At 40.8% G+C, this 576,716-nt stretch overlaps 6 protein-coding genes, 2 long non-coding RNA genes and 1 pseudogene across 29 annotated transcripts in view; 5 read left to right on the top strand and 4 right to left on the bottom strand.

The window, feature by feature from the left end:
* The window catches only part of RIN2 (Ras and Rab interactor 2), a 219,442-nt gene extending 35,876 nt beyond the window's left edge, over window positions 1-183,566 (top strand). For 2 of the 11 annotated variants that reach the window (XM_054696013.1, XM_054696010.1), the window contains exons 2-14: window positions 15,063-15,181; window positions 25,991-26,165; window positions 73,790-73,882; window positions 115,593-115,693; window positions 137,483-137,675; window positions 143,604-143,715; window positions 146,446-146,518; window positions 152,214-152,305; window positions 155,100-156,245; window positions 171,709-172,014; window positions 173,815-173,946; window positions 178,623-178,786; window positions 181,707-183,566. In XM_054696013.1, the coding sequence (XP_054551988.1) occupies window positions 73,826-73,882; window positions 115,593-115,693; window positions 137,483-137,675; window positions 143,604-143,715; window positions 146,446-146,518; window positions 152,214-152,305; window positions 155,100-156,245; window positions 171,709-172,014; window positions 173,815-173,946; window positions 178,623-178,786; window positions 181,707-182,030 (2,700 nt within the window). In that variant the 5' untranslated portion in view covers window positions 15,063-15,181; window positions 25,991-26,165; window positions 73,790-73,825 and the 3' untranslated portion in view covers window positions 182,031-183,566. The other 9 variants (XM_054696016.1, XM_037493976.2, XM_037493986.2 and 6 more) reach the window with 9 other exon arrangements.
* On the bottom strand, window positions 57,134-66,940 carry LOC119232133 (uncharacterized). Its single transcript, XR_005122008.2, has 3 exons — window positions 66,417-66,940; window positions 66,173-66,276; window positions 57,134-57,553 (listed from the first exon to the last, which is right to left on the bottom strand). It is a non-coding gene; the product is annotated as an uncharacterized LOC119232133 (long non-coding RNA).
* LOC119232122 (elongin-C-like) lies at window positions 101,293-102,102 on the top strand (annotated as a pseudogene).
* A 3,789-nt stretch (window positions 183,567-187,355) lies between the features above and the next one.
* Window positions 187,356-206,016, bottom strand: LOC129145926 (uncharacterized). Its single transcript, XR_008552111.1, has 3 exons — window positions 205,956-206,016; window positions 189,809-189,937; window positions 187,356-187,540 (listed from the first exon to the last, which is right to left on the bottom strand). It is a non-coding gene; the product is annotated as an uncharacterized LOC129145926 (long non-coding RNA).
* Window positions 206,017-206,110: 94 nt separating this feature from the next.
* NAA20 (N-alpha-acetyltransferase 20, NatB catalytic subunit) lies at window positions 206,111-222,004 on the top strand. 4 transcript variants are annotated; one of them, XM_054696002.1, is made up of 7 exons: window positions 206,542-206,623; window positions 208,043-208,254; window positions 212,124-212,148; window positions 214,826-214,916; window positions 215,866-216,001; window positions 220,869-221,014; window positions 221,491-222,004. In XM_054696002.1, the coding sequence occupies exons 2-7, from the start codon at window positions 208,049-208,051 to the stop codon at window positions 221,574-221,576; spliced, it is 690 nt and encodes a 229-aa protein (XP_054551977.1). In that variant the 5' UTR covers window positions 206,542-206,623; window positions 208,043-208,048; the 3' UTR covers window positions 221,577-222,004. The 4 variants fall into 4 exon arrangements, with proteins under 4 accessions (XP_037349861.1, XP_054551977.1, XP_037349851.1 ...); XM_037493964.2 differs by lacking the exons at window positions 206,542-206,623; window positions 208,043-208,254 and adding an exon at window positions 206,111-206,235; XM_037493954.2 differs by lacking the exon at window positions 206,542-206,623 and having other exon boundaries at window positions 207,926-208,254.
* Window positions 222,005-222,607: 603 nt separating this feature from the next.
* Window positions 222,608-239,674, bottom strand: CRNKL1 (crooked neck pre-mRNA splicing factor 1). Its single transcript, XM_037493933.2, has 14 exons — window positions 239,458-239,674; window positions 238,066-238,218; window positions 236,866-236,957; window positions 235,592-235,750; window positions 234,988-235,154; window positions 233,259-233,437; window positions 231,956-232,126; window positions 231,086-231,277; window positions 230,250-230,309; window positions 229,525-229,605; window positions 227,920-228,159; window positions 226,497-226,598; window positions 225,813-226,061; window positions 222,608-224,900 (listed from the first exon to the last, which is right to left on the bottom strand). Exons 1-14 carry the CDS (start codon window positions 239,506-239,508, stop codon window positions 224,733-224,735), a joined length of 2,064 nt encoding a protein of 687 aa, XP_037349830.1. The 5' UTR covers window positions 239,509-239,674; the 3' UTR covers window positions 222,608-224,732.
* A 26-nt stretch (window positions 239,675-239,700) lies between these two features.
* CFAP61 (cilia and flagella associated protein 61) lies at window positions 239,701-517,965 on the top strand. Of its 4 annotated transcripts, none has more exons than XM_054695984.1 (27): window positions 239,701-239,766; window positions 245,463-245,613; window positions 254,636-254,786; window positions 261,963-262,039; window positions 262,895-262,962; window positions 263,190-263,316; window positions 271,880-272,012; window positions 283,588-283,747; window positions 299,714-299,796; window positions 307,595-307,669; window positions 313,300-313,475; window positions 322,724-322,763; window positions 325,997-326,136; window positions 344,231-344,357; window positions 351,652-351,729; window positions 356,463-356,669; window positions 359,861-359,995; window positions 389,624-389,751; window positions 412,350-412,448; window positions 417,472-417,640; window positions 425,615-425,789; window positions 445,125-445,417; window positions 452,487-452,814; window positions 454,159-454,250; window positions 462,144-462,349; window positions 506,820-506,910; window positions 517,511-517,965. In XM_054695984.1, the coding sequence occupies exons 2-27, from the start codon at window positions 245,471-245,473 to the stop codon at window positions 517,709-517,711; spliced, it is 3,702 nt and encodes a 1,233-aa protein (XP_054551959.1). In that variant the 5' UTR covers window positions 239,701-239,766; window positions 245,463-245,470; the 3' UTR covers window positions 517,712-517,965. The 4 variants fall into 4 exon arrangements, with proteins under 4 accessions (XP_054551959.1, XP_054551968.1, XP_037349840.1 ...); XM_054695993.1 differs by having other exon boundaries at window positions 239,701-239,771; window positions 445,125-445,216; XM_037493943.2 differs by having other exon boundaries at window positions 239,701-239,771.
* A 7,393-nt stretch (window positions 517,966-525,358) lies between these two features.
* INSM1 (INSM transcriptional repressor 1) lies at window positions 525,359-528,209 on the top strand. Its single transcript, XM_037521022.2, has one exon. The coding sequence runs from the start codon at window positions 525,522-525,524 to the stop codon at window positions 527,079-527,081; it is 1,560 nt and encodes a 519-aa protein (XP_037376919.1). The 5' UTR covers window positions 525,359-525,521; the 3' UTR covers window positions 527,082-528,209.
* Window positions 528,210-543,169: 14,960 nt separating this feature from the next.
* The window catches only part of RALGAPA2 (Ral GTPase activating protein catalytic subunit alpha 2), a 329,205-nt gene continuing 295,658 nt past the window's right edge, over window positions 543,170-576,716 (bottom strand). For 3 of the 6 annotated variants that reach the window (XM_054695962.1, XM_037493924.2, XM_054695968.1), the window contains 3 exons: window positions 567,941-568,062; window positions 551,592-551,627; window positions 543,170-548,533 (listed from right to left, as the gene is read on the bottom strand). In XM_054695962.1, coding sequence (XP_054551937.1) covers window positions 551,623-551,627; window positions 567,941-568,062 — 127 coding nt within the window. In that variant the 3' untranslated portion in view covers window positions 543,170-548,533; window positions 551,592-551,622. Of the gene's footprint in view, window positions 548,534-551,590; window positions 551,628-567,940; window positions 568,063-576,716 lie in introns of those variants that run through there. The other 3 variants (XR_008552100.1, XR_008552101.1, XM_054695973.1) reach the window with 3 other exon arrangements.

The raw sequence follows: 576,716 nt of genomic DNA, 5'->3' as shown, positions 1-576,716 counted from the left end.
GCTCTGTGTATCATATACAAAGGAAATCAAATGGTATTTGTCTTTCTCTGTCTGACTTATCTCACCAAACACAATATGCTCTAGGTTTATCTATGCCATTGCAAATGGCAGGGGTTTGTATTTTTAGTAGCTGAGTAGTATTCCATTCTGTATATGTGCCATATCTTGTTTACCCAATTGCCTGTTGATGAGCACTTAGGTTGTCTCCAATTCTTGGTTATTGCAAATAATGCTGCAATGAACATGAGGTGCATATATCTCTTTGAATTGGTGTTTTTTGTGTTCTTTGGGTAAATACCCAGAAGTAAAATAAATGGGTTTAATGGGATTTCTATTTCTAAATTTTTGAGGAATATACATACTGCTTTTCAAAATACTGCACTAATTTACATTCCCATCAACAGTGCACAATGGTTTTTGTCTCTTCATATGCTCCAACACTTGTTATTTCTTGTCTTTGATAATAGCCATTCTCACAGTTATGAAAATGTTATCTTGTTGTTTGACTTCCATTTTCCTAAAACTTGGAGATGATGAATCTTTTCATGTGCCTGTTGGCCATCTCTATGTCTTCTAGACATACAAAAGTGTCCATTTAAATGCTTGGTTCATTTTTTTTTTTAGGATTTATTTATTTTTATACAAGAGCCAGGGCACAGGTCAGAGGCGCAGGAGGGTGAGAGGATTAAGCAGAGGCAGATCGGGGAGCAGAACAGGCAGACAACAAAAATATACTGCTGAGGGGAGCAGCGGGCAAGACAGGAGAGGTCTGTTTCTCCAAGTAGGATTCTCACTGGCCAGCCGGGATTGAACCTGTGCTGCAGAGGCTGAGGACAGCTCCACAGTGCAGCCCTCAACCGCCTGTGCCACCAGTGAGGCCCTGCTTGGTTCATTTTTAAATTGGATTGTTTGTTTTTTTGTTGTTGATTTTTATGAATTCTTTATATATTTTGGATATTAAACTTTGTCAGATATATGATTTGCAGATATCTTCTCCCACTCAATAAAATGCCTTTGGTTTTAATGATATATTTTTTTGTTTGTTTTTCTTGTAAAGAAACTTTAGTTTAATGTAGTCCCATTTGTTTATTTTTGCTTATGATTTCCTTGCCACTGGAATTGTATCCCTGAAGACATTTCTAAGGCTGATGTTAAAGAACATATTTTCTTCTCTTTATTTTATAGTTTAAGTTCTTAAGTTCAGTTGTTTCTGTGTATGGTGTTAATCGTGGTCTAGTTTCATTCTTTTTTTTTAAGATTTATTTTTATTATTTATTTATACAAGAACAGGGGTACAGGCCAGATGTGCGGGAGGGTGAGAGGATTCACCAGAGACAGAGCAGGGAACAGAATAGGCAGACTGACGAAATGCACTGCTGAGAGGAGCAGCAGGCATGACAGGAGAGGTCTGCTGTGCCAGCTGCAGAGACTGCGGACAGCTTCACAGTGCGCCACTCAACCGCCTGTGCCACCAGGGGAGGCCCTAGTTTCATTCTTTTGCATGTCTTCCCAGAACCATTTGTTGAAGAGAGTCTCCTTGCTCCATTGTATGTTGAGTGATGTTAAATAACAAAGGTTAAACTGTTGATTTAACAGATCTTGCCAAAAAAGAAAAAAGAAAAGCGGTGATTCTGCCTATAAATGTCCATCTTTCTCTCTTGCATTTTATTTTTTTATTTTTTTTTTTTTAAATTTTATTTATTTATTATTCATGCAAGCACTGGGTACAGTCAGAAGCACTGGAAGGTGAACGAATTCACCAGAGCCAGAGCGGGGAGCAGAGCAGACAGAAGGACCGAAGTACACTGCTGAGGGGAGCAGCGGGTGGCAGGAGAGGTCTGCGCACCATGTGGGACCCTCCTCCTGTGGCCGGGGAGCAGCCGGGGATTGAACTGGCGCTGCAGAGACCGCGGGCAGCTTCGCAACCCAGCACTCAACCGCTGCGCCACCGGGGAGGCCCTCTCTCTTGCATTTTAAATGCCTCCCTCTCTTTTAGTAAGTAGGAGCCAGTTTGACCTCTTCTGAAACATGACCCTCCTTGATTCTCTTTTGTATTTATAACTAAGGCAATTCCTCATTGGTGCACAGGTGATTTATTTCACCATCACTCAGGAGGTACAGGTTTCCTCACTATGGGAAAGCAGAGCACCACGGTGAAACATTTCCTAAGCTTGAAATGGTATAAAATGTGGAAACAATGACTATTCATTTATGTGGGAAAAATTTTGAGCATTTCCAGATTCAGAAAATAACTGAGTTACACATACAAATGAGGGAGAAATTCTGAAGAATCCAGCTTCTGCTAATGGTCTTATTTTTCTATCTCATCACATCATAACGATTTCTATTCCAGTAGAGAGGTCACTGGAAAATCCTTCAGTGTTGAACAGGGTTTATATTAAAGTGGTTTTCTCAAACTGAATCCCTCCTCATTCATTTATTTCACTAATATTTACAGAGAAGTTACTGCGTATGCAGGCCTTCGTCTTGGAAAACAGAGGGTCCACCTCACCACAGTCCCTTTAAATACTCAACCAAAGCCACCCCCAGGGAGAAAACCCCAGGCTTTACTTTGCATCCTTCCTTTGGGACCTTCTCCTGAGCTTCCCTGACTTGAGGACCTTCCATCTACCCCTCTCCTTACCCTGTTTGGATGGTGACACAGTTTGCGGCTTCACTCTGATCTGAGAAATTCACTCTGATCTGAGAAATAACTATCTGGGAGGCTGTCGCCATGTGGGTTTCCCCATAAGCAGGCCCTGAGCAAAGATCAGCTTACAAGTAAGTTTATTTGGGGAGTGATCCCCATAAACACTGGGAGGGGAGCAGGAAGGTGCATCAGTGGAGGGAGGCAGCTGGGGCCGGGTGTGTTCAAACTATTTTTGTAGACAAGAGCTTAGCCCCGAGCAGGTAAAGCTGACTCATTCATCCTGAGGGTGTTATATCAGGGCTGCTCTGTAACAAGGGGACACGTATTCCTCTACCAGCTCCTGGATGAGGACTGTTGGGGCCAGTGGAAGGTTGGGATGGATTCATTCCTGGCACTCTGGCCTTCCAGGCTCCTGGGCACAGGCAGTGTCTACCACAGAGGCATGAAGTGAAAGGCCAGGTGGAACTGAGCAGAGGCAGCGCCTGGAGCCAGAACTCTGTTCCAGTCTGTGGAATTGCCAGACACTTGAAAATCTCAGGGCAACTTGAAAATCAGTGATAGCTTTTTGGAGTCACTTCTGAATGGCAGATGCTGTCAAGGGCTCCTCCCTTTGCTGATATAGTTGGGACCTTTTTGGATGTTTTAGTGATTGATGGTGATATTTAAGAATTTCACCTTCCAGTGTGCTTTTGTTGTCAGAAAGTCTTTAAAATAATTGTGTGTGTGTGTGTGTGTGTGTGTGTGTGTGTGTGTGAGAGAGAGAGAGAGAGAGAGAGAGAGAGAGAGAGAGAAATCCTCTTAATTATTTCAAAGAGTTCCTTGTTTTTAGAAGTTAGATATACTGCTGTTCTGAGACATTACTATGTTATGAAGCGTAAATAGATTTAGTTAAAATGGATTTATTAATGCCGTCAATAGCATTATTATTTAAACTTATAAAGCTCTGAGTTGCGGTAATATAGTTACCTAGGCCCAAATCTCATCATGTAACTTCCACAAAAAGAAAAAGACCTAAATCAACAACAACAAAAAAACAAATAAAACTTCATTTACACATGTCTTCAACAGTAGCAGTAGACAGTTCTACAAACTTCAGGCTACTTGTAAGTGATACGGAAATTGTCAGGCCTAGTCTCCCAGCCAGGAACCGATCCCAGGCTGCAGGGGCAGCGCTGAGTCCCAGCCACTAGACCACCACGGGTTGGTGTCTCATGAAGTTGCATCAGCAACTTCACAGATGCTCAGGCAAGCAAGGAGAAGAGGCAGGTTTGTTTAAAGGAAGAAAAAGTTTATTGAGGAAAAAAGGAACAGAAATAAAGTGGGACTCCCAGGCCATGAAACCAGGCCAGGGAGGGGCAAGGAAGCCAAAGTGGAGTCATGTCTTAGGGAATACATACCTTCTTTCCCTAATTATTTTAAAGCTCCCCCAGTCTCTGTGATTGGTTAGTTCTTGGCTGTCTCACTTAATCTGCTACTGAGTGGGGAATCTTTATATTCCTTATCTAACAGGTTTGTCTCTCCCCATTTGTTGCATCTTCTCTCTTGTTTGATAGCTTTATCTTTATGGCCCAGTCTTCCTGACGAGCACCCCTGCATTTCAGAGAAAGTTAAACATCAGCTATTGAAGAAAAACAGGCTGCCGCCCACTGGTCTCAGTGCTGATCCCTTCTCATCTCCTCCTGGCATAAATGAGTCTGCTGCCCTAATTAAATCACTCTCCGGTTCCCAAACTCTACCATCCTTTATCACCTGAAGGAAACCAAGGCCAGCATTAACATATTCCTCTAGTTGTCCTTGTCTCTGAAGCCTTCCTAAATTCATCAGAGGTCCCTTCCTGCACTGTCCCTAAAACTGCCTAATTACCCTAAGTTGCCCTATGTCTCATAAGGATACAGATAAACACCAAGGGTTAGTGGGGCAGGCTCTGGAGCTCATCTCTGACTAGATGGAGATCACAGAACTAGTGGAGAAAAAGACAGAAGTGTGGGGATCCTGAGGTGACAGCCCAGACAACAATGTCCCTAAAAGGAGGAGTCCATGTTGAAAGGGACCCTAGGTGATGGTCTTGGGAAAGGTAAAGCTTGGAGAGAGATGGGGAACCTTGGACAGGACTTAACCCTTAGAAAGAGCAGTGAAAGAGGGGAGAAATCACACAGTCAGAAGCAAGTCCGCCCTGTCCAAGAAGCCGCATGCTAAAGAAACTGCACTCCACAAAATAGACAGTAGAGGGCGAACTTGAACTGAGAACCTGGTTAGCCACCCCAAGTCCTTTGCTTGTCTGCATCATCTCGTTGCTGGTCCAGAGAAGAACATCTGTTACAAAAGGGGGAGAAAGTGGCAGGCAACTTGCAAGCAAACTGTAACCAGAAGAAAACAGAGTTTGAGAATCAATACATTTCAGGGGATGAATGTTGTCAACTTCCCCCCCAACAAACACAAACACACACACACACACACACACACACACTTGTTGAAATGAATAAACAAATAAATGACTTGCCCCTGGGTTTAATTGGCAAAATAGAATTAGAAATGGTTGAAAAATTACCATGGAGATATATATGTATTCCTAGAAATACTGGTTATTTCTGTGGAGAAGAGATTTCCAAAGCAGTGAGGATATTTATTTGAGGACCTGACTCAATCCCTATCTTTTAGATCTTATTCAGTTTAATTTTACATATTTAAGAAAAGGCCAAAGAATCTATCAGTTTGGAGGTACAGTGTTGAGATATATATTGCTTCAGGTCAGAATTCTCAGTTTTTTTCCTTGAAAGAAAACAGAGTAAAAATGATCCACCAGGAGGGGAGTTATGGCCCTCACCTCAGAAATTATCACCTGGAAGTGAGAAAAAACTTCATAAAGTCATGGCAGTGTAGTTTCTGAGGCAAAAATCAAGATCCAGTTGAGGAAAGTAAACAAAAAAGATAATTTTATGATAATCTAAAGTAATCTAAATATTTCCATCTCATAATTTTAAGGTAATCGAATCTAAATTTTTTCATTACATAAACATCTTTAGAAAAGGAATAAAAAACAAAACAAATTTTAATTCTCATGTTCTGGAATTAGCTTTAGGACATCTTTTTCCCCCTAACAGAAGTACTATCGAGACAACTGAGGTAAAAGAAATTATGAACTGGTAGGATGTGTTGCCCTAAGTCCTTGTTGAACAGATGGAGACATGGCTCCACCACGCTAGAGAAAAAGGTTAGATCCCGACTAATGAGTATCTTCCAGCTTCCTGGAGGGAGAAGGCTAGAGCCCACTTGCGCAGTTTGTACATGCCCGGGCATAGCACAACCCAGAACAAGCCAGGCTGCTGGTGTCCTCCCTCCTGCTTCCTGGACCTGTTAGGGGGAAAGGATGTCCTGAGCTAATCCCATACAGGCTTTGTAGACTCCACCCCACTCCAGACCAAAGCCATCAGGACATTGGGAAAGACAAATCCCATCACCACCAAAGGGAAGGTGGCTGGGACCTGAGGGTGGGGTTAAGCAGCCAGGTTTGGTATAAAACCAGACACGTGGGCTTTGGAGGGGGGGGTTCCCTTTTTGCTCTCCGCCAGCTCGCAGCGCTCGGCCAGCTCTCGGAGTGCTTTTTGTGTTTCCAGGTCGGCGGATCGAGTAGGACGCATTAAAGACTTTATTTCCCTGTTTTCTCCCTGAGTTGTACATTTCCTCAATTCCTTTTCCCTTGTAAATAAACCTTTTATTAACCTTTTGTGTGTGCCTGTAGTGGAGTATTAATAAGTCCCTTTTAAGCGCACGGGTGAGGACCCACAGCCAGGCAACCCGTTATGGAGCAGCCTAGATCCGCCGACCTGGTGGTGATGGGATTTGTCTCTCCCAACATCTTTTGGTTTTGGTCTGGAGTGGGGGTGGAGTCCACAAAGCCTGTATGGGATTAGCTTTAGGACATCCTTTCCCCCCTAACAGACCTACTCTTTAAGTACCTCCTAATTCCCGTCAGGGAGCCAGGCTAAATTCTCCTTACTGGCACTGGTTCCCTCATGCACAAGCCTCTAATAAAGACTTGTCTGGTTCAGCTACACCTAGCAGTCTGATAAATTCTTTCCTAGAAGGCAAAGGACCTACTCTCTTGAGTCAGGGCCTGTAATACTGTAATATCTGTTATCAAAAGATGAAATTTCCTCGTGATAAGTTTTCCAAGAACTGTTAAAAGGACATGTTCTATTGGAAAGTTACTATTCTCCTTTAAACCTAAGTGTTTGGAATAATTTGTTATGCCCATTTCAGACAAGGGACAAGTGGATAAGGAGTGAAGGGTCTTGTGAACTTACCAGAAATGTTCATGTTTTGGAATTACCCAAAGTTCCTGTATAATTCCTTTCATATTTCTTTCCTATCCTCTCCATTCAATTTCTTCATGTTTCTATGATTGGGGGTGGGTGGGCAGGTGGCTATGCATAGGATATCTTCTAGGGGTTCATACAAAGCCTGAGCAGCAGACAGGGTCAACTTGACAGTAGAAACTGAAAGAGGAGAGACAGATCTCTATAGATGGGAAAACTACCCTGGGTAGGTTCCCCTGTCAGAGGGGAAATTAAACTTTCAGATTTGCTTTGCTTTTTAGGTTCTACCTACCTGTCATCTGTGGTCTCCAACTCAGTTTACCAATTTCCATTTAAAATTTTTTTTTTTAATTTTTATATTCCCCATGTAATTGCACCCTCCTTATTTTGTCCCTAATCCTTCCTTTCCCCACCCACCCCTCATAGTGTGTCTCTGGTTCATAGTTGTTTGTTGATTTTGATTTTTTCTTTCTTATAGTTATTCTTTTTCTGGTCCCTTATTTAGGTTTTCTAGATTCCTGCTATGAGTGAGACCATCCGGTATTTTTCTTTTTCTTTCTGGCTTGTTTCACTGAGCATGATCCCTTCCAGCTCCATCCATGTTGCTGCGTCTGCATGTGTTTATCTTTTTTTGATTGCTGAGTAATATTCCATTGTGTATATGTACCACATCTTCTTGATCCAGTTATCTATTTTTGGGCATTTGGGTTGTTTCCAAAGCTTAGCTATTGTAAATATTGCTGCTATAAACATAGGGGTGCAGGTGTTCTTTGGAATTAACATTTCTGTGTCCTTTGGGTAAATACCTAGGAGTGGAATTGCTGGATCATATGGAAGCTCTATCTTTAGTAGGTTGAGGAATCTCCACACAGCTTTCCATAGTGGTTGGACCAACAATAACTAAAACAAAGAGAAACCCCACCGACTGGGAGAAAATTTTTGCACACAACACTAATGATAAAGGACTGATCACAAAAATCTACAAATCTTTTGTTGATAAGACTCAACAAAAACAAAGAAAATAATCCAGTCAAAAAATGGGCAGAAGAGCTAAAAAGAAACTTCTCCAAAGAGGAAATGCAAATGGCCAACAGGCATATGAAAAAATGTTCAATATCACTTGTGATCAGGGAAATGCAAATCAAAACTGCAATGAGATACCATCTTACACCAGTGAGAATGGCACATATTAAAAACACTAGCAACAACAGGGCCTCCCTGGTGGCGCAGCGGTTGAGCACCAGGTTGCGAAGCTGCCTGCAGCCTCTGCAGCGCTGGTTCGATCCCCGGCCACTGGGCGACGGTCCCACTTGGCGCGCAGCCCTCTCCTGCTGTCCGCTGCTCCCCTAAGCAGTGTACTTGTCAGTCTACCTCCTCTGCTCTCCCCTATGGCTCTGGTGAATTCTCTCACCCTCTTGCGCTTCTGACTGTACACAGTACTTGTGTAAATAAATAAATAAATCTTTCAAAAAAAAAAAGGTCAAAAGATTAAAAAAAAAAACTAGCAACAACAAATGTTGGGGAGGATGCAGAGAAAACGGAACTCTACCAATTTCCATTTTAAAGGCAAAAATCTGCATTTATAAAAAGTGGTGAGAAGAGAGCATTCAAATACATAACATACTTCATACAAGCCAAATTCTTACTGGATTCTTTTTTTTCAAAAAAGATTTATTTATTTTTGCATACAAGAACTGGAGTACTGGCCAGAGTTATGGGGGGTGAAAGGATTCACCAGAGACAGAGTAGGGAACAGAACAGGCAGGCTGACTGAAATACACTGCTGAGGGGAGCAGTGGGCAAGTCAGGAGAGCTGTGCCATGTGGGCAGCTGCGCCATGTGGGCAGCTCCCTGGCCAGCAATTGAACTCATGCTGCAGTGGCTGTGGCAAGCTTCATAGGTTGCGTCTTAATCCCTTCTGCCACCAGAGAGGGCCCTTACTGGATTCTTGATGTGTCTTTGCCCATGAAGATTTTTTTTTCTTTTAAGGTTTATTTTTATGTATTTATGCATACAAGAACTTGGGTCTAGGCCAGAGGTGCGGCAGGGTGGGGAGGGTGTGTGTGTGAGATGATTCACCAGAGACAGAGTGGGGAGCAGAACAGGCAGATCTACTGAAATACACTGCTGAGGGGAGCAGCAGGCGAGACAGGAGAGGTCTGCTGTGCCATGTGGTTTAGCTCCCAGGCCGAGGATCAAACTCATGCTGCAGTGGCTGGCGATAGCTTGATAGTGCTGATACTTTATTTTTAATTTTTATTTATTGTATTTTGTATATTTTTATATCATTTTTCATTTTTGCACAGTGTATGCATTTTTATCTTGGTTATAGTCCCCATAAAATTCCCACCCCCTTTGTTTTGATCCTACTACCTGCTCCCCCTACCCCCATAGTGTGTCTCTGGTTTATAGTTGCTTGTTACTTGTTGATTTTACTTTATTATAATTAGTCTTTTTCCTGGTCCCTTATTTAGCTTTTCTAAATTCCTGCTATGAGTGAGACCATCCAGTACTTTTCTTTATCTTTTTGGCTTACTTCGCTGAGGATGATCCCTTCCAGTTCCATCCATGTTGCTGCAAACTGCATGAGTTTATCTTTTTTGATTGCTGATTAGTATTCCATTGTATATATATACCATATCTTCTTGATCCAGTCATCTATTTTTGGGCATTTGGGTTGTTTCCAAAGCTTAGCTATTGTAAATATTGCTGTTATAAACATAGGGGTGCAGGTGCCCTTTTGAATTTTTTTTTTATAGAGGCATGTTTTATTTATTTATTTATTTGTTTGTTTGTTTTGTTTATACAAGCACTGGGTACAGTCAGAAGCGCGGGAGGGTGAGAGAATTCACCAGAGCCAGAGCGGGGAGCAGAGCAGGCAGAAGAACCGAAGTACACTGCTGGGGGAGCAGCGGGTGGCAGGAGAGGTCTGCGCGCCATGTGGGACCCTCCTCTGGTGGCCGGGGAGCAGCTGGGGATCGAACTGGCGCCGCAGAGGCCGCGGGCAGCTACGCAAACCAGCACTCAACCACTGCGCCACCGGGGAGGCCCTGCCCTTTTGAATTAATGTTTCTGTGGCATTGAGGTAAAAACCTAGGAGTGGAATTGCTGGATCATATGGAAGCTCTATCTTCAGCAGGTTCAGGAATCTCCACACAGCTCTCCATAGTGGTTGGACCAGTTTGCACTCCCACCAGCAGTGCAGGAGAGTTCCTTTTTCTCCACAACCTCGCCAACATTTGTTGTTGCTAGTTTTTTTAATATGTGCCATTCTCACTGGTGTAAGATGGTATCTCATGGTAGTTTTGATTTGCATTTCCCTGATTACAAAGTGATGTTGAACATTTTTTGATATGCCTGTTGGCCATTTGCATTTCCTCTTGCTCATGAAGATTTAAACAAGAACAAGACCATCCTTGTCCTGGATCCAAATCAGGATAGTGATAATCCAATGCAGTAATATACACTGAAAAAGGTGTGTAAGGTAAGAGGCATTAACCAAGTTCAGTGAGGGTTATAAAGAGCAGGAGATATGAGTGGTTGGGGACTCAGTGTAGATGTGGGGAGTGGTGGCAAGAACTATCTTGGGGGTTAAAGTTAGAAACTGTGGTGATGAGCCAAAGATGAATCTTTTCTTTGCTGCTGCCCAGCTTATGGTGGTGAGCATGAGCACTTAATGCTCCCACTTCATGAGGCTGTTGTGATGGTGGCTTATGGGAGTTGTACTTGGTGGCTGGCATGTAATCAATTCATAATAAATGTCAGCAGTTGCTTATTATATTTTGAGATCGATCTTAAAGAGTGGACAAGATTGTAGCAGGAGGTGGCAGCAGAGGGTAAGGTGTGTTTCAGGTTGAGCTACAGCTATTACTGCTGGAGTGTGTGTGTGTGTGTGTGTGTGTGTGTGTGTGTGTGTGTCTATAGAGTAAAACAAATTTATCAGCCCAGCCAAGGGGCCACCCAGTAGGGGATGTCCTTCTGGTGTTGGTAACCGGGGAGACTTGAAGGATATTCTAGAGAGAGACATGTCCACTAGAAATATAATGTGAGCTACACATATCATTTAAAAATTTCTAGTATTTACATGAGAAGAGTTAAAAGAAATAAATAAAATTAATTTTAATGATGTGTTTTCTTATGTAATAAGAAAATATGAAAATATTTTAGCATGTGATCAATGCAAAAGCATTTTAATGAGATATTTTACATTTTTTATACTAAGTCTTCCAAATTTAGTATTTATTTTTATCTTCACAAAATATTGCCATTCAGACCCCACATTTCAAATAATCAGTAGCCATGAAGGGCTAGTTGCTGCTATACTGGACAGTCCAGCCATTAAGGGTCTTACTCTGACAATAGTAGTGCATTTTTCTTTGTTGTTCTCTCTCTTAGATGGGTAGATAGCAATGCTTTTCTCCAATGCAGTTAATTCAAAGAAAAAGAGGGAAAAAGAAAAAGAAAAAGGGGTGGAAAAAGTACTTGAGATCACCATCTGCCACAGCTGACCTTTGGGCGCCTTCTTTCACCCTTCTAGATCATTGTCACATACAGGATCTAGAAATCTTGCAGCAAAGAAACATGTTTTACTCCTTGTAACTCCACATTTTTTAATTTATTAGGATGATATAACAATGTTTTCTTTTAACACTAACTTTGGCAACATTGTTAGTCTGATCTCTTGGAGAACTTTTACCTTGAGGGGTTTAGTTTTTAACTTTTTTATATGGGCTTTAAGGACTTTCAATCAGAATTTTCCATAGAGTATTGCACCTAATTGTTGTTTAATAAGTATTTTTAAATTAATGAAGAGTTGTAATAAAGACACCACCTCTCTATAAATTTAGCTTGCCTATATAGAGAAAATTAAAACAAGATTAAATTAATTAAATTATTAAATAAATAAATAATAATAAATAAACAAATAATAAATAATTTGATTAAATTATTAAATTAAAACAAGATTATTTTAAGTTGTCAAGGTTTGAAACACTTCAACATCCCCTAATGAAATTTTTGTCTGCTAAGAAACAAATACATGTTTGAAATAAATTTGCATTAGGAACACAACCTTGTCAAATTTTAATAACCAATTGAAAACATATGCCCATTGCAGAGGAAATACTTCTTGTGTCCACACAGTGAGAACAACACAGCAAAGCTGGGATAGCTTCCCAGGCCATTGCAGCTGCTTCACCCCCACTCAAAGGGAAGCCTCCATCCATCTGTTTCTCTGTTTTATATAAAGTTATATTCTTCTATAAAAACAGCCTCTCTATTGCTGGCATGACATTTTGCAATGTATATCACTTACATCCACTGTCAGCCCAATTTAGTATCTTTTCTTTATATTGGTTCAGGTTTGGCTAATTACTGTATTTTTCAAAGTCAAAATTCTTGGTGGGGTTTTTCCCTCTTGTCTCAAAAAACTTAAACACTTAGAGATGCCACAGCAGCGAGTATTGGCAGCAACTTTTAATTTTCTCTATTTTGCCTGTGTGATCAGAGCATCAGGTACCTAAAACTATAGACTGCTAGTTGCATGGTAATTACTGAGATATTGCTGGTAACAGCAAACCTCCTCTGTAAGACCAGATATGGTTTCCATCAGCCTCCCTAATACTGTTTGGCTAAATCCTAATTAGAAATGCATGCCTGAATGCTAAAACCCAGTCCACAAGTATCAGTGAAAACACCTGCTTCATGTTCCAAGTCATGTGAATACACCATGGTGTATGGATGAAGAAAAATGTAAACTAGGACCCCCCCACAACACACATGGAAACAATATAATTAAGAGCTCTAGGTTTGGAAATCCATAATGTAATTCATTCAAGGATCTTTCAAATTGATGAAATGCTGCACAGTAACAGAAGTGAAATAATGATTAGTGAGCAAAGTATAACATCAAAAGCCAATGTGAGGGAGTGTATATATGAGCTTGACCTATTTTAGCAGATGAAAAGTTGGGAGTTTCATCCAATTGTTGCTATAGCAACAATTTTCAAAATAGGTACCGGTAAGTTTTGACTTATTCTCAGGGGTTCACATATCCTCTTAAGGAATTTTTGAAATGTGTTTTTATTTGAAGAGTAATATTTAGTAATTACCTTAACTCTCTGTCTAAGGCAGTGTTGTCTTCAAGTATGGGGCATGACCCATGAGGGAGTTGTGACTCATGAATGGACGAAGTTGGGCGTGTCCAACATTGTTTTAAATCAAGTGAATTAAATACAACAGCAGAATATAAGAGTTAAGTATTGATTCATCAAAATCAACAGGCAACTGTAAACCAGAGACATTCTGCAGGGGTCGGGAGAAGGGAGTAGGATCAAGACAGGGGTGGGAAAAGCACAGGGATATGGTGATAGTTCACTGTGAATGAATGGTGGGAATTTCATGGGGACTATAACTGAGACTAAAATGCATACATTGTACAAAAATGAAAAATGATGTAAAATATATAAAATGAAATAATAAAAAAGTATTGATTCATAAAAGGTTTCAATGTGTATTTACAGGCTCTGGTTATGAGGTGCTTGTATTTATCACTGTGGGCAGAAGTTAGAAGAGTTTAGAAATCATTCATCACTGGTTCTCATACTTTTGTTGCGCATTGAAATCACCAAGTGGGCTTGGAAAATAGAACTGTGTGGCCCCACCCAGCAATTCTGCTGTAACTTATTTGGGGAGCGGGGAGGCGGCCCAGGTTTGGGGCTTGCTTCATCCTTCTCAGTCTTGCAGCCAGAGTGAGAATCCCTGAAGAGCTGAGCATCGTAGTCCAGTTTTGCTAGGCAATTTGGGTTTATTTAATTTGCCTTGAGACCAAGTCATCCCCGAGTGAAGGCCAAGTTCAATCTAATGGGAGCAAAAGAATGATAACTTCAGTGGTTCAGATAGAGAAATGTGGAGGGAGAATCCAGAGAGAGAAAGAGAGATTGGAATAATTTGTAATGTGTGAGCATTTCCATTTGCCCTTCCACTCAGTGAGTGGATACCCAGAGTCACCCGAGTCCCCAGTGGTCTCAGATTATGGGAGCCCCTCACTACTGTGATCCTCTCAATACAGCCAATTGACTTCTAGGGTAATCAGTGGTTTTATTCTCTTAGGATTGCCCTTCCCCTCACAGAACATGCATCTCCACTATATTCACATTACAAGAAGTGACTTCATGTCAATACATATATTACATTAAATTAATATTGCCACTTGTATTATTTGCATTATTATTGTTTTATAATTTTTTTAAAGACTTTTTAAAAGATTTATTTATTTATTTATACAAGCACTGGGTACAGTCAGAAGTGCGGGAGGGTGAGAGAATTCACCAGAGACAGAGTGGGGAACAGAACAGGCAGAAGGACCGAAGTACACTGCTGAGGGGAGCAGCGGGTGGCAGGAGAGGTCTGCACGCCATGTGGGACCCTTGGCTGGATCGAACTGGCGCTGCAGAGGCTGCGGGCAGCTTCGCAACCCAGCACTCAACCGCTGCTCCACCGGGGAGGCCCTGTTTTATAATTTATAATTGTATAAGATCATGATAATAAGGTGTTTATACCTAGCTATTTTATTTATACATGTTTATTTAATATTATAACAAACAATTTAATGAAAGAAACACTCAAATTTTTCCCTGAAAAAGATAACCCAACTTTACTCACTCATTCCCTTTGCTCCTTGCTTCTGTCTGTCTCACCCTGTTGCTGCCGCTATCAGTTACCGTCCCAGAGCAGGGGAGGGGGCACATCAGGTTGTTCATAGTATTTTAAAGATGCATACAAAACCAGACCTCCCTGGTGGCACAAGGGGTTAAAGTTGCAGCACTTTCAAGTTGTTGCCAGCCACTGAAGCACGAGTTCTATCCCTGGCCAGGGAGATAAGGCACATGGCACAGCGACCTCTCCTGTCTCACCGGCTGCTCAGAAATATATTTCAGTCATTCTGTCTGTTCTGATCCCCACTCTGTCTCTGGTGAATCCTCTCACTACCACCGCCCCCACATCTCTGGCTTATACCCTAGTTCTTATATGCATAAATAAAATCTTCTAAAAAAAATGCATGCAAAACCCTAAATGGTCAGTGTTGTGTATTGTAGATGGAGATAAGAGATCTGGACTTCTGAACTTCTACTGGAGAAGATAAAGTGTACAAGCACGGCAGGATGCTGGGGAGGTTGGGGCTGGACTGAAGTGAGAAGAGATGCTGGCATGACAGGTATGTAGCAAAGAGATTATGAATGGCAGCCCCAGATTTTTTTTATTTCCTAGTTCTTTGATGTGATTGGGGATACTGTATACTCTGGCTGGTTGTCTGGTGTGGATATAACTTCTCTCTGAGAGAGGGTCACATGTTTACCTGTTCCCAGGTATCTGAGGAATTCGGTTTATGATATATTGTCTCTAAAGCCAAACCAGGATAGTTCAGGATCCCCAAGAAAATTTGTGGAGCACTGACTATGTGCCAGGCATGGCTTGAAGCACTGTAATGGATTAATTCATGTGTCACACACCAGTTCCTCCGTCTTAGAACTAGGGTCAGCAGGGAGCACAAAGAACCTGGTAGGTTACTGAGAGAGGATAGTCACTGCTGGTGGAGCTTCACCCCAATTTTTTTAAAGATTTATTTATTTATGCATACAAGAGCTGGGGTACAGGCCAGAGGTATGGGAGGGGGGTGAGAGGATTCACCAGAGACAGAGTGGGGAGCAGAACAGGAAGATTGACTGAAATACACTGCTGAGGCGAGCAGCAGGCGAGTCAGGAGAGATCTGCTGTGCCATGTGGGTCAGCTCCCTGGCTGGCTGGGGATCGAACTTGTGCTGCAGAGGCTGTGGATAGCTTCATAGGCTGTGTCTTAACCCCTTGCACCACCAGGGAGGCCTGCTTCACCCCAATTTAAGGCTTACTCTTCTTCTTTTCTCATACATTTCCCATTTGCCTTTCTTCCTGTCCCCACGAGTCTGTTCTTTTTTCCCCCATAGGATCCTAGAGCTCCACATTGAATGGGAATTTACATTATAGCCATGTCAGTATAGGTCACAGTACAGGTTAAAAATGGCTGCAGCAATGTTGCTGCTCTTTAGAAATTTTGCCCTGCCCATCATGCAGGAAGTCTACTCTTCTTTGAATGTGAGGGGAACTCTGACTACCTTGACAGAAAGTATGTAGCAGAAATGGCACTGAGGATTTCAAAGCAGAGATCGGCAAAGGTGACATGGCTTCCATTTGGCATGCTTACCTTTGAGAACAACCAACTTGTAAGGGACCCCAACCCCAAAGAAAGACCACATGCAGGAGTCACAGCTTCAACAAGACCCCAGGGAAAGGTGACCCACAACTGCATGGCTCCAACCCCTAGCCTGTCCACCCCCACTGATGCTGAGTGGAGTGATGGACTTATCTCTAATGAACCATTCCTGCTGAGCCCTCCACCAGAACAGATTCATGAGCAAAATAAGTATTGTCATTGCTTTGAGCTAAACCCACTAAACCCACTGCAAAATCATTTATGGCAGCTGTCATTATATTCATTTACAAAAAAATATAAGATGAAAGTTGACAAACTGAACCACGGTTACACAGGTAGCTGGGATCTGAACCCAAGGCTACCCTTGCCAAGCTTGTGGGATACACGTCTGCCCCATTGCCTGTCCCTTCTGGATGAGGACCTGGGTCGTTTGCCACCCCTCAGATACAAGTGCTGTCAGAGAAAACAAATCCATTTAGAGTAATTGGAAAGAGTAAAACTTTGGAGAACTAGTTTACATAGTATTTATGACTATTTCCTCCCTTTGAAACGTAATCCTACGAGTCCTGACTTAAGCATACTCTCTCGGGAGCTTATCTTCCCTCCTCGAACTTAGAATTCACTGTATCTGCTTGTGTTACATGAAATACTTCTTACATATGTAAAATACATTCATTTATGTGATCAAATGCTTCTGTGTCATCAATGTTTCTAGTTCTTATTTGACTTCAGGTTCTAAGAAGCTAGGGATTGGTCTGTCTCTTACTTTTTTTTCTTATTTCTGCTAGCAGCAAACTCTGATCCCATAGTAGATGATGAATAAATACAGGCAAATAAATACAGAGAACATCAAATGTGAATTTTCTTGAAAATGATGATGATGGGATAAGGAAATGCAAAATTTCAGGCATGGGCCTTCCTGGTGGAGTAAGGGGTTAAGTGTCAGCACTATGAAGCTATCAGCGGCCACTGCAGCACAAGTTCGATCCCCAGGGAGCTACCCACATGGTGTAGCAGACCTCTCCTGTCTCATCTGCTGCTCCCTTCAGCAGTATATTTCAGTCAATCTGCCTGTTCTTCTCTCCACTCTGTCTCTGGTGACTCCTCTCACCCCCACACACCTCTCAGCTACAGTACCCCAGCCTTTGTATGCATAAATAAGTAAAATAAATCTTTAAAAATAATTTCAGGATAAGTACAGAAATCTTATCTTGGTGCTATAAGTTTGTCTTTTGAGATCAGAGGTTTTTTTCCATTTCCTTTCTCCTTCCTGTAGATAAAATGTGTTTGTGTTTGACTTTTATAAATAGTTTCAATAAAATGCAACAATAAATTAAACAATAACAGGAACTGGCAGGGCTGTGAGTTACTGTATTTCGTTAGGTTGTTACCCAAGTGGCAAATATTTTCAGATGTGAAACATTTCAAACAATGTTTGAAGTATGAAAGATGTAACTATGAGTCCATCTGGTCAGCCTATTGGTCAGCCTTTGCTCACAGGATTAGTGACACTTGTGTCTTTCACCTTATATTTCAAGTGTGTGCATATGTGTGAACAGCTCTTTTCATTGTTCAGTATTTGTCCATCTACTTAATAGGTGTAGGGCTTCAATAATAGACATGTTAGCAAAACTGGAATATGAGAAATGAGCATTATTTTCATCAAGAAGAATAGATAGATGCAAGAAAAATGTTAGGCAACTTTAATTCTTTGATTGTATTTTTTATTGTGTAATCTATCTATAGCTTTACAATGAACAAACTATTCCTGAACTTAGTAGCTGAAAATAATGGCCATTTATTTATTATTTATTATTTATTATTCTTTATTTTTTCTTTATTATTTCTTTATTTTTCTTTATTTTATTATTATTCTTTATTTATTCTTTATTTTATTATTATTTATTATTCTTCGAGTTGGCGATTTGGGCTCAAATGACCTACTGTGTTGTTAGCCGTGCGTGCTTTGACTGCGGCAAAGATTAGAGTGAAGAGGAAAGCAGCCACTCCCTTGTCTAAATCAATAGTAAAAAGACCTCCACCGATTTGACAAACCTCAAATAGCTTCCCTTCTACCTACTTCCTGCTGTTGATGTTGCAAGTTCCCTGGGGTTTATCTGATGGATTTTGTTTCCTGGAAAAGTCAGGATTGGGGTGGGAGGGGGCCAGCAAAGAGGGAGGAGAAGGGTCAAATGGTCTGTTTTCTATTTTGTTTTGTTTTTCCCCTGTAAAATTTCAAGAAGGTTTCCAAACTGTCCTGACACTACCACCACCTTCATTGTCACAATAGCGCTGTAAGTGTGGGGTTATTATTATCCTCCTTTTATTTTTTTTTCAGATTTGTTTATGTATGCATACAAGAACTGGGGTACATGCCAGAGGTGTGGGGGGGGTGAGAGGATTCACCAGAGACAGAGTGGGAACAGGCAGACTCACTGAAATACACTGCTGAGGGGAGCAGAGGGTGAGACAGGAGAGGTCTTCTGTGCCATATGGGTCACCTAACCGGCCGGGATCGAACTCATGCTGCAGTGGCTGTGGATAGCTTCATAGTGCTGCGTTTTAATACCTTGGGCAACCAGGGAGGTCCAAGATCATATGCAGGATGGCACCAGATAGCCGGTTATCGCAGTTGGGCAGTGGCCAGTGGGGGACATAGAACATAGAAGTTGTTTTCTGCTCTCTCATCGGCTCCACAGGGCAGTGCTCTGAACACCACTGTGCTAATGTGGCTCATGGTTTCCATAAAAAAGACTGCCCCAATGAGGTGTGAGCTGAACAAACGCGGTTTATTCCTTCCTCCTTCCCCTTGCATTATCTCGATCTGAGGTGTGATCTGAGGTGTGTGGGGTGCGTAACAGGAAAGCCAGGGCTGGTGGGATGACATCAGTGAAAACTGATCCCAAGTTAAGTGAGCAACCTTTGGGAAGTCGCTGCCTTTCCCTGGGTAGGTAGTCAGGGGTGCATCATTTTTAATACCAACCTAGTGAGCTGCCTCCTCCTGCTGACTGAGTTTTGAGGCACCTCAAAACTCTTGAATGCATTAGCCATGCCTACTGGGGAGCACAACCCAACTAGCATCTCCTTCCAGTTGCCCTGTTTTATCCTCATTGGTACTGGCCCTCCCTCCATGCTATAAGTATCAGTGATGGAGAGTGTTTCATTTTTCCTGTTAACTAGTGTTTAGTTAAAAGCTAGCGCTGCCATCAGCTGGTTGAGAATTTTAAAGTGGGCTTGTGAAGATGAACTCTATTCCTTTTCATTCTCTTTTTCTTCTTCTTCTCGTAGTCCTACCCATTCTTTTCAACACTAGCAGGTGAATTTTCCAAGTCTGATGGTAATAAGGATAAGTGATCCTTGTTTGAAAATAAGTAGCATGTATTGAAAGCTTATCATGAGTCAGGTTCTGTTTCAGGAAAGGTAAGTTTTCTGTCCTCATAACAACACTGAGAGGTAGGTAGGTGCTGGTTTTGTCCCCATTTTATAGATGGGAAAACTGAGGCACAGAGAGGTGAAGTCATCTCTATGTCATGGTGTCTGGCACATTCAAGTGTGCAGTGAATACTAGTTGTCCTTTGTGAAAATGAGCTTTGTCTCGGTTGGTCAAGAATTAAGGAGCACCAAATATCCAAAAATAAATGACTGGATCAAGAAGATGTGGTATATACACACAATGGAATATTACTGCAATCAAAAAATAAAGTCATGTCATTCACACCAACATGGATGGAGCTAGAAGGAATTATGCTCAGTGAAATAAGCCAGATGGAAAAAGAAAAATATCAGATGGTTTCACTTATAGCAGGAATATAGGGGAACCAAATAAGACATCAGTGTAAAAACATAATAACAGTACAAAGCACAACAAAACAAAAACAGGCAATTATAAATCAGAGACATCCTGCAGGGGAGGAGGCGGGAGAGGGATCACAGGGAGGGACGGAGGAGCACAGAAGACTGTGGTGATGGTGCACGGTGCATTGGGGAAGGAAACTCTATGGGGACTACACCTGAGGTGGGGAGAAGCAAATATTGTTTAAAAATGAACAAAGATATAAAAAATAAAAAATTTAAAATAAAAAAGAACAATGATGTAAAAAATAAATAATAAAAAAAGAATTAGGGTGCAATTATTTTACATATGCAGTGATGGCCTGAAACTCAGTGAGGGCATGACGATGTGGTAGGAAAGGGGAGAGGTCACACAGAGTATGTACCCCTGCAGTGCCCACGGTGGGTAACTGTGGTTCTATCCTGGGACCTGTGACAGATTGTAGACTACATCTTGGAATTATCTCTCCAGGAGATATGGGAACTGGGGTTTTCTTGGAGGAATTATCAGGATCTTTAAAAAGTAATTTTGAGTTTTATCATTATATCCTGTATGCTACCACCCAACAGTCCTGGGAAAGAAAGTGGGAAAACCTATTGTGCATGATATTCCCCCTTGGTTTCCTATGCTTTTTGTTGTTCTCTGCATTAGCTCTTTTTATTTATATATATAATTTTATAATTATATAATAAATATATATCCATATGTATATATTACATCCTTGTTCATTTTTGTACACTGATTTTTCCTCTTGGGTGTAGTCCCCGTAGAATTCCCACCACAAGTCACCCATGAATCATCATTGTAGTCTCTTGTGCTCTTCCTGCTTGTGTTTTAATTCTTCTCCCTCCCAATCCCCTGCTGAATGTCTCTAATTTATAGTTTCCTGTTAGTTTTGTGTATGTGTGTGTTAATTTTTAAAAAAAAGATTTATTTATTTATGAGTAGGAAAACTGGGGTGTAGGCCAGAGGTGCAGAGGGTGAGAGGATTCACCAGAGACAGAGTGGGGAGCAGAACTGATGGATCCACTGGTATTCACTGCTAAGGGGAGCAATGGGCCAAACAGGGGAGGTTTGCTGCACCATGTGGGTTAGCTCCCTGGCCCGGGATGGAACTCAGGACATAGAGGGGATAGTGCTGCGACTTAATCCCTAGGCCACCAGAGAGGCCCCTGCATTAGTTCTTACTTTGCAACAACCACTTTTAGATTCAGTGGAAAAATTAATAATAAGTATTTATTGAGTACAGGCAACTTAGGGCTGGAGTTTGCTGATCAGGGTTGGGCTCAGCTGGGCACATCTGCTATCTGGAGCTAGATGGCTCACACGTCCAGGGATGGCTTATCCCAACTTGCTCAGCTGGATGGAAACTTCCAGCATCGGTCCTGCTGGGCATAGCTTCTTGAGGGGCCTGGTTTCAGACCTGCTCCACCTGAGTCCATTCTCAGTCCAGGCTGGTGGGCAGTAGCTCCTAGAAGGAAGTCTTCTTCATGACAGAGGCCCAGGAGTACAAATGGAAACCCAAGAAGCTTCTTAAGTGTGATTTCTGTGCTATTGTATTGACTAAAGTAAACGACACCGCCAAACCCAAGTCAAGTGTCAAGCAATTATTTTCTTCCCTTACTGGGGGAATTTCTACAATTGGCCTTGGTTTAGGATCAATGAGGCATTCTACCATATTTCCTCTGTGTCCTGCCAAATTAGGCAAATATAATGGGAAATTTAAAAGCCTTTATCCATGCCAGTTCTAGTTATCACTTTGGACAAAATCCCAAATTTGTAATGATACTCTAATTTGTTACTAGTGGGAGATGACATGGTTATTAAATGCTGCACACCCCCAGGTCCCAGGGACTTTGTTATCTCAGACCTTAGCTGGGGGTGGTTGGTTACTTTATTTTTTCCACGGCTTTGTTCATTGTGGACTCATGAATTGTCTGCAGCCTTTGAGCTTGTTCCTCCCACAACAACTTGTTCCCACCTCAGCAGCTGCCTACAATGGTTAGATTTGGAGTCGGCATAGACCAGTTGTTCAGGCTTATCAGAATGAAGTAAGAGCAGCACGTGGAATGAATAAATTTTCAATTATACTGATGTGTCATTTTCCTGCATTTAGGAGAAGGCTCTGGATTCTGTGAAATGTCATTTCTTTTCTCAGTGCCTTGGCGCTCTCATTTGGCATGAATACAATTTATCTGGAAGGAGAAAAGGCAAAGCTTTCATGTTGGTTGGAATTTGCAGTTGTAAATTTACAGGCCTTTTTCCAAGTTTGCATGGAAAAGCTTTGCCATTTTATGCTTTTTTTGAGTTATAAGTCATAAAGCATATGCTAAGGGTGACTTGACTGCTGTGTTCTTGGCCCCAAAAGAAGGTCTGTGGAAGAAACCCAAGTCTCAAATGATTAAATACCTTTCCAAAGACACTTGTACATTACTTATATTGTGCCCATGCATTGGCCAACCAAGCAAGTAAATCAACATAGAACTCGATTCTTGTGTCTTAACCTTGCCACCTTATTTGGCCCAGTAGAACATTCTAATTAACCCAATTAGTGAAATCATTTGCTTTATTCTTTCAAGATACCTGTAAACATAGTGACTTGTCTCTGTCTTTATAAATGCACAAGGATTGAGCAAAATTACCAGATATATGAGCCAATCATTCAGTATCACCTCTTGGTGGCATCTTAGTTTATGATCCCCCCAAAGTAGACCTGAGACAAGGATTTAGATGCAAGTAACTTACTTGCTAGATGATTTCAGGAAGGAAGCTGAGGAAGTAGGGAGATGAGACAAGGAAGGATTTTGTTAATGAGCAGATTTCCACTTTGGGCAACTGTGGCTCAGTCCTGCTAGGGAGTTCTGGGAGAAGATATTCATCCACCTCAGAGTTACTTCAACCAGGAGTAGGGACAGCCACAAAGTGAGGAAACAGGGGTACTTAGCCACCAACTACTATTTGTCATTGGTGAGGACTGCTCCAAGGGGAATCATTCCCTGGTTAGCTGACCCACTCATGAGTGAGCGAAGTATGTTCCTGCATCAGAGTCATCAGAAAGAGAGACCAAGGTACTTGCAGTAGGAAACCCTTGACATGTGGTGGGAATGATGGGTGCTGAAGATATAAAGGTGGGGCACCACTAGCGTCTGCTCCAGTCTGCTCCAGAGACTGTGATGAATGGAAGGAGGGAAATTGTAGCTTTTAAATCTGAGCAAGCAGAAGCTAAATACCCCCTTTGCACGAAATGGGAAAAAACGTTCTTTCCCATAGTTATTTCATTCATTTGATTTTTGGCACAATCATACAACAAAACACTATACAACCACTGAAAAAAAGAGGAAAAGCTGCTGTGATGATATGAAACTGTCTTCAAATTACAGGAATTATTTTTTTTAAAGATTTATTTATTTAGGGCCTCCCTGGTGGTGCAGTGGTTGAACGCTGGGTTGCGAGGCTGCCCGCGGCCTCTTGTAGCACCGGTTCGATCCCCGGCCGCCTGGCGAGGGTCCCACATGGCGCGCAGACCTCTCCTGCCACCCGCTGCTCCCCTCAGCAGTGTATTTCATCAGTCTGCCTGCTCTGCTCTCCCCTCTGGCTCTGATGAATTCTCTCACCCTCCCACACTTCTGACGGTACCCAGTGCTTGTATCAATAAATAAATAAATTTTAAAAAGTTTTATTTATTTATTTATACAAGAAGCCGGGTACAGGCCAGATGTGCGGGAGGGTGAGAGGATTCACCAGAGACAGAGCGGGGAACAGAACAGGCAGACTGACAAAATACACTGCTGAGGGGAGCACCAGGCACAACAGGGGAGGTCTGCTGCACCATATAGGACCCTCGCCGGCCGGCAGGGATCGAACAGGTGCTGCAGAGGCTGCGGACAGCTTCACAGCATGGTGCTCAACCATCTGCGCCACCAGGGGAGGCCCTACAGGAATTTTCTTTTAATTTGCTTTATTATCCTTGCAAATATCGCAATTTTATTTTATTTTATTTTTTTACAAACTGGAGGCTGTGGCCTGGCATCAAGCAAGCCTACTGGTGCCATTTTATCAACATGCGGCTCATTTTGGTAATTCTTACCAGATTTCAAACTTTTCATTACTATTTTATCAACTATGGTGATCAGCATGCAGTGGTCTTTGTTATTACTATTCAAATTGTCTGGGGACACCATGAACTTCAGCCACATAAGATGGCAAACTTACAGATATGTTCTGACTGCTCCACTAATCGGCTGTTCTCACACTTCCCTTTTCCCTTTCCCTGTTCCCTGAGATGCAATAGTGACTCATTAATTAATAATGTCAGAAGGGCCTCCAACTCTTCAAGTAAAAAGTCACACATTTCTCACTTTAAATAAAAATTAGAAATGATTAGCTTAGTGAGGAAGACTTGGGGGAAGCCAAGATATGCTGAAATCTAAACCTGTCATACCAAAAAGTTTGCCAAACAGTGCATGCACAGAAAAATTTATCTAGGGCGATGCCAAGTGCTACTCTCATGAATACTCGAGTGATAGGAAAGTGAAGCAGCCTTATTGCTGATATGGAGAAAGTTTAGTGGTCTGGATATAAGTTCAAATTGGCCACAACATTCCCTGAAGCCAAAACTCATCCAGAGTAATGCCACAACTCCAGTTCTGTGAAGGCTGAGAGAAATGAGGAAGCTGCAGAAGAAAAGTTTGAAGCCAACTGATTGGTTTATGAAGTTTAAGGAAAGGACCATCTTCATAAGATCAAAAAGCAAGGGGAAGAAGCAAGTGCTGACATAGAAGGTATAGTAAGTGATCCTGGAACTCTAGCTAAGATATTTGATGAAGGTGGCTACCCTACACGACAGATTTTCAGTGTAGACAAACAGCCTCCTATTGAAGAAGATGCCATCTAAGACATCTATAGCTACAGAAGAGAAGCTAACGCCTGGTTTCAGAGCTACAAAGGACAATTGTTTCACTTGTTAGGGGTCTATGCAAGTGGTGACTTTAAGTTTAAACCAGTGCTCATTTGCCATTTTGAAAATCATGGGATCCTTAAGAATTATGCTAAATCTACTCTGTCTATGCTGTATAAATGGAACAATGAAGCCTGGATGAGAGTACATCTGCTGACAACATGGTTTCCAAAATAATTTAAGCCCATTGTTGAGATTCACTACTCAGAAAAAAAGATTCCTTTCAAAATATTACTGCTCATTGATAATGTAACTGGTCAGCCATGAGTTCTAAGGAAGACATACAAGGAGATAAATGTTGTTTTTCTGCCTGCTAACACCTCTATTCTGCAGCCCATGGATCAAGGAGTCATTTTGACTTTCAAGTCTTATTACTTAAGAAATGAATTTCATAAAGCGATAGCTGTCACAAGTAGTGGTTCCTCTGATGGAGCTTGGCTAACTAAATTGAAAACCTGAAACAGATTGACTATTCTTGATGCCATTAAGAACATTCATGATTCATGGGTGGAAGTCAAACTGTTAACATCAATAGGAGTTTTCAAGGAGTAGATTCCAATTCTCATGGATGACTTTGAGTGTGGAGACAATAGTGGCATAAGTAGCTTCAGAGGAAGTGGAAATAGCAAAAGAACTATTGCAGAATTAAAAGCGACACCTGAAGCCACGACTGAGTTGCTGCACTCGTGATAGTACTTGAACATAGGGAATTGCTCCTTACGGATGAGCAAAGAAATTGATTTCCTGAGATGGAAACTACTCATGGTGCAGATGCCATGAACATTGTTGAAATGCTAACAAAGGATTTAGAATATTACAAAACTTAGTTGATAAAGCAGAAACAGAGTTTGGGAGGATTGACTATAATTTTGGAAATTCTAGTGGGTAAAATGCTATCAAATCAAACAGCATTGCATGCTACAGAGAAATATTTTGTAAAAGGAAAAGTTAATCAATGTAGCAATTTTTTTTGTTTTCTTATTTTAAGAAATTTCTATCGCCACCCCAGCCTTCAGCAACCACCATCCTTGGTCAGTCAACATCATCCACATCTAGGCTTGAAGACCAGCCTTGACCGTTTTCACCAGCAAGAGAGATTATGACTCACTGAAGACTCAGCTGATGGCTAACAACTTTTGGCCATAAAGTATTTTTAAACTAAGGTATGTAGATTGTTTTCTTAGACATAATTCTATTTTACACCTAACAGACTATAGTATAGTATAAAAGCTTTCATATGCAATGGGGAACCCCAAATTTTTTTTTTAAATTTTTAAATATTTTTTAAATTTTATTTTTTATATATATTTTACATGATTCCTTGTTTTTGTACAGTGTATGTTTTCTCCTCTCAGGTGTAGTTCCTGTAAAATTCCCACCATCAATTCACCTGTGCACCATCACCATAGTCCGTTGTGCTCTTCCAGCCTCTGTTTTGAACCCTCTCCCTCCCCTGCAGAGTGTCTCTGTTAATTTTATTTTTTAATTTATTATAATAATTTTTTTCCTGATCCCTTAGTTGGCTCCCCTACATTCCTACTATAAGTGAAACTATCCAATATTTTTCTTTTTCTTTCTGGCTTATTTCACTGGGCATAATCCCTTTTAGCTCCATCCATGTTGCTGTGAATGGCATGAGTTTATCTTTTTTGATTGTTGAGTAATATTCCATTGTGTACATGTACCACATCTTCTTGATTGAGTATTTTTGGGCATTTGGGTTGTTTCCATCCCTTACATATGTAAATAGTGCTTCAATAAACATAGGGGTGTGGTTATCCTCTTGAATTAATGTTTTTGTGTCCTTTGGGTAGATCCCTAGGCGTAGAATTGCTGAGTCACATGGTAGCTCCATTTTCAGTAGTTTGAGGAACCTCCAGACAGTTTCCCAGAGTGGTTGGACCAGTTTGCACTCCCACCAGCAGTGTAGGAGAGTTCCTTTTTCACAACATCCTTGCCATTATTTGTTGTTGCTGGGTTTTTTTTTGATATGTGCCATTCTTACTGGTGTAAGGTGGTATGTTAATATGGTTTTGATTTGCATTTCCTTGATTACAAGTGATGGTGAATTTTTTTTTTCATGTACCTCTTGGCCATTTCCTTTTTGGGGAAGTGTCCTTTTAGCTCTTCTGCTCACTTTTTGACTGGATTGCTTACTTTGATTTTGTTGAGTCGAGTCAGATCTTTGTAGATCTTTGTGATCAGTCCCTTATCAGTAATAATGTGTGCAGAAATTTTCTCTCAATCAGTAGGGTGTCTCTTTGTTTTGGGTTCTGTCTCTTTTGCTGTGCAGAAGCTTTTTAGTTTGATGTAGTCCCAGCTGTTCATCCTTTCCTTCACTTTCTTTGCTTTGAGGGATGTGTTTCTAAAGATGTTGCTGAGATGTATGTCATGTAGTTTTTGCCTGTATTTTCTTCTATATATTTTATGGTTTCAGGTCTTATGTCCAATTCTTTTATCCATTTGAGTTGGGACCAAAAAATTTTTGTGGCTCGCTTTATAGAGACACTTGTTTTATTTTGGTGGTCTGAAACTTAACCTGCAATATCTGAAGTGTGCCTGTATAGGATAAATAAATGATAGAAAACCAAGCATGTTTATAAAATTCTTTCCTGATGGGTAATTTGAAATGATGAATAATCTCTTCAAGCCTTGGTAAAGTGCAAATGTTGCTAAGTAGGTCAGAATAGGAAATGGTAGCGCTAAAGGCAGCTGCAGAGACGAAAACATTTGAGTCTGAAATGCTGTTTCTCACATTGTTTTGTTTTTACTGGAAAATGGGAGTATAAATGTGTGCCTGTGAGCTCACACAACAAAATAAAGCGGAAATTTTAGTCATCTGGTTAGGTTGGCCCAAGAAGACTTCAAACTTGGAAAGTTCAAACAAAAACAAATTTAAAGCCTGATTTAGGTGGAACTCCCCCAAATATATGCACACATGTATGGTGTTTGGATAAGTGGTTCCCTGTCCTTTTCCTCCTTCCTTCCCTTATGCTTTCCCCCGCCCCCTCCAGTGCTATCACATGGTTGACTTTAGTTGATATCACGTTCCAAGAAAAGGTGACATTTTTTTTCCTACCGTTACCACTTTATTTCCTAAAAATCACCACTGGTTATAGCAACTGCTCAGAACAATTAGTGTGGCTATTCAATACCACCACCCAAGACATCCATAAAACACCTTCCCTCCCATGCTATGCCATTTAGTTTCTGGTCTATACTGATTTTCAAATTCATTTGGTCATCCCGGATGCTGAAATATACCAAATATTAATTTCATCTGATGTTTTGTAAGCTTAGTAATTTTTTTCATTAAACAATTCAAATTCATATTTATCCATTTAAATAATCACCAACAAAACTCAAAATTTTCCCGCATGAATTATTAATTTGCTCTTACTTGAATTCTAAGCGTTAGGATGCTATTCATTGTTTCTAGTGATTTCCATTGTTTCAAAGTGATTAATCGTGATAGTTTTCAGTTTTATTCTTTGTTGGTTTATGTTGTATTTTTTGTTGGTTTGACTGTAGGCAGCACAACTTTTATCACCTAGCTTTTTGTCCCTCGCTCATTATTGAGAAATTAAATGATGCTACTTGAGAAAAGACTTACAATAGGCAAGAAAGCTACCTACAAAGTTAAAGTGTTCTTTAAGCAAAAGTTAAAATGTATAAGTTTGATACTATTCAACAAAAATGTTAAGAGTTATATGAGGGACTATTTCAGATTTAGCAAAAAATAATATATTGGCTTTTTTTATTACAAATACAATTTCATGACAAATAATTTTTTCTTGCTGTATAACTACATGATGCTGGTTCAATTTTGCCATAGTTCCATTAGTCTATGTTTTGAAAATTTGCCTTTTCCCCCCTTCTTTGAACTTTAAAAAAGCAGAAGTTACACTGACATGTTCAAGGAGGTATTTGCTGATGCGTGAGTGTGTATGTGTGGTTTTAATTTGTAGTTGTTTTTTCTCCCTCAACCTTTTCTTTTTGTTAATGTGAATCACACTGCATTTTCCACTCTTGAGCTCTGTGATTCATTGCTGTCTATTTCCTCTGGAGCTCACACAGCTCAGTATATCTTAGTGTCCTCTGGGGAATTGATTAGTCACAGCGAAGCAAGGTAGCTTGTGTGCCACTGGTCAACATCAACTCCAAGAACTGTGCCTTTTGGAGGAAGATAAAAGTTGCTGTAATATCTTTCTTTTGGGGAATTATTAAGGCCTCAATTTGGGGGTTTGTATGACTTGTCATAGACCATGGATTCATCTTTACAGTATAACTTACAGGCAAGTTGGATATTAAAAATGACAAACATCTCATTTTTGCAGAATGTTGCAGGCACACTTCTGCCCTCAAGAAACAGACATAAGAATTGATTAAAGCCTGTGCCTATGCCACAAGCAAAATGTTTGCGGATGGGTGGAATCTTGATATTTTGATGCAGTTAAGGAAAACTTGGAAAAGATTCCCTTTCTCACACATATTTTTATCCAGACCACTTGGGTCTAATTTCAGAAAGTTTCAAGTCAAGATTTTTTTCTTTATAGACCAGACTTATAAAGACATTCCTGAAGTCATTCTTAGTCATACTTAATTATTGTTGCTAGGTTTCCACTTGCATCTAGCATTGCTTATTGACAGCTTTGACCACCTCAGGGTGTAGACGCGATCTTAATTGCATTCAATGTAACCTGTCCTATGGGTGCTATCTCTGCAATCAGGAGAACTTTTTTATTTTCCTACTCAGAGTAAAGCTTCATTCAATTAACAGAAACAGTTTAAGAGCAGGGACAAATGATTAACCTGTTTCATAGGGTGAGGAAGGTGTCAGAAGATCAAATTCTCATCTGAGCCATGACTAGCATTGGGAAATTGTTTTTACCTTGCTAAGGTTCAGGTTTCCAATGATCTGTTAGCATGCGGAGCTTGAGATGAAATTGCAAACAGAAAGCAGCACACCCAGGATAAGGGTTGGATATGGTTGACCTGCAATCACAACTGGAGCTGGTCACACAAAAAGCATGACAAATATTAGATGAACATAGGAAGTTTAACTCGTAATCCTTTTCAATAGAAAGTATTGCCATTTTTATTTCACTGAGACAAAGCATCTCTTGTCAGGATATATCTGTTTTGCCTATCCTATTGACTATCTGGAAGCTCTGCAAATACATATCACTACCTCCTACTTGGAATTAGAATGTAAGTGCTGGCATGTTGCTGAGGCCATCAAGAAGAGCCATGTTCTAGCCTAGCTGGGATGCTAGCCTGATGCAGGATCTTGGGTAGGAAATTTAGCCTTCAGATCTCATTTTCCTTATTTTTTTTTTTTTTAAAGATTTATTTATTTATACAAGCACTGGGTACAGTCAGAAGCGCGGGAGGGTGAGAAAATTCACCAGAGCCAGAGCGGGGAGCAGAGCAGGCAGAAGGACCAAAGTACACTGCTGAGGGGAGCAATGGGCAGCAAGAGAGGTCTGTGCGCCATGTGGGACCCTCACCAGCGGCCCAGGATGGAACCGGCGCTGCAGAGGGGGCGAGCAGCTTCGCAACCCCTCGCTCAACCGCTGCGCCACCGGGGAGGCCCTCATTTTCCTTATTGATGGAACTGTCTTGAGGCCAGCTTTACCTGATATCTTGGTGTGCCATACTGAAAAGGATTCTAAGGTACTCCTTTGGAAACTGCCACAATTTCTTATCCATGTCTGCTATGTCTGGGAGAGGGAGAGTGCCCCACATCTGCCATGTACTCAGGGATCATTTGGAAAGTTCTGGGAATGCAAAACGTTGTAACTTTTGCTACTTGGAATTAGAATTTAAATGTTGGAAGTGCTTGGAATCTGCTATACATTGAGACATCTGGTGATCTCTCAGCTTCCTTCCAATGCTAACAACACAACTCTGAGATGTTGCAACTAATGACAGGTTTAGAAGGTTGTATTTGCTGCTAATATATATGAGCCAGGCTAACTAGACTGAATATTTGGCCAGAACACTTTATAGGCATAAGAACTTACTTAATCAGCAAGGAGAAGCCCAGCCTTGGCTTGTTTCCCATAACAGAAAAACCGTTTTCTGTGAGGAACCAGGGATCACAGTGGTTTCAGACTTCTCTCCCAAAAGTGGAAGCTATAAGACATTGGCACAATTCTCTTCAAAATTCCAAAAGGAAATAATTTCTAAGCCAGAATTTGATAATTAATAAAAGTATCACATAAAACAAATTAGCTTCCAATGCTTCCTTTCTTAGTTTGGCTCTATCAAAAAGAGTAAACCAAGAAAAACATGCAAGGGGTAATTTAAGATATGAGATACTACACAAAAGAGAGTCCAAAGGAAGCATCAAGTTATTGATAAAAGGATGTCCTAGGATGGCAACTATAGTAAGCATAGAAGGCAAGTAATATCACAGGAAATATGTTTGAGAAATTAAATAAATGGATATTGATATAATTCTGATGCATCTTAATGTAAGAGAAAATTTTAAAAATGGATGAATTTCAGGATGAATAATTGATGAGCATAAAAACTACGACTACTGAAAATAAGGCAATTATTAGGTTATTCAAGAAAATGATATTTCTTTTTTCCTTTTTTTTTAAAGATTTATTTATTTATACAAGAACCAGGGTACAAGTCAGAGGCACGGGAGGGTGAGAGAATTCACCAGAGACAGAGCAGGGAGCAGAGCAGGCAGAAGGGCCGAAGACACTGCTGAGAGGAGCAGCGGGTGAGGCAGAGAGGTCTGCTGCACCATGTGGATTTCTCCCTGGCTGGCCGGGAATCAAACCTGTGCTGCAGAGGCTGCGGACAGCTTCATAGCACGGCACTCAACCTGCTGCACCACCAGGGAGGCCTGATGTTTATTTTTTTTAAGATTTATTTATTTATGCATACAAGAGCTGGAGTCCAGGCCAGAGTTGCGGGGGGTGAGAGGATTCGCCAGACACAGAGTGGGGAAACTGCAGACTGACTGAAATACACTGCTGAGGAGAGCAGCGGGCGAGACAGGAGAGGTCTGCCATGCCATGTGGGTAGCTCACTGACCAGCCGGGGATTGAACTCGTGCTGCAGAGGCTGTGGATTGCTTTATCGTGTAGTGCTTAACCCCTTGCGCCACCAGGGAGGCCCCAAGAAAAGGATATTTATCATAAGGTATGAAATATTATGTAGCTCAATGATGTATGGCATTATTGCTATATAATCATATAGGGAAATTGGGGAACAAAAAGTGCACATGTGTCACAAAGCTGGGATGAGATTGGAGATCATGAAAGAGAGCTCAGATATTTACAGATTAATATCATAATCTGATATTACAGACTGTATGATATTTACAGTCTTGCCTTGCATGGTGGGAAATCACAAGTCTAAAACTGAAAATCTCAGAAGTAGCAATAAAAATTAAAACTGCAACTTTTAAAAAATAAAGTGAATGGGCCATGGTGAAAGAAAGCAATTGGGGCCCACTGAGGTTTTATAATTTGTTTAGTTTCCATCACTAGTTGTGAAACATATCTTTAATGGTTAATGAAATTTATCTGTAGACGGGAAAGGGTCATAGTCTGCTCTGGCTGTCATAACAAAATACTATCAATTTGGTGATTTAAACATCAAGAAACTTATTTTCTCTCAGATCTGAAGGCTTGGAGCCCAAGATCCAGGTGCCAGCACATTTGGGTCCTGGTGAGATCCCACTTCCTGGCTTGCACATCCCCCTCTCAATTGTGTTCTTACATGTTAGAGAAAAAGAGAGGAAAGCAAACTTTCTGATATCTCTTTTTATCAGGACACTAAGCCGATCATGAGGGCCTTCATAGCCTTATCTAAATCTAACTAGTTCAGGGGTCTTCCTGGTGGTGCAGGGGGATGAGAGCAACCTGTGAGACTGTCTGCAGCCACTGCAGCATGAGTTCTATCTCAGCCAGGGGGCTGCACACATGGCACAGCAGACCTCTCCTGACTCACCAGCTGCTCCCCTCAGCAATGCATTTCTGTCAATCTGCCTGTTCTGCTCCCCACTCTGTCTCTGTTGAATCCTCTTACCCCCCAAACCTCTGGCCTGTACTCCAGTTCTTGTATGCATAAATAAATATATCTTTAAAAAAAAAAAACAAATAAATCTAACTACTTCCCAAAGGTGCCTTCTCCAAGTACCATCATAATGAGGGTTAAAACCTCAATATAGGAATTTGGGGGCAACACAAGAATTTAGTTAATAGCAGACTCTATTCTTATAATTTCATGTTGTTTAAATTTTTGCAAAGAATAATTCTTAATAATCAAACATATATTTTCATTTTGAAAACAAAATGTGATCAGAAATGATATCTTGTCTAAACTTTTCATTATTTATACATAATTAAAAAGGTTTAATGCTTTTTTCCAAGATCACATAAATGAAAATAAAAATACCATTGCAAATTCAAGATTTCTAATCTGATGCTCTTTCTACTATAAATTAATCATAAAATATTAAAACAGTGATATAGGATTCTCATTAAATTGAAAAAGTCAAACAGATAATTTAAAATTGTTGTTGCCATTCTCCCATTGTCATTGGTTTTCATTGAAAAATTAATTGGTTTTAACCTCTTGTTGTGCCAAAGTAGAAAGGGCTAATAAGACCAGATGGCCAGTGTGTTATAATTATTTATAAGATATAATCAGAAAACAAAGTCTTTTTCTAAGTACAGTCATTTTAACCATGAGTGGATACATGTCATTTTATTTATGTATTTGTTTGTTTGCTTATTTATTGCATAGAAGAATTGGGGTGCAGGCCAGAGGTGTGGGGGTGAGAGGATTCACAGAGTGAATGGGGAGACAGAATGGGAAGCAGAACAGGCAGATTGACTGAAATACACTACTGAGGGGAGCAGCGGGCGAGACAGGAAAGGTCTGCTGTGCCATATGTGGGCTGGCTCCCTGGCCAGGGATCAAACTCAGATCATAACAGTGATAGGGCTGAAACTTAACCCATAGGCCACCAGGGAGGCCCTATGCCATTTTTTTTAATTAAAGTATAATTAATATACATTATTTTAGTTTCTCCTGTTTAACATAACAATTTGACATTCATATGCACTATGAAATGATCTTCTTAATAGTCTGCTTACCATCTTTTTTTAAACATTTTCAAATTTGCAATCCCAAATTATTGATAATAGTCCCCATGCTGTAGACCACATCTTCTTGACTTATGTATTTTGGAAGCGGATGTTTGTACCACTTGATCCTTTTCACCTGTTTCACCCACCCCCTCGCCCTCCAAGTAACCAGCAATCTGTTTTCTGTCTCTGAGATTTTAGTTTAGTATATATATATATATATATATATATATATATAGTCAAATTTTATTTCTTTATACACACACATATTTAAATTACACATATAAGTGAAACCATGTGACATTTGTTCCTCTCTTTCTGACTTATTTAGCATAATACCCTCAAGATCCATCCATGTTATTAAAAATGGCAAGATTTTTTTTTTCTTTTCTTTTCTTTTTTTTTTTTGGTTGAATAGACCAGGTACACATTTTAACTGACTCATTTATTTCTACTACGTTCATTTTTAGAGCCTATTGACTTAGTCGGTTGCATTGTATTTTGTTCAACTGTGTCATCTGTTTGGGTTCCACCACTGGTTGTGGGACATATCCTAAAACAGTTCCCATTTTCCCAAGGCAGGTTATAAATATCACTGATCTACAAGTTTTGAGGTTTGAGCACTCTTTACATTTTTTATTGCTTTATATTAATTTTTATGATCTTAATTTATATAATTAACAACTCAAGTATATAGCTTTTTTTTTTTTTTTTTTTGGTGGGACCCTCGCTGGTGGCCAGGGATCTAACTGGCGCTGCAGAGGCTGCGGGCAGCCTTGTAACCCAGCGCTCAACTGCTGCGCCACCAGGGGAGGCCCTATATAGCTTCTTTTTTTAAAATTTAAGTTAAAAAATGAATCAGTTTGAAGAAAATCTTTAAGTCCATGTGGTACACATTAGTGAGAATTATGAAGGCAGAGTATGTGAGTGAATGAATGCTGCTTAGGAAATAGTGACTTATACATTCTGCCACTCCCCTCTTCTTTAAGCAATTTGTCAACTTAACCTTTACAAGATCCTTATCCTAGTTTACTTTTTTTAATAAACATCCTGAAACAGGCTGGAAAGAAACTAAGGGCCTACTCCAATTTGATAGCGATCCCTGAATTAGGGCTCTCTTTATATGGGTACTTAGCTATTGTGTTGTCTTCTTATGCATAATTTCCTATCTTTCTAAAATGGTGCCATTATTTATCAGCTCCTTTTTTGAAATTCAAATCCATGGATAATGGGTTTTTCCTAATTTCCTAGTCTAATGGCACGTCAAAACAGAAGTGGCTAAACTGACTTAGCTTCGCCTTAAAAACTGAAGCTGACCCCTGAGGATAAGCACTTTTGGCCTAAAATATACCATCTTGCAAATAATCCCAACCAGTCTTGTGTAAAATGGCCCTCTGGACCACAGTTTCATAGCTGAAAGAGTCCACTGCTTTCTCTGTTTTTGTAACCAGAGGTCAACATTTTCTGTCAGCTTTGTTCCAGTACCTTCCTTCTCAATTCTGTATGAATGCTTGCAGATGACCACAGATAATCTCACTTACATATTTTTTAAACCATAGCCTGGCATCTGGTTCCTCCAGACTGGAAAATGGAAATGACTGTAGTATATCCAGGTTATCTACTAATGAGGTATCTGTAATACATGATACCACAAAATAGCATGGATTTTAGGATTCAGCCCTAATTACCAATGCTGGCCTCCTTTTCCTAGTCCCACAGTCTTACCTTTTTTGTTTATTCATTCCCATTGCCTGTATTAAATATTCCAAATGGAAAAGAGTTTAATGGGATTTATTCTGCTACTAGTCAACTCTATCTTGTTCCAAAAACACCTTTAAAATGTTATTTCATGGTTTTACTTAGCTTTATTTAATTTTCAAGACATCCCTTTCCTGGACTTTAGGCTTATTATTCATATAGATGCACTGCACCATTTGGGATTCATCTGTGCCTCTGGAACTCACACCCATATTTTTTGCCTAACGGTGAGTTCATTGCAAAGTTGTTTGTATAAATACATCAACTTACTGTGATACTTTTCTCCCCACTTATTTGTGTTTGTGGTGTTGATATCCTATTTTCAAGACCCCCCTGATCCTATTCTATGGAAAAGAGAACACTTTTTAAAGTCTCCAACTCACCTTTAAATTTTTGAAACCTCAACTCATGGATTATGAAATTCTCAGTCAGATTAGTTTTCATATTCCTACATTTTGTGAACATAAAGATGATGTGACATTCACTTTTATTTCTTGAATTAGTTCCTCCTTGTTAATTGGAAGTAAGTCAAGATTAGAAACCTCCCACTGTTTCTCAACCTCCTGAAGTTGAATCAGTCAGTGAGATAGGTCAAGGGTGTGTCATACACAGTTTCTATCACAGTGATACTACGAGAATGTGTATGGACTGTTGAATCCACCATTAGTTCTGACTTTGATCTTCCTTCCTGATTTCTATACTAGGAACCAATTACTCACTTCCTGTGTTTGACAGTGGCTGTGGGATCCTGTCACAACAGTAGCACTTTTCTCCATTCATCTCCATTATTTTCCAACATTGAAAATTGAAAATCTATATTTCTTTTGAATAGAATATGATGAAATCTGTTTGCCCTTAGTTTTCCCATTGATCTAAGTGTTCCATGACTTGTAGTCATGGACTCCTATAAGGTTCTATTGAGCATTTTTCAATTTTGTTATTCCTCAAGTTTGTTATGGCAGACAAAACAAATCCATGTAAGAAGTTAAATAATAATAGTTATTATATCAACCTTTAAAATGCATTTTAAAGTATATTTATTAGTTCCACTATACAGATAGCGTTTCTAGCAAATAATAGTAATAATAATAGCAATGCTGATAACAGCCACTTACACAGTGCTTGCTTACCATGTGCCCAGACCATGTTCAAGTGCTTCACTTGTTTTGATACATTTCATCCTTACACTTGTTAACCATGAGAGTGTGCCTCACAAACTTCCAACTAAAGGGGATGTATGTGATTGACCAATTTGTTTTCATCTCAAGCTATTATCTTATTTCCTTTATGATATTTTCTTTGATCTAGTGGTTATTTGAATATTATTTAATTTCCACATGTGGGAATTAATTCTCATGCAATTGACTTCTAATTTCATCTATTGTGATCAGAAAACATACTTTGTATGATTTTAATCATTTTGAATTTGTTGAGACTTGTTTATGGCCTAAGATGTGATAAGGGTCTAGCCGCCCTGCTCTGTAGTTCATCAATGAATTACTTAGTCAGTGACTAAGCCAGGCCCATTCCATAGAGACACAGGACTCCTTTGGCAACCATCAACTGGCTCCATGACTCCAAGGTGGTCGGTCTTCTCCATCGTCCTCCGTCCGTAAGTGTCCTGAACAACTTATCCCATTTAATCCACATGACAGCCTTGTGGGGAGGCATTATTTTCATCCATATCACACACACACTTGCCGAAAGAGCCAGGGGCACCAGCCACCCAGTGGCTCTGCTCCAGGTATTGCTCTTGATCCAAATTGTGTTGCTCACATTTCTGCCGAGAAACATGGCTTTAAAAAATCCTTTCCCTTTAAAAGACAAATGACTCCAAGAAGGACAATGCCAGGTTATATTCAACCAAAGTGCCCTTGGTTTGGAGTGGGACCTGAACTTCATGACAGATACAGGTATAGTGTATCAGTTTGGACAGGGAAGGTGAGGCTTTCATAGGGAATCCTGCTTAAGAGACGTAGAAACCTGACACCTCAGAGGGCCTGGGGAACACTGAGAAAGAGGCTGTGGGCACAGACAGTCAAGACTGATGATCATTGAGAAGCTGCCCTAAAATAAGTTACCTTTGATTAGCTTGGTTGGATAGCAGTTTTTCATCAGGTTTACATGTGTTTTCTGATATTTTGACAGTTGGAACCTTGCTAACCCTAGATATAGTAATATCCTGGAGACACCTCACTTGCCTAGCTGAGCACCTTTCAAATACAAACCAGCCAAGCAGAGCCCACAAGTAGCCACCTCTTTTATCAGACTCTCAGATAGTGACCCAGAGGTCACCATCCCTTTGCTCTAATCACCCCAGGGCCAGGCACTAGACCACTGGGAATAGCCTTTATGCTTCAGAGCCCCTCCTGAAACTGTTCAAGTTGACCAGTCCTTAACCTGCTCACCCAGCCTCCATCTATCCTTCCCTGGGAAAACCATAATAAAGACTGCCTTGGGAATTCCCTGTGTACCCCACTCCCCAGTGGTGATGGAAGCCACACTAGGTCCTTGCCCATCAACTACTCTGTGCATGGCACTGTCCTGAGAACTAGTTAGGCTGTCATTCTTTGGGTGCATGGTCAGACTATTTGACTGTCCAGGGGAGAGGACCTAGAAGGAGACTTAAATTCTGTACCAAGTGTGTTCAGTACCACTTGTTTCCATGACATCATCCCATTACACCATCATTTTGTACAATCCATGCTGAGATCCTCTAGGCAAAGTGCTCCACACTTTATGATGTTGAGCATAATAGATATTCCTCCCATACCCCCCATTTCTTCCAGGTAGATTCCTGTTTCAATTAATTAAATTTAGAGTGACTTTGTAAGTGATTGTTTTCTCATTATAGCATTACATCCAACTCCCAAATCAACAATTTAAAAATTAGAGTATGAAGAGATTTGTAATTCTTATTGCATAATACCAGCTTAGTTTGGAAAAAAACTAATTAGATTTAACTTCATTCCTCACAATTATTTGGATATTTTCATGGGAGTTACATTAAATCTCTATATTTAATTAAGGAGAATTTTTAACTGTAGTATTTCTAGTCTGCCCATGAGAAGACCATGATGTCACCTTCTATTTATTTAAATCTTTCTTCATTTATCCCTTTAGGATTATATAATTTTGAATGGTTCTTATGTTACTGAATTACATTTTTCTTGTGTATTAAATTGTTGTAGCTTATTATGATAGAGAAAGATATTTAGTTTCTGTTCTAAGATTAAATAATGCAGTGAATTTTGTATTTATAGGTCATTCACAGCCTGTACTTTTGCTGAATCTATTCTTCAAAAAATTTTTTTGTTGATTTTTGTGTAACTTTAAAGTATATGTCATTGATTTTGAAGAATAGGTGCCATGGTTAATTAATCATCACACTGCCTCAGCTGCCTTCTATGAGCTTTGATCTATTGTGTTTGTTTTCATCTCAAGCTATTATCTTATTTCCTTTATGATATTTTCTTTGATCTAGTGGTTATTTGAATATTATTTAATTTCCGATTGTGGGAATTAATTCTCATGCAATTGACTTCTAATTTCATCTATTGTGATCAGAAAACATATTTTGTATGATTTTAATCATTTTGAATTTGTTGAGACTTGTTTATGGCCTAAGATGTGATATGATAAGCATTTTGGGGAAGATTTCATGTGCAGTTGAGAAAGCTGTATTCTGCTAATATTGGTGGAGTATTCTATAGATGTCTGCTATGTAGGGTTGTTTTAGTTCCAGGCCTTACTTTTGTTCTACTTTTTGTCTTCTGCCTAGTTCTTCTATCTATTCTTAAAAGTTGGTATTGAAATCTGCAAATATTATTGTTGAGTTTCTTCTTTTCCTTCCCTTAATTCCCTAAGTTTTTGCTATATGTATTTTGATAATGTTGTTAATTGCACATTTCTATTGTATATCTTCTTGATCGGTTAATTCTATCATTATAAAATGTTATTCTTTTTCTCTAGTAGTAATTTTTGTCTTAAAGTTCATTTTTGTCTGCTAATCGGACACTCTCTAGTTCTCTTGGGTACTGATTGCATGACGTAACATTTCCATCCTTTCTTTTAAACTTTTGTGTCTTTGAAAGTAAAAGTTGTCTTTTACAGAAATGTTTTAATCGGGGTTCTGCAGAGAAGCAGAGCCGAGAACATAAACACATTACTATATATATAATAATTGACTCCCAAGATTTTAGAGAGTGAGAAGTCCTACAATCTGCTTTTTGAAAGCAGAAAACCGTTGGTGTAATTAAGTCCAAAGTTCTGTAAACTGGTGGAGTTAGTGACGTAAGTCTAAGTCCAAAGACCCAAAATAATTAAGCATGCAGGGGTGGACAGGGACAATGGTATAAGGCCCAGTCTAAATCTGAAGGCCCAGGAACCAAGAGCAGCAATGTCTAAGGACTGGAGAAGATGCATGTTTCAACTCAAGCAGAGAAACTAAATTTACTCTTCTTCCATTTTTTTCTTTTTGTTCTGTTCAGTGCCTCAGCAGATTGGATAATGCCTGGATAATGGAGTGATAATTAGATTATCTCTCCAAATTAGTGAAGGTGATATTTACTCAATCAATTGATTAAAACACTGATCTCTTCCGGAAGTGTCCTCACAAACACACCCACAAATAGTGTTTGACAGGCACTCTGGACAACACTTAACCCAGTCTAGTTACATGCAAAATTAGCTATCACAGAGAGACCATACGGTTGAATCACTGAAAGATAAATTTTCTACTAATCTTTACTTTATTGGAGTGTTTATCTCTTTTACATTTAATGTAAGTACTGATAAGGTAGGATTTACAACTGCCATTTTGCTATTTGTTCACCCTCTATTCCTTCATTACTACCTTCTTTTGTGTTAACTAGATATCTTCTCTAGTGTACCATTTTAATTCCCTTGTTCCTTCTCTTTTCAGTTACTTTCTTAGCGTTTGCTCTAGAGGCTACAATGAACATATTAACTGCTAACAATCTAGTTTAGATTAATACCAACTTAATTTCACTAATATATAGAAACATTGCTTCTGTATAACTTTGTTTCTACTCTTCTGTGCTACTGTTGTCACACACATTGCATATTTATATACTATAAGCCTGTCAACAGTTTGTAGTTATTATTTTATGCAATGAAATTTTAAGTCAGACAGAAGATAAAAAGTGTTTCAAACAAAAAAATGCACTTCTAATTTCATTTATCTTTTCATATACAGTCACTTTTACTGATTTTCTTTGTCTTGTCATATGGATTGAAGTTACTGGCTAGTGTCCTTTTATTTTAGCCTGAAGGGTTCCTCTTATTATTTCTTGCAGGGAAATTCTGTAGCAATGAATCCTCTAGGTTCTTGTTTATCTGAAAATGTCTTGTTAATTTTTGAAAGATAATTTTGCTAATAATTAAGTTCCTGGTTGGCAGTCTTTTTTTACTTGACACTTTATGTATTCATATTTCTATGTCAGCAGGCACAATAAACTCAGTATCTAGCAAAACTTTCTGTTTGCAAATTCCAGTTTCCATTTCTTCAACTTCTGCGAAAAAGTGGTTACGCTATCTAGTAGGTCCAGAAAACGGAAGCTGCTCTCAAGCTTTAGATGCCTGGAGAATCCCTGAATCTTGAAAGAACCTTCAAGTTTACTGGAAGAAAATATTAAAAGAAAAGAGTGAACAGAGAGTAATTATAATGTTAAAGTTCCTGCAAAGAGGGATGAATTATATAAAGGGTAATGCCTACTTCTTTAGGTACATTTAAGAAAGAAAAACCGGGGGTGAGGGGGATGGGATGGAAAAAAAGAGAAAAAAGTCAGGCACCAAAGAATATTATCAGATGGTTCCTTTTGAATGATGTTGAAAATATGCCGACTAATTTGTAAGGAGAAGTCAGGGTAGTGGTTGTCTTTGGTGAGGATGTCTGAAATAGGGCAAGATAGTGGCTTCTTGGAGGCAGGCCATTTTTTTTGTAACCTTGGTCCTATTGCAGACATGTATAGAAATTCATTTCTATGCACTGAAGTCCTATATTTCTATACACTGAAGTCCTGTGCATATTTTTCACAACCACCCAAAAATAAAGGTAAAAAAATTTTAGCAATGTATATTCCAAAATTTCAATAGTGAGGGAGTCAAAGTAGAATTTTGAAGTGAAACAAGGTAGTTTCCACAGGAGGTACCAAAAAACAACAACAACAACAAAAAAACCAGTGAGAAAAGCTGCCACTGCTGTGCACACGGTCCCTTTGGTTGGTCCATAAACTGCCTAGATACTTAAGAAGGAAGTAAAATAAAGGCAAAGGTAGGGAAGAGCCTTCTTCCTTGTGGCAATGAGAAAAACATGTTTGTATACTTGCTTATGAGTTTGTGTGCAGCTCTCATGAGCTGGTCCATTCTATTGTACTAATTTATTTCACTATGAAGTAGAGCTATTGTCTATGTTTTACAGATGAGGAAGTGAAAACTCGGGGGTTTAGTCAGCCGTGCAATGTCACAGAACCACTTCTGTGATGAAGCTGTACATGGCTCCTGGCCTGAGGCGTTTCCTCTACCAATGGCCACTTGACCTGCTATGAGTCTGCTGTGTCTGCAGAGAATAGTACAACTCGATAAGGCCTTATTTTCTCTCTTTCTATAACCCTCTCAAAAGATGTAGTTCGGCCCTCACCCCAGGGGTCTTTCCTGGGCCTTCTTACACCTCTGCATCACCATCCTTCCCACCCAACACTCCCTCTTCTGCTGTGATGTTAATAGCACAGCCTCTCCTTTCTTCCTCATCTCTGAATGAATTATGTATTATTACAATGAACGTGTATTACTTCTACACTCAATGGAGTAAATGCACTAAAAACTATTATTGCCGTACCAACAATTTTAACCTCAAATTACATAAACAAAGCAAAAAACCTATGCCCTGGTCCAAGGATCACTAATGCGTTTTCAGTGAAGCTGGCAGAGTCCGAATCTCATGACTCCTACCTTCTTGGCTTTTTTCCTGGTTAGAAAGTGGTCAAGCTTATCAGCATTTACTTGGGCAAGAGTTTGGGGTTCACTGTACCTCATAGGTACCTGATTTTCTCCTATTTCCCCAGTGTCTGGGGAAAACACAAATTAAAATGAAGAAACCCTCCTGTTTTGTCTTTTGTCTACAAAATATCATCATTCCCTTTCCTTATATAAAGACCTTTTACCCATATTCACAGGAATGTTTTGTAATTGTGGAAACAGCCCATTCACAGGCTTCTTTTGAGGACAAGTTACCATGCCCCTTAGTCAACGAAACAGAAAACTTCTAATAGTTAAGTATATGTCTTTACATACCAGTCATCCTGAATTGTTGGGAGAGTGTCTTCATCCAGGATGGGTCCTGAGGGACCAAGCCTTGAATCCAAACAATTCCATCCCCCGGGACCTGGCAGAACCACTTCTTTTGAGTCTCACAAAGTCTTCTCACGCTAACCTCAAGTGCTTGGACTTGTCCACAGAAATTTTTTTTTTTCACAGCAATTATTAACGGATGTTTTCCCTTTTTCTGAACTCATAGGTCTAAAATCTTAAATTTTGGTTAGAGTATTATGTTGTTGAGAGCTGAAACATTAGTCAAGTTCTAAAACATTCCTATAATCCTCAAAATGCCACTTGCGCCACTTTTGCTTTCTTCTTCTTCCCTCTCATTCCCTAAAAACTGTCTGTTCTTTAGGAAACATTTGACCATGTGGACCACATTTAATTCTTTGACCCTTTCAAAAAGACTTATGACCTTTTGCCATTGACTCCTCAAATAGGAGTTGGCTTTTATTCTCTCAATTCTATTGAAGTGAATTGAATCTATAACTTCACCTGGAGTTGGGACTAATAAAAGTAGTCTCCTTGACTGTGCCTATGTGAAATAAAGAGGTCATTGTTGATGGGATGATGTGAACCATAAAGGCAGAGACTCTTCATTCTCTACTGTAAGTGGCTAGATTTATTTTAGAAGATGATCTAAGTATCTTCTTTGTGATTGGGGCTTATTGTGATGAAAATGACCTTTTCAAGCATCAAAACCTTTTTTTAAAATTATTTATTTTTTTTTTACATCATTGTTCATTTTTAAACAACATTTGCTTCCCCCACCCCCTCAGGAGTAGTCCCCATGGAATTTCCTTCCCCAAGGCACCCGTGCACCATCACCTCAGTCCCCTGTACTACTCCCTCCCTCCCTCTGATCCCTCTCCCTCCTCCTCCCCTGCAGGATGTCTCTGATCTATAATTGTCCATTTTTGCTTTGTTGTGTTTTGTACTGTTATTATTTTTTTTGCATTGATGTCTTATTTGGTTCTCCTATAAGTGAAGCCATCCAATATTTTTCTTTTTCCTTCTGGCTTATTTCACTGAGCATAATTCCTTCTAGCTCCATCCATGTTACTGCAAATGACATGAGTTTATCTTTTTTGATTGATGAATAATATTCCATGGTGTATATATGCCACATCTTCTTGATCAAGTCATCTATTTTTGGGCATTTGGGTTGTTTCCAGTTTTTACCTATTATCAATAGTGCTGCAGTAAACATAGGGGTACAGGTGTTCTTTTGAATCTATGTTTTTGTGTCCTTTGGGTAGATCCCTAGGAGTAGAATTGCCGGGTCATATGGTAGCTCCATTTTTAGTAGACTGAGGAACCTCCAGACAGCTTTCCATAGTGGTTGGACCAGTTTGCACTCCCACCAGCAATGATGGAGAGTTCTCTTTTTACCACATCCCTGTCATCATTTGTTGTTGCTTGTTTTTTTTTTTTTGTTTTTGTTTTTTTGATATGTGCCATTCTTACTGGAGTAAAGTGGTATCTCAATGTGGTTTGGGTTTGCGAATCCCTGATTATAAGGGATGTTGAACATTTTTTCATATGCCTGTTGACCATTTGCATTTCCTCTTTGGAGAAACATCTTTTAAGTTCTTCTGCCCATTTCTTGACTGGATTGTTTATTTTGTTTTTGTTGAGCCATGTGAGTTCTTTGTATATCTTTATGATCAATCCCTTATCAGTTGACTGGAGTGCAAAGATTTTTTTCCCAATCAGTGGGATGTTTCTCTATTTTGGTTTATGTCTCTTTAGCTGTACAGAAGCTTTTCAGTTTGATATATTCCCAGGTGTTGATCTTTTCCTTGACTGTCTTTGCTTTGGGTAATGAGTCTTTAAAGATGTTATTGTAATGTATGTCTTGTAGTGTTTTATCTATATTTTCTTCTATATATTTTATGGTTTCAGGTCTTATGTCCAGTTCTTTTATCCATTTTGAGTTGATTTTTGTCAAGCATCAAAACCTTTGAGAGCCTCTCACAGTGGAAATTGAGGCAGATGCTTTAGACCCAAGGTAGAAAACAGAGACCAATGATGGAGGTGCTTGGCGCTCAACTTGTTAGTACCTCCTCTGTAGCTCCTCTGTGTGTGGGTCCTGTCAGGGAAGTTTTTTTATTTCCTAATAAGGAAATTACATTTCCCTGTAATGTGAGCATTTCATGGTGGGGAAGGGAAACAGGGAGAAGCAAGATGGAAGTAGCACAAAAATGAGAACATTTTGGGGAGAAATTTCATGACTGGGTGAGGTTCAGAAAAAAAGAAATTGGTGAGGATAGAACAAAGAGTGGCCCTGGACCACTGAGCTAACTGGCAGAAATGTGTGAAGAATCTTTGTGAGGAGAATGAGAACTTTTTGGAAGTTTGGCCATAACTGTCTGGGCAAAGTTGTTGTTTGACTCAGAAACTCTGCAACCTGGAATGAGTGTGTTATTTGGCAGTTGTGTTCAGACCATCGGGGCTGCCTGTAAATACAGTGAGGGTAAAGGCTAACTAAGGACTTCAAACATACCCTTTAGTCAAGGTAACTTGCCCTTCTCTGGGGTACTTCCACCCAGGAATTCACTTTAAGAAATGTATTTTGCTGCAAATGAAATATGTTGGAATTCATCAATCTAGTCTACTTACCCCTTGTTAAGTATAGGCAAACTGAGTCTCAGAGGAGTGAGGCAATTCCTTCTAGATTTTACAGCTAATCAAAGACAGTGTCTAGATTGTACAGGTAGTCAGTCTGGAAGTCTTTATACTATCAAACCCCACCAGCATGTTCAAAAATAAAATGACAACAACATTGAAAAGTAGAATCACCTTTTTTTAGGTTTCTTTTGAAAATCTTATTAAAAGTAGACAATTACACTGACAAAATAACTCTCAGTCCTCAAAATGTTTTCAAAAGAAAGGCATTGATACATATAAAATACATATAAAATATATTTTATAGTTCTATAGAATGTGCAGTGTCATGACTCATGAAGTATTTTATTAAATGAATGGGGGTATAAAAAAATGCTTCCTGCTTGTCAGTCACATTTAAATCCTCAAGTATGTCAAACTCCAATGCCACAATAATTCCAGAATAACTCCAGAAATGGTATTGGTGGAGAATTTTTCCAGTTTGACTTCTAAGATTGGAAACAGTTTGTAATTGCAGTCTTGTTGCTCTGGCAAAATAGGCATTAAATACTTCATCATCTCTGATATTTAAATGGCAAAAAATGCCCATCTTCTGAATTGGGACCCACTATTTACCATGATAATAAGCTAAAGAATCAAAGTCCCTCAAGATTGAGCTGAAACCACTAGAATATAAACCTGATAAATATTAGTTTTACTTTGGCTGAAATTTTCCTGTTGTTAATAGCAATGATTGTATTACTTTCAATGTTAGCCTGTCTCATTTCAAAAAGTTACTTTCATGAGTTAAATGTTATATCGACTGTAGGGTGCACAAATTCAAAGACCTGGTAGTTGTGTAAACAGGTACATGACTATTGTGTGAACTGGGAATGGTGAGCACTGTGACCAACTGGAGAGCATGTTCTCCTTCTGGGGGAAGACCTACTATTCTATCTGACCACTGTGACATAGTAATGTAGGACCTGTGTTCCTAGCTTTGCCATTTTTTGAAGATTCCAGAAATTCAGATTTGTAAGTGGTATGTCTTAATTTTTTAACATTGACAACTATTCTGGTTTTGCTTCTGTATGTTTTGTAACATTGGGCAGGGCAAAATTAGTGTTTTGCTTGAGGTCATTCTTTTATTGCTAAATAGGCTATTCACATGACTGAATTGCCAATCCTTACGGTATACCCATTAATTCCTCTTTTTCTTTGTCCTTCATGTAAAGCACTTTGCATATATTTGCAGTTGGTTTGTTTAATTTTGTTAGCATCATTTCTCCCTAAATGAAAGTCCAAAGAATTCTATTGCTACCCACAGTCATTCCGGGTGTCATGGTAAAGCTGTGAATATAGGCAGTTCTTCCATGCTCTTTGTCCTATGGATATATTACAACTAAGAGTTGTAGGATTTTTGAATGTGATTTTTTCAGTTCACATTTTAAAAAAATCAGGGAAGCTTATGCGAAAATATGCATGCAGTTGAAGGGGAGTAGGCCAGCCTGGCAGTGGGATCAATAAGGAGGTAGAAGTGTGGACTCCCAACTTCAGAGACCCAGAGGATATTCTAGAACCACACTGTCCAACACAGCAACCTCTGACCACATGGGCTGGGTTTGTAGTTGGAGTGTGGCTAGTGTGAACTGAGCTATGCAGTTAGTATAAAATACACACTGGATTTGGAAGCAGTATGGAAAAAAAGAAAATTTCTCACTGATTATATTGATTACATGTTGAAATGATTTTAGATATAGTGGGTAAATAAGATATTGAAATTAATTTTACTTTTGAATCTGTCTACTAGAAAATTTTAAATTATATCTGAGCTTCTCGTATTCAGCTGGACAGTGCATTAGAACAGGGGTCTGCAAAGATTTTCTGTTAAGGGCCAGATAGTAAATATTTTAAGCTCCTCAGGTCATGGTCTTTGTTGCAGCCACTCATTTTGTCACACTAGTGCAGAAGCAGAGACAATATGTAAATGAATGTGATCATGTTCCAATAAAACTTTATTTACAAAAACAGTCTGGAACCAGATTTACTGAGTCCTGTTTGATGAGAAGAGAAAAGCAGTGGGAAAGAGGGGACAGGGTGTTCTGAAGGGCTGATGCATTTCATTTCCTTGGTTTGAGTGCTTGTTAAGTGGGCGTGCTAACTTTTTAAGAATTCATCAAGCTGTTCATGTATATGTATTTTCCTATATGTCCATTATACTTCAAGAAAACACTGACTTGGGTACCCATCTGTTCTTGTCAATTAGTGACAATCCTCTCCCCACTTAAAGAGTGGAGTCATTTTTTTCAGTTCTCCCTAGTAGTCAACCCTTAGTTGTCCTAAATTATTTACTTTCCCCATATAACTCTTGTCTTATTATCCATCTCGCTCTGTACAATGGTTACTTCCTTTGTGAGAATTGTACATGGATAAAAGTCAAGTTCCTGACACTCTGGGGAGTTGTAAGGGGGCGGAATTCACTGGATAGCAAAACTTAAGCTGTAGTCAAGCTGCATATACTTAAATCTTCAGATTTTGTCAATCAAAAAAAATCTGGTTCTCCATTGAGATCATCCTATCTGCAGAGTGAGCAAATGGACTTTAATATTTTGTCAATTAATATTGACAGTTAGCAAAGTTTGACTTTTCCCTCTGGATCTCACTGTTAACCAATTATCAAGGCACTAGTGGTGGAAGAGTGTAGAAAGAGTATAGAAGCCAGGGGCGGATGCCTGAGCCCTAGGACCCAGTTCATAGCAGGAAAGTGTCCTTCTACCCCCAGTCCATGGCTCTTGCTCTGCACAGAAGTTGCAGGGAGAGGGTTTCCAGAAGTGGAAACATTTTTAAATAACTCTTTCACTTCTCGCCTGTGGATACAGCTGCGTTGACACAAAGCCACGTTTGAGACATGATGTCTCAGAAGCCTGGCACCGTGGAGTGTTTTTCTACTGGGACCCATGATGGCTGACTTTTAAGAGTGGTCCTGTGTTCAGTTTTATCAATGTGGTGCTTGAACCGGACTTTCAGCTGACCTCCCAAAGGAAATAGTTTTAAAAGGAAGAATTTTAAGTCTGCCAAGAGTCAGATAATGGCACGGCACAGAAAAAGCAAGGGTTTTGTGGTTTTTATATTAAAATACAAGTCTCTTAATGCCTCAAAACAGCAGCCACCAGAAAATGTGAAGTTTAATGTATGAGTATAGAAAAAACAGTTTGAAAGATCGAACTTTTCCTTCTTTGTTCCTTGTGATTTATCAGAAAGGAACAAGTTCCTTTCTCTTGAACCTCCTCTTACCCCTATTTTTAGTTTTTTACAAGTGACTGTTCTCATTAAAGGAGATTTCAAAGTACTCTGAAAAAGGCCACGTTGTGCTCACGCCTTGTGCCTAAGGAGGTTTTATTTGTGTGCGCTGCAAAAATGCCTGGAGCACAAAGACCGTTAACATTTGGTTAATCCAGTGCCATCTATCAATTTTTCACCTGTACAGCCTTTCTTTCCCCAGCTCATACTTGAGTGAGGACCCTGTAGGACAAGAGGAGAGGTGTGCTCACTATGTCCTCGGTACAGCCAGGCTGTGTTCCATGGAGGCTGTCATTTCTCCTAAAAGCAATTATTTAGAAGGAGAAACACTATGTCTCTCATCATCAGTGTGGACTCTTGCTGCATTCTAGACAGGGGACAGAAGTACACTCACATATCAGCTCATGGGCATGTAATCCACTGTTCTCACAAATCATTTGGCCACCATTGTCATCTTACCTTCTGTTTGTGGCAGTCACATTCATCGGTGGGGCTGGAAGGCAACTGAAGATTTGGGGAACCCTGGATGCAGCAGAAATGCCACTATACATATCACCCAACAAAAGCCCCTGGTGCTAAATATCCAGATAAAATAAAAGGGGGTGCTCATTGGGGTTAGAAAAGGCTGATAGAAGGGACTTGCCTCAACTACAGTGGGACACTGATTTCCAGGTACACTGGAAACCCAGACACTGAGAGAGGACAGTGGAGCAAAAGCAGCAAAGAAAACTGGGAGACAGATGCAGTGAAAGTGGGGGAGTGGTCCAGATGGTGTAGAGGTGATTCTGGTGACTCAGGTAATTCTTAGATTCATTCTAAGGGGGGGGAAAGATTTACAGTTTCAAGAATTTCAGACATGAGAATTTGGCAGAAGATACAGATAAAGGAGGTTGGGAAAAACTTTCTGTCAGTGGGAAGGTCTGCCCAAGTACCAGAGACCCAGAAGTACAAAGAACCCCAGGAACTCCAGGGTGGAGTGACTCTCTGTTGTGCACACTGTGGTGGCTGTGATGAGTCCAGCTAGGAATGTGTATTATTAATTTGCTATAGTCTCAATAATGCTGCTTAACAAAAGACCCCCAAATCCAGAGGCATGCAAACACAAGCATTTCTTTCTTGCTTGCATGTCTTCAGGTGGCTTGGGTTTCAGTGAATCCAGGTTGGCTCTGCTAGCTTGGTTCAGATCTGCTCCATGTGTCTCTGATCTGCCCTGGGTTTTCTGGGATATGTTCTTCTCATGGCGGTGGCAGGATACTAGAACACAAATTAGCCACATAAGCACTTTCAGAACCAGTGCTTACACTATTTATTCTGTTGGCCAGAGCAGGTCACACTATTAAGTCCAACATCAAAGGGGCAGAAAAATATGCTCTTCCTTTCTTGAGGGAAACTGCAAAGGCACATGAGCTAGAGAGGGGTGAAGAATTGAGGTAGGTAATATGATCCACCTGATATTTGCCAGCATGTCCAGTGGTGATGACTCACAATGGACTCCCACTAACTAAACTCACACAGTTGATACATAAGCCAGAGTGTCAATCTGTTGATCTGTAAAGAAACCTAATATGGTGCAAATGGAATAATTTCCATCATCCAGTCAGTGTATTCTTTCCTTTTGGTAAACTACATAGACTATCAAATAATTCAATTTTTGCTTTGCATATGATGACAGAACAAAGGGCTTTGGTTGGATGATCGTACTGGTTTGAATTGTTAAGTCTTGGTTGCTTCCATCTGCACTATAGGAAAATTCCTGCCCAACAAGTGCTGGGCAGGTCGCACCCATTTAGATGGAGACAATGCCAACTTATATTTTTGTACTATTCTTTTCTAACCTGATCACCCTCACTTTTTAAAATGTTATCTTATAGAGGTGTAATTTTCACATGGTGAAAGTAAAATCTGAGATGTGTAACTCAGTGAACTTATGCAATGTACACCATTCTGATTAAAGTATAGACTCCATCATCCCAAATAATTTTTATCAATATCATCCCCAAATGAGGATGACCATTACTTTGATACTTCTCACTATAGATTCACGTTGCTTAATGGATGGTAAAAATATGTACACTTTTGTGACTGTTTTCTTTTGCTTTATATAATGTTTATGAAATCCATCCATGTTATGACATCTATCAATAATTTATTCATTTTATTCCTGGGTACTTACCAATTGTAAAAAATATACTGCAATTCATTTGCCCATTTTCCCAGTGGTGGATATCTGAGTTTTTTTCTAGATTGAGCTATGAATAAAGGAATGATGAATATTCTTGTAGAGATTTTTTTTTTGTAAGTGTAATTTTTTTTTATTATTTAAATTTTATTTTTATATTCCCCTTACAATTACTTGTACAGATTTTTTTGGAGACACATGTATTCATTTATTCTGAAGGTATACCAGAAGGTGGAATTTCTTGTGACAGAATATGAATAGATATAAGTAGATATTCTAGTTCTCCAAAGTGGTTGGACCAAATTTTACCCCCACCAGCATTATATGACCGTTCCATTTGCTTCATAACTTGTCAACACTTTATTTGGTCAATTTTTTAACTTTTGTCTATTCAGCTGGCTACATGGGTATATCTCAATGTGGCCTTAATTTGGATTTCCCTGATGAATAATAATGTGAAACACCTTTTCATATGCTTTACATTTGGATATTTTATTTAGTGAAAGGCCTATTCAAATCTTATGCTCCTTAAAAAGTTTATTTTGTCTTCTTCTTATTGGTTTTCAGGTTTGTTTCTTTTTAATATATATATATATATATTCTGTCCATAAATTTTTTGTTAGATGTATGTATTTGAATATAGTTTCCTGTTCTAGGGCTTGTTTATTTACTTTTCATTGATGTGGGGTTTTTTCGGACAAAGTTTAAATTATAATGAAGTCCCTTATTTATGGTTTGTTCTTTAAAAATTTTTGTTACTTTTTTTTGTCCTATTTAAGAAAACATTGCCTGCACTTAATTCCCCTTGTCTTATACCTGTTTCTCTTACAAGGTCATTGCATGCCAAATCAATGTGTTTTCTTGAATAGGAAGCATCAAGATCAGCTCAGGCTAAATCTAGTTGAGGCAGAGGTTAAGTTAGGAAGATGAGGCCTGCAGATTTGCAGAATATTTTGAAGCAGAAAGAAGCCCAACAATGACAGATTTTTGGTCCAAGGATCTGAAAGAAATGATGTATTCCAGAGGCTTTGGGGTGGGTGACCAGACAATTAACTATTGCTATGCAGCCCACATTGTAACTATTAGAGTATTTTGTGAGTCTTGTCAAACTCCCTCATAAAATTAAACTCTTCCATGTTCAAGGCTCATGATTTATTGCCTAAACACATTAAAAATGTCAAAAATGTTCATGTCTAAGGGATATCATGGTAATGTCTAGTAGCCATCATTTTACTTAATATGCTCAAAGTCCAGCATCTTAATAATGGGTTTCTTCATCTTTCTTGACCATATTCTGGAAATAAAACCTCCACATGGAATAACATTTAGCCATTCCTAACTCTCTGACTTCTCCCCCATTCTCTATAAGTTTTCCTAAAAAAAAGATCAATGTCAATAATTCCATGATCTCATCTGTTTTCCTACAGTCCAGGGTAAATGTTTGGGTCTGTTTTTCATAATGAGACCCTGGCAGAGCCTGGATGCAACTGCCCATGCAGTGGGGACTAGAGCCAAGTGGGAGTTGGCAGGAGGCACAGGACATGCAGGAAGAAGGCGTGACTACAGTAAACTCTGGACAGAAGCTTATGTCCAAAGTGGGATGAGATCAGGCAGCAGCAGCTGAATTGAGACCCAGGACTTGGGAGATGGTGTCTAGCGTCTGGGGGCTGTCAGGTTTTCCTAGCAAGACAGAATAGTTAGACAGTGAGAACATACCTTTATGCCAGGCCATTCCAACTTTATCCTTAAAATATTGGGATGATAGGAAAGGAGCTGAATCTCCTGAGAAAGCAATTGGCAGGAACAAGATGGGGAGTAGCCAGTTAATTTCTAAGAAGGTGGGTTGAATGAGGATGCAGAGATGCCCTTGAGCCTTCAGGAAAGATGAGCATGGTATAGTAGAAAGACAGGACTCTTGGGTGTCAAGCATACCTGGTTCTACCACTTATTTATTGTAAATTAATAGGTAATATGATACCTCTATTGTAAGATTGACAGGAGGATCAAATAAGATAATATGTATAAAATGCCAGTTTTTCCTATTTTCTTCCCATTTCTTTGGCTCTTCTTTCCTGTTGCTACACTCAGCAAATATTGTTCAGTCCTTGTCTCTTCCATTTTGCAGCACTGGCTCCATTAAAGAGTCATAGTATCTTGAAATTAAACCTTCTCTTGGCTTCTATGTAGGTAGCTCTATCCCATGACAATATTGCTATGTTGTTTAAGTCTCCTAGGACTCCATAACAAAATGCCACAGAGAGATTAGTTTAGACACAGGTCTGGAAGATGGAAGTTGAAGATGAAGGCGCTGGCAGAACTGAATCCTGGGCCTCCTCGGTGGCACAGCGGTTGAGCGCTGGGTTGCGAAGCTGCCCGCGGCCTCTGCGGCGCCAGTTCGATCCCCAGCTGCTCCCCAGCCACCGGAGGAGGGTCCCACATGGCGCGCAGACCTCTCCTGCCGCCCGCTGCTCCCCTCAGCAGTGTACTTTGGTCCTTCTGCCTCCTCTGCCTCCCGCTCTGACTGGTGAATTCTCTCACCCTCCTGCGCTTCTGACTGTACCCAGTGCATGTATAAACAAAACAAAAACAAACAAACAAACAAACAAATAAATAAAAACATGCCTCTATTAAAAAAAAAAGATACCATCAAAAAAAAAAAAAAAAAAACCTGAATCCTGAGGTTTCTTGCCTTGGTTTGCAGATGACACTCTTTTGCTGCCTCTTTACATGGTCTCTCCTTTGTGTGGGCACATTCCTGAAGGATCTTCCTGTATGTCCTAATCTCCTCTTATAAGAACACTGGTCAGCTTGAATCAGCTTCAGTTTAACTCAGTTATCTCATTAAAGGTCCTGTCTCCAAAAACAACCACATTCTGAGATATTGGGATTTAGGGCTTTGACATGTGACTTGGACAAAATTCATTCTATAACACAGGTCATGCTGACAGTTCCTACAGTTATATCTAGAGCACTTATTCCACCCTCAAGGATCAGATTCCTTGATGTACCTGCCTCCAGAACCTTCCCATAGATGTCCTACTGGGAACTTAAACTCAAAAATTTGAAAATTCAGCTCATATAATTTTCCCTAGATCCTTCCCTTACTTGCCAACTTTATATAAAAATTTATATAAAGTGGACTTATGTATGATGAACACTATCTCATATGAGTTTTATCAACTTATTGAATCAGTTCAAATAGGAACAATGAAGAAGAGCACCATGTGTGTTGAAAGGAGTGGCAGAATAAATATACAATGTGATACTAGGTATATAACTTATGGAGTCATCTCTTATCTTTACCACTTACTCCCTGTTGACCTTGGGAACATTATTTCACATCTTTTTTTTTAAAGATTTATTTATTTATACAAGAACTGGGGTACAGGCCAGATGCATGGGAGGGTGAGAGGATTCACCAGAGACAGAGCAGGGAACAGAACAGGCAGACTGACAAAATACACTGCTGAGGGGAGCAGTGGGCGCAACAGGAGAGGTCTGCTGCACCATGTGAGGCCCTCGCTGCCTGGCCGGGATGAACTGGTGCTGCAGAGACTGTGGATAGCTTGACAGAGCTGCACTCAACCGCCTGCACCACCGTGGGAGGCCCTATTTCACATCTTTACACCTCATTTCCGCAGCTATAAAATTCAGGTTAATTAAGAGGTCAGCTTTTCAGCATCTTGTGAGAATTATGTGAGACATATAGGTGACCCAGCCTTGTACTGCTGGACTTTATTTCAGTTCAAACCAGCCTGCTTCTAGTATTTGACTCTTTCTCTCAAAAGAGTACTGAAAACTAATGCCTTTTGTATGCAGCCCACAACCAAGAACTGTTGGGAATTGGTGTATATTTTAATACCCCAACTCCTCACTCTTCCAGATGGGATCACTCTGAGGCTGTGTTTGACACTGCCAGAGAGTCCTTGTGAGATCAAACTTAAGTTCACAGTGATAGGTAACTTGAAAACTATCCCCCATTCCCTCCTTCATTCTTCATTCATCTACCAACATTTCTTGGGATTGTGTCCCCTAGAAATTATTGGTCCTGTAATTCTTGTCTTGAGATTTGCTCCTGGGGAAATCCAAACTAGATGGTCTGAGTGTTTGTGCCCTGCCCCCACTACTTGTTGAGATCCTAATACTCAAGGTGAGGGTATTACTAGGAGGTGGGGACTTTGGGAGCCATTTAGGTCATGAAGATGGAACCCTCAGGAATGGGATTAGTGCTTTTGTAAAAGAGAGACAGCAGATCTCCTTTGCCCCTTCCTCCAGGGGGGCTCACAATGCAAAGTCTGCAACTAGTAAGAGAGCCTTCACTTGACCACAGGGCACCTTCATCTCCAACTTTCAGTCTCCAGAACTGTGAAAAATAAATCTCTATAGTTTATAAACCACCAGCCTGTGATATTTTGTTATAGCTGCTCCAAAAGGACTAAGACATGGTTTGCAAAAATGCTTTGCTCAGTACCTCGCATCTGGCAAGAACTTGGGAATTGTTTTTGTTTTTTTTCACATTTATTTTTATTTATTTTTTTACATCATTGTTCATTTTTAAACAATATTTGCTTCTCCCCTCTCCCCCATGTGTAGTCCCCATAGAATTTCCTTCCCCAATGCACCAGTGCACCATCACCACAGACCCCTGTGCTCCTCCCTCCCTCCCTCTGAGCCCTCTCCCTCCCCCTCCCCTGCAGTATGTCTCTGATTTATAACTGTCTGTTTTTGTTTTGTTGTGTTTTGTATTGTTATTATTTTTTTTTACATTGTCTTATTTGGTTCTCCTATATTCCTGCTATAAGTGAAACATCCAATACTTTTCTTTTTTCTCTGACTTATTTCACTGAGCATAATTCCTTCTAGCTCCATCCATGTTGCTGCAAATGGGAGTTTTTTTTTTTTTTTTTTTTTTTTTTTTGCTATTACTGAACATTCTTCATCAGTAGAAAGCAAAGGTGCTCACGTCGTAGGTGGAGGCCTGTCTTCTCTCTACACTCTGGTTGTTTCCAGGCTGCAGAGAGCGGCCCTGTGTGGGCATGAAAGATTGTGAGAGAGGGCCTCCCTGGTGTTGCAGGCAGTTGAGCGCCGCATTGTGAAGCTGTCCGCAGCCTCTGCAGTGCTGGTTCAATTCCTGGCCAGCCAGGGAGAGTCCCACATGGCACAGCAGACCTCTCCTGTTGCGCCCACTGCTCCCCTCAGCAGTGTATTTCGGTTGTCTGCCTTTTCTGTTCCCCACTCTGTTTCTGGTGAATCCTCTCACCCTCCCGCGCCTCTGGCCTATACCCCAGCTCTTGTGTAAAAATAAACAAATCTTTAAAAAAAAAAAAAAAGATTGTGAGAGAGCGCAGTTTAAAATGTTACAATATGTATTCTCAACAGGGACTAGACTGGTTCCAAAGGGGCAGGAAATTGGGAGTTGTGGCAGGGGAGGTTGCAAAAATATTTTGTCTTTTTATATATAAAGCACAATTTCATACCTATGTCTGTATATAAGTAAATAAATATACAGTGTATTTATGCTATAAAAATTTAATTTAGGTCCTCCCCTGGTGGCACAGCGGTTGAGCGCTGGGTTGCGAAGCTGCCCGCGGCCTCTGTCGCACCAGTTCGATCCCTGGCTGCTCCCCGGCCACCGGAGGAGGGTCCCACATGGCACGCAGACCTCTCCTGCCGCCCGCTGCCCCCTCAGCAGTGTATTTTGTCAGTCCGCCTGTTCTTTCCCAACTCTGGTTCTGGTGAATTCTCTCACCCTCCCGTACTTCTGACTGTACCCAGTGCTTGTATAAATAAATAAATAAATCTTTAAAAAAAAATTTAATTTAATGGAGGGGTCAATTAGGGAAAAAAGTGTCTACAAAGCTCCTGGCGGTGGTGGTGGGATGATAACATCAAAACCCCACTGGTTTATAACAAAAGCAGAAAGTTACTGCTGTCACCCTGGCTTTGGGCTGTCCTGAGTGGCATGGTTTAATATGCAGGGTTCATGTCCTTTTTTCTAGAGTAGGGAGTTAACAGCTGAACTTTCATAAAGTTGTTGGTCAAGTTTGCCTAGGGAGGCACCAAATTTTTGGCAAAACATCTATCTGTTTGTGGTTAAGATTCTCCTGCTTCTTATTATGACCAGACTTGGTTAAGTTCAAGGACCATGCAGCTTGGCTTTGGTGAACAGGCAACCAGTTCATCCAATCTGGTGTGCTTTGAATCTTTCCTTCTGACTTTTACAAGCATCTCCTGATCCAGGCTGATGTCCCTAAATTTGACAAGAAGAAAACAGGAATGAATTCTTTAGTTCCACATTGTCTTTGTTAAAGTACAATCATTAAAGAGTTTTAAAAATATAGCTCTCCTACACACAAATGATGAACGTGTCTTCAGGATTTATTTCACCCACTAGGAATACTTCGACAAGAATGGCCAACTTAACTCTCAGTAGGTATAGCGACTGATGCATATATAATAAGTTCAAACCAAGGATGCTGAAATAAACTCTCTCACTTGGATGTGAAACTGGTTTCCACCCTATAGATTAAATATAATCCTTGGAGTTTTTCTCTACTGGTGAAATATAATTTGTAGTTATATTTGGGTGATTATATCTGATATTTTGGACAGTTTTTCTTATATTTTTATCTAGAGTCACCTTAACATGTTACATACCAGCTTAGCTGGGTTATGAAATCTTAGCAAGCTTTAATTCTTCGTCTTCTCACTTGAGAATCTGAAAGACTATCTGGAAAACTTGTCCTTTTCATCAAAGGTACCTGGGAGCTAGGTGCACTCCATGGCTTGCTGTAAATGTTTAAACACCCTCATATTGTAGCATTTGTGTATTTCCATGGTATAAATACTCCAACTATGGTGAATTTCAAATTACCAATGGGATGTCAGAGAAGGCAGAGTTGGGAAGAGATATACAATCACAATTATAAACTAGTTATTTTCTAGTTTCAGCATGTTTGGGTGTATGCTATGACATGTATTTTATGGATTTTAGTCTTGTTATTTAAGTAACTTACCAGGGATGTAGGATCATGCTACTGGATAAATAAATAGCTCTGAAGAGCCTGAAAGATCAGCTTAGCCAGTGGTTCTAAAACTATGGTCCCTGGGACCCTCATATTCTTCAAGGGTCTTCCAGAATTTATATGATTTTTAATACAGTTTTCTTTTTTTAAAAAAAGATTTAGTTATTTATACAAGAACCAGGGTACAGGCCAGATGTGGGGGGTGGTGAGAGGATTCACCAGAGACAGAGTGGGGAACAGAACAGGCAGACTGACAGAAATACACTGCTGAGGGGAGTAGCAGGCGAGACAAGAGAGTATGCCGCACCATGTGGGTAGCTCTGTGGCTGGCGGGGATCGAACCGGCACTGCAGAGGCTACGGGCAGCTTCACAGCGCTGCGCTCAACCTCCTGTGCCACCAGGGATGCCCTACAGTTTTATTTTTTAAAGTTATATTTGAATAAAATACAATGACTCAAAATACACATGTAGCAAACTATAAAGAAATATATGGGATGATGAACACACTTAGAATCCATGTACTTTTGAGAGGGAGAAGAGGAAATGATGGAGAAGTGTGGAATCCACAAAGCTGATGAGTATAGGGGTGTGTAGTACTAGCTAACTTTTTTGCATATCATAAATTTACATAAATAAATTAAAATATACATCCATGAATAAATTCATTTTATATCAAATTCCAAGTCTTAGAAAACTCTAGCACATCAAATTATGCTGCCAGACTCACTTATTTTGGACAATTGATGAACTACATTAGCATTTTCCTGCTCTTTCTGTTTAAACATTTTCCAATGTCGCATGGCAAGCTGTTCAAAAACATTGAATTGTCATTAAGAATCACATTTTATTTAATTTTATATGAGGGAGTGAAATATACTTTGAAAATCTGAAACAACTTTAAACTTACCAGGGTCGCTGATATAGTACAGAGTACTATGTGCTATTTTTCCATTATGATAAAATTTTAACATATTACCACATTTGTACTATCATTGCCCCCCTCTCTTCTCTGTGCGTGTATGTCTCTGCACTACTTAATACGTGAGTGTTGTTAAGAACAAGGACATAATCTGAGTCACCACAATAGAGTTAGCAAAGTCAGGAAATTTAACACTGATATGGTATTTTAATCTACAGTCTACATTCCAGTTTCAACAATTGTTCCACTAATGCCACTTAATGCACTTTTGTTTTTATATTCAGGATCCAATCTAGGACAGATCATGCATTACATTTAGTTGTCATTTCTCTTTAGACATCTTCGATCTGAAATGGGTCTTCAGCCTTTCTTTGCCATTCAAGACCTTGACATTTTTGAAGAACTTATGATCATTTTTGTAGAGTGACCTTCAGTTTAGTTTTTCCGATGCTCCTTACAAGTTGGATTAAGGGCTTGCACCCATTAGGGGAATAGCACAGAAATGACACTGCTTTCTACTCAGTGCTAATAATAGGGGGCATGAGAGATGGGTCACTGGTGGCTAGTTAAGGTGGTGTCCTCCACATTGCTCTGCAGTGGGAGATTTTTTAAGAGTTAACGATTTGACTAAAAATGAGGGGTAAATCAAAAGGGGGTATTTAGACCTTCTTGGTGATGGCTCCCAAATTACTCTGACTAGGTGAGGCGGTCTGCTCTATAAGTTTCAAGGCATTTTTGTGGTCCAAGAAAGGGCAGCATCAGCAGCCTGCTGTATGGCTGGGGCCTGCAAAAGCCATCAGTGTCCACATGTCTGGCACCGGGCGCCCTGGTGCTCAGTCAGTTCTAGGATGAGAACCAACGCTGGGTGGGGCTTCCGGTGGTTTCTGAGTGCGCCTGTCCCGCTGTGTTGGTGATGGGATATTTGTATAGTGTGGCTTTGCTGAGGTTTCCTCACTTTCCCGCATAAAATGACCATAGTCTGTCTTCTGAGCCAAGACTGCTGAGCCACAAATCACACATGCCCTGACCCAGCCTGGGACAGTGGCCTTGCAGAGGAAAACAGGAAATTAGAACATATGCACTTTCCATGTATTGGCTAAATTATGAGTTTCTCAGTAGTTCCATATGGGTTGAATAACAGGGTAATTTTCCTTCATGGAGTGAAATACCCAAACTCAGTAAGATTTATTTTATTGAATATAAGATGAATAACATCTTATTTTAGTGAATTACTTAGGGTCCGGCACTATTTTGTAAGTAGTATCACAGATTCACTCATGAATTCATTCCACAAGCTTTTACTGGGCCAGGAAGCTTGTGGTATCAGCTGGGCTATACCTGCTGATATAGCTATGCAGTCACACACATTTAGTAGGTAAAGCTGTCTACACTAACTTTAGACAACTTGCGGGGTCCTGCTCTGTGGTAGCAATGGGTGATAAATGGAGATGTGGAATTACAATGTCATGGGAGGCCATTAGTTGGGGTGCAAGTGCACCCAGAAGAGGAAGGCTTCATGGTGGGTGGGGGAGACTGCATAGATATGATCCTTGAGCTGAGTATTTACCAAGTGAGTGGGGGGGGCATTTTATGTACGTATGTATGTAGAAGAATTGGGGTGTAGGTCAGAGGTGCGAGGGGTGTGTGTATGTGAGAGAGAGGATTCACCAGAAACAGAGTGGGGAGCAGAACTGGCGGATTTACTAAAATAACACTGCTGAGGGGAGCAGCAGTGAGACAGAAGTCTGCTGTGCCATGTGGGTTAGCTCTCTGGCTAGGGATCAAACTCAGGCCATAGCAGTGAGAGCGCTGAGACTTAACCCCTGGGCCTAGGCATTAAGCGCTGAGACCTGCGGGGGGGGGGGGGGCATTTTAAATAGAGACTTGCAGAGATGCAAAGGTGTGGCAAGTAAGGAAGGGTTCATTGGAGACGTCTGAGTGGAAATAAAAATTTGAGTTAAATTGGGGAAGACCGTGGAGTTAACACTGCATCAGAATTTGGATGTTCTGTCCTAAGTGTTGGGAGCATCTTGATAAGATTTTGTATCTTAGAGCAGCATTTCTCAAACTTGAGGAAAGGGTCTCTAGGAAAGGACTCCCTCACTTTCTGAGGGCGTTAACTTGTATCTAGATTTGTTGGTGTAGGGTTGTGAGGACATCCATTTCACAGGCAGAACCAGGAACTGAAGACAACAGCGGAAGAGCCTCTTTGGAATCGCGGAAACACTGGATTCCTTCATCACTTTTACTGTTTAGTGACTTTTAAACATTTATTCTGAAATAATTTCAAACTCCCAGAGAAGTTGCAAGGTAGTTTAGAGAACTCCTGTTTGTCATGTATGGGGATTCAGGATTTGTACCATGTAGCCCCATTTTGCTGTATCATTCTTGAACCAGTTGAAAGCAAGTTGCAGACATCATGGCCCTTTACCACTTACAACTTCACATGTGGTTCCTTAAAATAGGGGTGCTTCTTACCTTCCCATGGTCCTATCCTCCAAGCCTGGAGCTTAATCATTGATAGGTACTTTTACCTAATCTTTAGATTCCGATTTTTGAATTTTCCCTATGCTGTCCTCTGTATCATGTTTCTCCAGTCCAGGATCATATGTGATTTGGGGGAATTCAGATCTTTTTGATTCTCTTTTAGTTTGGAAAGATTTTTCTGCCTTTCTTTGTGTTTTTATGACATTGATGTTTTTATAGAATCACAGCCAGCCCTGGATTGGGGTGTATTTGATGTTTCCTGGTGATTAGAGTCAGGTCTCACACTCCCTGTTGATAGGGATGATGTTATGTAGCTGATGTTGTGTCCTCTCAGGGCATCACCTCTGGAGGATCACAGCATATGTTTGCCCTCCCTTGGGACATTAATTTTGATTACTTGGTTAAGGTGTTGTATAGTTTCTCCACTATACCCCTCTTGCAATTATTGATCTATAAGGAGAAATAACTGCTTATTACTATTCTACATCCAACCATAAGAGTTGCAAATATCACTTGTGAACAATATGGTAACATTAAGAAATGTCTGTATCATATTTGGACTGTTTGCCATAAATCTGACATTTATTTAAATGTGGTATGCTAACAAGGACTGAATTAATATTATAATTTTTAAAAAAATATTCTATCTCAGTTCAAGATTTAACTGAAAATATAAAACCCAAATGATTTCTTGTATTTAGTAAATTGAATTGTAACGGTAATTGTGCAAAATTCTTAATACTTCCACAGGCTCTATTGTAACACAATTGAAATTTTACGTATCAAAAGAGAGAAATTACCATTTATTTTTAAGCCAATTAGAATTGGGTTTTCTGTTACACCATAAAAGCTCTTTACTGACTCAAGGGCCAGTTTATATTATGGGGTTAGTTGCTAATTACCATGGAGAAACAAGCAAAGGGTTAAAAGGAGGGAAAAAATAGGGGATTTTCATAAAACTTTAATTGTGGTCAGATGGGAATAGAGTTGGACCGGAGTACATGGTATCCTGGGAGGATTAAGTGTTTGGTGATACCTCTTGGTCTTAGAATTTATTTTATAAAGGCTGAACTAAAAAAAGGGGGTGGGGGATTCTCTAAGTTGCAATGAATAATATAATTTAACTTATTTACAAATTTTCAAATAAGTCTTTCAGTTTTTACAAATTTGCAACAATTTGCTAACATCATTTTCAATTTTTTAAATTGCTTTTAGCTGGATGATATTCCTTGAGTTCACAAAAGATATTGATTATCTACAGGAAAATGCAAATTTTCATTAAAATATGTTTATGCATCTTTGCTGGATTTTACATTGCAAAAATATTTACATTAATTGTAAACTCAGTACTAGCTGAGTAGATTTCCTAAGAGAGAGAAGTAGTGAGTCCTAGACAAGGATTGAAGTACAAGTCATTTATTGGGAGGTGATCTCAGGGGAATCAGTAGGAGAGTGGAGCTGGGGAAAGGGAAGGGGAAGCAGGCATTAAAGAGCAGTATCATGTGTGTGCATGCATGTGTGTGTATGTGTGTCTGTCTGTGATTCCCTTGGTTTGGGTGCCCCCAGAAGCAGAGCCTAAGACCACGCACCACATAAAACAAGTACCTGAGAGTTCTCCTACCTGAGATAGGTGAGGCAATACTTCTATTGCTAGAAGTAGTGCATCTTGCTTTGTGAGCTTCCAGAATCTCACTTGCCCAGGGCTGCCAGCATAGGCCATGGGCAACAACTTGGTCTACATTTAACAGTGAGTCCGGGAGTTATGGGATACAAATGTCATGGGAAAAAATGCTCAACAAAAGTAGGTGGGTATTTGTCAGGAAAGTTTTGTTTCTACTGTTGTGGGATCTCTACTGCAGGAGTCAGAACCAGCCTACATGTACATAGCACTTCTGAGATTGGAAAGTTCGGTTAGAACTGATCGAAAGGACCCCTGAATGCCCAACCAGGGAATGTGGCCACTAAAATCTAAAAATGAGCGGGGAAGCAGAAAGCTGGGAAAGGACACTTTGGTATGAGCTTGCAGGGCAGGACTTGGGCACAGACATCAGGGAGCTGCTGAAGCCATTAGGTTGTCGGCGCCCAAGGCCTGAGTGATTGTGGAGCTGGAAGGAAGATGAGAGCCATTTCACCCGGTGGCTTCTCAGAGCTGATTGATGTGCAGAGTCAAGTGAGGGAGGAGCTGAGGCCTTGCCCTCTGAGGTCTTAAGCCTGCTGTTGTCATTAACAGAAGGGGAGCAAGGACTTCAGAGGAACGGAATGTTAAGTGGAAAGTCAGCAATGGAAGCTACGTTTTAGAGAAAGAAACCAAAAATGAGTGCTGCGTTTTGTATTCTTTTGTAGACAGATATCTCTGAGCTCTGAAAAAGAGAAAGAGGGCTCCATCCTTACTTGGTTTTGTTTTGCTTTATTGTTTCTTTTTTTCTAAATTGTAACCAATCAGAATAGTGCAATTGAGAGTTAATGCACAAACCTGCCAGCTGAGTGCTTTGACTTCTATCTACTCTCTCTGTACATCTGATGAAATGATAATGGGACAGAAAACAATCAAAAATAGTGGCAGGAAAAGAATGAAAACACTCTAGACCTGACTGTGAACGGAGCCTGGAGAAAACCTTGGTTAACAAGAAGCTTCCAGCTGCAGGGAGCCACATGTTTGTACATGTGATGCCATTACAGGCAGGCCAAGTGGAGATTGATGGGTGAAAGGTTAAAAGCACTTTGTAAATGAAAATACCATATACGACAATGTCCTAGAGCAATGGGACCTTAGCTTTATTATATGCAGACACCTCCTCCCCCCACTTTCTTTTAGGCAGGTGGGGACTATGAGGAGGCTGGATTGGGTCCAGCATTGAAGCAAATATAATTATCTTTCTTGGTCTCAAGAAAAACACTTTCAGCCTCTGCAGAAGAACAAGAGGATAAGGTCTTTTACACTACAAGCATTCGTATTAACCTCTCATCTTCCCATTTGCTGGGGATTGGATTTCAGCCATCCAAACAGAGGAATTTCTCCCCCAAATAATCAGCATTTGCATGAGTTTCAGGCATATTGTCCAGTTTTCTATTATCTGTAGAACCTTGAAGTCAAGAGAAGCTAATTATTGGGGCTCATAAAATATCCCTATTCCCTAAGGAAGCATGTATGTTGGGGCTTGAACTCAGATATGGGGTAGAAGGATTTTTCAGTGCTTACTAGGTGTGATTTGACCTCCAATTTAAGGTTGTTTAGAAATGAAAGGCAACTGGTTTAGGATTAAGACAACACTGAAGGAGACCAAGATGGTGGAACCACAGTGAAGGGGGTTATAGTGTTTTAGAATAACCAAAGGAAAAAGGAAGAGACACAATTTCAACAACAGTCTAAGGCATTCCTGATTTCTCTCCAGCTCTTAATGTCTTCTGGAATTAAAAGTTAGGGAGAAATTAGGATGCTTTAGGGCTGTTGAATCCAAACCCTTCTGCTTTCTTCAAGTGTCACAAGGATATAACCAGGGCCAGTCAGGATTAAACCTCATACATCTGCAAACCAAGATCAGGTGAGGATGGGAGAGGATCAAAAGCAGTAGTGGAAGCTGTGTCCATCCTCTCGTGGGCCCTGAGATCTCCAACCTTCCCGCCAGTGGTGACCTGAGGCCTGGGCAAGAGACACAGCTGCCTTGGGCAAATGCACTTCATCACACTCTGGCTTCATCCCTCCCCATGGAAGAAGTCTACTGGGCCAAGTGTTGTCCCAACCTGGAGTTCACATTTCCCCACTCCCTCTATTTCCCTCTAGATGCACAACACTCTGGAATCCCTGCTGCATTCTCAAGCTATTTGGACTGCCTGGGAGTGCCTATTCCCTCCGCAACTCCCCACCCAAAGGCTGGATCTGCCCTGGTATAGCTCTGCCTCTTCCAGAGTCTGGGCGACTAGGATGGAATGCCAGATGGACCGTGCTTGGACAGGAATCTGGGGTGGTCACAGAGTTTTTAGAAGGAATGGAGGGACACAAGTCATGGGGCAAGTTTGGGATTCCCCCCATCTTCCCATGCTTAGCACAGAACACAGAAGAGTCTGAAAAACATAAATTGAAACAGACATTTCAAGCCCTTATGAAGACCCATTTGTCATAGTAGGAGAATAGAAAATATTTTAGTTTATAGTTTATACTCTTGATTTATTACTTTAAAAAATATAGACATAAGGTACATGAACTTACATTTGTTCTCTTCCCCTGACCCTGAAAGTATTAGTATCTGCCTGTGTATCCCCTCAGAAGGCAGGATACCCCAGACAAGGTCAGTGGCACACTGTCTCTGCTACTGCTCACACCATCTGTCCATGGGGTGACACTATGGCTTTTGCTCTTCTTTTTCCAAGAAGTCTGACCCCCAGTGATTATGACTGCATTCCTGAAGCAGTCTCCATCCTATATGAGTTTGTACTCACCCTTAAACACTCTCGTTGGCAATGGGGTGATCCTACTGCCAACCCTCTCCCTTGGGCTTCGTGTTAATGTCTCTGTCCTCCTTCCCATAAAGTGGGTCAAATACCTGCACGAGAGAACAGGAGGGAGGTAGAACATTGAGAAGAAACCCTGCATTTCAAAGAGAACCTGCAGGTTCTCTGCATTTTGGTAGTTGTAGCCTATGCAAAACTGGATTTGTGAAATAGCCCCATCATATGTACTTACTTGTCTTTCCCAAGAAAAAAGCAGGATTCCATTGGTCAGCCAAGAATAAAACTTTTAAATGATAGAAGTGCCTGAACTACTAAGGCACAATTTCAGACACAAAATACACCATTTTCATGATAGTAACAGATATCTCTGAGATCCTTACTGAACTAGTGAGTTTCTAGGAGTCTCTTGTACATACACACAATATTATTTTGGATAACAACCCTTTCTTTATGGATTCTGGCTATGAGATGGTATCACTAATTATTAATAGGGCAATTATTACATATGGTGGTATTTTGTTATTTTAATGATGAGGCTTCTGCTGAAAGTTCCACGTGGAATCCATGGACTGAGAAGGGAAGCATTCTTCAGAGAAGGTCCAGCTGTTCCCCAACCCATTTCTTGAAAGTAAGGTTGGAAATTTTAAGATTCTATTCCTCACAACACAGAGATTCAAGAACATTCACAAATGCGCGGAGAAATCAACTTGGTTGGCCAGTTGTATTTCATTGTGACTTTCACATGTTCTGGTAGAATGTTTTGTTTGTTTCTGATGATGATGTGATGACTTGGACACAAACCTGGAGACCTCTCTAGAATTCTGGTTCTAAACTGAAAATGAAAGAACTGAGGAAGAGGATTGGCTAGGTAATTCTTTGGGTCTGTATGGAAGGGGAACTTCGTGATACATACTAAAAGAAGAAATTTCACAATAGAGAGAAATGTAGCCTCCCTGAAAACCAACTTCCTTGTTTTTTTTCTAGCATGTTATGTGGTCATTAGCATGGTGTATTTGCTTTTGGCATGTGCTTTTACCTCATCATTCTTTTTTTTTTTTTTTTTTTTTTTAATACAAGCACTGGGTACAGTCAGAAGCGTGGGAAGGTAAGAGAATTCACCAGAGTCAGAGGGGAGAGCAGAGCAGGCAGACTGACGAAATACACTGCTGAGGGGAGCAATGGGTGGCAGAAGAGGTCTGCGCGCCATGTGGGACCCTCGCTCGGGGATCGAACCGGCGCTGCAGAGGCTGCGGGCAGCTCGCAACCCAGCGCTCAACCACTGTGCCATTGGGGAGGCCCTACCTCGTCATTCTTGAAGATTTGTTCCTTACCATCATGTTATACTTTTGAGGGAGGCAGTCTTTAGAAACCCTTTCTTTCAGTTTCTATGACATCCTTATAAAATCTCATGTACTTAATTCTTCAACAAGCATTTATTGAGCATATACACACCAGGCACTGTGTAAGGCATTGGAGATTATGCCATGAATAATTATCTAAATACCTAACCTAAATAATTGTCTAAAAAACTATCTAGAATTATCTAATATCCCCAATGTCTGATTGACTAAAGAAAAATCTTTTCTTCTTGTCTTTAACCCCTTAAGAAATGGAACTAAGTCTAAAATAACAGGTGGTACATATGGCCTCCTTCACATTTCCCTGATGGCACTCTTTGACTTGGTTAAGATGACAGGCAGACATTTTCATGTCTATCTTAGGACAAATAATGTGGTTTCATGGATAAAGCTCTAGTTTCAGTCTAAAGATCTAATTTCTTGCTTTTCTATCTTTCATAACTTTAATGCATGAAGACTCCAATAAAAGCAACCTCAGAGACCTTGTGGTTTAGGATTGGTGAATTAAATGCAATTGTAAGTTGCAGTCAGTTCTTCTTACCCACTAACACTGATAGTTAAATTTTCATGAACTTTACAAGCATGTTGTGATGTTAGCAGCTTGGAAACAGCCTTGTATCTAGGTTAGTAAATATTTATGTATTAACATCAGTAGGCAAATGCTGAAATGTGGGGCTTCTATTCCCCAGAAAGCCAGTTGCTAAGCATTTTCCAGTAAATTCCTAATTAAAAGGGAGTGTAAATAACCTAATGGTGAAGTAGAAAGTTTGGAAAGGTATACACAAGTTTAAAATAAAGGGGAAAGAAACAAATTATTACATGAAATTCCAGGCAACATGCCCTAGGAGCTAATTTTTAATGTAGGGATGATTGCCCTCTTTTTCTCCTTTCTAGAGCTGGTTGTCACGACATTTTAACCTTGGGTATTTTCATTTCGTTTCATTGTGGTAAGAACACTGAGTAGGAGACCTACCCTGCTAAATAGGATATTTTAATGTAGGCATTTGGATTTTGTGTGTGTCTTTTACACTTTCTTCACTAATGGTATATAGGCTGTTAGTAAACAAAACAAAACAAAAAAACTATTAGGAAAATAAAGAGTATTGAGTTCAGGATTATAATAGTTAGTTGCTGGGCAGTAGAAGAATCTATTCCTAGATTCCCTTTTATCTCCAATTATCTAAAAAATGTGAAATATCCCATTGTGAAACCTTTTCATAATGAGGCTGCCTGTGCAGGGCGTTACTTTGGGATGAGAGCCGACGTGCGATGTAAGATTTCCTCCTTGTATGAGTGAAGTCACTGCATACGTGGACAGGGAGTGTCCCTTACCCACGTGGAACTTTCCAAGTGAGAAGGTTTGAATAGACTTTCCTTTGAAATGCTGGAAGATTCTCGGTCCTGTTCTAGATAGGCACAGTGCACAGCCCAGCGCTAAGCTCAGGAGAAACTTTTGCTCAGAGGAATAAGGATGTCTGCAGGGATAAAGAGGGAGTAGCAGGAGGCTCATGATTGAATGGCCAAGGGGAAAATGAAAGCATTAAAGGAGGAATTTGGCAGCAGCGCTGCTCACCTGCGGTCCAGACAGTAGGTATTATCTTTGGTGGACGTGTTCACACCTAGGCTGGGCTCCAGGGCTCCAGCAGAGCTTCTGCAGGATGGAGGGGAGTCTCTGTGAGGAACCAGTTTTCCTAGGACTGAAGGGAAGCCCTCCTCTGGAGAATGAGCCCCATGTATGGGCCAACCCTGGGAGTGGCAGAAATGTAGAGTTTCATATCACTTAGGAAAAAAATTATTGTTTTGTCCTTGAGAAAGCCAAGGCAGTGAACGTTGTTTTTAATTTGAATTTTAAAAAGTGTAATTGAGTAAGGAGGCTGAGAATACAATTCTTTGCTTCTGATTTTTATATATCCCACAAATTAGTCTTTTTTCTTTTTTTTTTTTTAAAGCTCTATCCATTTATTTATAAAAGAACCAGGGTACAGGCCAGATGTGCAGGAGGATGAGAGGATTCACCAGAGACAGAGCAGGGAGCAGAACAGGCAGACTGACGAAATACACTGCTGAGGGGAGCAGCAGGCGAGACAGGAGAGGTCTGCTGTGCCCTGCGGGACCCTCACCGGCCGGCCAGGATCGAACCAGCGCTTTAGAAGCTGTGGACAGCTTCACAGCGCGGCGTTCAACTGCCTGCGCCACCAGGGGAGACCCACAAATTAGTCTTTTTCAATGAAAAGTTTTAATGGTCTTAAACCTTTTTATTTATTTTTATTTTTAAAAAACTATTTTTTTAGATTCATTTATTTTTGCATACAAGAGCTGGGGTACAGGCCAGAGGTGTGGGGGGTGAGAGGATTCACCAGAGACAGAGTGGGGAACAGAACTGGCGGATCTACTGAAATACACTGGTGAGGGGCGCAGCGGGCGAGACGGGAGAGGTCTGAGGTGCCTTGTGTGTCACTTCCCTGGCCAGGGGTCAAACTCATCCTGCAGTGTCTGGCAGTAGCTTGATAATGCTGAGACTTTACCCCTTGCACCACCAGGGAGGCCCAAACCTTTTTATTTTTAAGTTTGACAATTGATGGAGGGAAAATCAGAGCTGTACAGTGATATAAGATGCTTTTTAAAAAATCCACAAAACTTGACATTTTAAGTCAGAGCCTGGAATAGAGTTGTGTTTTTTTCCCAACTTGTAAAATCTGTGGTAATAGAAAGATAATTATGGAAATATTTAAAGAATTTCCCTGGATTCAGAAAAAGGGCCAGGAGAAAAGGTGAGTTGCATTTCTTGGAATTTGCCGTGACTTGATGGATCCTCAGGGATGAATCACTTTCTCCTACTTCAGTCACTCTGGCTGTAAAATAATTATTATAATGCAATAAATAACGAATCTTATTTACTAAGAACTAAAGTTCATTTTACCTGCCTCAGTCAACTGCTGGAAAGCAGAAAACTTTGTGGCCAACACTCACAGCTGCTTGAAGATGGAAAACCCATGGAATGAATTAGTTGTTTCTTAGGAGTAGGGGATGCTGCCAGTATGCTTATGGGTTTGCACTTGTGACCCCAGGCCAATAAAATAGTAAGGGAATCATTGGATTAAGTGAATTGATGGTCGAGTGGAGGGGAGGGGCATCAGAAAGGCCAGCTCATTAACACATCTCAGATGATCTGTCTTGCCAAGATCTGGCTGGGGACTAGGTAGACCAGAACCTGGAAGAGTGCCAGTGCCTCAACTCAGCTTGGTTGATCAGTGAACTGGAAATCGGGCACTCCGAGTTCCAATCCAGGTGGCAGCAGAGCCACGGGCCCTCAGTGCCTGTGGTCGGTGACTCTCAGGGCATCATGCTGAACAGCCCACCTTGCACCCTCTTGCATAACCTCTTGCTCAGCGGCAGTTCAGGCAGCCTGGAGCTTTATCCTTCTCAAGACAGACCTTCACCTCAGCGGGCACTTGTGGAGCCATGCGGAAAGACACAGCTAGGTTTACTCTGAAGAGGCAGCGCCTGGCATTTCTGGGAGAGTGAGGAATAGTCATTCCCTGCCTTTGTCCTTTAGCCTGACTAGAACAATCAGCTTCGTTTACATTCCTTCAGTGGTGTTACTGAAAGGGCTTGGCAGCTTCAAAACGTTTGCAGTGTCCTTCAGTCCCATTAGAGGTTTTTTTCCCCTTTTCTTTTTTTGGTTAACGTTCAGCTAGCATCTGGAAAGATCCACTGGACATGCTGGGTGTGTTTTTTTTTTTTTTTTTTTTTCAAGAATCTCCTTTACCCTTCTGGGAAACCAGGAAAAGAGCACACTTCCACCGTGTAAGTCTGGAGGAATTTCACAGCCTTTCAAACTACGTACGGTACCTTTTTTGTTTCTTGGTCCAGCCTGTTACTGGGGTGGTTTTAGGATGAAACTGCTGGTGTACTCCCTGGGGTAAGTGGTAGGGGATCACAGATGAAAGAAGTTATTGTCTTAAATGATATATTAAATTTCTACTCATATTGAGTTAAGGTGTTATGGTTTGGGAAGGAAACTATTGCTATGACAGGCAGGACCTTAAACCAAAATGTCTGTTTGGTTCTTAAGAACTTCATTTAAAAAAAAAATAGAATCTATGCCATACTTGGATTTTGTTCTGTGGGAAGAATGTACGGCGACACTTGGCCACCTGTTCTTATCACCAGCCCTCATCCATCCTGGAGCACCTTTATGACGAAGTAAGGGGACCTGCATCTGTATTTCTGGAGAAATGTGATAGATCTGCCTGCCCTTCATGGAATCCAAACAGAATGTTTCATCAGCACCTCTTGGGTTTAAAGTGTATGCACGCATTTTTCAGGCAGCTAATTAAACTAAAAAAGTTCTGGATTCCAGACCACACTATTGCTATAGGCAAAATTCCCTGCCTGTCGTGGCTCATCAGAAAGGGTTTGTATACAGAAAACTTCTGAACAGAACAAAGAGACTTAGGTCTGGATGAGGAATGAAGTCTTGGCTCTCACTTAGCAGTTCCCTAACTGCTGTGCCATGTCAAATTCCCTGCCGAGAAAACGTCTGAAAGAAAAAGAATTACAGACATCAGGCTTGTTTTTAAGAAGTGTACTTTTTAATTTGTGTGCCTCTGGGCTTAAAGAGTTAATCATTTGCTCCCCAAGGTTACCATGTGGCTCCCTTCCATTCTAAGTTCTGTATACCGCACTGTCTTCTGGAGTCACTTCAATCTCTGGACTTTGCTTGTAAATGATGAACTTCAACAGCTTTGGATCTGGGTGCCCGTCAGTTGCTGAGAGCAAGGACCTGAATCTCTGGAGTCAGCAGGATTGCAGTAGAAAGTTTACCAGCCTCCTCAGAAGGTTTTTGGATGTTGGTCTTCATCTAGGTGGGATTGGAAATGGAAAGAAACATGAGGAGTCTATTTCTCACGGAAAAATGATTAAAATAGGCAAAGACTCCAGAAGAAGGGGTGTGTGCGCATTGCATTAATAGTATTTTTTCCTAGATTGGAATCTCTGGGTGGCTGCAGTCCACTATGAATGTGAGCAGATCATGGGGCTGGAATGAACTTGCTTCCAAAGAGTTTGCTTGCCCTGGGTGTGCAATTTTCTGCAATGTATTTATTCTTCTCCACTTGTTATGTTCTTTTGTTGCTGCCGTTGCCCAGCTAATAATGAGGAAACAGCGGCTGCTGTGGTCCAGTGCCTCTTCACCCCTCCAATTCCACTTCCATGGCTGACCCTCTTTTAATATTTCTTAATGTAACCTGCAGGATGTTTTCACTAAATATTTCCATACTTGTCCTTTTACTGTGGGGGTCGTGGTTAGAACCAGCTACGTCTTACGCATGTCATGGTGAACAGAAAGCTATTAGGAGTGGGAGGACTGTTTTATAATAACTTCTGCTTCAGCCTCCCTGACAAAGAAAAATTTGGGGATCAACCTCAGGTCTCCTTTCCTGACTTGGCCAAGGCCGACTGTCCAGGTGTTGTATGTCTTTTACTAAGAAGTAGAACTGAGGTGTTTGTGATTAGAGGGAAGTGCATTGGGTTTTGATGTTCGAATGAGGGAAATTCCAAGCTCCAATAGCCACAGTTATGATTCAGAATCATATCATGCCTTTAAGTTTCCTTCTGCATTCCAGAGTTCAGTCCCCTCTCCCAATCATGGAGTTGTTTATGTGCTGTTTCTTACCCAACCCAATCTCTGTAAACAGGGACACCACATTTCATCCCATTCTTTATTTCTAAAGAGAAAATAGAGGAATTTATTCCCAGTGCCCTTGTGTTGACCTTGCCTGGGGGAGAGGGCTAGCAGAACTAAAGATGACCTCATCCATTCCAGCAGGATTTCCTGGGACATTCAGGGCTACATTCTTCTGCTGTCCCTCTGTGATCAACCACATTAAGTCCATAAGCTTCAGAGTAGATTACGGTGACATGGAATATTGATTCCTTTAGGACTTGAGTGTGAGGTCAGGCAAAGACACAAAGCAATCATTATGCGTTCGGCAGTTGCAAAGACCTTCTGCGTCAGCTGGAGAAGCGGGAGGTGGGGCCTTGAGGTGGGGCACAGTCTAGGAACTGTGCCGTCTGAGGCAGGAAATCAGCCTGAAAGGAGATGGAAGGGCTTTGGTGGGAAATAAATGGCACTGTGTTGTTGACGGAAAAAGATCTTGGCAGGACTGTTGTTGTGAGTGTTCTGTGGCTTAGAAAGGAATTTCCTACAGGCTGGACTAACCATTAAAAATGTCTCTACCTTCAGGAGTCCCAGGCGTGCAGTAGAACCTCACTGGGGGAAATGTCAGCTTGGACCATGGGCGCCCGCAGTCTGGACAAACGAGGAAGTTTCTTTAAGGTAAAAAGCAAGCCTTGATTGGGGTCGCTAATCTGTAGCTCGCTCACTTTGCTTGGCTGCCTGGCAGCTGCAGGCGTTGCTGCGAGCTGCAGGGGGAAGCCTCCTCTCTGAGCCAGCTCTGGCCAACGGAGCTTAGAGCTCGCCTGAGCCCAGCTGAGAGCTGTGAGTGGGTTTTGCAGTAGGTTGGGGCTTTGCGAGTTAGTGCTTCCAGGCCCAGGACTCAAGCACGGAGCACGGAGGATGCCACCTTTTGTAAAAAGCAATTGAGGCTATCTTTATTTGTAAATTGTGTGGCTATTCCTGTTTCTGTTGGACGGTTTCCTGATGGAAGCTGGACTCTGATTCCAGTGAGTCAGTGCTGTAGGCCCGTCACTTCTACTCTTTGCTTGATAGCATGAATCACGTAAGAGCTCGTTAAAAAAGAAGAAAGAACAACAGATTCCTGGGTCTCACCCTAGACTGATTAAATGTTATTGGCTGGTGTATTTTATCAAACACCCCAGTGGCCTCTTAAGATCAGGCAAGTTAGGACCAAGCCAGCGGGATTAATAATGTATAAGTTTTTTTAAAATAATATTCATATTGAAGTTAATGGGGTAAAATTACCCTGCTTGCTTAATGTGATAAGGTTCTGAATGGTTTTCTTATACACTCAATCCCTCTGTGTGTATGTGTGTTAAATTAAGACTTGGTGCTCATTTCTAATTTACGCTTGAGAATTAATTTCATAGGGTTCTTGCTTTGTAAAAAACTTGGAAAATATATACTTATGTTAAAAAGCAGTAAAATAGAGGTAAAGTGTGCACCTGACATCTGCCCTAAGCAGGTGTCACAACACCAGATCTTTTCCCCAAAGGAGGGACCTAACTTTATTACCTAGGAAAATTGACGATGCTATCAATAATTATCCCACCCTGCTGGGTTGTAAGTATGTATTAAGTCTCATTTATATGATTCATTTTTCCAGGAGACCAGAACTGATTTATTGTGTCAGTTATGGGCTACATCAGCAGAGACTGTTGACAAAGCAATGCTAAGTTCATTGAACTCAGAGAACTAATCACCAGGACATAACCTTATTGGTATTTAAGCAAGGAGAGGTCAGAAAGCAAATTTTAGTTTACAGGGATCTAGACCCAAGTCCTTTAAGCTGTATTTTTAAAGGCAGAGAACTGAGTTTCAGCAAGATTTGTTATACTAGTTCAGGATTGGAGACTTTCAACAAGGAGAGAGTCTTAAAGAAAGTCTTGGCAAGAAAATCATAGTTTGATAAGCAAACTGTTGTCCCAGGTGAGCAAACTTTGCCAAAACAAACTGTTTTATAAGAATTTCCTGCAGCAAACAGTGAAGTTATTTATTGATTTACAGCCTTAACTTCCTGGGCAAGAATATCCTGGAAGAAATAGTTATGTTGACACAGATGGTCTCTGTCTCAATAGTTTTTCTCACTCTTACTAGTTAAGCTGTGTGGATGTAGCAGTTTCAGTTCTCAATAGGTTTACTCATTTTGAATCAAACCTGTATGAGGTCCCCCCATATAAAGCCAAAATGGAGAGGGGGTTTTCAGGTCTCCTATAGACCAGGGGCTAACCCCACCAGTCTCCTGACTCCTTTCCAGTTTCTGGATTTTATCCTATGTTGAGATATTTATTTCATGCAGGCAGAAGGAATGAACCCAAACCCCTCCTTAACCCAAGGCACTGCTACATCAGCCTAAATACTGACTAGTCTGTAATTACCACCTTATGCTCAGGAAGCGCAGTGGGATTGAATCTTACATAGAGTTAGATGTTAAAGTCAAGGCAAAAGAAGGAAATAGAGTTTACTCAACATTATCTTTCACATTCCTTGGGTAAGTGCCATGTCAAAGCCAATACCACCTAGTGTTAAGTCCCTTGTAGCCAGTTTTTCCTGCAGTCCTGGGGATTATGATTATTTTTTTATTTTCAGCTGAACATCAGGTAAAGTAGTTGACATGTATCTGGGCTATGTCCCGTGAAAGCATCAATCAGGCAAGAAGCCTGTGACCTGCCTGAGCCTGCTGAGGGCAAGTCCTCCTTCTCATCACCCCTGAGTCAAATGCCCTTGAGGAAAATGTTGGCAAAGTGCCCTGCACTATTTAACTTGGTGTGTGGAGAAGCAGGCACTGAGTTATTGAATTAAGAGTATGCAGATCATGATCTGCTGAATGAGGAGGTACAAACTACCCACAGGGAGTCAGCAGGGAGCTCCCTCCACATCAGAGCTCCCAATTTGGGAAGGAAACTCACGAAGTTGTTTTGATTGAAAGTATATTTCAATGCATGCACACAAAAGGGGTAGAGTCATAAGATATATTATTTGAATCTTTTTTTAAAAAGATTTATTTATACATACAAGAACTGGGGTACAGGCCAGAGGTGTGGGGGCCGGTGAGAGGATTCACCAGAGACAGAGTGAGGAACAGAACAGGCAGATCAACTGAAATACACTGCTGAGGGGAGCAGCAGGCGAGCCAGGAGAGGTCTGCTATGCCATGTGGGTACCTCCCTGGCTGGGGGATCGAACTCGTGCTGCAGTGGCTGCAGACAGCTTCATAGGTTGCATCTTAACCCCTTGCACCAGTAGGGAGGCCCAAGATATATTATTTAAAGATTCAAGATAGAGGGCAGGTTACTTAGAAGGTGATAAATGCAGAGATCACTAGTATTTCTGCAAAGTTCACTCTAAGAAGTTATTGACAAAGGTGCCCTGGGGAAGAACAAAACAGACACTTGTGGCAAGAGTCCTTTGCTTGGGTCCTCATGTAAATGCCCAGACCCTGATTATGAGCAGAGCTGTCATACTGTAAAATGCCTAGCACAACTCAGAAAAACAGAAGTCTTGCTATTGTCTGTTTTCCTATGGACATGCCAAAGTTTAAATTGTATCATTTATTTAAGTCTGTTGCTCATGTAGCTCTATGATATAGTTACATTATACTTCTTTTCTTTCTTTATTCTTCTTTATGGACATTGTTATTCTCTACTATGAGGTCTCCATAATTAGTTACTATGGACTGATATTAGAACAACATGAAATAGATAACATATTAGTTATTATTAATTATTCCATAGTGTGTGGGCATGTAATTATCTACAAGGGTGAAGTCAACAGCCCTTTGGACATTTAATACTGACCTTTTGGAGGCTCATTTAAAAAATAATAGGGTGGAATTCAGCCCATTCTAGGACTGGCTGGCTCTTCTTTTTCTCCACATGCCTTACTTCCATCCACACGTATCCAGCACCAAGGGTCAGCCAGGTACCCGGGAGGGAAAAATCAGAGCTACCCCTAGCCTTATGTCAAAGAAAGATATTAATCAAGTAATCAAAAAACACTAAATACAAATTATAAGTCATAAGAGAAAAAAATGCTTCATGGTATATCACCTAATGTGAGGGTCCAGCAAACTCTTTATGAGAAAATAGCCTTGATCTGGAAGTTGAGGTTCACCCTGTATTACTGGGATGCACTGTAGAGCAATGCTCAAATGATGGTGTCTGACACACACACCAGCGAAATCCTCTAACCTGATAGGGCTTCATAAAGTGGAGAACTATTGACTATATTCTGGGCTCACAATTGAATTCCACATCCTTATTACCTCTTTTTTAGTTATCTGGATGCACATGATTTTATGCAAAGCCTAGATAATTGAAAGGCAATCACTGGACAGCTGTGTCATCAGTATCTCCTCCAATCCAATTTTTGTTTTTAAACCCAAGTTGCTTACTATCATAGCAGGCCTCGATTGCAGTTTCCCATCTGTCTTGGCTCTTGGAAGTGACTCAGATAAGTTGCAGGACATGAAGGTCCTTGATGATACACAGTGTCTGAGCATTCTGGAATAATTGAGAATACTCCATGCTCATTGTTCATGTGGAAGCACATCTTGGAAGCTCTGGACACAGAAATTTGGTACTGGATAAAACAGTTTCCACAACCCTTCCCAGCACTAGTTTTCTTTAACCACCTGTGAAAAATAGAAGCTTTCTCCTCCACAAGTGCTCTGTGAAAAATCATGGGGCAGGTGGGAGATGCCCCTGGAAAGTTAGCCACAATTATCTGCACCTCTATAGTAAAAGTAAACACCATTGTTATCACATTTGGAGGGGTTGTTGTATGAAAGAGATTGTAAGAAAGAGATTGTAAGAAAGAGCAATCAAGCCTGGAAAGTTCTAGGTGGTCTGCACTTGGGCAGAGAATTCCTTTCCTTTCCTGAATTTCACAGCTACCCTCAAACCCCCAACCCATCTGGGCAGCCTGTGCTGACAAATCCTCCTCAAGTCTCCAACATCTGCACCCTTTTTTCCTTTCCTACATCTGTCTCCCTATTAGGGTTCTCACTCTGTCCTTTCTGGGCATCATGGGTGATGCTTATAATCCATTTGCAGCACCACCACTGGAATGTGTGTGTGTTCTCTTCAAACCATTCCCTCCATCCATGTCACCTCCTGCTGACTCTGATCAACACTCTTCACCTTAACATTTGAGGGTGTTCAGGCTTCTCCCCAACTCTTCCTGCACTGGCCCTGCATCACCGTGGGGCTGCTCCTCTGGCCCAAATCTACCAATGCCAGACTCCTCCCTCAGCCTCCACCTCTCCCCATCAAGCTGGCATAGACCCACTTTATCCACTGACCATGGGGCTCCTATGGACTGAACTATCTTTACTTTTGTCTGAACATAAATTATGGTAGATATGTTACCTGTGAAGGCCTAGCTGTGGCCCCAATATAGTGCAGAAACTTCAATTCATAATTCATAACTGTCCTGAGGGACTTATTCTGTTTTTTTGTTGGATGGTGCCAGAAGATGACCCCTGTGAATTACCCACTTAGCAATTCCAATTTCTTCCAGGAATGCCTGTGCTAGTCTGTTCTCACCAACCTACAAAGTAGGTTGAGCTCCCTCCTCCTGAGTAGTTTCTTCCTACCCCCCCTTTGCCTCAGAACTGTTTGACAAGGAACAGTTTGTCTTCACTGACCAGGAAGAAATTGTCTTTGACTACAGGGATCCTGCTTTCTTGTGCCTCCAAACTGATTTTTCTGTGGGGAGGTGCCCCTAGCTGGGGCTCACGAACCAAGTGGGGTCATTGAAGGACCCAGCACAGCAGTGGAGATTCCGTACGAGAAACCCTCATTTGGCCATTTTGTGCAGTTTGGATAACAGGTGCATCATGTTTGTCTTTCAGAAAAGAAAGGTTGTGATTATGATTCAGAGAAGCCTAGAGGGGCTCTTTGGCACCCTGAAGACTACAGGTACAACTAGCTTTGAAGAAATGAAATTTCTAAAAAATCAGACTCTTCAAAGTAGGTAAACCAGGGTTGATACCTCACTTTAACCCTACTGAGTGCCTTAACTATCAGTTTCTTCTCAGTGTTTGAAAACTTATTTTCAGAAAATCCTGTCTGGAGATAATTTTTTTTAAAGATTTATTTATTTATGCATACAAGAGCTAGGGTACAGGCCAGAGTTGCCGGTGGGGGTGGGGGGTGGGGCGGTGAGAGGATTCACCAGAGACAGAATGGGGAACAGAACAGGGAGATATGTTGAAGTACACTGCTGAGGGGAGCAGCGGGCGAGACAGAAGAGGTCTGCTGCGCCATGTGGGTAGCTCCTTGGCTGGCCAGGGATTGAACTCGTGCTGCAGAGGCTGTGGATTGCTTCTTAGTGTGGTGCTTAACTAACCCCTTGTGCCACCAGGGAGGCCCTGGAGATAAATTTTTTTTTTTTTTAAATTTTTATTTTTTATAGAGGCATGTTTTTATTTATTTATTTGTTTGTTTGTTTTGTTTATACATGCACTGGGTATAGTCAGAAGCGCAGGAGGGTGAGAGAATTCACCAGAGCCAGAGCGGGGAGCAGAGCAGGCAGAAGGACCGAAGTACACTGCTGAGGGGAGCAGCGGGCGGCAGGAGAGGCCTGCGCGCCATGTGGGACCCTCCTCTGGTGGCTGGGGAGCAGCCGGGGATCGAACCGGCGCCGCCGAGGCCGCGGGCAGCTTCGCAACCCAGCGCTCAACCGCTGTGCCACCGGGGAGGCCCTGGAGATAAATTTTTAATCAACTAGAATTGACACAGCTGCACATCTTGGCCTGGGTGATTCTTGGCTCTTGAGTTTTCAAACCATTCTTTGTGCGGAGATTCATGTCTCCACATGCACAGCCCGGCACAACGACTCACTGTTGTGTAACAGGGGACGAGATGGCAGGGGACTGAAAAATAATGGGTGGAACCAAAATCCCATCTTAGTCAATAATTTCATTGAACAAATCCTTCTATGGATCTTTGGATACTTAAAAGCCAGAGAAACGAGTGTTGCTGTCCTTGATCTCCCAGAAGGCCTCCTGGATCTTGAATAGATGTTAAGCCGCATGCCAAGCATCCAGAGAGGCACCATGCTCTGGTCTGTGATCAGGAAAGGAATAAGCATCCTCAGGGGAAACAAAAGAGCAACTAGAGATTTGGTCAGAGCAATTGACATCTTGATAATTATTAATGATAATATTGCAGAGCATACCTGAACGTCAGTATTTGGTTGTATCCTTTGTCTCCCAGAAGTAAATTCTTCATAAACACCTGTACCTAGAGAGGCCTTAGAGTGGTGCTTTCCCGTAGAAATACATAATAAGCCACAGATAGCATTTTAAATATACTAGTAGTCACATTTAAAAAAAGTAAAACTGGGGGCCTCCCTGGTGCTGCAAGGGGTTAAGATGCAGCACTATGAAGCTATCTGCAGCCACTACAGCACAGCAGACCTCTCCTGACTCACCCACTGCTTCCCTCAGCAGTGTATTTCAGTGGATCTGCCTGCTCTGCTCCCCACTCTGTCTCTGGTGAATCCTCTCACCCCCATATCTCTGGCCTGCACCCGGCTCATGTAAGCATAAATAAATAAATCTTTAAAAAAATTAAAAAGTAAAACTGATCTTAATAACACATTTAATTTACCCTAGTATATATAAAATACTATTGTGCCAACATAAAATCAATGTAAGAGTAATCAGATATTTTACCTTTTGGCAGGGGATACTGGTCTTTGAAATTCAGTGTGTTTTACACCAAGCATGTCTTAATTCAGATTAATTACATTTCATGTGCTCAGTAGCCACAGGTAGCTGGTGGCTGCTATATTGTTGTATTTTATCTAATGTAAACACAGTCCTTTTACAGATGGGGAAACTGAGGCCCAAGGAGATTGGAGTGCCAGAGCTGGTTAGTCTAGCCTAGGGATGGAACTTGGACCTAACCTGACTTTGTCCTTTGGCACCCCACTCTGTGTGGCCTTCCCGAGGGTTCTGTTCAGATCACTTTCTATCTTTCCAGTGAGTTCTCCCAGGAAACTCCATCTGGAGAGGTCATGAGGATAGTCATTCTCTGGAGGGGCTGTTGGCTTTATTTGGACATACACGCATGTCTCATCTCTCACCATCTACTTCTTAGGCCTGCAAGATAGAACCCCTCAGGATGTGACTTTCTAGGAATGCCATGAACTTCAACTTTGGATAATAGTTTTTGTTTGTGTTCCCAAAAAGTAATGAATTGCATGGTTTCTAAGGTAGTTTTCCCAGCACATTTTGACCAACCATTTCTAACACTAGATGTTGTTTATTGGGCCTTAGCACATTCTTATTTGCTTCAAGGAACTTTGTCTTTTTTAAAATTGGGGTAAAATAAACTCCCCTGGCTCCCTTCAACCACATATTAGCTCGGCTTAATTGAATCTCTAACTTTTTATAATTAGGAGGATGCCCAGGAAGAAGATGTAGGTTTGAAGAACAGTTGTGTCAATGTATAATTTTCAAAAAGTTAAAACATGACTCTCATATAATATCAGTGAACATCTGTCAAAGCTTTATTCCAAACATAGAAAACCAGTGCAATACTGACTTAAAGGATACTTTACCAAATAAGGCATTTGTAGTTGATTTAGAAAGGCATTCCATAAAAAGTATGCTGAGCTAAAATCAAAACTGGGGCCTCCCTGGTGGTGCAAGGGGTTAAGCACAGAACTATGAAGCTATCTGCAGCCTCTGCAGCATGTGTTCAATCCCTGGCCAGCCAAGGAGCTACCCACATGGCGCAGCAGACCTCTCCTGCCTCACCTGCTGCTCCCTTCAGCAGTGTATTTCAGTCAGTCTGCCTGTTCTGCTCCCCGCTCTGTCTCTGGTGAATCCTCTCACCCCCCATACCTCTGGCCTGTACCCCAGTTCTTGTGTGCATAAAGAAAGAAATCTTTTTTAAAAAAACTGTTAACATCTTATAAGGCAATAAATCTGTAACTTTTGCAGTAATTTTTTTCTCTGGAAATCTTCAAGCTGCAATGGGAATTCACAGTGAGCCCTTTATTAATACCAAATAGCAGTGTCCAACATAGATACATTCTCCTTGATAATTAAATAATCTTTAGGTGACCTTATTAAACAATCCTCCAATGTAGTAATGAAAGGACACACTTAAAAACAAAAAGGCTCTTCCACCTGGAAATTTTTTAACTTTCTAGTAAACAACTCTGGGGTGAAAGAGAAAATATATAGTGGAATTGCAGAATTTCTAAAAAATAATGGTAAGCATGGTAATCAAAACACTATCTTGTCAGTATCAATGGCATACATTTAAAGCAGCAATCAGAGGAAAACTTATAGAGCTAAATACTTGATGAGAAAGATATGCACTAGGGCCTCCCTGATGGTGCAGGGGTTAAAGACAGCTCTATCAAGCTGTCACCAGCCACTGCAGCACTAGTTTGATCTCCAGTAGGCCAGGGAGCTGACCCACATGGCACAGCAGACCCCTCCTGTCTAGCTCATTATTTCCCCCAACAGTGTATTTCAGCAATCTTCATGTTCTGCTCCCCGCTCTGTCTCTAGTAAATCCTCTCACCCCTGTACCTCTGGCTTACACCCCAGTTCTTGTATACATAAATAAATAAATCTTTACAAAAAAGAAAAGATGGGCCTTCCTGGTGGTGCAGGCGGTTGAGCGCTGCACGGTGAAGCTGTCCGCAGCCTCTGCAGCGCGGGTTCAATCCCGGCTAGCCGGCCAGAATCCCACATGGCAGAGCAGACCTCTCCTGTCTCGCCCACTGCTCCCCTCAGCAGTGTGTTTCATCAGTCTGCCTGTTCCACTCCCCGCTCTTTCTCTGGTGAATCCTCTCACCCTCCTGCGCATCTGGACTGTACCCCTGTTCTTGTATAAATAAATCAATCTTTTTTTTTTTTTTTAAAAAAAGAAAAGATATGCACTAATATCTGGGCTCTTTTCCACAATATAAAATCCTTATGATGATGTTTTGGATATTGCTCTGATACCTAAACTCAGATGTCAAAGGCTGACAAAGTCTCTGTATGTGTGGATGTTACCACCAGTTCTGTAGGACTGAGGTGAAATGGATGGAAGTTATTTCCCAGGATAATATTCTTTCAAATACTTTTATGTGTTAAGCAGAAAATCCCTTTCAGTAAAAATTTAAGACTGTATTATCTATTGCTGTGTCACTAATTGCCTCAGACCTTACTGATTTGAAACAACTAACATTATACCTCACAGTTTCTATAGATCAGAAATCTGAGGCAGTTCAACTCAGTGCCTCCAGCGGAAAGTTCCTATGAGATTTCAGGCAAGTTGTTGGCCGGGCTATATTCTGATCAAAAGCTTAATTCAGGGCCTCCCTGGTGGTGCAGGTGGTTGAGCGCAGTGCTGTAGAGCTGTCTGCAGCCTCTGCAGTGCCGGTTCGATCCCCGCCAGCCTTGGAGCAACCCGTGTGGCGAGCAGACCTCTCCTGTCTCTCCTGCTGCTCCCCTCAGCAGTGTATTTCATCAGTCTGCCTGTTCTGTTCCCCACTCTGTCTCTGGTGAATCCTCTCACCCTCCTGCACATCTGGCCTGTACCCTGGTTCTTATATAAATAAAATAAATCCTTAAAAAAAAAAAAAAAAGCTTGATTCAAAACTCATTTGGGCCTTACCTTTTTGGGGCTGGTTTCAGGAAACGGCAGCTGACTTCCCCAAGTCTATACAGTGGAGAAGAGAGAAGAAAAGTCAATTTGTTAATAACCTAATCTTGAAGTGAATCTCCATCACTTCTACCATATTCTGATTATTAGAAGCCAGTCAAGAAGTCCAACCCTCACTTAAGGAGATAGTGCTCAAAGGTATAAATACCAAGACTTTGCATTCTCCAGGCAGAAGGGGCAGGGAAGCATTTTGGAGACCAAAACATAGAAAAACTGTTTAGTCACAAACTGAAATAGCCACAGAACCAAACTGACTGATATGAGTGAAATGAATAAATGGGCATTGTGTCAGACAGGAAGTTTTGGTGGGAACTGTAAACAAATGAAGGGTCCAAACCTCTTCTCAAGCTGCTAACTCAGTTCAATCCCGCTGTTGTCACCCAGGAATAAATGTGGGTATTCTGATGTATTTTAGAAGAGGCCAGAAATTTGGATTTTTATGTAAGCTAATTACAAAGCCCCATGAGAATAAAAGAAAATGCTTGTGAGGCTGCCTCTTGCCTGTTTGCTATCAGTTTGAACTTCTACTTCATTGATTTGGGAGAGGGAACCAGCTGTGTGGAAAGTCCAGTGTTCTAATTCTGCCACCCTCTTCTGAGGTTCTGGGATATCAGTTGGGGATACCCAAGCTCCTGTTTCACTGAGAGGCCTCATTTTCAGTAGTGACAGAGTCTGTGAGTTTCACCCAAGCCCTTGAAGACAAAGGCTCAACCGTGATGGACTGAGGGAAAGGTAGGGCAACAGGCAGCAAGTTTCCATAGGTCCTAAGAAAGGTGCCTGGGACAGTCCAAGCTCACCAGAGTACATAGGGACTTAAATTTGCAGCAACTTCTCCCTTTTTAGGAATAGCTGCTCACGTTTAGCTAACAGAGTAACTAGAGCCCACTGTCCCAGATGGAAAGATGTCGAGAGAGAAACTAGTGTGGGATTCAGTGCCTTCTCACTGCTTTGTCTTGCCTTCAAAAATGGAGGCTGGCCTTCCCAAAAATATCTCCTCCACTTTCCTGTAATTCCAACTAAGATTCATTTTGAATAGTAAAGTAGCACTTACCAGGAGAATGTCCAAAGTTACAATAAGTCATTCATAACTTAGTATAATCTATGGCTTTCTGACTGATTAGCTGAGATCAAGCCTAGGTAAAAATTTTGAGTTCATGTGTGTTGAGGAGGAAGGAATGAAGAAAGGTAAATTGTGTCTCTTAAGGGGAAGGACAAGATTCAGGGACCCATTGTTGATGGGTACCAGCCATACTAAGTAAAGAGGGTGTCAAGAAGTAACAGGTGAATGGGCCTCCCTGGTGGCACAAGGGGTTAAGCACCGCACTAAGAAGCAGTCCGCAGCCTCTGCAGCACGAGTTCCATCCCCGGCTGGCCAGGGAGAAACCCACATGGCAAGGCAGACCTCTCCTGTCTCGCCTGCTGCTCCCTTCAGCAGTGTATTTCAGTCGGTCTGCCTGTTCTGTTCCCCACTCTGTCTCTGGTGGATCCTCTCTCCCCCCACATCTCTGGCCTGTACCCCAGCTCTTAGATAAATAAATAAATAAATAAATAAATAAATAAATAAATAAATAAATCTTTTAAAAAAGAAGTAACAGGTGCGACTGTCCCTTTTCTGGATAGCCTCAAGACACCAGGGCCCTTAACCTTCAGGTCATGTGGGATGGGCCTTCCATTTGGGATGCATCTTCTTTCACCAGAGAGAAAACTGTTTGTATCCTCACAATACTCTGACAGCAAATATGTGGGCTTTTCTTCCACCAACCAATTCTCTGTGGACAGCTGCTCGGTGTATCCTACAATTTAATTCAATTTTTACACTACCAAAGTCAACACAGATCCCACAGGCTAAGGGCTAAGTCCCATAAGATACCCTCCTACTCCAGGTGCCAATCACAGTAGTAGATCCTCAGGTTATCCAAACTTCTTTGAACTTGGCTTAAATCAGAGGTTCCCCCAGACCTTCCTCAGGGCTATCACACCTCATAGAATACTTCATGTTACCAATATATTATAAAAGATATTATACAGGATACAGATGAAGAGGATGAAATCTGGAAGAATCTCGAGCACAGGAATTTCTATTCCCATGGAATTTAGTGTGCACTCTCTTGGCTCTACCAACCTGAAACTCTCCAAACTTTTTATGGAGGATCCATTCTGAAGGCATGATTAATTATATTGCGGGCCTTTGGTCATTAAGTCAATCCCCAGTGCCTGGTTTCTCCCCTGTGGTGGGGTGGGAATGAGGCTGAGATATCCAACCCTCCAATCACCTTTGGCAACCTGATCTCCATCTCGAAGCTTTCTAGGGGCTTCCAACCACCAGCCACCCCTTAACATAATCTTTGAAAGAGGTGTGCAGTAAATAACAAAAGACATTCCTATCTCCTCTCTCACTCAGCAAATTCCAAGGGCTTTAGGAGCTGTGTCAGGAACCTGTGACACTACCATTTGTGTCATGCATGACCACAGTCTCTGCATTTCTGTGCTTATTAGAAAGTAATTGATACTTGAAATATAGTCTCAGCATTGGCACTGCCAGAGCTTGTTAGCAAAGCAATCTCCATCAGTGGTTCTAAATTGTGGTGCCATCTATGAGCATCAACATCACCTTGGAATTTGTAAGAAATGCAGATACTTGGATTGCACCCCAGACCTAGCAAGTCAGACACTCTGGGAGGGGGGTGGTTAGTGTTCTGTCTCAACAAACCCAATCAGTTCAAGTTTGAGAACTGCTGCTCTCTATTCTATAAAGATCTTCCTTGACTTTTGATAGGGTTATGCTCCATGTATCTATTGTAACTTGAAAATATCCTAAGTCAAAAATGCATTTAATATTTTTGGGCATTTGGGTTGTTTCCATAGCTTACCTATTGTAAATAGTGCTGCAATAAACATAGGGGTGCAGGTGTCCTGTTGAGTTAATGTTTTTGTGTCCTTTGGGTAAATACCTAGGAGTGGGCTTGCTGGACTGGATCAAGAAGATGTGGTATAGATACACAATGGAATATTACTCAGCAATCAAAAAAGATAAACTTATGCCATTTGCAGCAACAGGGATGAAGCTGGAAAGGATCATATTCAGTGAAATAAGCCAGAAAGAAAAAGAAAAATACTGGATTGTCTTACTGATAGCATGAATTTAGAAAACTTAAATAAGGGTTCAGGAAAAAGACTAATTATAATAAAGTGAGAATCAAAATCAACAGGCAACTACAAATCAGAGACAGGGAGGGGGAGAAGGGAATAGGATCAAAACAAGGGGGGTGGGAATTGTATGGGGACTATAACCAAGATGAAAATGCATACATTGTGTAAAAATGAAAAATTATGTAAAAATATATATTTAATATGAATATAAATTAAATATAAATATTTAATATTCAATATAAAAATTTAAAAACAAAAGTAAAAATAAATAAAATTAAGTTTTGCCTCATTAAAAAAATGCATTTAATATACCTAACCAAGGAACATCATAACTGAACCTAGCCTAGTTTAAATGTGTTCAGAACACTTACTTTAGCCTACAGTAGGGCAACATTTTTTTTTAGCACAAAGCCTATTTGATTTGTGTAGAATATCTTATGTAATTTATGACTACTGTACCGAAAGTGAAAAACAGAATGGTAATTTACGCTCATGAACACAGGACAGACTAGAAGCTGTGGCAATCACAAAGAGTATCACACAGAAGCATATCACTTGCCTGAGAAAGGTCGACATTTTTAATCCAAAGGTCAGTTTCTACTGAATGCATATTGTTTTTTTGCATCATTGTAAAGTCAAAGTAACTGTCGGTCAAGGCAGCGTAAGTTTTGCATGGTATGTATTTGAATGTCTCAACAGAATGATGCAAAGCATGAATATGCATGTTGTAGACCTCATTTTATGCCCCTGTCTGGAAAATGGAGTAAGATCACACTCTCACTTCAGTTAGTGCCAACTGAGTACATAGATAATTTCAGTCTCTCTCTCTTTCTTTATAACTCTTTATAAAAGAGTTATACTTCCTGCTGATAAGGTGGTTTTCTGATTTCTTTCTCTTTTTTTAAAGATTTATTTTATTTATGCAAGAGCTAGGGTGTAGGCCAGAGGTGCAGGGAGTGAGAGGATTCACCAGAGACAGAGAGGGGAGCAGAACAGGTGAATTGACTGAAATACACTGCTGAAGGGAGCAGTAGGTGAGTCAGGAGAGGTCTGCTACACCATGTGGGTAGCTCCCTGGCTGGGAATTGAACACCTGCCACAGTGGCTGGTGATAGCTTGATAGTGCTGAGACTTTAACACCTGTGCTACCAGGGAGGCCTGGTCTTCTGATTTCTGTCTGCTTTTCCTCTGCATCCCCACATTTTATTTGCCCTGTCAAAAGCGGTTGCACACAGACACACCCTGAGAGACAGGGTGACTCAGCTGCCCCAAGCTCTGTAAAAGACAGAGGGCAAGAGCACCTGGAATGCCCCATAGAATCACTAGAAGTTTCACTGTGCTGAGATTCAGGGAGGAAGATTCCTCCCCAATCCAGTGACTGCTTGGAGGAAATGAACTCTTAAACTCTGCCACTGGACTACCTGCTATTAGACAAAGGCCCTGAGAACAAATGGAACATCATGTCCTTTGCTAAGTGCCTGGCATTTAGTCAAACACTAGGATTTTGCTGCCACTCCACATGTGCACCCCAGCCTTCCTCTTTATTTGGTTACTTTTTAAATTTATGTTTAATTTCACCAACACTCTTTCCAGGCACTGTTCTAAGCACTTTAAATACATTATATAATTCTTACACTATCATTTATTTTTTATTTATTTTCTTACATCATTGTTCTCTCTTCAGATGTAGTTCCCATAGTTCTCCAACCACCATAGCACCTTTGAACCTGCCCCTTGTACCCTTCCTTCCCCTCTTTTGACCGCTTCCTTACTTCTCCCCTCCCTTGCTCTTTGCCTTAAGTTTGCAGTCAGCTTGCGAGTTTTGACTTTTTTTCCGACCCTTTGTTCAACTTTCCTATGCTCCACCTAGAAGTGAAACCACTCGCTATTTTTGTTTTTCCTTCTGACTTGTTTCATTTAGCATAATCCCTTCCAGCTCTGTCCATGTTGCCAAGAATGGTGTGAGTTTATCCTTTTTGATTGCTGAGTAATATTCCATCGTGTATATGTACCACATCTTCTTGATCCAGTCATCTGTCTTGTGGCATTTAGATTGTTTCCATATCTTGGCTACTGTAAATAGTACTACAATAAACATAGGAGTGCTGGTTTCCTTTTGAATTAGTGTTTTCATATCCTTTGGGTAGATTCCTAGTAATGGAATTGCTGGATCATAAGGTAGATCCATTGTTAGTATTTTGAGAATCCTCCACACAGCTTTTCCAAACCAGCTTGACCAGTTTGCTTTCCCACCAGCAGAGTTCCCTTTTCTCCACATTCTCCCCAGCATTTGTTGTTTCCAGTTTGGTTTTTTTTTTTTTTTTTTTTTTTTTTTGTAATATGGGCCATTTTCACTGGTCTCACACTATCATTGTGGTCATTTTGAGATGAGGAAACTAAGACAGGGAGCAGTTACGAAACCTGCCCCAGGTCACACAATTTGTGGATTTGGTGGTGGCTCCATGGTGACTGTGCTGCATCTTAGAAGGGGTCTCATAGAGAAGAGACCTAGTACCCTCAGAGGCTTAGAATTCCTACTTTATGCCAGACCTCCTCCCACCACCACTGTCTGCATCATGGGACCGTGTCAGGTGCTTATCCATTGAGATGAAGCCTCTCTGCTCTCCCACTCCTAACACCACCTTCCTCTACTTGCCTCCATGGCTGTATGTTTCAGAAGTCAGCTTGTTCTTCTCACAGGCCCGTAGAAACACACCCTTCATCTGCAGCTTCCTTTATGAGGTACTGTGGAGCTGTCAATAAGAAAGACGCTAAAGGACCATAGATTAGGATTTGGGCTTGTGCTGGCTAATTCTAAGGAAAGAGGGTTGAAGATTTAGTAAATAAAAATACAGGCCTCTGCTGAATTTGAGTTTCAAATGTAAGTATATCCTGTGCAATATTTGGAGTATCCTTGAACTCAAAATGTATCCATGGTTTACCTAAAATTCAAATTTAACTGGGCATCTTGTATTTTGTCTGGGAACCCTAAAGAGTATGTGGGCATTATCAGGAAGTGCAGACAAGTCAATGATTGGGTAAGTAAATATTTTTTTTATCTAGAAGGTAGGAAGGGAAAAGGAGCCAGAGACACATCGGTGGAGAAGCAGCTGACATCCTCGTGTGTCGGAAGAGGGGCCTGTTTAGTCATTAGTCACTAGGTGTCCTGTGTCCTTTCTCATTTCAAATCTGGTCCCTGTGGTCTCTGGTGTGCCTTCTGTGAGCAGTCCTTCCGACCAGAAGGAGCATATCAGCTGTGTTTCTCACTCTGATTCTATGTCCAGATTCTGGCTTATTTCAGAGTCTTTTGAAATGATGATGTCTTGAAGATGCAGGTTACTCAGGCTTCTCTTTCAAGACAGCCAGTTCAGTCTAGGCCACTGGCTCTTTGGAAATACCAATATTTCTGGTTGTTACATCTTGGGTCGGGGTGGGGCTGGCTGGCTTCCTACAGTGCACAAACACCGTAGTTATTTGGCCCAAATTTCCATAGTGCTGAGGTTGACGAATCCTAGTCTGCAATGTAAATTGGAAATAACCCTTTTGAGTGTTTTCTTTCCTTTGTTTTTTTTAAAGATTTATTTATTTATTTATACAAGCACTGGGTACAGTCAGAAGCACGGGAGGGTGAGAGAATTCACCAGAGCCAGAGCAGGGAACAGAACAGGCAGATAGATGAAATACACTGTTGAGGGGAGCAGCGGGCAAGACAGGCGAGGTCTGCCGCACCATGTGGGATTCTCCCTGGCTGGCCGGGATCGAACCAGCACTGCAGATGCTGTGGGCAGCTTCGCAGCCCAGCGCTCAACCACTGCGCCACCAGGGGAGGCCCCATTTTGAGTGTTTTCTATCTCTGAGGCAGGCCTTCCAGAAGTAAGGGAAGTGAAAGCAAGAAAAGTAAATTTATGTATTTGCTCACATTTACTCAGTTTGTCTCACCTGGGACCTGCTTGGTACCTGGTCTTCAACAGGTACCTGGTGTCCAATAACGATGCTGAATGAATGAAAAATAAAATACGTTATCCATTTACTTATTCAGCCGGTATTGACTCAGCACCTACAGTGGCAGGGCCAGTTCGGGCACTGAGTGCAGTGATGGGAACAGCAATAGAGAAAACTGAATTTGAGGATGGAAGGAGGGGCAGGGTTGACTAGGAGGCCTGTTGGGGGAGGTGGTGTTTACGCTGAACTCTGCAGGAGAGAGAGAGAGACAAGGAGAAAAGCATTTCCAGGCACGAGGGAGCCACATGCAAACACCAGGAAGCAGCTCCCCAGTTGCTAAAAGAACAGGGTGACAAGTGTTATGGAGGTTGGGGGTGTAGACTTCCATAAAAGGAGCAGAAGAGGGTAGCAAAGGCTAGTCATGTGGCTACAGGAGGAGTTAGAACAGTTGGAAGCCATGAAGGGTTTTGAGGAGGGGCATGACGTGAGCCAACACATGTGCAAACCTCATAAAACTCACTTGGCATTAGCACTGTGTCTCTCATCCATCAACCAAGAAAACCAAAATTCAGTTCACCTCTTCACTGGATGCCCTCCGAGGACCAGAACCAGCCTCCACTAGGACAGCTTGCAGTTGGCTTGTATTCCTTCCAGTGGCTCCCTGCCAGTGTCCCCTTTCCGCTCTCTCTAAACCCCTTCCTGACTCGGGTCATCTCTGGTTCGTTCTTCTTGCCACCCCATCTTCCCGTCTTGTGTGTGTGTGTGTGTCCTCTTGACCTGTCTGGTGTCTTGAACTTTGTTTTCCTTCTCTGTGCCTTAGTCAGAATCTGCCTGTGCTTGGAAGGCAAGAGAAGGCAGAAGATTGCAAACTCTGATCATTTACTTGTTAATTTAAGTCTGTCCCATACTTTCTGAAATAACTGCTCTACCTGAAATACGTGGAGTGGCCTGGAGGAGAGCAAAGGAGACAATAACTTAGGACAAAGCAAATTGCCAGCCACCCAAATCCAGCCCTGGGGGGTCCTGTATTTGAAATTGGGACACAGCCACACCTGTTCATTTCTGTATTGCTTTCTGCTTTTTGACCCACAACTGCAGGACTAAGTTGCTATAAAAACTGTATTGCCCATAAGGCCAAAATATTTACTATCTGGTTCCCTATAGAAAAAGTTTTCTAACCTCTGATTTGGGAAATAATTGCATTTTGTTTTGAGTGTACATAGCAGTACTTCCAGTTTGCAAATGAACAAACATATGCCAGGCCTAGTAGTAAAAGTATGGTCTCTAAGGCTAAGGTCTGTTTTCTTTCCCAAACCACATGGTTTGTTAAAAACAACTAGAAGGAATATGCTAGAGGTCTTAACTTCAGATGCCGCCAGAGGCCAGATGAATATGTAAACCAGTGAAGACAATACACAGGAAAAAGTTGGTAAATGGAGCTGACATGTGAGCTCAGTATTGGGGGTAATAGGGAGTGGTGGAGACTGTAGCAAAATGAAGAGATTTTATCCCTTCTAATGATGGCAACACAACAACCTGGTGTTTCTAATTTTCAAAAAGCTGGAAACCTAGAAAGAAGAAGCCCAAGACAAGTTGGGCAAAACATAGTTGAGTGTATCCAGAGACCACTGGGGACCTCATATATATGACACACCTATTGGAATGGCAGTCAACACGTTGCTTGGGAAGGGCAAGGTCAATAACAAGGTGAGAGGGGACTCAAGACAATGCAGTAGGGAGCTGCCCTGGGTTCTTACCAGGAAAACTTTCATCCCAGTCATTAGCCGTGGCTTCTGTCAAACTTTCATCTGAATAGTGAGAACATTCTCACACTTCACTTATCTGCAAAGGGAAGGAAACGCCCAGGAAACAAAGAGGATACAAGATACAGGAAAAAAGAGGATAGGTTTTGGGAGAGCCTCAGGGTCTTAGATAAAATTGTATGTCTAGGGAACAGCCAGGGGGGTTTTCAGGGGTGCAAATATTTACCTTTTCAAATTCAATAAAGCCCAGTATAACTTTCAGTGCATCAAAGATATGTGCACCTTGCCTGGGGAAATACTGGTGGAAGGTCATGTATGTGAATCTGAGAACCCTGGCAGCTTCTGACCCCTGTTGCACCATTACTAACTACATGAGACAAACTCAGTCTTAGTTTCCTCATCTGTAAAATGGCATTAATAAAAGTCCTGTCCTATTGCACCAGGACCATGTGAAAATTCAGTAAGGCGATGGATGGTGCTTGTTGCAGAGGAGACCGCTGGTCAAGAGCTGGCTAATAAAATGTTCCCTTACCTTTCCTGTGACATGTGACTTGGGCTTCCTGAGATTTTCCCAAGATTAGGACAGCTTCAGTCTGTCCTCCACTATCAAGTCCACAGCACGATTGCTTCAAGGCTCGACAAAGCTGTTCCAGGAAGCATTCTGTTATGTTATTTACAAAGGAATTTTACAGTGATTTTGGACATCAAAGGGAGGACGGTAAAAAACCCTCTGGTAACTAGAACAATGTTGTGGAATGAATCTTTCCCTCTGAGCATGCAAGTAAGAGCTGAGCGCAATTCGAGTAACCCAAAGACATTATCATGTCTTACTAAGGTTTCAAGTTTAAAAGTTCAGAGCTGTTCAGAATCAAATCAGAGAGGCAGAAATTACTCCCAAGCAGAAGTTAGCACTCCCTCTTCCTATCATTTTGAGATATTTGTGGTCATTTGTTGAATATGGTAGTTGAAGGGGCTAGATGTAGGCGTCATGGGAGAAAATATACAGGGGTGCACCATGCCTGCCCCCCACAGGCCCCATAGGTAGTAGGAGCTGGCCTTGCAATCTACACTGTGTGACACCAGAGCTCAGCGGTAAGCTCTCTGGGTCACTCAGCAGGAGCCCTGGTGAAGGGGTGAAGCTGGGTGTGGTTGGCCAGGCCCGAGCCCTGTACAGGAAGAGGTGTATGTCTCTTGGCCAGGCTTCATATTTCCCAACAATAAGCATGTGAAGAGTGAGCTGGGAAGATGTGCTGGGAATCAGGGAAGTGGGCCCTGGCAGCCTGGGTTTTATTCTTGTGCATCGTTTTAATTTTTTTTCTTTTTGGAGGTAGAAGGAGCGGTTTCTATTAGAATTAATTTCAAATTTATAGAAGAGTTACAAGTATAGCACAAGGGATACTTTGCATTAAATGCTTTCGTGTATATATTTTTATAAAAGCTGCAAGAATACAGGGACCCCTATATTACTGAGTCCATATACACCACTTGTTTGCATTTTGCTTGACCATTCTCTCTCTCTCCATACACACAATTAATTACATAAATAGGTAAATATTTCTTAAATATGTAAATTTTGTCTCTATTTGTAAATAAATATGTAATATATTTTCTGAGTCATATGAAAATAGAGTGCTGACAGCATGTCCATTTAAATCCTGCAGTGTGTATTTCCTTGGAACAAGGACATTCTCTTACATAATGATAGTAAATGGTTGATATCAAAAAAGTACACATTGATACAACACTATGCTACAGCTTACAGTTCCTCTTTAAAGTCTGGCAATTGTACCCAGTATGTCCCTGTGCTATTTCTTTGGCCTTCACACTGGACCCAACCAGGCTTTCTGATGCATTAGGTATCATGATAATTTAGTCTCCAAAAGACACTGTTTTATTTGCTTTATTTTATTACATATTTAACTTTTGTATAGTATATTATACATATAAAAAGTGCCTATATCAGTATCCAGCTTGATAAATTTTCACCACATCAGCATTGTTGGCACTTGTCCTAAATGGCAGTTCTACATGATGTCAAAAAAATCAATTCCTTGGTTATCAGAATAAATGATTCCCATGACATGAGTCTAGTACATGTATGTACAGTCGGTCATGGCCTTGGGACTAGGTGATGTGGGATTATGGTAGCTTTGATGGAAAGACATGCAGGATTCCTTTTAATTCAGCTTCTCCTTCCTTGTCCTGCACTTTCCCATGGCCCTTTGCCCCTATTTCAGAATATCCACTCTGTGTCTTGAGATTGAATTAGGATGAACATTAAAACAGATGCCAAAACTCCATGTTTAACTCCAGGAATCTTCTCCAATCACTTAACAACTGGACCAGACCAAAGTCATCTGGCTTTTGTTTATGCCTTTCATCTGTTAATGACATTTGGGTTGCTTGTGTCTTTTAGCTGTTATAATGCTGCTATAAACACAGGTTGGCTTCTGTTTTTTGTTTTTTTGTTTTTTTTTAAAGATTTATTTTATTTATTTATACAAGCACTGGGCACAGTCAGAAGCGTGGGAGGGTGAGAGAATTCACCAGAGCAAGAGTGGGGAGCAGAGCAGGCAGAAGGACCGAAGTACACTGCTGAGGGGAGCAGCGGGTGGCAGGAGAGGTCTGCGGCCATGTGAGACCCTCCTCCAGTGGCCGGGGAGCAGCTGAGGAGCAGAGGCTGCAGCTTTGCAACCCAGCGCTCAACCGTTGCACCACCGGGGAGGCCCATTGGCTTCTGTTTTTAAAGAACATGTTCTAAGTTCTCTTTCCCTAAACCAGAATATTAAAACTTCTCTGATCAGAGGCACATCACCCGCAGGGCATGTTGTACGTGTGTGTTGTGGTAGTGCCTTCTTGGACTGAGGCTAAACATGAATCTCTTATGCAAAATGCCCTTCCCATGTTTCTGGCTGGGAAAGAGGAGTAGCTTTAGCAACAGTACAATCTTTTCAGCCATCAGAAGGACTTTACTGAGATGCCAAGGGGTTTAAGATGAGTAAATTATAGTTGTCTGTTACTGCCTTTACAACCTGTCAGCAGACATGTGTTTCCCAGTCACGCTGTAAGCCTTTTTCAGGACAAAGGACAATATCTTAGACCTCTTTTGTTGTCCATTTAGCCCAGTAACCTAAAGGTAGCAGGTCTCCAATAAATGCATTACAACTCATATTCCAGATTTACTTTTTTATCCATGCTATGCACTGATATCCTTGGTGTAGGTATTTTCCCAGCATCAGAAAGACTCTGCATCTACAGTAAGCAATTGTGCCTTTCTTATTTGCAAGAGGGAAGCTGAATTAACTTAGTGAATTTTAGCTTTAGAAACACAACTACAAGAGTTGACTTAATACATATTAGGCACCCACCCCCACCCAGGTGGATATACCTACATGCAGAGAATTGGTCTGATCCTCAGAGCTTTCCAGGCCACTAGATCTCTGTCCACATGTAAATGTCTATCAGTATAGGGCTCTCTTAGAAATGCAGATGCTCAGGCTCTATCTCAGACGTGGAAATCAGGACCTGCATTTGAACAAGACTCGTGTGAGACACAAATGGACATTCCAGTTTCAGAGACATTAGTCTGGTGGACATTATGTGTTATTCTTAATGATAAAAAGAAGGTTGCTATCAACGCTATTTTGTTTGTTATGAGAATAGTCCAAGGTACCCCTGTAAACCTATTACTTAGGAACACTAGCGAGGGATAAAGGCCCCAAAAGCTGGTAAAGGCACTTGGCTGCCTCAGTTGGAAGAGATAGTCTGAGAGCTCTTGCACTGAATTTATATGGAAAAGAAAAACATTGGCTGGGTTCTGCAGTAGCAGATTCAGAGAAGGATGTGAGTGCCAGTTGTGTGTTTGGCTGGTGATCCTAAGAAGTTCCCAGAGGTAAGTGAGACAGTCAAGGGACCAGTCCTGCAGGGACCGTGAGAGACTGTGAAGCAGTAAGAGTATTCCCTCCATAGGTGGGGAAGCTGGGTGTGGATGCACCAAGTCCCTTCCTGACTGGCTCATTCAGTCAGAGTATAAACAGGCCTTGGACAGAGACTTTCAGGTCCTTGCAGCCTAAGGAAGCAGTGACCTCTGGGGTTATGGGAATGGCACTCAGAGTACCTGCTCTGTGTATCCCATCTGAAATTCTGAGGCTGGGTACCTCAGTAGACTTCTGCATTAAAGCTCTAGTTCCTGATGAGGAACAAACCCTTACATGTTAGTAAATTTTGAAGCCTCAATGATTCATCCTGAATCTTCACAAGACCAAAAATGACCCAATCTCACATTTTTCTTAAAATCTAAATTCCTTTCTCATAATCTCCCTTTTTCCTCCCTAAATTAAATTTATGGTCTCAGAGGACATTGTCAACTTACAGAAAAATGTTTCCTGTCATATTGTGAAATAATTAATTTAAATCACTATATAAATTTAAGGCATACTATAAGCTGGTTTGATTTACATATGTTATGAAATGATTACACAATAGGTTCAACTAACTCTCATCTGTGTAGATAAGATTAAAAAAGAGAAAGAAAAAATTTTCCTTGTGTGAGAACTCGGGAGTTACTTTCTTAACAGCTTTCCTATATAGCGAAAAACAAAAACAAAACTTAACAGTCTATATCAAATTTTTCATTTTAATGTTGCAAACAGTAGTCATGCCTCCTTTCTAACCCCTTACTTCATTTCTACAGTAACTGTCTCTGGGGCCATCAGCATAGATTTGGGCCAGCATTTCTTTAGTAGTTTCTGCAAAACACTACTTCCCTGAAATGTTCCTCAACAAGGCGTACAAAGGGCAGATGGCTGTGGAATCCTGCACACTCCCCTGCCTTCCAGGAGACCCATACTGCACCCCAGTACCAAGGGTTTTGAGGGACTCCAGTGACCTTGTTTAATCAAATGTTTCACCCAGTCTCATCAGGTGTTTCCAGTATTATTGGAGCAATAAGTCTGTTTTTTAAATTCTTACTTGTTCACATCCTACACTGTCAGTATTGGGTGAAAACATTTGAGGAAGTGCTATTTTAAATACATACTGAACTCAGGGCCTCCCTGGTGGCGCAAGGGATTAAGCACAGCACTATGAAGTTATCGGCAGTCTCAACAGCACAAGTCGATCTCCGTGTTCAATCCCCAGTCAGGGAGCTATCCACATGGCACAGCAGACCTCTCCTGTCTTGCCTGCTGCTACCCTCAGCAGTGTATTTCAGTCAGTCTGCCTGTTCAGCTCCCCACTCTGTCTCTAGTGAATCCTCTTACCCTCCCGGCACTTCTGGCCTGTACCCCAGTTCTTGTGTGCATAAATAAATAAATCTTTTTAAAAAAATACATACTGAACTCAGTGCATTTGAGATCAGTAGGCTTTTGGAGGCAGTTTTGTAGAAGCGTTGGCACTCGAGAAAATAACAATGTGACATTTGCTTTTTTTAATTACAAATATAGCAAAAACTTCCTTATATATAACTGAAGATTTAGAATGAGAAATGACTTGGATTCCATATTGAAGTCAGCCCTTGACATGTAACTGAGTAGATTTGTCAAAAAAGTTAGACTGGGTGGATGATGTGCAACTCTGAATGGTAAGGCCTGGCCATCAGAGAGTGAGGGGGCCAGGGAATGGAAACACTGTTCAAAAAGTCAGCCATGTTATATGCAGAATCTTTTATTTCCGTTGTTTTATCAAAACCTGCACCAAAGACGTGACACATTGCTGACCCTTCTGTTTGGCCATTTAAGCACGGGTCTGCAGAGTATTACATTGCTGAACCCAGTAGCTCTGAAGAAAACCTGTCTAATTGCTATGCTGTTAACTCCAGACTCTATATGGATTCCACCTGTTGAATTATTCTTTCATTTTTGTTTTTCCAAAATGAAAATAGCCTTTTTTCTATGAAAAAAATTTACTGTAGAAAAATAAAGTGTAAAAAGGGAGAATTACCTATATGGCACCACCTCTAATTGCTCCACCAGGAATGAGCCCTGTGAGTATCTTAATGCTGATGCTTCCAGAATTTTGCTCTGTCTCTGAATTATATTACATAGTGGTCTTAAAGAATACCTACTGTTTCTGCAACTTTTTTTCCACTTAATATCACTATGCTGATATATTGACATATACTGAACATATCAATAAATTTGTAACAGAATCACTATATTAATAGCTATATAGTATCCCAATATGTTATTGTACAATACTTTATTAAACCAATCCATGCTGTGAGACATTTAGTCCTTTTTCCATAAATCACCATTATAAATAATGCTGCCAAGAACATTCTTTTATATATAAATTATTATTTCTTTGAATTAATCAATTACTGAATTCAGTAGTATTCACACTTAAACTCTGTGTATGTGTGTGGGGGGAGTGGGGGTTCAGATTGACTTTCAGAAATGACTCGCCAGTCATTTTGTCTTCCCAATGATTGTAGAAAGTCCAGCAAGGACAGCTGTTGAGTAGAAAGCTGGAGGTGGTAAAAGGGAAGTGAATGTGACTACAACATTCATGCCACTGCATTCCGGAAAAGCAAAGAAGGACAGCTGGGGATCACTTAAGAGTTTGAGTCAGAAGAGGCATTAGAAATTCATTGCTCTGTTTAACTCTTGAGGAAACTGAAGTCCAGAAGTTAAGCTACTGCAACACACACACACACACACACACACACACACCCCAATGGATAGCTATAAACCTCAGAGATCAATTTTTTTTAATTTATTTTATTTATATAAGAGCTGGGGTATAAGCCAGATGCATGGGAGGGTGAGAGGATTCACCAGAGACAGAGCAGGGAACAGAACAGGCAGACGACCGAAATATACTGCTGAGGGGAGCAGCAGGTGAGACAGAAGAGGTCTGCTCACCATGTGGGTTGCTCCGAGGCCAGTGGGGATCGAACTGGCACTGCAGAGGCTGTGGACAGCTTCATAGGGCTGCGTTCAACCGCCTGCGCCACCAGGGAGGCCCCCTCAGAGATCATTTTAATTGTAAAACATTCCCATACAAATTCATGTGTGCATCAAAGAGGGATTTAACTCTTAAGGAGAAAATCAGTAGGGTATGACAGCCAACTCCAAACAGCAAGAACTTGGAAAATAGTGGACAATGGAATCCCCTCTCAAACCATCTTTGACCTCTACTGTCAACCTTCCATTCTCTAACCTTGCAAGTTAAATATAAGTTTGATATTGACAATATTCAACAATATTTTGACTATTAAACACTGCAATTTTATACAGTTCAGCTTAAAACATGGCTAAACATGTACAGGATAATGAAACCAAAACCTTGGGGATTGTCTTTTTCTATTAAACTGTTATTGGCAATTTATCAATTTCCCACAAGTTAGCCTCTGACTTTACAGAGTCTGGGGATTAATCAAAAGACAAGTATAAGCAAAAGGACATCTCAGTGGCCCTTAGGTAGATCTGTTGGGCAGTGCCTAACTATAACTTTGAAAGGGAATTTTTGTTTTTGTTTCAAGTTCTGCATATTTGTCTTAGTTGTAGAAATAACTTTTTGTTGTGGGTGGACAAGGTTAAATTTAGTGGTGAACCTACTCAGTTTCTCTTGGCCTCGGTGTTCCTCTGAATGCTTAAAGACTGCAATGGCACCACACTAAAGATTCAGCTTTCCCTTTGAAATGGACCTCTGGGGTCAAGCTTCGCAGGGACTGGGGCAGAGGTGCCTGTTCACTGTGTGGGATTCTGTGCTTGCCAGGTTTCCAGCCCTGGTGATGGCAGACTGCCTCTGCAAGCCCTGTCCCACATGGAGAGGGCACCAAGTAGAGTCCAGGAGGCTGAAAAGTAAAACAAGCCACTAAAATTTGACCAGCTTAGATCATGTCTGTTCAACCTGAACTCCATGAAGACATAGATCAGTGCACTTCAGTTCTAAGATGCAAGGATTTTCAATCGTTATCACTCTGAAATCATTTCTAGCCTGTTGTCTATTGTGTGTTAGAACTATAACTGGTGACTTTTTCCCTGGGTGGTAAATACGAGTGTTTCTTACATTCAATAGTATCTTAAATTTGACAGAGCACATTGTGTTTTTTGTTTGTCCTATTGTAGACCTACAGCCTGATGCTTAATAAGTACTCTATAAATATTTCTTTAAAATATAAAGAAAAAAAATGTAAAATCAAGCAACACAAATGCTCAAACTAATGAGGATGGTAAAAATCATCAGTGCTGACACTTAGAAAGAACTTTGTTCTTCATGGTGCTTTTATCTTTTAGCTTGTTACTTAACCTTAAAGCCCAAAGCTATGAGCAGTTATATGGTGACATCCATGATTTCTGAGGTCGTTGAAGAATCTAAAACAATAATTGACCTCAGCTCACTGACAAAATAAATCAGGATCTCAATAGAATGACTGTTTTAAAACATAGCCACACAAGTTCTTCCATATTTTATATATTTCATATATGTATCCTTTAAAAATTATTTTAATTTTTTCCAAGGATACACTAAATTGAAAATTATAACTGTTTGTTGTGCAGGATCATTTGAATATAGTTAAAAGTAGAAAAAAAACAACTTCGTGAAGTTTCTAGAAGTTACACTGAACCAATGGACTGCATGGTCCTACCAGCTCATCAAAGCTGCTGGTATTTGGTGTTGAAGGTCTGGCAAGGTAGACCAGCTTAGGTCTCTTATATGTCAGTGGAAGCAGTTTACAATTTAGTCCTTAGGAGGACTCTGTTAGAAAACCAATGGCTTCTGTTCAATGAGAACCTAACCATGGATCAAAAGAGAGTTGCTATAATCTGTCACCATGTCACCAGGAAATCACTAAAGTTCTATGAAAGCGAAGTAGAATTTCCTAAGAACATAATGGATGGAGAGGAGAAAAATCTATGGTGACTGTGAAGTCTCTGATGCTATTCAATATGTCAAGTTGTTATCAACTAATGACTATTAACTTATTCTAAAAAAAAGAGAACATGCCCTAACATGAGGAACAATAAAAGCCACGTTGAGTGGCCCAGGTCAGTTTGCTGAGAAGGAAACCAATGAAGTCCATTTTATAGCGATAGCTTCACTTGTGCTAGCCAAAGTGTACATGTATTTTACCTATGAGTTCACTACATTGACAGCTCCCGTGAGATTCCTAAATCCCCATTTCTTCCTAAAACTGTGCTAGAACTGCTGATGACTGTGAACTTCCTAGATTGTTAAATAAAATAAGTTACAATAAACTTGATTTTTTTTCAGTATTTAATACCTGTAGTTTGGTTAGTAATTTTTTCATATATAGCATGCTGTCTTGCAAAGCAGATTGTCCTCTCTTCTTCGGTGTAGCAATAAGTGTTGAAAATTGTTTTCTACATCAAGAAATTAAGGACATTTTTATAACTGGTATTTTTTGTGTGTTTTTGAAAGTTTTATTTATTTATGCATACAAGAACTGGGGTACAGGCCAGTGAAGCGGGGGACGAGAGGATTCACTAGAGACGGAGTGGGGACCAGAACAGGCAGACTGACTGAAATACACTGCTGAGGGGAGCAGCGGGTGAGACAGGAGAGGTCTGCTGCACCACATGGGTAGCTTCATGACCGGGGATCGAACTCATGCTGCAGAGGCTGCGAATAGCTTTAGAGTGCTGTGCTTAACCCCCATGAGAGGCCCCCATAACTGGTATTTTTGAATGGTGAATAATTGAAAAGTCTTTTTAGTGGTGGCCGTGTTGACAGGCTACTTCCTTGTCACGTGCAGCCAAGGCTGTGATGGACTAGTTGGAGTCCCTTCATGTCCTGATTTACCCCCAGAGTAGAGGGAAAATGAAAAGGGAAGTTACCAAGAGGAAGGCAGGAGGGGAGAATATTCATTCATTCAACAAATATGTGTGTCAGGAACTGTCCTGAGCCCAGAGGATGCAATAGCAACCAAAGAAGACACACTATCTTTGTTTTGTGGAATTTACATCCAGGTGGGGGGCTTTTGGGAGAGCTTCTAGCCCCACGAATAGACCCCGAAGTAGGATTTTAACTTCAGATGGTGAAAGAGAGGGGTCAAGCAGGAAGATTGCAGGGCATCCTAGATCAGGTTCCTCAGACACAGACCCAGAGCTCAAGATTTTCATGAAAGTGACTGTAGGGGCAGTAAGGACACTGAGCAGGTTTTTTGTGATGCAGTAGACCCGGTAAAGGAGGAGTCAGAGTCCTCAGTGTCTTTTTTTTTTTTTTTTTTGTGGGACCCTCGCCGGAGGCTGGGGAATGAACCAGCACTTCAGAGGCTGCGGGTAGCCTCGCAGCCCAGCGCTCAACCACGGCGCCATCAGGGGAGGCCCGTCCTCAGTGGCTTTTGCAGGTTTTTTATTTAGATTTACCAGGCACATGGCAGGCAGGGGTGCTGGGGGGCCAGGAGGCTGGCAGTCCTCCCAGCCCCCAGTAAATCCTCACTCCATCTGGGCCCTCTGGCGTTCTCTCTGCTTCTCTCGGCTTCCATTAGTTTTTGGCTTCTGCTGGCGTCCCCGTGACACCGCCCTTATAAACTCAGTCTCTCAGCCCAGGTGAATCCCATCTACATATGCCCACACCCTACTCCAGGTGCCCGCCATCAGGCATGCATTCAGGACCACAGAGTTCTGTCATCCATCCTAATGGCGGGAGGGCAGAAAAGCCTGATACTTTTTACCTGACCCTACAGTGGCTTATCAGGAAGTATTCCAAGAAAACCCATAGTTGGGTGGGGCAGAGAAGGAAGTCAGCCAAGGTTCTGGTTTTGAGCAAAGTGTCTGTAAGATAACTTGGGCTCCACCTTAAAGGAAGCTTGGGGGCAGCGTGGAGCTCACTTCACTGAGGTCTCAACTAGCAGTGAAGGAGCTGGTATTTTTATACCCCAGCACATTGTCCTTGTTTGAGGACTCTGGGGGTCCTTCTGAGTCTCTGTGTGACAGGAAAAAGTAGGTTCTGGCTACTAGAATGCCATCCTCTTAAAAGGACCCTGGGGTTAGCACCAGGTTCCCTTCACCTGACCACTATCAGGAGGCCCCCTTTGGAGGAAGCATTGGTTTCAGAGGAGATCACTGCACAGCCTGACGTCTGCAGGTGTTTCAGATCTGAGGAAGGCCCAAGAGGCTAAAAACTACCAAAACCTGGTCTATCAGTACAAGGAGTTACCTGGTCCTGAATCTTCTGTGACTCCCCTAATTGCGAACAATTCTATCCACTGTAACTGCAGAAAGTCCTCACTTAATGTTGTGGATGGACTTCTTGGAAGCTGAGACTTTAAATGAAACAAGTTTACTGAAATCAATTTTACCATAGGCTAATTGATATAGAAAGGAGTAAAGTTCTCATGGCATATTTGTGGTCATATAAGCATCAGCAAACCTCTAAATAAAGTCCCAAAACACTTCTAATATTAAACTATCATTTGCATTCATTCATTCATTTTCCAACCCACTTAATTCTGGTGCAGGGCAGCTCAGGATGCAAGCCTGGAACCCACCCTGGACAAGATGCCCTCCATCAAAGAACACACGGGGACACACACACCCACACTCACTCAGACTGGAACCATTGACACAAACCAGTGAATGTAACTGAGCTGTGGAAGGAAACTGGAGTACCCAGAGGAAACCCATGAAGACAAGGGGGAATTGTGCAAACGCACATAGTGGCCCTGATGGGAATCTAATTTTTTTTTTTTCATTTTCACCCACGTTAAAGAAACAGCGTTATTTGAAGTTCTGCTGTACATCCATGCTTGTTGGTCCCCTAATACCTGGTAGATTAAAGTGCCCATGGGACATAGCTTGTGAGGTCTCTTCACAGTCATTGCACAAGGACCTATGTCCCCTAATAGATAACAATGAGCCAACACACCCTGCTACCTTCACCCTACCCTCTACTTCAGCACCCTTTGAACCAGATTTCCATTTTCTATAATTCCCGGGAGGTGTAAGTGGCTAAGCTCTCTTCCCAACAAATACTGAGGTTAACATCTGCTGTGGACATGGCCTGCAATACCTTATAAGTGTCTGAAGAGCCTTCAGAAGCTGGCCTTATGCGTCTGCAGCTCACAGGTGAGGACATTTAAGGGACCAAAATTGTTTACTCAAGCATGTACTGCTGAGAGTGGCAAAACCAAAGGAATTCCAAGCCAAGCATTTAGCCAAAGGTCTGCTTTGAAATATTATTTACTGTGTTTGTTTCCTCTAACTACTACTAGTTACTACTTTGAGCTAAAAACAGAAAGCTATGCTTGTCAAACCATTCATTTCACTTAGCTGAGAGGATGCTATGGCAGTGGGTTGCTTATTACCTTTTTTTCTGCATAAATATGTTGAGGTATGTTATATATATATATTTAAGATTTATTTATTTATACAAGCACTGGGTGCAGTCAGAAGCACGGGAGGGTGAGAGAATTCACCAGAGCCAGAGCGGAGAGTAGAACAGGCAGAGTGACGAAGTACACTGCTGAGGGCAGGAGCGGGGGCGGCAGGAGAGGTCTGCGCGCCATGTGGGACCCTCACCAGGGGCCGGGGATTGAACCAGCGTTGCAGAGGCTGCAGGCAGCTTCGCAGCCCAGCGCTCAACCGCTGCGCCACCGGGGAGGCCCCTATATACATATTTTTTTTTTAACTACAAAGTTGAAAGTGGAATAAAAAGATAATGATTTTGGGGGGGGGTAAGCAGGAAGGTTCAAATTATGATCAAGGAGGCATTTTTTAATTAGTAGGGCTAAAATAGACTTGCATAAATGGCGTTGACATTATTTGTTCTCCATTTGGAATGAAAAATCAGCCTCATTCCTCAAGAGCAACCCCCAACCCTTGGGTAGATTTGTAAAACAGCCCTTTGGCACATTCCTTAGCCTGCACAAGGCTCCTAGGTAAGAACTTGGTGAACCCACTTCTGCTATATTCTACTCATCCCTCCTCTCCTTATCCTGACTTCATACCACACAAAACATTAAGTTCTAGATGAATGAAAGACTTACAAATAAGTAAGTACATTATTTGTAAAAAGGCAAAACTTCATATAGATGTTAACAGAAAATAGAGGAGACTGTTTATTACCTCGAGATAAAATACTTCTAGACAAGAGGCAATAAGCAAGAGCCATAATGAAAACTGTGGGCTTTATCGACATTAAATATATACTTAAGGAAAGTTAAGACAGAGAAAATCATTTAAATATTTGAGACAATGGATTCATAACTGAAGCTTATACAACTTATTTTTAAAGATATATTTTTGTTTATTTATGCATAGAAGAACTGGGGTGTAGGCCAGAGGGGTGAGAATGGGAGAAGGGGGCATGAGAGGATTTTCCAGAAACAGAGTGGGGAGCAGAGCAGATCTACTGAAAACACGGCTGAAGGAAGCAGCAGATGAGACAGGAGAGGTTTCCTGCTCCATGTGGGTTAGCTCCTTGGCTGGGTATTGAACTCATGTTGCAGCAGCTGGCGATAGCTTGATAGTGCTGAGACTTAACCTCTTGCGCCATCAGGAAGGCCCCAAAGCTTATACAACTTAATAAAAAAAACAAGAAACCCCAAAGGTGATAAATGAATAGGCAGTTCCACAGAAGAAGAACTATACGCAGACAACAAAAAATGTAATCCAGACCAAATAAAAACAATATGAAGTCACTGGTACCCATCAGATTGGCCACAATTTAAAAGTTTGATAATAGCAGGCACTGACAGTGAGATGGGCACTTTCAGATATGGCAGAGGCAGTACAAATGGGGATAGCCATCTGGAGAACAACGTGGCATCCCCTCCCAACATTTTACCTGCATGGAAGCCAGTGTTTTCTCTCAATTTCACACAATACACAGGAATGTTCATTACAGTGCTGCTTGTGAAGCAAAACATTGGAAATCAGTGAAGCATTATGCTATGTCCATGTACCACATGGAAAACCATTCCCTTTTCATTTATTTATTTTAAAGATTTTATTCATTTTTTTATACAAGAGCTGGGGTACAGGCCAGATGTGTGGGAGGGTGAGAGGATTCACCAGAGACAGAGCGGGGAACAGAAAAGGCAGACTGACGAAATACACTGCTGAGGGGAGCAACAGGTGAGACAGGAGAGGTCTGCTGCGCCATGTGGGACCCTCGCTGGCCAGCTGGGATGGAACTGGCACTGCAGAGGCTGCGGACAGCTTCAGAGTGCAGCGCTCAACCGCTTTTGCCACCAGACGAGGCCTTCACTCCCATTTTAAATGAATGAAAGAGGGCTTCATGTATGTATCTATGTGGATGAATGCCACATCATTTCCTTGAGTGATATAGGCTAGAGGACAGTATGATTCCATTGAGTAGAAACAGCACAGTGATACCACTACACAAAACTGGTAATAGTGTTATCTCTGAGTAGGTGAAAGGACTTTGGTGATGGTCAAAGGAGATTAGCATTAACTACAAAAAATTTGTGCTTTCCGATGGGAATGTATCTATGTATTATATTTGCAATTATAATGAAATTTCAGAAATATAAATGCAAATACCCTTGAGAGATATCACACAAAAACTTTAGAAAATAAAACTAAATCAATGGCAAGATTCTGAGGTGCTTCAGTACTCTTCTCCAAACATTCCTCAAAAAGGGAAGGAAAGAAGCCTCCCTTGACTTTTTATTTCCATGGTGACGGCTCCTAGGGAATAAAGATCATTTGAAAGTTTGTTAAGAAGCCCACTATTTTTCAAGCTACTGATATGCTAGAAAACCCCCACAAGGGATGTGCCCAGGAAACCATGAGGCTCTGCCAGGTCAGCAGAAGCAGACACAGCTGACAGCATTGCAAAGCCCATCCTATCCCAAGGCCAAGTTGATGCACTTGGGGAATAGAAATTCTATAGCTGAGAGCCAAGCTCTTGACTTTTCCCACACCCTAGGTTTCAAGTCTTCATCATATCAGCAACACATCCCTTTTTCACAACACTGATAACATTCCTGGCTTAGTCTTGGAATTTGAAGAGCGCTGTATCAGAACTTGCTCTATAAGCACTTTCTCATTTTATTTTTTACTTGACCTTCAAGCAAAATTTTCTCCTTTTATCTAACCCTAAAAGAAAGAAAACAAGATTTATAGTGCCTCCCTTTTCCCTCCCTCCAGCTTGCCGTGCAAGCGGGCGTGACACATAAGACTTCTGTCCCCACTCAGGGAAATAGGCCACCTATGGGCTGAGTGGAGACTTTTGGGCAGAGAGGCAGAAGGAAGATTGGACTCTATAAACCATGGCCTTTTGTAAGTTCAAGGCTTCTTCAGGTGATGAAATGGACTCTGCAGGCTGGTTGGTAAATGAGTCCCTTTTAAGTATTATTTAACTTCTACTCTACTCCCAATTAAAACTGGCCGTTAATATAAAGAGAGGATTTAAATAGAGAATTAAGAGTACTTAGGTGTTTGTTGCATCATCCTTTTTAATCCTCCAGCACCCCTATCCCCAAAGCTTTAGCTTTAGCTTTGGGGTTCTTGGGGGAAAGCCAAGGACTCAGCCAACAAAAGGCCAAGATGGGATTTGAAGGCAGGTTTTTGAGTCTAAAGCTGGTGCATTCTTACAATTCCATGCTGCCAAACCACTAGGGAGCTGCAAGCTAGCCTTCCCTGGAACTATACAGGCCTGCTGCCTGAAGTGTGGCCCTTCTGATGCCTCCTGGGAATTACCCAGAATGATTACAAAATGGTACAAATTAGTATGGACGCCTGCACCAGACTGGAGGGAGGCAGGCCTGGCCTTGTCCAGGCCAACTCCTGGGTGTGATTGCAAATAACCAGGAAAGAACCTGGGCAATCCTGAATTCTTCTCCTGCCATTGGCCCCATGCCAGTTAGCATGCAGTCACCTAGGTGAACACTTCAGGCTTCCCTTGTGTGGTTAAGTACAAACATTCACAACTTAGGGAGCTCTCGGGCACTGGGTTTCTGAGAGAGAGGAGACCCAGAAACGCACTCCCTGGCTTGCCTTCCTCTCTTGGGCGGCAGTCACCAGCCCTCCTGCCTCTGGTTACTTCCCCCCAGTGGCTTCAGGGGTCCCCATCCTGCCAGCATCTTGTCTGCTTGGGAAGGTGGACAGACCACCCTCCCACCCCCGTTTTCCTGCAGAGGTAAGAACACAGGCCATGCCTGAGGGGGCGGCCTCTACTGTGTCCTGAGCCTATAGGTGGCTGTGTCTGCAGCTGGGGCCTTAGTGAGTGTGGACTTGTCTGGAGATGACATAGATGTTGTGTTTTTGGTATAAGAACCACTGTCTCACCCACTTAGTGCCTGGGACCTGGTGTCCCGTCTCACTCTCTGAAGTAAATAACAGCCACCCCGCCTCCCTGCCACCCTCCCAGGTGACCACTCACATCCCAGGCTGCCCAACAGGACTGTGAAAAGCTACACTGTCTGACCAGTTTGGAGTATGCCTAGGCCCCCTCTTCTCCTTCCCGTAGGAATTCTAGACTGGTTCAGGGACGTGTTGGGTTTTGGGTTGTATGATTGAATGTGGAGAAACTTTTGTTAGGATCACCAACTTCAATAAAGCTCCTACATGGAAACTGCTATTGGCTTTAATGTATGAAAGATTAGGTTAAAGTAGGTTAAAACTGGTCCCATTGGTGGGTGACCTGTTTGCCCTCAAAGAATGAAATTTGGAAGACACAAGAGCATAAGGAATGAAAGCAAGCACCTCCAGCAATTTAAACAAATACGCAATTCAAATGCACTTGAGAATGCTATGGGGAACACTTCAAATCCAATCAGTGATACCTGGGCAGACCTCAGGGAGGAGCAGAGTTTGGGGATGATTCGCTGGTAGAGGACCCTGGTTTGCATATAGTGAGATCATTTGGTGGGGAGGGTCTGACTCTGGAATATTCCACTGGCCCATTTGTCATATAAGTCCTGCTCTGTGTCAGGTGGGTGAGTGGGACAGAATTTGGGAGGACAAGATGGAGGGAGCTGAAATCACTCCTCAACCAGCAGGGAAAGGTCCCATGATCATCCACCCTCGTGCAACCCCTCCACCTTTGTGTCTTGAGGTGATTGCACCTCCTTTGTGGATTACAGCTGAGGAGTGTTACCAGTGACCTACCATCCAAGTGTTACTCAGTGAGAGCTGCAATGCATAGCACTGTGTTGTGCTGGGGTTAGAGGAGTGGTCTATTGTGGCACTCAGACAACCTGGGATGCAGACCAAGGTGTCAGCATGAGCAGTGAGCAGTCTGGTCAGAGAGGATCAGCTGTTTCTTCTGGGGAAGGTCATTTGGGAATTTTACATTCAGATCAGCGTGAAAGTGACTGATGGGGAGAAAATAAATGTGTCCCCAATGCATGCTCCTGCCTGAGGACGGGACTCCTCTGCTGACTTTGCGTGAGATTGCAGCTGAGCCTCCAATGGGCAGGGCTTTCTGCTCCCTAGGGGGTCTTGTGTGACTTTCTGTTTGGGACCATGACCATGGCCCAGAGGGGGGCCAGACTAGTGTGGTGGGACCCCCAGAGATCCTCAGACTCCCTTGGCTCACCTTATTTGTTCTCACCTTACTGGTCCTGTCATCTTCCAACTTCATACACATCGATCTTTTCCTTTTATTTTCGCAAGAATTTTGACTATAAATTATTTTAAATAGGGGCCTCCCTGGTGGCACAAGGGGTTAAACATCAGCACTATGAATCAATCCACAGCCACTGCAGCATGAGTTCGATCCCTGGCCAGGGAGCTACCTACATGGTGCAGCAGTGCCTCTCTTGTCTCGCCTGCTGCCCCCTTTAGCAGTGTATGTCAGTCAATCTGCCTATTCTGCTTCCTGCACTGTCTCTGGTGAATCTTCTCACCCCCCTGCACCTCTGGCCTATACCCCAGCTCTTGTGTACATAAATAAATCTTTAAAATAAATAAATAAACAAATAAATTATTTTAAACATAGAAAATCACACCTATGTACTGAATTAACCATCTCTTAACTCTGTCAAATCCCCATAACTTTACCATTTCATTTAAAAAAAATTCTAATTGAGGCCTCCCTGGTGGCGCAGCGGGTTGAGTGCCACGCTGTGAAGCTATCCACAGCCTCTGCAGTGCGGGTTCGATCCCCGCCAGCGAGAATCCCACATGGCACAGCAGACCTCTCCTATCTCGCCCGCTGCTCCCCTCAGCAGTGTATTTCGTCAGCCTGCCTGTTCTGCTCCCTGCTCTGTCTCTGGTGAATCCTCTCACCCTCCGTGCCTCTGGCCTATATCCCAGCTCTTGTATAAAAATAAATAAATCTTTAAAAATAAAAATAAAAAAATTCTAATTGAAGTAACATTGTTTCCTAATATTACATAAGTTTTAATTGCATATAGCATTACAAATCCACATTTGTATGTAGTACAGTATGTCTACCACTAAAAACCTGAGTCCGGCCTTCACCATACAGTTGGCCCCTTTTACTTGATTTCCCCCCTCCCCTGCTGGCAACTACTAATTTGATATTACAGTCTAAAAGTTTATCTGTTCTTTCATTTTTGTTTCTTTATTTGCTACATATGAGTGAAGTCATACTGTATTTGTTTTTCTCCATCTGACTCATTTCACTAAACATAATACCTTCTAAATTCATGTATCTTGTTGTCAATGGAAAGATTTCATATTTTTTCATTTTAGGAAGTAAAATCTCAGGCAATTGAGCCCCTTGATCTGTGAACACTTCCATCCATTTCTCCACTCAAGAGTCAGCCATGTTCTGGATCAGGGTATAATCTCCATAGTGTAGCTGGGATAGCCTTTATCTTTGTGCATTTATTATGTGTGTATGAATGCATAGTATAGTTTTTGCATGCTTTTAAACTTCATATACTAAACATAACCCTTTTCAACTTTTTTTCTTGCTGTTATGAAATCTTTTTGAGCTTTTAATGTTTACATATATAGCTCTGATTCATCAATTTTAACTGCTATGTAATATATTCTTCTTCAATATATCCATTCTCCTACTGATGGACAGTTAGGTGATAAAAATTTGGTTTTGTTACAAATAATGGTGCAGCAAATATTCTCATAAATGTCTCCTTGCACCCATGTCAACCTAAATATAAACTGAAGCAAGCTCAAAATTCTTCAAAAAAAATGAATCTATTCTGAAATAGTAGAGGAGTTGTAATCTGGGACCATGAAACTAGCAAGCTAAATGCAAATTCCTTTAGTGGTGTTTATGGGCAGGGACTGTAAAGAGGGCAGAATTCAGTGAGAGTCTATTAAAATAAAAAATAAATGAAGACCAGCCCTGAAAATTCCCTAAACAGACAAAAACAGTTCAGTCACACAAATAAAGCCTAATCTAGGTGTTTTTCAAGACCATCCTGACTGGGTTATCTTATCCATGCCTCTGGAAATTGTTAGCAAAACTTCCCAAGGTTATTATGAGACCGCCTCTAACCAACTCACTATCACTTAAGAAAATAAGTTTTATCATTCAAAAAGGATAAGTTTTAGTTTTCTGTAAACCAGGCATTTATGGGAACTCCGTCTCTCAGTCTTTAAGTTTGCTGAGGACGTGAGAGTTTCCATTTTATAGTCTCTAGTTATACTTTAGACTGAAATTGTTACATACCCATCATGTGCAGGTGTTTTTGGCCTGTGTGTCTTCAGTCCTCCAGACAGTGCCAAATTGCTGTCCAAAGTGGCTCTATGATTACTATACCACCAGCATGATATCGGGGTTCCTATTTTCCACACCCTCCAATATTTGGCATTTTCAGTCTGTTTACTTTTCCCCACTAAAGTGTATGAAAGGGGAGAGGCAAGGGAGTGCTCAGAGCTATTTGCTGTGATCCTTTCTCCATCTACACTCTCCTGAGATCATTTCTCCCTGTCCCAAATTTTTGAAATATCAATACACATGCCAATTACTTCCACATATATAAATATCATCCTCTTGATCATCAAAGGCCACTTAACATATTTATCTGATGTCCAATAAACAACTCAATTAAAATTTTTATTTATTTATTTATTTATTTTATTTTTTTTTTTTTTTTGTTTATACAAGCACTGGGTACAGTCAGAAGCGCGGGAGGGTGAGAGAATTCACCAGAGCCAGAGCGGGGAGCAGAGCAGGCAGAAGGACCGAAGTACACTGCTGAGGGGAGCAGCGGGCGGCAGGAGAGGTCTGCGCGCCATGTGGGATCCTCCTCCGGTGGCCGGGGAGCAGCCGGGGATCGAACCGGCGCCGCAGAGGCTGCGTGCAGCTTCGCAACCCAGCACTCAACCGTTGCGCCACCGGGGAGGCCCAACTCAATTAAAATTTAAACTGGTCAACGGTCAGCTCAATTTTTTTCACCAAGCCTAATTCTTTCCCATGTTTTCTCATCTTAGTCAAGGGCACTGCCATCTATCTAATTGCCCAAACTGAAAACTTAGGAATTCTTGATTCTTCTCTTCCCACCACTCTCACTTTCAATCCATCAACTTCATCAATTCCTATGTCAAATTCTTTCTGGATTTTCTTCTTTCTGATTTCACAGCTACCACCTTAGTCCAGGCAGCCTTCATCTCTTGCCTGGAACACTACCGTCGCCTCCTAACTGGTCTTACTGCTTCTCCTCTTTTCCTTTATAAACCACATCTAGCCAGCAGCCAAGGCAAACTTCTTAAAGCATAAAACAAATCAAAAGTCATTCCACTACTAAAGACTTTCAATGGTTCTCAGTGCAGAAAACTCAAATTCATGGATATGGTGATTTAAAAGGTCGACAAGGCTTGGGCCCTGTCTACCACTCCTAAATACCTCCCCAGCCTCTGGGACATCCTTTGTATAGGGGACTCATTCCTTGATCTTTTCATGACTCCCTATAATTTAGGACTCCATCACTTCCTCAGAGACCCATCCTGACCATTACTATTAGCAAGAATGGCCCTTTAGCCACTACCCACTATATCACCTTATTCTATTTTTATTCTAGAATTTCTCAGAGCTGAGTGCTGTTGTTATGTGCTGCAGTAAAATGTCATCTTCATAAGAATTGTGCTCTGGTCAGTTTTACTCTATAGTTGTTGTGCCTGACACTGTAGTAGGTGTCCATCAAGATCTGTTGAATTTAGGCCTCCCTCGTGGCACAAAGGGTTAAGTCTCAGCACTATGAAGCTATTGGCAGCCACTGCAGCCTGAGTTCAATCCCCGGCCGGGGAGCTCACCTACATGGTATATCAGACCTCTCCTGTCTCACCCGCAGCTACTCTCAGCAGTGTGTTTCAGTCAATCCACCTGTTCTGCTCCCTACTCTCTCTGGTGAATCCTCTCACCCCCCACATCTCTGACCTACACCCCAGCTCTTGTATGCATAAATAAATAAAATAAATCTTAAAAAAAAAACTGTTGAATTAATGAATGAATTGATGGGGTAAAAATTTAGAAAAAATTATAAATCCAAATGAAATTTTCTCTTCAGTCTGGGTGGGTGGGATAAAAGCTGCTTAAGGTGAGACAACACTTGTTTTTAGCTCCAACAGCAATTCTCAAATTTTTAGTCCCAAGACCCCTTCACAGTCTTAAAAATTATCGAGGACCCCAAAGGGCTTATGTTCAAGTGGATTTTGTCTACAGATACTGGTGGTATTAGAAAGAAAGAGGAAGATTTTTTAAAATATTTATTTTAAAACAATCATAAACCTATTATATAGTGACATAAATCATATATGAAAAATTACTAAGTGAAAAAAATTAGTGAGCAGTGGCACACTTTGAGAAAACTACACTCCAGTGTCGCGTTAACACTAGTAAAGATTCTGTTGAATGAGTGGATTGGCGGGATCAAAAATTTAGACCAACTTTTGAAGTCAGATGTAAGCTCTTCCTAGGCGTGTAGGTGGGTATACAAAATATCAGAGGTATGGATACAGAATCTGAAGAAGTGTGGACCTATAGCCTTAACTCATATTTAGTATTGTAAACCAGCATTTCCTCAATCAAAAAAACAATTTACCAAAAAAGGAAATCACAAAAGGAAAAAGACTGTAGGAGCCTTATACAGAAGAGGTCATGTTTGCCCCTCAATTCCTCTTATGGCTCATCAGCTTACCTGCTCACCTGCTGCCAGCCCCACATTGCCCGCTTCCCTTTCTCCTAAGTCTCCCCTAAAAAAAAAAAAAAAAGCACATTGGGGCCTCCCCGGTGGCACAGCGGTTGAGCACCGGGTTGCAAAGCTGCCCGCAGCCTCTGCAGCACCGGTTCGATCCCCGGCTGCTCCCTGGCCACCGGAGGGTCCCACATGGTGTGCAGACCTCTCCTGCCGCCCGCTGCTTCCCTCAGCAGTGTACTTAGGTCCTTCTGCCTGCTCTGCTCCCCGCTCTGGTGAGCGCTTCTGACTGTACTCAGGGCTTGTATAAATAAATAAACAAACAAATAAATAAATAAATCTTAAAAAAAAGCACATAAATTAAAAGTTAAAGAAATGAAAATTAATTTTAATGTCTTTGGAAATTAAAAGGCAAGCCATATGTCTTTTAAATATGCTCATTTCTATAATCAGAATGATTGCTTACATTCAAATGCAGAGAATTCCTTTTGAATTTTTACTTTGCACTGCAAATGTTGAGGCCTGGTTTTATCAGGATTTGTTTATTCCTCTTTGTATTCATGTTGAGAAAGCAAACTGTCATACTCTTTTTCCTAGGGTCATACCGAAACCTAAGTTCTTCCCCTTTTCTAAGAAAGCTGCTCACTCCCTTTTTTCTCCCTCCTCTCTGGGGAGAAGAAATCCACAGAGCCAAGATTAAAAATAATAGGTGGTCATCTCTGTGCTCCTATTAAAGTGGCTGAAGCTCCCCAGGCTTTGGGCACGCCTCTTCCACGTCCTGACGTCACCCTATTTTTGTCTTTGAATAGCTCATTGACACAATCGCCTCGGAGATCGGAGAACTGAAACAGGAGATGGTGCAGACAGATGTCACCCTGGAAAATGGCCTGGAACCCACTGCAAGCCACAGGTGACAGAGGCGATTAGGTGCCGGGTTTGAGATGGGAGCAAAGTGAACCCTATTGCTCTGAGGACTGCCATTTCAGGTTGCTCCTCAAGTTTGGGAACTGGGAGGGAGTGTGGCGGTTGATCCAGAAGAAGCTTTCTGTAGGAGGTGGGAGTGGCCTAGGAACCAGTTGTCTGCTTTTTTATTTTAATCACTTTGAAGGCACTTGAACTTTATACCCTCTCGATTCCTCCTGGCACCAGAACCCGGAAACCTAAAGTTCTATCTGCCATATCCACCTACTCAGTGATGGAAACAGTAACACAGCGGGATCCTCCGTGTGCAAAATAGAATTCAGTGTAGCCCGTGTCAATCTCCAGGAGGTTTAAAGGGGAACACTAACGAGGATGGACTCATTTTGCGTTCTCAGGTCAGAAAAAAACCAGCGCTTCCCATAGCCTGCTTTGTGATCCGGTGTGTTAGACATTGAAGTGGTTGTTGTGACTAAGACAGGGAGGGCTGTCTGCCGTGCCAGTTAAACATGGTTCGTTTTGCATTTATTGTACATGCTCTAGGTAGGGAGTATGGGACTGATCTTCATCTGGAGAATGTGGGAGAAGAGGCAGGTGGCGTGGCAGGTTGGAGGAGACTGCCAAAATCCCTTCCAACTCTTGGATCTGTCATTCCTTGCCAGCAAAGACCGCAAGATAGAATCACTACAAAACCCCAACATGGTCACTGGTTGCCTTGGTGGCCAGATTCATTACCAGCTTCCCCCTTTCTCAGGAAATGGGGTTAAGTTGCATGGTACAGTGTGCGGGTAAGATTCTTTGAGTGTTTTTGCTTGCAAGTCATGAGATAGGCAGAAGTCCTGTGAAGGCTGGGGAACCAGGTGGTGCTGGCTGTGGAGGTGTGTTTCAAACCAGCCCAACTAGTTCCCCCATCAGACTGAAGGGGGAGTGTGCAATGCCAGGGAAGCTCTTTGCACTAGAAGGTAGTGCTTTAACTCCTATGTCTCTGGAGGAGTTGTCTTCCCTGGAAGCTGTTGAAATTCGACATGCCTTCCATTTCTTTTCTTCTCTACAAAGCGATAGAGGTAGACCAGATGATCCCCAAGGTACTTGTCGCAGCACCTGATGTAAATAATTTCAGTTAGTTAATTTTTTCCCCCAATAAACTAGACACAATTCACAATGATCACTGATTATAGACTTTCTGTCTCATATTCAGGATAGTTCCAAATTCTATGGAACAGTAGTCAGGGGATTTCTCTTTACTCTTTTTCTTTAGCAAGCAAAAATTCAATTGGGAGTCCAAGCTGATGACCAAAGAGTGAAGAGAGCTTTAGTTCCACTGATTTCTGCTACACCCAGGAACTGCATTCTGTAAGAAGTTCCTAAAGTTCCACACATTACCGCAGATGGGGGTAGTAATTATCCCTCCCTACATATAAGCCCCAAGGAGTCAATGATAACCTATTGGGGCCCTCAAGATCTGGGTTTATCTGCAATCAGTATTGGGGTGGGAGAGCTAGCAGCCATTTAATCTATAACATCTCTTTTCAGCTTTTTAAATTTAAAAACAACTATAAGCATTCCATAATGTTTTTCCTTATTAATGTCATTTCTATTTTCATTGAAGTAACTTTGGTTTATTGCATTAGATGGGTTTTGGGTATATAGTATTATATATCAATATCTGTATATACTACATAATGCTCATCACCAAAAGTCTGGTTTGCATCAATCTTATCTATTATGATTTCCATCTATCCCCATGCCACTCCCTGTTCCCTTCTGGTAACCACTGTTTTGTACTTGTAGTTTAAAAGTTTGTTTTGTTCATTCATTTGTTTTGTTTCTTTGATCTACCACATGAGTAAAATCATATGGTGTTTGTCTTTCTCTGTCTGAAGGTTTCACTTAGCATAATACCTTCTAGTTCTACCCATTTTGTTGAAAATGGCAAGATTTCTTATATATATATCACTTTTTAAAATAGATACAGCAGAGTAGTATGCCATTGTGTTTATATGCCACTTCTCCCTTATCCACCACTCATTAATGGGCATGAAGGTTCTTACTCTTGCTGCTGTGAATAATGCTTCAGTGAGTGTGGGGATGTGTCGGATGTTATGTTGGATAACAATGAAATTATGGAATTTCGGAGGCATTTTGCTTAGTTCATTTTTTAGCAGGAAAGGAAAAGGCAAATTGTCTTTATTTAACAGTGTGTATGTTGTTTAACACATGCCAACCATTGTTCTAAAAGCATTAGCGTTACAACTCATTGAATCTAAATATTCTATGGAATAAAGCTTCCATTATGATTCTTGTTCTGCTTATGTGAGACCTGCATGGTATGGAAAAAAGCCAGATCAATGAGGCAGTGACTTCTGTGCTGGGATCCTTGCTGATTATTTTAGATCTGTGATGGTTCTTAATTCCTCTTTGTGTCCGATGGAGAAGTCAGGAAGCCAAAGAACAGAGAGGTAAGGGAAAGGGGACTTTGCGATGTTTCCAAAATGAAGGCAGAGTAGAGCGGAGCCAGAGCGAGAGGGAAACAGCAGGTCAGCCAAGCACACAGTGAACAGCCCAATAGGAAGAAGAGAGGGAAGAGGAGCATGCTGTGCAGGGAGCACTGGCTCCTTCATAGTTAGTATTGAGATGAGCTTGGCATCTTTAAGCTTTTTTTTTTGTATCATGGGCCAATCTCATAAAAGTCTTTTAAATGCATAAAATAGAATGCATAGGATGACATAGAGAAAACAGTTACTGAAATACAGTGATCAGAATTGTAAAATTTGTGTATCAGTCTGTATTAGCACATCAAATGATGAGGTCTGGTAATGGTCTAGGAACTACTGTCATCTGGAAGCAGAGATGAGCACAAACAGACTTCTGTGCCAATAATGAGAACCACTGGGGTTTCTGCTGGTGACAGGATCTCAGCTACAGAGAACTACTGGGATTTGTGGCCTGCATTTGAAATGGAAGTTAATTTCAAAACCAACTTACTGACAGCAAAGATGTCATTCTTTTTTTTTCACTTTGTCCCTCCGCCTCCTAGCCACTGACCTATCAGCATGATCTATACCATCCATCCACATCCCCTTTTTTTGCAACATTGTGTATAACACTGTGATGAAAATGGGGTAGCTTCAGGAACCCCTGCTCCTGGTTTCCTCTCACTTTGCCTGCCGCTGCTTCCACCCTTCTGGCTGGTTCCTCTCCTCTTCTTGACCTCCTCACTCTGCAGTGCCTGATCTCAGGTTTTGAGCCTCTTCTTTCCACACCTCCCTGACTCCCTCCCCCAATCTGGAGCAAAATATTTAAAAATATCTGTCTCAATGTCCACATCAGCAAAATAGGAATCATAACAGAATTTTATTTTAGAGTTGTTGGAAAGATTAAATGAGTTAATTTCCATAAAGATTTTATAATGCTGTCATATGGTACACCTGCTATATTGTTTAAAAGAGATTTCCAGAGTAATTTCCTAGACTATCCAGTCTCGTGGTTTAGATAAGATAGCATCGGTTTATTGGTGATTTCCAACTTATATTAATAGGCCAGTCTTATCTTTGTCTCCAGCTACTCACTCAGTTTGACCTTTGGTTTCAAACTTAAAAAGATAACCGTTGATGGGCCTCCCTGGTGGCCCAGCGGTTGAGCGCTGGGTTGCAAAGCTTCCCACAGCCTCTGCAGCGCCGGTTCGATCCCCGGCTGCTCCCCGGCCACCGAGGAGGGTCCCACATGGCGCGCAGACCTCTCCTGCCGCCCACTGCTCCCCTCAGCAGTGTACTTCAGTCCTTCTGCCTGCTCTGCTCCCCGCTCTGGCTCTGGTGAATCCTCTCACCCTCCCGCACTTCTGACTGTACCCAGTGCTTGTATAAATAAATAAATAAATAAATAAATAAATAAATAAATAAATAAATAAATAAATAAATAAATCTTTGGAAAAAAAAAAAAAAAACAACTGTTGAAATCTTGGCTTCATTTCACAAACCTGAGTCTTCCCCGTCCATAACCATGCTCCAGGTGCGCTTGGCTCTTACAGTCAATCCTGGTACCTACTTTCTTTCAAAGCCACCATCCCAACCATCACCAAATCCTGGCTACTCTTCCTTTAAGATAAATCCAGAATGAGACCACTTCTCACCAGTACTACGGCAGTAGCCCCCACTGGCTCTAACTTCTCTGGGCTGTTACCTAAGCAGCACTGAGTGAGCCTCTTAGTTAATAGAAATCCAAGAAAGGACTCTCCTCTATTTAAAGTCCTCCAGTCATTTTCCATTTAAAACCCAAATCATCACATAGCCTTTGAGATCCCACAGGGTCTGTGCCCTCCCCTTTCTTGCCAGCTCTTCTCATGCAGTCTCTCCCGCTCCTTGCCAAGTGGGCTGCTGCCTTCCAGCCTTTGTACTTTTGTGCCCTCCTCCTGGAATGCCCTTCCTGTAGATCCCATACCCTCATGACCTCCCCTTCCTTCTGTCATCTGCACATGATAAATACTGACTGAGGACAAATGAAAGATACCAGCCTTTTGGAGATAATTTTGAGCATGAGAAGCCTCTTGCAGGTTAAGAAGTCACCTTATAGGGCCTCCCTGGTGGTTCAAGGGGTTAAGCACAGCACTGTGAAGCTGTCGGTAATATCTGCAGCAAGAGTTCTATCCCCAGTCGGCCAGGGAGCTACCCATATGGCACAGCAGACCTCTCCTGTCTTGCCCGCTGCTCCCCTCAGCAGTGTATTTCAGTGTATTTCAAATGCCCAAAAATAGATGACTGGATCAAGAAGATGTGGTACATATACACCATGGAATATTACTCAGCATTCAAAAAAGATAAACTCATGCAATTTGCAGCAACATGGATGGCGCTGGAAGGGATCATGCTTAGCGAAATAAGCCAGAAAGAAAAAGAAAAATACCGTATGGTCTCACTCATAGCAGCAATCTAGAAAACTTAAATAAGGGACCAGGAAAAAGAATAAGTATAAGAAAGAAAATATCAAAATCAACAAAAAACTATGAACAAGAGACACTCTATGGGGGGTGTGGGGTGGGGAAAGGAGGGATTGGGGTAAAAATAAGGGGGTTGTAATTGTATGGGGAATATAAAAATAAAATTTAAATTAAAAAAAAAAAGAGGCAACGGGTCCAGGTGGTGAGGATTTACAGAGACAGCCACAGGTAGCCTTCTCCCAACTGACAATGTTGTGAAATCATAAAGGGGGGAAGAGGAAATTAAGTAAAAAAAAAACCTTTATTTGCTCATACTCTAATCTTTGAGGGGGATGAAGGGATAAGGAAGAGGAAAGAAGAAGCATATATCAGGATCAAAAACTGCTTCATCTTCCTCTTGGCTTCCTAACTTCTTTTTGGTAAGACACTAGCAGAGGGTTTGGTGGTGGTGGTGATGGTAGTGGAGTTACTGAGCAAATACACTATTGTGTTTGCAAAAGTTTAATACAATCCATACCTCAGAATTGATGGAAGAGGCATGGCTGGATCAGAGGGTAAGTAATTCTAATTCTAGTCTCTTTGCTAGGGAGGAAGTGGGGACCTATCACACATTTTCAACTTTTCATTTTTTTATGCACCAGCTGGCATTCCCTAATTGCTTTACAAGGTGATTTTTTAAAAAAGGATTTATTTATGTATACAAGAACTGGGGTACAAGCCAGAGGTGTGGGGGAGAGGGGTGAGAGGATTCACCAGAGACAGAGTAGGGAACAGAATAGGCAGAAAGAGCTTCTGCACAGCAAAAGAGACAATAACAAAAACAAGGAGAAACCCCACCAACTGGGAGAACATTTTGCACACAACACTAATGATAAAGGACTGATCACAAAAATCTACAAAGAACTGATGAGACTCAACAAAAACAAAGAAAATACTCCAGTCAAAAAATGGTCAATGCTGCTTTTAAAGAAACCTTTACACTTATGAATTTTCACCAAGTAATCACACCACACAACAGCATCCAGTTCAAGAAATAGCATTTTCAACACCCTCTCACCTAAGTGCTTCATTATAATCAGTCTACCCCAAGAGTAACCACTTTCCCCTCTTATTACCATAAATTAATTTTGCCTATTTGGAACTTTATATAATTAGAATCCTATAACATGTTCTTTTAACTCTGGCTGCTGCTGCTGCTTTTTATTGTCTTACATTGTTGTTCGTTTTTTTACAGTAATTGATTTCTTAACTCTGGCTTCTTTCATTTAACATTTGGTGTCATATTCCATTATTCGAATACAAGACAATATTTTTTTCCATCTTACTTTGATGGGTAATTGAGTAGTTTCCAGTTTGGTGCTATTTTGAATTTAGTTGCTCTAACATTCTTGTTCTTGTCTAACATTCTTGTTCTTTTGGTGACACATTTTGGTTAGAAATAGAGGTGTGGAATTTGGGGTGGTAGTATGGTCATATAGTCAATGTTAGTAAATAGTACCCAACAGTTTTTCAAAGTTAGTGCATCAGTTTTGCACTGAGAGTTCTAAGCGATCCTTCTCATCTATAATTCCTATTGGCTAGGTTTTCATTTTATCCATATGGATCGATGTATTGATATAGTGCTTCTGAAACCATGATGGGTAGAGGCTTATAAGAAACCTGCATGTTGTGACTTGAGTGTTTATCTCAATGCTGTGGGACTCAGGAATGAAGACTAGTTTTGATAGAGCATCATATTTTTCACATATGCTTATAATATATTTGTATCAAATACAGTTTCCTGTATTAAAAAAATTATGTACTCAACTTCAATGACTTCTAGCATCAATTTTGCACTGAGAGTTCTGAGCACTCCATCCTCATCTGTACTTCCTATTTGGCTAGGTTTTCATATTATCCATATGGATCAGTTGATTCAGAGCTTCAGAAGCTACAGAATTTAATGTCACTTTATTTTATTCCTTTCCAAGTTTTCCTCTTGAAATGTCAACTATAAAGTAACTGTTCATTTTTTTATACCCACTTCTGCTCTTCTGGAGATTTTGGACCATATCCATGAGGCCATTTGGAAGCCAGTTCAAGTCACTGGAAGCAAAATTTATTTTGCATCTTATGCTGTATCCTTTTCATGTGCAGTGTTAGCGAACAAAACAAATATTTTCCTCTTTTTCCCTATCTGAAAATTCTTACACATTGGCCATTTATACAGGGCTGAGACCATTGCTAAGTTCCCACAGCATCAGAGAGGAGGCTGCTCTGTAAGAACCAGTCCTACCTGTCAAAAAAGGTTGGTTTTCCTCGTTTACTGCAAGCTCCAATTTGGTTGAGCAGAATATATTAGGTGCACCTTGCCGTGTCCAGTACTGTATGCCCCTTTATAAAGCATGTGGTGTTTGGTGTTATCAAAGTTTATGACTCCTTTCTATAGATTATCTATTTTTCTAAGCATTGTAAATGAACATATTCACTAAATCTTGGATATTTGTTTTGCCTGCCTATTCACATTCTTTCTCAAAAGATTCACGTTCTTTTTCTCAAAAGATGGGAAAATAGGGTAGAGAAGTGCTTTGATTTGAGTTGAGATTGTGTTCTGAAAGACCGTTGAAAATCCGTTTGTCTGAAATGCCTAAGTGATACCATAAACACAGCTATCTCCTTCAGCAGAGGCATGCTGGGTAGGATGCATTGGGTGTTACACTTTGTTAATAATTAGAGGAAGTCACATAGTAGCTTTATTTTTGTAGTAAGACCTTTTCCTCTAATTCCCATTGAGGATATCCTGCAATGACCAGTGTGATCAATTTTCCCCCAAACACTTAAAGTGTCTCGGATTTCAAGCCATCAGGAGTGAAATATGGTTTCAAGGAATAAAATTCTAAGATTAACCAACTCTTCACTCAGAATAGTACCAATGTAGCCATATTAACTTTTACATTAAGGAAATATTTATTTTCTTTGGGTGCTGTTTGTTAAAATACCTAGACAATGGAGCCTGAAGTTTTCTCACCACCTAAGGGAGAAAGAATTGTAAGCAAGTGAGTATCATATGCTGGAATGAGGACATAATAGAGGACTATACCAGAGGTATAAAGGAGTGTACCAGATGTCCTATAGACCGCAGTGATGAAGCAGGATGAATTTAGAAAAGATGAGACTCCAGAATCATCAGCCTTAAAGAATGCATTAAGCAGGACTAAGTAAAGCCTCCAGATCAAAATGTCCACTCATAATGGCTATTTATTCTATCTTGATTGATGATATCTGTCATAATGGGGAAGATTTTTTTAAAAAGAATATTTAAGATTTCTTTTTTGATACCGAAAGTAAAACATGGATATTGTGGGAAAAATCACAACTGCAAAACAGACAAACATTACCATAACCCAATCCTTGAGATAGAACTACTTTTGATTATTTGTTGGCTACTCTTCTTTGCTTTGGTGTGCATCCTTTCACTGTTTTTCTGTGCATTTAAACAACAGATGATGCATAATTTCTCACTAACTTACAAGGGTATCTTTGGTCAGCTTGTAAATATACAATCTGTCTTAGAAGTTGAGTCCAATTTTCTTGAGGGGTAGTACCTTCCACTTTAATGGCTGGCTTTCCTGTTAACTAGAAACTTGGGCACACACAATTTTAGTGGCATACTCTAGAGTTAGATATATTTTACAGCTCCAACTGATATATTGGTAGTTGATTCTGCCACAAAATATCTGCTTAGAATGCAGTTGTGATTTAGCCCAGCTATGAGATAACACCCATGTAGCCAAAATCACTTTTTTTTTTAAAGATTTTTATTTATGTATTTATAGAGAACTGGGATATAGGCCAGATGCATGGGAGGGTGAGAGGATTCACCAGAGACAGAGTGGGGAACAGAACAGGCAGACTGACAAAATACATTCCTGAGGGGAGCAGCGGGCGAGACAGGAGAGGTTTGCCGAGCCATGTGCACCCTCGCTGGCTGGCCGCGATTGAACTGGCACTGCAGAGGCTGCGGACAGCTTCATAGCGCTGCGCTCAACCACCTACGCCACCAGCAGAGGCCCCCAAAATCACTGAGAACTGAGGACCCCAACTGAGAACTGCCTTTCCTTGAAATCACGCGCATGTCCCTGTTCAGGCTCAAAGGTCCGCAGATGGGCCCCAACTCCAGCTGCTCTGCTCCTTGTGTTTTCAGATCCAAGGGTAACCAGGACAACAGGTTCTTTGTTCCAATGTTCTTAGTTTTACAGGAACAAATGAATGCCCCTGCCAGCTTTGACTCATATCGGCCCTTTCATCTCTAGCTGGAGTCAGCGAGAGGAAGTTTGTAAGCAAAAAAGCCACCAAATCCTCCTGTCCAGAAAGTGGCAATGCTTCCTCCCCAGTAGAAGACTTGTGTTTTTGTTCCATTCCTATGTAGTTCTCTCCTCCTAGTCTTCAGTAGATAGAGCTTAAAAGTCACTGATGTCTCTGAAATTTTTTCACAAAAACCTTCCTGCAACATGCTTAGCCATGCAGGAATTAAATCCATAACCCAAAGTATGTTAGAGAGTCTTTTTCCTTTAAAAGCGACAAAAAAAAAAAAAAAAAAAAGACTTCAGGGAATTCAATTATCAGGGAATTCAATTATCGACTTGTGTGTTGTGGGGAAACTGCAGAAATCTGAACTGGGCCTAGTACTATCGCGGTCTAACATTTTGACCTCAAATAAGAAAATAAACTGATTTACCTTCTAATAACCTTCGCTAACTCAGGTAAATGCACAGTGATCTTTATAAGAATATCCCTTCCTCTCGGCCTTGAGACTCCACAAAAGTTTCCTCCTCTTCCTGGCAATTTCTCTGCTATAAACTGAGAAATTACCCAGGATGAGTCTGGATCTTCCTTCTCCAGGCATAGATGTTACAAAGTAAGGGTTTAATCCAGCTTCACAGATTCTAAATTGCCAGGAAATGATTAGATATCGACTAGGTATTTTGTGAAATTGAAACATTTTGGCCCTTGTGCCAAAAAGTTTTATCAGATGGATCTCTTTGGTCTGAGCTGTTGTTTTCTCTGTCTCCTTATATAGGAGGCCTCTCTAATAACATTTTTTCAGAAACTACTAGTGTTAAACCCATTACTTTCTTCCCCCAGCTCAAGTAAGTCCCACTAAGCCAGTCATTGTGGCCACTACTTGGCATTAGGGGTGTGTTTGCTTTCCTTTTGATACAAAGACAAGGATCTACTGGTCCCAAGGAAAAACCATGATGGACACAACTCTGGCTTCTGTCTGGTCTTGCATTGGCCTCCCACAGCTGGAAGCCTGAGCCATCGGCCAGTGCCACGTCCCAGGCTGCGCCATTCTTGCCATTGCAGCTGGTTGTGGCAACATCATGTAAAAAGGCTTTGTTAGGCTGGGGCAGCTGAACAAAGCTGCATGGGCAGAATGAGGAAGGGAGGCTCCCAGAGAGGGAGGACGCACAAGAATTTCAACACAAAAATATAAGGAGAAGTGCTTTTAATCCTTTTTCCCATGTGCAACTTGAGTATTACAAGACCCAGAATCCAAGCTGAGATGAGACTGTGATGATAGATGGGGAATGCGCCAGCTACAGGGACCTGCCAGGAGACATCCCAAGAAAGTCCACACTAATTGCTGACAAACAAGCCCCCGAATTTTGTTAATAGAGCAATCTTTGTGGATCCTAAAATGGAAACATCTTGCCTTTCTTTCTTTTTGTGAATATCTAAAAGCTAGGAGACAATGCAACGTACATCCTAGAAGCTCCTAAGCAGAATCTTCACTTAGTTCCCAAGTTGTCCCAGGCTCTTATCAGTTCTTTTCAGGTTTTGTTTCAGTAACACATTCTTTTATCAATAAGGATGCATCTGTAGATACAGGGAAACTAAGACTGAAGGACATGTAGTAGAGGGCCAAGACTTCACAGTGCTGAAGAGTCAACTGAGGCTTTGATTTTAAGTCTGACTGCAAATGTTCTTTCCATCAAACCACTGAAGATGATGAGGCTGAGCAGAGGCTAAATTGTGGATTGACCAACTGAAACTATGACCACCCCCCCACCCCCCCACTTTTGGCCTACACCCAAGTTCCTTTTTTTTAATAAAGATTTGTTTATTTATACAAGAACTGGGGTACAGGCCAGATGCGTGGGAGGGTGAGAGGATTCACCAGAGACAGAGCAGGAAACAGAATAGGCAGACTGACGAAATACACTGCTGAGGGGAGGAGCCGGTGAGACAGGAGAGGTCTGCTGCGGACAGCTTCACAGTGCGGCTCTCAACCGCCTGAGCCACCAGGGAGGCCCTTGTATGCATAAATAAATTTTAAAAATAAATCTTAGGGCCTCCCCGGTGGCGGAGCGGTTGGGTACTGGGTTGCAAGGCTGCCCGCAGCCTCTGCAGCGCCAGTTCGATCCCCGGCCGCTGGCGAGGGTCCCACATGGTGTGCAGACCTCTCCTGCCGCCCGCTGCTCCCCTCAGCAGTGTAACATCAGTCTGCCTGTTCTGTTCCCTGCTCTGGCTCTGGTGAATTCTCTCACCCTCCCCTGCTTCTGACTGTGTACAGTGCTTGTATAAATAAACAAATCTTTAAAAATAAATAAATAAATAAATCTTTAAAAATATAGCATCTTGATATTGATGCATCCATATGTATAAGAAATGGTGGTTTAAATTCTAGCTAAATAAGATTTTATGTTATTTTATTAATGCCTGTACCCCTATAAGTGTGTGTTTGGAGGTTCCTGCTTTGAGTTTTTCCAGTCCTTACTTGTGTGCCTGCCTTAACCAAAGGCAACTTTCCTACTAATTCCATCTACCTTCTGTCTCCTGTGCTCAACCAGTGGGTGCACATAAGCTGCTTTTGCTGAAATCCTAAATCTCATTTCTAGCATTGGAATAAGACATTCTATGTTTAGGACATTAAATGAAGCACCTATCACCAGTAACCTGTGTTGGGCATAGAATTACAATTCTAGACTAAAACTCAGCATTGACTTTTATACCCAAACCCCACTCCTTGCCAGCCAATGAGAAGCTGGACTGGGTATCCATTCCAGCAGTGAGGAGAGACCTACTAAAAGTTTAGATTTGTTATTCTGGAAGGACTGGGGCAGCTCAGGCCCTTTTCTCTCCCTACCCCCTATTATGGCCCCAAGACCAGGGAACTCCCGGTAGCTGTCGTAATTTTCGCCACTCATTTCCTGTTAAGCGCAGAGACAAGAACCCTTTGTCGCCTGAGACTGGAACTGAGCAACTGGCTTCTGTTGTTGAGGCCTGGCTGAGGAAAGGCTTGAATCAGAGGTTACGGCTAGGGACCCCAGAAAGAAGCTAATAGACAAATGCAGTTATTCTTCTTCCTCAATCACAAGGAATAAACCTATTGCCTGCAGACCCCCACATACCCCTATCAAGCCTGAAGCAGACATTATTATAGCAAAGCCTCCCCTGGGTTAGGCTAATCAGAGACACTATAGTGCAGAGTAAAATGGGGTAAATACTCCAGAGGTGAATAAAAAATGAGGAAAGGAAGCCAGTAGACCAGAAGTTGAATTGCAGCTGAAGAAGACGGGAGAAGACAGGATTTGAGCTTGGTTTTAACAGATGGGTAGAAACCAGTTATGGTAGTGGCCATCAAGAATAGTTTGAAAGGGCCTCTCTGGTGGCGCAAGGGGTTAAGCACCCCACTATGTAGCAATCCACAGCCTCTGCAACATGAGTTTAATCCCTGGCTGGCCAGGCAGCAACCCACATGGCGCAGCAGACCTCTCCTGTCTCACCCGCTGCTCCCCTCAGCAGTGTATTTCAGTCAGTCTGCCTGTTCTGCTCCCCACTCTGTCTTTGGTGAGTCCTCTCACCCCCTGCATCTCTGGCCTGTACCCCAGCTCTTGTATGCATAAATACATAATCTTTAAAAAAAAAAAGAATAGTTTGAACACAGTCCAGGGGAGACTGAACAATGACAACCAGGTACTTTTTTCAGGATCCTTTTACCCCTTCAGTCCCCAGGGAAAGGTTTGTAAATAATATGAAAGAAAAAATTCTTCTTTCAAATTCAAATCATCTCAGCCCAAATTTCATCTGTTGTTTTACAGTTTTTCTCTTTCTCATCACAGACCATGTTTACTGTTAATGTACCTGCTGTTTTTCTTTAAATTGCCTGATCTTTTACATTTATTTTAAAAAGTAAAAAGTCGATCTTAAAAGATAGAAGCTATATAATGCTACCTATAAGGGGTACTTAGAATCATCAGAATTATAGACAGAATGTGGAATGGAGGTTCACAGGAATGGAGGAGGAGAGAATGGGAAATTATTATTTAATTGGTATATAGTTACAGTTTTATGAAAGGAGAAGTTTTAGAGATGAATGGTTGTGCTTGAATGTGAAAGAATGTAATACTACTGAACCATACACATAAAAAATGGTTAAGATGGTAAAATTTATGAGATATGTATTTGCCATTATAAAAAAATGGGGAAAGAGTTAAATTGAATGTCTTCACTGTAATTTGGAAGTACATTAAATACATGGAGGTATTAAAATGAGTACTGGCCATTAAAATAAAACTCATGCCTCCATGTGTCACCTTGTCATAGCCACCTCTTTGGGAAATATTGTCCATCTTTGATATGAAACATTGAGAAGCTGTAAAATATCAGAGTCTCCATTATCTCCCAAATAGAATTTTGTTTTGTGTCTGACTTCTTTGCTCTGTATAAGAACTGCAGCTCTTTGTTAGGCAGAATAGCCATGTAATGAATCTTAAACCATAATTAAGTTCTAGACAAAGAAACTCAAATCCTGGGCTCAGCTTTTGTTGTTTACTTTGCTTCGTTTCGTTGTATTGAAGAGGTTGGCATCCTGTTAACAATAACCAGCCTGATCAGCTCATCTTGATTCGTACTTTATAAAATTAAGTATTTACCGTGTAAAAAAGGGAAAACAGTTTTCTTGAAAGTCTGGGAGGTCTGCCTAGAACCTTCAGAGAGTATTTAGGTAAAGCACTGGTTTGAGTTATCAGGGAGCAGTTTGCGGGAAATCCACGTAGGCCACCCGCCCAAATCTAACACAGGACTGGTCTAGAAGGAGCAGGCAAATCAAGAGTTCCCTTCCACACCTTTGTAGAGCCTGATATAGGATATTAAGGGTGCTCCTTGGGGCCAGGAGTTAGTGAGTTGGGCAGATGATAAAGACCAAAGACAAACTATATTTTAGTAGGTTGTGATAATCCTTCCTCCTGCTGACTAATCCTGCTGACTCAGTCATCCAAATGTCTCCAGGTGACTTAATTTACAAAGCCCATCAATTCTACAAAGTAGAAACAAAACACAATACATAGATAAAATAGGAGGGTGTCTTCTTTATGATGTAAAATTGCAGCTGTCCCTGATTCCAGGGCAGATGGGATGTGTTTGTGCTAAGGCACATGTACTCATACATGAGACACATATAAGGGAGCCAAAGAACCATGGAACCATTAGGAAAGCATTGCTTGGCTAGAATCATGCCCAGCTCATTTAATTCCACAGAGGACTTGGTATTCATTCTATGAGCAGTTTAACTAAATTAATCATTTTAAAGGTGAACTATGATTTAACAGTCTGCTATAGAGAGGAGAATTCTTAGTACATTTAAAATACTTAGAGGAAACAGATTTTGTCTTTAAAAATATCAAGCACATCTTACCATAGAGGTTGATGTCCATTTAAAAAATATAATTGTTCAGCCCAATAATGGTGTGTTTTTAGCACACACAGAGAAGATTTGGGGGCATGTTTTTATTTTTGTATATACTGTTTCATCTCCATGTCCTAACTCTGAGAATAGTACCTTCTGGAACACTGTACGTATGCTAAGACCCATTAGCTAAATGGACAAGTACCACCCTGTTGACAGTAATAATTTGACATTTGGCCTTGTATGTAGGCCCCTTGAACTTTATTTTTGTTATTCAACACCAGACTCTCATTTTAATATCTGGATGGTTGTTGACTGCATTTACAGCAGCAGTATCTTTTTTCCTGCACTAACAACTCACACCAATTTTTTTTTTTTATGTTTTAATCATGCCTTTTTAATTGTATATTTCATTTGTTTGGAAAGAGACTGGTCTATAAAGTCAAACTATATACCTCCCATGTGATATATTGGGAAATGCAAGGAGCTTTTATGAACATATTTTTGTCTGAACCCTTGTCATTAGAAGCTGCATCCAATGACTGTGCTGTCCCCTGGAGTTCTGAATTAAGACAAGAGTGAGCATCATTTGGAAGCTCTGCTGCAAATTATTTCTTTCTCTAAGATGGATCTGAGTCATTGGATTTTTATATAACTAGGCCCAGGTCTGCCTGGCTGCCCTACATTAACATACATTTCATGCAGTCACTTGTTCTTGCACTCTTTAGGCTACTAATGCCTGGTCCTAGGAATGAAGAGAATACAGCCAAGTGGAAAGGCCACTCGCATCCTATACTCTGAAGAGCCTTAACTCAGGGTTGAACAGAGGATAACTGGTGGTGCATGGGCTGTCCCCCATGCAGCCTTCACCAGAGTGGGGAGAAATAGCCACTGGTCTTCTTCAAAGCCATGAGGGGCAGAGATGGTATTTGAGTTTTCCATTTGGGGGATATTCTATGATTTGCTCAGTGTCTTCACTTGGGTCTCACTGAATCCACATCTGATCTACATTTCTTTATGAAAACAAGCTTAGATGCTTGGAAATAGTAATAACTTTTTTTAAAAAAATGAGTTTATCTACTTAAAACTCAGTAAGATAGTATTTTCATATTCCATTTTCTACAAACTATTTTGAGTAATTTCAAACAATCCAGAAAAGTTGTGAAAATAATACTATTCACCTAAATTTACCAATTGTTGAAATTTTGCCATCCTTGCTTTTCCTCTCTCTATTTTTTTCCTTTCTTTTCTTTCTTCTCTTTTTGGACAGGAATAGGGCATCGACCATTTGATGCTTTCAAGCATTCTCATATGTTACCCCTAAATTCTTCAGTATGCATCTCCTAACAACATGAGCATTTTTCATAATCATACTAACCATAACCATAATAAATAACCATAGTAAAATAATCATATTCAGGACATATATATGTCAATAAAATATTACTTAATAAATGTCCATATTTAAATATGCCTAATTGTCTTTTATTTGCTTTATTAAATTCTGATGCCATTCTGTGATCAATTCTATGCACTCTGTATACTTACCACATCCCCTTATTTTCTCTTTACCTACAATAATTCCACAGCCTTAAAAATAAAAACTTTGTTGACTTTGGCATTTTTAAAGCGTTCAGTCAGACGTTTTGCAGAAAGTCACTGAATTTGAATTTGTCTTATTGCTTCCCTCCGTGTACATTTAGGTTAAACACATTATGGGGCAGGAAGACTTATAAGGGATTATCATCTACTCAGAACATCACATCTGAAGTCAGTTGTCTCATTTTTGGAGGTCTTAACATGAATCACTCGATTAAGATGGTATCTGCTAGCTTTCTCCATTGTCAGGGTACTGTTCTTATTGATAAGTAATCTGAGGGGCATCTTTTATGACTGAAAGTTCTGTTTCCTAAGTCTTTCACCTGAATATGTTAGCCTCCATTCATGATTCTTGCTTGTCTCAATTCTAAAGGTGTGTGGAGGTGATATTATTTAACTTTTTCACATTAGAAAGATAAAACTCAGGGCTTCCCTGGTGGCACAAGGTGTTACATCTCAGCACTGTCTACTGTCATCAGCCACTGCAGCGTGAGTTCGCTCCTCAGCCAGGGAGGTAACCCACATGGCGCAGCAGACCTCTCCTGGCTCACACGCTGCTCCCCTTAGCAGTGTATTTCAATCGATTTTCCTGTTCTACTCTCCACTCTGTCTCTGGTGAATCCTCTCACCCCCCACACCTCTGGCCTACACCCCACTTCTTGTTTGCATAAATAAATAAAAAATAAATCTTAAAAAAAAAAAAGAAGATAAAACTCAAAAAGAGACCTGACCATGTCTCACATACTGGCCATCCCATGGTGGCCATGTCAGCCTGAGAATTTCCTGAATTATATCACAGTGGTTTATACTTTAAAAGCCACTCATTCTTTACCGCCCACCTCCATCCCCCGATATTTGCATGCAGACATTTGTTTCAGGAATCACCAATTTCTGTTGGCCTTATCCAGATCTTGGGTGGACTTCTCTAGAAACAGAGCCTGAAACAGAGCCTGTGGTTGTTTATTTAATTTATTTTTGATTAATAAATACCATTGTTTTACATCCTTCCTAAATATTTTGATAATTTAGATTTCTCGCTTCTGGTGTGGTCACCATAGCTCTCCTACTACCAAAGCACCCATAGTCCTCCAATATAGTCTATTATGCTGGCCAATCTCCTCACCCCCTCCCTATTGTCACTCCTGTCCCTTCCTTCCCATCCCCTCTTGGATATATCAGATATATGGTCAGTCTGCATTCCCACGAGCAGTGTAAGAGGGTTCCTTTTTCTCCATCCTCTTACCAGCACTTGTTTCTGCTTTTTTTAAATAGAGGCCATTCTCACTAGTGTGAGGTGGTATCTCATTGTAGTTTTGATTTCTATTTCCCTGATGAGTGATAATGAACATTATTTCATGCGCCTGTTGGTCATCTGTATGTCTTATTTGAAGAAGTGCCTATTTAGCTTTTCTGTCCATTCATTGATTGGGTTGTTTTCTTTTTGTTGAATTTTATGAACTCTTTGTAGATCTTTGATACCAATCCCTTGTCAGATGTATGATGTGCAAATATTTTCTCCCTATCAGGGAGTGTCTTTCTGTTTTGGTTACTGTCTCTTTCACTGAACAGAAGTTTCTCAGTTTGATGTAGTCCCAGTTGTTTATATTCTCCTTTCTTTTCCTTGCTACTGGGGACAAATCTGTAAAGATAGTTCTGAAGTTTATGTCATGGAGTGTTTTGCCTATTTTTTCCTATGCATTTTATGGTTTTAGGCCTTACATCCATGTCTTTTATCCATTTTGAGGTGATTTTTATGTATGGTGTGAGATGTCAGTCTAGTTTCATTATTTTGGAAGTTGCAGTCCTGTTTTCCTGGCATCATTTATTGAAGAGGCTTTCCTTGTTGCATTGTATATGTTCATTCCTTTGTCATGGATTATTTGTCCATATGCATGTAGGGATTTTTTCTGGGCTCTCAATTCTATTCCTTTGGACTTTGTGTTTGTTTTTGTTCCAGTATCAGTCTGTTGTAATTATTATAGCTTTATAGTGTAGTTTAAAGTCTGAAAATGTAATGCCACCATTCCCCCCCTTTTTAGTCAGGAGAGCTTTGGCTGTTTGGGGGCTTCTGTGTTTCCATATGAATTTCAGTAATATTTCTTCCATTTTTTGGAAGCATGTCATTGAGATTTTTATTGGGATTTCAATGAATCTGTAAATTGTTTTGGGCAAGATGGCCATTTTGACAATGTTGACTCTTCCAACCCTTGAGCAGGGAATGTCTTTCCACTTCCTTGCATCTTCTATTTCTTTTACAATACTTACAGTTTTCCTTGTATAGGTATTTCACCTGCTTTCTTAGCTTTATTCCCAGGTATTTACTCTTTTTTAGGTGAGAATGTAAATGGGAATACTTTCTTAATTTCTCCTTCTACCTCATTGTTTGTGTATAGGAAAGCAACTGATTTTTATGTGTTGACTCTCTAACCTGCCATTTTGTTGGTTTATTACTTTAATTAGTTTTCTGTGGAGTCTTTAGAGTTCTCTATGTATATTATCACATCACCTGCAATTATGATAGTTTTACTTTTTTCCCAATTTGGTTTCCTTTCATATCTTTCTCTAGCCTAATTGCTTTATCTTGGATTTCTAATACTATGTTGAACAGTAGTGGTGATTGTGGACATCCTGAGACAGGGATTCTTTCACAGTGATTGAGAGAGGATTTCGGGAGCAGCCTGTAAAGAAGAGAAGAATACATGATGGGGTGGGGGAAGAAACCCAGGAAAAGATATGGGGCCAGCTGAAGTCTAGATCCAGCTTGATTCTATAGGGAGCTCTGAAGTCTGAACAGCACCCTAGGGTAACCCTATCTTGAGGTAGAGAAGTATATCATTAGCAGTGGGTCTGCTCCCAGGGAAGGGTATAACTTCCTGGGCATGTACAAGAGACGGGGGTTATCAGTGAGCCTTTGGCAGCAAATAATCACAGGCAGGGGCATAAGCGCCCCTTCTCACAAAGGGGATCTGGAATTTAGTTTTCTCTCATTAGTTCTTTCCTGAGGGTTGTCCCTGGTCAAAGCCAATTTATCTTATAATGTGCTATAAACCTCAAATGACTGACTAAATAAAGGTGTTAGCATAGTCATTTTAAAAAACAAGGTCTAATTTATGGTTGCTCCTTTATGAGGACCCATGAATCCTATTCACTGTCTTCCTGTCGAGGCACTGGTTTTTAAAGCTGAGGTCAGTTGTCAGAACAAAGACTTTTCAGCTTCTTAAAAAAACAATGGTGTCACAGGATGTGCCCCTCTAAGAAAGGAAGAGGTGTTAACATATTTATTTTCAAATGCACTTGAGTGTTAGGATTGCCATGTTGGAAACTGTACAATTTGGTCTTGGTAAAATATCACAAACTGGGATGACAGGGATGAGTGTTTATTTCAGTTCCAAGAATTCTTTCAGTGGCATGTAACCCACCCCACCCCTCAAGTACCAAACCACTAATTGAATCTGAGTCCAAGTGCACGTTTTGCACTTAGATATCATGCAAATGCTCCTTAGACTGGCAGCTTCAAAGACTGCTAGGAATACACAGTCTTGGACCCATCTCAGAACTGTAGAATCAGCCTCTGGGCCTGAAACCTGGCTCTGAGGTTTAACAACCCACAGGTGATTTCTCACACAGACTTCATGCTGATCCAAAACAATGGTTGTAAATTTGCACACTGGGATAGCCTGGGGAACTTAAAAAAATTCTAATGATGCTCTGTCCAACCTAAAATTGATTTACTTTATCTGAGGTGATGTCAGACCATCAAAACACTTTTAAATTCTTTAGAAAATTTTGATGGACAGCCAAGGTTGAGAATCACTGGTCTAAAATTTCCTTTTCTACTCTATGTGAAAGTAATGTTAACCCCCAACTTCATTTTGAGATACCTGGAGGCTGTGGAAAGACATTTGCAGAATGAGAAATTGGCCCTTTTTGGCACAGACTCTCTCATCCGGAAATCTGTAGCAATGTGAAAGGAATACTTTGACATATTAGAGAGGAAATGAAAGGTAAATGTTCAGTGGAAGCATGAGGTCCTTTGGATCTGTAGAAAGTCAAGAAGGTATGGGGAGAAGTTAAAATGGGGTTCTCTGACCAGTCCACATGTTATCATTGTGGGTGCTGTTACTGAGTCTTCATACCCAAAAAAGGACCTTGCTATTGATGTAGATACACTATCCCATATTCATGGCTTTATGTGTTACCTACAAAGTTGGATGAACACAGACCTCTTGAATTTTTAGTTCCACCATTTCATAGCTATTTGTAATTCTGGACAATAACAAGAAGTTATTTTCTTGTGCCTTAGTCTCCTCATTTGTTAAATGGGAATTACTCAAAAATTATGTTAGAATTGGTTACAGAAGCAACCAGTTGTTTTACTGAGTCATCATTCATATATCATACAATTGAAACTTTTAAAGTGTATGATTCAGTGATTTTGTTTCCAGTCACTTTGGGATTTTCACAGTGTTGTACAGCCATGCCCACATCTCATTCCAGAACATTTTCATGACCTCATAAAGAAACTGCATACTCATTAGCAATCACTACTCATCCTGAGCCCCTCCCCATTCCAGCCAACCACTAATCTTTCCATCTCTATGTTTTTGTCTATTATAGATGTTTCATATAAGTGGAGCTATACAATATGTGTCCTCTTGTATCTCTTCTTTCTCTGGGCTTGATGTTGTCAAAGTTCAATCTATAGAACAGATTAGTACTTCATTCATAAAAAGGATGAGTGAATGTTATGACTGAATAAAACTTCAGTGGATGGTTGTACCATGTTTTATTTCTCCATTCATTTGTTGTTGGATACTTAAGCTCTTTCTACTTTATGGTGATAAGGAATAATACCAAAATGATTTCATGAACAGCATATCACCATTCTACTATGAAGTATGTTTATAATATATTTATAATATAATTAATATTATATTTATAATATATTTATAATATTAGTAATAAAAATGCTTTGATATGTTAGAAAAAATGAAAACCAATTTATATGGGTACAAAATGAGTGTGCATGTGTGTGAGAGTGAATTAAAAACTGAGTTAGAAATAGAAGGTTGAGGGCCTCCCCGGTGGCGCAGCGGTTGAGCGCTGGGTTGCAAAGCTGCCTGCGGCCTCTGCGGCACCGGTTCGATCCCCGGCTGCTCCCCGGCTACTGGAGGAGGGTCCCACATGGCGCGCAGACCTCTCCTGCCGCCCACTGCTCCCCTCAGCAGTGTACTTCGGTCCTTCTGCCTGCTCTGTTCTCCGCTCTGGCTCTGGTGAATTCTCTCACCCTCCCGTGCTTCTGACTGTACCCAGTGCATGTATAAACCAAAAAAAAAAAAAAAAGAAATAGAAGGTTGAGTCTGTTGAATACTATTATACTCTGCTTAAAATTAGGGATTGGGAATGAACATGATGTCTGCCCTCAAAAAGCTTTCAGTCAATAGGTGAAAACAAATGTGTTTATGATCTCAAAATGGAGTATGTGCTTTAATAGACCTATGCTATGAGATGGTTGGGGGATCTCCCTTATAGGGAAATTGTGCCACAGCCATATGATTTGTGCCAATTCTCTCTCTTAGCATGATGAGACACAAGGATGATGGATATTCTGAGGAAAAGGATGTGAAGACCTGCCCCCGGGACTCTGGCTATGACAGCCTATCCAACAGGCTCAGCATTTTGGACCGACTTCTTCACACCTATCCCATATGGCTGCAACTGAGTCTGAGTGAGGAAGAGGCTGCAGAAGTCCTACAGTCCCAGCCTCCAGGGGTAAGACTCAGAATCACAAAGAAATAGGTTGAGGCAGGCAGGACTGCTACTTCCTTAAAGAGAAAGGTTGGAGTTCCAAAAGATTCTTCCCAGCTTATAGGGAGTGTAGTTCTCGGTGTATACCCGGGCTGCAATTTAGTGATTCTGGAAACTATGGTGGCCCAGAATAGGAGTGCTTTGCAATTTGTCTGTCTTCATCTGCTTGGTTACCATGCAAAGTCCAGAACTCAGCAAGATTACGATCTTTAGGTAATGAGAAGACACCACTGACCAGAGGTCCTGGCATGACTTCTTAATATTCAACATTGAGGATGAACTTGGTTGTAGAGTCCTTGGTTGCCCCTGTTGTTTGCCTTTCAACCTGATCCTGGGCACTCCCTCTGGTACAGCCATGCAACATGGAACCCAACCTTCAAAAGTTCTATCTCCATAGAACTGTCTACTCTGACTCTCAGTGGAATCCACTTTTACTTGTGCTTTCTCAATGGCTTTTCACACAGGTCAAATTCAGTTTCTTTAATCACTGCCTACTCAAGACCAGCCTCATCTTAATCAAGACCACACCACAAGTCTGTAGAAGTTCCTCAAAAAAATGTTATTCAATGATTAGTATACCTTGTACTAGTCAATGTGGTAGTTATTTGCCCTATGTAACTATCAAGTTTATATTAAGAAAATAAAATTTGAAATTTAGTTCTTCAGTTGCATAAGCTAAAAGTGGCTGGTGGCTACCATATTGGATATCATAGAATATTTCCATCATCATAGAAAGTTCTGTTGTACAATGCTTATGAACAATGTGTATTTCAAAAAATAGGATAAATGGCAATAAATCACAAATGAAGTGAGACTTGAAATAACACTCAACAAGAGAGAAAAACCAAGAAATATATGGAGAGGCAAGGAGAAAATTCCATCAGTAGCTGACTGATTAATTTTGTAACAAATGGGCACAAAAATAAACTTTGAGTTTCCTATCAGCCAGAACATGTCTGTTATCACTTGTTGACTTATAAGTGAGTCTTTGTTTCTCCCATGACAGAAACAGAGGACTAGAACCTCTGTTGGAACTTGCTTGGGGTGACTGGGCACAGTATTTGATCATTTGTGATGAATTCCTTGGCCAGAACACTGGGATGTTGCCTGTGTTTTGGGTTCTGTATGACCAGGATCCTCTTCTATGAGGCCCCCACTTTTTACAGGTTGATTGTCTACTCCTGCATTTCTGCAAATAATTCTAAATAGAGAGATTGTTATGTGGCTAGACAACAGTTCCCCTCCCTGCCTGGCTTCCCTTCTGGCACTGGGCACATTCATTCCTGGGGAGAACCGATGGGAAACAAGTCAGGAGGGATATTGTCTCCACCTACCTGATTCCTGGACCGGACTTGCCTGACGAGATGGGGCACGTTGAGGGTGGGGTGAGGACAGGAATACCGTGGGTCAGGAGAGGCCAAGGTAGACCAGGAGAAGTGACAGTGCTGCAGAGAGGGAAAAGGAGGTGGCTGAAAGTGTGTGAAGAAGGGAAATCTGAGGCCATTCCTGGTGGCATGGATCTTTGGGTGCCACCATCTTAATTAATCTACACCTAAGACAAGGGTCAGCAACCTTTCTCTCAAGGGCCAGGATATAAATATTTTTGGCTTTGGGAGCCTTTCAGTTTCTGTTACAACTGCTCAACTCTGCCATTGTAGTACAGACACATCTGAATAGGCACATTGTCATGCAGTGCAGCTCATTCATTTCAAAAGAACCCTTTATTTACATAAAAGTGGCAAGATGGATTTGGTCTGCAGGCCATACTTTGCCAACCTGTGATCTGAGTAGCAGACATTTAGGAAATAAAGCCTAGAGGTTGTACTCCCCTTTTAAACCAACCAACAGTTGCTTCCCAGCAGAGCTTTGAGTATTTACCTATTAGGATAGTATTTTGGAAGCATCTGCTTCAGTTTTAGGGTATACCACCAACACTGACCCCAAAACTGGCCACTATATGAATTCCATGGCTGCCTCCCACAGGTGCTGGGAAAAAAGGGGAAAAATAAAGAGGAAACCCAAAGGTCTTACTGTTTCACTCCTAATAAGATACCCAGTTCTCATTACCCTTAGCCCCTACCCCAAAAAAGTTTCTAGGAGACAGCAGAGAGAAGTGCAGATTAAGTGGAAAATCTAAAGATAGGTAGGGGAATGGAGGGCAAAGTGTCTCATTGCAGATGACAGAAAACTAGTTCAAGAGGGCCTCCCTGGTGGTGCAAGGGGTTAAGTCTCAGCACTACGAAGCTATCAGCAGTTTGATCCCTGGCCAAGAAGCCAACCCACATGGCGCAGCAGACCTCTCCTGTCTCACCCGTTGCTCCCTTCAGCAGTGTATGTCAGTCAATCCACCCGTTCTGCTCCCCACTCTCTCTCTGGTGAGTCATCTCACCCTCCTGCACCTCTGGCCTACACCCCAGCTCTTGTATGCCTAAACAAATAAAAATAAATATTTAAAAAAAAAAAGACAGTTCAAGAAACCGAACAAGGGGCCTCCCCGGTGACGCAACAGTTGAGTGCTGGGTTGTGAAGCTGCCCGCAGCCTCTGTAGTGCTGGTTCGATCCCCGGCTGCTCCCCGGCCACCGGAGGAGGGTCCCACATGGCGCGCAGACCTCTCCTGCCGCCCCTGCTCCCCTCAGCAGTGTACTTCGGTCCTTCTGCCTGCTCTGCTCCCTGCTCTGGCTCTGGTGAATTCTCTCACCCTCCCGCGCTTCTGACTGTACCCAGTGATTGTATAAATAAATTAAATAAATAAATAAATCTTAAAAAAAAAAAAGAAACAGAACAGGGGACTGTTGGTTGCTGTACCACACACTGCTGGGAGCACTGTTGAGCCTGCTGTCTAGGCAGTGGCCGGCCCTCCACGGAGTGAACTGTGAGAGAGTCCAGAATGGTGTACTGAGGTCAGCCATGGAAAGTTAGCTGGTTTAAAACACATCCCAAGATAATCTTAGGACCTGAAGCGATTTGTCAGAAAGTAAGGTGTGTCAGGAGTAAACAGACCTCCAGCCTTGGTGTTGACTTGGTGAACCTCAGAGCACTTGGGTCCACCTCCCAAACGCAGCAGCCACTTGTCAGCTCCAGCAAATTGTTGCCAGGCCTGGTTGGCAATATCACCTTGTTTTCCAAGAAAGAGAAGCTAAAAACTCAGATTTTAATGTAAAAAAAAACCAAAAAACCCAAAAACTTATTTTTTTTCACTGTCAGCAATAAATGCAATTTCTATGTTAAATATACCCAAGTCAAATTAGCCAGTGGATCCCCTATTCCCTACCTATGGTTTAGTCATGTTACCTGTGTTTTCAATATAAGTTTCATCAGCCAAGATGCCCATGGAACATAGTGGTTAGAGGGCATGTAACAGGAGCTTTGAAACAAATCACCAAATTCCACACAGCTTTCCATGGTGGTTGGACCAGTTTGCACTCCCACCAGCAGTGCAGGAGAGTTCCTTTTTCTCCACATCCTCGCCAACATTTGTTGTTGCTAGTTTTTTTAATATGTGCCATTCTCACTGGTATAAGATGGTATCTCATTGTGGTTTTGATTTGCATTCCCCTTATTATAAGTGCTGTTGAACATTTTTTTTGTTTGTTTGTTTTTTTTTTTTTGTTTTTATACATGCACTGGGTACAGTCAGAAGCGCGGGAGGGTGAGAGAATTCACCAGAGCCAGAGCGGGGAGCAGAGCAGGCAGAAGGACCGAAGTACACTGCTGAGGGGAGCAGCGGGTGGCAGGAGAGGTCTGCGCGCCAGGTGGGACCCTCCTCCAGTGGCCGGGGAGCAGCCGGGGATCGAACCGGCGTGCGGGCAGCTTCGCAACCCAGCGCTCAACCGCTGCGCCACCGGGGAGGCCCGCTGTTGAACATTTTTTCATATGCCTGTTGGCCATTTGCATTTCCTCTTTGGAAAGAAGTTTCTTTTTAGCTCTTCTGCCCATTTTTTGACTGGATTATTTTCTTCTTTTTTTTTTTTTTTTTTTGAGTCTTATCAGCTCTTTGTAGAATTTTGTGATTGGTCCTTTATCATTAGTGTTGTTGTGCAAAAATTTTCTCCCATTCAATGGGTATCTCTTTGTTGTGGTTACTGTCTCTTTTGCTGTGCAGAAGCTCTTTAATTTGATGTAGTCCCAGCTGTTTATCTTTGCCTTCACTATCACTGCTTTGGGTGATGTGTCTTTAAAGATGTTACTGAGGTGTATGTCATGTAGTGTTTTGCTTATATTTCCTTCTATATATTTTATGATTTCATGTCTTATGTCTAGTTCTTTTTTTTTTTTAAGAATTTTTTTTCCTAGTTAGAGGTTTTTTTTTTTTTTAAAGATTTATTTATTCATTTATACAAGCACTGGGCACAGTCAGAAGCACGGGAGCGTGAGAGAATTCACCAGAGCCAGAGTGGGGAGCAGAGCAGGCAGAAGGACCGAAGTACACTTCTGAGGGGAACAGCAGGCAGCAGGAGAGGTCTGCGCGCCATGCGGGACCCTCGTTGGTGGCCGGGAATCAAACCCGGGCTGCAGAGGCTGCGGACAGCCTCACAGCCCAGCGCTCAACCGCTGAGCCACCAAGGAGGCCCCTTATGTCTAGTTCTTTAATCCATTTTGAGTTGGTTTTTGTGCATCGTGTGAGATAGCAGTCAAGATTCATTCTTTTGAATGTAGCGACCCAGTTTTCCCAGCACCATTCATTGAACAAACTTTCTTTGCTTCATTGCATATTCTTTGCTCTTTTGTCAAAGACTAGTTGACTGCAAATCTGTGGGTTAAAGATGGAGCTTCCATATAATCCAGCAATTCCACTCCTACATATTTACCCAAAGGACACAGAAACATTAATTCCAAAGGGCACCTGCACCCTTACGTTTATAGCAGCACTATTTACAATAGCTAAGCTATGGAAACAACCCAAATGCCCAAAAATAGATGACTGGATCAAGAAGATGTGGTACATATACACCATGGAATATTACTCAGCAATCAAAAAAGATAAACTCATGCAATTTGCAGCAACATGGATGGAGCTAGAAGGGATCATGCTCAGTGAAATAAGCCAGAAAGAAAAAGAAAAATACCAGATGGTCTCACTCATAGCAGGAATTTAGAAAACCTAAATAAAGAACCACGAAAAAGACTAATTATAATAAAGTGAAAATCAAAATCAACAAGCAACTATAAACCAGAGACACACTACAGAGGAAGGAGGAGGGAGTAAGATTAAAATGGGGTGGGGGGGTCTCCCTGGTGGCATAGGCGGTTGAGCGCCACGTTGTGAAGCTGTTCACAGCCTCTGCAGTGCAGGTTCAATCCCGGCCAGCCGGCAAGAATCCCACATGGCGTGGCAGACCTCTCCTGTCTTGCCCACTGCTCCCCTCAGCAGTGTATTTTAGTCAGTCTGCCTGTTCTGCTCCCCACTCTGTCTCTGGTGAATCCTCTCACCCTCTTGCGCCTCTGGCCTGTACCCTGCCTCTTGTATGAATAAAATAAATCTTTAAAAAAAGGGGGGGGGTTGGGAATTGTATGGGGACTATAACCAAGATGAAAATGCATACATTGTGCAAAAATGAAAAATTATGTAAAAAATATATAAAATTTAAAAAATAATAATAAATTATTAAAATTTTTTTTTTTTAAATCACCAAACTGAAAATGCTTATGCAGATTGGGGGAGCTCTTAGCCTCATGGAGAAAGTTTGTCAAAGGGAAAGTAGAATTCTTTTTGGAGCCAGTTATCGAAGGAGGCTCTCTGGCTGCACGCAGCTCACCTTCTCTGGCATGTGAGTGTCCTACGCTGAGCCTTGCTGTTCATTTATGAAGGTGTCTCTGTTCCTGAATACTGTGGGGTGTTTGGAAATTGTATATCCGGGTTTCTAAACTTGAATATCTTTTCCCTCTACTAGATCTTCCTGGTTCGTAAATCTACCAAAATGCAGAAGAAAGTCCTCTCCCTTCGCCTGCCATGTGAATTTGGAACCCCACTTAAGGAATTTGCCATAAAGGAAAGCACATACAGTAAGTGGTGGTTGGCTTGTTAGACCCTGGTTATGTGAGGACCTCGGTTTCCCACACAAGTGGAAATGGAAAAAACCTATCCTTTGAGACAGACAGATATGGGCCTGAGTCTAGGCATGTTACTTATTCACTGAATGGCTGGGCAGGTTACCTACTTTAGGAACCTCAGTTTTCCTTGTATAATGGGGTAGTAGTGACCTCGGTGAGTTGTTAACAGTTTAATTAAACAACATATGTTCAATGTTGGCAGCCCACTGCTTGGCATATTGTAGGAACCTAATAGAGGCTGGCTTCTTCACCCCTTCTTGGTTAAGTAGAGTGTGGCTTCCAGATTTGCTGATGAGGTAGCTGTAGGGCAGACTGCTGCAATCCAGACTCTCCATGGGACCTGGCGTTAAAGCCTGTGTCTGCACATCTTTGTGGATGTGTTCCCTCCAGGCAATCACTGTTTAGTCTTCTATGAAATGCAGCTAATCAGAGGCTGAAGTTTTAAAGGGAGAGTGGTCCCTGTTCAATAGTGTTGGCTTTCTTTCCACTATTCTGGTCACTGAAAATGTGAAGTGTCAGGGGGGCAAGTTTTAAATTAAAAACAAGAAACACACAGTTCGTATAGACTGCTAGATTTCCAGAAAGGATGGGAAGATGGCTCTGCACCGCAAGAAGAAGACTTTTTTGAAATTGTCGCTTAGCAAGCCGTGGTATGAAGGCCATGAGAAATGAGTTTGGAAGCTTGTCGACTGCCTCAGCAACAAGGCTGAGACCAGTCTCAAGGATTCTCACTTGCTCTCTGATTTCAATCTAAACAAGCCTTCCTGCATTTGAAGAAACTGAAGGTATTGAGAATAATTTAGGAGCAGATAGACATGTGATTATACTCGGACTGGAGTACAAAGTTTTGCTGAACCAAATGGCCTTTAATTAAATCTGGAGAAGACACTTCTCGGAGAGGTAAAATCAGCCAGTCCCTCAAGTTGGGTTATAAACACAGGTTCTGATATGTTCCTCTTCTGGGTCTCCTAAGGTCTTAGACGCCAGGAAAAAAATCCCACTTTCTAAGCCACAGGAACAGTTGTTGAATCTGACCAGTGATTTGCCTCAGTTTTTTATATTTGGAGGAACCAGAAAATAGATTTGAAACCTGCCATTTAAAGATAATGAATTAAACATTAAGTCAAAAAAAAGACAATTTTGAGTTGGCTTTTAAAAGCCCACTAGCCAAGAAGTGACAGATCTAACTGGTTTTTAAATGTCTTCTAATAGCCTAAGTTAAACACGTTAGTCTCTTCCTCCCCTTCCCACTGTTAAGTGGGATAAGTACAGTTAGTGTTTGTGAGCGCCTTCTTGGTATTGGTTGGAGGTCCTTCCCATCTGAGGGTTTTCCCTTCCTATTTTGTCACAACCTCTCTCAATTCCCAAATCCTCTTCAGTTAAGTAAAGGTGGTTGAAAGCCCTAGCCTGAGCAAAGCATTAAGCCTGGCTCTAAGTAGTTACCACGAACCTCCATGGTGGCCCCTTCTGGGCCAGAGGCTGTCTTCTCTATGAATTGAGGTGGATTGGAAGAGAAAGGAACTGGCATAAAAACATAAATATTTAGTTATAACACCTGGACAATCATATACTACTTTCACACAAATTATTCCATATTTTAAAACTTCAGATTCCACTACTGCCCTTCTAGGAGACAAGGAAAGTACTATTGTTGTCCATTTTACAGATGAAAAAATCAAGGTTCAGAGAAGTTAGCCTAACCAAACTCAGCTCCCTCCTACTTAAATGAATAATTTGTGGTACATGTGTGTGCTTCTGTTTGTGTGTGTCTGTCTGTCCCTCATAATATACGTGTAGAGGCATAGGTATGTTCCAGGGTGCTATAGAGATACTAAATAAGCAAGCTAATACAAAATATGTAAAGCAAAACAGAAGATGTATGGAGTTTACAAAAGGAGGAAATATCTGCTTGAGGAAATGAAGAAATCTTCACAAAACTGAGGATACTGGAATGTTTTGGAAAGAATGACAGCATAGTAGCATCTTGGCAAAGATGTTGTAAGTAGTGGTTAGCAAATACATCATTATTTCAGGTCATACCGCTCATAGCTCCCCTCTCAGGAAGAGGCACAAAATGGTACCCCTTCTTGCCAGAACACTTGTTCTCATTAGGAGACTTGTACAAGTGTACAAGTGATTGTCATGGTGGGGGCATTTTAGCTACTGGTTCTTGATACTGAATTGAACCAAAAGCTGATTCATGGGAACCTTGTGTTATTCTCCTAGTTTTTCATTTCTTCTGCCTGGTGTCCTTGCCGGAAGTTTAGGCAAAGAAGAATGTGGCCCAGGAGGGCTATGCTAGAAGGGTCAGGAGCAGTGCGGCCTCCTATTCCCCTAGACCTGCTGATGGTCTCTCACTGCAGCCAGACTGGTTTCTGATCTCAGCCCAACTTTGTGTTCTGAATTTAAAAAAAAAAAAAAAAAAAGATGGTTGTGCAATTCCAGTCTATGCTGGTCTGTTTACCAAACACTGGAGCATGTGCTCTGAATGAGTCAGGGGTTGAACTCCTAGGCCATTAACTATTTACTGGGCTGTTTCTGACTGACATATGTTCTTCTGTCAGCTGGCTCTAATAATTGGCATAGTTTGTTTGAGACGGCCCTACACACAGGAGAAGCCCCTTCCTTTCTCAGAATGTGCTCAGAGACATTCAGCTGGTCTCCAAAATCTCTTTTTTCCAGCCTTTTCCCTGGAAGGCTCAGGAATCAGTTTTGCGGATTTATTCCGACTCATTGCTTTCTACTGCATCAGCAGGTAAGGCCTCTTCATCTCTTATGATTTTCAAGTGTGTGTATGGGCAATATAAACCATTTCAAGGCTTCCTGATTAAAAAAAGACAATGGGATTGGGAGGTTCGCTGCCTGTAGTAGTCCTGAAAGGTACATAAGTAAAATAATTTTTTATCTATCAATAAAATGACCATCAAGTTTCATGTGCCATGTTTAAGATCAAAACAACTGTCATGGCCTCGAAAATGTAAATTCACATGAACATGATTGTGTCTTCACGTTTCCCCATTCACCTAGGCCCGTCAAGCAAGGACATTCACATGCATACACACATTCACATATGTGCACACACATATCCATGTATATGCACACATGCACATACAGAAAAAGACCCATAATATGAACCTGTAACACTTAGAAATCCTTGATATTTTTGAAGATTCACCAAAGGATGCGATTCATTTTAGAAATAAGAGTTCCTTCAATCTGTTCATGAAGGCTGCATCGCTGTCCGCAGGCCCACTGGGCACTGATGCCCTTTTCATAACTGAAGAGATCTTTTTAGTCTCTGTGATATTAAGCTCAAAATCATGATCTTAACAAGTGTCAGGAAGGTGTGAGTTGTAGAAGGCTTTCTTTTTTTATTTTTGTCTGTGCTTTCTAGACATAACAGGCTTTCAAATCAAGAGTTCTTTTGTGATCAAGAATTGCAAGTCTTTATCTGCAGAATTCGTCATTGCCTTCTCTCAGGCTGCAGGGCCCTGGTGGCTGCCTTTGCTTTTCTGTCTGTTACAGCTGACAGAGCAGAGACACAGACATGATAAACCAGGGCTGTTTTCAAAGATCACGTCTCATGGTGTCACACTTAGGGTGAGGAGATTATTTGGGCTTGCGTTACATTGTTTTAATTAAAGAATCAAGTTATTTCTCAAAAAACGAGTAAGACATTCATAGCTCCTACTGGACTAGACCCTTCTGGGGTCAGGCACCAAGTTATTCATTCTTGGAGGTCACCTGATCAGCCGAAACCATACGATCGATGACCTGAGGGAGGAGAGCACTTCCAGGGGAAACCCAGCACTATTTACCAACAGGAAGAAACTGAGGGCTTCACCTGAAACTGGACCAGCACCCTGTGAGCTCACCCCAGGGGATGCCACCTGCCTGGAACTGGCAGTTCCCTTGGCCTGTGTGAAGAAATCCACTACCCAGGGAGAGGAGGCAGGTGCAGAAATCCCCAACTGTTCCCAGCAGCTACACCTGGTCTGATTTGCAGCCAGCCAGTCCCTAGGAGTGAATTGCAACGCTAACATGTTGGTCAGGGTGAAGTTGACCCCTGTTGACTCTATTGTGCTATTATTGTGAAAGATTTCTACATTCATAAACAGCATTTGGCAAAGCTCACAAAAGATATCGTCTCTCCTCTCAGTCTTCATAATAGACTGGAACCTGCTGTCCAGAGCTATTTGATGATTGAAGAAGATAAAGTACATAAAACTCTTTAGTAAACTATAGAGCATGATACCGATTGAGGATGCTTATAGGAAAATCCCAACGTTAACTTTTATGATTTGGGAGACCTGAGATTCATTTCCCTATTTTTTTTTCCAAAATGCAAAGTTTCTTGATGTTTTTGTTTCTTCTTTTACATCATATGTCATAGTTTACTGAAAGTTTTATTGTTAATTATCAGTCATGATTTGACCGAGCCTTACCAAAATATTTTTGGAATATTTTGGTTGATTCTTAGTACATATCAATACATATAGTCAGATAGAGAAAGTGATTGGATTGTCAGCTCTGATGTACACATAGAATGCACGTGCACAAATACATTGGACTAGTGAATCTGGCTCAATTAACATATCATTTTCCATATCAGAAAAGCACACTGAAAAGTATAGTTGAGAATACAAATAGTGATAAGAACATTGGCCACCCACGCCGTCGGGCCTAATCAATGAGCCCCGCCTTTCAAACTTTAATGTGTATGAGAGTCACCTATCTTCTTGCTAGAATGCAGATTCCAATTCAGTGGGTCTGGGCTGGTGCCTAACAGCCTGCATTTCTGTAAACAGTACAGGACACAGTGCAGGTTTTCTGATCCCATGCAGACCGGGTAAAGGAGGAGTCAGAGTCCTTAGTGGGTTTTTGCAGGTCTTTTATTGGGGTTCACCAGGCATATGGCAGGCAGGGGTGCTGGCTGGGAGGCTTGTAGGCCTGCCAGCCTCCAGCAAGTCTTCACTCTATCTGCGCTCTCTGGAGTTCGTTCTGCTGCTTCTTGGCTTCTCTTTCGGCTTCTGCTTCGGCTTCTACTGCTGCTGCTGGCGTCCCCGTGAAGCCGCCCTTAAAAGCAGTCTTAGCTCAGCTGAATCCCATCTACCTATGCCCACACCCTATTCCAGGTGCCCGCCATCAGGCATGCATTCAGGACAAGGATCCATCATCTATCCTGATGGCGGAAGGGCAGAAAAGCCTGACATTTTCTTTACCCTACAGGGAGTTTTTATATCTGTGCTAGACAGTATACAGCCAGTATTTCTAATTTTCGTAGCAATCCTAAAATGAGAATTCACTGGCTGAAGAGACTATGAGGCTTGTCCATAATCATATAAGAAGCATATATGGGATTTGAACCTAGGTCTTTCTTGATGCCAAATCCTATACTGTCCGACTATACTAGACAATTCCACAGACTTTGGTGTCCAATATGCCTGGTTCTTGTTATCCCTTTGTAGAGGCAGGAGAACACAGTAAGTTCTCTATGATCCGAGCAGATGGGGCAAAGGAGGCGTCCTGGAGCCCTCAGTTGCTTTTTCAGCCTTTTATTGGGATTTACCAGGTACACGGCAGGCAGGGGTACCACAAGGCCAGGAGGCTGGCAGGCCTCCCAGTCCCCAGCGAATCTTTATCTGGGCTCTCCAGAGTTCTCTCGTGGCCTCGCTCTCTTGTTCGAGGCTCTTTTGCTGTTTCGTTCCGCTGTTCCGTTGGCGTCCCCGTGACGCCACCCTTATAAGCCCAGTCTCAGCCCAGGTGAATCCCATCTATCTATGCCTACATCCTATTCCAGGTGCCAGCCATCAGGCATGCATTCAGGACCGCAGGGATCAATCATCAGTCCTAATGGCGGGAGGGCAGAAAAGCCTGATACTTTACTTTACCCTACACCTTTCCTCCCACATTAGCTCTGTAAGTGGGTACGGGTGACCTCCCCATCTGTGTTGTCTTATGCTTCTGATCTGTGAAATGAGGAACCTATGTAGGCCCTACTTAAGTTCTTGGTGCAGTGCTATAGCAGATCTCAGTATTAGTTGCCTTCCTTTTAAAAACATAACAGCACAAGTTTGAAAAATAAATCTAGACTGTGAATGTACTGAAACTCTTGGGTGAACATTGATTCCTAAGATGACGGCTTAATTTTGCGTTACACAGGGTTTAGAATCAGAGCCCCTTTCTTTAACAGAATGTAGGTGAGAAGGAAGTGTGTGTGTTTGTGTGAGGAGATGCTGCATTGAATCCTTGGCTGACACAACAAGAGAGGACTCGTGCACAACTTCTAATTTTCTAGTAGATCAAAGTCTAAAACTAGCCATTAAGGCAAGACAGGTGTGGTTTCCTGTCGTATGTGTCATTAAGAAAAACTCAAACCAGCTGTGTGATGTTTAGGCTCCAGGTACAGCTTCGGGCACAGTAAAGCTTAAAATAAACACAGTTGGTTTGGTGGTGGGGTTGGTGTGTGTGTGTGTCTTTCCCCCCAACTTGTGTAAAAATGTAGATTTTAATTAAGTTGGTATGATCATACAAATATATTTGCATAATGCCTTGACTTTATAAAGTTCTGATTCCCATCCATTAATCTTCATGTAAGATTATAATTGGGGTCACTGCCTCTCTGGGGTCAGGCGGTGGCAATTACCAACACTGCCCTTCCCTACAGGTGGTGGCTCCACTTGTTTCATCTAGAATAGAGCCAAGTCAGCAAACAGAGGAGCTTTTTGTGACTATTGGAGGGTAGGTGAAAGGTTATGGAAGCAGGAGGTGACTCAGACTCCTAGCAGGGAGGAGCCTCCTGCCCACCAACTCCTAATATTTATATGGGCAGCCATGTCATAGATTGTGACATCATCACATTTTATTCATGTTGTTTTCTTTTTATTGAACTTGCTAATTTGTTATTCATAATCAACAGTTTCAAAGGTTCCAAAATTCTCTAGTCATCCAGATTTAATCTGAGTCAATCTAGAATGTTACCTAATTTTACTATAAGCTACTACTCAGGGAATCTTGCGTTGACAAAATACAAGTTGAATGAATGAATAATTCTGTTTTTGAAAGATCAGTCCCATCACTGAGAAAATAACTCCCTTTCCTTTAAGTCACCACTATTATTGATAATTCTTTCACTTATTCCAAGCACACATTCTCCCTGTCTGTCTTAGGCAAGTTCTAAGCCCTGTGGGGAATTCACTAGTACTTAGAGCATGGTATTAACCCTTCTATATGAAACTAGCCAAGTGTTTAAGTCTGCCTTATCCCTTTCTGAGAAAGCAGTAAGTCGTGGTCCTTGCACTTTATAGTGATTTCTATGCCTTGGTACCAGCTCATCTCCTATTGAGTCTGTTGCTCTGTGCTGCTTTGGTGTGTGTGTGTGTTCCTACAAATGACACCCTCCTGCTTCCTACAAATGACACCATGCTGCTTGGGGGCCAGGTCATTGCTCGAGGTCCTTTACACTTGCCATCCTACTCAAAGCATACTCCAGGAGTGGCGGCGGCATTGCCTGGAAGCTTAGTATCCAGCCCCATCCAGAATTCCTGAATCAGAGAGTAAGCAGCATGGGGCTGGAGGAGGATGGTAATTCATATGCACATTAAGAGACACACCATCTTAACACAGGAAGAAGTTTTGTCTCCAACACACAAATGATAATTCTTGGACTCTAGCTGGAAGATGTTACAAGAAAACCAATAGATATTCATTGAGAAACTGCCATAAGACAATGGACTAATAAATCATGGTGTAGGATTACACATTCCCAGCCAGAGAGTTGGAGTCCAACATTCAGATCACTTAGCAAATCAGTACATAAAATTTTATATGTGTGGTAAACCTACCAAAATAGGTCTACCAGCAGTGACTCCAGTATTGACTTTAGATATGTTTTTAGCTACCCAGTAGGGAAATTTGGTCCCCACTGCAGATGCTTAAACTATGTGGGCTTATCTTTCAGTCTGTCCCAAGTATGATAAAAGCAGTCAGAAATAGTAATCCTGGAGGGGACTCCCTGGTGGCCCAAGGGGTTAAAACACACTATGAAGCTTTCCACAGCCACTGAAGCAAGAGTTCAATCCCCAGACAGGGAGGTAACCCACATGCCACAGCAGACCTCTCTTGTCTCACCTGCTGCTCCCCTCAGCAGTCAGCCTGCCCATTCTGTTCCCCACTCTGTCTCTGGTGAATCCTCTCACCACTGCCTCACCCACACACACAAACCTCTGGCCTATACCCCAGTTCTTGTATGCATAAATAAATAAATCTTTTTAAAAAATAGTAATCCTGGAGTCCTATCACCAGTAAAGATTAATTTCCTGTTGGATATGATGTGGTATCTACTTAGGATATTTTAAATACTTTAAGTTAAAACATCTCTAGGATGAAAATTAAAGCAAAGGATGGAAACAAGACCTATAATTACAAATATTCTCTTTTCTCAAAATCAGGGATGTTCTGCCATTTACCTTGAAGTTACCTTATGCCATCTTAACAGCCAAGTCTGAGGCTCAACTTGAAGAACTTGCTCAGCTGGGACTAAGTAAGTGGGCGCCCCTTCCTGGGGTCTTTCTTGAAATGAATCCATGAGCATAATTGATGTTAGGCTGGCTAATAATACTTTAAAAAATGATCCGATCTCCTTGGCAAAACTCAACCTTCAGGTCCATGAGCTCCCTGAAGTACCCCTCCTAAGAATCTTTTTCCAAGTCTAACATTGAGCTATCTCTTAAAGAAAGGGGGCTGAGTTTGCCTGGGAACCCACACGTCTCCCCGGCTTCTCCCATCAATGACTGCCCAAAACATCCAAGTCCTAATTTAATCTAAACGTCTGTAATGTTTCAAGTCATTCCTTTCTGAGGCATCTTTCTGGGGAAAGACACTGCTTGACTGATAGAGAAGTCCAGCATAATGCATCTCATGTATGTGGGTTTTATTTTAGAGGAACACACTAGCATTGATGGCATGTCTGTACTTTGAGGAATTTGACAGCACAGGCATCTAGAGGAACGTCTGCCTCACTTCCCCTCTAGTTCCTTGATTCCGGTCCTTGAGTTCTGGGCCACATCCCTTACCCTATCCTGTATCCATGCTCTGCCTAGCTGGGCGTTGCTCCCCCTTCTGTCTCTGCCAGTGTCCCTAAACTCACCACCATTTTAGTGGACATAGTTGACAATGGATCAGGGCACACAGCTCAGCCAGTATCACTTTGTCTCATTGCCCTGAGGAATCTATGTGGATTTAACTTTGGCACAAAGAATTTTCCTAGCTTGGAAGGGGGAACTCTCAAGATCTTAGGACTTCAGACTTTAGATAGATTAATAACCAGGCTATACTATGTGAATGGAAGTTTGGGATTCTTTAAGTACAAGTACCAGGACTCCTGAAGCCTAAGAAACTATGATACCTGACCCACCAAATAAAAGTTGCTTGTGTTTCTCTTTTGGCATAATTTTCTCTTATTCTAAAGAATTTGTTTTGAATTGGTGCCATTTCCAGATGGCACCAATTCAAATCCCCTTCTAAAACTTAGATTACTTAAAAAGAACTGCTAGATGTGTCTGAGACCTGCTGCATGGGCAGTGGGGGTATAAAATTGGGGAAAAGAACCCTGCTAAAAATATCAGGGCCATTTAAATGTCCCTGCTGAAAAGTTGTACTGTATCTCGCATCTGAGTTTTATACACCGATGGGGAGAGTTTAAAATACTTCCTGAATTTAAGTATTAATTAAATAGTTTACATTCTTTTCTTATGCTAAGAGATGTTTGAAATCATGTATTTCATCCTTGTACTACATCTCTGTTTAGGTACTAAACTCTCATCAGAAATAAATGATCTGGGGCCTCCCCTGGTGGCGCAGGCAGTTGAGCACCGCACTGTGAAGCTGTCCTCAGCCTCTGCAGCTCCGGTTAGATCCCAGCCAGCCGGCGGGGGGTCCCACCTAGCACAGCAGACCTCTCCTGTCACGCCCACTGCTCCCCTCAGCAGTGTATTTCATCAGTCTGCCTGTTCTGTTCCCCACTCTGTCTCTGGTGAATCCTCTCACGAAAAAAAAAAAGAAATTATCTGCATTCAGATTTCATTAAATTATCTGTTGAAAAAGTAGAGGCACCAGGTTTCAAATCTGCTTAAAACTTTTCCAGGAACCAAATTAAGAGTCATTTTTTAAATTTAAACTGATCATCTTAAAATGAAATCTAAAATTGAGTTTCTCCAATGCGCTAATTGGATTTTCAGTACTCAATAGCAACTGGTTGTCCTGTTGGACAGCACAGACTAGAGCAAAGGGAAGAAAAGCAGCAGGTAATGGGAACACCAATAGCAACCATACCTGCTAAGTAGAGATTCGTACAAAACATACAAGGCAAGGCGAGGACTCACAGAGTAAGCCTCTCCCCAAACCCCCATGACCTGCCATTCTTTGTCCCTGGGAAGAAACACATTTTAAGCAAATACAGAAGGCAGAGCTGGAGAGAAAATAGCCTGTTCCAAATTGAAATGACAACAGACATCTATCACCCCTACTGCCTCCCTTGATTTGCGTGGAAAACTGAGACCCTTCTGTAAAAGGACATACAGGAAGTACAGATGAAATAAGCAATGTGCACTGATCCAAAAAGTGTCAAATATGTGTGGTCATGGTAAGGAGATTATAGGATGGGAAAGATGGACAACAAACCACCAAGATAAATGGTTGAACTTGCACTTAACGTTTGCCTAAGTTTGCTGTCTTTTTTTTTTTTTTTTTTGCTTTGCTGATGGGACCCATGAGTGTATTTTTCCTCCATTTGGAGTTTTAATGCTGAGTGTGTAAAACCCCAAGTAAATTATGCAACATCCCTTAAGCCCAGCTGCCAGTTTTGCCCATTAAAGGGAAACTTAGGAGCTCTCTTGTGGCGGGCACCCATGCAGAAGTTGATTAAAAAGCGTCCTGTTGCTTTGAGGATGGACTGCGTTTTTGAGAAGCAAGCTGGGGAGCCCCCATGGCCTCCCTAACTTGCACTATAGTGATTTGTTCTTTTTTTCTCTCACCTGTGAAAAGACTGAGCTGATATTATATGTTGGCCAAACCATTTCTCAAGGGCTTTAAAGGTGAAAATCCCTGGAGCCTTTCTGTGAACCCACAGCTGGGTCTGGCAGCATTTCTACCCTTTCCAGTAAGGGAATGCAGTTAAAGCAAAAAAAAAAAGGAGGAAAGAAAGAAAAACATCACCCAAGTGTAGCACCTCCCCCTCCAAAGACATGTGTTGTCATGCAGTGTACTTTTTAATTTGTGCAGGAATGGCCTGAGAGTACTGTATTTACATTCTTGTGTTCACTGATAATGACTTTCAGATTTTTGGAGCTCTCCAGCTGACAACAAACCCCCAAACCCTCCACCTCCCCATAGGCCTCTCTCCTCAGACGGTGTTTGTCCTGCCTCGCGTCAGCTCTGCCTTATAAATGGAGTGCATTCTATAAAAACCAGGACGCCTTCGGAGCTGGAGTGCAGCCAGACCAACGGAGCCCTGTGTTTTATTAATCCTCTTTTCTTGAAAGTGCACAGCCAAGACCTCAGTGGAGGCCTGAAACGGCCCGGCACAAGGACTCCCAACGCGAATGGCACCGAGCGGCCTCGGTCTCCCCCACCCAGGCCCCCGCCACCCGCTATTAATAGTCTGCACACAAGCCCTCAGCTGTCCAGGACTGCAACCCGGGCGAGCATGCCAGAAACAGTCAACCATAACAAACATGGGAACGTAGCTCCGCTTGGAACTAAACCAACCCCCATCCCTCCACCCCGGCTGAAGAAGCAGGCTTCTTTTCTTGAAGCGGAAGGCAGCGCGAAGACCTTGACCAGCAGGCGGCCTCTCCCCAGCCCCGGGCAGGAGACAGAAGCCCAGCCAGGCGCTGCTGGCAGCCCAGGTGGAGCCCCGCCGCAGGAAGCCCCAGGGGATTGCACAAGGGCCCAGCCTGCCGGCTCTGAATCACGGCCTCTTCCGTGGCATGGAGGCAGACAGAGGCTGAGCGACATGAGCCTTTCCACTTCCTCCTCCGACTCGCTGGAGTTCGACCGCAGCATGCCCCTGTTTGGCTACGAGGCGGACACCAACAGCAGCCTGGAGGATTACGAAGGCGAGAGTGACCAGGAGACCATGCCCCCCCCCATCAAGTCCAAGAAGAAGAGGAACAGCTCCTTCGTACTGCCCAAGCTGGTCAAGTCCCAGCTCCGCAAGATGAGCGGGGTGTTCAGCTCCTTCATGACCCCGGAGAAGCGCATGGTCAGGAGGATCGCCGAGCTGTCCCGGGACAAGTGCACCTACTTCGGCTGCCTGGTGCAGGACTATGTGAGCTTCCTGCAGGAGAACAAGGAGTGCCACGTATCCAGCACCGATATGCTGCAGACCATCCGGCAGTTCATGACCCAGGTGAAGAACTATCTGTCTCAGAGTTCAGAGCTGGACCCTCCCATCGAGTCACTGATCCCCGAGGATCAAATAGGTAAGTGTCCCTTTTGCCTTTTTACATATAGATATATGAATATGGTAACCTCATCAGACAATGCACCCTGTGTTGGTTATTTTTGGATGTTTTCCCCAGAGTTCAAAGCAGCAATGCATCCCACTATTCTGCTTGATTTGAGTGGAAACAGCTTCTTAAAGCAGACTATACCTTACACCTGGCTCAGCTGCCACAGCTTCCAAGCTTAGAAGTTTTGGAAACTGGATCAAGTTTGCCTTTTGAGAGTCTGTTTGTCTGCCTGATTTTGCACTCTGTGTGTGTGTGCATGTGTGTGTGTGCATGTGTGTGTGTGTGTGCCCTGTCTGTTGGGTGTCTTCTGAAAGCATCTCTGCAGGGTGTGCTTACATAGAAAGGTGGCTGTCTTGACAGGCAGTGAGGGTTTTGTTTCACTTTGGGATGTCAGCCTTTGTTGAGGTACAGTGCACAGATGTGTGAAGAAGTCACTGGTGTGCCCCTGGATGCATTTCCTCAGTGAATACACCAGGGCAACTAGTGACTACTCAGTAAGTAAAATTGAAACAGCATCCAGAAGTCCTGGGGTCCCCTGGCTTGTCACCCTTCTCCTATAAGAGAAACTGCCCTGCAGCCTGCTAATCCCACATCATTTGGGAAGATGCTGAATGTTTGAAGAGGAAGAAGAAAAAAAAAAGGAGGCGGGTGGTGGGGGGGAGAGAGAGAAGAAAGAAAAAAAACAAAAGAAAAAAAACAAGTTTATTTTGTGGCCCTTTAAAATAAATACTATAGCTTGGAGGTCACATGAAAGGTGTTTTCTCCAAAGTGAAGGGTAAATACTTTCTCTATAACCTCACTAAAGGCTGAATTGTTGTGAATAGTTACTGTGGCCAAAGAAAATGTGAATTTGGCACGCAGTCTTTTTTTTTCCAGGGCGAGAGTGTTCAAGGGATTTTTTTTTTTTTTTTAAATTTCAGAAGGTTGACTCTAAAAGACTAATTTCAGAGACCTCACTCACTGGCCAGCAGGAGCCAAAGGAGTTACCAAACATTTCAGGCAGTTCTTAAAGCTCAGCCCAAATTTCTTCTTTCTGATTGGGTCTGTTTGGCAAAAGTAGTAAACAGTGTGTGGTAGAGGGTAGTCTCTCTCTCTCTCTCTCTCTCTCTCTCTCTCTCTCTCTCTCTCTCCTTTAAATGAGTTTCAGCAGCTCTTTGATTTTCTCACAAAAGAATCAAAGCCTTGTTTGTTTTCTTGTGGTTTGAGCCTGGTTTTATGGGGCGTGGTTAGAGAGGGGTGTTGCTGGAGAGAAGGTTTGGAAGGAATGTGCCCTTGGGATGTGCATTAGAATTTTAAAATGTTTCTAAATGCCGAATGGTAGCACTGGCCACCTCTTTCCCCATCCCACCAGAGTCCCCCTCTCAGCTGAGACCAGCTCGGACTTGATATAAACAAGAACCCCAAATCTACAAGAGAAACTTGCTCTCCCCGCCAGGGTGGGGAGAATGAGGCAGGCGCTGATGTCAAGCCTGAGCTATGTGGTGGGCAGCACTAGGCGGCCCGCAGAGACAGGACGAGGACCGGCACTTTTCCTGCCCGTGTTGTGATGTTGTGGCACCAAAGTGCAGGACCCCAGGGGCCATTCTGCCAAATTTTTTGGAAGTGAAATTCAGATATGATAATTGCTTTCATTTTTTCCAAAAACATACTCTTTGCTACACAGGAAGACTGTAGCTTTTTAATTTAAAATCTAAGGTCCTAACAAGAAGGGAGGCTGACATCTATGAAGCCGCTCATTTGAGCCAGGCAGCCTGCCCAGGTGATCTCCATGGGTCCTGGCCTCACCCCATGAAGCAGACATCCCATGAGGAGTAGAGAAAGGCAGGGTTTTGCCAAGTGGGACCGCTGGTCCCCAAGGTCGTACCAATTAGTAACTAGCAAATGCAGCAGTTGAACTTTTTTCTGTAGGAATCTAAGTCTCTGTTTTTCTAATATTTCTCTGAGCTGTTTGTGTTCATATTTTCTCATCAGAAACGTGGGAAATTGGGATAGTGGGCTAATGGTTGGACAGCTCACACTAAAGCTCTCTGTAGAGGTGTGGGAGTGGCCTTCGTAAGCATTGCCACACTTTTAGTTGTTTTTTGTTTTTTAACTTTTGCATTAAAGCAGGCACTTCATCATATCTGCTGCTTCCCTGGTAAAACCATCATCCAGTTTTAAAAGTATAGTGAGGGCCTCCCCAGTGGCGCAGCAGGCTGAGTGCAGCGCTGTGAAACTGTCCACAGCCTCTGCAGTGCCAGTTTGATTCCTGGCCGGCCAGGGAGATTCCCACATGGCACAGCAGACCTCTCCTGTCTTGCCCGCTGCTCTCCTCAGCAGTGTATTTCAGTCCTTCTGCCTGTTCTGCTCCCTGTTCTGTCTCTGGTGAATTCTCTTACCCTCCTGTGCCTCTGGCCTGTAACCTAGTGCTTGTATAAATAAATAAATCTTTAAAAAAAAAAAAAAAATATATATATATATATAGTGAAGTGCTGGACTTTTGTAGTTAAGAGGAAGGTAAACCAGAGAAAAGGTTAACCTGAGAAATTCATCACAAACCTAACAGGTGGGAGAGAGGTGGCCCTAAATAAATAAATAAATAAATCTTTTTAAAAAATTATATATATATAGAGAGAGAGAGTGAAGTGCTGGGCTTTTGTAACTAAGAGGAAGGTGAACCAGAGAAAAGGTTAACCTGAGAAATTCATCACAAACCTAATAGGAGGGAGAGAGGTGGCCCTAAAAATTAGACAATAATCTCCTTAAGTGTGCAAATTATTAGATGAAGACTCTGACAAGAAAATTAATTTAGTCTAGTTATCTATGTTTTGCATATTCCAAATGAAAGACTCACTAGTTTACTAAGGACTTATTAATGCTGTAATTTTTTTAGGCCTTGTAACCAACTCTAGGTCAGTACCTTTGTGTAAGCATTGCTCATGTTTTGCCAATTCAAAAATGGAGGCTAAGGTGCATAGAGTAACTTGCAGTGGGTTATGTGGCTGCAAGTACAGGAGCTTGGATCAACCTCCTGTGTGCAGGCTGAGGGGCATCCTGGGATCCCAGACATGCATACTCTAAAGGGGTCCTGCTAACTGTGCATACAAAGACAAAGCATTAGTGTGAGAGAGGTTTAATAGGATTAGTATGCTTAGGGAAGAGGAAATAGGATAGGGGCCTCTCTGGTGGCGCAAGGGGTTAAGACACAACCTATGAAGCTATCCGCAGTCACTGCAGCAAGAGTTCAATCCTGGCCAGGTAGCTACCCACATGGTGCAGCAGACCCCTCCTAACTCTCCCGCTGTTCCCCTCAGCAGTATATTTCAGTCAGTCTGCCTGTTCTGCTCTCCACTCTGTCTCTGGTGAATCCTCTCACCCCCCACACCTCTGTGCTGTACCCCAGTTCTATTCATAAATAAATAAATCTTTAAAAAAAGAAGAGGATAAAGGATAATCATTTCCAAAAAAAATACCCAAAGGTACCCATCTCTTGTTGGTAAATGTCCCAATAAACAGGGTTAGCCCAAAGTGGGGCCACTGAGATCTGTTGCCACAACTTTCTGGTGTGGAACCATTGGAAAGGAGTGAGAGGGGCCAGGCAATTCTGGAATGAAAGGAGCAAAATCAAAGTACAAATCAATAAAATGGCTGCTATTAGCCTCCTCATATGTCTCTTATCTATATGTCTCTTTCAAGTGTCTCTACGTGTCTCTCCTCCATGTGTCTCCTCCATGTCCCCCCAAGTCCCTGGTGCATGTCCAAAGAGTGTAAGCAAACACCTTTCTTCTCCACATGTTTCTCCTTACCCCATCTGCCTTCTGTGTTATATCATCCCACAACTCAGTTCAGCCCCTTAGCTCCCAGTCCAAACCCAGATCTCTGTCTCTCTCTCCCTCTCTCCCTCTCCCCCCACCTCATATATTCCCACCACATCTCACTTCCTGGGAGGATTCATTTTGAATAATGTCCTCAGAATCCCAACCCTCAAATTTGTTCCAAACAAATTGGGTGTATGTATGCTTGTAAGGCTTTTTTAATAATGCCACTTGGGGTTCTCTGCTTCAGAATAATCTAGTCCTGCCTTCCTTTCTCACAACTTCTGAGGGAGATTGCTCTGAATCAGGAGAAAAATATTGAAATCTAAAGCCTAGATTTGCAGAACATCTATTATGAAATCAAGAAAGTTGGGGGATGCATTTCATTGGTTTTAACTGATGTAGAGTTAGAGTCAACATTCACATGTGAGGGGCCTCCCCGCTGGTGCAGTGGTTGAGTGCTGGGCTGCAAAGCTGCCCACAGCCTCTGCAGTACTGGTTCGATCCCGGTTGCCAGCGAGAGTCCCACATGGCACACAGACCTCTCCTGCCGCGCCCGCTGCTCCCCTCAGTAGTGTACTTTTTCATCAGTATGCCTGTTCTGCTCCCTGCTCTGGCTCAGGTGAATTCTCTGACCCTCCTGCACTTCTGACTGTACCCAGTGCTTTTATAAATAAAATAAATTTTTTTAAAGATTTATTTATATAAGCACTGGGTACAGTCAGAAGCACGGGAGGGTGAGAGAATTCACCAGAGACAGAGCAGGAAGCAGAACAGGCAGACTGACAAAGTACACTGCTGAGGGGAGCAGTGGGCGGCAGGAGAGGTCTGCACACCATGTGGGACCCTTACCTGGTGGCCGGGGATCGAAGCGGCGCTACAGAAGCTGCAGGCAGCTTCGCAACCCAGCGCTCAACCGCTGTGCCACTGGGGAGGCCCAATAAAATAAATTTTTAAAAAAGCATTCACATGTGAAAAGTAACCATTGAATGCATGTATATTCCCTTGCATACAGAAATAGTGCTAATCTGTCTTCTTCAGAGAGTGGTTCTTCAGTTGCATAGAGAAAAGCCAATGAAAGAAAAACAAATAGTTCTCACCCATTGACCCCTTGATCCATTGCTGTTGTCACAACCCTTTAGGTCAATATGTTTTAGGCAAGTATAGAATGATGCCAAGTCATCTCAAAAATGATAAATTGTCCTTCTATATAGTTGTATCTTGTTATGGAGAATTTACATTCTATTTAAACTACTCTTTAAAGCACATTTATCCAAAAGCCCTGCCATTTAGAGGTTCTTCAATAAGTATTGGTAGACCTACTACAGTTTGACTCTCCTATTGAATAATGAAACCAGTGAGGGTAAGACACCATGATTTCCCATGTGAGCCAGCTCTATTTGTCCCACGGCCACATATTGTGTAGCATTTCTGGATAGCTATCCATCCACTCTCTCTCCCCATCCTCCATGCCAAAGTGGCACATGGAGGACAAAAAAAGTGCTTTATTAGACAGGGTGTGTCATTACTCATTATTCCAACATATGTTCCTCATTAGTAGGTTTGCAGATCTTACTACTCTTGCTTCAGTCTTTTTTAATCAATAGGAAAAATTAGTCCAAGAATTCTGGTAATGAAATTTCAAATTTGCAGAATTTATTGCGCTTTTGTGGCTAGTGCTTTGAATTTATTCAAGGAAAAGAATTTTTTATTTCTAATTTGCTATTAGTCTTGGGAAATCCCTCTATTTTCAAGAGAAACAAAGTTTCTCCAACTCCAAAAATGCTAGTAACTCCAAATTTTCTGCTTCATTCAAGCTATTCACCACAGACTATCAACAATACAAAAAAAGCCAACTTTTTAAAAGCTGCTTTAAAAAGTCAATAGTAAAAAAACAAGACCACATTGTTTTGTTTTCTTTAATTTATCTATACTAAAGTATGTATTTTCTCTGAAAAGTATCTTAAAAAGGCATTCCTAAACTTGGTTCCCACATATTTCAGAGAGAATGTCAATTTGCATATGTATGTTTTTTTTTAAATAGACAAATGATACTGAAATGTAGTTAGATACCAGAGACCATAGCATGAATAAGAATGAGGGTTTTCAGTGATTTCCTAAGACCTAAGCAATTATAACTACTTTGTTTCAGATTTTTTTTTAAGTGAGTACTTAAATCTAACTTAACTTTCAATATCTAGTGTGACTTGTTTTTTATTTTTAATTCAGAGTTAGGTTTAGGGCTTAGAGTTATTATCTGTGGCTTTTTATTTAGATATGGAACCATTCTGAGAGATGTGGCTAGAAACATGAGTTTGTGCCCAGTTGGGATTAAAACCTTCTAATCTAGCCTAGTGATAGGTGGCTATAACACTGGGAAGGAGTGAAATTCCTTGTGCAATTGACAATGGTAAGGAAGAAGGAGAAAGATCAATACCTGTACCATATAAAATGAGTGACTATATTATTTTTGAAAATTTGCTTAAATAGAAGATTCAACAGGAAGCATTTTTCCCCCCATGGGGCATCCTTTGTATAATTTTTACTCTGGGCCTCAATGTTAAGTTAGCTCACCTGGAGCTAAGGCTTTGCCCAGAGCTCCATGCCTCCACTATACTCTCCACAAGGGGACTGTTAGCTCAATAATTCTGAGCACCCTTAACACATGAACACTGGGGAAAGCATCACAAAGTAAGTCCCGTGAAGATATATGGACTAGGGTGTTTCCTGACTGTATCTCTGAGATCCCTCCTCTCATGAGAGCAATAAGCACCTCCCAGGAAGGAAACTCCACCAGGTAATAAAAGAGGCATTCATGTAGAAATCCAAAGCATGACCCAAGAGACCCTTGAACTGCTCTGTTGATTGAAATGGAAGTATCAGAATCTCTAGTCTGATTTCCACTACTCTGCTCTCTCCCAAAGGACACTTCTGGTGGGCTGTCTCAGTGAGGGGGACCCTGCATAGGCCAGCCCTCATCATTCATATTATACCCACAGTCTTGCCTCTCTCCCCATTTCTCAGCAGGGACCCCAACTTCCTCACTTCAGACACATTGTCCACTGTGGAGATCTTGATTACTGTCCAGGCCCATGTGCTTCTTTTAGAACCAGAAGTCTTCACCCACATCCTCTATCAAGTCAAGGAATGTGTATTAAAACATACTATGTTTTTTTTTTTCATTTTGGTGTTTTTATTTTTTTTTAAATAAATTTTATTTTTATATTTCCCATATAATTGCAACCCCCTTATTTTGACCCCAATCCCTCCCCCCCCCACCCCCCCACCCCCCATAGAGTGTCTCTGGTTCATAGTTTTTTGTTGATTTTGATTTTCACTTTCTTATATTCATTTTCCTGGTCTCTTATTTAAGTTTTCTAGATTCCTGCTATGAGTGAGACCATCTGGTATTTTCCTTTTTCTTTCTGGCTTATTTCGCTGAGCATGATCCCTTCCAGGGCCATCCATGTTGCTGCAAATTACATGTGTTTATCTTTTTTGAATGCTGAGTAATATTCCATGGTGTATATGTACCACATACTATGTTTTTAATGGAACAGAGTGGAGGTGCCCATAATCCTCCCTGCCCCTGTGTGGGGCTCTTATGGTTTCTGGAACGCTTTTATGTGTCAGTCCCCTTTAATTTACTTAATGCCTTGGGAGGGCCCATTTTCATAGATGAGGAAACAAAAGCTTAACAAGGTCTAGCCAGGATGCAAGTAAGTGAAACCTATTGTCTGGTGGCCTTTTCCTGCTTCCCATGGCAGCTACCTTTTGGATTCCCCCTTTTAAATATTTATTGCCTTACGTCATTGTTGACCTTTGGACAGTATTTGATTTCTCCCCTCAGGTGTAATCCCCATAGTTTTCCCACCCCCACAGCACCCGTGAACCATCACCACAGTCCCTTGTGCTCTTCCCTCCCCTGTTTTGATCCTTCTCCTTCCCTCTTCCCTGCTGGATGCCTCAGCTCAATGGTCAGCTTGTGAGTTTTGTCTTTCACCTGACCCTTTGTTTGGTTTCTCTATAGTCTACATACAAATTAAACCATCTGATATTTATCTTTTTCCTTTTGATTTATTTCACTTAGCATAATCCCTTCTAGTTCCATCTATGTTGCCAAAAATGGCTCAGGTATGCTTTTATAAGGTGGGAGAGGGACTGCAGGGGTGAAGTCACACTACTGGAGATCTGAGGCACCTGCTGTCCTCATGACTTATCATGCCCGGGATCACCTGAGCAAGGTCATGTCTGCGAGGCTTCTGCTCTATAAAATTAAATGCCCCCTCCCCACTCTCAATACACAACTGCCCAAGAGGTTTGCTCATCTGTGGTTCTGAGGGTATCAGATGGAGACACAATGAGGCTATGAGAAAACACTAGGTCTTTTGAGATGGAAAAGCCAGAAGACCAGACTTCAGATCATCTGTCTTTGTCCCCATGAATAACAAAGACATGAGAGAAAGAAAGATGTACAGGAAACCAGATGACTTTTCAATTAATTTATCAAAGCTCTTTCAGTTCCCATTTCAAACCTAGTAAACCACAATTAACTCTGAAAAGACAGCGCTGGCCTGAATCATTAAACCTGGTGTCCCTTTTCAAGGGCTTCCATTCCACGTTCAAAAGGAACACGGGTGCCTAGTGGTCTTCCTGCTTTCTAGGTGTTAGATGTGTATAAGGTGCTCATTGTATGAGATCTCATCCACAATCCCATAGGAAAGCTATGAAAGGAACCATTTTATAGGCCAGGAAGTTGAGGCTTGGAAAGGACATCTTCCCACAAGGCCATAAACTGAAAATACTGACCTCTGGACCACTGGGACACCAGGTGGCCTGCTTTTTATGAATAGTTTGTACAGAGGATTATTAGCAAAGTGCTGTAGTGCTGGATGTAGCAGGCTTTACAGGATGTTGCCTTCCACTTTTGTCAGCTACCAGCTCTGCTGAGGTGACTTGAATAAATTTCTCCACCAAAAGGCAGGAAAACATGGTTCACAGCTCAGGCTGAATCACTGAGTTTGAAGCTCCCACTCTGTTGATGAGCTTTGTGTGCTTGTTTCTTCAATGGTATCTAGTGGGCTCCTTTGTGCCCCATCCACTGACACTTATTTGCAATTTGATGTCCAGCTGCTAGCACCTGTAACATTTTGCCCTATACTCTCTCAAGCTACCAGTGCCCTTCCTTAGAGTGGGTGGGAAAGGCTGGGAAACCAATGCCCTCCCAGCTTCTAGAAGCAACCTTCCAGTAGGGACTGAAGGGCGCAGTTATATAAATACCCCAGCTGCCTCCCGTCTGGTGGGACAACCCTGAGGCATTTTCTGCACTGCGTCTTATACTTCCCAGTAGGGTTACACTCCAAATGGGCGGTTGTAACTGGGTTAATAAAACACGTGATATTGGCTGCCTTCTTCCTGTCTCACTTACCCCATCTGCTGCCATTGCTTCCTGGGCTCACCTCCCAAATGAAACACACACACTCAAATCCTTGTCTCAGGGTTAGCCTCTGGGAAAACCCAAACTAAGACAAATAAGGATTATGTACCCATCTGAGTCAAAAGGTTGTTTAAATACATGTAAAGTGCACAATAGTGCTTGGAACACAGAGCAGCCACTCAGTATTAGTTCTAAACCTTAATCCAGTTATACAGCCAAAGGAAATACTTGCAGAAAGAAATATCAACTCATTTTTCTCTTCATGTACAAAGGGAGATGCATCATGCCATCCCTGACTTGTTTGGTGTAGGAGCAATGACATTAGCCTCACAGCTCCACCAGCGTGGGAAAGTCATTTGACCTCTAAGCTTCATGACCTCTGTTTAATGCGGATGGGACTAGTCCCTACCTTGCAGGAGGGATTAATATACATGAGACAATACATATTGTCCTCTTCAAGTGGGAGCTGCACAGAGTGATACTCAGTAAATACTAGTTATTTTAGACATTTAAATTAAACCTAAATTTAACAATTTGGGTTCACTATAAAAAAGCCCACCTCTGGTCATCAAATACTAGCTTATATTTCTACTATTTTATTTATTTTATAATCAGAATGCTAAAAAAGAACTTGAGAACTAACCTGATCTTTTTTCTTTGTTAAGTAACTTTAAGTTGCAACTTGTACATTTTGAATAGTATGTTATTTAGACTCTGGGTACCACTAGAATCCCTTAGAGAATATTGATCATTATTTTTGTTTGTTTTAGTATTCAACTAGTTAGGTTCAGAGGGCTAGTTATGTTTTTGCTTTAGGTAGATAAAGCTTCCAATGGCAGTTCAGAAGTTCAAGGCAATGACAATGAGAGAAATGAAGTAACTTGGCCAGAGTGACTTATCGAGATAGAGCCTGGCTGGCTGCCAGGTGCTCCTGTTCTTTCAAAGACTTGCCCCTTCTCTGGGTATCACCTGCCCCTTGGGTTCTCACTTCCCCTAGGCAGCCAAAAGGTAAGCAGAAGGAGCTCAAACAAACTCGATACCAGATTCAGGCTTGTGATGGTTCCCCCTCTAATCTCTGACCTTCCTGGAATATAGGGCTCTAGGTCAGAGTGCAGTAATAGGGATGTTTCTGTCATCATTCCTAAAGAGAAGCCATCACTTCACAGCACTCTTGGCCAACCATGTCATACTTCTTATGAATGATTACATTATGTCTCATTAGGTCAAGGGGAATCAAAGCGGACATCATGCTCTTTACTAGCTCACTCTGAAATTGGGGGGCCAATAGATAGGAACTGTATAAATATTTCCAGAAAATGTGTTTCCAATTTGGGTCATTCAACTAGGACAGCCAGTTTTTAGTTTCTAAAATCAGAATGTTGTAGCTCAAATAATTATATAATATTATCTTGTCATTTGGAAAAAGACAGTCATAGAGTAATAGAAAAGACAGTAATGAATTTTAAGAAAAACATAAAATCACCACCTTATTCCTTTTCCTTTAACTCTTTTCCAGTAAGATGTTGCTATTGTTTCCAGGTGTCCATTTGGTTTGTTTAATTATTTGTGGGTAAATGCAAAAGACATACCCAAGAATTCAGGAACCGGTTGCTGGGACTCAGATCCCAGCCCTCTCACTTGCTAGCTGTGTGGTTTCTCTCTGGGTTTTGATTTTCTCCTTTGAAAATGAAGAAATAAGAGTACTCCAACTGTGGGGTTTCTTTGAGGTTTGGAACAGTCAGTACATGTAAAGCATCTACAATAGCATCTTTGTTCTTTACAATTTAACAGATTTTATTTTCTTGAATTTAAAGCAACCAGAGATGATAAAAAACAAAAGCTGATAGTAAATACGAAACGTGTGTTCTTCCTTTTTTCTCTATTAGTTCATATTCTGAAAGCTTTTCTCATCCTTCTGCTTCTTCAAATTATTATTCCCCCGTCTTGCTTCATGAGCAGAACCTGGTTTTTCCTATTGGCAAGAACCATGCAGGTACCAGGTGCCTACTGCCATTTGGACTTATTTCCTATTTCTTATGTTTGTTAAATATTTATTAAGAGTAAAGCCAATCTGGGCCTCCCCGGTGGCACAGCAGTCGAGCGCTGAGTTGTAAAGCTGCCCGCAGCCTCTGCAGCGCCGGTTTGATCCCTGGCCGCCTGGCTAGGGTCCCACATGGCGTGCAGACCTCTCCTGACATGCCCACTGCTCCCCTCAGAAGTGTACTTCATCAGTCTGCCTGCTCTGCTCCCCGCTCTGGCTCTGGTGAATTCTTTCACCCTCTCGCGCTTCTGACTGTACCCAGTGCATGTATAAATAAATAAATAAATAAATCTTTTAAAAAAAAAAAAAAAGAGTAAAGCCAATCAAAGCAAACCAGTCTTTAATTTATAGCCTGGGCCTCCCTGGTGGCTCAGTGGGTTGAACGCAGTGCTGTGAAGCTGTCAGCAGCCTCTGCAGTGCAGTTGTGATTCCTGGCCGGCCAGGGAGATTCCTACCTGGTGTGGCAGACCTCTCCTGTCTCGTCTGCTGCTCCTCTCAGCGGTTTATTTCGGTCCTTCTGCCTGTTCTGCTCCCTGCTGTGTCTCTGGTGACTTCTCTCACCCCCCGCACCTCTGGCCTGTAGCCCAGTGCTTGTATAAATAAATAAATCTTTAAAAAAATAATTTATGGCCTTTAAAATGTGTACTAAGAGGGCCTCCCCTGATGGCGCAGGTGGTTGAGCGCCGCGCTGTGAAGCTGTCTGCAGCCTCTACAGCATTGGTTCGATCCCTGGGCTGGCGAGGGTCCCACATGGCGCAGCAGATCTCTCCTGTCGTGCCCACTTCTTCCCTCAGCAGTGTATTTCGTCAGTCTCTGGTGAATCCTCTCACCTTCCTGCGCATCTGGCCTGTACCCTGGTTCTTGTATAAATAAATAAATAAATCTTTGAAGAATAAAATAAAATAAAATAAAATGTGTACTAAGAAATCTAACTCTTTTTTTTTCATTTGGGGTTCAAAGGCAATGGTAATTGGTCCAACTCGCCTAACAAATTTCACAGCCCCATTTATTACTAAGGGCATCCTTTTTCTGGAGGCAAGGATGAGTTGCATGAGGGAACTACTCAGCTTGCAGGTCATGAGCTTTCTGCTTTGTCCCCAGGAGTAGCACAGAACCCACTGTTAACCTGACTTATTCTGAAGTTAGAAGTTTTGTTTTTTTTTTTTTTTTACTATATAGAGGCATGTTTTATTTGTTTATTTTTGTTTATACATGCACTGGGTACAGTCGGAAGCAGAGCAGGCAGAAGGACCGAAGTACACTGCTGAGGGGAGCAGCAGGCAGCAGGAGAGGTCTGCGCGCCATGAAGTTAGAAGTTGCCTTGGGGTTCAAGGTCAAAATCCCAGGCTGGTCTTTGTTGTTCTTTGTTTGATTTACATGTATATATTGGGGCTTAACTTAAATGCATTAACTACAGAAACCTTCAGTGCTCAGCTTGTTGAATGCACATTTTCACAGATGTGCACACACATGTAGCCACCTCCCACCTATATTTAGAACATGTTCCCACCACCACCACCATCCCCGCCCCCCAGGAAGTGGCCTATTCACTGTCTTCCATCCTGATTTCTGTCATTACAGATTCATTTTGCCTGCTTTTGATTTTTTAAAAAAGATTTATTTATGCATACAAGAACTGGGGTACAGGCCAGAGGTGTGGGGCATGAGAGGATTTACCAGAGACAGAGTGGAGACCAGAACAGGCAGACTGACCAAAACATACTGCTGAGGTAGGCAGCGGGCAAGTCAGGAGAGGTCTGCTGCGCCATGTGGATTGCTCCCTGGCCAGAGATCAAACTCATGCTGCAGAGGCTGCAGACAGCTCCATAGGTTGCGTCTTAACCCCTTGAGCCACCAGGGAGGCCCTGCCTGCTTTTGATTTTTGTATAATGAAATGTTAAAGAAAATACTCTTTAAAAGTCTTTCTTTCATGCAGCATGAGATTCATCCACATTGCCTTCAGAGCAACAGTGTGTGCTTTTTCATTGAATGAATCTTTCACTGTCTGAATTTCATTGTAGTGTTCCTTTGTACAAATGTATCCATTCTACCCGTTCCATTGGGGTATGCTTTTGGGTTGTTTCCAGTTTTGGAGGTATTAAGAAGAATGGTGATGTAAACACTCATGTACATTTCTAATTAATCATTGTCATGACTTTTATTCCCTCATGGTAACCTCATTATAACAGTAGTTATCACTCATAATCATGAATGTAACTTTAAAAACCTTTGAAAAGAAGAATAAGCCAGTGGATATTTATAAAGTGCTTTAGAATAGAGTGATTATTGGGGCCTCCCTGGTGGTACAAGGCATTAAGATGCAGCACTGTGAAGCTATCCTCAGTCACTGAAACACGAGTTCCATCCCCAGCCAGGGAGCTACCCACATGGCGCAGCAGACCTCTCCTGTCTTGCCCACTGCTCCCCTCAGCAGTGTATTTCAGTCAGTCTGCCTGTTCTGCTCCCCACTCTGGCTCTGGTGAATCCTCTAACCCCCCACACCTCTGGCCTGTACCCCAGTTCTCGTATGCATAAATAAATTTAAAAAAAAGAATAGAGAGATTATTTACTTTGATAAGCAGTATGAATATTTACTTAAAATAATTGTGCAGCCATTCCAAGAAAGGAGGTAACTAATGTCACCCACATTTAAAGATGTTTCCTAACTCTGTACAGAAACACATTTCAAAAAAAATTTAGTATTTTATTTTGAAATCTTTTCAGACATGCAAAAAAGTTGCAGAAATGCTAGAAAGAAATCTTGTGTACCCTTCACCCATATTATTTGAATGCTAGAACTTTACCATGTTTGCTTCGTTATCTTTTTTGTTTACACACACACACACACACACACACACACACACACTCCTCTTTTCTGAGCCACTTTAGAATTACTTGCACACTTTGTGTCCTGTTACTTACTACTCAGTGTGTATTTCCTAAAAAGCAGGATTTCTATTAGGAAACTATAGTAAAATTAACACGGATTCAGTGTTAACACAATTACCTAATTTGTATGCTTTATTCAAATCTTATCTAATGTCACATTTCCTTTATAGAAAAGTCCTTTATAGTAAGAGACATAAAAATACTTTAGGTCCAGAATCCAGTCCAAGAAATATGTGTCTTTAGTTGAATTTATTTGTTTAGAAGATATTTTAAGGATCTTGAACCTTCATTCTATGAAAATTCTTTCTTCAAAAAAGCATGTTTGGGGCCTCCCCAGTGGCTCAGTGGGCTGAGCGCCACGCTGTGAAGCTGTCTGCAGCTTCTGCACGTGGGTTCTATTCCCAGCTGGCCGGGGAGAAACCCACATGGCACGGCAGACCCCTCCTGCCTCTCCCACTGCTCCCCTCAGCAATGTCTTCGGTCTGTCTGCCTGTTCTGCTCCCCGCTCTGTCTCTGCTGAATTCTCTCACCCTCCCATGCCTCTGACTGTACCCCAGTTCTTCTATAAATAAATAAATCTTATAAAAAAATTTACAATATACTTTAAAAAAATAAAAATAAAAAAGCACGTTTGCTTAGGTGTCAACTGGGTGGCCAGTTGAAGGATCAAGAAGATTTGGGGCCTCCCTGGTGGCGCAGCGGTTGAGCACTGGGTTGCGAAGCTGCCTGCAGCCTCTGCAGCGCGAGTTCAATCCCCGGCCACCAGAGGAGAGTCCCACATGGTGTGCAGACCTCTCCTGCCGCCCGCTGCTCCCCTCAGCAGTGTACTTCGTTCCTTCTGCCTGCTCTGGCTCTGGTGAATTCTCTCACCCTCCCGCGCTTCTGACTGTACCCAGTGCTTGTATAAATAAATATATAAATCTTAAAAAAAATAAAAAAAAGAAGAAGAAGAAGATTTGCCTATGCTTTTAGTGGAGTAGGCATAATCGTTTTTAAAATAAACATATGCAATTGTATTGATTGTATATGAGAAAAACTGTAAGATTTTTATTAAGGAAGATTCACTCTTCCTGGTTTTACCCCCTGTGCGCCCCCCCACACACAAAAAAGTTGGCATGTAAGCAATAGTGCTGCTAAATTTTGATAGTGGATTGAATATGAAGTTACAACTCATTTGCCCTGTGACCAATGCAGAGAGCTGCAGATCCATCATGGGAAAGTGTTTCTTCATTCACCAGGCAGTGGTCACAGTAGCTGCTCTTTCTTTGACAGATGTGGTGTTGGAAAAGGCCATGCACAAGTGCATCTTGAAGCCCCTGAAGGGGCATGTGGAGGCCATGCTGAAGGATTTCCACGTGGCTGATGGCTCCTGGAAACAACTCAAGGAGAACCTGCAGCTTGTACGGCAGAGAAACCCACAAGAGCTGGGGGTCTTTGCCCCAACCCCTGATTTTGTGGATGTGGAGAAAATCAAAGTCAAGTTCATGACCATGCAGAAGATGTATTCTCCTGAAAAGAAAGTCATGCTGCTGTTGAGGGTTTGCAAGCTTATTTACACTGTCATGGAAAACAACTCAGGTGGGTTCTCTGAAATATCAGCTCTTCCCCTCTTCCTTTCAGGCACAGTGAGGTGTCCAGCGACCTAGCCAGTGACATTGGGCATTCTGATTCCCAATTTCTCTTCCATTTCAAGCTCTTAATTTCACCCAGCAGCTCACAAAAATACAAGTGTTACTCTGATGTGTGGCAATTTTGTTGCATGCAACAGGTTGATAATACCAAAAGAAGTAAACAGACAGGGCAACCAGATTTTTGTGCTATACCAATTTATTAGATTTAGTTCAGAGTAGTGGATACATATTCTGTCTCTGGAGTCTGAATTCAAATCCTAGCTCTGTAAATGAGAGTTAATTAACTGGGACTTTGGCCACCTTGATCAACCTTGTAGTGTGTTTATTCAGTATCTGTCGTTGGATATGACCTTATCACTCATATAGTAGGGATTAAATGAGACAATGCATGCACAGCCCCTAGTGTTATGGAAATAATGGAAATTGTCATTACCACATTTGGGCCAATAAGGGTTTGTATCAATGATCTACAGCATGTGTTAGAAACTCATATCTAATGCAATTCCATTATAATCGTTTCATTGGCTCCGTCTCCAACTACAAACTGAAGTAGTGTAAAAGGAATTCATAAGAGTTACAGAACTGGAAAGTTAGCCCTCAGATTTTCCCTATGCTGCTTCCTGTAGATGTAGGAGTAACCATGATTCATGGATAGTAATAGAGCCCTGCATAATCCCAGGTCTTCAGTGAGCCTGTTATAATTCATGGATGATGACCAACTTTTCATCCAAGTGAAATTGCTTCATGGAGAAGCAACAGAAGGAAAACACAGACTCTATTAACCACTGCTTGAGTTGATTGGAGTGTGTGCACTTTGCAAATTGTCAAGTGAAGACATTGAAATGTGAGCTCTTGGGCTGGTAATGATGGCAAGTGATCATCACCTATGAAATTGGCTAGCATATTTCAAAAACAAGAAACATTTTCTATAGTTCATGAAGTCACTTATTAAAGTTCCCCAAGATTATGTTCTCCTGTAGCACAGTTTTACAACATCAGCACTAATGGCACTTAAACCGGTAATTCTTTGTCGTGGGGGCTGTTTGGCTTCCTGTAGGAAGTTTATCAGCATCCTGGATGCCATTTGCACCCCCACCCCACAGTTGTGACAATGAGGAATGTCTCTAAACAATGCCAAATGTTTCCTGGGAGGCAGAGGGAGGCATTGTCATGCCCAGTTGAAAACCACGGATTATAATGAAAACTAGAAATAAAGGTCAAATTTTTTTTTGCCATATATTAGTCATATGTAATATATGCAACCTATACTGAATTAACACATTTATATAAATTGTGTGGTCAGATTGAATCCAGAGCCATTTATTCCTGATTTAAGTCTTGTCATTGTAGCAATGATTAATCTGTACAGAAAACAATCAGAAACAAAACCCAAGAGGATTAACATAATAAAGTAGGTACTTTGTAAACACTTTATATCACTTGCTGAAAGTTAAAGTATTTGAGAGTATTCTATCGAATAACTTGAAGCAAATTATGAAAGCAAGGGGAAAATCTTTCATGTGTGACTAATAGACATTCATTCTGAAATTGTGAGTCCCGGCTGATCTCTGACATGAGCGCTAGGAAGTCACAGGCTACACAGGATTCCAGAAACACCCACCTCTGTTTATGAATAGTACATTTCCCTAGGGTGACCCCACGCTCTCTAATAAAAGCAGCAGTAAGATATGAAAGACAGAAATGCTGGTCAAGCTATTTCCATCCTCTACTCTCTTCCTCCCCGCAGGGAGGATGTATGGAGCCGATGATTTCTTGCCAGTCCTGACCTACGTCATAGCTCAATGTGACATGCTTGAACTGGACACTGAAATTGAGTACATGATGGAGCTTCTAGACCCATCACTGTTACACGGAGAAGGTAACGTGCTTTAAAAAAAAACAGGAGGAACTGGGTGATTTATTTTGGTTTGATTTCGTTTTGAGGTGAAATTCACACAACATAAAAGTGACCATTTGAAAGTGAATAATCCAGTTTCACTTTGCACTTAGTTTATTTATAATAGTGTATGATCCACCACCTCTATTTAGCTCCAAAACATTTTCATCCTCCCCAAAATAGAATCCCATATCTACTAAGCAGTTTATACAGGTGCTTTTGACATCTTACTGGTTCACTGCAATTTTAATTTTTTTTTTTTCGATTTAAAAGATTGTACTGTCTTTTTTCTAATTACAGAAGTAATACATGTGCATCATAATTTGGAAAAGTCAGAAAAACACACAAAAAAGTAACATTGTAATGACTCATACTACTTCACCAAGATTAGTTTAGTGGCAATCAAAATTTAGTTCAATAGAATAAATGCCGTTTTTTTTAAAGAAATGGTTTCTTTGATTCCAAGAGGAAATTATCAGCTTTTGTTAGAGAATATTCCCACTGCCAGAAGAATATTCTGCTGTTAGATCATGAAATGGATGAAGTCCTTGCTTTTGGTTTCACATTTTTTTAAGTTTTGTTTTAAGATGAAAATAGCATTCATTTTCTTTTCTATTTTAAAAATCGTAACAACTACTTATTCTTATATAGATATAATATAGATATAGACTGGGGTAAAATCTGTTCTGCTTCCTTTCAGTTTACCCTGGCAATTCAGCTTCCTTCCTGTGTCTGTATAATCCCAACATGTGTTGGCAGAAATTTCTTCTTACACATCCATTAGGTATTTTATCATGGAAATAATTTGAATGTTTGTCTTGGGAGAGAGAAGCCTCATATAAGCTGAGACTTCTATGAGTTTGTCTTCTTAAAGGAAAGCCAACCAGAGTCTGTGCCCTGTTACTCCATTTTCATGTACCCCTAGAAGAGCCCGCACAACTCCAAGCAGTGATTTGTTGAATAGAATTTTTTTTCTTTTCTGCAGTGAGTTTTGATCTGGGTGGGCTAATAGGGTCCATGTGCTAATAGAATCCTTCAGGGAATTCATTACTCCAGAACTTTCCCTGGAGAGAACTTACATGCACTGTTCACCCTTGAAGTTTCCTTAGTATCTTCAGTCCTCAGGGCTTGGTTTTCTTTCCAGAGAAACTTTCCAGAGGAGGTGCGCCCTTGCTACGGACAGTCCTCTGAGTCAATGATGACTAGCTTTTCATTCCTGGCACCCACTGCAGCCAGATATGAGAGCTTCTTTCATTCTTCTACCTTCTCACCCCTTTACCACACCTCATTAATATTCACAAGACTGAACACTCCAAGACAAAACACCAAGACCCTACCTGGAACTTTCCGTGCCTGTTCTGACCCGGGGTTTGGCAGGAGTGGAAAAAGCTTGAGGTTTTGTCCAGAGACTAAGGGACCCTATTCTCCACGCCTGATGTCCTTTTTCCTTCTGCATTATTATGACAATTTTATATGCCTTCAGAATGTTTTTTTTTGGGGGGGGGCAGAGAGAAGGGGCGCGTGGTGGTGAGAAGGGCTTCAATCATTTTTAACTCTAGTAAAAATGTGTCAAACTGTTGGAGCTTTAGGAAAAGTCCACTCCCTGGTGCAGGAGTTAGTTAGCAGGAGTTAGCCTCAGCAACTATCAAGCTATCACCAGCCACTACAGACTGAGATACATTCCTAGCCAGGTTGCTGATCCACATGGCGCCGCAGATCTCTCCTGTCTCACTTGCTGCTCCCCTCAGCAGTGTATTTCAGTAAATCTGCCTGTTTTGCTCCCCACTCTGTCTCTGGTGAATCCAGTCCTTGCACCTCTGGCCTGCACTCCAGTTCTTCTACGCAAAAAATAAATAAATCTTAAAAAAAAAAAAAAAGTGACCATCCCATTGCTGACAATATGTGCTGAAAACAAATATGTTTATATCTTGTGACCCAAGGATCAAGACAGCCATTTCCTGCCACCTTATCCCAGAGCATTTCCCCAGAGCAAGGCACTTCCCTGGGCACTGTGGTGGTGACAGATGGGCAGGTAGCTGTCCTCCTCTCCAGGAATCATGAAGGGAGAGCCCAGGACCAGTTGACAAACATATGGGCAATTGGCGAGCTGGGACTAGTGTCTGTCTCCCCTTCAGTACATCTCATCCTCCTTGGCCGCCTTCCCAGGGAGAGCAGCAGGGCAGCCCTGTCCAGTGGGCTGTGGTTACAGCCCAGGCCTGCACATCAGCAAACCAAAGCTATGCAGACTGGAAGGAAGAGGTTGCAGAGCACAAAGATATATTTCAGATCCGGCCTTGCTCAGCCTCCCCAAAGCCCTTTCTGGCTTGGGGGACAACAGCCCTTGTCTCCTTTCTGCTGTTTAAGCAGGTATTTTCATTTACCGAAAAGGAGTCATGGAATTCCTTTTAAGTGCACAGCTCTTGTGGTATGGCTGTATTTTTCTGGAATTTAAAACCTTTCTCTAATTGCATCCACATGCTTCAAAGTATGGTCAATTTTGTGTTTCTAGCATTTTGACTTCTCCTTAGTTGCCTAAAAAGCTCAGAACCCTGGAGTCTAAAATTTGACGTCCAGAGGAAATACCCTCCCTTCCAAACTTGAATGTAACAGTCCCACTCGGTCCCAGTTCCAAAACTGACAGCTCTGTGCAGCCTTTCTTGAATACTTACATCCAAATCTTTATCTCCTAAAATCCACTGCATGGAATTTAAATTCTGCACTCCTCAGTTTCACACTCAAATTATGTCCTGATTTTCTCATGGGGCAAATATTTAGTGAAAATAGGCATCTCAAAACTGTACTGGCATTTTGGAGGCTGCAGGTGAACTTACACCTAGGTGGTAGGGTCAGTGCACTATTCAAAGAACCAAAAGCCTGACATCTTATAGGAGCAAGCAAAGAGGGAGCAAGATGCTGCTGTATCCTCATCAGTGACCCAAAACAACAAAGGTGTGTTTCTTTCTTGTTGCATGTCCAGTGTGATTCTCAGCAAATGCTGCTCGTGACCCAGGTTATGGTCCACTTGACATCTTGAACGTTGTCACTGGTGGAGCAGAAAGAGAGTTTTTCAGGGTTTTGCATTAGCTGCTGAACACTATGGTCATGAAAGTGATACTTTTATACAAAACTTGTTCACCAACAACTATAACTAATGTTCCCTGCAGGAATAAATTACTAGTGTCTTTTAATAAATTGATAAACTTCTGGACAGTAGGCATTTAGGTTCTTTCTTACAGACTCACCCCCTGCTCTGCACCTGGCTTGAGCTCATGATAGGAGTCAACAGGTTTTTTGACAAAGAAAGTCTGTCAATTTAGAGTATGTTGGACCCAATTAGGGAATTCAAAATTCCCTAATTTAAAATTAGGGGCGCCCCCTAGTGGTGCTCAGTCTTGCAGTTTACAAGATCCTCCTAGAGCACCTAGAATTTAAGACAAAAAATTATGAAAACATTTATGTATAGGAATCTCACTGTGTGGTAAGCCCTCTACCACTCAAGAGATGCAAGAAATCATTCCTAAATGCATGATCAAAGGAACATACTTCCTTTTCCTTGTAAATTATTTTTTCTTCTTTGTCATATTGCTTTAGTTCCAGAATAAGAAAGGGAATCAAGAGGGAGAGGTAATTTTCAAGTACCCAGATTTTCCTGAACATACTTGCATATGCTGCAATTCTTTCAATATGTGTAGTTTACTTAAAATTTACAAAGTCTTAATTCCTGAAAGAAAAGCCCCAGTGCAGGTATTGCCAGGAGGTAAGTGGATGCCTATCCCTAAGGCAAATGTTTCTGGCCTTGGGGCAGCTGACCTTGCCTCTTTTACAGGCCTCCCCACCTCCATCAGGCATCCAGGCCCTGACTTTTTCTGGCAAAGCACTGCACTGTCACAATTGCACTTAAATAACTGAGAGTTTTTAAAGGGCCGGGAGAAAGACAAGACTTGCCAGCTGAGACATCCAGCATGGGAAGTGGGAGGAGAGAAGTCAAAACAGGGGAGGGAAGAGCACAGGGGATTGCCATGATGGATTTCATGTGCTTTAGTGATGGGAGAACTCCAGGGACTACACCCAAGGGAAAAAAACCAAATACTGTCCAAAAATAAACAATGATGTAGGAAAATAAATAAATAAATCTAATAAAATAATAATTTTAAAAAGGGCCTCTCTGGTGGCACAAGGGGTTAAGCACAGCACTGTGAAGCTATCCATCCCTGGCCAGCCAGGGAGCTACCCACATGGTGCAGCAGACCTCTCCTGTCTTGCCCGCTGCTCCCCTCAGCAGTGTACTTCAGTCATTCTACCTGTTCTGCTCCACACTCTGTCTCTGGTGAATCCTCTCCCCCACCCCCCCTTACACACACCTCTGGCCTGTACCCCAGCTCTTGTATGCATAAATAAATAAATCTTTAAAAAAAATAAATACAATAATTAAAAAAGATAATTTAGAGGTTTTGTGTCTCACACACTGGAATGGAAATTCTCTCAGTGGAAACAAGGTGTTGTCATCCTGCCCCCATGTGGGCCTGGGCCACCAGTACATCCATGGGGATGTGCCTCTGTGGTCCCACAGGAAAGGCGTGTGAGAAAAAATGTCAAGAATGAAATGGCCTTACTTCTCTTGGCCCCCGACTGAAACTCACCCCTTCTGCCCTTTCCAGGAGGCTATTACTTGACAAGCGCCTACGGAGCACTCTCTCTGATAAAGAACTTTCAAGAAGAACAAGCAGCAAGACTGCTCAGCTCAGAGGCCAGAGACACCCTGAGGCAGTGGCACAAGCGGAGAACCACCAACCGGACCATCCCATCTGTGGACGACTTTCAGGTACGCAGCGGGACATGATGGCTGTGGGGCCTGCTATTCCTTTGTCCTCCAGGAAGGCAGAGCTGCTCACAGGGGCACCTGCAGCTCAGGGCGCCCAAGGTGACGCCTTTGCCAGTCATTGAACGGTAAAGGGATATTTTAAACCACTGTGCCTGGTTGTTTCACTTCTCTCTTTCCTTAAGTTAAAAATAGATACGGGATGGCACAAGTTTTGCTGCCTTTAAGGAAACAATTAAGGTGGGACTCCCCCCTCAGGGTATTCAGAAGGGTGTTGGACTCCTGAGCAGATGGAACGTGAAAAAGCAGGAAACTCTTGGCCCTGGCAGGAGGTGTTTATTTCGTCAGGACACTGGCTCCGTGGATACAGCAGTTTAGCACCGGGTTCGCCTGGTCTTGCTTGAAAGAGGGAGAGGCACAGGGGTGGCTTCCTTCCTCTCCTTCCCTTTCCTGTGTCCAACCCCAAGACCGGAGGATCCCAGAATTGCAGTGGCAGCATCAGCTCTGACAGCTGGTCAGGCAAGAGTTTAGTATGAACATCTGAACCAAGTCCTGCTGGTTTGCCATCCAGAATTTTCCATGACCATGTGCTGATGGCCAGGAATATGGGAGTCTCAGAGAGCTTTTTTCTTAGGGAGGAGAAGCAGATTAGGGCTCTAGAGATCTTTACCCAACGCAAACACCCTCATTGTGCTAATAGTCTGTGAAATGATGAGGAGCCTGCTAATCACTTAAAAAGCCCAATCGTGTTTTGTTTCTATGTACCACATGGTGAATTTCCAAGCAGGACAGATTTGTCCCTATGTCCAGACTTAAGGGGATTGCCTTTATTTGCCTTCTTAATACTCTGAAAATACTCAAAAGTATACATTTGTGGGTCTCCCTGGTGGTGCGAGGGGTTAAGATGCAGCACTATGAAGCTCTCCTCAGCCTTTGCAGCACGAGTTCGATCCCCCGCCAGGGAGGTGACCCACACGCTGCAGCAGACCTCTCCTGTCTTGCCCGCTGCTCCCCTCAGCAGTGTATCTCAGCCAATCTGCCTGTTCTGTTTCCCACTGTCTCTGGTAAATCCTCTCACACCCCCACACCTCTGGCCTGTACCCCAGTTCTCGTATGCATAATAAATAAAGCTTTTTTTTTTTTTAAAGTATACATTGGGTCAAAGTCAGCCCACTGGGGAGAGGCAAGATTAGTGGCTTCTCCAAGAAGGCGCTATTCTCAGAAAGGGCTTCCCAAGCACTTAAATTTAGAAAGCAGAAAGGCATACTTTGTGCTACCCCACCCCTTTAGTTTTTGAAGAATAGTCTCTGTGCTAAGTGACTTAGCACATGCACACCCTTGGGACACTGGCTTATTGGCAGTCCTAGGAGGGGACTCCTGAGGAAATGAAAGCCTCATTCTTCTATCTCCCCATCAGCCACCAGCGACTTCCTCTGTCTCCACTTCTCTGTCTGGAGCTTCTAACCTAGAGACCTCTAGTCACCAGGGGGCTCCTCCTTCTGTACTCTCCTCTCCCCTTGGCCCCCAGCCTTGCTCACCTTCGAGATACTGACCTTCTCAGAATATAACCCAAGAGAAGTGTCAGCACCCAACTTGGTATAAAAACAAGCACTCACAAACAAAACTCTACTCGGAACTCCTCATTAGAGTGATAGACACATACACAAGCCTCATCACAGTGCAGAAGCAGCACCCCACAGGGCCAAGGGCCCCGGAGTGCTGGCTCCACCACCACTAGCCGTGTGAACAGTTCTTCCACTGATCTCATGGAGTAGACATCCTTCATGAAGTTCTCAGGAGCCAATGAGTAAGTGCATACCAAGTGTGCAAGCCAAGCGTTGGGGGCCAGACTGGTAAAATGAAGTGTGCATGCACGCTAAGGTTTTTGAATTCCAGATGGTCAGAGTGCACTGTCCTTCCCAAGAACTTTTCCTTCATGATCCCAGTAAACCTCATGGTAGCCATGTGGGACCACTTCTCTCCTTTCCTGACTAGAATTGCCAGGTTTAGAGAAGGAAGATGTATTTGTTTGCTGTCTGAAAATCTAACTCAACTGGATGTGGTAACTTCTAAAGAAGTGGAAACTGGAGTTCTCCAGGGGCAGAAAATCTCAGTGAGCCTGATTTGGGTGTAGGATTCTTTGCACCTCATCTGGGCTTTGTGTGTGAGATCACAGGTTTACTGTATTTCACAATGGTGTATTACTGGCTCTACTCACTGTGCCAGCCCTGCAGACTTCTCCTTTTACACTCCTGCAAGGCCACTTTGCATGTAGTCAGCTCCATCTCCAAAGGCTTTTGGCAGAATCAACATTCTCCTCCCACTGACTTGTTCCACGTGGCACTCAGAACCTGGTATTAGGTTGAACCACATAAAATTTCCATTTGGAAAGATGAAAAGTAGTCAAATATCAGTGTTTTATGGCTTAACCTAACATACATCATTGCCTTTGCTTAGCTGTCAGAAAAAGTTAGTTAAAAGTGAGTCTAGTCTGTACTGTTGTGTCTACATTTTTCAAATGTCTCTTCCTACTGACTCCTGGTTCTGACTCTTCTGCTGTTTGGTTTCTTTTTCAAGATGGGAATAAACCTGACTTTGGATCTGGTTCACACTATTAGCCAGGGACTTCTAATCAGGCCCTTTTAGGGATGCTGAAAGGTCAAAACAGGGCTAAATGGACTCCCTGCATCTTATATTTGTAGTGAATTTAAGTACAACTCAGTCCATATAATTATTCTTTCCACTGTCCAAATTCAGATTAGCCTCTTTCCTTGCATTTCAAAAGCTTGTGTCCTGACATCAGGTATTCTCAAGAGCCAGAGCCTGAAAATGGCTCACGAGTTAGACCTTTCCTCCCACCCCTTCATACTCCAGCTCATTTCCCCTTCTCACTTTGTCCCCTGCATCTCTCTTCCACCTGCAGAATTACCTTCGCGTTGCATTCCAGGAGGTTAACAGTGGCTGCACGGGAAAGACCCTCCTTGTGAGGCCTTACGTCACCACCGAGGACGTGTGTCAGCTATGTGCTGAAAAGTTTAAGGTGGGGGACCCTGAGGAGTACAGCCTCTTCCTCTTTGTTGATGAAACGTGGCAGCAGCTGGCAGAGGACACTTACCCCCAAAAAATCAAGGCTGAGCTGCACAGCCGACCACAACCACACATCTTCCATTTTGTCTACAAGCGCATCAAGAATGATCCTTATGGTGTCATCTTCCAGAACGGGGAAGAAGACCTCACCACCTCATAGAAGACGCGTGGGACTTCCCAGTGGTGCATCCAAAGGGGGGTTAGGAACTTTGCCTTCCAGCTTCCACATAGTTGTGCTTGAAATGAAGTCACCTCCTTGGGGACGCCTCAGTTCAGCAACTAAGCCATCCTCAGGCCCACTTGGTCAAGGGCATCTTAGTCATATCGTCTAAGCAAGGTGGCTGAAGTTTAGGAAATAGTAGGCTTCTCCTTCAGAGATGGAGAATTACATTTGATGATTCAAATGTCTGGAGGTTTTGCTACTCACCCCCCTCCCAGCCAGGTTCCAGGATGGCTCACGTGTTTGACTAAGTGCTGAATAAACATTTAAGGTACAAGGTGTCCTCTTGAATTCAACAGCAGGTGTTGTTCGACAAGACTGTCCGATGCAGTGCGTCAGGTCCTTCTCTCCTCCATCTTACCCCGCCTCCCTTCTCCCTTTTTTCTTTTCTTTCTTTCTTTTTTTTTTTTTTTTTTTTACAAAGAGCCTTTGTGTTTTTATATATTTCATAGAAATGTTTATAGCAGTTGCAGGTAAACTGTCAGAATTGGTTTTTAAAATATTTTTGTAACTTTAAAATATTCTATAATTATGCATGTGATTTTAACATTTAATATTCAAAAAGAAATCTCTTGCTGGATTTGAGAGTATTGCATTTTAAAAGTCTCTCTTCTGTAACTGGATTTTTGGCAACTTTGTGGGGAGAGACTGCTGGATTTCTTAAAGCAATGTATTACTGACACTGGCCACAGAATGCCTTTGGAACTCTGATATGCCGTTACCTTGTTCACATGCGGTGATATTGTACTTTTTCACGGTTTAATCAAGCGATGTTGAGAATCGAGAGAGAAATGAATGTAGAGAAAGGTCGAGAGAGAAATACAAATTCTAACAAAGGACTAAGGAGTATAGTCTGCTGGTTCAGGCTCCTGGAAGGACTTTGGAAAAGGAGATGAAAGGAAGCACCTATTCTGAAAATACTGTAAATAATGCAGTGAGATTTGGCAAAATCTATCCACTTGTTATTTGCTTTTGGAAACAGTTTTGAAACCCCACAAGAAAAAATAAAGACTGTTTTTTCCCCTTTTCCACCTACATCAAAACTAAAGGCATCAACTTATTGGAGGTAAAAATCAATTAATAGATAATGTAACTTTCATTGATTTAAATCAGATGCTGTTTGGAATCGAGTTTGCAAATACACCAAAAAGCGCATCTGTATTATAAGAATGTATGGTGAAGTTAAATATATGTTTCATAAGATCTGTCTGGGTGTGTACCAAGTGTGAGGGTCTTGTATCAATGTAACACAGGTTGTGTCAAAAGCCACCTGTTATTGTACTGTGTGAAGAAACGTAGTCATCTGATTTGGTTGGCTTTGTACTTTGTATCTTCTCTAGCTTTTGCTGTCCATCTAGAACCCTCAGCACAAGCTGTGTTGTACTTCCTTTTGTAAATGATTTTTTAAATGGAATTTTGCACATAATACCTTGTAATACTGTACGATAATCATGTGTGAAAATAATTTTTGAAATATTCTGGTTGTCTTTTTTTCTTTCAGAAGCAAAATACAATTATGCACCACACTATGTCATGTATACATAAAATCCATGGGTTAGAAAATCCCTAGAGAGTCAACAGGAAAATGTACATTTTTAGCAACATATGTGCTGATAAGGAAAAGATAGTGTTCCAACCTGCAGGGATTTCCATTGTTATGTAAGATACTACTTGGTTTAGGATTAGTTGGACTTAAGAAAAATCACAGTTAATCAGAAAGGGAGTTAGCTGGGCCCTGGAAACTACTAGGCTTGTTATTGTACAACCTCTGCAGTCTCTTGCTGAGAGTTTGGTGATGCTTCAAAATTGACAGGGCAGAAATTCTTGCTACCATATTCCCTGTGTCTGGAACTGTACCTTGCAGATAGTAGGTGCTTCATAAAATCCTGTCGACCTCATAAGTTCTTCTGCTCTTTAAGTATCCATCAGGAGCATAGATACTTAAAGAGCAGAATGGTGCTGAATGCACTACCTATTTCTTATAATGAGTTAAAAGTGATAGTTAATCCATGTAGCTATCCTCTCACCTTCCAAATTAAGATCATCATGTCCTTCCAAATCAGTATGCTGCTGACTTTAGGCAGGTCACAATATCTGGAGGGGAAGCTGCCTTTAGCAAGATGAGAGAAAGGTCAAATTAGGAAAAATTAGTGTGAGCAGCAGAAAACATCACGAGACAGCTCCTGGTTTGGTCATTGGGCAATATTTCCCTGCTGAAATGACAACACAACATGTGTCTTCACTTTTTTCCTCCACACAGACATTTCTCACTTCTCAAATTGTCAGGAAACAGATTTTGGTGAAATTTGGAAGGCTTAAGTTGAGAGTGAAAATATACATAGTCTAAAATATATTTAGACTATATTTTAAAGTCTAAAAATATGTTATAAAAGTTGAAAACCTGCCAGAGGAAAGGATTCTTTTTTCCCATTTTGTATGCATGGCCAAATATTCCCCCCTTGGGGACACAGAATAGAAATAGAAACTGTTAAAATGACTTAGTGTCATGTGGAAGTTATAACTTTACATGCATAAGTAAACACAAAAGACAGGAAACCCAGGCATGAATGCTTTCATTCAGAAATGTGGCTCTACGTCCCTTGAGCTGCTCTTACCTGCATCATCTTTCATTTTTGGAGAGTTTATTTTATTTATTTATTTATTTTTATTTATTTATACAAGCATTGGTTACATTCAGAAGCACGGGAGGGTGAGAGAATTCACCAGAGCCAGAGCGGGGAGCAGAGCAGGCAGAAGGACCGAAGTACACTGCTGAGGGGATCAGCAGGCGGCAGGAGAGGTCTGCGTGCCATGTGGGACCCTCGACAGCGGCCGGGGATAGAACTGGTGCTGCAGAGGCTGCAGGCAGCTTCGCAGCCCAGCGCTCAACCGCTGCACCACCGGGGAGGCCCCATTTTTGGAGAGTTTAAATGAGCAAGCTCCTTGGTTATTAACAGCATTGCTGGATTGCTCCCCAAATGTCTGAGAAGAATGGGACTGCTCATGGAATGCAGGTATTTTAACAACATGGCAGTAACTGATAGTAAAATGCTAAAGCCCATCATTTTCCAGACCATTTTCTTTAAAAAAAAAAAAAAAAAAAAAAAAAAAAAGACCTTGTGTTGAGGACTGGCTTGCAACAGATGAAAGCAATGGAGCTGCTCTGCTGTGTATGAAACCCTTACCCAGAGCTGCTCTGCTGTGTATGAAACCCTTGCCTTAGAGCATTTTCTTGATGAATTTTAGGCCAAAGTTGTTTGTCATTTAGTTAACCAAAATCAGGTTGGAAATAAGGAAATATTCATATAGCATTGCAGAATTGTGAACAGGATTGTGAAAGAAGGAAGAGATGGAAATAGGGGGGAAGGGAGAGAGGGATAGTGGAAGAGGTGGGGGGAAATATCTAGTGTTTGTTGCAGAGAACAGGCTATTATTTGAAGATCTGTTTTTCTCCAACATGGGTGGGAGCGGGCATTAAATTTTCCAACATGAACTCTCACTTTGCCAGGAAAAGTAGGCACGGGAAGTTTCCAAAAAAATTATTCAGAAAGATCTGGAATACACAGAAGTTCTGCCTGGTGCAGCAGGAAAATCTCCCCAGGGACGCCTGGATTGAAGTGAGGCAGTTGGGGACACAGTAGGCAGCTTCACTCAATTCTAATTTACCCTTACATTCCCAAGTGGAACTTTCCAGAATTCTGAGGTCCTCTAATTCAGTCTGTCCCTATAGTAATGAACCAGAGTATTTATTTCTTTTGACTAAATACAGTGGGACCACTGCATCCAGCCCACCTTGTGCAGCCAACTTGGAGGGGGAGGAGCTCAGAACCCCAGGACCAAGGGTGACCAAGGTTGGACTCAGCTCCACGTTGAGACTGCCCTCCCTGACCCATCTGCATGAATCTCTCAGCCCCTATAGTGGTGGAGGTTATGAGGGGGGCCCTGCACCTCTGAAACCCTTGGTCACCTGGGGGAATTATCACCTCACACAACTAAAGACGTTTTCGCTTTTATTTAGCTCCATTTATTCCTTTCCTCTGATTTTTTCCCCCATGACTCTGGAGGGTGGGTTTGCTTTCATACAGTAGATTTCATAAGAGCAGACAAGACTCCTTGCCAATAAGCAGGCTGTGACTTGTCTCATCTCTTTCACAATGTCTTCTCCAATTCCAACCAGAGATAATCAAAGCATGAGCCGGGCCCCGCAGCAAACAGTGCCATCTGTCTGTCTGAGGCCAGAACTCAATGCTGCTGCCACTGTTTGAACTAGGTTCTCAGCTTCTTCAAATCATCTGCAGGCTTTCTTTCTTTCTTTTTTTTTTTTTTTTTTTTTTTTGCGTATAAGAACTGGAGTGTAGGACAGAGGTGTGGGGGTAGAGACAGAGTGGGGAGCAACTGCAGGCTTTTAAAACTCCTGATGCCCAGGCTACACAATCAGAACCTCAGCAGATGGGCCCAGGCAGCCAGGCTACATAAACTTCCAAGATAATTCTACTGTGACATCAGAGCTGAGAATCATTGGTTTAAATCAAGAAGCAGGTCATGCGATAGAAATATACCTGGGGGAGGTAGGACCTTGTCTATGGCCACCAACACCTATCCAACCATAGGTTCTCGAACAGATTCGGACTATGTACTCCTGGTGTTGTGCTGTTTCAAAGAAATGTGAAATCAGGCAGAGGTAATTTAACAATTTTTCTAGTTAACCGCAATGAAAAAGGAAGGAAAAAAGTTGATGAGATCAGTAAAAATGTATTACTAAATTACTAGTAATTTATTTTATTAGTAATATGTTATACTTAACCCTTGATATATCAAATACTGTATTTCAACCATTAATCAATCTCAAGTATTAAAAAGGGGGTTTGCATTCTTTTTTTTAAATTGTTTTCAAAATCTTGTGTGTATTCTGCACGTATAGCATGCCTCATTTTATATTAGCCAATTTCAAATGCTCGAGAACCATATATGGCTAGTGGTTACCATATTGAATAATACCATATTAACTAGGAGTGATTTTAAAAACCAAAAATTGTAATATATGTATATATAATATAATCATATCCAGAGAAACGCATACTGTCAACTAATTTCTTTTTTTAATTTAAATAAATAAAAATTTATTTATTTGTGCATACAATAACTGAAGTACAGGCCAGAGGGACGAGGGGTGGGGGGAAGTGAGAGGATTCACCAGAGACAGAGTGGGGAGCAGAACAGGCAGATTGACTAAAATACACTGTTGAGGGGAGTAGCGGGTGAGACAGGAGAGGTCTGCGCCATGTGGGCTAGCTCCCTGGCCAGGGATCAAGCTCATGCTGCAGTAGTTATGGATAGCTTCATAGTGCTGATGCTTAAGCCCGTGCGCCACCAGAGAGGGCCCCAAAACAAGTACTTCTTACTGACTGAAGACGTCAATAGCACGTTGGCTCATCAGAAGACCACAGGGCCTGCAGGAATTAATCGGTGCAAAATGCTGAGAACAGCACACCATGAGCACCTTCAGTATTGGCTATTATTATCACTAGATATCTTCAAAATTTTCCCACTACTGTTTACTTCCATTTACCCATTCATAATCTGTTGACAAGATTTTTGTAGTAAATATATATGGTTTATATAGTTACATATATATGCATATTATATATATATATACACACACACACACACACACACATAGTTATTACCTGTTGGCAAGTTTCTTGTAAAATAGAAGAAAGATAGTGACAGGTTTTATTTTTGTTAGATTAGAGAGAGAGAGAGAGAATGTTCAGTGTGGGAGGATCAAAATTTAAGTGAAAGTCTTCAATGAATTTTGCTGTTGGTGGTAGTGTTGGTTGTGGAGGTGATATTGAGGTGCATGTTGAATTGGGGATATTTTTCCAGAATAGCCTACTGGCCAAGAGCCTGATCAGGGCCCATAACTAGTGGCAATGATTGCCAAAAAGGGGGAAAGGCATGAAGGGAGGTTGCAAAGTCAAGCTTTGCCCTCCTCCCAGTCAAGGCCAGAGTGAAATCCTGAGAGGAACACTCCGCCCCCGCAGGAGTCTGAAGTAGTACTTCCAAGAAAGGAGATATTACTTAAGTAAAAGTGTAACAATAGTCAGTGATTGTCTTGACAACCTTTATGTAACAACTGTTACTGACTTAACTTTATCATATTCACTTATTTAAGTATATTTTTATATCCACATATGTATTACTTAATAGGAATACGCTTAAAGCATCGTGCTTCATCAAAAAGAATAAGGCATTTGATGCTTTTTGCTTTAACTGTGATGTACATGCTTCTTATTTTTTTTAAAGATTTCTTTTAAGATTTATTTATTTATGCATACAAGAACCGGGGTACAGGCCAGAGGTTGTGGGGGCTGGGCGTGTGTATGAGAGGATTCACCAGAGACAGAGCAGGGGACAGAACAGGCAGACTGACTGAAATACACCACTGAGGGGAGCAGTGGGCGAGACAGGAGAGGTCTGCTGCGCCATGTGGATAGCTCCCTGGCCAGCTGGGGATCAAACTTGTGCTGCAGTGGCTGCGGACAGCTTCATAGCACTATGCTTAACTCCTTGCGCCACCAGAGAGGCCCTGCTTCTTATTTCTTGTTTATCCTATAAATTATGAGAGAATGAACTCATTTATTGGATTATAGCTTTGGTCAATTTTATCTTTTTCTCACTCCTTTAGCTTTGTCATGAACACAAAAGAAAGAAAATCTGCACAGAGCAATTAACTTCCAAAGATTCTTTGACCATTTAAAGCAAATATATACTTGAACAAGCTTGGACATTGGAAAGCTTCTGTCTTTTACATGTATAAGGAAATAGTACTTGGCAAATTGCAAAATTTCATTGCACAGCTTATGTAAGATTTTGCAGCTGAAAATATCATCCATGGATCAAGTGTTGCATCTCCTGGGAGCTTGTTAGTATCTCAGGTCCCTCCCAGACCTGTTGAATCAGAATCTACATTTTAATAAAATGCTTAGATGATCCATGCTCACACTATAGTTTGATTGAGAAGTTTTAGTCTAAGGTATATTTGGATCAAAAGCATTTGTGCAACATAGACAGTTAAGCAAATGTAGGTGCATTGCTATTACAACTCTGAAGGAAAGGACAAAAAATATCTTGTGTTGCTTACTTTAAAAAAGGCATAACTGCATTTGAAATCACCTACAATACTTACAAAGGGTTTATAATGCAGATGTCTGGAAACAAGTATTTAGCTGATGACTCTTGATTATATTCTCTTTGCTTTTGTTAGGAAAGAGGCCTGAAGTATATGGAGAAAAGACTGAAAATTAAGTGAAAAATGGTGAAGATAAACTTTAATGACTGCCATTTTCACCTGGAGTTGTTTTCCTTCACTTCTGCTCAGGTGAGGGCAAACAGAAGCCGAGTCAGAAGGTTCTGTCTGGTTAGCTGTTTGAGCATGTGTACGCATGTGCACGCAGGCGCGAGTGCAGGAACACGATCTTGTCATCAGACAAATAATTAGTCATACTGTCTCTACACCATATAGGAACTTTATGAGATTTTTTTTTATTTTTTGAACAGACAGCCTATTTTCTATTAAAGGCACTTCATTCCCAGAGGATAGATTAATAGGGCCATGTTACGCATAGATTTGGAAAATATGAAACATTTAATAAAATGTATTTGGTGGCCAGGGGTGACTTATTTAAAGCATCTTTGGTGCATTCCTTGGGACTTACCAGCGAGCTATTGCAAAGGGAACGAGTGGTGGGTCTTGTAGCAAATTTCCATTTCTCCAGGCAATGACTACGGACAGTCCTGAGACTTCCTCAGCTTTTCTCCATGACATTGGTTCATTCTCTCTTTTTCTGTGGGGAAAGGTAGGATTTGTTTTTCTTTAAAAATAAACACAGTACATATAACTTCCAAAGTCAAATATTTGCAAGTGTATAAAGAAGCAGTTCCTGCCCCCTGCCCCCACCACCCCATTCCTAATTCATTCCCACCTAAACAACCTATCCAACCGTGTTTTCCAGTATTTATCTCCATATTTCTTAAAACATTTGTATACTGTACTGATTTCTTTTCCAATATTGGACACTATTGCTGATTCCATATTATGAAAGATGAGCATTTAACCTTTTCATAGAATCTCCTCCCTTCACCACATATACATACACATGAACTTTTTTCTTTCCCTCCTCACCAAATAATTATCATTAGATACATTAATTTTTATTACTATGACAATATAACTATTGTTCAGAACTAAATATGTCCTTTTTGTTCAGCTTTTTGTTTTTCTTAAAGTTAATAATTGCTTCCTTTTTTCTGGTTTATCTTCTTTTAATGTACATATCACTAATGTATCCTCAGTCTCTATTCAACAGCTGAGAAACTCTTTTTAATATAACTTAATAATTAAGAATAATATATCATTCCTTATTTTTTTTCATCAGGATATCCTTCCTTGAGCTCTTTTCCTGTTTCAAATGGTCCACTTGGTCTCTCAGGATACAGGTGTCATCCTGAGAATTCTCCTTACTCTTCTCCAGAGTCACAGATTCTACCTCCTAGTTCCTGTCTCCTTTTCTTTCTTTTTTTCCTCCTTAGTTTTACTGGAGCCCTTAGGAAAAGAGACAGGCTGCCTCAGGATGTGCTTAAATGGCATGCCAATAATTTTATTGTTTTTAAAGATTTATTTATTTATGCATACAAGAACTGGGATATAGGCCAGAGGTGTGGGGGGTGAGAGGATTCACCAGAGACAAAGTGGGGAACAGAACAGGTGGACTGACTGAAATACACTGCTGAGGGGAGCAGCAGGCAAGTCAGGACAGGTCTGCTGCACTATGTGGGTATCTCCCTGTCCAGGGATCGAACTCATGCTGCAGTGGCTGTGGATAACTTCATAGATTGCGTCTTAACCCCTTTGGCCACCAAGGAGGCCCCAATAATTTTAAATTTAAAGAAACTGAGATCTAAGATCTAAAAATGATGTTTTGCTTAATTACCTTCTTCCTTAAAAAATGGAAAATAAGGGCCTCCCTAGTGATGCAAGGGATTAAGACATAACCCATGAAGCAATCCGCAGCCACTGCAGCATGAGTTCAATCCCCAGTCAGGGAGATACCCACATGGTGCAGCAGACCTCTCCTGTCTTGCCCACTGCTCCCCTCAGCAGTGTATTTCAGTCAATCTGCCTATTCTGTTCCCCACTCTGTCTCTGGTGGATCCTACCACCCCCATGCCTCTGGCCTGTACCCCAGTTCTTGTATACATAAATAAATAAATCTAAAAAAAAAAGGAAAATAAACCTTCTCTGACCAAGGCTTGTAAGGTCTGTTACCTGATGCATATGTAGATGAACCCCACAAAATTCCTTTATCTTTCTATTGTAAAGTTCTTTGTTTGGTTCTTCCCTTCTAAGTTTTATTTCCTCTTTCCAAACACAAAACAAAACTATATAACCTCACTGGAGTGACCAAAGGTGGGTTCAGATCTTTTGGGTTGCTATGCACACCTAATTGAAGTTTACTTTTTCTCTTGCTAACCTCTTTGAGTTAGTTCATCCAACCAAAATGAATCAGAGAGCAAATGTCCCCTGGGAGCATATCATCTAGAAGAATTAGAAGTGCATTACTGTGGCACTGCATATTCCAATTTTTCTGTTTTCAGCTTAGTTTGGCTAGGCAGGGAATTCTGTGTTAGAAATTTTCTTTTAGAATTTTTTTAAAGATTTATTTATACAAGAACTGGGGTACAGTCAACGGCGTAGGAGGGTGAGAGGATTCACCAGAGACAGAGCAGGGAGCAGAACAGCCAGACGGACCGAAGACTCTGCTGAGGGGAGCACCAGGCAAGGCAGGAGAGGTCTGCTGCACCATGTGGGTTGCTCCCTGGCCAACTGGGGATGGAATCCGTACTGCAGAGGCTGCGGACAGCTTCACAGGGCGGCGTTCAACCCACTGTGCCACCAGGGAGGCCCCTCCTTTAGAATTTTGAAAGTTAGAAACCATCTCCCTCTCTCTCTTCTCTTTTGAGATTCAGAGATGCTGTTGCAAAGTTTGATACCATTTGATTCTTATCCTCAATTTGTATCTCAATTTATAACTTGAATGTAACTTGCAGCATTGTAATGGCCACCAAGGAATCATATCTCACTTCTCACCTTGTCTTTACCATTGGGTAATCTATTTCCACCTAGAGTATGGACCCAGTCAGATGACTTAATTTGGTCAAAAGAACAACAGCAAACATGATGCAAATGGAGGTTTGAAAAGTGCTTATGCAGTGGGTTGATCCTCTCTTGCTGTTGGAAACCTACCAATGAATAAACTGTTGTTTCTTAGAAGATAAGAGATGTCCCAGCCATCCCAAGAAGTCCCAGACATGGAATTGAGGCTGTTTTAAACCATCCAATCAACTTGCATCCAGTTTAGACCAGAACTACCCAAACAATCTACAATTTTTTCTATGTTGTTATTCATCTCCGTTCCACTTTTCTATTTGATTTTTTTGAACTCTGTCTTCTGGGTTGGAGCTTCTACTAAATGTTCCATGATGTTTAACTATTTATAAGTAAATGGCAATCACCACAAAGTTTATTGGAAGCTGTGTAGATTGGGCAAAGTTTGTGAACTGTTAGCTTTGCTAAACTTAGGGTGGCCATATGGTAATATGGTCATTTTATAGAAGGACCACAAAATGTAACTATCTATAGGGCTTTTCTCTTACATTAGGTCATTTCCCAACAAAAATTTTCTTCATTATCCTACTGGAGGTTGTAGGATGGGGCTTATTTAGCTGCCAGCATTCTGTGAGTTAACAGGCGAGGAGTCTGCAAGGAGTCTTTTAATATGTCACCTTTTGCTTCATTCCCATTTTCAATATTGTCTCAGCCTCACCCTTGGATGCCTCTGTTCTGAGAACTGAGGGACACAGATACTTTCACCTTCTCACCTTCTCCTTTCAGTTAAATGTGTTTTGTTTAATCCCTGAGTCACAGCAGAATCTGCACCAGGAATCAATTGCCCTGCTTCCTGACTTTCCTCAAAGTTGCTAAAATCTCAGCTTACTTCTGTCTGATAAGTGAGCTTCCTAGCAGCCATAATTTTGTTGCCAGTCCTCATTGGGTATAGTCTCCTCCTTCATTATCATTGATCTCGGGAATTGAGGCCTTAAATTTTTTTTTCCATTTATTCTTGTTTTAGTGTGATATTGGTAATAAGCAGATATATGCAGTTGCCCTTGTTTCATTGAAACCTGTAGTCAGCTCTTAATAAGAATGGTGAGTGCATTTGTACAATCCAGCTAGCAAAACTGAAAACAGATGATGGTCAGAGTCAATGAATGCTTCTGTCCTGTCCTGTTATTATTTTATATAAAATAATTTTTTTATTCAATGACAATCACCCATCCAAGCCGTTGAGCACATTGCCTAGAATTTGTCAAAATATCTATTTAATTGCTCTTTGTCCTTTCCACATGCTCTGAAGGAGCAGAAGTGGAGCAACAACACATGAAACACCAAGCTGTTTGCTTGCTTAAATGTGGAATTTTGCCATGGTGGATGTGAACCTAGGTCAGCACTATTTATGGAGAGCACATGGTGTTTTGTCTCAATGAGCAGGAAAATGTTTTGTGATAAAATGTGGTAAAAGCTTGTAGTTTTTTCCAACTAAGCTGTAAAAGGAATTACACAATGTAAAATAATAAATACAAAGTTCTATGAGTCATCTCTGATGCAGGGAAAATTTGCAGCCTGGACAGAAATAGTGTTTTGCTGGAGGTTAAAAATAAAATCAAATGCACTGAAACAGTAATCAATAAGAGCAAGTTCTGGAAGCCCAAATAATTCTGGTATTCTGGGGGTTTTAACATAGTTTGTGCTTTTAAAGCAAAGTAATTAAAATGGTGGGGACAATGATGTAAAAACTGTGATGATTCTATTTTTTAAGTCAGGTTTAGTGGGATATACATACAGTCAAATTCATTCTTTTTGTTATAAGGTGGTGTTCCGGGAAAGGGGAGGTTCCAGGTTCCCTGCCCCACCCAAGAAAGGTGGCCAGATACTTTGCTTATAGAGTTCTAGAGACTTCCAAAGAAGGTGGGAAAGCTTGGCTCTGTTTGGCAGGACTGGACAATCCCAGAGAAACTCCTGGAAATCTCAAGAAGAGGAAACCCTAGGTGGAGTCTGGTAAGACTGTGGCTTTCTTACTGAAGCCTGCATGGACCCGTTGCTGAGAGCTCACTCTAGTCCCATATGGAGTATTGCAACAAAGCCAATTAAATTGATGTTTGGTTATTCTCCCCTGTGACTTTCCGCAACAATATGTAAAATGGATTGGAAGTAGATCCAGTTTGCAAAAGTATTTTGCTACTATTGGATAGCATTGGGATCAAGGTGGAGAGAAATTGAAACTGAAACAAGTTCAACCAGTTTTAAGGGTTTTTTTTTTAAGATTTATTTTATTTATTTATGCATACAAGAACTGGGGTACAGGCCAGAGGTGTGTGTGGGGGGAGGTGTGTGTGAGAGGATTCACCAGAGATAGGGTGGGGAGCAGAACAGGCAGATTGACTGAAATACACTGCTGAGGGAGCGTTGGGCAGGTCAGGAGAGATCTGCTGTGCCATGTGGGTCAGCTCCCTGGCCAGGGATTGAAGTGGTGCTGTAGTGGCTGTAGACAGTTTCATAGTACTGAGACTTAACCCCTTGCACCACCAGGGAGGCCCCCAGTTTTAAGGTTTTTCTTGCTGGTATTTTCTGGTATAATGTTTGCTATTTTGTTTTGACTAAAGTCTCCAGATTATTTTTCATGTCAGCTTGTAGTGATCTATTTTCCAGATATAAAGGATTTTGCCATACTGGACATTCATGGACAATGTCTGGTAACTGTTGTTTCTCTTGCATATACTGGAACCCTGGAAAACACTGTCTCCTAAGGCTGCACCCTGAGATCTTTGCCACAACAGATATGGTGGAAAAAAATAAAAAAGGGGGGGGTTATAACGGGATGGTCCCCAGGGAAAAGGGAGGTTCCAGTTTCTCTGCCCCACCCAAGGAAGGAGGGAGCTGAGCAGGTAGGAGGAGATTGAGAGACTGAAGAAGATCAAGAAGATGACCTGGAGGAGGCGTATGAAGCAGAGAGACATGTGAAGAAGTTGCACTTGCTTCTCAGCCTTGGACTTGTACCAGGGACTTGGGGGACATGGAGAGAGACACTTGAACAGATGTAGGTGAGGGTCCCATGGGGAGGTTGACAATGGCCCCTTTATCTTGATTTTGATATTGCTCTTTTCCCTTCAGATTTACCTGGCCCCTTCTGCCCCTTTCCTATGGGTCCTCACCCAAAAGTGCTTTAGACTGGTGGCAAGATTTTGGGCCTCAGCTGTCCTGCTTCGGGCCGAGCTTGTTTGGCTGGGCATTTTCCCACAGGGAATGGGTAATTTTAGGTCTTTCATGTGGAAACTATTTTGAACTATAATCTTTCTCTTCTCTCTGTCACAGACTCATTTTATCAAAGTTCCTATATGTTGAAGGTTTCATGTTTTGTCTTGATGTGGCAGATGGCAGAATCTATATAAAGAAGGCAGATTGGGGGGTCCCAGTATGCCCTTCCGCCTGCCCTGTAACATTTTTAGTGTACATTCTATGAATTTTGACAGATTAATTCAATCATGGAGCTACCATTATCAAACCCTCCCCTAAATGCCTTCTATTTTCCCCCACCCCAACTCCTGACAACCATTCATCTGTTTTCTATTCCTATAATTCTTTTTGCAGAAACTCATATAAATGGAATGATAGAGAATACAGACTTTTAACTCTGGCTTAAATATTTATGTACAAGTTTTGCATGAACATAAGATTTCATTTCTCTGGATACAAGCCTAGGAGTGCAATTGGTGGGTTAAATGGTAGTGGCATATTTAGTTTTTAAAGAAACCACCAAAATGTTTTCCAGGGAGGCTATACCTTCTTATATTCCCACAGACTAAGTGGGAGTGATCCAAGTTTGATTTTTTAAAATAAATTTCAGTGTTAAACTGCTGAAATTGTCAGAGATCCACTAGGCTTGAAATGTATGTAATGTTAAGAATGTTGTATCACAGGGTACTGAGGTGATGGTGCACGGGTGCATTGGAGAAGGAAATTCTCTGGGGACTACATCTGAGGGGTGGGGGGAAGCAAATATTGTTTAAAAATGAAAACGATATAAAAAATTAAAAAAATTCAAAATTCAAAAAATAAAATAATAAAAAGAATGTTTTATCTAGACGTGTTGTGACTAATGTCACTCCAGTATAAACTAAATCGCCTACAAAAGAGGAAATGAAAATCATGCTGGCCTTACTGTTTTCCCCCAGGAAATTTTAAACATAAGAAAGCAATGGAGAGGGCCTCCCTGGTGGCACAAGGGATTAGGAACAGCACTGTGAAGCTATCCGCAGCCTCTGCAGCATGAGTTCTATCCCCAGCCAGCCAAGGAGGTACCCACATGGTGCAGCAGACCTCTCCTGTCTCACCCTCTGTTCCCCTCAGCTGTGTGTTTCACCTCTTCTGTTCCCTGCTCTGTCTCTGGTGAATCCTCTCACCTCCCACACCTCTGATCTGTACCCCAGTTCTTGTATGCATAAATAAATCTTTTTTAAAAAGGAAAGCAATGGAGAAATGATGTTTATGAAGTCTGGGGGTGCGAGTTCGAGGACATCATGAGCCCCGTGAATATCTGCCCAATATTTGAATGAGGCATCATGCAGAGGAGCTTGGGAAGAGAGCACAGGCACCATGGGGCTCCTGGAAACACCAACAAAGAGTAAATACTGTAATGAAATCCAGCCAAACATAAATGAATCCAAATGAAGAATGGAGTGGGAAAATTGTAATAACAAATGAAAGTGTGTGTTACAGCCATTCAACTATAGACTTAAATCCATACAATTGGGGTGAAGTGTTAACACAGATGTATATGTAAGTTCTGTATAACACAAGCAATACACTAATCTGAATCATTCTTTCATTACAAATAGATAATAGGGCCTCCCTGGTGGCTTAGGGTTAAGTCTTAGTGCTATCACTGCTAAGGCCTGAGTTCAATTCTCGGCCAGGGAACTAACCCACATTTGGCACAGCAGACCTCTCTTGTCTTGCCTGCTGCTCCCCTTAGCAGTATATTTCACTCTGTCTCTGGTGAATCTTCTCACCCCCTCCCCCATATTCTGTCCTACACCCCAGTTCTTCTATGCAAGAAAAAAAAATAGAAAACAAATCTTAAAAAAAAACCCAAAGCAAATAGACAACAACGTCCTAAATGGAAATTTGTAATTAAAAATATCTTTTCTATTTCAATGATTTTCATTAATATTTAATATATATGGTATGATACATATGTTAAACTTTAAAACAAACCTTTAAATACCATATTTTTATGGTGCCCAGCAATTTCTTCAGTTTTATTTTATTTATATAAAGTATTTTTACTTTTTTTTTTAATAGAGGCATGTTTTATTTATTTGTTTGTTTGTTTGTTTGTTTTGTTTATACATGCACTGGGTACAGTCAGAAGCGCGGGAGGGCGAGAGAATTCACCAGAGCCAGAGCGGGGAGCAGAGCAGGCAGAAGGACCGAAGTACACTGCTGAGGGGAGCAGCGGGCAGCAGGAGAGGTCTGCGCGCCATGTGGGACCCTCCTCCGGTGGCCGGGGAGCAGCCGGGGATCAAACCGGCGCTGCAGAGGCCGCTGGCAGCTTCGCAACCCAGCGCTCAAGCGCTGCGCCACCGGGGAGGCCCAATTTCTTCAGTTTTAATTCAGCTTTTTTTTCCTTCTGTAGAAAGTTCTTTTTACTTTGTCATTTAATATTGACATGTGAGCCGAACTTTTTTAAAGCAAAACTCTCTTTCTCTCACTCTCTTTAAACTGCATAGAAACATATCTGAAGTTCTTCGAGGGTTAACCTGGTTTATCCCTGAAGTGGTAGAATTTTGCGTGATTTGTTGCCTTCTTTGAACATTCCTACAAGTCTTTAATTTTCTAAATAGCCTGCATATCTTTTATTAAAACAAAACAGACTTTTAAAAAAGGACAAAGCTCAAAGAAGTATTATTAAAAACTCCATAAAACAAGTTGTGTTTAAAGTTTCTGGGGCGAAAGGCAGCATGATTGTTGTTCTCTCTTTTGTGGGTGACATGTAGGTTTTTCTGGGTGGAGCAGGACAATAAAAGAAAAGGGAGGTGGCTTCCAAGGACCTTTTCATCTCAAACTATTACTGGGGCCCTGTAGTATTAAGTACAGAGCAAGAATGGTGCTTCACTGCCAGCTGCCTGGGAGGGTGTGTGTGGTGAGGGGAGGAAGGGAGGTGCTTGGAAAAATGTGGTGTTTTGTGGCTCATGTTAAAGGCTGCTGCTTGGGGGGGGGGAAGAATGGAGTAGGATCAAAATGGGTGGGAAGAATACAAGAGACTATGGTGATGGTGCATAGTGAATTGGTGGTGGGAATTGCACAGGGACTATAACTGAGATGAGAAAGCATGCATTGTGAAAAAAAAAAATGAAGAACGATGTAAAAAAATATATAAAAAATAAAATTATTAAAATTAAAAAAAAAATAAAGGTTGCTTCTTGTAGGTGTTTCTGCCCTGGGGGCTCCAGGAGGATTGAATGGGCCAGATTGAATTGTCTGGTCAGGGTATCAAGGAGGATTAGAGGGGGACTCTGAAAAAGTAATGTAAGGAAGCATAGGAGGGATCCCGGGATTCCCTTCGACTCTGATCCACAGCCTAGAATCATAGTACTTGGTATCTGGCTTTGCGAAGAAAGAAGCAGCCTCGATGGCTGACCTCTGAAGAGAGAAGCTGGACTTTTGCAGGAACTGGGAGGCTGGTCCTGCCTCCTGTCTTGTCACAGCAGTCAGCTGGGAGTGTTATAGGGCAGCCCCAATACAAAACGGGGTGCCCAACCTGGCTGCTTAACTGCACCCTCAGGTCCCAGCCACCTTCCCTTTGGTGGTGATGGGATTTGTCTTTCCCAACGTCCTGATGGCTTTGGTCTGGAGTGGGGGTGGAGTTCACAAAGCCTGTATGGGATTAGCGCAGGACATCCTTTCCCCCTAACAGGAGGAGTACCTGAGGGCCCTGGACTAGGTATCTCAGAGAGCTGTTTGTCAGGTTGTGGGGTGTCTCATTATGACATGTGGCGACGGCATGAAAATGGATTACTCAGAGTCCATGTCCAGAACAATGAGAATCCTAGAGGGACTACACCAAGAAAGTGCAGCCCAGCTCCAAGGACAGTCTCATTTTTATTTAAAATCAGACAGAAGTAAAGAGATCAAAGAAGCAAACAGGCAAACGGGGAATGCACAAGTGTGTAGAGCATGCGCAATCAGCTTGCCCCAGCCAAGGTTGAGAAATAAGGAGAAAGTCAAGGAAAGTCTCAGAGTTTATGCTACTCTAGCCATAATACCTATTGCTGTATCTGGAAATGATGTTTTCAGCATGCATAGATACTCATACCAGGACTTTTGCCCTTAGAGGTTCCTTATCAAATTTCCCTGTTTCTGTACACTGAGAGGCACAGAATAGTCAAAGCAAAGAACAATCAAAGCAAAGACACAGACTAGTTGGGACACAAAATAATACAAGCTCCCACAATGGGGCACCTTTTCTTGGCGCTACTGCCTATGATCTTGTCTGCTCCAGCATCTGGTGCTGTTCATCCAGACCATCAGACTGTTGCTGTGGGTGATGCAGCATCATCTTAGCAGCCCTGCCTGTTGGCGCCTCTGGCTGCCATGCACTCGAGGCCCTCATTGGTGGGACAGCGCCATCTTGGAGGAGTGGCCTTTTGCTTGGGACTTTGGAACACTGTGGACTCCAGGGCAAGATAGCTGACCGCTTGTGGCCTTCCTTAGTAACTCTTGTTTGCCCTGTTTGTTAAATAAACCTCCTTATTGTTGTTCCCTGAACCTGAGTGGTCTTGCAATTGTGTGCATGGGTGAAGAGCCCCCAGACAGTGACCTGTCCTAATTGGGCACTGTTCTTGCAGGCCACTACGGTATAGCCCTGCTTCAAAACGAGCTGTTTATTGGGAACATGAACCATGTGCCACTACTCCTGCTCAGACTGTGCAAAGGGGCAAGGGTTTTGCTTCGCCTTCTCTCCTTCAAAATTGAAATTCTTTTGCCAAAGCTCTCCTGAAAAAGAAAGAAGGGAATGGAGGCATCACACTCCCAGACTTCAAACTATACTACAAAGCCATAATCATCAAAACTGCATGGTATTGGAACAAGAACAGACATACAGACCAATGGAATCGAATAGAAAATCCAGAAATAAACCCACAGACTTATGGTCAACTAATCTTTGACAAAGGAGCAAAGACTATGCATTGGAGCAAAGAAAGTTTGTTCAATAAATGGTGCTGGGAAAACTGGGTCGCTACATGCAAAAGAATGAAGCTTGACCACTACCTCACACCATACACAAAAATCAACTCAAAATGGATTAAAGAACTAGACATAAGACCTGAAACCATAAAATATATAGAAGGAAATATAGGCGAAACACTACGTGATTTGCACATCGAAGACATCTTTACAGATACATCACCCAAAGCAGTGATAGTGAAGGCAAAGATAAACAGCTGGGACTACATCAAATTAAAGAGCTTCTGCACAGCAAAAGAGACAATAACAAAAACAAAGAGAAACCCCACCAACTGGGAGAACATTTTTGCACCCAACACTAATGATAAAGGACTGATCACAAAAATCTGCAAAGAGCTGATGAGACTCAACAACAACAAAGAAAATAATCCAGTCAAAAAATGGGCAGAAGAGCTAAAAAGAAACTTCTCTGAAGAGGAAATGCAAATGGCCAACAGGCATATGAAAAAATGTTCAACATCACTTGTAATCAGGGAAATGCAAATCAAAACTACCATGAGATACCATCTTACACCAGTGAGAATGGCACATATTAAAAAAGCTAGCAACAACAAATGTTGGCGAGGGTGTGGAGAAAAAGGAACTCTCCTGCACTGTTGGTGGGAGTGCAAACTGGTCCAACCACTATGGAGAGCTGTATGGAGATTTCTTGACCTACTAAACATAGAGCTTCCATATGATCCAGCAATTCCACTCCTAGCTATTTACCCAAAGGACACAGAAACATCAATTCCAAAGAGCACCTGCACACCTATGTTTATAGCAGCACTGTTTACAATAGCTAAGCTTTGGAAACAACCCAAATGCCCCAAAATAGATGACTGGATCAAGAAGATGTGGTACATATATACCATGGAATATTACTCAGCATTCAAAAAAGATAAACACATGCAATTTGCAGCAACATGGATGGCACTGGAAGGGATCATGCTCAGTGAAATAAGCCAAAAAGAAAAAGAAAAATACCAGATGGTCTCACTCATAGCAGGAATCTAGAAAACTTAAATAAGGGACCAGGAAAATGAATAACTATAAGAAAGTGAAAATCAAAATCAACAAAAAACTATGAACCAGAGACACTTTTTGGGGGGTGGGGGGCGGGAGGGGAGGGATTGGGGTCAGAATGGGGGGTTTGCAATTGTATGGGGAATATAAAAATAAAATTTATTATAAAAAAAATAAAAATAAAAAATAAAAAATAAATAAAATTGAAATTCTTCAAGATGCAAAATATTGAATTTATTTTCATTACCAAACACTTCCATGGCAAGCACTGTTACAAACGCTTTGCAAATATTAGCTTATTTTGTTACCATAATTTAAGGTTTTTGGGTCTAGTTTCCCAGCCAGGAATGGATCCCAGGCTGCAGTGGTCGTGCTAGGTTCTAATCACTAGACCACCATGGGTTGGTGTCTGATGAAACCGCAGCAGGAACTTTGCTGACTCTCAGGCAAGCAAACAAAAAAAGGCAAATTTGTTTAGAAAAATAGATATAAGGAAGTTTATTAAGGAGAAAAAGAACAGAAACAAAGTAGGACTCACAGGCTCATAGAACCAGGCAAGGGGAAGGAAGTCGAAATGGAGTCATGCTTCGGGAATATATACTTTCTTTCTTAATTTTTCTAGAGCCCCATCAGTCTCTGTAATTGGTCAGTTATTGGAGGACTCACTCAATCTGCTACTGTGGCCCAAATCTCATTGCTATACAGCCCTTATTTGAGAATACTTTTTTATTGCCTTGTCTGGGAATGTCTTGCTGCCCCTAGTCATGGGTCATTTGATTAATCCCCTTTGGAATTTGTTGCCCTCTTCTCTGGAGTCTTTCTTATTCCTCCAAGGCTTTTTCCTACTCTATTTTGACCCTACAAGCTATTTGCTTGCCATATGGTTCAATTTCTTCCTTATGACAACCCAATGAAGTAGCTATGATTTTGCACCTCTTATGGAAACTGAGGCATAGTGCTAATATCATGATTACCTTATTTGTAAACTACTGAGATGACATGATTTTCCATATAAGTCATTCAACAGACATTTGCTGGACAACTGCCAGGCTGCCAGGTAGCCTTTTAAAAGATAATTCACCTGAGCAATGGAAACTGGTAAGTTTTAAAATAAGTAGATAAACAGGGTGAGAAAGGACACCCAGCTTGTGTTTCTAAAATGCTTTCTGCAATTTTCCTCATGTTCCGCATGGCCTTGCATGCACTGCCTTTGTTCACCTAGCTCCTGTGACTTGAATGATTCCAAATCATCATTTCTTTTTATTTATTTATTTTTTCATAGAAGAACTGAGGTGTAGGCCAGAGGTGTAAGGGGTAAGAGGATTCACCAGAGACAGAGTGGGGAGCAGAAAAGGCAGATTGCTAATATCATGAGTTCCTGAAATATATTGAAATATACTGCTAAGGGGACCAGCGGGAGAGACAGGAGAGGTCTGCTGCACCATATATGGGTTAGCTCCCTGGCTGGGGATTGAACTTAGGCCATAGTGGTGATAGCCCTCTGCTACCAGGGAGGCCCCCTAAAATCACCATTTTTAACAGAAGTTGCAAATTGGTGACCCATGGCATCCAGTCCCTGCAGGTGTAAAGTGTGGTCTGTGTGTTAAAACCACAGTGGTTTTGAAAAATCAAAATTGCTTTTATAATACCACTAATTAAATAAGTACTAACACAAAGTAGTCACAAATTTCCAGTTTATAGTGCAAATGAATCCTAGGGCAAGTTAGGGATAATTAGGCAGACTCAAGGACAGTGCAGGGGTTTCAGAAGAGTTAAGGAGGGCTCCAGAGATAAGGACAACAAATTCCAAAGGGGACTAATCAAACACCCCAGGACTTATGACATTAGGGACTTATTTTATGACCTTAGGGTCAGCAAGACATTCCAAATAGAGGGCAATGAAGAAAAGATAAGACCTGGGGCACAGAGACTTAGTTCCGGGCACAGAGACATTTAGGCAGTGAGTGAGCCCACCAAGAACTAACCAATCACAAAGTGACTGGTGGAGCTTTAGAATAATCAGAGAAAGAAGGTCTATATTCCCTGAGACACGACTCCACTTTGGCTTCCTTGCCTCTCCCTGGCCTGGTTCCATGGCCAGGGAGTCCCACTTTATTTCTGTTCCTTTTCTCCTCAATAATCTTTTTCTTTCTCTAAACAAACCTGCCTCTTCTCGCTTGCTTGCCTGAGCATCTGCGAAGTTCCTGCTGCAGCTTCATGAGACACCAACCCGTGGTAGTCTAGTGGCTGGGACTCAGCGCTGCCACTGCAGCCTGGGATCATTCCTGGCTGGGAGACTAGGCCTGAAAACCTACAATTCTGGTATCACTAATAAAAGTTAACCCATCAAAGTTAAGTTGTTTTTATTGTCTTTGACCTATTTTACAAATCTATAAGCCACAGAAAATTGATAGTAATGAAGCTGATTCTTGAATATGTATACATAAATAAATACAAATAACATATATAATTTATACACACACCCTCATACACACACACACAGACATACACAAACAGAAACATCTTGTGTGGCTAGGAGATGCAATAGATTATTGCTCTGTGGATACTGATCAACTTTAAACCTATTTGTAAATACATTTTAGCATTCTGATAGCCTGTGCTTTTTAAATTTTTTGTGAGCCAGCTGTAGTGTAACAGGATGGTCCCCACGAAAGGGGGAGGTTCCAGGTTCCCTGCCCCACCCAAAAAAGAGGGTGGTGCTGAGCAGAGAGAGAAGAAGCTGCAGAGGAGACTGAGGAAGAAAGGAAGCAGGATGGAGAGTCAGAAGGAGACCTGGAGGAGGCACATGGAGCTGAGAGACACGTAAATTAAGTACATTTGCCTTTTGGTTGTGGACTGAATGAAACAGATGTGGGTGAGAGACCCATGGGGAGGTGACAATAGTGGTTTTTGTCTTAATGTTGATTTTACTCTTTTCCTTCCAGACTTGTCTGGTTGTTTCTGATCCTTTTCTATGGTTCCCCACGGAAAGATGCTTTAGACTGTGACAGGCTTTGGGGCCTTGTTCTGGGCCATCCTGCTTGGGTAGATTTTACCCACGACGGGGACGGGTAACTTTGGGTGCTTGATTTAGAAACTATATTCTTTGTCTTTACTGTATTGTTTCCTAATTGTATTAAAGTTCTTTCCCATTAAAGTCTCATTTGCTTTGTGTTAATGCGGCAAATGGCAGAGCCTGTTTAGAGCAGGCAGGTTTGCCGGGTCTGGGCTGCCTCCCTCTCTGCCCTGTAACAGTAGTAGTTACTAAATCTTTAATTTGTTTAAAAACTCTTTAATAAATGTTCATATTATGTTTGTATAAGAATCATTACTGTATTTTCTAAAAATTATCCCTTAACATTAATTTAATGTGGCACATTAAGTTTTGCTGATATGAAAGAGACTCACAAATTTCTCTGTTTAAACACCTGGCAGCAGCTGAGCTAATATGTCACATTCTGCCCTCCTGGTGATTTGTTGTCCCCATGGACATGGGTTTGTAAGCCCCAGGTTCTGCTGCAATGAATGCACACTTACATGCCTATATCGTTGGTTTTTAGGAACAATGCCTGGAGCTCAGCTTGAACTCATGAGAGATCCTTCTTATGGGTCTGCCTACTTCCTAGCCTAAGCCATCTTTTTTCTATCCTCCTTCCATGCCTGAGCCATTTATGTAGGCAGGGATTGCTGAGGAGATCCCTCTAGAGCAACCTGGACCCTAGGACACTTAGAGATGTGAGGGCCTTGGAATTTTGACATTATTTGTCTTGTTTCTCTCAAGTTCTCCTTAGTAAATGCTTAGCAAGGGGGTGAGGGAAAAGAGTCCCCCAAAGCAGGTAGGACCTATTTGTAATACCTTTTAGGTAGGACATGTTGGTTTCTTAGTCTTTGGACCTGCACTGTACAATATAGCAGCAACCACTACCCATGGTGCTGTTGAGTACTGCACTGAGCTAGTTAGTCTTCTTCTGTTTGGGAGGGGCTCACTCCTTGTGAGCCTTTGGGTTAGTTGCTAATTTTGGATAACTATGTGAATTTGAAAGGGACCCGGAGATTCTATTTGGGCTTAATCTCCATATCTTTACCTTTGGATTCACCCTCAGCCCTCGGATACCTGCTTGCATGTTATGCTTTGTAATGTAGGCATCTGTGCTTAAGGATACTAGTCTGCACCTAAGGATCTTGGTTTCCATAGCTGTGTCAATGGCTACGTTAATCTCTTCTACCCCCACCTCCTTGTGAGCCAGGTTTTTGGTCTTGTGGTGCACCTCCTCTTTTTTTTCTATTCTTGTCCTCCATCATTGGGGCAGTGGGCTCTTGCTTCACTTCCTCATTTAGCACCTGGCATCCAAGTACTGAACACCATTTTTCTGCTTCTGTGTATTAATCCCTGGCATATGTATGTCTCTTTCCTATGCGATCACACTTCTTACCTGCTCCTTTCCTTCCTAGCTTCTGACCTAGGACCCTGACCGTGAGGGTGTGATCTGGCAATTCCTGATGCAGGCCGCCAGAGGGCGCTATGTCACTGCTGTGGTTGCCGAGCAACTTGTGACCCGGAAGCACTTCTCGGCCCTGCCTCGCGGCGTCTGTGCGTAAGACAACTTCCGGCAGGACGGGCTCGGGGTCCGAGCGAGCCGGCTTGCTAGGCCGCGGCGCGATGACCACGCTCCGGGCCTTCACGTGCGACGACCTGTTCCGCTTCAACAACATGTGAGTGACGCGCGCCCTGGGCTGGCGCCCGCGGCCTTCACGTCACCTGCGCGGGGCCCGCGGGAGTCACCACCGCCGGCCGCCCCTGGCGCCTCCCGGGGCGGGACCGCGGGGTCCGAGGCCGGGGTCCGGGGCACCCGAGCGATCGGCCCAGCAGCCCGTGGTCGGGGCGCCCAGGCGTCGTTCCTCAGCCCCGCGCGCGCGGGGTGCAGGGGCAGAGCGCGGGCGCTCTCGGGGTGATGGGAGGCGGGGGAGCCGGCCCCGAGCGCACCTCTGGGCGGATCCAGGTAAGTGATTTGACTTCCTCGTTTCCGTGCAGTGGACACCCCAAAAGTGGCAGCCGCGCAGGTCGTTACGCGGTCAGCAGTTAAGTGTTTGCTGGGAAGCTGTAAGTTGTGCAGCCCAGCTGGTGGTAGTGGGTAATTTGTGTTTGCTGGGAGTAACTGCGATCTTGGCATCACACCGCGGTGCCTCCTTGCTCGGTGGGGCTTGTGTCTGTGGGTTTCGTTACAGGACCCGCTTCCTAGTCTAGACAACTTTTTTTTTTTCTGTTGTAAGGAGTCAGGGTACAGGGCAGATGATGGTGAAGGCCCATTGTGGACAGTTTGTTTGAATCCGAGTTAAGTCAGGACCTGTGACTTGTAAGGCTCTTTTTCTTTTTCCTTTCCTTTTCCTTTTCCTTTCCTTTCTCTTTTTCTAAGAAAACATGGGAATTTCTGAACATTTAGAACAGTTGACAGTCTTTTACCGTGAGCATCCATACCTGCAGCACCTGGACTGTCCAGTTAACATTTCTCCTAATTGATTTCACCACATTATCTGCCGGTCTGTCTGCCCACCTATATTGACTTCACCTTACCATCATCCATCGCCCAGTACCGTGGATCACATTCAGGTGGTAAGAGGGTGGAAAGAACTTGACATGAGGTGGTTAAACACTTTTCAAAAAGGGGGTGAGCTTTGAAGAAGGCTAAAGAGGAAGTACATTTGGAGGAAAGAAGTAGGAGTGAAAGTGACAAGGTTTGAGGTGCGGCTATATAACCAGGACATAATTGTGACCATTGGTTATCACTCAATGGTCAGAGAAACTGGCCACATTGTATTGTTGTGGGGTTGTCTTGATCGTTTGGGAGGAATTTTTTCTTTGTCCTCTCCCAGTCTGTGTAGTATAACTAAGGTAATTCGAGTTGAGCTCGCGCTGTGCCCAGCACTGGCACTGTAATAACCTGGCTAACCCTCACAGTTATGTGAGATAGGAGCTCACATGATCCTCATTTCGTGTCTGAGTAAACTAAGGACTGAGAGCGCTAATGAATTATCCCAGGTGAGAGACACCTGTGGTAGGAGTGGGTGAGGGGAGGAATCTCTTCCAAGGAGATTGGTTGTAGAGCTGTGGAACTTAAAGAGTGGTCCCTGACCACCAGGGAGCATTTGAAAATGCAATAATCTCTGCTGTTAAGAGAATTGCTGTTCTAGAGCCTGAGCTCTTCATGTTGGAATTCTGTGCAATGGGACAATTAGAAAAGGTAAATAAGTCACTCAGGAGGTCTTGGCAGTCACTTGGACATTAGGACTTGACAAAGGCTTGGGTTTGAGAGGTGCAGACCTGGGATTTGAGAACATGCCTTGAAATGCCAAAAGTTTCAAGGCAAAGCTTCATGGAGGAGAGGAGCGGGGTGACCCCAAACCCGCAGCGACAGCTGCCATGGGGGCGGGGGCGCACCTGGGCAGGCGTTATCTGAGCGATGGGTCGGGGACCCCGATCCCCTGCGGATGCCTACCTTCCCACCCCACTACGGTTACACAGCAGGAGATGAACGACGCACAGCTGGTGCTCCAGCAACGGGATTACTGTGCCCACTATCTCATCCTGCTGCTCAAATGCAAGCGTGACAGCTTCCCCAACTTCCTGGCCTGCAAGCATGAGCAGCATGACTGGGATTACTGCGAGCACCTTGACTATGTGAAGCGCATGAAGGAGTTTGAGCAGGAGCGGCGACTACTCCAGCGTAAGCAGCGGTGAGAGCAGAGGGAAGCGAACCTGGCCAGGGGCCAGGGCACTGGCGAGGTGGCCCCGGAGGTAGCCTTGTAGTGGACCCACCACTACCCTGTGTCAGAAATAAACGCTTCCAGTTCCTCAAAAAAAAAAAAAAAAAAAAAAACACGCTTCATGGAGAATCAGAACAAGGCAAAGCTTCATGGAGAATCAGTTTTAATTGAAGTTCTGGGAAGGGACAACTTTTTAATGAAATTGAATGAATCAAGTAGAAGGAAAATTTATGATAAAATGTTAGATTTCAGAAGAATCATTTAACTTGTTGAGGCCTCATCAGAATGAATATGCCAGTAAAGGGACTGCTTGTCCCATTTTCTTCCTTTTCTGTGTTTGATGAGGGCATGTCAGTAGAGAACTCGAGCATCACTGGATTAGCGTGATACATGGATGCGGGAACATTGCAATTAAACAATTATTTATTGGAAAAATACTGTGTTCCTACTGTATACCAGTGCTGGAGACACAGCAGTGAACAAAAAAGAAAAGTTGATAACTTTATAAAATACATCTTTTAGAGGGGAAAACAAGGTAAGAAAATCATCTCAAACTCAGTGTTCTGTACAAAGCCGAAAATGAAAGCAGGCCAGGGAAATATGAAGTGACTGGCGATTCAGCTTTCAGTAGGGTGTCCAGGGAAGGTATTCCTTAAGAAAGACTAGGGAGGTTGAGAGGGTAACTCATATGGGTATTGGGGGCAGAGGGAATAAAAGGTGCACAGATATCTGTTGCAGGTAGGAGAGGACCAGTGTGCCGGGACAGAGTGCGGGAGTGTGAGGAGAGCCAGAAGCCAGGGCTTGGACGGCCTGTCATGGCTTGGGTTTCTCTGCCAAGTGCACCGAGATACTCAGTTGGAGAAGTCCATCTGGGAATGGAAATCTCAAATTTAGATATGGGCTAACGATAGAAATTTGGGGTCAGTACTATTAGATGGTATTAAAATCCAGAGAGTAGGTGACATTAGCGAGTGCAGACAGAAAAAAAAAAAAGCCTCCCACATGACACCCTAGGGAATCAAGCATTAGAGTAAAGGAGAACTGGGGACCAGGGAGGTGGGAGGAAAACCGCATGGTGGGGCCTCAGAAGCCAGGCAAGGAACACATTTTAGGTGGAGAAAGTGGAAACTACCTCAGGGAGTGCCAGTGGCTAAGTGTATAGCATCTTCACTTCCAGGAGAGAGGGTGTTACAGGGCAGGGAGAGGGGCACCCCAGGCCCCACAAACCTGCCTGCTCTAAATAGGTTCTGCCATCCGCCGCATCAACACAAAACATGAGACTTTAATGGGAAGGAACTTTAATACAACTAGGAAACAATACAGGAAAGGCAAAGAATCTAGTTTCCAAATCAAGCACCCAAAGTTACCCGTCCCCTTGTGGGTAAAAGTCCACCCAAGCAGGATTGGCCCAGAGCAAGGCCCCAAAGCCTGTCACAGGTCTAAAGCATCTTCCAGTGGGGACCCACAGAAAAGGGTCAGAAACCATCAGACAAGTCTGGAGGGAAAAGAGCAAAATCAAAATCAAGACAAAAGCCACCGGGCCTCCCCGGTGGCGCAGCGGTTGAGCGCTGGGTTGCGAAGCTGCCCGAGCTGCGGCGCCGGTTCGATCCCCGGCTGCTCCCCGGCCACCGGAGGAGGGTCCCACAGGGCGCGCAGACCTCTTCTGCCGCCCGCTGCTTCCCTCAGCAGTGTACTTCGGTCCTTCTGCCTGCTCTGCTCCCCGCTCTGGCTCTGGTGAATTCTCTCACCCTTCTGCGCTTCTGACTGTACCCAGTGCATGTATAAACAAAACAAACAAACCAGCAAACAAATAAATAAAGCATGCCTCTATAAAAAAAAAAAAAAAGACAAAAGCCGCCTTTGTCACCTCCCCACGGTCTCTCACCCACATCTGTGTCACCCAGTCCACGACCAAAAGGCAAGCGCAGTTTCTTCACGTGTCTCTCGGCCCCATGTGCCTCCTCCAGGTCTCCTTCTGGCTCTGCATCCTGCTTCCTTTCTTCCTCAGTCTCCTCTGCAGCTTCTTCTCTCTCTGCTCCACCCTCCTTTTGGGTGGGGCAGGAAACCTGGAACCTCCCTCTTTCCTGGGGACCACCCTATTACAAGGGGAGAATTGGAGCAGGTTCATGGGTAATGAGACAGGGTGGAATCTGCTTAGCAGAAATCCATGCATGGTTACAGGGGAGAAAGTAGAGTGTGGGAGCAGACCCTTGTAGGTGAGTGGGGTCAGTCATTGGACTGCAGTGAAGTGTTCTTCTGTTAGGTTTTCTTTGTAAAATTTTGGGAAGTGACTGAAATTGAGAAAGGGGTGGCCCTGTTGGAGAGTTGAGGTGAGAGGAGAAGCTATAAACTAGTTGTTGAAAGTGTAAGAGGGAATCCCCAAACTGTAGTAAGGTAGTAATTCTCCAGATGTGGACTGGGGCTCCTCAGGTTTGTTTTGTGGTTTCTGCGAGGTCAAAACTATTTCCTCATATGATGTTACTAAGATGGTCTTCTGCCTTTTCTACTCTCATTCTCTCACAAGTACCCAGTGGAATTTTCCACATGTGTGCACTTGTAATAGTAAGTATAGCAGACACAGAAGAATCCAGCTTACTTTTAAGAAGTCAGACATTAAAAAGATCTTTATTAGTAAGAATTGTTAAAACAATGTTATCCTTGTTACAAAATTTTTGTTTTCGAAAAGTTTTGAGGCTTAAAAAGTTAATTATACAAAATGAAAGAGTGAGGATAGTCAAAAGGTACACAAGTCAGTCACGGGGATGTAATAAGCACAGCATGGTGACTGCAGTTAGTAATATGGTGCTGCATAAGTTCTTAAGAGTCCTCATCACATGAAAAAATTTGCACTTATGTGTGGTGATGCTGTTAACTAGACTGATTGTAGTGATCACCTTGTAGTATATACCAACATGAAATGGCTATGTTGTATACCTGAAACAGTAATGTGCTATGTCCATTATAACTCAATTGAAAAGATTCCCATTAACATGTAATTGATCTATTTAAACAAATAGGAATTTTAAATATCAATAGCTATAACCCACATAAACAGAATTTTATGGGGTCCTCAGGAAATTTTGATTGTCAGCAGTTTGAAACCAAAGATGAGAGAACTGCTAGACTAGAGAGATACAGTATGACTGTCAGCGTTGTTAATGATCCCAAAGAAGAATTTGACTGGGTGTGCAAAAAGTGTAGACAGTAAGGGGGAAGGCTCCTTGCGGATGGAAGCAGAGATATATAGATTAAGAATCATTGACTCTGGGGCCCTGTGTTGGGCTGCATGCTGGCTTGGCAGGCACTTAGCAGCACCTGAGCCAGGAGACCTTGTCCAGGTTGAAAGTATATAAATGGAGGAGGTTGGAAAGGGGAGCAGAAATCAAGTAGCAGTGATGAGGGAGCCCACATTCAGCGGATAGAATAAAGGAAGAAGAAACAATTGTCAGTGCAGACCCAGAGAAAGACAGGAGGGGCCTTAAGGATGCGGTAACAAGCTAGTTTTCTTCTGTGTGTGTTGAATTAATTACGTGTCACTTTAGTCCCCAGTTCTATGTACAATTTATTGCCATTTAGAATAATGGAAGATTTTGATGTAGATTATTAACTATAAAGTAATTTGTGAAGAAGTGGTTAAATGAAAGGGTATGCATATCTTTATAATCAATATCGTAGCTCATTATTCTTTAGTTTAAACCATGTTCCTTAGCCCCAAAGTTGGATTTAAAGTTGTACGTGTAGCATGTTTCGTTTGTTTTGTGCACTTCCAATTTTAGTGGGTTTATTATTAAATTGGTTTTGTAACACTGCTTACTATTACCATTTCTCATTTCTTTCAGTAATTTGGATCCACTTACAGAAACTGTATCCTTTTCAAAAAAAGTTAAATGAATGCTTACTGAGAGTAAGGAAGATGGAAAAGTGAAAAGAAAAAAATAGATGAGTACTAAAAAACTTTAAAATGTGTAGGTTAGGAAACATTTTAAACAATGTTGACAGCAATCAACGAAAAACAACTGGGAACAAGAGTTCTATTAAATCCGCCTTATGAGCTAATATAATGACTGTATATAAATCTGTAACAGTTGAGCCCAGTGCCCACCTTGCCCCTCAGTAGTAAGGATGACCATGTACAGCAGAGCAGTGACTTCATCAAGATGGGTTCTTTCTGTCCGATGTGAATGAAGTCTGGGGATGATGAGCAGTCCGGAGCAGGTAGTGGTTCTAAGAAGTCACCAGCGACCAGGCTCTGCACTTGAACCATGCTACCATTCCCAGTGTGGCCTTGCTCTGTCTTGGATGGCAAACAGCATCACATCCATGTTTTGGGGAAGAGGATCAACATAGGGGAAGGGACAGTGTCCTTCCCTTTCAACATTATCTTTGGTAAATACCATGTAGCTCTTCTATAGCTCATTGAGCAACACTTGCCTCTTAATACAGTTACCTAGCACGTGCTGGGAATATGCTTCAACCTAAATTGTTAACTAAATGGAAGAAAAGATTTTGGGTAACAACAACTGTCATGCTCCCAAATAGAAAAGTGGGCAAAGATGTGTCAAGTTAGGGTACTCTGGGTTATATTGCAATTTGCAATGGCTAAAAACATAAAATTAGATTTTTTGGTTTTGTTCCATGTCCACTACAGTAGGTAGGAGGACAGTCTTTAACTGTTAATATAACAAAAGAGGCATAGAGGAGGTTAATGAATTCAATCTCAAGAATCAAAGACATGTAAGTTCAAAATGAGGTGTGCCATGTTTTACCTATCACATGATCAAGGATTAAGAATTATGATAAAACTCAGTACTGATGAGAGTGAGGTGAATGGAGCATTTTTATAAACTGCGAGTGACACTTGCAGGTTTTTTGGAAGGCACTTTGACAATGTAATACTTAGTAATTCTGTTTTTTGGAAGCTGAAAGTAACACAAAATAGAGGCAGTTACATCAGTGGTTGGTGAAACTAAGGTGTGTGGACTAGATTTATCTCACTGCTGGTTTTTGTTATTAAAGTTTTATCGCAACAGAGACATGCTAAATAATTTACATATTGTCTGTAACTTACATTTGTCTCTTTCACAGTAGCAACAGAGACCATTGTCCGTAAAACCTAGAATATTTACTATCTGGCTTTACAGAAAATGTATAATTACAGAATTATAATATTAAAAATTTGGAATAACACACACAACAATGTAGAGATGGTTCAATTTAGTGCTGTATCCATGAAGGATTTAAAAATGTTTTTGAGAAACTCGAAAGAATTCATATGCCTGTTGTCAGGAGACAGAGGGTATTTAAAATGTTTATTCTTACAATGGAGTAATACATAACAGTCTAGTTAGTACAGTTGACAATAGCGCCACATCATAGCAGAAATGGAGTTGAGTGGGAAAAGGAACAAAAAATCTCCAGTGTACATTTGTCTTTTTAAAATTATGGCTGATTAAACAGTTCGCCATGTTAAAAAAAAGTGAGAATTTTGAAGAATTTCAAGTGACAGGAAACTTTTACTGTTGGTAAGAAGAAAATATTAAGATGTAAATCAGCTTATATAGTGTGCTCGCAATTATAATTAAATTTACAGCAAAAGTTCCTTATTGGGGGTAAGACCATATCTGAAAGTAACCTGCCAGGTTTTTAGTAGTTAGTGAGCATTTAGGGGCTCCTCTGTTGGCTGGGGGAGAGGTGGTTTTGTGTGTTTCGGTAACTGGAAAGTAGGAAGACGCTGGCTCACCATGTGAAGCTTGTATTTGAAGTACTAAAAGTAATGGCTATCCTTCAGAGGACAGTTTGAAGAATTTACTAATGTATAGGTTTTCCAGGTTTTTTTCTTTTTTCTGTTCTTAAATACATGGTTTATGATGTCTTCTCTTAGAATTACGTCAGGAAGTTTACACTAAGAAGGAATATAGGAAATGCACATGTCAGTAAGGACACTGAGGATAGAGTTAGTCATGAGCAAATTAATGTACTGTTAAGTCATCTTTTATTTGCACTGCTAGAAATAAGAGAATATGAATCAGTGGAGGAGAAAAACTGGGTAATGGTTATGTTGCCTCTGGAAGTACTTAAGTGTTAAAGTTATTTTCCAAGTCTCAGAGCTCAAACTAATGTAGAAACTAGTGACTGATTTTCCAGTGCAGTTATGGAAAAATAAAGGCATTGAACATCTACTATGTGCCTGGGAATGTGAACATGTCATTATAAGGGGAGGCAGAATAGCAGATGATAGATACTATCGATAGATATAGTGAGACCACTTGGAATAGTTTATAGGACTTTGGAGTGCTGATTCTCTGCTTTCTATTACATGATGCTGTCTCCATTCACACTTGAAGACATATGTTGAGGCAATTTTGTCAAAAATTAGTGCCGTCCTAAATATTTCATGGCATAATATGATTATAGAAGTCATACATTTAGAACTGGGGATAAAATACTACTATATTTTTTAAAGGAATTTTTCTTCAAAATATCCCTTTTATGAAGAATTTATTGGTGTCCATTACTTTTCATACTCCTTAACAAGTTCTAGTATGGGATTCCCTTTTATTTACAGTACCTTGCCCACTGGCCAGAGTATTTCATTGTTGCAGAGGCACCTGGCGGAGAGTTAATGGGTTATAGTAAGTATAATACTACTAGTACTAGATTTTACAGTAAGTATAATACCACCAGTACTAAGTTTTACAGTAAATATAATATCACTAGTACTAGATTTTAAGGTAGGTCTCAACTGATTGATTTAGATTCATTGCAGAATTGAAGCATACTCACGATGACTGTAATTTATTTCCTTTTCAACCATTTGTTAACTCACTGATCTGTGCTTTAGGGACTGTGCTAGGCCTATGCCTGTGAATCAGATAGGCATGGTCTCAGTCTTCTTGGGTCTTTCTATATTTTTGTTAAATTTTTATTTGGTATACAATGTGGGGATTGTAGCATCTTCACTGAATCAGTAGCATTACTAACAAAAATTTGAGCTGTAGGGCCTCCCCGGTGGCACAGTGGTTGAGCGCTGGGCTGCAAAGCTGCCCGCAGCCTCTGCAGTGCCGGTTTCGATCCCCTGCAGTCAGCAAGGGTCCCACATGGCGCGCAGACCTCTCCTGCCGTGCCTGCTGCTCCCCTCAGCAGTGTATTTCGTCAGTCTGCCTGTTCTGTTCCCCGCTCTGGCTCTGGTGAATTCTCTCACCCTCCCATGCTTCTGACTACCCAGTGCTTGTATAAATTAAAAAAAATAAAATTGAGCTGTAGATTGTCTCAGTTATATATGTATACATACATACATAGCTACACACACACACATCCACTTGATATTTTAAAAACACATTTTAAATCTGTTCAAAATAAGTTGTGTTTTTACTATGACATTCCTTTTTAAATTTTTTTATTCTGATTTCACAATTAGATTTAGCAGTATAAGTGACAAGTTATAAACGCACTAAGAGCCATTAGCTAGATGGCTTTAATTTTGTAAATTTTATTAGTTTATAATAAAAAATATACCAGACTCTACTTCTGTATTTGTATAAATCCATGTGTCTAATTACTAAATGCAATCTATTTTGGCAGTTATGGGTAAAGCAGAAGGTTCAGTAGCAAGGGAAGAATGGCACGGGCATGTCACAGCTCTGTCTGTTGCCCCAGAATTTCGACGCCTTGGTTTGGCTGCTAAACTTATGGAGTTACTAGAGGAGATTTCAGAAAGGTAAGATCCTGCTTTTCAAGTCATTTATGCACTTGAACCGTTTTTCTTCTGGGTGAACATTTATAAGATGTTTTTCCTTCAGGCTGTGAAACATCTGTGATACTTCACGGTTTACATGAATTTCATTGTGAGCTTCTAACAGTCTTTACAACAATTTTGTCACATATGGAGACTGGTATGATTGTCCCTAGTTTGCCACTGATGTAAATGAAGGCAAAGTGAGTGACCTGCCACAGGTTATAAGCTGGGTTATTGGTGCAATCAGCGATTAGCCTTCAGGGTTACTGTAGTGCTCTTGCCAATATGGCAGATGTCCCCACTTTCTGTTAGTATTATCTCACCTTAGAAAAGTTTTCACAATGCTCTTAGGCCAAAAGAAAAGTTTAGTCTTGGGCAGTTATGTCCTAACTGCTTTAATAAGTGTTCCTGACATAACTTATTAAGTCTTTGTCTAACTAGTAGCTAATTGGGGAAAAAATTGAAAGAAAAAACATTATTTCATTGTTAAATAAAAGGTTACCTACTAATGAGATGTGTACTCCTGATGGGAGCACTGCATTTGCATGACTGATCAAACCTTGGAAACAAATTTGACACAACTACCTCCATTCCTGTTTCACACTGATTTTCATGTTCACACTGATTTTTTTCCCCCCCGTACGTCACAGGAACTGTCAAAAAACAGCTGCATAAAAGACCTGTTGTGTATATCAACCACCCCTTTCTCTGGGATCAAAGTAATATAATAATTAAGACTCCTCCCAGTTCCTGGCTTAACCATTTGTCAGGCTGCTATTTTTTTTTTCTAAATCCCAGAAGAATACAGGGAAGAGTATAGCTGCTAGGAAGAGCTCTCAAGGCTCTCCATTTAACTGATGGATTTAATAAAGGTAAATTTTTAAGAAGTAATGGCTTATAAAAGGCCTGAGTAAAGTTGAGGGCAAGAGAAACTTGAGCTCATTCAGAGAAGAGAGGGTAGTGTTAGTTGGAAAAGAAGTCAACTGTAGCCCTTAAAATTTTAAAAAATGCCCCCTAGACTGGCAAAGAAGAATATTATATTTGTTAATGGCATATCATATTGAAAAATATCTGACATTATTATATAGTGGGCAGGGGTTCAAATTAGCGATGCTGTGCATATATGATTTAGTGTATTTACAGAATTGACTGTTGCTTAAGCATTTTTTAGCGTCAAAAACCACTAAGCTCTTTTTCCTTCCAGTTTCTGTTCTTTCATTTCCTTGGAATAGTTGCTAAAATTTAAGTGTTCTTCATTTGTATGAGTGTGTAAGTGTATACATACATACACATACAAGCACTCATATATATTGCATATTTATGTATTTTTAAATGTACACATTAAAGAGAAACTATATAATTTCCAGTTAACTAGAGGATAAAAATATGGAATGATAAAAGTCAAGTCAAAAGAAGAAAAAGGAAATTTAACTGGCAAAGCAGTGAAAAGCTGAAATGAGAGCCATGACTCCAAATATTACAAGAAACATAAACAGTAAATGTTAGTGAGCTAAGGACTCCAGTTAGACAAAGATTTAAGGACGTTATGCTAAGTGAGTAAGCCAGTCACAGAAAGAAAAATACTGAATGATTCCACTTACATATTAAAAAATAATAAATAAAATAGTTAAATTCATAGGATCTGAGTGGAATGGTGGTTGGCCAGGGAGGGGGGTGAAAAGAACATTTACTAATCAAAGCACATAAAGTTTTAGCTAGGCTACATGAATAAGCTATAGTCTGCTGTTCTACATTGTACCTATAGTCAGCAATAATATGTTACATGCTTAAAATTTATTAAAAGGGATAGAACTCACGTTAAATGTTTTTGGAAATTGAAAAAACTGCCAGAACTATTTTATTTACAAAAAACGTGTGAATATTTAAAATTATGTAAATTCTAACCTAAAGACAATTGGTATACTTAAATAAGCAAGCCTTCCACAGTGTAAAAGCTTGAGAGCAGTGCAAAATCTTCCCACAAAGAAAACTATGACTTTTCAAAATAGCAAATTTTATCAAATATTTAAGAAATAATGACTATGAAGTCATCTTTACACAAACAAAAAGAGGGAGCTATTTTTCAGCTTTTTAAGGTTGGGATAATCTTGATAACAAAACATGACAAGAAATGTAAGAAAGGAAAATTTGAGGAAAATTTGACTCACTATGGATATAAAAATCCCAGAAAGAACTTAGCAAAGTGGATTCAGCAATTCATAAAAAGGATAGACCATTAGGGCAAGGTTGTTTTAATGCAGGCAAATATGCTAGTATTCCACTATGTTACTGTATTTACAGAATGACTTTTATATTAGTAAATGCAAAAAACACTTTGATAAAACCATTTATTTTGATAAAGATTAGCAAATTAGGAATAGAACCTCCTTAAAGTGAAAAAAGTATATCTACAAAAAATGTAAGTACCACTTGTGAATTGAAATCTGGGAAAAGATAAAAGATGTCTACAGTCAGCCCCTCTTTTGATAATTTAGTGGAAACCCTGGGCAATACAGTAAATCAAGAAAAATAAGACATGAAAATTGAGAAGACATCCTATCAGTAAAAAATAACAAAACCATTGTTTTGTACTGATATGATTACACAAATACAAAACCCACAAGAATGTAAACATAAATGTTTTACTCTCAAAAGTAAGCAGAATTGTTCTATGTGCAGCATAAAATTAGCTGATTTCTATACATACAGTAAAAGTTAGAAAAAGATGCTATTTGCAATGACATTAAGATACATTAAGGACTTAGGAATAATAACAGCTGTGTAAGCTTTCTCTGCAAGTTATAAAACTTTGAGACATTAAAGATGACTTAGAGAAATAAGCTATAGTAAACTAGTGATTGATCCAAGAAGCTAGAGAAACTGCAGTCAAAATCCCAGGTGGGGAATTTGTGGGATTTGCTAAATTGATTATGAAACTTAAGAAAGGAATGAAAAGAGTTAAAATTCTTGAATGACATTGAAATAGGCAGATTTGCCCCACCAGAAATCAAGCTGTAATGAGTAATGCTTTTGTGTTAGTGCTGGACTAGCTGCCTAGAGCTGCGCAACAGAATCGGAGAAAGCAATTCTGTTTTTGACATGTATGAGAAATGGCAATTGCAGATCAGTAGCGCAAGTATACACTGCTATAACGTTGGTGTCTTTGCCATATGGTACCATACCAGATGTAAATCAATTTGATTCATTAAATCTTTTAACTTTTTATTAAAATTCTAGATATAGGGGCTTCCCCGGTGGACTATAATCTCCACTCTATCACCTCTATGACCTGAGTTCAGTCCACCTGAGTTTAATCCCCAGCCAGGAAGCTCACCCACATAAGGCGCAGCAGACCTCTCCTGTCTCACCTGCTACTCCCCTCAGTAGGGTATTTCAGTAAATCCATCTGTTCTGCTCCCCACTTTGTCTCTGGTGAATCTTCTCAACCCCTGCACATCTGGCCTACACCCCAGTTCTTACACAAACACACACACACACAAATCTAGATGTGAAAAGCAAAACTGAAACATCCTTTGAAGACAATATACGAGATTTTTTGTCCTGAGGACAGAAAAGAACTTAAACCATAAAAACTGCTAGTTCTAAAGGAAAGATTCATATACCAACTTCATTGAGGTGACAACTTGGTGCATTAAAAGATACATCAGTATTATGACAAGTCAGAAATTAGAAAAAAGTTTGCAAAAACATTACATAATTTTAAATATCCAGAATACATAGAGAACTGCAGCTGGGGGGCAAAAAAAGATATATGGAAGTCCAGTAATACTATATGCATTAAGAAATCTAAATGGTAAAAATATATTCAGCTTCATTAGTTATCCAAAATGCCAATTAAAATTACCCTTAGCTACAGCTGCACCATAAGATTTTCAAAAATCAAAATGATTGAGCGGTGCTGTGGGAATGGAGTTTTATCCACTTCTGTTAGAGTGCAAGGTGGCACAGCCAGGCTGGGAAACACTTGGAGATGTGCATACCCCTGTATAAGCTAACGATGACTTTCCTGAGTATTGACCTTTGATATGTACCTTAAGACCCAACAGAAATATTCATAAGCAGCATAGTGTAACAGTAAAAACTGGGCATGTTTATAGGACCACAGACAACAGGGTATGTAACATAGTCACACAGTGGAGCACTAAGAGTGAAGATGCACAGGTTCTCATGAAAGAGAGGCTGATGCGTAATGCTGACAGGGAAATCACTAAAGATATAAAATGTGATTCCATTTTTGTTGAGCTCACAAATAGGAGAAACTAAATTCTAAGTGGTAAATCTGCAATAGAAAGCAAGGAGCTAATGATGACAGGAGTCAGGGTGTGGTGACCCCTGGGAAAGAGAGGGGCTGTCACTGACCAGAGGATACAGGACTGAGAAGGGTGTCCTGTGGCTGCATTTGGGCCATGGCCACATTGGTGCTTGCTTCATAGTCTCTGTACAAATGGGTGAACGTATTGTATGAATAGTTGGTAAAATGAGCATACCAATTATATGACATAAAATACACGGTAATTTCTTTAAACCAGCTAACAGAACTGTGGTACAAAGAACAAATGCTTTTTTTTTTTTTTAAGTTTCTCTTTTAAGAAAACATGTCCTATAGGTTGTGAAATACTAACATGCAAACAGAATCTTTTGTACTATAAAATTACTGTCATAAATCTTCAGTAATAAAAATTGATATAGTTAATATAATCAGTTGCATAGTCCTGTTACTACCATTCTGAGAGGTAGTCAAAGCAGAGTAAAAACAATTGTTTTAAAGATATATCTCTTATTTTCTAGGGTTTTTCACATTCTAACATTTTTTTTTTTTTTTTTAAAGAAAGGGCGGATTTTTTGTTGATCTTTTTGTGAGGGTATCCAACCAAGTCGCAGTGAACATGTATAAGCAGCTGGGCTACAGTGTGTACAGGACCGTCATAGAGTACTATTCAGCCAGTAATGGGGAGCCCGATGAGGACGCCTATGGTAAGTAAGCTGCTACTGTGGTAGTAACCCTAGGAGGAAACCAAAACATTTGCATACATTCTATAGACTGCAGTGTTCAGTTATTTCAATAAATTTAAGAGTCATATTTGCTGGACTTAGTATTTTAGAAATTGAGCCATAATATTTAAATCTTTAACCTACTTTATGAACCTACCACTAGTTATATTAATTGTAACTGGGTAATTGCTGCCAATTACTACATTGCTACATTATAGGCAAGTTATTTTTTAACAAGATTCTTTCAAAAGAACATTAATATAAAAAGCCGAACCCGTTTTTGGTTGGCATCTGAGGTACTGGAGACTTGAGTTTCACTTATGAATATATTTCTCTTACAATCTGGTGAAAGTTAGGGCAGGGAACAAAAATCTATGGGAAATTTACCTATTGAGTTTAAATTTGATATAAAATGGTTCGATATTTGGGTACTTACATTACACTTTGCTTCCAAACAGATATGAGGAAAGCCCTTTCCAGAGATACTGAGAAGAAATCCATCATACCATTACCCCATCCTGTGAGGCCTGAAGACATCGAATAACCATGGGCAGTGGTTCTTAGGCTGAGGCTCCAGATTTTTTATGGACAATATTTTTTTCATTAAATGATCTTGGAGCTCTATTAGGAGAAAAGTAACCCTGTAGGTCTTAAAGACTTCAAGAAAACAGGTTCTAAACTTACTTTAAATCTTGTTTCCAGTTAGCAAACCTACTAAAGCTGTTAAGTGTAATAAAACTCAGTCAAAAAGGCAGATAGGTCGGAAGGAATCCTTCCACTCTTCATAGTTCATAACATTCACTATACACTAGGGAATAAACTTGCTCCAGTCTCCTCCTAAATTCTGTGCCTGAGAACCACTGCTGCATATATATGTTTTTTATTTTGTATTGAATTTAATTAATTGAAGCTTTAAAAACATGAAATGTATAAATCTAAGATGTATAATAAAATGCATTGTAACCCTCTGAATGTCTTCTGGAAGTTTGTTGGTTATTTATAAAACTAAATCAGGACTGAGGAGGGTTATTTAGGATATATAGTTTGTCTTAAAATTTTCATTTTTATATAAAGCATTTGTAAACGGATATTTGAAACACTCCCTGCCCAGCATACTTAAGCTTCCTTCCTAGTGCATAGTAAACTCTTCCCAATTATTTTTCACTATTAGTCCTGTCTGTCTCATCTCATAGTACTTTGTGTAAATACTGCCTTTCAAAAGAGAAAAATACTAGAGTTGTTTTATTCTTTAAAGGAGAAAACCTGGGCCTCCCTGGTGGCGCAGTGGTTGAGCGCTGGGTTGCAAAGCTGCCCGCGGCCTCTGCGGCGCCAGTTCAATCCCCGGCTGCTCCCCGGCCACCGGAGGAGGGTCCCACATGGCGCGCAGACCTCTCCTGCCGCCCGCTGCTCCCCTCAGCAGTGTACTTCGGTCCTTCTGCCTGCTCTGCTCCCTGCTCTGGCTCTGGTGAATTCTCTCACCCTCCCGTGCTTCTGACTGTACCCAGTGCATGTATAAACAAAACAAACAAACCAACAAATAACATGCCTCTATTAAAAAAAAAAAAAAAAAAGAGAAACCTAATTTCCAAATAAAGGCCTTATAACTGGATCATAGCCCAACCACATATTTTCACATGCAGTTTCATCACCTGTAGTATCTGAAAAATCAGTACGTAAACATAGTATATGAAAAAAAAATGCACAGAAATGATTATTAAAAGTTTTACTTTTAAAAGTACTTATTTTGGTGGAATTGACGGTAAGAAATGAATCCTTATGTTCTGCCAAGAGAGAATAACCTTCCTTCATGCATTTCATACTGGCATTTGCCAGAAAGTTTGTTTTTTTCCCCCAGAAAGTGTTATTAAGTTTTACATTGCGATCATGATCACTGATTTCTTTTTTCTTATGCATTTATGCAACATAGACAAGTAATTCTAAAGACCTGTAAGAGTAGTAACGTAATAGCATTTTGACCCATTTTCATCATATCCTTTACTGTGCATACTAAGACAAAGGACTTAAAATCACAAGTGCTCCTTTTGCTGACTAGATATACCTAGAACTAAACAAACCTATTTGTCACTCCACTAGCTAACATTGTTCCGGTGACTAAAGCAGTGAGGCTGAAAACAGGTTTACCGTTGATCCTAATAATTCTTTTTTTTCCTGCTCTTTGATGCTATAATTTTTAAGATAAAATTTAGTAACACTGACTAGCTTTTAATTCCTTTGGGTGAATAACTCTTGCAAACTTAGTATGTTTGCCCAATTAAACCTGCAAATAATGAATTCTCCAGTTGTCATAAGTGAAAAAAATCTTGAAGATTCCATTTTAGTCAGATAGCTTAGGCTCTGAACAAAAGAAAAAGCAGGCTTGAAAAATATAGGCCAGGTTAAATGACACGATCAGATCAGTTAAGACTTTTTTTGCTTGAGAATGTGAGCAATGTATCACCAAAGACATCATCCTTGTGCTACTTTTAAGTTTGATTATTTAGCATGAACATCTTAGGTGTTTTCCACATGTTCTAAACCAAGTTTTTTTTTTTTTGTTTCTCAGGCTTTTATTGAGCTTTTACATGCAGTGCGGCAACCAGGTACAAGGGTTAAGTTGTTTTTAATAAGGGTAAGTTTTATGTGTCAGTTGTTAGGGGTAGGTACTTTCTACTGCAGTGTACTGGGAGATGTTTATTGGTATTGAGACAAAGGATTCCTTACCCATTATGTTTGGGAAACATACCAGTATTGTTTCTGGTCATTTGTAATGTAGAGTAACACATCATACCCTCGGAGAAACCTAACTATAAAGATTTATGACTAAGAATGCCTAACTAATCTAGGTTTCCCAAATTTATTTGAGCATGGATATCATTTTTCACAACGTGTATTAACGATTCTCTAAACAAGACATACAGAACTCAACCAGTTTGAGAAACTAATGATTATAGCATAAATGAAATTGAACTGAAATGTCTTTGGTAAAAAATACTTTGTTCAGTAATATAGTAACTCAATTATTTTCCAATTAATGTCTTCAAAAATAATAATAAATGACAACTATTAAGGAGGTAAGGATATGTAGAAATTAATCCAAGCACATTTAATTCTATAATGAATAAGAAAGTTGCTGGGAAAATTTTACTGAGCAATTACTATGTGCCAGGTATATTCCTTTTATCATTTAATCTTCAAAATGAGTTGGCAATATGTGATTCAATACAGGAATGAATAAACTGAAAATAAAGGTTACATTATATCGCTAAGTGGCTGAGAAGGGAATGGAACTCAAGTCAGTGTGACTGAAGACATGAAAAAGTTACAGGTCTCAAATACATAAAATACAAAGACAAGCATGAGAAAGTATACTTAAAAGTTACTACAGACTGTAACTTCAAAACTTTTAGAAAAGGTTCTTCAAAAGTCAGCAGTTCCATCTAAAATAGACAAAATTAATTCATTTCCTAGTGCATGTTATGGACAAAAAATTGTTTGGACTCATAAAAAAGTCCAGCAGTTTAGAAAATTCCCTTACTTGCAATTCCCATCCCAAACTCACCCAAGAGCATGTAAAAGTAATTTGAAAAGTAGTTTCCAAAAGTCCAATCAATTCATTAGTGGTGAAATATACAAAAACTTAAGAGTCACAGGAATTCCAAACTATTTATAAAAATAAAAACATTTATCAATATGAACAAGATCAAGATTCACTCTCATCAATGTCCTTATCTGCATCTTGCTCAGCAGCCTCCTTTTCCTGTTGCTGTTTCTTCCAAAGTTTGGCCATGGCCAGGAGTTTGAGGTTGGGTTGGTTGGCAGCATCTTCTGGAAAGATGTAATCATAGTATTCTTCCCAGCCTGCATCAGACTGCAGAAAAAGAATAAATAATTAAAAGATAAGTTAACAAGTGGCTGAATAAACACTGCAGTGTTTATTATTATTTAAAGTAGGGAATTGTTCACTGGGAAAGCCAGAGTTCCAATTCAACTTATCTTCATTTTACAAAACAACATCAAGGTCTACTACAGAAAGAACAAGAGCTAGACATTGAAGACTGGAGTAAATAAGCTACTGGATTGGTGTTGCTGCAATTATTCAGTGAGAGCTAAAACCCTGATGGAAAAAAAATTCTAACAGTCACATAATAAGCACAGCTCCTTTAGAGTCAACCAAGATAATATCTGGTATCTTCCACTCCATCATGCAATCTTATATTTTAAGACTGTAAATTTTTAAAGATTCACTTAATATTACCCAGTAGTGAAAGCCACAAATTTGTGTATTATTCTGACTGACTTCCTGTACATCCCTACCTTCAATTAGTCATTAATATCACTTACTAAATATACTCTAATTCCAACTTCCATCACCACTTGCTTTGCTTACAAAAGGCCCCCCAACAGGTCCTCCTCTAATCTGTGCTCCTCTTTTCCCTCTGCAGGAGAAGCTAGGCAACTGGTCATTTAATGCATTAGAGCCTTAAAGCCTAAGAACCCTTCTCTGAACTGGCTCCTACCTAAAAGCTGTCATATTTTCCCCCATGCTGACCTTCCTGCTTAAAGCTCCCGGAGGTCCTGGACTCAACCCCCTCCCATTCTCCACCTCTGAGTGATCATACACCTGTTCTGTGTTGCCATTGTAGCCAGAATGTCTCCCACTTGAGGCTGCTCACTCCCATTCTCAGATTGCACAGATGCCAATTACAAATGCAAATTTCAAAGTTGGACATATTTCTGCTTATTTGACATGCAATGCCCAGTTCCAGGTCTCAGTTCTTACCCCATCATCAGCCTGAACCTTTCTCCTCTTTTTGACTTTCTCTGGCATGAGTTTGTCGACTCTCTCCTTATCTGATACTGTTCCAAATTCATCTTCAAAACTTCGCCAAGATTCTAGCAGCATAAGTCTCTCTTCCTTTTCTTCACAGTTTCTCATAGTTTTGTTAGCCTCTTCGTAAATTTGTCTACATTTAGTCAAACTTCCTTCTTTCCCGGAAGACAACTCGAACTGAGCAAAACTGATCCATACCTTTAAGTGAAATTATAGAATCAAATTAATCCTGTCACCCAGAGACAATAATAATAAAGCTAGTTTCTTGTTAATGACATCTGAACATACAGATTTGTTCTTCACTAGCATTCCAAAGAATATACCATACTGACTATATATATAATTTAATAGCAATTTTGAAGCAGTCTGCTTCTATATTCAACTAGGTGTTGGAAATATTAAAATTTTTAAAAGAGCAACATTTATTCAAGCCTGTGACATCCAAGTCAACCACTCACAGTATAAACACTGACTTGGCATAAATGTAACATTCCTAAGTCCTCTGAGACAGGGTCTCTTTAAAAGCAAGGAAGTCATTTAAAATACAAATTTAAAAATCACTTATAGAAATAGTTTCTTCCTCAAGACTGCTGATTCAAGCAAAATTAAAGAAAGTATCAAAGCACAGGATACCTTGACATGTTGCGTCCGCTGAAGCAATCGTCGATAAAGATTTCGTGTTCTTTCAGTTTCTTCCTGTTCAATTTCAAAATCAATATATGATTTCCAAAGAACCTAAGAAAGATAATGTAATAGGTCAGTCTTGACATTAATAAAGTATCATATCCCTATTCCAACCTAAGACATTCAGGAACCTAGGACTTTTATTAACAGTTGTAAGGACAGATGCATGTGGATAACATATAATATGGGCATTTACAAGCTAGGCAAAACTTGGTTAAAATTCTAGGTTGTGAGATAAAGGGCCCTAAATTCAATTTTTAGCATTTTTTAAATGTTGAACTTATCAAGAACTGAGGAACTTGCCAACTCTCCATGGCACTGTCATGATCCTGCTACATGCAACTAAACTTGCAGGTAGAAAATAGCCTAGATTAGCCAGAATATGTAAATTTCTTTATATTTGAATTCAAATAAAGCATTCAGTGAACAGCTGCCTTCCTGCTAGGTATAGCTTGTGAGGGCACAAGATTGAGAAAGACGTGGCTGGATGACTGGGAGCTGGCTGGCAGACTATGAAGGGGCTGAGGCTGACTCATGAAACCAGCAATACATAAACCCCTGTCTTAATGCACTGGGTGGGGTTCACGCCCTTACACACAGAGTCATATTACTTTAAGATTAGCCAAGTGGCCGGGAGAATCCATAGGCTCCCAAGATTCAAATTGGTGCCTGAGCTGTGGTTTGGTGCCACCTTGTGGCTCAGGTTTAATCCTACCGAAGGATGAATGTGGGTCCTGTGGCAGGTTGGAATTTGCAGGGCAGTGGCAGCTTCCATCTCCCTTATTCTCCAGATGGGGTTGCCTGCTGTCTGTTTCCTTACCTGGCCTCTGCTGTCCAGTCCCTCCTCACCGCTTTAGTCTTCTAATTGAGAAAGGGTGGGGAATGAGCCTCTCTGGTGGCTTAGGGGTTAAGTCTTAGTGCTGTCACCCCATGGCTTGAGTTCGATCCTCAGTCAAAGAGCTAACCCACATGGCGCCGTAGACTCTCCTGTCTCGTCCACTTCTCCCCTTAGCAGATTTCAGTAAAAATCCGCCTGTTCTGCTCCCCACACTCTCAGGTGAATCCTCTCACCCCACTGCACCTCTGGCCTACGTCCCAGTGCTTCTGCACAAAAAGAAAAAAAATGAAAAAAACAGAAAGGGAGGGGAGCCAGTCACCTAACCCATTATATCCCAGTTCATCCTGGGTATCATAAGGAGGTTTTGCTGTGCTCTGACTAGAGGGTACTTCCCCTTACCTTCCTATCCCCCAAACAGAATCTAAGTCCTAATCTGAGTGGATAAAACTGTAATTTAGTTAGATACTTCAATACTCTAAAAGATGGTCACCTAAAGGAATATTAGGTAAGTGTCTGAACAAATTACACTCTCACCTCTGGCATGTCTAAGCGTGGCTGACTGATGGCTAACTCGTAAATTGCCCGGGCTCTTTCAATATCGCCAAGTATAGTCTCTAGTTCTGCAAATTTAATCCAAGAAGTACAATTTTCAGGTCCAAATTCCAGGAACTTCTCATAAAGCTTCCGGCATCTGTCAAATTCTCGAAGCTGTAGTTCCAATTCTATGTAACCTTTAAATAACTTGTTCTTCGGACATTTGCCTATCGAAGTTCCCTGAAAAATAAAATGACCAAACCATTGACATATCAGTGGTTTCCACTTGTGCAGACTTCATCGACCTGTCCTAAAAGCTGTTCTCTGAGCAAGAACCATGTAGAGTTAACACGGCAATCTATTCTTGCCCTCTGGTATTACATGTTGAAGCTGATTCCTTACAGAAAGTGAAAGGAACCTCAAAGCCACCAGCTGTTGAGAGGGCCTGTACCCACTGGCGTCTATTCAGGAAGAGACAGTGTTCCAAAATGTTTGGATTTTACTCAGTTTCCCAGGATATCCTTGGAGATATAAATGTCAGATATTTAAACCTTCCAGTAAGTAAAAACATAATCAAAGAATGGAAGTTGCCCACAGCCTGGCTGAGACTAGCTTATCAGAAAGCTAACTACTCAAATATAATACAGACATACCATGCTTTATTGAGCTTTGCAGATAACTGCAGTTTTTACAATTGGAAGATTTGTGGCAACCCTGTATTGCCATTTTCCCAGTACCATACATTCACTTTGTTTCTCTGCTCTATTTTATATACATTGTTTTTTTAAATATAATGCTACTACACACTCTAAACAAACTACAGAATCTAGTGTAAACATAACTTTTCTATGCACTGGGAAACCAAAATAACCTTACAACTCACTTTATTGTGGTGGTCTGGACTAGAATCTGCATTACTCTGAGGTATGCCTGTATTTGATCCTATTAAATTTTAGAACAATTAGTAAGAGGGAAGTGCATTCAATACACCAAAAATTTACAAAGGATCAGATTACTAAACTAAAGAACTGATCTAAGATGGAATTCTATCTAAAACCAGATCTTTTTAGTCTGACCGAAGAGCTGGTAACTACGGGTAAATTTTGAATGTTAAAACAGAATGTTAGTTTGTCCTAGCTGATAAAAATAATTTAAGTGTTATTACCCAATTTTTCCCCAAAGATCATGTGTTTCATAATGTGTTTCATGTGTTTATAATGTGTTATGAAAGCATGATATTTCTGTTTCTTTCTTAGGAGGAATTATTTAGAAGGAAAAAAAAAACCCTTAAAACTGGGGGCCTCCCTGGTGGCTCAAGGGGTTAAGTCTCACACTATGAAGCTATCCACAGCCACTGCAGCACAAGTTCAATCCCCGGCCAGACAGCTGACCCACATGGTTGCAGCAGACCTCTCCTATCTCCCCCGCTGCTCCCCTCAGCAGTGTATTTCAGTCAATCTGCCTGTTCTGCTCTCCACTCTGTCTCTGGTAAATCCTCACACCCTCTGCACCTCTGGCCTGTACCCCAGTTCTTGTATGCATAAATAAATCAATCTTAAAAAAAAAAAAAGCTTAATCACACATCTTGACTCTTTCTTTACTTACCAAAGCTCTTCTGGCAAATGGTAAATTTTTCTGTCTTATTTCAAATTGTGCATACAGTAACCACATTTTGGCAAATGTGAACTAGAAAACAAAAGCACAAAATATCTAGCTTAAGGAACTCATTTCCATGAAACTGAATTGTTAAATTTCAGTGAACAAAAGACCACTGGCAATAAGATGTCCCTAAATTTTCAGAGCTAGGATGGATAAAAGCAACTATGATATAGAATATTTACTGTAATGCACAGGCCTACAACCCCTGCTACACCTTTATTCTAGAAGGTAACACGGTCAGCATTTCTATTAGTTTCTGATGTTAGGAAATGTGGCAAAGATAATGTCTCAATTACTTTCAGAAAATGCGTATTTGGCATGCATGGGTACATCCACTCAAATACTGTAGTCAACAAATACTATTTGTTGTTGCCAGCACATGCTGTGTCTTCTCTAGATGTGGGTCTTCCTCATTCCAATGATCCACCCTCCTCTGAAATTCTACATGTAGTATTCTACCTGTATTATTCATTTGGCACTAAATACAGGCTAACCTTTCAACTAGACTGAAGCTGCTTTCAGAGGCAAAGAGTGTATCTTGTTTTTATTCATTTTTTCCATGGTGCTTAGCACAGAGAAATAGTCAATCAATTATTATTTCACTGAATTTCACAAGTAACAGAAGCAGAATTTTGATATGTTTAGAACAGAACACTTAAGATTAAATGTACCTTTTTGTGAGGGATTAGTTCCAAAGATGCTTGATATACCTGTCTTGTTCTTTCGGGATCCTGTAACAGAATAAGTTTTCACAAAATATTGGAGTTTGTTTCTAGTAATGATATTTTTCTAGCAACAGTAACTATATTTTTACTAATACTAGTAGAAATATACATCCCAACAATGAATGTATTTTCCCAGTATTTCTACCAGTAACTATATTTTTATTAATACTAGTAGAAATAGACATCCCAACAATGAAAATATTTTCCCAAGTTGCTATTTTCAAACCCTGATTCCATTTATGATCAAAAGTGAACTACCTTTTTTGGCCATCGAACTTTGTTTTAAGAATCATTAACAATATAGCCATCAAACTGAGAGCTTCTCTGTAGGAAAGCTTTTTGCCTGACAGCAGAAGGAAAGAAAGATGTTTTATAATTCCAGACGAACAGCAGAAAGTTAATTCCTTCCTGTTAACTTATATATGACCAATTTCTGAAAGTTTCACTTCATCTTTACAAAAAGCAAAAATACACAATTTAGCTATGATCCCTGTTCATGAGAACACCCAGGGAACTCTGTATTTAAAGGACGGGATAGTTCATTTTCAAGTACCAAGTGATACCTTGTGTTTCAAAGTTTACAAAATAAAACATTTCACCTGTGCCCACAAAAGGTCTCTAGAGTTTAAAATGTTGTAGACATCAACTATAACTATGGCTGAAGAGAGGTCTCTAAGAATTTAAAACTAAATTTCTTTGTTTTAAGAACTGTATATATTCGTTAATCCTCCCAATAGGGTGAGAAACCCATAACAGCTAACAGGTAATTCCATTTTTTTTACCTTTGCCTCCAATTCTTCATAGAGTGCATAGTTGACCCACAGGTAGATGTAGCGCTTCCAGTGTCTCTTCTCTGGGATGGGCGGAACATTGGCAATGGCTCTTTCATAGACTTCTCTCACAGTTTCTGCTTCTGCGTCACTTTCCACCAAGCGCAAGTAATCAAACCATGCATCATAATTGTGTGGGTTAGCCTAGAAAACAACTGGTTTTATAAATAAAATCAAAATCTCTTAAAAGCTACACTTGTTAGGCTATGTGAGCTGAAAGAAGGCAGCAGAGTGTCTTTCCATATTTTGGCAACTTTTTCTAGATTTTACGCTTAGAGATACCATTTCTGAGATTTCACAAAAAGAATGCTGAGCACAGACTGTGAGGCCGGTGTCCCATAGCAAAGCCCCTTTCACCTACGACCACCACTCCCAAGATAATTACTCAACAGACGCCTATTTTATAGACATACTTGCTTAGAATTAACTACAAATCATTAATATCTTTCCTTTAAGTAGTTATGCTAAAAGGTGATTGGTATTTGGATCAATCTCTGACTCTTCCCTCTTCATTCAAATATGAGCTCAAGTGGATCTCAGATTTCTTTTGCTGAAGTTTTATCTATAGTACATGATCAGTAATCTACAAATTGGCTTTTAACATGTTGAGTAGCAGTGCAAATTCAGGTGTGTGTTTGCCTTTTCTATCAGCCTGGCTTATTCCTACCTATCTGGAATAACTACCAATTTATTGCAGACACACCATCAACAGTATAATTGCTACTAACCCTAAGCTGCTGCTATTTATTCATTTTACTGTAGCCAGGATTGGCTGGCACATCTCAACTAGCTGTAGGCTTAAGGCTCTACACCAGCACTTGCCTTTACTTCTTCTTCATACTGGAATCTCCTTTTGCTCACGATGATGTCTTCAATACCCCGTCTATCACCAAATTTCTTCTCAAAGATGGTATAATTTTTAAAGAGTTCTTGGGCTTCTTGTTTTGAAATTTTATCCAAGGCATATTTGTAGATTACTCGTACCCTTTCAAACTAAAAGCAGACAGAATGATTATCTTCTAAAACATGATATTCTCATTCTAGTTCTGGGATTATGCTATAAAACATTCCTTGTAAGCTAGATTTTAAGGACTCAAAATGTACAAAATAACATTTTTCTTCTCCCCTTTGTAAAGAGTATTTTAGTCAAGATGGACTAACACCCTCCTTGGAGCTCCACACATATTATTATTACCTAATTTTGCTAATTGAGGGCATCTGCGCATCTCAAACTGAACAGGTCTAAAACTGGGCCCCTGATTCTCCCCACAGATCCTGGGTCTTTCCCACTCTTAATAAGCAACACCTCCCTCTCCTTGCTCAAGCCCAAATTCCCAGCAGTCCTCCTTGAGTCCTCTCTTTTCCTCATTCCTCACATTCACTGCTTCAAGTTCTGCTATTTCTACCTCTTCAACACAGCCCTTCACTTTCCCTATCCCCGCTGCCAATCCATTTTCATTTTTTTTCCTGGACCATTCCAAAGTCTGCTTTCTACTTTTGCCAGCACACATCTCCCCCTGTAATCTCCATGAATTAGCTGGAGGAACTATAAATTATAAATTATATCTATATCACTCTGCTTCTTCAAACACTTGAATACTTCCCATTAGCCTTGGAAGAGAATTTGAAGTCCCTATTAAGATAGGTGCAGACCCTGCATTTGGATTCTAGTTTATCTCAAGTCTGTATTATTTAAGCTACTTTAAGGAATTAATTTCCAAATATAATATGGAAGAAAAGAACTGATGAATTTGTGAGAACTCCTTATTTCAAATTCTGTTCTCTATTCTGAAAGCTCTGCACTTGTTTCCTAGGCTTATTATTTGTAAAGCCTTTTGATCAGGATACCAAATGACTCTCAGCTTAGAGACAATAGTCTCATTCTAGATATGAGGACTTAATTTTCAAGAAAAGCACAACAAAATCAAGAGAGTTAGAACACAACCTATAATCACTCAGTTCCCAATCTGCAGCATAGCCACAAATGTATACCTTGAGAAGAATGCTTTTATAATTTGTAAATATTTTCTACAAGGACAAGACAATGGAAATGAACTCAATGTGCACAAGAAGTAATCTTCTCTAAGCTGTTTTGCAGATAACTAAGTTCTTTAAGCTTTCTTACCTCTTTCTGATTTTCTTCAAATTTGGCAAAGGCAACATAGAGGTGTTCATCCATATGTTCCTCTCCAAAGAATTCGACAGCTCTCTCATAAACTTTCCGTGCATGAGCAAAATAACCATGTTTTTCTTCAAAGCGGGCATACTTGATCCAGTTCTTAACATCAGGGTGCACGAGAACAAGTGCAGAGGGAATTAAGGAAACGCCAGGCAAGACAATACTGGTTTCTTAAAATAAAACAAACCAAAACCCAAACCTCCAACAATGTAAACTACTACTTTAGTTGTGATTAAAAATGCATAAACCATGAGCTCTGTGGAGGAGGCCGTGTCTTGTTCATCTCTTATTCCAGTGCTGGAACTAGAATTTAGTACTATAGTAGTAGATACAAAGAAGAGTTTGGGGTCATAAAAATGCTAAAACTGGGACTCCCCACTGGCACAGTGGGTTGAGCACAGCACTGTGAAGCTGTCTGCAGCTTTTGTAGTGCCAGTTCGATTCCTGATTCCCACATGGCATGGCAGACCTCGCCTGTCTCGCCCACTGCTCCCCTCAGCAGTATACTTCGGTCCTTCTGCCTGTTCCTCTCCCTGCTCTGTCTCTGGTGAATTCTCTTACTCTCCTGCGCCTGTGGCTTGTACCCCAGTGCTTGTATAAATAAATAAATCTTTTTTAAAAAATGCTAAAACTCTATTTATTAGCCATGTGTTCCTAGAAAAGTCATTTAATCTTCCTAAATCTCAGTTTTACTATATTTAAATGAAGAAAAATAAACCATGCACTAGGCTTAATGGATAACTTAAGCATATATAGCTCACACAGGTTATAATCATAAATCCAAAAAAACAACTAATCCTGGTAGGTTCTATTTTCTGTATGTTATAAAACAGAAAACAAGGTTCAAAAGTGTGAAATGACTTGGCTGAGGCAGCCCCATAGAAAGGTGATAGAGAAGGGATTCAAAACCCATCCCACTGGCCCCAGAGTTGGAGCTTCTTGAACTACATTGCACTATTCCCACAAGTCTCCACCCCGTATGCAAGCAGAGGCAAGGCAGACTGTTCCTTGTTTGTCCTCAGCTGGGACCATATACTGGGGACTCCAATTTTTTATCATTCTGCTCGCTTGTCTGTGAATAACCACAAACATGGCACAAATACTGATTTGGGGGTTATAAGTACATTTTAGCAAGTAGGATTCAAATATGGACATAGTGAATAATAAGACTAGACTACTTCAGTTGCTAAAGTTCCATGTTATCATCTAATTTTCACAATCAGCTCACAGTAGTAATTTTTAATCTCAAAAACTGAGTATGCCAAGGCCCAAGGTTCACAGGAGTGAAATGACTCAGGGTTACATGGCTATGGCTAGTAAACAGTAAACCTTTGGATGGATCCAGAAACAGTGTGAATCACCAACACAAACCCGAGAAGAGCAGAAATGGCTACAACAGTCAGAGCTTTAGTATATTATTTCCACATGGCACCAGAGCATTAGGGCCAAACATAAAGAAGTTCAGTCTCACTAAGAGAGACTCAAACAATTACCCAAACTATAAACTTTTATTCTAACTGAATTCCCCAGAAAATGCGTAGCTTGTGGAGCAGATGAAACATGTATCCTTGACTTCTCGGGAAACATTAATGTGTCCTGACCATGACTACACTGCCTTAGAAGGCGCAGCACCTGGAACCACAATGGAACCATGCAGACTTTGTCCAAAGGATATATCGTTCATAAATGGTGCGGGCCCGATCCACCTCCTTGTATCTCAGCTCGAAGTTGATGTAGGAATGCCAGGCTTGCTCCTCAGGCTGCCATTCCATCCAGCGCTCAAACACTTGACGGGCACCGGCAATGTTTCCCAGCATCTCCTCCATGTACGTGTACTTGTACCTTTAACATAATCACCCAGAAATATCTGGCATTGTCAAACAGACTGAAGGGAGAAATGATCCTTGGCAATTTCTTATTCTAACTTTGGTATAGGGCTTTTAGGGCTTTTTCTTCTCTAAAGGTTAAACCAACCGTATTTTCTAATTAAAATATAAATGTAAAAAGGAAGAACATTGGTAAAAAAAGATTTCCTTCTTAAAAACTACTTTGGTCAATGAAAAGTTTCTTATTAATAAAAAACTGCAATCAAAGCTTTAGTTACAATTACATAGCTAATAAATTTAATACAACGGGATATTAAAATGTATATGTTTAAAATAAAAGTAGGGTTGAAAATTAAGTGTATGTAATCATTACAACTCTGAATAAAATAATACACAAAAATGTGAACTTTTCTAGTCTACAAAAAGGTGGGAGTTATTATATCAGAAACTTACCAGAACTGGTTGACTCGTGGTAGGGTAGTTATGGCCCGGTCCCAGATATTTCGGGCATGGTTGACCTGGCGATTCTTCATTTCCATTTCTGCATATTTCAGCCAAAGTGTAATATTTCGATAGTCTACATCTAAGGCACGCTCGTATATGGATCGAGCCCTTAAGAAGCAAGATTTGGAGGGCATCAGAAGTAGTACACACAACACACATAACAACTATTTCACACCACTTACAAGCGCCCTGTTTTTTTTATAGGTGTCAATCAAGAACCAGGGTCTACGCATAAAAATGTATGGAGATAGGGCCTCCCCGGTGGCGCAGTGGTTGAGCGCTGGGTTGCGAAGCTGCTCGTAGCCTCTGCAGCGCCAGTTCGATCCCCGGCTGCTCCCCGGCCACCGGAGGAGGGACCCACATGGCGCGCAGACCTCTCCTGCCGCCCGCTGCTCCCCTCAGCAGTGTACTTCGGTCCTTCTGCCTGCTCTGCTCCCCGCTCTGGCTCTGGTGAATTCTCTCACCCTCCCGCACTTCTGTCTGTACCCAGTGCTTGTATAAATAAATAAATAAATCTTAAAAAAAAAAAAAAAAAAAAAGTATGGAGATATAAAGTATGGAGATAAAAAAAGTATAGCGATATAATGATGCTCTCAGGAGAATCACAAAGACTTAAGAGTAAGACAAACATTTATGTAATTATAATGCAATGTGATAAATGTTATATTCAAATTCTGCACAAGGAAGTAAAGGGGAAGAAATAAATATTGGTGGAAAAGGCTAAGCAACAGAAAACAAACTCCAGAATTGAGAATTGAGGAAAATTCTAAACTAAGCTCTCCAAGGTGGGCAGGATGGGGTGCCATTTTAGGCCAAGAGAACAGCTAGGTGTCACAGTGAGGAGACATGATATGGTTTAGGGAGTGGACAAATATATAGGGACAGCCAGGGTAGGGGGTATGCAGAAAGGCTGGGCAACAGGGCCAGGTGATGCTTTTTAACTGGTCATTAGTTTTCAGTGTCATAATTTTTATCTTAGAAAATCCTAATGTAGAGAAAGCAGTTGACACTGTACTTCTATGACTGTAAAGTGTGCTAGAGCTGAGGGCCACCTATAGAGCCTATGCTGCTGCTGCTGCCAAGACTAGCCTACCAGAGTGCCCCTGAAGCTCCACAAAGGAACCCTAAGAACCCATATAACGAACTTGGAAAGTTACTAACTCAGACACACTCTTACATTAACTTATGGCATCTTTATACACAAAACTATACAGCAATTTTACCTTTGAATCTCCTTTAAGCTCTCTTCCCATTGTGCGTATTTTATCCAGTTACTAATCACAGTCCTGTTTTTTCTTATGTTATCTTCAAAAGTCTGAAGGAAAGCAAAAAAGGTCACATTAAAAGGCAAAATAACCAAAAATGATATCATCCTTTGTCTATTTATCTTGTACTAAAAAGTTTATTCATTTTCTTATGATTTAAGCGATGACATCCTAGACTCTTTAAGAAGTAAGAATCCCATTAAAGGCTGAGGTCTCAGGTTTCTCTAAAATTTCACATGCAGATAAAGAGAACTTCAGATATAAAGAATTACTAGCAGAACTGTGGATAACTTCTCCCTATCGCCCATGACAGCTGATACTTTACTATATGCTATTTGTTCCTAATAAGAAAATGTTTAACAAAGTTCTCTAATATCCCAGAATTTCATACATAACTCAATGAGGATAACTAATAAGTACATACAAGAGGATTAGCAGTTTAAAATAATCCCACATTCTTGGATGAAGAGGTCAGATCAAATCCCCAAGACATCTCTGGGGTCTTCCCCAGGTCTTAACTTAGCACAGAAGATTGTTCAGAGAGAAGTATTAATGAAAGTATTGCTAAGCTCCCCCTCTTCCAGCTATGAGTTCTTCCACCTGTTAATTTGTCACCCATCTTTGACTCAGCACCAGAAATTATGTCTCAGGTGTATTTAACTTCTTTGTACTTTATTTATTTATTTATTTATTACGGTGTATTTATTTATGCATATGAGAACTGGAGTATAGGCCAGGGGTGTGGGGAGGTGAGAGGATTCACCAGATACAGAGTGGGGAACAGAACAGGCAGATTGAGTGAAATACACTGCTGAGGGGAGCAGCGGGCAAGAGAGGAGGGGTCTGCTGCTCCATGTGGGTAGCTCCCTGGCAGTGGTTGTGGACAGCTTCATAGGTTGCATCTTAACCCCTTGCGCCATCAGGGAGGCCCAACTTCTTTGTACTTTAAAACAGATAACTCACAGTATACTTTATAAGTTCAGCAAAATGCAGTTTATGGTAACCAGAAGTTATATTATTCAGGTGGCTGGAAACACTAACCTCTTCTTATCTCACAGTCTCTCCAACCAATGTGGAACTCATCAAGGTCTGACCTAAAAATTCTTAACAATATTAACAGATTGAAAGATATACAATGAAAGACACATATTGACTGACCTTCCTTTTCCTTAGTTTGTAATCATTTAACTCTTCTTCATCTGTGATCTTCTGTTGTGGTGGAGGTGGAAGAAGCTCAAGTTCTCTTTCTTTAGCTTCTCTTAAAAGTTGTTCGGCAGTTATCTGTACCTCAGCTGGGGCTTTGTTTTTTACCTTTTAAGACAGAAGAAATTCTACTTTTAGTACTCTTCACACAAGATTTAAGAAACAATTTTTAGGATGTGACTTTTATAAGTCTTACTACAAGATACCCACTTATAAGAAAATTTTATTTTCTTAAATCAATGTTGATTTTTGTACAGTATTTGATTTCTCCTGTCAGGTGTAGTCCCTGTAGTTCTCCCATTGAGGTAATACCCACCATCACCATAGCCCCTTGTGCTCCTCCCTCCCCTGCTCTGCCCTCTCCCTCCCTATTCTCTGCTTTTTGCCTCAAATCTATGGTCAGCTTGCAAGTTTCAACTTTTTTTCCTGACTCTTTGTTCAGTTTTCCTATGTTCTACCTGTAAGTGAAACCATTCATTATTTTTCTTTTTCCTTTTGATTTATCTCACTGAGCATAATCCCTTCTAGCTCCATCCATGGATCCATGGTGCTGCAAATGTTAAGAGTTTTATCTTTTTTGATCAGTGAATAGAAGATAGGACATGTTCCTAATTCTCTATGAAACTAAATAGAAAAAGAGATGTCTAAAACCATAGGAAAAAGCCCCAAGGGACAAGGCAGTAAATTTAGCAAGTTTCCCCTTTAAATTAGTATAACATTGTGGCTACCCAGATAATATTTTCTCTCTCTCTTCCCCACCCACCCTCCAGAACTGAGGCCAGAGGTAGGGGAGGTGCGGGGTGAGCATTCACCAGAGACCGAGTGGGGAGCAGAAGAGGCCGAATGACTGAAATACAACGCTAAGGGGAGCAGCAGGCAAGACAGGAGAGGTCTGCTGCGCCATATGTGGGTTAGCGCCCTGGCCCAGGATCAAACTCAGACTGTAGAAGTGATAGCGCCAAGACTTAACCCTAAGTTCCCCAGGGAGGCCCTCAACTAGAGGTTTTGTTGCTTCAAAGATGTATATCACATCTTATTTAGCTTTACAACCTCTATAGAATTCTTCCGGTTATGCCCCAAGTGGATCATGGAGTCTGACTTTTCAAGGCATTTAAAGTCTAAGACAATACTCAATAATTTTAAGGAGGCTGTAAGCTTCTCCAGGTGCTGGAGCTGTGCTGTCCAAAACAGTAGCCGTGAGACACTTGTAGTAAGCTCAAATTGAGAAGAGCGGTGTCAAAAACAGTGAATTTTTAAGATTTAGTATGAAGAAAAGAGTAAACTACCTCATTACATTTTTTATACTAATGATACGTTAAAACAACAGGCCCCCTCGTTATCGCCTACCTTGGCCACTTTGGGAATCCGCTGCTTCCCGGCCGCGGTGGAGGCCGCCATGTTTGCAAAAGCCGCGTTGCTCAGGAGAACCGTGAGACTCTGGAGCTAAGACCGCGATGTCACGCTCGTCACCGGCGCGGCCGCGCTCCGCGACCTCCGGACCACGCAGAAGTACCGAGCAGGCTACCAGCGAGATCCCGGAACTGGATGAGGAAGTGACCTCCCGCATGCGCAGTAGCGGAGGCAGTGTTTCTGTGGCAACCCGGCAGCGCGTCCTCTGTGGAGCTAGTAGAGGAACCTGGCGTTCTGGAGTTGTGGGTAAGGTGGGTAGCGCTAACCTGCGGCCAGAGACGTGGAGACTAGGTGCAGGGCGTCAGGGGCGCATCTCTAGGGCAGTCTCTGGGACTGGGATGACCGTGCGAGGACGGATGGATCTGTTGCTTCTTGGCGCTCGATGAAGGGGAGACGGAATCACGCTCCGATACCGAGGGGCTCGAGGGCGGGGAAAAGAGGCTAGTTAGAAAACTACCATTCCCAGAATGCCGAGGGGCGAGTTGCTGCACATCTAGGTGGCCCGGCGCCGCTATGCATGCTAGGCTTTGTAGTGTGTGAGTTCCTCTGCCCTTCGTTTCTGGAAAGTTGTACCCAAATGATTAAGACTTGAAATAAAAAATAACAGAAGGTATTTTAAATCCAGATAATAGGAAAAAATTAAAATGGCCAACAGACTACTAGCAAGCCAACAAATCTTAGTCAGATAAACAGATATTTAAAATTTAAATATTTAAAATTTGAGGGTTTTTTTTAGCCTCAATGCCCTTAACTATAAGTAGAAAGACAATGATGTGTATATTATAGCCTTGCAGAGGAAAAAAAAATCTTTGTAAAGTGCTCAGTAAATGCTAGCTGGTCTTAATTTTGAACTATCTTCAAAAACAGAAATATTATGTACAAATTAATATTATGTACAAATTGTTAAAGAGAATTTTAAAAATTAACTTACATTTTTAAGAGCAGTTTTAGGTTCACAACAAAATTGAGTGAAAGGCACAGACAATTCCTATATATTACTTCGCTTTCTTCTACAATGCCCCTTCTTTCTCCTACCCCCCCCCCCCCCGCCAACACATTCTTCTAGCCTCTTCTCTATCACTGGAGTGGTACATTTGTTACAGCGATGAACCAACAGTGACACATCATTATCACCCAAAGTCCATAGTTTACATTAGGTTTCACTCTTGGTATTATAGTCTATGGGATTTGAGAAATAATAAAATGATGAGTATTCAAGTATAGTGTTGTTAGAAAATAGTTTCATTCTCCTAAACATCCTCTGTTCTCTACCCATTCATCCCTCCCTCCCTCCTGTCCCCAGCAGTCACTGATTTGTTTTTTCTGTCTTAATAGTATTACCTTTTTCAGAATGTCATTATCATTGAATCATACAATATCTAGACTTTTCAGATTGACTTTTTTCACTTGGTTATATGCAGTTAAGGTCCATGAATTTTCATGTCTTGATAGCTCACTGGTTAAAAGAATTTTCAGATTTGCAAGTCTCATATGGTATTTGGAAAATAAATTTATGGTTTATGTATGTAGAAATATCACATCTACCTCTGCAGATAGTGCTTTAATAATTTTGTTGTGGTGATTTCCCAAACTGAACTCATTTGTAGCCAGTATAAAAAGATTTGCCCTAACTTCTGTATCATATATATTATTATTTAAATGTTTTTGTGAGCTCTTTTAAAATTTTAAATAAATTGAGATCACTGTGATAAAAGAAGTCATCTAACAAAATAAATAGCTATTAAAGTAAAAGATACTTATGTGATTTCCCTTAAATTTGTAATTATGCATAATTGATTTAACAAAGCTTAAAGTTAAATACCTCTAGTTTCCTCTCAAAGATACAATACCTGCTTTACTTCTGATCACCGTCCTTTCATCTCACAAGTATTTTTTGTCTGATAATTCCTTGTCACTTTCTTGGGCTAATGGATTTAATGTTTCTAGTCCCCTCATTCACCAAGAGACCGACCCCTCCAAATTCCAGGCTGCAAGGAGGCTTTCAGTTTCAGTTCTCTCTCTTTTTTTTTTTTAAAGATTTATTTATTTATTTATTTATTTATTTATTTATTTATTTATTTATTTATTTATTTATACAAGCACTGGGTAGAGTCAGAAGTGCAGGAGGGTGAGAGAATTCACCAGAGCCAGAGTGGGAACAGAACAGGCAGACTGATGAAATACACTGCTGAGAGGAGTAGCGGGCGCCGCAGGAGAGGTCCGTTGCGCCTGTGGGACCCTCGCCGGAGGCAGGGGATCCAGTCTGCGCTGCTGATAGAACTGGCTCTGCAGAGGCTGCAGGCAGCTTGGCAGCCCAGCGCTCAACCACTGGGCCACCAGGGGAGGCCCTCAGTTTTCTTTTTGAATGAGGTCCAGGGTGTGTTATAACTGTGGCCCTCAGGGCTTGTGTCAGATTGGATCACTTCCTGAGCCACTATATGCAAAAAGACATTGCTACCTGAATGTGGGATATCCCTTGTTGGTTCTCATTTTTTTTCCCCCAAGTTCAACTCTCTTATTGTACTTTCCCATTTTATTTATTCAGGATTTTTATATATTTGTGGTTTAAGTGTTTGATACTGTATTTCACAAACTGGATGTCTCTTTATAGTTTTGCTTGTAAGTTAAAACCAAAGCCAGGAAAGACAATACTTATGGCTATCTTTGACAAGAGTCTGGATATTATTAAAGTATATTTCTACACAAAAAAGATAAAGGATAACATTTGCAAATATGAAACTTTGTTGTCTCATTGTAGAAAGCACCCAAATTCACATTCACAGGGACTGTGAAAAATATAATTGTGTATTATTGATAGATGAGCATAATAGCTCAATAGGGAGATCATCATAGGAGGGTATCTCATCTGAAGGTCCCTTTCACTCCAACTCTGGTAGAAGCATTAACAATTATTAAAATCACAGTATGGTTTGGAAGGTGGCGAGCAGAACCTGGCTGACTACCATTTGAGCATTTTTGCTGCATATTAGCTATAAGGCAGTTTGCTTTAAAAGATAAAATAACTGGCTGATAGTGTGGTTTGATGGTTTGTTTCCAACTGATACAGTACTTCCATTTACATATATATAAATCTTAGCCCTATAGTGGTCTATACAGTGATGAGTAGACAAGTGATATTAAAATAGTGGGTGATAACACCTTATGTATATTGACTTGATAGAAAATATGATGATAAAACTTTCTGGCAGTGTGAAGTAAGAGAGTAGAAAGCCAGACTGCATACTAGGAAAGCATCATGGTAGTATTGCCATGAATCTACATAGTTAAATGTTTTCAAATATCTTCTGTTTTCATAATAATGTCTTTTTACTTTTCATTGTTATTTACAAATGTTCCTCTTATTTTACATGATTTTTATCTTTTTTTATCGCATCATTGCCTTCTAGTCAGTTAGTAATATAGTGAAAATGTTTGTGGCAGAAACTGGGTCTCATCACTGATATTGTGATTCCACAGCCCTTGCTCTCGATCATAGACCCATGTGAATCACTTTCTGATAGCTGAACTTTCTCTGTAGTTGTTCTACAAAGTGAGAGTGCCTAGGCAGCTTTGCCACAGCGGAGGTGACAGCTAAACCAGTTTAAAGGAATGTTTATTTATGTCTGCAGAATGTAACAAAAAAAATGTTTGAGCCAGTATTTCCTGTTTGGAGATGCATATAAATACCAAAGTTTTCTTCCTTTGTAAAATGTGGAGGTCTATCATTCTGAGCTCAAAGTCCTACAATGCAGCACCTGGCTCCAGTTAAGACTAGCATGAGCTCCCTAATTCACCATTCTGATACCAAGGCTGCGATACAGTGACCACATAGCACACTTGCGGTAAAGAAGTGATTTCCTAACACCTTGTTCTAGTTAAAGAGAGAATGTCAGACTTTTACTTAGTTCGTGGAAGTTGTTTGCCAGTATTCTGGGCTGCAAAAACATTTAGACTGCTGTGCTGTTTACTTTCCCATTGTAGATTAATAAATTGACATATTTGAGTTTTCCTTTCAGTTTCTGTAAACTTGGACCATCTAGGGCTAGCCCCAAGAACCGAATTTGCTTTGAGAATGCTGATAAAACCATTTTGAAAGCCTACTAAACTAATGGGGCGTGAATTCATCAGGTGAAAGCCACTGTTAGACAAGAATTTCTGGCTACTACTTGTATTGTCCTGACTTCCCCTACATTACCTGCTTTACCTGACACCTTACACTCGTAACTCCTAAAGATTTATAGTTAAGAACAGTCAAGCTACTATTAATCTGAACACCTATAGACTGAGGGCAGGGGACCACTTTCCTGCAAAGCCAGTCCACAGGGCACTTTAACAGAGGAAATGGATGGGGACTGGGCCAGTAGATGCCTGGGGTTCTTTTTCTGACCACACATGTGCCCTGAGGTAAATTACTGCACCTCATGGGCCTCACCTACTGGGCCTCAGTTTCCTCTGCTGATAAAGGAGAAGCTTGGTCCAGTGCTGACTTAGGACCCTGTGATAATCAAGTTCTTTGATACTTTGACAAAATGAAAATTATGCAAGTTTATATCTAAATAACAATAACAGAAAGTGAAATGATAGAATGTCATGTTTTGAAAGAAAATCATCATACTGTATAATTTCATTTATTAATGTTCAGAAATTACAAAAATCATCAATGTGATAGAGGAAAAAAGTGGTTTTCTTTTGGAGGGACAAAGGACTGGGCTTGGGTGCTATGAGCCAGCTTTCCAGGGTGCTGGAAATGGAAAGTTAATTGGCCTGCCTTTTAGCTCACTGGCTAGTACAACATAAAATGTTCCCCTCTCCCCCACAAAAAAAGACAAAACTAGCAGGCAACTAAAAATCAGAGATATTCAACAAGGGAGAGGGGAGAGAGAGGGGTTAAAACAGGGGCAGGAATTGCAGAAGAGTTTATGGTGATGGTACAAGGGTGACTTGGTGGTGGGAATTTTATGGGGACTAAAACTGAGGAGAAAGCAAACTGTACAAAAATGAATAATGAGGTAATATATATATAGAAATTAAAAAAAATAAAATGTAATCAATTCTTACTTTTAAAAAAATAAAAATGAAGTGTTTCTCCCTAGGAAGGAAGGGAAGGATGAAAGAAGGAAAGAGGGAAAGAGAGTACGAGGGAGAGAGACACACACATACGCAGACACTGAGACATGGAGAGCAATTGAAATTGTCTTGTGGTCTGCTATTCCTGTCAGTGTTTCCCAAAATGTCTTTCTGGAACATTAGACTCTCCATGGTCACTGTCATTAGAGATTTCCCTCAGAAGGGGTGTGGGAAAGACTGAGTTATGCAAAGAAAGCAGATAATTTATTGTGAAACTTTTCAAAGACTTTCATGGGCCTGGTAGCCCCGTAGGAAGGCCATCAAAAGCAGCATTTCCTACCCTTATTTGACTATAGACCTTTTTTGAGTTGTTTTAAAATATCCCTCAGGACTACTGCCCTTCAGGCCCCAGTTTGGGGAACTTTATTTGGAACATGGGCAGCAGCCATCGGTAGTTCTCCTTGTAGCTTGACCACATGCCATGATGGCTGGTTAAATACAAGAAGACACTGAATCAGTAAGTAATTCCTTTCAATGTTTTCAAATTCTATTGTTTGAATATTTTAAAGCAGCTTTTGTTGCAAACAAAGAATACAGTTGCTGAAAATTCCAGACAGGCCAATTCTCAGAAACATGGTTCTCCTGGAAAGAAACATGGTCAGATGGTTGTCAGTGACAGACGGTTGTTAACAGCCAACCTCCAGGGGAAAACGTGTCCCATGAGCTCTCAAACACAACGATCACTTCGATAGCACAAAACTGAATTAATGTTCACTTTTGTACATAATGTAACTGTACATAATGTCTGTACATAAATTTTGTACATAATGTCTTCTCAGATTAACAGTAGACTGTTTTCTTTCTTTTTGGGACAGGATAAAAAATGTCAATACTTACTTCTCCAAGAGGAAAGGTAGAAGTGGTTCATTGCCGAAGAACAGAATCACAAGATATTTTTTGTATCGAAAACCTAATTAGAAAATTTACCCAGAAGCTGTTTGGGAGACTTAATATCATCTATCTTCTGTAAGTCCATATCTTCTGTAAGCTAAAGGAAGTATACTGATTTTATCACATACTAGAAAGGGAGCTCCCAGCCTTTGTTCTTATTGAGCATACAGTAAGGAAACAGGTACCCTACTGAGTCACCCAATCATTAAGTCCCACAACAAGATGCAAATTAAATGATTTCACATGGGTTTTGGATTGAGACGAAGTCTCAACTGCCCCACCCACAGGTGGAGTTATACAGGACAAATTAAAATATTGCCTACAATCAATAATTTTGTGAATTTATCTTCTGTCAGGCTCTTTGCTTTGCCAACATGATCTTATTTAATACTCTTGACAATTCTCTGCAGGATCTACTATCATGTCTATTTTACAGATGAAAAAATGGAGGCCTGCCCACAATCAATAAGTGGTAAAACCTGAATTTTCTCTTATCCACCACTGTTAACGTGGTCTAAACTTCAAAATATGCATAAATTCCTTGCTTGAAAGGTTCTTTTCCTTCTAGCTTTTTTGGATTATAGAAATATTCTATCCTTTGTTCCTCATTTTAATTGAAAAAGATGACAACTCAGTGTTTGGATTTCATAAAGCTTCGTAGTATACAAATGAAATGTTTAAACTAAAGCCAGCCTAAGATATTAAAATTTTTAGTTTCTGACCACTACATTGATGAGCGCAATGTAAATTGACATACTGGAGAGCAGTTCAACAATATGTATAAAATGCTTTCAAAATATATATACACCAATGAAATGTTTTCCTTTTTTGTATTACGGTGAATATTGTCTGGATGAAAACAACATAGTACATACATACAAATGTAAAAATCAAGGGCCATGCACAGAACATTATCAAAATGAGATCCAAAACTTCTGGAGAACAGCAGAAACCAGTGTCACTTTCTCAGGGAGAATTTTTGCCATATTCTACAAAGTTCAGGCTTCTTTTTTGACAGCTTTGCAAAAACAGAAGATAAATACTCTCTTCACTTAAGCAAGAAAATATTATATCCCATTTTACAAAATTGGCTTGTTCAGTTAAGAATGAATATAATATAAACTCACTGAGTAAAGTAGACAGTAAGGAAACTAGCTTGTTTAAATTTTAGCATAGTATGAAGGGGAATAAAATCCTTCCCCAAGAATTTATAAGCATTGTTGATATGAGGTTTGTATTACTTACCTGTGTGATCCCAAGAAGCTTCAAAACTTCTTCTCAATAAGTACATTTTTAGATAAACAAAAATGAGTTAGTTTACTAATAGACTGAATAAAGAAAATAAAGGAAAAAAATTTTATTAAAAGCCATCACATGTTAGTATTACAGTAGACAGACTGAAATAAGTGCAAATCAAGTCTGAAGGTACTTACATAATACAGGTGAAGTTCCAAGGTAAAAGAGATCACAGTAAAAAAATAAAAATCACAAACATACAATGAAACACGCCATTTGTGCAAATCAGTAACAAAAATATACAGCAGAATCAGACCTTTAAAGATTTCAGATAGGGCCTCCCCTGGTGGCACAGCATTTGAGCACTGGGCTGTGAAGCTACCTCAGCCTTTGCAGCACCAGTTCGATCCCCGGCTGACAGCTAGGGTCCCACATGGCGCGCAGACCTCTCCTGCCATGCCTGCTGCTCCCCTCAGCAGTGTATTTTGTCAGTCTGCCTGTTCTGTTCCCGGCTCTAGCTCTACTGAAGTCTCTCACCCTCCCCTGCTTCTGACTGTACACAGTGCTTATATAAATAAATAAATAAATCTTTAAAAAAAAAGATTTCAGATATTGAGTCAGACAACTAATATAAAATATAGTTGAAATTAAAAGCTCAGTGAATGAGTTAGATAACATAAGAGACACAGTTGAAGATAGAGTAGTGAACTGGATGATCAATACCAATAAATTATTCAGAATTCAGCATGGAGACAAAGATAAAATATGTGAATGGAACATTTAACAATCAGAACTAATCAGATTTCTAGAAGGAGATAATAGGAAGTGGATAAAAAGCCTATTCAATAGGATAAGAAGGAAAGTGGTGATGATAAGAATAGGAAGCACAAGCTTTCTAGGATGTGGCAAAATCCTCTCAGAGGAAGTGGCATTGCTTCCTGCTATTCTGAAGTTTCTGATTTCATATAAAGTTCTCTCTATAGACTTCTGGAAGGATAATGGAAGAGTCAATATTTGAAGAAATGATGATACAGAACATTCTAGAATTGTTTTTCTCTTAGATCCAGAAAACCCAACAAATCCCAAACAGGATAAATACACAGAAAAATCTGTAACTAAGTACATTATAATAAAACAGCAAAACACCAAATTAAAGAGAAGATCTGAAAAATAACCAGAGCAAAAAAGGCAAATTACCTGCAAAGAATTTCAGATTAGACTAATAGATGATTTCTCACTATCATAATGATAGCCAGGAAATAGTGGACTATCTGCAATATAGGAGAGAAAATGACATCAACCTGGAACTGTTACCTAGTGATACAATTTTTAATACCTAGGGAAAAATGAAAAATGAACACATTTTCAGGCTGTGTTAATAGACCAATATTCTCTGAATAAAGGAAATTCCTCAGAACATATTCTAGGCAAAAGAAAAACTCAGCTGGAAAGATTAAGATATAAAAAGGAAAGTAAATAAAAATATGAGCAAAGTGGTAAATCTAAGGAAAAATCTAACATATAAAACAATAACAACCACTTTTAATATAGATAGTAATTATAAATAGTAAGTTATAAGATATAAATGATACTTATCTAAGTACAAAAATGGCATGTAATTTGGGGAGGCATGAGATTAGATTTAAAGGACTCTTAAGGTATTATTTAAGGAGAGTGGTAGCTAATATACAAAGGGACCTTCCCCTACTCCATGAATTGCGTGTCCTGACATTTATGTCCTTGTATAGTCCCTTCTCACTGATTCAGGCCTGGCCCTGTGTAGCCTATAGAAACCAGCAGAAGTGACACTGAATGATCTCAAGTGTAGGTCATATAAAGTCTTGTACTCCTGCTGGGGCTCTGGGACTATTCCCTCTCAGTAACCTAGACGACATATTATTAAGCATTAAGTAACATGGTCACATGCAGTTGCTTTTTTGATAACTTCAGCTGAGTTCCCAGCCAATAGCCAGCATCAACTGCTGTGAGTGAACCAATTTAGATATTGATTATTCAGATGGCTCCAGTCATAGCCACCATTTTACTGCCATCACATGAGAGGACCCAAGTAAAAACTGCTTAGTTGAGCCCAGTCAACTCACAGAATTATAAGATAAATAATAAAGATAAAATAGATATGCCTCATTGGAGATTTTCATATGCTTCTCTTGAACGGGAGATTGAGCAAACTGAAAGTTAAATATAAAAGATTTCAACATGAACACAATATAATAACTTGTTCTAGTGGACATAGTGTGTCCAATATTGTACCCAATATTAAAGAATACATAATTTTTCAAGTGTACATGGAAGTATGTATAATAATTGACTCCCTCTTAGTTCATCAAGCCTAACTGTTTAGAATCATATATAACACATTCTTTGACCACTAAACAATGGAGTTAGTACTCAGTTGCCAAAAGATAATTAAAAAACAACTATGTATACTATTTTAAAATGCAAATATAAATGAAATTTAAAAAATAAATCATGGGTCAATAAAGAAAAATGAAAATTTGAATACACTGAATTGAATGAAGATATCTTAATTCATATATTATCTGTGTTTATATGTATGTAAATATAAACACATAGGGTGAGGTATGTGAGACATTTGGGTTCTCTCTCCCAGGTACCAATGCTGCACCAGCATGAGAATGAGTGCCATTTCCAATTTTGAAACTTGGGTGCCTCTCCTGCCTCATCCAGTTCCAGCCATACTCAGTAGCCATCAATATTATGCCACTGGGAAACTTGTGCCTCCAGATAGAAAGTCTGGTTACTCTACTAGAGAGAGAACATGGAGAAACCACATTGAAAGGCCATATTATGTGGAGAATTGGTGATCCCAGCATATAGCAAGAAGCAAGGCCCTGGGTTAGCTGTTCAACAGCTACTGGTTATTTGAACCACCCTTGCTTTGAGGCGTAATACCTGTGAGTGAAATATCTGTCTTTGAGGTTCACTACAGCACATGGCTCTGATGTTTCCTGAATGAAATCTTAACCTATAGAATCATGAGCAAATAAAAGTGGAGGCGGCAGCAACTAGATTTGGATTAATTTAATATGTAGAAATTGATGAACAAACAGCTGGTCTTCGAGGAAACTTAAAACCTTAATTGCTTACAGTAGAAGAGATGACAGACCTGAAATTCATGTTCTGATTTTACCCCTAAGTTAGAAAAATAGCAGTTAAATCAACTCAAAAAACAAGCAAACAAACAAACAAAACAAACAAAAAAACAGAAAAAAGGAAATAAGGGTTGAAAGCAATTTATCTCATATCTATTAATGAAATAGAAAACATTCAGTAGAAGATTACTGAATTCTAAAGTAGGTTCTTTAAAAAGGCTAAAAAATAGGATAAACTCTTGACAAGAAAATGACTCAGATAAAAAAAAATAGTATTAAAAGAGCATAAATACAGACGTTGCAGCTTAAGCAGGTGATAAAAGGCTAAAAGGCTATTGAGAGCCACAGTTCCTTGGGACTAGTTGTGTTTCAGAATGCAGAGTTTTAAAAGTTAATTCTGTGCATTTCCCAAGTACTTCATGGCTCGCTATAAACTCACACAAAATATTGTGATATTCGAATAGCCCCATATCACTTTCTGTCCAATTTTGCTACTGACTAAACTCTAAGATGAAGTTCTGGTTTCTGGGGCTTTTTGGATTTTGAAGAGATTAGAGAACTGTATAAAAACATCATGCCAAAAAATTTGAAAAATTGAAAAGTATAAATTTCTAGACAATGAAGCTTCTTAAAGTTAACTAAAATGTTACAGAAACCCATTAAAGAAATTGAATCAGTAATTTTAAATGCTCCCAGTAATAGAATAGGCCCAACTGCCTTAACAAGCCTGTTGTACCAAAATACAAGGATTAGGTTTGTCCCAACTGAATGAAACTTCCTTCAAGCAGAATAATAGAAAACACTCCTTTATGTAAATAAATTCTAAATCCACAGCTTGTTGACAAATGTGTAATTCTGACTGGTTCTTCCCAAGGAAGAACAAGTTTACCTGAGTAGTTTACCTAGCAGGAGGGTGGATGATTATTAGGCTGTCCGAATGATCACCATTTCTTCCGCAGCCTCCAAAGGAGGCTGATGTGGGAGAGGAGTAGTAGGAGTTAAAATGGGATTCTTGTAACCCAAAAGACTGCAACCTGCCTTAGAAACCAGTGTATTTCCAGAAGTAAAAGTAAATTTACATTTCCTTTAATGTCCTGGGTCTGCCAAAACAACTTGTAGTTGAAAGCCCTTATCTTTCATTTTTCTTATTAGGCAACTCCGGTCCCCCAAGAAGGCCAATCTTGATTTACAGACATTTCTAAAACTGGTAGCTTCTGGTTTACTCAGTTTCATTTTATTGATGGCTCTCTCAGTTGCAATGATGCAAGAATAAATAAAACTGATGTTACCTGAGAACCCTACTGAATTTTAGGGGAGAAAATAAGCAGTTCGGGCACAGCAGCTAAGTAGGAAAAGAACTAACAAAAGATATCGTCATTTCCAGATGTCACAGTGCAGAGTTTGTAGTGTGGGTAGAGGGGATGCAAACCACAGCCAGCTGTGTTCAGTGTGCAGTGGACACAAAGGGAACTCCGAGTTCTGTTTCATTCATGCTGCTTAACAAAGCAGAAAATGGGGGCACGTTTCACCAAGCTTTCCATCAAGTATAGTTAAGTTAAATGAGTTTTGGCTGTACTTGGAAAATTCCCTAAACCAATTAAATAAATGAGACATTACTCTAATGAAAAGGACTGATTTCTATTGAAGGATAACATCTTTTAGCTTGAACATATTTTGCGTGAAATATATATGTGTGTGTGTGTATATATATATATATATATAAATGCATTTAAAAATTATATATTACATGTAAATATGTATTTTAAATGATTTTTCATTGACACAACATTGCATTGTAACTTTATATATAATGCTATAGAACATATGCTTCAGAAGTTCATCATAAGTCAACATCTGTATACACTACATACGTTCACCCATAAAAGTTCAATTCTGTCTTTCACCATATAGTTGATCACTTTTACCTGATTTATTTACTCTCACTTCATTCCCTTAACTCTGGTAACCACAAATTTGATTTTATTACCTAAATGTTTATTTTTGTTTTATTTAGTTCATTCAATTGTTGATTACTCTGTATACTACCTATGAGTGAAATTATATGCTGTTTTTCTTCTCTGTCTGATATATTATGTTTAAATATATAAATGTGTGTATATATCTATATCTCTCTATATAGATATACTGAATGGGGCTCTTCTGGTTTGAATTTGGCTTATTACAGCAGATAATTTAAAATCCAGCTTTTGAAAACATGCCTTATCCCTCTTTTTCCTCCTCTCCTTTGCTCCCATGATGATTTTTATCTGTCTACAGAGAGGATCTAATGGCTAGGAGGTAATAAGAAGTGGAAATTATACAGCAAACAGATAATGCTATAAAAGTTACTTCTTACACTCAGCCATTTGGAAATTGTCCTGTATTTTCCCACTGAAACAAAGTTGTCTGTGGCTGGCTTCCCAGACCAACCCACAAAAGTCTACTTAATCAATAATGTCTGTGCAGTATAGTACTATGCTAATTGTACTATAGAACCCAACAACCATCCTAGGTTCCCACGGATAAATGTATTTCAAGTTTAAATTGGGATTCCAGGAATACATTTCCCATGCTTCCCTGAGGGGATGGTGGCTCCCCTGTCCTAGCTCTTGCCTACTTCCTCTCCACCACCATTGTCATCATCATTGATGTTGGGGGGTGTTCTTGAAGGGGGTTGTCCTGTGTCCCAGAACGTTCTCAACTGAATTAGAGTGAGGCTAAGCGTGAAGCCTGGGACAGAACAGCCCACAGGACAGGAGCTGGCAGTAGTCTCTGCAATGGTGGAATGAGAGTTAGCGGCTTCAATGAATCAGCCAGGAGAAGTTATGGGGTGCTGCATGCTCCTGCTAATGGATACTGTATACACAGACACAGGGAAGTCTGCTGTAGTGCTTGCCTAGGGCCCTTGGGCCAAGTACAGCCATGGTGGAGAGCCTCATGATTGAGGTAGGGGTATGGCTTCTTATGAAAAGGGATGGTGGATGTAGGTGCTGAGGTGGACAACCCTGGCATAGTATTACCCCCAAATTCCCTTAACTCTGGCAGTTCCCAAGGTGATTTGATTTGATAACAATAAGGAACAATTTTTGTTTCAACTATTTCATCTTTATTTTTAGTGTTACTTTCTATTTACAGCAAGGGACTCTGATTTTTCTGTTTATAATATAGTGATACAAATTTCCTATTATAATACTTAAGCCAAAAGTAAACTGATGAAGAAAAAAATAAGTACATGTAGTGCATGTGTGAGAGACTTTTTTGGTGATCAGCTCTAGCAAAATGATATGCTGTCAAGTGAGAAAAAGCAGGTTACAAATAGTATGGGTTGTTTGATTTCATTTAGAAAGACACACAGTACATTTCATTGTATAGCTACCCTCAACAAAAGATAAGTTTGGAAAGAGAGACACCAAAATGTTGACAGGAATCGGTTATCAATGGGAGCTGGTAGTAACTTCTCAATTTTTTAAAAATTTATTCTTGCTTGTGAGTATTTTCCAATTTTTGCACTGGTGATACATTGCCTTTGCAATAAAAATACAACTGGAAAGCACACATATACATGCTTTCTATTCTCTCCATTGTCTCTTTTCCTTCAGTTATATACATACTATCTTCTTTCCTTGTCCTTTTAATGGGGTTATGGGTAACTTCTGTCTTCTTTGTTCTTTGAAGGAACATTTAAATCTTTTTTCTCAATTTAAGATTATCAGCCAAGAAAGTGAAAGCTGCATCTCAGTTTAAATAGATACAAGCGACATGGTAGACCTCTCCTGTCTCGCCCGCTGTGCCCCTCAGCAGTGTATTTCGTCAGTCTGCCTGTTCTGCTCCCTGCTCTGTCTCTGGTGAATCCTCTCACCCTCCCGTGCCTCTGGCCTGTACCCCGGTTCGTGTATAAATAAATTAATCTTTAAAAAAAATGAATAGTTACAAGCAATTCTCTGTGTAGTAGACTATGTGCTGTCTCTAAGTCATAGCTCTCACTGTCATGATGGCCACATGATAGGGTAGTAATTAGGAGGGACTATCAAGATATCTCTTTGGGATAGCCACCAGAGTGAGAGTTGGAAAATCTTCTCTTCTATTGTTTTTATTAACTCACTGTGTTGATTTAGCTTAAGCAAGACCCCTCAGGGTCTCCATTTCTGCAGCTGGATCAGGTGATAAGATTTAATTAACCCAAAGACATAGACTTAGGGATTGTGGAAATTCATTAAGAATGCTGACAGGATGGAGCTAAACTCTTAGCTTTGTTGATGAGCATAGGTGACCAACTCATCACCATATGTCTAGGACTTTTCTGATTTTAGCACTGACAGTGCCATGACCTAGTGCTCCTTCTGTCCCAGGGAAACAGGCACAGTAGTTTCTGTTTCTACACTAACTTTCTGAGTTTGGCAAACACAGTGGAGTTTGCAACATGGAGAGGATAAGGAAAACTTTGTAGTCAAACGATTTTCCTAGCCAGTCTCTAAGGGAAGGATAGCAGATATTTAAGATCATAAAAAGGACACCTTTCTATTGAAATGTAATTTTCAATACAAATTTAATTGATAACATTAGAAGTCGTGATAACATTAGAACAACTCCCAGAGTTGTTGCCACATTGGTCCCACCTCTACCCTAGGTTGCCATGCATTATGCAGAGTTTGCTGAGCTCCAGTAGCCAAATGAGGGAGAGTGTTATCTTCTCTTCCCACTTTTCACAATTTTAATTGTTTCCACAGGGAAAAGGCAAACCTTGCTGTGACCCTCCATAATGATAGGGAGGAGATCATGGCCCAGGCCACCTTCATGGACTATCCCAACTGGAATGTTGCCAAGCAGGACACCTGGGTGTCTCTGATGAAAGAGTTGGACAGTGAAATCCCATGCACAGTAAGCAGTCACCACCATGATCTTACGTTTGTATATGTGTCTTTTCAGTTGTTAGACTGAGCAGTGCAACATAAAGTTTATGACATTATGACACTTAGAAATGAAGTTAGCTGGTGGGAGGAATGGGGGATCCAAGATAGTAAATCCAGAGGATATAGAAAGTGGGGGGGGGAGAGCAGGGGAAAACCAGGGAAGTCAACTGTTGGTAAGATCCAGGTCACTCTGCTGGTGAGAACTGAGAGGCAGGAATTACTCGGAATGTCAATGTGTGCTTTCCAGGTCTCCACACTGTGCTCTGGGTGTTGGTATCCAAAATCTTTGCTATGCTGGGAGAGTCCCTGCCATCTACAAATTTGCCCCTGTAATGACAGCAGAGCTTCAGATTCACATTGCGTTCTATAATTTTCAAATGCCCTCATGGACTCAGGCTCATTTGATGTCTTCTCTCTGAGGACACATGAAACAACCTGTTGACTAATGGGAACCAGCCATCAGTTATCAGGGAAGTGGGACCTTAGTTACTGGTGCCACATCTGAGCTTCCCTGCCCTTGGCCTAACATACTGGCCCCACTTTCTGTAGAGATCAAGAGGGCTGTGGTTGGTATGAAGGCTTTGGGCGGTATGCTTTCTTGCTATTGGATTTCAGCAGTGTTCCCAAAGTTGAATGCATGGATGAGTTTACCACCCATATATGCATGCATGTACACACACACACACACACACACATACACACACACCAGCACATTATTCAGTTTTTATTCTGCCAAATGGTATCTGTCCTCTCTGTTCCCTACCCCAACACCCGTCTACCCTGTTATCTTTGTCAGAAAGTTATCTCAAACTTGAAAATAGGCCTAAAGAATTCTCTCTGTCTAATGCTTGTGGTACCTTTGATTGGCTTTCTTTAGACAGGGCTGTGTACAATTCTGTAGAACAGAGATCCACTTGTAGATTTGTGTTTATTTGACATGTAAATGATTTCTTTCTAGTGAATGAGAGAGCTTAACATGTTATGGTTCATGGCCCAAGAGAACATTAGCTGTTTTGTATCATACCCAGCAACCTTATTCTAACATTCCTTCATTAAATTATCTGAGTGTCCAGCTCTTCAAATATGATGAATCATTTTTGTTATCTCACTGGTTTCCTCATTAATTGATGGACTGAATAAATGTGACTTGTGTTAATTTTGTATTTGAATTAGGGTCATGATTTTACCTTTTGAAAAATTATAGAGTAATACCATTATTCATAAATCCTTTCCCTCTTTGTTCTTTTAAGATTGTTTCTTTTTATTTATTTTTTTATATTAATGTTTTTTTTTACATCATTGTTCTTTTTTTTTTTTTTTAAAGATTTATTTATTTATTTATACAAGCACTGGGTACAGTCAGAAGCGCAGGAGGGTGAGAGAATTCACCAGAGCCAGAGTGGGGAACAGAACAGGCAGACTGACGAAATACACTGCTGAGGGGAGCAGCGCGCGTGGCAGGAGAGGTCTGTCATGCCATGTCCGACCCTCGCCAGCTGCCAGGGATCGAACTGGCACTGCAGAAGTTGCAGGCAGCTTTGCAGCCCAGAGATCAACTGCTGTGCCACCGGGGAGGCCCAACATCATTGTTCATTTTTAAATAATATTTGTTTTACCCCACCCCCTCGGGTACAGTTCCCACAGAGTTTCACCAATGCACCGTGTACTGTCACCTCAGTCCCCTGTGCTCCTCCCTCCATCCCTCTGATCCCTCTCCCTCCACCTCCCCTGCAGGATGTCTCTGATTTATAATTGTCTGTTTTTGCTTTGTTGTGTTTTATAGCTGTTATTTTTTTACACTGATGTCTTATTTGGTTCCCCTATATTCCTGCCATAAGTGAAACCATCTGATATTTTTCTTTTTCCTTCTGGCTTATTTCACTGAGCATAATTCCTTCTAGTACTATCCATGTTGTTGAGAATGGCATGAGTTTATCTTTTTTGATTGCTGAGTAATATTCCATTGTGTATATGTACCACATCTTCTTGATCCGGTGATCTATTTTTGGGCATTTGGGTTGTTTCCAGGTTTTGCCTATTGTCAATAGTGCTGCAATAAACAAAGGTGTACAGTTGTTTTTTTGAATCAATGTTTTTATATCCTTTGGGTAGATCCCTAGGAGTAGAATTGCTGGGTTTTATGGTAGCTCCATTTTTAGTAGACCGAGGAACCTCCAGACAACTTTCCACAGTGGTTGCACCAGATTGCACTCCCACCAGCAATGTAGGAGAGTTCCTTTTTCACCACACCCTCGCCAACATTTGTTGTTGCTTGTTTTTTTGATGTGTGCCATTCTTACTGGTGTAAGGTGGTATCTCATTGTGGTTTTAATTTGCATTTCCCTGATGATAAGGGATGCTGAACATTTTTTCGTTTGTCTGTTGGCCATTTGCATTTCCTCTTTGGAGAAACATCTTTTCTTCTGTCCATTTCTTGACTGGATTTTTCAGAAAGTTCTTCTACCCATTTCTTGACTGGATTGTTTATTTTGTTTTTGTTGAGTCATGTGAGTTCTTTGTATATCTTTGTGATCAGTCCCTTATCAGTTGACTGGAGTCAACTGATTTGACTCCAGAGATTTTTTCCCAATCAGTGGGGTATCTTTCTGTTTGGGTTAATGTCTCTTTTGCTGTGCAGAAGCTTTTCAATTTGATGTAATCCAAGGTGTTTATGTTTTCCTTGACTTTCTTTGCTTTGGGTGATGAGTCTTTAAAGATGTTATTGCGATGTATGTCTTGTAGTGTTTTACCTATATTTTGTTAAGATTGTTTCTTTTTAAACTACCTTCCATAAACAATTTAGCACTGGGCTGTTCAGTTTAGTGGCTACCAGTCAGTTGCATGGAATTACTGAGCACTTGAAATGTGACTAGACTGAATTGAGATATGCTGTAAGCACAAAGTACATACCAGATTTCAAGTACTCAGTAGAAAAAGGGATGCAAAGTATCTCATTAATTTTTATATTGATTACTTGTGAAAATAATAATAATTTGAATCTGTTAGGGTTAAATAAAATATATTAAAATAAATTAATTTCACCTGTTTATCTTTCTTATGTGTCTAGAAGAAAACTTAAAATTACACGAATGACTTGTGTTTGTGGCTTATTTTTCTTTTGGACAGCATTGGTGTAAAGCCTTAAGTCTTGGGGCCTCCCTGGTGGCCTAGGGGTTATGTCTCAGCACGGCCACAGTGAAGGCCTTCTGTTGCAGCCCTCTTGGGCGTCCTGAGTTTAATCCCTGGCCAGGGGAACTAACCCACATGGCACAGCAGACCTCTCCTGTCTTACCTGCTGTTCCTCTCAGAAGTGTATTTCAGTAGATCTGCCTGTTCTGCTCCCTACTCTGTTTCTGGTAAATCCTCTCTCCCTCGTACCTCTGGCCTATACCCCGGTTCTTCCATGTAAAGATGAATAAATAAAATCTTTAAAAAATATAATAAATATAGCCTTAAGTCTTAATATGTTACTTCTCCTTAGGGTGTTTGCAACTGAAGTAATGATTTTTATTTTAAAGCTAAAGAATGAATCTTGAATTAGAAAAGTTATATGCTACTTTTTGAAAGTTTGCTCTATGCCACCTTGCTTTTATGGTAGACCTATGTTAGTACCTGTTTACAATAGCAAAAAAAAAAAAATTCAAAAAAGATTATCACTTTACAACAAGAGGAAAACTGTGAAACAGTATTCAGAGTGATTTTGCAGAATTTGTTCTAGAGGCAGCACTACTTCAAATAGCAAGAGTGGCTCCAGCCAACATTTTCCCTGGGCACTCCTTTATACACATTGTGTATTTTCCCTCTCGTCCCTACTTTTATTATCTGTCAGTGTTATTTTAGGTTTATGTGTTACTTAGTATGAGTTAGGAGGTTATTTTTTTGGACCTTAAAATGCTCAATTTTTTCCATATCGAGGAGTGGTTATTGCTTCTTTGCTTGTGCCATTTCAACTTATGAAAGTTTTCACAGGAATGCTCTGCTTTAACATAGCTGTGGAAACCAGGAAGACAGAACTTGAAAGTAAACCAGCCAAATAAAAAGCTGCAGAGCTAGTCTTGTTCAGAATGTAAAGTAGCTGTTACGTTAAATTATTGTGGAGTTGATTAGATGAGTTAATACATGGAAGGTGTTTATATTGGTGTCATTGTTGTTCCTGTTATTATATGGTTGTACTCCCAAAAACTATTTAGAAAGGTTTTTGTCAAGATATCCAGGGTAGGACTTTTCCAGTGAGTCATCTTGGTATGTGAAGTTAAGTTTGATGAAGACCCTGCAGGTCTTGGAGGAAACTGTTAACATTATTTTAAAAATACACAATGCCTACGTTTAGTACTAACTCCAGAAACTGATCTTTTTTATTGGCGAAACTAATAGAGGCAAGGTTTTGTCCTGTAAAGTCATGAAAAATCCCCTAACCATCATGTGAAACCCCTTCTCTCCTTGATGTCCCAGTCCTCGTAGCACAGGATATAAACCCTTGGTTTGCCCTATTTACTTCAGAATTTATATTCTGAATTTAAGTTCTCTTTATATATTTTTTAAAACTGGCCTTTCCTGAAACCATAAAATGTATTAAAAAAAAACAGGCAAAACACTCCATGATATAAACCTTAGAAACATCTTTGTGGACTCATTTCGGGCATCAAGGAAAATGTTAACAACCAGGATATGTAAAAATAAAAAGCTTTTATACAGTGAAAGAGACAGTGACCACAACAAAGAGACACTCTACTGAATGGGAGAAAATATTTGCACACCATACATCTGGTAAAGCATTGATATTGAAGCTCTACAAAGGGCTTATACAACTCAACAAAAAGAAAGCAATTTAATCCAAAAGGGGATGAAAGAGCTAAATAGGCTACATGTATTCTCCAATGAAGACATGCAGATGGCCAATAGCATATGAAAAATGTTCATCAGCACTTATCATCAGGGAAATGTAAATCATACCACAATGAGATGCCACCTCACACCTGTGAGAATGGCCCATATCAAAAAGACCAGAAACAACAAGTGCTGATGAGGGTGGAAATTTCCACAATGGTGGAAATGTAGACTGTGGATATTCTTTTCTTTTTTTTTTAATATTTTTTTAACATTTATTTATCTATACAAGCACTGGGTACAGTCAGAAGCGCGGGAGGGTGAGAGGATTCACCAGAGCCAGAGTGGGGAGCAGAACAGGCAGACTGACAAAATACACTGCTGAGGGGAGCAGAGGGTGTGGCAGGAGAGGACTGTCGCGCCATGTGGAACCCTCCCTGGCGACCGGGGATCGAACCAGCGCTGCAGAGGCCGCGGGCAGCTTCTCAGCCCAGTGCTCAACCGCTGGACCACCAGGGGAGACCCGACTGTGAATATTCTTTCTAGCCCCTCTGCAAAGAAGTGTGGAGATTCCTCAAAAGACTAAAAATGGACATAACACATGGCCCAGCAATTCCACTCTTGAATTACACTAATTCAAGAGAAAACCTGCACTCTTGTGCTTATAGCAGCACTAGTTACAATAGCTAAGCTATGGAAACAACCTAAATGTCCCAGAAAAGATGAGTGATTCAAGAAGATAAGGTATATATACATAAGGGAATACTACTCAGGGATCAGAAAAGATAAGTTCATGCCTTTTCAGCAACATGGGTGGAGCTGGAAGGGATTATTCTAAGTGAGGTGAGCTACAAAAGAAAGATAATACTGGATAGTTTCACTTATATGTGGAATCTAGAGAAACCAAACAAAGGATCAGACAAAGACAAACTAAAAAACTGATGCTTGAAAGTAGACAATAGATCTGAGACAGTAAGGAAGGGAAAGGGAGGGAGAGGGGGAGAATATGGAGCAGGGGGAAAGGAGAGCATGGTGGAGTGTGGTAGAGGATTGTGGGCACACAGGTGGTAGGAAACTTTGGTGACCACACCTGAGGGGAGAAATCCTATATTATGAGAAAAATGACAAGAACATTTAAAAATAAATGTACAAACAAACAAGCAAACAAACAAATAAATAAATCTGGTCTTTGTCTCCTACAAGTATGTCCTATGTTAATGTTTTCATCTAGACCAGAAGAACCCAGGGATTGGTTCATTATTCCACTCTTAGCATTATCAAGCCCGTGGGTGCCCCAACGTTATTAAGACTTGGAATTTCTGTTTCTGTTTTGGGAGATTTCAAGTACATGAACCAAACTCATGATTCTTTTCTCATCATTTCATGAATAGTATTCTGATTATTCTTTAGGCACACACCATCCAACAGACCGAGGCACATGAATGTGCTAATGGTAACCCAAGGCCTTCTATAAAATTGCTGTAAAACAAGAAACAGACACCTCGGTCTTTTGTCCTGCTATAGGTGCAAGGCCTAACCTCATCACTTAACCACCTCACATTTGCAGTACTTCCAGAATTGGAAAGTTTTCCTGTAATCACTGAATTGGGCAGATAGATATGTGGATATATAGAATAGCTGTCTGCTCTTTAGACAACTTAAAAAGTCTTTGGAAGCTATGGGACAAAGCTCTTTCAAAACTCCAAAAATTTTGCCTCAAACTCATGTTAGAATCTTGTTTCTTAGAGTTTTCAGCTCCCAGGTTTTCTGTGTCCCAAGAGTAATATTTGATTCTGACTCTGGGAATGCTGAACAAAACAAGCCATTGGATTCATAATGTGGCATCTGCCTTCCATCCTTCAAATTCATAAGAAAATCTTCCCCTCGTGTCACTTGAATAGAGCAGCAGCTGCTAACTCAAGAGCCCCGGGAAAAGTGTGATTGTCTTTCACTTGGCATGGACACCCTGAGGACAGGACTACTGAGTTAATAATCGATTTCACTCCCCTGCAGGGGCTTCCCTGCCCACAGCCCCATCTCCAGGGCAGGAGGAAGGGCTGAGTAAGCTGGATTCATTTATGATTCTTGTTTCCTACAATAATTCTGAACTAGAAGGACAGAAGGCAGCGAATGGGGTCAGTGAGGTGGCTCAAACGCTGCCTGAGTGTCTCATTACTTTAAACATAAAATATCATCCTTAAACACCAGGCAGCTCTGTGTCTTAGGATGCCATGAAACCCTTCCATTCCATTCAGACATAGCCCAAATGCTGACTCAGCCTTTATGTTTTTTTTTTTTTTTTTTTTCCCTTCTGCAGCCTCTGAACACATTGTTCATGCACCTTTTTGTTGCTGTAGATGAGTATTCTGTTGGCTGCTGCAAAGAGATTATTCGGTGAGTGACTAGGACTTGCACATGGTGACATTTGGGTCTTACTGTGGCACCACAGATAAGACATATTAATGAAAAATGACATGAAAGAGACCATGTGGATAGTTTTGAAACATTTTTAAAGGACATGAAATTCTCTGAGGTGTTTAATTTGCTTGTAATTTATGGCTATATTAAGCTATTATGTTGAATTGCAGTAATAATCCTAGAAGAAAACAATCTATTTATTATATTCCTCACACCATTCAGCAAAAATCTTTAACTTCCATCATTTTAAGCAAACAGGTAGTTACAGTCATTTCAAGAAATGGATTTGAGAGCAAAGTAGGAGAAGAGTAAAGTATCATAGGCATGAATGTCTCTAAAAAGAGTTTTCCTCAGTGTTTGGAAATGTTTATTAACATAGGCTGCAGAAGCATCCTGAATTATATGGCACATTGAAATATGATCGTAGGGTCTACTGATGGATGGCAATGTGCTTTGACAGCCTGCACAGACATTTGGGGGTGGTGGACTCAGCTTTCAAGTTGCTTTGTAATGTCACACCAGACTATCCAGATGCCAGGTCAAAGGTTAATATTAGCAGAAATCTGGTGTGCTGTGTGAATATGGCACCCTTTATTCTCTTTACCTCCATGGGATAGATAGCAAAGGGGCTGTGTGGAATCCAAGGAAAAGTAGAGAAGATAAAGAAATGGCATTGAATATGTTCTTGCCTTTGCAGACAGGGAGCAAAGAAGCCCATGCGAATTCATGAACCCTTCATTTTTTTAGTGACAGCATTTGTCTCAATAAGGTGCCAGCTAATGGGGGTGCTTTTTAAATTAACATCCAACCCCCTTGTCTTTTTCTTACCAGGACTGTGTTTAAGGCAGTGCCAGAATTGCACTTCATCTTTCTCATAGTGCCATCCTACATGAGCTTAGGTAAGACCTACTCAACTACAGGTGTCCCCAGTCGTTAATATAGGAAATTCATTCTTAAAATGATACCTTTGGGAGTGGGAAGTAAGAATGGTCTCCAGGTACTAACTGTATAATGTACATATTTGATAATAACAAAACACAACTTAGAAGGGAAGCTACATTTTTTTCTGAAGTTCTAAATTTTACTATGACAAAATGAGACCACTTTCTTTGTCTCTGTAACTTAGGCTCAACTCTCATCACCGTGTTTGACCAAGTGGGGACTGTTCCGAGCCTGAAATATAATGAGGACTTTGCTGTGCATATATGTCACAGGCACAGTCATTACCCTCAGCTGCACATTCGAAAAGCTAGGTAAGGTTGGAGGGGTACATTTTGTCATCTAAGTATTACCCTGACAGTTACCTTATGAAAGAACTTTTGAATTTCCAGTTCTTACTGGGTGATTATGGCTTGGATGAGATTGTTGGGTAATACCCATAGGCATTACTTCATTTGGAGATGTTGACAGTCTGTCCTTCCCCTTAATGATGTAATTTGTAGGACAGGATATCTGAGGAGACTCATTTGGTGTTATGTGGCCAGCAGTTATGCATTTACTGCTTATGGGTCTATGAAAACACACAATCCTTGGCCCTACACTGTGTAAAATAACTTTCAAGTAAAACAAACTTAAAGACAAATCGGCCTATTTAGTCTTATCAGTAAAGCCCACCTATTATATGACATTCAGTAAATAAATTTTTATTGACCCCAATGATGAGTTTTCCAACTTGAAGATCCTTCCCGTCAGTGGCCCACGTGACATTCTCTGAAGTTCACCAATCTGAAGGAGATTCCTGTGATGGATTCTATTTTTCAGAATGTACTTTGAGGTCATTTAGGGTTTAAAGTCATCTGTAACTTTCAAAAATCATGACTTTTTCTAAATAGTTCCAAAACTTTTTCAAAATAGTTCCAAAACCCATTTTAAGTTTCTAAAATGGAACATAGTAATTTAGAAATGATGGATTTGACTTTCTTAAAGAAGACCACTAGAGGTCACAAGAGATCTTGGAAAGAAAAAGGTGCTTTGTTTTACACATTAAGAAGAAAAATCTAATTGCTGCCAACTGTAGATTCTCTTACCCCAAGTCAAAATCGTGTTGGTGGCAAAAAGGTTGGTTAAGTCATAATGCACTGTTGTCATTATCACTACCACAAAATTTCTATGAATTTTTCTGTAGATTTAGTTTTCATTTATTGATTTCTTAAAGCATACCATACGTGTACATAAATTCTCAGGCTTGAAAAACTATGATATTTATGGCATTTAAAATGACATAAGAATCACTTTTTAAACAGTACATTTTTAAGTCTAGCTAGTGAAATGCAAATTCCCTCTGGATTTAGAAAATGCCATCAGACAGGAGGAGGCTGTGCCAGTATTCTTTATGCAAAGGTGGCATGCTGCAGCTGCTAGATCTGTACAGTCCTTAAGTGTAAACTTTCAATCTGTGAATTTGCAATCATTTCTTTGCTTCCAAGGAAAAATGTATCCCTCCACATGGAGGCTGACCTGTAGTTTTCCCCTCGGGTTATAATTATACAAGAACAATCAACAGTTTTTGGGTCTGCTTCGAAGCAATATTAGGGCCTACCTGTCACCAGGAGACCATGCTAGACAGCTGGGAAAGTTCTGTGAGGGCTAGGAGATCACAATGCTCCTTGAAAGCTCAGCTAACTGATACAGTGGCAATGATGAGTCTGTCTTTTCTTCTCGCCTCCTTCCAGGAAGCCAGCAAGAGTCATCAGGTCCCTGTCATCCTTTACTTTGCTGCCTTTGGTTTTAAAGGATACTCACACCCTGAGTGAGGTGTCCCTGAGAGTTGTTGATTTTCTTAAGCTTAGAATTTAATTCCATTTTCTTTTGGCACATTTTTCAGAGTCTGATGGACACGTGGATACCTGAGCAATCAATCTAACTTTATGGACTGAACTTTTTGTTGACTCTTAGCTAGGTAAAATATTCTGTAACCGTTTTCATTAACAATCACATCATTACCTCCTCCAAGCCATGTGTGAAATGGAAGATTTAAAGAAATGTTGATTTTCACTCAAAGAATCAGGTGATTTCCATTGTTCTTTATGTTGATGAACTGTGAACTTCCGTTAGACATCACCATTGAAACACTCTGGGTCACAGTAGTGCCTGACATGTGGTTCCGCTGCACTGAACAAATTCCCAAGAATTGGTAGCTCTCCTCCTATCTGGCTGGTGGTGCTCATGGCTTCAGAGTGCTCAAATTTTAACATTTTGTTGGATAAATTGTTTTCCATAGCCAGGGTGTTTTGTTTCTATGAGGCTGGACTTTGTCATATGCCATTTGAGACTCTGTGAGGCTGATGTCATACTTTATCATTAGCACTGGGGCTGATGCAACATCATAAATTATCGATTACCCCAAGGAATACATTTAACAGAACAAATTCCTTTTTATCCATTTTTGGGACGGGCTTAAGGGAAAGAATCTGAAACTCCATGATTTGAATGTTTTCTTATTTTAACTTGAAGAATTAGAATAAATGTATGATTATGGATAACTTTGCTAATGGGCTGCTTATAGCCCTGGTTCTCCTGATTTTTATATCCCTGGAGTAAGATATTTTTATGCATCATATTGATAAAAGCCCATCAGGCACAGTTGATTTAGAGTTCCCTATGTGATTGTGTCTGGACACACTTAAATGGTAGGATATTTAATTATTTTCCCCAGCATTTAGAATAATTATCTGTATTAATAAATATTGATGCATCTTTTGAAAAAACAGTATTATTGAGTAGATTAATTTTTAAAAATTTTTTTAAAGATTTATTTATTCATGCATGCAAGAGTTGGGGTGCTGGCCAGAGATGTGGGGGGTGAGAAGATTCACCAGAGACTGAGTGGGGAGCAGAACAGTCAGATATATGAAATATATTGCTGAGGGGAGCAGCAGGCAAGACAGGAGAGGTCTACTGCACCATGTGGGTCACCTCCCTGGCCAGAGATCGGAATTGTGCTGCATTGGCTGCAGACAGCTTCATAGTGCTGTGTCTTAACGCCTTGCACCACCAGGGAGACCCCAGATTCATTTACTTTTTAACCAGTATCATCAAGAACTCCTTTTCCTGAGAAAAGCTGCTTTTGTAAGCAACATACTCTGGCATGTTGTTAAGTGGGGAAATGAATTGTTCTAGAATGCATCAGGGTGTTCTAGTCATTGTCAGTCAAGGTTTTGAACCCAAAAGTGGAGCCAGTGGGCAGGGTTTCCAGGTGGAGCAGGACATGACAGGGGCATGTGAAGTGTCCTCAGGCAAATGCTGTTTTGAGCTTACAGTCTGCCAGAGTGAGCTAAACTGCCCTGCACCTTCTGCTACCCTTCTCCTACCCTTTTGTGGAAGAGAGACCAAGGAGGATTGAAGTCACTGGGCCAGTTTTTCAACCGGAACCTAAGCAGAGAGATTGTGGAGCTGCTGATGTGGGACTGTGGGCTCAGTCTCCAAGACATGCCTCCCTCAGGATCCAGGTCTCTCACCTGGAAAATGGGCTTAGTAGTGGTGATGTCAGCACTGTCAGTGCATGTGGGACACTTGGTGAGGTTCTGTCATGATCAGGTCCATTCCATGTTGGCTGGCACTCTTCCACATGCCTGTGGGCTACAGAGTATGCAGATATCAAAGGTCAACAAAGTTGACAGTACGGGGATAAGGACAGACTTCAGCCAGTAACTGCTGCAACAGGGAAAATTGTCCATTGTGAACTGAACTGACCTTTGATCTATGCAATGAGGAAACGGGAGGGGTTGAGTGGGAACTCAGTAGAGTTAGGAAAGTGAAAAGTTACAAAAAGCAGGAAGAGGGTTGGTTCATGTGAAACTCATCTGGGTTTGCTAATTAGTATTCCCCGCCCCCCCCCCCCCCCGCCCAGTTTTATTGAGAAGTAATCAAACATCACTGGATAAGTTTAAGGTATATAGCATCTGGTTTGATTTACATTTATTGTGAAATGATTACATAATTGGTTTAGTTAACATCCATCATTTTATTTGGATACTATAAAAAGAAAAGAAAAATATACTTTATCTTTGTCATGAGAAGTCTTAGAATCAATGTCTTAACTTTCCTATTTACCTACTTTCTTATATATCATACAATTCTTAAGATCTATTGTCTTTAACTTTCCTACTTACCTACTTTCTTATAGCATTTCTTACAGCAATGGTAACTCTAGTCATCATGTTATATATTAAATCCCTAGTACTTTTTAATCTCATAACTGGAAGTTTGTACCTTTGACCACCTTAACCCAATTTCACCTTCTCCTTCCACCTCTGGCAGCCACAAATCTGATCTTTTTAAATAAGTTTTATGTTTTTTAAATGTATTAAATCCCAAATGTAAGTAATATCTTTCTTATCTTTCTTATCTGACTTATTTCACTTAGCATAGTGTCTTCAAATTCCACCAATTTGTGACAAATGGTAGGTGTTTCTCTTTTTTTAATAGCTGATTAATACATATCTATAGGTATACATATATATGCCACATGTTTTTTTTTTTTAAATAAATTTTTTATTGTAGTGCCATTGGTTTACATTGTTGTTAGTATTTTGGAAGTATAGGATCTCCCCCTTCAGGTGCAGTCTTTGTAGCGAGCCCACCACCAATTACCCATAGTCCTTCATCATAATTGTGCCCTCTCTGCATCTATATTCACCCTTCTTCCTCCCTCTCTGGATGCCTCAGATCTATGGTCAGATTTTAAAGGTAAGTTTTAAAATTTGTCTTTGACCATTTGATTGGTTTCTCTATGTATAAGTGACACCACACAGTATTGATCTTTCTCCTTATGGCTTATTTTGCTTAGCATAATCCCTTCCAGCTCCATCCAAGTTGCTGCAAATGGCATGAATTTATCTCTTTTGATTGCTGAGTAGTATTCCATTGTGTGTGTGTGTGTGTGTGTGTGTGTGTGTGTGTGTGTGTGTGACATCTTGATCCACTCAACTGTCTGGGGGCAGTTAGGTTGTTTCCGTAGCTTGGCCCTTGTAAATTATAGTGCTACTATGAACATAGGAGTGCAGGTTTCCTTTTGAATTAGTGTTTTTGTGTTCTTTGGATAGGTAGTAGTGGAATTGCTGGATCATATGGCAGATCCATTTTCAGTCTTTTGAAAAACCTTTACAGTGCTTTCCACAAGGACTGGACCAGTCTACATTCCTACCAACAGTGTAAAGAGGGTTCCTTTTTCTCCACACCAGCCCTTCTTGTTTCTGGCCTTTTTGATATGGGCCATTCCTACAGGTGTGAGATGGTATCTCATTGTGGTTTTGACTTACATTTCCCTGATGATAAGTGCTGGTGAACATTTTTTCATATGTTGTTGACCATCTGTATGTCTTCTTTGGAGAAGTGCTTATTGACCTCTTCTGCCCATTTTTTTGATTGGGTCATTTTATTTTTTTCTTTTTATTGAGTTGTATGAGCTCTTTGTAGATTTTTAGTAGTTACTTGTGTGGTGTGCAAATATTTTCTCCCATTCCATAGAGTGTCTTTTCATTTTAATTATGGTCTTTTTGGCTGTGCTTCAGGCTTTCAGTTTGATGTAGCCCAATTGTTTATATTCTCTTTTGTTTTCCTTGCTGTTGTATATGTAAATTGCAAAGACATCTCTGAAGCTATGTCATCAAGTGTTTTGCTTATGTTTTCTTCTATGTACTTTATGGTTTCAGGTCTTACATCCAAGATCTTTTATCCATTTTACACCTATTATCCATTTTGAGTTGAATTTTTACAGTAGGAAATAGTGGTCTAGTTTCACACATTTGCATGTTGCTGTCCAATTTTCCCAACTCCATTTATTGAAAATGCCACATCTTTATCTGTTCATTCGTTGATGGATACTTGGGTTGTTTCCATATCATGGCTATTGTAAATAATGCTACTGTGTATGTGGGATGCAGATATCTTTTCAAATCAGTGTTGTTATTTCCTTTGAATATATTCTCAGAATGGGATTCCAGGATCATATAGTAGTTCTATTTCTTATTTTTTGAGGGATTTTCATTCTGTTTTCCATTGTGGATATGCCACTTTATTAGTCCTATCCATAGTACATGGAGCTTTCCTTTTCTCCACACCCTCACCAGCAATTGCTGTTTCTAGTCTTTTTGATGATGGCCTTTCTAACAGTGTGAGATGATAGCTCATGTGGTTTCAGTGTTTCTCTCTGATGATTAGTGATGATGAGCTTCTTTTCATGTACCTGTTGTCCACTCTATCTCTTCTTTGGAAAAATACCTATTTGGGTCATTTGTCCATTTTTAAATTGGATAATTTGTTTGTTTTGCTATTGAGTTGTATTAGTCCTTTATATGTTTTGGATAACAATCCTTTATCAGATACATGTTTTGTAGATTTTTTTTCCCATTCCATAGGTTGTTTTTTCATTATATTGACTTTTTCTTTTTTTTTTTTTTGCTTATGGAAAATTTTTAGTTTGATGTAGTCTCGCTTGTTTATTTCTGCTTTTATTGCTTGCACTTAGGTGTCATACTAAAAAAAATCATCATCAAACTTTGGCAAGGAGCTTTGTCCCTATGTTTTCCTCTAAGAATTTCATGGTTTCCGGTTTTACATTTAAGTCTAATCCATTTCAAATTAACTTTCTTGAATGTTGTAAGAGAGGGGACAAATTTCATTCTTTTACCTGTGGAGACCCAGTTTTCCCATCACCATTTGTTGAAGAGATTGTCTTTTCCACTGAGTGTTCCTGATTCCCTTGTCAAATATTAGCTAACCCTATAAGCGTGGGTTTATTTCTGGGCCCTTGATTCTGTTGTATTGGTCTATTTGTAACATGTTTTCATTTCAGTGCCATTTGGTCTGGTATTTATAGTAGTTAGACTCTTCTTCTCCCACAGTGATTGGGAGATAGGGGCCTTATTTTCAGGTGTTCCAAAAGAACAAACCGTATTCTTTTGGAAGCCTTGAGATTTTTCAGGAAGACATTTTAGTGGGAACTAAGATCATGATGTGGCATTGAGTGGATAGAAACTAGGTTAGTGTTTGTTCAAATCTTTATTGGCCAAGGTTGATGGCTAGTTGAGAAAGGGCTTAGAGGAACCTGGCTAGAGTTTGCTCAAGGAGTCGTCACAGAGAAACACAGAAATACCACTGTGTCCCCACAGAGCATGTTCTTAGTTGGGAATATGCCCTCATTGAAATTAACACCAGGAGTGAACAATGGATATTTAGTGATGTCCCCATTGTTGAGTTTCTGGGAAGGGAAAATGGGAAAATGAGCCAGTGGAGGGTGTAAGGTAGAGAGGAGCCTTGAAAAATGCTAGATTTTAGAATAAGTGAAGGGGTAACAATGCTAGATAGGGAAAGAGGTGGAAGGAAGAAAGATATCGAGCTCTCTTTCCAGGAACATTGAGTTGTGGTAGGGATGATGGAATGATTCATGGTGTCAACCTCTGGCCTTTGAGCCAAAGATTTTTATCTTAACTATTTGTCTTCTCCACTGTTATTCCTGATACAAATTCAAGTAAGTGTTAAAAGAAGATTTTTAAAGTGTATTGTCATCTCAGTGTAGTATGTGATGACAGGGATTAAGTCAGCTGACCTGAGTTCATTTCATGACTTTGCTACCAACTGTCTCTGTTTTATCAGGCAAAGCATTCCATAAACCATATGACCTTGCTCTCTTCCATCTGTGGAGTAAAGATGGCAATACTTGGGTTTGCTACAAGAATACATGAGTTTGCTACAAAAAAGTATAGCAACAGAAGTAATTGGGATAAAACCCTGTGGTTCATATGAATACTGCTCATTCAATAGACAGCTACTATTACATCAAAGAGAAAATATTAGAAAATGAGGTAGAGAAGATGTCAGGGTAATGCAATAAAGGAAAGAGAGTACAAAGGTTAGCAGCCAAATCAGATATACTATAAACAATTAATACAAACGTGGAATACTTTAACAAGAAAAGTACTAGGAAAAAAAGTATAAAAACATTCTAGACAAGTAAAATAGAACATGAAATTTAATGAAGAATATACTAAAACAAGAAGAAAGGGATGATAAATATGATAGCAAAGTAGAGTCAAGGGGTCAGCATCACCATAGTTCTTGGGTTCCCTTCCCATCACTTCTTATTGGTTGCCATGGTCACTGAAAGGGTACTGAGAATGGAGATTTGAGGTGAATGTCCCCAAGATGGTAAGCAGAACTCCATTACCTTTAAACCAGTATTTCTTGCTCTCTGGGAAGTATAGAGTTCTCATAGGCCAATGTTTGAGAAATGTATAAACAAAGTTAAATATTCCTTTTCACAGTACTTTCTGATAGCCTTTAATACATCACCATGATGCTCAGGAGAAATCATGTAGAAATAAATTGTTTTTAAACCGTGGAGTTCTTCTGAGGGAAAGAAGAGGATGATGAGGACAATACATAGAAGTAGTGTTCCTTGGTACACATTTGGAAAGTGCTGTCCCCAGCTTTTTGTCCTTTGGCTCATGACAAATGCAACCCTAGATTCCACACCCAAATTTGACGAGTGTGTTCCCTCTGTCAGGAATGTTCCACCTGCAGTTTCTAACATTACTTCCTCCCCTTGTTTTCATTTAGGTCTCAACTCAGATGTCCTTCTTTAGAAAAACCATTCCTGACCACTTCACACCATCACTCTCCATCCTAATTGAAATGTTTAAAATGATGTATTTGTTACAGTTTTATTGTCTGTTTTTCCTATTAGAATGTATGTTCCTTTTATCAACATGTTGCTAAATTCTTTGCATTTAGAACAGGGTCCAACACATAATAGATGCTCCATTGAAGGAACAACTGGATGACCAAACACTGAACTTAAGTTTTTCCCTTAAACAGGGTAGAAGATCATGATGATCTCATGCCAATATTTATGCACTATGACACAATTCTGAAGGAAACTTATGGTGAATACTTCCTGGCTGAACTAATAGAGGCCCAAGACGAAGAGAATCATGCTGTCGTGTGTGAGGTTAGTGATTGACCCACCTGGAGATACACAAAATGAGAGAAATGACAGAAATAAGTGACATTGTCCTTGGTTTGGCAGAGCACCCCACAGCTGCCATCTCTTTCATCTTCCCCTGTGTCCTTCCCAGTGGTATGCCAGACTGGTCTCTGAGCTAAGGCATCACCCCTGTTCCCAGTGTTACTAGCTTTAGGTATTTGAGCTCTGTGAGCTTTAGTCTTCCTCTGTCAAAGCAGTGAGCATGTGTGAATAAATCCATGAGTCTTGAGACCATCTCTCAACCTCTAGCCATTCCTGAAGACATTCACTGAAAGAAATGCCTACATTATAGAATTTTAACTAGATGGGCTCTATCTCTGCATTTGACTCTACTGGTTTTGATAAAGAAGATCCTATTTTTGATAGCTGAACATGGCATATTGAGGTATCATTAGGTATCTGAAATTAGTTTTAAACCTGCTAAAATAGGTCTTGCTGAAAAAACAATGTAATGGCATTTTCCCTCCTGCTCCTCCATCTGATGCTTTTGGTGTTCTTATAAGCTGAAAATACTGATATGGGGATATTCACGGGTTCTGCCCAGTGGAATGGAGAAATCATCTGGATTGAAAAAGTTGAGACTGTTAGTGTCTTGTGGTCATTAGGGAATGTGTGGGGACTGCAACTTTGGAACAACAGTGCCATCTTCTTTGTGTGTACATGGGAAATGTCAGGAAACTATTGAAAAGCAATGGTATTCAAATCTTGGCTTGTAACAAAATTACTTCTTCAGCTGATTAGAACACAGGATCCTGGAATGTACCCTCCATGTTTCTGATCTAGTAGGTCCAGAGTGGGACTTGAAGATCTACATTTCTTACTAGTTCCTAGGTGAAACTGATGCCATTGTGTTTGAGAACACTGTTTTAAAGGAGTGAAGCTTCCCTCTGAATGGTTTGTTACTGACAAACTCATAAGGGAAGATTTGATGATAGTTTCAGAATTTGAGAGAAGGAAGCAATTCAGATGTGAGTTAAGATGTCCTTCTTGGGCCTCCCCGGTGGCGCAGCGGTTGAGCGCTGGGTTGCGAAGCTGCCCGCGGCCTCTGCAGCGCTGGTTCGATCCCCGGCTGCTCCCCGGCCACCTGAGCAGGGTCCCACATGGCGCGCAGACCTCTCCTGCCGCCCGCTGCTCCCCTCAGCAGTGTGCTTCGGTCCTTCTGCCTGCTCTGCTCCCCGCTCTGGCTCTGGTGAATTCTCTCACCCTCCCGTGTTTGTATAAATAAATAAATAAATACCCAGTGCTTGTATAAATAAATAAATAAATAAATCTCTTTTTTTAAAAAAAAAAAGATGTCCTTCTTATATCATGTGGGAAATACAGAGGTCATTTTTTATAAAAGGCTTTAAAAGAGGTTTATATAAGTGTGAACTGAATGTTTTTGATCACTAATCTTATTTTGAGTGAATTCTTATACTTGTCTTTTGTGTATCATAATTAATAAACATATTCAATAGATAGAGCCCTTGGGTGCCCAGCCCTAGAGCTAATTATTTCATTTAGGTACTCCCAAGGTTCAGGCAAAATGATCACAATTTTTTTTTCCTGAAGGAGATATTTGACCTTCATTTCAAAAAGAAAGAACTTTTTGCCATTTTATTGAAAAGCATTAGAAGATGGGAATTTAGAAGCTTTCCTTCCAGAATAATTTGTTGAAGGATTAATCATTCTTTATACACTCACTTCTCATAATTTGACACAATTATAGGAGATAAAGAATATAATTTTTCTTTAAGAATTTGGAATGAAAAATTCTTTTACTCTAATGGCATGATCAGTTTGCAGCTTTTTTTCTGTATCAGAAGTTCTCAAACTTCTTGTGTAGGAGAATCACTCAGGAGGCTTTTAGACTATGCCTGTGCCAAGGAACTTGTATCTAGAATATGCGAAGAAATCATACAGCAATAAAGAGGCAAAAATCCAAAGAAAATGCGGGCAAAGGATTTGAGTAAACATTTATCAAAAAAGAAATATACAGATGAATAATAGCCACATTGAAAATGCAAATTTAAACCCACTTTACACTTACTGGCATAGTTATAATAACAGAGAAGGACAAAATCAAGTGTTGACAAGGATGTGGAGAAATCTGCACCCTCCTACATTGCTGATGAGATTATAAAGTAGTGCAGCCATTAAGGAAAACAGTCTGGAATTTCCTTCAAAAGTTAGACATAGAATTACCATTTGACCTCGCAATTCTACTCCTAGACTTGAAAATGTATGTCCAATAATTTGGTATGGATGAATTGGAGTGGAGCTTGTTCATTTTTGTGACACCCAATATTCTTCCTCTCTGGGGTTTGGGATGAGAAACTTGGCATTCTCTGTGTTCTCAGTGTATCACACCAGGTAAGCGCCAGTCCTGGGAGGGTGGAGGGGAGATGCAGATCAGAATGCCTGTTCTGCTGTTGTATTTAGCAGTGACCCAGCCTGTGTGGAACATTGTACATCTTCCATAAGATTTTATCCTCTTTCAAGTTTGTGTGCCTCCGTACAACTTCTGTTCGTCTCCATAGTGCCCCTGGCCGAACTTATAGCTCTGCCACTGGTATCCCCTACTACAGACCACAACCCTCAGGTTCCTCTTTCCACCCACCTCCTATTTGATATATGAATCTCTTTGGTGTCAACCCTGTTGAAGTCTGCACTTGTTTCTACTGTCTAAGGGATAATCAATCCCACTCCTCTCCATGAGACTGTCTCTTCAAATGGTGTCCCTCTTGCTTTCTGCTGCAACAACCACAACCAGTAGCAGCCAGTCCCTGCTATGACCTTTGCTAAGTTCTGTTACATCTGCATCCTTTGGCAGGGTCTGCTCCACTGCTTGCTAGGCCCTACAGTGTCTGGGCACCTTCCAGGTCCCTCTACAGGGATCACTGTGGTCTTCTGGGGCCTACTGTGGTGATGGCTGCTTCCAGTCCTGTTTTGGGCCTCTCTGAGGTCTGCTGGGTCCTACTACAGGAAGGGCTCCTTCCAGTTCTTCTCTGGGGGCTTGTTAGTGTCTCAGGGCCTGGTTTAGTGGGGCTTCTTCCAGATCCTGCTCCAGGGCTCACTGGGGTCTTCAGCAGCCTTCTTCAGCAGGGCTGCTTCCAGGTTTCATCCTGGGACTACCTAGGGTCTGCTGGGGTCTACCATGATGGGGCCCACTTGTCAGTTCTGGTTTGTTTATTTGTGGGACTTGCCGGGTCTGGAGCTCACCTCACCTTCTGGGCTACCTGCTTGGCCCTTTCTACTGCTTACTGGAGCGCCCCCTTCTCTGGATATTGTTCCTAGTGTGTCCTGTAATCATCTGTTCCTAGTGTATCCTGTAATCAGCTGTAGTCTAGTTGTGAGTATATGGAGGATGTGAGCCTGTTGTCTTCACTCTGCTGCCTTCTTTGCACTCTCCAGCTATAGTTATTTTTAATACTCTTATCCTTTAATCTTTGTACTAGACTTAAGTGGTCAATACTAACCATATTACAGTGTCAAGATTATTCTGAATTTGACTATATATTATACTTAAATTTACATTGCATTGTATATATTCATGTTTTCTAATTAGCATCTTTTTATTTCAGTTGAAGAACCATGAGTTCTTCAATGTACATATATTGTACTTCAAGTTAGGGGATTAGGTTCATTTGAATATTTATATTCGGTGTTCATTATAAGGCAGGTTTAGTGATGATGAACTACTTTTGTTTGTCTGGTAAAACCTTCATCTCTCCCTCATTTTTTTCTTTTTTTACATTTTGAAAAGACAGGTTTATTAGGAAAGGAGTAAGAGAGAGGCACCCACGTGGTCACATGTGGGCAGGATTGCTCCCCCTCATTTTTTGAAGGACAACTTTGCTGAGTAAAGTATTCTTGGTTGGTAGTTTTTTCTTTCAGCACTCTGAATATATTATCTCACTCTTTTCTGGCATGTAAGTTGTGCTCAGAAATATGCTGATAATCTTTCAGAGATTCCCTTGTAAGTTACAAGTTTTTTGTCTTTTGCTGTTTTTTGTTTTATTTTTCCCCTTTTTAAAAATTTTTTAAAATTTCATTTTTGCATAAAAGAACTGGGGTGCAGGCTGGGGGTGTGTGTGAGAGAGGATTTATCAGTGACAGAGTGGGGAGCAGGACAGGCCAATTTACTGAAATATACTGCTAAGGGGAGCTGCGGGTGAGACAGGAGAGGTCTGCTGTGCCATATGTGGGTTAGCTTCCTGGCAGGGGGCTGAACTCAGGCTGTAGAGGTGATAGCACTGATATTTAACCCCTAGGCCCCCAGGGAGGCCCCTTCCCTTTCTTTATTGAGGTGATACTGGTTTACAAAACTGTATATAAGTTAGGGGAATATGTTCATATGAATATTTTTATAGCAGAGTCATAATTTTACTATTGAGTGCCATACACTGTACTTTGACTCATGGCTTTTCCTAATCTTCAGCAAAGAGTCACAGGACAGAATATGGCATGCTTCATGAATTTGTATAGGGGCCATGCTAATCTCTGTATCATTCTAGTTTTAATAAATGTGCTGCTGAAGTGAGCATTCTGCTGTTTTTATGATTCTGTCTTCGTCTTTGATTTTTGATAATTTTATTATAGTATCTTTTGAAGGGGGTCTCTTTTAAGTTGATTTTATTTGTTTATCTATGATCATCAAGATCTTGGATATCCAACTATCTCTCCAGATATGGGACTTCTTAGCCATTATTTCTTCAGTAAACTTTCTGTCCCCTGCTTTCTCTTCTTTTTAGGGCTTCAGTGATATGTAAATAGTTCCTTTTGATAGCCCATAGATCATATAGGCTTTCTTCTCTTTTTCATTCTTTTTTTTTTTTGATCTCCTGTAATTTGATAATTTCAAAGTTCCTGTTTTCAGTCTCACTTATTTTTTCTGATTGATCAATCTGCTGTCACTGCTCTCTATTGTATTTTTCATTTCATTCATTATTTTTCAGCTTCAGAATTTGTTTCATTCTTTTTTATGATTTCAGTTGCTTTGTTAATTTTCTCATTATGTTTGTATGTTATTTTCCTTATTCCATTGAATTGTATTTCTGTGCTATCTTATAGCTCATTAAGTTTCCTTAATATGTATATTTTGAATTTTTTATCTGGTAGACTGGAGATATCCAGGTCTTTCTGTTAAATTACTGGAAGGTTATTGTGATCCCGTGGTGGTATCATTTTTAAGATGTGCTTTGGAGTTTTGTGTTTCTCTATTCACATTTGAAGTAGCAATTACCTCTTCCTGTTTTTACTGTCTTTGGAGGAGAGAAACTTTTCAGCAGCCCTCCTAGAGATTCTGAGGATTTCTCAGACCCTCTGTGGATAGGCTGTTCCATATGTCTTGCTTTCTCTTCTGATAGATTTCTTCCTTTCTTTTTTTTTTAAGATTTATTTATTTACACATACAAGAACTGGAGTACAGGCCAGAGGTGCAGGGGAATGAGAGGATTCACCAGAGACAGAGTAGGGAGCAGAACAGGCAGACTGACTGAAATACACTGCCAAGGAGAGCAGTGGGTGAGACAGGAGAGGTCTGCTGCACCATGTAGGTAGCTCCTTGGCTGCAAGGGATCAAACTCATGCTGCAGAGGCTGCAGAAAGCTTCACAGTGCTGTGCCTAACCCCTTGCACCCCCAGGGGGGCCCTCTTCTGATAGATTTATTTTTTTAAAGATGTATTTATTTATGCATACAAGAACTGGGGTACAGACCAGAGGTGTGTGTGTTGGGGGGTGGTGGTGAGAGGACCCACCAGAGACAGAATGGGGAGCAGAACAGGCAGATCTACTGAAATACACTGCTGAGGGGAGTAGCGGGTGAGACAGGAGAGGTCTGTTGTGCCATGTGGGTCACCTCCCTGGCCGGGGATCAAACTCATGCTGCAGTGGCTGCGGATAGCTTCATAGGTTGCGTCCTAACCCCTTGTGCTACCAGGGAGGCCCCAACTGATAGATTTCTTAAGCTTACTTTCATTCCATGAAATTTGCAAAGCACCAGACTGAGTGCTGATGGCCTCTCTTTGTTTACTGAAAGGCGGAACTACAGCTTAAATTTGTGGTCTCTCCTTGGCCCGCAGATTCAGTTGATTTTTTGCATATACTCATTAGCCACTGCCAAAGCCTACCTGCATGACTGCTGGGTGTATTCATGGAATCTGGCAATGGGATGGAGTGGTATGTGGGTGAGGTATATGGAGAGCTGTGGATGACCATGTGTCAGCTAGAGCCATTCATGGGTGTGGCATTCCCAGAGATTGAGGGTGGGCTTGTTCGATGGATAGAGGGAATCTGTGATGTGGTTAGGGTCTGTGTCCCTTTTATGTCCTCCCAGAGTCCTATCTGTTGCTCTCCCAGACCATTTTATCCCATCCAGTCATTTAGCTCCCAATTTAGTAGTCTAGATGGGATGGGAGAAATAAGTCCCATTGGCAGTCTAACACACAGCTTGACAACCTGGATACTCATTCAAATGTTCACCTCAGGATAAATCATGAGCCAAGGAATATATTCCTTAACCCTAGCTATTCTGTAGTAGATGAGTGTTCTGGATAAACATGACATACTCACTCCAGTGCATCCAAACTTGTGCTTCCCCCCCCCCCCAGTGGAATGTTAGGACTTATCCTCTGGCATGTTGGACTTCTACAAAAGTTCTCTCCTGTGTGAATGATTGTCTTAGTCGGTAGTCTCCAGGGGCTTCCATACCTCAGCCAAAAGGTACTGAATTTAGTTCACAGCAACTGTAGGGTCTACAGCCAGGGCCAACGTCTCTCTGCCTGTTTCCTGACATGTAGGTGGGCATGGGTGGACCCTTTGATATAAGTCCATAGTCCCTCAAAGATGCTTTCATTTACGAATGGTTGCTGAATGTTTATAATTGAAGTGGGAGACAAAAACTATGTACATCTTAGGCTGCCATGATGCTGATGTCACTCTTTTAGTTGTTAGGTATTCAGGTGGTAGTTTGAAGTAAAATCTCTTCAGTTAGTGCTTGTGAGGAGCATCTGAAGTGAACTCTTCCCCTAGATTCTTTCTCTTATCATACGTTGTACACTTTCAGTGTGTGTAATTACCAGCAGAAAGTTGCAGACTTCCACGTTGTAGGCTCAGCCCTATACAGATGCTTTGGTGTCTAAAAGACAAGTGGACACCAGCCCAATCTCTGGAGGCCATGCTGCCTGCCTTGATATCAGATGCTTTGTGTTTTGTGGGTATGGAAGTTTGCACTTCAAACTTCAAGTGGGAGGACCTGGGAGTGGGTCTCCAGGGTGCACCATGCCATACTGCATCTTAAACCTTTTCAGTTTCAAAATCAATGTTTTCACTAACCTCCCACCTGCCTCCTGGGACCCTTCCCCCAACCACCTGGATTTCTGAAGATTGTTGTTTTAGGCAGTAGTGTGCTGAGTCAACTTCTCTGGCTCATGAGAGCCAATTGTTAAATCTTTGGGAAACTGGTAAGCTGACTGTTAAATTATATAAGCTTACAGTGTAATAAGTTATACTAAAATATAGTTAATATTCATAATGTATCACTTCCTATTTTTTTACTGTAATTTATTCTTTTGAGGTTATTTATGCCTGTGATCTCTGAACAGTGGAAACTCTATAATAGTGGCTACTGAGCAGCTCTCCCCAGCTCCCTGTTCAGTGACATCACACTGGTAGCTTTGACTTGGCCACAGTTGAAGTATTTACACCATCAAAGTTGGCAAATGCTAAAACTCAGGGCTTTTTGCCTGTGAATGATGATTAGGCATTTACCAGCACATTTTACTTTTAGGTGACCATGATTCATCAAGGATAATGGAATAAAGTGAATCAAGACTGCCTCTTTCCAAACAAGCCTGTTTCAGATCATGCCTGTAGGTTGTCTGAGAGCTATATGTTACGTGGGAAACACTTTACTCCTTAAGGGTTTTTAACTGTGAAGACTTTCTTTGGCTTAATAGCTACTTTGGAGAAGTTTTGATTCATTGCTTTGCCACAAGTTCCTTTTCATAACTTTCTCCTGGCTTATCTTGACATCTGGTGTTTACTCCAAGCTGAGATTTCAAGGAAGGGCAGTTGGAGGCCAAGGCGGCTCCTGGAGACAGATGGACAGAGTGTCTGCTTTGGCATCATCCATGATATAGGCAGCAGTGGACAGAGTAGGCACTGTTGACCTGTGGGTGGGCAGAGTCTGCCAGTTCAGACATGCCCTTGGCATTAACAGAAAGGATCAAGCTGACAGTGGTGACAATGAAGGTATCCTCATTGTGTAGTATTGTCACCCTAAAAGGAGGGTGACTGTAGGGCTTTTTGGATGGAAGCATCAACAATACAGTGTACTCATGTCTGTTAATGCACCCGATTGCAAAGACAGGGCCACTGCACATGTTTTTTTTTAAGTAATCGAAACCTTGTATATATTTTCTCTCAAGTATAAGATATATAAGACACCGTTGTGGTGCAAAGTACCTCTGTCACCTGAAAGATAAATAGCAGCCTGCAATCAGTGCCTTTTCATTGTACAAATAAAAAAGTTAACTAAATTATTTTTCCGAATACATACCAACAGGCACACACACACAAAGTTGCATTTGAATGCTTCCATATATTCATATTTGTTTCTCAAATCCGGAGAGTTATTTGAAAGAAACCCAAAAGCAAAAGCAGATATTTTTCAATACTTGCTCTTTGTAGTGCATAATTGTGAACTTTTGTGAATTGTCACAACCCGGGATGAATGATGGGAATATAACAGGTTGTAGAATTGGAAAACGTTAAATCTTTGTTCCTAATGGCAAAACATGTTTTTCTCATTTTCATCAGAATGTGTGATCCATGCCATTTGAAATCAAATTCCAAACACAATGAGCCATTAGTGTAATAGCTCATTACTAACAGCGGTCTTATAAATAATACATTCTTATCATGTGCATGCAGCTCACTGTGAAGCCAGCAAAAGGTATTTCAGGCCATCGAAGTTTCGTTGCGCCAGCGTGGCTGTAGATTAGAAGGACATCTCCATGTGAACCAAGATGGATGCCAATTTTCCCTGCCGAGAGTGAGGCTGGCCCGTCTCTTTCTGCACATATGGTAGATGGATTGGTTAATCAGCGTCTGCTGAGTCTTAGGCCTAAAATTACAGAGAAGCCAGACAACTGCGGCTACACAGCCTTTGTTCACGAGTGCAAACAAGACAAACAATCACTTGTTATTTGGGAAAAAAATTAAAATGTTTACTTTGGACTTTTATTAAAAGTGTCGATGGCTTTATAAAACAGCTGTGTAAATCCAGCCTTTTACAGCTAGAACCATTTGGGACAGGGGGCTGTAAAGAAAAAATGTGCATGGAAAAATTAATTTTAGGTAGTTCCTCTTATATTTCAATGTTACAGAGAAAATAAAGGGACTCTTCACATTTATTTTTTAAACACGTTTGAGAACAAATGGTTTTAAATTAGAAGACACATTTGAGAACAAATTGTTTAATGCAGTCTTTTTTTCTGTGTCATTTAAAATCTTGAGTATTATTATGGCTTAATTCTCTGCTTTCAGATGCTATAATATTAACTATTTTCTGTGAATGAGCACTTATGGGAAAGAGGTGCATCCTTAGGGCAAAGGGGTGCATTATGAATGTTGAGTTCTTCTACCTCCTGAGTAGAATGGTTGTCTCAAGAAAAAAAAAAAGTCTGAAGATTTGAGGACTAGAACTCAGTAAATGCTGGCATCTAATGAAAGTTGTCAGAGTCAAATCAGTCAGCCAAAATGTGCTTCAAACCCAAACTAATCAACAGGAATTATTTATGTGAAATTTAAAGGCCTATACAGTCATCTCTTGCTTTCTTAAAAAGAAAATTTCAAAGTGTTTTCCTTGCAGAGACGAATGAAATACAGAATTATTGATGAGACACAATAAGGAATTGTAATTATAGTTGCCTCGCAATATCAGATATCTATAGAATTTAAAAAATTGCTGTTCATTTATAATATTAGGTACCAACAATAGGAGTAAATCATCTAGTTTACTCATAAAAGAACCAAAAATTTATTTCCTCTACTTACAACACTCTGACACCAAATGTGTGGGGTTTTGCCCATACCAACCAAATATTCCTGCTACTGCCATCTGGGTATCCTGCAACTCAAGTTGGTGATACCCAGAGTTAGTGCAGATACTGAGGATAAGGGCTTAGTCTCAAATACTGTCTCCCTCACCCTAATTCAGATGTCAGTTGTTAAGTCCCAGGTTGTCATCTGTATGTCTAACTGACCATACGTTAGGGGTTCCCATGACCCCCTCTTTCAGTAATCTGTAGAGTTTCAGTAATTTGTTGAGCAGCCCATAGAACTCAGAGAAGCACTTTTTATTTACTATTACCAGTGTATTAATAAGGATACAACTCAGAAACAGCCAAATGGAAAAGATGTACAGAGCGAGTTATGGGAGTGAGGAGGTGTGGGCCTTCTGTGTCCTCTCCAGCACGCCAGACTCCCAGCACCTCAATGTGTCCACCAACCTGAAAACTTCCAGATAATATTGATTTTTTATGTTTGTTTTTGTGGAATTTTCTTTAATGACAAATGATAAATTGCCCATTGGTTTAATTCAGCTCAGCCCCTCTCTCTCCCTAGAGGGGGGAAGATGTTGGGCCTGACATTGCCAACCCTCTGGTCACATGGTTCCTATGACAACCAGCCCCATCTCTCCAGGTGCTGACTCATTAGCATAAGCAGGTATGGCTGAAAGAGGCTTTTGATGAAAAACAAGATGCTCCTGTCAGGAAATGACAAGGATTTTAGGAACTTTGTGCCAGGAACTAGAAATAAAGACCAAAAATATGTCTCTTATATAGCACACTGTCATAATTATCTTACCACCTTTTATTCCTCGTATAAGACCTATAATTTGGGTATATCACTGGGAAGCAATGTGTTTGACGATTACATTCACTTGGTCCAGTACCATAATTTATCACAAATTCCCATCAAACCTTCTTCCTCACACTTCCTTCCCATGGCACCATACCACCAGAGAAATCTTTAAGGAAGACTGAATCATTCCTACCTGATGAGGAGGAATTATCCATTTGCTTTCTTAGAATTGGGGTTTGACTAGGTGGACACTGGAATAATGACTGCTGTTACTGAGAATGGTACATCATGGAGGGGAGGAGAATAGACAGGAGGGACTTGCAGTGTGCTAATAAAAAGGATATGGACAGGCAGGATCATTGTCTGGACAATGAAGGCAAGTGATCAATTCCAAATAGCTTCCCCCCAATAACTATCTGGTAGCTTTCCTAAATTACATATGCACCTCTGGGATTGTCTGCAGTGGTCATTCATTGGACATTTCTTTAATCGTGTTATATATGTCATAACATTTTGTCATCCTTTATGCTGGACACTACAGCTATTAAAGGAAGATACTACTCCCTGCCCTAAATATCTCAATGTGCCTGCCAAGCTACCAACTACCCACATGCTGTAAGCTCATGGAAGTTTTGGAATGAGAATTAATTTGAGATCTGAAAGTGTTACAAGATGTTTTGGATGTTTCAGGTGGAAGGTATAGCAGTTGGGTTCATGAGTGTGTGCTCAAGAGTAAACATGGAGCTCATACATGAGTGCTTTGATCTGGGCCCCTTCCATGGATTCTGCATCCCACATCCTGATGACATCCTGGAACCACCAGAAGAGCTGAGTGATCAAGAAAGTCAAGGTATAGTGGCTCTCACAGGAAAATGTCAGAAATTAAATCCATGCTTTCTATACAAAAAAGGGTGGTAATCCCCATTTGAGGAGTAGTTACCAGGGTTAAGCACATCATTATACACATAGGTACAAGCACAGATAGTCAAGAGTGCACAGGTATAGTTAGATATAGTGAGTGGCTTTGCACCTTAAGTCTTCCTAAATTCAGAATGTCTGCCTTCAGAATGTTCATGAATGTTAGAGTAGAGAAGTTATGGGAAAATAATTGAAGGTATTTCAGAATTTTACCCTCTTTACCCTGCCCCACTAAGATTTAATAAAATAAGTGAGTTTTTCAATTTAAGAACTGAAGAAGCTCTATATACCTTTAAGTATTTCTGTGTTTGTCTTTGACAAATTATTATGAAGTACAGGTCTACTGCAAGTAGTAATTTTTAACTTGCTGAACTTATTTATCGCCACATGAAATAATGATTTTAAAATACCTGTATCAGAATTTTTATGAAAGTAAATCAGGTAATCTTAAACTTTGGTATTAAAATTCAATGAGGTCTTGCTGCAGCCACAGTTATCTTTGCAGTTAAGTGTTTGGGTTCTTACATCAGATAGATGCAGGCAGATGAGTTACCTTGGGAACATTAATTCACTTTTTGAAACCTGGGTTTCTTCATTAACAAAACTGGGATAAGAGCAATGCCTCCTACAAATGGAGTTAGGAAGTTTCACAGAAATCACCCAGGTCAAGGGCTTTACTGGGTGATCTTCAGCAAATTTAGTGCTCCATAAATGTAGGTCATCATTGTTAACAATTGTTATTTCTTTGTGATTAGCCTTTCATCTATTATATTTGAGTCTTTCCGGGTAAAAGCTTGGCATTTTGAATTGCTCTGTGTACACATGTGGGAAAGCAGAGCCTTAGATGGAGAAATGCTTCCATCTTGTGCTGATGACAACACTCTACCGAAAAGATAGACTTGAGGTCATCGTTGTTTAATAGCAAAGACAACTTACCCATGCTTCTCAGCAAAGACATCTGGACAGGAACTTTTCAGCATGAGATAATCCTGAACCATAAGTGATCATTGTCATTTTCAAATGCACATTTTTTTCTCTCTGAAAGTGACATTAAATAGGTTTATGGTTCAGTTTTCTCATGTATAAAATGGAAATTTAAAAAAGTTTCTAATCCAAAGAATTGTTGGGTACAATGCTAGAATTTACAAGACAGAGTAAGTCCTGAAAAAATTTAAAATTATTTTCTTCCCTTCTTTGTTGACTGTTTCTATTTTTATTAAAAACAAGCTGAAAGATAGAGTCCTGTCTATTGTGTTCCCCAAAGCCTACTGATATTCCATATATAAAATGAATGGAAATACCAGTCTTAGAAACTCTATGGGGGAACAAAATTCAAAATTTTTACTGAAACATGGAGTTAAAGAAAGTAAATATAATCTACTGTATCTGTCTAGTGAAAGCTCATAGAAATATGGAAGATAAGAGAAGTCCTATTTTTCTCTGCTGCCTGTAATGCTCTTATTTAAAATTAGTTCATCTAGGAAGTAAAAAAAAATAGGAAAGCGTCTCTTGTTATCTTTTGTGCCTTGTTTATTTTTTAAAACCTATTTTATGTTTACTGATAACAAAGATAATTATGAAATTTTCACCAGGGTACACTATTGTAGACTTCCAAATAACTCAGGGGTGGATTCACAAATCATCAACAGCTCATTACAGCTAAGAAAAGAGTTATCAAGCCATTTTGCTGCCATCTTCTTATTAGCAACAACAAAGAATGAGACTCCAGAAAAAATTCAAAATGTGTTATGATCTACTACTGTCCTTTTTTTTCTGATGAAAGTCTGAAGTTAAAGGAAATATAATTTCTCTAAAACATGAACTAAAATTTTTGTTTCAAATGAGCATACATCATTGTGCCTTATATCTTGTGTTTTGTTTAGTGCTATTTTACCTTTCAAAGGAATAATCTCATTTTATTCTCATAACTTGATGTAGGAGAGCTAGGATAGGTGACATTGTCTCTTTTTATACCTGCCCAAGTTTTTGCAAGGTATTAAGGCTCATCAGTGGCTGACTCAGATCCAGACTCAGCTCTCTTTGCTTGGCAAGGTGACTTTTATCTTGGATGGCTTTTAACTCCAGTGGTGATTCTATTGCTCTAGATACCTTAATCAGTTTTCACTTCAAGATTTTTTTTAATGAGTTATCACTTTAATGAGTTCTCAGTGACCCACTCATATCCCTCAGACTTTATTTTTGTGTGTGTGCTCTGAGCACATTCCATGTACTGGAATCTTTACCACTGTGTGTGGATTTGCCAGACCTGTAGAAGGCCACTCTGCCCAGGCAAGAGGAAGCAGGCTGGAAGTGCCAGGAAATCAATACTTTGAGCTTCCTTGTTTAACTTCCTTGCATCCCAACTGCTACTTTTTTCATCAACTACCAAATAAATTCAAGGTCTGCTTTTAAGAGAACCCACACCAAGACAATGCTGGTTTAGTCTTTTCCCACCAGTTGTGAATACATGTATTTTAACACAAATGACAAGAATCAGAATATAAATACCCCATTTCACTTACCCCTCTGGTGGAATAATTCTGAGACATGAGTTTTGTATTGCTTCCCAGAGATGCTCCATGGAATTAAGTTCCAACTATAGTAATGCCTATTTATTAGATGCCTTCCCTTCCCTTTCTTGCTTCCTCACTTGCTGAGTGGTGAATTCTTTTGGAGTCATCTCTCAAATAAACCACTTATTCTTAAATCTTGACTCAAGGTCTCATCTTCTCTTCCCATCTGTGAAACTTGCAATTTTATACCAATCTCAACCTTTCCACGTAGAATAATATCAACATTTAATGTTCTCAAATTAATACAGAGGCCTTCCTTCTTTAGTTATTTACACACATTATAATCAACCTGCTGTCCATTTCAATCATACCCGTTTTCCATTGGATCTAAAAAATTTAACTAAGCACATTCAATTTGCATTTTGCTTGAATATATTTATGTTCCCATTTTTTAGCTACCACTTTTTACATATGACCTATTATAGACACTTGTACTTTTTGCATTTTGTGTACTAGACACTTGTACTTTTTGCATTTTGTGTATAGGAAAACCTAGAAAAGATTAATTTTTTTTTTAATTTAGTGGGGGAACCTAGCTAAGAATTAACAAGTTCTCCAAATATTAGAGAAATTCATAAAGGAATAGTCACATACTCCTAAGCATATACTTTAACGGGAAAGAATGTGACTTAGTGAGATCTAAGATTTCTGTAAGTGCTAAAAGTCTGAAAACTAAATGAATGCCTTTATATTCCATATAAATCTTTTCCTTCAATGACAATAGAATGGCTCAAATGTATGTGTGTGTGTGTGTATAATTTTTTTTTTCCTGGTTGGCCCCACTCCAGTATTTACAAATCAAGGTGTTCTTTTGTTCGCTGCATCTGCATCATCACAATACTTTGGCATCAGAAATGAGCTGGCAATTTTCTTGATGATGCATGAAGGAAAGTAGGGCATAGCTTGCATTTCCACAGCTGTGCTGGCATCACCATATCTACTAGTTAAAATAAAAAATAAAAACAAGCAAAATTCAAAACTTGTTTGTCACGTAGGCCATGTGACCTGTTTAGCAAGAGCCTGTTTTGAAAGTGTCCTGACAGTGTCAGGTGTGTGAATTGTATGACACCCAGGGCCCGCCATTCAGAATCTTTGTGGGACTTGATGTTTCTCTGGCAGGGAGAAATTTAATTTTATATAACAAAATTGTGAGTTTCCAAAAGAATAACTAAAACCCTGTTGTCATCAGAGCACCCAGGAAAAGTGTTGCTTACTATGCTTTTAAAATGTCTTTAAAAATATAGTTTTCATAACATCTTAGTACAAAATATAACAGTACTGCCTTTCCAATTTTTTTGAAAATGACTCTTGTTTTCAGGGAATGTTTCCTTATGTCTTTAAAGTTTGCTTCTTACCTCAGAGTCTTTACTCTGTAGGGGGGGAGGAAACATCTGGAACCACTCTCCATGTTTCAGAGCTAAGAAACAATAACTAAATCAAGTCTTTATTTATGGTACATCAAATAGCCCAGGTCTTTTAGTTTCTTTTCTAAAGGTTTCATGTTTTTTTAAAGATTTATTTTATTTATGCATACAAGAGCTGGGGTGTAGGCCAGAGGTGCAGGAGTGATGAGAGGATTTGCCAGAAACAAAGTGGGGAGCAGAACAGGCAGATCTACTGAAATACACTGCTGAGGGGAGCAGCGGGTGTGACAGAAGAGGTCTGCTGTGCCATGTGGGTAGCTTCCTGGCTGGCGATCCGACTTGTGCTGCAATTGCTGCCCATAGCTTCATAGTGCTGAGACTTGACCCCTTGTGCCTCCAGGGAGGCCCCTCCAAAGGTTTCATTTTTTTATGACTAAGTTGCCTTCTATTGTTCTTTTTCTGTTAACATGGATTACAAATTTGAGTGAGATATTAATCTAATGTTACCAGGTTCTGGGTTCTTGAGTTGTCTTGTTACAGAGCATAATTTCTATAAAAGAGGGAGGTTTCATGTTCCCTGACCAACCAACGTAATGATGGGTGGAGCTGAGTGGAAAGAAGACTTAGAGAAGACTTGGAGGACATATGTGGAGCAGAGAGGCATGTGAAGAAGGGCCTGCTTGCTTCTCAGCTTTGGACTTGCACCATGGACTTGGGGATTATGGAAGAAACGCATGGGTGATAGACACATGGGGTGGCTGACAATGACAGTCTTGAACTTCATTTGTACTTTGATTTTGTCCCTTTTGTCCCAGACTTATCTAGTCCCTTCTGCCCCTTTCCTATGGTTATCTGCCAGAAGGTGCCTTAGACTTAGGGCATATTTTCAGACCTCAGCAATCCGGCTTTACACCAACCCTGTTTGGCTGGGCATTTACTCACAGAGGGATGGGTAACTTTGGGTGCTTCATTAGGAAACTATTATTCTTTCTTCTCTTTCCTTTCTGTGCACACCAATCTTATTAAAGTTCTTTTCTAGTAAAGGTCTTATACACTAGGAATATGCTTTGTCTTTATGTGGTGGATGACAGAACCCATTTAAAGCATGTAGGCTCCTCAGTCTGCCTGTTAACAATCTGAAAAATAGAAATAATAAAGACTCTAATCCTGCAGGTACCAAATAAGAATTTATATTAAAACTTTTGCAATTTAGCATAAGGAAAGCAGTAATAAGAGGAAAATATATAGCAATACAGACTCACATCAAGAAACAAGAAAGAACTCAATTTAGCATAAAGGAGTTAGCATCAAGAACTGAATCTATGTGCTGCTCCCCAGAAACAGGTGAAGGTTCTATTAAAATAGCTTTAACAGCATAATTAGAGAGTTGGGGGTCCTTTCTCTGCTCTTCTCTCTTGAGCTTGCAATCTTCTTGGGCCTGTCACCTCTTCATGATAGATTCAAGATTGCTAGCCTAAAAGGTTTGTTAGTGGTGAGAACTTTATTTCATCTGAAGTATGAACTGGGGAGGAATTCCTTTTTAGTGATAGGAACAATCACTACAGATTGTGGGTAGGTGACCTTGCCTTGTATCTCCAGTGGAGGAAATGCTGCTTTCTACTTTATAATAACTTGTTCTGCCTCAGCCAGTGGTAACATGTGCAGTATCATGGAGTTTTCTGAGACTCAACAGACCCTATCTCCCGCCTAATACATACAGAGATAGCAGTGTTTCTGCTAAAATATTTGCATTATGTATCTCAGAACATCTATTTTGATACCCAGTGTGTTCTGTAGTTATTTAATTTGTGACCAACTAGGGCTAAGTCTTAGTTTGCTTAGGCTACTATAACAAAATCCCACATAAACTTGACATCACAACGGAGAAAGGTTAGATTCTTCTGAGGCTTTTCTCCTTGTCTTACAGATGGCATCTTCTCCCAGTGTCTTCACATGGTAATCTTCCCTCTGTCCCTGTCTTTGTTCTATGTCATTTCTTGTAAGGACACCAGTCATATTGGATTAGGACCTACCCCTTTAACCTCATTTTACTTTAATTATCTCTTTAAATGTCTCATCTCCAAATATAGTCACATTCTAAGGTTCTGGGGGTTAGAACTTGAATTTTGTGGGTACACATTTGGCCCATAATACCTGGGACCCTGTGTTAATGGTTCTCTGGAGTCTTGTGGCCAAGACTAAAAGGCTATGTCAATAATGCTGATTGTGGCAACTGAGCCTTCTTCATGCTTTTATAAGCTTAATATGCTAATTCAAATTTGTTACATTTTAATCTTATCTTTTTGAGACCAGTCATTGTCTTTTTAATATATAAAGGTAACAAAATTGCATTTTCCCTAAGTCTTGCCAACTTTTTTTTTTAAGATTTATTTATTTATGATTGCAAGAATTGGGGTACAGGCCAGAGGTGTGGGAGATGAGAGGATTCACCAGACACAGAGCAGGGAACAGAACAGGCAGATAGATTGAAGTATACTGCTGAGGGGAGCAGTGGGTGAGTCAGGAGAGGTCTGCTGCACCTTGTGGGTAGCACCCGGGCCTGGGTTGAACTCGTGCCACGGAGGCTGTGGACAGCTTCACAGGGCTGTGCTCAACCCCTTGCGCCCCCAGGGAGGCCCCATTGCCAACTGTTTTTCTGGACTTAATTATGAGAGTTCTAATGCTTTTATTCAGGCACAGGGGAAAAATTCCCCCATTGCTGAATTCTACTGAAGCTGGATGAACAAAAAAAATTAACATCATACACAGATTAGTAGGAGAAAAAGGCCAAATTTAATAACATACATTTGAAGAATTTATATGACAATAAATTCTAAAGTAAAGGGAAAAAAAAAAACAGGGGTTGGGCCTCCCTGGTGGCGCAGGTGGTTGAGTGCCGCACTGTGAAGCTGTCCACAGCCTCTGAAACGCGGGTTTGATTCCAGCAGACCGGCAAGATTCCCACATGGCAAAGCAGACTTCTCCTGTCTCACCCGCTGCTCCTCTCAGCAGTGTATTTCTTCAGTCTGCCTGTTCTGTTCCCTGCTTTGTCTCTGGTGAATCCTCTCACCCTTCCGTGCATCTGGCCTATACCCCGGTTCTTGTATTAAAAAAATAAATAAATCTTAAAAAAAAAACAAAAAAACAGGGGTTTATGTACTGTGCTAAGGGACCTGAGACATCAAGGAGAGAGGAGGGATTTCTCAGGACTTCATTTGACAAAACTCTTTCTCTAGGCGTTTGCCCTGTTTTAAGATTGTTTCTGGAGATATCCCTAAATCTAGGTAACCTGCATTCTTTAAGTAATGTTTATAGTCTTTCCTGAGGTCCAAGAGGCCTCAATTGGCCGTAGTTCCACAGACCAAGGTTACACATATTGTAAAAGACCTGCTCAGCCTCTCTGACCATTTTGGGGACACTGATACTATGCTTTGCCAGAGATTTTGACAGAAGTATATAATGCCAGACTTTTGCCTGGGCTGACATGTATCGCCAAGGTTTATGGTATGCATTCTTCCAGGGGTTCTAGGATTGGAACCCTTGAACTGGTAACAGACCAGGAAGAAGATCCAGACTTAAAACCCAGTCTTATTGTTAGGAGCATTTCTTCAAAAGCCATCTTGCTAAGTCTTTTGATTATTTAACAAAATCTGTTGCTGATTTTCAATCTCAATTTAAATGTTGTTTCTGAAGTCCTTTCTAGTGCCTTTAAAAACAAATGATGGTACCACAGAATAATCTTTTTTTTTTTTTTGCAGGAGATAAGATGATTGAGGACTCTATTTGTGCTTTCCTCTTCAGCATTGGGAAGGACTTGTGACTGGGGCTGAGATCTCCCCCAGTCAGATTCATTTTACAACTGTAGAAATACAAATGCATTTTTACATAGGGCCTAGAGGTCTTTGAAAGAAAAGTGGCTTTATTTATATTTGTTATGATCATTATGTGCTGGGATTATTTTCTCAGTAGGCAATGTCTCTCTTGCCCATATTTATGAAGCAGGGGAGAAGGCATTTAATGAATTTCAAGAGTGTATTTGACTGTAAAACACATCTCTCTTAGTATATTCACATGTAAATAGCCCTTTTATTTGTTCTCTCTGGTGACCTTTCTTTTTGTGGGGAGTAGATCACAGTTTGTTGTTGTTTTCCATTTCCAAATAGGAGGCTGGTTGATAATAATGAAAGATTATGCAAAAAATGTATGTTTAAAATAATGTTGATATGCCACTCGTGTTGCAGGATAATTATAGTAATTTGGCTATTACACTATATGGAGTCAGGAGTTATTTGCTAGAAAACACGGTGATAGGGGTGATTCAGGGGATTTTCATCCCAACAGGCTGTTTGATCCTGCTGACTTTTCTCTTGAAAATAAATTGCTTGCGGAGAATACTCTGAATTCCCCCTTGATTAAATTGGTTATCCACAGACTACACCCATCGCCCTGGGGTCACTGTGAGTTTGGTGTCTGTTTACATAGGATTTTTGACGACTTTTAAAATATCATGGACCAAATTTAAACTGAGCAAAGCAACTAAGGAAGCAATTACTAAAAATCACAGTCTTTGCACATGGCAACAAACAAAGGGAAATGTATAATTCCTAGTCCAACATGAATCAGTTATTTTGCTCCTGGGTTGCAAGCCTTTTTCCCATTGCATGTTGCTGGGTCATCTGGTAATTTCAGACCTAATGGAACATAAAGACTTATTCAGAGGAAGACCTGGGACAGTCACCTTAGATCTGTTAGTGGGTAGATGAGGGACACCCCAAACCTCCCTGCTCTAAATGGGTTTTGCCATCTGCTGCATCAATACAAAACAGACTCAATACCTTCAATAAAAAGAACTTTAATACAATTAGTGTGCAATAGAAAGAAGAGTAAGAGAAAGAATATAGTTACTGTCGGGGTACCATTTAGTAAGGTTAAAACTAAGCTCTCACTCCTGACCAGCAGGTAGGTTTGGGAGGCTCGAATAGCTAAGGAATGGATAAAGCTGCTGTGGGGACAAAGCCATCAAACTGACTACCATGACCAGAAAAACCAGCCCAGCTACAGGAATGAAGAAGCAGAACATGCTTCTGTGTCAAAGGCCAGAGACCAGACATCCCAGCAGATAACTGGTGCAAACTGGCATCCCAAGTTAGAGAGCCACAAAAACACATTTTAAAAGAGATCCTCAAATCCTCCTTAGTGCTCAGACTTCTCTCATCTTGCCCACTGCAGTGTATTTCAATAAATCTGCTTGTTCTGTTCTCTACTATGTCTGGTGAATTCTTTCACCCCTGCTCCTCTGGCCTCACCCTGATCTTCTCCCCACAGCAGTTACCAAATCAAGTACCCAAAGTTACACCATCCCCTTGTGGGCAAATGCCCAGCCAAACAGGGTTGGACCAAAGCAGGGCAGCTGAGGCCCAAAAGCTTGCCACAAGTCTAAGGTGCCTTCTGGTGGGGTTCCATAGGAAAGGGGTAGAAGGGGCCAGGCAAATCTAGACCAAAAGGAGCAAAATCAAAATGAACATAACACCTGCCATTGTCAGCCTCACCATGGGTATTTCACTCATATCTCTTGCCAAGTGTCTCCTAAGTCCCTTGTGTAAGTCTAAGACCTAGAAGCAAGCGTGACTTCACATATCTCTCCATTCTCATAAATAGTTAAGGACATGATGACAATACCATCTAGAGGTAGAGAAATAGAACATGTACATAACATACATAAAGAAAGAAAGGAAGAGAGGGAAGGAGAGAGGAAAAGGAAGGAAGGTGAGAGAAGGTAGGGGGAGAAGAAAGGGGAGGGAAGGTACAAGTAGCGACTTTGTAGCTTTCATTCTAAAATTTAGTCATGAGCCATGCATAACTACAGTAATGCAAAACTCACTCGTTCATGTAAGAGTTGATTCTCATCTTGGTCCCATATATTATCATGTTACCTGAATTGTAATTCTGGTACATGGAACAAGCTGAGGTTTCCTGCTCAATATGAGGACTCAGGCTTTTTAACAATATTTGCGTGTGTGTGTGTGGGGTGTACTTTCAAGATTTTCTTTTGTTCCAATGTAATAGAGACCGTTAAATAAATTTTGGGCAAGGGACTGAGCAGGCATCTAGATGCTGAACATCTCCAAATTTCATCTGAGTGAAACAAGTATCCAAGTTGTTTTCCTGTATCTTGAGATGGATTCTTTTATTTGTTTGTTTGTTTTTAAAGATTTATTTGTGCATACAAGAACTGGGGTACAGGCCAGAGATGCAGGGGGTGAGAGGATTCACCAGAGACAGAATGGGGAGCAGAACAGGCAGACTGAAATACACTGCTGAGGGGAGCAGTGGGTGAGACAGGAGAGGTCTGCTGAGCCACGTGGGTAGCTTCCTGGCCAGCCTGGAATTGAATACCTGCTGCAGAGGCTACAGATAGCTTCATAGTCAGTGCTTAACTCTTCGTGCCACCAGGGAGGCCCTTGAAATGGATTCTTAAGTCATTAATTTTTTAGGTTTTGTTCTTTTTAAATGTTTTTAAACTATGAATATCTCTCATGCTTGGATTTATCTGCAACCTTTAAGTTTCATTATGTAATATACCCATTACCATTTAAAAAAATTTATAATCATTCTTTGACCACTAGTTATTTAAAAGAATTTTTGTTCACAAACATTTGGGGATAGCCATTGTCTTTTTTTTTTTTTTTTAAAGAATACAACTTGACAACTATCTTCTTTAATTTTTAAGTGTATAGTACAGCTAATTAACTACAGGGACAATGTTGTATGTCTCTAGAACTTAACTCTTCTCACATAACCAAAGCTGTATCTGCTAAATAGCAACTCCCTACTTCCCCTCCCCCAAGCCTTGGCAGCCAACTTGCTACTCTCTGCTTTTATGCATTTGATTATTTTAGGTACCTCATATAAGTGGAATAATGCAGGATTTGGCCTTCTGTAACTAGATTATTTCACTGAGCTTAATGTGTGATGTATTGCAGGATTTCCTTCACTTTTAAGGCTGAAATATGTTGCATTATATGAATATATTGCATTTTCTTTGTCCATTAAGAATGTTCTGGGTTTTTTTTTATTAAGGGCCTCCCTGGTGGCGCAGTGGTTGAGCTCTGGGTCATGAGCTGCCAGCAGTCTCTGTAGTGCCAGTTCAATCCCTGGCTGCTCCCTGGCCACCGGAGGAGGGTCCCACATGGCGCGCAGACCTCTCCTGCTGCCCGCTGCTCTCCTCAGCAGTGTATTTCATCAGTCTGCCTGTTCTGTTCCCCGCTCTGGCTCTGGTGAATTCTCTCACCCTCCCGTGCCTCTGACTGTACCAAGTGCTTGTATAAATAAATAAATAAATCTTAAAAAAAAAAAGTTTAGATTAGTGTGTTGAAATAAGAGAATATACTCTTGTGTGATTTTAATCACATAAACTTGGTTGACATAAGGTCAATTTTTGTAAATGTTCCTTGGGTCTATGAAAAGAGTATATATCCTATAGTTGTCAGGTACTATGTTCTAGATGAGTCAATCACATTTGTTAATATTGTCAAATATTTTATCATTATTTATATCCATCACTTGTTTAATCAGTTTATGAGAAATGTGTTAAAAATCTCCTGCTTTGATTGCAGCTATAGTGATTTCTACTCATAGTCTTTCATCTCTTTCATTATGTATTTTGGGTCTATTTTATTGTACTAATTTTTAGGCCATTATATTTTCCTTGAAATTAAAAAAAAAAATCATGAAATGTCCTTTATCTCTAGTGATTCCTTTTTCCCCTTAATGTCAGCTTTTTTCTCATTTTAATATGGCCACATCAACTTTCTTTTTTTTTTTTTTAAGATTTATTTTATTTATTTATGCATACAAGAGCTGGGGTATAGGACAGAGGTGGGGGGGTCGGCGGTGAGAGGATTCACCAGAGCCAGAGTAGGGAGCAGAACAGGCAAATTGACTGAAATACACTGCTTAGGGGAGCAGCAGATGAGACAAGAGAGGTCTGCTGTGCCATGTGGGTCAGCTCCCTGGCTAGGGATTGAATTCGTGCTGCAGTTTGTGCTCATAGCTTCATAGTACTGAGACTTAACCCTTTGTGCCACCGGGTAGGCCTCACATCAACTTTCTTTGATTTATGTTTTGTGTGGCATATCTTTTGTCATCCTTATATCTTTATATTTTTAGATATGTTCCCTGTAAATGGCTTCGTCGTTTTTATTAATCCAGTGTGAATACTGTTGTCTTTTAATTAGAGTATTTAGTGTCTTTACATGTAATGTTCTTATGGATTTATAGCTACCATCTTACTTCATAGATATTCTCTTTCTATATTTTAGTCCTGGTGTTATTTATTTGGGTCTTTTTCTTTCTTAATCGTTAAAGTGTCAGTTTAATTACTATTTTCAAAGAATCAGCTTTACTATTTGGTTTAGTCTCTTTTATATCTTGTGACTACAGCAGTGTTCCATTGTCACAATAATGCTGCTAACAAACAGCTACAAATTACTGTGGCATATCACAATAAGCATCTAAGATTCATGCTAGGCAATGGCTAGTGGCCCCACTAATCTTGGCTGGCTCTTTGCATATGTCTTGATTTTAATTAGGGAGATTGAGAAGAGGCTAGCAAGACCTTCATGCCTTGAAAGAGAGTTTAGGTTCTATTCTGTTGCAACACACATGATGAGGAACCATTCTAATCTTTGATTAGAAAGGGTGACATGGTTGGCTTCCAATCAGAGGAAGACTTTTGAAAGACAATGACAGTGTCCAGGAAAGAGATAAGGAGGGACTGAACCAGAACAATAATCATGGAAGGATTTGGGAAACATTTTGGAGAATTAGTGGAACTTGGTATTTTACTGCATGTGGGGAAGGAAGATTGTAGAAAAGAGACCTAAATATCAAGGGTGACTTAAGAAAGTGGGTGGATGGTGGGCCCATTTTGAGGAATAGGTATAATATGAATAAATGAATTATTTGATGGAGAATATATGATTGATTTCTCATTGGACAGGTTGACTCTGACCTTTACTCAGTATATCCAGACTGAAACATGACCTGCCAAAAGATACCCACATTGTTATCTTTGGAACCACTAAATGTTACCTTATTTTTAGAAAAAGTCTTTGTAAGGTGTAAAGAGTGGTTTTGAGATGAGGAGTTATCCTAGATTATCCTAGATTATCTGAGGGGCCCTAAAATCCCTTGCAAGTACTTTAATGAGATAGAGATAGAAGGAGATTACACACACATACACACACAGATACACACACACACACACACACACACACACAGGGTAATGTGACCAAGGAGGCAGAGATTGGGAGTGATGGAGCCCCAAGTCAGAGAATGACAGCAACCACCAGAAACTAGAAGAGACAGGAAAAGAGCTTTGGAGCCTCTGGAGAGAGCATGGCTCTTCTGACAGCATAATTTCTGCCCAGGAATACTGATTTTGGAGTTGAGGCCTCCAGAATTGTAAGAGAATACATTTCAATTGTATTAAGACACCACATGATGATTTGTTTACAGTAGCTACTTGAATACAGTTACAAAGAGGACTAGATAGCAGGAGGCAAAAGAAAGAACATGTTAATAAATAGAACTTAACTCTTCAGCAGAATTCTCTGTTCTGTTCCTATTCTGATAATCCACTGTTTAATTGTTATGACTTTATAAAATATGTTAGTTTTCATTAGGAAATTTGACTTGCTGTTCTTGTGTCTTAAATATTTTGACCAACTATTTCTTTATTTATATGCCTTTAGAATCAGTTACATAAAAAGTGTGTTGTTAGGATTTTTGATTGATATTTCAAATAAGTATAAAAACACTAGATTTTATACGATTACTTTTCTTAACACCTTGAAAGTATATTGTTTTGCTTTCCCTATTTATTATTTCCATTTGATAAAGATCAGAGTAGATCCAGGTCTTGTGGGAACTGCAGTCTGTACAATTTGGGTGTCCTCTTTAGGAAAGCACATGTAAAATTATGAATGTACTGGCAGGTGCTGTGCCTTGGGAGAGACCTGGCCAAGGTACCCCAACTTCCAGCTTTATTAGATAAACCCACTTCTGCTAAGCAGTCTTAGAGAGAAAGTCCTAGAAAATTGTGCCTTCACTCCCACTAGACTAAACCACTAGTTCATGAACTCTAAGCTACTTAGGTAGCATAAGCATGAAATAACAATTAAATTTGCAGCCTCAGTCATGTTTTTAGTTGTGTGTTATATAATACCACTGCCTTAACTTTTCCCTGCAATAGCACCTCACATTTGAGGATCTCAGGGCACATTAGGAACATTAACTAATTAAACTTCACAAAACCCCAGAGACACAGGAAAGAGAGATACAGCATCACCTCGCCCAGTGCTGAAATGCAGCCACCTCTGGGGACAAGCGTGGCAGCTGCTTAATAACAATGTGCAACACCCCAGGACAGTTTAGTCAAGACAATTAGTCATCCTAGTTGGTAATGAACATTAGGCTGCAAACAGTTAAGTCACCAGGATTGTTAGTTCATTGTAAATCTAATCCATTTTTTGAGATTTGTTTTGTTTTGTTTTGTTTTTTTAGTAATTTTGTCCTAATTTTAAAGATACATGTATAGCAAAGTTCTAGTTTTCTTTTAGTCTAATTTTTTATATTCCATCCAATGAAAAACTTAAAATAAGAGAAAAACAATCTTTTTAAAAACTAAAGTACAACTTAAGAAGAGGGAGCTATTCTTACAGTTATTGTTTCCTCTCCACACCAAAAGATCTGCCGGTTGTGCTGGGATGCAGTTCTTCGTCGTTTTACTTTCAACATTATGAGCCTTCCCGTATATACACTTTACACTGCCTTGGTGTATCTAACTTTTCCTTTGAATTTCATTCTATTTCGTTCACTTGAGAAAGACCAGAGGGATTTGGGATTGCGGGGGAACTGCAGGTTGCTGCAACTGGTGCTTAAAAGAACACAGTGGGAGAGGACGCAGAGGTCTGTCTCTTTCCCTGTAGCCTCTGATGTGATGGTTAGAACTCAGAAGACAGTGTTGTTAGCATTGCCTCTGGTGCCTCCAGCAGACTCAAGTCCCTTCTGCATCTGTGGTAACACCTCCGGGTGGGGCAACCACTAGGCAGAACATCTGAGGGCTGCTCTCAGCTCAGACCCAAAGACTGCAGGTGGATGGCACGACATGGTCCCTAACAGAGCAGGTATAGGATGAGCCGGCAAGGATCAGGTAGGGGCAAGGAGAGAGGAGGTGTAAAAAGCCGGGAAGAGGGAAGACAGAGGGGAAGGGACAAAGAAAAAAAGAGAAGGAAAGAAAGCAGAAAGAAGAGGAAGAGAAGGAGGATGGGAAAAACTAACTTTTTTAGACAATGTGGGAAGACAACTTTCTATCTTAATTTTTAATGAAGGCAGAACACATGAACACAACACTGGTTATCATAGCAATAATCCTTGGTTTCTTAAGAAAGTAAAAAAATGAAGTGAGACCTCATGTTTGCACTCTTTTCAAACAAAGAGAAAGCAGCTCTTGTCTTTGACATGGAGAGAGCACTGACACAGCTACTTGTGGTCTTTTCCACCTTCTGTCTTCAAATCATCACAAAGTCTGCCATCCAGAAAGATGATAATTGGTTGTTTGTAAATGTCCAAGGGGCTACTATGAAAGAATCACATGACTCAGTAACTGGCAAAGGTGATGCCCCTTGAGAGCCAGGCCCTGGCAGCATTTTTTTTCCATAACTCCCATAGGGCCAGTATCATTTTATCTCCATTGTGTGGAGGAGGGCATAGGGAGGTCAGAATTGAGGTGGTCTGCAAAGACCCTGCTCCTCCCACCTTGTGGCACTACCCTCAGTAACATAATTCTTTGGATGCACTGTAGTTGAGAAACACATTGCCATGTCATCTCGGATTTTCTGTGGCTCTGCAGATATTTAACATCTGTTTTCTGCCCTAATGATGCTCTTTTTCTTAAAGATACTGAACTCAGGAGTAACAGCCAGGACTCCCAGGAAACAGTGGAGAAACCTCTCTCTCCAATGTCTGTGAAGAGCACCCAGGTAATGGAGATCACCAGCCAGGCCCAGGGTGCCCCGATGAACTGGGGGCTTCTTGAAAAGTCAAGGTCGGGGTGTTTTCTGGTGTTGGATCATTATTGGGAAGTTCTAGCATCTGATATGGAATAGACCCTATTAACACTAAGGTGAGGAAGAGAGGGGGCCAGGAAATACAGACAAATTAGAACATCTTGCTATATTTAAGAATACAGGGCAGAGTAGAATTTTATCCCTTCTCTACCTTCCTTCTACCCATCCGTTGATTTTAGGAGGTTGAGGTGGATACCACTGCTCATTTAAAGGTAGTTAGGAAGTTCAGACTTTTTGTAGAGACTTACTGTCTATGTCCTCAAATGAAGCAGTATTTTCTTTCCTGCTGAATTGGACCCTGCAAGCTACAGAGGTTCCTACCACAGGTCCTTGGAGCAGCTGCCTTTGCTGTCCTCGCTGGCTCAGCAGGAGCACCCCTCTGTCAGGGTTGCTGATAGTACTCTGCATATGCAACTGATCTAGCCAAAAGAGGTGTTGGTCCAACCCAAGCGAGGCTAGTGTCAGCCACATAATAGGTTAAATAGTATTTGGTGAACAGATCCAGGAAGCCAGCCATCATTCCATCTCTGACCATTAGTGCATTCACAGTAAAATAAATGGTCATATTTACTGGGCTCTGGGTGCTCACGTGTTCTTGTAGGACCTCAGGGCTTGTCCTCATGTCCTCAGAAACAAGGCCTCATCAAGGAGATGGGACAAGAGTACAGAGAAAGAATGGACTCATTGATAGGCTAATGTTGTCAGCCTGGTCCTACATTAGCATGGTGTTCAGCATCTGATTCTGTATACTCCTCCATTCAGTGGGGCCAGGTACTGTCCCTTAGCCCAGAATAGAGGGCAGTTACATTGCAGCTACTTCCTGAAGTCAGCACCTTCCTCTCTTCCTCCCTTTCTTTTTTAATTTTTTAAGATTTATTTTTACTTATTTATGCATACAAGAACTTGGGTGTAGGCCAGAGGTGTGGGAGGGAGGTGAGAGGATTCACCAGAGACAGAGTGGGGAACAGAACTGGCGGATCTACTGAAATACACTGCTGAGGGGAGCAGCGGGTAAGACAGGAGAGGTCTGCTGTGCCATGTGGGTTAGCTCCCTGGCCGGGGATCAAACTCATACAGCAGCGGCTGGAGATAGCTTGATAAAACTGAGACTTCAACCCTGTGCCACCAGGGAGGCTCTCTTCCTCCCTTTACCGCAGATAAAATAACATTCTCCTTGCCCATCCACATTTGCAAAGAAAATCTTATGAAGAAGAAGAAGGGAGGACCCTTATTTTAGCATTAGGCCACCCGTGTTGTCCTCCCTGATTTTCACATGGTCTCTAAAATACTACTTGAGTCCTCATACCATAAAAGGGCTCAATGTATAGCTGGTTGAATGATGTATTTCAAATGCTGATTTTTTTTTTGGCATGGGGACTGGGTGCTCACCATAGTCAGCTACTCAGCTGGGTGCTGAAGATACCCATAAGACTAATACACTGCCTCAGCCTTCAAAAATTAGTGGCATAATAGGGGAGAGAAAAGCCCCCTAATTCAGTATATGAAAAGGAGGCTGAGAAACACCCTGGAAGAAGGAACTGAGAGTCACCTGAACCTTTTTAAGAAACTTGTTCAAAGAACAGACATACAGACCAATGGAATCGAATAGAAAATCCAGAAATAAACCCACAGATTTATGGTCAACTAATCTTTGACAAAGGAGCAAAGACTATGCATTGGAGCAAAGAAAGTCTGTTCAATAAATGGTGCTGGGAAAACTGGGTCGCTACATGCAAAAGAATGAAGCTTGACCACTACCTCACACCATACACAAAAATCAACTCAAAATGGAGTAAAGAACTAGACATAAGACCTGAAACCATAAAATACATAGAAGGAAATATAGGCGAAACACTACGTGATATGCACATCAAAGACATCTTTACAGACACATCACCCAAAGCAGTGATAGTGAAGGCAAAGATCAACAGCTGGGGTTACATCAAATTAAAGAGCTTCTGCACAGCAAAAGAGACAATAACAAAAACAAAGAGAAACCCCACCGACTGGGAGAACATTTTTGCACACAACACTAATGATAAAGGATTGATCACAAAAATCTGCAAAGAGCTCATGAGACTCAACAACAACAAAGAAAATAATCCAGTCAAAAAATGGGCAGAAGAGCTAAAAAGAAACTTCTCTGAAGAGGAAATGCAAATGGCCACCAGGCATATGAAAAAATGTTCAACATCACTTGTAATCAGGGAAATGCAAATCAAAACTACCATGAGATACCATCTTACACCAGTGAGAATGGCACATATTAAAAAAACTAGCAACAACAAATATTGGCGAGGTTGTGGAGAAAAAGGAACTCTTCTACACTGTTGGTGGGAGTGCAAACTGGTCCAACCACTATGGAGAGCTGTGTGGAGATTTCTGGACCTACTAAACATAGAGCTTCCATATGATCCAGCAATTCCACTCCTAGGTATTTACCCAAAGGACACAGAAACATCAATTCCAAAGAACACCTGCACCCCTAGGTTTATAGCAGCACTGTTTACAATAGCTAAGCTTTGGAAATAGCCCAAATGCCCAAAAATAGATGACTGGATCAAGAAGATGTGGTACATATATACCATGGAATATTACTCAGCATTCAAAAAAGATAAACACATGCCATTTGCAGCAACATGGATGGCGCTGGAAGGGATCATGCTCAGCAAAATAAGCCAGAAAGAAAAAGAAAAATACCGGATGGTCTCACTCATAGCAGGATTCTAGAAAGCTTAAATAAGGGACCAGGAAAATGAGTAACTATAAGAAAGTGAAAATCAAAATCACCAAAAAACTATGAACCAGAGACAGTTTTTGGGGAGTGGGGGGCGGGAGGGGAGGGATTGGGGACAGAATGGGGGGTTACAAATATATGGGGAATATAAAAATAAAATTTGTTATTTAAAAAAAATAAAGAAACTTGTTCAGCATATATTTGGTTAAGGGAAATAAAGCCAGTGAATGGAATTAATAATAATAATAAACTCACTTAGTTTAAGGGTCTTCTGCTTCTGACAAAGTTGTAGTTACAGAGACCAGATGTACTCTCCTGCCTGAAATAGCCAAAAAAAAGTCCAAAATATATGAAATGGTTTTTAAGATACTGCTCATCAGGTAAGAACGGGGAGTGATGCCTGAAGGAAGGGGAACAAGCCAGGTGAGTCCTCTGATTGTTCTCAAGCCATATCACAGAGCAGGAGAAACTAGGAGGGACCTATTGCACTTCCTGAGTTGAAGAGAAATATCTATAAGTCAGTGAAGAGTAAAGCCACTAAAGCTTGCAGAAAGAGTCCAGGAAGGAGAGGACTGCATAGAGAAAGATGTTCAACACCAGCAAAGGAACACTCACGTATTCAGCTGAGTACTGATTATGCAAGGAAAATATTTAAGATCAGACTGAGGAAAGAATTTCCCAAAAGTATGAGTTAACAGTTTATGCAAGACTGGAAATAATACCCGTTCACATCAGCCAGACTGAAAACTATATGAGAAACAGACATTGGGAATGATATACAAGGGTTTTGCCTCAATAGTGGAGAATAGCTAGCTTTAGAGTACACTGCTCCAGTACACTCTAACAAATCTTTAGAACAAGAACCAAAAGGCTCAAGCTATTCCCAAATAACTTAACTAAATCCTAGAACAAAGTTCAAGAATATTCATAGGAATGAAAAACTATCCAGCATCCAACTAAATAAAACCACAGTGTTTGGAATCCAATATAAAATTACCAGACACTCAAGAAACCTGAGACTATATGGTGCATAAAAAGGCAGAGGTAAATCCATTAATTGAAATTAACTTATACCTGAAATAAATGTTAGAATTAGTGGCCAAAAAAAAAAAAACATTATTATAACTGTTCCAAAGGGTAAAGAGAAACATAGAAGATATAAAAACACTCCAGATAAAAGTGGTAATACCATAAAAATTATGGTAAAAATACTATAATTTATGTGATGAAAAATACACTCGAAAGATTAGTAACAGATTAGATATTTAAGAAAAAAGAACTGTGGGACAACATCAAGCACATTCTATTGAAAAAAAATATATATATATTCCATAAAGAAGAGGAGAGAGAAGTTGAAACAGAAAAATTTATTTGAAGAAATGACTAATAAATTATGAATTTGATGAAAACAATCCACAAACACAATCTCAACAAATAGCATGCACAAGAAACATGAAGAAAACTGTACCAAAGCCCACCATAATCAAATAGTAGAACACCTTGATAAAGAGGAAGTCTTAAAAGCAGCCAGAGGTGAAAAAAAAAAGAAAGTTAGGAACAGAAGAACAAAGACAAGGGTGATAGCTGATTTCTTGTTGGCAAAATACAGGCAAGAGGATGTACCTTTCAAAAATAAATATGAAATGAAAACGTTTGCCTACATACAATAGGTGGAAGAATTCATCACCAGCAGAACTATATACTACTGGAAATGTTAAAGATTAGTCTTTCAGGGACAAGTAAAATGATACCAGATGGATATCTAGATCTCTACAGAATTAAGAACACTGGAAATGCTAAGTAAATGGTTGTATATATAAGATTTTGTTCTGATTATTTATAGCCCTTTAAAAGATAATTAACTGCACCAACAAAATAAAAAATAGTGTGATGTTTATAACATAAAAATAAAACATATGGCAAGAATAGCACAAGAGGGAAGAACTATAAGTATAATAGTTTTTTGTACTATACCTGTACTATATAATATGACTGCCAGAAGTGTGAGATGTATACTATGATCTCTAAAAACAATCACTCAGTTTGAAAATAAAATTCAGAGCTACACCTGCCTGCAGTTATAGTTTGAAGGAGAAACAACATGGAATAAGAAAACATTCAATTAATCCGAAAAGAAAGACAAGAGAATAAAGAACATATGGGACAAATAGAAGACAAATAGCAAGATGGCAGGCTTAAACCAGACCTTATCAATAATTGCATTAAATGTAATGCTCTAAATATCCTAACTAAAGAACATATAAATCAGATATATATTGAATAAAAAAAGTAAAACTCAGGGCCTCCCCTGGTGGCGCAGTGGTTGAGTGCTGGGCTGCGAAGCTGACCGCAGCCACTGCAGCGCTGGTTCCATCCCCGGATGCCAGCGAGGGTCCCACATGGCGTGCAGACCTCTCCTGCCGCCCGCTGCTCCCCTCAGCAGTATGTTTCCTTGGTCTGCCTGTTCTGTTCCCCACTCTGGCTCTGGTGAATTCTCTCACCCTCCTGCGTTTCTAACTGTACCCAGTGCTTGTATAAATAAATAAATAAATCTTAAAAAAAAAAATATATATATATATATATAAAGCAAAACTCAGTGATACGTGGGTTACAAAAATGCACTTTACTATAAAGATACAATAGGTCAAATTAAAAGAATTGAAAAAGATACACCATTCCAATACTTATCAAAAGAAAGCTGGAGTAGCTTTATTAATTTTAGACAAAGTGGTTTCATAATAGGAGTATTTAACAAAGGTCAAGAGGAATAACAATTATGCATCCAGTATCAGAACTATGAAGCAAAAACTGATAGAACTGCAAAGACAAATAAACAACTATATTTGGAAATTTCCATATTTTCCTCTTAATAATTGATAGACCAAGTAGACAGAAAATCACTAAAAATACAGAGAATTTTCATAACAGTATTGACCAATTTGACCTAAATGGCACTTAGAGAACACTACCTAACATTAGCAGAATACACAATTTCAAATGCACAGGAAACATTTACCAAGGTAAATCATATTTTAGTCTCAATATATTTTAAGGGATTCAATTCATCTAATTATCTCTTTCACGAAAAAAGACATTGTAAGAAAATAAAACTACAGATCAATAGCTCTCCTGAAAAATCAATGTTAAAATTTTAATAAAGATTGTAGTAAATTGAATCAATATATAAAAAGGATTACACATCATAGCCAAATAGAGTTTATTCTGGGAATTCAAGGTTGGTTTAACATAAGAAATCAATCAATATATTCATCAATTTAACATACTAAAGAAGAAAACCCATAGCTTTATGTTGTAAATGCAGGAAAAGCATTTGATAGAGCTGCATTTCCTCTTAATAAAAACTCTCTGAAAACTAAGAATAAAACGTCTATCATTTGATAGAGATTATTTTTGCAAAACTTATAGCTAATATCATTCTTACTGCTTTCCTACCAACATCAAGAGCAAGATAAGAATGTCAGCTCTCACCATTTCTATTGAAAATTATACTATAGGTTTAAGTGCAAAAAGACAAGACAAGAAAAAGAGAAGTCATCTATATCAGAAAGGAAGAATTAAAACTGTCTTTTATTAGCAGATACATCTACAATATGTACAAAAAGTTGATGAGCTAATATGTAATTGAGCAAGTTGCTAAATATATAAAAAAATTAATGTGCAAAATTCAATTATTTTTCTATATAACAGTGAACCAATCAGAAATTGAACAATCAGGAATTGAAATAAATACTATGCAATGTGTATATTATATGAAATACTTGGAAATAAGACAAAGGTGTTTAAAGACTTGTACAGTGAAAACTATAAAACGTTTCTGAAAGAAATGAAATAAGCCCTAAATAAATAGGAAGCTATCTCATGTTCATGGTTTTGAAGGCTCAAATATTGTCCATGTCAGTTCTTCCCAAAATGATTAATGCAACCCCTGTCAAAATTTCAGAATGAATTTTTATGGACGATGAAATATTGATTCTGAAATTCATATGGAAATGGAAAGGACCTAAAATAGGAAGAAAAAAAACTTTGGAAAGAGAACAAAATTATGGAACTAGTTCTATTGAATTCAAGACTTATTATAAACCTCTTGTAGTTAAGACAGTGTAGTAGTACCAATCCTCGAACTCATACAAATAATGGAAGAGGAGAGAACACTTTGAAACTTGTTTTATGAGACTTGCATCACTCTCAAACATAAACCAGATGAAGAGGACACAAGAAAAAAAACTGACCAATGTCCATGATGAACATAGATACAAAAATACAACAAAATGCCAGCAAACTGAATTCAGCAATTCAATCAAAGAAGAATATACCACGATCAAATGGGATATATTTCTGAGATGGAAGGATGGTTCAACATCCACAAATCAATCAAGTGCTGTATACCACATTAACAAAATGAAGGATAAAAATCATATGATCATTTCAATAGATGCAGAAAAAGCATTGGACAAAATTCAACATCCATTTGTGATAAAATCCTCAACAGTGGATATAGAGATAATATGTCTGAACATAGTAAAGTTCAATGTGACAGCCCTACAGCTAACATCATAATCATGGTAAAAGTTTAAAGCTTTTTCTGTAAGGTCAGGCAAGGATGTCTTACTTCATAACTTTAATTCAATATAGTATTGGGAGTTGGCAGGGCAATTAGGCAAGAAAAAGAAATAAAATTGAAAAGAAAAAGTAAAATCCTCATGGTTTACAAATGATATGTATATAGAAAATTCTAGATTCCACTAAAAGCTATAAGAAATAAGAAACAAGTTCAGTAAAATTGCAAAATTGATATAAAAATCTGTTATATATATAACATATGTATATTTTCCAGTGTTACGGAGCTAGTAAGCATGGAGCTGGATCTTTACCCAGATTGTTTACTCCAGGTTTCAGGCTCTGCACCATTGTGGATATTCATTAATTTTCATATCATGCCATTGTCATTTGCAGGAAAAAATTACAGAAGAAGCTGTATTCGAGGAAGTTTTATCAGCAGATCAAAGTGGAAGTACTGGTGAAATGGAGGTAAGGCTTACCCAGGACCCTTGCATGCCTCCGTGAGCTTTGCTGCTCTTTACCTGCATCAGATGCCTGTTCCTCCTACAGGTCTCCTTGCCTTTCTTTACCTGTTCATATCTGCCACCTTCTCTAGGACCTATGCCCCAAAGTCTTTCCTGATTAACTCTTATACTTCATAGATTAACCCTTTATTATATATCCCTCACACAGCTTAGACCTAGAAATTACATTTTCTACATCAATTATTTGCAGTAATTTCAGTCAACAGAGTTTCCTCTCTCTCTTATTTCCCAAAGATAAAACATTTGGGGGGGAGAAAATATTTGGGGACATTTTCTCTATTAATATGTCATATGTACATGCATACGCTCAGATAGACACCTACATGTATTATATATATTATTCATATGCCTCTGTAGTTCCAGTAATGTCTCCCTCCATTTAAGGTTCAGGCTGGGGCCTCCTGGATGGTCTAGGGGTTAAATCTCAGCACTGTGACTGCTATGGACTGAGTTCAGTCCCCAGCCAGGGAGCTGACCCACATATGGTGCAGCAGACTTCTCCTGTTTCACCTGCTGCTCCCCTCAGCCATGTATTTCAGTAAAACCACCTGTTCTGCCCCCCACTCTGTCTCCATGGATCCTCTCACTGTCCCCTTACCCCCACCCCCTGCACCTCTGGCCTATACCCCAGCTCTTCTATGCAAGAATGAAAAATAAAATCTTAAAAAAAAAATTAAGTTTCAGGCCAAGGGGTGAATGTTAGCATCTTCTACCAGTTGCTATCCCTGCAGCACTGTCCCATATTTGCTTGGTTTCCATTCATCCTGCCCACACCTCCACTTATGGTCCTCTGTTGAATCTGCTTTGTCCACTACAAAGGAGTGTAATCTGCAGGTGATTCTCTACCTGCAGATTCAAGTAGAGAATGATGTGGCTCTGTGAACCATGCTCAGAATTTTGAAGTTTTCCTAAGGAGCAGTGCAAGGCTTGGAGGTTTCGAAGTGGGAGATTGACATGACCAGACATTCCCTTTTCCCAGTGATGAGCTCACCTGTAAAGTCTAGACATCCCTTGAAAGGGAGTATGGGAATGGATGTTTAGTCATCTCCGTGGAGTTCCTGAGACAAATCTTCTGAACACTAATTCCAGACATCAGAGTTCTGAGATAGGACCAGATCCTCTCCTCTCAGATTCTGACCAATTAGGGAGTTTTCACAGAAGTCAGCTAGGGATAAAATCCCTCTTCATTCTGACTAAAGCTAAACTGGAGAACAATGCTTGGACTTGTAATATAAAGGGATGTCCAGTTTCCCTCTCCTGAATTAAATGTGCAGATCTGGCTGTAAGCAGTCTTCATTCACCCTTGGAGCAGGGTCTGCCCTCCTGGGCTAAGTCTCTGGAGGAGAGGAGAATGCATGCAGCCTGGCAGCAGAATATTCACGTGCTGTGAGACGGAGAGCACAGCAAATAGGCACAGGGTTTAGTTATGAATCTCACTTTAGCATATGCTGTGGGACCCCCACCCCAACCCTTCCAGCACTGCTCCTTCCTTCGCACCCCCGGGAGTTCTTCTTCAAGGGCTTAGTCTTTCCTTGGTGCTGTGCCTGCAGACAAGTCAGAATCTTTGGGGAACAGTCCTCAGCCAGTGACTGAGGGCAGTTGGAGTACTTCCTCAGCTTCTTGACCTCATGTGGAACAGCTCCAAGGGGCACTCTCCACAGTGCCCCAGAGATGTCAGCAATGTCGGGTCCACAGCAGTAATTTACACAGTAAACACTCTGCATCGGTGTCCTTCCTTTCCTTACCTCACTTCCCCAAGCCCCTTACAGAATTTCCTGGCATCACTGCCCAAGTAAACTTGAGTCACAGTTTGCTTCTGGGGAAATCCATAATGGGGCACTTACTCCTTGTGCCCCAGCAAGGAAAGAGTAAAGCATGCAGCAGACAGTAGCAATTTTCCAGGCAATATTTCCAAGAGGGCTACCCTTTCTTTTTGGACCCAAACAAGAATATGGAGGGAGGGGCAGTATGCTCCACTGCTTTGGAGGTACTAAAGCCCCAGAGGGCATCTAGGTCAATAAGGTGGATTGATCTCTCATGTTTATCTCCTCTCCCTTCTGGAAAAACCCACTGAAATGACAGTGAAGGAATAAGAAGGGCACAAATCCACAAAGACAACAAAACTGGGAGAGGAGATATTGGAAGATAAGTACTTTAAAATGTTTAGCATCCAGAAAATCGATGGAGGAGTTTACACTGGCTTAGCACAGCTGAGAAAGGTAAAAGTCAGGCACTGTTTTGAGGGGAAAAGTGAAAAGTGTGTGACTTCTCCACATGCACCCACAAAAGACTTGAGACTCTACAGAAGGTGGGACAAGGATCCACCTGAAATGAGGGGTTTCTTTGTCTAATATGAAATGTGGAGAAAGCTAGATTCTTGGCAGATAGCATTTAGCTTGTCTGCCAAACTCAAGAGAATTGATCATGTGACTCTTCTTTGGAGAAATGGAACAGAAGCAACTCCAAATTCATGTTCAGCTTGCACTGTGTGAGGCTGTGTAATGGAGAAAGAAAGTAAGAAATAAGTGGGGGACCTCCCGGTGGCACAGCTGGTTCAGCGCAGCGCTGTGAGGCTGTGATGCAGTGCAGGTTCGATTCCCGTCTGCCAGGGAGCTACCCACATGGTGTGGCAGACCTCTCCTGTCTTGCCTGCTACTCCCCTCAGCATTGTTTTTGGTCCATCTGCCTGTTCTGCTCCCTGTTGTGTCTCTGGTGAATCCTCTCACCCTCCCGCGCCTCTGGCTGGCTCTTGTATAAGTAAATCTTTAAAAAAGAAAGAAAGAAAGAAAGGAAGGAAGGAAGGAAGGAAGGAAGGAAGGAAGGAAGGAAGGAAGAAAGGAAGGAAGGAAAGAAGGAAGGAAGGAGGAGAGAGAGAGAGAGAGAGAGAGAGGAGAAGAAGAGAGAGAGAGAGAGAGAGAGAGAGAGAGAAGAAAGAAAGAAAGAAAGATGTGGAATTCTCCATTTCAAATGGAGGAAACCTGGGCCATCTCCTCTTGCCATCAGCTCCAAGTGCTAGAAACCAGGTCTTTGCATTAGTTTTCTATCACAGCTGTAACAAATTACCATGTACTTAGAGGCTTTAAACAATGCATTTTTATTAACTTACAGTTATGGAGTCCAGAAATCCAAAACAGGTCTTTCTGTGCTAAAATCCAAGTGGAGGTAGGGACGTATTCTTTCTGGAATTTCTATAGGAGAATCCATTCCCTTGCCTTTGTCTACTTATTTCTTTTTTTTTTTTTGGTGGGACCCTCACTGGCGGCCTGGGAGCGAACCGGCGCTGCAGAGGCTGTGGGCAGCCTTGCAGCCCAGCGCTCAACCACTGCGCCACCAGGGGAGGCCCGCCTTTGTCTACTTCTAAAGCCATTTGCGTTCCTTGTCACGTGCCCCCTTCTCCCATCTTTAAAGCCTGTTCATAAGACAGGTATTAATAGAATGGTTCTGCTTGAGTGTAGCATAGTGTTTCTCTTTTCTCTCTGAACCGCCTACCTCCTTTCTTCAGACCCTTTTGATTTCATTGGGCCCACCCAAAAATCCAGGAGAATTTCATCTGAAAATCTTTAATCTTGTGACATCTGAAAAGTCCCTTTACCCTGTAAAGCAATATAGTCACAGGTTCTGAGGATTGGTCTATGCATATCTTTAGGGAGGACACTGTTATGTCCTTGTAAGAAATTAGAAAACTTATTGCCCCCAAACCTGACAGGCCTAAAGTAAAGGCCTGTAAATAATGTCACTATAACTGGTTACCCAATTAAATACCAAGTCTTTGTCTCAGCACCTAAGGAAGTGACCCATTTGCCAGTAATTGTTGAGTTTTACATACCAAGCCCTATTGATTTTAGGGAGTAGAGGTGTGCCCCAGTGATGAAAGGGCATAGACAATGAAAAGGGAAGACAATAAAAAGATCTGGAACTTAGGAAACAGGGACTGCTAAACAAGAAAGCAGGAGGTGCAGTGGGCAGAGCAAGGCTAGATTCAAGATGCAGAGAAAAGCAGTGAAGTTCAGAGGTTATCTCAAATGCCTGGTTCATTGGGAAATAATACCGACCAAGTGTGTGGGGAAAAAAATTGGAAACAAGTGAATCAAAAAAAGTACACAAATAAGAACACAGTCATATACTTCTTTGATCAGTAACAATGATAATCATATATTCATAATAATATAAATACGTAACTGATTTAATCCAGAATTGTACTAAGACTACATTGAGAAGATAGGATGTGGGGAAGAGGATAGTGTAAGATGGTTAAATCTACCCACAACTGTATTATTTTTTTTAAGATTTTATTTTTATTTATGCATACAAAACTGGGGTGTAGGCCAGAGGTGCAGGGGTAGGGGAGGATTCACCAGAGATAAAGTGGGGAGCAGAATAGGTGAATCTACTGAAATACACCGCTGAGGGGAGCAACGGGCAAGACAGGAGAGGTCTGCTGTGCCACGTGGGCTAGCTCCCTGGCTGGGGATTGAACTCGTGCTTCAGTGGCTGGCGATAGCTTATAGCACTGAGACTTTAGCCCCTGTGCTACCAGGGAGGCCCCCTACCCACCATGTTAATAGCCAATTCAGAATTTCCAAAACTGATGAAAGAAGAAGTAGCAGCGTAAGCACATATTCAGAAATATGGTGTTAAAACCAAAAGAAATGAGAAAGTTGAAAGTGCTAGCTAGAAGGAGAGAAGAATTTTGGGGAAAAGAGGACTCCTGATTTCTTTGTGACTATTGCCAGTATTTTAATTTTTACTGTATACATGTGTTATTTGATGTAAAAGAATGCCAAGAAGTACTCAGAATGAATCATTTTCCTCCTAGCCATAACAAATTCTTAGATGCCTCCAAAATAAGACTGAAAGGATTCAGTGCTAATTTTCCACTACAGGCCTCAGTACTCCTAATATGAAAAATGTTGGAGTGCAAAATCATGACAAAAACGCTTTTAGGGAATGAGGTATTTTGCTTATGAAATGATTATATAATACTACTGTGCTCTAATCTCTATTCATTGATGCAGTTATAATATAGATCCTCCCTCCAAAGCCAACTAATACCATTCATTTTCCTTTTTTTTTTTAAAGTTTTATTTATTTATACAAAAACCGGGGTACAGGCCAGATGTGCGGGACGGTGAGAGGATTCACCAGAGACAGAGCGGGGAACAGAACAGGCAGACTGACAAAATGCACTGCTGAGGGGAGCAGCAGGCGAGACAGGAGACAGGAGAGGTCTGCTGTCCCAAGTGGGATTTTCACTGGCTGGCCAGGATTGAACCTGCACTGCAGAGGCTGCAGACAGCTTCGCAGTGTGGCACTCAACTGCCTGCACCACCAGGGAGGCCCCCATTCATTTTCTGATGTTTGTGTGAAGACTTATTCATTCCTTTTATAAGTCTTGACTATCTTACCAGCAACATCTTCTTAAAAGTTGCCCTGGATTAGGATGATTTGTTTCAGATGAGACAGCCTCGCCTGACCTAGGAACAGTATAATATAAAGATGATACTGCCACTAGCCTATTAAATTGCAAAAAATGAATAAGGTTCCCATTTGTTTCCTCATTTCTCCTTGTTCTAGGATGTAGAAAATCTCAGTTATGTTTCCTCTGTGGATGATGCAGGCCATGTCAAGAGCATAAGCTTGGCGTCCCTCTTGCTGCCTAAGGAGACCAGCTACTTTCGCCCCGTCTATCAGGGAGACACCACTGCTTTTTGTATTCAGCTGTTTTGTATTGATGAGAGACATGAAGCAAGGCAAGTACTGATCTCCAGTTATCTATTATGGTCAGACATTCTTATGATCTTGGTAGCCAGTATTTACTCTTGCAGAGCCAGTGATATACATACATGGCCACATATCCTACTGATCTTGAAAATTTTTTCAAAATCACAGATTTCTGGACCTCATTCCCAGAGATAACAGTCCATAAAATTTGGATAAGTCCCACAGAACCAGAGCAAGAACCAGGTCTTGCTCCCCTATTTATCAGTTGGGGATCTGGAAAATTATCAGTTACATATACAAAAGGCTATTCCCCATTCTCTAAAGTTTGTAGTTTTTGGAGACTTTGGATTTAGATTGCTTCTTGTTTGGAGTTTTTTGGTTGCTAGTAACCAAAAATCCAAATCAAACTGACTCTAAAAAAAGTGGAATAATTGGTTCATATAATTAAGGACAAATGAGTCCAGCAAGATGGTGGACACCTCTCTTCTATTCCCTCTTCCATCTTACATTCACAATGAATTGTAGCAGAACCAAACCAGTAACCCCTAAAAGACAAACGGACTACTGCATACATCAGGAACAATGGGACTGCAGAAAAGAACAGGAAAAACTATACTGTGTTTGAGTATACCATGTCACTATAACCATTAGAGGGAGGGGCAGCTGCCATATTGAGCACCCCCCCACCTACACACACACAGTTGTTGACTCAGGGGCTTATACCCATACCAGGGAATTTGAAACCTAGCACTACACTGGATAACAGAGTGAACAGAGTTGGCATCCAGTACTGAGTGTGTACTATTGGAGAACTATAGGAACAGGAGTGCAGAGTGATGATTACAGGCTTGAGCCTGAGGCTTCCAATATAGAGCAGCTGGAGCCAGAATTGACAGAACCGGAGTCAGGTTGAATCACCTTTATTTTCTCATGGAAGAGGCTATTGTTTGCAGCCTGAGGGTATGATATTCTAAATGCTTCCTATTTCATCACCCAAGGTCAAAAATGAGGCAATAACTACACTATCACTAACCAGAGTTAATCACCTGGATCTTAAAACAGGAGCAAGCACCCCAGGATAAGATTTTCTACTGGGAAAGCAAAGAAAATAATTCACAGTTTGTGAACCTGTGTCAACTACAGTCTGTGCCCAGCACTATAGCTAGTGTTCAGATATAGCCTGGATGTTGAGGCTGGCATGAGACTATATAAGACATTTAGGCCAAGGAATTGCCCTAGAGGAGGGCATCACTGTGGCTCCCCACCACACAACTCTAGCACCTACAACGTAGTCGAAAGCTTGAAGCCTTGGCAGTCACTAGGGATAACCCTTTGGTGCCCTACTGACCAGTTGCTTTCTACTCCTTGCCAATACCAGTTCTCTGGCTACCTGAACAGGTACAAAGGTAGCACCCCTAAAGTTTATACCTATCAGAATGGGGGGGTTGCAATTGTATGGGGAATACAAAAATAAAATTTATTATTTAAAAAAAAAATTTTAAAAAATTAAAAAAAAAAGACATTATCACTGCTGTTTTAATTGAAAAAAGTAGCCTCTTTCATTAGAAAATTTTCCCAAATACTTAAGACAATTAAAATGATAACTTATGATTCATTATATTTATTTATTAAATATTATGTATGAATTATGTATATATTTTATTTATTATAAATTAGGTTGTTTTAATAAAACATTAATATGAAAGTAAAAAAAAAGTTTATACCTATTACAATCTATAAAAACTAAAAATGAAGCTCTCAAAGAACATATCACAAATGCTAAAGCAAAAGAATAATACAAATCCTGAAATAAATTCAATCCAGAAAAACTGTGGAGTATGTCTGAAGAGGAGTTCAAGGTAACAGTTACAACAGTGCTTGCTGATTAAGAGAAAAAAAAAAAAAGATGACGCAAAACAGGAGCAGAATAAAGACCGAGAAAATATGAGATTGTCAGAATTAGTGGATCTAAAAAATACTATAATCAAGTTTAAATATACAACAGAGGACCTCAACAGCAGACAAATGCAAATAATGGGAGAGAATTAATGAGCTTAAAAGCACAATGTTGAAGAATATACTAGTAGAATAAAGAGAAAAAGAAGGTGGGGGGAGGGAGGAGGGATTAGGGTCAAAATAAGGGGGGTGGGAATTGTATGGGGACTGTAAACAAGATGAAAATGCATACATTGTGCAAAAATGAAAAATGATGTAAAAATATAAAAAAAATAGACAAATGAAACAGTGGAAGAACCCTTTGAGATAATCTAAAGAGAAATGACATTCATATAATGGGGTCTAAGAAGGAAAAGAGAAAATGAAAGACATGGAAAATTTATTTAAGGACATGATTGCTGAGAACCATCTCAATCTGGGAAATGATTCAAACATCTTCATCTTAAAGGTTCAGAGAGTTCCAAACCAAATAATACCAGACAGGCACACTCCAGGACACATTATAATAAAACTGTTGAAATCCAATGACAAGAATAGAATATTAAAAGCTTCAAGAGAAAAGGGTAACCTTAAAGGGAATACCAGTTAGACTGACAGCAATCTTTTCAGTGGAAAACTTATAGGCAAGAAGGGAATAGCAACAAATATTTAAAGTATTCAAATAAAAAAATTAACAGACAGCGATAAATCAGAGACATTCTGCAGAGGAAGGTGAGGGAGAGGGATCAAAACGGGAAGGAAGAAGAACACAAGGGACAGTGGCGATGAGTCACTGGCGAATTGGTGGTGGGAATGTTATGGGGACTACACCTGAAAGGAGAAAGCATACATTCTGCAGAAATGAAGAAAAATGAAAAAATATATAAATTAAATAAATAAGAAAAAAGTACTGTGAAATAGTTTCAAACAATAGTGTAGGTTATGTATAGTAGTCACTGGGAACTGCCCTCAAGACATCTTATGAAATAAAAATTCAAATTGCAAAGTAAAAAAAAAAATTTCTGACCTAGAATTCTTGCCCTGCAAGATTAACATTCAAGACAGAGAAAAGGTGAGATGCTTTACTAAAAAGCAAAACTACAAGAATTTATCAATACCAAGCCACACATAATGAATTACTAAAAAGGTTATTATAAAGAAATAGAACAACAGTATAGAGGTAACAGACACCAAAATTGCATAACATGGAGATGGAGGTGAGTAACAATGTCGCCAGTCAGAACAAGTGTGAGACTACACAGTCCAGTGGGTCATGTAAATAGCCCTCAAAATAAAAATGCTCATCTTACTAGACTCTTCAAACAAAAAAATAAATAGAAGTAACACGTAAAACAGTAGAAATGGAACCTAAGCAAAATATAAAAGCAAGACTTCAAAAAAAAAAAAAAAGAAAAACTAAAAAAACAGCAAAATGACAAGAGCGCATATGTCAATAATTACCTTAAATGTAAATGGCCTGAATTCACCAGTTAAAAGATATAGATTGGATGAATCAATTTCAAATCAGTATCCAGTCTTCACTGTTCAGAGGAATCCCATCTTACAGACAGGCAGAGAGTTAGAGTTAAAGGCTAGAAGACAATCCTACATCAAAATAGTGATCAAAAAAAGATCAGGAACAGTTATAACAGATAAAACAGACTTCCAGTTAAAAAGAGTAATAAGAGATATAGATAGATATTACATCATCATAAAGAACCTAATACAACAATGTAACATTCCTACATATATATGTACCAGGTAATGGAACACCAAGATACATAAGACAGTTACTAACTGAACTAAAGAAAGATATTAAAAACAACAAAATAATACTAGAGGATTTTAATACTCACGACTTTGGACAGATCAATAATATATAAAAAGAGAAATAATAAACAAATAGACCAAATAGGCTCATTAGATATATACAGAACAATCTACGCTAAAACTAACGCATACATATTTTTTTAAGTGCACATGGAACTTTTCCAAGAATAGACCATATGTTGGGTCACAAGCCAATTGTTAATCTACAAAGATTGAAATTATACAAAGTACTCTTTCTGACAAAAATGACATAAAGCTAGAAATTATATAAAAACTCAGGCAAAACTATAAATATATGGATATTAAAAATATGCTGCTTATTAGCTGTTGGGAAAAATGTAAATTGAAACAGTTGAAAAATACACAGACTAAGAAAATAGGATACAAGTTATTGGAATCTATGGGATGCAGCAAAAGTGGTCTTAAGAAGGACAATAAGTGCAATACATTTAAAAGCAAGGTAATAAACTATAAAATACTACACACACACACACACACACAAAAAAAAACACCTGAAAAAGTGGAACAAACAAGACCCATGGTGGAGGAAGCTAGGAAATAATAAAAATATGAGCAGAAATAGATAAATGAGAGATCAAAAAGACTATACAGAAGATCAATAAAACTAAGAGTTGGTTCTTTGAGAAGGCAAGCAAAATATATAAACCTGTAGCTAGGCTACAAAGAAGAGAGAACATATTGATAAACAGAATCAGAAATGAAAGAGGAATAATTACTACAGATGGCATAGAAATAGGCCAAAAGACCAGAAGAAATTATTATGAATAATTTATGACAATAAATTCAATAATCTTGTAGAAATGGACAAATTTATAGATCAATACAGTTTAACAAGGCTAAGAAAGAAAGAAACAGAGGAATTCAATAAAGCAATAATAACATGGAAATTGAAAGAGAAAAAAAAAATTCACCAAAAGCAAAAGCCTGGGGCCAAACAGCTTTGCAAACAAATTTTATTGAACTTTTAAAAAACTATTCCCATCTTCCTCAAATTATTTCTAAAACCCAAGAATCAGGAACATTGCCTAATAAACTTTACTATGATATCACCTAATGCCAAATCAAGATAGTACAAGAAAAGAAAACTATAGACCAATATCCCCAATGAACATTGATGTAAAAATCTTCAACATAATACTAACAAATCAAATATATCACAAGGATTATATATCAAGATCAAGTGGGCTCTATACGAGGGATGCAAGATAAGTGCAGAGAAAGCAGTTGATAAGATTCATCACCATTTGTGATAAAAACTCTAAACAAGATGGAAATAGAAGGAACCTACCTCAATATAATAAAAACTTTGTATTACAGACTTACAGCCAATATAATACTTATTGATGAAAAACTGAAAGCTTTCCCTATAAGATCAGGAACAAGACAATGATGCCCTTTGTCTGTTTAGTATCAAAGATTTTAGCTAGAGCATTCAGACAATAACAGGAAGTGAAGGAAATCGAAGTTGGAAAAGAAGTGAAGCAATCATTATTTGCAGATGATATAATATTATATATCTCATATATATATATATATATGTATATAATTCTGACTTCACCAAAAAGTTGTTCAAAACAATAAATGAATACAACATAATGAAAGGTTACAAAATCAACATACAAAAACTCCATTGCTGTTTTATATACAAACAGTGAATGAAAGAAAGAGAAACTAAGACAATAATTCCACGCGCCATCACTTTAAAAAGAATCAGATACTGCAGAATTAACCTAATCAGGGAGGTGAAGGACCTATACACTGAGAACTCCAAGACATTATTGAAGGATTTAGATAGTGACATAAGGAGATGGAAAGGCAGTCCATATTCATAAGGAGGAGAATCGTTGTAACTAAAATGACTATTCAACCTAAAGTGGTATATAAATTTAATGCAATATCCATTAATATGCCAACAATATTTGTCAAAGAAATTGAACAAAAAATATTGGAATTTATATGGAACTGTGAAAGTCCTCAAATAGCAAAAGCAATCCTAATAAAAAGGGAAAGAAATGGAGGCATCATGCTACCTGATTTTAAACTAAACTATAAGGCAACAGTCATTAAAACAATATGATACTTAGCATTAAAATAGACACATGGATAATGGAACAGAATAAAAAGCCCAGAATTGAAACCCACATACCTATCAATATTTAATTTATGATAAAGCAGTCATGAGCTTACTATGGAGGAAATAGTGATTCTTTAATAAATGGTGCTGGCAAAACTGAAAGGCCACAAGTAAAAGAATGAATCATTCTCTAAATTCATGTGCAAAAATCAATTCCAAATGCATTCTTGACCTGCAACAATAATATACATAGAAGAAAACATCGGTGATATATTCCATAATACCAATGATAAAAAATGTTTTTGTCTACCCAAGCAAGGGAAATAAAAGCATAAATAAACTATTGGGACTATCTCAAATTAAAAAGCTTTTAAAAACACAGCAAAAGAAAATATAAGTAGATTTTAAAAACATTCTACTGAATGGAAGAAAATATTTACACAGCACAACCAACAAGGAGTTAATGTCCAAGATACATAATATATATATTTCCACAACAAAAAAGCAAACAACCTAATGAATAAATGCCCAGTAGATCTGAACAGACTGTTCACCAAAGAGACAATCCAGAGGGCCAATAGATATATGGGAAAATGTTCGTCACTGTTTTTAATAAGAAAGATATTTCACCACTGTGAAATATTTTACACTCATGAGAAGGACACATATAAATGAGATCCCCAAAGCAAGTGCCGGAGAGGATTTGGAAAATGAGGAACCCTATTACACCATTGGTCGGAATGTAAACTGGCGCAGTCATTGTGGAAAGCAATTAGGATTTACTTTTAAAAATCTAAAAATGGAAATACTGTATCCATCAACCCCACTTGTGGACTTCTATCCAAACGACATGAAGCCATCAATTTAAAAATCTACATGCTCTACAACGTCTATTGCAGCGCTAGTTACCATAGCTGGGATGGAAGTTGCCTAAATTCCTGTCAGTGGAAGATTGGATCAGGAATATGTGTCTACACTATGGAATACTATCCAGCCATAAGAAATGATGAAATGCAGCCAGTGTAAAATGAAAGGAGTTTGAAGGAATTGTGTGTAGTTAAAGCAAGTCAGAACAAGAACAAATATTCAACATTTATGTAGTGGATGATTCAGCAAAGTAAAGTATTTTAAGAAACTAGTGTGCATTAATAAATGAGGTTGAACGGAGGTAGAAGAGAAGAAGGGTCAAGGGAATATAAAGGATGGTGGGGCAGGGGGAGATGGAAAAACTAAGGACAAGAGCAGTGGTTTCACCCAGTCCTTAGGTAACCAAATGAAAAACCACATTTGTCTCTCTACCTCCCATCCCTGGCTCCCTGCTGGTGGCCCTATTCTCAGAACAGTGTTCTCAACCTATGGACACGAGAGCCAAGAGGACAGTCTGGTTTGGGCTCAGCTCTGTTGCTTTCATCATGATCCCCAACTCCAAATCTGGGGGGTGGAGCCTCCCATAAACATAATCTGAGAAGGGCGTTCATGAGATACAAATAATAATCCAGGGCAGATGCTGACAGAGGAACACGGTGCTGGGAAGGAGAAGCCTAGGTACCCGCCTGACAACTCAATTATTCCTCTTCCTGTCCCTCCCAAATGCCCACTTGTGCTGCCTCCCACAATCTGGATGTGGACTCTGTCTCTCAATGCCTAGATCCCACATCTCCTTTAGGACACCCACCTGCTCCACCATTTTGTCTATAGAATAATCATCCTGAATAAGAAGAGATTGACCCCTTTTATAGACTGTAAGTGTTAGTGGGCAGAAGGAGGGGCACCTCAGGACCCCCAAACCTGCATGCTGTGCCATCCTCCCCATAAAGACAAACATACTCTTAGTGCATAAAACCTTCAATAGGAAAGAACTTTAATACAGTTAGTGTGCAATAGAAGAAAAAGAATACAGTTAAATAGTTTCCAATTAAACATCCAAGTTACCCATACTGTCATGGGTAAATGCTAAATAGGGTTGTTCCAAAGTGGGCAATGAGGCCAAAGCCTTGCTATAGGCTAATGCATCTTCTGGTGGGGGCCCATTGGGAAGGGGTAGAAAGGGTCATGCAAGTCTAGGAGGAAAAGAGCAAAATCAAAATATAAGTCAAGATAAAGATTGCCATTGTCAGCCTCCCCCCTGGTCTCTCACCCTCACCTCTTTCAAGTATCTCCTTCCATGTCCCCCAAGTCCCTGGTACAAGTCCAAGACTGAGAAGCAAGCTGCTTCTTCACATGTCTCTCTGCTCCATGTGCCTCCTCCACATCTTCACATCTTCTCCTATGCTTTCCTATTTTCTCACTGCTCAGCTCCATCCTTCCTTAGGTGGGGCAGGGAACCTGGAATCTCCCCTTTCTATGGCTATAACACTGTTATAGAAGTTTCTGGAATATCGTTCAGATTAACAAGAACACTGCCAGACATTGCCTTGTTAGAGGATGTATTTAAAACATATCCCCCCCCCCCCGCCCCCCGGGCATCCCCTGTGGTGCAGTGGTTGAGCTCTGGGTTGCGGAGCTGCCCGCAGCCTCTGCAGCGCTGGTTCGATCCCCTGATCCCCTGCGGTCAGCGAGGGTCCCACATGGCGCACAGACCTCTCCTGCCGCCCACTGCTCCCCTCAGCAGTGTATTTCGTCACTCTGCCTGCTCTGCTCCCCGCTCTGGTTCTGGCGAATTCTCTCACCCTTCCGCACTTCTGACTATACCCAGTGCTTGTATAAATAAATAAATAAATCTTTAAAAAAAAAAAGTTTAAAAAAAAAAAAATAAAACATATCCTCAATCTCTCCAGCCCTTCTTAGAATCATATCTTACTTTTTACTTCTTATTTTTCATTCCTTTAGAAATATTGGGAGTTAAATTATTATTAATTATTGTTTTTAATTATTAATTATTATTAATTATTATTATTAATTATTCTACTTACAATGTAGACATCTAAAAGGTCAAGATTTGTTGTTCCTATTTATTTTCCCCATGTGCACTCAGATATATTTGTGCTTACTATGTCATCTTTCAATTTACAAACACAAATTCAATGACCTATTGTTGTTTACTGATGAGTATACATCCACAGCTGGTCAGAAAGTCTTTTGCATATAAAAGAGAAAAGATAAGATTAGCTTAAAATGTGTAAGTCTCCTACAGATCTTCCCCAAAAAGAGAGATCATTATAGAATGACCAACTTCCTTTTTGAATGTGCAAAATGTGTTGATTGTTACAAAGTGCCTTCAGATCTAGAAAAATATTTTATTCCTGATGTATGAAGGTTATGACTTCTGCAACTGAATAATGTTCAGTTAGACACAAATTCTGATCTTTGGTTAGCTAATTGCTGCCTAAGGGAGAGAGACCCATAAATCTCTTTAAATATACATCAATGCTGCATTTTCTTCCAGCCTAATGAAAATGCTTATTGTCTTGTTTACAGGTCGCTGGACTTCATGAATTTTGTTTTCAGTCTTTTTCCTGTAAGTACATGCTGAATTTTGAGTAATGTAATTGGTTTTATTAGCTCCAACAGTTACAGAAGAGTAAAATGCCAGTCATTTTCCAAACATTTAAAATGCTATGAATTGTTGAGGTTTGAACTGCTCTGTGTTCTGAAAATAAGGTCAAATAGCCTATCTTGAAATAAAATATTATTCTTTTCAGTGACTCTTCAGCCATACCACTTTTACTATTTTTTCTTTCAATTCATCCTTTCTTTTAGAGATAGCTTTACCAGTGTTTTATTGGAACTAAATCATTAATAGAATGACAATAGGTGGCATTGTCAAACATTGAAATGAAATGCCTGAATGAAAATATCAGGCAGTACACTAAAGTGAATGAGACTGTTATATGACTTTCTAGTTTGTATTGGCTCAAAAAATCCTTCAGCCATCATTTTTCTTCTCTGAGGGTAAGAAAGTGGGAATGTTACAGGGCAGGGTGAGAGGCATCCCAGAACCCCTAAACCTGAACGCTCTAAATGGGTTCTGCGAACAAACACATAAAGAAAAAACATAGTCTTGTGCATAAGACCTTCAATAAAAGGAACTTTAATACAATTAGTGTGCAATAGAGAGAAGAAAAAGAATATAATTAAAATAGCTTCCCCATGAAGCTCCCAAAGTTACCCATCCCCTCATGGGTAAATGCCCAGCCAAACAGTGCTGGCCCAAAGCAGGATTGCTGAGGCCCAAAATCTTGCCACAAGTCTAGGACACCATTTGCTAGGGAACCATAGGAAAGGGGTACAAGGGGCCAGGCAAGTGTGGGACTATAGGAGCAAAAGTCAAAATACAAGTCAAGGTAAAGAATAAGATTGTGAGCTTCCCCACAGGTGTCTCGCCCACATTTCTGTCTCTTTGAAGTGTTTCCCTCCATGTCCCCCATGTCCCAGGCAGAAAAGTCTGCAAGCTTCTTCACATGTCTTTTTGCTCCCTGTGCCTCCTCAAGACCTTCACAATCTCCTTCCTTCCTTCCTTCTCTTTATCTCTAGCTTCCCTTCCCTGCTCAGCTCCACTCTTCCTTGGTTGAGGTAGGGAACTAGAACCTCCCCTTTCCATGTATATCACTTTGTTACAGGAACTTACGGTTAATTTTCTGGTTGGCATTGCTTGACATGAGGAGTGGCTCAGCCCACTGTGAATGGGGCCAATGCAGACATCCAAGTGCAAAAAATCCACTCCATTTCAGGGCAATCTGTCCCTGTTCTTTCATATTTTGTTTTATTGTTGTCAAGGGGTAGAGGTTCTAACCAATCTCTTATAATTTTATTAAAGAGAAAAAAGTGGAGAAGGAAGGCAATTGAGGAACATGGTGTTTTTTTAATAAAGATTTTTTCCATGGCTTCATCAGTTAAGTCAACAACTGTACTTCTTCAGTTGACTAATTACAAGCAAAGTAGCTATCATTTTAGTTTTCCTTGATACTCTTCATACTGAGGCAAAAATAAATATGGTTTAATTATGTTGCCTGAATGTGATCACAGATTCTATTTCCTCATTTTGTTAATATAATAAAGCCTTGCAATAATGTTCTCCATCATAATTTTTAAAATTTATTTTAAGGCATTTCAAAGTTTATAAAGCAATGTAGGATAACCCTGAAGGTAGAATTTACAAAGGCTCTTTCAGCAAAGATGCCCCGAATTCATTTCACTAAATTTAATTTATTCCTATTTTGAAGTCATGGAAAGGCAGATCTTCAGCATTACAAAAACAATGCTGGCTTAAAAAAGGTAAAAGACATGTTTACTTGTTAATTCTATTTTATCTCAGGATATGGGAGACAGGAACAAAATACCTTCATTACTTCATCCTGCAAATCCAAATTGAAGCGCTCATTAGAGTCTTTTCCCAGAGGAGGACGGCTGAGTCCTGGCACCCAATCCTTATTTTCAGCTGGATTATTTCAACAACTTGACTCTAAAGTTCCCCAAAAGGAGCGGTGTTATTTTTCTAGAAAGAAAGAAGATAAGGTCAAACAATGATTCACTCCTTTGGGTTGCACAAATGTCCCCAGGGTTTTCGATTAGCACAAGTAATGCCTTCACTGGGTTCAGAAGGAGGCAAGATCCCACAGGGACAAATTAGCTCTGGGAAGAGCAGGCTGCTTCTGCAGGCGCCTGGCAGAGGGTCAAGTGGACTGTGTGGAGCACAGTCGGGCCAGAGCAGCACTGTCCCATAGACGTCCTATCGAGCTGTATAAATAACTCTGAATTTGCTAGAGGCCACGTTAAAAAAGAGCAAAACAGGAAATGTGAAATCGATTTTACTAAAACATTTTACCTAACTCAATGTCTGAATTACAATCATTTCAACATACCGTGAATATGAAAAATTATTGAGATATTTTACATTCTTCTCCCCAGTTTTTGAAACTGAGTGTCCTTCACACTTATGTCACATTTCAACATGAGCACTCTGTGTTCATCAGAAATACTTGATGTGCATTTCAAGTTTATATAATTTACAATTGAGTATGTAGATGCACATAGACAAGTTCTGCTTAACATACATAAAGCTTTTCCAATAACTGAACTGGGTATCAATTTTTAATTTTAAACCAATCGCAATGAAATAAAATTGAACATTCTGTTTCTCAGTCAAACTGGTCACATTCAGAATGTTCAGTGGCCAGATGTGACTACTTCCACTGTCATGGACACCAGGAAACTCCTGTGTCTGCTAACTAAACCCACTGCCCATGTTCAACACATCCTTGGACGTGTCCACGCAAATGGAATCGTGTGATGACAAAATATACAGACATAGAGCTTTAGCCTCTAGTTCCACAGAGGAGTGGATGCCGGCTGGCTCAGTATCTTTCAGTAAGCTCAGGAGGGCCTTTGCTATGACACCATGTTGCATCATTTACTCCTAGATACAAATGAATTTACAAGTACATATGTCTTTAGTTTAAAAATCTGCTTCCACAAAATAGCAATGCTGTTGATAATATTCATTTACTTAGGTTTGTTGATTGTTGATAATATTCATTTACTTAGGTTTCAGTCAGGCTTGCAGATATATTCTTGAAGTTGCTTATCCCTTTGAATTTTGTATTATTATTTTGCAAATTACAGAAGGTTTAACTTGAATATCCTCTGCTTTGCACATTTTTCTCTAATTTATTTAGTGTTTAACTGCAGGGGTTAAATTGGTAAATAATTTTTGATTCTCTTTCCCTGTACCCTGATCTCCAATCATGTTAGGAGAAGGACTTCTGCATCATTTCTCTGCCCCATCTGACACCTGAGTTTGTCCTCATCCAGAACTTCGTGAAGATGGTCCCTTTCAACAACTGCACCCTTGAGCATGATCTCTATGTCTTCCATCGGGCTGGATTGCTCAAGTAAGCAGACACACATTTAACCAAAAGATAATACCTATAATTTAAAGAAAAAGATAGAGAGGGGGAGAAAGAGAGAAAGAGAGAGAAAGGAACAAGGGACTCTTTACTATTTTAAGTAAGTTAAATAATAATAATAATAATAATAATCAAGACAATAATCAGGACAACCCCATGTTGACAAACTCAGTAGGTGGAATAATGTAACATTTGAGTTCCACCACTGACCCCACTATAGGGAGAATTTAGTGTGTGTTTCTTGTGTAAAGTTGCAGACATGCATAGGTGATAAAGTTTGTGCCCCACAGGTAGAGAAGGAAAGGGCTATTCTATAAATAGTGGGATAAAATAAAGATGTAAACTTTATATTCTATAATAAAATAAATTCCCAGGTGATAGAAGAGTTATAAATATTGAAAACATAAAAAATTAGAAAGTGTATCTACCATGCTAGATTCAGTTCTAGGTTCTGGGAATACAGTACTGAACAACATAAAGACATGGTCCCTGCCCTTTCAAAGCTTATATATGCTCTGCCAGAATTGCCACTGTGGTGGGAGTACCAGTGATGGGTGTGTGCTAGTATGAATATATATCAGTGGGAGATTGACCCAGTTTAGAGGAAGAACATTGAGTTGTAGACAAGGAGTACGAATGAAGATTGATCTTTATCATCATATAAAGGATGGGGAAATTCTTTTAAGAATGTGGAAGAAAAAACCCAAGATTTATTTTACTATATAAAATTTTCAGAGCATACTAATTTAATTAAAATGCTATGCACAGAAGAGTATTTTTAACAAATATGGCAGACACATGGTTGGTATATTTAATATAAAAACTACTTTAATAATCCAACAAGAAAAACATTTGCTATCTAGAAAAACTAACCAAGAAAATGGCTTGACTGTATATAAAGAAAAGAAAAAAATCAATAGATATTTTAAAATATTCCAATTTATTGGTAAATTAAAGTAAAAAAAAAATGAGGCACCATTTTTGGTCAATTGGCAAGAATTAAATTATAGAAGCATTTAATTCTAATGAAATATAAGTCAGAATGTGAACTGATCTACAATTTCAATTTCAAGGACAATTTGATCAGAATGTTAAAGTAGTTCATATCTTTTAATCCTTTCATTTCACTCCAAGAAATGTCTTAAGAAACTTGTTTCAGAGATGCAAACAAAGATTTATATGTGAGGACTTCCCATGTGGCACAGCGGGTTGAGCACTACACTGTGAAGCTGTCTGCAGTCTCTGCAGCGTGGGTTTGATTCCTGGCCAGCCAGAGAGAAACCCACATGGCGCGGCAGACCTCTCCTGCCACGCCCGCTGCTCCCCTCAGCAGTGTCTTTGGTTCGTCTGCCTGTTCTGCTCCCCCTCTGTCTCTGGTGAGTTCTCTCACCGTGCCTCTGACCTGTACCCCAGTTCTTGTATAAATAAAAACAAATCTTTTAAAAAAAATTATATGTGAGCACTAAAGAATTTGAAATACTTTAAATGTCTAGCAGGAAGAGAATGTTTAAACACTTTATAGTACCTATATGAAGATATCTATAAGTATGTTTACATTCATTTAAAAACTTTAATGATTGGAAAATTCTCAGAATGTAACGTTAGGCTAAAAAACACATCGGTATCTAAAATATCATTCAAATATGACCTAAATTTCTGAAGAAGATCTGTCAGAGCGGGGAGAAGAACAGGCAGAAGGACCGAAATACACTACTGAGGGGAGCAGCGGGCGTGGCAGGAGAGGTCTGCGCGCCATGTGGGACCCTCGCCGGCGGCCGGGGATCGAACCAGTGCTGCAGAGGCTGTGGGCAGCCTCGCAGCCCAGCGCTCAACCACTGCGCCACCAGGGGAGGCCCAGGACACGATTATTTCAATCAATAGAAAGTGAACAGTATAAATCTCTTATAATATGAATATCTTGCATTTTCTATAATTCAACTTTTTCATGCTGTCTTATATGCCTAGTTTTATTCTAACAAGATGTTATGGGGCTCACCAAACTGTACATTTAAAATGTGTACATTTTATTTTATAAATATATAAAGTTATATATATAAAAGTTATATATTATATAAAGTTACTAAAGTTGCTGCAAAATGACAAAGGGGTTGGTAAAATAGTGTCAGAGAGCTTTCTCTCTAATTGGTAAATTAGCCTTTTAAGTGAAACTTTGAGAAATGTTCTAAATAATTACTTTATAATGGAGACTGATAAATGAATTTTGGCATTCATTCAGTACATTGCTATGCAGATTTTGAAAATCGAAGACAGATCTATTTATCCTGTATGAAATGATATATAAGGCTAGGGAGAAAAAATAAGGATCCAAACAATAACAGTAATGCTAGCTTACATTTATGGACAGTTTATAGTATTCCAAGCTCTGTAATGATTAAGAAGTCACTTTCTAGGGCCTCCCAGGTGGCGCAGCAGTTGAGCGCTGCGCTGCAAGGCTGCCTGCAGCCTCTGCCGCGCCAGTTCGATCCCCGGCCACTGGGTGAGGGTCCCACATGGCGCACATACCTCTCCTGCCTGTGCCCGCTGTTCCCCTCAGCAGTATGTTTCATCAGTCTGCCTGTTCTGCTCTCTGCTCTGGCTCTGGTGAATTCTCTCACCTTCTCACGCTTTGACTGTACCCAGTGCTTGTATAAATAAATAAATAAATCTTAAAAAAAGAAAAAAAAAGAAGTCACTTTCTATGTATCAGTACTCAGTACCTTTTAGTGAAGTACCATTATTCATTTTACAGCTTACTTAATGCAGACAGGTTAAGTAACTAGTCCAAAGTCCACACAGTAGGAAGGGGCAGAGCTGGAATTAAAACGAAAGCATTTAGCTTCCAGAGCCAACTCATTACCATCGCACATATTGATACTCTAGGCTGTATTTTCAGTGTAAGTCCATTTGATTTTTCAAAAAGATTTATTTATTTATGCATACAAGCGCTGGGGTACAGGCCAGAGGTGTTGGGGGGTGAGAGGATTCACCGGAGACAGAGTGGGGAACAGAAAAGGCAGATTGATGGAAGTACACTGCTGAGGGGAGCAGCGGGGGAGTCAGGAGAGGTCTGCTGCGCCATGTGGGTTGCTCCCTGCTGGGGAATCAAACTCGTGCTGCAGAGGCTGCGGACAGCTTCATAGGTTGCGTCTTAACCCCTTGCGCCACCAGGGAGGCCCCCATTTGATTTTTTTAAAGGTATAGACATGTATCAGTTAGCACTTGGGTTAAGCTGTTGTAACAGAGAGAACCAAAAGCACTGTATTAAGCCAAATAGTTCTGCTTCTATCACATTGTAGACATGAGCAGGTTGTCCCAGGACCCAGATTTCTTCTCTTATAATTCCTCTATCCCATAGAGTAAGGACATTTACCTAATGTCTACAGAGTCATGGGGGTTTGTGAATTCAAGTGGGAAGAAAAATGACTGTTTTACTAAACTTTAATTGAAATTTAGTGTGCCCTTCCATTGTGAATGAAGGCAGTAAGTCTCAGAAATTTAGCAAAAATCATGACTTTGTAATCAGCAGAAATCATGGATGCTTCCATTTCATATTTCATGTGTATATTCATATAATATTTCACAGTGTGGTTGTTGCACATCTCTCAAAATTTCTATATTTATGCTAATTTAAAATTTCAGTAGTTATTTTATTCTCCACCAGAACTTGCTACTTAATGCATTACCTTATCACACAATTTATTTTTTACATTTTGATACCTATATTTCAGTATAATTTGTTTTCTGTTTTAGACATTTAAAAACATTAGTCTGAGAAAGAGTCCCTGGTATCACCAGATTGTCACAGAGGTCTATGGCATTCAAAACTTCTAGACCCACTGCCAGCTCAGCCCACGTTTCAGCCCACGGTGAAATGGAGGGGAAGCACTTGCCTCTTTTTTTTTTTTAAGATTTATTTATTTATTCATACAAGCACTGAGTACAGTCAGAAGTGCGGGAGGGTGAGAGAATTCACCAGAGCCAGAGCGGGCAACAGAACAGACAGACTGATGGAACACACTGCTGAGGGGAGCAGCAGGCGGCAGGAGAGGTCTGCGAGCCATGTGGGACCCTCGCTGGCTGTAGCGCTGAAGAGGCTGCGGGCAGCTTCGTAGCCCAGCGCTCAACCTCTGCGCCACCAGGGGAGGCCCAGCACGTGCCTCTTATGGAACTTACAGGACTTCTATTGAAGTTGGTTGTGGCCCCACCTAGTTGCAAGAAAAACTGGGAGATATGTTGCTAGGAAGTCAAGTGTGTCCTTAGTCAGAAATTTGTTGATTGAGTTATAAAAAGGAAGAAAGGAGCAGAGGATACGATGGGGCCATAAGATCTAGGGTTTTTTTTCTTTTTTTTTTCTTTTTATATTCCCCATACATTTGCATCCCGATTTTGACCCCAATCCCTCCTTCCTCCCCACCCCCACAAAGAGTGTCTCTGGTTCATAGTTGCTTGTTGATTTTGATTTCTTTCTTTCTTATAGTTATTCTTTTTTCTGGTCCATATTTAGGTTTTCTAGATTCCTGTGATGAGTGAGACCATCCGGTATTTTTCCTTTTTCTTTCTGGCTTATTTCGCTGAGCATGATCCCTTCCAGCTCCATCCATGTTGCTGCAAATTGCATGTGTTTATCTTTTTTGAATGCTGAGTAGTATTCCATGGTGTATATGTACCACATCTTCTTGATCCAGTCATCTATTTTTGGGCATTTGGGTTGTTTCCAAAGCTTAGCTATTGTAAATTGTGCTGCTATAAATATAGGGGTGCAGGTGCTCCTTGGAATTAATGTTTCTGTGTCCTTTGGATAAATACCTAGGAGTGGAATTGCTGGATCATATGGAAGCTCTATCTTTAGTAGGTTGAGGAATCTCCACACAGCTTTCAATAGTGGTTGGACCAGTTTGCACTCCCACCAGCAGTGCAGGAGAGTTCCTTTCTCTCCACATCCTTGCCAACATTTGTTGTTGCTAGTTTTTTTAATATGTGCCATTCTCACTGGTGTGAGTTGGTATCTCATTGTAGTTTTGATTTGCATTTCCCTGATTGCAAGTGATGTTGAACATTTTTTCATATGCCTGGTGGCCATTTGTATTTCCTCTTCAGAGAAGTTTCTTTTTAGCTCTTCTGCCCATTTTTTGACAGGATTATTTTCTTTGTTTTTGTTGAGTCTCATCACTTCTTTGTATATTTTTACCAAATACTTGAGAATAAACCTAACAAAAGAAATAAAGGACCTATACAAAGAAAACTATAAAACACTGTTAAAAGAAATAGTTGTAGACACAAAGAAATGGAAAGACATCCCTTGCTCATGGATCGGAAGAATTAAAATTATCAAAATGGCCATCCTACCAAAAGCAATTTACAGATTCATTGCTATTCCAATTAAAATTTAAATGTCATTCTTCAAAGAAATAGAAAAAATATTGATGAAATTCATATGGAGCCACCAAAACCCCCAAATAGCCAAAACCCTCCTGAAAAAAAAAAGAAGGGAATGGAGGCATCACTCTCCCAGATTTCAAACTATACTACAAAGCCATAATAATCAAAACTGCATGATATTGGAACCAGAACAGATACATGGACCAATGGAACTGAATAGAAAACCCAGAAATAAACCCACAGATTTATGGTCAACTAATCTTTGACAAAGGAGCAAAGAATATGCACTGGAGCAAAGAAAGTTTGTTCAATAAATGGTGCTGGGAAAACTGGGTCGCTACATGCAAAAGAATGAAGCTTGACTACTACCTCACACCATACACAAAAACCAACTCAAATGGATTGAAGAACAAGACATAAGACCTGAAACCATAAAATACATAGAAGGAAATATAGGCGAAACACTACATGATATGCACATCAAAGACATCTTTACAGACACATCACCCAAAGCAGTGATAGTGAAGGCAAAGATCAACACCTGGGACTACATCAAATTAAAGAGCTTCTGCACAGCAAAAGAGACAATAACCAAAACAAAGAGAAACCCCACCGACTGGGAGAAAATTTTTGCACCCAACACTAATAATAAAGGACTGATCACAAAGATCTAGTTTTTATCTTGCATATGTATAGAAGTTCTAGAAAGGCACAGAGCATTTTATGAACCTTATGCCTCTAGGTAGTAAGACCCAGAGATTGGGTTATGTGGATACCAACTTACTTTTTCTTTATGTTTATTGGTTCTGTTTAAAAAACTTTATTTTTTATTTCTCAGCAAAATTGAGTAAAAAAATGCAGAAGGTTCCTACATACCACTTTCCCATCCCCCCACCCCCCACTCCTCATAGACTTTCACAGTTAACATCCAACACCAGAATCAGAACATTTTACCATCAGAGAACCTACATTTGGTGTTTTCAGTGTTTCAAATTTTTGCCATTTTAATACGTGTGTAGCAGTATCTCGTATTAGTTTGCAATTCCCTAATGACCTACAGTGTTGATAATCTTTTCATATGCTTATTTGCCATCTGTATATCTTTTTTGATGCCGTGTCTGTTCCTCAGATGCCCCTCAATCTTTTGCTCTTTTTTAAATTGTGTTGTTTGCCTGTTTGAGTCTTTTAAAACATAAAATTTATAATTGAAAATGTAGTTAATTTTATATATACCAAGGTTTTAAATTTTATCATTATTCAAGTAGAAATTTTATTAAAATGTATTTTACACTCTGCATTCTTAAGTAGAGTGCATTGGTGACTTGAGAGTCTCTTTATGAATAAATGCACCTGGAGATGGAAATCATGCAGAAGACACAGGATCTAGTGATGGGTCATGGGTCTGGCTGTAGTTGTGGCCTCATTCTCAGTGGCTTCATTACGTAATTCAACTAGTTCTCTCTCACACCCCTCTGTTTTTTATTATGAACATGTATTACTTTTATGGAAAATATATTCTAATTTTTTTAAGACTTGTTTATGCATACAAGAGCTGGGGTACAGGCCACAGATGTGGGGGGAGGGGTGAGAGGATCCACCAGAGACAGAGCAGGGAAGAGAACAGGCAGACTGACTGAAATACACTGCTGAGGGGAGCAGCGGGCGAGACAGGGGAGGTCTGACTCACCATGTGGGTTTCTCCCTGGCTGGCTGGGTATCAAACTCGTGCTGCAGAATCTGCGGATTGCTTCATAGTGGGGTGCTTAACCCCTTGCGCCACCAGGGAGGCCAAATAAGGGTAGCTCTTCAGCTGTTGTCTTTACACTGGCTAGAGAGTTGGGACTTGGTACTGGTGAGGGGCAATATATATCAATATGAAATTAGTCCTTTGGTGCCCACTACCCTAGTCCTCTTATGTGTACCAAAGGGCTACCTTCATTAGACTCAAGAATTTGTACTTCCGTTGTGCTGTGAGTGCCAGAGTTGTGTGGTGGGTATACACAGTGTTCTCCTCCTCCAGGCCAACTTCTTTGTCTCAGTGTCTATTTGTACTCTAGGCTATTTTCAAGCACTAGTTGTAGCTGTGGATTACAGGTTGATATATGTCACAGGCTAGGATTTGTTCTCTTTTCCTCCTCAGTGCAGTATCTGTTCCTGGGCTGTCACCTCCTGCTGTTGGGTAGGTGCTCGAGCTCTAGTTTGTACAAGCATTCCTTTGTGGCGGTAGCAGGTGTTTAGGATAGCTCAGCCTGGGCTTCAAATGATTACCTTTTTGTAGGAAAGTCCAGATGCTCTAACCCTATTCAGGCCACAGTTTTTCTGTGTTAAAAGTGTCAGTCTCAAGTCAGTAGCCCTTGCTCTGTTTCCATGTCACTGCAGCTCTCTAACAGCTCTTTCTCAGTCCTGGGTTTCTGCTCATGCACCCCCTTATCCAATACGAGCTGGGTCTTAAGGACCTGGTGTTGGTATGTTTGGTATGTGCCCAAGTCATAGCACAACAGCCACTAGGGTACTGCACAATTATCACTCTAAACAAAGTTTATGTGATGTGTTTTTTTCCTACCCCCTTAGAAATGATGCTCCTTTTGTATACTGCAGTTTTTGGTTTTTCTGTCAGGATCTTTTTGACTTTGTTTTATAGCATTTTTGTTGTATCTAGAAGGGGTGAGTCTGACATCCTCACTCTGCCACCATCTTGCCAGAGTTCCCTGTGTGGTGAAGTTCTGAACACACACTCCTTGCAAATGTGGAACTCACACTTGACTTGTAGGAAGTGAGGCCATACAAGGCTTTCTTTGTCTCTGATGTCATTGAAGGCCATCCAGGGATAACTGGCAGTTCCACTTGAGGTGACTGGCAGCTGTACCAGGTCATGATGGACCATGGCATTTTGCTCTTTTTTTTTTGGCTCATGGCTTCTCTCCTCAGTGTTATATGTCTGAGCTCAAGGAGAGTTTTGTATTTCATCAGTTACTTGTTCTACTCAAGTGTCTCCATTAGCAGCATCAGCATCAACCAAAAATTTACTAACATGCCAAATCTCAGGCTCTGACCCAAACTTTCTGAATCTACATTTGCCCAGGAATCTGTGTTGTGAACTAGCATTCCAACTGATTTTTATGCACAGTAAACTTTGAGAAGTGCTGGAAGTGCTTTTTCTTATTAGAAACGTATCATTTGGTAGAAAAGAATTGTGATTCTCTCTTTCTCCAAATACAGATTTTCTATAACCACATAAGCCATAATTGCCTTAAGCCTTTTGTTATTTGGTAAATTGTGGTTCTATTGAAGTATTAAAGGAATATGAAAACTAGAACAGTCTTATGGATTTTCTCTACTTATGCCAGATACTGCTTTAATTTCTCTTATCTGTTTCTAATTCCTCCCTTTTCAGATACCTTTCACCTTAACTTATGATTTTCTAAAACCATCTTTTTAAATTTCAAAATTCAGGTTGTCTGTGAAAATGTTTTCAGTTGTAAATAAAAGAAAACTCAAATCAAAATGGCTTGAACCATACGGCATTATAGACTCACATATTGGTCAGGTGATACACAGGGCTTTAGGGTTTGATTCTTCCAGGCTATTAGTTTCATTCTGTTTCCCCCTCTGCTTTCCTTGGGGTCAGCCATATCCTGAAGTTGACTTCCATCACATTGGCAAAATGGCTGCTGCATTCTGGGCTACAGAGCAGAGACGACTGGTTAAAGGCATTCTCTCTTTCTCAGCGGTCCCAGCAAATATTCCTCAATCATCCAGTATAGTAATGACTGCACGCTGTATGCCTGGGGAAACAAAAGTGACCTAAATAGACAAAAATTCTTTCCTTGATGGGACCTGCATTCAAGTTAGAGGAGGACATAAATAAAAAAATGTATAAACTTGAAGTGATGAGGTGATAAATGGTGGGGACTTGGGTGTGTGAAAGGAAGGCCTCTTGGGCAAGGAAGTAAAGAAATGAACCATGTGGGCACAATAAGGATGCGGGTCTTCTCAATACCTGCTGTTTTTACACTATAGTTTTTTTTTTTTTTTTAAATTTTCTAGAGGCATGTCTTATTTATTTATTTATTTATTATTTGTTTGTTTGTTTGGTTTATACATGCACTGGGTACAGTCAGAAGCACGGGAGGGTGAGAGAATTCACCAGAGCCAGAGCGGGGAGCAGAGCAGGCAGAAGGACCGAAGTACACTGCTGAGGGGATCAGCGGGCGGCAGGAGAGGTCTGCTCGCCATATGGGACCCTCCTCCGGTGGCCGGGGAGCAGCCGGGGATCGAACTGGCTGCAGAGGCTGCAGGCAGCTTCGCAACCCAGCGCTCAACCGCTGCGCCACCGGGGAGGCCCTACACTATAGTTTTAATATATATCATACTCTTCCATTTTTTGCCTCACTTCTCTTGACATTTGGGAGGTATTGTTCTTGCTCTTAAGTTTGGTTACTTTAAATTTCATGACCTCATGTTCTGGTCTCTCACCCAATCTTGTTCTCCTTCCCATGGGAAATTATATTTGTGTCTGTCATCTGCCCTCTGGCCATGCTGCTGAGCAGGGCGGCAAATCATTCATTCAATTTTTAGTGATGTTTGCCTCTTCTGTCAACAGAGTCCATGCTAGATTCCCTCTTATTTCATTTATGAAGCTGGTCTTTGAGAACATTTCTAATATCTATGTTAACCTTCACTTAAAATGTGTATAAACTCAATTCTTTTAAACATTTTTTACTTCATGCAGTAACTTGTAGGATGTTTCCAAACTTAAATATGAATTTAGAATATAGTAAAAAGGATTCTTTTCCCTTTTTCTCCTGCCTGCCAAATCTTAATCTTCCCACTGACTTTTCTGTCCTCATTTTATTCATGAATGGAGGACACATTTGGGTGAACTGATCACTCATTTCATCTTCCTGCCCTTACAAACTATGCTTTTCTGAAATTTGCACTTTTTAATTTGAGGGAATATGTTTCAAACTTATTTATCCAACTAATATTTGTTGGACTGGAAATTATTTCCTATGAATAAATATTTACTGCTAAGTTAAATCATACCACCAATTGCCAACTTTGTTCAGTAAATAAAAATGCCCTAAGGTAGTTGGCCTTTAAATGATTCCACCCTGCAATGTTTTTTTTTTTTATTTGCTTTTCTGTGGGTGACTCACTCATGCCTGGTTGTCGTTTTTTCTAGCACCTCACCTTATACCTGCTTCAGGCCCATTTCATGATTGAGAGTGCTTTAGTGATATCTGTCCTTCTGTTGCTTTTTATCAGCCTTCCTGAATAATATTCAATATAAAACTTTATTTTCTGGTTTTTGATTTGTTTTGTATTGGGTTTCATTTTAAACTGAAATAATGATGACTGTAGAGTTGTGTCATGTTTCTGTTATCTAGATCACTCTTTTGGAATTCAGGAATGCTCAAATTGCTTTTCTTTTCCCCCATCATTTTATTTCATTTATTGGCATCAAAAAATTGACCTATATCTGCAAGACTGAGTTACTTAACACATACACTATGTCTAAAACATTCAATTTGTGGTTGAAAAATTAACTATGAAATCATTTTCTGTGTACCTTTATATATAATTTTCTATTTCATGATGCATGCAGTCTGATTAAATACATAAATTCTGATATTTGAGGCGAGAGTCCACCAAAAAGGGAAAAAGGTGAAAAACGTATTGTGAAGCAGGTAAGCAAGGCTGCCAAACATTTAAGACTCAAATAGGGACCAGTGGGCATTATTACTTCCTGGAGACATGATAATTCCTTCGGAATCAGAGGTTTGGGCATTCAAATAAATCAGAGATAGAAAGTATAAGACAGAGAGATGACCTGGGGATGTAAAGGACAATGGGAAAGGTTTTTGGAAGCAAAAGAACCCTACAGCAGGTGATCTGGATGGAGCAAGCCATGTGCATCAGTAAGGAAAACTGGGCCTCCCCAGTGGCGCAGTGGGTTGAGGGCAGCGCTGTTTGTGAAGCTGTCGGCAGCCTCTGCAGCGTGGGTTCGATTCCCGGTCTGCCAGGGAGAATCCCACATGGCGAGGCAGACCTCTCCAGCCTCACCTGCTGCTCCCCCCAGCAGTGCTTTCGGTCCATCTGTCTGTTCTGCTCCCCTCTCTGCCTCTGGTGAATCCCCTCACCCTCCCACGACTCTGGTCTGTACCCTAGCTCTTGTATAAATAAAAATAAATCTCAAAAAAAAATAAGGAAAACTACAGCTACATCTCCTTCTCTCATTCAACGTGACTTTAGAACCAGGCCTGAACCCTTGAAAAAAGAACAGCTAACCCATTCTGGTTACTGAGTAAACATGCTCCCCTTAGAAGGCCAGGCAGGGTAACACACAGAACAGGTAGAGGGAGGTGGGGGTATTCTCCTTCCTGGTTATATGCCATGGGACAGAAGGAAGGGACCAGCCATAGAGGTAATAACAAAAGAATAAAGATTAGAAATGTCTTATTTGAAACCTGTAGAACAGTAAAAGTAGGGCCATTTAGATACATCCAGTGAGTCTACCATCTTCTGCAATTGTGCCAGACCTAATTCTGATACATAAACATCAAAATGAACTTTGCAATCTTTGATATGCACTTAACACAAAAAGTTCATTCCATAGGAGGTCTTGGTATCATTTTGTAGACCTTCAAGGAATATTAATCTTTTTTGATTTATCTGAAAATATGGCAAGAAATGAAGATAACAGCTTGATAATTTGCCAATAAATACTATCTCTGTTTGGTGTGTGCATGTGTATATAATATCCATATATATTTTAAGGAAATTTCATTTTAAGAAGCACACATATTAAGAATAAAACACTAGGCATCCTTACAACATTGTTTTGAAGTCATTTCCTTTTTCTTTTCTTTTTTCTTTTTTTAAAGATTTATATATCTATACAAGAACTGGGGTACAGGCCAGAGTTGCGGGGGGTGAGAGACAGAGTGGGGAACAGAACAGGCAGACTGACTGAAATACACTGCTGAGGGGAGCAGCGGGAGAGACAGGAGAGGTCTGCTCGCCATGTGGGTATCTCCATGGCCGGCGGGGATTGAACCAGCACTGCAGAGGCTGTGGACAGCTTCACAGTGCTGCGCTGAACTGCCTGCGCCATCAGGGAGGCCCTCATTTTATTTTTCAAGGAACTTTTTATAGCTAAAACCTGAGTCTTATAACTCCCAGTTCTTTCCTAACCTAATATATATCATTTAAAAATGTAAATGATGAATTAACTTCAGAATTATTTCTCAAATATGGTTCTGGAGTAAATAAAAGGCCAGTTCTGTAATGACAGGAATTGTAAACTATCTTGTTCCCTGATGAATCCCCAATACCTAAAACACCTAATCACAAATAAACATTTCTGACTTGATGAATGAATCAGTCTTAATAAAGTCACTTTAATAACTGATTTCTAAATAATACATTTTAATTGAGAATCTATTTCTTATGCTTATTCATTTTTTATGCTTTTCTAGCTATTCCTATCAATTTCGATATAAAAGCAATTAGGACAATCACCTGTTGCCACGTTTGTATTTCCCTTTAGCTGGGCACAGGTCTCCATCATTTCATTCCAGTTAAAGGAAAACAAATAGGCTGCTGTTCCTCACACCCAGTGTGTAAGCAGCCATGTATGTACACCCTGACCACTTGCCTCAGAATCTGTAGAAAAGGTCACCTGTGGAGAAAACTGCATTCTGCTTTTTTTTTAAAGATTTATTTATTTATTTATGTATGTATGTATGTATGTATTTATTTATTTATTTGTTTATTCATGCAAGCACTGGGTACAGTCAGAAGCACGGGAGGGTGAGAGAATTCACCAGAGCCAGAGCGGGGAGCAGAGCAGGCAGAAGGGCCGAAGTACACTGCTGAGGGGAGCAGTGGGCAGCAGGAGAGGTCTGTGCACCAGTGGGACCCTCCTCCGGTGGCCGGGGAGCAGCCGGGGATCGAACTAGCGCTGCCGAGGTTGCAGGCAGCTTCGCAATCCAGCGCCCAACCGCTGCGCCACCGGGGAGGCCCTACATTCTGCTTTTTAAGCTGGGCAAAAAACCAACTAAAAAGTAACACTCCCAGGAAAAACCAGGCAATATAGAACAGAAATAGAGAGTGAGCCACAGATGTAGTTTAAAATTTTCTAATTGCCACCATTAATTAAAAGGTTAAAAAGGAGGTGAAATTAATTGTAATATTTATTAGTTAACCCCTTCTATATAAAATAGTATTGTTTCAATACATGATCAATATAAAAAAGTATGAATGAGATATTTAATATTCTTTTTTTGCACCAGGGCTTCAGAATTTAATGGGTATTTTGCAGACATCCATGTCTCAATTCGGAGCCTCTTACCAAGTGCTCAGTAACCTTATGTGGCTCACAGCTCCTGTACTGGACAGCTGAGCTTTAGAGTAGGGGTACACATTGCTACTGCCCATTGATTTCCCTGAAAATCTAGAAACAAATGAAAGATGCTAAGTGTTGTTTTTTGGCAAATATAAATAGCAGAGATATGTGCATCACAATATAATAAAATATGGTTTAGTCCCATAATCAACCATAGATTTCCATGAGCAAAATGGTGAAATGGTATTTGTGTTTTTGTGATACTTCACAGTAAAACAGACCCATATCCCTTTGAATTTACTGGGCACTGCCATGGACTAGGAAAAGTCCACATGTGGTCTGAGCTGCCAACTTTGTTAGAAGGAAGTTTTCATCCCAGAAAGCAAAACAGTACAGTAGAGACAGGCAAAAAGAAGTTACATGCTCTCTCACTCTCCTGGACCCCACCATACTCTTAACTCAATTGTAGTATTTGTCATATATAGACACATGGAGGAAATTCTGGCTATCCCATTCATTTACACATTTATCAAGCACCTATTACATGCCAGGCATTTCACTAGCCATGGGGATGCAGCAGTGAGCAAATAGGCCATAATTGTTATCCTCGTGAAGATTTATTTTAGTAGAAGGGGACAAGCAATGAATAAAATAAATAGAATGTAGAAAATGCTATGGAGGACAACAGAACAGGGAATAGAGATGGGAGTGTCAGGGCTTCCAGATTTTTAATAGGGGGTTGAGGCCTAGTGAAGGCTTGGTAAAGTTAGAGCTTGCTGATGAGGTGAGGGAACAGGCTTATATATTTGAGGTGAGGGGAGGCAGAATTCTAAGTAAGAACCCCCAATGAGGGAGTCCTGTTGATGGGGGAGGCAGAGAAAGCAAGAAGCAGACTATTAGGAGATGATTCTGAGTGTGGAGCCATCCCAGAAAGGCCAGGGGAAGAAGGCTGTGGTCTTATTGGTGCTCCCAGCCACTCTGAGACCTAGGATTTTACTTGGAGTTGGGAATCATAGCTGGAGTTTTCAACCTTGGTCAATAAGCAGAAATCAGGCAGTAAATGGCATCTTTATTTATTAAGCTTTAACCAAAAGTGTCCATTTCCTTCCATTGTAAAAGTGGGCAACAAACCATGATAGTATTAGTAATAACTGTAACTTTCTTTTAATTGAAAACAAATGGAATTTTCCTATCCCATTACAGATTCATAGATACCTAGAAATATTCCTCAAGATTTATGCTTATCTATGTAACAAAATTATGGAAATTATCAGACCACAGCAGAATCATATTATTTAGTGAGTTTATATGTGTTTATATATTATATATTGTTTATATATTTAAATACATTATTCTGAGAGGAGTCTTTGGCATAAAAGAGGTTAAGAATCCCTGAATCACTAGGGTTTTAGAAGAGTCATACTATCTGACTTAGCATTTTATAAGCATCAGTCTAGCTGCTTTGTTGAGGATGGATTGTCAGGGACAAGGGCATTAAGCATGGAAACACATTAAGATGCTGCTGCAGCAACCCAGGCAACAGTGGTGGGGGCAGGGCCAGCACTGGAGGTTGTGAAAAGTGGCTGGATTCTGATTGCATTTGAAGAGAGAGCCAACCTGATGGGCTGGAAGTGAGGCATCTGGGAAGGAGCCAAAATGAAACCAAGGGTTTGGACCTTAACTACTGGAAACATGAATCCTTCCATTAACTAAGATGGGAAAGACAGCTGGTGGAGGACTTTGGGAAGATAAGGTTGAGATAATTATTAGATGGCCCTTTTTTCCATTTGGGAGATGCAAGAGCCTTTATATTAAGCTTATCTAAATCTTCAACAGTATTCTAAATCTTTTGTCTGATATCAGCTTCTGAGAGGTATATTAAATTCTATCAGTATGATGATGAGTTATTCAAATTCTCATAATTCTGTGAATTTTACTTCAATATTCTGAAGCTATATTGTTAGATTCCTAAAGATTTGATGTTTTTCTTTCTAGAGACATTTTATTTTTATTTTGAAAGATCTTATTCCATCAGTATGTTTTTTGTTTGAAGGTCTAATTTATCTGATATTTATATAGCTATACCAGCTTTTTTTTTAACTCTTAGTTCCATTCCCCTGGCCTTTTCCTTTCAGTTTCCTTTGGGATTTATTTCTTATTTATGTATATATAAATTTGGTATCAGCTTTGTTGAGTTGCAATTCATATGATTCAACTTAAAGTATATAATTAACTGATTTTTAGGACATTTACAGTGCTGTGCAGCCATCACTGCTATCTGGGTCCAAAGCATTTTCATCACCCTAAAGGATATCCTCTAGCTATTAAGCAGTCACTCCTGCTTTCCTGTTTCCTCATACCCTCCTCCCCCAGTCCCTGGCAGTTGCTAACCTACTTTCTGCCTCTAAATTTTCCTATTCTGGACATTTCATATAAATGGAATTTTATAATATGTACCCTCTTGTATGTGACTTCTTCCACTTAGTGTGTTTTCAAGATCCCTCCATGTGTAGGCATTATTTTTCATGGTGGAATAATGTTCTATTGTCTGGATAGGCCACCTTTTGTTTATTCATTCAGAAGTTGATGGATATTCTGCCTTTTGGGCTATTATAAATAATGCTGCTGTGAACATTCATGTGTAAGGTTTGTGTGGACATATGTTCTTAGTCCACTTGTATGTTTTCATAGTAAACATTTGCAGTATTGTTTAAACATTTATATATTTAATCATTCTGAAATAGATTTTGGTCTCAGGAGGCTATAGCAGTACCAATTTCTTAACCTTCACTTAATAATTTCTGACAAATTATATTAAGGTGATATTAATTGATAATTTTCTCATCAATTGATTGTGAATAGAGTATTCTTTGTAAATATGCCTCTTTGTTCATAGTATAAAGGATTTAAAATTTAATGCTTTAAAACTTAAAAGTTAAGCATATAGATGTTCACTACAATTGATAATTAACAATTTGAACATTTTACTTTATTAATAATATTAGGAGGAATAACACTGTCCTATTTAGTAATAAAACCCTAATGACTGGAGAGTGTTCAGTACAAGGCCAACTGCATACTGTCCTGGACCCATTGCAACATGAAAATATAGAACTCTGCCCTGGGATATTAAAGTAATCTTCCCTTCTTACGGGCCTACCATTCCAACCCATCCAATCAGGCATCCTCCAATGACTTGCAACCTAAGCAAAGGATGTACTAAATACCTGGATACTGGGTGGACAAGGGGTCCATACTAAGATGCCAGTCAAATAGACTGTGGCACCCCTTGGAAGGACCATAACCTTTCTCTGACTAGACTCATGGGCCAGATGCCTGACCCCTTACCCATTCCATGCCCATTTCCAGGATCCCAGTGACATTGGAGTATGATGGTCTAATGTTGGGAGCTCCTCCACAGATACAATGTTGTTGTTAACCCTGAAAGAGAGCAACAGCAGTTGCTGGACTAGGCAGGGCACAAAGTGTCAGCAGCAGAGAGCAGGTGAGAGAGAGAGAAACCATCATGGGCCAACATTGGGAGATGTGTTGGTCCCCAAGTCAGCCACGGCTCTAGGCCCCTGCACATGTTCCATTGTCTTACTCAACTTCACATAAAAACACACAATCAAAGAGAAAACTGCCAAGAATTTTAAGGCTCAGAGAATCATCCTGGGTTCAATGTAATTTCTTAATTTGGGGGAACATATTAAACATTTTTGGAGAATTTGTCTTCATGAAGTAAATGTTTAATCAAGTGTGGTGCTAAACATTTTAAATTAAATGCACTTAGGGCCTCCCTGGTGGCGCAGCGGTTGAGCGCTGGGTTGCGAAGCTGCCCACGGCCTCTTCAGCGCCGGTTCGATCCCCAGCTGCTCCCCGGCCACCAGAGGAGGGTCCCACATGGCGCGCAGACCTCTCCTGCCGCCCGCTGCTCCCCTCAGCAGTGTACTTCAGTCCTTCTGCCTGCTCTGCTCCCCACTCTGGCTCTGGTGAATTCTCTCACCCTCCCGCGCTTCTGACTGTATCCAGTGCATGTATAAACAAACAAACAAACAAATAAATAAGTAAAACATGTCTCTATAAAAAAAAATAAATAAATAAAATGCACTTAAAGTGTAACTGTGTTCTCTAGTTAATGGCTTTATTGATAATTTTTACCCTAGTGTTTTTCTTTATAATGTGTTTTATAGTTTTCTAGAATGAAATAAGTTATATTTGTAATTAACCAAACCATGATGTTATGCAAATTACCAGATATTATTTTATACAATTCTGTCTCCATTGTGGGTGGGGGAGGACACTTATTTTACTACTTTAATCTTAAAAAATGCCTTTCTTCTTATGCAGGTCCATTAACATAAGATTAGCCAATCTCTCAGATACACCTGGTGTTGAAAATCTCATCAGCACCCTCATGCTGAATAAAAGCATATTGGAGGATTTAAAGCAATATAATGAGGCCCGAAGAGACCCTGTAAGTACCTGTTCTGCCCAGACCAGTCTCCCTTTCCCACCATGTAAGCTCAACCCCCAAGTTTCTCCTTAGACCCTAACTGGAGAATCATGCGGTAGGGAGTAATGGAGCTAGAACTGGAAGATGGGAGCCAAAAGAGAAAAAAAAGAAACAGATTTAAGGAAATAAGGATTGATGGTCCCAAGGGGTCTGTTGGTCTAAGGGGGCTGATCAAATACCTTAAATCCTTCTCATGGGAATAGAAAATTGTGACTTGATCCACACAAGTATCACAAAATGAGATAACGAGATAAACAGAATAAGTGAATAGGCAAGAAACAGAGATAGAGTAGGCAAGTCTAAGGTTAGGAAATAGTGGCTCATGAATGAGACTCAATGCCCTTCTGGCAGCACTAGTTATCAGGCTTCGAGCAGAGAGACCCCATTACGATCCTACTGGATGGTGAGTCTGTTCCGAACCTTTTGTTGTGCTGACTGCATCTTCACAGATTGGATGGACTGAGAAAGATCCCGTGTAGCAATTGTTGGGTCCTCTTTCTGATATAACAATACTATGCTTTTGTCATGAAGGGCAAGGCTGTGGTCCTTATGTTAATACTGTTTCCTTGAGGTGCATGCCAGTTAACTTTATCAGACATGTAATAATGCATGTAGTTGGAAAAATGCTTACTTTTTTTTTTTAAAAGATTTTATTTATTTATTTATTTATTTATTTATTTATTTATTTATTTATTTATTTATTTATTCATACAAGCACTGGGTACAGTCAGAAGCGTGGGAGGGTGAGAGAATTCACCAGAGCCAGAGCGGGGAGCAGAGCAGGCAGAAGGACCAAAGCACACTGCTGAGGGGAGCAGCAGGCGGCAGGAGAGGTTTGCGCGCCATGTGGGACCCTCCTCTGGTGGCCAGGGAGCAGCCGGGGATCGAACCGGCGCTGCAGAAGCTGCGGGCAGCTTCGCAACCCAGCGCTCAACCGCTGTGCCACCGGGGTGGCCCAAAATGCTTACTTTTTAAAAAAGTTATCTTAAAACTTTTTATTGAAGTATAACTAATGAAAAATCATATGAATTCCATAAGTCAAATGTATCATGTAATTTCTTTCAAGGAAAAGGCTAACCCCAGCTTGCCAAAAGTCTCCTCATAGTCCCAGTTAGCCATTTTCCTCCCAAGTTAATACTGCCTTGACTGTTAAGAACATTGATTAGTTATGCCTATTTTAGAACTTTATTAAAGGGTAATAATTTAGTATATTTCCTATATCAGACTCCTTTTGCTTAGCAGTATGTTTGGGATATTCATTCATATTGTGGCATGAAGTATTCATTGCATGAATATGTCATTTTGTTTCTCATTATAATGTTGAGGTCGCTAGGGGACTTTCCAGTTAATTGGATCTTCTGAATATATCTTTTAATTAATTTTTACATCATTAGGAGGTATATAGCAAACATCAACACAATGCAATTCTTAATATTTTTATAGGCATTGAATGAAAATAAAATTGCCCCCAAGTACATTTTTTGTTTGTTTTGGTTTCTTTTGGGCTTTTTGTATCTTCATTTTTTTTTCTCTTCCCCCCCCCTGACCTACCAATGCAATATGATGTAGTACCCTGATTCCCAAAGTGTAGTCTAAGGAATCTATGGGTCTTTGGGTCTACAAGACATGAGTTTTCAGGGGAGTCTGTGAGGTTAAAAACCATGTAACCCAGTAATTCCATTCCTAGGTATTCATGCAAAGAATGTAAACACACTTAATTCGAAGCGATCTAAGTATTTATGTGTTCATTGCACTATTTATAATAGCCAAGTTATGGGAAAAAAATACTCAGTGCCCAAAGATAGATGAATGGATTAATTAGGTATTTTATATATACATAGTGAAATACAACTCATCTATAAAAAAGATGAAATCTTGCCACCATGGCAACATAGATGGAACTGGAAGGGATAATGAGAGTGGAATAAGTTAGAAGAAAGACAAATACTGGCTGATTTCACTCATAAGTGGAATATAGAGGGGAAAAAACAAAGGAACAGAAAAACCAAATCAAAATAAACTATAGAAATCTGACTTTAGAATTGAGGTTACCAGAAGGGGAAAGTGAGAGTGAGGAATTAAGAATGGAGGGTACCCAATAGACTCTGGTGGGTGCCTTGGTGGGTGGGGTGTAGTAATATATTACATCTGAAGAAGTGTGAACATATATCTCTGAATCGCATATGGTATTTTATTCCAATGTATCTCAATAAAAAGTAATGCAATTAAAATGATTTTCAACATCATCTCAATAAAAAACTACACAATTAAGCCATTTCCATAATAAGAAATTAATTTTCATTTCCACTGTGTTAATAGTCACATCAATGGTGCAAAGCAATGGTGGACAAAATATTGGGACCCTCAAGTATGATTCAAAGCAGTGGCACTGAACTTCTCAGGGGTCACTGAGTTCTACACAACTGCACACTCACAGTAACAATAGGAATATCACAACATACCAACAAAATGACCAAAACAAAATGTTGGCAAGGATTTGGGGAAATTGGATCATTCATATGTTGTTGGTGGAAATATAAAATTTTGCCAGTGTTGTGGAAAATATTTGTTTCTTATAAAACTGAAAATGCAACTATCATATGACCTTACAATTGCACTCCTGGGCATTTGTCATAGAGAAATGAAGACCTATACATGAATGTTTATAGCAGCTGAAATTTGCCCAGATGTTCTTTAACAGATGAATGAGTAAACTGGCATGTCCTTGCCATGGAAAACTACTCAGCAATAGAAAGGAATGAACTGTTGGTTCATGCATCAACTTAGATGAATCTCTAGAGAATTATACTAAGTGAGAAAAGTCATTCTCCAAAGACTATATACTGTATGATTCTGATTTTATGACAATTTTGAAATGACAGTATTTTAGAAGTGGAATTTAAATTGCTTGTTGCCAGCTATGATGGTGGATGTAAAAGGGAGGAGTTATAATAGGGCAACCTAAGGGATCTTTGGGTTGTTACTGTTCAGTTTCTTGACTGTGATGGTAGAGATATGAACCTACACAGGGTGAAATTATGTATTACACACACATACACATACACATACACAATAGCAACAATGTACATCCCCTGCTTATACTAGAATTTTGCAAAATGACCCATTAGGGGATACTGGGAAAACACTCACAGAAATAATAGGAAAAGGAATGTCTATTTTTTTCTTTCTTTTGGTTTTCTTTTCTCTCCCTCCTCTTTTTATTGAGATAATATTGGATTATAACACTGTATATAATTGAGTGGTGTAGGATCACACCTTTTAGGTCTATGTTATCACACCCACACTCACCACCAAGGCATCCATAGTTTTCCACCACAGTCCATGTGCCCCTCTGCACTTTGCTCTCTTCTCTCTGACTCTCCCTCCCACTTTGTAGCCTTGATTCTACAGTCATAATTCTAGGATTTGTCATTGGTTTGTTTTTTGTTTCTCTATATTCCACAAGTAAGTGACAGCATCCAGTATTTGTCTTTCTCCTTCTGACTTATTTTGCTTAGCCTAATCCCCTCCAGCCCCATCCATGTTGTAGTAAATGGCTAGGGTTTATTTATTTATGTTTTATATAGCTGACTAGTTTTCCATTGTGGGTATATACCACATCCTCTGCCTTTGGGCACCTCGCTTGTTTCAGTAGCTTGGCTATTGTAAATAGTGCTGCAGTGGATAAAAGAGTCATTATACAGTGTTCATCCTTGTCTCTTGTTGCCTTTTTAAAGCTAGAAATCTATTTTATCAGCTATAAGTATGACTGTTCCTGCCTTTCTTTGGGTCATATTTGCTTCTTGGATTGTTTTCCAGTCCTTTCACTCTGAGTCTTTGTCTATCTTTGGTGCTCAAGTGCATTTCTTGGAGACAGCAGAAAGTTGAATTTTGTTTTCTATTCTAACCACTCAGTTCCTTTTGATTGGTGAATTAAGTCCATTTACATTTAGGGTGATTATTGATGTCTGATTATCTGCTACTGCTTTTTTGCCCTTAGTTTTACAATTCTATTTCCTTGTTCAGTTTTTTTGTGGATGTTCTCTTCAATTTAGATATGAAATAAAAGAATTCCTTTCAACATTTCTTTTCAGAGAGATCTAATTTTTGTGAGCTCCTTCACCTTTAGTTTGTCAAAGAAGGCCTTTATTTCTTCCTATCTGAAGAAGAATCTTGCAGGATAAAATTTTCTTGACTGCAGTTATTGTCTTTCCTTTGAATATGTGATTCCTCTATCTCCTTGCCTGTTGTATTTTCTCAGAGACATCAGATATAAGCCTGATTGGAATACCTTTATAGGTACTCCATAACTCCCATAATTCCTTTATAGGTTATCTACTTTTTCCACCAAGCCAATATCAATATTCTTTCTTTGTCTTCAGCTCTTAGAAGTTTCACCACTATGTATCTTGGTCTGGGTCTCACTACATTTTTAGGTAACGAGATGTTGTTTTTAGCTTCATTGGCTTGTATATTTAGTTCCTTCTCCAGGTTTGGAAAGTTTCCCCCTTTTATTTCTTTGAATAAGTTCAATGTTTCCATTGAACTCTCTCTTCTCTTCTTTCTTGAGTACCCATTATTGCCTTTCCTCATGGAGTGGGATAATTCTTGAAGTGTCTCTTCATTTCTTTTCCTTTGTATTTCTTTTTATTCTTCCACCTGTATTCTTTGTTTCACTACAAATTATGAGATTCTCAAATTATTCTCATCTATAATATCAAAAGTTCAAGAAAAAAATAGAATGTTTGAAAATTAGTATCTCCTGTTGTATCTCCAGTTCCCCTATGGACCATCTTTGATTATTCTCCTAGGAATGAAACAGAACCTCATCTGCTGTCATATTCCCCTCTCTCAATCTCTGTATTATTTCTTTTTTTAAAAAAGATTTATTTATTCATGCATGCAAGAACCGGAGTATAGGCCAGATGTGCAGGAGGGTGAGAGGATTCACCAGAGACAGAGTGAGGAACAGAAGAGGCAGATCGACTGAAATACACTGCTGTGGGGAGCAGTGGGTGAGACAGGAGAGGTCTGCCACACCATGTGCCATGTGGGATTCTTGCAAGCCAGCTGGGATTGAACCCATGCTGCAGAGGCTGCAGACAGCTCCACAGTGCTGCTTTTAACTGCCTGCACCACCAGGGGAGGCCCAATCTCTGTATTATTTCTTGCAACTGCTTGTGGTCAACAGCTATCTCAATAGAAATTTGAATTTATAAAGAAAGAAAAGAAAAGTCAGTTTTACTTGAAGAAACAGTAAAAAATATTAACTTCATAGGTCTCAATTCTTGAGAACTTTTATCTTTGGTATTCTGTGTTGCCAAATGAGAATTGCACATTAATCTCTTCTGCTTCAGACTGAAGTGTATTAGTTGGTTAATGAAAAACATATGACCTAGCAATTGCACTCCTGGGCATTTGAGGTGCATGCTGAACCAGTTGCCTTTTTCATAAAGCACCACTTTTATTTAAAAGAACAGCTGGCGTACAAAATATGGTTCTTCAGTCTTTGGTAGTTAACAGATATTTCTCACATATAAGAAGTGAGGTGAGCCAAGAAAACAACTTCAAGAAAACAACTGGCAGTATTTGCCTATAGTATCAAAATTTCAAGAAAAAAAAAAAAAGAATGAAAATTAGTATCTCCTGTTGTAAACTTGACAGTTTTTCAATCTTAAAAGAATTATTCGGATGGTAGAGATAACACCAAATGTAATATTCTGATGTCTTATGAAATAAGACAACAGGGCCTCCCTGGTGATGCAGGGGTTAAAGTCTCAGTGCTATCAAGCTATGGCCAGCCACTGCAGCATGAGGGCATGAGTTAGATCCCAGGCCGGGAAGCTAACACACATGGTGCAGCAGACCTCTTCTGTCTGCCTGCTGGTCCCTCAGCGGTGTGTTTCAGTCGATCTGCCTGTTCTGCTCCCCATTCTGTCTCTGGTAAATGCTCTCACCTCCCACACCTCTAGCCTACACCTCAGTTCTTGAATGCATAAATAAATAAAAATAAATATTGAAAAAAAGAAATAGGGCAACATTTGCGATCCCTATAAGCTTGGTGAAGTAATCTTTTTTAGATAAATAATACATGATGTTTCAATTTCATGCATGAGTAAAAGATTCAGTTAGTGTGCAAAATAGATGCATTTTAATTTAATAGTATATACAAGGTTCATTAATATGTTTTGATATTTTGCATTTGCAACTAATCTTTGGAACACTACCACTTGTTGAGTTTTGGTGGAGCATCAAAGAATATCCATAATTATCTAAAAATTATTTAAATACTTTACCAATTACTTATATATGTGATACATATTTTTCACACATTTGAACCACAATAACATATTGCAACAGATTGACTGCAGAAGCAGATATGAGAATCCAGCTGTCTTTCATTAGGCCAGACATTAAAGAGATTTCAAAAATAAACCAATGCTACTATTCACTCTAAATATTTTTGTCAAATTTTAAAATTTTTGTAACTGATAAGCAAAAATTAATAAGCAAATAAAATTTTTTAATCAATTTTAATTTCTAATATAGAAAAGAGTGATATATATCACACACATAAACCAAATCCTCAGGACCTAGGAGTGCTGAGACAACAAAATTTGAGATCAATTGAGCTAAAGAAATCAAGTCCCTGATTTAAGGGTCAGTGATTTGAAACACAGGTGCATCCTTTATTACCTAGAGAACATGGAAAGTTTCTCAATCTCCCAAGCCTTACTTTCTCTAAAATGAAATAGAGGGCCTCCCCGGTGGTGCAGCGGTTGAGCGCTGGGTTGCGAAGCTGCCAGCAGCTTCTGCAGCGCCTGTTCAATCCCCGGCTGCTCCCCGGCCACCAGAAGAGGGTCCCACATGGCGCGCAGACCTCCCATGCCACCCGCTGCTCCCCTCAGAAGTGTGCTTCGGTCCTTCTGCCTGCTCTGCTCCCTGCTCTGGCTCTGGTAAATTCTCTTACCCTCCCGTGCTTCTGACTGTACCCAATGCTTGTATAAATAAATAAATAAATCTTTTAAAAAAATGAAATAGAGATAATGATAATACTGCCCTCATTGGATTGGAGTGAGGATTAAATGAGCATAGGGAGGTAATTTAATTTATTACCTGGCCCAAAAGTAAGTGTTTGTAAATATTGTTTCTATCATTGCCCTCAGATGATCATTGTTAAAGCTCACTATTGACTACTTGCAGAAACATTGAGAATAGTTTTTTAAAGATTTAAAATATGTGTTTATCTTTTCAGGGTGGAACACCACTGCAGGCATATGTAGCTGAAGTTGCAGGACAAATAGTCGGCATTGCAGTGATCAGAGATGAAATGGTAAATTGTAAAATGGATATTAGTTTTCTTGGTTGTGCTTTTTATATTATGAATTAGCACACAATGCCTCTTTTGAACTTTCATTTTTACTTATTTAATATGAATGCCTTTTTCTTTAGAATAATATAAATGATCATCTGCTTGCCTCTCATTTGGCAATTTTTCAAGTCTCCATTTTTTCAGTTCAAAGTATTTAAAATATTATAAAGAATACATGAAAATAATCACAAAAGATACATGAAAACATTCACATTCAAAAAATTCAAATTACCTTCCACATTACAAAAAAAAATAAAGCTCCTTACTTTCCCCAAAGGATTACTAGTACTAAGTTAGGCATTTATCCCTTCCAATATTCTTCCTTGCACTTAATTACATACATTGTGTGTGTGTTGTCAAGTAGATATCTAATTTTATTTTTTTCCAATACACAGTTATTCCAAAGTATTTACTACTGAATAGTCTGTTCTTTCCTTACTGAATTAAAATGCCACCTTTACATTATTAAATTTCCATGTGCCTGTGTCTATTTTTGTGTGTGTGTCTGTTTTTAAACTCTCTATTCAGTTCCATAGATTTTTTTGTTGATACCTTTTACATTACCATGTGCTTTGATATCTGGTCAGGGATTATTCTCTCATTTGTCTTCTTTTTCTAAATTTTCTTGGTTTATTTAATATTTCCTTTTCCAGATAACTCTTGTAAAACTTACCATAAAATTATTTGCACCTATGTGAATTTTTGAATGTTACAGAACAATTTAGTCAGAATTGACAATTAAATTGACAGTTACTACACATCCCTTCTGGGAAGTTCTGAAATTTGGGTGGGGTTGTTGAATTTTTTTGGTGTCTTCAGAAAAGTTATGTGACTTTTTTGGAGGGGTACACTCTCTACAGTTCTCCATTTTCTGTCCTGGGGATCCTGGTCTGATGGATAATATCACAGGTACCTTTGCTTTTGGCTTCCAGTTAGTTTGGACCAGTGGCGAGCCCTAATGAGAGTAAGGAAAGACTAAGCTGGCTGGTTTCTCTCCTGAATTCTCCCACCTTTTCAAGGCTACCTCTTTTCTTTTTTTTTCCCCCAAAGATTTATTTATTTATACAAGCACTGGGTACAGTCAGAAGCATGGGAGGGTAAGAGAATTCACCAGAGCCTGAGCGGGGAGCAGAGCAGGCAGACTGATGAAGTACACTGCTGAGGGGAGCAGCGAGTGCAGCAGGAGAGATCTGTCATGCCATGTGGTACTATCGCTGGCGGCCGGCCGGGGATCGAACTGGCGCTGCAGAGGCTGCGGGCAGCTTCACAGCCCAGTGTTCAACTGCTGTGCCACTGGGGAGGCCTGCTACCTCTTTTCTGTAACTGTCTTTTTTATTTTAATTCAAATAATCAGCACCTCTTATTTCACCCTTCTAGAGTGATAATAATTTGCAGTTGCAATACTATCTATTGGTTTCCCTGGACCTTGCCCTATCTTTGTAAATTAGTCTTTGTTAAAACTATTTCCAGTTATGTTAATTTGAACATACCATCTGTTTCTTGCTGGTACAGTCCTAGACATTTATGATTTATTCTACATATTTTATATTTTTCTGGATATTGTGCTAACACCTTCTCCCCCTGTATTTTCTAAATATTTACTTTTGGTATATGGCAAAACTACTAATTTTTGTTCTGTTATCTTGTGTCCAGCGCTTTTTGAAGTCTCTTGGTAACTCTGAGATTTTTTTCAATTGATTCTCTTTTTTGGCACAGTGTCACTTCCACCATATTCTGTTGGTCACAGGAGTCGGATTCCAGGGATAGAGAAATAGACTCCACCTCTTGATAGAGGTGTTGAAAGGTCACTCTGTAGAGGAGCATATAAGATGAAAGATACTACCATTACCTTCTTTGGAAAACAGAATCTACACCTATTTCTTTTATCAATTTTATTAATGTTTAGACTAACATTGAATAGTAGTGTTCATAATGGATACTTTTATGTATGATCTTGATTTTAATGGGATCTTGATTTTAATGGGAATGATTCTATATTTCACCTACTTAATATAATATTGGTTATAAGTTTCTGGGAGATATCTTTTATCAAGTTTAGGAAATTTCCTTTACTAAAAGTTTTATTTTGAACAAGTGTTGAAATTTATCAGATGTGCTATTGGCATTTTTTAAGATGTTCATGTGACTTTATTCCTTTCATATATTTCTACTTTATCCTCATTTTCAGTCATTTCTCTTTTTGACTCAATATATTTTTGAATAATTCTTTTAGTAAGGGTGGTAGGTGGTAGGGGCTCTAAATCCATATACAAGTAGTTTTCATTTTGTCCTACCATTGAATACTGATTAGTCTGTATATGAAATTATTATGCAAATTCTTTTCTAATCAGAATGTTGATGTTTTTATTCTCAGTGTTTTCCAGTGTCACTGATAAAAGATAATGTGATGTAAATAAATACATGTTTGGTTGCTTTCTCTCCTGAAAATTAGGTTTTTCTTTTGGAAACTGCTGAATATTGCTTTTGGATAGTCCTGAAATTCTAAAATTTTACCAAGAACTATCTTCTGACTCTTTTGAGTTTGGGAGCATATTTCCTCTATGATTTCATTTATTATTTCTTCTCTTTCATTTTCTCCATTCTCCTCTTAATTCTTTTTAGATGGATATTGGACTGTTTGAATTAATCCTTCACTCTCTCTTAACATATTTTTTATGTCTTGTACTTCTTACTCTTCATTCTTGGAGATTTCCTTAATTTTGTCTTCTGGATCCCTAACTCAATCTCCAGCCATGTCTATTCCCCTTTCCAGGTCGCTATTGGGATTTTAATTTCAGGTCGTGTATTTAATTTCCAAGTCTCTTCCTTGTTCTCTTATTGTTGCTTTTTTTGTATCAGCTAATTTGTTATGTTCAATAATTTTTGTTGTATCTTTGAGATAGATATTTCACTAGAATTTACCACAATTTAAAAAAATTCTCTTCTATTCCACGAATAACCCACTTCCTCTAGGGTAATTTGTATGTTTCCCCATTCTTGTCTTTGGCATTTTTCATTTTTCCTCAAAAGTCTATCCATGTCATGAATGAAAGATTAGATTATCAGCATGGATGTCTGGCATGAGTATCCCTGACAGTTGTGTGTATCTGCTTCTCTGTTGCATCTCTCCAGTCACTGGGAGAACTGCCCACCCCTCTGTCTAGTTGGAAGGGGGCATGAGTTGTCTGCCTTCCTCTCATGGTGCTTGAATATAGTACTGGTGGATAGCAAACTGTGACCTTAGAGTGACCCAAGGTAGAAAGGTATAGGCCTAGAGACGGAGAACTTCAGTATGTTTCCCTCTGATGTAAAACTCTGTTACACTTTTGTCCCATATAATTTTAATTAATGAAAATTAATTTTTGTTGTTATTTTAGAGGATTTGGGATAGGAGGAAAATTAGATGCACATGGCCCATCTGCTGTTTTGAGCTAATAACCTCTGTTGGCTCATTGCTTTTTGTTTTTCAGTGATTTTGCAGCCCTACACTTACTACTCATTTTATTTTATAATGAAGGAAACCTCCTTGATAATTACAGAATAGTCTTAGGGTGTAAAGGCAGTTACAGGGTCAATGCAGATTGGAAGAGCAGGCACTGCCAGAATTGCTCTCAGTCACGACACTGGGCATCATTATCCCAAACCCCATTTCCTTGCTGCTTTATGGCAGAAGCTGAAAGATAAGGGACTATGAGGGTCTTGGACACAGACTTCACAGTTTTTCTGAATTTTCTAATGCCAGATTTGCTAATCACAGAGTAGTTCAAGTTTCTTGCATCTACTAATTTCTGCTCTTGGAAGTGTGTTTTTAGGAAAATTTTACTGTGGAAAATAAGAGCTATAAGTGGATGCTCTGCAATCTGCTATGGCTTGATTTTTTTTCTCCATATCAAGTGTGTTTACTACTTCTGTCAAGAGAGAGTCACCTTCTCTGAATTGCTCCTCCTTTCCACAGTGTTTTCTGCTGGGACGTAAAGCAAGGGAGACTGACCCAGTGCACATTTAAAATGGATGAGACCCTGGGCCCTTCCCACCCATGTGGGGCCAAGGAGCAGTGATGGAAACTAGACCCATGGAAATACAAGTAGTGTGCTCGATATTTCCTTTTACATACAAACAAGTATGCGTTCTGTAATAACCTTCCACAATGTAGAAATGTTATACCTCCGAAGGGGGGAAATTTGTAAGCAGTGCTTACAGACAAGGCCCTGTATTATTTCATTGTAGACCAACCTGGCCACATGTGCCAATCAAAGTGTGTGACATGTGGAATGGCACGTTTCCATATTAATAGGTGAATAATGTCCAGAGAAATGGTGGGTGTTTGTCCATTCTTGAATGTTCCACATGCTCAGTCAGCCATACTGAGCAGCTCGTGCTCCCTGGGCTGCTGCCCTGCTGCCTAGCAGAGGCTGAAGGCTCTCTGAATTTTTAGCAGCCAGAGTAAAAGGAACACATTCCAAAGCTGGGTAGCCGTCATCTGTAGACAAACCATCAGAACATGTTACTTTCAGGAAAAATAATTTTCATTAAAAAAAAATTAACAATGAAGATGAATACTAGGAGAGAAAAACATATTTCTAACCATTGTACCTAATCAATTTTTAAGTCATTCTAAAAGACTTTTCATCACAAAATGCCTGCCATTTGTTTATAATATCCTTAGGTGTTCTTTCTCTGCCTCTTTTTTTCAGGATATAGAGTACATTCGATCCCATTACAATATTGAAGATTTCATCTACTTCAGTCATCACCAGCGCGAAGAACACGGACACCTGTATCACTTTGCCCTGAATCCTATTTTTCGGCACTACACCAAGTTTTTTCTGAAGGAGATCCTCCGTTTAGGCTATAAATCCTGTCTCTACTATCCCATTTACCCAGAATCTAGGGAAGGCAAGGTAAAAGAATGTCTAATTCACTTTTCCTACAAATCAGCATTCGTAGCTTCATTTGCGTTGTGTACAGATTGTATTCCTTCCTTGCTTGATGAATTTTGATTATAATACGGCTCTGAATTTCAAATGGCCATAATGAATTTGGCCCTTTTCTTAAACTGCAGCAAAAGTCCAGAAGGCTTTGAATTTCTGAAACAATCACAACAGTATAATTAGTAGAGCAATTTGTTGGCTTTTCTATATTGACAAAACAGAGACTGAAAACTATGCAAAAATGCTCTAAGGGACTTGAAAATCAAATTAGTTCTTATGGTACACTAGTGAAGTGCCAAAATGATACAATCGTGCTCTTCAAGCAAAGAACATTTTAGGAATCAACCCATAGAATAATTCAGTTATATTCTATAGACTGGCATTCGATCACAGCATTTCAAATAAGCACTATAACCACTGCCAAGAGTGATGAATAAAAAGTAGAGATAAATGATACCAATCTAACCTTTATATCTAAGTGCCAATATAACTTGCATAATACTTGTTATACTTATGTAGAGGAACAGTTTTGTAATAAACACATATCTATTGTGTATGTATTGTATATGTGTGTATGAACGAATAGCAAGCTCTTCGTTTTCCTTCCATTGTGCTTTCATTTATCCTGCTTTTGTCTTCATAGCACTTCTCACTAGTTAAAATTATGTCTTTTGACATGAAGTTGAGTTATTTGTCTTCTTCAAAGCTGTAGCCCTAATGCCTAATCCTCCTTGTTTTTGGGGATATTGTCTTTGTGCCCAAAGTTCCTGCTAATCTGCTGGGTGCAGGGTTATGCAGGGGGCCTCTCACCAAAGGCAAACGTCCTGGTATGAAGAACATACTGAGAAACCAGTATCTGCTGAAAACAGCAGGCAGATATTAGGATAGGGATAATATGCTTTGACCTGCAGAAACAATGGAGCCCTCCAGGCAATAGTCCCCCGTCACTCCACCCTAGCTTACATCCCCAATAACTACTTCCCCCACACACGTACACTCTTTACTTACTTGTCCCACCTTTGTATTCTATGTTAATAAATTTGAGACTGCCATTGGACAGGGGCACACATTACTTCTGGTGTTGCCCTATTAGGCTTCTCATTGCTCCACATGGGCTTTGAGTGATCTTTCCCTCACCCTGCGAGGTGGCAAAGTCACTCATATTCACACACACACACACACACACACACACACACACACACAGACTCATGTATGGTGTCCTGGTTATTTCACAGACAGCATCAAGCCTTTGCTTGATGTGGACTTGAAGTCTGATGATATTCAACTGTGAGACCAGGCAGATGTCCCATCATACAACATTCATGACCAGAAACTTTCTTAAGCTCTGCTCAGAATCCTTGCCTTAGCCATGTTCTTCCTAGTTGCCACAAGTGAGCTAAATAGATTGTTTAAGTGATCTTACTAACCTTAAAGGCAATCTAAAGTATATTAGTACATATACCTAACTTTAATTTTGCTCAATGTATCTTATTTAGGCCTTTTGGAGATGTACAGATGGGATGGGGAAGAAGAAAGAAAAGACATGGAAAAGGATTTTAGCAAGACATAGAATAAGCTATAGTCATGATTTTTTTCCTATAAGGTGCAATGCAAAAGCAATGTAAAATGCCCTAGATTTGACCTAGTAATATGGGAAGGTAACAGTTTTGTCTGAAAAATCCTGGTCCTGCACAATTTCTTTTTATTTTGCATTTGGATAAGTGCCAATTTGGTGACCTTCAGGATGTGATATTAAATTCTTAGTTTTTATTCACAGTGCTGCCCACTTGAGCCAGGTTGGTAGAAAGTCTGTTTGCATCCATAATAAGAAATAGTATCTTGGTCATTTCATTGAATGTTCATATATTTACTCAATAGCACAGAGCTAGGAAAATGTCTCACACTGTCATATATGGAATATAAGAACACATTTGGAAACAGGTTTCTTCTCATTCTGTGCTTCTTGTTGATTTACACATACATTCAAACAAGTATAAGAAGGAATACTAGATAATTTGGGTAAGAATGTTCAAATTTGGCTATAAATCCCAATCTGAGTGTAGTTAAAGTGAGCTTTTGTTTCACATTATAAAGATGCTTTTCTCCATACACTCCCACCAAAGCATGTATTGAGAGAAACTCCAGGCATAAAAGCAGAACTCCACTAAGAGATGGATTCTGGTTGTCTGTGTGTAAAATCTGGGTGTGAAATTCAAGCATAAAGGATTTTAGAAATTCTTAGAAATGACTGGGGTGCCGTTTTAGGACAGCAAATAAAACATATGTAGACCATGTTATTATTAAACTGTATCTGTAATTGAGTTTTACTTTCTTTGCTTTCCAGTTTAAATATTGTAAATGTGCCTTTAAAATATGTTTTTTACAGTTTAATTCTAGATGTCTAAACAGTTGAATATCCTGAGTTGCTTTTACCAAAACCCCTAAGATTTTATAAATGTCAAAGAAATGAAGATTACCATGTTCAATTTTCTCTACAAAGTTTAAAAAATTGGGTAATATTAATATTTAAAACATGGTCTATCATATTCCCTTTCAGTAATCATAAATCCAGCTCATAATTTAGTACTAATCTAAGTCATTATAATATAGTTCCCTCACCCCCACTTTATGGCCTCATCCTTTTGTTTTAAAATACTTATTTTAGCAACAGAGGACCAGGGAAATGGCTGTGACTTTCACAAACAGGAGGACTTTTACATCTGCACTCAGTTGCGCCTTAAATGACATTTTTATCTATGTGCCTTCTTAAAGCAGCTTGTGCCAAACACGAAAAGGTTAACAGGACGCAGATAACACAGCTTAATGGGGTCAAATCAAGCTGATTCATGATCACTATGGAGAAGAATATCCTCCTGGGGAAAATACTTGTACTGAAAAATCCCATAAACCAAACCACTTGTTTATCTGTCATTCCCACAGAGATAGTAATGTAATTACTCTCGTAATTATCTTCATTAGTGTCAGGCATTATCTACAATTCATTCCTCTGCTCAAAGAGTATGTTTGTTTATTTGCTGATTTTTTTCCCCCTCTCCGACTTGGCTAGGTTCAGAATTTTGTATTTGTAAAGCCGCACGCAGGCATCTGTGCTGAACGGCTCTGACATTCTCTCCCCTAAAATAGAGATTGCTGTCTTTCAGTTCCAGAGCTCCTACGCCCACTCCCTGACATCCGCCCTTCATTACTTGGTTCCCGTGCGACCACGACGACAGATTGTCTATCCTCTGGAAAAACTTGGCATCAACGCTCCATCAAAGGAGGTCTCCAAGGATCCGGTGGGTAGCAGGGCGGCAGCAGGCAGGGAGGCGCAGTGCCAGCTCACGCGGGCGTGGCAGATGGGTGGCAGCTCTGTCTTTGCGGAGCAGACTGCTTCTTAATTACAGGGAGCCTGGCGCTCATGCCCTAACAGGGGCGGGCTGTAGAGGCTCCCCTGAAGACCCCTCTCTCAGGTGGTTATTTCACAGGAAACCTAAAATAGGCACGGCACAATTTCTGGGGTGAGAGATCCCACAGGGATACCTTGGAGAGGCTGCCGTGTCCTAGGACCAGTAGCATAGGTCAGTCTCCCTGCATGTTTCTGTTTTCTTTCCCCTTCTTCAAAAACAGATTCCCAGTTCCATCCATGTTTTGCTTTCAAGCCAAAAGTGGTCATTCACAATGCAGATAAAGCTGACAGAGGAAATAGTGCTGGCAGCATTTGAGATGTCTGAGTTGTAAGCTGGGCCTGCTTAACAACTTTGTGGAGTCAGAGTGATGAACAAGAACATATTAGCTATCCTGGGGGAGGGCAGGGGGTGTGACCTTAAAGCGATTGGCTTTAGGATACTCTGACTTCCAAAACAGGAAAGGGGGCTGAGACAGAACCTGAATTTCACTTCAGATGGAAACATGTATGTGTGTGTACACACAGCCATTTTCAGTAACGTAACTGGAAAACATGATTTTGTAAGGTAACTTACACGTAGCCTTGCAATATTTGGATATGCTTCCACTTCAGTAGGCTGAAAAAAATTTTCCCAGTGGGGACTGACACTTGTCCTTGGTGCAAGAGAAAAGAAGAATGGGTAAAGTCTCGAGTCACCAAATGTTTAGCCAATGGATTGCTCATCAGAACTAGATATGGGACACAAATCGACAGCGTGGGACATCTTAGCGCTGCAGTAAGTGCCTCACCCTGCTGCCTTTACATAGGGGTGCATAGAGGCCTCCGCCAAAGCTTTCTTAGAATCCGTTGCTTATGCAAATGAGGCTGCATTAAGTCCTACTTGTATTGTTAGATTTCTGAAATAAATAAATATATGGATCCAGAAACAGCTTGCCCTGCTCCTGCAGGTACAACCCAGGCCTCCTTGCCTCGGAAAAAACATTAACATTTATTTTCCAATAAGTTTTAAATTTATATTTGAGTAGAGACAACACCAATAACTCTTTAATTTGGAAAATGTCAAGCATATCAGAAGTAGAAATGATTGCGCAAAGGAGAATTTCTCAACCTGTTTGTGTTGAGGGACCTGACTTTTAATGTATATACAACAATAGTTTTATAAAAAGTGAATTCCTGAAAATGTGAGACTAACAAATAAGACAAAATTCAAGTCTAATTATTTTGTTCTTAAGTTGAACAAGCATATAATTCTCTTCCCAATAACCATAAGAACTTCTTAAAGTTTCTCTCAGGCCCCAGAGTTCACGGAGCAGATGGGTACCTGTCTCAAATCACACACTGAGTAGCATCAAAACTCCCACATACCCAGCACTCAGCTTCAACAATTCTCAACTCCTGGCCAATATACTCCTCCCCACCTTTCTCCCCGTACCCTTCTATAGTATTTTATTTTTAAGCAAACAGATACATTTCATCCAGGATCAAGGTGTGCTTTTTAGGTTACAGGGTCCACAGCATTGTGGTTTATGCTCTTTCTACTTTATTTTTTTAAAGATTTATTTATTTATGCATACAAGAACTGGGGTACAGGCCAGAGATGTGAGGGTTGAGAGGATTCACCAGAGACAGAGCGGGGAGCAGAACAGGCAGATGACTGAAATACACTTCTGAGGGGAGCAGCAGGTGAGACAGGAGAGGTCTGCTGCGCCATGTGGGTAGCTCCTTGGCTGGCCAGAGATGGAACTTATGCTGCAGAGGCTTTGGATAGCTTCATAGTGCTGTGCTTAACCCCTTGCACCACCAGGGAGGCCCTGATCTATCTACTTTAGAGGTAAGAGTGCTGGAGTCCACTGGGAGCATCTTTGGGATGGACCACCAGGTGGTCTGTGTATGTATGGAGAAACTGGAAATGGACTTCTTGGAATGAGAGCCAAGCTCCACATGTTTGTCATAAAGAGAGTGCCTTGAGGTAAGAGAGGATGCCTTCATCTGCACCTGTCACTGAAAGTCATCTTGCTTAGAGTGATGCTGACCTCAGGTAGAGGGACTGCAGGTAGAAGGTACCTGGATGCAGCTTCTGTGTCAGATCAGAGTAAGGATGAGAGATGCTTTCCTTTGCAGCCACTGCTGAGACACCCTTCAAGTTTGGCCAGACCATATGACTGGCAGGAGATGCCCTCACATGTCAGTGGCAACCCTTTGGCTCTGGCCCTGGCAGCCAGTCCTCTAGCTTAAGTGGTGGGCTGGAGTGGAGGGAAGGATTACAGAGCTGTTGCATGACTATCTAGAGCATTGTTTTTCTGAACACCAGGAACTCCCATTACACCCACAAGAATTTCCATTTTAGGTAACTCAGAGGTAAACTGGAGTTGCAGGTAGGAAAAAAACCCAGAGGAAACATTTTGCTTCATTTAAAACAATCCTATCACTTCTTCCCAGGTCGATATGAGTTGAAATCTTTGCTTACATTTAATAACCTTTTTGTGGTCATCTCAGTGTGCTGTGTACCCCCAGAGTCCTGGCTTATTTCAACACAGAGCAGAGGGTGGATTGTTGAAATCCCTGGTCCAGGAAGACAACCACTTAGCAGATCTGTGGGGCTGATGCTCAGGACTGGCATCTTGTGCTGTGTCGTTTATTGCATTGGTGAATTCTGACTTTTGAAGAAGTGCTTTTATGGCTACTTTGATCTTATTCTTGAGAAGATTTTAATAAAGATTTAGAATTAGCAAGCATGATTTTTGTAACAATTCTAAAAATCTTAAAAGTTTGATCAGAGGATTATCAAGTAAAATGCTACATTTTAATATTTAAGGTTTTTTTAAAGGTTTATTTATTTATGCATACAAGAGCTGGGGTATAGGCCAGAGGTGTGGGGGATGAGAGGATTCACCAGAGACAGAGCGGGGAATAGAACAGGCAGATTGATCGAAACACTCTGCTGAGGGGAGCAGAGGGCGAGTCAGGAGAGGTCTGCTGTGCCATATGGGTTGCTCCCTGGCCGGCCAGGGATTGATCTTGTACTATAGAGGCTGCAGACAGCTTCATAGGTTGTGTCTTAACCCCTTGCACCAGCAGGGAGTATTTTAAGTCATTAAATTTACTTAAAAATTCTTTTTCTAACATTTCTAAGTCATAATATGTAAGGGTAGTTACTTAAGACAAGTTGATTCAAATAGAACATTTTTAGGAGCAATGTCTAGAGTCTTACACTGATTTCTTAGCAGAGCAATAGTATTATGGCCGTTGAACTGGGGTTGAGTAATTGCTATCACTAAATGGGTTCCTTTTTTTTCCCTTTCAGTTTTCCCAGTGCATGGAGCTTTATATGAGCCCTTCAGCTCCCTCATCATCTCTGCGCATTTCTCTCACTGCGCACTTGCCTTTCATACCTTTTATCCTATTTAAACCATCTCAGAGTGACCATCCATTCCCTTGCTTTCACCTAGGAAGCCAGTCTTTAAGGGAACAGATCATTCCAGGCATGAGTAATGGGATAGAAAGCGTTTCATCTCGGTGGGTTGCCAATTTAAATCTGGCACAAGTCAGCAGTGATTGAAATTCATCACCTCATGGGAGGGAAAGGTGTTCCCCCTCCCCACCCCAAGGCTCTGGTATTTTCTGCCTGGTTTGGATGATCGGTGCCCCTGTCACAGTGCCTTCCCTAGCATTTCTATTAATTGATAATGACCCCATATCAGGTCACAAGAAAGGGCCGGAAAACATGCAAATGACTTTTATCACACGTAAAAATGTGGGGTAAGAGCCTCATAGTCAACCCATGTAACTTCATAGATAAGAGACAGAGCATAGAATGGACCTGGAAGATTCATCTCTTAGCTTGAATGGGCCATCTTGGCCTGTGCATTTTCATTCTAAGAATTGTTCTGATGGAATTCTTTTAAGATATTAATCAGCTTTATTCATCAGTTATTTATATTATAAAATTACATTAATCACTTGGGTAAGAATTATGATCTTGCATAAGGGGAACACTCAGAATTTGGCTGAATGAATTGAATAGCGACATTAATGAAAACTATAGAACCAGTAGACCCATTTACTTTGAGGTGGTTCTCTGTGCAACCCTGTTTTCTTTCCTTCCTGCACCTCCTAGAGAATTCAGAGAGGACTGTGGCAAAGTCCCTGCCCTCAATGAGCTTTCAGTCTAGCGACAATATTAATGTGGGGTTACTTGTTCTAGTTACTAGTGCTAGGTCCCTGGTAGAGAATAACCACACTGAGGTTAGACCCATTTTACAGTATCCCTCAGAGAGAATGCCTTTGGTCAGAGACACTGTTTCCTTTCCAAGACATGGTCTTAAGTGGCTCTTATTGGAAAATCGGCTTTGAACTTAAACAGCCTTTACCCGCTTCATTATCAATAAATGATTCTCCCCCATCATCCATTTCAATCACATTAACTCTTCACCTTGGCTTAAAATGTTCATAGAATTATAATGTGAATGCTCTTCTCTCTCAAAAAAAAAAATTGGGGGGGAGGCTATATCAATTCATTATTTTCCTAAAGAATTGTATTTCAGTGCAATCAGGGCCTGTTGTCATTTTTCTGTGGTTGTTTATTAGTGATGATCTATTTAAATCTCGACTAATGAATTCTTTGAGACCTCCATTTTGCCTTTGTCCTTCTACAAAGAAAAATGACGGTTTATTTACCACCACCACCCCCCTTCTCAGAGCTAAGTGCTGGCCCGCTTTTTCCGGGTATGTGATCTCTCAGGAAGATGTCACTCACTGGCATTCAGTTACCCTTTGAATTGCCCCTTTTCATCTCTGCTGTTCTTCCCCAGTCCAGCTATAATTACCATCTGATGGACTGTTACTGGATACTGTTTCACTTGTACATCTGCTGCCCTAGGAAATTGCATTATTCTCCCAGCACCTGCTAGATTTTCCCCAGCTTAATTGTTTCTCAACTCCTTCCTTCAACTTGGAAATTCTCACTGCCTGTTAGACTGCTTTGGTTGTTCTTGTGGTCAGGGTGTGTGTGGGTGTGCTTGTGTGTTTAAATCAGCCCTTTAACACCTCCTTGGAAGAGATTTCCATTATTTTTCGGCACCATATTTGCACTGATCATTATTAATGTGACCATGGTGATATTTTTTGAAATGAAATTAACCCACTTTAAATCACTGCTATGAGTCAGGTTTGCTTTTCAGTCACCTCTCAGCCATTTCCTACACATTTATGCTACCTATGGGAAGTAAATTTCCTCCTATATATAGTGAATCCTCTATCTACAATTCTCAGAGTAATTTACCAAAATTCCTTCATGAACTTTTTTTTTTCATCTATGAAATTTACCTATGGTAATTTCTTTCTAATTCTTTGAACACTGTCTACTACAATATGTGGTATATATGTGTATATCAGAATGACATGTAAATCAGTGGTTTATTCTCACTGCTATCACTCCCTCATGGAAAGGGCTACAAAGTTAACAACAAAAATGACAACTACTAAGAACGTGTAGGGAGCTTTTGGTAAAGGCTTCCCATGAATTATCTCATTTAATCAACTTCACATCAGCACTTGTAAGTAGTTACTAGTTACTGCTACTGTCATCCTCAGGGTACCTAAAGAAAATAGACTTGCAAGAAATTAAAGAAAATAGATTGTCCAAAGGCTAATTCACTGACAGAGCTTCAAATCCAGGCAATTGGATGCCAAAACCATTATATACATACTCCTGTGGAAAAAGTTGAAGGACTGCTATCATGACTCATTGCCAGGAAACCAAACCACAAAAAAGGAAGATACTTTACAGAGACTTTCTGGGAGCGCCCAGATCTTTGGCCCCAGCTACTTAATCAAAAGGTGATGCACAGATAATTAACTGTTTCCCAGAGCAATTTGGATTTTCCTTTTGACTGTGTCATCCACCTCCAATTTTGATCAGGTGGCAGCCTGACCCTGAGTGGACTTGACTGTGAAGAAACAGACATTTAAGTCCAGATTGGCTGTGCTGGGGTCAGTGTTTGGACACCAGTTGATCCAGGCAGTCTGCACTTCTCTCCTCTGAATCCTCTTGTTGAGACAAACCCTTCAAAATTGTAGTGGTAGCTGTTGGGAAAGGAGGAAAACAATTATGATTCCAATGTTGGTTACATTGTAAATTTCTAAAGATTCAGTTCCATGTTGTGAATGGGTTCACAGTGTTCTTACTGGCGAAGGCAGTTGAGCACAGCCGCTGTGAAGTTGTCCACAGCCTCTGCAGTGCCGGTTGAATCCTGGCCGGCCAGGGAGAAACCTACATGGCCTGGCCTTCCTCTCCTGTCGTGCCAGCTGCTCCCCTTAGCAGTGTATTTCACTCAGTCTGCCTGTTCTGTTCCCCGCTCTGTCTCTGGTGAGTCCTCTCACTCTCCCGCACGTTTGACCTGTATCCTGATTCTTGTATGTATGAATAAATATATCTTTAAAAAAAAAAGAAAGAAAGAAAGTTTGGATATTTTAGAAAAATCTAAATAAATTCCTGGGTTTGAGTAACTGAAGGTTTCTTGAGGGTGGACAGAATGTGTGCTACTGGCTGATCAACAAGTCTTAGACACTCTTTAGAAATTGGGTGGCAATAGAAATTGGGTGGCAATAGATGGGCAACTCCTTAGAGAAGGACTTTTGAAAAGTAAAGTGACTTATTAACCTCTCAGTGTTGTCAAAAATAATTAATCCCACACTTTACTCTTTTTTTATAATAGATTTATGGTTCAATCTATCTCTCCTTTATTGAATTATAAATCATATACCATACAATTCATCCTTTTAAATTGTATGATTTATTGGTTTTTAATATACTCAGATTTGGGCAACCCTCACCACTATTAAACTTCAGAACATTTTTGTCATCTCAAAAAGATACCCATTAGCTTTCACTCCCTTATAGTCCCAACCCAGCCTAAGCAATTACTAATTTACTTTCTGTTTCTAAGAATTTGCCTATTCTGAACATTTTATATATGTAAAATTATAAAAATATGTGGCATTTCTGACTAGTTTTCTTCACTTATGTTATTTTCAAGGTTCCCTCCCACCCCGTGCAGCATGTATCAGTACTCAATTCCTCTCTATTGCTGAATAATATTCTACTATATGACTATATTACATTTTATTTATCCATTCATCAGCTGATGAGCATTTGAGTTGTTTCCACTATTTGGTTACTCTGAATAATGTTTCTGTGAACATTCATGCGCAGGTTTTTATGTGGATATATGTTTTCATTTATCTTCGGCATATATTCTAGGTAGAGAGTTGCTAGATCACATGGTTAACTATTTAACATTTTCAGGAAGGATCAAAATGTCTTCCAAAGTGCATGTACCATTTTATATTCTTTCATTCTTAGGTCATCTGAAGCATACCTGCTAGTAAGTGGTGAAATTTTGGCCAACTCAAGGCCACAATGGGCAAGCGTACCAACCATACTTTCATTTCAGAAGTGGAGCTTTCCCACCATTTAACAGAGAGACCACCTTGTTCACATATTTGGCAGCATCCCACCAGTGAAACCTTCAGTTACACTAAAAGCAGAGATTTTTCTAAAATATAATCTTTCCTGCTCTTATCTTCCCCTCTTCACTCTCTGACTCATCAGCCTCCTGTGGGCTGCATGGATATTTAGGTGAACTCCAGCATCAAAGAAAATGCTCATCCAAACCATGGGTGTGAAATGGAGTACTTTCTGATGGTTTAAGCCACGAGTATATCCTTTGTTTCAGTTCACCTTTACTAGTTATTGTTCTGTACTGCCACAGCTCCCAACAGGGAGAAAAAAAAAATCCAACATTAAAAAAAAACCTGAGGCTTTCCTGGATGCTGATCGGGTTCTTGCTACCACCCAGTAGGAGGGGGAAAAATGCATTCTGTTTCCTGCAGAGCCAGGGTAATGAATGCCACGGAGGTCCAGAAGTGCCTCGGGATACATCAGCTGCCTGCTGCCATCTCTGGAAGGCTGCAGCTTCGCAAGGCTCCAGGGTGGACCTGGGCCCCTGGGGCAGCAACTGGCCTTTGCAACTAAGTGGCTTCCTCCAAATCAGCCGTCAGGGAGGAAGGGCTGGGCAGCGCCAACAGGAGGCCTTACTTTGTGTATTTTAAAGTAGCTGGGGATATAAAATGACAAAGGGGACAATTAGAGCTGCAGATGCTGACTAGGGGAGTTACATCTTTCCCCTTGATATAAAAAACAAAAATGTCATTACCACAGCAGTACGTATTTATAGTAGAAATTTCAAGAAAAAAAAACAATAGAAAGAAAAATCACTAAAACCTGAAATTCTCTATGTATAGAGTACCTTTGTTAATATTTTGGAATTTTTACTTTAGATTATTTTCTATGGAAAGCAGAAAGAAAATATGGGGTCATATGTACATTGTGTTTTGAAACAATACTGTTTTACTAAATAGTTATGAGTATCTTTGCTGATACTAGGTGCTCCAAAGTGTCCTTTTCACTGGCTGCATTGAAGATGCTCCCTGGGCTCTTCTGTGTTGCAGCTTTCCTGGGTTTTCTCACTACTTTTCCACAGTAGCTTGGGTGTCATTTTCTCCGTGTTGCAGTGAGGGAAACTGAGACTAGGAGAGGTCAGGTTATGGAACTGGACATTAGGCTAACAGGGCTTGTGGGAATAATCAGGAAGCCTCTTGATATATGTTCACTGTGGCTGGGTTTTGAAAACTTCAGCACTCCATGGAAAGTGGACAAGTCCCATGAATTTTCAGGTCAATTTTAGGTAATTAAAAGGTTGGAGTCAGTCCAGATCACCAAACATGGTTTTAATTCCATCAAGTGTCCAGTTTCATCCCTTATCCTAATCAAAAGTCAATTTCCATTCAAAGATTAGGGTCTCCCTCCTTCTCCTGAAAGCTGTTATTTATAGGTAAACTGCATTGGAAGAATGAGAATGGGGGTTCATCTTTCTCGATAATTCACCATAACCCCACTTATTCAGCATCTATTCAGCTTATTAGTATTTAGTCTTATAAAATGAAAAGCATGTTTTTTGCTTTTTAGTTAGCTATATTCCTGGTCCTTCTGAAATTGGGGGCAGGACAAGGTGGAACATTTGGGGGAGCAAGCCAGTCTATACTGTACCACTGCTGTCATAGGATGGGCCCTGCTCCATTGCCTGGATGCCTTTTCTAAGGGGCGGTGGGAGCACTATCACCGGGGCCTTTCACCTGGTCTCCCACATTGCAGGCAATGCTTTATGGCTTTGCAGACTGAATGGTATTTGCCCCTGGAGGTGACCCTACGGGTCAATAAAACTGAGACTTTATGGGTCAGCAGACTGCTTGAGTGGACCCCTTTCCTTTGGCTTATCCAGGAGAACCTGGTCTGCCCGTTGTGTCCTTTAAATTCTCCAGCAGGCATCACTCACCTGTCCACTGTGTCCACTAGCTTTGGGAACTTAGGGTGGGGTGTCTAAGGTTTCCCAAACCCTTTCCTTATCATTTGAGGTAAACCTTTACCTCTTCTCTAAGGGGTCAGATGACATGCCCCCTACAGTGTCTCAGCAGTCCTCTGTTAAATGATCTTCAGAAAAAAATCTGTCTTATATCCATTTTTTCCACTCCTTTTATATCTTCATTGTGAATAAGGCTTTAAAACTCATTTAACCAATGCCTGGCACAGGAGGAGTTCCTCTGGAATGTAGCATCCTCTGGAATGTAGTAACCAATGTCTTCATGCCTCAGATATCCTTGGTGACATCCGCTTGCCCAAGGCCATACAGCTGCTAGGTATGGTATGGAACTGCAACACCTAGCACTAGATCCAGTTCCCTAATGGTGGTCATTTAGGTTTTTTTTAAAGATTTATTTTTATTTATTTATGCATACAAGAACTGGGGTGTAGATCAGAGGTGGTGGTGGGGGGGATGAGAGGATTCACCAGAGATAGAGTGGGGAGCAGAACAGGCAAATCTACTGAAATATACTGCTGAGGGGAGCAGTGGGCGGGACAGGAAAGGTCAGCTCCCTGGCTGGGGATGGAACTCATGCTGCAGTGGCTGACAACAGCTTGATAGCGCTGAGACTTAACCCCTGCGTGACCAGGGAGGCCCTGGTCATTTAAGTTTTTATCCACATTTTTTTCATTATCGACAATGTGCCATGTCCATCCTTATTTCTTTTTAGATTTGTCATGATTTCTTTTGGGTAAATTTCTTTTTTTTAATTTTATATATTTTTTACATCTCTTTTGGGTAAATGCTTACAAATGGCTTTGCTTGGCCAAACATAAATCTACTATCTCTTTTATCACAAAGCCTAAGGTTTTAGAAACTGAAAATGAAAACTTGTGATTCCTGACTAAAAGATTTCACTCTACCACATATTGCTTTAAGTAAATATCAGCATGCAGAGAGCCCTCGTTTTTATTCAGATTTTTGAGACAAATATACAGAATGGCAAATGGTCTTCCAAGTTCTCATTTTCCTCTGTTGAACTGAATCTCTGCTTTGAACCTTCTTGATGTCAGAACAATGTAATCTCTATCAATTCCAGGCCAATTTAAGCATTTTGCGTTTAAATGGAGTCCTCTCAGGACTTTTCCCTCTTACCTTTTTTTGGGATCAGAAGACAGCCCTGTTCTCAGAAATTCATGCAGTGTCATGGCATTGTGGAGGGCAGGGGTGGGGTGGGAGGGCAGTGTGGTTCGGTGCTTGGTTACTACCTGTCCACACAAGCGTTCACTGGCTTCTGAGCTTTAGCTTCAACTCAGAATCTCTTTTTTGACTCCTAGGTCCCCAACTAGATCTTACTGTTTGCCATCAGGCATTCTTCTCTCATCACAATCTTGAGATCTTTTTGGGTTCCATGGACCAAATGTGTGCCTTCTTCCACCCCGTCTCCAGCCCCCTGCCTCTGTCCCTCCTGGATCAGCTCATGACCTATTTCATCTCTTTTCCTGCCCTGGCACCACCCTCAGTCATCTCAGCCCTTCTCAGGACTGGTGTACAGACAAATCGGTGAAGCACAGGCACTCTACTCCCATATTCTCTAGAACCACTGTGGGAATTCTCCCATTTTCTTCTGCTTTTAAGATTTTAACAAGAGGGGAAAAGCCTGTACCATGTTGTCTCTCTTTCCCTCCAAATTTCCTCCTTTTTCCACTCTTGGGACAACAGACTCTTCTACCATTGTGTGTTCTCTTGAAATCTCTTTTCTGAGGCATCAACTCTTACTTTTGGTACTCAAAAGTCAAGCTTTGACACTCAAAAAAAAAAAGCCATTATCTCTTTTATCAAAAACCCTAATTTTTAAAAAAGATTTATTTATTTATATAAGAACAGGGGTACAGGTCAGAAGTGCCGGATGGTAAGAGAATTCACCAGAGAGAGCGGGAGCACAACAGGCAGACGGACCGAAGACACTGCTGAAGTCAGCGGCGGGCAAGGCAGGAGAGGTCTTCCACGCCATGTGGGTTTCTCTGCCTGGCCGGGAACCAAACCCACACTGCAGAGGCTGCAGACAGCTTCACAGCGCAGCGCTCAACCCACTGCGCCACCAGGGAGGCCCCCCTAATGTTTTTTTAATTAGAAAATGAAACCTTGTGATTCTTGACTTTTAAAAGATATAACCTATATCTGCCCTTGAAATGAAGAAGCAGAGAACTAACCTGCTCTTCTCTGCCTAATGGTTGATGTCCCCTGGCCTGATGGCTCATCAGAGGCCAAGAGTCAGCAGGAACTTGGCAGGAAGAAACACTTGTGCTGATACAAGCTAGTATCTCACTCTAATAACGATATTGTATACATGGATTGCAGACAAAGATGAGCCCTTGAGGGCTGGTCCACTCCCACTCACCCATGGAAGAATTATAAAACATAAAACATGGTTTCATTCATTGTACAGTGATTTTACATCAATAAATGCATATGTCATTAAATGTTATAAGTCTAACTTTTAGGCCTTTCATGAAAGCTTTTAGATGTTGTATCTGGTTAGTGAATTCTAGTTTGAAAACTAAGATATGCTTTTTTGGAAGTTATGAAAGAGTTATGGGGGAGAACCCAGGAACCTTCAGAGGTTTTACATTCCTATTGAGCTCAGAAATATTAGAAATCTTCACAACTTAGTAATTCTCATAAAGTGGTCTGAGTTATCATTATTTACATATTCACCAATTCTTTTTTTTTTAAAGATTTATTTATTTCTACAAGAACTCGGGTATAGGCCAGATGTGCCGGAGGGTGAGAGTATTCACCAGAGACAGAGCAGGGAGCAGAACAGGCAGATCTACTGAAATACACTGCTGAGGGGAGCAGCGGGCGAGACAGGAGAGGTCTGCTGCGCTATGTGGGATTCTCACCGGCCGGCCGGGATCGAACCCGCGCTGAGAGGCAGTGGACAGCTTCACAGTGCTGCTTTCAACCACCTGCGCCACCAGGGAGGAGTCCCCATATTCACCAGTTCTGAAGGGAAATGGCATTGCTGTTCATCAGAAGCAAAGGATTAAATAGACTTTGGAAACTGAGGGGCTTTTTCTTGCTCTGAGCTGCCCTGTGCTGACATAGCCCAGGGAGTACAGTTTAACCTCCACCTGTGTGTTGCCCCATTAGAGAAGCATCGAGAAACTCTCAGTCTTCCATTGTCATGCTGCTATTTTCTGTGGTTGAACCTTTAGTCTATATGATACCTCAAGACCATTATGCTTAGTCAAGATTATTGTTGTCATGATCTCCATAGTAACCAACTTAACAAGCAAGAAGAAAACAAAAAGGATGATTTAAAAATGGGGGGGGGTTCAAATAAATAAGGTATGAAAACTGTGTGGGAGCCATAAAGTAGTTTTTTATTGCTACTTGTTTGAGCTGTCAAACATGACTCAGCTACAGTGCAGGCAGTCTAGAGTCATTCAGGCGGTTGAAACCCATGGTAATGTCCAGGTTTTGTTTTGTTTGTTTTGGTTTTTTTTTTTAAACATAACTCAGTGCATTGAAATTATCACCATGGTAGTCATTATAAATGCAGTTTTTATGGTAGTTTATGTATTTAACCCAAAGGAGCTGCGCTTCCAGGGAGCCAGTCTCCGGCAACGCTTTTTGGTCACCATAGTGAAGATCTACTGGTTCAAACCACTCCATTTCACCCCCTTCTGTTGAGCCTCACTGTGGTGGTTCCATGAAACTGGAGTTAATCACTGATTCAAAAATTTGAATCTAGTGTTATCTATCACAAGTTGCAATTTGTGAGCAGGCCACAAAGATGGTTTGATAGTGTTCCATGAAGTTATTTACAATTGACATTTTATTTAACTTGTTTACTAGACAGCCTCGCTCCCCACAAACTGGGTCTAGAGTCTCTCTGTGTTGGCAGGATCAGGTCAGTGGCCCTGGGGCATGTCACTTATAGTAGCTCACAACTCCCTTCACGTCATCAGTAGAGACAGACAGATACACAGACAGATGGACACTGAGGCGATTACCCCAAAGGCAGGAGCAGATGCCAGGGCTGAAGGAGTCTGGGCGGTTGGGCTCAGTTCCACACCCAGTGCCTTGCTTTTCCCATGTCCCTGGCTGTTGTCCCTGTTGTCTCATCGGGGGGAGGTGCCTGGCTGTACCCCGAAGGGTGAGGTTCTGCCATGTCCCCTTTCACTGTGCGTTCTGCTCTGTGAGAACTGTCTGCTCTGGAGCATGCTGCCTGTGTGCAAGAATCCTTGGCCCCACTCAGAGCAGCCACACTTAGATCCAGGTTCCATTGAGTATAAAGGGAGATGGAACACAAGTGGCCTGGCTTCTCCTTCCCAGCTGGCCTACCCTCTGGGGTCCCACCCCCATTGGAGAGCAGATGGGGGATACAGTCTGCTAGGCCCAAATTCCAAAAGAATTTTCAGACTCTGAGTAATCAAATGCTTTTTGTTTTTTGTTTTTTGTTATTTGTTATTTAGCTATGAATTTATTTCAACTATATAGCAATATTATATTATTAATAATATATTAGTTAATATATTAATATATTGTATATAATACTATTATATTGATAATAGTTAACATTTATTAAATGTTACAGGTGAAAGACATTATTTCTATTCTTTATAAGAATTAGCTTATTTAGTCCCTTCTACCCTCTGTGGTCTAGGAACTCTTCTTATTACCATTCTGCAGATGAGGAAACTGAGGCACAAGGAAGTTTGGTAATTTCTTCAAGAATATATACAACTGATACACCACATAGTTAGATTTCAAACCCAAGCCTTCTCATATGCTTCTTATGACTACCACTCATACCCACACCCCCCCACACACCCACACATACCCACACACACACACACACACACATACACACACACGGCAAACAATCACCATCCAAAAATGGTGACAGAGAAACTCGAATTCTGCATTCCAAGCACTTCTGCACAGTCTCAACTGTAACACAGCCTGCTTCTGATTCTGGAGCTCTCTTCCTCATCCTGCCCCTCTGGCCAGGTTCTCCAAGAGCCAGGTGAGTTGGTCCTTCCCCGACCCTGCTTCTCTAACCCAGCACATCATTAGTCTGGCTTCCTGTCTTTGTCCACCACTCTGATGCCCACTGTAGCATCCACGTACCATTCATGGAATCACTCCCTCCACTACCTCGCCCTTTGTGGACACTCCTGCCTCAACTGTAGGCAGGACCTGCATCCTAGTTGGGGAGGCAGACAATGGACAGACAGGAAAGGAAGCTCCATGGCTGCAAGAGAAAAGTCAGGGATTGGTTAGAGCAGTGGGGAATGCAGAAGACATCTCTGTAAGGGTCCTTTAATCACAGGTTCTTCTGATGGGCACAGAGGTGATGTGAGGGCAAAGAGGAAGGAGCCTGTGTCATTTTTTCCTTCATGCCTATCAGAAATCCAGCCATCCTGAGCCTGCCCCTCCCCTTCACGTGAGCACCCAGCTGACACAGCAGTGGTGCTTTGACTTTTATTTCAGACATTGTAAAAGCATTTCATTTAAGCAGTCCGTCAGGTGTAATTAAAACATTTCAAATTTTGTTACTAAAACAAACCTTTCATCTCTTTTTAACTGTCCACAGCTTGCTCAAAGCATAATTAGAGCTATGTGGGGTGATAATTTCCCTTGAAATGACAAGTTCTATTTTTAAAATAGGAGGAGAAACTCTAGTAGGCCCAGATAAGAGCTTTGAATTTCAGGTACCCAATGCTTGGAAACGGTTATCTTACCTAAATGGCAGTGGACCCCCCAGGAATTCCTCGGGAGGGCATGTGTCTGTTTAAGACAAGATGACAAAGTAACTGCTATTTTGAAGGCTCTAGTTAACAGATGTGTAGAGTATAGAAATCTATGTATTATTAAATAATTCTTTATAATATGCTCAAGAATAAGCAATTTGTAAGCCTGTTTACGTTCTCACCATCTGGGTGCATTCTGTCACCCATCTGTTTCATGTAATTATGTAATTATCAATATAAAGAAAGAATAGGTGATATAATTAACAAGCAAAACTGATCCACACTAAGAGTAAAAATGACATGCATCTGTTGAATTGCTTTTTGTTTCTCTTCCTTCATTGTTAACTGTTTTTTCATTTCACAGTTGCATTCAGGCTGTTGGTTTGTATCACACCCTCAGGAGAGCTGTTTATACCATAGTGCAAGTGCATGTGCTCTCTCTCACTCTCTCTCTCACTCTCTCTCTCTCTCTCTCTCTCTCTCTCACACACACACACACACACACACACACACACACACGCACACACACACCTCTGAAGGCAGGGTGATTAATAAAGTACAGGAATGGACACAACATTGAAAGACCTACAGAAGGCCTTCCTGGTGTTATTTATTGATTCCCTACCTCTAGGACAGCCCTGATAGTCATTCCCAGAACATGCAATATAACAGCTAGAACTCTAGGAAATATTTAAATTCATTAGTGACAGATGGAAGAACAGGGTGAATGTGCAGCCTTTCATAGGATATTGGATAAAGAAATTGCTTTAAAAGAATTCCCCTACTTGGTGCTTTGTTTTAACATCAAAACACAAGCAATACATATTAGTTCATTATAGTACAAAACCCCAGTGGATTGGATTGAGTTCTACATCATTCCACTCGAATTAGTCACTGGAATGGTTCCTTTGTGTAGTGGAGATTTGTGGGCCTGTGCGTGGAACGAGGGCAACTTTCCCCCATGGTGATGTCTCTCTGCTACTTAAAGATGGCAGTGGAGGGTCACCTACACCAGGCTCTGAGGTTCTCCCTCTGTGACTTGTATCCACAGGAGAAGTTGTGCATAAGTATTTGTGGAGGGACTGCACAGTGCTCTGTCCATTCCTGTAACATCCTAACCCCACCCCAAACTTCAAGGACAGATACTCCCCATAAAGTTTCTCCCCAAGGAAGCTGTCACCTTAAAATCACAGTCCTGACAAAACCTTGAACTTCAGTCCTAAGGCATATAGGCAATCCCCTATATCCATTTAGAAGACAGGCAATATGAGAGATGAAGGCGCTGAAATCTTGGCACTTTCTCTGAGGAATCAATGATCAGGAGCAGGGCTCCCACATGGGCCTGTTTTGCAGACCATCTTCACCCCTCTTTGTAGGAATACACCTTGCAAAGAGCTCCACCTGCTTGCCATTAAAGGTGTACCTGGAAGCAAGAGGGAGAGTTGAGAAAGAGGGGATTTCAAATGTTGCAAGCCATGAAACCACACAACAGCTCTGGGTTCTCAGGTTTAAGGAGTCAACTCTCACTTGCAAACTGAGCTAGAAGCTCTCAGTCATCTGACTTCTGCTGAAAGCTATTTGCTTAAAAAAAATAATTGCTGCTCACTAACTGGAATGCTCACTTTGTTTCCTTTTGCTAGATGATCATTTTAAAAGTTGCACCTGTGTTTTTTGGGAATCCGTCCTCATGGAATCAATCCCATGACAGAGCCTCATGTCACAGCCTTGGCTTTGCTTGCTGGTTGACCTCCTGGACAAGGTGGCTTGCGTAAGGGCAGTCATTGGCTCCACATTTTCATTGTTCTTTGTCCAGGAAGAAAATAAATAACTCATTCCAACCTAGTTTTCACTTTGTTCCTTTGAATCAAACAGTATTCTTTGATAAATCCTACATGAAAAGTAATGACCATCCCCCAATTTATCTGTTTTTTTTAATTGTTATTTCCATGGATTTTTTTCCCTTTAAAAAACAGATACCCATAGAACAAAAATATAGGAGATTACTGGACACCCTGTAGGGAGAGTATTTTAATGGAGTAAGTAATAGGGATGAATGTGGCTAGATTACTCAAGGGATTTGGGTGGTTTTGACTTTATATTTACTTGTTTCCTTAATGCAAACTTAAAATGATTTAATTGCAACCATAACTGACTAATCCATTAGGATTTTAACAGAAAGAATGCCATTTAATTCTTAACGAACCTTTCTTTTGTCATTACTAGTTTTGAAAAGGTTTCAACAAAGATTTTTAAGAAACATTTCAGTTTATATTTCTGAGTCCTTTTTAAAACAAAAGAACATAGAGTGAATGTTCCTCAAAAGAATTATTATAAAAGAGCTATTTACATATATATAATATTTAGCTAAAAAATTTAAATCCTGTGTTCTATACCAAATCATATTAAAAAACCGTTAAAGCTTAGACTAAATGGTTTTCATTTAGCCCTCAAAAAGTGGCATTAATTTTTCAAGTGGTAACTGTTGCTTAAGATGCTATTGTGCCTGTGTGATAAATGTTTAATGATTTGGTAGTACATGCATGGCTTAAAATCCATTATTTATTGCACCTTTGCTTGCCTGGCAAAGGTGACGATTTTATAGCCCCAGCAGTCATGCAAACACATTTATACCAAACCGATGACTGATAATAAATTTCCTTACTGTAAATGTCAGTGGGTTTCATGTGTCGCTGCCATTACATCTTGTTTGGAAGCTGAATGCTACACAGTTCTGGGAGGCTCCAGATGGTGTCATTAACACGAATGCTGGGACTGTTTACTGCTGACGTGCACGTGAGAAATGAAAAGTGCAGGGCTGGTCTTTGCACTGAAGCCTGATGTCAGTGGTGCACAGGTGTAAAGACAGTACAGCCTACTTGCTTATTCTCTTCCATCCCACCAAGAGAGATTTTAGGGTAGCTTTTGGAAAGTAGTTTGTGTTGAATATGTAGAGTGAGCAATGGGGAATATTTTCCCACAGATTCCTCCTCTTAATTCTGTATGTGGATTCTCAGACACCCTAAAATCACACCTGCCATCCCAGAGGTGGTTTCTCTGTGAGTGGCAAGCCAGCTCCCCTCTTAGGCCTCCCAGGCATGGCAAGGCCTTTTGTGCTAATTAATTACAGCAGGAATGCTATTGCTCTTTGTGTGTGTATGTGCGTGTGTGTGTGTGTTTTGTGACTGCCGGTATTTTAAATACTTAATATTTTGGAAAGTTTCCATTGAGAGTATGGAAGTAGTGTTTCTAAAAAGTGCTTTCAAAAAAAAAAAGAATTGACTCAACAAATGAGGAGAAGAAAGAACGTGGAAATTTTTTGTACCAACCCTTCCATGCTCTTCTTTTCTTAATTAGCAGTGGAGCAAAGACCTTTATTTTCCCTGATCTGATGTGAGAAATTTGAACAGCTGACATTAGTCTCCCATGTTTATTAAGATGTATCTCTACTTTTTTAATAAGTGACAGTGGCCACTCCCATTTATTGTATTTCAGCTTCCTTCCTGTTGAGGTTTCTGCTTAGTTCTCTGCCAAGCTGTCTTTTCATTTTCATTTTAAAAGACACAGGATTTGTTTTATTTCTCCCTGCAAGTCTTTCCCTTGAACCAAGAGGCTGTGCCATTGATCCCAAGTTCAAAACTTCTTTGAGCTTTGTTTTTAGCTTCGGTGTATTCCATAGGAATTTTCAGAAAGGCTTTTTCTCTCAAAACAATCATTGTGCATTGCTCTTACACAAGACAAGTAAACTTTTTGGTGTGTAGAATTTTAAAGTCATGTGAAAGAGAATACAAACCATTGTTTGCATTGAGATGAAAGAGATGTTTAATTTCTCCAGACTCACTCAAAGATACAATCGATGTCAACAGAAATAATGAACGCAATTGAAAGACTGAAAGTATGCATGAAGGCACACCTTGGAAATTAAAAATAAAATCATGTGATTTATCTTGCTTACCGGGCATGCAAGTGTGCACTGAAAATATGCAGGTATAATAATAAAGAAGTGGTAGGGAGACAGCAAGATTGAAAAGTCGAATCTGTAGAGCAGGACTCATTTGGACAGACGTTATCAGGAAAATGAGTTCTTTTCTTCCACTGCTGTCATTTTCCTAGCAAATGAACCAGAGGCCTAAACCAGCAGTGCAAATAGCCATGTACCCAACATGAGCAAACAGCTTATTCCCTCGGCAATAGAAAGCTCTCATCTTACTCTGTGCCCAGAGGTGGGAGGTGGCAACACGGACACAATTATCATCGGCTTTTTCTTCTAGACTTCTCTCCATGACCCCCCTGCTTCCTTCCTGTGTACCCTTCCATGTCTGCTTCCCATTGTGCCCATGTCTTCTGCTTTCCCAAGATATCATCTGAATGTTCATTTATAGAGACTGTGCTGTATTTCAGTGGGATTTGTCATTCTTCCAGACCTTCCCAGTGGCTTTTCCTTCTTCTCCGGAAGTTATTCTTTCTCTTACCCACCCGGAGATATCTTACTGGTTCTGCGTCCAGCTCAACTGTCACTTTCTCTAACATGCCTTCCCTGATTTACTTGCTGTCCTAGAGTAGCCACACTTTAGCTAATTCCCTGGCTTCTCAGCCGAGTCCAGAACTTCCTAGGACAACACAGCCTGACTGCTGAATCATGAGCTAAATGAATGCTTGTTCTGCTTGCTCATTTAATTTACTAAATATGGGACTGGTTTGTTATACAGCTATAGCTTTCCAATACGCTGACCTTATCACTTGTATCATATGTTACTTGTTTACATCTGTCTCCTGAACCAATAAGTTCCTTAAAGATAGGAACTGAGCTTCATTCTTATCTCAGCAACTAAGACAGTACTTCATACATGGTAGATGTTCACTGTGTCTTTGTTAAGTTGCAATTATTGAATGAAGCTTTATGTCCAAGTTTTGACAGTAGGATTTCAGACATCATGATACTGAATTAATTATCCTGATGTTCTCAGAATAGCTTCACATATCCAACTACTTTCTATACCAGCAAGTTAAACTGCTCTTGTTATAATTTGATTTTTTTCCCAGAGTTACTTCTCTGGTTGGGGAAATGCTCTGTAACATAGTAAATCTTTGCTGTTTATTTATGAATTACTTCTATTGTAATAAGCATAGATCTAGTCTACTTCCAGGGTATTAATTGCAAAATATTTAAAAGCTAGAGCTAAGTGTCAAGTATGCATGCATTCCTGATAAACCACTGTTTCAGCCTTTGTGATATGACTGGAAAGAAAGAATGGCCTGAAATCCTCTTTCTTTAAGCATATATTGTTCATGCATATGATGCTCCTCACATTCTCCATAAACCTTCCTCCCTCTCTTTTTTTTTAGGATGGGAAAATAGCCAACAATGCAATATTTTTATTGAACAAAAATATCAAGGATAGCCATGTCTGTGCATTTAATGTATTTCTCTGATTCCTTAGCTAATTACTAAGACATTCAGAGTCAAATTCCTTATTATTAAATATGCATATATGAATTTCAGATTTAATATGTGAGGACCATTTTTGTTCTTGGATACTGGTAGGAAAATGCCATTATTTCAGAGAGGCATTGTTTAGCAGGAAGAATACCCACCATCATCTTTGAATTTGAGTGTTTTTAAAACCTTTGAGGCTAACCTTCATTTTATTCTATTATAGTGGTTGTAATAGAATTTGTGAATTGTAAGAGACAACCAGACATTAAGCCAGTGAGGTTTTTCTAGAGGCACATATGTAAGACAGCAATAATTTGGGCTGTTAGAACAATACAAGTTAGGCTATTGATTCCGCAAACATTTTCCTGTATGGATTTGCTTTATTCCTGTCTTTCTCTGTGCACTCACCCCAGATAAGCCTTTTTCTCTACTTGTGGCTGACACTGTATCAAAGGTGATACCTGAAGTACCAAGTAGCTGAAACATAGCAGGAGGATTCAATTAGTATGATGGCAGGGGCTCAGAAGACATTTCTAAGCACTTGACACTACTTAAGGTGGGAACGGAGGGACAGGAGCCCTTTGAGGTTAGTTATCTTTGTTCACATGCTAGCTTCCCTTGTATTGGGGATCGATGAATCTCTGTGTCTCTGAAAACTCAACAATGGATCTCCCTTGCCAGAGTCTATGTACTAAATCATAGCAATCATATTTTTAATGATTATATGAGCTACTTGATTAGGATTTATTTAATTAAAAACAAGTGATTTAATCAACTTTATCAAATCTAGGATGCCATGAGTCATTAGATGTACCTTTATTTCGTGTACTGTTAAGAAAAAAATGTGACCAATTAAACTATGACACAATGTCTTAATGAGAGTCCTGAGCAGAATATGAATCAGTCTTACAAGTCTTATCATTTTGAAATTTCTTTCATCTATTTGAAGAGAAGCAATTTTATGTTCCTTTCAATTGCATTGTTTGCTATGTGATGGGGAAAAAAAATTTGCATGTGCCTCAGTAACTAAATATAACGTGGCTTCATTTACTTGTGGGTATCTATCATCCTTTATTTGTTCCTATAAAGCACTCGATTGTTGCATTGCAAGAAAATATGGAATTACAGCCATTCTTCCAAGACTAATATTTGCTTCACTAATATCAAATTTGCACCCTGCTGCTCAGTTTCCAGGCCTTTACGGGAACACAATAAGTGTTCATTTCAATGCCAAATCATGCTGTAATCTTTTTGAAGACATTGTCAGCAGCAGTTAAACTCAACACATGTTGTACATATAATGCATATGACTTTCTGGAAATTATGAATAAACAGCTATGATCAAATCACCCATGCCCAGGAAAGGATGACTGTGTCACTGTTGCTGCCGTGATGGTTAAGATGACATTAACTGTGAGATTGGTTTCAGAAATGCTAACATGTGAATAAATGCATCCCAGCATTGATGAGATCCAGTAAAGTCACTCCACTTCCAGAACACTTTTGTGTGAAATAAATTTTTAAGAATCGTCCAAATGAATATCATAGGATGGCAATAATTTTAACTTTTTAAGAAAGTGCAAAATAATGATCATTGTTGGGAGGGCATATGGATATAAGAAGGATGGGACAGTTGGAGTTGATAGAGAAATATAAAAAAAAATGCAAGTTAAAGAAATTTACTCATTGAATTATACCAGTTTTAGAAACTTACGCAAAAATGGTTAGTTTCCCCCAATATTCATTTCTCCCTTTAGCCTTAGTAATGAGATGTCAGTTGTAGTCAAGGTAGCAGTGTACCTCACTAAGAGAATGTTTGTCACCCACCCTAGTATCTGGCATGATTACATGACCAAATTTTGAACACTGAGATGGAAGCAGAAGTAAATTAGAATTCTGGGAAGGGAATTCTGAGAAGGTTGCTTAAAAGGAGTGACTCAGCTGGGAGGCAACTTCTATTTTCTTTTCTCCCTTCTCCATCCTGCCACCTGGAATGAGGATATGATGTCTGGTCCCCCAGCAGCCATTCTGCACCATCCTTGAGGATAGAAATCTTGCACCAGGATAATGAGATAGGCAGGTAGAAGAAGCTTCAGTCTTTGATTAGTTTAGGACACTGTCTCAATAGTTCTGGATGACATATTTCCAGATTGATTTGCATAAGAGAGAAATTATCTTCTGTTTTGTTTAAGCTACTGTTTTCTGTTTATGCAGGTTTTTCTGTTGGATGCAGAAACCCAACCTTCTGTTTTATGCCTATCCCACCTTAGTTGATAGAGGAACACTTTTCATTGAGAATTCAATATATGTAGGAGAATGACACAAGAATCTATTAAGTTCCCACTGTTTGCCTAGGACAATATGAAGGATGTAAAAGAATTAAAGACATCATTGTTGTTAAAGAAAAAAATAAGTCTTTATGGTTTGTATTAGTAAGACTTTTGCAGAGCCAAAATTAGTGCTTCATTCGATTTCCAAACATTCAGTGAGTACCTAGAATGTGCCTGTTGCAGTGGTAGGAATGGTACATGATTAGATCATGGCAATAACCACAGTTCACTCTCTGTCCAATGTTGTACAATTTTGAGTATGCTCTTTCCTGTGTTAAGAATGCAAGCTAGAAAGTGCCATTAATCATCATTGCTCTCATAAATACCTGGAGAGTTTGCATTTTTTTTGAGGTGTCAGAGCTACAGAAAGTGTTGAGAGGCAACAAAGAGGAAAGATAAGTGAATCCTTCCTAAAACAAAGCTTAAACCATGGTGTCAAAAAATAAGTAAATGGAATTACATCAAACTAAAAAAGTGCACAGAGATAGAAGCCATCATCAAGATGAAAGGGTAACCTACTTAGAGAAGATATGTGCAAATCATACATCTGAACAGGGCTTATTGTCCAAAATATATGAGGAATTCATACAACTTAGTAACAAACAACTAGATTAAAAAGTGGGCAGAAGATCTGAATAGACACTTCCAAAGAAGATACAGAGATGGCCAATACACAATTATATGAAAAAATGTTCATCACTTTTTATTAGGGAAATGTGAATTAAAACCACAATGAGCTATCAGCCCACACCCAAAAGAATGACTATTATTAGAAAGACAAGAAACAAGACATGTTGATCAGTATATGAAACAAGGGAACCTTTACATGCTCCTAGTAAAAATGTAAACCAGTATAGCCATGGTGAAAAACAGTATGAAGATTCCTAAAAAAATTAAGAGCTTAACTATCATATGATCCAGCAATTCCACTTCTGGGAATTTTTCCAAAGAATACAAAAAACTAATTTGAAAAGATATGCACATCCTATGTTCATTGCAGTGTTATTCGTAATAACCAAGATTTGGAGGCAACCTAAATGTCTATTGATGGATGAGTGGATAAAAAACGTGATACACACACACATACACATACACACACACACAATGGAATCCTAGTGAGTTATTAAAAAAAATCTGGAATTTTGCCTGTTGCAACATGAATGGACCTTGAGGGTTTTATGCTAAGTGGAATAAGTCAGATGGAGATGATTTATGATTTATGATTTAACTCACATACAGAAGATAAGAAAATGAAACAAATGAACAACAAAGCAAAACCAAAGCAGCCTCTTAGTTTATAAGAACAAAATGGTTGTTATTGCATGGGAAGAGGGAAAGGAGGTGGGTAAATTGGGTAAAAGTTATTAATTTATAGAGGCTGGAAACTGGACTTTTGGTGGGAATCACAGATATGGACTTGTAGTGCTATACCCCTGAAACCTGTATGATGTTATTAACCTAAGTTACACCAATAAAAAAAAATGATTAAAAACACACCATAGACCACATATTTACACACCAAATATAACATGATTTTGAGAATTAAAAAAATGGCCACCATCTTTTTGATCACATTCACATGTGCTGCCGAGACAGAGGTGATGCTGTTCATATCATACTCCTTGTGAACCCTGTTAGTGACATGAGCATAAAGGCTTCTCAAAATTGTGTTTTGTGTCTGTGGAAGAGACTTTCAATTTATTAGTTCTTTTTTAAGTGTCTACACCTTACTACACCTTACTACCCAGTGTTTATTGGGTAAACATTGCCATACTTTGTCCCAAAAGGTCAACTTAACAAATTTTGAACTTTGTAACTGACACTGATATTTATGGCTCTGTCAATCTGTCATCATTTGTTTTCATCAAATTGGGAAACAGAGGGCTTCTCAGAAGGAAAAGACAGAATGGAAAAGCATAGGAAAAATTGTACTGATAAAGCAAAAGGAGGCTTATTAAGAATTTCAGAAATTCTGTTCCTAATGGCTTCGAATCTGTCCATCTTCCATTTTCTAGCATGGAGAGGCTCCCTTTGAAGTCTTTCGTAGCTTTCTGTAGGAAAAAATATATACATGGGTGTGGAGCTGAAAATTGAGCTCATTGTTTTGCCCTTTTAAAATGTGTTTTTCGAAGATTTGCCTTTCATATAGCAGAAGGGAGAGAGGCTGTGCAATTTTACCTTGTGTAACATCTTTGCCTGAAAAGCTCAAAGTATTTGTCGATGTTTTTTAATGAATAGTTCCTCTGTTTGCCTGCTGAGGAAGGCAGAGATTTGTGTAATTTACTTCCATTTTACACCTGAGGAAACTGATATCTAAGGAAAGGAGGCTCAGAATTTCAACCAGTGGCAGAATTAAGAAAACAAGCCCAAATTTGACACCAGGCTAATGATGCCCAGTCTAAAGATCCTGGAGGGTAGACATGACCTCCAAACGAAATGTCATTATCAAAAAAATTCCCCACAGATCTTGTCAAGTTCCATTTTAGTATGAATCTTGCATTTATTATGTAGCATCATTTGTATTTATTTGATCTTTTCTAGTTACTGTCCTATTTATAATTTTAGTTACTTCTAATTTGGCATCTATTATAATACTCTTGTAGTCATCCTAACTTGTTTCAAGTGCCTAAAAGAAAGCAAATCAGGTACGGAAACATAATCAGGTCTATGTATACCTGAAAATTATATTTTGGCCATTTCTGTATACAACAATGGACAAATACATAAACACAAGATCGTGTATTTAAAGTCTCTTGATAAATGCATGTGAATCATGGCATAAACTCAACTGAATGGGTATATCAACATTTTTACTAAAAACAACAAATTTAATCCTAAGTAGTTCTAATTATATATAAATCGTTTGCTCATTTAAGCAACTGGAAAAGAACCAACTTTTAAACTAATTTGCATCAGTAGAGACTGTGTCAACACCCTTTAAAAGGACTCACAAAATGCAAAGTTAATATATCTATTCTTACACCCTTTATCAAATACCTCAAAATGGCAGGAATTGATCAGACAAAACAAAGTACACAAATGCTTTAAAAAACAAAGATGTAGTTCCTGACCTCAGGAAGTAAACAGTCTAGGTAAAGGACAGCAGACAAACCAGATAAATGGAAAAAATGCAAGGAGAGCTATCTCAGTGGTCCACTCCCTCACATGTACAAGTTTTCTGTTTTAGAAGCTCATGGGAAATTACCAATAAGTTAAAATGTAAACATTTGCTCATTTCTATTCCCAATTTTATCAACTCCCCCTCCCACCTTTATTTTCTTTTCCCTCCAAATCCTCCACACTCCTTCCCTCACCTCAAGCTGGTTCTAGAATTTTCTAACAGAAGAATTCCATGCTATCACCTTTTCTTATCTAAGGAATGGAACATCAGGTTTGGTTTTAAACTCATTATGAGAGTCGTTATCAATTTTAAGAAACAGTACTTTCATTCTTGAAAGGACATGTAGGTGGGAATCAGAATGTTCACCCATGTTATATAGTTAAGCAATTACTGAATCTCTGCTTAATCTTTGATATATTTACTAGTGTAAGGCACATTGAATTTCTGTCCATTAAATATGAGTCAATAGACAGGCTTTTATTTTTACTTTCCTGTGAAGGAAATCAGACCCAGCTGTCTTTCAAATAGGATCTGCAAAGCATGGACATTTTATGTAGATGTTCAGGTGAGGAAAAGGATTCACTCATTGACTCAGGGGGTCTTCCAGACTTTTTTTTTTTAAACATGAAAACTTGTAGTTTGAAGGATGGAGGGGTAAGGAAGAAAAATATTCTGCTTCCTATTTATGGCAAAATAGGCCCTTTATAAAGCTGCAGAAGAAATCTTTATTTGCAGTTGTCTCTGAAAGAAATTCCAGACTAGACAGAATTATTTTTCAAGGTATTTACAAACCATCTATCCTAATAAGAGAAAAATGTGTTTTTTTTTTTTTCCAGGTCAAAAGACTTCATCATACCTGATGAATATGTTTTTTAATTAAAACCTGGCCACAAAATTGGGTTTACTTAGAATCATTCTGATGCCTTATCATTCTTCCAAGACTGCCACCCTTGTTGGTACTGATGCTAACTCTTGACACCCCAGGCCACTTTCTGTATTCAGCAGTTAGAAAGATGATTTCTGAGGCCTGGCAGCTGTTAGTGTTAAACCTATTGTGTGGAAAACAAAAGCCATTCTGTTCTATTTCCCGGCTGCCTTTGTATCATTGATACAGGAGCTGTTTCATAAATGGGGTATAATTCTTTACCAGGGAATTTCATTACTGCCCATGTTTCAATGTTAGCTCAGGCTTCCAGACAGCAGAAGGAAATGTTTGAACATACCTTATAGGACAGGAATCTTGGGTTCTGACCTCTGTTAATATGCTTGCATTTTAAGTCTGTTAATTAGACCTGTATTTAGATGCCATCATAAACAACAACTATGCTTCTTTACTCTAAGCCACCAAATTTAAGACTGACTAGAGTGAATTTGCTGCCAGCCTTCTGGTCTTGGAAATTAATCAGAACACAGTTCATGGTGGCACATTATTAACTAGTTTTCTCGAAGAATTCCTCATTTACCTGCCCTGAGAAATTTCATGACTTTTCCTGGGAAATACTCATAGAGCAGATCAGAGTGCCATTTTTTGGGAGAACACTCTTTTACCCACAGGTTATGTTCATTATTGTCATTTAGAAAGTGTACCAGGGTCTCCCCGGTGGCGCAGCAGCTGAGTGCTGGGTTGCCAAGCTGCCAGCAGCCTCTGCAGCGCTGGTTCAATACCCGGCCGCTGGGCGAGGGTCCCACATGGCGCGCAGACCTCTCCTGCCGCCCGCTGCTCCCCTCAGCAGTGTATTTCGTCCGTCTGCCTGTTCTGCTCCCTGCTCTGGCTCTGGTGAATTCTCTCACCCTCCCGTGCTTCTGACTGTACCCAGTGCTTGTGTAAATAAATAAATAAATCTTTTAAAAAAAAAAGAAAAAAAGAAAGTGTACCAGTTTTGGAAGTTTTCAGTTGCATATAAGATAAACTGGCCTAGGGCCTCCCTGGTGACGCAACAGGTTGAACACTGCGCTGTGAAGCTGTCTGCAGCCTCTGCAGCACAGGTTTGTTTCCCAGCTAGCCAGGGAGATACCCACATGGCGTGGCAGACCTCTCCTGTCTTGCTCACTGCTCCCCTCAGCAGTGTTTTCAGTCCTTCTGCCTGTTCTGCTCCCCGCTCTGTCTCTGGTGAATTCTCTCACCTTCCCATGCCTCTGGCCTGTACTCCAGTGTTTGCATAAGTAAATAAATCTTTAAAAAAAAAAAAAAGAGAGATAAACTGGCCTAAACAATCAAGGAAATACTTTGAGGAGCGACATACTCCCAGCCATTGCCCCCTCCCTAGGCTGTAACTGTGGTGTGACCTTGAGGTTCCTCCCACCACACATGAGAATACTTCCCCATCTCATGGCTGTTAGACTCACACACATGAATATCTTTGGCCTGACTGAAGAAGTATTGCTTATCTCCATTTATTTTTCTTGCACATGTACAATTGCTATGAGAAGTACATGCCCCAGCTATCTCTCATCAAAAAAAGCTAAGAGAAATGTAAACCAGATCTGGGTTCAACCTGAGTTCAACCTGTATCAGTCAACTGCCAGTTGACCCAGAGTTGCATGAGCAAGAACAGATAACAGTTGTTTTAAGGCAGTGAATTTTTGAGGTGGTTTGTTACACAGCACCACTGAGACAATAGCTGACTGATATTTTATTGCTCATATAGCTGAAAATTCCACTGTTAGAATGAACTTCCAGTAGGGCTTTAAAGGAATCCCTGTTTTATTTTCCTGTGATTCTCTTGGAGCTTCAACCCAGTATGGTTTCCCTCTTGGTGAAATCATAACTGTATTTCAGTCTTCACATCTGTATCCCATACCACCTGGAAGACAAAAAAAGGTTGTCCTCTTCAGCCATTATAAAAAGTCTGGGGCCTCACTCTGACTAGGACAACTTAGGTCAGTTATTGCATAAGGAGGGCAGGATTATACAACTTGGTTTATGTCAATCAAAGTTCCCTCTTAAAGATTTTATGTTATGCCTCATTAAAGGTGGGCAAGAGGAAGGAACAGATGCTGAGAGGCATCAGCAATGTTAGTAGTATAGAGAGTTTAAAATCTCCAAACCTTATTTTAAATTTCTATTAATACCTTAGTTGACTCAAGTGTATTTGTTGCAAATGTGGGAACTAAAATGATCACGAGTTACTTTCTTCACTCCCAGTAGTTCTCCTTGACTTCAAACAAAGGCTTGAACAAGTTTTTGTCATTCTGAAAATATCAGTGAACACCTACTATGTACAAATACTGGTGTAAGTAGGGCAAGGGATGCCAAATTGAGTAAGAGATAATGCTTGCCTTTCAGTATTCAACTATTATAATCCATTGTTCAAAATTTGAGGTAAACCTTGGAAACATGGAAAGATTTGGGAACTGGTTAAATAATTCCAAATAATTGCCAACTTGGGAGTGTAGACTTAGCTGCTTTCCTTAAGTCCTTCTTTCTCTTTGTATTTTTTTTCCAGTTGAGTTATGCCTTGAACCATACAAACAGAAAACTAACATTGGAACCTAAAATAACTGTCAATGCCAAGATTGTTGTGGTTGGTGCATCCAATGTTGGAATTTCCTTCCTGGAGACATTGGTATTTTGGTGAGTGCTTATCTTTTTCTATTTGTTTGTTTTTTTTTTTTTACTATACCTCACAGCCCCCTGTGAAAGAACAAGTATGTGTTTGCCATACCATATGCCTTGTGTATGTAGATTAATGAATTGGTGGAATATTCTAGAACAGGAGTTAGCAAACTATTGCTCAGCATTAAATCTAACTTTCCACCTGATTTTCTAAATAAAACTTTACAGGAGCACAGCTATACTAAGTTGTTTATGTGTTGTCTATGACTTTTCTTAATACAACAGATTTGAGTAACTGTGACATAGGCCATTTGATCTGCAATGCCTAAATATATACACTTTACCCCTTTCCAGAAGAAGTTTGCCAACCTTTATTCTATACTAGTGGTTCCCTTATCTAGAAATTGCCTGGAGCCTTTGTTAAAGGTTGCAGAACTAGAAACATAGGAAGGGCTCTAATCTGTATTTTTGCAGGTGCTCCATATAATCAAGCAGGTCTGGGAACCAATTTTTATTTTAGGCATCACAAGCCAGTTTTCTGAAATAGCAAATAGGCCAAGAGATTTTTTTCCTAATCCCTGCATTTTGGGTGTCATGAAGTAGGGTAAACCTTGTGGGGAAGAGTGAGAGCTTTGATGCTTTTTTCTATTATCCTCAAAGAACTAACCTGATTTCCTTTCATAGACATTTCCTGATAGGTTATTCCTAAGGATTTTCAGCTTCCCCCAATTAGCAATCCATCTTCTCACAGAATCTCAGCAGGAAGAGTGTGGGTTATTGACCAACATCTTGGGATCATGCCCTGACTTTCCCACCACCTGATACAGAACTCTAGATAGGCTACCTAACTTAGACTCAGTTTCATCACTTATTTTTATTCATTTATTTTTTTGACATTTATCACCATTTTCTTTATTTTTTTTAATTTAAAGATTTATTTTTATTTATTTATACAAGCACTGGGTACAGTCAGAAGCACGGGAGGGTGAGAGAATTCACCAGAGCCAGAGCGGGGAGCAGAGCAGGCAGAAGGACCGAAGTACACTGCTGAGGGGAGTAGCGGGCGGCAGGAGAGGTCTGCGCACCATGTGGGACCCTCCTCTGGTGGCCGGGGAGCAGCCGGGGATCGAACCGGCGCTGCAGAGGCTGCAGGCAGCCTCGCAACCCAGCGCCCAACCGCTGTGCCACCGGGGAGGCTCATATCACCATTTTCTTTAATTGTACTTTTTTTTTTTAATTGAGGTAACATTGGTTTACAACACTGTATGATATTGGGGTATAGCTTCACACCTCTTCATATGTATGTTACCATGCCACAATTATTACCAAAGCACCCAGAGTCCACTCTAGTTCATTGGGCCCTGCCTCCTTTTACTCCCCACTGCTATCCTCCCTATTTGGTAGCCTCAATTCTATAGTCAGATTTCTATGGTTAGTTTCAGGTTAATATTGTCTGTTCCTTTGTTTTTTTTCTCTCTATTCCACATATGAGTGGAATCATTCAGTGTTTGTCTTTCTCCTTCTGACTTATTTTGCTTACCATAAACCTCTTCAGTTCCATCCATGTTGTCACCTATAGCATGATTTCATCTTTTTTTAATATATATAGCTGAGTAATATTCCATTGTCTCTGCATACCACATCTTAATCTACTTATCTGTCACTAGACACTTAGGTTGTTTTCATAACTTGGCTATTGTAATTAGTGCTGCAGTGAACATAGGAGTGCATATTTTCCTTTGAATTAGTGTTTTTGCATTCTTTTGTAGATACGTTGGCATGGTATTGCTGGAGCTTATGGTAGATCTACTTTTGATATTTTGAGACTTCATCAGACCATTTTCCATAGGAATTGGATCAGTATACATTCCCACTAGCAGTGTACAAGGGTTCCTTTTTCTCAACATCCTAGCCCATACTTCTTGTTTCTGACCATTTTGAACAAGTCATTTGGGAGTGAAGTGCTATCTCACTGTGGTTTTTAATTTTCATTTCTCTGATGATAAGTGATGATGAACATTTTTTCATGTGCCAGTTGTCTTTGGAGAAGTTTCTGTTTAGCTCTTAGGTCCACTTTTTGATTGGGTTGATTTCTTTTTGTTGAGTAGTATGAGTTCTTTGTAGATCTTAGATATTAGTCCTCTGATGGATGTAGGATCTGGAAATATTTTCTCCCATTCAGTAGGGTGTCTTTTTGTTTTAATGATAGTTTCTTTTGTCATGCAGAAGCCTTTTAGTTTCATGTAATACTATTTATTTATGCCTTTTGTTTCCTTTGTCATTGGAGTCAAGTCCCCAAAGACATCCATGAAGCCAATGTCAAAGAGCACGTGTTTTCTTCTATGTAATTCATGGTTTTAGGTCTTATGTCCAAGCCTTTAGTCCATTTTGAGTTAATTTTTTGTGTATGGGGTGAAATAGTGGTCTAATTTCATTCTTTTACATGTGGTTGGCTAGTTTTCCCAACACAATTTGTTAAAGACACTTCCTTTTTCTATTGTATGCTCTTGGTTCCTTTGTCATAAATTAACTGTTCATATAAGTGTGTGTTTATTTCTGTGTGTCTGTTTTTATCTAGTACTGTGCTATTTTGATTTTTGTGGCTTTGTAGTTTAGTATGAAGTCTGTGAGTATGATACTGCTATTCTTTTTGTTCCAATTGCCTGTCTATGAAGGGTCTTTTGTGGTTTCATATGAATTTCAGTAATGGTTGTTCTATTTCCTTGTAGAATGCCTTCAAAACTTTGATAGAGAATGCAATGAATCTGTATATTGCTTTGGGTAACATGGTCATTTTAACAATATTAATTCTTCCAATCCAGCATGGAATATCTTTCCATTTATTTGTGTCTTCTTCTGTTTCTTTTAATAATCTTCATTGTAATTAATTTTCACTGTACAAGTCTTTCACCTTCTTTCTTAAATGTATTCCTAGGTATTTAATTCTTTTAAAAAAAAAAAGATTTATTTATTTATTTATTTATTTATTTATTTATACAAGCACTGGGTACAGTCAGAAGCATGGGAGGGTGAGAGAATTCACCAGAGCCACAGCGGGGAACAGAACAGGCAGACAGACGAAGTACACTGCTGAGGGGAGCAGCAGGCGCAGCAGGAGAGGTCTGTCATGCCATGTGGAACCCTTGCCGGCGGCCGGGGATGGAACCGGCACTGCAGAGGCTGCGGGCAGCCTCGCAGCCCAGCATTCAACCACTGCGCCACCAGGGGAGGCCCAGTAAATTCTTTTTGATGTGACTGTAAATGGAGTTGTTTTCTTGATTTGTCTTCTAGTTCACTATATATAGGAATGCAACAGACTTTTGTATGTTAATTTTGTAGCCTGCCACTTTATACTGACTTATTGTTTCTAATACTTTTTTAGTAGAGTATTTAGGGTTTTCTAAGTATTTTATCATGTCAGCTGCATATACTGATAATTTTACTTGTTCTTTTCATATTTGTATTCCTTTTATAGCTCCTTGTCTAATTTCTCTAACTAGTACTCCTAATACTCTGTTGAAAAGTAGTGTTAAAAGTGAAAATGCATACATTGTGCAAAAATGAAAAATGATGTATAAAATATAAAATGAAAAAAAAATTTAAAAAGTGGGCAACTTTGTCTTGTACCTGGCCTTAAAAGAAAATCTTTCAGTTTTTCACAATTGAGTATGATGTTAGCTGTGCATTTGGCAAATATGACCTTTATTATGCTGAGGTATGTATCTTCTTTCCCCATTTTTTGAATTTTTTTATCATAAGCAAATGTTGGATCATGTCAAATGCTTTTTCTGGATCTACTGATGTAATATGATTTTTTTTCTTTTACTTTGTTGATGTGAATTACATTAACTGATTTGCAGATGTTGAACCATCCTTATATCCTGGAACAAATCTCACTTGGTCATGATGTATGATCCTTTTAATGTATTGTTGAATTTGGTTTGCTAAGATTTTGTTGAGAATTTTTACATCTAGGTACATGAAGGATGCTGGTCTGTAGTTTTCTTTCTTTGTGATGTCCTTGTCTGTTTTCAGTATCAAAGTAATGTTGCCCTCATAAAATGTGAGAGCATTCCCAATCTCTCAAATTTTTTGGTAGAATTTTTTTGGGAGAAGGATAGGTACTAGTTTGTCTTTGAAGGTTTGCTAGGACTCACTAATAAAACTAGGTGATCCAGTGCTACATAGATGTATAACATCTTATTTCTTTCTCCTTCCACGTGGGTCCTTTATGTATTACTATCTTTAAGGTCATTGGTTCAACCCTCCATTTGATATATTCTGATTCCATAGCTTTCTCTAGAATTTTTAAACTCATTTATTGAGCTTCTTAAGCCCTGAGTCTCTGTTTTCTTAAATCTTCAATTTCTACCTTCTATTCACTAAGTTTATTTCTGAACTCATTAATTTTTCTGAATTTCGTATCTCTTTTCTGAGTTTTCTTATACCTCTTTAACTGCCTTCTGTATTCTTTCTCATTGATTTTCTTTATCGTAACAGTTTTGAACTCTCTATGTGATAGGGAGATATAACCTTCCATGTCTTTTGGTTAGATTCCAGAGTTGCTTTCTTTTTGTGATGACATATTCCCTTGAGGTCTCAAGGTGTCGTGTGTTACATGTTTCTGTCTGCCACTTTTGCTGCTTTTTTAAAAATACATCTATAGCAGCAATTTAGAGAATTGAACTACATTAACTTTTACCAAGGGTGACAGTGGTTTTATTTTATTTTATTGGTCATTGTTGGCTTCCATAGGTACGGAGACCTGTTTTTGCAGTTGATGAGTCAGTAGTGTGGTGAAAGTGTCCAGCTGCCAGTGGGAATGTACTGACAGGGGAGGGCTATCTGTGAATGTGGCCAATATCCTTCCTCTTTGGTGTTCTAGGTCTGAGTGCTTGCAATCTGTGCACTGTTAGTGTACTTCAGTACCAGTTTGAGAGATGATGGAGAAGTACAATATAAATCATTGTCTCAGTTCCTGCTTCTGGGGACCTGGTCTGTGGGGAGTACCCTATCTCTGTACATGTTTTCCCTAGATCAAAAGTGTGTGCCTCTACACTGTTTTGCTCTCCTCTCCCCATGACCACTGGCTAGGCCAGCAGCACTGTCATTTATATCTTCTGCCCAGACTACAGCCTCTAGGGTTCTCCCCACTCACCTTCTATTCAGTGAATATGCCTCTACTCTGTGTCTCCTCTTGCAGACTGTGTTGGTCTCTGATAGCCAATGAGTGTTCCAGTTTTACCCTAAACCACAGGACTCTCTGGCTGTAGTGTCCCTCTGGTTAACTGTTAGATATTCCTCTGGGGAGCAAAGCAAGGAACCTCCTCTGTTGATAGCATGATGAAGTCCCCTTTCATTTAAAAAAAAAATCTCAGAGATGTTATAAAACACCCTGAATTTGGGGAAGCTACAACTTCCAAATTAAAAGTTTTTTTTCCTAATCTTTTGCTCAGCATCACATGAGAATATTTAGCTACAATTTAAAACTTCAAGTCCTGGGAGGTAAATGGTAAATGGAAAATGGGATAAAACAACCCTAATAAGGCTCCTCTGGAAGCCAGCAATGTTACTACCCAAGAAAATGATGTGGGTCCTTCTGAAGGGTTAGATAAGGAAAGGGATGCAGAAATAACCCCTAAAAGGGGTCTGGTTGATATGGAGATGAACTTACCCCAAATGGTTATTTTGCTCATTTGATATTACATTAACCAGATAAAGAATGAATTATTTTTTCACTTTCCAGCAATTTGTTTAATTATCCAGAACATGACCTTAGTTAACCAGAAATCAGTCACATGTCATTATTGAAATTAGCAACAGAATTCATGTGTTTCAAATACTGTGGTCACTGTATAGTAATCTTTCATTGTGTGAAAGTAATAATGAGAAATATCCAGGAATATCTGCTTTCCTGTGTATACTACATGATAGTTTGAGGACTTCATGTGTTCTAGTGAGTCTTTTCATTTAATCTTTGAAAAGCAAGTCCTATGCAACCATTTTTGAGCAATGAATTATCAAGGTAGAGTTGTAAAATTCTAACAGTCAAGAAGTTATCATAAACTGGTCTTAAATTTTAATTTAGCTACATACTCAGTTATTATGTTTTGTTTAAATGATTATATTAAGATATATATGTATAATTTCCTTTTGTGAAATAAGCTAAGATTTAATAGTCAACTATAAATTTTGACATAAATACTTGATTGATCAAATTCCTCAAACAGACCTTTTTAAAGCATTTTAAAGTGCTCATAATTCTTTATCATCATTACACAGATTATGTACACTAAAAATAGAGTGGTGTCAGTTTACGGATCTCTAATCCTTAAGAGAGGAAATAGTTTTCTCATTATTTTCTCTAATTATTTTAAATTAACAATCACCATAGCAACCTACTGCATATTTTACTTTACCAGTTTAGCTGCCACTTGAACTCAATTTTCTAAATGATTTTTGAGTTGGAATAAAATTGAAGACACACCATTTTCACTGAACACTGGCCCCCAGTGAAGATTAAATCCACATTTTAGAGGCAAGATTTAGAAAAATCACCTTCCTTGGGCTCTTGTACTGCATTATCTAACCCAGCTGGGGTGCTGTAGTTCCTGGAAAACCCATTTGAGACCCAGTAAGCAACCTTTTTTCCCCAGAAAATCTAGTAATCCTGTCATCTGGTGACAAAACAGGCATAACTCTTTGTTCTTATATTACTTACATGCAAAAAAATTACAAAGCACATTTGGTTTCCTCTTCAAAGGGCACCAAAAGTAGTCCTTGTGTAAGTTCTTTTCCCTTGTCACAGGCTTCTTTTCCAAGTGCTAAGATGCTACTGGGGGGAGCTGAAGTCATTTTTCCAAAGTCATCAGGATGTAATTTCCAGAAAGAGAAAATACTGAGAGTTATACTTCAATATTCTTTTAAACATAACATTCTCTCTGGTCATGCTGCCCATCCACAGTGGCATCTTCACAGACACACAGCGTATGGTTGTCAGGCCGGTATGTCAATGTGCATCATCTTTCCTTACTATAGTACAAGGCTTTCTGGGCTCTCCAGTGCCCAGTGATATGTGTAATAGATATTTTCCTAGAGACACACACTAGAACCCTTTGTGAATTCCTCCATTCTCCCCGTTCTGGAAGAATTCTTGCACTCTGGGCTGAAAAACAGTGTCCTTGCCCTTAGAGCTCTCTACAATGTTCATCACCCCTCCCTGATTGATCAGCGGAGAAGAGGGGATCCAGGGTAACCCAGGGGTAGGAGGAGGCACAACTCATTTGTTCCTGTCCACAAGGTCATGTGCATTTGTCTTCTGCAGGCATTATGTTCACACAGCTCCACAGGCAGCAGAGGAGGGAGCGAGTTCAGGTCTACGCACCTACTCTGCCCTCATATGCATTCTAGCCTTCTTTCCCCATCATATGGCCTGCTAGGGTGTGCAGCCAAATGGTGGGAACCACAAGCCAAGCAGAGGAAGTACAGCAGGCATAGGGCTAAGGCCAGAAAGGAGCTTTCTTGGGGTGAGTTGGAGAAGGAAAAACCCCGCTCATCCTATGGTGTAGAGGACAGTGAACTGGAAGAGAAAGGCAGCTTTTAAGACATTTTCCTGTGAATTATCCATGTTCTTCATGATGCCCAAGATGCAAGTGATGGACCAGAACTGCTTTAATATGGTTCTTGTGATGGATAGGTTGTGTTCTTTTTGCTCTTTGGGACTGAAACTTCTTGGCTTGGGTAATGTGTTTCATCCTTCTTTGTATTTCTATTAAAAAATACTTAGTATTTCTATTAATTTACAACATGTACTACTGGAAAAATCAGAAAGAAGCGTGAGCCCACCTCTGCTGCCAACCAAGGCCCTGATGGTGGTCTCGTCCTCCTTATCATGCTGGGGGTGGGTCACAACAGGGATCCTGCCTGCCCAAAGGCGCTGTCACCCTAGGAACGCCACCAGCTGTAGCAGATGTAAGAAAGGGACTCCTTGTATATACTTGGATCAGCAGCCAAGTCCTGAGGTGAGATGCTATCATCCGTCATGTAGACACTATATCCCAGTAGAAAGTGTTATAATAAAGCCTAAAAGCACTTTACAGAAATCAAGAAGCTTCTTTCCATAACACATAGAAAATTTTATTTTGGGTACTGGGTTTAACCTGGCTGAACTTCCCAAACATGATATTTTGAAAATGTTAGGCTTTCCACAAAAGCATTTAAAATATTTTTAAAAGGAAATTTGAACATGCTGTTTTTTTAAAAAAGGGCAGGGACGAGATCTAATTTGTCTTATGTTTTACCTCTTTGGTGTTCACAGTGTGGCCTATGGTCTTGGGTCAACAGCGTCAGCATCACCTAGAGCTTGTTGAAAATGCAGAACCTCAGGCCTTGCCTCAAATTAGTCCCAAATAGGTCTATCTGTTTCTCCCCAGAATTATACAGAACAGCTTCTTCACTCTCATAGGTCTTAATGTACTGAGCTGAAGCAGATCGTATTTTATTCTGTTTCAACTTGCATGTCTATTACATTATTTACTCCTAATTATGGAGCGATTCCTTTTAATCCATTATATTCAAATCCTTCCTAATTCAATTGTGAAGTAAACGACCTCGTGAAGCGCCTGAAATGGCTCTAGAAAAAGGCATCGATAAATCCTAGAAGGACAATAGCTGAAAGCAGCCCTGGGTGGTGTCCAGATGACCCTTTGTGTGACTCCTGGAAAGTACTGGTAGCATTAGAGCCACCACTTCAACTACCGGGAAGAGTTCTCTCTCAAACCCACCCAATGATCTCACCTAAGAATGAAGTCGTCGGTTTTCGTGCTAGACATCGATTCCTCATCTGGTTGAATGTGTGGAGGTTCCAAGAATAGCTTGGAACTGGCAGTGCATGTTTGTAAAGCTACAATTGCGGCCGGATGACCATAACTCCTGTTATCGGGCAATGCAGGACCGCACAATATCCGCCGCAGCTGTGGCGTCTGGCAGCAACCAGCCAAGCGCTTGCAGCTTAATTAGGCTTTTTATCTTTACATTTGTCTAAGGACATCTGAAACCTTCAGTGTGGCCTGTCACTAATTAGGTGACTAATTAAATAGTTAGAGCCTCCTTGCTGATCTCAATACTAAACCCCAATGAACAGGTTGGTGGCTGTCGTTCTGACTGTCAGGCTCTGCCACAGGAATCGATGCATCTCTGTTCTCTCTGTGTGTCCTTTTGGTACCAGGGCAAAGGCAGCACAGTGGTCAGGACTGTGGCACATGCTTGCTGCCCTCCGTGCCTGGGGTGCAGGCAGCAATCATCAAGGCAGGTCTCATCTCGCCATATTGTTATGTTGGCTTCACACTGGGACCTGTCAAGGGTCGAGACGGGGCCCAGCTGGTAGCCGGGGTGGTGGGGGGGAAGATGGAGACAATTATGTGTCAGGCTCAGAGGCCCAGCCTCCACAGGCAAGAGGATCTGACATAATGACCCTGAACTCCCCCGGTATTGCTCGTCACAGTAGGGTTTCCTAATCGGACGCCAATATTCAAAGATAATTAATGTTAAATGAAAGTATCTTCATATATTGAAATTATCCACTTTTGCTCATTTCCGGATAACTTGTCCTTCTAGTACCCACTTTCATCCCAGGATGAAAGAAAAGTCATGCTCTTTGAGCATTTTTAGGTCTTTTGGGGGATCAGGTTATTGTCATGTTTTACAGTGTGGTTCTTTGGGGTTATGATATGGATAGCTAGTACATTCTTCCTAGTCTCACAAGGCACACACAGCTGCATAATGAACCCGCCCACTCAGTCTTCATCCTCTGCTATCAAATGATAACATTGCCACCTTTCTTGGTTTGCATTCCTTCAAAAGCTGAAAACAAAGAATTTCGGTACGAGTAGTTTATTTGGGAATGGGCCTGGAGAGCTACTTGAGCAAACAGGGTGGTGAGATGGGGAAGGGAGGAAAGTCAACAAAGCCCCCCAAAAGCCTTGGTTAGCAGGTTATCAGGGGCACGTGAGGTTCAGTCCTGTTGGGCCTCCAAGCGTCACAACTGAGAGTGAGCTGAGAAGCTGGAGCATTAACCCACCTGTTTCAATCCTTGTGGTTGTCAAGTCACTATGGGCTGTTCTTCCCTCCTGCCACTCAAGCTCTCTTGCTCAGGAGATGCCCCCGGGAGGAAAACATTGGTGGTAGAAGAACCATTTTCCCTGAAAGCCTCTGGGAGAGTGCCCTTCCTGTCCCAGTTTCTTTAGTTTGTTGTCTTCTTTCTTGACATTCATATAGCTGCCCTTTAAGGAAGACAAAGACCGAAAAAACCCCAGAGAAGACTGGGTTAAGAGGATTTCGTGACTGCCTCTCTTCCCAGGCATTCTTGCAGCTCTAAAGAGAACCCCAGGGGTACTGCTCCACCAGAAACCTTTGCTGGAGACAAGATGGCATTTGGGGTCTATCTTGGAAACTACTTTATTTCTACTCAGGGATGAAGATAAGATAACTACATCCACAGTTTTGAAATGTGGTCTATGGACCACACCGTCAACATAACCTAGAAAACTGTCAGAGGTCCAGATCTTCAGGCCCCATCTGTAGGGAATAGGATGTGGGGCCCAGGAATCATGTTTTCACAACTGTCCAGGGCAGCCTGAGGCCCTGTGCATTAGAGTACAGTGGACAGTAGAGCATCAGTGCTCTACCATGACTGATGGGGCCCAGGAACATCATCCAGCATGCGTGACCCTTAATTTCCTCATAGTACAATTGGGAAAACCACTCTAGAATCTATTGTCTGTGATGGTGCGAAGGCTCAAACAGGTCGTATATGTAAAGCATCAGGGAAATGCCTAGCACTCAATATTTATTAGACAAAGTAAACTTGTATATCTTAATCCCTGCTGGGAGCAGACCATTGTCTTTCAAGACCATTGTCTTTCACCCTCTGAGGAAAGAGGGTCTTCTTTTTTTTTTTTCCAAGATTTATTTATTTATGCACACAAGAACTGGGGTACAGGCCAGAGGTGTGGGCGTGGGGGGTGAGGGGATTCACCAGAGACAGAGTGGGGAACAGAACAGGCAGATCGACTGAAACACACTGCTGAGGGGAGCAGTGGGCGAGACAGGAGAAGTCTGCTGAGCCATGTGGGTATCTACCTGGCCAAGGGTCAAGCTTAAGCTGTAGTGGCTGCAGACAGCTTCATAGGTTGCATCTTAACCCCTTGTGCCACCAGGGAGGCCCCAGAGGGTCTTCTTAATGTGGAAGATGCTCTCTTCCCCAAGAGTTCGGGATAAACCAGAGGTATTTCCTGCCAGCAGCTATGCATGCCCCTTGCCAGAGCTCCTTGTCTGGCAAACACATTCCCTTGGAGTTCCATTCCAGTGGCGACCACCTCTGGCTTAACATCAAGGACCACACAAGCAGCCCAATACTCTGTTGCTTCTGTTTTGCAAAACTTCTTGACTTCAGGGAAAGCTGAAATTGTTTGTGTACTGCTCTTGTAGTTGACAACCCAAACTGAGGGCTGTCTAGATCCTATGGACCAAGGATTTTCATGGTTAAGGGGCCACCTCTGCAACTCTAAATGCCCATCAATCCTTTATAGACTGCTGATGGATCTTAGGCCTTTTCCTGATATTTAGATGTTTTGCAAACCTTAATCTGGTCATACTTGGGTCCAGTATTCCACCACTATCTTTCAAGTTTGTCATCTAAATCTTAGGGGGCTCTGAGTGCACCCCCACTGCCACCAAGTACAGCAGTTTCACTTCATTGGAAAAAAGTGACTGAGACAAAAATTTCAGTCTTTACTCATATCTCCCACATATTTAATGGGCTCAGTCATAAACTTCCTTGATAGAAACTTCTATGTAATCCTACTTTCTTTTCTGAGCACCCAAGTCCCCTGGGAGCCTCTCATTTTTTCTATCCCTGAAACAATGGTTCTCAAATGTTGTCGTGGGAACACCAGCATCAACATCATTTGGGAAATTTTTAGAAACACAAATTCTTAGGTCTCACTACAGACCTAATGCTTCAGAAACTCAGAGAATGGAGTCCAGCAATCTGTGTTCTGACAAGTCCCCCTAGGATTCACTCTGTGATGCCACTAGGTCAATTGCACCTCCATCCTGTAGCGCCACCTTTCTCATGGGCCGTCTCATGCCCCAAATGACAAAGTAAAATGCGCCCTCAGCCATACTCTCTTCATTTCACTTCAGCTCTGATTCCCCTGATCACTTCCTTTTTTCTCTGAAGAGGGAGGATTCAGGCTATAACACCTACCCACTGAATTCTTTTATCCCAATAGAAGCAAATAGAAGTGTCCACAGGCACTGAGGGGATAAGCTGACCCTTTCTTGCAACACTTGACATTGGGTAAAAATTTGGTGGGGACAACTAGAAAAAGCCTGGTCTGGATGCATGTGAGTGGGGGCCCTTCTGTAGAAGTGCCAGCTGGTCATGTTCTCCGGGAAATGGAAGTGCTTGGAATCACTGTATGAGACCCAGACCAGACAAGGCTGGCTACTGAGAGAGGGTTCTGGAGACCATATTTATTTCTATCTATAGTTCTCTGAAGATAATTCCTTTAAAAGGAATAGCTAGAATCTTCCCAATATCACCAACATAGTAATGTACTTGGGCTTGGAAGAAACTGCTCTCAGTTTCCCTTTCTATTTTATGAATTTGTGGTGGAGGAAAATGTTATGAATCAGCTTCCTAGACATCAAGGTTAATGTTGATAATTTTCCTATAAGCCACAGATTGCAAAAATTCCAGACTCAGAATTCTTCCCATTAGTGCTACTTTTGGAGGGTGGGGCACAAGTAGGGGTGTAGTTGCCTATCCTTTATAAAAAGACAACTTCCTAGGACCTTATTTCTGGGGTTACAGTTTGATAGTGCTGGACTGAGTGCTAGGAATCTGTATTTTTTTTAAAGATTTATTTATTTGTGCATACAAGAACTGAGGTACAGGCCAGAGGTGGGGGTGAGGACTCACCAGAGACAGAGTAGGGAGCAGAACAGGCAGAGTGACTGAAACAAACTACTGAGGGGCAGGCAAGTCACGAGAGGTCTGCTGTGCCATGTGGGTTGCTCCTTGGCTGGGGATCGAACTCATGCTGCAGCGGCTGCGGATACCTTCATAGGTTGCGTCTTAACGCCTTGCACCACCAGGGAGGCCCCTAGGAATCTGTATTTTTTTAACAGACTCACCAGGTCACTCTGACATGCAGTTGCATTTAGTAATCATTTGTGTAGATATTTCCTTAAAATTGGCAGTGTTATCTATAAGGAAACCTATTTCTCCCTCTAGTTTCTCAACCTAAGTAACCTTTTTTATAGACCTGTTGTCCAAACCACATTTTCTAATTCTCAACACAGCATATAACTTCTAAATAGATCATTACTTCAAGGCTCACCAGGCATAATTATTACCTTATTAAACATTAAATAATTGAAATCATTACCTGTTCATAGAATTTACATGTTAAGTTGGAACTCGTAGAAAACATTTCACAAAGTTTGATGCTTAAGCTTTCACCATTAAGAATGAAGGCCCAATAAGACATATCTGCTAAGCATGAGGAAACCTGCCCACATGGTGTTAATAAAGCCTTCCTAACCTCTGGCATTTGCCCAGAATGTTAAAATTCTTCATCGCCCTTACTCCCCACCAGAAGTGATCTCACTCAATTTTGAATTTCCCATAATGCTTTGTTATTCCAGTGTTATGAAAATGATGGATTTGTGTCTTCTACTTTTGCCATCTTTGTATGTGAAGACCTTTCCACTTGTCTTTTACGCTGACATCCTGGTATTTACATCTTATACAGAAACAAATAAACGTATGTTCAAAGTAAAAGTGTCTAATATTTTTACTTTTATCATCAACTGTTTCCCCTAAATTAGAAAGCAAGACTCAATTTCATTTCAGTATGTTTGCCAGAATCCCCCAATTTTATTTTTATTCGTTGAGAGGGCATTTCAAACATTACATAGACATTTTCATTTTGCTCATGTTTTGCTTATATGCCAAGTTCCAAATTTCACAAATCTTCCTCCAGCCCTTTAATCTAGCCACCAGCGTCCTCTCCTGTCAGGCGCCTGAGAAGCCACAGAGCTCCTACGTTACTACAGGCAAAAGTTTACTGCTATCTGGTGGGTCCAGTGTTGATTCTACATCCCTTGCCCCAGGACACAAGCCTGGTCTCAGGCAAACTTAAGTGATTTACCTTTGGGGCCTCCCTGGTGGCTCAAGGGGAAGACATAACCTATGATGCTAGCTGCAGCCACTGCAGCACGAGTTCCATCCCCAGCCAGCGAGATATCCACATAGCGCAGCAGACCTCTCCTGCCTCACCCGCTGCTCCCCTTATCAGTGTATTTCAGTAGATCTGCCTGTTCTGTTCCCCGCTCTGTCTCTGGTGAATCCTCTCACCCCCAACACCTCTGGCCTATACCTCAGTTCTTGTATGCATAAAATAAATAAATCTTTTTTAAAAAAAAAGAGAGAGAGAGAGAGATTTACCTTTGGCCATTTTCTCCAGGCCCCATTGTGGTTCCCACCAGGGCTTCTATGAATAGGGGAGCCATGCAAAACTGTACCCAAGAGAAAGGAGAAATAGGTTTTGTGGGTCATGATTATAGATTTGCTGACGCTTCAGAGAAATAGAGTTTAAGTTCTCTAAAGGAGCTGAAGGGATCACAAACTGAATCAAGTGACTCAGCAAATTCTGTTGGTAGAAAGCAATACATTTATTGTTACATAATAAATTTATTGTTACACAATAAATGCATTGATTGTTAAAAAAAAAAAAGGAGAAAGGAGAAGTGGGGTCTGGGAAAGCTTTGAACCTTTTCCTCAACTATGAACACCCCTCTCTAGAAGTGCTTGGAATCCTTAACACCTCAGTGTCTCTCTCTCTCTCTCAGAGAGTATCGTTACCTACAAAGGTATGGTGATGGCTGAAGCTTTACTGTTATTTTTACTAGCTCAACTAAAATGAAGTAAGTGGCAGGTTGACAGGTTTCTATCACTCAGAAAGGTAAGCAACAGGCAAATTTTCATTTATCATGCTTACCATGAATTGGCAACAAAACCCTCTTTATTAGAAGGATAGGGAAGTTTTGACCTAATTTTGTCAGAAAAGTCTCTTGTGATCTAAATATAAAAAAAAAAATCATTGCTGAAGCAGTTAAGACTTTTTCAGGGAATAGGGACCTCCTTGGTGGTGAAAGGGTTTAAGACAGCACTATCAAGCTACCACCAGCCACCAGCCACTGCAGCCGGGGAGCTAACCCACATGGTGAAGCAGACCTCTCCTGTCTTGCCCTCTGCTCCCCTCAGTAGTGTATTTCAGTAGACCCGCCTGTTCTGCTCCTCACTCTGTCTCTGGTGAATCCTCTCATCCTCTGGCCCTGCACCTCTGGCCTGTACCCCGGCTCTTGTATGCATAAATAAATAAAACTTTAAAAAAAGACTTTTTTCAGGGAAAAATTGATAGATTATCTTAGTCTATTCTATACTTAACAATAAACATGTTGTTCTAATTTATCTTGCCCTATATTTTTCTTCTAATATTGGAATTTCCTGTAACTTCCACTTTTAAATCCCATCTATAGCATTTTATCATTGTTTGTGACTATGTAGTGGTATTAAAACTGAATTAAATCTAATTTATTCTTTGATTACTAAAATATGCAGTTAGGTTAAATAATCTATCTTGAGCTAGGATATACTGTCATTTGGCAAATATTTTATCATTGTATTGAACAATTCAGAAGGCAGAGATTTTAGTAAATTGTAGCATTTTGGTTGATGTGGAAAATTATTTTCTCACTACACTATTTGCTCAAATGAAAACATTAATGAAAGAAGTTTTTTAAATTACTTGCTTAGGTTGCCCTCACTATCCCAAAAATAAGGAATAAGCAGAAACATTTAAAAAATAATAAGCATTCACCTGGCAGGTTGACAGGTTTCTACCACCCAGAAAGGTAAGCAACATGCAAAGTTTTATGTTTCTTTTATCATGCTCACCATAAATTGGCAACATGACCCTCTTTATTTGAAGGATAAGGATGTTTCGACCTAATTTTGTAGCTGCCCTCCTGAAGCAGGGAATGAAATGCAATACCTTTTACTTATTTCCCTGGATACTCTAATCCCTCCCTGCTTTACAAGTATCTTTGAGCTGTTCCTCCCTTTGTATCCACAGCAACGTGAAATCCCCACTGGAATTATCTGCTGCGAAAATGCAGGTGCACTTGCTTAACGTTTCAGTGGGTTGAGCACTTAACTTGAGCTTTTTTTTTTTCCACGACACAGTGACCTTTGATTTTGGAGCAGAGAGCTCAAAATGATGTTAGATATTGTTTATATACATTAAACCAACACCAGCAAATCCGAGAGTTGTGCTTTCTCTGTGGTGCTGCTGTTCCTGCCATTTCATGCAATGCACGCCCAAACTCAAGGTATATTTTGTGGCTCACTATTCTATATGTAAGATTTTTTGAACATTCATAGATAAGTAAATTTAAAGACTTGAGAATGTGGAAGCTGCTATATATCTGTCTACATATATATTTATATTACTATGTACCAGCTTTCCATTCTTTCTCTTTGGTTTTAGCCAAATTCCTTTTTCACACTTCATCGTGGCTATGCTAGTCCTTTATTCAATCTTCCAGTTCACTACTTTCACCTTTCTTGTTTTACCTTTCTATTCTCCTTCCTCTTTCTCAAGCAAGTACATCTCCTCCATCATAAAGAAAATGGATACCAGCCATCAAACAGGCCCCTTCCTCTTCCCCTTTTTGCCACTTCTAAACATCTACAGGAGTCTTCTTCCATTTTCCCAGATTTGGTGGGTGTTTACCCACTAGTTCTCTCTCCTCTTCAAAGTTCCTCTTCTATCTCTCCCTAGCCCTATATCAACAGACTTGCTTTTTTTATGAAAGACATACATATATATACACACACATATATTTACATATATACATATATATAAACATCCAGAAAATACCATGCCACCAAACCTTTGAGAGAACTCTTTAATTGTATAATTGCATAATTCAGGATAATACAGTGTGGTAATCTGGCAACTTACCAGTCATTTGATCCTTATTAGGTTATTCAAATTATTCAGTGTCAAAGGGATTGCTTTTATAGTAAAGATATATATATATATATTTGTATTTATATATTTACTATATACGGATAATTAATGAGCCTTCTTTTCACATAGAAATGGAAAAATGAACTGTATATAACTGTATTTTAGTACAAAATAAACCACTTTTCAATCATATAGTTTCCATAGCCAAAATAAATTTTAACTGCATGTGAGTATGAACACGTATGATTATTATTTGTGTTTTCTATTAAATGGCAATAAATCAAAGAGCTGTCATTGCTGGGCCTTTACAGATTTGGCAGCCATAAGTAGCTGGGGTTAATTGTGACCTTTATGTTATTTGAACATTGTCAAAATTTTGATTCTTATTAGAGGATAAGATGTGCTCAGTTTTCTTTGTATCAAAAAAGAATATTCATTTTCAAATGACACACATCCTTAGAGACTATAGAGCAAAATCTTTCATAATATTTAGCTATTTTTAAATGTCAGGTGCAGTTGAGTTTATTACATTGCCGACCTGTGCTGTCACCAAAAGTCCTCTGCTTTTAGTGGTACTTAACAGATTGTCAGTAAATTGATAGCATTTCCACATTTGGAAAATTTCCAATCTCCTCATGGGAAAGGAGGGCAGGTGTTGTCCTCTAACTTGGGGAAGATTTCTTTTTTGGCATTTGGTTGCTTTAAGGGGAGGTGCAAACAAAGAAGAGATTTTAGAAAAAAAAATCATTCTCATCATTCTGAAGCCTATGAAAAGATCAGCTCACCCATAAAAATTCACAGGCTCTAACTGGAAGGCAAGTTTGCAGCAGGAGTATTTTAAATACTTCAGGGAAAACAAGAAGTGAGTCTCAAGCATGTAAGTTCTTCAGAAGCCTCCATGTACATGCTCCAGGCATGTGGTTTAATGTTACTAAGAGGGCTATTTAGAGGGGCCTGGTGATAGAGACAGTGCTACTTAGGATTGGAAGACATGGCTTCATGTTAAATTATGAGCTTTGTGATCATGAACAAATTACCTGCCACTTCCAACCTTGATTTTCTTTTTTAAGAAATAAGATTAATAATTGTTCTGTATGAAATAGGGGTAATAAAAACCTACATCCTTCAAGACAAATTGTCTCGAAGATTCTTTTCTATGATAATGCCTATGAGTGAGCTTTGGGCCCAAGAAAGCCTGATGCAAATATGAGGGAGTTTTGTTTTTAAAAGGAATCCTCTAGAATTTTCTCCTAGGTAATCCTTCAATAACCTTATTAGAATAATTATATATTACGCATATGTAATAATACATATATGTATCTCCCCTGCTTTTTTTTTTTAAGATTTATTTATTTTTATTTATTTATACAGCACTGGGTACAGTCAGAGGCATGGGAGGGTGAGAGAATTCACCAGAGCCAGAGCGGAGAGTAGAACAGGCAGAGTGACGAAGTACACTGCTGAGGGGAGCAGCAGGCAGCAGGAGAGGTCTGCGCGCCTCTCCCCTGCTTTTTAAAAGTTCCCTTTTAGGTAACTGTTCACCAATCAAAAGAATTTTGAAGAGGATTTTAGCTTTTATAACAAAAGATGAAAATCAAAAATAAAGTGCAGTGATGGTTTTGTAGCAACCACTCTCTAGGCCCTGTGCAGAGAGAATGCCCCACCAATTCCTTCCCCAGCACCTCCTTTATGCAGGCTGGCATTTTATCATATTCCTGTTTTTATTATATGTTAATGTTATTTGAGTTTTATGTGTTATTTGGTATGATTGGGTAGGTTATTTTGGAGGGCCTGTTTTTTCCATATAAATTAGTGATAATTGCGTCTTTGCTTTATGCCATTTCTGCTCACGACAGATTTCACAGGAGTTCTCTACTTTCAGGTAATGGGAGAGACTTGAGGCATGGTGACCTGGGATAAGCAGCTTGGGGGGTCTTAGTTACAACCTTTTGCACAGTTCTTGGTATGCAGCTGAGTACCTGGTATGAATCTTGCTTCATGATAGCCATGTACCGCCATGAGGTAGAATGGACCTGGGGGGGGGGTCCCATGACTACTCCCTTTACTCCTTGGTATGCAACTATACAACTCACCTCTTGGTATGTAGCCACTTCATATCTGACCATATGCAGCTGCCAATGAAAACCTACCTGGAACCCTGTAGAAACTGAAAGTTTATATAAGCACCTAACTTCCTACAAATGGGGCTCAGCCTTTGGATGCGAATCTGCTGAGTCAGCACCAGGGCATGAAACCTGGTTCTTGTTAGCCCTGGTGTCTAAGTTTCCTTTGTGCCATATAACAACGTGTGTGTGTATGTGTATGTATGTATACTTGAAAATAATAAAACTAATATTTTTTTAAATAAATTTTATTTTTATATTCCCCATACAATTGCAACCCCCTTATTTTGACCCCAATCCCTCCCCTCCCCGCCCCTTACCCCCCATAGAGTGTCTCTGGTTCATAGTTTTTGTTGATTTTGATTTTCACTTTCTTATAGTTATTCATTTTCCTGGTCCCTTATTTAAGTTTTCTAGCCCTTTGCACTCCGAACCATTCTGGACATTGGCTACCAGGTACTCAACTCTACTTTGCGGCGGAAACGTGCATTTACAGACCCTCGTATTATTTAGTATAATTTTGGAACCAAGTAACGTATTATAATGATATTGGACTTATATGAATTGGGTGACATCGAGGAATGTATATTTGCAAAAAAAACAATATTTTATTGTTTATAATTTTGTACAGTCTGATAAGTTTTGTAACACTCCCCCATATGCATTGCAGGCTGATTAGTGCATGTTTGACATGTCTGTATAGAGGTCTATCTGGAGCTCATCTTCATTACTACTTGTGTCATGAGACTCATTCGTGGTTGGATGCTTTGCCATTGTTCTAATAAAAAATATGAATAAATGCATGGGTTGAAAATTTCTAATTGTTATTACTAACTGACAAGATGATATTTACCAAAATAGCTTTCACCAAACAATTTATTCACTAAGAGAAGAATCACTTTTCCGATTTTCTCCTCTGTGTGCACTGCTCGAAGCTTCAAACCAAAATGAGCTCAGCTTTGAAAATCTTTTCCACCAGATGTAGACTTGTTTATTTGTAATTATATATCTCACTATACAGTGTGCGCTATGTTCGAAAACCGACCTTTCTTCTACAAACTCCCCTTATCGCTCTTTTCAAGTGGCGTCGCGAAGTGCTCGGACCGTCATGAGCAGGCATTTCACGTTCTTGCTCGACACAAAACCCGCTGACATTTCTTGTATATATCTTAGTAATTTTACGATATTTTGATTTAATTTCTTGTGCCATTTCAAGATAAAACTTCAGGGAAACATGCATGTCTCAAAAAGTTGCGTTGAAATAACTCTATTCCCCGTAATCACTAATAAATTGCAATGTCCCCTGAGAGGGGACATCCGAGTGATATGCTATAATTCCTATGTCCCCTGAGAGGGGACAGTGGAGTGCAAAGGGCTAGATTCCTGCTATGAGTGAGAACATCCGGTATTTTTCTTTTTCTTTCTGGCTTATTTCACTGAGCATGATCCCTTCCAGCGCCATCCATGTTGCTGCAAATTGCATGTGTTTATCTTTTTTGAATGCTGAGTAATATTCCATGGTGTATATGTACCACATCTTCTTGATCCAGTCATCTATTTTTGGACATTTGGGTTGTTTCCAAAGAGGAAATGCAAATGGCCAACAGGCACATGAAAAAATGTTCAACATCACTTGTAATCAGGGAAATGCAAATCAAAACTACCATGAGATACCATCTTACACCAGTGAGAATGGCACATATTAAAAAAACTAGCAACAACAAATGTTGGCGAGGGTGTGGAGAAAAAGGAACTCTCCTGCACTGCTGGTGGGAGTGCAAACTGGTCCAACCACTATGGAGAGCTGTGTGGAGATTTCTGGACCTACTAAACATAGAGCTTCCATATGATCCAGCAATTCCACTCCTAGGTATTTACCCAAAGGACACAGAAACATCAATTCCAAAGAGCACCTGCACCCCTATGTTTATAGCAGCACTATTTACAATAAAACTAATATTGACTGATGTGAATTTGTTGTCGTTTTTTGGAGTCAGTGGGTTTGGAGGGCAGGGTCCTTGGGTTCACTCTGGGAAAGGTTTCCCCGTTTCAGCAACACGCGGCGAGTTTCCTGGCGAGCTTCTCCATGAGACAGAGACCGTAGTGATATTTAAAGGGCAGGGTTATTAGGAAAGAGAACAGAAAAGTAAAGTACACTTGCATAGACACACGCAGGCAGGAAGAGCTGCTAAGAGGTCTGCATGGTCACAGGCGGGTGACCTTGAGGAGAGCGGCCTCCTCCGCTGAGGGAGGTCAATCAAGAGATGGCCCAGAATGGACAGATCACGGGCAGGCAGGAGGCTGCTGCCCTGCAGAGGAGAGTTGATGAAAAGAAGCACCTGCATAGTCACAGGTGGGCAGAGGGAGTCTTCTGTTTGGGAGGGGTCACTCCTTGTGAGCCGTCCGTCGGTAGCTTATTTTGAATAACTATGTAGAATGTGAAAGAGACCTGAGATTCTACAATGGGCTCAATCTCCATTTCTCTATCTTTGGATGCACCCTCGAATACCTGCTTGGATGTTATGCTTTGTAATCTAGGCATCTGAGCCTAAGGATACTAGTCTGTACCTGAGGATACTAGTTTCCACAACTGTGTCATCAGCACCTAAGGATCTTGGTTTCCAAGGCTGTGGCAATTGCTATGCTAATCTCTTCTACCCCCACCTCCTTGTGAGCCAAGTTTCTGGTCTTGTGGTGCACCTCCTTTTCAGTTTTTTTTTCTTTTCTTGTCCTCCATCAAATTCACTTCTGCCCCACCTTTGGATCCTCCTTAACAATTTCAGACATGTGACACACAGGAGAACCAGAAGCTAGATGAGAAGACACTGGAGCCAGCGAGCTTGGGTTCACTCCTTGCCTCTAGACACTAGTTATAAGATCTTAGACAAATAACTTCCCCTCATTTCCACATAAGCATGTAAGGGTAAAATATTGCTCTCCTCATGGTTCTGATATGAGGACTGTATGAAAGAGTTTGAGTATAAGCTTTTGGAAAGTTTAACTGTGTTGATTATGATTACTAGCAATTTTTTAGTAGTTAACATTGAAACTTTGCACTAATTTATACTAAATTTTCCTCCCTTGCCCCAATTTGTAGGTTTTATTTTCTTTTACTTTGAGAAGGAATTTTTAAAAAAATTAAATGAATTAAATGGTGTCTGCCATGACAATGGTATAGTTTTTGGATGTTTCTGTCATTTGCTACTCAGATCCATCTTCCTTCTTTCATTTAAGGCCTCAGTTCTGTTTGAAGACTTGTATCCAAAGAGTTGCTAGATTTAAGAAAAGTTCAATAATGGGTAACAGAAAAAATAAGGTTAAATTGAATTATAATAAACTCTCAACAAATCATGCTTTACCTCTTTTTATGTGTTTTCTTCTTTTACAGCTCACACCTGAAGTTTAGTAATCTTACTCTGATTTCAACGCATGGACTCCCAGGGAAAAAACTTCTGGACTCTGAACACAGGAAGTTTTTAGCGACTGAGTATGAATTCTATTTGTTTTCTCATTTTGGGATGCAAATGTCCTAATTTGTGTGGGTCATTCTTATGCTTAATAGCAGTTTTTTCAGATTGGAAAGGGAAAAGGGCTTTGCAACTGGGGTTAATAAATTTCTTAGGAGACACAAGTACAAACCCCTAAATGAAAAAAAGGTGGGGTTGGGCTGTCATGTGATATTTGAGGGAAGACATCTGCCCTGTTCCAGATAACTGGGACCAAGCACTCTGACCCAGCCACTGCTCTCATTCTGGTTCTGAGTAACGCTATAGGTAGGGAAGCTGGATGACTGTTTGCATCAGGCAAGGCAACTCCCCTGAGATTCAGAGTTGGGAGATAAAGACAAGGTGCCTTACTGGGGGTTGGGTCTCACATCCCTCCTGGCCATTTATAATCAGGCAGAGGGGGAGTCTGATCAGGCAGAGACCTTTTGTGCCAGATCAGGCAGACTTCATTGTTTCTATCCCAGTAGAATCACTATTTGACATCTTCCATTCTAGAAAGTGCTATTTCATTATCACACAGTTTCCATTAATTTTAATTTCCTGTAGCAAAACATGGGTACAAGAATGATTAGGCTCCCTGCCTCTAGAAACAATGTCCCAATTTTTCCAACAAGGATGACGGAAATTGTTTGGGGAGGGTGAAGGGGGACCGCTAATTTTAGAATTCATGACAAAGGGATCTTCTTTCCTCTGTGAAAATGACTTACTTTGCCATCCAACAGTGAGGGAAACAACTTTCTTGACTGCAGCAAAACTAGAACCAGGCTTATTTCAACTTAATACTTTTATCAAAATATAAATTTTGGGCCTTTTTAATTATTTGGAAGGACATCAACAGGTTGCAGTAGAAAAAATTGCGGGTTTTGGGCCAGGGGCATCAAGATTCCCATCTTGTCTCTAGCACAACAGGATTTCATTTCCTGAGCTCTGGGTTTTTTCACTGTGAAAAGTGTGCAATGTTGTTGGATTTGGAGGCTAAAATTCGTGTAACCCCAAGTTCTGACAGAGCATTGACACACGCACAACCCCTCCCCTTACTTTCCCTCTCTCTAAATGACATCATTCCCAGAAAAAATTTGGTGTGATTGATAAATGTCTTAGGAGGAAGTTAATTCAGTTAGTGCGATATAGTTTTCTGTCAACTCCTGTTAGGGATATTATAGCAGAGAACGCTTGTAAGTGACCTCCTGGTTCAAAACTGCCTGGGATCTGCCTGTGACTGGGTGGGAAGTCACCTGGTATCTGTTTCTGTCCTCACCTTTCCACATTCTCAACACACTAGCCAGAGCGATGCTGCACAGCCAAGAACTGCACTGTCCAATCTGGTGACTACTAACCACATGTGGCTATTTAAATTTAAATTAATTAAAGTTAAATGAAATAAAAAATTCAGCTCCTCAATCACATTAGTCACATTTCAAGTGCTCTCAAATAGTCACATATGGCTAGTAGCTACCATATCAGACAGCACAACTATAGAGCATCTCCATCATCACCGAAAGTTCTAGAAAGCTCCTGCCTAAAACCTGTTCCTGTCCAATTTCCAATGACTTCTCTGGCATCATCTTTTACTATTTTGCCCTAGTTCTCTCAAAAATAGTTTTTACTATTTTTGCCTGTGTAGAGAGAACACAGTTCCTCCTCAGAGAGAACTGTGGCCTTGATATTACTGGACATAATGGGCAGGTCCCTACCTCAGGGCTTTTGCTTTTCTCTCTTTAAATGATTTTCTTAAATGTCAACTTTTCAGTGAGACCTACCCTGACGACCCATTCATTTGCAACCAACACTATGCAGTCCTCTTTACTCTACTCTCTTTTTTTCCCTTGCTGTACAGATCCCAATTTTATATAATTTGCCTTTTAAAATTATGCATATTCTTTATATCCTAATCCTTCAACTATAGTATAAATTTTGACCATAATATAAATTCCACAAGGACAGGAATTTTGAGCCTTTTTGTTCACTGATGTATCCCCAGCATCTGCAACAGTGCTTGGCACTTAACAGGTGTTCAATGAATAATGTCAAATAGATGAAAGTTACCTGCAAAAAAACTCCCCTTTAGATGATAGACAGGGTCTAAATAACAGAGGCTTCTGCATGGGTTGACTACATATTATCATCATTACAAAAATCATACACTGAAACATACACAGGATACTGCTTTCAAGTGGTCCTCACACCCCAAAGAAGGAAATTATTGTTGATCATGGAATTTAAAAATAACAAGTATGTGACGTTCATACATTTAATGGTTTAAACTCCTGATATTAAATACTAATTCTGAACTTTTCCCTATTAAATACTAATTCTGAACTTTTTCCTTGATTTGTTATTGCTCTTACTATTTTTTGAACAGCCAGTTTTTGTCTTCTTTCCCTTGCCAATCAAGTGTCTGGCAGAGGTGCTGATCACATGTCCAGGAAGCAGAGAAAGGAAGGTGGTGGAAGGAAGAGAAAAGGGAAGCAGGGGGAAATTCACTAATTGGACAAACAATCCTGAACAACTGAGAGTTAATTGTGATGTTCCTCCTTTCAAGAGTGTCACAATAATTTCTTCAAGAACACCTCTAACCTTCATTGCAGTTCTCAAGGGTTCTGAGTCTATGAAGTGCAAGTCCCACCATACTTAGACTTGCTTTCCTGGGGTTGGTTTGCCTCTAATTTTGTACCTGGAGCTTTGGCCTAACCCTCTGACCACTTCATTTGAGTACTGATCGCAACTTTGAGCAAGTAGCCAGTCTTTACATATGTCTTCTTCCAGGAATTTCCTTATCCTGCTTTTATGCTGTTTTCCTTACTACCTGTTTCCAGAATGTTCTATGCAAACAACCTTTCATGTTGTTTTCAAATCAGGGTCAATTGCACTTTAGAAACATGAAGTTTTAATGATTTTCCTTCTCTGGTGTTCTGCTGGTGTACTCGTGACTTTGCCTTTAAAAGCCCACTCTCAGCCCAGGTGTACCCACCTATGCATGCCCACACCCTACTCCAGGTGCCCACCATCAGGCATGCATTCAGGACCGCAGGGATCCATCATCAATCCTAAGGGTGGGAGGGCAGAAAAGCCTGACAATCATTCACCCTACAATAATAATATCCATATCACTATCGAAGTGAAATTTTAAACTAAGAAATGTCATTTCAGTATAGTAACAAATTGTAAAAACAAGCACCCCATTCATTAATGCTTCCTAAAGGTCCAAAAGACACCCCCACAATGCTCCTAAGTGCCACTTCCCACTGGATAGCACATCAGATTTTAACCATGAACTATGTATTCTGCTACTACCAACATCACTGTCATAATGTCATTAAAAATAGCGTTGTCTCAGTCTTCCACAAATTTCTCCTGAGAACTTTTATCTTTCAGTAAATCCCCATAAGACTAATCCGTGTACACTAACTTTATTTAATTTTTCCTCATCTTGGAATGCCAACGGCACCATTCCTGACATGAAGAGGTTGTGTCACAAATGAGAACAATCCTTTGTGGGTCTCTGGTGAATGTACAAAATCAATACAGTTTCCTATTTTCCTGTGAAAATACCCAAATGGTTTTTTGAAAGAGAATTTCATATCACTTCATTATTTTCCATGACAGGCCAGTCCCTGATATTCTTTCTTATTAAGAAGAAATTTTTTTGTTTTTAAGTGTTGCTTCATAGAGAGATATAAAGCCCAGAGCTCCCTTCTTTCTCCCGGACCCGGTAACAGGATCTAATGTGCATCCATTACTAGAATTCTTTTTGTGTGGTGAGAACAGACTCATGTGTGGATCAAAAGGAAAAATGTTCTCCCATTACCACGTCAGAATCCTGTTTGCCTCTAAGGAAAGTAAACAGGATTATGTATTATTTAGAATAATGCCAGTCATATATGCATCCCACTTGACAAAGCAGCATCTATTACAGTCTCCTATTCTTCCCTCATAATGACAGAGGGAAGGGGAGTGGAGGAGCACTAAACTCATGTTGAGAGGTGAGGAAATGGAAGTATTGGAACAGGACACAGAGTACCCAGGGTCCAGTCTCAGCGTGGTAGCAGGGACACAGATCGCGGCACAGCACACCCTAGATTTAGGTGAAGTACTTATTGTCCTGCCTGCTTACACTACTCAGACTTCAGAACAGGAACATTGAAAGTTCATGTGCCTGAAGTCAAACCTTTCAGGAAATTCTGGAAACAACTCTCACAAAACTCTTTCAATAAACCCCAGGCCACAAGAAACCTACTTTTCTCACATTAAAGTAGACTGCGCAAACTCAAATGGAACTCAAATGGCTATACAGGTATAGCCACCAGTATACCTGAAGCCCCAGAATTAGCATCCACCCTGGACCTGCTGTTTGTTAAGGTATCAGTCCCCCTGTAAATCACCCTGGCCCTGTAGAGTGGAATCCGGAAGTCTCCAGGGATTGTACCTGTTGTGAACGTAATTCCCCAATTGACATCTTTTGTAAATAAAATGTGCTTTGTTGTTTTGGCCTGAATCCACATGCTAATTCTAGGAGTGAGTCATTTGTTGAAAAAGGTCAGCAAATAAGAGGGGTTCTTGATAGTCAGGATCTTCTGTCCCTGCCTTTGGAAATCCTCAATGATGTCACTTTCTCTTTCTGCACTCCCTTTGAGTCTACAGGGTCAATATGACAACCCAGCAGCTAAATTTAAATTTAAAACTACCAATTTGCAACTTCTAAAATAGAAGCAGCAGAAAGAGTGTGTTTTAGTGATTTCATACACATACATACACACACCCCCTCCCTGTTGTGGGCCTGGCCTGTGCCAGATGGAACAATTTAGCTTTAATAGGAAGATGTCAATTTGTGACTAAGTGTCTCATAACGAAAAACCTCCTAGTGCCTAGCCTCGATCCTGGTAAACTCACAGCACGAGCACAGATCTCGGCCTGCCAGGGGACTTGAACCAGCGCACCAGATGTCTAATTAATGCCCGCTGTCAGCTGCTCAAATGTCACTGATGGGAGCTTCTCTCTCCACAGCCACTGTTTTAATGATAAAGATTATGCATTGATGTCGTTGTGCTCCTGGGTCAATGTGGTCGTTGGGCGGATGACAGCCATAGACCGAGTGGCCAAGCACGTCGTGGTTTCCAATGATGAGATCGTGCTGTATGACCACCTCATCCTCTGCACTGGCCTGCAGTACCAGGTGAGGACATGCCGGGGGAGCTCAGTGACAAAGGACGAATATATTTAATGGGGGACACCTGCTCTTGAGGTGCAGTGAATACACTCCATTCAGGGGTGTCCTGCAGGGCCCACACTTGTGGCCAGAATTGTGTCCGAAACCCTCATGGAAACGCATTCCAAGAAAAACATTCTGCGCAAGGATAAAAATCACAGCAAGTCAGAGAAATGTCATTCCTTAAGCTGTTATCCAAAAATCTAACACCGTTCACCAGAGCAGACACAAGTGGTGCATTTGTGGCAAATTAATTTATGCCTCAAGAGGCTAACATTTGGCGTGGTGATAGGCTCATGTGAAAGTGAAAGTATTTCAAAAACGTGCACCTTCTGTCAACCCTTATTTTATTTTGTCTCTTGATTATAAAACTAGAAAATGTGACTGATTGATTACCCAGTGATCCTGCTTTCCATTCTAATTATCAAGCTGCATTTGAAGTAAGCATTGCTGGGTGCCACTGAAGCTGTTTAACATCTTAGGGCAACACATCGTAATATTTTCGTTTTATCATACACATTAGCATTTCATGTGGTCCACAAAAAATAGGATGCCTCTTTCATGAAAAGAGATTTGTTTTGTAACTCAAAAATGGTGTCTTTTAATTACATTTACCCCTAGGATCTGGATAGACCTCCCCATGGTGAGTTTGCTCCTAATGAGTATGTGGTAATCCACCTCCACCTCAGGCACCACTGTGTTTTAGCTGATCCTGTCTGAGGCCATCATGTGAATGTTCATGGATTTGACATGGCTCATGTGTGCAATTTCCCTTATATTGATGAGCCTAGAGGAGGCAGCATGCGGGGGGAGACAGACAGATGAGCAACTGCAAGCACTACTCAGCCAAAGTTCCCAACTGTGGCTACACATTTGGGGGCATTTGTGAAATATACCCATACCTACACCTGGCCCCCCGAAAGAGTTTGCTTTCATTATTCTGGTCTGGGGCCCAGTTATCAGCATTCTAGGTGATTCAAAATTAAGGCTGAGAACCACTGATTTGAACTTTATCTCAAACTCCCCCATCTGTATGTACTTAGAGCAGCACTTCTCAACCTCTAAGGTCCACACAAGCCCCCTGAACATTTCTTAAAATGCCATTTCTGAGCAGTGGATGGGGGTGGGAGTGAGGGCTGAGATTTTACAGTTCTAACAAGCTCCCAGGTGAGGCAGATGCTGCTAGTGAGTGAACTACACCTGGAGTATCAGGCAGGGCTCATCCTCTGTGCCCCCCCCCTTTTTTTTTTTTTTTTTTAAGAAATACAATTCTTCAAGTATAAACATAATTTTTTTTTCTGGTTAAAGGATGAAAATTAACAAGAAAAAAATTAACTGGAAGAATATCTTCATTTAGACACTTATATATTCCCCTTTTAAGCCAGAGGAAAATACTCTGTACCAGTCTGTTCCCCCCTCACCTGCCCTGCCAAGTTTCAGCTGCTGCCTGCAACTGCGTACTTTGGGAAATGTGAGTGGAAGACCTGGCCAGCTGTCCAGAACGTCGGGCATCTGCCCATGTGTGTCCAGCTGCCCCTACAGCTTTAGTCTGTGGCACATTAAGCTCTTGCCCTTTCTACAACAGGAAAAATGAAATGAACAAGTGATAAAAGGAGTTCCAATTTAATTTTTCCTGAGGACATAAAAATTAAAGATACATAGAGCAATGCAAAAATGGCAGCTGAATTCACTGGGGGGTTTCCAGTTCTTATTTCTTTTGATATTTTCTCAACTCCCTCATGGTTTTGCCCCAATTATATGATTAAAAAAATTAAAATGATGAAAATAAAGCTGAAACTCAAAGAAGACACACTTATAAATATAATTACAAATCTGATTCTCTAATGAGATCTTTAAATGGCATGTATCATTCTAAAATATTATATGTTTTTGACATCCAAATGCATATCATTTCATTCTTTTTATCAAGAAGCATATGCAAAGTAAAATTTTAAATTATATAGCAGTGCTTGGTGTATAGAGGGCTCGTCTCTACCTTCAAGTCCTCTCTCCAGGAGAATTTGAGACATTCCTGTTGTTAATTCTCCAGTGGTTACCAAAACTTTTCCTTAATCTATCAATTCTGACATTATCTATGACCTTTCCATTTTGGAAAGTAAAGATTATCTAAATCATGCTCAGTGCACTCTAACTTCCTCTCCACCTCCACTATTGAGTTTGATTTTTTGTACTGGTGAATGCATACTAGTCCTGAAAAACACTCAACAATTAATAAATGTGAGGTTCCTGAGTCATTCTGTGACTCATGGAGAATAGTGAAGAGACTGTGAGATCCCTGCCCCACCCTTGGGTTTGGGTTATTTCAAAAGAGGAAGAATAAAAATGTGTCAAAAGTCAGTGAATCTGGCACTGACCATGAGGACACCATAGGCAGGGACTCATCAAAGGGGTAACACTAGAAAGCCAGCAGGCAGGGCAAGTACATCCAACCAAGTGAGAGAGGAAGTCCAGGATGTTAGGCGTGATGAGCTTGATGTGGGTCAGTAATATGATGTGGTCTTCAGAAAGCTTAATTACATTACTGGACAAATAAATGTGTGGCATCTGGAATGATGCAGTCCCAGGTGAGAGCCCGCTGCAGACAGAAAAGAAACCTGTTTACATGAATGCGTGTTCCCAATCATAGACCTGAGAAAGCTCTTATCTTTTGACAGACTACCATGAGGAGATATCACTGAATTTGAGGATGATTAAAGGGGAAAACAACAGCATGCATTGAAATAAAAGTGGCCATTTTAAAGCAAGGCTGCAAATACTTTAATGCTTCTCTCATTTGAGAGATGGGATTTATGTATCTCTCCCAATTGAATATGGACAGGCTGGTGAATGTCTTGACTAAAGAATACAAAGGAAGTGATGTGGCATGACTTCTGAGGCCTGGTCCCAAGGGTCATTCAGCCTTTCCTTATTTGTAGGAACAGTCACTCCTGGAACCTTGAGCTGCCACGTAAGAAGCCAGATACTCCATAATCACAGTTCTGGAGATAGCATACATGGGTGCACCAATGGATAGCTCCAGACATGTGAATAAAAACATTTTGGACTATCCAGACCAGACCATCCACCAGCTGAATGTCAGCAAGTGGTCTCTATATATAACATACAGAATAAAAGAATTGTCTAGTCACACCCTACTCGAATTTCTGACTCATATAATCATGACAAAGTATGAATCAGAAAGGCATAAGGAAAAAAATACAAAGGTTATAACAGTAAATGTCAAGGTTTTAAACTTCCATTATAAGACCGAGACTCTTTTTATACTAAATTCAACATGCAAATGAAATGCAAAGCAAAATGACACCCAAAGTCTAAAAATGGAAAGATCGTTAAAAGTGCACCATCAGGAAAGTATCAGATGAATTCAAATAGCTTTACTAAATAGCAGGAATATTAATATCCAGCAAAACAGAATTAGTTGAAGAAAGACACTCATGCTGACAAAGGATAACATTCATACTGAAGATACAGTGTTCATGAGCCCCTTACATGCTGAAGGGGATTGTGTCAGTATGTCACCAAAACAATCCTAAATTCATTTCTTAGAGTCACGCTTAAAACAGAGGAAGAACAAGCTGAAACAATTTCAAATATTCAGTATCATCCAAGATGGTTGGCCAGAAGGGTGAGACTCAGGATGGCTGTCCTCAAATACTTTTTAAGGTTATGATGTAGAAAACAAATTTAACTGGCACAGCATTTGGGAAGCAAATTTAGGAGATACAACCAGCAGTGATTGAAATATAGTGCTTATTCATTCTAGAAACAAGAGTCTGAGGTCCCCATCCAAAAGGGAATGCCCAGTCCTGGGAAACAGCAGCATACTGCCATGGGGCCCTTTGTGAAGGGGTAGGGGCCTGTCTGAGGGTGAGTGCATGTGATGTCATCCTTGCAGTAACTCTCCAAAGTCTATGCTGTTTGCTTCCCCATTTTATAGATGAGTGAAGTTTAGATCATTTTTCTGACATTAGACAATAACGAAGTGACTGACTAGGATTTGCACCCAGGTGGTCTGGTTCCAGAACACGAGTATTCCACCACTGCCAGTTTCTCCTTTCTTCTCTCCCTCCCCATGTTCTTCCTCACCTTTCCTCCTGCTCGCCCTCTTTCTCTCATAGATGTGGTGCAAGGATTACACCTGATGGCTTTTGAAAGTCTTTACAACACATTCTAGAGCATATTGCTACAGAATAGTTTGAGTTAAATAAGCAGTTTAAAACTGAAATGAAGTTTATTTCATTCTCTCATTAAAAGTGTCTGGAGGAAAGCAACTCATGTCCAGTAAGACAGCTCCCTGATATCATCAGGAACACAGGCCCTCCTATCTTTTGTTCATTGTCTTAAAAATGTGGCGTCCATCCTCAGCATCTTGAAGTAGATGTTGATCCACTTGCAAGAAGTAGGAAGGAGGAAGGACTAGAGCAAAATGACTTTTCTAGTTGCCCTACCCAAGGACTCCTGCTTATAGTTCTATCTCTTGATCACCTCTTAGGTCATGAATTGGTCAATGTAATTTTTCAGCTGGGCATATGTCCCAGGAATCTGTTACTAAGAAAGAAATGGAAAACAGGATATTGGGTCAGTTACCAAGCAGTTCTTGTCACCATAAGTTATTAACTTGCTGAGGGGAAGGGGGTGGCCAAAGGGCTTCCACCTGTCAGTGAATCATATGGTGGAATGATTGAAAATACTATTCTCCCATTCACCAGTTAGTGGGAGTTAAATTAGTGACAAGAGAATGCTCTAGGGCCTCCGTAGTGGAGCAAGAGGCTAAGCACAGCCCAGTGAAGCTATCTGCAGCCTCTGCAACATGAGTTTGATCCCTGGCTGGCCAGGGAGCTACCCACATAGTGCAGAAGGCCTCTCCTGACTCGCCCGCTGCTCCCCTCAGCAGTGTATTTCAGTCAGTCTGCCTGTTCTGTTCCCCACTATGTCTCTGGTGAATACTTTCACCCTGCACCTCTTGCCTCTATCCCAGTTCTTATATGCATAAATAAATAAATCTTCAAAAGAGAGAGAGAAAGAGAGAGAGAGAGAGAGAGAGAGAGAGAGAGAGAGAGAGAGAGAATGCTTTAGTTTGGATAGCCAGCACTGATGGTGCTTCTTTATTAACTATATGCTTGCCCACCTATTAAACTATATTCCCTCCCTGACTTTGATGGCATAAGATGAATTTATCCCTCTATAGATCCTTTTTGATTTATTCAGTTCTGTTAAACTCTGTGTGGACAAATTTTGGACAATTGTGGACAAACTTTGGAATTTAAAACCCTAGCATTAGTTTTTTTTTGTATTCTGTGAAAACACCATTGTGAGAATATGAAAAATATATTATCCCTTTAATATTTTTTAAACTTCTCTAATTCTGTAGATTTTAGAAATGTACAAAAACAACATCACACTTTTAAGTTCCCACAGAATCATATGGAATATAAGAATGCAGTTACATTTCAGGATTGTAGTTAAGCTAATTTTCATTTTGGACCTCATTCTTTTTTCTCTTCCTTGTGTTTCATCTAAACACCATTTGGGAAGATAACTCATTGAAAGTTTTATAAATTGAAGTGCTCTCAAATTATTCTTAAGTCTGCCATTTTCTGCCAAGGTCTTTTCCTGATTTGTTGAAGTATGACTTAATAAACTGGTATATTGTTACCCCAATTTCATTTTCTTTTGTACTGCAATCGTCATTGTGGTTCCAGTGAGGTTTCAAATGTTGAAAGCATGGTAGTCAATATTGTGCACTTTAAACCACTGACAACTCCTCAGTGGACTGCCTTATAATAACTTTTAATATATTAATACCAAAATTGTAGTGCGATATTGCCAAGCAAGTTATTATGCTAATAAGAAAGTTTACCTCCATAATTTTGCAGTAAATAAACACCTCCTATTGGGTTGTTCCATTTTTCTAAATATAGCCTCTTCGTCACTGCAAACTCTTCATTGTAAAAGGACACCTAGCATTAAAAATTGTTTTTTAATATTTAATCCAATTTGAATTAAATATGTTCTAGTAATGTGCCAAGCTTTATAGTTTCTACTGAGGAAAACAAAAAGTTTCCTAAATATTTTTTTTAAGATTTATTTATTTATTTATACAAGAACCGGGGTACAGGCCAGATGTGCTGGAGGGTGAGAGGATTCACCAGAGACAGTGGGGAACAGAACAGGCAGACTGATGAAATACACTGCTGAGGGGAGCAGCGGGCGTGACAGGAGAGGTCTGCTGCGCCATGTGAGACCCTCACCAGCCAGCCAGGATCAAACCCACGCTGCAAAGGCTGTGGACAGCTCCACAGAACTGCATGCAACCGCCTGTGCCACCAGGGGAGGCCCAGTTTCCTAAATATTATGGGGGATTTAATGAAACCTCATTAGTTAAATTACTAATAAGTATTCACCTCTACCTAGCATAAAAAGACATTTTCTGCCTCTTTTGCACCCATATTAATCTCTCCTACAATTGAACTCTACATCACAACATAAAATGATCCCTGCCTCACAGCCTTTAAGCTTCATACCACCACAGAGTACAGGACAGTTTGTGTGGGTCTGTGAACAGAGGCCTTCTAACAAAGTTGCCTTTAAGCCTTGCTCTGAGCACCAGCCTCTTCATCTTTCACATAACCTCTACCTGGCAACAAAATAAAAATTGAAGGGGCAAAGTGGTGGCCCGCTGGGCAAATTCATGCTATTGCATTGTGATTAGCTTTCAAATAGTGATGTTTGCTTTTAATTCAATCCAAGATGATGATGATAATAATAATAATAATAATAAATCAGAAGTCCCTGTGAAAAACCAAGTATCTGTCTTTTCTTGAGAAATTAGTTTTGAACACACCAAACCCATACTCTACTCTGGCAACAACAATGACTAGGTTCATGACTAGGTACTTCAGTCAGAGCATGGGCACAGGCCCTTCCAGTTTGCCACAGTATCCTTGACACCAAAAGTATGTCTCCATCCCTTCTTGTGCTTTCATGGTTGTTTGCCCTGTTGCCGAGGAAATTGTCTGTTTCTACTCATGTTTGCATCCAAAGTCATGTTTGCAGAAGTTACACTGGGAGGGCTCTGTGGAGGGCAGGGGGAGAAAGAGAATTTCTCTAACAAAGTGAGAAATAATCTTCTCCCACTCCCTCATTTTCTTTTCTGCCTTGCCCTTGTTTGTGTAAAGATTGTTTTAACCAAAAAAAGGCCAGTTCCATGTGTTCTTCCATGGGTCACTCTTGCAGGAAGAGATGGATTCTAGTTTTCCTCCCCTTGAGCCTAAGAAGGAATGGAATATGGTGGAAGAAATACTGACTTCCAACACTAGATTAGAAGAGAAGATGGAGCTTTCTCGACTGTTTTCTCTCTCAGAACTCTTGCACTTAGGCCACTATGCTGTGAGGAGCTCCAAACCATGTGGAGAGACCACATATAGGTGTTCTAGCCAATAATCCAGCGAAAATCCCTCTCCATGGCCAGAATCAACTGCTAGATATACCATGACAACTTTTTCGCATACCAAGACTATTTTAGGGGGAAAAGAAAAAGGACTGATGATCCCCAGATGATCCCAGCCTCTAGTATCAGGTTACCCCACCTTCAAGTCTTCTCAACTGAGGCCTCCCACATTGTGGAACAGAGACAAACTGTCCCCCACCTTTCCCTGTCTGAATTACTAACCTACGGAATCTGTGGGCCTAAGAAATGGCTATTTTGCACCAGTGAGATGGATTTGAGAAAATCATTCCCTGTTTGACTTTTTCAGTTAAAAAACTGATTGCAATTGAGGGCAGAAAAAAGACATATCCATGCTGGGTATTGCTATGATTATTTAATTAATCTTGATTATTTTATTTAATTAAACTATTACTGTGTCAGCTCTTCACTGGTTACCACTGAAATAAGCTTGTCTCTCTAACATACCTCAGGTCCCACGTCCCACAGGGGCTGATATTAATCAGCACCTGACAAACAGGGAGATTCCAAACGACACTAAGAAGAGATACACTGACAAAGTTCCTCGCAATCATTTCACTCTTAATGATGAAGAAGATTGCATGAAGGCCCTGACTTGGATGAGGAACAACTCCATCATCAGAGAAGGTGAGGATGTTGGTAACTGTGCATCTTTTCAGAATAGCATTTTATTTTTATAATGAGTCTCATTCTTCATCTAGTTCCAGTATATAATTAGTGTCTAATTAATTCCAACCAAATCATTCATCTGTCATGCTTTGTTTTCCAGATTAATTTACAACTTGTTGTCATTTTTGGATACCTAGCATGTTTACTGGGGGAAGGAAAAAGGCTTGAGATAGTTTAATTATCTATAATTATTTTATTACACAAAATGAATATCCGAAGAGCAAAGCATGGCTAAAATCATTAACTAATTAAAGAATAATTTAATAAGCAAACATGTGTAGCAATTATATGGAAAATATGTCTTCTTTTGTGAAGCTGAAAAGACCTAGAGAGAAAAAGAAGGGTCTGCATCGGATGGGCTCTTTTCTTCTCTTCACAATCCATTGTTCTCTTTCTTGGTGCTGCCTGCACAGTCCTTCCCACTAATACACATTTGAGTTGCATGCCACTTTTTGAATTAAAATGAGACAGTGAAACATTTGTACCAAATGCCTGTGCCACTCAGAAATATTTCTCAAACATCTTCCTCTCTCTTGCTTGTGTTAAAATGAAGTTGTTTGACATGTAGAATGACCAGAAGAAAATCTGGCTCCCTCTTTGTCTTTAACTGAAGACTAAGAGTCAAATTTTGGGTATGACTTGGTGCAGCCCCTTCTTTTTGCCTCCAGGTCAAGTGCAAAGGTAGGGTCAGTGACATGGTTAGGGGATACAACCAGTCATGCTGAGTGGGATTTGAACTTAAGCTTTTGACTCAGTCTGAAAATCACTAAGTGCCTGGAATGTGGGGATCAATATGTAAACTTAAGCATATTTATTAAATGTGCCCATTTAAGCATAATTTAATAATGCAACTAATTAATTGCACAATTTATATGCAATTAATATGTTGAAATTAAATATAATTTCTTCGGATTTTTGGTGGAAGATTTAAGTATTAGTTAACTTTTGTCAAGCACTCCATTTAAAAGCTATTAATTTTTAAATTAAAAGTAAAAAAATGGAAACCAAATGACATTCAGTATGTGGTCGGATTTGATCTACTATGATGTTATAGGCTATTTGCATCGAAATTCATAAGACAAATATTCACATTGGCTGATAGTTTTTTCTTACATGTTTTCTTATATCAAGTTTTTGGAATCAAGGGTAAACTAATTTCACAAAGTGTTTTGGGGAAGTATTCCATATTCTTCTGGGCCTGAAATACTTTGTATAACCTAAAAGTTGAACAGAAAACACATAAAAAGCCCAACTGAGTCTAAAACCTTTGGACAGAGGTGAGATATATCGATATATACCATTGATGCAGATTTAAAATTTGTCTTAAAATATTTTTGTATTTGCCACAGAACTTTACATTGTTTTCAGTTTTGCATCTGTGTGTGTTTAAATCTATTTCAACATCATTCTCATTCCTTAATGAATGCCCAATAACCTACACAGACTTAGGGAATTCTCTGATATGGGGGTTGGCAAGCTTTTACTGTAAAGGACCAGATATAAACATGTTATGACTTTGAAGGCCATATAATCTCTGTCCATCACTCGCTTTTGCCATTGCAACAACAACAAAGGTAAAGACAATATGTAAACAAATGGGCATGGCTGTGTTCCAGTAAAACTTTACAAAAATAGGTGAGTGACAGAATCTTGCTTTTATCTGTGACAAATCATTACCATGCCATCAATTCCAGACCTCAAATGTAACCTAAATCCCCCAAAGCACAAAAGATAATAGTTCAATATAAAATACACAATGTCTTAGAACTGTGCCCAATCCTATTAAGACACAGTGTATTAACTTTGTTGACTGTTTGGAGGATTAGGAGTGAAGAGCTTTTTGACCAAGAAAAGGGCCTTTGAAAGTGGTGATGCAAGTTCTTAAGGTCGAATGTTTATGTGGGGAATTTAGAAATCCCAAAGAAAGAATTACTATGGTCTCCTTTGAGCGTCTGCTTTTTCAAGCTCTTGATTCTCAGATGGGGAAAAGCATCAGTGCTATTCTGTTCATTATTTGTCAAAAGTGGGGGTAGACTAGTGCCCATTTCAAGAGAAATGCTTATAAAAGATTTTAAAATGTCTCTCATCAACCACAGTATAATATTCTCTGAGTGCCTGTTTTTGTCCACTGAATACTCAGGATAAGTAGTATGCAGAAATGAATTTCTTGTCTTAAAGGTAAGCTTTTTTCCCCAGGACCAGCATGTAATAATACTCTTAGGGGACTTCCCAATAGGTGCTCCTAACACCCAGATGCTGGGCCCAGGTTGGCAGCCCTCTGAGAAACCCAATTTGGCTAGGTTAATTGAGCTCTGCATAGGGAGCCTTTTCAAATGACTTCTCATGTGAGAAAAATTAGAAAGAACAATATCAACCTCCTGCCTTAAGGAAGCTCTTACTCTTTGTAGCTTTTCCATAATTAGAGTCATATTTAGACTTGAATATAATTAGTCCCATTCCGGAAAATATCTTCCTCACATAGATTGCTGTGTGGATCAAATGAGATAAATAAGATATTATGTGTCCAACGCAGGCCAGTGTCTCATACATAGTAAGAGTTCAATAATCCAGGCTGTTATCAGCATTACTATTGCTACATGTGATGGAGTACTCACTGCACACTGAAAGCTCTCCAGTGTGTAAATAAGTCTCAGCCCTTGCAGTCCTGGTAAGAGTGAAGCCCAGGACACTGTCAACACAAAAGAACAACAATCCAGGTATTCTGGGCGCCAGCAGATGGTAGTGAGGTGCTATGGCCTTCCTAGAAGCTGTGAAGTTTGGAGAAGGCCTTATAAGAAAGGAGGATTTGAGCTAAGCCTGAAAAAAGGGCAGGCAAGCAAATGGAGAGAGAAGTTGGGGGAGTTTGAACTACATCCAAAAGCTGATGGCCCAGCAATTTAGAATGGCAGACAGTGCAGAGGGCAGCAGAGGGAGATGAAGGTACAGGAGCAAGGGGGTGACCTCTGCGTTTGGCCAACTCCAGGTTCAATTGGTTGCTTTTTAGTGGGTGCCCAGTGCACAGCACACAGGACAGGAAGGGACACCTCTCTAGTAGAGAAAGCGCTCTAGTAAGAATGGGTCAGGGGAGGTCAGAATAGCCCATTGGAAGTGGAGTGGCTGTGCCTCCAGTGGAGGAATGGAAACAGTCACTTTTGCTCTGTTTGGAGGTTCTGTTGGCACAGCACTGTTGCTTATTTCCTAACCAGTTGTGGGATGATTCTATTTCTATTTGAAACTAGAAAGCAGAAGTCTGGCACATCGTAAATGCATTCCTGTATACATTACCATCTCTCCTTCTGTCGGTCCTGCCCCCACAAGGGGGCACATTAGTAACACCAGGAAGAATGTGGACATTTTTGAAGACAGCTTTTGCTCCCTCCGTGATTGCTCCCCCACTTCTGAACAGTGTGGATATTGGCAAGACGGAGCTGAGGACAGGGCCCCTCTTAAAGAGAAGAGAAGTTGGGGGTTTGAACTGCATTGCAAGAGAAAATATTTCCTGTGTCTTATTGGTTGTAACTTAGTCGAAGGTCCATCCAAGAATCACACCCCTAATCTTGGGAAATGCCAGGCCCAGCTTTGCTGAAGCTCCCCAGCTAGGACGTGAGGGAAGGGGCTTGTCTATTGAGGACAGTGGAGAGCTTTTAGAAGGACAGGTGGATGTTGGGATGCTGGGATGGTCACCAGGACATCAGCTCTCCTCTGAATTTCTGTCCATTGAAACTATCCCTGCTTTGCAGGGATAGCTGTTCTGTCATACTTCCTCTGCCTCCAAAGGAAAAGCAGTTGTTCTGTGGTAGAATTAGTCCAGTCTAAAGGAAATGGTTTTCTAGGCACAAGAGTTGGATGGGCTTCTATATGTAAATTATCTTCAACTATTAGAACTGCTCCAGTATCCTAGAGAATAACTGACATCACTGGCTCAAATGCTGCTTTCAACTGCAAACAAAACCCGGAACGTTCAGCCAGGGGGGTTTAGAGAGAACCCAGCAACCTAATACATTATAGCAGTTTATGGCATTAATTGAAACTAATTGAAATTCATCTGCTATTACCTCTGTACTTTCCATGAAAATGAAAAGTAGGATGAAAGTAAAGTAAAAAAATTAATAAATAAAACTGCCTTAATGGCCTGAAATGGATCAATTATTTTCATCTTCAGCTAAATACAGTTTACTGCCTTATTAAAAGCATGTTTGTAGGAAAAGTATAACATTAAAATTCCAGTGCATGAATCATTGAACACAGCCTTTGTTATGTTATATCTAATATATTCTTCCCTTTTTTATTTGGCAGAACAAAATGGGACAGGTCAGGCTTGGGTCATAGAAATTTTATGATTTGACTTATAAAAAAGAAAAAGAACATTCCTTGGTTTATTCATGGACATAATATATTTTATGTGTTTATTTCATAATTTATTAACATTCTATGATATCTATTTAAAATTCATTATCTAGTTACTAGGTAATTATACAGACTAAATGACAATTATGGTATTTTTTTTTTAGTGACATGTGACATATTCATCTGCAAATAAGTAGTGGTAAAGCACTGGTTCTGAAATTAGACTTGGCAGGTCTGTGTCCTGCTGAACCATTTTCATGCTGTGTTATCTGGACTTTGTTATTTAACCTCTCAGTGTCCAGTTTTCTGGAAAGCATGATAAAACTTATCTCATTGACTTAATTTGAGGATAAATGAAGTCATACATAATCAGTCTATGTCTCTTTTGAAGTGGAAAAAAGATATATCATTATACATTAAATATAGTGGAAAATGTAAATATACATAGAAACAATTAAAATGCATGAATTATAAAATGTAGTGTTTAATTCTTGTTTTCTCTGATCATAAATATTAATATCATAAATATTAAGGTATGAATTAAAATACATTAATGTGCATAAATCACATATTTATTTTTTGTACTCTTGAGATGTGATTTCATGGCCAGATTACCGGATTAGGAAATGGTTTTTTCTTTTCTACTCAAGAAGAGAATGCTCCTCTTGGAGGATTCTTCATTGTAGAGGATTGAACGTGGTGATTGAATGGCATCAATGCATACTTTCTGGGTGGTTAAAATTAAAGTTCTCTGTTCAAAAGAATAAAATATTGTTTTGACATCTACTAAAAATAATGTTTAAAATAATTTTACTCAAGGTAAAATGTATGACTAAAAACATTAACACCATATTTTACTTTTTGAACTGAATAGGGAGCTCAACTTAACTTTTCCTTTCTCTGAAGCCATATTACCTTTAAATATTAGTGAGTTTTCCTCCACAGAAAAACTAGTTAAAATAATAAATGAGTTTAGTAAAGTATCAGGATACAAAATCAGCACCAAAAAAAAAAAAAATCAGTAGCCTTCCTATATGCAAAAAATCAGTCTAGAGAAGAAGAAATTAAGAAAACCATCCCATTTACAATTGAAACAAACAAACAAGCAAACAAACAAAAATTATTCCCAAAATTCCTTGGGAATAAATTTAACCAAGGAGGTGAGTGACCTAGTCAAAGAAAATTTTAAAACATTGTTAAAAGAAATAGAAGAAGACACAAAGAAATGGAAAGACATCCCCTCTCATTGGCCATTATTAAAATGGCCATACTATTGAGAGCAATTTACAGATTCAATGCAATCTCAGTAAAAATATCAATGACATTCTTCAAAGAAATAGAACAAATATTGATGAAATTCATATGGAGCCACAAAAAAAAAAAAAAAACTCAAATAGCCAAAGATTCCCTGACTAAGAAGGGGGAGAAAGGAGGTATCACACTCACAGACTTCAAACTATCCTACAAAGCCATAATAATTTAAACAGTATGATACAGGAACAAAATCAGATACACAGACCAATGGAATTGAATAAAAAACCCAGAAATAAAGCTACACATTTATAGACAACTAACCTTTGATAAAGGAGCAAAGAATATGCAATGGAACAAGGACAATTTGTTCAGTAAATGGTATTGGGAAAACTGGACCACCACATGCAAAAGAATGAAACTAGACTACTACCTCACACCATGCACAAAAATCAACTCAAAATAGATAAAAGAATTGAACATAAGACCTGAAACTATAAAATATATAGGAGAAAATATAGGTAAAACACTACAAGACATACATCTCAGTAACGTCTTTAAAGACTCATCCCCCAAAAGCAAAGAAAGTGAAGGAAAAGATAAACAGCTAGGATTACATCAAACTAAAAAACTTCGAACCAGTGAAAGAAACATTAACCAAAACAAAGAGACATCCTACTGATTGGGAGAAAATTTTTGCACTCCATACAACTAATATGGGGCTGATCACAAAGATCGACAAAGAACTCACATGACTCAACAAAAACAAAGTAAACAATCCAGTCAAAATATGGGCAGAAGAGCTAAAAAGACACTTCTCCAAAGAGGAACTGCAAATGGCCAACAAGTATATGAAAAAAAAATGTTCAACATCACTTATAATCAGAGAAATACAAATCAAAACCACATGATATACCACCTTACACCAGTGAGAATGGCACATATTGAAAAAAAAAGCTAGCAACAACAAATGTTGGTGAGGATGTGGAGATGAAGAAACTCTCCTTACTTCTGGTGGGAATGCAAACTGGTCCATCCACTATGGAAAGCTGTGTGGAGGTTTCTCAAACTACTAAAAATGGAGCTACCAAATGACTCAACAATTCCATGCTTAGGAATCTACCCAAAGAACACAAAACATTCATTCAAAAGGATACCTGCACCCCTGTGTTTATTGCAGCACTATTTACAATAGGTAAGATATGGAAACAAACCAAATGTCCAAAAATAGATGATTTGGTCAAGAAGATGTGGTATATATACACAATTGAATACTATTCAGCAGTCAAAAAAGATAAACTCATGCCACTTGCAGCAACATGTATAGAGCTAAAAGGGATTATGCTCAGTGAAATAAGCCAGAAGGAAAAAAGAAAAAATTTGGATGGTTTCACCTATAGGAGGAAAATGGGGTGACCAAATAAGGGATCAGGAAAAAAATAATAACAATAAATAAAAAATAAAAATTAACAAGCAACTATAAATTAGTGACATTCTGCAGGGGAGAGGTAGGGAGGGATAAAAACAGGGGAGAGAAGAATACAAGGGGCTATGCTGATGGTGCATGGGTGAATTGGTGGTGGGAATTTCACGGGGACTACACCTGAGAGGAGAAAGCAAACATTGTACAAAAATGAACAGTATTGTAAAATATATATAAATAAATAAATTATAAAAAATAAGCTTTCATGAAAAAAAAATATTAGTGAGTTTTCAAGCTCCTGAAACTATTTATTCCTCCAGGAGGGGCCAGGATGATGGCATCCTTTCCCAGTAAAGATAAATTGATTAAACCCCTGAATTTGGATGTATAATGATAGTTGACATTTTATTTATTTTTTTAATAATAAATTTTATTTTTATATTCCCCATACAATTGCAGCCCCCTTATTTTGACCCCAATCTCTCCCCTCCCTACCCCCCACCCATAAAGTGTCTCTGGTTCATAGTTGTTTGTTGATTTTTATTTTCACTTTCTTATAGTTATTCATTTTCCTGGTCCCTAATTTAAGTTTTCTAGATTCCTGCTATGAGTGAGACCATCCAGTATTTTTCTTTTTCTTTCTGGCTTATTTCACTGAGCATGATCCCTTCCAGCGCCATCCATGTTACTGCAAATTGCATGGGTTTATCTTTTTTGAATGCTGAGTAATATTCCATGGTGTATATGTACCACATCTTCTTGATCCAGTCATCTATTTTTGGGCATTTGGGTTATTTCCAAAGCTTACTTATTGTAAATAGTGCTGCTATAAACCTAGGGGTGCAGGTGCTCTTTGGAATGGATGTTTCTGTGTCCTTTGGGTAAATACCTAGGAGTGGAATTGCTGGATCATATGGGAGCTCTATGTTTAGTAGGACAAGAAATCTCCACACAGCTCTCCATAGTGGTTGGACCAGTTTGCACTCCCACCAACAGTGCAGATGAGTTCCTTTTTCTCCACAACCTCGCCAACATTTCTTGTTGCTAGTTTTTTTAATATGTGCCATTCTTACCGGTGTAAGATGGTATCTCATTGTAGTTTTGATTTGCATTTCCCTGATGACAAGTGATGTTGAACATTTTTTCATATGCCTGGTGGCCATTTGCATTTCCTCTTCAGAGAAGTTTCTTTTTAGCTCTTCTGCCCATTTTTTGACAGGATTATTTTCTTTGTTGTTGAGTCTCATCAGCTCTTTGCAGATTCTTGTGATCAGTCCTTTATCATTAGTGTTGCGTGCAAAAATGTTCTCCCAGTTGGTGGGGTTTCTCTTTGTTTTTGTTGTTTTCTCTTTTTCTGTGCAGAAGCTCTTTAATTTGATGTAGTCCCAGCTGTTTATCTTTGCCTTCACTATCACTGCTTTGGGTGATGTGTCTGTAAAGATGTCTTTGATGTGCATATCACGTAGTGTTTCGCCTATATTTCCTTCTATGTATTTTATGGTTTCAGGTCTTATGTCTAGTTCTTTAATCCATTTTGAGTTGATTTTTGTGTATGGTGTGAGGTAGTGGTCAAGCTTCATTCTTTTGCATGTAGCGACCCAGTTTTCCCAGAACCATTTATTGAACAAACTTTCTTTGCTCCAATGCATAGTCTTTACTCCTTTGTCAAAGACGAGTTGAACATAAATCTGTGGGTTTATTTCTGGATTTTCTATTCGATTCCATTGGTCTGTGTGTCTGTTTTTGTTCCAACACCATGCATTTTTGATGATTATGGCTTTGTAGTATAATTTGAAGTCTGGGCGTGTGATGTCTCCATTCCCTTCTTTTTTTTTTTTTCAGGAGAGCTTTGCTATTTGGGGTTTTTGGTGATTCCATATGACTTTCATCAATAATTGTTCTATTTCTTTGAAGAATGACATTGAAATTTTTATTGGAATAGCATTGAATCTGTATGTTGCTTTTGGTTGGATGGCCATTTTAATAATGTTTATTCTTCCAATCCATGAGCAGGGGATGTCTTTCCATTTCTTTGTGTCTTCTTCTATTCCTTTTAACAGTGTTTTATAGTTTTCTTTGTATAGGTCCTTTACCTCTTTTGTTAGATATATTCCCAAGAATTTGATTTTTTTTTTGTTTTGATAATAAAAGGAATGGTTTTTTTATTTCTTCTTCAGATTTATTGTTTGTGTATAGAAAGGCTATTGACTTTTGCATGTTGATTTTGTATCCTGACACTTTACGGAACTGATTGATGAGTTGAATTAGTTTTTCTGTGGAGTTTTTGGGGTTCTCTATGTATATTGTCATATCATCTGCAAATAGTGATAGTTTGACTTCTTCTTTTCCTATTTGGATTCCTTGTATGTCCTTCTCTTGTCTTATTGCTCTAGCTAGGACTTCCAGCCAGTATTATATTGAAAAGCAGTGGTGAGAGTGGACATCCTTGTCTTGTTCCAGATCTTAATGGAAATGCTTTCAGCTTTTCACCATTGAGAATGATACTGGCTGTTGGCTTGTCATATATGGCCTTTATGATGTTGAGGTATGTTCCTTGTATCCCAAGAATTTCAAGGGCTTTCATCATGAATGGGTGTTGGACTTTGTTGATAGCTTTCTCAGCATCTATTGATATTATCATATGTTTTTTATATTTCTTTTTGTTGATGTGTTGGATAACGTTGATTGATTTTCGGATGTTGAACCATCCTTGTGTCCCTGGCATGAATCCTAATTGGTCGTGGTGAATTATCTTATGGATACATTGTTGGATTCTGATAGCTAAAATTTTATTGAGGATTTTTGTATCAGTGTTCATTAGGGAGATTGGCCTGTAGTTTTCCTTTTTTGTGTTGTCCTTGTTCAGTTTTGGTATTGTAATGTTGGCTTCATAGAACGTGTTTCGTATTGTCCCTTCCTTCTCAATTTTTTGGAAGAGTTTGTGAAGGATAGGCACTAATTCGTCTCTGAATGTTTGGTCGAATTCATTTGTAAATCCATCAGGTCCTGGGCTTTTGTTTTTGGGGAGGTTTTTGATTACCATTTCAATTTCGCTGCTTATAATTGGTCTGTTTAGGTGTTCTATTTCTTCTTTATCTAGCTTTGGGTGATTGTAGAGTTGTAGGAATTTTTCCATCTCCTCTAGATTGTTGAACTTGTTTCCATATAACTGTTCATAGTAGTTACTGATTATTCTTTTGATTTCTGCTGTGTCCGTTGTGATTTCTCCTCTTTCATTTATGATCCTGTTTATTTGTGCTTTCTCCTTTTTTCCTTTGTGAGCCTGGCTAGGGGTTTGTCTATTTTATTGATTTTTTCAAAGAACCAGCTCTTGGTTTCATTGATCTTTTGGATTTTTTTTTTAGTTTCAATTTCATTTATTTCTGCTTTGGTTTTTATTACTTCTTTTCTTCTACTGGTTTTGGGGTTTTTTGTTGTTCTTTTTCTAGATCTTTGAGCTTTGAGATTAGGTTGTTTCATTGAGTTTTTTCTTGTTTTTTGATGTGAGCCTCTATTGCTATATATTTTCCTCTTATTACTGCTTTTGCTGCATCCCATACATTTAGGAAATTGGTGTCCTCCTTGTCATTCAATTCAAAGAATTTTTTAATTTCTTCTTTGATCTCCTCATTAGTCCAGTGGTCTTCCAGTAGTGTGGTTTTCAATCTCCATGAGGCAGGAGAGTTCCTTGCCTTCTTTTTATCGTTTATTTCTAGTTTGATGCCTTCATGGTCAGAAAAGATGGTTGGTATGATTTCAGTCTTGGTGTATATGTTGATGTTTGTCTTGTGTCCCAGCATGTGATTGATCCTGGAGAATGATCTGTGTGCACTTGAGAAAAATGTGTACTCCGTTTTTTGGGGGTTTAGTGTTCTATAGATGTCTGTTAAGCCCAAGTGCTCTAGGTACTTATTTAGAGCTTTAGTGTCTTTACTTATTTTTTGTATCATTGATTTATCCATTGTTGATAGTGGTGTGTTGAAGTCTCCCACTACGTATGTGTTTTCTCTGATGTCTGTTTTCAGAGATGAAAATAGTTGTGTGATATATTTTGGTGCTCCTTCGTTTGGTGAATATATGTTAATGAGTGTTATTTCTTCTTGAAGTATTGTCCCCTTGATCATAATGTAGTGACCGTTGGGTCTCTTTTTATCTCTTTGAGTTTGAAATCTGTTTTATCTGATATAAGTATAGCTGTTTCTGCTTTCTTTTTTGGTCCATTTGCTTGTAGGATTGTTTTCCATCCTTTAACTTTGAGTCTATTTTTATCTTTTGTAGCTAATTGTGTTTCCTGGAGACAGCAAAAGGTTGGATTTTGTTTCTTAATCCAGCCTGCGACTCTGTGTCTTTTTATTGAAGAGTTTAGTCCATTTACATTTAGAGTTAATATTGATATGTTAGCATCTGTATTTGCCATTGTGTTTGTCTTTCCTTTGATTTTATTTATTTTTTTTCTTTTAATAACTTTTTTTTTTTTTTGGTCTTCTTTCGTTGTTATTTGTCCCTCTGAGGTTCTGACTTTAAGACTCCTTGTAGTATTTTTTGGATGGGGGTTTAGTCTTAATGAAATTCCAGAGTTTCTGTTTGTCTGGGAAGATCCTTATTCTTTCTTCATAGAGGAAGAAGAGCTTTGCAGGATAGAGTATTCTTGGTTGGCATCTGTTCTCTTGGAGTCTGTTGACTATGTCCCTCCACTCTCTCCTTGCCCATAGTGTTTCTTCGGAGAAGTCTGATATCAACCTGATTTGTTTTCCTTTGAATGTTATCTGTTTCTTCCCTCTTGTCAGCTTCATTATTTTTTCCTTGTCCTGGATTCTTGGGAGCTTTACTATTATGTGTCTTGCTGTATTTTTCCTTTCATCGTGGAAGTTTGGTGTTCTTCTTGCTTCTGGTATATCAATTTTCAGCTCCTTCTTCACGTTTGGGAAGTTCTCTTCAATTATCTCCTGGAATATTTTCTCTGTTCCTACATCTCTCTCCTCTCCTTCTGGTATTCCTGTAACTCTTATATTTTCTTTCCTCATGGAGTCAGATAGTTCCCGAAGACTTTCTTCGGTCTTTTTCCTTTGTACTTTTCTTTCCTTTTCTGATTTGGTTCTTTTTATTTCTGTGTCTTCAAGAGTACTTATTCATTCTTCCATTTCATCTATTCTGCTTTCATTGCTTTTCCCAGAGTTCGTTAGTGCCTCCATTAATTCTTTGATCTCCTGCATTTCTTTTACTTCCCTCTTTAGGGACTCAATTTCATTCCTCTGGTCATTAATTATTTTTCCCTTATCATTGTTTTCCTTTATGACTTCTGTCAGTTTTTGAATCACGGCAATTTTAAATTCTCTTTCTGGAAGGCTCAGAAGTTCTTCCAAGTTACTGTCGTTGCAATCTGGGGGGTGGTTTTCTTTTTGTGGTATGCTTTTTCCTGAGATATTGCTAGGTTGCGTGTGGTTCTTCTACTCCCTACTGTCTGTTTTCTAATTTGCCATATGCATTGGGACACTGTGTTGCTGGGACTGGCTGGCATCTTAGGTGAACTTCTCCACTTCCCTCTGGCTCCTCCAGGAGCCATCTGTTGGTTTCAAGCAGTCTTTACTGAAGAAAGGTCCCTGTTCTAAGATGGCGATGCGGGACACACTCCCTGCGCACCCGGTCTCAGGCACACTCTTCTGTGCGCCCGGTCTGCCCCGGCTGTGGGTGCCTACTCCCCCTCTGGGCTCGGACTGCTGGTCAGAAGGGGCCTGGCGTGGGAGAACTTCCCAGCTCACCACTGGCTCCTCTGGGAGCCTTCTGTTGGTTTCAAGCAGTCTTTATTGAAGAAAGGTCCCTGTTCTATGGAGTGTTGGTGATTTTTTTTCTGGTCGCTAGGTGGCACCAGAGATCTCTCCTAGTGTCTTTGGGGAGCTGTTTTTTTTTCCCCCCCATGGGACAGAGAACACAGTGGGAGTGGTGGGGAAAGCCTCAACGGCTTTGGGGTGCTGTGTCTGCCTTGTGCCCCACCATCGCGGGCAACCCACGCCCCGAATTTCGTGCCCCAGGTCTCAGTTCCAGAGCCCTCAGGTCCAGGACCTGGGTCATAGCCCAGTTCAGTGTCTGCAGAAATGGTGCCTTTTGCACCCCGCTCCCGTGTCCAGACGCCTGGTTTCTGATTACTCAGTGAGGGATATTCACCTCAGTGAGGGCCCCCGTGCATCTCCCCTCAAGCCTAGGTTGCAGGCATGGGGACCTGGGCAGCCGCGATCTGCGTTTGCTTTTCAAGCGTGCTGCTTTTCCACACAAGCTTACCGGCTGGCCTGGGGCTGTTTTTAGATCTCTGGGAGTCTTTGTTTTTCTCTAATGGCCGATAGTTGACATTTTAAAGTATGATTGCCTTGTTTGGGTAGTCACATTAAAGTTTTCTAGTGTATTCTTTTACACCTGAAAAAAAGTGTGCATCAGAAGCAAAAATGTATGCCAACATTTGAAATGGCAAGGCTTTGTGCTTTCTCACTCTGAGTTGAGCAGTTGATGGGAGGTAATGATTGAATCATCACTTTCCCTCTCTCCCCCTGAAGTCTTTATTTCCTCTTGGAAGCACTCTTGCATGTTTTGTCTCAAAAATTGCTGCCCTATCAGCAGTGAGAGAGTGACCAAAGTCTCCTTCATGCCTACTTTCATTTGAGGAACTCTCATAAGTCGTCTTTGGAGCAGTGCCCTGTTTGGACTCTGCTTCCCATTCAGATCTGTGATCTTAGTAATGCATAATTTATTCCCTGAAAGGAGCAACAAAGATTGATCTTCCATGAAAACTACTATGGTTGTAGTCCACTATCCTTTATTGAAAATTTGTACAGACCTTTCTAATCATCAGTTATCACTCACCATTTCAAATAGGGCAGTCTACCATTTTGCCTCTGAAACCTATCAGATCAAGTTTAAAAAATTCAGTTTATCCATTTAATAAACTGAGCTGCAAAGAAGACAATGACCAGATCGTTCAGCTTAAAATTAATAACCTAGGGGAAATCCCCAGTTTCACCACCTATTTCTCCTATATATGCACAGAAACATGCAAAGAATTTATGTGATATCCCAATATGTGAGGGAAGCTCCTGTAATTTGTTAATCCTTTTTAAATATTTGCCAAGACTCCATGAGTTATAAAACATCTAAGTGGTAGGTATATTTTGATTAAATCAATCCTAACTAACTGAACTTGTCTGACATTAACAGCAGACATTAGATGAACCTAAATGTCATGGGAAACACATAAGCTGGGGCTCCCTCATTCTCTCTGTAAATCATCACAGTGTTCTGTGCCAGTGGAATCCCACCACATGCACTATGACAGGGACACGACAGTTAGACCTAACGTCTCCCCAAGGCAAAGCTCTTGTCACTCTTCTTTGTGGTTCAGTTATCCAACCCCCCTCCCACCCCCACCCCGCTTCACTTCCACCACTTTCTTTTGCCTATTTTTCAATTCTGTCTCCTAGGTCTTTCAGGGATTGAGGGAAATCTATTTTCCTGAATCTCTCTCTGTTCTTTCTGCCCCATTCTTTCTCTCTCCATTTCTTTCCTTCCCATATTCAACCAAAATTTCACCTAACCATCACAACATGGCAGTTATTACCTGCTAACCTCCGTAAAAAATCATTTCATTTTCCTGGATTTAATATGATAGGAATGTTATTTTATACTGTTGTATTATAGGCCTAGAGAATTTTTATTACATCTAGGATTATGTAGGGTTTTGTGAACTAGACTGGAAACCTAATAACCAGATTTAACAGTGTTAAGAGGAAATGTTTTTATCTGCACAGCTCAGATATACAACCTATCCTATGGTTGCCAATTTAATAGTGAATATCTAGTAGAAATACGTGGTAGATAAATCTGGCCACAGTCAGGTGGTTCTGTGATAAATATTTAGAGGCGATAACAACAAATGCTGGTGACGATGTGAAGAACCCTCTTACACTGCTGGTGGGAATGTAAACTCATCTAGTCACTAAGGAAAGCTGTGTGGTGGTTCCTCAGAACACTAAAAATGGTTCTACCATATGACCTAGCAATTCCACTCCTAGGAATTGACCCAAAAAAACACAAACACTTATTCGAAAGGAAACCTGCACTCCTATATTTATTGCAGCACTATTTATAATAGTCAAGATATGGAAACAACCCAAATGCCCCAGGCATATGAATGGATCAAAAAGTTGTGGTATATTTCACGCAATGGGATGTGATTGCTGATTACTCAGCAGTCAAAAAAGACAAACTCATGCTATTGGTGGCAACATGGATGGAGCTAGAAAGGATTATGCTCAGTGAAATAAGTCAGAAGGAAAAAAATATCAGATGGTTTCACTTTCATGTGGAATATAGAGAAGCCGAATAAAGGGTCAAGAAAAAGACAAAACTAGCAAGCTGACCATAGATCTGAGGCATACGGCAAAGGAGAGGGATGGAGGGGAGTCAAAACAGGGGAGAGAAAAACACAAGGAAATATGGTGATTGTTCAGGAATGATATGGTGGTGGGAGAACTATGTGGGCTACACCAAGAGCCAATTACCGTACAAAATTGAACAATGATGTAAGGAAAAAAAAAAGAGTAACAAGAAAAAATAAAAATAAAAAAATATTTAGAGGGGCACAGATTATGGCCCAATTACCTTAGGATCTTCAACCTTATACACCTCAACATTCATCCTTGTACCCAGTCAGGAAATATTTTGTTATACCCATTGTAGGCCAACTGCTATGCTAAGCTCCAGGGATAACATGATAGACAGGGTGAACTTGAAGTTGCCTCACAGACAAGCCTCAGTGTGTAGGCTGTGGTGAATACAGGGAAGAGATTGCAGCAGGTTACTGGCACCTCACCTGGCTAGAGCCTGGACCAGGTACTGGTACCCAGACATGACTACAGGCTATGGTGAGATCTTGTCTGTGGAACTTCAAGAGCACTATACCCTCTCCCACCCATGCTAGTGAAATTAACTCTGATAAGTAGAAGTAACCATATTTTTACACCTAGGTTGATTTGTCCTGAAATAAATAAAACTAGTTTTTTTCTCGTGGAGCCACAAAAATATGTAACTATTCTATGAATTACCTCCATGCTTATATTTCTTTTCTTAGTTTAGAGGAAAATTATTTATGGGCACCTGAGTAAAGCCATTGTTAATAGCTCTGAATGTTACTGCTGTTGATGATGATGATAAGCGATTGTGTATTAAAGAGCCTAGCTTTGTGCTTGGTATATAGGAGTCATGGGATGAACATGAAATGAATCTAAAAATTCTTTGCAAAGTGAGAAATGATGTAGGAAGAACTTATAACTACTTAAAGATAATAGAAAGACCTTCATTATCATTTAAAAGACAAGAGGTCAAACTGGCAAAGACTGATAAGCTGGCTTTGTTACATCAGGTCTTGTTACATATTTAAATGGATGTGATTTGACCTTGGCATGTTTTTACTTATGTAGTGAAAATTTTCATTATAATGAGATTCTACTACTTTTGACGGGTAATGAGAGAAACATAACAAATCAGATAAAACATGTTCAGATGAAAGGTGTTAGATGTAATACAGGTATTTATTTAACATATGCCCAGTGGGGCTATGATGGTTTGGACTGCTGTTCAGCAAACATCCACACCCCTCCTGTTCCCATAGTGGTCAGAGTGTGCTTCCCACTCCCTTGACCACGGATACGGCCATGTGACTGGCTTTGATCAAAAGAATGTTAGTGGATGTATCCTGCCTTGCCTGCTGCTCCCCTCAGCGGTGTATTTCTGCCGTCTGCCTGTTCTGCTCCCTGCTCTGCCTCTGGTGAATTCTCTCACCCTCCCACACCTCTGGCCTGTACCCCAGCTTTGGTATAAAAATAAATAAATCTTAAAAAAAAAATGTTAGAGGATGTAATGCAAGGAGAGGCATGAGCAGGGCTTGAGCAATTGTATTTCCCCTGTGTGCCTGTGTTTCTCCATAAGACTATGACTCAGGTTGTCAATCCAAGGTGGATAAAAGACACAGTGCAGACCCGACCCCAACCACAACTTGAAGCCAGATCAGCTGATGTCAGCTGGCTCACAGATATGCCAATGGACCTCCCACAGTCTTGTTTGACATTGAGTTTTGGGGGTAGTTTGTTATACAGCATAATCATGATAATGTCTATTACAATAGTCTCTTATTGGGGACTGGAGGGTGGGTGTTTGAAATTAAACTGAAAGGAGGAACTAGAAGTCAGATTATCTGTAAATAAACATCTAATCTAAATTTTAGAGATTTCATAGAATGTATTACCTTTTGAATTGAAAAGCCTCATCCAGGGGGCCCTCCCTGGTGGTACAAGTGGTTAAGACATAGCATTTGAAGCTATGCACAGCTACTGCAGCACGAGTTCCATCCCTGGCCAGGGAGCTGACTCATGTGGCACAGCAGACCCCTCCTGTCACGCCCTCTGCTCCACTCAGCAGTGTATTTCAGTATATCTGCCTCTTCTGTTCCCCGCTCTGTCTCTGGTAAATCCTCTCACACACCCTGTCACATACCTCTGGCCTGTACCCCAGTTCTTGTATGCATAAATAAATAAATCTTAAAAAAAAAAGCAAAGAAAAGAAAAGCTTCATCCTCTGCAGCTGCCTACAATCTGGGGGCAAACCTCGCTAGAGGATGCAGCTTTCCAAATCCCAGCTTCCGAGAGCCTATAAAGAAAAAGCCTATCTCACAATATAGTTACAAAAAGCTAACATGAGAAAGACTGGAAAAATACTAAACTGTGAATTGCATGAGACCTAAACACTTAGATATGTTTTACTTAAAATGAATATTGTTTTGACATGCATGTTTTAAAAGGGCAGAAGACCTCAAACCTTTGACAGCCTTAGGTTCAAGTTTTGGCTTTCCTGGCAGGCTAACTCATTGTTGTGCCAGACAGCCAGGATTCATGTTTCGCGGCAGGTGGGAGCCTCAATAATTTAAGTGAAATGTTGGCTCTTTCAGCCAAGGAAAAAGCAGCTCACCCAGGAATGTTGCATTAGAGCATCTGAATAGAGAGAATCATAACCACAAAATTTGAGCGTCCTAGTGAGGGCAGGAAGGAAGGAGCCTAGCCCCGGCTTTCCATATTCTCTTTTAGCATTCCATATTTGAGCAACAGGAAGTATGGGAGAAATTTCTAGATGCTGTACTCTCAGAGAAGCATTCAGAAAGTTATTTTAGTTCCTTTGTTTTAAGCAAATAAGACAATAGAATTTTGAATTGAAACATATTTTTTGCATAATTTATTGATCCAAATTGAAAAAATATTCTAGCCATTAGTTTGCCTTATAAAATTCATTTTTATACTATTTCAGAAGCAGGAGAAATAAGAGAGAAAGATTCAATAAATTTACCATTTGTGGTAAAATTTTTTACATCTTGCCTGAAAAGTGAGACTTTAACAGTTTCTTTTTGTGTGTGAAAAGATAAAATTTTCAATTCGGTGTCAAAATAACATGTAAATAGCATATAGTACTTTTCATTCATTTAATAATATCATAAATCTTAAGACTGATGAAATTAATAAAAGAACATATATAATTACTATGTCAGATGTCTAAGAAATTTAAATAGTATAGGCTGCTACTATCACAATGCTCTCAGATAAGGGAGAGCTGTCAAGATTATTTTGTGATTTTATTTTTACTTACCAAAAGAATATTCTTCAGTCTTATTTGTTAGGGACTTTTTCTTAATCCTAAAAGTCATCATTTGAATCTTTATTAAATTATCTGTTGATAATTTTTACTTCTCAAAAGGGAAAAATTTCCTTGAAATCAACTCAGTTCAGATATTAAATATTAAAAAATCCATACCATCATGTACCTGAATATTTTTTACCATTGTTCTTTCATCACTTATGAAGACCTTGTATATATTGAAAACTTTAGTAATTTTTTTCTCTTAATAAGTGTAGTAAATAGGGAACAAAGACAAGATAAAGACTTTATTCTAGACAGTTTCATTTAGCATAATTTCAACTTTCAAATTATAGGAACATGAATGTCCTACTTCTGTGTGAGAAGTACTTGACTACTTTGTGGGATGTTTTGTGCCAATTCTTTACTAAATTATCTTGGTGGTGTTGCTAGGTAACACCACTGGCTTCCTGCAGCTGAAAAATAAAAAAAATAAAAAAAAAAAAACCTGAGAGGTTTGTAGGGAGCAATTCGGTATTATTAGCATTTGACTAATAATGTTTTCTTCTTTTTAACTATATATCTTAGCATTTCCCCTTCTTTTCTAGGGAATGTCATTGTCTATGGTAATACAATCGACACTTATACCACGGTGGAGATGCTTTTACACCTGGGCGTGAGAGGTTCATACATCCACATGGTGCGGACCCCAGCCACCTCCGCCATCACCTGCATCAACAACTATGCAGTGGAAAACGCAGTGGAGGGGGCACTCAGAGCAGTGGGGGTTACCATCTACCATGATGCTGTCCTGGCTCGGTGGAATGAGGGCCTGGACCCAGACCCCATCCACTGTGCTAGCTTCACTACACCCACCAAGCCTTTCAGACTTTCCTGCTCCGTAAGTAGGTCCCAGTGAACTTCATAACCTGGGGATAGCTGCCATTTGGGACTTGGAGTCTGAAAGATGGTGGGCAGTGACTTTATAGTCAGGATTTGCGTTTTTTTCTAACCGTTCAGATTATTTATTGCTGAGTAACAAGCCCCAACCTCCAAGTTTAGTGGTATAAAGCAACAAGAATTATTTGATATCATTATTGTTCCAGTCCTGGAGTTTAACAAGGCTTAACTTGGCAATTCTTAACTGAGGTTTGTAATGTGGTTAATATCAGACTGAGTGGGGATGGAATCAAGACAGGTCACCCATAGAGCACCCTATTGATGCTGGATCAACTTTAGTTGAGATTTTGGCCAGAGCACTTATAAATGGCTCCTTTGCTGACCCCTTTGGGCTTGCTCTCAGTATGGTGGCTTGGTTCTGGGAGAAAATGGAGATGATTGATAAATAGATAGATAGATAGATAGATAGATAGATAGATAGATAGATAGATAGATAGATAGAAAAATAGATAGAATCAAGAATTTCTATTACCTCATGACCTAGCCTGACAAGCCAAGTGGCTTTACTTCTCCCATATTCTGTTCACTGGCGGCAAATCACTAAGGCCAGCCCATATTCAAGGGAGGAGTGTTAGATTCTACCTCTCTTTGGAAGCAGTGTCTAAGATTTGAACAATACTAACACTGACGACTTGCCGTGTCCCAGGAGCCATACCGGATGCTTGTACTGCATTCTGAACCCTCTTGTAAAGGGAAGCGTCCCTATTTTGTAGATGAGAACACTGATACTATGTCACCAATATACTGGTATGCCAAACCAACACAGCAAGGCCTTTATGTCTATGCTGCCATTAATGTCTAAGATTCTGGAAAGAGCAATAATGAGTCTTTCCTGTGGAATAGATTAAAATATCTATTCCACAGAGGGTCTTTTGTGAGGTGTGTATAATAGCTGACAGTTGTGGTTGAGATTGGCAGTGAGGGAGCAAGAGAAGGGGCCAGTCAATCTAGTGAACAAGCTGGAGACCCCACACAAATGGGAGACAGAAGTCAGTGTGGGTATTGGAGCTGTGTAGGTCAAGGGTATAGGTTAGCAGTTGTGATAAAGAATGACTGCAGTATCTAGTGGGCAAACCAGGTAGGAGGAGTAGGAGGTGGTCAGACTAAGTCAGGGCTTGTCACCCAAATGTCCCTAAGGGTAGTGATGATAACCCTCATTCCCTCACAGTGTAGATAAGGGCTCAACTCAAAGCAAACTACTAACTCACACAAAAAAGATTCCTCTGGAATTTCTCATTTTGTCCTGATAATTCACAGAAATTTTGCATTCTGCTATTTAGTACATACACGTATTCATTTATTACACAAATATTTATTGACACCTACTAGATCTCAGTTCTGACCTATGTGACAGGGATATAACAATGATAAAACAACAGAAAAAGTTTATTTTATTTTTATATAAAAGTGCATTGTTTACACAGGTCTTTCACAACAACCACTTAAGATAGGAAAAATCAAGATGTTTTTGCTTAAATGTTTCCCTCAAAATGATGATCCTGGAAGAACCTGGAACATCCTAAGAACCTCTAGTGTTAATCATAATAATTTGTTTAGGAACCAGAGGTAGAAAAAAACCTCTCCAAATAGCCAACAGTATACATATGCTCTAGTGCTTACTTTTCCTTATTCAGATAAAGATAGAAATCAGACAGACATCTTGCAAATATCCTCAACTGCCCTGGTCCAACACATCCTCCAGCTAAAATTTCATCCTAAAGCAGTCTCGGTGATACATAAGCCTGTCCCTTACTTCTCCTACACTGCCGTGCACCACACAGAATGACCTCTGTGGATGATGTTTCCCAGATCCAGATGCTTTCTGATTTCCATCTGTGTTTAGCTAACAGGAGGTGCTGGCAGATTAGAAATGGTAAGAGGGGAAATACCAGGATATGTATTTTTCCTTCTGTCTGCTTTGGACATCATCTCTATCGGGGCATTAGGGAAATTTTGGTGAAATGAATATTTTATTAAATTTGACAGCACTGTGTATTGAATTCTGCTCTCCACAATGATATATTGAAAATTCTAGTCCCTAACACCTGTGAATGTGACCTTATTTAGAATTAAGGTCATTGCAGAGGTAATCAAGTAAAATATTGGGTTAGGATGGACCCCAAATCCAATGACTCATGCCCTTACGTGGATTTGATGACACAGAGGAGATACTGGAGGAAGAAGGCTATTTGATGATGGAAACAGAGATTAAAGCAATGGCAGCAACAAGTAACAGAATGGTAAGGATTTCCAGCAGCCACCAAAAACAAAGAAGAGACCAGGAAGAATTTTTCTTTAAATTCTTAGGAGAGAACATAATCCTGATACCCTGATTTCATATAGATAGTCTCCAGAACCATGAGAGAATAAATGCTGGTCATGTGCTTTGTTATAATAGGCCCGGAAAATAAAAATAGATGGTGTCATAAGTACAAGCCTGCTAAAACTAGAATTTTTATAACTGGAATTATACATTATATTCTATTTTATATTTCACATCTTTCGGGCCTCCCCTGGTGGCGCAGGCAGTTGAGTGCAGCGCTGTGAAGCTGCCCACAGCCTCAGCAGTGCTGGTTCGATCCTGGCCAGCCGGCGAGGGTCCCATGTGGCAAAGCAGACCTCTCCCGTCCTGCCCGCTGCTCCCCTCAGCAGTGTATTTCGTCAGTCTGCCTGTTCTGTTCCCCGCTCTGTCTCTGGTGAATCCTCTCACCCTCCCGCACATCTGGCCTGTACCCCGGTTCTTGTATAAATCAGTTAAAAAAATAAAAATAAAAAACATATTTCACATCTTTCACTATAGTACTGAGATTCATCTCATTTCATTTATCAATAGTTCATTCCTTTAAATTGCTGAATACTATTCCTTTGTATGGATAAATCACATTTTATTTATTCACTCACTGCCTATGCACATTTTTAATATACATCTTGGTGTGGACATACATTTTCTTTATACCAAAAGGTAGATATATAGCTATATACCTAAAGAATGGCTAGGTCATGTGGTAGTCGAATATTTACTTTTTAATAAGCTACCAGACTGCTTTCCAAAGTAGCTGTATCATTTCACATTTGTACCAGCAATATATGAGAGTTTTATCTTTTTAATTTTATTGATATACCATTAGTTGATGTAGTTGTTAGTATTTTGTAATATAGGAGCTCCCCTCATCACCAGGTGCAGTCACCATAGTGCACCCGTCACCCACAGTCCACCACCATAGTCCACTGTGCTCTATGAGAATTTTAGTTGCTCCATATTCTGGTCAGCACTTGGTACTCTCAGGATTTCAAATTTTAGCCATTCAAGTGGGTATAGCATGTTGATTGTATTTTTAATTTACAGTTCCCAATGATTATGAATGTTGGACATCTTTTCACATGCTTATCAACCACTGGTATATCTCTCTTTTTGTAGTATCAGAGCTATTATAAGTAGGTTTTTAAAACTTGTTTTACAACTGATCATTGCAAATGTATAAACTGCAATTGATTTTGTATATATAGACAGTGTAAACTAAGAATTTTCTAGTTCACTTATTAATTCTACTAGTTACTTTCCAGATATGTACATATATCATCTGCAAATAGGAACAGCTTTACTTCTTTCCAATATTTGGGCTTTTTATTTATTTATTTGCTTTTTCTGCTAGTTATGACCTCCAATGCAATGTTAAGTAAAAGTGGGAAAAGTGAACATCCTTGCCTTTTCTATATCTGGAAAGGTTTTCACCATTAAACATTAGGTGAGCTGTGGGGGTTTCTATGATGACTTTTATCTGACTAAGGAAGTAATATTTCATTCCTAGTTTGTTTAAAAGATATATCATGAATAGCTGTTGAATTTTGTAAAATGAATCTCCCATATCTATTAAAAAGATCATATTCTTTTCTCCCTACTTCTGTTAATAGGGTGAATTTCAAAATGTTCAACCAATCCTACATTTCTGGAATAAACCCTAGTCAGTCATGATATATTACTCACTTACATATTTTTGAATTTGATTTGCTAATACATTTCAAGAAATTTTGAAACCATGTTGTAACTGTACTCATTATGGATATTAATCTATAAATTTCTGATATGTTAATGTCTTTGTAGCTAAAAGTTTGTGTAATATTGGTATTATTTGTTCCTTGAATTTAGATAGAATTGATCAGGAAACCATCTGGATCTTGAGTTCAAATTGTGGAAATATTTTGAATAATAAATTCAATTTCTTTACTAGATAAAAGTATTCAGATTTTCTGCTTCTTATGTCAATTTTGGTAAACTATATTTTCAATTTTTCTTTTAAACAGATAGATTTATTTATTTTTTTAAGATTTATTTATTTATTTTTATACAAGAACTGGGGTACAGCTCAGAAGTGTGGGAGGGTGAGAGAATTCACCAAAGCCAGAGCAGGATGCAGAAACAGGCAGACGGAACAAAGACACTGCTGAGGGGAGCAGTGGACGAGGCAGGAGAGGTCTGCTGCGCCTATTTTCAATTTTTCAATAAATGTGTTCATTTATTTTTTGTCATTAAGTTCAGAAATTCTTACCTATTTGTCTAATGTCTGTAGTAGTAATAACTCCTCTTTCATTTCTGATACTGATGAATTATATTCTCTTTTTTTCTCTCTCATTTTCTGTCTAGCTAGATGGTTGTCAATTTTATTGATTTTTTTTTCAAAAAAAGCACCTTTTGAGTTTGTTATTTTTCTGTTATTTGTCAGTTTTCTCTTTCATTGATTTCTGCTCTTAATTTCTTCTTTCTGCTCACCTTGAATTCACTTTGTCCTTTTTTAATTCCTTAAGGAAGAACTTAGGTCATTGATTTATATATGCATTTAAAGCTCTACATTTTCTTCACTTTTTAGCTGTATACCATAAATTTTAATATATTGAACTTTCAATATCACTCAGTTCAAAATGTTTTCTACTTTCCCTTGTGATTTCTTCTTTGACACTTGGATTATCTAGATGTGTGTTATTCCTAGTTATCATGTTTTTATTGATTTCTAACTTAATGTCTTTGTGGTCAGACACACATTCTTTTTTTTTTTTTTTTTTTTTTTAAAGATTTATTTATTTATTGATTGATACATACATACATACATGCACTGGGTACAGTCAGAAGCGCGGGAGGGTGAGAGAATTCACCAGAGCCAGAGCGGGGAGCAGAGCAGGCAGAAGGACCGAAGTACACTGCTGAGGGCAGCAGCGGGCGGCAGGAGAGGTCTGCGCGCCATGTGGGACCCTCCTCAGGTGGCCGGGGAGCAGCCGGGGATCGAACCGGTGCTCTAGAGGCTGCGGGCAGCTTCGCAACCCAGCGCTCAACCGCTGCGCCACCGGGGAGGCCCAGACACACATTCTTTAATATTTCAATCCTTTAAGAGTTATTGAGACTTGCTTCATATCCAACCATATGAATGTGGTTTATATGTGAATATATAAATGTACATAGTTTGCACTTGATGGGTACAGTGTTCTATAAACAACAATTGGTTCAGGGTGATTGATAATGATGTTTAAATCTTCTGTGTCTTTGCTGATATATATTTTTTGTCTAGTTCCATCCATTGCCAAGAGAGAGATTATATTCTCTTCTATTGTGGAATTTTCTATTTATCCCTATAATTATGTTGATTTTTGGTTTATTGTTTTTGAGACTCTATTATTAATAGCTGAGCATTTATAATTTTATATCTGCCTCATGAATTATCTCTTATCATTATGAAATGTCTCTATCTGATAATGTCCCTTATATTAAAATCCACTTTATATGGTATCCTGTTTGGAAAAAAAAAATTGATTTATCATTGGTTCACACTATCAAATTGTCCTCCTCTGCCCACTGCTCTCATTCCCTTTCTCCTTTTCCTCTGGTAATCAGCATACTTTTCCCAAAGTCCTCGTTATTTCTGTTGTTTTTTGTTATTTCATTTACTTTGTTTATTGACATTTCCACATTTCTGAAACCATCCAGTAAATAAATGTCTTTAATTCAGACTTACTTCACTTAGCATAGTTACCTCAAGATCCATTCATGTTGTTGCAAAAGGCAAGATTTCATCTTTATTTAAATAGCAGAGTAGGATACCATTGAGTGTATATATCACAACTTCCATATTTGATACCCTTTTTATGTTTACTGTTTGCATGATATATTTCCATCCATTTTCTTTCTGCTGATTGATGTGTTTTTATTTAAAATGTATTTCTTAAAGGTAGCATAAACTAGCTTATAAAATGATTCAACTTAGTTAGTTCAACAACTGAAGACTTAGAAACAACTAACAACAACAAATCTGGACTCCTTTAATGGCTTAAACATCAATATGGAAGATGTTCAGAGGAACATGTACAAGCATTGAAATTTGGACAGAGACTAGAGGGGCATACAGATCACTTTCAAGTCTTATGCAAAGGGGGTGTAGCCCCTCTACGGCACAGTGCTTGGCAAATTGTAGGTACCCCATAAATACTTCCTGAATGGTTGTCCGCCCACCATGTCAGGAAGCAACAGGATAGGTGCCCCAGGCTAATGGGGCTCTCATCCTCTCTGAGGCTTCCTGTAGGGACAGGCTTTCTGGGATTAAAAGGCTAGGAATGGGGTAATCTGAAAGCTCAAAAGTGGATGAAGTGAGACCAAGAAGGAACCTAGGGACACCTAAATGTTAGAAACAGGAGAATGATAATGGAAGGAGACTAAGAAAGAGCTCTTCAAAATGTAGGAGAATGAGGGGAAAGTCGACGAATGTAAACTTTCTCTATATTTACTCTTGTGGTAGATATTCCATCACTTGACTTCTTTCTCTTTACTAGTTGTTCGGATTAAGAGACAATCCCTACCTCGGTCCCTACCTTCCTCCTTCCCTCCCCCTCTTCCTATACGCCATTAAAACTGGCTTTTAGTACATTTTTGGTGTGCCCCAAATAATAAAATGCCCTAGCAATCATTCACACTCTTGTGAAGGTAAAACGGAAACAGCCGAGTAATGATGTGATTGTTCACTTTGTAGATATTCTTCAGCTTCTGTGAGAAGAATGTGGACTATGAAACTTTTAAAGCACTCAATGATGCATGTCTTGTCTATGATGGCCGCCTGGTGATTGATACTAATTTCCACACCAATGACATAGCCATCAGAGCTGCGGGCACCCTCACGAAATTCTCTAATCGTTATTACTCGAATGACTGGACTCACAGCAACTTCAGTTCCAAAGAGATTGGCTTCCAGCTAGCAGCAGCTATGCTTAACCTCTTTGATCCAACCCTTGAGCCTGTAATGGAACCACCCTCTGATCTCGATCGATTAATCCCCATGTACAAGGGAGCCAAGATTCAAGGTGTGTAGTGGGCCACCTTCTTCCCTCTGCTGAAGCCACAAAGTGGCTCTTGAGTAAGCACTAGATCAGTCCTCCATGAAGTACTTCCAGAGAAGTACTGGAAATTTTTGAAGCATTTATTAATTATAATTTTTGAACCTGGCACTCTTCTTCTTATGGTCCTTTGAATTTTGGGCATTTATTATAGACTACATAGTAAATGTGGTTCCCATTTTACAAATAAGGAAACAGACTAGGGGATGTTCAGTAGCTTGCTCAGAGATCACTTCCAACTGGTGAGTGGCATGATGCCCTGACATCTTACCCAAACTTTCATTCTCACTGTAAATTCAATAATAAGGAGACCCTTCCAAGCACCCCAGGCCTTAGACTGCTATCCTGTTACTTGTATGGAGGAGACAAACCATTTGCAGTGGCAGAATGGCCCACTTTATTTCCTCAAGCCTTATTCACACCTATGGAACTTTCCCACACCTATTATTATACAAGTAACAGGATTTTTTGGGTGGGGGGGAGGAAGTGAGAGATATCTATGAAAATAGTGCCTTTGAATGTTGTGTACCTTCTACCAGAAAAATGCACATATTTACAAAATCATATGTTCACTTCCAGAAGGCTGGTGGACCAATGACCCCCTACAGTGTCCATGTCCATATACAGAAACTCAGACTAAAGAACAAAAGCCTTATATTTCAGCTCTTGGTTTGGTTTGGTTTGGTTTTGTCTCAGCTTAACTAAGTTGTCTTTAGAGCTCCTGCTCCTCTTCTCACTCCCGTGAGACCTCAGGAAAGGTGGTGGCCTTAGGAAAGGAAGAGAGTGATGGATGTCAGAGGCCAGAGCTCAAACAGACTCAGATTTCTGGGGCAAGTTAGAAATAGTAAGAATTTGACACTGATAGTTTTCTAAAACAGTGATCAAGAAGTTCGTTGATTTTCCTTATCGTATTTAGCTTAGTAACATTTTGGTTACATAATGGGAGGAGTGATGGGGAATGGGAACCCCACTGTAACACTGAAAGCCTCTAAAGGCTTTGATCTGGCTTTGACAGGCCTAGGTTAGAATACCAGGAGTGGGAAATCACAGGGTACACAGCACCAGCTTGGCACAGCTTGGAGCACTGGTGACTATATTATAGGGTATAAAGGCACATGCATATTGATTTTATTAAATAAGCTCAAACATCTCAGGGAGTGCCTTACTATATATTAGCAGTACTTTAGTGAGAAAGTTTGAGTAGCATAAACCATCATAATCATCTCTATTTTTCCTGTGATTCAAATGTATAAATGCTGTTACTCACCATATGAACAACTAAAACAGCATAATACTTGCCATTTCTTCCAGGGGGCATTCTTCCGGGGTCTTACCATTATCTGCATGTTGCCAAACCTGCCATTGTAATTCCGTTGGAGGTACATAGGGCCCAGTCTGATTTTGTAAGTATTATTCCTGAATTTCATTTTACTTATAATACTTTGTATACAGAGGGGTTAAATTCTTTATTTGGTCTTTAGTGTAATGCATTGGCTCATACATCAGAAAGCCACTATGGTAGCCAGCCCCCAAACTGGCCCCCAATGATTCTTTCCCCTTGGTATTCATGACCTCATATGTTCTCCTGCCACAATGAAAGGGACTAATTTGTGTAGCCAATAGGATATAATGGAAATGACAGTGGGTGACTTCCAAGTCTAGGTTATGAAAGATGTGACAACTTCCAATATGCACCGTCCCACACCCTCCCTGGATCATTTGCTGACAGATGGTAAGGTTACCAAGCAAGATCTTTGGAGAGGTCCCTATGGTAAGGATTTGAGGATTACTGCAACCACCATTAGAAATCTGCCAGTTATTTGAGGGAGTTGACTTGGTAGGGGATCCTCCAGCTCCAGTCAAGCCTTCAGATAATGCAGGCCCAACCCACATCTTCGATACAACCTCATGGGATGCCATGAACCAGAACATCCCATCTAAACCACTCCCAATTTCTGACACCTGACAACTGAGATAATGAAAATTTATTGTTTTAGCCACTGTTTTTAAATATATGTGTTTTTATTTTTTTAGAACAGCTTTAGGTTTATAGTAAAAGAGAGAGGAAAATACAGTCTTCTCATTACCAACATCTCCCACCAGAATGGTACATTTCTACAATTGATGAACTTACATTCACACCTCATAATCACCCGAAGTCCACAGTTTACAGTAGTGTTTACTCTTGGTGTTATACATTTTATGAATTTGGACAGATGTATAATCACATGGATCTACCATTATGCTATTATACAGAGTAGTTTCACTGCTTTAAAAATCCTCTGTGTTGGGCGTCCCCGGTGGCACAGCGGTTGAGCGCTGGGCTGCGAAGCTGCCCACAGCCTCCGCAGCGCTGGTTCGATCCCCGGCCTCCGGCAAGGGTTCCACACGGCGGGCAGACCTCTCCTGCCATGTCCGCTGCTCCCCTCAGCAGTGTATTTCGTCGGTCTGCCTGTTCTGTTCCCCGCTCTGGCTCTGGTGAATTCTCTCACCCTTCCGCGCTTCTGACTATACCCAGTGCTTGCATAAATAAATAAATAAATATTTTTAAAAAGATTAAAAAAAAATAAAAATCCTCTGTGCTCTACCTTCCCCTACCCCCAACTTCTGGCAATTACTGGTTCATTTATTCTCTCCATAGTTTTGCCTTTTCCAGAATGTCATGCAATTGGAATCATACAGTATGTAACCTTTTCAGATTGACTTCTTTCACTTAATAACATGTATTTGTTTCTTCGATGCCCTTTCATGGCATGATAACTCATTTTTTTTCTGCATTGAATAACATTTCAGTCTACAGTGTGTCATAATGTATTTATCCATTCACCTACTGAAGGACATTAATACACAAAGCTCTGAGGTAATCTGTGATGCATCAATGAACAACTAAAACAGCCTTTGTAGTACTGTAGCAAGTTGCTTAGGGTCTTAAATGCCTGTTCAGAGCCCATTGTCATCCTGCCCTCCCTGAATTATACCAAAGGGGCTATTGAGGAGAAGCAGAATCTATAGAGTGGGACGTCCTCTGGGCTAAAAGGAACCAGAAAGAACATACCTGGTCAGTCAATTGTTAGGTCTTTAAATAAGATTCTTGGACAGATGGTCCCACTGGTGTTCATTGTTAACTGGGGTGGGCTGGGGGCCCCTCTCTGATGTGTCATGGTTTCTTTTTTATAAGTGAGGCAGACACTGAAAGTTACTTCACTTCTGTTCCCATTTTCTTATCTGGACTATTTTGGGGGTTTAAGGATATGACTAACTAAAAGAACATTTCCTGGAGAATTGGATTGGCAATGTGGCAGGTTCTGGCCAATAGGAAAGTCATTGGTCAATAGTAGAAACTATTGGAAAATTCCTTAAAGTGGGCAGCCACATAATGGCATAGGTTATTGGTCCCTGGAATGTCAGGAAATCAGAATCCCAGCTCTTCCTTTTAGTTCCCATAGGCTCTGAACAAGTTTCTCAAATTCTCTGTATTTCTGGGATTATTAGGCTCATGTGTAAAGTGACACTGCTTTAAAGGAACAGAAGAGTGTGGGGTCATTTTCACCATCAGTCAGTGGTGGACATTGTTGTTAATCATAGTTCCAGATAAATAATGAAACCCGGTTTTTCCAGGTAAAGGACAGCTTCTGTATGTTTCAATTCGTTTCCCTTTGGCCTGCCCCAGATTCTTTTCCTGTACACATGTTCTGATGCAAAATTTTCTTACAAATGAAAAAAACAATCGCAGCAAATGGTGATCCAGTTTCTACTGCCATGTAACAACTTGGGAATGAGACGTGCCCATTTGATTCTGTTCACAGATTCTGTGGGTCAGGAATTCAAGCAGGGTCCAGTGGGAACTGTTTGCTTCTGTTCTACAGTGTCTGGGGCCTTGCCGGGAGGACAAGTAGGTTAGGGAGTGACTCAATAGTTCAGATCATCTGAGGCTAATTTAGTCATAACTGAAAGCTTGCAACTCATCTGGGCTGGAGTGACTCAAAGTGAGAGCCTCTCACATTGTCATGCCCAGGCTTCCTCACAGCATGGCACCCTGGAATGATCAGACTTCTTATATGACAACTGAGGGTTCCAAGTGCAGTGTCCTCACCAGCATTTTGGATTGACTTTTTGTTCAGCCTGGAAAGTCACACTGCATCACTGACCTTACACCATCTGTTGACACAGTCACAGTCCACTGGTATTCAAGAAGGGGACATAGAATTCACCTCTCAATGGGAATATTGTTGTGGTCATCTTTGGAAAAAATAATATGCTACAGATGAAGTGGAACAAGATGAAATATAGACAATGAGTTCAATGGATGAGCACATCGGTCCTTGTAGGTTAAGAACTGGCTATGTACAAGAGCTAGAAAATATAAGACTTAGTTTCAGACAGATTCTTCAAGGACATTGTGTGATTTCCTACATGCAGTGCCATTTATTTATGAACCACTGCACTGGCTCTCTTTCTGAATAAAGTCAGAGGAGGAGCCAAAAGGGGTTTTTAGATAATGAGTTTTAATAAGAATGCAACTTAAATAGATTCTTTGGCTGGTGCTATGACAGTATTTGAACAGGACCCCTGACTTTAATTAACCATTTGCCAGGTGGGCCTCCTTTTTAATTAGTACAGAAGATTTAAACAGATTTCTTCCATTTTATTCTCCAAGAAAAAAAATTGTAGGATGGTTCCATGGCAATCTTTTGGAGTTGGAATTAATTTGATTAAGTAAAATTGTTGCCAAAATGGTCAGGCAGTCACCTAAATATAGCCAATTGAGAATAGAGGCCATTGAACAATATTTCAGTAGAAAAACTAAATTAATATTTTTACCTAGTATGGATGAATTTTATCAAACTTTTATAGCCCTCATTAACTGGAATATTTAAATTTAAAGATACTTTAGTAATTCATGAGCTCCCGGAGAGGTAACCCAACAAAAGGAAGAAACGGGACCTCAAGTCATCTACATAATAAACTAATTTACAGATTCACGTCCACATGCTTTGTTGGCTTATACACCATGGAATAAAGAAATTTGTCACAACAAATTCTGCTTTGGATGCCATTAAATTTAAAATTGTGTGTTCATCATGAGAGCCGGGAACTTGATTTCTTGTAACTAATTCTGATTAATCTTGTCTTCTACTTGGCCTGAATTCCAGAGCTTTTCCCAATCTTTGTCAAAATCATAAAGGATACTTGTATTGAGAAAAAAGGAAGAAAGAAAAACCCACAAGAATCAGTCACGCCAACCAAAATTTAAAATTCAAATTTCAAATTTCCTAATAATTTACTTATACACTTAAAAGAAGGAACTAGACACGCCACACAGAATTGGGACATGTGTGAAATAATTATCATAACCCCCAAATCCTTCATGGAGTGGCAGTGCTGGAAACTGCCTAAGTCATCGTTTAGTAAAGTGGTTTTTTTGTTTGTTTGTTTTTTGTTTTTGTGAGACTAGGCAGAGAAAGAGTTCTGAATTTCACTCGATTTTCCTGATTTGTTAACAACTACAATTAGAAATGACCTAAGAAAATTTAGATATGTCTTCCCAGTCCTAAAGGGTAATTTATGTTTGAGAAACCCTAATGTAGGTAAGTTATCTTTAATGCCAATGCAAAATATTTGTATCCCAAATTCCCAGAATGCCCTTCCCAGTTGTGCTCACACAGTCCCAAATCTCATTAAAGTGCACACAATTACTTCCAAAGATAAGGTTAACTATCATAGCATAATTTAGTCATTTCCTTACCAACATTGTGGCTGTTTTCTGTGCTCTTCAAGCACTCATGTCTATAATGTGCTAAAACATAGGCAACTCAAGGAATCTAATTCAGTCTTCAAATTAAACAATAAAAAGAGGCCCAAACAAACAGATTCATGACAAGTCACTGAAAGCAATGCCTACAATACCACAACACGCTGACATTGGTGGGGCACGGGGCGGGGTTGTGGGGGGGGCACACAACATTCACACTCTCAGCCAGCAACCAATCAGGGCTCTGCCAGAATTTGTCAAGACATGATCAACTAAGTTACCATGGTCTGAATCTTGAAGAACTTAGCCTGACGCAAATAAGCCCCTTGAAGCATGGAGTCCTGTGCGCAAAGTTAAAGTATATAATGAATCGAGATTTAGTCAGTCGGCCTCCCTGGTGGTGCACGGGGTAAAGTTTCATCACTATGAAGTCATCCACAGCCACTGTAGCACAAGTTCGATCCCAGGCCAGGAAGCTAACCCACACGGTGCAGCAGACCTCTCCTGTCTCACCTGCTGCTCCCCTCAGCAGTGTATTTCAGTCAGTCTGCCTATTCTGTTCTCCACTCTGTGTCTGATGAATCCCCTCACCCCCCATAACTCTGGCCAGTATCCCCGTTCTTGTATGCATAAATAAATAAATCCTAAAAAAAACCGCACAATTTAATCAGTCACCTGGGCAGATCTTAAGGCGTGTACCTTTGATGCCTGGGTTCCCTTCCATAATCACTCACACATTTTTAAAAGGAGAAGGGGAGATCAAGACCTTGTGGGATTGCTAACTCTCTTCTTCAGTGAGCTCTGAGGAAGACTGGCAGCTAAAACTATGCTAAAGCTGGTGTCAGTGTCCCCTCTCCCAGACCCCTAGCCACTCCATCACCTTGGCCAAGGGAGTGGCCCCTTTTCAGATACTCACTCAACTTTTCTACTTTGCCATCATGACTGTGAAGGGGCCTCTCACCCCTGGGATTGGAGAGCTACATCTAAAGTTGCTGATGCTGAACTCAAATTGTCTTTAATGTCTTGGGTATCATTTCTTCACTCTCATAGGTATATGTGTGTTTAATGCAGAAATTATGGTTATGATGGCAGGTCACCAAATAAAGTCAGTAGCAGGGATTTTTCTGTGATGCCACCTTTCCACCCTGGGTGGTATTCATTGTTCAAATCTGCAAAGTCAAAACTTGAAAAACAGATCTCAATGGGGGAAAAAAAGTCCACAGGGCTAGAATCTAGAACTGGAGAACTACTGGTCACAAGAGCATGCTTGCCACAACTCAGTGTATTTTAAAATATCTTTTTTAAGATAAACACATGCAATTTGCAGCAACATGGATGGCGTTGGAAGGGATCATGCTCAGCGAAATAAGCCAAAAAGAAAAAGAAAAATACCGGATGGTCTCACTCATAGCAGGAATCTAGAAAACTTAAATAAGGGACCAGGAAAATGAATAACTATAAGAAAGTGAAAATCAAAATCAACAAAAAACTATGAACCAGAGACACTTTTAGGGGGGCGGGGGCAGGAGGGGAGGGATTGGGGTCAGAATGGGGGGGCTGCAATTGTATGGGGAATATAACAATAAAATTTATTATTTTAAAAAAATAAATAAAAAAAAATAAAATATCTTTTTTAAAATTCATTTTAGAAGTGATAGTCATTTTTTAAAAATAGAAGCTACAAATAGTTAAATAAACAGCAAGAGAAAATACAAAAATGACCCAGTCCCTCAACCACAGAAAATGGCCATTAACATTTTGTTAAAATGTTGATACAAATAATAGTACTGTGTATTTTTATAAAAATAGAATGAACTTGGACAAATTATAAAATAGTGTAAATTATATATTATTCTTCTATAGTGCAACATTCACTGTGAATATGTTTTTCTGTTATAAAATATAGTGCACCAATAATTTCCACTGGATGCATGGCAGGGCCCTGTGTGCTGTACCATGATTGTTAGAGAAAGTCTTACTGAGTGTTCGTTTCTAAACACTTTGTCTTCATCCATCCTATTGAATGATGGACCGTTTGCACCTCCCTTGAGGTGCTGTCCCTCAACCCCTTACCTATGTATTTTCTATTTCATTTATCCCAAAATAACCTTTTCCTCACCCATACTTGGGGTTAGTCCAAGATGTGCAAGACATCCCTCCTTCTAGCTCACGATTGGTTGATTCCCCTTCAGGGCTTTGCCACGTGGTACCAAACACCAACCAGTTGCTTCAATTTTAACATCTAGTTAAACCATATGTCCTTCTTTAGACAAAATCCCCAGGGGATGTCCAGGACTAAGTAAATGTTTGAGATTGTGTAGTCCAACTCATCTTGGCTTTCTAAATGTCACACTGAAGTTCAGGGCAAAAGCCTAAATCTAGCTGCACTAAGCAAAGAGGTATTGAATGTTTCCATGCACTGAGTTCAGATTCTGGGCAAAGGGCAAGTTCAACCGCCACCAACAAAACCTATGTTTGTCCTCCGAGGGTTCCCAGGGTAGCTTTCTGAGTCTGTGGGGGAGTGGTGTCTGGTTGGTGGGCCAATACACATCAGAAACTAAAAGAGAAAAAGCGGGAGTGGCATAATAGAACAGCATCTTCCCTGGTCATCCGGGTTTGTGGCAGGTTTACCAGTTTCTAGGGGGTATAAAACCACATATCCACATCTTTGATAATTTACAAACTAGAAAATCACCTTAAGAATGTTGTATGTAGGGCCTCCCTGGTGATGCAAGGGGTTAAGATGCAAACTATGAAGCTGCCCGCAGCCACTGCAGCACGAGTTCTATCCCCAGCCATCCAGGGAGCTTCCCGCATGGCACAGCAGACCTGTCCTGTCTCACCCGCTGCTCCCCTCAGCAATGTATTTCAGTCAGTCTGCCTGTTCTGTTCCCTGCTCTGTCTCTGGTGAGTCCTCTCACCCCCCGTACACCTCTGGCCTGTACCCCAGTTCTTGTATGTGTAATAAATAAATCTTAAAAAAAAAAGAATGTTGTATGTGTATTGCCCATAACTGTGGTCTTTCTCCTGAGAACAGACCTTAAAAAATAGCTAAACCTCCCTAAACCCAGCTACCAGAGACTTATCTGTTCCTTGTTTCCTCTGTTTAAGTACACTTGAAAATGACTGATATTCTTTCTCATCACTTTTGACTACGAAGTTTTCTCAAAATGGTGCTGTGAGAAACTAAGAAAATGAAGTCTTAAAACAACTCACAGAAGAGAATAAGCCCAGTTCCATGAATTAGCTGTATGAGGTATCGAGTAATAGAGAATTGGTCGTAACCTAGCAACTAATTTAGAAACACGGAACAATGCAATCAGTTTAAAATATCCTGAGGAACATTTAGTCATTAAGTCCAAGTATGTGATTTCTGACACACTGTTATCTTCTTTTGAGTTCAGTCAATATCCATTACTGTTATTTGCAACAAGTGATAAGGTATAACCTCTCTGGTATATTTGAAAAATAAATTGCTGTGACAAAGTTCCCAGAGTCCAGAGATGTTTCTAATGCTGTTTTCCTGATCTACCCTCTTACCCAGGGTTTAGAAATAATCACAGGTAGTGCGAAAAATGGGACCTACTTCCGAATACATATTAACAAGTATAAAATGGTGGAAACCATCACGTGCCTTTCCAGGAAGCCTTTCCCTGTCTCCAACTACATCCGCTTGTTTGGCCAACACGAACAAGTCCTCAACAACCTGTGTAATCGCTTTGACAACAACATGATCAAAGATCTCTACAGGTAAGCTGGATGTTGCATTTTACTCAGGGGAAATGCAACATACAAAGTCTCATAAATGATGTGTGTTTTGTGATGCACTAGGAAGCAAAATGGAAATCCATAAGAGATACTAAGGTGGAAGAGATCTCTTTCTAACATAATAGTCTATCTGATCAGTACCATTGGCAGGAGAGCAGAGTATCATGGTGGGGATGTCCAGGGACTCTGGAGTGCCCACATGTGATCTCATGGCTACACACAAGCCTCGGGCCCAGATATATCCATGCATGGCCTCCCTCCTATGGAAGGGACCAGATAAGATGATATGCCAAGTTCCTTTCAACACTGGACTGCAAAGAGCAGTGATCAGAAATCTCAGAAGTTCTTTTGGGAGCCAGATGTGGAAGCACCTGGTCCTGGAAGGAACTTCACAGCCATAGCATAGGCTGTGTATGATCCCAGCCTTCTGCTCAAGGAAAGGGAGATAGTCACTTGCCCAAGACACTGTTAAGGAGATTCTGCAGTGTCAGGTTGGCTAGCTCGGGTGACTCAGTGGTGTCTTCAAATTCTAAGACACGCTTTCATTCTCGTCCTCTAGGAAGGTAGAGTAGATGTTAGAGTAGAAAGCTACCTTTGGATATAGTCTGCTATTTAGAAAGCTTTGGAGAATTTCTCACCACAAAACAAGATGATGACAGTCAGTACCAGAGATTTGTAGGTCAGAAGTCCTTGAATTCCATTGTCCTCAGTATCCATAGGGTGACTGCCAGCATTGGCGTGAATCTCTTCTCTCTTCAAAAATGTTTATAAATTGTAGACTACAACATAAAAACAAAAAAGTATATAAAACAAAACATGTATGTACATGTGCCTGCCACCTATGTTAATAAATAATTCCTGATCGAAGGAAAGAAAAGTAGACAGAACTTAAAACTTCAAAGATCACTATGGAGTTTCCCTCCTTTCCGAAGAGGGCTATTTTGTTCCCTGACCTCTGAGGTGCCATCTAGGAGACAGGGAAAAAGTTCCTACTGACCCTGCCTTAGGGAGTTGGAGCCAAAAAAGAGGAGTCCCTGTGTTCCTGGGAACACCAAATTCAAATTTCCATAGAAATTCTGGCTTCATGGATTATGTGACCTGGAGCCTCTGGGTATTGAATGTCTACCACCTTTCAGGCACTTTGTGTTTGTTATTTCATTTCATTCTCATAGTAACCCTGTGAGACAGGTAGTTCTAGTCCAGTTCTGCACAAAAGCAAGGAGGCTATGTGGTAAGGATAGTGGGCAGGAGAGGCAGATGGCCTCCTTTTGAATCCTGCCTTCATTACTTGATAATTATGTCCTTGGGCAAGTTAAGTTCTGTGGGTTTCCTTCCACCTCCTTATATGTAAAATTTGGATAATTGACCTACTTTTGAGATTTGGTGTGAGGTTAAATGAAATGCCCCATTGTAACAGGGTGGTCCCCAGAAAAGGGGGAAGTTCCAGGTTCCCTGCCCACCTGTTCCTTCCTCAGTCTCTTCTGCAGCTTCTCCTCTTCCTGCTCAGCTCCACCCTCCCTTGGGTGGGGCAGGGAACCTGGAACTTCCCCCTTTCCTGGGGACCACCCTGTTACACCACCACATATGCATTTTTTTTATTTGTAGTGATTGAGTTTTATATTCAGTCGTTAATCCGTATCATAATTTAACCTATTATTGATATTTAAGCTATTTACTGTTTTTCCCCCTTTATGACCAATATCACTGTGAACATCCTTGCGTGTCATTTCTTATGTTCTTAAATTAAATCCCTAGAAGTGCAGTTGCTGGACCAAAGAATATGCGTATTTTGTTAAAGATTTATTTATTTATGCATACAAGTCCAGAGGTACAGGCCAGAGGTGCAGGCAGTGAGAGGCTTCACCAGAGACAGAGTGAGGAACAGAACATGCAGATGGACTGAAATACACTGCTGAGGGGAGCAGCGGGCAAGACAGGAGAGGTCTGCTGCGCCATGTGGGTTGCTCCCTGGCCCCGTATCAAAATGCTGCAGAGGCTGTGGATTGCTTCATAGTGCTGTGCTTAACCCCTTGCATCACCAGGGAGGCCAGAATATGCATATTTTTAAGGACTTTTCATTTAAAATGCCCACTGGGAAAACCATAACCATTAACATTCATCCAGTTTCATCTTTTTTTTTTAATTTCCAGCTTGAAAAGAGCATTGTATTATTTTTTAATGTATACATTTTTTGCTCCAAGTTATTTGATATGGTATGTGGCAGCAGAAGGTGAGGAGAGTTGCTGTGAATGTGGTTGGGAGGTAAGGTTGAAAAGGGTCTCCTTGATCAACTAGAAAGTTTGTACCCAGCAGATGATGTTGATCTGCTGATGATAAAGATTTATACTCACACTTTGTATTCTGATTTTAAAAATATTAGGTGTTCACAGGGAGGCTGTTTGAACAAGGCTTTCCCCTTCCAATTCAATCTAGAATAGATTGAAGCCTGTAGACTGCCTTCCTGCTTCTTTCTACTTCTCTGCCTCATCACATCGTCTCTGATCAACCTCTGAGATTCATCTCAATGCCTGTGGGGCATTCTTCTTTGTCCCACTATGTTCTGCATTCAAATGCTTACTACACTGCATTGTGTTTGTTGGCATCCCCTGAGCACTTATCTCTAACCCCGCATACCTTAGCCTGCATTCCTGAGGGTAAAGCTGTATGTTGATTACTTTTGATTCCACAGCCTGTTGCCTTGCACATATAAAGTTTTGAATACATGCTTAATGAATGTGAAAAAAATAATTGTAAAAATAAATATCATACAAAACAGTGAATATACTGTATCTATGTAAAATAAAATGTGAAAGCTAGAAGGAGGGAGTACATGAGATGTTATATATTATATCCAGGTAATGATTTTCAAGAAATTTCGTCTAATTTTCAAGCTACCCCTAGTAAGTTTTAAAGGGCAAAAAAGGGAAGAAAGAATTCCTTACTTTGAGGTGTTAGAAGCCCCTCTGTCTCCTTGGAGGCAACCACTCTCCTGAATCTTGGGTTAATCATTCCCTTTCTTTCCTGTAAAGCAGAGATCAGCAAACTCTGTCTATAAAGGATCATAGTAAATATTTTCAGCTTACAGGCCCTATAACCTCTGTAACGAGTACTAACCTCTGCCGCAGTAGTGCGAAAGCAGCTGTACACAGTACATAAACAAATGGACATGGTTGTGTCCCCAGTAAAGCTTATTTGCCAAAACAGGCACCGGGCCAACAGCTTGTTTTAAAAATGTGCCACGCATATGTGATTTCCTAACTAATATATTAACTTGTTTTGCCTACTTCTGAATGGATTCTGTGGCTGACTAGAGCGAGTCAACACTGCTTAGCACTGTGTTCGTGAGGCCCATGAGGTCGCCACGCAGGGCTGCGGTTCATTTGCTTTCCCCGCTGTGTAATATTCCCTTGTACAACTGTGTCACAATCTGTCCATCTGTTTTCCTGGTGATTGATATTTCTATTGTTCCTAGTTCCATGCCACTACAAACAATGTTATGGGATTTACAGACACACCTCAATGTGCAAGAATTTCCCTTAGGTGTACAAGTTGATACCAAAATGTTCCACAAAGCAGTTGTATTGAACTCCCTGCAGCAGTGCCTGAGAGGCCCCACAGCTCCGTCAAACCTCCCTGCCAAGGCCATTCTTCTGTGTGAGGAGGTGTCTGTCTTCCTGTGGCTTTAATTTTCCCTTTACTAATTAATAGCTTGACTTACTGCCTTTTCATTTACTCATGGGCAATTCTTACTAGTTTCTGTGAAATTGTCATTTTATGACATTTGTCCATTTTTCTTTGGATTTTCTTCTTACTGACCCTCATTTTTTATAGACTTGTGGATAGAAACTTGTATTGGTTCTATATTTATGATATATCTTCTCCCATTTTGAAGCATGGCTTTTTATTTTCTTTATGAGGTGTCAATTATCTCATATTCTTCATTTCAATGCAAACTATTTGTCTTTTGGGGGGTGTTTTGGATATTTTTGTCCCTTTGCATTTGCAAACGTTTTATAGCAGAGTTGTCAAGCCCTGTACAAAACCTCATTGATTTGATAAGAAATGCATTAAGTTTTAAATCAATTAGACGAGAATTGACATCTTCGATATTAAGTCCAATACCGTAGCATAGTATGGATCTTTACTTATTTAGGGCTTCTTTAATATCTTTCAGCAAAGGCTTATAATTTTCTTGCAAATGATTTGCACAATTTCCATTTGATATGATCTATTTTTTCCCTTGCTGTTGCAAATATATTTTATTACTTGTTGGTGTATAGTGCCTAGAAATGTATTTTGTATGGTTCTAAATTCTGCTAATTTCTAAATGCCCTCATTCATTCAAATAACTTACCTGTAGATTCTTTTAGCTTTTCTATACAAAAAAAATTATATCACATGCAAATAACAGTTTTGTTTCTTCTTTTCCAATCTTTGTCAGTTTTATATTTTTTTCTTATCTCACTGCACTCTCTAAGATTGGCAATAAGAGGTAGTTAAGAGGCAGTGAGAGATGGCACTCGTGTCATTCTTAATTTTGAAGAAAATGTGATCAGTATTATATGTATGACATTTGCCATTGATACTTTTTTAGATGTCCTTTATCAGATTAAAATCTTTCTTTTTATTATTAGTTCCTTAAGCGTTTTTATCATGCATGGATTTTTAATATATTTTTCCACAAATACTTAATTTCTGAAACCTTATGTATGAGGAGGTTTTCCAAGTGCTTTGAATTATTATTTGGGAAAGAAGCAAATTCCTTAGTCATTTCTTCTTCAAATCTTTGTGTACTTGACTCTGATTGTTATTATAAATGAATAAAAATCCAAGTATTTATCAGCTGAATTGATTTATTCTGTAGTGAGTGCAGAGGCTTTTATTGCTGCTTCCAACTATATCCAAAATATTTAAGTTAATGGGGAATTCGCTGTTTGTTTTTTAAAAAATCCCTCTTTGGGGAGTGATACGCTAAAGACTCTTCTCCCAGAAGAAAATGTTTCTGGGCCTCCCTGGTGGCACAAGGGGTTAAGCACAGCACTATGAAGCTATCTGTAGCCTGTGCAGCACGAGTTCGATTCCCGGCCAGGGAGCTACCCACATGGCGCAGCAGACCTCTCCTGTCTTGCCCGCTGCTCCCCTCAGCAGTGTATTTCGGCCAGTTTGCCTGTTCTGTTCCCCACTCTGTCTCTGGTGAATCCTCTCACCTCCCACACCTCTGGTCTGTACCCCAGCCCTTGTAAGCATAAATAAATAAATCTTAAAAAAAAAAAAAAGAAAATGTTTCGCATTTGACCAAATTCAATAGTCCTAAGAGGTTCTTCTTCCCTGAGAAGTAGGTGATGTTGAAGCAGACATTGACTGTGGGACCGCTAATAGGGGCCCAGCTGTTAACTGAACATAGTAATAATTTTATAAAGTTAATCTGATTTGCACAGAGTAAGTATTTGGGATAGCAAATTGTGCAACACTGGATATTGGGAAGTGCCAGTAGATCTGTGTAAGAAAGAAGCAAAAGGGGCAGGACGATGGTGGCTGCATCAAAGGCTCGTATTCTGGTAATGCCGAGGCACCTCCATGCATGCAGCAGTCCCCGTGCGAGTCAGTGTGGACACGCAGCTGCAGCCATATTCTCTTCGTGTGCCATGACATGCCGCCAGGCCCCAGTGCTAATTCTGTTATCAGATAGACTGGGCAAGGCTCTTTCCAAGCAGGCAGGCTCTTTCCAAGCAGGCAGGGCGAATGGTTAGCTGATTTTGGCTGCGACATGATTATCGATTATTTCCCTGACCTCAGCAGCACAAGCAACATCCTTTGTTGGAACCCAAGCATGCTTTACTCCACCACATCTGGGGGTGTTCTCCTCCATGATGGGGGCAACTGACTCTTACAAACTGCTCTGTCTTCTGTAAGTCAGGCATGGCCTTAAGATCAGGTTCCTCTCTGGTTTCAAAGAAACCCTGTAGGTTCTTTCTCTCCACTCCCCCCAATCTAGTCTCATTTCATCAAAGGCCAGGAAAGAGCAAGCACTGGAGGTGCCAGTGGGAGCGGTGGCAACCACGGGGGCAGATGTTGTGGCTATGTTGGCCTTACCAGCTGCGACTGTGGTTGCCAGAGGAGGAGGCTTGCTTGGAGCAGCTTTGGTACCCGTGGTGGCAGCTGAACAGCCAGCCACCATGATCACAGGCTGACAGCTGTCACAGAGCAGCAGTGCAGCTGAGGGTCTGCAGTCCAGGCTGGCTTGCAGTCTGCCTATATTTTAGTCTTTGTTTCTACCTTGGATAGCCAATACAAGCCACTGGCGGTGGAGAGAACAAATTCACTACCGGTGACTCTGCACATGCATGTGCATGTGTTCTCTGTGTGTGTATGCATGTGCATGTGTGAAAAAAATGAATTGATGGATTGATTGACCTACCACTTTAGAATAATAATGGTATCCATTTGTATCATTTGTTTCTTCTGAACCTGTCTGAACTACTAGTATTTAAAGTCATCTAACAGATAGATTATGAAAATTTCCTTTGCTTTAGTCTTCTTAGGAACACTTGTATCCCAAAGGCTTGCCACAGACACATACATGCACACCTATCACGAACTTTACAATCCCCCCGCAGAATGAGTCCTATGTCAATGTTTCAAACAAGCAGCTCCATATACCTTTGGGACTGTTAAGGCAGAAGGAATTTCCATGAGGGGTTCCAGTAGCCAGAAAATGGAAACCGAAGGTGGAGAGGAGAGGAGAGGCACAGGCAATTTCCTAAGACATCCCAGTCATGGGGCTTTATTTAACCAGGCATGCCAGGCCTTCCCTGCTTTTTTAACTCTACCTTATCTCATTTGCCCCCTCTTCTCCATGGCCCTGCAAAAAAAAAAAAAAAAGGGTCTTGCCTACTGAATCCCTCTCCCCTTAGCCTTAATTAGCAGTCGGTACCATCCTTTATCCTCACGGCATGAATAGGTCTTGCCCTCACGTCTTTGTGTGAGCCCATCAGATACTCATCAACCTTGATTAAATCACCTCTTTTCACATCTTAACATGCTCGGCTCTCAAAGACTGCCCTCACATGACCCTCCTCTCCTGCAAGCGCTGCCATCCTCCTCCACACTTTCCCAAACACTCGAATGGCCTATTTTTAGTGGGTAAGTGCTGCTGTGCACAATATTCTAAATGGGATTTGAGCAGGCCCTTTAAAAGGTTGCCATTACCTTTTTGAACTGTGAGGCTCCAGAAGTTATTCCCTTAGGGAAGCTGCCTTGTGCTCTCTGTCTGCGGAGCTGCAAAGCAGGATGCTGCCAGCCCACATTGTCTCCTAATTCATTTATTAGACTCCAATTGGAGTCATTTAATCACGACTTAAATCTGTTCTTCTGCAGTCAGTGGCATTGCACTGTGTCAGTAGTGAAATCACACACTACATTCTAGGTGCCCATTTTATCGGATTTATCAAAATTTTCTTGAAATTTGCTTTCCAATTTTTTTGCACATACCAAAAAGTTTTGGGATAATAGTTCTCCCAAGATCCAAACTTCCCTGGCAGCCACTTACCAAGTAACACACTGCCTCTCTTAAAGTATTCCTGCTTGTCTATTTCATTTCAGATAATGCCGGTTCCACTGGCTAGCCTTATCATTTCTCAATGCACTAAAATCAAAATCTTCTCTCTTTCATTTTGTTTTGCAGTCATTTAATTGTAGTCCATTCTTTACCCTCCTAAAAGGTGATTTAGATTGGGCTTGCTTTCTTACCGGCTGGGGGCCTCTTTGCTCATTCCCTGATCTCTTTGCTCCAACAAGCAGCTTCTTACCCAGTGGAATTTCGCATAGGATTACATAGCCTGTGAGACTGAACCCGCATTTTTTAATATCCTTGTTAACCAGACGGTCAGCCTTAAACTTGAAAGTATAGACCAATGTGGAGCCAAATTCCATTCGACACAACATATGTCCGTTATTACTGGTTGTATTACTTGTGCTAAAAGCCTAGGGTTGTGTTGTTGTTTTTTCTGGTGTAGGTCACCTCCCTCCTCTTTCCCACTGTGACATTTGTGTGGAATTAACCTTTCCTGGGATGAAAGGCAAGATTGTTTTGAACAGTCTTGAAATTATAGCCAGCACATGTCCCTTCGGATATTTGTGCCAAAGATTATAATGTGAAAGAAAAACAAACACTCTCACTTACTTAGTCAGGAATGAATGTTAAAAGTAATTAATGCCTGGGTTTCCATGAAAATTTGGACCTGTAGAAAATTTCTTATCCGATGTGTTCCAATAATTTGCCTAATTCATCATGAAAATATAGTTTGGCATATCGTATGAGTTTATCAGAAAGGCCTGAGTTATCTTATGGTTTTGAGGGATCAGGAAGCTACGGTCTTATTTCAAGAACCTCAGTCTCATTTGGGTTATTAAGAATCTTTGCCTTGAGGATTCTGTCCACAAATGAATAAAAGAAAAATGAGCATTATATCTCACGGTCAAGCTTTTTCTTTTAATGTTATTGACTGTTTTTATTAATGAGAATGTAAAGAATGAGCAAAAAAATTCAGTACCAGTTACCATGAATCTGTAGTGGGCAACGAGGGGCAGGGATCATGTTTATTGCAGATTACTCTTCATCAGCATTTCCTTACCCACCTTGTTCAAAGTGAACTCTCACAGCCCTTATCACCCCTTCTGGCATTATTGCCTCTTGAAATAGAGGAACTTAACACTCTCCTGACTATAAAAGAAAACCAATGCTTTCCTTATCTGAAAGGAAATGTGTATATTCAGATTCAATATTAACATGGGGGGGGGGGTGGATTTCAGTGCAGCAATGGTCCTGCACCCCAGAAAGCAGTGCTGGAACTGGAATTGTACATGGGACAAATGACATCAAGTGTGAGACTGACTCACATACACATCCAATGGATCACATTGACATAATTTTTTAAAACCCCTACTTTTACAAGGCTTTATAAGATGAAGAGAACACCACTGCCACCTGCAATCTACCTGTAACCCACTCCCCACAGCTGCCACCTCCCAAGTTGATACAAATTTAAAGAAATACAGTCCTTCCTTTAAAAATCCAAGTGAGCAAGTGCCTTAAAATTGTGTTAATGTTTATACTTCCCATACCTTATTTTAAAATTGTCTGTTTGGAGGTACCCAAATAAAAATATATACTTTTATTTCAGAGTCTTGCTCTCAGAAAAAAATTGCTTAGAGGACATTGTCAACAATTAAATAAGTGTGATATTGGGTGCTTCTTTAAAGTCAGTGCTGTGTGAACACTAGAGTGGATACTGCATCTCTCAGGGGCTTTATAGCAGACATTTCTAAGCTTGCTCTGAAAGATGATTTCATTGCATAACATGGGCACAAAAACAACCAGGTAGGTTCTGAATATCATTTCAAATTTGAAATTATAAGTTTGAGTTATAAAGTATGTCTAGTATCTAATATATAGTTTTAAAAAATGTTTTAGAAAATTGTTTCATACTTTGTCAAGAATCCTTGACAAACACTTAAACTTGCACTGATGTGATAGCCACTTGCCACATATGACGATTACATTTTAATAAAGTTTAAGTAAAATGAAAAGTTCACTTCCTCATTAATACTAGTCACACATCACATGCTCAACAGCCATCACATGCTCAACAGCTACCCCATTGGACAGTATGAAATAGAGCATTTCCATCATAGCAGAAAGTTCTCTGGGACATCCCTGCTGTAGGCCCGTCACAGTCAGGGAATTTGTAGTAAGTAGCAGTGGGCCCTGCATCTATGGACAATCACTTTCTAAAATGCTAGTCAGTTGGTTCTGAGTCCCTGATGTACAGATGTAGTAGCTAATAGATGCGTTTTAGTGAGAGCTCAGCGGACAGAAGAAGAAAGTGATTTCTCTATATGCTCACATTTTGGGGATCAACCAGAAGGAAAACACTCTATAAATCTTGTGCCAAAGGTGGACTAATGTGGCGGGATGGGAGTGTGAGACAAGTGGCAGGGCAGGCAAGCTCTCTGGCCATTGATTACACAAGCAAGGCAAGGGGTGCTTGGCCTCAAAGTCTGAAATAAAGATTCTACATAGGCCTTGTTGTGGGCTAGGGTTAAGTCTCAGCACTATCGCTGCTACGGCTGAGTTCAATCTCTGGCCAGAGAGCTGACTCACATGGTGCAGCAGACCTCTCCTATTTTACCTATTGCTCCCCTAAGCAGTGTATTTCAGTAGATCTGCCTGTTCTGCTCCCCACTCGGTCTCTGGCAAATCCTCTCATCCCTGCACCTCTGGCCTATACCCCAGTTCTTCTATGCAAAAAAAAAAAAAACCCAAATATTTCATCTCACCACATCTGTCCTTCCTGCCCATTTATGCCTGTGTACAGCTCAACTATCCAAATCCCAAGCACCCTGCTACTTCCTCACCAATTATCCATGGCAGTCTAATTGCTAACATCCTATCCCATTGTCAGATCCCAGCTCTTGATTTGGGGTTCAGGAGATCTGACAGTATGTTCAAACTGACTTTAGTCCCTCTGAGCATTTATGTAATGTCACTTTTTGTTTCAAACTTTTGCTGCAGGAGTTAAAACCCTTCATAGATTTTCTTCCCCCTTCTTATCTGGCCTCATATGGTTGAAGGTTATTATTTATGATTTTAAAATAATAGCTGATGAGTCAATGGTTAGCTACAAGGCTACTGAATTGCTTTAATATAAATACCTCTTTACCAAGCTCCAAGAAAAACTGAGTTGTTCTATTGTTATTGGAATTGTTAAAATAAATACATTTCAGAAATCATGTTTTCAGTCTATTGAACCATGAGAAGAAACTGGTCTGCCTCCCTAAATTTTTTATGGCAAACTAATTGCAGAGATGCTTTGAAGTCAACTGGGCAGCATGGAAATATCAAGCATGCAACATTCCCATTTCTTTCCTCTTAGGCCTGGATTTTTTTGTTTCTTTTTTAAGGATTATTAAGTTCATATTTGTTTGCTTTTTAGTATTTTCCATTGCTGAAGTCATACATGTTGTTACAGAACATTTAGAAAAAAATTGAGTGAAGTAATATTGCTTTATGACATTATATAAGTTTCAGGTGTGTGTCATTATAAATCAGTGTCTCTATATATTGCATTCAGTTCACCGCTAAAAGTCCTATTCTATCCTTCATCATAAAACTAACTACTTCTACCCTGTTTACACACCCATTTCTGTCCTTCCCTTCCGCTAACACTAATTTGGTCTTATAGCCTAAAAGAAAAATGTATTTAACTAAGTAGAATACAAAACCCATACCTAATCCCACCAACAAGAATATATTTTAGATGAGTAAACTACATGACATGAGTTAATGGATAGCTGCATTTAGAATTCAGACCTGCAACAAACTCATGGACAGTACAACTGAAGTCTCTTGGAAGCAATGAAGACCTCAACTGTAGCCCAGCACACTCACTCCATAGATAAGAAAAACAAAGTGGCAGTTTTGTCAGGATCGCAACCATTGAGGTGGCACCAGGAGCACCAGACCAGAGTCCATTCTTTTGGTCTAAGTCTCACACCAGCAAAATAGATACCTGAAGTCCTGCTTCTTGCCACCCACAAGACTTTGCTACAGCCTATAGCATACACTACCATGACCAGGCTTTCCAGCAAAAGCAAGTTAAACAGTGAAAGCAGCCCTCCACCTTCTGGTATTTACATTGACCTTCCAAGTCTGCCTTGAGGGTATCTCTTTGGAAGAAAGTGGGTCCAGGTATGTTTGTTTGTTTATTTTATTTTTTCTGTTTTTATCAATTAATTACTTTTTTACTTTTTTATTTATTTATGCATAAAAGAGCTGGGGTACAGGCCAGAGACACGGGGCGGGGGTGAGAGGACTCACCAGAGACAGAGCAGGGAACAGAACAGGCAGACTGACTGAAATACACTGCAAAGGTGAACAGCGGGCGAGCCAGGAGAGGTCTGCTGTGCCATGTGGGTAGGTCCCTGGCTGGCCAGGGATCAAACTAGTGCTGCAGAGGCTGCAGATTGCTTCATAGTGCAGTGCTTAACCCCTTGCGCCACCAGGGAGGCCCTAATTACTTTTGTCTTATATAGTTTTAGTCCCCATAGTTCATTCTCCTGCCACCATATCACCTGTGAGCCATCACAGGTGATTTTCTCTTGTGTTCTTCCCTCTCCTGTTTGACCCATCTACTTCCCTCTCCTTTGTTGTATGCCTCAGATCTGTGGTTGACTTGCTAGTTTTAACTTTTTCTTGACCTTTTGTGTGGTTTCTCTATATTGACATATAAGTGAGACCATCTGATATTTATTGTTTTCCTTCTGACTTATTTCAGTTAGCATAATGTCCTCCAGCTTCACCCAAATTGCAGCAAATGGCATGAGTTTGTCTTTTTTTTTTTTAGTTTGTCTTTTTTGATCACCAAGTAATATTCCATTGTATAAATATACCATATCTTTTTGATCCATTCATCTATTGGGGGTCATTGAGGTTGTTTCCATTTCTTGGCTATTGTAAATAGTGCTGCAATAAATAAACATAGGAGTGCAGGTTTCCTTTCAAATTAGTGTTTTTGTGCCCTTGGGTAGATTCCTAGGAGTGGCATAGCTCTATCATATGGTAGATCCATTTTTGTGTTCTGAGGAACCTCCACACAGCTTTCCATAGTGGTTGGACCAGTTTATATTCCTACCAGCAATGTAAGAGGTTTCCTTTATCTCCACATTATCTCCAGCATTTGTTGTTTCCATTTTTGTTTTGTTTTTTTTAATGTGGGCTATTCTTACTGGAGTGAGGTTGTATCTCATTGTGTTTTTGATTTTCATTTCCCTCATAATTAGTGTTGCTGAGCATTTTCAATATGCCTGTTGATCATTTGCATTTCTTCTTTGGAGAAGTGTTTTTCATTTCTTCTGCCCAGTTTTTGATTGGGTTGTTTGTTTGTTTATGTCGAGCTGTGTAAGCTCTTTGTAGATCTTTGATATCTATTCCTTATCCATTGCATGGTGTGAAAATATTTTCTCCCATTCAATAGGATGTCTCTTTGTTTTGGTTACTGTCTTTTTTGCTGAACAGAAGCTTTTAAATTTAACAGTCCCGGCTATTTATCTTTGCTTCATTTTCCTTGTTTCTGGAGATGAGTCCTCAAACTCAAAGAAGTTTCTGAGATGTATGTCGTGGAGTGTTCGGTCTATGTATCCTTATATTTGTTTTATGGTGTCAGGCCTTAAATTAAAATCTTTTATCCATATTGAGTTGATTTTTGTATATTGTGTAAGATAGCAGTCTAATTTCATTCTTTTGCATGTTGCAGTCTAGTTTTCCCAACACGATTTATTGAAGAGACTTTCCTTGTTTCAATGTATATTCCTTGCTCCTTTGTCATAGATTAGTTGACTATATATGTGTGTGTATTTTTTTTTTCTTGGCTTTCAATTGGTCTGTGTGTCTGTTTTTGTTCCAATACCATGCTGTTTTTATTATAATGGCTTTGTAGTATTTTTTTAAGCCTTGGAGTGTTATAACTCCATTTTCCCCCTTTCAGTCAGAGGAACTTTCACTATTCAGGGATTTTTGTGGTTTCATATGAATTTCATCAATATTTGTTCCATTTCTTTGAAGACTGCCATGTGATTTTTATTGGGATTGCAATGAATCTGTAAATTGCTTTTGGCCAATCTTAGGCATTTTGGGATGCTACAAAGTATCTGGAATGTCATACTACAAGGGGTCTGGAATGCAATTGGCTAAGCGAGTCTGCAATATATCCCATAACTAACTAATTAAACTAGATCAGAAGTCAGTCAATTTTTTAAAAAGGAAAATTATCAAGAACTCTGCTCTTGAAATTTGGATTTACATCTATTATCAATAAGAATGTACTTTGTCCTAATTAGAGTCTCACAAACACCAAAAATCCTATGAACAGATGTTGTAACATTCAATTTAAAAAATTATTTAGGAAGTATTTACCCCTTCATAGAAACAGCTAAAATGAACAAAATGTTAAGATAAAAAAGTTTCAGATGTTGCAGTATACATACACCTATCAAGGCCTGAAGCTTTATTCCCAAAATTTATAGGGTATTATAAACATATGATGAGTTAATATATTTTTTTAAAGATTTATGTATTTATGCATACAAGAGCTGGGGTACAGGCCAGAGGGATGGGGGGTGAGAGGATTCACCAGAGACAGAGCAGGGAACAGAACAGGCAGATTGACCAAAGTACACTGCTGAGGGGAGCAGCTGGTGAGTCAGGAGAGGTCTGCTGCGCCATGTGTGTTGCTCCCTAGCTGGCTGGGGATCGAACTCATGCTTCTGTGGCTGCAGATAGCTTCATAGATTGCGTCTTAACCCCTTGCGCCACCAGGGAGACCCAATATGATATTTTTTAAATTGAAAATATGACAACAAAGTACGGAGATCTCTGAAAAAACTGGAAACAAATTTGGTGAACCCTAAAATTAATCCAGCTTCTTGCCCTGAGAGAATTTCCAAGCCATGTCAATGGGAGTGAAACCCAGCAATGTCCCTAAGTTGAGTCACAGAGCTGTGAGTCTGGGGAAGTGAGGGCAGCTAGATCGCAAAACAGGATGCGGGAGAGATGAGAGATCACAGATTGAGAAACTTGGAGATCATTAGAAGGGTCCCCTTGAGTATTCTGTTGAGTACTGATTAACACATGCAGATAAGAAAACTATTCAAGGCCAGGAAATAAAAAACACTCAAAAGAATTAGGTTATAGGGCCTCCCCGGTGGCGTAGCGGTTGAGCGCTAGGTTGCGAAGCTGCCCGCAGCCTCTGCAGCGCCGGTTCGATCCCCGGCTGCTCCCCGGCCACTGTAGGAGGGTCCCACATGGCGCGCAGACCTCTCCTGCCGCCTGCTGCTCCCCTCAGCAGTGTACTTCGGTGCTCTGCCTGCTCTGCTCAACTTATTCAATTGACATCAACCCAGAACTGACACAGATGTTAGAATTAGCAAACATATTAAAAGTTACTAAAACAGTTAATATATTCCATACATTTTTTAAATGTTAAGTAGATATGTAGAAAATACATAAAAGACACAACTCAAACTTCTACAAAATGAAATCTGCAATGTCTGAGATGAAAAAATATATTGGATGAGACGAATGGGAGATTAAATCTTGCTGATGAAAGAATTTGTGAATTTGAAAGACATAATAATTGAAATACCCAAAATCAAACAGAAAGAGAAAAAAAGAATTTAAAACAAAGAGCAGAGCAGAGTATCAATGAGTGATGGGACAACTTCACACTGAGACCTAAAGAAATGATTTCCAAATCATGCAAACCCACAAATCCAAGAGGCCCAATGAGTCTCAAGAATGAAAAACATGATGAAAACTGGACCAACCCATCCCATAATCAAACTGCTCAAAATCATTGATAAAGAAACATTGATAAGAAGGTGACAGACACAAACAGCAAAAGGAAACAGACACATTACTTAGAGAGACAGAGATAAGAATGACAGCAAATTCCTTATCAGGAATAATGCAAGTGAGAAGTCAGTGGAACAACATCTTTAAACTACAGACAAATATTTTCAAATTTTAGAACACATTTATTACACATTATATAACATCTTCAGCCAAATGCATGGCATAATATCCCCCCATATAACAAACTACCCAGCCACTTGCCCTCACACCAACATCTCTAGCCATTCTACATTCCATTACTCTATTTAACTTCTCTATTGATACCCCTCTCTCAACTGATAGCTCCACTGTGCACTGAATAGTGCCACAGAATTCACCTGGTAAAGTCCCAATATGATCACATGTGGAGATAGAGTCCTTCGGAGGTAATTAAGGTTAAATGCGCTCATAAGGGTGAGGCCCTAATCTGCCTTATAAGAAGAGGAAGAGAGAGATCTCTTTCTCCTCCATGTGAGGACATGTTGAGAAGACAGTTGTGTGTTAAACCAGACAGCTCTCACCAGAAACCAACCATGCTGGCACCTTGATCTTGGATTTTCATCCTTCAGAACTGTGATGAATGAATTTCTGTTGTTTAAGCCACACAGTTGAAGGTATTTTGTTGACAGGCCAAGCAGACTAAGACAAAATAACACTCCAAGTGCTAGTGCTGCTTGGTCATTCACAGCTCACTAGGCTGCCATGCAGTCGGGCAGAGGATATTCTGCTGATCCCACAAGCTGCAAGGCTTGTTGTACCCCCACTCACCCCTATTCCTTTCCTACCATCTTGGAAATATCTCCATGTCCATTTGCCCTGGACTCCAACCCTGCCGCTGACATTACACCAGCCTTATTGGGCATAAAATGGCTCCTGTTTCTCACTGTGTGTGTTGATATGTGAGGATGCCTCAGAAAACGCATCTGGGGGACTCCAGGCAAGTCACACAATTCCTCTAAACAGTGTCTCCTGTCTAAGAGGGGGCTTCTATCTGTATCCCAGGGGTGCTGTAAAGATGAAACAAGATGATGGACAGGAAATAACTGGTTCCGAGCCAAACCTGGAAGAACCATTACAGAAATGCTCTCTTCCTACTCCAGCCGTGGGATCACACCACTGAGGGCCCTTCACATCCCTGGACCTCACTCAGTGTGTGCTGCCCAGCACCTACTCAGGACAATGTGTAGAGCGACAGGTGCCATGGCCCCAGCATGCGCAGCCACTTTTCCTTCTCTCTAAAGTCATATTTTGTCACCCACCCAGAAAACTCCTAGCTAAGTCTTGTGACTTATTATTCACTCTATCTGGTAATTTGGGGAGAAGAGAGCACCAAATGCCACCAACAATGCCCTGGCAGCTGCTAATAGGAGCCACTGTTTGGAGCCCACGGTACACTCTTGGCCCCAGTGGCTCCAACAGCTGCCGGAGCACTGCCTGCCAGGCCAGGATACGTGCTGGAGGCTCCAAGGGCAGAATAGAGCCCAGCACAGTCACGCTGGGATTCCAGAGGCTTGCAGCATTAATAATCTATAGTTCAATCATTAGGAGTAAACCCAAGTGAAATAGGAAAATATACACCACGCTGGAGGCCATGAGGCTGCTGGGAAGTGGCTTCTCTGCTCCATGGCAGGCTTAATGATTAGTTCTCAGCCTCTGGCAGCCCCAGCTGACAAGCGGCGTCTGCAAGCTGTAGGCTTTTTGCACGTGATAATTGAACAAAGCTAGAACTCATTCAAGATATTAACACGGACCCGCTACCAGTGTCTGTTGAGTTTGTCACGCCTCTGAATCAAATCCTCAACAGTGCACCCCAAAGGGTGTCCCTCCAGTCAGTTATTGCCCTCAGGACAGATCTGCAAGTGGCCTTGTGCCTGATAGGGTCCAAGATGCTGGAGGCCTGGCAGGGAGTTAATATGTAAACTAATATAAACCTGCCCTGATTTTTCCCATTATGTACTGAACCAAAGTGCTAACCACAGCTTTTATTGCAACAGTTCAGCCCACAGCACGCTAAATAGGAAGATATCTGCTTTCTGAAGTAGAGAAGCATTTTTAATCTGAAGATTTTATTTTATTTTTTTTTAATTTGAAGATTTGAAAAAACACTTGTTTCATGCTGTGATTGCATAAAAGGTTAAAAGAAAGCTTGGTTGACATGCTTCCTAGAGGCTCTGTATCTGCCAGTCACAGAGCCCAGATAAAACTAACTGAAAGCTTAGAAGAGACTGTAATGTCTCACAGCCTACACCAAGGGAGTGTCAGGTGGCCCCAGGGCCAGGACATCCTGCAGCAAGATTTGAAATGCCCTCAGAATTCAGCTCCTTGTCCATGCACATTGGCTTCCTTCTCTTAGACCAACTTCCCCAGGGAGAGAGTCAAGGGAAGCCCCAGGCTTCTGACAAGCCTGGTATTTAGAGAGTAGAGGGCCTCTCTTTCCTAATGCCACTCTGAAATATTCCTTTAGAAGAACTCAGCATGGTTTGGTTCCTATCCATTCAGACCATCAGTCTGGTCATGTCCCGGTTGTGAGGGCCATGTCCTCAGTCTCTCTCAGCCTCACTAGTTCACCTGAAGATTTCTGCTCCTTCTCCTACTTCTGGACTTGGTTAAAGCCATGTGCCAAAGACCAGTGGATCAGGCTTCCCAAATGACCACCTGAGAGGCTGCATGAAGCAGGAACCTAATTGTATGTAGCTAGAAGAGAGTTAGAGAAGATAAACTCCCTCTCCCTGCCTTAGACATGTTGTCCCAAGACCCAGCTTCTCCACATGACTTGTCCAGCTTTAGCCTGCATGGCTGAGTAGGTGCGTCTCCCCTGAATGAGCAGCCAGCACACTGTGCATGATCCTGCATTGCCACGCAACTCTCACCCCCTCATTTCCCTTTCCTTTCACTCTGAATTCCCTGGGATTGTACCTCTCAAATAAACCTTCAATATGTAATCCTTCCCTCAGTATCTCTTTCCTTGGATGAGCAACGAACATACTAGAATAACAAGAATGGTGAAAATCATGAACACACCCTTTTATTGTTTCATGTTTTTAAAAACAGCCTCAAATCCTTGAGAACAAAAACTCAGGCTGCTCTAGAAGGGGTTTCCAATAAATTTCTGTTCCCAAATTAGGATTCTACCAGACTTAATTTAGATAGTTCAGTGAAAGACTTACTGTTTAGGATCATATTAAAAAGTAATTTAGGGTCTTCTGGTCAAGTGTGGCAGATTGAACATACAAGTTTACCCCCAGTGCCTCCTCAAATCTCCAGACAACAAACACAGTATAACACTTAAGAGGAAATAAAACTGGAGAAGATATGATGGTAGATGAGCAATGGCAGATATTTGGGGGAGATTAGAAAGGTTACTATAATGGAATAGAGAAAACTTCAATTTAAGTGCCTATGGAAGGAATAGCCAGAAATAGAAGTGATGACAGGTTAGGATGAGGCATAGAACTGCAACAGGGGACTGATTAAAAATAAATAAGAATCCCCTCCCATTCCTTTTTCTGTTCCTGCTAATGAGCCAAGTCCTCCCTCTTCTCTCCTCCTACAGGAGACTAGAGGTTTGTTGTATGGACAATGTAGGGTGGAGAGGCTCCAAATATGGGGACATTAGATCCAGCAGAAGAAAAAAGTGAGGTGTGGAGTTGAAAGTAGATGCAATTAGGTAAGAGTCCTGATACTGACTAGCAGAATCCCTGGTTCCTGTCTCCTGCCCTGTCCCCGGAATGGCATCAGCTAGGAAGTATTGGGAGATAAAGTTAAGAAAATTTAATGAAAAGAGAACAAGACTCTTTACCTGACTAATAGGAATTCCAAAAAGAGAGAGCACAGAAAGTGTAATTAGGGGGTCTATTGAAGGTATGTTAGAAGAAAAAAAAATCCCCAGAGCTGAAAGACATCAATCTGCAGATTGAAAAATCACAATAAATGACAAAAAGTTCAAGGCTCTCTGTCTCAAAGACTCAGAATACCAGGGATAATGAGAAACTCCAAAAAGCTTCAGATGAGTAAAGTATGTCACTTAAAAAAGAACTAAAATCTATATTGTGTCAGGTTTCTCAATAGCAAACAACACATAAGAGACCATTGGACAATGTCTTTCAATTTCTGAAAGGAATTAATTTCAAACAACAATTATATGAAAATTTATCAAGTAAATACCAAAGGAACAGGAGTATTTGTGCTCACAAATAAAGGAGTGGAGTCATTAGAACATCACCATTTAACAGCCATTGGTGAATTAAAGGATAGAGGTATTAAGCATCACTAGTTGTTGACACGGAAAAAACAGCCAGATCCTATGTGCTTCATGGTGGAAAACACACACTTGAAAAAAAAAATGAAACCGAATCTGACTAGGACCTTAGACACATCACTAATTTCTGGGAAATAGAGGAGACAGAGGAATATGTTAAATAGTATCATAGAGCTGCAGTCTGCAAAATGGTGTGAGGGAAACTTTACAGGACAAGCAGCCTGATTCATTCAACAAACGAATGCAGTAAATTAAATAGAGATGTAAGGGAAACTGTGGATTAAAACAGATATAAAAAAATGTATCAACTTATTTGAGTCCTACTAAAATAAACTATAAAAAATAATAGCCTTTATAACACTATTGGAAATTGGAACAGTAGGGAGTAGATGATGTTAAGGAATTAATATTTTTAAGTGAAAATGCTATTAGAATTATATATACATTTTTAATTTTTAATTTATATTTATATTACATCATTGTTCATTTTTGTACAAGGCATGTTCGTATGCTTTCTCCTTTGAGGTGTATTCCCCATAAAATTCCCACCACAATTCACGCGTGAACCATCACCATAGTCCCTTGTGCTCTTCTCTCCCCTTTATCTTTTGGAATTTGCTTCAAAAATGACCCAGGAGGAGGCGTAGATAAAGCTAGAAGTGACATAAGACTGTCCAGGATTTGGTAGCTGTTGGAACTGGGTGATTGACAATAGGAGTTCATTATGCTATCCTTCTAATTTTTTAAAATTCTTCATAATGAGGAGTTATTTTAAGCCACAACCAAAGCCATAAACTAAGAAGGAATAAACAAGGTCTCCAACACAGGAGAAAAGTGTGGGCAAGTCCCAGTGGGCCCCAGGGCCAACCAGGCCAGGCCAGACAGGAACATGGGAGGCAATAAGATGGAGGGATCCTGGGGAAAACACTAATTATTTTGATTATTTGATGTGTTTATGTGGAAAGTAATATTGAGGGGCATTTTATAGATCTGCTGGAACATTTTCCAAAAAATTGTGGTAGATCATTGAAAACCTGGGGAAAAAAGACAATTCTTATAGAAAAGCAAAAAGTTTTACAAGAAAGCAATGTGAACATTTACATTATTAAAATAGTGTCATCACAGAATACCAATTTAACTAAAAATTGCCATACAACCTATTTGGGATGTTCAAGCTAAGGAGAAATTGAGGTTTGTGCTTAAAACAATAAATCCTCATTTCTCATAACAGGAAGTCAATAGGTGTGCCTAAAATTGATAAGAATTTATATCTCATATATAAGCCATCACATTTACATCAATGATCACTTGAAAAATCAGCTGACAATCTCTTGAGTTACTTAGGACCTTTTGGTTGCAACCAAAGATAGATTTCAGCTAAAAGAAGGATTCATCTTGGGCCTCCCTGGTGGTGCAGCGTTTGAGCGCTGGGTTGTGAAGCTGCCGGCGACCTCTGCGGCGCCGGTTCGATCCCCGGCTGCTCCCCGGCCACAGGAGGAGGGTCCCACATGGCGCGCAGACCTCTCCTGCCGCCCGCTGCTCCCCTCAGCAGTGTACTTTGGTCCTTCTGCCTGCTCTGCTCCCTGCTCTGGCTCTGGTGAATTCTCTCACCCTCCCGCGCTTCTGACTGTACCCAGTGCATGTATAAACAAAACAAACAAACAAATAAATAAAACATGCCTCTATTAAAAAAATAAATAAATAAATAAATAAATAAAAATTAATTTCTAAAAAAAAAAAAAAAAAGAAGGATTCATCTTAAGGATTCATCTTGAAGACCATTCATCTTAAAGACCATGGTTGTGTCTCAGAGGGAAAAGGGCAGAGGTATGGCTGGGTCTTGGGAAGGCACCACAGTAAGGAAAGTCTAGGCAGGAATAACCAAGCAGTGACTGCTTCTTTCTCTGCAGACAGGCTTTCCTGGCTTGCCCCACATCTCTCGCTGTTTACATGTTTCAAATCCCCCAAAACATAGAGATTAACCATGTGCATTTCATCCCAAATGCAGATTTCCTGAGGAAAGAGTGATTGTCGTGACTTCTTGTGGCAGCTTCGAATTATGTCTGCAAATTATTTTGGCATTGCCCCCATAGAGAACTTGGATCTATGTGCCCTTCCCTTGACTCTGAGCAACCTTGTGATGGCTTTAACTAATACAGTACAGCAGATGTGAGGCCATGTGACTTCAGAGGCTGTTACCGAAGGTCACATCGCTTCCAACTTGTTTGTTAGAACATTCACTCTTAGGTCCCTAACCTGTCATATTAGAGGTCTGTGATCCTAGGACCTCCATGTCTTGGGGAAATCCACACTGTATGAAAAGACCAGATACAAAGTTTCCAGCTGGGCCAAGTCTTCAGGGCCTCCCCATCCAGGTACTAAACATCTGAGCAAAGAAACCTTCAAGTGATTCCACCCGAGCAATCAGTGGACCCTAGCCATTCATCTTCCTGTCTGAAGGAAGACCTTGTGGTCTTGAAGGAAAGCCAAGCTATCATGATTATAATAAAATGGCTTTTTCTACGTGCCACTAAGTTTGGAGGTGGTTATTGTGTATCATTACATGATTACAATGCTTGGATTAGATGACTCTCCCCGCTTCATAGAATCATGAAGTCACAGTATGACTGCTGGGGACCTCCTTCCAAGGAGGTAGGGGTGGCAAGGGGTAGAGCAGATTCCAACAGGGTATGGCTGGACATACAACCCTTAGCGTCCACTACATTTCCTGTTCTGGTTTCACTGAAACCTGTTGCCTACCTAAACAGAGTGAAGGGCGTATGAATGAGGAAACTCGTATTGACCTCTCTTCTCAGATCTTGCTCTCCCACGCAGTAAGCCAATGGATGAGAGGAAAGAATGAAGAGGTATATTTGCCATGGTAAATGGAATCATTAATTCCCTTTCCTCCCAGCCCCATGGTGGTCTTCCAGCAATAGCAGTTGCCAAGAAATGGGAAATATCCTCAGGGCTCTGGCATCTTCCCTCTGTGGCCTCTTGAGTACAGAGAAGATCATTAGAGGGTCCTCGTGTTGCCTAGCAACGCATGAATGCTGTTTGCTATCATGTCATTAATATGATATGAAAGAGTTTCACAGAAGACATTTATCTTGCATTAATGAAAATCAAATTTGCTAATATGACACAAAATCTGTTCTTCCTTGTGATTTTCTATACTTAAGTAGCTTATTTATTGAATTAGATTCTGAGTGGTTTTCAGGCTTGAGACTGTTAAAGTATCATAATAATGACTTTGTTTTCAATAATATCAGGTGGCCATTAATGCTGTGATTATGCAGCGATAACCCTGTGATCACCATCTCAGACAAAGCCCGCTCTCTATGGTCCAGCCCCTATGCCAGTTAACTGTCTGCCACCAACTTCTTATGGCAGAGACCTCAGCTAGGAGACAATTCTGCTTAGAATACGTATACTTTCCAGATGATTCACCTTTTCTTTTGGAACCCAGAGCAGAACTGAAGAAACACCTGTAGCCTAAAGCAGGCACCAATGAATAGATGGATCTCATATCATAAGTGTGAAAGGAACTACCAGAAATTATTCAATTGTCCTCTTCCTTCTAAGAGAAAAAGAATAAAAACTCTAAATATACCAGGCACTAAAAAGAGGATAAGAAATACAGACAGCCCCCTACTTTAAAACACAATTTATTCCTGAAAACAAGGATAGAACTAAAATGCACAAAAGCCAAAAAATAGACTAATAAGGGGAATTCCCTTACCAGAGAGTTAAAAGGTAAATACTCAAAATGTTCCTTAGATCTTTAACACATGAAAGGCTGAATTCAGGATACAGAAAGGAGTTTAAGGGCATGAGTGGTTAATATGTAGACATTTTTTCTATTTGCAAAAGTCATGTATAATCATTATAAAATCAATAGGATATATAAACAGAGAATATGTATATCTCAGGAATATAAAACAGAGAATCATGAAGAAACCAAGAGTTACTCATAAGCAATTATTGACAGGTGACTCTCATACAATTCTTGGTTTCTGTCCTTGCATTATTTTTTTCTGAATATATAAGTATTATATACATTTTAGCAATATTCTAAATGCAGGTTTTACAGCTTGCTAGTTTGGCTTTTCAGGATATTTTGAACATTTTCTCATTTCTTGAGATATTATTTTAACGATGTGATCTTTTTAATGAGTGAAGATCTTTTTAATCGTAGCTGTTTGATAATCAGATTGCTTCAGATTTTTTGATTTGATAATTAACACTGTAATAAACTTCCTTAATGATACACCTCTCGGCACATCTCTGGTTATTTCCATTACTTTTTTTTTTTTTAAGATTAATTTATTTATTTATACAAGCACTGGGTACAGTCAGAAGCACGGGAGGGTGAGAGAATTCACCAGAGCCAGAGCGGGGAGCAGAGCAGGCAGAAGGACCGAAGCACACTGCTGAGGGGAGCAGCGGGCGGCAGGAGAGGTCTGCGTGCCATGTGGGACCCTCCTCCTGTGGCCGGGGAGCAGCCGGGGATCGAACCGGCGCTGCAGAGGCTGCCGGCTGCTTCGCAACCCAGCGCTCAACCGCTGCGCCACCGGGGAGGCCCTATTTCCATTACTTTTTAAAAAAATATTGTTTCCTACTCACTCAGAGTATACTTCATGAATACCAGTGTGCTGGGTACTTGGAACACAGGTACCAACAAGAAAGGTATGTGCTGCTTTCCTTCACAGAACTTAAAATTAAGAAGTAGAGAGAAAACTTTTAATGGCAGTTAAATAAATTCTGCCACCACCCCAAAGTGTATTTCTCCTGCCTCTCAATCCCACTCTTCTTCCAGCACTGACCGCATTCTAGTTGTGTGAATGTGTTTCTCAAATACATTGTAAACATTTTTCTTTTTTCACCGAATAATACACACTGAAGCTCTTGCTAGTCAGTACACATCAATCTCATTCTCTTAATGACTTCTTTGTATTTTGTACTATGACTAATCCTGCATTTACTTAACTATTTTGCTATTAATGGCCATTTGGTTATTTCCGGCTTTTTTCCTGTTGTTGTAAGTAATGTTTTCATTGAACGTAGTTATTTGTGTTCATCAGTGGAATTTCTGGATCTGTGGTATGCATATTCAGATTTTGACCAAGATGTCTCCTTAAATTATTCTCAAAAAGGGCTATTCCAATTTATATTACCACCAGAAGTATATAGTGTGTTTATTTCTCTCCATTCTCATCAGCACTGACTATAAGCCATGTTTTATTTTTGTCACTGTAAAGGAGGAAGAAAGAGTAAAAAGACTGTCTCATACTTTCCACTTGCATTTCTTTGGTATCTAATTACTTGTTTCTACTCTTTTCCTATTGGATTGCCCTTTTCTTTTTTGATTTGTGAGAGTTTATGATAAAATAGGACTAGTGATCTTTATTATATGTTGCAAATGTATTCTAGCATATCATTTTTTATTTAATAGATTTTATTTTTAAAAACAATTCTATGTTTAGAGGAAAATTGATTAGAAAGCAGAATCTTACACATCCTCTTCTTCCCTCACCCCACAGTTTTGCCTGTTATATATATCTTGAATTAGTGTGATATGGCTGCTAAAACTGATGAGCCAAAAACGATCATACATTATTACCAACTAAAGTCCATAGTTTAGATTACAGTTTATTCTTGTACATTCTATGAGTCTTTACAAACATAATGACACTACTATATTGGTGCCCTAAAAATCTCTTGTGAGCTACCTATTCATCCCTCCCACTCTACCCCAAAATCCCTAGCAACCATTCATCTTTTCACTATCAGAAGGAAAAAGATAAATATGGGATGGCTTTACATATATGTGGATTATAGAGACAATGAACAAATGATCAGGAAAAAAAGACACTAGAAGGCTGATCATAGATATGAGGTGCCTAGCAGGGGAGAGGGAGGAAGTGGGCTCAAAACAGGAGAGAGAAGAGCACAAGGGACTGTGATGATGGATCATGGGTGAATGGGTGGTGGGAGAACTATGCGGACTACACCTGAGGGGAGAAATCAAATAGTGACCCAAAATCAACAATGATGTAAGAAAATAAATAAATATATTTAATAAAAACAAAAGGAGCAAGGCAGAGCTGGGCAGGAGTTGAGGTGGGTGGGCTGCCCTCTGAGGAGGAATACCTGTGCTGCATCCTGTATGATGAAATGCAGCCAAGGGCACAAGATCTGGAGGGAGAGGAGTCCAGTCAGAGGGACCTCTAGGTGCAGAAGTGGCAGTGAGCTTGCTCTGTCTTAGTCACAAAAGAGCAACGAGTGATGGTCAGAGGAGCTGCATGGTATAGATTTCTGTAGGCAGAGATTTGGCATGAGATGCTTGTTTCCACATGTGAAGGGCAGTTGGCTGCCAATCAATGACTTAAAAGTTCACTGTAGCTTCTGACAAGAATGGGCTGTAGTTTCTGCAGGAGGTTATAGCCATGATCCCAGCAGAAAGAAGGTGGCTTCGACCCGCTGGAGAGAGGGTGAAATGGTCAGCTATGAGAGGAATTTAGCAGCAGAGTGCAAGATTGGCTCAAAGCTCCAGGAAATATCCAGCTGCCCACCTGTCAAATGTTAACATGGCAACAGAATGAATGGCCCCCCGCCTCTGCAGTGGGCACTGTTGGTGCTACCCACCCTCCTACACACACCAATCCAGGGCCCCTCTCCCTAACTGTATGAATGTCAGCTTCTCATTCACAGCTGCTCCCTTGATGGAGACAGCAAGGGGCTACCTTGCCCACTTGCCTGTTCCTGAGAAGCCTGCAGCCAGTGACAAGACATGGACCACAGATGGCCCTCCCTCAGGTCCAGCCGACTCTGTGGGCTGCTCACACCTCTGAGCTCCTCCTGGGCCCGAGCTGAAGTCAGACTCCAATTTTCCAGACTGCCAGCTCTCTTCTTCCTCTGACCCTCTGCATCCCTTACCTGCCCCTGAGAGCCTTTCTCAATCAAGCATTTGCACAAGGCAAACAATTTCTACCCAAAGTCTCCCCTTTGCCAGGTGTCCAGTCCTCCCTGGCCCTCTCATAAACACCTCTGGGGAAAGTGTGCAGAGCATAGAAAAGGGCCAAATATATCCCAGCACTTCAATGTCTAAGAGAAGACATGGTTCAAAAAATAGAACACAATGTGGGACCTCATGGAAGCTTAGACTAGAAAGCATTTTAAGGGTAAAGTAGTGATCAGCTGAGACAGGTCCCACTGAGGAACTGGATAACTTGGGCACAGGGAATTTGGTTGTTGGATTTGACTTTGGTAAGAGCTGCCTCAGAGCAGGCGGGAGCTGCACTAGCTAGAGAGAGGATATAACCTGAGGGACTGAGGATACAGCAAATAGAGCCCAATTTGGAGTTCCCCATGATGTAGAATAGAAAACTGGGGGACACTTTGGAGGGGGAAAAGGAGTCATGAGAGGGTTTGTTAAAGAGGAGAAATAGGGGGGCATATTTGTAATCAAATACATGATGTGGAGGAGAGATGGGTGAGGCAGAGCTGTTCTGTCTCTTCTGTGGGTGGTAACAGCCGGGAGTTCATCATCAGAGAGAATGAGGTGGGCCAGGATGTTTGGGGGTGAAAGGATATGGGAGTTTGCCTCTATTTCTGTTTTCTCACTAAAGCGTGGCCATCAGCTGAGAGGAGAGAAAAAACAGAAAGGAGTGCTGCGTGTTTGAGGAGAGATAAAAAAGCATCTCAGAGAGCAAAACAGGGAGCTCACCAAGGAAAGGTTCGAGATCACCAGGCAATGCTGCATGTGCGTTAGATACCTGGGAGGGTTAACGTAAAGTGAGACCAGGCTGCCCTGGGGGTGGGGGGTGGGGGGGTGGGGGGGCGGTGTGTGTGATATTTTACTATCTTTATCCGACTGCTCGAGTACCAGAGAGAAGTAGGCAGGACGAAGGTTAGGGTTTATGGGTCTTTGCAAGACAAGGATCCTAAAGCTTCATCTCTGAGAAGCAGATGACAGTGTTAACATTCTTATCTCAGCTTCCTGGGTCCACTTGGAGAAAAATGGCCCCCGAAGCTGGCTTCCAGCAGTGCAGCATAAACAGTGCTCACCGAACACAAAGATCAGACCAGGCCTCTTTGACAACCTACCTGAGCTACAACTGAAGACCCCTTGTTTTTGACCAGAAACAACTAGAACTCTGCTTTTAATCCTCCTGGATAGAAATGATAAAGATATCCAATCACCAACCCCCCACCGAACAGCAGACCTGCAGCTTTACAACTTAACCCACTTTCAAACCACCCTACCCAAGTGTAGATGCTGTAGTCAGCCCCTCTTACCAAGACATCCCTGGTGCCCTGTTCTCCCCTACTGCAGCAATTAAATTACCCTAACTTAGCTTAACCTAGGTAGGCTCCCAGTGGGTGGTCTTCAGTCAACAATTCTCTTCCTGTATTCCTGATACTTTGCTACAGCACTTCCCTCTGCCCCCTGCCCCCATCCCACCAGCCCTATGAAATATTGGTGTTGGCCTGATTTTTTCTTCAGTGATTGTGGCACCTCTTTCTTGAGCTACCTCTTTTCTCTCGAGGCCCTGACCTGCTCAGTCCCTTCTGTGTCAGCCTGGCCATTTCCACTTTCGTTTTCTGCCAGCACTGCAATCCTATCATTTTGCATCCCACCTGACCTGATGCTAAAGCCACAAGCCATTTGTCATTCCCAGAATTCCCTGCACGGTTTATGCCTCCACACTTCCCCTACGCTGTTCCCTCTGCCTGGATCACTCACTCCTTCCCAGTGCTGAGAGAGGTTCTCCCTGGAGCTTCTGCTGTCAGCTCCCTGCTGGTTACCCACAGGGCTTATCCATGCTTTATTATGCCCAGTTTTATAATTATCTTTTTACCTGTCTGTTGTCTTTTCTTATGGGAGAGCCTCTGGATGTAGGGCCCATGTTGTATTTGTCTTTGCATTTTAGAATACTTGTCAGCAAGGACTTGTTTTGTTTTTCTTTTTATCTTCACCTAGATTCCCTAAATGTTAGGGCTTTACTACACTTGCTTTATCATTCTTTCTCTCTCCCTCTCTTTGTACACACACACACACACACACACACACACACACACTTTATGGATGAAAGATACCACTTTTTTCTTCATGTTTGAAAATAAATCACAGACATCATGTCCTCTAAAATTTTTAGGAGGTAGTTCCTAAGAATAATGACATCATAGTAGCACCATAGTACAGTTGTCAACATTTTAAAATGCCATTAATACAAATTTGAATATTCAGTCATTCAGATTTTGCTAGCGGTCTCACTGATGTCCTTCTTCTGAGCTAAGATCAATCTGGTTTCCCAAAGTTCCATTCTTTGTGTCTCCTTAATCTTCTCTGGCCTGGGAGGGAGCCTCAGCCATTTACTTTCACGAGCCTTCACTTATGAAAGACACAGGCCAGTTATTTTGTAAAATGTCCACCAATTTCTGTTTGTCTGTTTGATGTTTCTTCCTGATTCATTTCTGGTTCCTGTCAGGATCTACAGAAGTAACGTGTCCCCTGTGCATCAGATCAGGAGGCATGCGGTGAGCTCTGCCCTTCACTAGTTGTGGCCTCCTGGTCAGAGCTTAGGCTGCAAGTTTCTCTGCTGAAAATGTGCTACTTTTATTTTTGCAATCAATTAGTGATGCTTTTAGACTATGGAAATATGCTAATTTTTAGATGTAAATGTATAAATTTTTTATGATTCTTCTTTTCCACTAATTTTAACACCCAGAGTCAGTTCTTGCCTGAAAGAATTAACTGTTTTGTTTGCCAAAGGATGATTTTCTCATTCTATTACTCATTCTATATTTATTCCTTAGCTTTCAATTATAAGGAAGAGCTGTCCCTTCACCTCCATTTATTTGTTTGTTCACTATATCAGTATGGGCTTAAAGATTCTCATACTTTTCCATGCTTCTAATCCATTGCCCATTGCCCTCATTATGTGTTTTGCGGAAATAAGTAAAAGGACTATATATAACAGAATGGAATGGAATGCGATGAAAATATAACAGAATATGTTAAAATTTAATGCTTGATTTTTGCAAACCACAAACCTGAAAACAGAGTAACAAGGAAAGTGAAGGTCCCACTTGTAGTTGTCATTATATCTGAAAAAGTTTCAGTGATAATAATTATATGAATTAGAAAAGTCTGTTATGAAAAGGAATTATTACATATGTATTAATTATTGCAAACATATTTTAAACATGCAGTATGTATTCTGTACTAGTGAATGACATCTCTACTAAGCACTCTTTACAAATTTAAAAAGCAGTTCATTTAGCCAAAGGAATAATGAGGCGGCAAAATCTCTTGCTTTCTGGGGTTTGCTAGGTCTTGCAGCTTCAGTCTCACAAAAGGTAATTCCACTTGCTTCCTTTGTTCCCCCTCCCCACACACACACACCCCCAAACATGTAGGGCTTATACACAGTTTTTTTTCTTTTCCTACAGAAAATAGATAGGAAATGGCCATGGCTCTGAGCAAGGCTGAGTGGCCTAATGCTAGCCTGTGTGCTCTGCAGCCTAATTAAAGGAAAATGGTTGTGCTTTCTATGAAGAGAGGAGCAGAATAAGAGGAGAGGGACACAGGAAAGGAAGCAGAAGCACTAAGAGCTTTCCCTTTTCTACAGAATTAAATGATAACCTTGCCTCATACTCTTAGTCCTGAATTTATATAACAAATCAATGTCCATAGCTGGACAACTTCCAGGGCACTCACTACATTAATTGTACAAATGCAATTAATGCAGCCCATAATAACCCAGCCATGTGCAAAGAAATACCGCAGATGGGGTTAAAGGGAAGATACTTAGAGTGAGATATCAGATTGGCCCCCAAGCCCCAACAACTGGGTCCAGGTGGTGCTGGGAGAGACTGCCAAACCCAGTTTCCACCTCAGTGAAATGTCTGGGCAGACAACATATAGTCATGCCTTAACCAGTGAACTCAAACAGAAACAAGGTTCTTCAGTATATAAAAATGCTATTTCTATAAGAAAACTCACTTGCTCTGGTAAGTTAGTCAAAAAGAGAGATCAGAGGGAAATCCATCCCACCTGGGCTTTGGGGTGCCTGGACCTTCCTCCAGCCCATTTTCCCCCACTGCTGTCTTAACACCTCTTGTGACCAATGGGGTTAACCATCTGACTTAACTGGCTCACTCAACAAAATAAACAGGGAAAACAGGGAACTCCATTGGATGCTTTTTATTTAGCTTTCATCAATTCAGACCAAAAAATATATCAAGCTCTCGGTTTAACTATTCTTATGTAATTTCTTTTTATTTTTCATATACCTCTCTGATGCATGGCAAAGCTTCATGATGGCTTGTTAGGAAGTCCTTATTTTTATTTCAGCTAATATTAAACTGCGATAAAACTACAGCTATGCTAATGTATGCAGATATACTTAAATGTAGGAAAAGCAGTTCCTGAGAAGAAAAATTGCAGTATGTCAAAGACTTTCTTGCAATTAAATGGCATCAAAAAGTATATATGTTAATCATTTATTTAGTTCCTAATTCATACAAGAAAAATATTTAGACACACTACACAAATACCTACACTGGAATAATGAAGGACAATAATAATACTAATACAATACACATGGAGTCCATCCCCTGTGCCAGATTTAAAGCCAGACCTCTTTTCTGGAGTGTCTCCTTGAGTTCTGATAGTAACTCTTTGATGTAAGGACCATGATTTCCTCCATTTGATAGATATGAAGACTGAGGCCAGGAGAAACAAAGCTATTTTAGCTCAAGATTACACAAGCTTACATGTTACAGAGCTAAGATAAAAAGAAAGAAGAGTCATCAGTAAATGGAAAACTAATGTCAGGATAACAACACAACACTGAGCCAAGGTGAAGAGACCATACATTCAAACCCAGGTCTTTAGTAAATTCGCATACTTGACTTCAAGTTCCTTCAAGGTCAAAGCAAGGAGGGAAATGTTATCAGTGGCTAGATTTGTAGGTTTCATAAGATAAACATACTCCAGTTTCTTTTTTAAATTTTTATTATTATTTAATTTTTATCTTTTACATCATTGTTCATTTTTGTGCAATGTAAGTTTGTATGCATTCTCCTTTTAGGTGTATTCCCTGTAAAATTCCCACCACCAGTTCCACCCTGCACCATCTCCATATTCCCTTGTGCTCTTCTCTCCCCTGTTTTGATCCTTCTTCCTTTCTGTCCCTTGCAGAATGTCTCTAATTTATGGTGGTTTTATTTTGTTGGTTATATTATTATTGTTGTTGTTATTTTTTTCCTGATCCTTCATTTGGTTTCCCTATATTCCTCCTATAAGTGAAACCATCTGATATTTTTCTTTTTTCTTTCTGGCTTATTTCACTGAGCATGATCCCTTCTAGCCCCATCCATGTTGCTGCAAATGGCATGAGTTTATCTTTTTTGATTGCCGAATAGTATTCCATTGTGTTCATATATACACCACATATTCTTTTTTTTTTTAAAATAATAAATTTTATTTTTATATTCCCCCATACAACTGCAAATGCCCCATTCTGACCCCAATCCCTCCCCTCCCAGCCCCTACCCCCCAAAAAGTGTCTCTGGTTCATAGTTTTTTGTTGATTTTGATTTTCACTTTCTTATAGTTATTCATTTTCCTGATCCCTTATTTAAGTTTTCTAGATTCCTGCTATGAGTGAGACCATCCGGTATTTTTCTTTTTCTTTTTGGCTTATTTCGCTGAGCATGATCCCTTCCAGCGCCATCCATGTTGCTGCAAATTGCATGTGTTTATCTTTTTTGAATGCTGAGTAATATTCCATGGTATATATGTACCACATCTTCTTGATCCAGTCATCTATTTTTGGGCATTTGGGCTGTTTCCAAAGCTTAGCTATTGTAAACAGTGCTGCTATAAACATAGGGGTGCAGGTGCTCTTTGGAATTGATGTTTCTGTGTCCTTTGGGTAAATACCTAGGAGTGGAATTGCTGGATCATATGGAAGCTCTATGTTTAGTAGGTCCAGAAATCTCCACACAGCTCTCCATAGTGGTTGGACCAGTTTGCATTCCCACCAACAGTGCAGGAGAGTTCCTTTTTCTCCACACCCTCGCCAACATTTGTTGTGCTAGTTTTTTTAATATGTGCCATTCTCACTGGTGTAAGATGGTATCTCATGGTACTTTTGATTTGCATTTCCCTGATTACAAGTGATGTTGAACATTTTTTCATATGTCTGTTGGCCATTTGCATTTCCTCTTCAGAGAAGTTTCTTTTTAGCTCTTCTGCCCATTTTTTGACTGGGTTATTTTCTTTGTTGTTGTTGAGTCTCATCAGCTCTTTGCAGATTTTTGTGATCAGTCCTTTATCATTAGTGTTGGGTGCAAAAATGTTCTCCCAGTTTACACCACATATTCTTGATCCAGTCATCTATTTTTGGGCATTTGGGTTGTTTCCACATCTTACCTATTGTAAATAGTGCTGCAATAAACATAGGGGTGCAGGTACCCTCTTGAATTAATGCTTTTGTGTCCTTTGGGTAGATTCCTAGGAGTGGAATTGCTGGGTCATATGGTAGCTCCATTTTTAGTAGTCTGAGGAACCTCCACACAGCTTCCATAGTGGGTGGACCAGTTTGCACTCCCACCAGCAGTGCAGGAGAGTTCCTTTTTCACCACATCCTCGCCAACATTTGTTGTTGCCTGTTTTCTTTAATGTGTGTCATCCTCACCGGTGGAAGGTGGTATCTTATTGTGGTTTTTATTTGCATTTCCCTGACTGTAAGTGAAGTTGAACATTTTTTCATATGCCTGTTAGCCATTTGCATTTCTTCTTTAGAGAAGTGTCTTTTTAGTTCTTCCAGCACAGAGGCCTCTCAAGCACAAGTTTTTCTGTAGCCCCTTGGTGTCTATAAGAACACAGCATCGGGACCTCCCTGGTGGCGCAGGTGGTTGAATGCAGCACTGTGAAGCTCTCCGCAGCTTCTGCAGAGTGGGTTCAATCCTGGCCGGCCAGGGAGATGCCAACATGGCGCAGCAGACCTCTCCTGTTTTGCCCACTGCTCCCCTCAGCAGTGTATTTCTTTTTTTTTTTTTTACTTTTTATTATTATTTTTTAAATTTTATGTATTTTTTACATCATTTCTAATTTTTGCACAATGTATGTATTTTCATCTTGGTTATAGTCCCCATACAATTCCCACCCCCCCCACCTTGTTTTGATCCTACTTCCCCCACCCCCCCGTAGTGTATCTCTGGTTTATAGTTGTTTATTGCTTTTGATTTTTACTTTATTACGATTAATCTTTTTCCTGGTCCCTTATTTAGGTTTTCTACGTTCCTTCAGCAGTGTATTTCAGTCAGTCTGGTGAATGTTCTCACACTCCTGCACATCTGGCCTGCACCCTGGTTCTTTTTTTTTTTTTTTTTAAGATTTATTTATTTATTTATACAAGCACTGGCTACAGTCAGAAGCATGGGAGGGTGAGAGAATTCACCAGAGCCAGAGCATGGAACAGAACAGGCAGACTGACGAAGAAATACACTGCTGAGGGGAGCAGCGGGCGCGGCAGGAGAGGTCTGTCATGCCATGAGGGACCCTTGCTAGTGGCCGGGGATTGAACCGGCACTGCAGAAGCTGCGGGCAGCTTCACAGCCCAGCACTCAACCACTGCACCACCAGGGGAGGCCCCCAGTACCCTGGTTCTTATATGAATGAATAAATCTTTTTTTTAAAAAAAAAAGAACACAGTATCCTCAGAGCACGTTTGTCTTGAAGCAGTGTCCACACCCAGATTGTGCTAAGTAGAAAGCACAGACTGCATCACACCCAAGTCTAGGCTTTCAAAAATGAACTTCTTAGGAAATAATCTGAAAGATCTGCCGGCCATCTAGGTGCTGTTCTGAATCCTGGATTGTTAGTCCAGGAAAAGCTGTGCTTCAGCTTATCAAATAGAGTATGTTCTGCCCATTTTTTTTTGTTCTGCCCATTTTTTGACTGAATTGTTTACTTTGAGCAGAACATACCTCCAGCAGACATCAGCACTCATACTTTGAGCAGAAGGAACCCTCCAATGCAGTGCCTCAGTACCTCTGCACCGCATCAGATCCCTAAAAGCACCTGGCTTCACCCAATAGTGTTAGCTTCTGGGTTCCTGTGTTCCCCTGTGTAACCAACTATACACCCCCTCTGTAGATCCACACCCTGACCAGCGGATGGCTGACTTCTGCCAAAGATTAAAAGTTTGGTTTTTCTGCCAGTGCACTGTAAGCTAATTTTTCCTTAGAGCAGTAAACATTCATTATCCGTTGAGGCTAGTTCTGGATTGTAATAATAAAACCATGGCCAAATTATCTTCAGGGGAGACTTCATTTTCTGTTATCTAGATCTTTAGCAGGTGATAATTAGAATTGGTTATCAAATAACCCAGTGGTTTTGCTTTCAAAATCACTAACCTACCTTTGTCCATCTGCCTTGAAGCAATAAATTGACTAGACAGAGATTCTGGCAAACTGAAGTTGGGCAGAAAATGTTCACAGTGCATTTCAGTGTTCAGGGCCTTTTGCACACAGTGTGTCACACAACTGTGTCTGCTCCCATCTCACGTGGCATCCCTGAGTGCCATAGAAATAAACCCCACTGCCATAGAAATGTGTAATTTAATTTCCCAGCAAACCTAAGGTTAACTGGAAATATTTATTTGTTCCTATTCTTATTTTTAAAAATTGCATTGAAATGCACAAATCCACTCTCTCATGGACAGAACAAAATGGCCAGAATGCAACCTAACTATGTCAACACACATTGCCCCTTCTTCTCTGCATTTAAGCCAGATGGAGACAAGAAGAGCTTCGAGAGCACCAGGGCTCATCCACAGGGTTGGAAGTAGCTTCACATGTGGAAAATGTGTGTGTGTGTGTGTGTGTGTGTGTGTGTGTGTGTGTGTTTTCCAAATGTTTAATTTTAGGACAGACTTGAATCTAGAGGAATAGATATGTTCTAGTTCTGGGAATATCAATTAAACACATTCTTCCAATTTTCATAAACTTAAAAGGGTTTTGTTAAAAGCAGATGCTATGGAGTCTATTAGATCTTATAGAAGACACAGTATCCTTTTTCTCTTTGTTCAAAAACAGAACCCTAATTCATAGGATACATTTAGGCACATTGTACCTAAAATAAATCACAATGATTGCCAGTCTCACCTATGGACAAGGAAGCCAGCTTTGACTAGTAAGATATAAACAGAAATGTTGTATTGGACTTCTAGGAATTCTCCTTATGAGATACAAGAAAGACTCTCTTTTCTTCCATCTTCCATGTGAACACATGTATGTGATGACAAGAGCTCAGTAACCATTTTGTACCATGAGGCCAAGGCCCTGTATAGATAGTACTGTGATCTGAACTGTGGAACTGCCTAATCATACCTGAACACCCCACCTAGAATTTCTGAATATGAAAAAGTATGCCTATCCTTTTATTTTGAAATTTATTTATTTTGAAATTTTATTCATTTTGAAATGTCTATAACTGCAATCAAATCCAATCTTAGCTAATCCAAGGGTAGCCAAGGAAACTGGGATAATTCTGAAAGTTGTTAGAAGGCTCAGGAACGAGGGCCTCCCCGGTGGCACAGCGGGATGAACGCAGCACCGTGAAGCTGTCTGCGGCTTCTACAGCGCCAGTTCGATTCCCGGCCGGCCAGGGCGATACCCACATGGCATGGCAGACCTCTCCTGACTTGCCTGCTGCTCCCCTCTGCAGTGTTTTCAGTCTGTCTGCCTGTTCTGCTCCCCGCTCTGTTTCTGGTGAATCCTCTCACCCCCCACACCTCTGGCCTGTACCCCAGTTCTTGTATAAATAAATAAATCTTTTTATTAAAAAGTCATTTTAAAAAGGCTCAGGAATGAGCATAAGAAAATGAGATTTGGTTGTGCAGTTGTTTAGAGTATGAACAACTTTCAGATCATGCAGAATTATCACTAAGAATCAAGGAAGCTACTTGTTAGCTGTGGACTTGGGCAAGTCACTTAACTTCCCTGAATCCATTTCCTTATTTGTTAAATGGGCCAGCAAGTCCCATGTTAGAGGATTAAATTAGTATGAAGTGAGACCATACACAGAAAGTCTTTAGCACTGTATCTGTAGGCTTAAGTCCCCAGATGGCTACCACACCGCCACCTTCCAGCCATAATAGAAAATGATGTGTCCCCAGGGTGGAGAGAACATCCCAGGTGGTATGCAAGATACCTTAGGCAGTAGAGCCACACATCTTACTGATAATGGAACAATTTAAATTAGAATGGGGGAAAGTGCATGAATACATCAAATCTGTTATTTCACAGATATTACTTGGGATAAGGCACAAGTAGTTATTTCAATTTTGAACATAGGCAAATCAATCAAAACATTTTTGAAGTAATCAGTCATGGCCATGCAAAAATGGATGTGTTCCCAGGTGAGTGAACCTTGGCACACACGAGCCCAAATGAGGCAGACTTGGAAATGCAGCTACAGACGGAACAGAAAACTAAGGTCACAGCTTCATTCCTGGCTGCCCCACACTCTGGCCTTCGGCCTTCCTGAATACACCCTCTGCAGCCTTCTGTGCTATGTCACCAGAAGCTTCTCTAACACTTCCACCTCTTTCGTGTGCATTTCAGGATCTTTACTCCTTTACCCTCAGTGCCTGGCAGAGGCTGGCATGTAATGACTGTAATTGATTAATGGTAAAAAACAGCAGCCAAGGTCCTCCCCTTCCTTGCCATTTGCCACCATTGAAGTCAGAAACTCTAGAAGACACCTAGGACCTAAGACAGGAAAAAGAGAAAAGTCCTCATGGAAGCACAATGGGGTAGGGACAAGTATTTGTTGAGGGGTGAATCAAGGCAGCACAGAACAGTAAACCAAAGCAAAGTGGGTGTTGGAAATAAACTGGTTTTGAAATGCCTCCCTGATGGACAGATGAGAGGAAGAAGAAAGGAAGACAGAACATAGTCTGCGTATTCTTAGCGCACACACCAGCATGGAGGAGGGCACAGAGGGTGGCGTGTCTTGAGAAAATATTTTACAAACCTGCTTTCATCTCACCCAAGCCCTATAGCCAGACCTGGCACACCCAGGTGCTCACAGTGGTCCAGGAAGGTGAGCGATGCCATCAAGGCTGGAGACCACAGCGGGAAATCACAGAGGGCATCAAAGGAGCTGCTTGTTGCCATGTAACAAGGAACATCCACACCCACACTTGGTTTTTTTAAAGAAATGCTGAAAATCGAATTTGCAGGCCAAAGCAAACATGTCTAGAGGTCATACCTGTGCACCATGACGTTTAACACCTCCTACCTCCTGCGTATCAGATGTGAACAGGAGCAACAAGGGCCGGCAGCCACGCTGCAGTCACAGTACATGGGCTGAGACTCGCTCTCTCATGTGGCTTCCAGTCGGGCACTGTTGGGAGAGAATGAGCTGTCCTCTTACACGCTGTCTGTTCAAGAAAGGAACTGAACAGCCAGAGCGTCATTCTCGAAGGCAAGCTGCAGTTCCATGCAGAGAAGAGGCAACGCTTAGCAAGTTTCCAGCTCATGCAAACCTCAGTGCTGGTGTGAGGGACAGCCAGGAGCCTCCCAGCAGGTCTGAAAGTAACAAGTAGGTGTGTTTTTTCTCTGCCCAACCACCTGCTTTCCCAGCTAGTTTCACACTTTCCAGGTGAAGCTGTGGATGCCGGGCCATGGGTCGCTGCTCTTCTGCAGCAACCCTTTCCTCTTTGTCTGCTGGAAGGGCCTTGGCCTTGGAGTTAGGGTACAGGACTTGAAAGAACAACACCCTTTGCCCCTTTTCTTTTCCCTTACACGGGTATTTTTTCTTAAGGCCGGTGAATACAAGTTCTTCCAGTTGCTTCTAGTCGATTTGCTTTTCTCAGCCTCTGTGTGACTAGTGGTTAAGCTGCTTACCAGATCCCAACCCAGTTTCTATGATTTCGTCAATAGAACAGCCTGAATGACCAGATGAGGATGAACCCTGGAGAAGTCTGATCAATTGCTTAATGATTGGACCGTATCGACCAGAAATGGTTAATTGAGTTCCACTGTCGACATCTCCCAGGCCCTCTGAGAAAAGTGTATTATTTGCAATAGTGTTGGAGAATTTAATTCCTCGCAGGCCAGCTACTGGCAAAATGAACAGAGACAATTATATCTTCTATTTGGACCCTGGGGATTATGTAAACTTTTTCCTCACAGATTCATAGAGAGGATTTTTGTAAAGTCCACATCATTTCCATGCATTTCCTACTTACCTAAACGTCTCTCCTGAAGATTTCTAGGTGACCATCTATGAAGTTACTCAGTGGTTCCTGTTAGTCTTCCCTTTTTGAATATGATTTGAGAAAGAAGTTATGTTTTCTAGGGTTTTTTTTTTGAATTATCAATATTCATGGAAATATAAATTTCCTGAAAGTTCATCACTCATTCTAAACATGCGTAACACTCGGCTGTTTGCAGCCCTGACCCACCTGCACCCACCTGTCAAGGATCCCAGGTGTTCTTCTCTCTCCCATGGAGGACAGAAACTAAAGCACAGAAGTCCTTCAGTTTGCAGGGAAAACCTAGACCTAAGACTTTTCATCAAGTAAAATGCCTTTCTACCATCCTTGTATCAAAAGGAGATCATCTTTATTTGACTCAATTTCATAATCAATTGCAAAATGAGTTTGGTTAAATTAGAGGTTTTCTAATTTTAATAAAGAAGGCTTCCATGTTTCTAGGATGACTTAGAGGAGGTCCTCAGGACCTACCCCTAAGCTGGGTTACTCCCCTCCCCTGGAGAGGAGGGGGAAGCAGTCTCCTCTGACCCCTGCCCTCACTTGTGGGTTAGGAGTTGGGCCCCACCTGTGCCTTAGGTGTCCAAAGCAGTCCCTGTTGCTGTGGGGACCCAGAGTGCACAATGCATAACAGAGCAGGGCAGCAACTAGCAAAGCTTTCCTGCAGGTCAGAAGTGCCCCATGTGGTGGAAACAGTGAAGAGAAAGTGAGTGAAAGCATTTAGGTCAGGGGTAGCTTCAAGGAAGAGTTTTGTGTTGGCCTTATACTGGGTGGTGCTAGAGAAGATGCAGCTGGGGGAAAATGTCCTCTGGACTACAAAGATTGCACAGACTAAGCCTGTCAGTGGGCTGGGGGGTTGGTGGAAGGTTTTCGGAGGGGGCAACGGGACAGGTGAGAATCTTAGAATACCCACAGGGAGCAGGAGAAGTCTAAGCTAGAAACACTTAGACTGTGCCCCTGACTTGGTCCTCCATTAGCTCCCCGCCGCCAGCCCAGCCCCCCTCCAACCCCACTCCCCGTGGAGAGGAAGGACATCGTAAGTTCCACAACTTACACCTAGTTTGGAAAGGTTGTTGATCCTGGCTTTTCAAAATTCCAGCTCCTGTGTAGTTGAAATGCTCGGTGTAGGAAGTACCGACCCGGGTGCCTTTTGCCACTAAGGTTTGCATTGTTCTTCCCGTGCAGGATAAAAAAGGAAATATAATGCAAGCCCATTTCATTTTTTTTTTCCAAAATGGAATTAAATTTGCTCAATGTTGAATATAATCCCTTGGCACCTGCTGGAAGGAAACAGGTCCAGGCTGCCCTCTACTGAGATGCCTATGCCCACCTGACGGGTCTTTTGAACTAGGATGCTCAGCATGTAACATCCGCTTTGTCCATAAGGAATCTGGTCCTGAAATTCTCAGTGAACAAACCTCACCTCATCTTTATGTATGGTTTGGTTTGGTCTGTATAACTAAAGTGCATGGGTGTTTAGCAAGTAAGGTATAATATTCCATTTAAAAAATCCCTAAAAGCGTGGCCTCCCCTGCACATTATAGAAAATAGAAACTCAGGCCTCCCTGGGGGCACAAGGGGTTGAGACGCAACCTATGAAGCTATCCTCAGCCGATGCAGCACGAGTTTGATCCCCAGCAGGCCAGGGAGCTACCCACATGGCACGGCAGACCTCTCCTGACTCGCCCACTGCTCCCCTCAGCAGTGTATTTCAATCAATCTGCCTGTTCTGTTCCCCACTCTGTCTCTGGTGAATCCTCTCACCCCCCACACCTCTGGCCTATACCCCAGCTCTTGTATGTGTAAATAAATAAAAATCTTTTTTAAAAAAAAAAAGAGAGAGAAAAGAAAATAGAAACTCAGGTAGATTTCATCCTAAACCAAGTCGATCCGCAAATCCAAGACCTGAGGAAACCAAAGCCTTAAGCCACAAAGTCATGGTATAAGGAAAGGGACTGCTAGCAAGTTTGAGATTCATAGTGTTTTGTCTTGAGAGAATGACTCTACTTCTGAGAGAAATAAAGAAAGAAAGGGTTACTAAAATAGTCTATAAAATTGTTACATGACCCCTTTCCTGTAATAATAAGTCAATCCTAAAATGTTAATTTGCCAGGGATCTGGAGGGAGGTGGGCAGATTAAATAGGTGGAGCACAGGGGATTTTTAGAGCAGGGAAAATTTTCTGTATGATTCTATAACATGTAAACGTGTCATTGTGCATTTGTCAAACCCCAGAGAATGCACAACACAGCTCATGAACCCCAGTGTAAACTGTGGGCTTAATAATGATGTATTGACATTGGTTCATCAACTGTAACAAATGTGTCTCACTAGTGCAAAATGTTAATAACAAGGAAGGGAAGGAGTATATGGGGATTTGTTGTACTTTCTGCTTGGTTATTCTGTCCACTTAAAACTGCTCTACAAATAAAATATATTAATTTTAAAAAGTTAGTTCGTCAGAAGCAAACAAAGTCTCAGTGAGCTTGGGAGTGAATTATGCACAAGGGACCAAACTACCTGGGGCTGTGAGTGGTAAATGACAAATGTCCACAGCCCTTTTACAAAGGAAGTGGGTGTTCTCATCGCAGTGGCCCCTCCAAGGTTATCATTGACCCCTTTAAAAGTCACCACCCAGGGGCCTCCCTGGTGGTACAAAAGGTTAATTTGCAGCATTATGAAGCTATCTGCAGCCACTGCAGTCTGAGTTCAATCCCTGGCCAGGGAGCTACCCACATGCCACAGCAGACCTCTCCTTTCTCACCCACTGCTCCACTCAGCAGTGTATTTCAGCAGATCCATCTGTTCTGCTCCCCACCCTGTCTCCGGTGAATCCCCTCCCCCCCCCCATCCTGACACCTCTGGCCTGCACTCCAGCTCTTGTATGCATAAATAAATAAATCTTTAAAAATAAATAAAAGTCACCACCCAAATAAGCAATTTCCAGAAGACCCGGGAAAGAACCCTACAAGTAGGACTTTTCATTGAGCAGATTTTGGGTACAACTTTTTTTTCTCAATCAGAGGAGAAGATTCCTTTTCACAGTTATCAAAAACACCTTATCTCCCTGTGGGGGCAATGCTTCCTGAGGCAGCCAGCCCAAACTAATCAGCACCTTTGCTCCAGGATTTAGACAGGTGTTGGATGTCTGGTGTTGGTTGGGGTTTGTAGGAGCCCATATCCCAGTCGGGCACCCCTTTAACCCTACTCCATTCACTCAGGACTCAGTGGCCTTAAGTAACCCCCAAGGCCAGCAGGACACTGACAGATTTCCACAAGGTGCCTCTCTTCATCCTTGGCCTTCTGACTTTCCTACTGTTCTTCATAAGCCTCTCCCTTTCATAAGACTGTCCATCTTGGGGCCTTTAGGAGAGTTTTATTACCTGTTTATTTGGCAGGATTTTATTCTGTATTAATGAACAATCAAAATGTAGACATCTCAGTGTGCTTCCACCCCTTCACTATTCCATCATTCATTTGGTGAGCAGCTGCAGACCCTGTGCATGCCAGCGCTGAGCCAGGTGACCAAGAACGAATGATAATACAGATCTGCCTGAACTCCCACCCCTAGAAGCACCCTTGCCCCATCACCTTCCTGAGCTCTTCTCCTGCCACTCCCCCTTCGTTGATGTCCTACTTACGTTCCTCAGCAGTCTAGGCACACTCCTTCCTCCAGGGCTTTCTTTGTTCTTGCTGTCCCCTCTCTCCAGAAGACTCTTTCCCTAGATCTCCACATGGCCCACATCCCTCTATCCCCTTGGGTCTTCATTCAGTCAGTGTCCTTAGGTGTGAGTATTTCCCTGGCCTGATTTCTGTTGTCTTCTAAGCAGTTCGCACCATCTAATAAGCTGTATTTTATTTATCACTTGAATGTAAGTTCCATTGGGAGAGATGTCTGTTTTGGTCCCTGCTTTTTCCCCTATACTGAGAACAGTGTGGACACATAAGGGGTATGAAGTGAAATTTAGTGGAATTAATAGTTGGATAAATGAATATATAACCTGAACAACAAAGTAGGCCATTCAACCTGAATGTAGGCCATATTCTCGTGAAGTCACTAGGTGGTAGTGACTAACCGGTAAAGCACCAGGCCATGCTCATTGTAGTGCAGATTCTTACCTTGCAATGCCTCTGTGGTCTTCAAACTCTTACCTCCTTTGCTAAGAATGAAGTTTACCTCCCAGCAAAAAGAAGACACTCCTCCTCATGTGCCCACATGACATCCACTCAGTAATAGGAAGGACAAACTCCCATTCTGAGGAGAGAGAAGCCCCCATAAGCGATGTTCACAGGAATAACCAGCCTGTAACAGAATCAGGAAGGTGTTTGTTTGAGGCTAGGAATCACGATTCAGGTCCAGAATCAAGGGACACAGCTCAGGTGTGTTCCAACAGGCTCAGCGTGTAGGGACGTTTTAGAGGACCAGGCAGGGTGAGGGTCTCTAGCTATGTTTAGGTCATTTCTTTGAAACTTTTGGATTGGTAGACTGGAGTCTTCAGGCAGAAATCTGTAGTAACAATCAGCAGATAACATTCCACTCTCTTCCCAAATCATCGATCAGGAGAGGACAGGGTGGTGGTGTTCTTTCCTCATCATCAATAAGGGGAAATCAGGCTCCTGAATCAGTCTGCTTATTTTCTACCCAGAAGTCTCTACGTGTCCACTTAGACACAAGATGCAGTCTGTTTGAATCAAAATAGTTTCCACATGGACATGTCTCTTATCCTGAAGAAGTAAAAGTTGCCTGTTTCAAGACATTTAGCCTTAAAACAAAATAAGAGTGAAAGTACCAAGCAGTGTTTTAGTTATTCTAAGAACATATCACATTTTCACCAATCACCTGTAAAAGAAAGGCTGGCCATGTTGTTCTCCATGTAAGAAAGAATTTATTTAAACAGTTTTGAGTGAAAAGTTAGCAAATATAAACACCAGAAGATCTGCTCTCTTAAAGGAGATTCAATTAAGCATCAGTGCACTTGTACGAAGACCATGTTGCAACACGGAGGTGGCCTGTTTTTCTGGTCATTATTAATCCAGAAACCTTAATGATGAACAACATTTGTGTTATTGTCTACCCAAATTTAATTTGTTTATGCAGCAGTTCAGTTAATCCTGCAATCTGTTTTTCTCAAACGAGGGCAGATAATGGAGACATCGTTCTTTACAAGTCTTCAGGCTTTTAAATTCTGATAAAATCAGGATTCTTCACTGGGTCTTGCCCCAGCTCTGAATTAAACCACTTTAAATGTAATTATGGAACCTGGCCTTACATCAGGAACATCCATTTAAAAAATTGATTGGCCAGGCTGTTGCACAAGGCATTTTATGAGCAAACGATTGCAATGGGGCCAGAACTGTAATTTATAAAGGCAAAAAAGCAGGTAAATACTTTATTAGTGGTAATGAGAGGGTTTCCAGCTAACTGAATCTTTTCTCTCCTCACTAGCTACTTCACAGAGCCGTGGTGCATGGCCCTTTTTCACGATCGTTTTATCGATCTCAGAAAAGAGTTACGCCAAATCTTAGCCTCCAACGAGGTAAGAGTGATTACCAGATGTGTGGGTAATTCATTGCAAATTATAAGCAGTTTATAGCTGTTGACCATTCAGACTTTTCCTTATATTCCTGCTTTATGATTTTATTTTTTAAACAAACTGTACTTCATATCAACAAGCTGTAGATCTTGTGGAATATTTCACTTCTTTTATGAGGGGCACATTTCTTTTTATAAATAACTGTATTTTCATTAACAGCTAACAGTGTTGGCTGAAAACTGGATGTGAGTTGGATCTACTTGCCCTCAAAGTGAAGATAGCAGCATTCCTTTAATTTCTGTATTTGCCAGCCAGTCCCTAAACACTTTTATGTGTGTTGTTTTGAAGATGTAAAGTGATGTCATCACATGACAGTTTTTAACCAAAACCTCTTTCTCAAAGGATAGAGAACTAACTGGAAGTTGGGCTGTGTGTCCCAGAGACTCCATGCTCAGCTAGAAATTTGACTCTTTAATGTAAATAGTGAAATATTTGTGAAACTTTGATTAAATCATTGCTCTCCACACTAGAGTTATTAACAGAGTTGTGGAAAGGTGACAACAGTGCCTGCAAAGTGGTCAACTATCCATCCTAGAGTTCCCCTGGCTTCACCAGACAAGGACTCAGGGGCAGTTTAGCTTCCACCTCATTTTACTGTCTAAACAGGCAAGTTGTGTGTCTCTATTGTCATTTCCACTTGAGGGACTCACGTGCCTTGAAGGCCCCCCAGTGTATGGGCAGCCAAGTTGGCAGCACAGATATAGATCATGTGTTGAGTCCCTATGCCGACTGGCTACTGCACACACATAATCATAAGAACCCTCAAAGGTGTATGGCTACTGCCATCATCTCAGCTTTACCGCACAGACAGCTAAAGCTGAGAGGTTTGCAATAACCTGCCACGGATAACCCAGCAAGTCAGTGGCTAGTAAGCTTCAAACTCAAGTGTCACATTCCAAAGCCAGGGTCATAGGCACTGAGCATACCAGGCCAAACTCTGTGCCTGATACCTTCTCCTCACTGTCCAACCCCATTTCAGTTTTATTACTGGGTTCCAGGCTGGGAAATTTCAATAGTTTAGTAATCTGAAGTAGATTCAGATTGGTAAAAATAGGTTTAAAATTGGGCCTCCCCTGGTGGCTCAGGCGGTTGAGCACCGCACTGTGATGCTGCCCACAGCCTCTGCAGTGCTGGTTCGATCCCGGCCAGCCAGCAGAATCCCACATGGCACAGCAGACCTCTCCTGTCTCGCCCGCTGCTCCCCTCAGCAGTGTGTTTCATCAATCTGCCTATTTTGTACCCCGCTCTGTCTCTGGTGAATCTTCTCACCCTCCTGCGCATCTGGCCTGTACCCCAGCACTTGCATAAATAAAAAATAAATCTTTAAATAAATAAATAAATAAAAAATTTAAACCAAACTCACTTGTCTTTAGGGTACACAAAGGTAGGAATCAGGCAGGTTAGTATATCTCACTTTATTATGCTTTGCTTTATTGTGCTTCACAGTTACTGCATTTTTTACAACACTCTTCACCAGCAAAAAGATTACAGGTCATTGAAAGCTCAGGTGATGGTCAGCATTTTTTAGTAATAAAGTATTTTTAAATAAGCTATGTACATTGTTATTTCAGACATATCGCTATTGCATACTTAACAGACTATAATATAAACGTCATTTTTATATGCACTATGGAAACAAAATCTCATGTGCTCACTTTACTGTGATATTTGCTTTTTGTGCTGGCCTGAAAATGAACTGACAATATCTCTGGTATGTGCCTGTCCACGAGGGGAGTGGAGTAGATCAAAATAAATGCAGTGGTCAGCCACCGTAAGGTCGTTCAATCAAGGACATGTTTATTTTGTAGATGCAGGTCAAGCAGTTCCCTGTGCTTGCCTTGAGGCTGTGAGGAAGTCAGCTCAGGTTGAATTACGAGCATGGGTTGTGAGCATGGGTTGTGAGCCTGCTACTTACTCAAATCTGTTCAACTCCTTAGGTATCTCCCTTTCTCTCAACCTGTAATTACTACAGTGCCATGGTAAAGATTCATTAATTTTCTGTTTACCCCATCAAAACTCCGCGCCTAAATCCTTCAAACTCTAGATCTGAGCTAACATTTTTCACAGAGCCAAGTTGTTCTAGATGTCCTATTTGAAATGGAAGCTTTCACTTTCCAAGCAGATTGTCAAACCCAGTGACAGTTGCTTTTCATGATACTCCACCCGCCATTATCCATGAACAGACCTTTGCTGAGGGTCAGTTTGCTAGGTGTGAATTCAGTGTTAGCAGGCCAGAATAGGCCAGGGACATTAGCAGAAAACACATAAAGAGCTCTCCTATCATTCTCTTGGGCTTTCTAGATTTCCAGGAAGTAGAAGAAAAGCCTCTGCTGGAGGATTGTGCTGGCTCCCACGTTTACATTTGTTGATAGGAAAGTTCAGAGGAGCCACAGGGTGTTTCAACTGAGATTCCTGGGAACGGGGCTGCTCCTACCATGGGCAAACACGTGGCCTAGAAGTGCCCAGTGCCCAGTGAGTGCAGCCACAGTGGAGATGGACTAGAAGTGAAAGTGGTATTCATATCAACAGACATAAGGGGATTTCATTTAAGAATCTGATAATAGGAACATAAAGAATAATTTACTAACGAATAACAATACTTCTTTTTCTCAAATGTTGAGACAGCATAAAATCCCCTTCATTTCACTTTCTACCTTGTCTTCAGGGAAGTGAAGATATTCAGTCCCATTAATTATGATATGTTAGAATGTGGCACTTCAGTGTTTCCTTTCCCTCTATGTATAGAAAAAGGACAAAGAGACCACAATCAATGAATCCTCTTTTAAGTCCTAACATTTATTTTTAAAGCAAGATGATTATAAGACATCTTAAATTCTTTTGTAGAACTAAAGAGACTAGTAAATTATAAATCCACTGGCACTGTATTTAGCTGTGGCTGAAGCCAGATTCACTAGCCAAGGTGAAATTTGGTACAGTCAAAATTATTCTTCAAAAACCTCTAAGGAAGGCCTCCCCGGTGGCGCAGCGGTTGAGCGCTGGGTTGTGAAGCTGCCCGCAGCCTCTGCAGTGCCGGTTCGATCCCCGGCTGTTCCCTGGCCACCGGAGGAGGATCCCACATGGCGTGCAGACCTCTCCTGCCGCCTGCTGCTCCCCTCAGCAGTGTACTTTGGTCCTTCTGCCTGCTCTGCTCCCCTCTCTGGCTCTGGTGAATTCTCTCACCCTCCTGTGCTTCTGACTGTACTCAATGCTTGTATAAATGAATAAATAAATCTTAAAAAAAAAATACTTAAAAAAAAAAAACCTCTAAGGAAGATATGATAATTACAAATACATATGTGCCAACAACAGAATCCCAAAATATATGAAGCAAACATTGATAGATTTGAGAGAAGAAATACTAATATAATAGTTGTATACTTCAGTAATGAATAGACAACCAAAGAAGATAAATTAGGTAGTAGAGGTCTTGAACAGCACTGTAAACTAGTGAAACTGAACAGATATATACACCACACTCTACCCGACAAGCAGGATGCACATTCTTCACAAGTGCATATTGAACACTCTCTAGGATAGTCTACTCTCTAGGATAGTGTCAATGAATTTTAAGATTTAAGTCACACAAAGTATGTTCTGCAAGTACAGTAGAATGAAATTATATGTCAAAAATTAGAAGGAAAACAAAAATTCACAAATTAGTGAAAACTAAACAACAGATTTGCAAGCAACTACTTTGGCTTCAAATAAGAAATCAAATGGGATATTGCAAATGCTTAAAGATAAATGAAAATGAAAGAATATCATTCCAATATTCATGTCATGCAGTGAAAGTGGTTTTCAGAAGGAAAATTTATAGTTTTGAATGTAATAATAATGAAGTAGTTTTTAAAAAAGAAATGATCTCAATTCAATAATGTAATTTGACAACTTAAATTATTAAAAAAGAAAACCAGACTGAATCCAAATGCTAGCAGAAGGGGGCAAATAATAAAAATTAGGGCAAAAATAGATGGAGTAAAGAATAAAAGAACAAGAGAAAAAAGATAAAACCAAAAGTTGGTTTTTGAAAAGAACTTTGACAAACCTTTAGCTAGACAAGGAAAAAAGACTCAAATTACTAAAACCAGAAATGAAAGTGGAAACATTACTATGTACTTTACAAAAAAAAAATTATTATAAAAATATACTATGAACAATTGTATGACCAATTAGGTAACCTAGATGAAATGGACAAATTCCTAGAAACACACAAATTGCAAACACTGACTCAATAGAAAATTGCAACAGACCTACAACAAGTAAACATACTGAACCAATAATTAAAAAACCTTCCAACAAAGAAAAGCCCAAAACTAGATGATTTCACAGGTGAATTCTACCTAACATTTAAAGAATTATTCACACCAATTCTTTTCAAACTTGTCAAGAAAAAAAAAAAAAAAAAGAAGAGTAAGGAACACTTCCTAGCACATTCTATAAGGTCAGCATTACCCAGACACCAAAACCAAAGACATCAAGAGAAAACTACAGAGAAATATCCCTCATGGATTTAGATGCAAAAATCTTCAATAAGATACTAGCAAACTAAATTCACAGCATATTAAAAGGATCATGTACCATGACCAAGTGCAATTTACTCCAGGAAGGTAGGAGTGTTTCAACATACAAAATTTATTCAATGTAATACACCCCTTTAATAGAATGGAGGAGGAGATGCCACATATCAACTGATGCAGAAAAATCATTTTATTAAATCAAACATGCTTTCCTGTAAAAACACTGAAAAAAATAGGAATAGAAGGAACTGTACCAACCTGATAAAGTGGATTTATGAAAACATAATAATGGTCTAGGACTGAAAACTTTAATTCTCATAGCTGGAACAGGACAAGGATGCAATGCTTTCACCACTTAAATTCACCATTGTTATTCACACCACTGGAATTCTAACCAGAGCAGTTAAGCAGGAAAAAAAAAAAAAAAGTAAAAGCATCTATTGATACATTTGAAAAGGAGAAGCAAAAAACTATTTCTGTTCTTGGATTACATCACCTATAGAGAAAATCCTTAAAAAAAACACAAAATAACTATTAGAGCTAATGAAGAATTTCAGCAAAGTTACTGGCCTCAAGATACACACACAGTGGTGACTTGTCTACATTAGCATTGAATAGTTCAAACATGAAATTAAGAAAACAATTTCATTTACAATAGCATCAAAAGGAATAAAATACTTGGTAATACATTTAAACAAGACTTGTGCCTTGAAAACTACAAAAAAAAATTCCAAAAGAAGTTAAGAAGTCTAAACAAATGAAAAGCCATTTGTGTTCATGGATTTGAAGACTTAATATTGTTAAGATGGCAATACTATTAAAACAATCTACCAATTCAGTGCAATCCTATCAAAACCCAATGGCTATGTTTTTCAGAAATAGAAGAGTCAGTCATAATGGCTTGGAATGACCAAAACAATTGAGGGGGTGCAGAATTAAAGAACTCACACTTTACAATATCAAAACTTACTGCAAATCAATAGGAACCAAGACAGTGTAGTATTTGCATAAGGATGGAAATACAGATAGATAGAATAAAATCTAGAGTCCAGAAGTAAAATCATTTACATGAAAGGATTTATCACCATTAGCCATTATGGAATTGCAAAGCAGAACCACAGTGAATTACCACTTCACACACTATAGTCTAAAAGAATGTTAAATACCGAGCTTTGGCAAGGATGTGAGAAAATCAGAACCCTGTATAATGCTTGTGGGTGTGTGAATCTGTGCAGCTGTTGTGGGAAACAGTTTGATGGTTCCTCAGAAAGTTATATATAGAATTACTGAATGACCTCACCATTGGACTCCTAAGTATATTCCCAAAAGAAATGAAAAGAGGTATCTAAAAGAATATTTACTTATGAGTGTTCATAGGAACACTACACAGAATAGCCACATGAAGGAAACAGCCCAATGTCCATCAACAGATCAATGATTAAAAAAAATGCAGCATATCCAATGTAAAGGAAATAGTCATCCATAAAAAGTACTGATACATACTATAAAGTTGAATGAAATGTAAAGCAATATGTGAAATGAAATAAACCAGACAAAAAGTATCATGTATTGTATATAGCATTTTAAAGTGATCTGATCACAGATGAAGTTGATCACCTGAAAGGGGAAATGGTCCTACTCAGGTGAGGGATGGTCACACTGAGGTGGGGATGGGTCTACAGAAGTCCTGTTAACCCCACTGACTGTTCTTCCAAGTAATATGGGTAGCATCTCCACCACATTACTGTGTCTCATTTAAATGACCAAGAGAATAATTACATTATGTGTCCATCTAGTTTGAATCTATTTTTCTATCTAAGAATTTTAATATTGATAAATGATTCAGTAGCACTCTATAAGATATTCACCTTTTTTTTCTGTTTAAAAATTTTAAAAATCACTGGAAGCTCAAATATAGGTAACTTCAAAGTCCATGTGACCCTTCCTTTAGGGTAATCCTTGGTTATTGTGGGACTCAGCACACAACTCAAGCCTGGGTGAAGTGCTTCAATAACCACCCTTTTATAAGCTATGTGGCAGACAGAAGCAAATACATAAAACACTGGCCATAGTATCCAGGTGGTGCATGTGCGAGTGCTAACTGTATAATTCTGCCAATTTGCTCTATTTGAAAATCTGCATAATGAGACATTAGAAAGACCCCAGTATATTATTGATATGCACAGTATATAGTTCTCAACTTCAAATAACTATATTCCCCTCTGAGCCTTATCTTTAAAGATACCAATGTAATTTTAGTTTACTAAGAATTAATTCTAAAAACTTTTTAAAAGCTACATCCTGGGAATTCCCACCAGATAAAGTAAGCCATTTGTGAATTTTCTATTAAAAATGGTGAATTATTTCCTTTTCTATTTTTTAAAAATTATGATCTACAGATATTTTTACATGAAAATTAAGAGGTTACAATCATAATTCTTGGCAACCCTTAAGGACATTATGCTAACTGAAGTACACAGGTTACAAAAAGACAAAAATTGTATGATTCCACTTACAGGAGACATCTGGAATATTCAGTCACAGAGACAGACAGAAGTAGAATGGTGGGTGCCAGATGTTGGGGAAGAGGGAGGATGAGTTAGTGTTTAATGGTCACAGTTTGGAAGCATGACAGAGTCCTGGAGCAAGGCAGTTTGAGTATAAGTAAATCAATCAATGTAATACATTACATCAACAAAAGAAAGGGTAAAAAATAATATAACATCAATAGACACAGAGAAAGCACTTGACAAGATCTATTTCACATTTATGATAAAGACTCTTAACAAGATGGAATAGAAGGAACTTAGCTCAACACAGTAAAGGCCACATTATCACAAACCTATAGTCAATGTAATAGTTAAATGGTGAAAACCTGAAAGCTTTCTTTATGAGGTCAGGAACAAGATAAGAATGCTCTGGTTTATAGTTGCTTGTTGATTTTGATTTTTTTCTTCAGAGACACCCCAAGGGGGAATGGGGAAAGGAAGGATTAGGGTCAAAATAAGAGGGGTGCAATTGTATGGGAATATAACCAAAATGAAAATGCATACATTGTGCAAAGATGAAAAATGATGTAAGAATTATATAAAATAAAATAATAAAAAAAGAATGCTCACTGTCACAATTTCTGTTTAATTTAGTATTAGAGTTTTTAGCTAGAGAAATCAGACAATAAGAAATAAAAGGAATTCACATTGAAAGAGAAGTGTGACTATTATTAGTTACAGGTGATACAACACCACATGTAGACAACCTAAATAACCCACGAAAAGGCTATTACAATAGAGCAAAGTGGCAGGTTACAAAATCAACATACAAAAATCTCTCTTACTTTTATAAACAAATAATGATGGCTTAAAGTAAGAAATTAAGAAAATAATTCCATTCACAATTGCATCATAAAGAATAAAATACTGAGGGACTAACTTAACTAAGGAGATGAAGGATTTATATGATGAAAACTATAAGACTCTAAGAAATACAGAAGAGGACATAAAGAAATGGAAATAGAGTCAATATAGTCAAAATGACTGTGCTACCAAAAGTGACAGGTTTAACACAATCCACATCAAAATGCCCACAATATTCTTCAAAGAAATAGAGGCAATAAATTAAAATTTGTATGGAACCATAAGAGAGCCCAAATTAGCTGAAGCAGTCCTTAGAAACAAAAAGGAGAGAAATGGGGCCTCCCTGGTGGTGCAGGAGTTAAGATGCAACCCAGGAAGCTAGCCCCAGCCACGGCAGCACAAGTTCTACCCCCAGCCAGGGAGCTACCCACATGGCGCAGGAGACCTCTCCTGACTTGCCCGCTGCTCCCCTCAGCAGTGTGTTTCAGTCAATCCACCTGTTCTGTTCCCCATTCTGTCTCTGGTGAATCCTCTCACCCCCCAAAACTCTGGCCATACCCCAGTTCTTGTATGCACAAGTAAATAAATCTTTTTTTAAAAAAGGAGAGAGATGGAGGCATCATGATATCTGACTTTATACTATAAGGCAAGAATAAACAACAATATGGTACTGGAATAAAAAATAAAAATGAATCAGTGGAACAAAATTGAAAGCACATAAATAAATCCATGCCTGCTTTGATAATTTGTGGCAAGGACCCACATTCATACAATGGAGAAAAGAGAATCTCTTTACAACTGGTGATGGGAAAACTAAATGAGAACAGGGCCTCCCCTGGTGGTGCAGCGGTTGAGCGCTGGGCTGCGAAGCTGCCCACAGCCTCTGCAGCGCGGGTTCGATCCCCTGCTGCCGGCGAGGGTCCCACATGGCGCGCAGACCTCTCCTGCTGCCCACTGCTCCCCTCAGCAGTGTATTTCGTCAGTCTGCCTGTTCTGTTCCCCGCTCTGGCTCTGATGAATTCTCTCACCCTCCCGCGCTTCTGACTGTAACCAGTGCTTGTATAAAAATAAATAAATGAATAAATAATTAAAAAAAAAGAAACTTAAAAAAAAACTAAATGAGAACATGTAAAAAAATGAAGTTGGATCACTCTCTAGCTCTACACACAAAAATAACCTCAAAATGGATTAAAGACTTCGATACAAGGCCTGCAAAAATAAAATACATAGAAGAAAACATGGCCCATGCATTTCATGACATCTATGATAAAGATGTCTTTGTACACTCATTCCTATGGTGAGGAAAACAAAATAAAAATAAATAATTGGAATTACCTAAAATTAAAAAGCTGTGTAAGTTGATTAAATATAAGTACTATAAATAGATTTAAAAATCTCCTACCAAGTGGGAGAAAATATTGACAATTTACACAGTGATACAAGGTTAATATCGAAGATATACAAAAATTAGTGACAACAAATCAAACAACCCATTAATAAATGGGCAACAGATATGAACAGATATTCACCAAAGAGTTTAGCTAGACCAATAGATATATGGAAAAATGTTCAACATTACTTTTAATAAAGGGGATATAGGTCATGACCACAATGAGATCATCTCACTCATATTAAAAAGACCCCCCAAAAACAAATGCTGGAGAGGCTACAGGAAAAGAGGAATCTTGGGCATCCCTGTTGGTGAGGAGGTTAAGTCTCAGCGCTATCACTCCCAAGGCCTGCGTTCAATCCCCAGCCAGGGAGCTAACCCACATACGGTGCAGCTGACCTCTCCTGTCTCGCCCTCTGCTCCCCTCAGTAGTATATTTTAGTAGATCTGCCTGCCTGTTCTGCTCCCCACTCTGTCTCTGGTGAATCATCTCACCCCCTGCACCTGTGGTCTACACACTAGTTCTCCTATACAGAAATAAACAAACTATTCTTTAAAAAAAAAAAAGAAAGAAAGAAAGAAAAGATGAACATTAATATACTGTTAATATTGCTACACTTAATGTGAACTGGTATAGTCATTTTGGAAAGTGATCTGGACTTGAAGTGGAAATAACATCTAACCCAGCAGTTCTACTTTTCGATGTCTACCCAAGAACATGAAACTTATCATCCAACAAATTATTTGGCCGATACTACACTGTTTATTGCTGCATTATTTCCCCTAGCTCTAACATGAAGCAACCTAAGTGCCCACTGATAGAGGACTGGCTAAGAAGACGTGGTATATCCGCATAATGGAACACTGTTTTGCAATAAGGAAAGAAGAAAATGGAAGGAGAATTGCGTCTAATAAAGCACGTCAGAAGGACAAAGACATATAGTTGACATTTAAAAGAAATGCAGACAAATAACCAAGCAAAAGACTTACAAAAACTAATGAACACTAAAAAATGAAGTGCAGTTTCTGAGGTTAAAAGGAGGGAGGAGGGAAAGGTGTCAAAGAGGGGATTTCAGTCTGGTGGGGGTGGGGAGAAGAAACTAGTAGCTATATAGTACCTATGCCATGCATTTTCCTGAGACTAAACATAACTCATTAAAAAAATAATTTTTAAAAGATGGGGGAAATCAACACACTTGGGGAGCCAAGCCCTCTTATTTTAATGAAACTGCCCTTTTCTCTTAGAGTTAAGCTATTGGATTCTTTCTGTCTGTATTTTCCAGGAAGAAGGCCTTCCTTCCATAGAACAATTGGCCCATCAGATAGAAGATGAGGAAATTAACCTGAATGAGAAGCCCAGGAAATACCTCAAAAGAGTTTTCGAGGAAACCATCTATAAACAGAAGGTGGAGAAGAGGATTCTTGACTACCTGCACTATAATAAATACCATCTGCCCATGTACGCCTGGCCAGGCATCATTTAGCTGTGACCATGGGATCCATTTTATTGTTTGCGAACAGGTAGCTCCTGAAAATTCTCGGTTATAAATAGGAAACCACTCTGAGACCTGGCTTGACAGTCACGCGCCATTCGCGATTTTGTTGCTTTTCCGTCCGCTTATGCCTGAAATTTTCTATTTTTCCAGTAGGTGGCGCACGACCGTGTGTCTATTGGGGGGCAGGGCGGTGCTTTCCAAATACCAGACATGTTCCTGTGCACAATAAACCATTCCTGCAATCAAATGAGATCGTATTGTGTAAAATTGGTTTTACCTTGGGTGTGATTCTGTTTTATTTCCCGAAGTGTCCTGCCTCCAATTTGGTTAGTTCTTCAGATGTTTACACAGTAATACTCCTGGGCTGTAAGAAAAAAATCATGCACCCAGAATGGAATATTCGTAAAACAGATAATGAGAATTTACCGCTGTAACCTGACATCAGAAGAACTGACTGTATAGGAAAGTTTATGTGAACTTTTGCTATCGCAACCCCTTAGTTTCTACTGCACGGTGCAGATCCTAAGTGTAAATGCCTGAAAAGAGTGGAAGATAACATAGGCTCACAGGTTTTAGATTAGAAAAGGCAATGGAAATTAACCTAATTCATTTCCTAGCATCAGTAGAACTGTGGCTATACACCAGGAGTCTCTGATACATATTACCTATAATATGGTTCAGAAACCCTCTTTCTTACCAATATAGCAAATTGTGTGCCTTCTAAGAAACATACAGATTTAGCATCCACAAGGCACATAAGATTGTTTTCATTTATTTGGACCTCTTTTAGTGAATTTCGCGAGTGACTTTTTGACCAGCAGGGCTTAAAATTGGTTTTCATGGACACAATTCCAGTTTGTGCTTCATTATTTTGTATTTATATGTACATTTAGCAAAAGTGGGGTACCATTACAAGGTTTGCACTGCTATTGGGAGGAAAAGTCAGCGCTGGCTTTTCCAACAGAATATATGTACCCATTATCAAAGTGATAGGTCTCAAAAGTAAAGTTGTTCCAGATCACTAGACTGATTTTTCTAAGGCAAGCAAAAAGCAAGCAGTAAACCCCACTAATGCCTTTAGATGTATGTTTTACACAAATGCATGAGCCACTTAGGGGAAAGCCCTGCTTTTGGCCATATGGTACAAATTGTGATACTTGAATAGGGAACAATCACAACTGATTTACTCTTTAAACTGCAAACTCAACAAACATGGAACCATATTTCAGCAGACTGAGAATGAGTCAGCTCAAGAAAACTGTCCTTCCTCCGTCTCTTTCCCCTGAGAAGCCTGGGTCAAATTCATCAGCAAATGGAGGCGTTTCTGTGACAGGTCCTGGCACCCTTGGGTGAAGATTACCAGAACAACCGGAAAGGATCCACATTTATGATATCTGTGACGAAGTATTACCATTAAAAAGCTTCTAGTCACAGGGCCTCCCTGGTGGTGCAAGGGGTTGAGACACAACCTATGAAGATATCTGCAGCCGCTGCAGCTCCAGTTTGATCCCAGCCAGGGAGCTACCCACATGGTGAAGCAGACCTCTCCTGACTTGCCCGCTGCTCCCCTCTGTAGCGTATTTCAATCAGTCTACCTGTTCTGTTCCCCACTCTGTCTCTGGTGAATCCTCTCACACACACACCCACACCTCTGACCTGTACCCCAACTCTTGTATGCATAAATATATCTTTAAAAAATAAAAAAAAAATTAAGAAGCTTCTAGTCACATAAAAGTGACCCCAAATGACAATGCAAAACTTAATATTGCAATATAAGTTCAATGATGTTTTCTGTTGTTGCCTTGGATCTTCATCAGTATCATGGCAGATTTGAAACTGTCTAGAATAAGTTTTAGTCTGCAAAGAGTATTAGATGAGGTTATTCTAATCAACAGTATTAGAAAATGAGCGATTTCTTGTACACAGGCAGGAATTTTAGCATATGTGTGCAAACATGGGCACTTTATCATTGAGGAACAACATTGCTAAGAATAAGAATCAAGACTCATTGGTCATAGCTTGAAATTGGCTGTTTTAAGGTCTTCACTGGAGATGGAGCGTGGCATAGGAAAGGGCTTCAAAGAGGCTGATATTTGGATTTCTCTCGGCACTCTCAGGCATGGATTCTGTAAGAGACAGATGACGCCGTGAAGTTCCTACATATTTCAGCATTTGCTATTGCTGGGGACATCTTTGGCTCTAAGCCTGATCCTAGAATTCTATAGTTTTGAACAAAGAATACTGACAAGAAAATACCAAAGTTAATTTTCCCAAGTCCTCCCCATCCCAAATCACATGCAACCACCGTGCCTCACAGATGCTTCTAATGATCTCCTGACATATGTTGGTTTGTAATGGAGAGTGTAGCTACCTCCTTTCCAAAAAATGGCTCCTTATGGTTCTATTACACTCAAATATCACAGGAAGACAAAAAAATAAAAGATGAGGTGGGGGAGGAAAGGGAACACTGCAAGGAAAATAAAATGTAAAGTCAGTCAATCAATACACACCCTTAGAGGGGAGAGAGAGAGAGAGAGAGAGAGAGAGAGAGAGAGAGAGAGAGATCGCACCGGGTGAGCAAGTGTGAGCCAAGAAGCAGGGAGAGGGGCTGGAAAGTCGCAGTGTGTGAGGAGCTGTTGATTGTTTTCTGGTTGAGAGAAGAGGTGATGATAAGGCTGGGATAAAGTGAGCGCCGGGAAACGGGCGCTGAGCCGGCAGCTGTATGCTAATGCTCACAGAAACCAAGCCTGCGAGTCCCCCATTAAAGCAGGCGGCCAGGAGGCCACACATCACTGAACAAATAGGCTCTCTCTAGACAAATAAAATAACACACGTAGGCCTGCAAGGAGGAGGGAGGGCGGAGTATGTGTGTGTGTGGGGGGGGAATCAAAGGGAGGGAAAAGTGGGGGGAGAGGTAGGGAGGGGAGAGAAGGCAGGGGAGAGTAGGAGAGAAGCAGGGGGAGGGGAGAGGGGTGAGGAGCTGGGGGAGAAGCTGGAAGATTAGCAGAGGGAAGGGGAACTGAGGGAAAGAGTCAGAGGCTGTGAGGGAGAAGAGCGGAGAGCCGGGGAGGGTTGGGGAAAGATGGAAAGAGGCTGCAGGAGCCGGGAGAGGTGGGACAGGTGGCCGTGAGGAGGTGGTTGTGGAAAGAGGTGGCAAAGGAGGAACGGGGAGACAGAGGGTGGGGAAGGAAAGGGGGGAGAGGAAAGGTGGGGTGCGATGTTGGGACCAGAAGAGAGAGATGGTGAGAGGGAAGAACACAGACACCCCAAACCCAAAAGCAGGAGCGAGAGGAAGGGCGAACACAGGCCAAGTGGGAGCACAGGCCAGGGTGGAAAACGCGCCTCCTCTGTGTCCCTGGGGCGGCCGAGGCGCGAGGAGGGTCGACGTCGCGGTGGCTTTTCCGGGGTTTTGGCCTTTTCTGAGATCGACGTGGATGGGGGGGTCGACACTTCACAGGGGGCGTGTGCGCCCCACGGTCAGTGCCCTCCCTTGGCGTCCAGCCGTCGGGGCCGCGCCACCCCTCCAGTCGGCCCTCGCAGCCCCCACCCCCTCCTGGCCGGGGGCAGCACCACCCAGGGCAAAAACAAACAGCCCTGAGGGCACTTCAAGGAGCGCGCAGTGGCCCCGACGACACACTCCGGAGGATAAAAGAGGCGGCCAGTCACCCCGCCGGCCCCCGGCCGAATAATGGGCCCGCAGCAGATTGCCGGGGGCACTTGAAACTCGAGGGGAGGCAAATACTTGAGCGCTGTCCCTCCCCGCGCCCGGCGGACGGCGCAGCCTCGCGGATTCCCCCTTGTTCGCTCTCTTTCATGCACTCTCCTTTTGTGTGGAATTATTTAAACGGGAGATCCTTGGCAGCTTTATGCTAATGTGTCGAACAAAGGCGACGGCCCGCGGGCGGGGGGCCGGGAAGGTGCCTGGAGGCCGGACCGGGCCCGCGGGGCGGCCGGCGGGCGGGCTGCGCGTGTCTCTCGCGTGCCCCTGGGACTGACACAACCACCCCTCATTCCTGCAAACACAAAGCCTCTGCGCGCCCGGGTCCGGCGCGCGTCGAGCACTGGGGCGCGGGTGGCCAGCGGCCCCGACAGCGTGCGCTGCGGCGGGGGCGCACGGTCCAGGCCGGGCTGCGGCCGGCGGCTGAGAGCGCCTGGGGTGGGGCTTCTGGGAATCCAGAATAGGGGTCCGCGACAAAGTGAGGATGGGAGCGGAGGGGGGCGGTAAGACGCTGGTATCTCCCTCTCCTCTTTCTGGGCCGTCTCCGAAATCACCGCCAGTCTGGGGGTGAGATCGCGGACCCTCTCCGGAGAGCAGGGTTTGCCTGAACGTGTCAACACCCCGCAGGGCAATTCCTAGGCCGAAATTCACCACTTGAGCGATTGTGTCCAAGTTTCTCGCTTTGTAGAAACTCCCTGGAGTTTGACTCTTGAGTGTGTCTGTGTGTGTGTGGGGGGGGTGGTCACAATGAACCCGGGCGCACTCTTCGAACGCAACCCGGGACGACAGACCTGGTGAGCTTAGAGCGCCTTGGGCCTCCAGCTCTGGGGTCAGATGAAGACCCCCATCAGAGATGGGGTTGCAAGAACAAGAAGTCAAGAGGCTGCCTGGTTTTTCCAAAGCGCAGGGCAAGGCCCCTCAGAAAAGGGGGGAATCTCTCGGGCCTGGGAAAGACACACTGGGGGTCCTGCCTTGGAGGCCCCTGGGGGTGGGGGGCGTAAATCGGCGCTCGACGTTTCTCTAGCTCAACTCTGTGAGGCACCTACTCCAGCCGCGAACGGCGGCCACCCTGGCGTGGCATGGTAACATTTTGCTCTTCCCAGCTGAAAACAACTCTCTCCATCCCACTTTCCCATCCCAGCACACGCGAATAACAACGCAGAAGACGTCTTAAGCGTGTAACTGGGTGCCAGGTTGTACCTACGCTAAGAGGTTGCTGGCGTGTGCGTGTGTGTGTGCGTGTGTGTGTGTGCGCGCGTGAACGAGCAGCCTAATTCCGCCCCCCCACCCCCGCTCCAGTCCTGGGTTATGAAATAAGTTTCGAATACTAGTACCCTTCAAGTTTCTTTTTTTTTTTTTTAAGCGCGCTCCTTTAAAAGGCTGACAAGACTAGAAATCACAATAAAAGTAAAAGAAACGGGTCCATTGAATCTCAGAATCTCAATAGTGTTCAATAGATTCTCTTGGCTTAATTCAGAGCCCTGTTTGAATTCGCTGCATGCAGACAGGGGTTTGGTTTTGTTTTTTGCGCCCCCTCCTTCCCTCTTTACAATTATGGCTGCTGTTATTTTTAAAGGATTCACAAGGTGACTAACTCTCCCTGTTATCTGTTGAATGAAAGGAGCCTTACACATGCAAGACCAAACACCCCGCAGTCAGTTGAGGGGGTGGCAGGCCGAGCCCGCGCCCTATTAGTCCACAATCCAGATGGGATTCGTGATTAGAAAATAAAATTGGCCAAAGCTGTCCCGGAATCCCTTTCCCTCTTCTAATTTCATCAGCAGTATTAATCAGCGCTCAAAAGAGCAAGGAAACAACACCAGTTACTTTTAGATTGAAACAAATTTATGAATTTTAGATAAACTCATTTTAGGAGTTCTAACTTTTCTCAGGACTTCAATTACTACAGTTAGCATTTCTAAAAGGAGGGTGAGAGCTTTCACAATATCTGCCATTACTTGTATTTTTCTCTTTTCCATCGGTGACTTAAAAAATATCAAACATCAAATCATCGAATATCATTCCCCTTGATTAACCAATTTGATGAACCCCTTGATTAACTAACCTTAACTACTGTCCCCATCACAACTTATTGTTCTGTGGACTCTAAAAAATATGTTTAATTTCCACGCCAGGGTATTTTCAGAGGGAAAAATCAAAACAATTAAATACCTTCAGTGAAATTAAGCATAAACAAAACTCAGCAAAATCTATCTGGGTGTACAGTTTTGCAGGAAAATGTCCGTTTCCTTCTCTTTGGATAAAGTGACATTTTCCTCACAAAATATAACGTATTTTATGTCTCGTTGCTATTTGTTCCCCAATGATGGGCCATCAGTGATGGGCACTCTTGGGGTTCTGCCCCCGCCCCCTGGAGATTCTGCCTTTTGTGTTTCCTCGGGTTTGGACTAGAAAGAGAACGGATGCAAACGGCCGGGTCTGGGTCCAAATCCGGCGGTGGCCGAGTGTGGTGGGTGTGGATCTTCGCTCTTGTCTTTTCCTGGTGGCCCGGGGGGTGTGGGGGGAGCAGCGGCTTGTCTTCTAGGAGGCCGCAGCCCGCCTCAGAGGACAGATTGCCCCCCCTCCCCCAGCCGGCAGCACGCGTCTCTTTTGCGTCCAGATTGGCCGCGGCCCGCGCTCAATAGCGGGAGGTTAATTTCCTTCACAAAGGTGAAGGGGGCACGGCTCCGGGGGGGCGGGGGGGCTGCACCCAGACAGGCGGCCCCTTTATTCCGCAGCGCCTTGATTGGAGCCCTTGATTTAGCATCTGATGTCAACCGGCAGACAAAATGCCCGCTCGGAATGAAAATGCATGAGGCGGCGCAGGGAGAGCGGAAACCAACTTCACTGGGGCGCACAGGGCTGACTGTGCGTTTCGGGTATTGGCCAGTTCCATCTGAATCAACCCAGCCCAGAGCGACCCCGGGCTCCGGGAGACCCCGGGCCGGCCCTTTCAAGGATGCCAATCTCCACCTTTGGAGAACTTAAAAAAAAAGTTAAGAAATTCAAATGCCTTTTGGAACGCAGCACAGTCTGACCCCAGCACCAGCGCCGTTTCTGCTGGCAGTCGAAGAAGTGTGGTGCCAACTCCCAAACTCGAGGGAAACCTTCCTGAAGCCCGCGGGCGCGCCACGGCCACAAACGTTGCCTTTGGCTGCAGCCAGAAGGCCAGATCCTCAAACTCGGAACTTCAAAGTCCCGTTTCTCTTGGCACCTGAGTCCCGCAACCCATCCGTCACGGACAGGGCTTCTTGGCCGCCTTGGTTTTGCAGCTATTTTCAATTTCTGATCATCTCCCAAACACCAGGAGAAGTTCCTGGGCCTCCCGCGACCGGCCGCGGGCCCCAGCAGCAGCGCTCAGATCTCCCCCGCGCCTGCTGCTCCCCACCGCCGCCCGTGCCCAATCAGCGCGCACAACTTCCCCCTCCGCTCCGGCTCGCGGATTGAACCCTCCTGACATATTTGGGGCCATTCTTCTCCTTTGTTGCTATTTTGCTCGCGACCCGCGGGTAATCCCCGCGCGGGAGGGGGGCGTGCATTGTCGTGCTGATGGACGGGCCCATTTGGCTGCTCCGCGCCCCCCGGAGGAGAGACACAAAGCCCAGGCACGTGCGCCTCCCCATAGAGGAGCAGCAGACCGTGAAGGGAGGCGGGGTCGGGCGTGTGCCTGAGCCGGGCGGGGCGGCGGCGCCGGGCGGGGCGGCGGAGGGGCGCGCTCGGGGGCCCCGCGCCCTCAGGTACATCTGCCGCACCTACCGGACGACCCCCGAGTCCCGGCCCCCTTTTTGCCGCCCCTTCGCCCTCCCACCCCACCAGGCGGAGGCACTGCGGACGCGCTGATTGGCTCCGGGGGAAGCGGGAGGCGAGAACAATGGCCCCCTCCCCCCGTTAAAAGGGAGCGGCTCCAGGGCCCGGGGACAGGGACGCGCGTGCAGGGCGCAGAGCCGAGCCGAGCCGCCACCGGCGCCACGCGAGTCCCGCCGCCGCCGCGCCCGGACTATGGGCTGGGGGCACTGAGGCCGCCGGGGCCGCGCGCGGAGGTTGGACCGCACCCGTGCCTTGCCCCAGCGCCGCGCCAACATGCCCCGCGGCTTCCTAGTGAAGCGCAGCAAGAAGTCCACGCCCGTGTCCTACCGGGTCCGCAGCGGCGAGGACGGCGACCGCGCGCTGCTGCTCTCGCTGGGCTGCGGGGGCGCCCGTGCCGAGCCCCCGGCGCCGAGCCCCGGGCCCGGGCCGCTGTCCCTGCCGCCGCCGCCGGCCGCCGAGCGCGCCCATGCGGCGCTGGCCGCCGCGCTCGCCTGCGCGCCGGGCCCGCCGCCACCCCCGCCCGGCCCGCCCGGCCCGCGGGCCGCGCACTTCGGCAACCCCGAGGCCGCGCATCCCGCGCCGCTCTACAGCCCCACGCGGCCGGTGAGCCGCGAGCACGAGAAGCACAAGTACTTCGAGCGCAGCTTCAACCTCGGCTCGCCCGTCTCGGCCGAGTCCTTCCCCACGCCCGCCGCGCTGCTGGGAGGTGGCGGCGGGGCCAGCGGCGCCAGCGGCGCGGGCAGCAGCGGCACCTGCGGTGGCGACCCACTGCTCTTCGCGCCCGCCGAGCTCAAGATGGGCACCGCGTTCTCGGCGGGCGCCGAGGCGGCCCGCGGCCCGGGCCCCGGGCCCCCGCTGCCGCCCACTGCTGCCCTGCGCCCCCCGGGCAAGCGGCCCGCGCCCCCTGCAGCCACCGCGGTTCCCGAGCCTCCAGCTAAGGCAGCCAAGGCCCCGGGCGCCAAGAAGCCCAAAGCCATCCGCAAGCTGCACTTCGAAGACGAGGTAACCACGTCGCCGGTGCTGGGGCTCAAGATCAAGGAGGGCCCGGTGGAGGCGCCGCGGGGCCGTGCCGGGGGCGCGGCGCGGCCGCTGGGCGAGTTCATCTGCCAGCTCTGCAAGGAGGAGTATGCCGATCCGTTCGCGCTGGCGCAGCACAAGTGCTCGCGCATCGTGCGCGTGGAGTACCGCTGCCCCGAGTGCGCCAAGGTCTTCAGCTGCCCGGCCAACCTGGCCTCGCACCGCCGCTGGCACAAACCCAGGCCTGCGCCCGCCGCTACCCGCACGTCGGAGCCCGAAACCTCTGCCAGAGCTGAGGCGCGCGAGGCGACGGGCGGCGGCAGCGACCGCGACACGCCAAGCCCTGGCGGCGTCTCCGAGTCGGGCTCGGAGGACGGGCTCTATGAGTGCCACCACTGCGCCAAGAAGTTCCGCCGCCAGGCCTATCTGCGCAAGCACCTGCTGGCACACCACCAGGCGCTGCAGGCTAAGGGTGCGCCGCCCGCGTCCCCAGCCGAGGACCTACTGGCCTTGTACCCTGGGCCCGACGAGAAGGCGCCCCAGGAGGCGGGTGGCGACGGAGAGGCGGCCGGCGTGCTGGGTCTGAGCGCGTCCGCCGAGTGCCACCTGTGCCCGGTGTGCGGGGAGACGTTCCCCAGCAAGGGCGCCCAGGAGCGCCACCTGCGCCTGCTGCACGCCGCACAGGTGTTCCCCTGCAAGTACTGCCCGGCCACCTTCTACAGTTCACCTGGCCTCACGCGGCACATCAACAAGTGCCACCCGTCCGAGAACAGACAGGTGATCCTTCTGCAGGTGCCTGTGCGTCCGGCCTGCTAGAGCGCGTCCTCCACCCCCGAACTGTGCCTTCGCTTGGAGACCCAAGAAGAGAGCGCGCCCCGCGCGCGCCCCTTACCCGCGTCGGCGCCGGGGGGCGCCCACCCCCGGTGAAAGTGTTGTCTCCCGCTTCTCCGTGTGGCGTGACGGTAACCCCATCCTTTCGTTGTGACTCCTTTGGGCCCTTTCTCCCCACTTTGCGTTGTGTCCCCTTCCCCACTATGGCGCAACAGGAGCCAGTCTCTTTCTGTACAGGCGAGAAAAGCTGTCCGCGTTTGTCTCGTGGTTGGAAACCTCCCCTTTGAAGGGAGAGCTGTTTTTCTTGCTAGTATTCGCTGTGTTCATGGTCTAGAAATGCGGTTTGCTCTCGCCTACCAATCTCTGCTCTTTATGTATGTAGCGTACGGGTTGTTTGGGGGTGAATCTTGAGGAATATATGCCTTTATATTTCACAGGCTGTAAATTGAACTTCCCACACGATTAGCTTTATTATGGCTTGTGAACTGCTGGAGCTTGGCTTTACCTTTTTGTATGTGAACAAATCAAATTGCTTAAAAAAGAGTTTTCTTTAGTATAGCCACAAATGCCTTGAACTGTTGTCTGTTTGGAATTGTTTTTTTTGGGGGGCGGGAGGGAATTTGCAGAAGATGCTGTAGAAACTGCCTCAATATTTCATGTAAGACTTTTTGGTTTGATCATCTTCTTTGAGGTAGGACTGAGTTCCCTCTAAATGTATATGTTTGATTTATGAGTAATTGTTATTTATTCTTTATTTATTTATATTAATTATGAAGATTATGATATTATTTGATTGCAGATTTTTTTGTGTGTGCTTTCCCCCCCTGCCACTCGACATTTCACTGTGCATTTTAGAAGAGAGCCTTTTTCTAAAGGGATCTGCTAAAAGTTTTAACTTTTATACCTATCTGAGCGAATTACAGACAACCTACCATTTTATTCTGCTTGGGGGACCCCTGAGGCCCTGTACAACCGACAGCTCTTACTTTTAAATGCAATCTCTTTTCTACATACATTATTTTCTTAATTGTTAGCTATTTATAGAAAGCTTCAATAGAACTGTTTCAACTGTATAACTATTTACTATTCAAATAAAATATTTTCAAAGTCAAAAGAAGGTGGATTTATTTCTGCTGTGATTTCAACAGGGGTTTTGAACAGCACTCAGATAATTTCTTAAATGTCTTAATTTTTTATTAAGGGAAGAAACTCAACCACCATCACTGGATTTGTAGATTTTTAGAATTCAGGTGATCTGCCAGATCCTGCCTTTCTGGCAGTTAGTTCAAAGGTGGAGTCTCAAAACTGCTAACTGGAGGATAGCCGTCCTTAGGAATGTACTGGAAGGTGGGGTTAGGATGAAGGCTGTGTGAATCTTTTCCAGAAAATTCTAGATAAGTATCCAGAAGAATCTATGTTTTCACGGAAGGGGTGTAGGAAGACTGCTTTCATTTTCTTCATTTCCTGACAATTTGGGACGGCTTTAATCCTTAACTATCAACTCAAAGAAAATAGAAATGATCTTATGGTTAAATTTCCAAAGCAAGGGAATCTACAGTCACATTCGGCTGCCACAGAAGTTAAGGAGCTGGGTTTGAGATAAGGGCTCAGAAATAATTTTCTAATCAAGTGACCAATCCATATTTTTTTTTGGGGGGGGGGGAATAGAACACCATCTGTTTGGGACATTAAATTTAATAATGGGTAATTACAATGTTTTCCGTTATATGTCACTCAGCCCTTTGGAGAACAATTCTGACGCTCACTGGTTAATACTGTGAGTGGTTTTCCTAGGTCTTTGAAACGCTCAATTACAGAACTGCGCTAAACGTCACAGTTGTGCATTGCCTTCCTTTTGTGGTGTATTTCTGCCACTTGCCCCATCCCAGCTCACCCCCCAGGGCCCTCTGAACCAGGCTTCTCTGAAAAGCGTAGCTGGAATGAAGTGGGAAGGGCAATCCATGAGAAACTTAGAAGGACAAAAAAATGATGAAAGGGACCATTTCCAGATTCTGAGCCTAAAGTCTTGCAAGGGAGGGACTTTAGTAAAGGCTCAGCTGTCAGGAACATTGAACATTCTTTCCCGGAAAAAGTCTTCTGATAGAATAACCCTGAAAGAGCAGCCGCTACAGGTAAGCTGCCCCCAGAACAAATTGTGTGTCCCCCTTTTATTGCTCATGGTGACATATTTTACCAGTTTGGAAAACAGAGGAGGACAAAAGCTTAGTACCGGCGTGGTATGAAAGTGCACGGACAAAGCAGTATTTATTAAATCCTGAGAACTTTGAATGAAAAAAAGGAAAACTCAGATTTGTGGGCTAATGGCTGCTTCTTCTGAGCAACAGTAATGTGAGAGTTTTTAAAATGTTTTCTCTGATTTACGCCAGTCATTCAAAGATCCCTCATACTAAGTGTAGATGGGTATTCTATGCTAACAAAAGTTTCCTTTAAAACCTGATGGTTGCACATATAAAATAAGTTAAGGCCTGTCAACAGGAAGGGTATCTTGGCAGTGTTGACTCACTGTCTTTTTGGTCCATAATCATAAAGCATCAATTCTTCTAAGATTCACTTTCATGAGGGTAAATAATTTGGTCACTTACCAATGTGCTCACCCCCTATGGAAGTTTATTTCAATGGATTAAATATACCACTTCTAAAATAGAAGCCAAACTTTCATTGTTAAGTTTAAATAAAATGGTATAGTAAGTGGAATATATTTAAATTTATTAAACAGTGTAGAAGAAATTTTAGACTTGGTCAATTTATTTCAAAATAATACAGTATAGGTTGGTAGAATATTCCACAAGAAAGAATCAGATTCTCTCTCTCTCCCTCTTTCTGCCCCCCCCCACATCTTATTCCTCCCTGCATAATAAGCCTAAACTTCCTATTAGAGAATACTAAATGGAAACCCACTCACCCTTCTTTATAAATGTGCAAAGGGTGCTGAAGACATCCCATGTGTTTTAGCTTGTACCAAACTTGGACCATCGTGGGATTGAAACCAGCATAGATTCTCATACTGAACTGCAGCCAGGGATTATTTGGGGGGGGGTGCAGAGGACAGGTGTAGGGGGCCAGGAAAAGTAACAATATCAAGAAGAGAGGAGCTAGGGAGAGAGCAAATAGAGAGAAGGATTTTATTTTTGCCAGTGGCCAACACATTTTTTTTTTACTTCTATACACAGAGTGTAATAAAAAGCAAAGGGCTTTCTGTATTCCCCTGGTTCCAAAGTGAGCCCGTGTCTGAAACAGGGGGAAGCACTGGTTAACCCCTCTCTTCAGAGGTGATAATGTCCTCTTGGGGCACAGGTCCCTGGAGGCCTGGAGAAGTTGGGGCTTATGAACCTCAGAACAAGAGAGTTTCACTGAAAGGGTTTAACCTGGGTGCTCCTTCCTCATGAGTAGTGCCACCTACAGGTATTCTCACCTTTAGAAGATCCCAAGGCCCATTGCTGGATTCAACCTAAAGTATCTAGACCACCACGGTGGAGTCAGTTGCTCCAGGGCATCTTGTGAGTTCATTTAATGAGGTGGTCAGCACAAGAGCTTCCCATGATGCGCCTTGCACGATGCAGGGCAGAACTGAAGCCCAGAGGCAGGCTCAAGTGCACCTGTGCAGTGGCACAAGTGAGTATGTTGAGGTGTCCTATGGAGATTTGGGCTTATAAGCTTAGGCTAGGCAATGCCAGACACCAAGCAGATGTCCAGATGCTGAATGAGGGTAAATTGTTTCTCATTTGTCTCCACTTGCTCTGAAGCAGGTTCCTGAGTGGCCACCTCCTCACACCAGCTACTTATCCATCCCCTTGGATTTAATTCCATAGCCATACACACAGTTCTCAAAACAAAGCAGAAAAATCTCTTCACAATCTTAGTGAGTAGGTAACTCTATAGGAATTCATCACCCACCAAATGTCTTGCACAAGAGAAAGTCTAGAAGGGGACTTGAGCAGGCTCTTTGGCTCTACTGAGTCTCTTGACTTCCTACAGACTCTGTCTCTTCAGCTGTAAACCAGAGTGAATAGGATTATATAAAACACAGTGGGACATTTGGGGAGAATTTCCAGTACTGTGAAATGAAAGGCAATAAAGACCCCGAAGGAAGTGGTGTCCTGTGTGGCATTAAGGTAGTTATGAATCTACTGGCCTGTGGCAAGCAGGCTCTGGGCAAAACTTTCTTTTTGCAGAAATAACATTTTAGTCTTATAGAGAAATTTTCTGACAAATAGGCTCTATTTTCCAGAAACTGTGGGGTCAGTTACATGTCATAGAAAGATATTATGTAGGTGACATCTAGCCAGCTTGTTATAGGGCCAAGTTAAGTGAGAGTCACTCAATGGTGATACTAGAGAAATCTGTATTGTTTGGTAGTTAGAGACAAACTGTGTAATGCAGAGAGCAAAGAGCAGCCAGAATTGTAGAGAAAAAACCACAAGGTGGCCAAACACACCAGTGGGAGAGAATCAATCGAACAGCAATGTGCAAGGATCTTTATTCCATTTGATTTTCAAGGTGACACCAGAGCAGGAGCACAATATGGAGTATAAAGACATTTAGGCATAAATGAAATGGGTGAATGAATATATGCCTCATACAGATACATATACACAGACATATAAAAAATGAAAGCAATAACCTAAACATCCCATTCAGCCAAATGCATCTTTGAGTTACATCTCTTACATATTTAAAAACATATTGTTCCTTTATTGGCAACCTATTAGTAAACCTGTGGCATTAAATGGCTCAGTCATCAGGAAAGGCACTTGTTACTCCTGGGTTGTAATATGACAACTGTCTTTAACAGGCACATTAGGAATGTAGAGAAAAATTCACAAGTGATACTTGGTCATGGGCCCACAGTATGTCCCCATCCCGCGGCACTACATGAAAGAATGTTCCCGACACTCGCAGCAGGAAGGCCGTCTTCTCATGGGCTGTTTCAGGTGTCAAGTCTTCACCTTGGAGTTCCTCCCCTGCCCTTGGCGTATGGGTTTGCCGAGGTTGCCAAGGGAGGCCAGATACATTGAGACTATAGGATGCAGTGGGAAGAAAAGTTGGCACCTGGATGCCCCATGCATAGGAAAGTTGTTTGTTTTTTTTTAACCAGGATAATGAGGAAACCCCTACTGCCTTGTAAGGTTACTAAAGAAACATATTTTACAAGTGATGCATAAATATCTCCTTGTGTGCAAACACCCAACTATAGATTTTGGTGTCAAGGCAATTTCCCAGCCAAGAGGGTTTTCTGAAGATAAATGGGTTCTGCTTGGAGAACATTCCTTATGAGGAACCATAGGTGGACATTACTCCAGGCCACAGTGGGCCTGAGAAGTGACAACTGGATGAGAGTAATCTCCAGCAAGAAATCTGTGATGGACCTTTGTGGTGAATGGAACTGATTTCTCACGGCTGGGTGTGGAAAACAATTTGGCTTGCAGATTTGCCATTCACAACTAGTTTTTGGTCCTTATTAAGGTCTGATAGGCTTCTCAGGATCACAGAACATATTTGAGCATATGATTAGAAATCCGTTAACATATTTTTGCTAACCCAAACACACCCCCCTTCATCTCTTAATCCCCAACTGTCATCATTTGTCTCCCACATACTTTTATTGTGAGCTTGCTCTGATGCATCTGGAAAGTGGAATGTTCAGAACATGCCTGCTTCCTTCTGGCAGTATGTATGGTGAGCAGATGGATCGTGTGGTGAACGTGTTCGTGTTTGTCTTGTTTGAAGATTTCTATACTGTGTGGTCTTCCTGGTGGCATTTCCAAACAAAGCATTAATACTCATGTATTTTCTTTGGTTCATCACATAAGCCCATACTACTGGGACAAACCAGTCTTAGAACAGTCACCATATTGAAATGAAACTTACAGAATGTTTACTGCCTGCTAGAGCACATTCAAAGGCATGACTGCTTTCTTCTATCTTTTTTGAATCTTCTTTTACACATCCTTTTTTTGTTGTTGTTGTTCACAATATAGCCTTTCTCCCTCACCATAGTTTTCCTACCACCATATAGTCCTCCACCACACTCTACCATGTTCCCCTCTCTCTCCCACCCTCCCCTCCTGAGTGTCTCAGATTTACAGTCTACTTTCAAGGGTCAGTCTTACAGTTTGTCTTTGTCTAATCCTTTGTTTGGTTTCTCTAGATTCCACATATAAATGAAACCCATGTGGCATTTATCTTTCTCCTTCTGACTCCCTTTGCTTAGTGTAATTTCTTCCAGTTCCATCCATGTTCCACAAATGGCATGAGTTTCCTTTTTTTCTTTTTGATCACTGAATAGTATTCCATTGTGTATATATACCACATCTTTTTGATCCATTCATCTATTCTTGGGCATTTAAGGTGTTTTCAATCTTGGCTATTGTAAATGGTGCTGCTATAAGCATAGGGGTGCAGGTTTCCTTTTGAATTGGTGGTTTTGTGCTCTTTGGATAGAAACTCAGGAGTAGAATCCCTGAGTCATGTGGTAAATCCATTTTCAGTCTTTTGAATACTCTCCACACTTCTTTCCATTGGGACTGGACCAGTCTGCAATCCCACCAACAGTGTAAGAGGGTTCCTTTTTCTCTACACCCTCACCTGCACATTTTGTTTCTGGGTTTTTTGATATGGGCCATTCTGATAGGAGTGAGGTGGTTTTGATTTGCATTTCCCTGATGATAAGTGATGATGAGCATTTTTTTCATATGTCTGTTGGTCACCTGCATGTCTTTCTTCGGAGAAGCGCCTATTAGTTCTTCTACCCATTTTTCGATTGGGTTGTTTGTTTTCTTTTTGTTGTGCTGTATAAGTACTTGGTAAATCTTTGATATCAGTGCTTTATCAGATGTATGGTGTGCAAATATTTTCTCCCAGTCAGTAGGGTGTCTCTTTGTTTTGGTAACTTTTGTTGCAGAGAAGCTTTATAGTTTGATATAGTCCCAGTTGTTTGTTTTTGCCTTTATTTTCCTGCTGCTTGAGAGGAGTCTGCAAATAAGTTTCTGAGGTTTATGTCAAGGAGTATTTTGACTATGTTTTTTTCTATGTATTTTATGGTTTCAGGTCTTACATCCAAGTCTTTTATCAATTTGGAGCTGATTTTCATGTATGGTGTGAGATAATGGAATAGAATGGAGATTCCAGAAATAAAGCCACTCATTTCTTGACAACTAATATACAAGACAGGAGCAAAGTACATACACTGGAACAAGGAAAGCCTCTTCAATAAAGGGTTCTGGGAAACTGGACTGCCACATGCAGAACAAAAGTGTGATTATTCAGAGTTGTGTTTCAAACATGTCCTCTTCCTGTGTGGCATCACCAACTTCATTTATTGTTGAATGCCTCTAGGCTACCATAGTGTACTGCTACTCTGGTCTCACCTTATATAAGATCAACTTCTTGTCCACACAGTTTGCATTCATTTTCAAGCACTGCTTTCCCTCCCCCACACCCAGTTATTCTCTGTTCCTCTTGGTTTGAACCAGTAGACCAGGCATCGTGCAGGGGGGACAGTGATGACTGAAATTTCTACCTGAATCCATTATTCCCCTCTTTCACTCATCAAAGAAGACCCTTTTAATTGAATGCAACATCTGCTTTGTCTGTATTGTTCAGGACTTGGGCCCTGATGTAATGCCCCTTCTCCAACACCATAGCCAGGTGATGGTGACACCTGACAGTGACAGAATAGAAAGGGAGCCAAGAGGCTATTGTTTGTTGAATCTGATAGGAAGCAGAGGAGGTGTTAGTGCATGGAGGGGTTTCAGTGAAGGCTCTTTCTACTACAGGAGAGAAAAACATTGGGCTAAAATTTCCTCCCAGCACAAAGAACAGAAAAGAACTGGGAATTTAGATGGAAACACACGTGTTCAACATTGCCATTTAAAAGCTTGTAACACCAATTGATTTTAGTTCTTTCCCATTGCTATGTCTCCCATGGTATTTTGTAAAATAAGCCTTTCCATCTCTGAATATAGCAACAAAGAGGTTATTTTAGGAGACGGGCAGAAACGGATAGGGAAAGTGCACGTGGAAATGATGGAATTGAGAACTGTCAGAAACTAAAGGAGATGAACCAAATCGCAGCCTCTGGTTGTGCAAATATGAACAGAATCATATTAGATCTTATCAAATATTTTATACCATAAAGGAACACATATTTTCCCCATCTCTTCAACAGAAGACCTTTACTGCGTCTTTGTAAACAGCATTATGATTCTTGATATCTTCTCAAGGGTTTTCACATGAATATCTGATAAATCGCTAAGGCAATTTAGTTTTCATTCTAGTGAAACATTTACATAATCCAAATTTTGGATTTAGATCAGACAACTTTTTGCTGTTTAGCTACAGAGAAAATCATGATTTCCTCCCTTTTTATTATTAAAATTTGATAGTTCAAGCAAGAGAGAATTAAAAAAAAACTAAACATGTTTTAGCTATGTTGACCTCTTTGCTGTAGCAACTATGACCCAGCTGCTTCTAAGATTACACTGAAATTCCAGAATTATTGCCCCCATTGCAGTGTGTCACTATCTTTATAACAGAGAAAGATCAAACTAAGAGTCAGCAAACTAAGGTTCGCTGAGTCAATCCAACTCTGAGTCTGTTTTTATAAATAAAGTTTTATTGGTACTCCTCATGTCTGCTCTCTTACACTATATGGTTGCTTTTACATCACAATGGCATAGTTTCATTTGTGTGATAAATACTATATGGCCCAGAAAACCTAAAGTATTTATTATTTGGCCTTTCATAGAAAAAGTTCACCTACCCCAGGTTAGACAATAAAATCATGCAGTAATATTTATAGATATCCTACATGCCCTTGAATAAATGGAAATTTAGTTCTTATGAAAACTGTGCTTGGCTAAGCAGTGTGCTGAGTGCCACAAACTCAGCGACTTAATACACTATCTTGAAAATTACAAAATTGAGTACTTTATTATAATTACTTATTTTCCCCTGATGCCTTATTTGGATCCTCTATATTCCTCCTATAAGTAAAATTAAAATCAACAACTATATTTATTTATTTAATTTTTATTTTAATATTTTATTTTATATAATTCTTACATCTTTTTTTATCTTTGCACAATGTATGCATTTTCATTTTGGTTATATTCCCCATACAATTGCACCCCCCCCACCCGCTTATTTTGACTCTAGTCATTCCTCCTCCCCCCGCGCCCTGTAGTGTGTCTCTGGTTTATAGTTGCTTGTTGATATTGATTTTTACTTTGTTTTGATTAGTCTTTTTCCTGGTCTCTTATTTAGGTTTTCTAAAATCCTGCTATGAGTGAGACCATCAGGTATTTTTCTTTTTCTGACTTATTTTGCTGAGCATGATCCCTTCCAGCTCCATCCATGTTGCTGCAAACTGCATGTGTTTATCTTTTTTGATTGCTGAATAATATTCCATGGTGTATATGTACCACATCTTCTTGATCCAGTCATCTATTTTTGGGCATTTGGGTTGATTCCCAAGCTTAGCTATTGTAAACAGTGCTGCTATAAACACAGGGGTGCAGGTGCTCTTTGGAATTACTGTTTCTGTGTCATTTGGAGTGGGATTGCTGGATCATATGGAAGCTCTGTGTTTAGTAGTTCAAGAAATCTCCACACAGCTCTCCATAGTGGTTGGACCAGTTTGCACTCCCACCAGCAGTGCAAGAGAGTTCCTTTTTCTCCACACCCTCGCCAACATTTGTTGTTGCTAGTTTTTTTAATATGTGCCATTCTCACTGGTGTAAGATGGTATCTCATGGTAGTTTTTATTTGCATTTCCCTGATGACAAGTGATGTTGAACATTTTTTCATATGCCTGTTGGCCATTTGCATTTCCTCTTCAGAGAAGTTTCTTTTTAGCTCTTCTGCCCATTTTTTGACTGGATTATTTTCTTTGTTTTTGTTGAGTCTCATCAGCTCTTTGTAAATTTTTGTGATCAGTCCTTTATCATTAGTGTTGTGCGCAGAAATGTTCTCCCAGTTGGTGGGGTTTCTCTTTGTTTTGGTTATTGTCTTTTTTGCTGTGCAGAAGCTCTTTAATTTGATGTAGTCCCAGCTGTTTATCTTTGCCTTCACTATCACTGCTTTGGGTGATGTGTCCAACAGGCAACTATAAACCAGAGACATTCTGCAGGAAGGGAGAAGCGAGTAGGATCAAAACTAGGGTGGAAAGAGCATAAGGGGCCATGGTGATAGTCCATGGGTGAATGGGTGGTGGGAATTTCACAGGGACTATAACTGAGATGAAAATGCATACAACAAAAATGAAAAATTATGTAAAAATATATAAAATAATAAAAAAATGAGTACTGATATTTTCAGTTTCACCACCTCAAGTACCACTTTTCAAATGCTGATTATTTATTTTTTTAATTTTAAAAAATATTTTATTTTGTATAATTCTTACATCATTTTTCTTCTTTGCACAATGTATGATGTATGCATTTTCATTTTGGTTATATTCCCCATACAATTGCACCCCCCCACCCCACTTATTTTGACTCTAGTCTTTCCTCTCCCCACCTTTCCCTCCCCACCCCTCACCCCATAGTGTGTCTCTGGTTTATAGATGCTTGTTGAATGCTGGTTGTTTAAACGGGAAAGTTCACTTAGTTTTCCTGAAAGTAGGAAGCTGCCTCATGAGTAGTTTTATTAATGTCATTCATGTTTATTATGTCAGTCATCAGAGTTCTCAGTCAATACATAGAACATCTAGATGTGTTGTCATTCACAGGAATCTAAGTGGAAGAGGAGGGTTATCTCTAGGTTCAAGAGTTGCAGTAGAACTGCAATAATAGCTGAATTTATCAAGTGAAATAGCATCTCTTAGGTTGAACTATAAGAAATTGTTGTTCTATAAGTACAAAGAAAAAGTTTAACATCAATAATTTTCTATAGTTGACTTGACATTTCTCAGAGTTTTGGTAACCATTAGTTTAAAACTCGAGTGAAAGAAGATAACTTTAATTCAGCATTGCCCATTAATTAAAATAACAATAATTTAAAAACAACAAACATCTTCTTGCTGTCATGTCAGTTAATAGTATAAATATTTGAGCATTCAGAGAATTTAGATTACCATCCAAGGGTGTGAAATCAACTCTGTTGAGAAGTCCCCAACCTCTGCTTGAAACTTTTTCTAAACAGTTGCTGCCATAGTCTCACTGGAGTGTCAGTTGTGGCAACCACATGGAAAACATGTACTTTCTTGCATTTTTCAGAGACTTTTTACTCAATGTGTGGACCATGCATTCATCATATCAGTATCACCTGAAAGCTGGTTAGAAATGTGGAATTGCAGGTCCTATCCAGACCTAGAAAATAAAAATTTGCAGAACCCCAAGTAGTCTGCATGCAATGCAGTGTTTAGCTGAGAGGTTGAGGTCTTGGTCATAACTAGAGTTGATGGCTTGAAGGCTTAATCAGAGCCCACTAGCCACAACTGATGATGGATTTGTAACAGCATTAAAAGGTAAAATTCACTGAACCTTTAACATTTACCTGGCCTAAGGCCTTAACATGAATTACACATTGAGTTCTCACAGTTCCTCTGTGAAATTGTTTTCACTATCCTCATTGAGCGGAGGAAGAAAGGAAAGACCCCAACTGGTGATACATTCAGTAAGTGGGGAAATTTAGCTCAGAGCCAGAAGGAAGTGGTTCATAGAGATAAACCCTCAAGGAGGCAAGAGTGTCCATGCAGGAGAATTCAGATGGATAATGAAATACAAGACCTGATTTCATCTTCTTTGAAGGGTCTGCTAAATCATGGAGTATGACATGGTGACCTAAGGACACTTCCGGTTCTAATCCCAAATCATGGAAACAACTGATTCACGTTTTGGCAATTTGACTCCAAAATAATAATTTGTAAATTCCACTTGGGTGAGATGGGGGAGCCATGAACATCATCATTTACAATTCCCTCCTATCTTATACATTGTCTGCCCGACCTGGACTGAGAAGACAAATAAGCTGCACTCATGAGAATGGTGCTTCAGCTCTCCATAACTCAGTCTCTCACCCAGACATGGTTGTGTAGCAGATTCATAGATTCTGAACCATTTTCACTTTATTTTAGCATACTGAAGAGGCAAACTGTAAGAGGGAGCGATGCCTGAAGTCATGTGAATGGCAGAGAGCATAGCACGCCACAGTGAAGGTGTCATTTAGCGCTCCAGGCCCATGTCCCCTTCCAGCACTTCTCTACCTCCCACTTTGTTCTAAAAGCACTGGGTTGTGGAAATCACTTACTATTCTGTCCCTGCAAGCAAGTTAACAGGACAGAACCATGGCAACCAGCAAGAGTGAGAGAAGGAAACCCCCCCTGAGCTCCCAGATTAAGCACTCCTGGTCCAGTCTCCACCGAAGGCCAGCTGAGGGACATCACTGCCAAGGGAAAGGTGAGCCAGTCCCAATGGCAAGCCTGATACTCCAGGCTAGTAACTTTAAAGAATGATGTTTCAATTAAAAAATGTAATTTTAGGCCTCAAAGATAGTGCCAATGCTGTTGCTTCCAAGAAATGGATTCTGCTAATACTGCTCTTTCAATCCCAAGGTGGGATTTCACAAGCTGATAGGGACCTGTTTCTTCTCCAGCATCCTGAGGCTATTGGGTGCCAGGGGTCACAGCACAGCCTGCTTTATCATCTTGTCTCCAGCATTTAAGAGCTGTGAGGCTTTGGGAGGGTCCCTTAGCCACTCTCAGCCTCTGTTTTCTCATTGATAAAATGAGGAGAGAGGGCCTCCCTGGTGGTGCAAGGGGTTAAGACGCAGCCTCTGGAGCTGTCCGCAGCCACTGCAGCATGAGTTTGATCCCCATCTGGCCAGGGAGAAAACCACATGGCATAGCAGACCCCTCCTGACTCCCCCACTGCTCCCCTCAGCAGTGTACTTCGGTTGATCTGCCTGTTCTGTTCCCTGCTCTGTCTCTGGTGAATCCTCTCACTTCCTCACCTCTGGCCTGTACCCCAGCTCTTGCATGCATAAATAAATAAATCTTTAAAAAAATGAGGAGAGAGTAGTATCTACCTGCACTGGACATTTATTATGCTTTCTGCTGACACCTCACCTTTTGAACACCCTTTCTATCCTGGGAAAATTTCCCAACCATTGAGTCCTGCCTCCTCAAGCTAGAAGAGAGGCACTTTCTTGATTTCCATGAGAATATGAGTAGAGAATGATCAGTGTTAGGCAACCCTCACATCTTGAATTACAGGGGCCCAGTGTCTGATTAGATGTAACTGAGGGATGTGGATCCAGAGAATGACCTGAAGGAGGAGGTGCCAGGTACTGTCATCATGGGCAAGGAGGGTGGAGAGGCCTCCGTCATGCCAAGGTAGTGTGGCAAAAGCCCTGGGCTGGGAGGGAGCAGCGGTTGGACTTAATTGGCTGGGCGATTTGGGTTATTTCTGGCTCCTTTTGCCTCCTAACCTGATTGTGTGGCCCTCCCGGACAGTACATGAGTAGCCAAGAGCCTATAATAAATTTTTTTCTACTCCAGCTGGCTGCAATTAAGTACCACCCAAGGCTATTGTTGTGATTGAGTTATTCAGGTCAAGTGCTGATGAGCACTCACTCAGCATTGTTATTTTGAGTTCTTTGATGGTGTCCATCCACAGGATGTGAGAGAGTATGATTCTAAAATTTATGTATTGTTAATGCCACCTGGTATAGGTTTTAAAACATTTCTGCAAACTCTGACACACCTTCCATTGAGAGATGGAGTGGGTGTCTCTCCCTTGAAACTGAGCAAACATTTGTGACTGTTTCCTTGATAAATACAGCGGAAGGGACACAGTGTGCTTCTGAGACCAGGTTAGAAAAGGCCATGCAGCTCCTGCCTGGGCCTCTCTGGGGCACTTCCGCCTCCATGCTGTGGGGAAGTCCAAGCTGCACAGAGGCTGCATGAGGGTGTTCTGCTGACAACCTGGTCTGAGATTTCAGTCAACTGCCAGAACTGACCCAGACGCACCGGAGAGCAGATGAGCCTCTCCCCATCTCAGGACATCTGAGGGAAAGCTGTAGAATAGCTCAGCCGAGCCCTGTCCCCTCCAGGACAGTGAGAGAGAGAGTAATAAAATGTATATTGTTGATTTAGGCTCCTAAGTATTGGGGTGATGTGAACATAGCAATAAAGAACTAGAATATACCTTATATTTTAGGGTGTTACCTGCTTTTCAGAGTGCTTGAACATGATGTTTTCTATTTGGAGTTAACATCAATCCTGTTTGGAAATCATCAAAAATCACTAATCTGGATACAAAGAAAATGTCTGTGAATGGTAAATGCCTTGTCTTATATCATAAGGTTCTTCATCTGAGACACAAAAAACCATCAGCCAGGTATCTGGCTCCCCAGCACAGCATTCTATGAAATGAGATCATCAGAGGAATAGGGTTGAAACTCATTGCATCCACCATATTATGTAAAGCACTATTTGTATGTAATGTGTGTAATATTCTATACAGTATCCTCATGTCATCTTCAAAGCAAACATGAGGTCAATGTCCCAGTTACTATGACTGTGTAAGAACAAATCACCCCAAAACTTAGTGGCACAGAATAATCATTATTATACTTCATTGTTTCTGTGGGCTAGAAATTCAGAAGTGGCCTAACTGTATGGAAACCACTTGAATGTCCACAGGGAGGCTGAATAAAGAAAGGCTCATCTATACTAAGCAATGATAGGCAACTATTAAAAAGGATAAATTAGCGGGAGACATGCATGTGACATATGGTAAAGTTTTAAAAGAAATTATAAAATGATGTATATTGCATGAGGCTATATACATCTATAAAAAAGAAAACCCCATTTGTGTGTGTATTTGCATTCATTTTCAGAGAAGGGTAGAAGAATATTCTTTTGAATAAGCAGCTTGTAAATCTTGAGGACAAGTTTGGAATGGGGCAGATCATTAATTGTAGAAAGATGGATAGAATATTGGTGTCAAGTACATACAGTGACTTCGCTCTTATGAAATCTCAACAGTGATGAATAAATAAAACTTCGCTGATAAAGAGAAGCTTCTGCTTTGAGATTTCTTATGGGTGTTCTACCCACTTCTTTAGGCAGAAACTGTTCCAGGGGGTCCCTTTTCCTGGACCCTAAAAAGAAGATGCCAAGATTTCTCTGAGGAAAGCTATATTAATGACTGTTTCCCGTGGGCCCATAATCAGCTATCAACATGGATGACAAAATGAGGTGACATTGTTAAAAGGGAGAAGATGATGTCATTAATGCACAGCCCTGACTGGTTCAAACTGTTAGCAAGAGATTTGCTGCGAATCCTGGGCAGGTTTGGAGGGTTATTCAGACCCTTTGCTTGCAGTTAGCCTAGTGGCCATTTCTTAAGGAATATTGATCAAAAGTATTCGCCTCTACCATCTGAGGAGCATAATGCAGTCCCTGAGTATTCATGGAAAAAAGCTTTTCTTTGCCAGGCTATTTTCTGAAGTCAAAAAGAGCCTTTCAGGAGCTATAATAGCAAGGCCCTTCCCACTTCACACCCTCAGCGAGAGGCACACTCCAATTTTCAGAACCCCGGGACCCCACACAAGGTGGAAGTTGATGAATATGACCTCTTTGTATAAAATATTCTCTGTCAAACTCAGCAAGCATTTTGCTAGAGGGAAAGGTGGGACATGTTAATGGAAGATTGAAAATTAAAATTACACTGGGACACATAGGGAAACTTACTCTTGTCCCAAAGATTATTATTTCCTAAAATAATGTTTTAAATAAAATTTTTGATCACATGCACCATGTCCTCTGATATCTAACAGGAGTATTTCATTATGAATATCAACAAAAGTCTGATAATCAGTGTTTTTCATGTTTGTCACAGTACAGAGGGATGGATGTTAACTCGGGCTTCCTAATCTTTGTTCTATGAGAGGCAGAATCTTTCAGACAAATTTTTTTTAACATAACAGCTTGTAACAATGTTCACTCAGGCCCAACATATTAGCCAATTTAACTTAGGGTAGTGAAAACTTAGTTATTCAACACATTTTTAATTGAAAATATTAACAAAAACAAAAAAGAAGCACTCTCCAAATTCCAGTAAATTCTATTGTATTATTCAGAGGGCATCAGTTCTGAGTTCCTGCCATTATTATTGCTGCTCTTTGATTGTTCTGGAGAGTATATTTGGGCGCAGAGATATTATTATTTAAGATGTCCCTGACTCCCTGGGTTGTCAGCTGTTTTTGTCCCATTATCAGGGGGCGATAATGTCGTTCAAGCTGCAGTAGGCACAAACTAAGAGCCCCTGACCTTGGTGTTGAGTGCAAGTCTCTTTTCACTCCACTCAATGGCAGTCCTCATGGCACCGAAGGATAGCTGTGCCTTCACTTCCTTTCTCTTCCACTTCAAAAAAAAAATAAAACATAAATGAACAAAAAATTTCAGCCAACCAGTAGCAGGGGCTAAATCCCTCTGTGGATCCGTATATGCAGAGAGAAGGGGGGTGCTCGGCCGTGTTGCAAGCTGGCCCCCACATCGACACCACCAATTATGTGTTGCCTGCCTTGCCGCAGGGTCTTTGCTTCAGAATCTGATTTCTAGGTCTACAGATGAGCAATATCTTTACAGACATGTGTTATCCAGTGGTTTCTGGAGTCAAGACAAAATCAATTCTAGCACCCTCTTTTTTGCCCCAGGGAGAGTAGCTGAGTCTCCTGTTACAAGTTTCCTGACATTAGAAGACCCTGGCACCTGCTATGTCTGGCCCATGTGAGAAGAGGGCCAAAGCGACTTTGAAGTTAACCTTAGGGAAAACTTCACAGTGGCCAGGAGGAACACAGAACTACAATTTCAACAAACAGTACGAGAGCTGGTTAAGATCTGTGACTGCTTCTAAATAGCGGTGTAGTCATGAAGTGGAGCCCAGGAAACTCAGCTCCTGCCGGGAGTGCCACTTTCGAGCTGTGAAGCCAGTGAGCCACTATGGTTAGTCCTGGGTTTTGGTCCGAATTTGGTGGGTGGCATGCAGGACGACCTCTCTGCTGCAGGTAAACCAGTCACACGGGGATGCAGTTTGCTGCCCCTTCTATTTCCATATGTTTGCTTTCTGATTTGAAAAATGAAAGGCAATTAAAATGATTTCCATTTGTAGAAGAGAAAATGATAATAGGTCCTCTTGACATAACTGTTTAGCAAATCAAAGCAGCCTCAATTTATTTTATTCACATACACAGACCATAATGCTAGCTCAAATGTGTACAGAGGTGAGTAAATACAAATGTCCGAGTCTTATCACTGAGAAATAGTCTTTACTGCAGCAAACACACCAGTATTTTTCCTGGAATATTTAGAGAATTATACTATAGCCAAGAGGTGCCTTGAGGGTATTCTTTCTTCCAATTCTGCACCCCTTATAAGTCAAGAAAGCTGGAGAAGAATGTGGTAGTCATTCTTTTGGAACCAATGGAAGTTGGATTCTTTTTGGAATTCTGCTGAAGGTCTTGTAAGATATGACCTAAGATTTGATAAATAGTTTTTGAAGACCTAGATTACTTACAGGAATTAGGATGATAAGGAGACCTCCCCCCCATCTTTGTTATATATGAGAAAATACACTGTTTTAAGAGACTTACAAAACCATATCCTTTGATATTCAAACGACTATTTCCAGGCCTGAAAAGAAGCCATAATTTATCCTGGAGGGAATAGGACCTGTAAAAAGTGGACTCACTGTGGGGGAGGACAGGACCCAACAGCAGAGTAGGTGTAGACACCTCCAAGTCTTCCTCTGGTGTTCCCTTCACTCCAGGGTAGACTCGTAAGACTGGATGAGAGGGAAGGGTTGTCCAAAGCATCATGATGGAGTCGGGCCAAGCCTCTCAATCAGAATCAATCTGCAGGTCAGAATTCCCAACAGGGGGAGGGTTAAGAAATACAGATGCTGAGGTTCTGCCAAAGACCTGGTAGGTCAGAAGCTAGGAGAGGGGTGGGGCAGGAATCTTGTAAGCCTTCCTGAAGGATTCTGATGCACACAATTGGGAACTACTGCTTCCAGTCAAAGCAGAGCTAAAATTCCGCCTCAAGTTTTACCCCCCGAGGAACCAAGTATTAAAAGTATGACATACCTTGTAGCAAGTTCTTGCTACCAGTCAAAAGTTAAAAACTACCAAATGTATTCAGGTTCTATTTGGCTTCCAAGGAGGCACCTGGAACTTTCTGAGAGAACTGAAATATTTTGGAAGTACTTATTTTAAAGATTTATTTTATTTATTTATGCATATAAGAACTGGGGTGTAGGCCAGAGGTGTTGGGGGGGGGTGAGAGAGGATTCACCAGAGGCAGAGTGGGGAGTAGAACAGGCAGATTGACTGAAATACAGTGCTGAGGGGAGCAGTGGGTGAGACAGGAGAGGTCTGCTGTGCCATGTGGGTAGCTCCCTGGCTGGAGATCGAACTCATGCTGCAGTGGCTGCTGATAGCTTCATAGTGCTGAGACCTAACCCCTTGCACCACCAGGAAAGCCCCTGTTTTGGAAATACTTAAATATTTGCTAAATGGACAAATGGGTGCTTTTTAGAAATCTCAGTTGTTTAATGTCCTAAAAGTCCACAGCCATCCAGAGCATAGGAGAAGCCCAGAGGCCACCGGGCCAGGACATCAGAATGTGAGGCTATTTTTATATCTTGTCTATCATTTATTCACAAAGACAAACTCTCAAAGTCTACCTCTTGCTCACCAGGGCTGGAGCTCATGATGGGCTTTGAGAAACCGCAGGAGACACAAGCCTGGTTATGTAATCACAAAGAAAGGATAGAATTACACAGGTGAGGCAGACAATGCTTGAATTCCTTGTGAAAGGATCTTAGCATTCCGTGTGATGAGCAGGAGAGGTCAATTTTGCATGCGCACATTTGTAAATTTCCCTGGATTGGTGCTGACTACCATTTTGAATAACTATTTGGGCTTTGATTAAAAAGTTGTTTTTGAACAACTTCATTTGATAAAAATGCAAGCTACTCTTGGTCAGATGACAGGAAAAACTTTATTTTTCCTACAAGCTATAAAGAAAAGAAAAGAAACTTCGGCCATAAGTGCTGTGTTTCTACTTTATTAAATCATCACAGTAATTAGAGTCAAAGAGAAAAAGAGAACTGAGAGTCAGATGAAAAGTGGTGTGCTTTTTCGGCATTTTGCACTTCGCCTGGCACACACCTGCCTGCAAAGGTGGGTTATACGAAGGTCAATACCACCAAGGCACACACCTAGGTGTGGAGCATTAGGAAAATTAAATAACCAGATAGCACAATAAAAATCAAATAACACTATAACTTAATTTACCATATTTATCAATTTGTTTCCCTATTTACACGTACTAAATATTGCAGACCTGAAAACGTAAGTAACATTCACTTAATGTATATGCCATACATAGATATTGAGTGCAAGTAAAATAATGGTTGTTTCATGTTGAACTTCCCTCAGGTGCAGACATTCCCCTTCAGTAGATAGAACGTAACACAGTTACATGTAAGACATCACAGTCAATTTTAAAGGATCCCTTAAACTTCCAGGTGATACAAATATGACAGTAAGTGAAGTGCAGGTGGTGACACCTGAGGAAGAACAGGAAGATGTGATTTGCATTGTCTACGGATCCAAGTGATCTCGTTTGTAAGGCTAAGGGTTCAATTAGTCAGCCCCCTCTCAACGTCAAGGCTTAAACCCCCTCCTTCTCTGTGGCTCTTAGGAACTGAGAGTCAGTTAACCAACTACATAAAGATACTGGGACAGTCATTTGCCCAGGTTACATTTCCTCCCTCAGTCTACTAAAGGTTTCACTATTCTTAAAAAGTCATCATTTCATGGAATTACTCTTTTGTTTAAGTAAAAGACCTACTAGTGTGATAATGGAACATCAGCTTTGTTTTAGACACAAATCAGCAGGCAGAGAGGAGAGGAAACTTCCTGGCCCTGCCTGGACACCAGGCAGTATTATCTATTTTGGGCCAATTAGGGCCACTTCTGTTTACAGAAGGCTTACTAATGTGATGAGTCAGCGCTGTAATTCAGGTGGGTCCCTTCCACAATTTTGCTGAAAGGCATTTATTACAAAAACATATTTGCTTTTCTAAGTGAAAAAAAAAAAAAAGCCAAACCCTGATCATTTCAGTTTTTCCACCCAAGATACAAAAACAATTCAAGTCCAGGTGACTGCAAGCAAAGCTGGTTGTCATTGCCTGCTCCCTCATTCCAAGTGCCCAAACCTGCGCTGGTACAGAGAACTGTGGGGCTCAGAAAAGGCTCCAGTCCCCAAGCTGCTGGCTGTAATGTAGGGTGGTGGGGTTGTTAAAATCATCGAGGATTACAGGAACGTCAAGTTATTCATTACTGACAGCTGAATTTTTCCACTCCAGGGTTAGGAGGATTAGTCTCTTCCTCGCCTTCCTTGGAGCCAATGGGGGAAATCCCTAGCTTAGGATCTGTAGCCCTAAAATTCTGTAAAGTGGGAAATATTTTTAAGGCCCCTGTCATGGCCCTCTGAGCAACAGGTAGCAGAGCACAACTTAGGGTGAAGCCTTGCAGGCAGATGGGCAGGACAGGGTGCCCGTCACTGTCTAGCACCCAGCTGGCCAGTGACTCGAGTATCCACCTGCTGCAGTGTGGACCTGTGCCTCAGAAGGCCTCCTGACCTATCGGAGATTTTTCAGGGATGGGACCCGGCATTTCTAGAATCATCTGAGTGTTCTGCGATAGGAGTTTCACCATTGTGATCTGGAGGGCCTCCAGGATGGTCAGGTAAGCCTCTCCCCAGTTAGGGGGCATCAGGCACCAGGTGGAAAAACACTCAGCAACTGAGGTAAAACTTCTCCTGGGCAAAAGACCCTGGGGAAAGCCAATTTCCATGATGATGAAATTTTTGAGTTAATCATAAATCCTAATATAAGAAGAACTAGCAAAATGAATGCAGAGAAAATTCCTCATTTGACAGTTGTTTTGCTGGTCCCTCTGTGAATCATGCTGGGGTTTATAAATGAGCAGAACAACTAGGGTACAGAAACCTGCTACCTTTTGCCCCTCCCAAAGCCCCAAATCTTCTCTTAGTCTCTGTGCAGAGCAGCCACAACTATATGCCCGTGTGGGAGAAAGGCTGTCTCTGGTTGGTGGTGGCTTTTTATTCTTTTGAAGTGCAAGATTTGTGAGGTTCCAGGGAAAGATGCCAATGCCAAGTTTGAAAGTCCAGTTTGCAACATTTGATGGGATTCACCCTTCTCTTCAGAAGTCCACGAATGGGAAGACTGGCTGAAGATATCACCATTGTGGCCATGTTTCCCAGAGTCTCTGGGTTTGAGGGGTTGTTTGGGGTGGGGGGAGCGTGGGGAATAGGGGAAGTCTCATCCATCTCCTCACCAAGAGGCACCAAGAGGTAGGCACTCGTGCTGGCAGCCAGGTCCCTGCAGAGGAAGCAAAGAAAGGCCTTTACAGTTTCATGAGGCAAGACCCTCATGGACACAGATTTGAGGGCGGGTCTGTGGCACTGAGGGGGGAACCATAGCCCCAGGAAGAGGATTCCTTGGCCCCTGTGCCGCTCAAGCAGGGATGTTTGCTGAATGAATCGACAAATGCATGTCTTTCCTCCTAAATGTTGCTTTGGGTTTTCCTGCAAGCCTAACAAGAAGCTATGAATCTCTTTGAAGTTAATCCAGCCTCACTGTCCCCCATCTAGAGGAATGGATGAAGAGAAAGGTATCTGACTACAGTAAAGGGAGGCACCAAGGAAGCACATTGTCCAGAGTCAATGGGAAAGCAAGTCAAACTTCACGGGCAGCTTTGTTGTTATTATTTACACACACGGATATTGATATTTTACACAATGAGTTGAGACTCAATAAGTCCCCAAACGGTCTAAGATGAGAGGTCAGGATTCAATTGCTTGTCTGAATGAATCCAGATGAGCGTACCACTATTTAGCACTGGTGGGAAAAAGGAATAAAATTAAAACCAGAGTGGCTGCATCTTCGCCCTCCCCCAGGGCGGTCGCCAGTGTGCCCAGAGGAATACAGGAATGCCTGCTGCAATACCGAGCCACTGTTGCCGGTGAGCCTGCCTCCCTGGGGCAGTTCTTCCAGTGAGAAGATCATTTCATCACCCTTCCCCTCACCATCTATTTTTAAACCTGGTTGTATTACACCCCATCTTCTGGGCTTGGAACAAACCTCAAAAGCAGGGTTTCTTTCCATATCCCTACATACTTTGCTGCCAGGGGTTTGGTCTTGGAATGCTGATTATTATTGGCATTTGAAATTAATTTGCATAAGACATTTCATTCGTAGACAACATCTTTTTAAATTTTCTGACCTTACCCTATTGTTTCTAGGATGTCTCTGAAGTCAGAACTTGCAAATATACCTGGACCTGGAGAGTCAGGTCCTATGTGTTCCGCTATTCAGTGCTTTAATACTCCAGGGCTGGGGCGTTCGTCCCCTCTCTTCTGACTGCAGTAAGCTCAAGCAGAGAGAAGAAAAGTCCGGGGCCTCCCTTCTACTATTTTCTGTCTTAAAAACAGGCTGCTTTTAACAAAGACAGACAGCGACACTGTCACCATGGCAGAGACGGCACTGGCGAAAGCATCTCTCTGCTCCCAAGCAGCTGGAGGGGGGCACTGGCATTTAATCCAGGAGGTGGGGGTGGGCAGGAGGGAGCAATCTGATTTACTTCCAGATAATATTCCATCCTGAAATACCTTCACTTCACATTGTCTAAGATTTCACATTATTAATGAGGAACCACCTTACCCCCGCTGTAATCAGATAAATTGGGAGCAGGAAGGCAAAAAAAAAAAAAAAAAAAAAAAAAAAAAAGAGAGAGAGAGAGAAAGTGGTAAGTGATGTTTAAAGATGTGACATTAAACTATTCTGGATTAGAATGGAAAATAAATAATTAATCCCTCCATCTCTACCCGTACAACCAGGAAGGGCAAGGAGGGGTGCATTTCGAGTCCCCGTGGCTCGGCAGAGTGGCCTGGGGACACAGGCCACAAGGCTCTGCAGCAAAGCAGCCGTCGGGTGTCTGGAAGCGGTGGGCCCTACACGAGGGGCACATGCTGGGCCTGCACACACACAGGGGCCATGCATTCCTCCAGTTCCACCTTTCCGTTGGCATGTCCTCAGCCTGCCAGGGCGCCTGTCATGTCCACTGTGCCCCATGATTGATGGGGAGCCAGCAGCTGTGGAGTGAGCAGGCGACCACAAGGAAGTAATTCCACTCACAAGCTGCTGGCAGCCACTCTACTCATGCAGCCGCTCCCCTCGTGCTGGAAGCTGGGGGTCTGTTTAAAGAACATTCAAGCCCTGTTTCACTGCTTTAGCAGGACACTTGTGAGACCATCCACCTGACACTTTGGAGGGAACTGTATCGCCCTGCTCTGGCTGGCCCAGCGTGAGCACCTGGGCTTTGCAGCTTGTCACCTCTGGGGGCTGATGTGAATGAGCCCAGCTTAAAACGATTCCGGTACCAGACCAAAGTTGTGGCTGAGGGGAGAAGAAAGGACAGTTGGGTAGGAGGGTGGGTTCACTGTAGTAGCTGCTGCTCACCTGGCTGCAGGTGTGACAATGCCTGTCTGGTGGAGGAAGTTGGTACTTTGGGTAAATCAAACATTCTAGACCCTAATATCCTACTTCCATTTTTAAGTGGATGGCATCTGTGCCAGGTGTTCCACTGTCAGTGATACAGTTAATGAGGGCTTACTCACGCATGCGCTCCATCATCACCATCACCATCACGCCTCTCCTCCCTTTACCTGTGAGCCCATGAACTGACACAGTCCCAGTCACTTTAAGGGGGGATTTTCAACCACCACTGTGGTCCCTCAGTGTGCATGAGGAAGCACCTGTACCCCAATCAGGGCAGAAAGGAGAGGCCCACAGAGGTCACACCTGCCAGGGCTAGCTACCCTCTGGGTCCTAAACTGTAGCCCATGTCCAGGTTCTCCGCCCTCTGAGCTCCCCCAGCTTTTGTCTGCTCTTCCTCCCCCAGCTGTTCCATTCAGCAGCCCTTCGGATAACCTGGCTCCCTTTGTGGAGGCCTCCATTAAGGCAAACGGTCAAAGGCCAGCCAGCACGTGCCGCTTCTTATCGGCCCATCTCAAGATCCTGCTTCTCCAGGCTTGGGCAACAAAAAAGGGGGCGGCCCCAGGTCCCCTAGCTCCCCATGGCCCTGGACACAAAAGGGCGGGTGACAAAGACATTTTCCGGGATGGCAGGTGTTGGTGTCGGATTCCGCCCTGAGTGCACAGGGCAGAAGAAAGGCGAGGCTGGCTGCCCGGGGTAGCGCAGACATGCAGGGGCAGGAGTATGGCAGGGCCCCTCGAGAGGGGAGGCAAGAGGCAGGAGGAATGTGAGGGGCACCTCAACACAGAGTCAGCCACGGAAGGAGGAAGGCCAGTTAGGAAATGTAAACAACATTCCCAGAAAGCAGGGTCGTGGGGCAAATTTGATGACGTGTCAGTCTTACCTTGCTCCAATATTAGAATGAGATCTTAATTTTAATCTGAAAGGAAAGAACATAAAATCAAGTGACTACAAGTCCAGCACACCCATAGCCCCACGTGATAATGAACACAGCGCTGATCATACATTTATTCCTGAGCTGCCTGAGTGCAGTCACATCTGTGGAGATCATTATGAACTGAAAATTCACTTAAAATTCTACCTGTTGGGACTCAATTCTAGCTGCTGGCATGCGAGTCAGTGTGAGATAAAGGTGCCTTGAGCATCCCCGGGATATATAACATAGAGGCTGCAGGGAGCCAGGCCAACACTGGGCAGCCGTGTCCAATGTAGCCTTTTCCTATAGCCCTGCCCTTCCTGACTGATTTGGGTCAGTGTTTGTAAGACAAGTGTTTAGAATTCAATGGATGATCTGGAAAAATGATTGAAATCCTCCAAATGGGAAGTTTAAGACTCCAAGCTTCGTTTTACATGTTTCTGGGTTGAAATCGGTGTGTCCAGTCTGAGCCACGGTCACCTGTGAGGTGGCAGTTCCCAGGGAGGAGGCATCTAAATGCTGTGCAGCTGAGGAAGGGGACTCAGCAGTGTTGAAACTGGACCCTCCCTCACAGAGCACTAGGATCTTAATACTCATGTCGATCCTTAGGGAGGAACTGAACTTGTCCGTACTTTGTGACAGGCTTTCTCAGTCACCACGCCATCCACAGCCATCCTGTTATAGCCTGTGTTTGCTAAGGGACCCAGGTCTTTGCACAGAGCAAACGAGAGGAAACTCTTCTTCGTCAGGCAGTAGCTGTCACCCCAACCCCCACACAGCATCACTAGACCACGGAACCTGCACAAAGGACGTTTGTCAGTGACACAGAGCGTTGTCTCCAGGGCCACAGGTAAGGATTCTCTGCTGACACTGTCTACCAAGGTTGGCACAGTAACCAGGATGTTTTTAAGGTGGGGGTTCACAATTCTTTCAGGAGAAGGACCACTCTTCTTAGGTGGGGCTCTCTGAGAGACTTTGATATGGGCTTGAATGAAACAGGGCTTTCTAGTCTATTGATAAAAATTCATTCCCCATGCTACTTATTCGGGGTTAAGAATTTAAACAGAAATAATCCATGATGGATGATCCAATGGCATCCTTGGTCTCGCTTGATTGCCAAGCACAGTTAACCCCTTCTCTGCAAGCTGACTGAGCTCTCTGTCCCAGCAGCTCTTGGGCGGGTTGACTGTATGTATAGGACTAGAAAGTTTTTCGTAATTCTCCAGATAACAAGGTTATCCTGATTTCCTGTTTCTCCCCGATGCTCTTCGGCAGGCTCTGCTCACTCTCATGGGAGACAGCAAACAGATTTGTCACGAGGCTTCTTTGAGCCACGCCACTGAGCCTCTCCAGGATGAGAGAAGGGTCTCTTCAGGAACGGACTCCTAGCTCTCGCTTTCCCCAGCCCCTGGTTATGCCGGGTGTACAGGCTACCCGATTGGTAGAAACCAAGAAAACAGATGGTGTGGCTAACAATGGACGGCTTGTTTGTAATTGCTGATGAGGACGGGTTTGCTCCTCTCCCCGGTGTGTTCCCAGATGCAGCCTGGTGTGGTGTGCCGGACCAAGCAGAATGTCTCAATAACTGCCAATCCGTGGTCGACTTAAGGAGATGCAAAGACAGAGACAGTGGGGGCTGACTTAATTATTCCATGGGGCTCAAATGTCACTTGCCCTTGACACGCGGGCAGTACTACCAAACAGTGGGGGCCCCGTGCTTGGAACAGAAGACTAGGCTGTCAGCTTCTTGATCCATCCCTGGGGGCGAGCATGAGGTGCAACTAACCTAGGCAGTGCTGTAACGCTTCTCGAGCTCACAAACTTGGAGACAAGGGGTGGAAAGAGAACAGGAGGCACATGATGTGGGGTGGCGGGTGAGACATAATTATTTCATCCCTTCATTAACAGGGCACCTGATATGTGCCAGGTACTGTTCTAGACTCTTAGATTACAGAGAACAAAGCAGGTGAAAGGAAGGTCCAAAGGAGGTTAGACATGCATCCTAAATGGGGTGAGGGGGCAACATCACCCTTCCGGGGGACAAAATTCTGCCCAGATATAAGTGCAGTAAATAAACAGATGTATAGTATTCCTGTGGTGTTTTAGGGGAGGGGACAAATCAGGAAATACCTCAGAAGGCTTCGTGATGGGATGATAAAAGGTTGAGAAACATTGGATTAGAGGGTTAACGTGTCTGTTTCAAAGTTTTTTGTACAGCAGTGGTGCTGGAAATCGGGAGTTGCCCTGTTCACATTTAAGAGTAGTTGTGCAAAACCCATCAGGGCAGAGCCCTGGAAGTGTAACTCAGAAGCCAAGGGGCCAAATGGAGTCCCTTAGCAGCTCAGACACAGAGCAGGGGCCTGGGGAATCTGGAGGCCACTTTGTGAGAAAGATGTCTTCTTTGGTTTTGTGTGACCTCTTTTCTCACCTGGTTATCAATAGGATATTTTTTTTTTTTTTAAAGAAACCAACACACAGGTAACAGGGCCTTCCTGGTGGCACAAGGGGTTAAGTCTCGGTACTATGAAGCTATCAGTAGCCACTGCAGCACGAGTTCAATTCTGGGCCAGGGAACTACCCACATGGGGCAGCAGACCTCTCCTGTCTCGCCCGTTGCTCCCCTCAGCAGTATATATCAGTTGATCTCCCTTTTCTGCTCCCCACTTTGTCTCTGGTGAATCCTCTCACCCACCACACCTCTGGCCTGTACCCCAACTCTTATATGCATAAATAAGTGAAAAAAATTCTTTAAAAAAACCAGGAAACAATAGTTTTGGTTGGAGATCTGCTGTTTTTCCACACAGCTTTGCCTAGCAGAAGCCTTTCAAGAACTGGCAGGTCTTTTTGTGGCCCATTTTCTCTGGCTGTACTCACTGGGATAGCGAAAGAGCCAAGATTTGAACCGTCTTATCTCTGAGGGAAGGTTACCATCCCAGACTGCCACCTGGGATAACGCTGGGCAGGGTCAGACAAGAACAGTGGCTGCCTCTCCCTGGGTTCTTATTACTGAACAGTCAGTGTGGAAAATGATTAACTGGTTCAAGGTAATTAGGGAAGAGAATGATTTTGAGAGCTGGCATGGATGAGGGAGAGAAACAGTGGACTAGGGTTCCAGCTTTAGGCGAGTGCTAAATATCCTCCCAGCAGGAAGGCGGACAGAGCTGGAGATCAGAGAGCTGTCTGGACCATTCAGGCCCCTTGGAGTGGCTCTGAGGAAGGGAACAGGTGCAGCAGTGGATGGGGTAAGCCTACACACTCAACTCAACACTGGCAACCCAAGACCAGTGGGAATTAGCCAGCCTAATTAACATTTCCAAATGGCCCACGGATGGCTTCCAGTATTTCCAACCCAGCAGCAGTGCCGTGTCCTGGCCCTGGCCCTGGCTCTCGGCTCAGCTTCCTCTTTTTGGTGATTGGTCTTGCCCGTCAACTTTGGTTCTGAAGCAGAAAGCTAGGACAGCTGGACCACAAGGCAGGCAGGAGAGTGTGTGTGTGTATATTGTGTGCACATGCACCTGTGCAGGGGCTAAGTGAGCAGGTGGAGCATTCGTGAAAAAAACTTTCCTGGCATTCCTTTCCTCCCCTTCCACAGCTATTATATGTGAATCTTGTGACTATCTTTAACTACATTATAAATTTAAAATGAACATCTCGGTGTCAACTTTTTTGTTAGACCATCACAAAGAGGTTTCCAGACCCTTTAGGTATCGCATGGAATATGAATACCAAGACCTCAGCTACATCTTGGTCATGGGAGGATTTTCATTTAATCAGACTGAATTTACATCTCAAAATCAGCAAAACAATATATGTATGTACTTAGTAGCAATATTCATAATATCCAAAAAGATGAAAACAGCCCTGAAGTCCATCCACTGATGAACAGACAACCAAAATGTGGTCTACTCTACAATGGAATATTTGGCAGTAAAAAGAAGTGAAATGCTGATAAATGGCTACACATGGACAAATCTTAAGAACATGCTAAGTGGTATGTAAAGGAAGCCAGTCACAAGATCATACATTGCCTGAGCCCAATTTTAAGAAATGCCCAGAACAGACAGATCTGCAAAGCCAGGAAAGAGACCAGTGGCTGCTTAGGGTTGGGACAAGGAAGGGGGAATGGGCTTCACGATCGAGGTGTTTATGGGTTTTTCTTTTTGTTTTAGGAGACGAAAAAAATGTCCTAAGATGAGATTGTGGTGATGGCTGCACAGCCTTGTGAATTCACTAAAAATATTGACTTGTACACGCCAAGGGGCTGGGTGCTATGGTATGTGAACTATATTTCAATAATAGACAGACAGTATTACTGACAAAAATGACTTGTCTTCAGACATTAAGAAAGCTATTTTAATCCATAATTATTTTCTGCATGTGAATTCTTCCTGTGGTGCTACATTTGCATACTAGCTTAGGCTCAGTTAAACTTCTCAGCTATCTGTGCCAAAGTGGGTTTGTGCACTTGCCACTGTACAAATTGTAGAGGCCATAAATCCTCTACAAAACAGTCCTTTCTGCCTGTAGGGAGGGCATGTTCCCTTTACCACAAAAGAAGGGTTCCTCCCCTTCACCCAGTTGTTCCCTTCTGTGGACTTTTTTCCCCAGGCTCAAGACTATTTGGGGTAGGTGGGGGAAAGATTCTTGCTCAGGAGCAGACATTTAACAGGTTCAGCGCTGGCCTTGACATGATCAGCCAACTGATAATGAAAACAAAACAAAACAAGACAAAACAAAACAAAACATCACTTCCCCTCAGTGCCAAAACTGCTTTTGCTCTACTGAGGGCAGATTGTGGTGAGACTGTGCAGTGAGTTGCAAATCTCTACACATAGAGAGAGAGCTAGTATATTCATAGACTACTCTAGAGACCATTTTTATGGGACTGAAACAATACGGAATCTCACCCTCATATCTTAGCTCTTCTAGTTCTTTTGTTATCTTGAAATAACTCTGGGAGAGCTATCAACCATGATTCTTCATGCTGGCTCACAGGCTCGTGACCACAGATGCTGACAAGAGAGGGGCACGGGGCGTATGTGACTGCAGGTTAAGGTTCTGTCCGTCTTCTTTTCACCTTTTTCTTTCCACCCCTAAAATCTTCCTCTATAAAGAGGTGGGTGTCACCATTCTCCTGCCTCAGCTGTGCAGTCCAGTGAGGGGCTGCTATCGGTGGCATGGGTACCACTGGGGGTTCCCCTAGTGGCTCCTAGAGAATGTTCAGAAAGGACACCTCTTGCACCACCACATTGGTCATACATGTACTACATGCCTGCTATGTGACAGCCAGGCAGGGTGAGATATTAACTAGTCTCCTCCCGGTCCTAGCACAGGTACTTCCTGAAGAAGTCAGTGTTTTTTTTTTTTTTTTTTTTAAACAAAAATCCTATCAATCCAAACCACTGAACACCCTCCAACAACTGACATTTTATTAGAGTAACAGACAAGTTCTTTCCTGACCTCCAAGACTGTTCTCACCTTCCTTTTCCTCATCCCTTGCTCACGCTGCCTTAACCATGCTGGGTTTGACACAATTTCTTGAAATTGCCAAGCTCCTGCCTCAGGGTCCTTGCACCTGCTATTCTCTTGGCCTGGAATGTTCCCATCCTCCCCCTACCACCTCCAACCCCCATGTGGGCTTCTGCCTTCCTCAAAAGTCACCTTCTCAACAAGGCCTTCCTTGACCCCTGTTTTAAAGTACCCCCAACGACAATGCTGTTTCTCTGTGGTCCTCCTGTTCTGCCTTCCCTGCCATCTTTTCTTCCCTACCCCTCCTCAGCTCCTGACAGGAGACTAGTGTCTTCCCCTCCTTTGAAAACTTAAACCTCAGTGAAGGAGGGGCTGTGTTGTCTTGCAACTTCTGTATTCCACATGGAGTACTCAGGAAATCTTTATGGAACTCGTGTCTGAAGGTCCAGTCTCTGATAAATGGCTACACATGGAAAAATCTTAAGAACATGCGAAGTAAAGGAAGCCAGTCACAAGACCATACATTGCCTGAGCCCAATTTTAAGAAATGCCCAGAACAGGCAGATCTGCAAAGCCAGGAAAGAGACCAGTGGCTGCTTAGGGTTGGGACGAGGAAGGGGGAATGGGCTTCACGATCAAGGTGTTTATGGGTTTTTCTTTTTTTTTTTTGTTTTAGGAGAGGAAAAAAATGTCCTAAGATGTGATTGTGGTGATGGCTGCACAGCCTTGTGAATTCACTAAAAATATTGACTTGTACACTCTAAGGGGCTGGGTGCTATGGTATGTGTGATGGCCTGAGGAGTAATACCAGAGTTCTCATCCACTTAATCTGTACCAAAGGCATGTGTGTCCCCACAGGACCCAAGCTGGCTCCAACTGTAATATAAAAATATGGCCTGTAGTGAATGACCAGTTTTGGGTAACTGGAACTAGTGGCCTTTGAAGTCCCATCTCTTCCTTTTTCTGAGTGGTGCTCCCTCTCCCCTGATGGGTGCTCTTGGGTCAGCTAACCTGTCTGGATCAGGAGTGCCTGGCCTTGGAACTGCACACCTGCATACCACAGAGGGCTCTGGTGTTGACTGGGATCTGGCTGCTTCTTTACTTCTCTGAGCCCTAGGGATGTAGCTAGGTTGCAGGGTTTCCCTAACTACCACGCATGGGCTCTGGGATGCGCTAGCCAGGGTCTGGCCAGACATACTTGAGCAGCGACGGCAGGGCAATGTGTGCTTCTTGGTTTTGCGGGAGCTCAGGGCTGGGGGGAGTAGAGCCTTGTCATGTGAGCCCCGGAAGACCTCGGTGGCTTTCCTTACCCTCAGGAAATCTCAAGGTCAGCTGATCCAGCTCAAGTGGGGAGACGCTGGGTGACATAGGCCACAGTTCCCACCACTGATAACAGCTGGGCACTGCAGGGAGGCAAGAGGGACCTCGGAGTGAGGACACAGGTAAGTCGAATGTGTGCTCATATAGCTGCCCTTTTTCCCTCTCATAGTCTTGAAAAGGGTTTTGCCTCTCTTGCATTCTTTACAGTTGATGTTACAAGGATTCTTATGTGCTCAGAGATGAATTTTGCCCATGTCACTGCTATAAATACCTCATGAATTCTTTATTTTTTACAAAGTTGGCTTGCATATTTCCCATTTTTTTAAAGATTTATTTATTTATACAAGAACTGGGGTACAGGCCAGAGGTGTAGGAGGGTGAGAGATTCACCAGAGACAGAGTGGGGAGCAGAACAGGCAGACTGACTGAAATATACTGCTGAGGGGAGCAGCGGGAGAGACAGGAGAGGTCTGCTCCACCATGTGGTTATCTCCCTGGCCAGTCGGGAATGGAACCCATGCTGCAGAGGCTGCAGACAGCTTCACAGCGCTGCACTCAACCCTCTGCACCCCCGGGGAGGCCCCCATATTTCCCATTTTTAAGGGATTTTTTTTTCAGTCCTTTGGGGGAACTTTAAAGCTTAATGGTGAAAAAGGAACCAGCTTTTCTATCTATTATGCTATTTAGAGGTACATTTCCTGGTTTTGATCATACATCATTCTGGAAAAGAATATGAGAAATTCTTTTTTTGGTCAGCATGGCTTAATGCTAGTTAAGAAAGGGTCCATTTGAATTCTACTTTGGCTTAGTTGTTGCTAACTAGAAATGCAAGCAAAACCACTGAATCTTCCAGGAACCTACTCTAATGACTGGGATGTACATGCTCCACCTGCTAGAACCAGAAAGGCAGGAGGGTCACGGCCGCTGTTCACAAGAATGTGAACCTGGGTGTCAGAAGCTGCAGGTTCTTCTGAAACAAACTCTCAAGGTTATTTCAAATAAGCAGTCATTTCCAAAAACGTCTCTGAGAAAAATTCTTGGTATCTGCCGGCTATCTCTTGGCAACTGTTAAAGTGTCCCTGGAGTTGTAATTAACAGTTAGGCAGGAAGAATATGTCATTTGCACCTAAAACCCAATGAGGACAGGGAAACCTGAACTAACCTCAGACAGCATTTCACAGAAAAAGCAGCGTTTTCAAGTTCTTTCACAGGAACAAATTAAATGTAATGTCAATACTTTAGAATGAGTAATCTCGGGTCCTTTCTTTTTCTGGGAACCGGTGAACACCCCATGTCTGCACCAGCCCCAGGGTCAGGAGAGTCCCTGCAATGGCTTCCTCTGTTCTTCCCGTATTTACTATTTTCATTTCTTCTTCTGTCCATGGCCCTCTGGTTCTCAGACATTGCAGTTCTTGCCAAAGTGGGAAAGTTAAAACTTGACTGGCAGGATGCGCAGTGGAATAGCTGATCTACGTTAGGAACATTCATTCTCTCTCTCCTGGGCTCGCAGGCAGATGGCTGGGTGGGTCTCGGGGAGGTCTCCACTCATCTGACCAAAACATGGTTGACTGTATCTCTACTTTTTCAGTTATATCTTTTGGACATGCAGTTAGAGTATGGAGCTAACTAATCTGGGTTTACTGATAATTAGTCATTTTTAGCGGTTTATGAGAATCTGCTCTTCCTCACAGGACTTCAGGCTCCAGAAGGGAAGGAGAAGGGCAGAGCACAGGCCTCCAGCCTTCTGTGTTCCCTCACAGCACTGGGCATGGTCCTGTTCAGGTGGAGGAGCTCCAGGGGAGGAAGGAGAGGGAAGGAGATGGGCGGGCCACAGGTCCAGTTGAGGGACGGCAGTTGTAACCACGGACAGGTGTAACCACTGCTTTCTAGCTGACCAAGTGAAACGAATGTTTGTCTCATCTCATGATGACCAGAGCTGACATGGAGAAGAGTAAAAGGATTTTAAGTTTTTAAAAGGAATGTGCAATCAGGAGACAAAATGTGCTGCTAGCGAGGGCATGGAGAAATCGCTTTAAAACTTTCCACACCAATTACAAAAGTCTCCCAAACAAAGTTCCAGTTATTCAAACTGCACTGTCCAGTCTGTGGATTCACCAGCACATTGGCTTCCCTCATCTTTCTCAGCACCGAGTTCTGGCCACATGGCTTGCCACTGGCGCGCTGAGAGATCGGGAAGTGAGGAGAACAGGTGTGCATTCTGGATCTCGCATCAGGGCCTACACAGGTCTGTGGCCTAGTGACTCCCCTGCATCAATACCGCTTACAGCAACAGCCAGAGCCATTTCTGTCCCACTTCTATTTTCATTCATGTTTATGTTCTAAGAAAGAAATTATGTAGCCCGTTATAGATAAAGAAACACACACATAGGATAAAGACTCGCATATGCTAAGAAAAGTCAGGGTGTAAGTGGTGACAAGTTAGATGGCACGAAAACAAGGACCTTAACGGTACAAGATGTCGTGCTTTAGGACAGCGGCTCTCAGTCCTGCTTGCATATTAAAATAACCTCAGAGGTGTAAGAAGGAGGTTCCTATGCCCAGGCTGCACCCCAGACCAATAAACCCAAATTTCTGGTGGAGGCTTCAGGTGACACAGTGCTCAATACTGGTTCTGGGCGGTGGGATTGTGGGTGGTTTAAGAAGTTCCTACGGATGCTTTATTATCTTTTTGAGAAGAATACAATTCAAGTCTTAAAAAAAAGCCATATGGATAGGGAAAAAAAGATTTGGGTCTGGAAGGGATTACTGGGGAGGATGAAATTCGCATTTGAGGCAGCTAGCTGTTTGCAGGCCTATGGATCAGCTATAGCGAAGCACACTGAAGGGTGGAGTGAGGAAGTCATGGATTCTTGAGTAGATGTTGACATAAGAGAATTTGTACTTCAGGAAAACGTCTCCATTATTTCAATGGGGTTCTGAGCTTTGAACCTGGTCTTTAGCTAATGTTTATAGGAAGGCTGCAGCAGGGGCTATGGCTTTTGGGACTGACAGGTATGAGCTGGGCTAGCATTTCCATGTGTCACAGTCCCCGGTTTACACTTCCTCTTCAGACTGATGGGCAGGCAGAGTATTCCAGGATGGGGGAACATCCAGACAGGAGGGTGGGCAAGAATCAGCACAGCAAACATCTGCAAAGGGTTCCCTGCATGCTAGGCGCTGTTTCATCTCTTCACACGTTAAGTCATGCATGCCGTTAAAGGAAGGTACTAATGTTAGATCCATTTACAGAATCTGAGTCACAGGGTGACAGGTCACTTGGCTGGGGCCCCGGAAGGAGCAGGGAAGATACCTTTGTCTGGCTGCAGAGCCCAGGTCTCTTATGAGAACACTTCTTCCCTGCCGGGGGCTCCAAGGTAGAGGGGATGCCAGCTCTAGTGCAAGGGTCTGACCAGCATTGAACAAGGGAGGACAGAAAAACAGTAGGTCTGAGAAGACTACAGTGGTGTAGGTGCGGAAGATGAGCAAGTATGTGCTGGGTTAAGTACCGGGGGTGGAAAATGTACAAACATTGGCAGAGGGACACGGAAAGCCAGAGGTTTGCCAACAGGCACTATGGCCCGCCTTCGCTCCAGCATCCAGGAGTGTTGCATGTGTGCCTGGGCCAGGTCCGGGATGCTGGCTGCATTCCCAGCTCTACCAGGACATCCGCACCCCGCCAAGGCCTTGGGATATCTTGTCTGCCTGGACCTGGCTACCGGGGCCGTGTGGAAGCCTGTGATGCATGTTTGTTGCCCAAATTAAGTTCCTGCACATACTGGGCTTCAGTTTCCTCATCTTTTCTATGAGGCTGGTAGAAGGGAGAATGGGGGGACTCTTTAAAGGACCCTGCAGTCACAACTGCTAGGTAACCAAAGACATCATCCCAACGACACAAGTGTGAGACTGATGGATGCATAAACTACCACGTTGACTCAAAGAACCAGTGGCCGTGACATCACAGATTAAGTTCTGGTGATCTAAGTTCCCATGGTCTGTGTTTCTGGTAAATTTAATTCTTATCTCATGGAGACATTTTGCAGGACAACAATGAGGAAGGTACAGCTTTCTTGAACAGGCTTTTTTGAAAGAACATATTGTGACAGTGTGTACCGCTCTCCTCTCAGCGACGTAAGTGGTTTGAAAAGACTGAAAAACTCTCTTCTAACTCACTGTTGAGGAACTCCATGACTAACATAACTAAAAGTGTTTCGTGACAGCTGACCAAGTTGGGGGATCTTACAGGGCATCACTAATACCTGCATTGACTGTGGAAAAAGAGGGAGAATGAGGGGGTGGGGTAAAGTGATCCACTGCCAAGCTGCCTTCTTCCACTGGCTGTCCCTTCACAGCTTGGTCTTCACATTACTCCAAATGGATGTGAAGGGGTTAGACCTGATATTTTCTGAAGTCCTTTATAGTTCTGTATTCTCTGGTGTAGATCTCATCAACTATGATGAAATTCTCCCAGCAAGTTCATAAGGAAGGTGAATACATAAAAAATGCTATCAAGGAAAGTTTTGTTAAGCCCACTTTAACAAGGAGGGTGGGAAAAGGGGAGAGAGGAAGGAAGAGAGAAGAGGAGAAAGAGAGAGAGAGAGAGAAGAGAGAGAGAGAGAGAGAGAGAGAGAGACCATTGAATGAATCTATAATATGACCACCCTTTCAATGAATGGGGAAAATTTGGGGTGGGGAGTTAGAGTTAGGGGCGACACTGTGAGGTTTCTGGAGATTAACTTAAATGGTCCAGTGAAATGGCCATGGCAGGATCTGTGTGCACACTGACAAGCCTACTATATCCTGGCCCATGCAAGTACAGTGTATGGCCCAGGGGTCTTTACCAGAGACAGAGCAGGGAACAGAACAGGCAGATTGACTGAAATACACTGCTGAGGGGAGCAGCGGGCGAGTCAGAAGAGGTCTGCTGTGCCATGTGGGTAGCTCCCTGGCCGGGGATCGAACTCATGGTTCAGTGGCTGCGGGTAGCTTCATAGGTTGCATCTTAACCCCTTGCGCCACCAGAGAGGCCCCCTCAGATCCACTCTAGGACCAACATGTAACGTGTCTTCAGTTGTACTAGATTTTATTGGCTGGAATGACCCAGTGACACCTGGCAGAATCTTCTGATACTCTCTGTGAATGTAGTATAATGATTATGTTGCAGAACGAATTACAAGTCTTTTTTTATTAAGACGGTAAGCGTAATAATCCTTTCCAACAGGGTACCCATGCCATGCTTGCGTGAAGATGAAAGCGTGCAGTTCTGTACAATAGTGGCAGTGGCACAGTGTCCTGAGACAGATTCAGACTAATCTGGTCTAAGCTCCAAATATGACCTACATTAAAAGTGGCAGAATCTGATGGAACCAAGTGTGGAATTTTCTCCCACTTGTTCTAAATCCTGGGGCCTATACAACTGAGCCTATCATGAAGGAGAAAGTGTTTCTGACCATATCTTGGAGAAATGAAATATTGTGTTTATGTAGAGCTAACAAATAAACAAAGATTTGTGCTCCCTCTGCTGGCTCCCTCCAGCAATATTAAAGTAGCAAGGAACCATAAACAGTGTTGGCATCTTCAGCATATGCTGCCAATTCTGGTATACTCAGAAGAACCATTCATTTAACTTGGGTCCAGGCATTCTTTGAGAAAAATCCATCTTTGTCAACTTCTGACAAAGGTACTTAGGAATTCTTAAAATGAGATATTAAATGAGACATACCTATAGTCCTCTACTACCAAACTGTGAGCTGTGACTGTAATAATGATTTGGGGATTCATTTGTCAATAGACATAAGTGGATTCCTCCAAGATTTTAAGGTCCAGACACAACCTTTAAAGTGGTTCTGGAAAAAAAATCAACTCTAAGCTAAAGTTTTTTTTTCTTTTTTTTGTTTTATAAGAGCAGCTTCCAAAAAGGAAAGATTCATACTATTTATATCCTTTTCGATAATGTCAAACATTAGACTTGATTTTCCAAATCATTAGCATGCAGAAGAATGACCTCATGGTGAACAGATGCACTTGGCTGTGAGCTGCAGTGATTACATCAGTCCCTCCCAGCAGTGGAGGGTGCCCATTCCAGTTAACCCTTTAGAGGCCTCCCTGCTGCCCCCCCTTCCTTGGAAACATGTTTGAAAACAAAAACTTACTCCCTAACATGGTGTGTATGCTAACTGCATATATATATATATATATATATATATATATATATATATATATATAAAACACACAGAGAACACACACACATATATGTACATATATATGTATATATGTGTGTGTATATATATGTATAAATATATACTTAGACATACATGTGTATGTTAACTGCAGTTGGCATTTTAACACTGGCTACCTTTTAGATATTGGTCAATAAGGAAAGAATCAATAAAGGAGGACAAACTACAAGCCTTGGTAGAAATAAAAACAGCTCAAATACCTATTATACTCTGGGCATCATCAATATAAGTAATAGATGAACAGATTTGATGAAGTAAGTGGTGTTTTAATACAATATTTCTGACTGATCAATTAGATTTTTAAAGCTATTTTTAAAATGTTGGGCACCAGCATATTAGCCCAACAAGAGGCTCTACAACCTTATCAGTGGTTGACAGTGACTCATGAAGAAGTATATTTGCTTCGTCAGTGTGCCCTTGATGGAGACCTTGGTAACAAGGAATAGCTCTGGGGCAGGGGATGCTTAGGAGAGGGCATATTCCAACAGTGGCATCTCTGGACACAGATCACTCCCCTGAGCACGTCTTTTTCTTTTACCAAGTACTTAAAGGCTGGTAGTAGAGGTCTTTCCTCTAGAAATGGAGGCTGCCTGCTGCCTCATATAGAGCGTGGAATGGATACAGTGTTCAGGTTACTCTCCTGCTGCATTAACAGCAAAGCCCTTGTTGTCAGGATGCAAAGAAAATCTGGGAAGCCCTAATTCCTCAGATTGTGTATATGCAAGTGAGCAGTATCCCAAGCCTTGCTTTGATGACACTGTTGGCTGAGATGACCTGATTGGATCCTAAGTGTACTGTGGGAGCGTAAGCTGCTCAGGGTCAATTTTTCTAATTGGCTTGTTGCTTGGAAGAGCAGACTTCACCTCAGTTTCTTAGTTTAAGCTGGCTGGCTCATCTGGGTTTGACAATAGTTGCCCCAAGAAAATAAAAAAAAAAACAAAAACACCAAATAAATGAAAAATGTTTTTATCTGTGAGAGACAGGGCTGGATGGGGGTACTCTAACAAAGGTACAAAGGTGTTTATAGATGAGGAGGATGTGCTTCTGAAAATGTACATGTGTGGTACAGAAATGCTCCACCCTCACTGAATTGCCCCCAAATTTCAGTTCAAATCAAGTTCATTTCTAGGTCCTTCCTAATCATTGCTGTGAGCAAAGCATAACAGGATATTACACAGAGACTTAAAATTATATTCATGGGTTCATGTGATGTGTGTGTAAAAAATTTTACCACTCTTCACTGAATAGCCCAAACCGTGAATGCTGTGAAATGGAATACTGCTGCTAATAACTTTAAAAAGGAAGGACTAGCACTTGTCTTGATGTCCCACCTTTGATTTCATGTTCACTTTTAACAGTTCCCAACGCCCACTCTTGTTAACTGTCAGAACCTTTATCTGTTAAATGACTGGCAAATGTGATGTTCTTGAAGATGTCACAATCCTTCCTAAACAGCTGGCCGTAAAAAACTTAAATTACTCCTGGAGTCCAACTTAAGATGTTGCCTATACACTAACTCACTTAAATTGGTTTAAATAATTAGAAATTTTTGGAAACAATTTATAAAGAGGCTAAAATACCCATAGAAAATAAAGTCCATCAATTTTTATCTCAATAACATCTTAATCAAGAGACTTAAGAATGTAACAGGTAAGGAATATAAACACCGAGTTATTATTTAATTTCTTTCAATCGTAAGAAACAAAACGTTTTCTTAAGATTAAAAAAAAAATCCTGCACTGAAAAATTAATTCCCAACACCTCATAAGGATGGGGAAAAGCGCAATGAGGTCTTTTAAAAAGTGGCTTGCTACAGATCCTTCATGTTCTTTCACCTAAAAATCAGAAACAACTTAAATCCCTACTCAGACTGGTATGCAACGTCTATTTCCCTTAAACTGATTTTTTTTTCTTTTTTGGTTTTAGAGAGAATGTTGGCAGAGTGTATAAAAGAATTCAATTCACAGCTGTTCTACTTTTTTAATGTAAGAAACATTAATCAAAGCCGTAAGTTATAAGCTTTTCTAGTGTTGTTTAGATATTCCAGTTCAACAAAGATCAATAGAGGCCATCCTGTGTTTCTTGACGCCTCACCAGGAAGCAGAGGCGTGATTATGTAAATCACACCGGCTCCCTTACCTCGGCCAGCTTGCTTATCTCCCAGGCCTTCTGCCTGTGCTCCTGGCTCTCTGTGCAAGTGCAAGCCTCTCCCTCTTATCTCCCAACAAAGCTCGGAGAGGCAAGGATTGAAGCCAGCGATGTTAAACAATGATGCATGGCTGATTTTATTTGTAAGTGATTTATTTCACTGAATTTAATTTTTTCCACTTTGCGTGTAAGATATTTGTTAACAAGTCAGAATAGGAGAAGTAGGGCAGTGTTCAGAGACAATTGACACAGGTTAGAAATCTATTAAGCACTCTAACAGTTGTGTCTGCATCAGTGGAAGGAGGAGGAAGCCCCTCATTGAGAATTTCAACATGCATTGACTAAATATCCCATTTACTCTCTGAAAGGCAATTAATCTGTAATTACATGCAGAAATTTACAAGTAATTCTATTCTTTAGGAAAAAAAAAAACCCCACAGTAATCATATAATCAGTTTAAGTGGCAGCACACGTTTTGTTTTCAAATTGTCAATATAAAAGAGTAAAACCTAAAAATAAGGAAATTCATGGAAATTTCTGAAATTTTCCATGGGTGTAATAAATAAAAACCATTGTAAACCAGTGTCTGAACTGATCCCACACCAGGTGCTGCTGCGGCCGGCAGCTTGTCCATGCGACAGGCCACTCCAGAGAGAAAGCGCGCACGCCGCACTGCTGTAATGATGGACCAGGGGACACTGTCCTTCCATTTCTCCTGCATTAATCCCTGACCCGAGTATCTTGGCAGCCTAATCCCCATTTAGCATTAGTAGCAACGGCTTCGACTGTGAGGAACTCTTTTTTGATAAGTAAGCACTGATTCGGGCACCGCTTTTAAACAACATATTCCCAGCTCAGCAAGAAATCCACACTCCTGAATGAACCCGAGCACATTACTGAGAAAAAGTTCATTAACCTTGCTAGATTCGGAGGTTAACAGGATAGCTGAAGAAAAGAACCGAGTGAACAGCTCGGATACAAAACAAATTAAAATGAATGTCATCATTCCTTTTGATATTCATTAGTTGATTCAGAGGGAGAATGCTCTTCTTAAATTTGCAAGCATTTATCTGTGAAAAACAGGTGTACATCTGCTGCTCGAGTGCATCTTAAACGCGTGAGGGGAGAATAATGTAGACTCACCCGTTCCACTGAGGGAGTAGCTGGGACAGGGAGAAAAGACTTGGGCTGCGAAATCCTCGAATGTCATTACTTCACGGTGGTTCTGAATTATTGCTTCGAGGTACAGAGCTCGCTCTTCGTAGCTGCAGTAATTGGTTAAGGAAACAAGTGCAAGTGTAGGGGGACACACGTAACAATGACATTCACTTTGTTTTCAACACAGTCAAGCAACTTTTGCGGTTGTGTGTGTGTGGGGAAATGTACCTTGTAAGTTCGTTCACCTCCTGTCAGAGAATTAAGTATCATCCATCACTAAGTGGTAAAATTCTGACTTTTTGAGACCCGTTCCTCTTAGAGTACAACTGCATCCGACACTAGTATCAGTAAATCAATATATACACAATAGTTACAGAATCGCATCAAAACATTTTAAGGTTGAGTTCAACCAACAGAAATGCTGATTGTTCTACCATCTCTTTCCACTGACAAGTGGGGTACAATGTTGAGTTTTTCTTTCCCCAGTTACTGGTTCTTCTCAGCCTGATAAGAAGGGGCAGGGCAAATGGTGCAGGTACTTTAAATAAAATGAGAAAACACACATCACTGGGAAGAAGTGAGGCCAGGAAGGTGTGCTGTGAGGGGGCTAAGATTGGCTACGAGCATTAAAAAAGAAGAACTAATAAGTGGGAGACTCTAGCAGAGAGTGCACAATGCAATAAAAAAAAAGACTATTGCCTTTTAATTAAAACTGCAGTCTGGAACACACGCATTCAAATGTGTAATCAAAAACCAGTCACCAATAAAACTTACAAGCGTAACACACTGAAGCAACTTTCCAGCTGTCTTAATAGGACCCCTGCGTGTGGCAGCCATTCACAGGGCAGAAAGCAAATCTTCCCCTTTTGTGTGTGGCTTCTGTTTCCTCAGAAGGTGAATCATGCACTTCCAATAACAGGATAACATCAGAACAATCTGACAGCGGATGGAGGCACCACACTTATGACTTTATGAATTAACACTTGGGGAAGTCAGCATGATGTCTCATTTTCCCTTTCCTTATTATCAATGCAAAAGTTAAGGGACATATTTTTGTTATTTTGAAAATCATGCTCCATCTCCAAGAACACAGGGGATGCAGATCACCATCAGTTCATTTTATTTGAACCTTCCGTTTATTATTGGCTCCAGAAGAACAAACGTGATCCCAGCATTTCTTACTGTATTTTAATACTATTCTCAAAATGGCCTCTCTAAAAATAAAAGTTGGAGACTATTATGCTTTTAGTAGGGCGTGTGTTTTAAAATAGGAAAACATTTTTATTTTCCTTTGGCACGCTGATTTATCAATGCAGGGTCGTCTTTCCCTTCCCCCAATTATACTGAGAGGAAGATGTTCACACTGAGAGACCAGAGGCATCCTGGACTGTGCTGGCCACTGTGGCAGCGACCACCACATGGGATCTGCTCAGTTTAAATTCAAATTAATTAAAAATTATAAAAAAGTAGCACTTTAGCTCCTCTGTCCCACCAGCTATATTTCCAGCACTCAAGAGTCACGTGCGACTAGAAGTCACCATGTTGGGTCACCCACAGAACCCGCAGCATTCCTGGGCAGTGCTGTGCTAGAAATCCCCCTTATGCTTGCTCTCTGCAACTTTTGAAAAGGAAAATGAGTTTGAATATTTCAAAAGTGGCCTCTCTGATCCTTTCTATAGATGGTCACAACAGTCCAAGGCCTGGGCAGCCTGAGCCTGAATTGGCTTCTTGACTGTGAGCTGAACTGTGACTGGCCTTAACGAACAGGCTCAGTGAGAGGCGCCTGTTCAGGCCCAATTCTAGAGGGACCCACTAATGCCATGCACGCCTCATTATGAACACGCTTATTCTGTACAGCACTTGGCTGTTGCCACGACTCAGCCCTCCGTGCATGGCCCCAGCAAGCCGCTGGTCCAGGGAACAGCAGGACGTTAGGCCTGAGTGGCCGTCTGGCGAACAGGCACTCTGACACTAAGCTGGCACGTGCTGGCCCAGCAGGGGCTGAGCGAGGCGTGACAAATTACTCAAAGAGCTGAGCTAAACTTATGTCTGACAACCACCTGAGCCTTCGGACAGCCGTGGCCCGCTGTCAATGCTCAATTCATGGCTCCCCCTTTTAGCCCCAGTCTGCTTGTGGGCCTGGGTTAGAGCAGGCGCATCCCTCTAAAGACCTGTCATGCTCTGCCTGGAATCATCCTGCTGTTTCCTGAAAGGGCCCACTGCGTCCAACACATCCACATACAGTGTTGGGGACAATGGAGAACAAAATAGAAATGGGAATACATTTTGCTAAGTACACTATGGAGGCTACGTATCTGGAAGAATGGCTGCTGTGCTGCTCAAACTCACCATGAATCTTGCAAAGGGTGCCGTGTACAAGTCCATATAAAGTGACCCCAGACAGCAGTCTGTCTTTTTCACCTTGGATGACACTCTCTGGTTGTCATAAGATTGTCCTTGTCAAGGCTGAGAAATCTGGGCTCCTGAGAGCAAGTCCAGTACTAGGGTTATGGGGAAAATGATCAAGTTTTTAGATTCTCTGATTTAATGAATATTTATGTATTGACTCCTAAATTAAGGAGGGATTGGAGAGCACAAAAAGGTGCTTCTAGAGCTGGATGCGAAAGGAGGATGTGTTTACTTCAGAGGAGGTTTCTGCTCTCACCACTCATGCCCCCAACTGTCACACACAGCACACATACCCGCCCCCTGACGGGCAGGTCCTGTGCTGTTGCATAAGCATTAACAGTGCTAAACTGGGTGTTGTCATTTAGACAAACATCCATTAGGAGCTGGGTGAGACCAGGGGATCATAAATGCGTTTTCACTGCGGCCCAAGCCAGGGCATGTAAACACCATGACAAAGAGAAAACAAACACCCCAATTCCAGCAGTGTTTAGAAACAGCCAAGTTGCTTGTGGGTGCCAAAAATCATTTCTTTTAGTAGCTAGGAAAAAAAAAAAAAAAACAACTAAAACACGAAGTCCTGGAATTTTTCTATCTTTTTTTTTTTTTAAGATTTATTTATTTATACAAGAACCAGGGTATAGACCAGATGTGCGGGAGGGTGAGAAGATTCACCAGAGACAGAGTGGAAAACAGAACAGGCAGACTGACTGAAATACACTGCTGAGGGGAGCAGTGGGCGAGACAGGAGAGGTCTGCTGCGCCGTGAGGGACTCCCGCCAGCAGGCCGGGATTGAACCCGCCTCTGCAGCATGGCGCTCAACTGCCTATGCCACCAGGGAGGCCCTGAAGCCCTGGAATTTTAACTGGATTTATTAGAACTCCAAACAAGGGCAAATTAGGAGCAGTATCACTTGACATTTTCTTACCTAACATCCTTAGGTTTTCATTTGGTTGCTTTCTGTAACAAAAAGTAATCTCTAATTTAGACATCAAAAGGTTTATATGATTCTTCTCTCAAGTAAGACATGTTAAGGTATGAACCGACTACTGGAATAATGCCGGGCAATGGTTGGTCAGTGACCTTGACTGAAAACAAGCGGCTAGAGAGGCATCTGGTCACAAATCTAGTATCATTTTCATAGTAGAGACTGCTCTTTTGTTCTCTTAAAAAAAGTCCACCAATAAATGTGAAACTTCAGTTCTGTTTTGAATTATTACCTTATTAAAAACCAAAGTACTTTGTTTTTTTTAAAAGCAAGTTGACCCTGGATTACTGAATCCAGAGAACAGTCACATTACTAACTAGAAACCCATCTTATTTCTGCGTTTCTTTCATGACCCAATCTGTATGCACTTTCACATAAGAATTTTATCAATTATCACTATTCTTCTACTTGAGTGAAGAGCCTGCATTGTCTTTGCTAGTTACATTTTATCAAAATCATCAAGCGAACTTTCCAAGACACTCAAAATAAACTGCTGCATTGCAAGAGCCTTTAGATCTAAATCCAGCCCCCAACTTTATTCTCATTATTTGTTTTACTTTTTAGAAATAACAGTAGCAATATGCAGTCAGGAAGGAGCTTGTATTTTGCAGGAAGATAGGCTTTTATTTGAATTTCATCTCTCTCCCACCAGCTTGGGAGGCAGGCAAGCTGCTCCACCCCCACCCTCAGTTGTTTTATGTGTAAAATGGGCAGCTAGGAGAATTATGTGGAACCATAATGAAGCATTTGCCCACTACACAAGCACAATCAACATGGATCGCTGCCTGCTCTCGTCAATGTGGGCTTATGGGTTCACCCTGCAGAATGAACACAGTGTATAAGCTAAGGGAACCCCGGGCCAGGCTTTAGGATAAACAAACCTCCAATACAAATACCCCTCATGAGCATGTCCCATGTCTGTCCTTTTGCTCAGAAATGGGAGCACAACCAATTCAAGTAATTTTCGAAAGTCACAGTTACTCATTGGTGAGTCATGGGAGACATGAGTAGGCTGAGTCAAGGAAGCGGCACACTCCTAGGTGTTTAGAATTCCCTTAGAAGATCCAAGGGTACTAAGGATAGTCTAGAGTGTCTTTCAAGTTTTAACCGGATCAATGATAACTTGAGTCTATATGTTCAATCAATGGACTTTCAAAGGTATTCCATGTTGATTTGCATATTTTCAGAAAAGAATGACATACATTCTGGATAAGCAGGAAAGGTTAGAAGGTTACCTGCAAATTTGAAAAGATCAGAATCTCTGAGAATGCTCTTAACAGAGAAGGGTCACTCAGGGTGATGTGTCTGACCTAGAGGGAAGAAGAAATGAAGTAATGCAGGAGTGGAGCACAGAACAAAGTGTTACAGATGAGAGGGTGGGCACACTGTGCACCCAAGAATAGGTACTGTGCTCCAAGAAACCTGGTGAAAATGAGATTACTTAAGGCAGCCGTGGATCAAGGACTGTTACCCCAAAACTAATGCTTAAAATAAATCCACAGATGTATTCAAAACCCAGTGAAAAGATAAACCAGAGTGACAGAGATTTGAGCTCAGAGAAGGAACAGCTAAGAATAGTTTACAAAACTAGGAAATGAATGAGTTGATTTCTTCTGTTGGTACCACTATCAGTACTCTCTGAAATAGAGGATGATAATAGCATATTTTCATTTTGGGGCAATGCTTTTAACAGTGATCCCTCATCAAAGGATCTATCTTGAAAATGCCAATTGGTCTCAGACAGCTCTTGTGCTCAAAAGCACAAGCAGCCAAATAAAAAATAGAATTTGATACCATCAAAAAAAATTTCTGTGTTTCAAAGGACTTTGTCATGACAGTTAAGAGAGCCCACAGAATGAGAGAAAATATTTGCAAATAATTTATCAGATAAGGGTCTCATATCTAGAATATAAAGAATTCTTCAAGATCCCCCAAAAATGGACAACCTAACTAAAAAATGGGCAAATGATTTGAATAGACATTCCTCCAAAAAAAATTATACACATCACCACTAAATACACGACAAAGTGCTCAACACCATTAGTCATTACCAAAATCAAAACCACAATGAGGTACAACTTCACACCCACTAGGATGGTTATAATCAAAGGGACAAGGAGGAACAAGAAGTGTTGGTGACAATGCAGAAAAACTAGAATTCTCCTACTTGCTGGTCTGAATGTAGAATGACACAGTGACTATGGTAAACAGTTTGGCAGTTCCTCAAAAGTTAAGCATATGATCCAGCAGATCTACTGCTAGGTATATAGCCCAGAAAACAGAAAAAAAATGTTCACACAAAAACTTGCACACAAATGCTCATAGCAGTTTTATTCACAACTCCAAAATGGAAATAACCCAAATGTCCATTAGCTGATAAATATGCAAACAAAATGGAGTATTATTCAGCCATACAAGGGAGTGAAGTACTACACATGCTCCGATATGAATGAACTGTGAAAATACTGTGCTAAGTGAAAGCCAAACACAAAGGCCACATATTGTATGATTCCATTTTTATAAATGTTCAGAAGAAGCAAATTGATAGAGGGAAAAAAAAAAGTAGTGGTTGTTTGGGCCTGGGGGAGAAAGCTTTTTTTGGGGCAGGGGTGATGAAAATGTTCTGGAACTGGATGATGGTGATGGTGGCACAATCTGGTAAACAGGCTAAAAACCATGCATCACTCAATTTGAAAGGGCAAATTTTAATGGTTAGATTTCATGAAAGGGCCTCCCCGGTGGCGCAGCGGTTGAGCGCTGGGTTGCGAAGCTGCCTGCAGCCTCTGCAGCACGGGTTGGATCCCCGGCTGCTTCCCGGCCCTGGAGGAGGGTCCCACATGGCGCGCAGACCCCTCCTGCCGCCCGCTGCTCCCCTCAGCAGTGTACTTTGGTCCTTCTGCCTGCTCTGCTCCCCGCTCTGGCTCTGGTGAATTCTCTCACCCTCCCACGCTTCTCACTGTGCCCAGTGCTTGTATAAATAAATAAACATAAATCTTTAAAAAAAAATTTCAATGAAAAATTGCCCCCAAATGCCTGTTGGTATTTGCTATGTATTATGGGAAAGGGCTTCTAATAAATATGTCCTAGTTAATCACTCTAATGAAACAAATGGGAAAGGTGGTCTCACAGAAGACAATGGCTCCAGGCACTGCTGCTGGATCATTTATTCATGGAGGACATTGTGAAGAGGAGCAGTTCTGGAAGGATCAAGATGGAAAAGAGACAGTGTTGCCCCTGATGGCATTTACAACCTACCTGGAAAGATAGGTAAGGCGGTAAGTATCCATGAACTGAATGGACCACTGTGGGGGCACAATGGTCCGGCCTAGATTGCAAGGGTCCCTCATGGTCGGAGAAGCAGCCATGTTTTTCAAGCAACTGGGAATCATGGAAGGTTTTTAAACAGGTAAACAGCAAGATTTGACCTATATTTAAGAGATTATGGGGTAGGCAACGGGCATTTGTGGAAAGGTTTAGAAAGGAGGTTAAAGGAAGGGAAATTCATGAGAAAGAGAGGTGAGGGCCTCCCCGGTGGCACAGCGGTTGAGCGCTGGGTGCGAAGCTGCCAGCGGCCTCTGCGGTGCCGGTACGATCCCCGGCTGCTCCCCGGCCACCGGAGGAGGGTCCCACATGGCGCGCAGACCTCTCCTGCCGCCCGCTGCTCCCCTCAGCAGTGTACTTCGGTCCTTCTGCCTGCTCTGCTCCCTGCTCTGGCTCTGGTGAATTCTCTCACCCTCCCGCACTTCTGACTGTACCCAGTCCATGTACAAACAAACAAATAAATAAATAAAAAACATGCCTCTATTTAAAAAAAAAAAAAGAAAGAGAGGTGACATGGGTCTCAAGAAAGTGATGGTGAGGGGAAGGTAGAGGAGGCATCAAGTTGCAGTATTGCTTTTGGGGGTAGACCCAGCAGGTGCGCAGGTGCTCACTATCGGTGAGAGAAAGAGAGAGAAGGTAGCTGAAATTCTGGCTTAGGCGATCAGGGCTTAGGTGATCAGGTAAAGGATGCAGGTGCTGATGTGGAGGGCTGAGTTGAATCTGAAGGGCCTATGCAGGGCCTACTCAGGGCCTAAGCAGGTGTCTAAGAATAGGAGATGGCTGTCTCTCGGCAGAGAGGCCTGGACTGGAGATTAGAGCTATGAGTCATGGGTTTGGAGAGGATCTTGGAAGAGAAAAGGGGGAGATGGAATGCTGGGAGCTCCCTCCCCCCCACTTGAGAGGATGGGCAGAGGTAAAGGAAGAGAAAAGGGAGATGGAGGAGGGGGGCAGGGAGGAAGCGGGTTGCAGAAGTCGAGGGAGAAGCATCTCTGGAAGGAGGGGTGCCGATGCACTTCTGCATCCTTAACATCTTTCCTGGTACTTATTCCCCTGGGATAATCCATAGGTGGGCTGGGTTGGCATTTAATAATCCTACATAAATGGGTGGAATTCCATAATAATCAAGACAGGAGCAGAATGCCAGTTACAGCCTAAAGCCATACATCATTTTTACAAAGATTTTGTTTGTCTTTCAATATAATGCAAATTTAAATTCTAGGGCTGTTTAAGACCCCAAATAAATGAATCCTTCAAAGTAAATGTCACAACCTGGTAACGATAAAGAGGATGACTTTACTGAACAATGTAACCAAATAAATGGATGTTTGGGAAAAGGAAATTAAACACATGGAGGTATAAGATATTAGATTAGGTTTCAAACCCTAATGACACACTCTTGGAGAGGAAACCAGCCCACTACTGCTAAGAAAGAAGAAAATACCCACATAACCAAGTTTAAGAATAATTCTAAGGAAATGATAAGAGTAAATGGAAATGAGAAAAAAACAATTTTCTTCAGGCTATTAAATTATAGACTTTGGGAGAAGGTCTGCTCTCATATTTGCACATCCTTCCGGCAAAAGGGAACTGAAGGTCTCCCTCAGAATCCAAGATGCTCCCAGGGTGCAATGATTTGATCTATATTTTTATTATAAGGTTTAAATCAGTTCTGTGCAGGGAACTGATTTGTGAAGGAGCTTGTCCTTAATTATGACATTTTTCGTTTCCATCTTCTCCAGTTCTCCTAGTGCATCTCACCTTCTGGAAATCACCAGTGAAAAAGGGCCCAGTGACACTGTCACTCCAAGTCTCACATCAGTAAAAACGTAAGTGACAAGAAAATCAGTCTCCCAGCCTATTTCACATTTAGAGAAAGAACTGTCAGAGGAGTGGGCAAAGATTCCACAGGCTGTTTCAATGATGAAAATGACCCAAGAAGTGAGAAATCAATATGAACAACAGAAAGTGTAAGAATTCTCTGCCAGGAACTTGACTTCTGGGAGGAAGGGAGTCAGTGTATGTTTCTAATTCACAGATTTTCATTC

Source organism: Talpa occidentalis, unplaced genomic scaffold (genome assembly GCF_014898055.3).
Source record: "Talpa occidentalis isolate TD23 unplaced genomic scaffold, MPIMG_talOcc4v2.1 talOcc4.10, whole genome shotgun sequence".
Taxonomy (NCBI): domain Eukaryota; kingdom Metazoa; phylum Chordata; class Mammalia; order Eulipotyphla; family Talpidae; genus Talpa; species Talpa occidentalis.
This window is presented reverse-complemented; position numbering and strand designations above follow the sequence as displayed.

Coding starts and splice junctions, on each gene's coding strand:
- NAA20 (XM_037493954.2), top strand. CDS start 207,941: ATGGGGGCGGGGGCGCACCTGGGCAGGCGTTATCTGAGCGATGGGTCG. Junction 208,255..212,123: donor CTACTCCAGCGTAAGCAGCG/GTGAGAGCAGAG, acceptor CATTTCTTTCAG/TAATTTGGATCCACTTACAG. Junction 214,917..215,865: donor CGGAGAGTTAATGGGTTATA/GTAAGTATAATA, acceptor CTATTTTGGCAG/TTATGGGTAAAGCAGAAGGT.
- CRNKL1 (XM_037493933.2), bottom strand. CDS start 239,508: ATGGCGGCCTCCACCGCGGCCGGGAAGCAGCGGATTCCCAAAGTGGCC. Junction 238,219..239,457: donor GGATTCCCAAAGTGGCCAAG/GTAGGCGATAAC, acceptor CTGTCTTAAAAG/GTAAAAAACAAAGCCCCAGC. Junction 230,310..231,085: donor ATGAAGAATTGGAGGCAAAG/GTAAAAAAAATG, acceptor ATTCTGTTACAG/GATCCCGAAAGAACAAGACA.
- CFAP61 (XM_054695984.1), top strand. CDS start 245,471: ATGTCAATACTTACTTCTCCAAGAGGAAAGGTAGAAGTGGTTCATTGC. Junction 322,764..325,996: donor TTGTTTTCAGTCTTTTTCCT/GTAAGTACATGC, acceptor CAATCATGTTAG/GAGAAGGACTTCTGCATCAT. Junction 445,418..452,486: donor CTTTCAGACTTTCCTGCTCC/GTAAGTAGGTCC, acceptor TTCACTTTGTAG/ATATTCTTCAGCTTCTGTGA.
- INSM1 (XM_037521022.2), top strand. CDS start 525,522: ATGCCCCGCGGCTTCCTAGTGAAGCGCAGCAAGAAGTCCACGCCCGTG.